This window comes from Symphalangus syndactylus, chromosome 17, assembly GCF_028878055.3.
Source record: "Symphalangus syndactylus isolate Jambi chromosome 17, NHGRI_mSymSyn1-v2.1_pri, whole genome shotgun sequence".
Taxonomy (NCBI): domain Eukaryota; kingdom Metazoa; phylum Chordata; class Mammalia; order Primates; family Hylobatidae; genus Symphalangus; species Symphalangus syndactylus.
In genome coordinates this window covers 66,890,343-67,415,948 of record NC_072439.2, presented here as the reverse complement: position 1 = coordinate 67,415,948, position 525,606 = coordinate 66,890,343, and the positions used below count along the sequence as shown (strand labels likewise).

The 525,606-nt window shown below is 35.1% G+C and overlaps 1 long non-coding RNA gene across 4 annotated transcripts; it reads right to left on the bottom strand.

The window, feature by feature from the left end:
- Window positions 1–48,120: 48,120 nt before the first annotated feature.
- Window positions 48,121–521,737, bottom strand: LOC134732953 (uncharacterized). 4 transcript variants are annotated; one of them, XR_010116490.1, is made up of 9 exons: window positions 521,453–521,737; window positions 344,214–344,378; window positions 269,014–269,194; window positions 266,886–267,013; window positions 159,355–159,550; window positions 143,550–143,665; window positions 93,293–93,379; window positions 48,828–48,967; window positions 48,121–48,665 (listed from the first exon to the last, which is right to left on the bottom strand). It is a non-coding gene; the product is annotated as an uncharacterized lncRNA (long non-coding RNA). The 4 variants fall into 4 exon arrangements; XR_010116491.1 differs by lacking the exons at window positions 48,121–48,665; window positions 48,828–48,967; window positions 93,293–93,379 and adding exons at window positions 127,806–128,645; window positions 129,973–130,062; window positions 140,769–140,886; XR_010116489.1 differs by lacking the exons at window positions 48,121–48,665; window positions 48,828–48,967; window positions 93,293–93,379 and adding exons at window positions 127,806–128,645; window positions 129,973–130,062.
- Window positions 521,738–525,606: the final 3,869 nt, after the last annotated feature.

The following is a 525,606-nucleotide window of genomic DNA, read 5'->3' as shown; positions in this document are numbered from 1 at the left end:
CTACATTGATATAAACAGGTAATTATAATACTGGTATTAATTGTTCTATTAAAAGAGGCAAAAATACATGTTAGCACAATCACATAATAGTTACAAGAATTCTAAAACTATTTTTACTGAATCACATTGTGTCCGGAATTGGTGGGTTCTTGGTCTCACTGACTTCAAGAATGAAGCCGTGGACCCTCGTGGTGAGTGTTACAGTTCTTAAAGGCGGCGTGTCCGGAGTTTGTTCCTTCTGATGTTCAGATGTGTTCGGAGTTTCTTCTTTCTGGTGGGTTCCTGGTCTCGCTGGCTCAGGAGTGAAGCTGCAGACCTTCGCGGTGAGTGTTACAGCTGTTAAGGCAGAGCGTCTGGAGTTGTTCGTTCCTCCTGGTGGGCTCGTGGTCTTGCTGGCTCAGGAGTGAAGCTACAGACCTTCGCGGTGGGTGAGTGTTACAGCTCATAAAAGCAGTGTGGACCCAAAGAGTGAGCAGTAGCAAGATTTATTGCAAAGAGCAAAAGAACAAAGCTTCCACAGTGTGGAAGGGGACTGGAGTGGGTTGCCACTGCTGGCTCGGCAGCCTGCTTTTATTCTCTTATCTAGCCCCACCCATATCCTGCTGATTGGTAGAGCTCAGTGGTCTGTTTTGACAGGGTGCTGGTTGGTGCCTTTACCATCCCTGAGCTAGACATAAATGTTCTCCACATGCCCATCAGATCAGTCAGATACAAAGTATCAACACAAAGGTTCTCCAAGGCCCCACCAGAGCAGCTAGATACAGTGTCGATTGGTGCATTCACAAACCCTGAGCTAGACACAGGATGCTGGTTGGTGTGTTTACAAACCTTGAGCTAGATACAGAGTGCTGATTGGTGTATTTACAATCCTTGAGCTAGACATAAAGGTTCTCCAAGGCCCCACCAGAGCAGCTAGATACAGAGTGTCGATTGGTGTATTCACAGACCCTGAGCTGACACAGAGTGCTGATTGGTGTGTTTACAAACCTTGAGCTAGATACAGACTGCCGATTGGTGTATTTACAATCCCTGAGCTAGACATAAAATTTCTCCACATCTCCACCAGACTCAGGAGCCCAGCTGGCTTCACCCAGTGGATCCTGCACCACAGCTGCAGGTGGAGCTGCCTGCCAGTCCTGCACCGTGTGCTCGCACTCCTCAGCCCTTGGGTGGTCGATGGGACTGGGCACCGTGGAGCAGGGGGTGGCGCTCGTCGGGGAGGCTGGGGCAGCACAGGAGCCCATGGAGAGGGTGGGAGGCTTGGCATGGCGGGCTGCAGGTCCCAAGCCCTGCCCCTCAGGAAGGCAGCTAAGGTCTGGTGAGAAATCGAGTGCAACGCCAGTGGGCTGGCACTGCTGGGGGACCCAGTACACCCTCCATAGCCGCCGGTCTGGGTGCTAAGTCCTTCATTGCCCGGGAACGGCAGGGCCGGCCGGCTGCTCCGAGTGCAGGGTCTGCCAAGCCCACTCCCACCCGGAACTCCAGCTGGCTCGCAAGTGCCAGGTGCAGCGCAGGTTCCCACTCGCGCCTCTCCCTCCACACCTCCCTGCAAGCTGAGGGAGCCGGCTCTGGCCTTGGCCAGCTCAGAAAGGGGCTCCCACAGTGCAGCGGTGGACTGAAGGGCTCCTCAAGTGCCGCCAAAGTGGGAGCCCAGGCAGAGGAGGCGCCGAGAGCCAGCGGAGCGAGGGCTGTGAGGACTGCCAGCATGCTGTCACCTCTCAACATTATCCCAGTTTCAGTTCAACTAGTACTTCTACCAAGGATTTTATTTCTTTTTAATAGGCAGAATAACTCTGACATATTTTATTATAACATGCTTACATGTTCAGTAGCATTTAAAGACTGCCTTTATTATTCATTGAAGTATTTTTTAATTAAGAGTTAAGAGGCATAGTTCTAACCCTGAGTTGGAATAAATCAATTATTTTCTCTGTAATGTATTCAAATGCCTCTTCTTTTTATTATCTTAAGATAGCATTGGTTGATGAAGGTCAAGTTGAACAAGTGGGACCACTAAGTTAAGAGTTTTTAAGATGTATACCTAAATATAAAAGTGCATTATGAATATAATAATTTATTTCAATAGTAAAGTTAGGAAATGATGTCTTAATAATACCCTAAAAAAATTTCTGTCTCACACAATGTTTCTGTAAAAAGTTGGTCCTAGAACTCAACACAAATTTGGAAACTGGCAAAAGATGTACAGGAAAATACTGGGGTGAAAAAGGAAAATAAACGATGAACACAGAAAAACACACGTAGAAAAAGAAAAATGATTTAAAGGAGCAGCTATAAATAAAGTTGTTATTCAATAAGAAAATAATAATGCAATAAGAAGTGACATAAATCAGCAATTCAAAGCCCAGAAATAAGAATTGAGGAAAGAGGTAGTAGATTCCAGTGACAATGCATGAGTTAGCAGAACACAGGAAAGATGCAGAAGAAAAAAAAAAAAATCTCTCAGTTAAGAAGTCAACATTAGGGACAACACAAATTAGAACAATCATGAATAAAAATAGAATGAAAATACAACAGGACTGAAAAGTAAATAAAAGGAAAAAAGATTTTTAAAAAACAGATAAAAAATGTAAGAAAGATTTTTAAAGAAAATCCAATAAAATCCGCACACTAAAATCTGAAAACTAAAATTGCAGGACAAAAAAAAAAAATAAAATAAAGATGAAATTAAACAAAAAAGTGTATTAAATGAAACTTTTGTTTGTAAGTTTAAAAAGAGCATTATTTCTCAAGGCGAAAAAAGTGTTAGAGTAGTACATATATTTTAGAAATGCTACTAAGCTTTAAAAAACTCTACTTTATTAGAAAAAGATTAGAAAACAACCTAAGTGTCTACCAGTAAAAAAAGAATTCAAGTTAATTTGATTTGCTCATAAAATGAAGAATCATACAGCAGTTAGATGAGGTAACTCTTTATGTGCTAATATGAAAAAATCTCCATGATTTTTCTTAAATTAGAACAAATCAATGTACACAGTATTATATACGTATTATGATTTCTATTTTTAAAATATGCATGATATATATGCTTGAAAATGCATATATTATCTCTAGAGGCACACATTTAAAAAGTATAACATAACGACAAATACCTGTGGGTAGCGAACGGGAAGGCCGTGGTACAGATATAAGACTGAAAATGATTTCTCATGTTCTCTATTTGAGTGCCTTTTATACTTTGTAGCATGTGTATATATTACCTATTCAAAACAAATAATGAAATTTAACTTTAAAACGGCTGCCAAACCTGTTTAATTTTTCTCAGGGGAAAAATTACAACAACAACTGAATATCCATACTGTTCCTTTTGGCAGGTATTTTTCAGCATTTTAATAGATAACGCTAAATAATTCCTTCCAACATGTTAATGCCTTCAAATACTTGGAATAGCACTTTACTGCTAACTGATCCTGAAGGACCCAGGAAGACAGTGGTACTTAAAATTATACATTTGGCAAGGGTTTCGCTAAAGTTCCCCAATAATTGGTAACATTTCCAGGGAAATATGCCTCTTCCATGCTCTGTGGTACAGAACTCTGGGATCTCAACCAAGGCATTGGTTCTTTCACAAGAAAGGAAAATAATCAATAAGACCCTTAAATACTAATACAATTTATATTCTTCAATTTACATAATGGAATGTTAACATTATAACTATGGTTTTCTTCCATCAATATCTGAATCTATAGATACCCTAGGTTGTTGGAATATAGACAAAATAGACGTTAGGACTTGCCTAAAGCCCATGTCATTTCCCCACTTCAATAAGAGGCACCAAAATTTTGGTGTCATAACCACACCCAGACAGAATTCCTTTAACCTTCATGCTACTCACATAGACTCCTTTCTTTTTTTCATTAACATATAAGGGTAATAACAAAGAGCAAAAAAAACAGAATAACATGCCCAGTCAGGTTCTTTATCAGATTCTCAGATCTGTTTTCTGATCAAGATAGATCCATCTCTCTGCAGAATTTTCACGATAGAGGCTTCTGTAGTTTACGAATAAAGGAAGTATGACTCTTACACAAAAAGTATTATATTTGCCTTTTTTAAATACAGCAAGTCTTTCTCAGTAAAGAAAGTGGTGCCTTGTTTTACATTCTGGCTCACATTTCTTATTTCCATTTCCGACTGCAGCACTCAGAAAGAGCTTACTTAGAAAGGCACTGTGATAGCATATGCCTAGAGGACATCCTTCGGTTGAGTGGTCAGAAGTCAATAACACTTAAATCTGAGATGAAGATGCCAATAATGAGACTGTCATGCAAAGATCTGAGGAAGAGCCTTCTAGGCTAGTGCAAAAACACCAAGACAAAAATAAGCTTATTGTGTTTTAAGAAAAAATTGGAATTTAGAAAAAATGGAAAAGCCATAGGAGATGAAGTTGAATTATATAGGGTCTTATAAGAGCATTAGGCCTTGTTATTTTATTTTTAAGTTCAGTGGAGAGATATTGGAAGGATAATGAGCATTGTAATAACATGATCTGACATAGATTCAAAAAGACTACTGTGACTCTATGTGACATATAGATTCTTGGGAAAGGTAACCCTAGCAGAAACAGGGAGACCAATAAAAAGGCTATTGAAATAGTCCATATAGGAAATGACTTGGGCTGAAATAATTGTGGCTTGAAAGAGAATAGTAGTAGCTAAGTTTCAGATAAGAGAAATAAAATATACTTTGAAGGTGAAATCATCAAAGATTTTTAATGTATTAAATATGGAGTGTGAAGGAAATGAGTACTTGAGAATGACTAAGATTTTTGGTTTGATTAACTGCACATTGTGGTGGATACTGTGGTGAGATGAGATAGGGAAGCTGAGATGGGGAAGCTCAGGAAGTGGAACAAATCTGTTAGCTGAGTGTGTAATTCAAGTGTTCAGTTCGGGACATGCTTATAATTTGCATTGCTTATATTAAAACTCATACTTCTAGGATAAATTATTAGATCTTCAATTTTGATCCAGAATCTTTCTCCAACCACCTCCCTAGTTAATCCCAATAAAGATACATAAATACTATCTTCTAATACCAACTGCCATTTTGTTTTCCTTTGAATTACTAACATCTGCATACTTTCCTAATGAAATATTACACATCCTGTATAGTAAGCATATATCAGTTTCTTTCTGCAGCTTTCCATGACACTTACCAGGCACAATTGCTTCTCTCTAGGAGCAGTCTTTCACTTTATCTATACATTCTAATAGAAGGTATGAAGAGTGAGTCAGTATTTAATTCATATAAAAATTTCTGGAAACTAGCTCAGCTAGTTTCATACAAGCAAACTTTTGTATGGACTAATGCTGAAAAATAGCTCACAAGCAGTATTTTCAGTTCCACCACATATAAGAATAGTAATCACCCTTCCTAGATACAACTTCAAGCAGGAAGGTCAAAGGTATAGTTGGAAAACCAAAGGTATGATTTGAAAACTACTAGCAAAAATATGACTTTTCTCTAAGCAAATCTTTTATAAGTATCTTTCTATTTTTATTGTAAAACATTTCATTTTGGTTGAAGTTAAAGTACTATCTTCAACTTTTCTCAGTTCCCACTACTTTGCTAGTAGTAGATACTGTATGAAAGAACACAACTATTTCCATTCTAAATTTACATATTTGTAATTAAACCACAACGTTTTTTCTCAACTTGCAGATATGGGTCAAGAATCTAATAGTAATTCAAAAACTAAGAGGTAATGATAGCAGTGGGTTTGGCTCAACTGTGGGACCTATGCAGAGAAGGATGAGTGCCAATTAAATTAGTATGTGCTCTCCCTCTGATTGTTTTTACAACTGTAGGAGTCTGCCAAAAATCTGTATATTGCTGGCAGGCAAGCAAAGCCAATCCAAGCACCTGTGTTGCAAAACTCAGCAATTGTTTGATTGCCACTACTGATCCATCTGTGAGACTGGTACTTGCCACATGTCAGATGACTCACAAAAAGTGAATTGGAAGGGAAATTCCATTAGATAAGAAGGACAGCAAAATTAATATATAATTTGTTCTTGTGATTGAAAAAAACCGATAGAAAGTGAGGATTTTACAAATATCAGAATAGATTAGTAATGGCTGTTATGTGACAAAGGAAAACTTTTAGTTTAAAAAGGAACTAAAAAAAATTCTATAATTTGAGGAACATAGCCTTTGCTTTCATTAATGACTTGTTACACACAATTGGATTACCAGAATCAGTAGTCCAGTAAAAAGGTAAAAGAATGATGTCTTACCAAACAATCCAAAACATTAGGTGAGTTTTATTAATTTAGATTCTTAAGTAACAAAATTTTCATTAACCAAAACTCAAGAAAAATTCTTTTTGAGTCAGAACTTGTCTGAGCTGAAAATACCAATATTGCATTATCAATGAAAAGCCACTTAATAAAAATATAAATGTAAAAATATTTATAGGAAAATGTTAAAACTTATTTTAAAGGCTTTTCTTGTACATTTTTGTCTGCCAATATCCTAACAATGTATAAATTAAAAATAATATACAACAGCAACTGCCACTTAGATTTTCTGAGCACCTGCCAGATGAGGTGCTACAAGTATTTTATTTTAAGCCTCTTAAAACTGTTAAAGTTAGAAAACTGGGGCTCGGAGAAGTTACCTATCTCAACCGTTCAACAAAATGACCTAGTTAACATGTTTTAAAGTAAGTTTTATTTCTCTTTATCTTTTTTTTCTGGCACTATTCAGAGTGGTACTTATCAAGTAGTAATTAATAAACATTTCAGTCTCTAAGCTATGGAGACAGTACAATCCAATAATACTATATTATAAACTACATGTACAATATTCTACTAGCTGAGAAAATCAATAGAACACAAAATACCCATGGAATAGGTCAATGAGAAATATGAAGGATAGAAAAAAATATTTGTCACAATAAAGTTCAGATGAAAAATGATAAATTTGTATGTTAAGAATCAAAGTTCCTGGCCAAATCAATTAAATGACAAAGATAATAAATGCTTCCCATATATTTGCTTTAGTCTCATCAACTTTTAAAAGGGCATTTATTAAAACAAATCTGTAAAAGTTTATCCTAAATATCTCAGTGTAGTGAGTACACAGATAATTTATATTTCAGAATTTTGCTCCTCTGTATTTTAAAATACCTACCTATTCACAGTGAAATAAAAAAACTGAAAGGCACATTTAAGATTACCTACTAAAACAATTATCAAGGTATACATTGAACTAGATATCTGAAATTAAATTAATTTAAAGGAATGTAAAATACTATCATGAAACTAGTAAGAATAGATTCTTCTGAATTCTCAAGTGCATAGAAATATTCACTGAGAATGCATTCTTCATGTTAAACTGTGCTGATTAAAAAGGTGTTCATGTTTTCTAACATTTTATTAGAATAATTTTCATATAGAAATGTTGAAATAATTTTACACTAAAAATTCATATATATACTGTCAACTCTGCAATTAACATTTAATATATTTACTTTTATCAGATATCTCTTCATCTTGATGTATCTGAACACGTCTCTAAGGAACGATTTATTTTATTTTTGATGCATTTCAAAGAAATGTACAGACATCAGTCTATGTATTTTTGAAATGAGAGAGTTCCCCTGACCCCTTCATGGGACTTGTGAACAGGGTGGTTCATTTACTCAGCCCACAGCTCTCAGCCCCTCACAGGAGGGGAAGCACGCAGGTGAAAGGGTACAGCAGCTGGGGTGAGTGCCTTTGGGCACTGGCAGGAAAGAACCCCTTGCGGGCCGTGTGGCAACATCTAGTGTTGCCTGATGCCTTGGAGGGAGTGTTATAGTGCACTCTCTTAACTTTGCTGTCCGCGGAAGGCTAAGTGTTTAACAGCTCAGTGTGACAGTTCTCTGTATTCGGAGCTCTTGTTCAGCGTCCAGGAAGAATCAGATTGCACAAACGAATTGAAGATGGTAAATGCAGGGGATTTTATTGCTCATAAAAGTGGCTCTCAGTGGGATGGAGAACTGGAAAGGGAATGGAGAGGGAAAGTGGTCTCCCCCTGCAGTTTGGCCCTCCCCCACCAAACCCTTCCCCAAATTCCTACTGTCAAGCTGTCCCCCTGAAGTCAAGCTGCTTTTCTCTGACATCTGGCTGCTTTTTCTCTTCTCTTCTCTGCCACCACCACTCTGCCAGTGGAGCCTGGAGTTTTTATGGATACGGGATGGGGGAAGGGCAGGCCAAAAACAGCATTCAAGTGGCAAAACAAGAATTCCTGTTCTCACTTTGGGCCTTGGTCCCGGGATTGAGGGTGTGGCCCTCGCTGGGGTCCACTCTCTTCTACCCAGTATTTCCCTGCCTCCTGTCCGTATCATTTACACATACTTCAACATGCATATTATTAACTAGAGTTCAATATTTGTTTTCAGTTATTTTGTCATTGTTGTTTTTGAGGTAAATTGCACATAAAGTTAAATGCATAAATCTTTAGTGCTGCTTTCAATGAATCCTGACAAATGCATCTAGATGTTAGTTTAATATGGACTTAAGCTCATCTTCTTGTTATTTTCTCAATGTCTTTCTAGTTTGGTGGATTGAGGGCTATAAATAAAAGGCATACAATCAACATTAATAAATGACATTTTATGAGCACTTTCTCAATATATATCTAGAATTCTAATATGTAAGCAAAAGAAACAAATGCAAATGGATCAAAATCTTTTCTGCTTAAGCGGCAAAGAAATTTACTAAAACTGTTTTGAGTTTACATGCTTCCATTGAAGAGCATTGAAAAGACGGTACTAGGAAGCTAGAAGAGTCAGGCTTTGACACAAGTGGAAGCGAAAACCATGGTAATAACTAGGATGGGCCGGGCGCGGTGGCTCACGCTTGTAATCCCAGCACTTTGGGAGGCCGAGGCGGGCGGATCACGAGGTCAGAAGATCGAGACCACGGTGAAACCCCGTCTCTACTAAAAAATACAAAAAATTAGCCGGGCGCGGTGGCGGGCGCCTGTAGTCCCAGCTACTCGGAGAGGCTGAGGCAGGAGAATGGCGTGAACCCGGGAGGCGGAGCTTGCAGTGAGCCGAGATTGCGCCACTGCACTCCAGCCCGGGCGACAGAGCGAGACTCTGTCTCAAAAAAAAAAACAAAACAAAAAATAACTAGGATGATTAAACCTGGTCAGGGAAGACACAGTGTAACAGATACTGAATACTGACACAGATGCCATCATTAGCTGGAATAAGTTCATTCTGAAACAGCTAGCTGAGCTGCCATGGCCCAGCACCGAAATGAGTTCACTCTGTTTCTATTCATAACTCTACATTGTGATGCACAGTCCTTGGTGGATTCTCCTTCTTGGTCCACCTAGATTATATGTATTATGGAAACTCTAACTGTAAGAATTTAGCAATTTTTTAACTTCTATAGTGCATGAAGGAGTTTAGCATCCTAACAAGAACCATAAAGAAAGAAATTTTCTAAATATTGAAGGGAAGTTCATATGATTAGCACCAAAAAATTACAAGTATTCAGTAAAAATGCATAATTTTATTTTTCTGCTAAACAATCCTATAAAGTCATAACTAGGGGTTATAGAGATAGAGAAAAGAGCAAAGTACTTTTCTTATTATCACACAGCACTCAACGCAATGCTTCTGACAGCAGAGTCTTCAGTAGACAGCAGCTATGTGTCCTATAATTCAGTTCTGACATGGAGATATTTGTCACCTATACTTCTGACCTATCAGCTATAAATTTGAGTTCTCAAAACTATCTTCTTGAGTTTGACTAATTTGGCATGATGGCTCCCAGAACTCAGTGAAATGTTTACTAGTTCAATAAAGAAGGATATAGTAAAGGATACAGATGAATAGCCAGATGAAAAAATACATAGGACACAGTATGAAAGGGTCCCAAACACAGGAGCTTCTGTTCCCATGTGGTTGGGGTGAGTCACTCTTCTGTCACGCAGATGTATTTGTCAACCTAGAAACTCTCTGAACACCACATTTCAAAGATTTTTTGAGGCTTCATCACGTAGGCGTGATTGATTATTAACTACTTTTCTAGCCATTCTCCCTTCTCCAGAGAATGAGGAGCTCCAAGCCTCTCATCATGGCTTTGTCTTTCTGGTAACAAACCCCCATCCAAGAGCCCACCAAGATTTGCTTCATTTGAAGAAGATATGCTCTTATTATCCAGGAAATTCCAAGAGACTCAGAAGCTCTGTGCAGGAATTTGGGGGGTTAAAGACCAAACATTAGATAAAAAGATCCTGCTTAGCACTTCTATCATTCACAGAATTACAAGTTTTAGGAGCTCTGTGCCAAGGACTGGGGGCAGAGACCAATATGTATGTATATATACTATTATTTCACACAGGGCCATCAAATATTCTTATTTTATGGATGAAGGAACCTTATTTAGGCAGCTAATGCTCTGCGAATTTGTTCTGGTTTAAATGGTGAGTTCCTGTCAAATTAGAACAGTAAGACCTCTCCATGTGGACACAGTAGAAGGGATGTGAAACCTGTTGAGGTTAGACTAGGGATGGTGTAGGCCAAATAGTTCCTTAGCAAAGATTCTAGACATTTAATCTCTATTATGACAACCCTCTACAATAAAGGAGTCTAAACTTGAAAGCTAAAGGCAGCTTTTTTCATCTACCAGAGGAAGCTGGTCATCAGTAAGACTGAATAGACCCAAGTAATAACTGGAGAGAAAACACTGATGACAATCATATTGGCAATTCCACTTATTTTGCCGAGTCCTGGCCACATGAAGCCCTCATGAACTATGAATTACCCTTATTTTCTATGCTAGTCATAAATTGTCCTTTTAGGCCAGGAGTGGTGGCTCACATCTGTAATCCCAGCACTTTCAGAGGCTGAGGCAGGCAGATCACTTGAGGCCAGGAGTTCAAGACTAACCTGGCCAACATGGTGAAACCCCATCTCTACTCAAAAAAAAAAAAAAAAATACAAAAAATTAGCCAGACATGATGGCACACGCCTTTAATTAGAACTGCTCAGGAGGCTGAGGCAGGAGAATCGCTTTAACGTGGGAGGTGGAGGTTGCACCGAGCCAAGATGGGGCCACTGCACTCCAGCCTGGGCCACAGAGTGATAGTCTGTCTCAAAAAAAAAAAAAAAAGAAAGAAAGAAATCCTTTTGATTAAGCAATTCCCAGTGGGTTTGTTATTTGCCAGTTTGGGTTATAATCATTATATTAACTATTGCTAGATAATCCTGATCTTAAACCTCCCTTTACCCTACATTGCAGAAATATATCTGAATTTATTAAATGTGGACCTCAACATATTTCAACAATAATCTTTCATGTAATTAATACTAAATATATTCCCTTCTTAATAAATAATGCCATAGAATAATTACTTTCTTTTAAAGCAAGGAATACCTGCTTGTACTTTTAGAAGTAGATGTGAGCTCAAAAAAGAAGCAAGAAGTACAGAAGAGCCATCTCTACTTCATTTAAATTATTATCCATTTTATCTTCTCCACCATTTCTATAAAACATTAATAAGGCTGTACATCTAAGCTCTTATGTCATTATAACTGTACGGAGCTTTTGGACTCTACAAAAGATTGACTCCAAATATGGCATTTTCTTGCTACAAGTAATGTGTGTAGAAGAGGCAATAACTTATCTCTGCATGCTCTCATCTCATATTAATTTATTCCAAGCCCTTGGCAGCTCATACGTCAAGCACTATTAATAGAAAACTGTGCAAGTAGTGTAGGTGGCACTTTCAGTTTAGTAATGCTGTAGTTAATTTCTTTAATTTATAAAGTATTTATAAATCTCATCTTTGCAGAGCTGCTGAAACCTTGTAGGCAGAAACCAGTTATCTCCTTATCTCAGAGCCTTCCAAATTCTATCAACTCCTGTAGCCTGAATGATCACTTATATTCCTCCTACTAATTCCATGTGTGATCCCCCCCACCATGGATCACTGTATTTTATGAAATAGCTGTTTATATTTATGGCTCATAATTAGGAATTATTTTGCTATTCCAATTACTTTACAGAAGTTTTTTTTCTTCTTTATTTACAGAGGACCTGAGGGCTTGCTACCATCCAGATTCTTGGGCTCTATCCCACCACTGTCAGCAGAACTTTCAACTTTTACCTTTATAACTTCCCGATATTTATGTGATACTGGTATAACCATATCAGCCTTATGTTCAGGGTTGGCATAGTATAACTTCCCTCATCTGTTTATTTTCAACTATCCTGTGTTCTAATAAAATACTATTTATAGACATAAGTAGGAATTTCATATAATTTTTCACATGACAATATTTTCCTCTTTTGATTTTTTTTCACAATAATTTAAAATGTAAAAAACCACACTCAGCTTGTGGGTCATCCAAAAACAGTCAGTGGGCTGAGTTTAGCCCCTAGACCATTGTTTGCCAACCTCACTCTAAAACACAAAATAAAGTTGATGATATTGCAAATGTTAATTTAATATTTATAGTTTATTTTTATTTGCTTAATTGATACTTATTCTCTAAATCAGGCAAGGCACTGCAGAATTGTAAAAGTAAAGAAGTAACTCAGGCAGGATTCTAAAATTTCAACAGAAGAAATAATACATACAAATATGTAGATAATCCAATATTGGATGTGGCGAGTGACAAAATGGTATTATATAGAACACTGGGCAGTGATTTGAGGTTTAGTTGAGATAGAATTTTCATGCTATAAAAAGCACAGATAAATGTATAGCCTGAGGTGCTTGACAAATTTGTAGACCTGCAAAACCACCATCCCAATTAAAACCAAACAAAATTTGCATTACCCTGAGAAAATATTATTTGTCCCTTTAGAGTCAAACCCCTATCAAGAGCAACCACTATTGGGATTTCCCTCAGATTAAATAAATATTTGATGTTCTAGAAAGTTATGTAAATAAAATTGTACTGTGTGTTCCTCAAACAACAATTGTGGCTTTATTTAGTTTTCCCATTTACTTCTGCCTGTTATTGCTTCGTGTTTTGTTGAAGCTCTGTTATTCAGTACATACGAAATTTAATATTTTTAGGCCCTTTTGTTAAATGGACTTATATCATTAAGATAGTCTTAATATCTGATATTAACCCATGTCTTGAAACCTACTTTGTCTGGTATTAGCACAGCAATATCAGCTTTATTACGCTCTGTATTTACATAGCATGTCTTTTCTCATGTTTTTACTTTCAACTTTCCTGTGTTTGCAAAGTTAAAATGCATCTCTTATAAACTGCCTTTAAAGGAGTTTGCCTTATTCAATTTGAGAATCTCTGATTCCTAATTGGATCAATAAGTCTACTTATAATAACATAATTGTCGATATGTTTGGGTTTAATTAGACTCTCTTGTTATTTTACCTTCTATTTTTTATCTCTGTACTTGTCTTCTATTTTTTGTCTCTGTACTTTTTAGACAAATTATGGTCTACAAATTTGTCAAGCACCTCAGGCTATACATTTATCTGTGCTTTTTATAGCATGAAAATTCTATCTCAACTAAACCTCAAATCACTGCCCAGTGTTCTATATAATACCATTTTGTCACTCGCCACATTTTTCCTCCTTATTTTGCTTTATTTTAAAATAATAGACTATTTTTATCGTTCCATTTTACCTCCTAAATGTAATTTTATTAACTCTTTCAGTTAGTCTTATCATGTTTATTTTAGAAATTATAATATGCTTCCTTAACTTTTAATATATCTTGAATTAATACCTACCACTTCACAGAAAGTGCAAGAACCTTATAGGTCAGAATTGTTTTCAGTCTCACTTTCTTCAACCTGATTAACTTCCTGTAGTGGCTCTTAGATTGCTGGTCAGTTAGTAACAAATTCTTGTGGGCTTTTTAATCTAAAGTTTTTCCATGTCATCTTCATTTTGAAAGATACTTTTACTATTAAAATATTCAAGGTAGATGGGTTTGTTTCTCATTTTTGAAAGTACTTTTAATATATCATTTCATTGCTTTCTGCCTTTCATTACTTCTGGTGAGAAATGTTTATTGTTTTTTCACTGCATGCATGATCTTACTTTTTTTTTACTGGCTCCTTCAAGATACTTTCTTCTATTTGACAGTTTTTATTTATTTTTTGACAGTTTTTAATTGTGCCTTTATTCAATTTAACTCATTAAAAATATACTTGTTTTGAGCAGGCAAGGTGCCTCATGCCTGTAATCCTAGAACTTTGGTATGCCAAGGCTGGTGGATCACCTGAGGTCAGGAGTTCAAGACCAGCCTGGCCAACATGGTGAAACCCTTTCTCTATTAAAAATATATATATAAAAAAAATAGCCAAGCATTGTGGCAGGTACCTGTAATCCCAGCTATTCGGGAGGCTGAGACAGGAGAATTGCTTGAACCCAGGAGGTGGAGGTTGCAGTGAGCTGAGATGGCGCCATTGCACTCCAGCCTGGGCAACAAGAGTGAAACTCTGTCTCAAAAAAAAAAAAAAAAAAAAATATATATATATATATTTGGCAAGCTGCCACTTGGTTGCTGACACCCTGGTATACAATTCTTCACATTGCATTTAAGTTTTCCAATTGAGTGACTTCAGTCCTCACTGTAACTCTGGCCTAAGGAGAATAGCAATCATAGAGTTCTGGGGTTCCCCTCAGAAATCTAATTTTTTACGTATTGGTGAAAAGTATGCTTTTTGGAGCTTCCCAGGGTGGGTAAGTAGGTTTTAAGTGAAAAGCTGATTCTTTCATTCCAATCTCCCTAAGCCTTTTAATCTCTTTCTCTATGTTAAATCAAAGGAGATTGTGTATCTTCACCTTGCTCATAGTAGGTCATTTTTTCATCCATATTTTAGTCAGTTAACCAACCAAACAAACAAATAAACTGTTAGCATCTTTTCTAATGACTTGAGCTGCAACATTAAATGCAGAATTCTTGCTTAGTGGGCCCATTTCAATTAATTCAGCCTGGTCCAACTTTAGAAGATCCTTCCACTATTATTTCACATTTGTAACATCCATTCCCACGCATGTTCCCCATATTTCTGCTTGCATAAATTAGAAAACTCAAGTGTTTATTTTCAAGTGTTATGCACTTCTTCATAAGTCACGCTTTGTATTTCACTTTTAGGAACCTGCTGGGACTTGAATCTAGTTATAGGTAGAGAAGCAAACAGGGATGTGAGTGGGTCCTGAGGCAAATCAGCATTATCTTTCTTGACGACTGCCTTAGGGGAGGCCCTTACTATTTCCTCAGGCAATATAGGTATAATCCCAAAAGACAGATGTGGAAAGGCTGATATCTGTGTATGTGGAAGTTATTCCTGCTGTGGGTAGGGAGGCCACTTTCACTGGTTAAAAAAAAAACAAAAAACAAAAAACAAAAAAAAAACATCAGAATTTAGGAGTTTAATGTTCCGAGCTTCATCAGGGTCTTTTCACATCTCCTCATCCAAACTTATAAGATACCACTTTTTTTCCAATGAATGCCCTCTCTTGAATAGTAGACACTTGCTAGGCTAAGAGCTTAATTTTCATTGTAATTCTGCCAGTTGCATGATTAGGGCTTATTTTGACCCTGTGGCTACAGGAAAAGAGATTCTCTCTTAGGACACACACAGAAGCTTTTAGGCTATTGATGTGATGGGAAATTTGATTATCTGAGCTGCCCTTTTTTTTCATCACTTTGTGGAACGACATTAGAAACAACTAAATCATTATATCCCTTAGTTTTTCATAAATGTTTGAAAGTTCCATTTACAGAGTCATCAAATTCCTTGCCACTTACAAGTGGTATTTAGGTATCCAATGCAGGTATTTTGTGTATTTCTATTAACAGGGGTGCCACAGATTATCAGTACCATTGGAAGTAGATTTTTTTTTTCATTTTAAAGTCTAATAAGATTAGAAAATAAACTCAAGAAACACCAAAATGAATTGCAAAAACTCACTCTTAAAATTAGGTTCTTCTGGAACCACTTCTGGTATCAAAATTTATACTAGGGGCCGGGCACGGTGGCTCACGCTTGTAATCCCAGCACTTTGGAAGGCCGAGGCAGGCGGATCACGAGGTCAGGAGATCGAAACCACGGTGAAACCCCGTCTCTACTAAAAATACAAAAAAATTAGCCGGGCGTGGTGGCGGGCGCCTGTAGTCCCAGCTATTAGGAGAGGCTGAGGCAGGAGAATGGCGTGAACCCGGGAGGCGGAGCTTGCAGTGAGCCGAGATTGCGCCACTGCACTCCAGCCTGGGCGACAGAGCGAGACTCCGTCTCAAAAAAAAAAAAAAAAAAAATTATATTAGGGTTCTCCAGAGAGACAGAACCAATAATATAGACAGATAGATAGATGATAGATAGATGATAGATGATAGATAGATAGATGATAGATAGATAGATAGATAGATAGATAGATGATAGATAGATAGATGATAGATAGATAGATGATAGATATAGATAGATAGATAGATAGATAGATAGATAGATAGATGATAGATAGATAGATAGATAGAGGGGGGGCTTATTAGGAAAATTAGATCACACAATTATGAAGGCTGAGAAGTCCTATAAGCTGTCTGCAAGCTGGAAAAACAATGAGGCCAGTACTGTGGCTCGGTCTTAGTTTGAAGGCCTCAGAACCAGTGGAGCTCATGGTATAACTCTCTTTCCAAAGCCCAAGGCCTGGGAATCCTGGGTGTTGCCGATGCAAGTCTCAGAGCTCAAAGGCTAGAAATCCTGGAGTTCTGATGTACAAGGGCAGGAGAAGGGTGTCCTAGTTCCAGAAGACAGAGAGAGAAAATTCACCTTCCTTCTGACTTTGTGTTCCATCCAGGCTCTCAGTCAATTGGATTGTGCCTACCTTCATTAAGGGCAGATCTTCTCCACTTGTTCCACCAACTCAAACGCTAGATTCCTCTGGTAACATGGTCATAGACACATCCAGAAATAATGCTTTACCAGCTACTTAGGTATCCTCAAGTCCAGCCAAGTTGATACTTAAATTAACCATCACATGGTACTTCAGATTAAACAATTTCTGTTAACTAGTCTCTAAGAAAACAGATTCTTTTCTCTGAGATGCCCTGTCTGCCATCAATCCCATTTAATAATTTTATTTTAAATATTTTTCTTTTTTAGTTTTAAGATTTCTGTTTGGTAGTTTTTAAAGATATTTAATCTCTCCCTGAAATTCCATATGTCTTCACTATTATGTCCATTATGTTCATTTACTGATACATTATTTAGCATATTTTAATCATGGCTATTTTGATGTCTTTGTCTATCAATGTCAACAAACATGGTATCTGAGTATCTTTTTCTATTCATTTGTTTTCTTCTTTGATGTGGATTATGTTTTTCTGCTTCCTCATATATCTAGTAAGTTTTAATTATATGCTAAATGTTATAGATAATATGTTGTAGGAAGTTTTGATTTATCTTCATCTTAAGAGTGTAGAATTTTTCTACCTGGAAGTTAAATTCTTGGTGAATTTCCTTTACATTGTGAAGGCTTTGTTTCAGAATTTATTAGGGTAAATCTATATTTCTGTATTATACCTACAATGTAGTTCTACATTGTGAGAAAGGCCCTTACTCCTAAAACATTGGCCTGCCTTTATTTCACTGGAGTTCCCGAACTGCTTGCCAAGATGTGCCAACTGCACAGAACTTAAGTTTCAAATTCTGACTTTCTAAGACTGAGAAGCTGCTAATTCTCTGGTCAGATATTTTACCATTACAGCTGTTGCTTTCCAAGTGGTTCCTTGGAGTTAAGCTCTTTGATCTTAAATCTGATCACTTAAGATGGTTTCATCATATTGTTTTCCATTTTATACTAGCATTGATTTTTCCTTTGTAATTAATTACTTATCTGTAAATTCACACAAGCACACATCTTAATTTTCACCAAATGATCCATTGATGTTTCTTACCTGCAGGATTATAATTATTACAAAAGTAATTGCAATTTGGTAATATTCTAATTCTATGGTTCCTTCAATATTTTATCTAGTTTTTTCCATAATAATTAAAAATAACTTTTAAAAAAAGCATTTTCATCTCTTTACAATTTTATGAATAATTATAGTTTCAAGGATTCTTTTTCTTTCTACACAATTTATAAAAACTTTAACTGTCTTTTTTTACTCAAATTGTTCAAATATTGTCTATCTAAGCTTTATAGACATCTGTAAAATTTTGATACACCTTCATCAATATTTTAGCTTTTTTTCCTCTTTTCTGTGTAGCAAAAATTTCTAGTCTTATTTTTAAATTTTCCTGTCTCATTTCTGAAATCAGTCATTGCTCCAAGAAGTTCTGGTTCATTTTAGTGGTTAGCAGCATTTGGAGCACGGTTCTGGGTACTGGTATTCTTATATGTATGATATGTCACTACATCTGGACCCCTTCAGTAGAAGGAGATAGAAAAAAGACATTTTTTTCTTCTATTAATAAGTAATATTTTACATATTTATGCAGTACACGTGAGTGTTTGTTACACGCATAGAATGTATAACATTTAAGTCAGAGTTTGTTGGGTATCCATCACCTTGAATGTCTACCACTTTTACGTGTAGTCTTTGGTCTTACATTTATGTTTTTAAACCACCTTGAGTTGACTTTTGCATATAGTGAGAGATAGGAGTCGTTTTATTCTTCTACATATGATTATTCAGTTTTCCCAGCACCATTTACTGAAGAGGGTGTCCTTTCCCCAAAGTATGTTTTTAGCAGCTTTGTTAAGATCAGTCAGTTACAAATATTTGTATTTATTTCTGACTCTGTTCTATTGATCCATGTGTCTGTTTTTATACCAATGACATGCTGTTTTGGTTACTATAGTCTTGTACTGCGTTTTGAAATCACTTATTGTGATGCCTCTAGCTTTGTTCTTTTTGATCTGGATAGCTTTTTTTTTATTCAGCCTCTTTTTGGTTCCATATAAATTTTAGGTGTAATTTTTATATTCCTGTGAAAAATGATGTTGGTATTATGATAGGAATTGCATTAAATCTGTAGAGTGCATTCAGAAGTATAGTCATTTTAATGATATTAATTCTTTTGATCCATAAGTATAGGATGTCTTTCCATTTTTCTATGGTTTTCTTTTTTTGAAATGGAGTCTCACTCTGTTGACCAGGCTGGAGTGCAGTGGCATTATCTCAGTTCACTGCAACATCCGCTTCCTGCATTCAAGCGATTCTCTTTCTCTTACCTCAGCCTCCTGAGGAGCTGGGACTACAGGTGTGAGCCACCATGGCTGGCTAATTTTTGTATTTTTAATAGAGATGGGGTTTCACTATGTTGGCCAGGCTGGTCTCAAACCCCTGACCTCAAGTGATCCACCTGCCTCGCCCTCCCAAAATGCTGGGATTACAGGCATGAGCCACCATGCCCAATCCATTTGTCTATGTTTTATAAAATTTCTTTCATCACTGTTTTGTAGTTTTCCTTGTAGAGATCTTTTACCTCTTTGGTTAAATTTATCCATAGGTATTTTATTTTTCACATAGCAATTGCAAATGAGATTCCCTTCTCTATTTCTTTTTCTGTTATTTCATTATGGTCTTACAAGAACTGTGGGAATGTTTGTATGTCAACATCGTATCTTGCAAATTTACTTAGTTTGTCAGTTCTAAAAGTTTTTTTGGTGGAGTCTTTTGTCTGTTTGTTTAAAGATAAGGTCATGCTATCTGTAAAAAGCAACAATTTCAGTTCCATTTTTCAAATGTGAATTCCTTTTATTTCTTTAACTTATCTAATTGCTCTGGATAGGAGCTCCAGTACTATGTTGAATAAAAGTGGTAAAGGGGGGGCATCCTTGTCTTTTAGCTATTCTTAGGGGAAAGATTTCAACTTTTTTTTTTTCTAGTATGATCTCACCTGTGGGTTTGTTTTTTACGGACTTTATTATTTTGATGTATGTTCCTTCTATGCCTAGTTTGTTGGCACTTTTTATCATGAAGTGGTAATAAAAGTTATCAATTTTTTTCTGTGTCTATTGAAATGATCTTGTGGTTTCTGTCCTTTATTCTGTTGATTTAATATATGATATTTATTGATTTGCATATGTTGAAACATCCTTGCATCCTTTGTATAGATCCCACTTGATCATGCTATATTATCTTTTTAATGTGCTGTTGGATTCAGTTTGCTAGTATTTTATTGAGGATTTTCTCTTCTACGTTCATCAGGGATATTGCACTGCAATGTGTTTTTTTTTTTTTTTTTTGGTTGTGTCTTTGTAATCCGATTGAGGCCAGGGTAATGCTGGCCTCATAGAATGAATTAAAGAGAATTTCCTACTTTTTAATTTTTTGGAATAGTTTCAAGAGGATTAGTATTAGTCTTTCTTTATATGTTTAGTAGTATTCTGCCGTTAATCGACCAAGTACTGAGCTTTTTTTTTGTTGGCAGGCTTTATATTATTGACTCAGTCTGACTACTCATTATTGGTCCGCTAGGTTTTCTATTTCTTCCTAATTCAGTCTTGGTAGGTTGTATGTTGCCACGTATTTAACCATTTCCTCTAGATTTTCCAGTTTGTTAGTATACAGTTGTTCATAATAGTCTCTAATAATCATTTGTGTTTCTGTAATATCAGTTGTAATGTCTCCTTTTTTATTTCTGATTCTGTTTATTTGCACCTTCTCTCTTCTCTGTTTAGTCCAGTTGCTGGCTTATTAATTTTGTTTATTCAAAGAACCAACTTTTCAGTTCATGTATTCGTTATATTGCTTTTAAGTCTATTTTGTTTAGGTCTACTCTGATCTTTATTTCTTTTCTTCTGCTAATTTGGGGTTTGGGTGTTTTTTTGTTTTTGTTTTTCGCTTTTTTTTTTTTTTTTCAGACAGAGTCTCGCTCTGTCGCCCAGGCTGGGGGGCAGTGGCGCAATCTCGGCTCGCTGCAAGCTCCGCCTCCCGGGTTCACGCCATTCTCCTGCCTCAGCCCCTCCGAGTAGCTGAGACTACAGGCGCCCGCCACCACGCCCGGCTAATTTATTTTTTGTATTTTTAGTAGAGACGGGGTTCACCGTGGTCTCGATCTCCTGACCTCGTAATCCGCCCGCCCCGGCCTCCCAAAGTGCTGAGATTACAAGCGTGGGCCACCGCGCCTGGCCTGTTTTTTGCTTTTATATTTGCTTGACGTGTATCATTACACTGTTTGTTTGAAATCTTTCTGGTTTTTTGCTATAGATGCCTATTGCTATTAATTCTCCCCTTATCACTGTTTTTGTTGTGTCTCACAGAGTTTGGTATGTTGCATTGTTATTTTCATTTGTTTCAAGAATTTTTTTATTTCTATCTTAAATTTTTTTATGTATCAATGATTATTCAGAAATATTTTGTTTAATTTCCTTGTATTTATGCAATTTCCAAAGTTCCTTTGGCTGCCGATTTCTACTTTATTCTATTTGGTCTAAGAAGATATTTGGTATGATTTTGATTCTTAAAAATTTGCTGAGGTTTGTTTTGTGGACTAACATATGGCCAGTGCTGGAGAATATCCCATCTACTGATGAGAAGAATGTGTATTCTGCAGTTATTTAATAAAAAATGTTGTAAATGCCTCTTAGGTACATTTAGTCTAAAATCCAACTTAAGTCCAATGTTACTTTGTTTATTTTCTCTCTATATGATTTTTCTAATGCTGAGAATGTGGTATTGGTTTCCTCACCATTATGGTATTAAGAGTCTATCTCTTTCTTTAGATCTATTATAAGTCATGTTTGCTTTATGAATCTGGGTCCTCCAGTATTGGGTGCATATATATGTAAAGTTGTTATATCTTCTTTTTGGATTAATCTATTTATCATTATAGAATGATCTTTATTTTTTTAATACTATTTTTGACTCAAAGTCTGTTTTATCTGATATCATAATACCTACTCCTGTTTGCTTCTGGCTTTTGTTTGTGTAGAATATCATTTTTCATCTTTTTATGTTCAGTATATATGTATATTTACAGGTAAAGTGTGTTTCTTTTTGGCAGCATATAGTTGAGTCACATTTTTTAATCCATTCAGCCAGACTATATCTTTTAAATAGGTAATCGATTCTTTTTACATTCAAGCTTATTATTAATATGGGAGGTTTGTTTCTATCATATTCTTATTTGTTTTCCAGTTGCTTTTTACATGTTCTTGTTCCTTTCTTTTTCCTTTATTGTTAGTCCTTGTGGTTTGCTGATTTTCTGTGGTAGTATTATTTGACACTTTTCCACATTTGTGTGTTTGTTTCTTCAATAGGTTTTATACTTTCATATGTTTTCATAATGGCAAATGTCATCCTTTCATGCCCAGGTTTAGGGCTCCCTTGGGCATTTCTTGCAAGGCCTATTTAGTAATAATAAATTCCCTCATCATTTACTTGTCTGGGAAATAATTTAGTTCTTCTTTTCTAAAGGAAGGTTTTTGTGGATCAAGTATTCATGAATGGCAGGATTTTGGGGGTTTTTTGGCACTTTGAACATATCATCTAATTCTCTTCTGGTCTGTAAAATTTCTGCTGAGAAATCTTCTGTTAGTCTGATGGAGACTCTTTTATAGGTAACTAGACACTTTTCTTGTGCTGTTTTTAGAATTTTTTAGTTTGTTATTGACTGTAGACAGCTTGACTACAATATGCTGTAGAGAAAAAATTTTTGAATTGAATCCAGGAATCACTGGGCCTACTGTATCTAATGTCTAAATCTCATGCTAGACTTGGGAACTTTTCATCTATTATTTTGTTAAATAGGTTTTCAAACTCTTTCATCCTCTCTTTGCCTTAAATGAAACAGATAATTTATATCTTTAGTCTCTTTATGGTGTTCCATATATCTCAAAAACTGTTTGTTCCTTTTTAATTTTTAATTTGTATCATTTTCTGACTGGATTATTTCAAAAGACCTATGTATAAGTTCCAAGATTCTTTCCTCTGATTCATCCAGTCTATTGTTGAAGTATTATAATATTCTGTATTTATTCCATGAATTCTTTAGTTACAAAATTTCCATTTTTTAAATAATATATTTTTGTTAAGTTTCTCATTTATATTCTGAATTTTTTTTAAATTTTATTTTATTGCTTTTTGGAATTCTCTTGTCACTGAGCTTCTTTAGTATCATAAATGTGAATTTTTTTGGGGGGGTCATATGGGTTTCTTTTTGAGTGGGATCTTTTGCTGGAGGAATTATTGTTTTCATTTGAAGGTATTATATTGTCTTTCTTTTTTCATGTTATCTGCTTCCTTACATTCATATCTGCAAAAGTATTATTATTTTTTTAAATGAGTTCAAGAGTAGTTCCACTTCTACCCATAACTCATTCTATGGGAATGGTTCTACTGCTATGAATAACTAGAATACCAGAAATAAAAATACCAGAAATAAAAAACCAGAAATAAAAGATCAGTGTGCTTGAAAACATGATAACAATGAGAATAAGGATTAAATGGGAGAAAAAATACTTGAAAAAATATTAGCCTAAGAATACATTGATTTAATGAAAACTGTGAACTAACAAATAAAAGAAATTCAGTAAACCCAATGAGAATAAATATAATGAAAAGTGCATCAATGCACATCATAGTCAAATTTTTGAAAAGCATTGAAAAAGAAAAAAAAATCTTAACAGTAGGCAGAGATCAAAGACACAGAAGATGGAGAGATCAGTATGACAGCCGACTTCTCCACAGAAAGTACTCATTTAAAACACAAATGGGAAAAGGTGAGAAAAAATGCTTTCATCCTAGAAATTTATACTAAAAAAAATGTATCTCAAAAGTCAAAGCAGATCTGTCTTATAAAGATTGTTATTAACTTTCTTTGGGCAGAAGAAAAAATGATATCAGATGAAAATTTGAATCCACTGAAAGTAAATAGACAGTGGCAAATATGTGGATATTTCCTCATATCTTAATGTCTTTAAAATTAAGGAACTTGTAAACAAAAGTAACAATGTGTAATTTTAAAATTTACATTGAAGTAAAATACTTGACAACAAATGAACATATAAGGCAAATGAGAAGAGTAGAAATGAAAATATATACTGTTATAATATTCTTATTGTCTACTTAAAGTGGCACAATAGTATTTGAAAATAGACTGTCATATTTGAAGCTATAAACTTATGGCAACCACTATGAAATAAAATAATGTAATATAACAAAACTATCAATAATGGAAATGAATCGCAATTACTTTTTAAATACTCAATTACTCTAGAAAATAGGCACAAATAAGGAATTAAAGAAACAATGAAAATATGTTACAAAAATAAAGCAAAACCATAATATATTAGCTTTAAATCCACTCACATCAATGTTTACTTTAAATATATATAATTTAAATGCTTCTATTAAGAGGCAAATATTGTCAAAATATAAAAAAATGTAATCCACAAAACACTCTATTAATATTAAAAACAAAAAGATATGATTTTAAAAGGGTGAAAAATATATCATGTGAACATTCATCAAGGGAAGGTTGGAATAGCTGCATTATTATCAAAAAAAGACTTCATAAAAAGGAATGCTACTGATGATCATCTCATGAGGATAAAGTACAAAATTCATTAGTAGGATGTAACATTCTTAAATAAATATATACATAATAAGAAAGTTTCAAAATACATAAAGAAAATTAGATAGAAAAGGCAAATTTTTCAAGATTTCAAAACTCTTTTTTAAGTAATTGATTGAATAACTGGACAGAAATAAATAATGATGGATGGGACTTGAGTAATACAATCAACCAATTTGACCAAGTTTACATTTATGCAACACTTCACTCAACAACAGCCAACTACACATTCTTTTTTCAAAAATACTCAAAAAATATTATAACTTATACCTTATTATGGACATAAATTAAGTCCCAATCAATTTAATAGGCTTGAAATAAAATGTGATGTCTAAATACAATACGAATAAACTGAAATCAATAATAAAAGGATATATGTAAAAACCTCAATTCTTGAAATTAAACAACATACCTATAAGGAACTCTTGGCTCAAAGAAGAAATCACAAGAAATTTTGAGATTTTGTTTTTGAATTGAAGGGAAAGGAAGACCAACATACAAACCTTTGACATATTTGTAAGGCTTAAATAAAAGTTTAGAGCAGGGGTGTCTAATTTTTTTGCTTCCTTGGGTCACACTGGAAAAAGAAAAATTGTCTTGGGCCACACATAAAATATACTAACAATGATTGCTGATGAGCTAAAAAAAACACAAAATTTTTTTATAATATTCTAAGAAAGTTTATGAATTTCTATTGGGCCACATTCAAAGCCATCCTGGGCCACATGCTACCCATGGGCCACAAGTTGGACAAGCTTGATTTAGAGCCTATATTAGAAGAAAAAGTTTTAAGTAAATAAATTTTACTTCCTGAAACAAGTAAAGAAAATACAAATTACAATCAAGGACTAGCACAAGAAAAAGGACAATACAGATAATAGAAACCTATTAAGTAGAAAAATGGTAATAAAGAAAAATAAATAAAGCAAAAGCTGGCTATTTGAAAAGATCAGTACAGTTGAAAATCCTCTTACCACACTGATGAATGAGAAACAGATAGAAATACAGAAGACACAAACTACCAATAGCAAAGAAATAAGGGATATGCTGCAAATTCCACAGACACTAAAAGGATAATAAATATTAGAATAACTCTATGCCAGCGAATATGAAAATTTAGATAAAATAGACAAATAGCACCATATTAAAAGGATAATATATCAAAGACAAATGGAATTTATTCTAGGAAGATGAGAATAGCTTATTATTTGAAAATGTATCACTGGATTAGCATATTAGAAACAAAACCATAGATATCTCAATAGATGCAGAAAATATATTTGACAAAAATAAAAATTCTTCTTTAATAAAAATGTTCAGGATATTAGTAGTGGAAAGATCAATATGTAGCCAATAAAAGTCTGAATGTTTTTCCCTCAAGAAACGGATGAGGATGTGTATTCTCACAATTTACTTATTCAACATTTTACTGTTCCACACTGTATTGAAGGTCAGACAGGAAAGAAAGTAAAAAACAGAAGAGAGGAAAAGAAAGAGAGCAAGAGAGGGAAAGAAAAGGAGGGAGGGAGAAAAGATGGTAGGGAGGGACAGATCAGAAAGAAACAAGGAAAACATTATTCACATCCAGTGAAAAATTATAAAAAATATACAACACATGGCAATAGAAATAATCATTGACTTTAGCCAGATCACAGTATACAAGGCCAATAAATAAACATCAATTGTATTTTACTATGCTAAAATCAAAAACTTAAAAATTGAAAGTTAAAAATACAATATACCATAGCTTTAATGTATATGAAGTATATTGGATTAAAGGCAAATTTGAAAAACTTTGTGCAATGCTTAGAAACTGAAAATTTCAAAATATTACTGAGAGAAATTTAAAAACAGTTAAATATACAGTTGTTTATTAGCATGTTAAATAGCATGGAGAGATACACTATGATTATGAAAATTTCCTATATCATATTTTTGATAGTGGTTGTAAGACTACATACATTTCTCAAAACTCATTGAATTGTACACTTTGAAGTAGTGAGCTTGTTATATTTAAATTATTTCTAGAAAAACTAATTTTTATTAAATAAATTTATACCTTTTAGTTCAAATCTTGCATCACGAAACTTTCCTTCTCCTATTTCATATTTGTATTTCTCTCATATTGAGAGCTGTGCTTACAAGCAATATAAATATATAGCCATGTATTTATTCAATACATGCAAAGTCTCAATACTATGAGCTAAAACAAATTCAATCAGAATAATGTCAAAATTTCTTTGCAGAAGTTATTCTTATTAGAATATATTACATTTAGTATGTAGAATCAGAGTACTGAAATTTTATTACTTTGTAGCAAGAGAATATTGTTTGTCACATTTTACTTTGTGGAACTTATTTATGACATAATATATTGCCAATTTTTGTGAATATTTCATGCATAGTTGAGAAAAATATTTTCTATTTCAGTGTTAAAAAATTTATATTTATCAATATCAATATTTATATATCTTTTTTCTCTATATATATATACACACATATATACTCTCTTTCTATATATGTAGACTATAAGTAGTTATAAATATATATATGTGACTGACCTTGTTAGTTCCGTTATTTAGGTCTATTATATCTATGTATATATTTTGTTCACTTCATGTATTTTGACATATCTTGGACTAAGGCGTGTATGTTATATTCTTACATTATTACTGTAGTTCTTGCCTTTTCTGTTCAACATCTTGTAACTTTAATAACTACTGCCAAATCTCCTTCCATAAGGATTATACCAGTAAATATTTCTGCCAGCATTACATGAAAATGTCTGTTTTAATACAATACTGCATGTCATAACCATTAGAAATTTTGTGAGTCAAATAGTTTTAAAAATTGTGTTAAGGTAGTTTAAATTTGAATTTTCTTATTATCTTATTGTATGTGATTTTGAGCATTGAGAGCAATAGGAGACAAACAAATACTTAGGCAGAGACAGACAGGTCTCCAGTGAAACCCAACCTTCAAGCCAAAAACAGCCTGAAGCCTGAAAGCTGAAATGCCATTTCCAGAGAGAGTCCGTGTCTGTAATGGCTCATATTGAGTGTCAACTTAATTGGAATGAAGAATGTAAAGTATTGTTCCTGCATGTATCTGTAAGAGTGTTGCCAAAGCAGATTAACATTTGAGTTAGTGAATTGGGAGAGGCAGACCCACCCTCAATCTGGGTGAGTACCATCTAATCAGCTGCCAGGCAGCTGAAGCCGGCAGAAGAAGATGGAAAGAGAAGACCGGCTGAGTCTTCTGGGCTTCATCTTTCTCCCATGCTGGATGCTTCCTTCCGTCCAACATCGGACTCCAGCTTCATCAGCTTTTGGACTCTTGGACTTAGATCAGTGGTTTGCCAGGGGCTCTCGGGCCTTTGGCCACAGACCAAAGACTGCACTGTCAGCTTCCTTACTTCTAAGGTTTTGGTACTTGGACTGGCTTCCTTACTCCTCAGCTTGAAGAAAGCCTACTGTGGGACTTCATCTTTTGATCCTGTGAGTCAATACTCCTTAACAAACTCCCCTTTATATATATATATATCTAACCTATTAGTTCTGTCCCTCTAGAGAACCCTGTCTAATACAATGGCAGACATGAGAACTTCTATTCCCATCTTACCCTCTCTTTCTTGATTGGTTCTTCTTGATGATGCCTTTTAACCAATCAGATGATGTTTTTTCCAAAGACAACCCATGGACCAATCAGCACACCCATTCTAAGCCCATAAAAACTCTGGACTCAGCCACACAGATGGCTACCCACTCTCAGGTCCTCTCTCACTCTGAGAGCTTTCCTTCTGTCTCTCAAAAAAATTCTTCTCTGCCTAACTCACTCTTCAATGTCCATGCACCTTATTCCTCTTGGTCACAGGATATGAACCCAGAACATGCCAAGCTGCCAGCAGTGGGAATAAAAGAGAGCTATAACACACTCCCACTTGGCAGACTACAGGAGAGAGAGCTAAAACAGCTCCCACTTGCCAAGTTATGGGAGTGAAGTGCTGTGACATCTCTTGGGGGTTCAGACCTTGGAACTCCTTGAGCAAGACCTCTAACATCCCCGGGGTACTATGATTGCTGACATCTCCAAGTTTTCAGGTGCCACTGAGTTCCCCTCATTTAGATGGCAGCACCCAAGCTGGAGACTGCTCACGGCACACCCAGTCCAGCCTTGGGCTGAGCACAGAGCTGTGGCAGGTGTGGGAAGGAAGTCAGGACATCAGACAAACACAGCCTACTGGGCCAAGCAGGTGGAAGAAGACGAGTAGGCCCCAAGCAAGGCCCAGGCTTAGGCAGTAGCGACTGCGGATTTCTGACTGGCAAAGTAGCCCTGGAGGAATCCTGTAAAAGCATCACTAATAGAGTTGTCATTTTTTCTTTTATTTTGAATTATATCTATATTCTTTACATTTTTTTAACTGAATAGCTGCAATTAATTAAATTATTTTAAATAAATATTTGGACTTTGGAGGGGTTATATGTTTTTGTTAGTAGATGTTTTGTTTATATGTTTTTGTTAGTGATAAAATAATTGGCATAGTAATATATGCCAAATAATTTTCATAGCAACTCCTCATTTTCAGAAACACTAAAATGTTAGATCTCTTATTCAAACTAATTTTCTAAGTGAAATTTACATTTTCTAAATTTCTCTTTTATGTAGAAGTACAAATATTTCACTAAAAATTGTATTTGAAAATAAGTAAATTCAGTCAGGTACCAGAATGATAGGAAAATTTACATCACTCAAATATCTTCCAAAATGTTCCTGTCTTTAAGCCCAGGTTTTGCTTAATTGTTCTTAGCAACTTTAACTCCTTTTTCTCTACTTATTTATGTGTTTCAATTTCAGAGTAGTAATTTTGGGAGATAAATAAATATAATAACTTTTAAATATTTCTTCTGGTTCATGGGTATAGCTTACTTTCTGTAATTATTGCTATATTTTATTTCCAGAGTTGTCTCTACTCTACTGAGCCATTAAGAGTATGATTCAGGTCTCTTTTTGTCCTTAATACCAGCAGAGTATGCGGCATCTAGTAACTGCTCAGTATTTTCTGAGTAAAAAATGTAGGTTAAATTGAGGGGCCTGGTTTAAGTTAAATTTACTTTCCAAATTTTTCATTTCTTTAATCCTACTGCATGTCATCTAACTCTTTTTACCCAACTTTCCTCCTTGTTAAAATGAGGATGATAATTACATGTACCTTTTACAATTATTACCTAAGAATTAGGTATGCCAAAACATTTAAATGTTTAGAATAGCACTTCAAAGACTAAGCACACAATAGTGTCAGCCATGATTGCTGCCAGTAGTATTATTAAAACAAAGGATTTCAATATTAATACATAAGTATTTAGTAAACTTTCTTAAGTGTAGATTGATTAGGTTGAATCTTACTAGGTCAGTTTGTTTGCCAGAAATTAACAAAAGGGCCCAGGATGTAAAAGGGGAATTACTAGATCAAAGGATAAGAGGCAAATGTTAAAATAAAGCAGTGATAACACAGACAGCTAATAAGAAATTATTGACCAATAATTGTACTGCCTAAAGCAACATCTGTTTTGTTCACTCTATTATTTATATTAATGAGCTTTTTAATACCTTCATCTTTTCCTTGTAAGTTTAGACTTGTGAGTAGCTAGACCTCAGCAAACTCTGTGGATAACTATGACTTAATGACATACTATTTTTAGCATCTATTGGAGATGCTGCAAAATTAATAATGCCACATATATGATATAGAGAGCCTTGCCACTTTGAATTTGCTGGTTGAGCAACTTTGCTTTTAAAATGTATATAAATTGCATCGTGGTTTTTAATGAGTCGAGGTGTTTGCATTGATATTAACCCTGTAATATCATTTATGCAGAAAGAGAAGTTTTCTAAATATTTTTAAAATGTTTCCTAGAACAGAATTATTTCTATGGTAAATAAATATATCTTTAACTATCTATTCCTCTATCCATTCACTAATACACTTATCTTTTTGAGAAAGCTATATTAGATTATGAAACCTAATTACTGTAAAATTATGAAAACGATTCTGAATTAACAAAACAATATTTCTCTTAGCAATAGTCTAGTAAGAATCATAACTCACTTTTACATACTGTTTTATATTTTACAAAGTGCATTTGTATACATTATTGCCTTAGAATTTCACCATACTATATGAGAGAAAGAGAAGTAGTATAAATCCCACTTTAAACGTGAGAAATACAGCATGCAGAAAAAAATCGGAGATTTGCTCTGCCTTCTATAGCTAGCATGACTTGAAGTCAGCTGTTGTGACTGATATTTTAGTGCTTTTTCTATTATTACACAAAACCTCTTTAAACACAGAGGCAAATTTTCACACTGCTCATGCATTGATTATGCTTTCACTTAAAAGTAAATATGATGTCATTATTACAACTCCTTAATTAAACATATCATTGAAATTATTTAAATATAAATTAAATTTTATGTGATTAAAAGTTCTGAACATTTAAGTGTTGTCTCAGAACAAAACCAAAATAATTATAAGCATTAATTTAGATAGTGTATTAGTTTTCTATTTCTATAAACAATTTACTATGAATTTAGCAGCTTTAAGCAGCAGCCATTTATTATCTCACAGTTTTGGTAAGTAAGAAGGCTGCCATGGCATGGATGAGTTCCCTGCCCAGTGCCTCACAAAGCCAAAATAAAATTTTAGGAAAAAGAGGCAGAAATATTCTTGCATTAAATATTAATCATTTAATAATGGCTTGCTTTCTGTTTTCTATGTTCTTCCCTTCTGGAAATATTGGTAGATTATATTGGATTTCCTGGGTCAATGCTTTAAATGCTCTAAGTTTCTGTTTTCCGTCTCTTTTTGTTGTTGTTGTTTTTCTATTTTCCAGAAGCTTTGCTCAAATTATTTTTCAAGTCTTACATTGAATTTTATATTTCTGCCATAATAATTTCAGCTCCTAAAATCTCATTCTTGTTCTCTAAATACCCATTGTTTCTGATAGTCTAATCCTTGTTTTTGCATGCCATGTATTTACTTTCTTTGACAGTATAAATAAAACTTTTGAAATTTTTGTATCTCTTTCATTGTCTATATCTTTCATATTTAAGTATTTTTCATGTATGCTTTGAGATTTAAGTGAAGGCCAATGAAAAATGTTATTTTCTCTTCAAGGAGAACTACAAACCACTGCTCCATGAAATAAAAGCGGATACAAACAAATGGAAGAACATTCCATGCTCATGGGTAGGAAGAATCAATATCGTGAAAATGGCCATACTGCCCAAGGTGATATATAGATTCAATGCCATCCCCATCAAACTACCAATGACTTTCTTCACAGAATTGGAAAAAAACTACTTTAAAGTTCATATGGAACCAAAAAAGAGCCTGCATTGCCAAGTCAATACTAAGCCCAAAGAACAAAGCTGGAGGCATCACGCTACCTGACTTCAAACTATACTACAAGGCTACAGTAACCAAAACAGCATGGTACTGATATCAAAACAGAGATACAGACCAATAGAACAGAACAGAGCCCTCAGAAATAATGCCACATATCCACAACTATCTGATCTTTGACAAACCTGACAAAAAGAAGAAATGGGGAAAGGATTCCCTATTTAATAAATGACGCTGGGAAAACTGGCTAGCCGTATGTAGAAAGCTGAAACTGTATCCCTTCCTTACATCTTATACAAAAATTAATTTAAGATGGATTAAAGACTTAAATGTTAGAACTAAAACCATAAAAATCCTATAAGAAAACCTAGGCAATACCATTCAGGACATAGGCATGGGCAACGACTTCATGTCTAAAACACCAAAAGCAATGGCAACAAAAGCGAAAATTGACAGATGGGATCTAATTAAACTAAAGAGCTTCTGCACAGCAAAAGAAACTACCATCAGAGTGAACAGACAAACTACAGAATGGGAGAACATTTTTGCAACCTACTCATCTGACAAAGGGCTAATATCCAGAATCTACAAAGAACTCAAACAAATTTACAAGAAAAAACAAACAACCCCATCAAAAAGTGGGCAAAGGATATGAACCGACACTTCTCAAAAGAAGACATTTATGCAGCCAAAAAACATGAAAAAATGCTCATCATCACTGGCCATCAGAGAAATGCAAATCAAAACCACAATGAGATACCATCTCACACCAGTTAGAATGGCCATCATTAAAAAGTCAGGAAACAACAAGTGCTGGAGAGGATGTGGAGAAATAGGAACACTTTTACACTGTTGGTGGGACTGTAAACTAGTTCAACCATTATGGAAGTCAGTGTGGTGATTCCTCAGGGATCTAGAACTAGAAATACCATTTGACCTAGCCATCCCATTACTGGGTATATACCCAAAGGATTATAAATCATGCTGCTATAAAGACACATGCACATGTATGTTTATTGTGGCACTATTCACAATAGCAAAGACTTGGAACCAACCCAAATGTCCAAAAATGATAGACTGGATTAAGAAAATGTGGCACATAAACACCATAGAATAGTATGCAGCCATAAAAAAGGATGAGTTCATGTCCTTTATCGGGACATGGATGAAGCTGGAAACCATCATTCTCAGTAAACTATCGCAAGGACAAAAAACCAAACACCGCATGTTCTCACTCATAGGTGGGAATTGAACAATGAGAACACATGGACACAGGAAGGGGAACATCACACACCCGGGACGGTTGTGGGGTGGGGGGAGGGGGGAGGGATAGCATTAGGTGATATACCTAATGCTAAATGAGGAGTTAATGGCTGCAGCACACCAACATGGCACATGTATACATATGTAACAAACCTGCACGTTGTGCACATGTACCCTAAAACTTAAAGTATAATAATAATAATAATAATAAAAGAAAGGGATGTCTTTTTTTCCTCTCCCTCATGTACCCAGTGTATTAGCTTGAAAGAGAAAGGAACAAACGGAAACCATTTCCCCCCTCTTTCCAGAGGGGTAATCAACCATTTCAACCTGCACTCTTTTCGAGTGCATCCTGAATCCCTGGGGCCCCCTTGACCCTCAGACTCTGGAGAGAGGAAAGAATGCCTTTTCCCCCTCTGTCCTGTCTTCCAGAAGGGGAACCAATCATCTTTAGCCTGAGCTCCTCTCAAGTGCATCCTGAATCACTGGAACTCCTTTGACCCTCAGGCTCTGGAAAAAGAAAAAAAAAAAGTTTTTTTTTCCTTTTTTCCTCTTCTGTCTTCTCTTTGAGGGTGGGTAATTGCATCTCTATACCATACGACACTCCCTCAGATGTATTCCCCAAACTGAGAAGATATTACAAATCTAACTGAGCAATCTCTTGAAGAGGGACAAGTTTTACAGTAAGGCTTATCAGTTTTACCTGTGAGGTTAATTTTGTTAAGGTTCAAAAGCCAGCCATATTGGCCATTTGGCATGGCTAAGGCTGGTTAATAAGACATTTAAGAGGACTTTTTAAAAAAGGATTTCTGGCCAGGTGCGGTGGCTCACGCCTATAATTCCAGCACTTTGGGAGGACAAGTCACTTTGGGTGGATCACGACATCAGGAGTTCAAGACCAGGCTGGCCAAGATGGTGAAACCCCATCTTTACTAAAAATACAAAAATTAGCTGGGCATGGTGGTGGGTGGCTGTAATCCTAGCTAATCAGGAGGCTAAGGCAGACAACTGCTTAAACTTGGAAGGCAGAGGTTGTAGTGAGCTGAGATCATGCCATTGCATTCCAGCCTGGGCAACAGAGCAAGACTCCATCTCAAATAAATAAATAAATAAAAAGGATTTATATGGTTAAAAGTCAGCTTAACTAAAAGTGGATATCCAAGCTACAGGCATATCAGGCATATATAAAAGAATTTTATGTCTTCTCTCTCAATGGATCTAGTTTTTCTGGAAAAAGGATTTTTTTTTTCCTTTTTAGCCAACTTAATTATTTTTCTCCATTTCATCTTGCCACCCCTAATGCACACATAAGAGGCCCTAAGATAACTTTTGATGGTCTGGAACTCCTTGGGAAAAACAGAAGAGATGCCACTGACCCAATTTTGTAAAAAAAGAAAAAAAACCAGAAACAAACAAAAACCTGTTTTTCTCATGGAACCCCAGGAATTAGAGGCAGATAGATCTCAAAATATGTTTTTGTCTTCCAACTATGCCTGCTTATTAGGCCCTAGAAACTGCATGGTTTCATAGCCCTATTTCTTAAAGGGCTCCACCCTGAGGCCAGTAAATCAAATTAGATGAGCAAATGAAAATCTAACAACTACTGGATCTTCTTCTGTCTTCCTCTGTAGTTATGTATGTATTATATGTGTGGTGCTTATATAAAAAAAGAGTTTTTATTGACTGGTTTAAAGAAAAAATAAGCATTTGCATCAAATATCTTTAAAGAAAAATAAAGCTGTAATGCCTTTTCATTCACATGACTTTAATCTTTGAGAAATAAAAGCAGCTTTAAAGATTATTGGTAAAATAAAAATGTCTTCAAAGTGTAGACATATGGGCTGGGTGCAGTGGCTCACTCCTGTAATCCCAGCACTTTGGGAGGCCAAGGTGGGCAGATCACGAGGTCAGCAGATTGAGACCATCCTGGCTAACACGGTGAAACCCTGTCTTTACTAATATGCAAAAAAAAAAAAAAAAAAAGTAGCCGGGCGTGGTGGTGGGCGCCTGTAGTCCCAGCTACTCAGGAGGCTGAAGCAGGAGAATGTCGTGAACCTGGGAGGTGGAGCTTGCAGTGAGCCAAGATCGTGCCACTGCACTCCAGCCTGGGTGACAGAGCCAGACTCTGCCTCAAAAAAAAAAAAAAAAAAAAAAAAGTAGACATATGGTCTACATTATGCAGGTCAGATACTAGGGTCGCTAAAGGCTTTAAAGTCAGGAAATGCTTCTTTGGCTTTTGAAAATTGTTTGACTTGCCTTCTTTTCAGCTTGGTAAGGCCTGGGGACATATGAAGTTAACCACACCCCGATTGTGTTGGAAAGCGTCAGGGCTTATCTGCACCTAGTACATAATTAAAATAACTTATTATGTTTTACACCAAAATTTAAAAAATTGCTAAGAGTTACTATTTAACATGTATTGAGACTACTGAAAATAGATTTACGTGCAAGGTGTTTAAGGTAAGTAAAATGTGTTTTTAATAAAAGATTATAGGAAGATGTAAATTTTTTCTTACTGTAGAGGGTTAAAGAATTATTTTTAATTAAATAAGATAAAGCTAAAGGTTTAAACGAGTTGTGGAAGGTTTGTAAAAATTAATATTGTAAAATAAAATCTGTGTGTGAACATACTGACTAAATTCAAAATGGTATTATTTGATTTTTCCATAAATTGAGCATTGGAATAAAAGCACAAGCATTTCTTAAGGCACTGATCTACTCTTTAACAAAAATTGGTTAAGAGTTATAAAAGGTTTGTAAGAATCTCACCTCACGGTCAAACTGATTAAAATTGGATAGATTTTTCTATAAGTTTTCATTAAAAAATTGGGATTGACGTTAAAAGACTAACACGAGGGAGAAATTTGTCTTTCTTTCTTGAACAAGATTTTCATGTAATGTTAGGGATAATGAAAAATTTCAGTTTGCTTTGTGAGTAAACTACTGAAAAAAGAAGGAAAAGACAAGAGACTGATGGTTTGGAAAGCTGAGTCTGCCCTAGTAATGAGTAAAAGTTTTTGCTTTTTTAAAAAAATGTTGAACCGGCTGGGCACGGTGGTTTACGCCTATAATCCCAGCACTTTGGGAGGCCTAGGTGGGCGGATCACAAGGTCAGAAGTTCGAGACCATCCTGGCTAACATGGTGAAATCCTGTCTCTACTAAAAAATACAAAAAATTAGCCAGGCGTGGTGGCAGGTGCCTGTAGTCCCAGCTACTTGGGAGGCTGAGGCAGGAGAATGGCGTGAACCTGGGAGGCAGAGCTTGCAGTGAGACGGATCATGCAACTACACGCCAGCCTGGGCCACAGAGCAAGACTCCGGCTCAAAAAAAAAAAAAAAAATGTTGAATCATCATTTTGGCTAAGTAAATTACTTGTGGTAATCCGTAATTCTATTTTATAATATCAAGTGTTTTAAACCTTTAATGTATTTGATACGCTTCCCCAAATCAAATTTCATCTTCATAATTATCTTTTCTGACCCCTAATTTTGGGATGCTACAGAGGGTCCTTGGAGCATTCGAACAAGAGGTAAACAGGATTATTTGACATGTTTAGTTACATGGGATTTTCCAAATAAAAATAAGGTTTAATCTTGTTTAGGTTGTATTTTAGTAAATGATAATGTATGTTCCAAAATTGTATGGGATGTCTAAAATTCAAATGTCTGAGTATATGCTAGCAATCATAAATAGCATTATTATGTTAAGTTACTGTAAGCCACAGAAATAACCAAATTTCCTTGTCAATTGCGTTTTTGACTGTGAACTAACCTAAGACATTTTGTCATCCACAGGAAATTGTTGTCTTGTTTTTATTCTCTTCAAAGGATAGTTTATAATCAGTTATAGGACTTGGATAGGTTCTCATTGGTTGTTTTTAAGTCTTTCTCTGCATTTTAGATTAACCCTGCTTATTCCTGTGAACTAGCCAACTATCTCTGACTGCAGCTCAGACCAAAAAAAATGGATAGGTAAAGTAAAAATCTGGATAAACATTCTAATTCTGGGCAATTATCCTGTAAATCCTGCCAGCAGGTGGGGGGTAAATGGGGTGCCGATAACCCAAAGGTTTCTTTTTCGGGAAAATAAAATCAAGGGATTATCTACTCCCCTAAACAGTTATTTCTCTTTTAAACTTTAACTGCCCACATACAAGATTTAATTTCTTTTACCAGGGTGAAACAGCTCTAGCCACAATATTGTTTTCTGAATGATTAGTCTATTTTACTTCTTATTTCTGTTATCTTTGACACTAGATTTTTTTCCTTTGCATAATTAACCTCCTTGTAAAATTTGTTTCTTCTTGCCTAGAGGCTATCAGACTCCAAGTGGTCATGCAACTGGAGCCTCAGATGATGGCTCCCTTTTACCAGGGACCCTTAGATAGGCCTCTGAGAAAGATCTAACTGCGTTTTCCCCAAAACAGTGCCTCCTATCAGCATGAAGCCGTTAAATGTGGTCATTATCCCTATCCTAATGGCAGTTTCCTGTACCTCTTCAGAGGGAGGATTGATGGCAGCACAGCCCATCTGCAGTGGCTGCTGCTAAGACACCATTTGCATTGGGGAAGAAACTGCTGGGGTTGCACACTCCATGGAGCCGGCAAGAGCTGGGAACAGGAGAGGGCCCTGTCCCCTTCTGAGTTGGCAGGGCTGGAGGCCCCCGACCCCCACCCAGGTGCGGCTGCAGCCACCCAGCCGTGGCTGTGGACCCATGCATCCCTGCACTCTCAGAGGCCTGGGAATCCAGTTGCCCCCGTAGGCTCAGAAGTTGCTACTCCCACTGCCTGGCCTCTCCTCACTTCCGGTGCCTGATCCAATTTCAGACCAAAGTTGAGGCCCCTCCTGGATGATGTCACGACCCGGCCAGGTGTGCATGCACTTGAGGCAGTGCTGACACACCAGCCCCCTGCTGTCTCAGCCCCCTCCGGACTTTGGGTGTGGAGCACAGGAGAGAGACTGAGTAGGGGCTGAGGCTGACTCAGCGCAGGCCTGGAGGCACCCCCTCAACAGCATGGACAACATGATTGATGGCAGCTGGAGGCAGACAGGTTCCTTTGTGGAAAAGAGTGGATCTCCAGTGAAGCCTCACCTTCAAGCCAGGTAAAGCATAGGGCCTGGGCTGTCAGTTCCCTGTGGAGACAGGAGCCTGGAGTGATAACTTATGGTGCTTTATCTGGGCCCACCCATGGCTGTCCATGGACCAATCAGCATGCACTTCCTTCCTTCTGAAGCCCGTAAAAACCGTGGATTCAACCAGACTCACAGAGATGTCAAGACTACCAGCTTTAGGAAGGAGCTGCCCAATGTGGATCTCCTCTCCACTGACAGCTGAACACTCGTCGGGATGACCTGCTTGTGGAAAGGAGCTACCCACTTCACATCTCCTGAGTGCTATTCTGTTGCTCAATGAAGCTCCTCTTTGCTTTGCTCAACCTCTAGTTGTCCATGTACCTCATTCTTCCTGGATACGGGACAAGAACTCAGGACCTGCCAAAGAGCAGGGCTGAAAGAGAAAGAGCTGTAACACAAACAGGGCTGAAACACACCTCCTGCTCACCACATTGCATGTACAAGAAGGAAGAAGCTAGTTGCAGCCCTCTGGGGAGTCCAGACTTAGGGTTCCTTGAGCCAGGGCTGCAACACCATCCTTGGGGCTCTGCTGTTTCTGATATCGCTAAGTTTTGAGGCACTACTGCATTCTCTGGTGCCCACAGTAGAAGCTGCTTATGGTATGCCTGGTCCAGCTGTAGCGTCTCATGGAACCAGCACCTGTTCCAGCTCTGGGAGCTGCCCACCCTGCTGCGGCCGGCACTCCTGACTGTACACAGTGGCGGGACCCCCGTGATTGCTCTGTGCCAGGCTTGTCCTTGGCAGGCATGAAATCCAGGCTGATAGTGTGAACTGAGTGCAGCCTGCTGGGCTGAGTGGTCGGATCCAGCCCAGTGGCCCAAGCAATACTCAGGCAGAAGGCACCAACACCACAGAGGTTTTGGCTGGCAAGGCAACATCCCAAGGATCCTGTGTCATAGGTACATGAAAAAGGTGGGCAGGAAATTTTCATAATATCTTTGACTTCAAAGGTATAACCTCTGTATATCTTTCAAATTACAAATGGGAACCATTCAAAAGTGTTTTACTAAGGGAAATAATCTGATTTTAATCAGTAAATTTGATTAAGAAAAAAGGTTGAATACAAGGAAGACTGAGTGCTATGCTTTCATTTATAACACATTGTTGAGTAAAAGTAGAATCAGGATGAGGAAAGTCATACTACCACTGTCCAGAGACACAGGAGGTAGGAATAAATTAAAATGAGGCAGTGGGGGCAGGGAGGTTGGGTTATTCAAGCGTGTAGTAAATATTTAATGAGCGTTGACTCTTAACAGGTTTCAGATGAGGCCATGTGTTATTTGGAAGTAAGAAGGGCCTTAACTAAGAAACTGAAGAACTAAAATTTAAGAAAAACAAATAGTGATAGTGCTTGAGTCCTTGACAATAAAGGTGGACCAAATATGCAAGAAAAAGTTCAAATGCATGAGACAAAAGCAAAACATGCTCAAATTAACTTATCCCCAAGTAAACATAAACTAATAGATAATATCAGATACGATATTTAAAACATCTTAAAAAGCAACACAACATAGACATTGAACAAAAAGAATAGATACAGGCCAGTCTATCCATCAGGAGAATATCCACTCTTTGTCAGTTCTGGATACAAGATTCTTCTCAATGGATGCCAATTTATATTTAATTATATGCTAGGAATAACTTCAGAGACTATTCTTTGAAAAGTAAAATTATTAACATTCAGTGTCTTCTTGATCTAGCCCATGATTCTATTTTTTTCTTAAGCTAGTTGTTTAGTCACCTATTTAGATTTTGAATTTTCAGCAGTTTTTAATAATACTGACTTTTCATAGTTTTTGCTGCAATTTAAATTACAATTTCCACCAATATTTCTTTTCAGCATTATAATGTGCTTAGTGATATTAAGAAGTATAATTGCTCTTTGGCTGAAAATGCATGGTCCAATAAACATGAAGATGATTTTCTTCTGCCTTCTCAAAAAATAGCTTCTGAACTGGAGCTAACAAATATACCATAGATTTTTAAGAAATACATTTATATATAACAAAATTATAAGTGTGTATGTGTGTGTATGCATTGATGTCTTTCCAATATGACATATGGTATATCTTATTTTTTTCATTTGCAGACCCAGATTGAGGAATTATATAGATACCTCCATCTCTTTTTTTCCTTCTCTTCAAAAGAACAAAGCCTTCCAAAATGACTTACTCATGCCACAGATATAACCTTTTTTCTGAAAAAATTTAAGCTTTTGGATGAAATAATTGGGTAAAATTATCAAAATGTGAACTCAACTGAATAAAAATTTTAAATTTCTGCTACCTACCAACTCCCCAGATATGTACTATAAAGATATACCTATCCTTCAGGCTTCCAGTCTTTCAATAGATATTTCTTGAGCATTTACTGTAAGCCATGTGTTGCTTTAAACATTAGTGACAAACAAAACAGACAACGCTTCTACCCTGATGTTTACCCATATTCTAGAAAAAGGAAGGCAGTAAACAAACCAATGTATATTTGGCTTATGAGAAAATGATAATTATTATGGGTATAAAAGAAAGCTGGATAAGAGCAACATGCTAGCCAGTCTCTAGAATGGCATCAGATGATCTTTGTTTTCTGTTATTCACACTTGTATATGCCATCCCTGACAATACTAGTCTAATACATTCTGTAACAATATTTGAATACAATTTATAGTAAATTGTTACCAATAGCATGCAATAAAATACGATGGTATATCACTTCTAAGATTAAGTTATAAAAATACTCCAGCTTCTGTCTATGTATATCCTCTCTCTAGGATGACTTGCTCTAGGGAAAGCCAGCTGCCATTACAAATGTACGCTATGGAAGCCTGCAGAGAGGCTCATGTGGCAAGAAACTTAAGTCTTCTGCCAAGAGCCACTGAGAAACGTAATTCTGCCAACCATCACATGAGTGAGCTTGGAAGCACATCTGCTCCCATTTGGATTTTCAGATGAGACTACAGTCCCAGTTCACGGTTTGTCTATAAATTCATGAGGGATATTGTCTCCAACCACCCAGCTAGGTGACTCCTGTATTCCTGACCCACAGAAACTATGAGCTAATAACTGTTATTCAAGATGTCAGATTTGGGGGTAATTTCTTATACAGTAATAGATAACTAATATATGGAATATAAAGGGAAATCTTGGGACAGATAATTTTTGTTTTATTTTTGTTCTTTGAGACAGCATATTGCTGTGTTGCTCAGGCCAGAGTGCAGTGACAAAATCATAGCTCACTGCAACTCTGGACTCCTGGGCTCAAGTGATACTTTCACCTTAGCTTCCCAAGTAGCTGGGACCATTACCCAAAGAAGTTTTTATTTGGTCGATTTCATGGAGTTTTTTGACTTTGAATCATAAGACTAATCAAAATTTACCCCTCAAAAATAAGTTTAATATCATTTTATGTAATTTCTCATTAGTCAAATATATCTGTTTTCTCTTTAAATATTGCTTAATGATTTTTCTAATTAAGAAAGTAATGTATTTTTCTAATGTACAAAGAGTAAATATTACGGAATATATTAAATTGTATCCACTGCTACAAAGAGTTTGATGACTATTTTAGCAGATTTTTTCCTATACCTCTTTTAACATGGTATGCATTAGTTTAAGTTATCCCCTAAATAAAAATAAATTATGTTATATGCATTTGTCAAACTTCCTGTTTTCCATATACCTTGAACAGCTCATACAGGCATAACTCATTTTTTTCCAAGCACCTTACCATTCTTAGTTCTATGGATAGAATTAACCCAAGTGGGTTAATTCTGATTATTTGGGTTAATTCTAATTATTTTCTATCACAGAAAACATTTTGTAAAATTTTGTGTGTCTTTAACAAAATATAAATCATATTATTTAGAAAATGCTGGACTTGTAAACTGTGTCTTAAAACCCCTGAAAGAATAAATTCAATTTACCAATTTTCTTCAAGATTTAATGATTATTTATTAAACATTTAATTAGTCAAGTTAAAATGATTTCTTTATTAAATACAATGCAATGTCTAAGTATTATATCCTCAACTCTATTTTTTCTTTAAAAAATAGTAATTGATTGGTTGGGAGTATAATTAAAATAGAAAACACTAAAGATAGAGTGGCTACTAAGTCAGCTGACATTATATTTTAAATAGAAGCATATTAAATGGACTGCATCAAACTAAAAATGGGGTTGTCAGATATTGTATCATATAAAAAGTGAAACTTGAAAGTAAAATGTAAACAAAGTCCATTTTATAGCTCTTTAAAAGAGGGAGAAGTATTCCCCTTCTTTAAGCTGTTCAGATCATGGACAAATTCCTCACAACCTGAGAGATTGTTGCAGAAGCCTATCTTAACCTATGCCATTAAATAATCAACTGATCTAACCAGAGCAGAGCCATCTACAATTCGCCAAATATTTGAATGCATTTTCACATCTCTTAGACTTCCTTTTATTAGGCAATTCCATATGACCAGTTTGGGCCATTGTATTGAGCAAAAGAGTTCTGTGTTAGTCTCGGACTGAATTTTTAAGAGCTTTCATATGACTCTCCACCTTTCCAAGATAGAAATTAACCTTTATTATGTTAAGCCACTGAAGTTTTAGGGTTTAATGTGTTACTACAGTATAAACTGGCCTATCTGCTTAATGCATGAATTCACTTCTTATAATTTTATACTCACCAAACAAATAATATAGTTTTGCTCTTCACCTGTTATTAATGATTGAGAAATAATGTGTAATTAAGCCAACATGAAAATTTCTACATCTGTTCAAGTACATGCTCTGTTGTCAATTAATATATTAGCAGTAGGATTTTGTGCATCAGTCTTCTCAATTTGGCTAATTTTAGCCTGCCTAAAAGATAACCACTACTCCCACACATAAAGTTTATATAAAACTGTATATAAAAAGGTTTCAGAACTTAAAATACTGAAGTACTGGCACTGAACTATAGTAATTCCTCTATGTATAGTACCCTATCCTTATGCACACAAACACCCACGTCCATCCTTGAAAAATCTTTTGATATATTTCACTCTGCCATTGCTGCATGTGGTTTTTATTTAACCACTTTTTACAACATACATTCAGAGAAACATTTATTAGAATCATAGAAGTGTGTTATAGATAAAAATAAATAATACCTTTTATTTTTATCCAAGCAGCATTAAATATAATTCGACATATAAGAGGAGTTGAGACACTTGCCCTCAAGATGCTATAAAAGTGCCAACTTCAGAAAACACAGTTCATCTTTATGTTTAACCTTATCTCTTGGTACAATTTAAGTATATTTTTATATGTTCTGGTTTTGGTTCAAACAGGATTTTCAGTAACTCATTTCTCAGAATTCTCTTTCAGAAGCCAACCATCATTTTTAGTCTTCTTTATATATCCTATTTTCCAGACAATTTCGCATTATCATCACTAACTGTTGTACTCATTGAATTATTTCCAGATATTTTTTCTTTTTAAAAGTTTATAATATAAAATCTTCAAAATATTCTAAACTTGTTACGAATTTTTAAAATCTCCATGTCTACTGATATACTTGCCAGTCAATGGCCCACCACCATTTTTCCAAGTAAAAATAAGGCCTGCGAGATAGCATCATTTGACAAATAAAATGCTCTGCTTTTAAAAAGTAGTGATGATAATATGATGCTGCAGCTAGTATATATATATACACACACACACACACACACATATGGCTTACTGCATCCATGGGTTGTGCATCCACAGATTCAACCAAATGCAGAATGAAAATATTGGAGAAAAAAGATGGCTGCATCTGTTCTGGACTTGTACAGACTGTGTTTCTTGTCATTCCCTGAACAATACAGTGTAACAACTATTTTCAGAGCTTTTACATTGTATTAGGTATTATAAGTATTCTAGAGATGATTTAAAATATGCAGAAGGATGTGCATAGGTTATATGCAAATACTATGCCACTTTATACCAGAGACTTGAGCATCAGGGATTTTGTTATCCAGGGGCTTCCTGTTACTAATATCCCACAATAACCAGGGATGATGACATTTCTGTTTTTTTCACTGATGTCGGAATAAATCCAAAATGTAATAAAATCTAGTCGGTGATTTTAGCCAGTGATTAAATTTGCCATATTTTTATAGAAATGCCAAGTAAATGGAGGACACATGATTTACAGCATTTTTTTTCTATATAGCTTGAATACTATTTTAAGTTTAATCTGAAATATTTTTATTTTAAGTATAATGGTAAATTTAATTTATATTGTTTGAAAAGGTACTATGCTTTGCCTAAATTCGTTAGCTTGGTTTCTGTTTTTTATGTTATATATTTCTTAGTTTGATTTTCTACAAATATTATAGCACAGATATTGTATTTTTAAATTTTCATACATTCTTAAGTTTATATGATTTTATTTATCAGATAATAATGGGCCCCTGATTAAAGCACTCTACAACTAACTCCTTGGATTAATTAATAGATCAGACCTGAAATTAGATGACAGGTCTCTGTGCTTGTCTCTTAGTACATTGTTTAGGAGACAATAATCCTATTATTATGTCCCTTATATTCTAAATTCCATTCCCAGACTCCAAAATAGTGTTTACCAAAGGTTTTTTTGTAGAACATTATTTCTTCAATGTATTTCATCAGAAACAGTCTCCAAAGTCAACTAAGTATGGGAAACAGGACATGCAGAATATCATTTTTAAGATATTTAAAATGTCCATTAATATATTTAAGACTTTGAGGAATACTGGAGTAAATAAACCTGTTTAATTTTTTTCATAATTAATTTGACCACATAGTCGTTTATGTACATGTGTTTGTAATCATATGCACAAAATCTATTAATATTCCAGGGAACTTTTGGAAATAATGTTCCAAAAGAGTAATTTGCAAAATGTTTTTCTATATTAGTGATTCTCAGCCTCAATAATTTGGGGATGGACAGTCTTGTTGTGGAGTGGAGACTGTTGTCTTCTGCACTGTAGGATGTCTAGCAGCATCCTGATCTCTACCCAGCAGATTCCATAGCAGTCAAAAATACCTCCCAACATTACCAAATATATTTTGGAAAGCAAAGTTGCCCCCAGTTAAGAAGTACTGCATAAGGCAGAAAATGCAAAGCTCTCTGCAGGCAATACAGTGTTTTTCACCTCAGTTTGTAATATTACAATGAGCATTTTGGTAGAAGAGCTGAGAAGAAAAAAGGAAAGAAGATAGAGAATATTAAATGCTCATATCATTGACTGGATGGTTTCTGAGGTTCCTGGTTCAGAGGAATGATGTCTGGGACTCTACTCTTAATATCAATGCAGTTATCTGATATGAAAAAATTTCCCTTTATACTTTAAAAATGGTAAATAATTTTCAATTTCTTTTTTTAATATACTTTAAGTTCTAGAGTACATGTCCACAACCTGCAGGTTTGTTACATGTGTACACATGTGCCATGTTGGTGTGCTGCACCCATTAACTCATCATTTACATTAGGTATATCTCCTAATGCTGTCCCTCCCCCCGACCCCATGACAGGCCCCGGTGTGTGATGTTCTCCATCCTGTATGCAAGTGTTCTCACTGTTCAATTCCCACCTATGAGTGAGAACATGCGGTGTTTGATTTGCTCAGAATGATGGTTTCCAGCTTCATCCATGTCCCTACAAAGGACATTAACTCATCATTTTTTATGGCTGCATAGTATTCCATGGTGTATATGTGCCACATTTTCTTAATCCAGTCTATTATTGAAGGACATTTGGGTTGGTTCCAAGTCTTTGCTATTGTGAATAGTACCACAATAAACATACCTGTGCATGTGTCTTTATAGCAGCATGATTTCTAATCCTTTGGGTATATACCCAGTAATGGGATGGCTGGGTCAAATGGTATTTCTAGTTCTAGAACTTTGAGGAATTGCCACACTGTCTTCCACAATAGTTTAACTAGTTTACAGTCCCATCAATAGTGTAAAAGTGTTCCTATTTCTCCACATCCTCTCCAGCACCTGTTGTTTCCTGACTTTTTAATGATGGCCATTCTAACTGGTGTGAGATGGCATCTCATTGTGGTTTTGATTTGCATTTCTCTGATGGCCAGTAAAAACCCTAGAAGAAAACCTAGGCAGTACCATTCAGGACATAGGCATGGGCAAGGACTTCATGACTAAAACACCAAAAGCAATGGCAACAAAATCCAAAAATGACAAATGGGATCTAATTAAACTAAAGAGCTTCTGCACAGCAAAAGAAACTACCATCAGAGTGAACAGTCAACCTACAGAATGGGAGAAAATAATTTTAAATTTCTTGTGCTTTATATCTTTGGTCACCCCCCATCCTCCCATCACAAATATTTAAGTATTCCTTGGACCCCATCTTAACTCACTTCCACAATCTACCTAGATAACTTTAACTGTTGTCATGGATTCAAATAATATCACTATCTGATACGTCTAAGTGTGTCACAATTCCTGACTTTTATCCAGAAATTTTCATTTGAATTGAAAACTTCAAACTCACTGTCTTACTCCTTAAAACTTGTTCTTTGTCTTTAATCTATTGCAGTATCACCATTCCCCTGGTAACCTGTGAGAAATCTGTCATCTTGATTCTTCCTTCTTTTTCGTAAATTTGTTCATAGAGCAGCCAAATTCTTCTATCTAGCCTTTTTTGGTCCATTAAAAACATCTTTCCCTCTCATTTTTTTACACTGATCTATTTCAGGCCATTATCACTTTCACTAGTTCTCTATCTGGTCAGCCAGCCACACGTCTCTTCTTGAATTATTTGTTCACAAGGCTCTCAAAGCTACCTCTCCAAAATGTATGTCTCTTTATTTTTCATTAATTTCATGTATACAAAAATGTTTCTGGAACATTCACTATGTATCAGGAATTGTGGCAGACATTGGAGATGAAGTGATAAAGAGGACAGGAATGACTCCTTGCCCTATGGAATCTATATTGTAGTGAGGGAGATAGACAACAAATAAGCAAACACAAATAAAATAAATAAATATGATAAGTTCTTGGAGAAAAATAAACAAGAGGCTGAGACAGAATGTAACTAGGGAAGTGAAGAGAGGGGTATATTCTAGACAGTGTTCTCTGGGAAGTCCCCTGAGGAGGGATATTTAATTTAAACCCTAAAGGAGAATGAGAAGCTAGGTCTGTCAGTCAGAATTTGTTTGAAGAAATAGAATCACTAGGAGTGATATATAGGGATTTCTTATAGGAATTTGAGCTCAAATGATGGTGGGGGATGATTAAACAGCCTATATAAGGCTTCTATGTTTGCATCTAGTGCTGGAGGTTGAAGTCAGCAGAACAGGAATTTGGGAAGGGTACATGGGTGTGAAGTGTAGAGAACAAGGAGAGCCCGGAACAGGCAAGAATGGACTAGAACTTGCACCAGCATCTTACCCCCTCCAGGCTGTCAACCTCAATGATTCAAATGAACTTCAGGATAAATTTGGACCTTTGTCATGGAGATCCACATGTACACAGTTCAGGAGTTGAAGAAATCAAAGGAGGATGTGGTAGTTCCTGAAGGAGCTATAGGCTCCAATGTTGTTCCTTGCTAACAAGATGAGCTAGCCAATGAGAACAAAACTGTGTGAATCACAATGGTATCTGCATCATAGTTCCCTTGAACCAACTTTCCACATGTGAAAATAATATATCTGTTACTCCTCTCTGCTTTTCAGATTTCATTTCAAATATCTCTTATATTCACTACTAATTTGGAACTGAGGCAAGGAAGAGAATTCTGGGAAATGTGATTACCACTTATCTAAATTGGCAAAATAATAAATTACCAAACTAGTCAGGCAAGGAGTAGGGAAGAGTGCATTGTAGGAACTGGGACTAGTATGTGTGAAATACTTGAGGCATGATAGCACTTGGCTGTTTGATGAATTGAGAATTAAAGTGACTGTACAATAGTAAAGGGGCAGGAGAAGAGCATGAAATGATATTATGGAGATAAGCCAGGTAGAGATTGCACAGTGTCACAGAAGTTACACAGATGACAAATTGTCAATGCTTCCTTCAAAGTCTTCTGTTTTTCCCCACATTAAGCCCAAGTTTCTTGACTTTGGATCCTAGCTGCAAATGGATTTGTAACATCTAAAGCAGTGATTCCAAACTCAGAATGCACATTATAGTCACCTGGAGAGGTGTTTAAAATCCCATTCTTGGGCCAGACTGCCAGAGACTGTATTTTCAATTGGCCTGAGTTGTGTTCCTGGTATCTATTGAACTAGAGATGCGTTCACATCAGGGTGCTCCTGTTTATTTGAGTGTTTTCATAAGCAGTTAGCCATACTTTTCCTTGGGTCCTAGAAGATGGAAACATAAGACTGTAAAGATAGATATAATTAATTAAAGATAAACTATTGACTGTTTTTGTATGGTAATACACTAAAATTTTGCTAGCACCTTCTTGTATTCTTAATATAGAAAATATCTTTAGATGATCACTTCAATTTGAGATGACTTACTATGTAGATGAATTCCCAAGGTCATTTTCTTTTATCACCTCTTCCTCATTCCAATTTTTTGTATGATGTAATTCTTCTTTACTCTTCCACTCACATCCCCTACCTTCTTCTAAGAGAAATTTTAAAAGATCGAATATGACCTGTGAGGAGAATTAAGAATTGTATTTTACTGTCTACTGGACTCTTTAGATATGCCTGATATTTAAATAGAAAGACTTTGGCAAGTAACAGATTATTCCTTCCTCCTGTTCACCACGATAAGTACAGCCAAGATGTGTGGAAAATCAGATATTAGAACGAAGTAGAATTCTTAGAAGCCAAGGATTAATTTTTAGTTTTTAAGTTTTAAATTTTCATAGGAACCAATTGCCTCTAACATTTTCTATCCCCTTTTTACTACCTGTTTTCAAATAATTCAAGGTAACATTACATTTTGTTAACTTTAATCATTTATAGTGGATCCATATGTAGGAAGTAGATATTCAGTATGTTGACTTATGGAACATTTATATGGCAATATAAAAATAATAATATAAGAGTAATGTCATTGCAGGCAAATTGCTTCCTCAATTCCTTTACTGTGTGACCTTAGCCAAGTAACTTCGCTTCATTGTTTCTCAGATTTCTCATCTACAAAATGAGGATGATGATATCTTATTATAATATTCAGTTATGCCTATTATGAATTGTGAAGATTAAATGAGTTACTGTATGAAGTATGAAGTGCATAGAACAATGGACGCTATAAACTGTGATTTACTGTGTGTGTATGCATTTATGTGTATATGTATGTATTGCATATATATGCCCTTACTCTTGTGCATGTATGCATTTATACATGTATAGATATTTATTATATTGTATAGATATTTATGTATGTATAGATATTTGTGTATGTATAGATATTTATAAGTTTTCATGTAAAAGTTGTTGGAAAGTAGACACTAAGAATTTTTTAATTTACCAAATAACATCACAGCATATTACTCCTGAGGATCTGAACAATTGAGATATATTAGCTGGCTCAGAGGAGGGAAGATGAAGCTGCAGGTATGAAGCTTATTTATTTGTCATATCACTGAGAGATTCTGAGGTCTTATATGGAATAGAAGGGAAAGTGAGAGTCTCACAATTGCCATGCAGCAAGATAGCATTTCAATTATTATGCTGTTTGGGAAAGGTTATGGTCTCAAAAGGTAATTTTTATGCAGCATTATTACAGGGTATGCAATTGATTCCATTCATTTCAGTACAGGGAATCAGAATCATAGATGATGAATCTCTTTTCAAAGAAAAACACTTTCAGCTTTAGAAAGTAATTTACGAGGCTACATTCATGTCATGAACAGAATAAAGAATGGTAAGAGACAGTAGGATTGCCCCATTATTTACCAATGATCCCTCTTTCTTTTCTTTGGTATCTATTACTGTAAGAAGTGGTGTTTATTGGTTCTTATTTTTCTCTCTCATGTGAACAGCATGATTGCTGTGCTCCTCTTCACAAGGTCATGTTGGCTTTCCTCCTCCCCCTATTGCTTTTTTCTGCTGCTATACATTACACAAGATAAAGATAAGTGCTTCAACTAGGAATAATCTTTATTGTTGTTTAATTTCAAAAGATACTGTGTGGTCAGCAAAAATAATAGTTACCTCTGATGCCCCCAGTTGTTCCAATGAGAACGGAGAGCATAGACCTGTAGAATCATAATTTTAAAGCCAAAGAATTTAGCTACTCATGTCTCCTCATTTTACAGATGAAGAAATACAGGTCCAGAGAAGTAACACAGACACAGCTGAGTTTAAGGCTCTTTCTAGTAAACCAACTACTATGATCAAATATAAAACCACTATAATCATGAGTAAAAAAGACCAATAATTTTACCTAAAGAGGCCAAGTAATTATAACAGGAAATGGAAGACTCTAACAAGCAATATTTAAAAATGGTGAAAATAAAAAGAGCTGGGGGCAAAGAAACACATCGGACACCTTATTCTAAAGAGAGCCATCACAAATGTGACCAGTTATCTCAAGATCTTATTAGGAGTTTTAAATTCATTTCTGCTACTAGGTAAAAATATTACTAGTACTTTTATTTTTCTTCCTCAAATGGTGAAATATCTAGAAACTATGCCATATGAGATACAGTTGAAGTTGATGATGCTTGTATTAAATATATGTTTTAGTATATATGTATTTATGCATTTATGATAAGTCTATAAAAGAAAGGACTTTGTAAACACAAGAGTAGCATATAAAAATTTTTGAAGGGCTATTTAATGAAAAGGATACCAAAGAGTTTATACAAACTGTAGAGAAAACTAGGAGAAATAAATGAGAAATACCTTTTGCTAAATATACAAAAGGCAGATAGTGGGCAACCCAATCACTGGCAGTGTTCAAACAGAAAAGGAAGACCAAGTTTTAGGAACCAAATGCCAGCGATGCTTTCTAGACAATAAACAATGCAAAGTTTATTCAAATAATACTCGAGTCCTTTCTTGCTAAGATTCTCTGAATCATGGCACAAAATAAAAGACATGCATAGTTCGTTTGGCAGATGGATAGTCAAAATGGAGAATTCCAAGTAAAAAAAATTAAAGTATACAAAGGCCTCATTGCTTCCATTTACTTCTTTAAAATCTATTCTATATTCCTTGATGATATCCATTCCCACCTGATTTGTAACTAAACATCTTTTTTTTTTTTTTTTTTTTTTTTTGAGACAGAGTTTCGCTCTTGTCATCCAGGCTGGAGTGCTGTGGCGTGATCTTCGCTCACTGCAACCTCGGCCTCTGGGGTTCAAGTGATTCTCCTGCCTTAGTCTCCCGAGCAGCTGGGATTACAGGCACATGCCACCATGCCCGGCTAATTTTTAGTAAAGATGGGTTTCACCCTGTTGGACAGGCTGGTCTTGAACTCCTGACCTCAGGTGATCCGTCTGCCTCAGCATCTCAAAGTGCTGGGATTACAGGAGTGAGCCACTGTGCCCGGCCAAGTTGCAATTATCTTAATATAATTTATTGTAATCTACAGTTCTGGCTTAGAAACATCTTTCAAGGGACTTAATTTTCTCATCTGTGAACCCCTACCAAGCACATTACCGGTCACGTTCAATTTGTCCTATGATCGATCACATTCTGTTTTATTTCATTCTTATAACACTTAAAACATTTCATTTCAATTAGCTGTTTACATGTCTATCTCCTCCACAAGAATACGAGTTCCTTGAAAGTGAAAACATTGTTTTGTTTTTATTGTATACTCAGTGCCTAGCAGTGTGCGTGGCACATTGCAAGTCTCCAGTAAAATTTGTAAATTAATGCATATACAAATGACTAAATGAAAAAAATCTTATAATCTTATATGGTAAATTAGAGTGGCACTCTTTTTTTTTTTTTTTTTTTTTTGAGACAGGGTCTAGCTCTGTCACCCAGGCTGGAGTGCAGTGGTGCAGTCTCTGCTCACTGCAAGCTCCACCTTTCGGGTCACGCCATTCTCCTGCTTCAGCCTCTTGAGTAGCTGGGATTACAGGCGCCCGCCACTATGCCCAGCTAATTTTTTTGTATTTTTAGTAGAGACGGAGTTTCACCTTGTTAGCCAGGATGGTCTCGATCTCCTGACCTCGTGATCCGGCCCCCTCGGCCTCCCAAAGTGTTGGGATTACAGGCGTGAGCCACTGCGCCCAGCCTAGAGTGGCACTCTTAAGGGCTGAGCTCATGTCTTGTATTTTATGCTACCCCACAGCTCTTGTTGAATGTCATAGCACATAGCAAACGCTTAATGTTACTACATGTTATAATTTAACTGAGTTAACCTTTAGCTTATTTCCACTGTGTTGTTCTATAGCACCATGCTATGCTATATTATGTTTTGATTTATATGCTTTACAGGTACACCTATGCAAAGTGAAGTAACTTTAGAATTTATCATTTATAAAATGATTATAATTGAGAGTCTTCCACAGTCTTGAAATCTATTGTTTTCTATGCTGCTATTTAAGGAACTCTAGACATACATACCTACAGGAAAAAGAAATTAAAAATCAAATAACCCTGACTCTAATAGATGTTTACTATGATTGGAATATCTCACTGAAAACAGAAAAGATAACATGTCAACTGGTATTTAGTCTAAGTTGTTACTCATTCAACGAGCATTTATCAAATATTCACTCTGCAAAAAATTCTATAGCAGCTGCTAAGGTTAGGAAGATAAGACTTCCACTTTTCCTTTTTCTTAATGTAAAAATGGCAATAGCAAGAACTAACATTTATTTGACACTTTTTTTCAGTCATTATGCGAAGCCCTAAATATAAATCATCACATTAAATTTCTCTAGTTATTGAATAAAGAGAATCATTACAGTTCTACAGATGAGGGAACTGCAGCTTAGAGAGATTAAGTGTCCTGCCCAATGTGCCACACCTAGAGAAGGCTCTAGTTAGAGTTCACACTTTATAGAATTGTCTAGTGATCTTGGGTCACACCTTCATTCACAGAGAGCCTCTCTATCCAGAGCGCCCATTTTCCCTGAACAACTTGCATAACTAAACCATGCTTAAATATATTTCGTACGGTGTACTTTGTTGGACATCTGAAGTTTTATTTTTAGAATTATAAGGAACAAAATGACAAGCTTGAGTTGTAACAAAGACACTATCCCTTCTCTCCCTCACATCTGAACAGCCCTCCATTCCTTCCCAAAGTTTCACTTGGATGTGGAGTTCTTATTCTAGGTTCCCCTAGGGGGCCTTTTATTCTTCAGCAGAGATAGTTTTAAAAGCAGTGGGAGAAAGATGAATTCCTGTCCTGTCACTTGCTAGTTCTGTAAATTGTTATGTAACTTGACGGAGACTTTATGTTCTAATCTGTGAACAGAATAGGAAATGGCTATTGAAAATAAGAGATATCAACCTCATTGAGGGCATCTGATGACAGGGTCAGGTGGCAACATAGCCCCCACAAAATTTTCTAATGGGCAAATTTTGACAGCGTTGCTGAAGATATTCATTTAATCAGGGTCAATATTCAGTCATCATGTCATGATAAGCCAATAGTGGCAATTAAAACATTGAAATACTTCCCTAACAGTAAATCACTGCTACTCTTTGTCCTGTGTGCCTTTTCACTTCCCAGATTAATGCCTTCACCCCCTTCTCTTGATCTCGCAAATCTCCCTCCTGTCCTGAAAATTAAAGGCCATGCATGGCCCAGCAGGACTTCTCTAGATCCTTGCTCCCGATCCACAGCTTACATCCTTTTTAACTAAACAGAACTCTTGCTATAACTGTCGTAAAATTAAATAAATAAATAAATAAAAAACCTCTTGCTTTTAACAACTATTTCTTGAGTATACTAAGTACCTCTCAGAATGAGACATGAATGGCCCTGTCAGAGAATTCATGGTTTCTGCACAACCTTTTGGAAAAAAGAACCAGTTTCAAAGAAATGAGAAGTAGTGCTGGCAGCTGTTTGGGAATATGATTATAGACTGATTTTAGGAAGTGCTGAGAGTAATCAGTATGCTACACAATTTTCATAACTGTTTAAACTGCTCTCTCTACCACCTAAGTAGCTAAGGTTTAATGAGAATTGGAGATTTAAGCATTCAGTTTTATTCTCTACTATAAGGTATAAATTGTTTGTGTTCTTCTAAGTAGTTTATAAACTCACAGGAAGGTTTGGCACCTGGACTCCCATTGACATTTGGTTCTTGCTGAATGTTGCATGTGCTGCAAAGCCATTTATTACTTTACAGCAATTTTTTCTTCACCTTAGTCACTAATGACTCATTACTAATCCATTATCGCCCAGCTATTCAACTTCTTTATGGCATAAGCTTGCATTTCATTTTAAAAAAAAATCTGTACTTTCAATTTAAACCAGAGGAGCCATTGATGTACAGATGCAGAATATGCTTGAGTAAGCTTTCACATGGGAAATATTTTTCTGCAACATAAAACGTGTTTCATTAAAAGAAAGTGAAAATGTTGACACCCAGAAAGCAACTGATCAGATTTTACTCATTAACAGATTACCATATCAAGTGTAAGTAGACAAGAGAGAACAGTTTGAGTTGAAGACAATATGAGTGCAAAAAACTTCTCATATTAATAGTGAAATATATTTTAGTTAGTACTATATTTACCTAATGAATGATAAATTACACATTGAGAAATAGACTCTATTGAGAACACCATATGGGGAGGAAAGACTTCCCCTCTGCTCTCCTGGTTCAATAGCTGGGTGTATGAAATAAACTGACACCTGGCAGGTTAACGGAAGAAAAGGCATACGGACTTGCCAGTTTTTAATATTACATGCATGGGACATCACAGAAAAAAAAAGTGAACACCCTTCAAACTGGTAAAATAGGACAATATATATAGACCATCTTAATAGGGGAAGGAGAGGAGGCTGTAGATCACTTGGGGAGAGAAAATGACTTTTAGAAAAGATCAATGGGTCCTTAGAATAACAGATGGGAATTCTGATAATTTGTGACAAAGTTTGTCTGAGTGTGGTGTCGACTTTTAATCCTTTCTCTGATAGGAGTCAATTTTTCCTGCTGATTAAACAATAGCCAGGGAAAGGATTTATGACAATTTAGATTTCTTTTTTCTTTTTTTTTAAATCTGACTTTAGACAGAACGAGTGTTCACTGAAAGTCTCTCCCTACATTTGCTATTTTTCAAGCACCTTCAGCTCAAAATAATCAAGATACCAAGGTGGCATATGTTGGGGCAGCATGGCCCAAATTAATTTCTAATAACATTTGGGGTGACACATTCTAGTCTCCAACCACGAAACTAGGTATTAGGACCTAGATATTGGGTCTGCCATTCATAGATGGGTTCACAGAGAATGGGAATGTCAATGTAGTTATTAAAATTGATTAGTTCACTATAATGCTACAAAGAATTTATAAAGGCAAGTCACCCCTGAAGCCATGTTCTCTGCAGCTCAAAGAAGTTTCCAGCTTCAATTACTTTCACAAGATTTAATAAATTAAATTAGTTCTCTCCATCAAGTTTTGTAGTTACTTTACATAATAATGAATCTTAAGTGGGAATTTGACTGTAGGACCAATATACAAGTAGATTAATTTCTGTGTGTTACCTCAGAGGGGCTTATGTGGCTATGCAGTTGTGTGGACACTGAAGTTAAGCTAAACAAAGGGTTTCTTTTTTGAGTCTAAATTGAATGTAAAATAAATTTAAACATAATGCCAGTCATCAGTGTTATTTAAATACGCATTGGCTGTTTTCCTTGAGAAAAGTACAAAATCAGAAATATCTCAGTGATATTATAAATGTGAAAATAGATTGGTGAGAGCCCTGAAAGATATTTCATAGTCAAAAAGAAAGAAGTATATAAGGGAACATAGATTCAATTGAATTTATTATAAAACCAACTGAAACTTGTCTCCACCTAACACTATAGGAACCACAGTCTACTTTTCTGATTCACACTTTTTGAGAAAGCTTCCTTCCTGAAAAGAATCTTCTGTAGAATTGTTAAATATTAGAGATTTAAAGATTGCTTTTTTTAAAGATTTCATATACCATCTCTTTCCTGAGTAATTTGTTTTTTTTAACTTTTCCAAAGTTACTGAATAATATTTAGGATGTAATTTAAAGTATCCAAATGTGGTTATTGAAAAAGATCATATAGACCAACAAAATTCAGAGAAGAGAAAAGAAGACACAACAAATAACAGGAAAACAACCTGAAATCAATTAATTAATAAATCCATTCTAATTACTTTTACAAGATTTATGCATTGAAATTGTTTACTAAAGAAAGCATTAAGTTCTAACTCTACTAGTATGTAATATTTACTCCCTTAGCATCTATTTTTAATGCCAGGGTGATTGAAACAATAGACATTCATTGACTACCTATTGTAGGCTAGACACCAATAATTTCTAATGCAATTTGCTATAGTCAAATTTCATGACTGGTTTTTGATATGCTTAAAATGCAAAAAACACAATGAGCAATAAATAATAATTTGAAACATTGTAATTGATTTTGTAATATGAAATTTATGATATTGGAGATTTTCAGGAAAGGGGGAGCTTGAATTAGGAAGAAGTACTCAAGGAAAACAAAGGAAAAAAGTCATATAAGTGGAAGGTACAGAGCTGGAAAATTAGTATAATGTCCCTAGGTAGTAAAAATACAGGAATAATTTTTAAAGCTTAAAATACAAAATGACAAGGTGACAGTATGCAATAAGTAGAGAATATACATATGACATAGGAAAGAGAAATCTGAATTAATTGGAATATCTAAATGAGAATTGACTTAAGAGATAGGTTTTAGTGTCCACAGCAATGTTGGTGAGTGGGCACAAACATACACACAAAAATGGGTACTGATGGAATGTATTATATCCAAGAAAGCCACATAATGTCTCATTATAATGTTAATATTTATGATAATGGTAATATATTAATGGTAATAATTCTCATTTTAATGATAATATTTTAGTGGTGATATTCATCTATTGATGTGGTTTGGTTGTGTCCCCACCCAAATGTCGTCTTGAATTCCTATGTGTTGTGGGAGGGAGCCAGTGGGAGGTAGTTGAATCTTGGGGGCAGGTCTTCTCATGTTGTTCTTATGATGGTGACTAAATCTCGTGAGATGATGGTTTTAAAAACGGGAGTTTCTCTGCACAGGCTCTCTTTTTGCCTGCTGCCATCCATGTGAGATGTGACTTGCTCCTCCTTGCCTTCCACCATAATTGTGAGGCTTCCCCAGAACGTGGAACTGTAAGTCCATGAAATCTCTTTCCTTTCTAAATCACCCTGTCTCAGGTATCTTATCAGCAGCATGAAAATGGACTGATACAGTAAATTGATACCAGTAGAGCAGGGAGCTGCTGTAAAGACACCTGAAAATATGGAAGCAACTGTGGAACTGGGTAACAGGGAGAGGTTGGAACAGTTTGGAGGGCTCAAAAGGAGACAGGAAAATGTGGGAAAGTTTGGAACTTCTTTGATACTTATTGAATGGCTTTTATCAAAGTGCTGATAATGACATGGACAATGAAATCCAGGCTGATGTCTCAGATGGAGATGAGAAACTTGTTGGGAACTGGAGCAAAGGTGATTCTTGCTATGTTTTAGCAAAGAGACTGGCAGCATTTTGCCCCTGCCCTGAAGATGTGTGGAACTTTGTACTTGAGAGAGATGATTTAAGGTATCTGGCAGAAGAAATTTCTAAGCAGCAAAGCATTCAAGACATGACCTGGGTGCTGTTAAAAGCATTCAGTTTTAAAAAGGAAACAGAGCATAAAAGTTTGGGAAATTTGCAGCTTACAATGCAATAGAAAAGAAAATCCCACTGTCTGAGAAGAAATTCAAGCCAGCTGCAGAAATTTGCATAAGTAATGAGGAACCGAATGTTACTTCCCAAGACAATGGGGATAATGTCTCCAGGGCACTTTAGAGGTCTTCATGACAACCCCTCGCATCACAGGCCCAGAGGCCAAGGAAGAAAAAATGGTTTCATGGGCTGGGCTCAATGTCCCTCCCCGTGCTGTGTGCAGCCTAGGAACTTGGTGCCCTGTTTCCCAGCTGCTCTAGCAGTGGCTGAAAGGGGCCAACACAGAGCTTGGGCCATGGCTTCAGAGTGTGCAAGCCTCAAGACTTGGCAGCTTCCACATGGTGTTGAGCCTGAAAATGCACAGAAGTCAAGAATTGGGGTTTGATTACCTCTGCCTAGATTTCAGAGGATGTATAGAAATGCTAGGATGTCCATGCAGAGGTTAACTACAGGGGTGGGGCCCTCATGGAGAACCTCTGCTAGGGCAGTGTGGAAGGGAAATGTGGGGTTGGAGCCCCCACACAGAGTCCCCAATGGGGCACTGCCTAGTGGAGCTGTGAGAAGATGGCCAACGTCCTCCAGGCCCCAGAATGGTAGATCTAACAGCAGCTTGCACTGTGTGCCAGGAAAAACCACAGACACTGAACACCAGCCCCTGAAAGCAGCTAGGAGAGAGACTGTATACTGCAAAGTCACAGGGGTGGAGCACCCCAAGACCCTGGGAACCCACCTCTTGCATCAGTGTGACCTGGATGTGAGACATGGAGTCAAAGGAGATCATTTTGGAGCTTTAAGGTTTGGCTGCCCTGCTGGATTTTGGACTTGCATGGGGCCTGTAGCCCCTTTGCTTTGGCCAATTTCTCCCATTTTGAATGGGTATATTTACCCAATGCCTTACCCATTTAGTATCTAGGAAGTAACTAACTCACTTTTGATTTTACAGGCTCATAGGTGGAAAGGACTTGCCCTTTCTAGGATGAGATGTTGAACTATGGACTTTTGAGTTAATGCTAAAACGAGTTAAGGCTTTGGGGGACTGTTGGGAAGGCATGATTGGTTTTGAAGTGTGAGGATATGAGATTTGGGTGAGGTCAAGGGTGGGATGATGTTTTTGGCTGTGTCCCCACCCAAATGTCATCTTGAATTCCTATGTGTTGTGGGAGGGAGCCAGTGGAAGGTGGTTGAATCATGGGGGCAGGTATTTCCCATGCTGTTCTTGTGATGGTGAATAAGTCTCATGAGATCTGATGGGAGTTCTTTTTTATTTGTTTGTTGTTTTTTGTTTGTTTTTTTGAGAAGGAGTCTCGCTCTGTTGCCCAGGCTGTGATCTCGGCTCACTGCAACTGAAACCTCAGCCTCCTGAGTTCAGGCAATTCTCCTGCCTCAGCCTCCTGAGTAGCTGGGATTACAGGCGTGTGTCACCACGCCTGGCTAATTTTTGTATTTTTAGTAGAGATGGGGTTTCACCATGTTGGCCAGGCTGGTCATGAACTCCTGACCTCAGGTGATCCACCTGCCTTGGCCTTCCAAAGTGCTGGGATTACAGACATTAGCCACTGTGCCCAGATGATCTGATGGTTTTAAAAACAGGAGTTTCCCTGCACAGGTTCTTTTTTTGCCTGTTGCTATCCATGTAAAACACGACTTGCTCCTCTTTGGCTTCCATGATTGTGAGGCCTCCCCAAACACATGGAACTGTAAGTCCATGAAACCTCTTTCTTTTGTAAATCACCTAGTCTTGGGTATGTCTTTATCAGCAGCGTGAAAATGGACTAATACATCTATATATGCATAATTCAATTGAAAAGTAAGCTATACTCCTTTATCTTTCGAGGTGTGTTATACTTTGCTTTATATGTAGTAATTTTAAATGTCAGCACAACCTATATTTATGTTGTGTAATAAAGATAAATTGAGGATAAGTGTAATGAAAATGCAATGTAAAATCTTTAATACTTTGAGCCTATAATATGATGAAATTTGAATAATGATTTAAATTTAAATACACATATTTTTGATGTGAAGAAGTGTGATCAGATAATTAAACACTTTCAAGCAAAAATATATATTATAATGGGTAAACTCTGAATGCAGCAAATGGCATGCGAATGTGAGTTTAGGAGAAAAGAGAAGTGACAAATTTATAATCTTGCTCATCGATATTTTTAAGTAGATGACAAATATCAGACTGATATGGTATTTCGATACCAATGGGTACATTTACAAGAGTAACCTAATGATTTTTTAGATGGTGATATTTTCATAATGTAGGAAATTACATACTTTCATATTATTTAAAGTAGTAATTAGATATTTTAGATACCAAGTTACAAATATGTGTAAATGTATATAATTTTCTGATAAAACATTTTTGGATGTATTCAAGAAACAATATTAGAAGATACTTATTTATAGAAAATTGAGATTTGAAAGGTTTATTGGCCTCCAGATCCATTCTTGATAAGGTAGTCACAATTTATTTAGTGCCTTGCCTTGTCACATTGGAGTGTGAGGCTTTGATACACAGTACTTTCTAATTCAATCATAAATGAAAAATTAGGCAGGACTGAATATTTGTTGTGAGAGATCCAACTGTGAATGGCTGTTGAATGCAGAAGACAATAGAAGTGGATAAAAGAAAAATGAAAATAGTAATAGATCAGATTGTGGAAAAGAATTGAAAACCAAATAGAAATTTTTAAGTTAATTATAAATGAAATGTGCATGAGTATTTTACATTGGCTATCTCAAAGGAAGTTTGAGGAGAAAAACAATGTAATACTCATTAAAGTTACATGATGTTTGAGGAACACAATATCCTTAGTGCTGGTGAAATAACAGGAATAAAAAATCCCAATATTATTGAATGACAATAATGGATAAAATCATGATGTTAAGATGTTAAGACTGTATAAAAATCTACAATTAACAGACAAGTTCACTATTACTGTTAATAGCTAAGTTACTTCTTACCAATTTAAAGCATTAAGAGTAGACTACTGGGTAAAATGTAAAATGTCTTTAAAAACTGACAGAATAAACAAAATAAAAACTACAATGAGATACCGTCTCATCCCAGTTAAAATGGCTTAAAATGGTACCCTTTTCTTCACATCATTGCCAGCATTTGTTACTGCCTGTCTCTTGCTTGTAGAAGGATGGTTACCAGAGTCTGGGAAAGGTAGTCGGGGTTGGGGACAATTGGCAATTGTAAACGAGTACAAAAAAATAGAAAGAATGAATAAAACCTACTGTTTGATAGCACAACAGGGTGACTATCGTCAATAATAACTTAATTATAGATTTTAAAATAAAGAGGGTAATTGGATTGTTTGCAACTCAAAGAATAAATGCCTGAGGGAATGGATACTCCTTCTCCATGTTGTGCTTTTTTCACATTGCATGCCTGTATCAAAATGTCTCATGTACCCCATAAATATATACACCTATTATGCAGCCACAAAAATTAAAAAAATAAAAAAATAAGGCTAAAAATGGACAGAATATTACAAAATACTTAAATACTAATATTTAGTCAAAAACCGTGTTATCTCAAATTTACTTGGTGCTTGCTATAGACCAGGCACTATTTTAAAAATTGATCTACATTAGCTAATTATAATAACTCACTACCTTTCCCTATACACCCTCTGATAAAGGCGTTATTAACACTTACTGTGTTATTAACTTAAAAAAAGTCACAGTCCACGAAAAGGAAGAAAATACCTAAGATAGATAACTTATTTATTTAATCCAGTCCATAAGACAGAAAAGCTTAAAATCTGTAGCTTTCTAGAACTGAAAGACAAATTCAAGCATCTTTGTCATAGCATCTCATTTTAACAATTAAGCAATTGAATGCTGTGCCTGGGCTAAAAACACAATCATAGTTGAATCAAAACTCTTGTAATGCCTCATCCATTGCCTTAACATAAGACAATATATTTTATCACCAATATTAGGAAAATAATAATACCTGTATCAAGTGGTTGCTTTGAAAAGTAAACTAGTTAGCACATATAATTCACACCAAACAAAAAACAGTGCCTAGTACATAATTAGCACTCCATCAATTCGGGCTAGTATTTGGGTAGACTAGTGATTAAACTTTCTCACCTTAAAATACTTCATTTCTTTGGACATTCTCAGATTTCTCTCATACTGTTCTGCCATCTTTAGGCCTTAAATCTTTTAAAAGTACAATTAATTACATAAGTGCTCAAAACCTAAAATTCTTTGCTAATGACCTAAAAATACTAACAATTATTTAAAACTGTTATTTAAATATTATTTAAAAGTGCTTTATTCTGTTAAAAGTTGAAAATGAGTTTACACGCACTGACCCTGTACTTCTAGCAATTGACTTTTATGTCTGAACAATTTAATAATGTTTTGAATAGAGTCCTCTTGTGCTTTGTCTAACAATGTATGCAGGATTGAAGTTAACTCTGAAGCGATAATATATACCTAGGATACTTTTCTGGTGTACAATTGATTTTTAGTTTGGTGCTGCTAAACATGGGAGGAGGTGGGAAGGTTTTAAGGAAGAGGGTCTACATGCTTCTAGGAGTTTATCGGTCTCTGAGGATAGGTGAATTTTGAGTTTGAAAATGCCCCCACCTACAAACTGAAAATATCCTTAAGAACATACTTCTGTTTATCCCATTTAAGTACATGGCCCTAAGGAAATATGATTATTCCTGAGGCTAAATAGAATATTGGGACTATGGTGTATATATTTGTTAGAAAAAAACAAAACAATTGCATGATTAACTCTTGAATAAATTATCAAGATGTTTTAGAATAAAGCCCAAATGAACATTTAAGACTTGAAGATAAATATAAAATGTATGAGTTTGGTTAACTCAACAAAAAGCAACAAAATATTTGTAAACATTCAGAATATCAACTGAAAACTTCACTTTTTATCCAAATGTTTAGCATCATAAAATACAGTTCCTCAACTCCTTTCAACTTTTGCGGGGGAGTCAGGTGGTTTAGGAGAAACTGGTGTAATATCTATGTCACATTTTGGTCAGGAAATTACAACTGCACTGTTAACATTTTTAGGATCACATTCTGAGTTTCTATTCTATCTACTTATTAATTATTATCTGATGGAAAATAGTGCCTATATTCACATTGATTAAGAGTGTTCTAGAACATTCCATGTAGGTAATAAAAAAACTCAAATAATTTTTATGTAAATTAATTTTTACTATGAGGTCAGTTTGTGCTAGATAAATCTAGAGTATATAATTTTACCATTGATGTAATTGACATCTACCACAGTTGTTAAATATTCAGTTAAGAATGCTCATAGTAAAATCTTATCAGCTTTAAAACTATTGAGTATCGGATGCAGTCTGTGGGAATTAGTGTTTTCAATAAAATGTCCTCCAACATGAGCAGCTGTGTTTTGTCAAGAAGTTTCAAATCCATAATATTCAATTCCTTCTTCCCTTCTTACATTCTACATGCACACACATTCAGATGCCAAAATATATCTGAGAATGAAAAGGTGCAGAAAGTTAGAGAGAAAAGGAGAAAGTGATAAAGAATAAGAGACAGAGAGAGGCAGAAACAAAATAGATTGTTGTCAATTCAACATTTTTCCTTGAGTTCTTTATAAACTATGTACACATAAGAGAACTAATTACAGCAGTAATTTTCATCCATGAGGTATTTCGTTTTTAGACAGAGTCTCGCTCTGCTGCTCAGGTTGGAGTGGAATGGCGTGATCTTGGCTCACTGCAACCTCCGCCTCCCAGGTTCAAGCAATTCTCCTGCCTCAGCCTCCTGAGCAGCTAGGATTACAGGCTCATGCCACCATGCCCAGCTAATTTTTGTATTTTTAGTAGAGATGCGGTTTCACGATGTTGGTCAGGCTGGTCTCGAATTCCTGACCTCAGATGATCTGCCCACCTCTGCCTCTCAAAGTGCTGGGATTACAGGCGTGAGCCGCTGCACCCGGCCCCATGAGCTATTTCTGTTCTTCAAAAATATTTCATCATTTGGAAATTTTAAAGGTTATGAGGGATTTTTCTTAATTCAATTTAGAGCAGTTCAGACTTGAGGTTGATTCAACCAAATCATTAAATATTTATATTAAGATATAAGTAGGATTCTAAAAAATTTAATTTATCTTACCCTATGGCTATTACTATCTCAAGTCATATAATTCTTATCAAAAGAAGAACACTTGCATGTCTTCATGCTAAGCAAATTTTTTCTCTCCTGTTATCCTTAGCAGCCTGCTTATATTTAACATATTTCTCTTTCTAAATTTTGTTTACATTTCACAGACAACATTCATTAAAAATATTGAAATTTTGAAAAATATCTAATAATTATATTTACCAAAAAATATAATAAGAGGCCTTTAAGTTAAGGAAGACAGAATGAAGGTATATATTATATATGTTTCATTTCTAAAAGTCTACTAAAATGACAGTAAATGGGGTTTAAACTTTTGTTGAAGTCACCAAGCACAGAGAACAGGAGAGAAATGCAGAAAACTTCAAAATAATTTTAGGAGCTGAGGAATAAATGTATGAATTGTAACTAAATTAACATACCCAAGGAAGTCCAGTTCTAAGACTCAATTCCAAAGCTTAGTTGTTAGCGGTAAAGAAACCTGTGTCATACTACAGAGACCCAAAGTTTCAAAGATTTTTAATATCTGGTATCTCTCAGAGAGAGGGCAGGAAAGTGAGGCCCAACTAAGTCAGAATAGTTTGAAAGGCTTTTGAAGAAGTAATGAGAGCCCTAAAACCTTCCCCAACTCTATACTGTCAGGCAGTTCCTCTTCCTTTATGTTATCAAAAGGCTGGAGTTTCATTATCTACAGAGCGTAAAATGAAGACATCAGGCACAAGTGAAGGCCTGGGTAGATTTCTGAAAAAGGGATGATTAAGTACATTTTGTTGCTATACTTAATGTTGAGATCCACAGTCTTCTTTCCACCTGCTTCCATTTGGTTCTCAGAATACTGGCAAATAACTCACAATTTCCAAGCATGAGATTGGAAGAGTCTGTAAGGAATATGGCTAGCCTAAGAATACAGAACTTAAGATAATAGAAATATGGCTACCTTAAGAATACAAAACCTGAGATAACAGCAATAGGGCTACCTTAAGAATACAGAACCTAAGATAAGGATTCCCCAATTAAACTGTACAGCTGTAATATCATAAAATGAAGCTTACAGGTAACAAGCCCTTCCCACAGTTACCAACCCTCTAATTAGTTTTAGTGCCCAATATTATACATAAGCATGCAGATAAAGATTGTTAGACATTTCAGTTAAGCCTCTTGTACAAAAGACAAAGATGAAACACATAATCAAAATAACAATAAAAAACAACTTGAAGGAAGCTGTCTGTGAGTTGAGAAGAAAACTTCGAAAGAATTATTTTCTGTCAATAAAAGGAAGACACTTTTCTTCCTCTAAGAAAATAACACTGCCATATATAATAAAACAGATAACAAAAAAACTGAGAAATTAATAATATGATAGTATAAGTGAAAGGAAGAAAGACAGTGAAAGAATTTTCTAGAAAATAGAGCAGAAAAAAATAAAAATTAGGAGAGTAAGGATAAAATTAAAAAAGAACCATTTTAGATTATTCAAATAAGAATAACAAGAGTTCCAGAAAGATAAACTAAAACAGAAGAGAGAAAAAAATACAAAGGAAGTGGTCTAAAAATGTCCTAAAAACTGAGAGACGTGAGTTTCCAGATTGTAAAGGACCACTGATTGCCCACTAAAGCAAATGTAAAAAGACCAGCATCAGTACTTATCATCTTGAAATTATAGAACACACAGAATAGAGAAATTATTGTAAAAGCTTTCAAAGAGAAAAAATAAATTAGTTATTAATATAAAGACTCTGTAGACAGAATTGCATAAGACTTCTCAAAAACTACACTGAAAGCTAAAGAAAATGAAGTAAAGCCTTTAAAATTCTGAGGAAAAATAACTTCCACTTCAAATTATATATCCTATCAAATTATCTGCTAGATATGAATGTGGGCTAAAGACATTTTTAGTATGCAAAATCCCCCCAAAATTACCTATGTCACTTTTCTAAGACCCTGAGAAAATATCATGAGAGTAAGTTGTTTAGGCTTAAGTTTTGTCTACCCAAAAACCGTCTTTAACTGCAGAGAAAATGAAGTCAGATTGCTTATATAAACACTGTTCCCTTATTCATAAGCTTAAACCAACACAATCAAGTATCATTATATAATTCAGAATTACCATTAAATGATGGAAGGAGCTGATCCATGTTAAAGAGAAGCAGAGAAAATAAAAACACCGGGTGGACAATTGACCTCAAAGTTGTGAGATTTTTTCTCAAAGTTAGGAAGAATTGAATTTTATGAGATTTGAAGAGCCCACCATAATTTAGGAAAAAACTAGTTTCAAAATCCTCTATGCTGAGATAAATAATTGAATTTCAAGGATGAAGAACTTTTAAAACATTTAGCAGGAGAAATAAGGGAATTTATACCCCTGTATTCTCTAGAGATGATCTATAGTGAATCTTGGAAGACAATGGAGCAATAATTGTAAAATTCTAAAAGCACAACAAAGGTGTGAATAGCTTTTAATTTTTGGTCTAAGGCCGGGCGCAGTGGCTCACGCCTGTAATCCCAGCACTTTGGGAGGCCGAGGCGGGCGGATCACCAGGTCAGGAGATCGAGACCATGGTGAAACCCCGTCTCTACTAAAAATACAAAAAAATTAGCCGGGCGTGGTGGCGGGCGCCTGTAGTCCCAGCTACTCGGAGAGGCTGAGGCAGGAGAATGGCGTGAACCCGGGATGCGGAGCTTGCAGTGAGCCGAGATTGCGCCACTGCACTCCAGCCTGGGCCACAGAGCGAGACTCCATCTCAAAAAAAAAAATAAATAAATAAATAATTTTTGGTCTATGCTTTTTGCACTACTGGAATTTTTGAAACATGTGAATTTCTAGAAGATTAACAAGTATTGATATATGTTTATTGGCACAGAATTCTGGACCTGTATTTGTTAGTATTAGGTTCAGCTACGTGTAACAAAGTGAAACTAAAATGAAATCAATCAATTAAAGAAAATGAATACTGGATAGGCAAGTTCGTTGTCTGTTTATCTCTTGAGATACTTCAACCTGGGCCTTCTCTTCCAGAAACTAGGCTTATACCAGGTTGCTATTCCAAGCTGATTTTCTCAAACTAGGCCATCATATCTAAATTCGAGATGAGAAAAGGAATAAAGAACTAATGATTCATTTTTAAGGACACGTACCAGAAATACCATAATAAAGATCTTCTGGCTGGGCACAGTGGCTCACTCCTGTAATCCCAGCACTTTGTGAGGCCAAGGTGGGTGGATCACTTGCACTCAGGAGTTTGCAGCTAGCCTGGGCAACACAGTGAGATGCTGTCTCTATAAAAATATTCATACAAAAAGTAGCTGGGTGTGGTGGCACACACCTATAGTGCCAGCTACTCAGGAGGCTGAGGTGGGAGGATCACTTGAGCCCAGAAGTTCAAGGCTGCAGTGAGCTGAGATGCCACCACTGCACTCCAGCCTGAGCAACAGAGCAAGACCCTGTCTCAAAAAAAAAAAAAAAAAATCTGCTTACTTCATACTGTTCAGAACTTAGTAACCCTTATTTTTAGAGAGGCTGGGAAAGAGAGGCCTTATAATTTTTTCATGGATTATAGAGTCACAGTTATCTATTTAAATACAATAAAATACATAGAAAAATGTTTATATTTCTCAGTGAAGAAGAAAAGGTATTAACTCAAACTCCTGAACTCATGATCCACCCCCCTTGGCCTCCCAAAGTACTGGGATTACAGGTGTGAATCACCGTGCCTGATCTGTTTTATTTTTTAATAGCATTATGTAAGAACTTCATGTATGTTAATAATTTATTATTAGACTATTGGCAGAATTAAAATCAATACGTTAAATTTTATAGAATTTTGAAAATCTAGTATTACTTTTAAAGAGGTAGTCAACAAATCAATAAGTCAGTGGATTATAATAGGTGATATCTGAATTAGTATTTGAAAAGTCTGATGAAGACGATCTTACTTGACAAAATAGGCAAACATTGATCTATAGAAATCATTTTGAGAATGTTTGAATAATTCAGATATGATACATATATAATGGATGGAATATAGCATTAGATAAGTTTAGCATTATCTATTCAACTATACTTAGCAGAATTACAGTTGAAGAGATACATAAATCACCATTCTTATCAAAATATCTGAAATAATTGGAATATACAAATACATACAGAAAGAGATATGTGTGTTTAATTTTTAAGTTAATTGCTCAACATTTATAATAATGAATCCATGGATCCCAGAAACACGGTGACTATAGGAATCTTAGAAGACATTTAGAAGCCAAAGACATGTTTCTGTCAAAATCTACAGCATCAAAGCCAAGTTTCTGTCAAAATTTAGTATCTAATTTGAGAACCGAACATGATCTATAGCCTAAGTCTTCTTGATATTAGAAATCTAATAAAAAAAAACCAACATATAGCTGAGACCTTGCATAAATTTGGGACCTTGAAGGGTTACAGTCTCAGCATAAGTACAAATGAGAAATAAACCCCATTTTGAAAGATAATCGTCTGTCATAAACTTGGTATTGAATTGATGAGGGAAGATATTCTCCGGGAATTTGTAAATACAAGGTCATCATTTTGAGAAGTATTCGTTCAAGTTCACAGGAACTATGTGGTCTGAAAATATCAAACAAAGATTTTGATTTAAAATGCTACCAAGATAACTAGCAGAAATAAAGGTAAATACTCTATAAAGAAAATGGGCCAGCTATGGTGGCTCATGCCTGTTATTCCAGCACTTTCAAAGGCCAAGGCTGGGGGATAACTTGAGGCCAGGAGCTTTGTTTGAGACCAGCCTGGCCAACATGGTGAAACTCTGTCTCTACCAACAGTACAAAAATTAGCTGGGTGTGGTGGCACAGGCCTGTGGTCTCAGCTACTCTGGAGGGTGAGGCATGAGAATCACTTGAACCCAGGAGGTCAAGGTTGCAGGGAGCCAAGATCATGCCACTGCACTCCAGTCTGGGTGACAGAGCAAGACTCTGTCTCCAAAAACAAAACAAAACAAAACAAAACCCTGTAACTTGGCCGGGCATGGTGGCTCACGCCTGTAATCCTAGCACTTTGGGAGGCCGAGGTGGGCAGATCATGAGGTCAGGAGATCAAGACCATCCTGGCTAACATGGTGAAACCCCGTCTCTACTAAAAATACAAAAAAAAATTAGCTGGGCGTGGTGGCGGGTGCCTGTAGTCCCAGCTACTCAGGAGGCTGAGGCAGGAGAATGGCATGAATCCGGGAGGCAGAGCTTGCAGTGAGCCGAGATGGCGTCACTGCACTCCAGCCTGGGTGGCAGAGTGAGACTCCATCTCAAAAACAAAAGCAAAAACAAAAACAAACAAACAAACAAAAAAACCTGTAACTCAATTTACTCTTTGAATTTTTTTTTCACAACATTGTAAGGAAAATGGACAACTTACCTTCCAATTTCTGAAACATTCCATGAAAATTGAACCATGGAATGCCCCATGTGTCAAAACAAACAAAGATAAGGTAAAAATAAGATTCAGAATCTCATACCAGAATCAGATCTAAGATTTACCAGGCACACAATATAAAGTAACTAATGTTTTGAAAACTATTCGAGACAAAAAGGCATGAAACAGGAAGCAACAAATCAGATGTGTCAAATAACAAAACAGAAGTTTTTTAGTGACATCTAAAGTACTTTTAATGATGTATTTCTTAACCTCGTGATGGGTACTTAGGTGTTGTTGTGAAACCAAAAGCAAAGTCCAAACAAGACACACATCATCAAGCTGGAACCAAATTCATTGGAGAAAATGCACAGAAATAGAATCAGTAAATGTTGTACAAATCTTATATTTAACTATCACAACCTGGGATAACCCAGAGCTGTCTGAAGAGCCAAATATTGAACTCCAAAAGACAGTCTCCAGGAGTCTTAGGCTATGAAACTTCTAAGCTGCATGATTAAAGAATCAAGCACCAAATCACTTCCCACCGTAACCTGGATCTGCCAGTTCAGTATTTGTGGCTCAATGTAGCACATTCTGGCCAGATGTTACAGAGTGTATTAGTCTGTTCTCATGCTGCTGATAAAGACATATCTGAGACTGGACAATTTACAAAAGAAAGAGGTTTAATGGACTTACAGTTTCACATGGCTGGAGACGCCTCACAATCATGGTGGAAGGCAAGGAGGAGCAAGTCACATCTTACATGGATGGCAGCAGGCAGAGAGAGAGAGCTTGTGCGGGGAAACTCATTTTTAAAATTATCAGATCTTGTGGGACTTATTCACTCTCATGAGAACAGCATGGGAAAATGCACCCCCATGATTCAAATATCTCCCACCAGGTCACTCCCACAGCACATGGAAATTATGGGAGCTACAAATGAGATTTGGGTGGGGACACAGAGCCAAACCATATCATTTTGCTCCTGGCCCCTCCCAAATCTCACATCTTCACATTTCAGAACCAATCATGCCTTCCCAACAGTCCCCCAAAGTCTTAATTTATTTCAGCATTAACTCAAAAGTCCACAGTACAAAGTCTCATCTGAGACAAGGCAAGTCCCTTCTGCCTATGAGCCTGTAAAATCAAAAGCAAGTTAATTACATCCTAGATACAATGGAGATACAGGCATTTGGTAAATTCAGCCATTCCAAATGGGATAAATTGGCCAAAGCAACGGGGCTACAGGCCCCATGCAAGTCTGAAATCCAGCGAGGCAGTAAAATCTTAAAGCCCCAAAATGATCTCTTTTGATTTCATGTCTCATATTCAGGTCACAATGATGCAAGAGGTGGGTTCCCATGGTCTTGGGCAGCTCCACCTCTGTGGCTTTGCAGGGTACAGCCTCCCTTTAGCTGCTTTCACAGGCTGGTGTTGAGTGTCTGCAGCTTTTCCAGGCACATGGTGCAAGCTGCCAGTGAGTCTACCATTATGGGGTCTGGAGGATGGTGGCCCTCTTCTCACAGCTCCACTAGGCAGTGCCCCAGTAGGGCTCTGTGTGGGGACTCCAACCCCTCACTTTCTTTCCACACTGTCCTAGCAGCATGAGGGCCTCACCCTTGCAGCAAACTTCTTCCTGGACATCCAGGCATTTCTATACATTCTCTAAAATCTAGACGGAGGTTCCCAAAGTCCAATTATTGCCATCTGTGCATTTGCAGGCTCAACACCACGTGGAATCTGCCAAATCTTGGGGCTTGCAGGCTCTGAAGCCATGGCCAGAGCTCTATGTTGGCCCCTTTCAGCCATGGCTGGAGCAGCAAGGACACAGGGCACCAAGTCCCTAAGTTGTACACAGCATGGGGACCCTGGTCTCTCCCACAAAACCACTTTTTCTCCTAGGCCTCCAGGCCTGTGGTGTAAGGGGCTGCTGTGAAGACCTCCGATACGCCCTGGAGACATTTTCCCCACTGTCTTGGGGATTAACATTTGGCTCCTCATTGCTTATGCAAATTTCTGCAGCTGGTTTGAATTTCTCTTCAGAAAATGGAATTTTCTATTCTATTGCATTGTCAGGCTGCAAATTTTCCAAACTTTTATGCACTGCTTTCCTTATAAAACTGAATGCCTTTAACAGCAACCAAGTCACTTCTTGAATGCTTTGCTGCTTAGATATTTCTTCTGCCAGATACCCTAAATCATCTCTCTTAAGTTCAAAGTTCCACAAATCTCTAGGGTATAGGCAAAATGCTGACAGCCTCTTTGCCAAAACATAACAAGAATCACCTTTGCTCCAGTTCCCAACAAGTTCCTCATTTCCATCTGAGACTACCTCAGCCTGGACTTTATTGTCCATATCACTATCAGCATTTTGGGCAAAGTCATTCAACAAGTCTCTAGGGAGTTCCAAACTTTCCCACATTTTCTTGTTTTCTTTTGAGGCCTCCAAACTCTTCCAACCTCTTCCTGTTACCCAGTTCCAAAGTCACTTCCACATTTTCAGTTATCTTTTCAGCAGTGCCCCACTCTACCGGTACCAATTTACTGTGTTAGTGTGTTCTCATGCTGCTGATAAAGACATACTTGAGACTGGGCCATTTACAAAAGAAAGAAGTTTAATGAACTTGCAGTTCCATATAGCTGGGGAGGCCTCACGATCATGGCAGAAGGCAAGAAGGAGCAAGTCATGTCTTACATGGATGGCAGCAGGCAAAAGGAGAGAGCTTGTGCAGGGAAACTCTTATTTTTAAAACCATCAGATCTTGTGAGACATATTCACTATCATGAGAACAGCACAAGAAAGACTCACCCTCATGATTCAATTATCTCCCACCAAGTCTCTGCCACAACACATGGAAATTACAGAAGCTACTAGATAAGATTTGAGTGGGGGCACAGAGCAAAACCGTATCACAGAGTTAGCATACAGGACTTGCACTTGCAGCTACATGCCCTACAGTGCAGTTGATAGGATTTACCACATTATTATTTATATTTGTGGGAACACCAATCCTACACTTAGCCCATGTCATAATATTGCAAGTGGGTGGGTAAAGAAGTAGGTGGTATCCAAATCTTAAAATTATCCGCAATTGATTTTCAAGAACTGGGCCATCTTAATTTTCATGAAGCTTAGACTGGGCGCAGTGGCTCACACCTGTAATCCCAGCACTTTGGGAGGCTGACTTGGGTGGATCATGAGGTCAAGAGATCGAGACCATACTGGCCAACATGGTGAAACCTTGTCTCTACTAAAAATACAAAAATTATCTTGGCATGATGTCACACGCCTGTAGTCCCAGCTACTCGGGAGGCTGAGGCAGAAGAATCACTTGAACCCAGGAGGTGTATGTTGCAGTGAGCTGAGATCGCACCATTGCACTCCAGCCTGGCAACAGAGTGAGATTCTGTCTCAAAATAAATACATAAATAAATAACTTCTATATATGCATCCAATTTCTAAGCATTTAAATCTATACAGGCAATATTGACAGATATGAAAGCAGAAATTCACAAAAAAATAAGAGACTTTAATAACCTACACAATGGCTAGAACATCCCGACAGAAAATCAATAAGCAGCTTACTTGAACAATGCTATAGACTAAATGGATCTTACTGACATATACAGAACTTTTCACCCAACAGCAAAGGAATGCACCTTTTTCTCAAGCACTCACTGAGCATTCTCCAGGGTAGATCACATGTTAGGTCTCAAAATAAATATCAACAAATTGAAAAAAATAAATACCACTCCAACTAGCTTTTCCCACCAATACAGAATGAAGCTAGAATTCTGCAATGGCAAGAAAACGAAACAATACAATCACAAATATGTAGAAACTAAACAACACACTCTTGAACAACTATTGGTTCAAATAGAAAATCAAAAGAGAATTTTAAAAGTATCTAAAATAAAAATGAAAAGAAAATATACTAAATCCTATGTGAAACAGCAAAAGTCTTAATAAGTGGAAAGTTTATAATACAAAATGCCTACATTAAAAATAAAAACCCTAAAACAAAAATCCAATTTTATACCTCAGGGAACTAAAAAATAAGAATAAACTAAGCCCAAAATAAGCAAAGAAAAAGAAATAATAAGACTTAGAGAAGAAATAAATAAAATAGAGAGCAAAAAAGTAAAAAAAAATAAGAAAACTAAAGTTTATTTTTGAAAGAAAAACAAAATTGACAAACCTCTAGCTAAAGAAAGAGAGAGAGAAGACTCAAATAAATAAAATCAGAAATGAAAGAGGACACATTGCAACAGATGCTTCAGAAATAAAAGAATCATAAGGAACTATTATAAAAATAGTATGTCAATATATTGAATAACCTAAAAAATTGATAAATTTTTAGAAATATACAACCTACCAAAGTTAAATCAGAAAGAAATGGAAAGTCCAAATGGACCAATAATAAATAAGGAGATTGAATCAATAATCAAAAATTTCACATCAAAGAAAAGCTTAGGACTTTATGGCTTCACAGGTAAATTCTACAAAACATCCAAAAAGAGTTAATAAACTTTTCCCCAAAATAGGAGAAAACAGTTCCAAACTCTTTTTATGAGGTCAGTGTAACCCTGACACTAAATCAGGCAAAGATATTAAAGAAAAGGAAACCATAGGCCATTATCCCTGATGAGCATAGATTCCAAATTCTTAATTCAGTACTAACAAACAGAATTCAACAGCACACTAAAAGGATCATATACTATAACCAGGTAACCAAGATTTATCCTAAGGTTGCAAGGATGGTTCAACATACACAAATCAATCAATATGATAAAATAAGTTGTCTGTTTTTTTTTCTTTTTCTTTTTCTTTTTTTTTTTTTTTTTGAGATGGAGTCTCGCTCTGTCGCCTGGGCTGGAGTATAATGGTGAGATCTCAGCTCACTGCAACCCTACCTCCTGGGTTCAAGCTATTCTCCCACCTCAGCCTCCCAAGTAGCTGGGACTACAGACACCTGCCATCATGCCTGGCTAATTTTTGTATTTTTGTAGAGATGAGGTTTCACCATGTTGACCAGGCTGGTCTTGAACTCCTGACCTCAGGTGATGTGCCCACCTTGGCCTCCCAAAGTGCTGAGATTACAGGCGTGAGCCACCGTACCCAGCCAATACAATGTTAATAGAAGGAAAAATGCATGATTATCTCAATAGATACAGGAAAAAAAATGACAAAGTTTAACACCATTCAGAATTAAAAGTCTCAATAAAATAGGTATAGAAGGATCTTACCTCAACACAATAATCGTTGCATATTAAAAGTCGACAACTAGCATATTTAATGGGGAAAAATAAAAATTTTCCCTCTAAAATCTGTACAAGGCATTTTATTTCATCAGAAAGATGAAAAATAAGTATCGGCAAGAGTGTGGAGAAAAGGGAACCCTTGTCCAGTTTTGGTGGGAGCATAAATTGGCACAACCAATAGAACATTGGTATAACATTTCTTCAAAAAATTAAAAACAGAACTATCTTTTGATTCTGTAACTCCACTTCTAGACATATGTCCAACAGAAATGAAACAAGGATCCCAAAATGATGTCTGCACTCTCCTTCTTTCAGCATTATTCACAACAGCCAAGAAATGTCTCTCAACAGATAAGGGGATAAAAACAGTTTTACACACACACACACACACACACACACACACAATGGAATGTTATTCAACCCTTAAAAAGCAGAAAGTAGGCATGGAGGAAGTATGGAGTTCTTGGTCAAAGAGTAAAAAGTTTCAGTTATGCAAAATATTAAGTCCTGGAGAGTTAATGTAAAATAATATATTGATAGTTAACAATACTTTATTGTATACTTGAAATTTCCTTTGATGGTAAATCTCTGGTGTCCTTACCAAAAAAATCTAAAAAGCAATAATCCGAAGTGATGGATATGTTAATTAGTTTGATTGTGGTGATTGTTTCAAAATATATATGTGTAGCAAATCATCAAATTATATAATTTAAATATATACAATTTTTACTTGTCAAATATACCTCAATGAAATTTTTTAAAACAATGTAACTCCTTTTCAGGCATTTTATTGTTATTTTTCTTAAATTTTAGTATAATTATATGTATTCCTTTCTATGTATAATATATTTCACAATCTTATGTTAAGTATATTTAAACTCACGTTAAATATATTTCACTACTTTGGATCAACAGCAGTAGCACCTTCTCAAACACTTTATTTTTAATACATAAGTCATTAATCTGGAGCATACAATTTCTCCAACCAAGGTGTCAACACTAAAAGAATAATTTCAGATTTCTACATGACATGGTTTGGAACAAAATAAACTAATCACCTCCTGCAATTTAATAACCTGTGATAACTCATGAAATGATGTTTTCTATTTGATGGATTATATATCTATCTTCTTCCCAATTTAACTTTTACCATACACAATGTCTACACTATAACTATGTCTTTCTTTCTTAGATGCTACTGTTTTCTCTCATTAAAGATAGTTTCTCAAAATCAGTTATACCTCAAAATCACAGCTGTAATAATTGGCTCCACTCAGCACATATAGCATTTCCCTAAACTCAAATATACGTTATAAACATTTCTTCTCCGTCATACCCACCCTCAACTTAGTAAGAGATGAAACAAAATAGTTTAGTTTCTCTAACTTTTGTTTGGCAAATGGTCGGAGTCGGGATACAACCCATATTCCACAGTGTGATTCTACCTCTTTAGACATAGGAATCCCTATGGTTAGACTATGCATGTTCCCTTAACTATCATGCCCAATTCAACATAGTAATTAGAATAATCATAGTCTGGTCATGCCATGTTGGGAACTAGAGAAACATGAGTGAAAAAAGCCTCAGGTTAACTTTTTTATTCAAAATGGAAGATTGTTCAGAGCAGCTCATATTGAGAACTGGTGGTTCACTGAAAAGTTTCACTAGTTGTGTGAGGCATGTGTCAGAAAAGTAACCAAGTGCTTTGGACTGAATGAATTGTCCCTCCGTAATTCATATATCCAAGTCTTAACATCCCAGGTGTCTATAATGGAGATAGGACTTTTAAGAAGGTTAATAAGCTTAAATAAAGTCATAAGAATGGAGCCTTGATCCTATAAAAAAAGAAAGAGGCACAAGAGATCTCTCTCTTTTTGCTGTGTAAGGACACAGCAAGAGGGTGATAGTCTGCAGGCCAGTAAGAAGGACTTCATCAGAGACTGAATCTGCCAGCAATTGATCATGAACTTCCAAGCCTCCAGAACTGTGAATATGTTTTCACATTTTTGTTGTTTAAGCCACCCCATTTACGCTATTGTTTTGTTACGGCAGCCCAAGCTAAGTAATGAGCCATAAGTAGAAATTGAAGATCAGTATTCATGGAAATCAGGTGAAATAACCGAGACTGCAACATGGGCAACAGATAAAATTTGCTGTTAACTCTGCCAGAAGGCATTTCTGTGAACCAGAGCTGCTTTGAAAGAGATGGGGACTTGTGTTCTTTTGTTGCTGTGCAACATCTTAGTGTTGCCTCACTCTTGACACTCATAGATTGAAAATTTTCTGTACTTAGTATCAGGGAAATCTTTCAGATTATTTACTTTATCTTAATATTAGGTTGAATTAGTTATTTAAAAATAAAACGTAGTTAAAACTAAAAAATCATATCATAGCCTTGGGAGATGAGGGAAAGTTTTGTTGCTATTAAATGCAAGCAAAATAAACATACTTGTGTCAGGCAGTAAGCCAGATGCTGATAATACAGGGGTGAATAAGCAGAGTCACTATTATTGAGTGTTAACATTTCAAAGTTTAGAATAAATCTGGGGATATAACTGCCTAAGAAACGAATGCCAGACAGAAATGGTCCCAAGAATTAGTCAAATCAGAAAAGATGCTTACCTAAGGAAACCTTGGATACCAGAAGAGTTTTCTAAACTGTCATAAATAATAGCACGCAAAATGGAACTAAGCTTCACAAATAAGGAGAGAAGTGAAAATAATGATTAAACAGTGAGCAGTGTGTTTGGTGTTAGCTGATGAAGACAGAATCAGAGAGATCAGGCAGCATTCTGAGTTAAAGTGAAAAGCTGCTTTCAATGTGGTAATTCCCAAAATCTCTGGGGCCAGAATGGTGGATTAAAAGAATAGTTCAGCTCTGAACTCTATTTTAGATATCATTGAGAATGTTTTACAGTTACTTATGTATTTGTTCAACGCAAAATGTTTGGGCATTTTTGATGTGTGCAAAACCACATAAGGCATAAAATGGAGAGCCTACCCCTTAGGATGCATTTACTCAAAGTGAAAATCTGTAATACCCCACAATGGGAGTAACTTTTTTTTTTATGATTCAGATCAAGAAGGGATAAAACATGAATACCTAGTGGGTCAACCTAAAGATAGTTTCTAAATAGGTCTCGTGGATTTCAGGGTCCAGAACCATGGAGGGAATAAAACCACCAAGTTGTTGTAGATGAGGAGGGAAATGAGGCTTTTTGATGAACGAGAAAAAGCAACTTGACTCTCCTTTAGTATGAAAGGGACACGGTTTCAGATTGTTTGTGCATCACAGGTTCATGGAATGGAGCACGTCTAAGGAGATTGGCAGTACCTTTAAACAGATAAATTGGATGTTCCTTTGGTGAATAATCAGCAAGGTTTATGACCTTTTAAGATACAAAAAGGTCACTTGTAGCTGAATATGGCAAGCAGAAGCACATAAACTAGCATAGCCCACTGGCTAAGGTGAAAAGTCAGGAAGTAAAACCCACTTCAGTGACTTATTCTACTTCTTCCAGGTTTATCTGTGTTGTAACAAGCTGCAAGGTTTTCTTCTTTTTAAGTCTGAATAATATCTCATTATATGTAGCTACCACATTATCTTCATCTATTCATTCATCAATGGACATTTAGTCTGTTCCCATGTCGTGGCCTTGTGAATAATGCAGCAATTAACACAGAAGTGCAAACATTTCTTTGAGATTCTGATTTCATTTTTTGATATCCACATAGAGATAGGGTTGCTAGATTATGTAATGGTTCTATGTTTAATGTTTTGAGGAATCTCCATACTGCTTTTCATCATGGCTACATTTTATAATCCCATTAACAGTGTACAAGGGTTTCATTTCTCCACATCCTTGCCAGAACTCCTTTTTTTGTTTATAACAACTATCCTAACAGGTATGAAGTGACATCTCACTGTGGTTTTGATTTTTGGTTCTCTGATTATTAGTCACATTGAACATCTTTTCATATACCTCTTGGCCATTTATAAACATTTTTTGAAGTAATGGCTATTCAAGTTTTTTACCTATTTTTAAATTGGGTTATTTGTCACAAAAGGACAAATACTGCATGATCGACTTATATGAGATATCTAAAATAGTCAAATTTCTAGAAACAGAGTCAAGTGATGGCTGCTAGAGACTGAAGGGAGAAGGAAATGGGAAATAGCTATTCAATTGGTATGAAGTTTCAGATGTATAAGATGGTTAAGTTCTAGAGATTTGTATAACTTTGTTCCTATAGTTAACAATACAATATTGCACACTTAAAAATTTTAGTACATCTCATGTTATGTTCTTAATATAATAAAAACCAAACCAAAACAAAAAAAACACTTCCGATGGAGCATCAGTGTTAGATTTTTAGATAGCAGTATTGCTTGACTGCAAGGAAAAATGCAGCTGCAGTGATCACATCTGGTAAACCCTATTGCCTCCAAATAGGTCCCTTGTATAGATCTAAAGACAGGTCAAAGTAGCTGACATTAGATTTCTCTTTGATTTTTGAAGATGGGTGCTCAGGTTGGATTTAGTCCAGTTTCAAAGCATATCTTCTCAACTGAGTTTTCATGAGAGATTTCCTTTCTATACTAGGCATACATTTAATAAATTGATTGATCACTTAAGCATCTGGAATGATCCTAGAAATGCATCTTCCATGGGATAAATGAAAATAATAGTGGTCCTTAATTTTCTACGAACTGTGGCTGAAAAGCTGTTCTAGAGTTACAAATAAATATAATGTGCTACACAACAAATTTCATATATGTAGCATACGATTAAATATGCAGAGGTAGTGAATATTAGAGACTACATCAGGAACACGAATTCTTCCTTTTGACTACATCATCATACAGCAAAATGGGTAAAAGACACATAAAGCTTTTAAAGTGAGTGAAAAAATTTGACCATTATTCTTTGGGTAACTAGGAACATTTAAGTTTTTGAGTGGAGTGTCGGGAGGCTCATCTAGAGCAATAAGATCCTAATTCTCTATGGCTGCTTCTGTTTTCTTGTTTTTGGCACACTTTCCCATGTCCCCTCACAAACTCTGCTATATAGCCACAGTAGACTCAATGACAAGAATCATTTAACTTTGGAAAAGCCTAATGCTTGCTTTAATAATATATTGTAGAGGCTAATACAACTAGACACAATCGAAGTTACCCTGCTGTAAAGTTCTTCAAATCCAAAATCACTTATATAGGCTCCTTGAGGTATCTATAAAACTATTTTCTTCTGTGTGACTAATTTTCTGCTTAGTCCCTTTCTTTGTTGTTGTTTTTTGAGATGGAGTCTCACACTGTTGCCCAGGCCGGAGTGCAATGGCATGATCTCTGCTCACTACAACCTCCATCTCTGGGTTCACGTGATTCTCCTGCCTAAGCCTCCCAAGTAGCTGGGATTACAGGCACATACCACCATGCCTGGCTAATTTTTTTATTTTTTTTATTTTTAGTAGAGACGGGGTTTCACTATGTTGGCCAGACTCGTCTCAAACTCCTGACTTCGTGATCCGCGCCCCTCGACCTCCCAAAGTGCTGGGATTATAGGCGTGAGCCACTGCACCCAGCCTGCTCAGTGACTTTAGGCAGGCGACAAGCTTGTTAGGGAATCCTGTGGAGTTAGGCTGATGTCACCCACATTGAGCCCTTGCTCATAGTTTATTGGTAGGAAAATGGCATGGACTTTAGCCAGTATTCAAAATTAGGGGATGATTCTTCCCTATTTCATCCAGAAGAGGGAAGTAATGGGATCAGAGCTCCACTTTAAGGGAGACTACTGTGACGAAGAATGAAGGAAGGAAAATTACATATAGGGACAGTTAGGAGGCATTTATGCTCTAATCATGGAGATAGGAGCTGGAATTATAAACATATAAGAGAAGTGAATGCTTTTCAATGAGGAATTTTTAACCAAGTTAAAGACCCAAAATGCATGCACAAACCAATTCCTGAATACAATGTCTTAAAATGTAACACCTCACATATTTGATACTCTTTCAACAGTAAAAGTTTAAAGTGTTCTTGCTATATATATATGTGCTATATATATATATATGCTATATATATATGGAATATATACATATGGAATATATATATATGGAATATATATATATGGAATGTATATATATAGAAATCAGGAAAGAAAACAGCTTCACTGTTGTAGTTGGCAAGGCTAAATTAATGAATGTATAGGATGTTAATTATTTTTCTGTATTAAAAAACATATCACTGGTTTTTATTTCTATTTTTCTTTTTTTAAATTATCGTTCTTGAAAATGTTTTTCAATGATAAGAATCAATGTTATTGCTAATTCTGGTTAAATTTGACACAAATAAAAAAATTTATATGAAGAAAATGAACTAGCTTCTCTATTTCTTTTCTTCTTTGAATCCATCTTTATTAGGCTAGACATGGTGCTGGAAATTTACAGGTTTCCCATATGCCGCAAGAAACCTGAAGGTCAGAGCACCAGTACATTTTGGTTGGCATTAAATGTCACACTATCCCAAAACAGTGGGACTTTGCATTTGTATATTAACTCATTATCTGCAGGCAGTACTGATGGCGAATTTGCTCACAAACCATCTCATAGTGTAATTAAAAAATATTTAAAGAATTTGAAACCAAAGTAAGCATATAGAAAAAAATTCTAATTTGATCTATCTTCAATGAATAAATTAAAATTCCTCTATCTTAAATGAAATAGAATCTGAAGTTAAATAAGAAATCTGATGTAGAACTAACACTTTGTGGTAAACAACTTTGTACACAGCTAACTAAATATATGCATGTGTCCCCAAAGGGAAAGAAATGAACAAGGCATTTAATTCAAAGCAAATATAACTTTACAAAAAATGATTTACTTTAAATAGCCACTCAGTATTTCATTTCGCCTGGTGAAGTTCTGAGAATTCCATTGTTCTGTAATTTTAATCTTGGATCCTAAAGTGCTGTGTAAATGTAAGTAACAAGTTAATACTTGTTTGGTTGAAAGCCAAAAACCAGATTTAAAAGGGTTGGAGAGATTCAGCTTGAATCTTGCTGTTGTCAGAATAAGTACTATGTTCTTTCCTCTGAAGCTCTGAACATAAATAGATATAGAGTGCTGGCGGGATCCTTGGAAAATTGTACAAGCATGATTATCCTCTTTAGAGGCCTTGGCGGGGTAGAGGGGGTGACTGTCATTGTGGGTCTCTTGATCCCCAGAGATGGCTGGCCTTTGTGAAGTCATAGCATTGTCTCTCTAATAACATTCACCTTGGCAACCACAAATTCTGTCCCAACTCTAAGAAACAGAAAACAACCTGAGCTTCCAAGTTTATTCCCATAAGAATACCTTATAAATAGATTCAGATGATTTTTCGTTTCAAATCCTATAACACTAATATCTTTTCAGTAAAATTCAACACTGAGTAAAAATTGCATCAATGTTATCATTTAAATACATACTCTCTGTTTTAAAACAAAGATAGCTTCAGACAAAAATTGTTTACTTTAAATACCCATCCAGTATTTCCATTACACTGGTGAAGTTTTGAGAATGCCATTGTTCTGTAATTTTACTCTGATCCTAGAGTGCGGTGCAAATATAGGTAACAAGTAAATATTTGTTTGTTTGAAAGCCAAGAACCAGACTGAAAGAGTACAGATTGATTAGCTTACTAGAAAAGTAAAGTATTTCAGTCAGTCAGTATTTTGAATGAAAATCTGGCAGTCCTCATGTAATATCATCAACAGTTCACCATGGTTATAGTTTCAATCATCTGTTAAATACACTGATTAATAACACACTTATAGTTTACAATTCTAATTATTTTTCTCACTATTTGTCCCTGTGGATATTTATAGTCAAAATTGCATGAGTTCCTTATAAATGGCTTGATACTGATCCAGAGAAAAAATTTGTACAAAATATCACTGAATCAAAATAAGCAGAAATGGTATACCAGCATTTTGCTTTTTAAACTCTCTCAAAAATAGACATTTTTCAGACTTAAAAACTACAGATTTAGGCCGGGTGCGGTGGCTCACGCCTATAATGCCAGCACTTTGGGAGGTGGAGGAGGGCGGATCACGAGGTCAGGAGATCGAGACCATCCTGGCTAACAGGGTGAAACCCCATTTCTAGTAAAAATACAAAAAAAAAAAAGCCGGGCACAGTGGCGGGAGCCTGTAGTTCCAGCTACTCGGGAGGGTGAGGCAGGAGAATGGCGTGAACTCGGGAGGCGGAGCTTGCAGTGAGCCGAGATAGCGCCACTGCACTCCAGCCTGGGCGACAGAGCCAGACTCTGTCTCAATAAAAAAAAAAAAAAGAAATAAAAAACAACAATAAAAAAAACCCCTACAGATTTAGTAGAATGAATTGGTAGTTCAACTACACAAAACAGGTAGTCTTCTAAATGTGAATAATGCATCCATAGAAAAACAACAAATTAGTATAATTACATATTTCTCTAATTGAGGTGAGCAATTTAATTTAGTCTCCTTCAACACAATATAAAAGCAAATAAAATTTTAATTTTGGACCACAAAATGAGTTATTTAATTGACATATAACTAGCAAGACTAACAAATCAAAGTGTTTCATTATCTGTAATTATAGTTTGCAAAAACTTTATCTTGGCAACTTGGTAAAGTTACTTGGCTTTAAACTTTCATTTGAAAGGTGCTTTATTGAAGTAATTTATATGGGTACCTATAACCTCAATTTATATGATGTCTAATTTTGCTTGCAAGATTTATATCAAGTAATAGTGTAGTAGAACTATTCTCTGAAAGACAGTAAAGTCATATATTCTTTGAAGCTTTATACCCCACCCACATCTCAATGTGGATGTCAACCATGTGTACTTTGCATCTATTAGCTCATTGCAGAATGATTGCAAAAATGTATGACTTTACCCGGCACTAAACGATGTTGTAACAAAGTATACATATTTTATAGTATGTATAGGTACAGTAATTAAGCTATTACTGACAGTATAATATATTATATAGTATCTTCTTTTGGACAAACTATAATTTTCTTAATGCACACTACCAGGGAAAGTTTGATTCATCTTAAACAAATGGTTTATGTTAATCATATATACACTAAGAATCATCTCTCAGCTGATTGTGTTTACCTCTGTATTTTAGCTTTAGTCTTCTCAAGAAAGAATACAGGGGTTTATGGTATAGATTTTCTGCATTAACCTTACCTTAGATCTCATCATATGGTGATGTCATGTTAGTTTTTCCTAATCCCATCATATTATCATATTAGCATTTTTTAATTAAATGGAATTGTATGTAAACTCTCTAAACTGTTCCAAATTTCGTGATTTATTTACTATATATATATATATATTTTTTTTTTTTTTTTTTTTTTTTTGAGATGGAGTCTCGCTCTGTCACCCAAGCTAGAGTGCAGTGGCTCGATCTCAGCTCACTGCATCCTCCACATCCTGGGTTCATGCAATTCTACTACCTCAGCCTCCCGAGTAGCTGGGATTACAACTGTGTGCCACGTCGCCCAGATAATTTTTGTATTTTTAGTAGAGACAGGGTTTCACCATGGTGGCCAGGCTGGTATCAAACTCCTGACCTCAAGTGATCGGTCCACATCGGCCTCCCAAAGTGCTGGGATTGCAGGCATTAGCCATCACGCCCAGCCTACAATATATATTTTTAAAAATTTCTACCTGCTTTATTGAGATAAAATTGACATGTAATTAACAGCTCATAGCTAAAATACACAGTTTGATAGGTTTTATTTTTTATATTTTAATTATTTTATTTTATTTATTTATTTTTTTAGACGGAGTCTCGCTCTGTCACCCAGGCTGGAGTGCAGTGGTGCAATCTGTGCTCACTGCAACCTCTGCCTCCTGGGTTCAAGCGATTCTCCTGCCTCAGCCTCCCAAGTAGCTGGGACTACAAGTGCACGCCACCATATCCAGCTAATTTTTGTATTATTAGTAGAGACAGGGTTCCGCCATGTTGGCCACGCTGGTCTTGAACTCCTGACTTCTGGTGATCCACCTGCCTTGGCCTCCCAAAGTGCTGGGGTTATAGGCATGAACCACCACACCTGGCTCACAGTTCGATAGGTTTTGACTTAATCACAGACCTGTGAAACTATGACCACAATATAAAGAGTAAACATATCTATCATTTCAAAAAGTTTCATGTTCATTTGTAATCCTGCCTTCCACCCTGGCCTAATCCTTCATCATCACCAATCACTTCTCTGCATTCTGCAATTATGCCTTTTCCTAGAGTTTTATATAACTGTAATCCCACACTACATATTCTATTTTATATTGCACATTACATCTTTCACTAAACATTATTATATTGGGATTCATCCTTGTTGCTACACATATCAATAATTGCTTTATTTTATTGCTGAATAATTATCAACTGTATGAGCATAGAACATTTTTAAATTCATTTATCTGTTGGTTGGTTATTTGGATTTTTTTTTTCAATTTAGGACTATCACAAATAAAGCCTATATAAATATCAATACACAGATTTCCGTATAAACAAGACTTTTCATTTCTCTTGGTTGATTACATTGAAGTGAAATTGCTGGGATATATAGTAGGTCTAGGTTGGACTTTTTAAGAAAGTGTCAAACTGTATCCACAGTGACTCTATCATTTGACATTCTCACCACCATGTATAAGAATTTCAGTTCTTCACACCCCTGTCAACAGTTGTTATGACCATGTTTCTTAGTTTTTGCCATATATAAAATGGGTAGTAATACATAGATATGATTTAATTTGCATTTTCTTTATGACTAATGATGTTCAGCCTCTTTTCATGTATTTATTTGTCATCTGTATCTTTTCTTTTGTGAAATATCTTTTCAAATATTTTGTCTACTTAAAACAGTTTATATGTATATATACAAATGCACACACATATATACACATATATGCACATGTATACATATATATCTGTATGCACATATATTTATACAAAGTGTGTGTATGTATGCATATGTGTTTGTGTGTGTATATATTATACACTACTGAACTCATTTGAAATTTATTATGAGTGTGATTCCAAAATATCCCAATACCGTTTGTAAAATAATTCTTCTCCATTTTCTCATGCTTTCTTTGTCACATAATACATATCTTTATATAAAGGCTTGTTTATCTCTTATATAATTTCAACTTTAATTTTAGATTCAGGGGTACATGTGGAGGTTTGTCGCATCCTAGAAGACAACCTAGGAAATACCCTTCTCTACACTGGTCTTGGCAAAGAATTTTTGACTAAGTCCCCAAAAGCAATTGCAACAAAAACAAAAATTGACATGTGTGGCATAATTAAATGAAAGAGCTTCTGTACAGAAAAAAAAAAAGAATTTCAACAGAGTAAACAAACAACTTATAGAACGGGAGAAAATATTTGCAAACTCTGCATATGACAAATGTCTAATATTCAGAACCTATAAGGAACTTAAATCAACAAGCAAAATAAAAAACAAATAACCGTATTTAAAAATTGGCAAAAGACATGAACAGACCCTTCTCAAAGGGTCTGTGGCAAACAAACAGAGGAAAAATGCTTGCGATCCCTAATCATCAGAGAAATGTAAATCAAAACCACAAGGAAATACCTACCATCTCACACCCGTCAGAATGGCTACCTTTCACAAGCCAAAGAAACAAGTTTGAGAAGAAGAAAACACTTTTACATGGCTGATGCAACTATAAATTAGTTCAGCCACTGTGGAAAGCAGTCTGGACTTTTCTCAAATAACTTAAAACAGAGCTACCATTTGACACAGCAATCCCATTACTAGGTATCCACTCAAAGAAAATAAGTCATTCAACCAAAAAGACACATGCACTCATATGTTCAATGCAATGCTATTCACAATAGCAAAGATATGGAATTAACCTATACGTCCATCAGTGGTGGGATGGATAAAGAAAATGTGGTTCATGTACATCATGGAATAATACACAGCCATAAAAAAAATCATGTCCTTTGCAGCATGTAGGTGGGGCTCATAATCCTAAGCAAATCACTGCAAGAACAGAAAACCAAATACCACATGTTGTCACTTACAAGTGGGGGCTAAACACTGAGTACAGATGGGCATAAAGATGATAACAATAGACACTGCAAACCACTAGAGTGGAGAGGGATAAAGAAGGTCATAGGTTAAAAAACTACTTATTGGTTATTATGCTTACAACCTGGGTGATGGAATCCATACCTGAAACCTCAGCATCATACAATAGAACCATGTAACAAATATTTTGCCTATTTTTAATGGTATTGTTTAGTATCTTTTCATGGAGTTTTGAAATCTTTTTGCAAAAATATGTTGTGATGACTTCTCCTTTATAAAATTTATGCATTGCAAATAGTTTCTTCCAATATATAGATTGTCTGCATATTCTCTTAACAATGTCTTTTGAAGAGCAGAAGTTTTTCACTGTTGAGAAAATCTGAATTATTAATTTTTTCCCTGTATGGATATTTTTGATATAATATGTAAGAAATATCTGCCTAACACAATATCACACAGATTTTCTCTTACTATTATTTCTGAAAATATTATAGTTTTGATTTTAACATTTTGGCCTATGATTTATTTTGAGAAAATATTTGTGTAAAGTGCAAGATATGAATTAAAGTTTACATTTTGCATGTGAATATCCAATTATCTCACCACCATATTTTGGAAAGACTGTCATTTTTCCACATAATTTCCTATTCTTCTTTGTGGAAATCAATTGTCCATATATGCCATAGACTGAATGTTTACGTCCTCCCAAAATTCGTATGTTGAAACTGAATTCCCAATGTGATGGTATTAAAGGTGGTGCCTTTGGGAGATTGACTAGGTCATAAGGACAAAGCCCTCAAAAATGGGGTTAGTGCACTTATAAAGACACCCTAGAGTGAGTGGTCCCTTGTCTACTTCTGCCATGTGAGGATGCTGCAAGAAGACAGCTGTCTAGGAACCAGGAAGCTGGCCCTCCAGATAACAGAGTCTTTTTTTGTTTTTGAGATGGGGTCTAGCTCTGCCATCCAGGCTGTAGTGCAGTGACACGATCTTGGCTCACTACAACCTCTGCCTCCCAGGTTCAAGCAATTCTCCTGCCTCAGCCTCCTGAGTACCTGGGACCACAGGTGCCCGCCACCACGCCTGGCTAATTTTTGTATTTTTAGCAGAGACGGGGTTTCACCATGTTAGCCAGGATGGTCTCTATCTGCTGACCTCATGATCCACCCTCCTCAGCCTCCCAAAGTGCTGGGATTACAGGCGTGAGCCAACACACCTGGCCACAACCAGTCTCCAAAACTGTTTTTTACTCCAAAAATAAATTTCTTGTTTATAAGCTGCTCAGTTCATGGTAGTTTGTCACAGCAATTCAAATTGATGAAGATAATATATATTTGAGTCTATTTCTAGATTCTACTCTGTTCCATTGATGTATTTATCTATCTTGATGCCAATATTACAGTTTTGATTACTGTAGCTTTATAATTCTCAAAATAAACTAGTGTTGGTTCTCCAATTTTGTTGTCTTTTTAAAACAAATATCAGAAGCCTCTGACTTCTTTCACACCTGTTTTCTTAAATATATAAAACCACTTCGTTTTGGGATTGATATGACTCTTAATCACTTAACCTCGATCCCATTTCTAGGTTTCTGCTTGTTTCTTTGAACAAATGACAAGTCTCTTTTCCTTAATCACTAACATTATTAAATATGCATTTTCCTGTTTAATCCATTTTATGGCAATTTTTGGTAATAACACCTAGCGAATTTCTGGTCTCTGTTTTTTTGCTTTGTTTTGTTTAGTTTCATTTTTACAGGGCTTAATTATGGTCTTAAAAGGAAATTCAAAATATCTAACCCAACATAAAGCGAAAAGAAGTACACTTTAAATTCTTACAATGTTAATTGAACCTATTTATAAATTATCTCTGGAATAATCTTCCTTTACTCACATGAACTATTATCAACCAGAAGGTGAAGGCAAATTTACATCAATGCTTGCTGCCTTGTGGCTTGCCAGTATTTATCAGACTGATTCAGCAAACTACACAGGTGTTCTCTTCCTCAGTACTGTTTAGCTTTTGTTCTGAAAATAAGTGATTGACCAACATTTCTAGATAGAAAATATTGATTTTTTTTTTCTGTCACCCTGGTGAGCTAGTGGTGGGACTCAACAAAAATAAGTCCTAAAGAATAAGAAGTGTGAGAGAATGCTAGATGAAAGATCCAGAGAAATATGAAAGTAAATAAGAAGCCATCTATTTGGAGAAAGGAAATCTAACTGTATGTAAAACATCATGGTTTATACTGAATAGAGGTGTTGAAACCCAAGTCATACAAGAATTTAAGGCCAGGAATGAATGCAAAAGTGGAAGAAATGAGTGGAAGTCACAGTGGTTGAAGGTTAATCTGTGGGAAGTTACAGGCCTATAATCAAAGTTTTATGATGGACATCAATATAATTGCTTTGAAGATAAGTGCTTCTCTGATCTAAACTCATGGATATATGTAAGTGTGTAAGGTAGATTGACATTATTTATTTAAATAATGTAAGATTACTCGTTTTAATTCTCCTAACAGTACTAATAGTTTAGGTTTTGTGTTTTGTATTTCGGTCTTAGGGCATTTTTTGCTCTGTATTTTGATTGATGAAAAACACATTGTGAAACTTCTGCTTCTGGTCAAGTATACACACACACACACACTCATGCACACACACATATACATTAGTACATAATATATATTACACATACATGAATATAATAGTTATATATACATATATGTATACACACAATGGTTTTCAGGACACTAGACATTGGATATTAGAGGACTATAGAGATATTGGAAACAAACAAGGTGAGCCCAATAATTGCTCCAGTTTACTCCTCAGGACATTTTATAGACTGTGTGCAGGAAGAGATAATCCAGGCAGGCTTGGTAGTCTCCCTGAGTTGAGAAGATATAGCTGGGGGCCCAGGAAATCCAAAGTGGCTACACTTCATGGAAAACAAGTACCAATAATTAGAGAGATGCCAGAGAACCTCAGATATCCGTAAGGTGCCCCCTCTAATATTCAGCTGAATATTTGTGCATGAGTTTAGGAAACTCATTAAAAGCAGTGAAATGGTGGGGTAGAGAGGCAATCTAAAAGGCTTAGTGAGAACAGCCTGGTGGTGACAAAATCACTCAGCATTTGCTTTTTTATACAGGATTTTATTTCTCCTTCACTTATGAAGCTTAGTTTGGCTGGATATGAAATTCTGGATCAAAAATTCTTTTCTTTAAGAATGTTGAAGATTGGCCCCCACTCTCTTCTGGCTTGTAGGGTTTCTGCCGAGAGATCCGCTGTTAGTCTGATGGGCTTCCCTTTGTGGGTAACCCGATCTTTCTCTCTGGCTGTCCTTAACATTTTTTCCTTCATTTAAACCTTGGTGAATCTGACAATTACGTGTCTTGGGGTTGCTCTTCTCGAGGACTAACTTTGTGGCATTCTCTGAATGCCTGAATTTGAATGTTGGCCTGCCCTGCTAGGTTGGGGAAGTTCTCCTGGATAATATCCTGAAGAATGTTTTCCGACTTGGTTCCATTCTCCCCGTCACTTTCAGGTACACCAATCAGACGTAGATTTGGTCTTTTCACATATTTCTTGGAGGCTTTGTTTGTTTCTTTTCACTCTATTTTCTCTAAACTTTTCTTCTCACTTTATTTCACTAATTTGATCTTCAATCACTGATACCCTTTCTTCCACTTGATCGAATTGGCTACTGAAGCTTGTGCATGCGTCACATAGTTCTTGTGCCATGGTTTTCAGCTCCATCAGGTCATTTAAGGTCTTCTCTACACTGTTTATTCTAGTTAGCCATTTGTCTAATGTTTTTTCAAGGTTTTTAGCTTCCTTGTGATGGGTTTGAACATCCTCTTTCAGCTCGGAGGAGTTTGTTATTACTGACCTTCTGAAGCCTACTTCTGTCAGCCCGTCAAAATCATTCTCTGTCCAGCTTTTTTCTGTTTCAGGCGAGGAGCTGCAATCCTTTGGAGGAGAAGAGTTGCTCTGGTTTTTAGAATTTTCAGCTTTTCTGCTCTGGTTTCTCCCCATCTTTGTGGTTTAATCTACCTTTAGTTTTTGATGTTGGTGACCTACAGATGAGGTTTTGGTGTGGATGTCCTTTTTGTTGATGTTGATGCTATTCCTTTCTGTTTGTAAGTTTTCCTTATAACAGTCAGGTCCCTCAGCTGCAGGTCTGTTGAAGTCTGCTTGAGGTCCACTACAGACCCTGTTTGCCTGGGTATCATCAGCAGAGTCTGCAGAACAGCAAATATTGCAGAACAGCAAATATTGCTGCTTGATTCTTCTTCTGGAAACTTCATTCCAGAGGGGCACCCACATGTATGAGGTGTCAGTCAGCCCCTACTGGGAGGTGTCTCCCAGTTAGGCTACACGGCGGTCAGGGACCCACTTGAGGAGGCAGTCTGTCTGTTCTCAGAGCTCAAACACCATGCTGGGAGAACCACTGCTCTCTTCAGAGCTGTCAGACAGGGACGTTTAAGTCTGCAGAAGTTTCTGCTGCCTTTTGTTCAGCTATGCCCTGCCCCCAGAGGTAGAATCTGCAAAGGCAATAGGCCTTGTTGAGCTGCAGTGGGCTCCGCCCAGTTCTAGCTTCCCTGGCTGCTTTGTTGACCTACTCAAGCCTCAGCAATGGTGGACGCCCCTCCCCCAGCCAGGCTGCCACCTCACAGTTCGATTTCAGACTGCTGCACTAGCAGTGAGCAAGGCTCTGTGGGCGTGGGACCTGCTGAGCCAGGTGCGAGATATAATCTCCTGGTGTGCCATTTGCTAAGACTATTAGAAAAGCACAGTATTTGGGCAGGAGTCTACCGATTTTCCAGGTACAATCTGTCACGGCTTCCCTTGGTTAGGAAAGGAAAATCTCCTGATCCCTTGCGCTTCCTGGGTGAGGCGATGCCCTGCCCTGTTTCAGATCGCCCTCTGTGGGCTGCACCCACTGTCCAACCAGTCCCAATGAGATGAACCAGGTATCTCAGTTGGAAATGCAGAGATCACCCATGTTCTTCGTTTTTTTTTTTTGTTTTTTTTTTTGTATTTTTAGTAGAGACGGGGTTTCACCATGTTAGCCAGGATGGTCTTGATCTCCTGACCTCAGGATCCACCTGCCTTGGCCTCCCAAAGTGCTGAGATTACAGGCGTGAGCCACCGCACCCAGCCAGAAATCACCCATCTTCTGCGTCGATCACTCTGGGAGCTGCAGACCAGAGCTGTTCCTATTCAGCCATCTTGGAACAGAATTGATCATTTAAAAAATTTAACACCCATAAAGCATTAAGAATACATCTGCAACACAGAAGCACTATTGATTTGTTAAATACGTGTATCAGAAATTGCCACATTTTATTCTCAGGATTTTTATTAAAATATTATTTCCGCATGTTGTTTAATTTTATTATTGTTGTTTTGTTAAAACATACTTAATGAATATATTTCTTGAAATACTGTAAAAGGAAAATATATTAATTATTTGACTTATAAAAATGCACATCAAATGAGTATCATTATTTTAAGACAATCAGTGAGATAAATAATGAACTGAAAAATAGAAAAAAAAAATTAGTTACCTACAAAATATTTGTCTCTAGACAGTAGACAGACCCTTAGAGGGAATGCTCAAAATGCTTTACAAGTGAGAAGTAATAAGGAAACTGGATTGTGTAGAACAAAGATGGAAATATGAAGACCTGTGATGCTCAATTTCTTGCCTCTTATGCCTTCAGCAAGGTCTCTAGAATAGTTTTCATATTAGGAATGAATTAATATATTGTAAACCTTCTAAATTCATGACAAACTAACTGTGGATAACCATCCAGTGAGCATTAATGGGCAGAATGTAAATATCCATTATAATAAATTATTCCCAGATACTTTAAATGTGATTACCCCACAGTTGGGGAAACCTCAATTGGTGCAACTATAAAAATTAGATTCAGATACTCCCTAAATTGATCTGTGAATTCAATGCAATCCCCAGTACAATCCCACCTGGATTTTTACACAAAAAAATGAAAAGCTAGTCTTCAAATTCATATAGATATGCAAGGGAGCCAGAATAGTCAAAGCAATCAAAAAATAATTTGAAAATTTTACATTTCCTGATTTTAAAATTTAGTACAAAACTACAGTAATCAAAATAAGTATAATGTTTGACTTATAGAAAGATCAGTGGAATATAATTGAAAGTTCAGAAATAAATCTTTACCTGAGGTTAATTCATTTTCAGTTTGGGTGCCAAGACATTATTTCAACAGGGAAAGAATATCATTTTCAACAAATGGTGCTGGGACGCCTGGATATGTAAATACAAAAGATAAAAGTTAGATCCCTATCTCATACCATATACAAAAATAAACTCAAAGTGTGTTCTCACCTGACAAGTTTTTCCTGCCCACACAGATAAAACCAATTCACCAAAACCACGGTATTGCAGTAAAAAAGAGTTTAATTAATACTAAGCTAGCCACATGGAAGACAGAGTTTATTACTCAAATCAGTCTCCCAAAGACTAAGAGGTTAGAGTTTTTCATGGATATTTCGATTGGCAGAGAACTAGGAAATGGCTGTTCCTGATTGGTTGGTAATGCAATCATAGAGACATGGAAAATGGTCTTTATACACTGAGTTTGCCTCTGGGTGAGGGACACAGAACCATTTGAGTCAGGAGTCATGGAACCAGGTGGGATCAGTTGTTTACCAGAATGCAAAAGTCTGAAAAACACCTCAAAATACCAATCTTAGATTTTCCAGTAGTAATGTTATCTGTAAGAGCAATGGAGGAAGTCACAAATCTTGTGACCTCTGGCCACATCTCTTGAGTAGTGAGGAATTATAGAAATTATGTTTACATTTTAGCAGAATTCATACCCGTCCTATAATCCTAATCTCACAGCCTATCATTAACTTTACAAAAGCAGTTTTTGGTCCCTGAACAAGGAAAGAGTTAGTTTTAGGGAGAGACTATAATCATCTTCTTTGCATCAAAGTTAAACTACAATTTCTCTTATGTTCAGCTTAGCCTATACCCAGGAATGAGAGGACAGCCAGTCTGTGAGGGTAGGAGCAAGATGGAGTCAGCCATGCTAGACTTCTCTTACAGTAATAATCTTTGCAAAGGCAGTTTCAAATGGATTGAAGATCTAAGTATAGGAGCTAAAACTATAAAACTTTTAGATAAACACATAGTTATAATTCTTTGTGGCCTTAAATTAGGGAATGTTTTCTTATATTTGACATCCAAAGCACAGGTAACAAAAGAACATTATATTTGACATCAAAAGCAGAAGTAATAAAAGAAAAAATAATAATTGACTCTATCAAAGTTAACATTTGTGCTTCAAGGAAGCCATCAAGTAATAAAAAGACAACCATCAGAATACTAGAAAATACTTGTAAATCAAATATATGGTAAGGATCTCAAATTCAGAATATATAAAGAACACTTACAACTCGATAGTAAAAAGAAAAACTCAATTTTAAATCAGGCAAAAAATTTGTGTAGACATTTATTCAAGGAAGATACACAAATGACCAATAAACACATGAAAAGGTGATCAATGTCACTAGTCACATGGGAAATGCAAATTGAAGTTATAATGAGAAACCACGCCATACGCACTAGTGTGGCTGAAAAAAAGAGTCAGAAACTTGGAATCCTCATACATTGATGATGGAAATGTAAAGTGGTTCAGCTGCTTTGTAAAACAGTGTAGAAGTTCCTCAAAGATGAAACATACAGTTACTCTATGACCTATCCATTTCCACCCCTAACTAGATACCAAAAAAAAAAAGATATGCCCACATAAAAATTTGTATAAGAATGGTTACAGCAACATTATTCATAATATCTAAAAGTTGGAAACTGCCCAAATATCTCTCATTTTAATTGAATAATTAAAATCTGGTAGTTCTATACAATGTAATAATATGCAGCTATTTAAAGAATGATGTACTGATTCATGCTACGACATGAATGAACCTTGAAACCCTAATACTAAGTTAAAGAGGCCAGATACAAGAGATCGCATGTATGACCTCAAATTTAGATCTTAAATTGTATACTGTGTTTATAACACAGTATATATTATTTTATTTATTATTTTGTACACCTTTATCACTAAAGACTTTCTAATTGGGTTACTCAAAATCTATTTGTAAGTGTGAGCATATGAAAGATATTTGGGTGGTTTCCACCCTTTGCATATTTTGAATAATGTTGCTATGAACATTCTTATCCAAGTTTTTGTGTGGACATATAATTTTATAATTCTATTTATATGAAATGTTCAGAATAGGTATATCTATAGACCCAGAAAGTAGGTTAGTGGTTGCTAGGGGCTGAGGAGACAGGTGGTTGGGAGAAAATGGGAAATGACTACTACTGGGTATGGTGTTTCTTTTGGAGCTGATGGGAATATGGTAAACCTAGATGGTGGTAAAGGGTGTATAACTCTGATTATACTAAAAGCCATTGAATTGTATGCTTTGAATGAGTTAATTGTATACTGTATGAATTATATCTCAATAAAAGCTGTTTTTTACAAAGAAGAAATATGAAGACTAGTATTTGTTTTCTTTTTTTTAGAGTTTGCTTTGTGTTATTTATTTTTCTCATAAAACTACAAACATGCTTTTAAAGTTTTTGCTAATTCTTATAACTAGATTTTGATTAACCCAATTACAAAATCTTTAGTGATAAAGATATATAAAAAAGTATAAATATACTTATGAACTACTTACGAAAATTAGTACATAATTTGAGAGCTAAAACAGATATTCAACTTAAGTTGAAATTTAATAAATAAAAATGGAAAATAAATAGAATAAATCCAACTCATTTACTTTAATATAAAATTATTTCTTACTTTTTAATTATTTGGAAATTATAAAAATATTTTTCAAAATCTAATACCTTAAAGCCACTAAAAGTTTTCTGAATTGTCCTTCATGGAGAAGCATATATAAATAACACTCCTCATTTTAGACAGTACAGATTTTCTCTTTTACTGCTTCATACAGTAATTTCTTAATTATTCTACTCTCTTAGTTACAGGGTTTTCAGTAGGGCTTGATTTTTGGCAATATATTTGAAAGACTGACAAAACTAGATAAATATTTCTATCTGTTACAGTTAGTGACATTAAATCTACCAATACCTCTAACATTTAGAGAAGTGAAAGGAGTCTTTGAAACTGCAGTTGAGCTCTGTGTATTTAAAATGCTGTATAATTTATATATTTTTATAAGTAAACCTAGTTTTGTGTAAAATTTTAATTTTAAAATATCAGTGTATTAAAATTTTCAATATATTAGATATTTGTATTAGAATTATGAATATTATGAATTATAAATATATATTCAGTACTATATATGCATGTATATAGGTCTTAAGTACAAATTTGTTATTTTATCTCTATTGCTTTTGTAGAATTTTCATTTTTTAAAGAACTAGAATACTTGTGTATAATTTAGAGTAACAAAAATAAAACATTAACACTCATCACACATTGCAAAATAAATAAACATAAAAGTGTTTAAAGTACACTACATATTATGGTTCTAAAAAAATGCTAAACTTGGAGTGATTCTAGCCTGGTTATTTGACCTTTTAAAAATTACCATGATTAAGATGAATGACTTTTTCCCTTGTTATACTGTTCAATAACTTACTAATATAGCAGACCCCCAAATGTTTAATGAAAGATTCTTAATTTACTCAGCAATTGTACATCAGCCTCTTGCTACAGAACTGTTTATTTCTGAGTTGACTCTTCCTGAAAATAGCAATCACAGAAGCAGAAAATTGTGTTGACTTTATTCTTCTCTTTACTTTTAACCTAACAATTCTCTAACAATTACTTGACAAGTCCTGCTGATTGTATTTCTTCTATCTCATGGTTAATAGTATCATAATATTTTACTCAAACAATTTACACTATGAAGTATGACCAGGTACATAGTCATGAAGCCCTGTTTTAATAGTGCAGATCTTTTGCTTATGCTTCTAAATTAATTTAAGTCTTTCATTAAGAACTTTCCACAGTGTGATGTTCACCTATCTTTGCAATTTTAATCCTAAAGTTCCCTCGGAAGAACCATATGTCCATATGTTGAACCAAATTTAGCTAGCGATGTAGGTTTATACATACATACATCCATAAAACCTGCTCTACAAACTTAAACTTCTTTCGCTCTTCTGTTGCCAATATTTCTCAAAGAAAATCTGTGTAATTATAGTCTAAAAAAATTGGTCTTTATCGCCAGGTTCGGTGGCTCACACCTGTAATTCCAGCACTTCGGGAGGCCGAGGCGGGCGGATCACGAGGTCAGGAGATCGAGACCATCCTGGCTAACACGGTGAAACCCTGTCTCTACTAAAAATGCAAAAAAAATTAGCAGGGCGTGGTGGCAGCCGGCGCCTGTAGTCCCAGCTACTCGGGAGGCTGAGGCAGGAGAATGGCGTGAACCCGAGAGGCGGAGCTTGCAGTGAGCCGCGATCGTGCCACTGCACTCCAGCCTGGGCAACAGAGTGAGACTCCATCTCAAAAAAAAAAAAAAAATTGGTCTTTATCAATTAGCCATTTCTGCCTCACATTTTGCTATGGCTGTGTATATTTACAGTATAACTGGTTGCTCCAAGCCAAGCATGGCACAGGTGAAAAATAATTAATATAATTCAAAAGAATTAGGACTTTTTTTTTTTTTTTGAGATGGAGTCTCGCTCTGTCACCCAGGCTAGAGTGCAATGGCACAATCTCAGCTCACTGCAACCGCCGCCTCCCAAGTTCAAGTGATTCTCCTGCCTCAGCTTCTCGAGTAGCTGGGGCTACAGGCATGCGCCACCACACCTGGTTAATTTTTGTATTTTTAGTAGAGATAGGGTTTCACCATATTGGTCAGGCTGGTCTTGAACTCCTGATCTCGTGTTCTGGCCGCCTTGGCCAACCAAAGTGCTGGGATTACAGGTGTGATATTATTCTTATTATTAACAAAGAGATATGGGCCAAGAATATTCTGAAAATATGCCCCGCCAAGAATTAGGACTGTTTAGTAGAGACAGCCAGGAGAAACAAGTCTACCTTTTCCCAGGCTCACCTTTATTCCTTCCTGGTCTCATTCCTCAAAAGAAAGATCTAGCACAGGTCTTAGACCCAACCAAGAAAAATTAACTTCCTTACTAAATATTTTAAAAATCATTTTCACTTATGTTTGAAATTTTTCATAAACATTAGTTTAAAATTTGTATAAGAATCCATTTCACTTAAATTGTGTTTATTGATGAAAATTTGAAATATTTCCAAAGTCTAAATATGATGACTATTTTAAATAATATCTTCGGGCATAATGTTTTTATTGTATTTTTGTTTATTTCCTTAAGAGAAGTGAAATTAATGAGTAAAGAAATATAATTTTAAGACAGAGAAATCTTACAGAATATTCTTCTAAATAATCTGCTGACTTGAAAAAAATAACTGCTCCCATTCTGGAAAATTTACATCAGTTATGCTGTTGAATTGTTCTAACATAAATATGTTTACATTTTCTCTCTGTTTCTCTGCGATAACAGACAAATATATTTCTTTAAGAAAGTCCTTGAAAGTCTTTGCACCCTACCAGAGACTATTACAGAGCGCGATAGAAGAGGCCAATGGATGAGACAAAGCTGTGGTTCTTGGATATTAGCAATTTCACCAATGACTCAAAAAAATAAAAAGAAATACAACCTAGATTCTAGCACATTATAAACAAAAACCCACTTTTTTTGAAGCTTGTATAGGTTTCAGGCATGGTCATATTATATTTATCATTGAAGCACACTAAAAGAGCACTAAAATAGCAATAGTGTAGTCAGGAGTAAATTTTATAGCTCTGAATTTAAAAAAAAGAAATAATTCTTTCAGTAGCTAAAAATTACAGCAATACTGTTGGACATACATTTTACTGCTACAACATATAGTAACTGCTATAGCACAAAGGCAATAAAAATTGCTGTATTAATGTTGAGTATCAAAAGTTAATGTGAAAAAGCAAGTAAGTCTGGCAGTCAAGTTGCAATGAATCAGAATTATTTTCAAGTGATGATCTGAAATGTACAAGGCAAAGCATTATGGATTATTCTTTTTGGAACCAAGAGTGATCATGTTATAGATGGTAGTGAAAACTCAAGATAGGAAAGAGTGGAATAAAGCAAAATGCACAGTAAGAAGCTGGTAACAGGAACCTAGGGAACCCATTTAAGGAGGGCAGCAATGTAATAGCAGTGACAGAGACTGAAAATATACCTAAAAGTTAGAAGGAATACCCAGACAGTATAGCAGAGACAGTTGATGTACAATTATATACATACAAGTGATTTCTCTTCTCAGTCTGTTTTCCATCCAATAATTATCTCTCTTTCCTATGGAGCCCTGTGTCTTCAGGAGAATCTATCTCACGCACAATCCTCAGGTGTGGGCATTGATTCTAACCAGTCATTCCCTTCCTTGACTAGCATCAGGATCACTCAGAACTTAGGAAAAAAAAAAAAGAAAAAAAGCAATTCTCAGGGCCCGTCCCAAAGGTTATGTTTTAATTAGTAAGTAGAAACACAGAACATATTCTATTTTTAATCCCTCCCCTGCAAGAAGCTCTTAAAAAAACAATTTGATACATAGAAGCAACTAAGTTCATTAGAATGTCTGAATTTGAAAACAAAACGCAGGATTTTTAAAAATTTCTCTTGGTGAATCTAAAATACAGACAGGGTTAGAGCAACTTTTCTAAAGTAGAATTCTATAACCCTTTAAAAGGATCAATTAAAAATATATATATGTGTGTGTATATCTATCTATCTATCTATTTATCTATCATCTATCTATCTATCTATCATCTATCTATCATCTATCTATCATCTATCTATCTGTCATCTATCTATCTATTATCTATCTATCATCTATCTATCTATCTATCTATCATCTATCTATCTATCATCTATCTATCATCTATCTATCTATCATCTATCTATCTATCTATCTATCTATCTATCTATCTATCTATCTATCATCTATCTATCTATCTATCATCTATCTATCTATCTATCTATCATCTATCTATCTATCATCTATCTATCTATCTATATAGATAGATAGATATATGGCCCAAATTAGCCAAAAAACAACAAAGAGAAATTGCTGATACCTGGGAAAAAAAAAGTTATGTTTCAGGAGAAATATTTTCTGGAATCAGACTGTCCAATATGGTAGCTACTAGTCACATGTGGTTATTGGGTATTTGAAATGTAGCTAGCAAAGCTAATAAATAAAATTGTATTTAATTTAATAAAATAATTTGATAGAATAAAATTTTCTTACATTTTATTTAATTTCATTAATCATAATTAAATTTAAAAACTTATACTCAATTTCATTATTGGAAAACTTTTAAATATATTTGAAAAAACTTTGAAATAGAATCCACTTTTTCATCTACACATATTTCAAAATATGCACTTATATATGCGTATTTAGCATGACAAAGGGAATGCACAATATCTCAATAATTTGATTATGTAGATTATGGGTGGGAATAAGTGTTTTGATTGTGTTGGGTTAAATAAAATATATTATTGAAATTAATTTTATCAGGTTCTATTTACTTTTTATGCATGTTTTCTAAAAATTTTTAAATTCTATTTGTGATTCCCATTATATTTTTGCTGGACAGCACTGGCTAGATATGAGTAACTGTAAGGCATGCGGCTGTCATAGTTATCTTACCACCAGCAGGAGGTTAAAATCACAGAGTATGGTAAAGCCAAGCTAAGTACAGAGAAATTGAACAAGAGCCCTGGTGGAAATTCACTGATTTTGCCAGGCTGCCAGACATTTTCAGTTATTTCTCCAGCCTTCCTGTATTAGTTAGGTGTTGCTGCTTCAAAATTTACCCCCAAACTTCATGGTCTAAAACAATAGACACTCAATATTTTATCGTTTCTGTGAAGTGGGAATCTAAACATTCCTTGGCTAGGCACTGCTACCTCAAGGTCTCTTACAAGGCTGCAACCCAGGTGTCAGCCAGGCTTGTGGTCTCATCTGGTGGCTGGGCTAGGGGAGGATCTGCTTCCAAGCTCACTCACGTGGTTGCTACTAGGATTCATTTCCTTGTAGGCTATTGGATAAGAGCTTTAGTTCCTCACTATTTGAGGAATTAGCCTCTGGCCTCTTCAGTTCTTTGCCATGCAGGCCACTGCATAGATCAGCTCACAACATGCCAGCTGATTTCCTCAGAGCAAGCGAGAGAGCAGGGGAGGAAACTCAAGACGGAAACCACCATCTCTTTATAACCTAATCCCTGAAATGATATTCCATAGGGTTTGTCATATTAAATCCCTTAAAAGTGAGTCATTAGGTCCAGTCCAAACTTGAGAGGAGTTATTACATAGGGGAGTGAATATTAGAAGGCAAGAATTCTCAGAACCATTTTGGAGGCTGCCTATCAGTTTTTCATGCACTTCATCTCCAGCCTTAGAGGTGATTACTATCCTGAAAGTGGAAAATAATATTTATAGGCAAGTTTTCATGCTTTTACCTCAGATTAGTGAATTCATAAATAACATTCATTGTTTTGATTTTTAAAAGTTGTATATATATATATATAAAACTTTATACCTATTTATTTACAACTTATTTCTTATTTTCCTCCCTCAAAATTATCTACATAAGTTATATCTATGTTGTATTTGATGTTGATACTGGATAATGTAGTTTAATAAGTTTATATAATGTACCTGCTATATAACTTTTTATTCAATGAATATGCCAGTTTATGCAGTAAATATTAAGAAATAGTTACCCCCATATTTATTCTATTACAAAAAGTGCTACAATAGACAGTGTTCTAAATCGTCTCTGTGCATATATGAGAGTCTCCCTTGACCCAATATTACTGGGATATAAAGTCTACACAACTTCAAATTTATTAGATATTGCACAATTGCTTTCCAAAATGTTACACTAATTTATCAACTCACCTGCAAAGTTACAAGTTTTTGTTTCTCTAGCACATGATTTTTAAAAACAATTTATTATATTTAACTACATTTTTCATTCTGTTGGCTATAAAATTGTATGGTTTTTAATTTGTGTTTTCCTGATTACTCAAGAGGTTGTGGATATTCAACGCACTTTTATATGTAAATTTTGGCAGTTTGTTCTCTGAGGCTTGTTTAAATGCTTCATCTCTTTTCTCGTCAGCTCCTTATGATTTCCTTGTTTTTTTCTTAATAATTGGAGCTTTCTATTATTCTTGTTACAAACCCTTTTATCCAACATATGGGTGAAAAATATTTCTTTCCAGTATACAATCTGTTTTTATTTTTTATATTTTGTGTCTTAATTAATACAAAGTCTTAAATATTAATGTGCTAAACTTATGGTAGTATCTCCTTTATGGTTTACATTTCTTATTTCTTGTTTAAGGAAACATTCCTACCCAAAATGTACTAAAATATTCTGTCTTTTACTTTCCTCTTCTTAATAAATTATCTACTTGGATAAGATCCACCTCTGTTTGCATTAGCATTTCTAGGAATGTGTTGGCAGGAGAATTTTCAGATTTACCTTTATCTTTTTGCCTGAACCAGAGACAACCCATGTTAACTTTTAAACCAGCCTGTGATTTTTCAATTATATAAAATCTGAAGCATACTTAATTAAATAATAGAAAAAAGCAAATAATTTAATAAAGAATATGGTATTCAACAATTTAAAGTGAAAAGGAAAGCTCAAGAAACACTGTATTTGGTGACCTTGGTGATAACAGGTTTAGGGAGTAGTTTGTATGGAAACCAGACATCCATGAGTTGAAAACTATACCAATCTCACTAGGACAATTCTCTGAATATTTTCACCTCTCAATCTTGGGAGACTCAGATTATTCTGTACTACTCATCTGACCACAGTGGGGCCAGGAAATATAATGTAGGATATAATGTAGAATTATACTCCCTGGTTCCACTATGGTCAGATGAGGTCATATCACTGCTTTTAGCTAATGAGTTATGAGAGTAAATTACATGTGCTGAATATTTTCTTGTAACATCTAGAGCTTTCTCCCTCTGCCAGAGCCACAAGCACATTTTATGGTGTGCTCCTTTGCCAGAATGAGTCCAGGAGTGAGGAGACTGGCAGAAGCAAAAAATGAACCTTTCTCATTGCAAGCCATTGAGATTTTGGAATTTATCACCACAGCATGACCTAGCCTGGTCTGATAACATATAAATTGATACAAATGAAGTGTAAATTCCTGTCCATTAGTAGAAGGATGGGCTAGATTATGCTGTAGTAACAAACAATCTGATAATTTAGTGCCTTTTAAAAGGAAAGCATCATTTTTATCCTCATGCAATGTGTCCATTATAACTTAACTGTGGGCTTTGCTTCATACTTTTCTCACTCTAGGCCTCTGGCCAAAGGAGCAGTCACTGTTTGGAATATTGCCAGTTGCCAGGGTAGAGGAAAATAGTAAGTGATGAATCATACATAAGCTGAGCTCCTTAAGCCTGGTATGACACATATTAATTCCACACATTTTTTTGTTGTGTTTTGTTTTAGTTTGACTTCCCCAGCTGACAGTTTATGTGAAAGTGATATCAATAGTAAGTGTTTGCCACTAAAACATGTAGGAAATTGGAGAAATGGAACTAAAAAGAAAGAAAGCCAAGTAGGGTTGCACTATCAAGCAGAGTTCCCTAAAGAGTACTTCCGGCTCCATCATCAGGTCATCAGGGCAACTCGGGAGACTGGGGAAGTCAAACCTAAAAGTTGTCCTGACCACAGGGCACAGAAGGCACAGAACCTGCATTATTCTACCCCATCATTTGTCAGTTAATTTTTAAGATTTTTAATGTGGTGATGTAAAATGCTCAGCTTTCAAAATTTTGGTGGCCCAGTAAGAGACACAGTCTGTATTTTGGCAGAGAAAAACATGTGAGCCTTTGTACGCTAAAATAGCAAATGGATCCCAGGGGTAAGGCGGTCGGTACGCTGACAGCTCTGATATGTGTTTCTATGGCTGGGCACAATATACTTAGGTTTAATGAGGCAAGCTAGTACCGTATTAGCGGAAGGAGGGAGAAGTCACAATAATTAGTGAATGGCAGTAATGACAACTACAACAAAATTGACGGTTAAATAGAAATAATAGAAGTGTTCTTAGAAAAAATTATTTGACTACTAGCTCCTTCTAAGGAGCAGAGGCAAGAAGGGAACAAGAGGGGGGATAAAAGCAGAAGAAAGACAAAATATGAGAAATCAGAGGTTGAAGGAGGGTTTAAAAAAAAACACACACTAAAAGTCCTCCAGAATATGTAAATGCTGTTATAAAGTTTTAAAATGTCAATATGGAAGATGAGTTTGAAGATGCAGGTAAGAAGAGGTAATATATGAGAAAAAGTATTTCAGGAAACACAAGAAAATGAAATCAATTGTGTTGACGAAAATTTTATTTTCACAAGATGGACAGAAACCATTTACTTAAGTAAGAAAAACAAATAGTAGTAAGACTAATTGGGCATGAAAATCAAACCACAGGCATCAGGCCAGGGAAGTAAGGATTAGCTCAAGTGCTGTCATCCCTTTATGTTTCTGAAATAAAATCACCAACTCATTTCCTGAATGGGTGGAAAGAGGAAACCTGGGAGTAAAGGCGAGTTTGGGGTGAACACTAAGGGGAATATATAAAGCGTATAATAACAATGAACGCCAAATGAGGACCAAGATCATAAGTTTAGGGTGAAATCGACACACAGGACTCCTCTATACATTGAACAGATCTGGTTCTATTGTGGAGAAGGATGTTGCAGGGTGGTGGTAAAACATAGCAAGACAGAAACAAAATTCATACTTTTGGCCAGAGAGTGATTAAATTGAGTTATTTTATGATATCATCTTGTAAGAAAGTGAAAGAAGCCAGGAGAGATCTGAAAGACAAATAAAGTGTAGAAAGTTGGGGGCTTGATATGAACAAACATCAGCCAGAATAGAGCTACTGGAGTAAAAGGCCTGCAAAGAAAGAAATTGTATACATGTACACGGTTGAGCTCCTGAATTTCAGGGATTCTGCCATTTAGAATGATAAGAAGATTTAGTGTATGGTATGAAATTATGTTAGAGAAATTATGAGGTTAAGGTGTGGTGTTGGGCACTTCATTCACATGTACAATTTGGTTTAGATGATAAGGCGACCAAGAGATAAAATATAATATAGTTGTAATTTTGGAGCACAATATTCTATAGCACAAAATGCAGTTTGTTGTTGAAACACCGCAGTTAGAATGCTGATCTCTAAAACAATGTCTAAAATTATAAATTATTATTAATACTATCTCTTTTCCCTATTTAGCTAGTTATTATGACTAATCATATTCATTATCTTGATAATTAAACATCATAATGAATGTGATCTCTTATCTAATGTGCAAAGTGCTGGGCAAATAGTGTGTTGCCCAACTAGATCGTGTACTTAAAATCTTACATAATGGCAAGCATAATGCAGCACATCAGAGCTGCCTAATGTGTGGTAAATTGAATTGAGCCAATATTTGAAAATGCCAGATATCTTTACCCTTCCTTAAATGCAGTGTGATTAGAGAAAAAAGAGGTAGCTGGCCTCAGATCACATGGTATTGATCAATGTTCTCCTTAGATAAGCAAGTATAATTTGATGTAAGTTACTATCTGTCTTTGTCTAGGAAATACAATTGAATAGTCAGCAGGAAAATCAAATTGCAACTCCATTTAAGTAATAAGACACAGCAGGAAATGGTATTGTTACATTAAACACCCTGAAGTGAGTTAATGTGATTATAATGCGGGTTCTTTAAACAAAGCAATTGTAATATGCACAGGTAATAAATTATTATCACTATTAGTATGTGAAGCTAATTCTTTCATTTTCCATATTTCTTATATACGCACATTTAAAAATACTTCTTCTTAAAGCATGAATATTTATATTTTACTGTTCTTAGTTCATCCCGCCAGACAGGCTTTACTCTTCATTCAAGTATTATTTCTTTCATTCTCTTATATGAAAATACTTACCAATAAGGCTATATGTGGAATTTAAATATAATACATTCCTATACATGTAGTGCATGTGTGTGTTTTAATTCTTTTGTTAAAAGAAGTCACATTACAACTACATTAACTCATGGGGAAGGAAGGATTCTAATATGACAATAGTAGAACTTGCTATGTCTTATTATTTGAAAGAAGACGGCCTCAAGGAGTTTATAAAACTCAGAACAATAACTAAATGTCAGGAAAAACATGTTTTAAGCGTCACAGAGAGATAAAGCTGGAGTATACACGTAGAGATTTAGAGAGTAACAAATAGTATTTCCTTGGAAGAATGTGGGAAAATTTCCTAGAGAAGATACTATCTTAAAAGAATTTTGAGGGATCACCCGAATTTCTACAATCTGAAATTAAAAGAGTTGTCAAGAGAAGTTTATACAGTTAAGCTCATCCTGAATAAGTTTGGAAAGTAATAAGCATCCTATTTAAAATCATTTTTTAATTAAAAGTAAAATGGAAATATTCTCACAGAGTCTTTTCATAAATCAATGCATACATAATTTTCAATCAATTGTTCAAAAAATATTCACTAAGCGTTGATCCTATTCCATGCAAATGGAGAGAGCTCAAGGTAACTCAGTATATTAGTGCTGAAAAAAGAAAAAAAATCAGATTTGTAATCTATATAGAATTAATACTGACATTTTTGGCTAATGGACTAAAGGAACATAAGTGAAATTAAGAATAACTACAAGGTTTTGATTTCACCGACTGAATGGATGGTGCTGCCAGTTACTGAGAAGGAGAACTGAGATAAAGAATTTGTGGACCTATTAGTCCAAGATATCTGTGACCCATTTCTTATATAAAATTCTATAATATATTTCTGCCTAGAAATATTTCTGCATTTAGGGAGCTGCCGACTTGAATGGATCTATCTGTTTACCTCTGAGGAACTGGGAACTCAAGTGAGCTTGTTCTAGTAGCTTGGCTGACTATTCCAACAATGCATCTCTCTCCAGTCTCTGTCATTTCTATATTAACAATGAAACAGGTCAGCATGCGTCCTTTCCAGTATATATTAAGCCACATAAAAAGTTATTGGCTAATTTCTTTAAAGTCTCTTCCCTTAGATTTGAGTAGCAAAGTCAATCATATGCCTCCCTCCCTTAGACATCTATAGAGAGTGATATTCTGCTTCACTAAGTTTTTCCTGAGGGAGGTGACTTCCTTTCTCTTTCAAATATCAAACAACTTGGCCACTGTTAAACCTGGAGTCAAACTGGTACTCTTATTTTGAGAAATAAGCCTCGAGAAAGTTAAGAATTTTATTTTCCACATGATGCTTTCTATGATGTAAACACTGTACTATTCAACAATTCTAAAAACCCAAAAATACTGCTTTTAGTTTCTACCTGGGGTTTTTCCTTTGTTTTCAGAAAGTGTAAATACCTTTAAATAAATAGTTATTCAAAATGTTGCATCATTAACTATTTTTTACTGGCTAAATAAAGTCTATATAGTAAGATAATTATTACTAACTGCTCACTCCTCCATTACTAGAATTCACTGTTTCAATGATAGATGCAGTTTTGGCTTCCAATTCTACATTTTTTTTTTTCACATTTAGAGTTCATTATCACCTTGGGTTACGATTATCTGACCTACTCAACACTTTATCTTCCCATGACATATACACACACCAAAAAATAGAGCAACAACAAGAAAAACCTGTCACTGGTTTGATTGAAGGCTCCCAACTTAAGTGTGATTTTATTTTTCCAGTACTTGCTATCAGATGTTCTCTTTAGAATCACACTTTCTCATGGGTTGTAATTTTTCCTTAATAATATATTAATTTAGTTTCATAAATTTTTCATCATACTAAAAAGTTTGAACTTATTCGTAGTAGTAATAGACAGTTATTGATGAGTGTTAAGCTAAGGAGTGACATGACATATTTTGTGTATTGGAAAAATTAAGTCAACTTAGTCAAAGAATAGGCTTAGAAATATGGAAAAATATTAGTTAAGATATTTTTTAAGTCAAGGAAGGTAAATAATGTCATGTAAATTTAAAAATATGATACAGAAAGTTGAGAAAACTGGAAGTTTTACAAATTTAGGCAGTAGAATCAACAGAAATTGGAGACCAATTGACTGTGCAAAGTAAGGGAAAGACAAATGTGGATGCAAGGACAACACCAGACTTTTGGCTTTGACAGCTGTGTAGATGATATCGACAATCACTAAAACTGACATTCAGAAAGAAAAGCAAGGGAGAAAATGATGTCAGTGTTAAATCGTGCTGTTCCCGAGCTAACGGTAATGTTTGGTATTCAGTCGGACATGTGAGTCAGGAGCTCATTAAAGAAATGTTCTTTGGTTATCTAGATGAAGAAATCATTAGAAATGATAAAAATTGCATCATGAGAGGATGTGCAACAACCCTGAATTATAATAATATGTGAGAGAAGGAAAAGAATTGCATAAGAAATCTGATAAAATGTATCATGACAAAAAGTGAGAACTGCCTTTCTGAATGTAAACGAAAAAGTAAGTCACAATATATAGGGTTAAATAAAACCCATCTGATGAGAATTTATGGTTTGTAGGGTATGACTCCCCAGACCCTTTAGATAGGAATTTGGGCAAGAGAAAAAAGTCAGAGCTTAGTCCTCAGTAATAAAGGTGTCATGTTATCACACAAGATAGTGTTAATTTTATAAATATAAAATATTTTATATAAATACAAGATAGCCAAAAATACTGTAAAGTGTTGTTTTTTTTACATAGTGAGAGATAGGGGTCTAGTTTCAGTCTTCTGCATATAGCAAACCAAACCCAAAGCTAGCGAAAGAAAACAAATAACAAAGGTAAGAGGAGAACTAAATAAAATTGAGAAAAAAATAACAAATTAAAAGCTGGTTCTTTGAAAAGATAAACAGAATGGATAGCCCATTAGCTAGACTAACAAATAAAATAAGAGAAGATCCAAATAACCGTAATCAGGAATAAAAAAGGAGACTTTACAACTGATACCACAGAATAGAAAAGATCAGCAGAGACTAATAGGAACAGCTATATATCCACAAACTAAAAAGCCTAGATAAAATGGATAAATTCCTGGAAACATACAATCTTCCAAAATTGAACCAGGAAGAAATAGAATCCTGAACAAATCAGTAACAAGTAGTGAAAGGAAGCCCAGGACCAGAAGGATTCGCAGGCAAATTCTACCAAACATGCGAGGAAGAACTGCTACCAATCCTGAAACTTCTAAAAAATCAATGAGGAAGGAATTCTCCCTAATTCAGGCTAGGAAGTAGGTTTCACGCCAATACCAAAGCCAGACAAGGACACAACAAAAAAAGAAAACTACATACCAATATGAACGTAGATGCAAAAATCCTAAAGAAAATACATTTTGGAATATACACACATAAGCTTACATTTTTTTTGCTTCCAAATTCTGTCATATCAAAGCTGGCAAAACTATGAATATCTATATTCATGGATTAAAATAATAATTATTTAGAGGCCTGCTATTTCCTGTAATTTTTGCATTTTGCATGATCTGGATTTATATAATTGGTTTACATTTCTCCTTTAACATGAATAAATTTATTTTTTTATTTGTATTTATTTATTTATTTTTGAGACAGGGTCTTGTTCTCTCATCCAGGCTGGAGTGCAGTGGTGTGATCACAGCTCACTGCTGCCTCAACTACCTGGGCTTGAGGAATTCTCCCACTTCAGCCTCCCATGTAGCTGGGACTACAGGCATGCACCACCGTGTTTTTTTGTTTTTTGTTTGTTTGTTTGTTTTAATATTGTAGAGATAGTGTCACTGTATTGCCCAGGCTGGTCTTGAACTCTTGGGCTCAAGCAATCCTCTCGCTTTGGCCTCCTAAGGTGCTGGGATTATAGGCGTAATCTACCTCACATGTCCAGAATGAAAGTTTAAATTGAAACTTAAACTTATCTTTATTTTCAGCTCTCTGTAGTCTGAATGTGGTAGACTTTCACAGTCTCTGGGCACAAACTAGATCGCATTAATGATTAATCTGAACGCCGGTAACTCCGTAGTTACATCTGTGTAATTGCAGACTCCCAGACTCTCATTTAAGTTTCACCCTTCCAGTGTCTCTGAGAGTATTTAGAAATCTTTCATGTGTTCCTGGTCGATTTAAATTAGCTGCATATACTTCTGCAATAACAGTACCTTTGACATTGCCCTGACATACCCGCAATTACATCACCCACACTGTTTCTCAGGACTACCACCGCTCCAACAGAATGGTTTGCCCCTCAGGATGCTCAGCTCCTGGTTTTGTTCCCAATATTTTTGTAAACCACAGCCTATGCCCCTGACCTTTCATTCCATTTCATTCTTTTCAGGCAACTGTTCTGCCTTAAGCTAGATTCCGGTGATAACCATGATAATAGAGGGTTTTTAAAAGACTTATGAAGAAAATAGATAAAATAGATAAAATATTTCAACAGAGAACATTATAGAATTCTGCATTTGATGTGATAATCAGAAAACCTCTTTGGCTAGGGGCTATGTAGAGAAAATCTGTTTGGTAGATTGGTGAATGTTACACAGCTTCATTGTGGTACACAACTGGACTTTCCTGGGTCTGAGAGTAGGGTGTATATGGAACATATACATCTGCCATCTAGGATCACTTAAAGGAGCCAATGGCATCGCCTCGAAAGTGGGACATTTATTATAGGCACCACTCAAAATAGATGCTAGGCAGAAAGCCACAAAATTATCACAGGGACCCTTGCTATTGCAATTAGCCCTTTAATTGCTAATTGTGAGGATATCTGGGGAGGCCCAAATAAGGAGCTTGCAGATCAAAGCAGCAGTGGAGCACTTGAGGGGGTTGGGTCAGTAGCTATTTGCCAACAGGTTTGGGAATATTTTATATTTCACAAACTAGCTATGTAGTGCCAGTGCATCTTTGCTGAATGCCAGCTCTGAGCATAAGGAACATTATGGGCAAAGACCTTGAGGCTCAGATAAACTTAACCTGTTTGAGAGGCAAGAAGAAAGGCAGTGTGAATGGGATAGAACAATTATGCAAAATAACATACAAAGTGGAATGCAGGTGGAATGCAGGTGCCGAATTAGGTACGTTTTTACTCTGTAGACTAGAGAGTAATCGTTAGTGCTTATTTTAAAGGAAAAATGAATGTTCTGAAAAGTTGTAAGCAAAAGGTATGTCTAAAAAATTGGAGGATGGAAAGAATAAAATGAATGAAGCCACTTTAGAAGTTGAATATGTATATCAAGTGGGTGATGGTGATGGCCAGGACAAGGATGATGACATTAAAGATAAGAATAAATTGTTTAAAGAACTATTTAGAAACTAGAACAGACTGGAATTTATTCAACTGGATGTACAGTGTGAGAATAAAAGAGGAATTACAATGGATTCCTAAGTTTCTAGTTAAGCTAGATGGTGGTGTTAGAGAAAAAAATACTGAGAGAGAAACAGGATTGATTCTGAAGAGAAACAGGTTTTTTCTTGATTTTGATATTTTATGTCTTTTCCTTAGTGTACATTCTACTGTCTGTGAGTGTTAGTTATGTTATAATTATTCTGAGGAGACTTTAATACATTGACTTAATCTCTCTGTTTGGCATCGCTAAGTTTAAAGGTGGTTAAACCAATTGGGAGGCTGAGGAGGGTGGATCACAAGGTCAGGAGATTGAGACATTCCTGGCTAACACAGTGAAATCCTGTCTCTACTAAAACTACAAAAAATTAGCCGGGTGTGGTGGCAGGCTCCTGTAGTCCCAGCTACTCAGGAGGCTGAGGCAGGAGAATGATGTGAACCCGGGAGGCAGAGCTTGCAGTGAGCCAAGGTGGCCCCACTGCACTCCAGCCTGGGTGACAGAGTGAAATTCCATCTCAAAAAAAAAAAAAAAAAATGGTTAAATGTTTTGTTTCTTAAGGTATTATTATGTTCTCAAAAGACCATAAAAATTCCCCAGAATAAAACTAAATCTATGAATTTAGAAGATATAGACAGCTAGATATATTATATTATATTATATATGCAATATATAATTATACATGTTCATGTTTTTGTATATATGTGTGTGTGTGTATGAGTGTGTACAGATATATTTAAATGCAAAAAAAAATTCTTTGGTGGTTACTTCAAGGAGTATGGGATCAACACTCCTCAAACAAAATTGGTTCAGATGCCTAGCCTGATGATGCCAAATATGCCTCAAAAGATTACAAAAGGATTTCTTACTCACATAATGAAATTTTCTGGAGATAGAAGGACGAGCACCCAAATCAATCCACTGGGCTTGAGCAGAGAGAGTGGATTGGGCCCTTATAGTGACTAGAGGAATGTTCTAGGTAAATGTTCCTATGCACCTGCTGGGAAACTATGGGCTTCAAACTTCCTGCTAGTGACCACGGAAGAAGTTAGTGGGTTTTAAAATCAGCTTGGCCCAGCGTGGAAAAGAAAGAAAAGTAAAGCTATCAGTGGTCAAAAATGTAGCCATATCCTTTATTATAAATCTCATTGCTAGGTTTTAACATGAGATCCTATATAGCCTTAGTTTTAGAAACTCTTGACCATAAAATGAGCCCATAAAATAAAATTACCTTGCAAATAACCAACTATATTAGTCCATTTTTCACACTACTGGTAAAGACATCCCTGAGACTAGGTATTTTATAAGATAGAAGTGGTTTAATGGACTCACAGTTCCACATGGCTGAGGAGGCCTCACAATCATGGTAGAAGATGAAAGGCTCATCTCACATGGTGGCAGACAAGAAAAGAGAGCTTGTGCAGGGAAACATCTCATTATAAAACCATCAGATCTTGTGAGACTTATTCACTACCATAAGAACAGCACAAGAAAGACCTGTACCCATGATTCAATTACCTCCCACTGGATCCCTCCCACAACATGTGGGAATTGTGAGAGCTACAATTCAAGATGAGATTTGGGTGGGGACATAGCCAAACTGTATCATTCTACCCCTGGCCCCTCCCAAATCTTATGTCCTCACATTTCAAAAGCTATCATGCCTTCCCAACAGTCCCCCAAAGTCTTAACTCATTTCAGCATTAACTGAAAAGTCTACAGTCTAAAGTCTCACCTAAGACAAGTCATGTCCCTTCTGCCTATGAGTCAGTAAAATCAAAAGCATATTAGCTACTTCTTAGATACAATGGAGGTATAGGCATTAGATAAATATACCCATTCCAAACGGGATAAATTGGCCAAAATGAAGGGGCTAAAGGCCCCATGCAAGTCCAAAATCCAGCAGAGCAGTCAAATCTTAAAGCTCCAGAATGATCTCCTTTGACTTCATGTGTCACATCCAGCTCACGCTGATGCAAGAGGTGGGTTCCCCTGGTCTTGGGCAGCTGCACCCCTGTGGCTTTGTAGAGTACAGCCTCTCCCCTGGCAGATTTCACAGGCTGGCATAGAGTGTCTGCAGCTTTTCCAGGCTCACAGTGCAAGCTGTTGGTAGATCTACCATTCTGGGGTCTGGAGGACAGTGACCCTCTTCTCACAACTCCACTAGGCAGTGCCCAGTGAAGACTCCATGTGGGGGCTTTAACCCCATGTTTACCTTCCACACTGCCCTAGCAGAGGTTCTCCATGAGGGTCCCACCCCTACAGCAAACTCCTGCCTGGACATCCAGGAGTTTCCATAAATCCTCTGAAATCTAGTTGGAGGTTTTCAAACCTCAGTTCTTGACTTTTATGTACCTGCAGGCTCAACACTAAGTGGAAGTTGCCAAGGCTTTGGGCCTGCACCCTCTGAACCCATGGTCTGAGCTGTACCTTGGTCCCTTTTAGCCACAGCAAGAGCAGCTGGGACGCAGGGCACCAAGTCCTTAGATTGCACACAGCAAGGGGCCCCTGGGCCTGGCCCACAAGCAACTTTTCTCCTAGTCCTCTGGGCCTGAGGTGGGAGAGATTGCCACAAAGTTCTCTGACATACCCTGGAGACATTTTCCCCATTGTCTTAGTGATTAACATTTGGCTTCTTGTTACTTATGCAAATTTCTGCAGCAAGCTTGAATTTCTTCTTAGAAATGGTTTTTTATTTTCTACTGCATAGTCGGGCTGAACAATTTTTCAAAATTTCATGCTCTGTTTTCATTTAAAACTGAATGCTTTTGAAAGCACCCAAGTCACTTCTTCAATGCTTTGCTGCTTAGAAATTTCTTCCACCAGATACCCTGAATCATCTCCCTCGAGTTAAAAGTTCCACAAATCTCTAGGGCAGGGGCAAAATGCCACCAGTTTCTTTGCTAAAACATAGCAAAAGTCACCATTACTCCAGTTCCCAACAAGTTCTTCATCTCCACCTGAGACAACCTCAGTTTGGATTTCATTGTCCATATCATTATCAGCATTTTGGTCAAAGCCATTCAGTAAGTCTCAAAGGAGTTCCAAGCATTCCTACATTTTCCTGTCTTCTTCTGAGCCCTTTAAACTATTCCAACCTCTGCCTGTTAACTAGTTCTGAAGTTGCTTCCACATTTTGTGATATCTTTTCAGCAATGCCACACTCTACTGATACCAATATACTGTATTAATTCATGTTCATGCTGCTGGTAAAGACATACCCAAGATCAGGCAACTTACAAAAGAAAGGTCTGTTGGATCTACAGTTCTACATGGAGCAAGTCACATCTTACATGGATGGCAGCAGGCAAAGAGAGAGCTTGTGTAGGGAAACTCCTGTTTTTAAAACCATCAGGTCTCATAAGACCCATTCACTATCACTAGAGCAGCAAAGAAAAGACCTGCCCTCATGATTCAATCATCTCCCTCCAGGTTTCTCCCACAACACATGGGAAGTATGGGAGCTATAAGATGAGATTTGGGTGGGGATACAGAGCCAAAGCATATCAATACCTGAAAGTAGCAACTTGGAAACTGGGTAACAGGCAGAGGTTGGAATAATTTAAAGAGCTCAAAAGAAGACAGGAAAATGTGGGAAACTTTAGAATTTCCTAGAACTTATTGAATGGCTTTAACCAAAATGCTGATAATGATATGGACAATGAAATTCAGGATGAAGTGGTCTCAGATGGAGATGAGGAACTTGTTTGGAACTCAAGCAAAGGTATCTCTTGTTGTTTTAGCAAAGAGACTGGTGACACTTTGCCCATGCCCTAGAGATTTGTGGAACTCTGAACTTTAGAGAGATGATTTAAGGTATCTGGTGGAAGAAATTTCTAACCAGTGAAGCATTCAAGATATGACTTGGGTGCTGTTAAAGGCATTCAGTTTTATAAGGGAAACAGAGCATAAAAGTTCAGAAAATTTTCAGCCTGACAATGTGATAGAAAAGAAAATCCCATTTTCTGCAAATCTGCAGAAATTTGCATAAGTAGTGAGAAGCCAAATGTTAATCCCCAAGATAATGGGAAAAATGTTTCCAGGGCATGTCAGAGATCTTCATGGCAGCCCCTATCATCACAGGCCTGGAGGCCTAGGAGGAAAACATGGTTTTGTGAGCCAGGCCTAAGGTCCCTGTGCTATGTGCAGCCTAGGGCCTTGGTGCCCTGCATCCCAGCTGCTCCAGCCATGGCTGAAAGGGGCTAACATAGAGCTCAGGCCATGGCTTCAGAGGGTGGGAGCCCCAAGCCTTAGCATCTTCCACATAGCGTTGAGCCTGCAAGTACACAGAAGTCAAGAATTAAGGTTTGGGAACCTCAAACTATATTTCAGAAGATGCATGGAAACACCTAGATATCCAGGTAGAAGTTTGCTGTAGCGGTGGGGTCTTCATAGAGAACCACTGCTAGGGCAGTGCAGAAGGGAAATGTGGGGTGGGGTGGGAGCCCCCACACAGAGTCCCTACTAGGGCATCATCTAGTGGAGTTGTGAGATGAGGGTCACCATCCTCCAGACCCCAGAATGGTAGATCCACTGACAGCTTACACTGTGTGCCTGGAAAAGCCACAGACACTCAACACCAGCCCATGAAGGCAGCTGAAGGGGAGGCTGTACACTGCAAAGCCACAGGAGTGGAGCTGCCCAAGACTATGAGAACCTACCTCTTGTGTCAATGTGACCTGGATGTGAGACATGGAGTCAAAAGAGATCATTTTACAGCTTTAAGATTTGACTGCCTTGCTGTATTTCAGACTTGCATGGGACCTGTAGCCCCTTTGTTTTTGCCAATTTCTCCCATTTGGAATAGCTGCATTTACCCCACTCCTGTACCTCCATTGCACCTTGGAAGTAACTAACTTGCTTTTGATTTTACAGGCTGGTAGACAGAAGAGACTTGTATAGCCATGGATGAGACTTTGGACTGTGGACTTTGAGTTAATGCTGAAATGATTTAAGATGTTGGGGGACTGTTGGGAAGGCATGATTACTTTTGAAATGTGAAGATATGAGATTTGGGGGGGTGGCCACGAGTGGAATGATATGGTTTGGCTTTGCTTCCCCACCCAAATCTCATCTTGTAGCTCTTGTAATTTCTACATATTGTGGGAAGGACCCAGTGGGAGATGATTGAATCATGGGGCCGGATCTTTCTTGCTCTGTTCTCATGATAGTGAATGGATATCAGGAGAACCCATAGTTTTAAAAACAGGAGTTTCCTTTCACAAGCTCTCTCTTTGCCTGCTGCTATCTATGTATCCATGTAGAACTGTAATTCCAATAAACCTCTTTCTTTTGTAAAGTGCCCAGTCATGTATATGTCTTTATCAGTGGCATGAAAACAGACTAATACAGGTATCTTTAAAGGAGCGCCCCACTCTACTGGTACCAATTTACTGTATTAGTCCCTTTTCACACTGCTGATAAAGATGTAACTGAGACTGGGTAATTTATAAGGAAAAAGAGGTTTAATGGACTCACAGTTTCACATGGCTGGGGAGGCCTCACATTCATGGCAGAAGGTGAAAGGCATGTCTCACATGGCAACAACATGAGAAGAGAGTTTGTGTAGGGTAACTCCCCATTATAAAACCATCAGGTCTCATGAGACTTATTCACTCATTCACTATCATGAGAACAGCATCCACTCTCATGATTCAGTTACCTCCCACCTGGTGCCTTCCACAACATGTCAGAATTGTGGGGGGTACAATTCAAGATGAGATTTGTGTGGGGACACAGCCAAACCATATCACCAACCAATTAAAATATCACTCAAATACGTGAAAACAGATTGAGGTGTTAATGTGGATGGCATTTAAAAAGCCAAATACAATTTAAGAAATAGAGGTTAATTTATAAAACTTTTTATAAGATAAAAGTGATACTTTATACATGGGCTTTTGAAAATGCAAAAATGTATAAAGAAAAATATAAATCTTCCACAGACTTACTGAAAAAAATTATATTAAAATATTTTCTTCTTGTTAGTGTTCTAAATATATATGTATACTGTATCTGTATCTGATTCTACATATTTATATATGTACATCTATATATCTGTATCCATATCTGCATCTATCTATAATGTTTTCAGCTCAGCAATAATTGTGTTTTAACCTAACATTATCTTAGGTGCTATTCTCTCAGCAAATATATTGTTCATAGTTATTCCATTGAATGGGTATTTCAAATATATTTAGCCATTATTCTTTCTTTATATAATATGTTGTTTTAAATATTTCTATAATAAAAATTATAAAGCACACTACTGAGCACTTTGAATATCACTCAAATTCTTTAGCTTGGTTGTACTGAGTCAAACAACATGAATGATATTAATATTAATGCATATTTTAAATCTGCTTTTAAAAGAACTTGTGACAATTTCCAAATTTACCATAATATGAGAGTAAATCTCTACAAACAATCACCAGTATTGGGTGTGTATTTCCAATACATACATCTGTTTATATTCTTTGATAAGATAGTTAAAAATAAAATCACAGTTTTTTATGCACACTTTTGTGATGCTGATAGATAATTCTTGATGAATCTCTGTTTTTTCTACACATCCAGACATTATAGTCTTTGTTCTCCAGAACTATAGTCTCAAGAATGTTTTTACAAGCCACCCTGGAAAGATAGAGACAGGAACTCCCTCTGGTGCAAATGTATTTACATTTCCAGATAGTAAAGAGAAAGTCAGTAACTTCTTCTGTAGTGATTTAAAGATGTCCTACCCGTGAGACATTCCAGTTAAATAATTATAGAGACCCTCCCACTTCTCCAAAATGAACTTGCTTATATTCCAAGATATAAAGACAGTGTCTGTCTCAAGAGGGGAGAAGAACAGGTTAGTCAGCAGCCCATTTATAAGACTAGAGTGTCCTAAAGGTGGGGTTCCTTTCCTGGAATGCCTCCCCATGGTGTATATTCATGTACCACCTGGCCCTCATCATGTTGCCCTGTGAAAATTGGGGCTCAGAGAACTGATGTGAAATGTTACTCTGGCTAATCTACTGCATTGAATAAGAAACTTTGCTCTTACTCAGAAGTCTAATATCTTTCCACCAGATGAAACTGTAAAATTATGACTGGCTAACTTGCTAGCTTGCTGGCAGAGTGAATTCTCAAATGCTTACATTTCTGACTTGGCATCTTAATGCTGGTGATATGGACAGGAGGCAGGGACTTAGTAGAAGAGGGCAATTCCCTTGCAAAGGCCCCACCCTCAAGCCTGGTAATCCATGTCCCTAAATAGGAATAGGCATTCACGTTTTTGTGCCCAAATGCTGCCTTTACCAAAACCACTCTGGCCTGCCATGCTCCTATCCTGTATGCATATAAACCCCAAGCTCCACTGACAGAGTGGAAGAACAGCACAGCAGTGAAAGAAAGAAGAGAAGGAGCTTTTGAACGTTGAAAGGAGTTTGTCTGGGGATGGTCAGAGAGGAGATCGGCCGCGAAGACAGGTGAACTCCAGGGAAAGATCATCTTCTCACTCCATCTCCTTTTCAGCTCCTCATCCATTCTGCTGACAGCCACATCCATCACCCAATAAAATCCCCACATTTACCATCCTTCAAGTCTGTGTGAGCTGATTCTTCCCGGATGCTGGACAAGGACCTTGGTACCAAGAGGGCAGGGTGTAAAAGGCTGTGACCCTGACTCCACTGAGCTGGTTAACATTTAGCCACCCACAGATGGCAAAACTAAAAGAGCATCGTAACACCCCTAGACACGGCTGTGGGGCAAGAGCCCAAAAGCACTTGCCCCAGCTCACCTGCATGCTCCCATAAGGGGTTTGAGTGCATGGCAGCCGAGTAAATGAGTCACACCTCCGTTGCAAGTACCACAAAGGGGTCAGGGAACTCCTCCGTCTTAACTGGGGGCTCGCCTGTGATCCAGGGGTTCAGCACAAGGGTGAGTACAGATGCGAAACTGTCGGATCTGCCTCTTTTCCAAGATCCTGACACCTCCCTCTTTCCTTTGAGTAAAATAAATATTGGCTCTGTTTTTCTTCATGGAGGTCTAATCGTTCCATGGAACCGGAGCAGACTCCTGGGGCAACCAAAGGCATCTTTTATTACTGGAAGGCCACAAGACTAAACTTCTTTGGCCAAGACCCCCAGACATTGCTGTGGTGTCTTTTGTTCTTTCATGGCTTGAAATGGCTCCTGTCTCTTCGTGTAATGTTAAGGGTAATGCTGCAAACTACTGAGATGTTACTAAGTACAATGTATGTTTGGTCCAGCAATCAAGGGAGCAATTTAGAACAATTTGGTTTCCATTTGTTCTTAGAGGTGCGACCCCAAACCTCACCCTAATGGCTTCAGGTGATGCATCGGATGGACAAGGTGCAGTGACTCACCACCTTACTGCCTCCCCTTCCGACTTGGGCACCTGGGCCTGTCTGCAGCATGCACAAGCTGCGCCCAATGGCCATGAGGGGTGGGAAAAAACCATGGCTGCCACTGGGCCCCCAGTGCCTCCTGATTGCTGCACCAGTAGAGCCTTTCCTCCCATGGTTGAGTGGTCCTTACTGGTCTGTACCGGGGAAGGGATACAGTAGTTGAAGAAACCCATTTGCACAGAGCAAGAAGTTCCCCCCAAAACACACTTTTTTTTTTTTTTGTACTTTAAGATGTTTCCTTTACTCTTTTCTAAGTGAGAGTGTTCCTGTCTCCAGCACGCTGCTTATAACAGGAAAAACAATGGATGACCGACCCCTCCTGGCTGATAACTGCAAATTCACCAGGGCCCATATGAGACAATCTAAACATCCATGCAGCCCCAGAAATTTGTCCCCAAATAAATTCTGGGCTTCAGGTTGAGGCCCTAGAATGAAAAACCTGATCTGAGGGATCCGAAGCTAGGCAACGGGCACAATGTAAATGGGTAGGACCAATTCCTGCTAACTAAATCCCTGTTTCATGGAAGGAGGCCATGCTCCATGACATAGACGAGGCCCAGGGGACTCAAAGGTTGTTTACAGCAGGGAAAATAGGGCGTATGGGTAAGAGAAGATACTCCCACCCAATAGCCCTTCCCCTGTTAGCACAGGTGAAAATCGCTTTGGCACCCATGGGTGGCACCTGCCAAGGTCGCCAGGACTAGGGGACAAAATGGAAGAGAAAGAAAGGATGCCCACTTCCTCTCCATTACACCTCTGGTTATCACTGAAAGAAGAAAGAAAATGAAGGATGCCTCTATTTCCCTGTCTTTTAGAATTGGAAACCAGCTATCTTCACCATCCCCAGGTTATAATTCTCTGGAGTGTATCCTGAACCAATGGGACTGCTTTGACCCTCAGACTATGGAGGAAAAATGCCTCATATCCCTCTGCAAAAAGGTTTGGCCAAATTATGGTTTACAAGAAGGACTGGTTTGGCCTCAGGAAGGAACCATTCATTTTGATACAGCCCTGCAGTTGGACCTTTTCTGTGAACATGAGGACAGATGGTCTGAGGCCCCATATGTGCAGGCTTTCTTTACCTTGCATTGCAATCCAGACCTTTGCTGACAGTGTAGGATTTATCCATCCTTCCTGTTTGCCATCCCAGGGGAGGCTACAAGGGGCAATCCCAGGGAACTAATAAAACAAATCCCAGAAGCACCTCCAACAGAGAAGCCAGCTCCCTGCAGCCCTGCTCTTCTAGGTCTACCTCATCCTCCCTATCCAGCTTCTCTCTCTTGCTTGCCCCCTCCTGGAAATCCTCACCCTAGACAAGCCCCAGTCTCACTCTTGCTCTCCAACAGATGCCTGGTGAATTTGGTCTCAGTAAAGTCCAGGTTCCTTTCCGTCTACAGAACTTAAAACAGATTAAGGAGGATCTTGGCAAGTTTTCAGATGACTCTGACAGATAAATAGATGCTTTCCAGAATTTCACCCGAGTGAGCTCTCCTGGAAAGACTTTATGTTACTTTTGAATCAGTCCCTGACTAACGCTGAGAAGCAGGCTGCTCTGCAAACAAGAGTGAGATTTAGGGATGAGCTTTGTATCACATACAGCATCAGGGAAGGGGACAAACTTTATCCAACTGGAAGAGAAGTAGTACCAATAGATGACCCTGGATGGAATCCCAATGACGAAATGGGAGAATGGAAGAGGAGACTTTCAGGAGTGCATAATGGAGGGGTTACACAGGACTGGGACCAAGCCTCTCATTTATACCAAGTTATCCATGATAAACCAGGGATTTGATGAAAATCCCACTGCCTTCTTGGAAAGGCTAAGAGAGGTCTTCGTCAAGCACACTTGTCTATCTCTTGATTCAGTCGAGGGACAACTAATCCTGAAAGATAAATTTATTACTCAGGCAGCTCCTGATATCATGAAGAAGCTGCATAAACAGGCCCTGGGACTAGATGGTACTTTAGAGAACCTCCTGAAAGTGGATACTTTGGTCTTTTGTAAGCAAAAAGGAGGCCCGAGAGAGAGAGGAAACACAGGAAAGATACAGGAGCTTTAATGGCCACCAGGCAAGCCAACAAATCCCAGAATTCCCAGGGTGCACCCCTTAACTGCCACAGATGTCTCAAGCCAGGGCATTTTAGGAAGGATTGTCCAGGAAGCATGAGGTAGCCACCTTGACTTTGTCCAATCTGAAATGGGGACCACTGGAAGAGGGTGGACTGTCCCCAGAGATGCTGGTTACCAGTTCCAGACCAATCTCCCAAATGGCCCAGCAGCAGGACTGATGAGTCCCAAGGCTCATCTCTTCAACTTCCTGGTGGTCCAGACCACCATTACCATCCAGGAGCCCTGGGTAATTCTGAAAATCAAAGGGAGAAAAGTGGACCTCCTTTTGGAAACCAGAGCTGGTCTCAGTTCTACCCTCCAACACAGGGCCCTCCCTTCTCTTAGCATGACCATGAGGGGCATCTCAGAAAGGCCTTTTACTGAATATTTTTCCCAACCTCTTAGTTGAAGTTGGGAAGACCTTTTGTTCACCCATGCATTTCTAATTATGCCTGAAAGCCCAACTTCTCTGTTGGGCAGGGATACTCTGGCCCAATTGTGGACTACCATCCTGATGGCCCCTGGGCAAACTCTTTGTCTCCCTCTATTGGAGACTGATATCAACCCAGAAGGTTGAGCAATTGAAGGGAAGATTGGCTAAGCCACAATCGCCCTACAGGTCAAGGTCCACCTTAAGGATTCCTCCTCCTTTCCTAACCAGAAACAATATTCCCTGAAACTAGAGTTTAGGAATAGACTAGAAGCCATCATTGATAACTTGAGGATGCAGTGCCCCCTCAAACCCTGCAATAGCCCTTGTAATACCCTGATATTGGGGGAACAAAACCTCAATGGGGAATGGAAACTAGTTCAGGACCTCCACCTTGTTAATGAGGCTGTGGTGCTGATACATCTGGTGGTTCCCAATCTGTATACCCTGCCAGCTCAAATACCTGAGATAACTAAATGGTTCACAGTCCTGGACCTAAAGAATGCCTTCTTCTGCATACCATTATACTCTGACTCTCAGTATTTGTTTGCATTCAAGGATCCTTCTAACCAAACCACCCAGTTAACCTGGACAGTGTCACCTCAGGAATTCTGAGACAGCCCCCACTTTTTTGGGCAGGAAATTGTCAAGAGACCTCTCTGAGTTCCTTTATCCTCAGGTTAAAGCTTTACAATACATAGATGACATTCTCCTCTGGGCTCCAACAGAGGAAATCCCTCAGGAAGGCAGTAAGACTCTTCTTAATTTTCTAGCTAACAGATGATATAAGGTTTCAAAATCTAAAGCTCAGCTCTGTCAAACCCCAGTGAAATACCTAGGCCTAGTCCTGTCAGAGGGGACTAGGGCATTGGTTAAAGAAGGGTTTAAGAAAATCTTCTCCTTTCTCCTCCCCCAAACTGTCAAGTAACCAAGGGAATTCTTGGGCATTACAGGATTCTGCAGACTGGATACCTGGGTAGAGTGAAATAGCTTGTCCCTTATACCACTTAATAAAGGAGACTCAGGCAGCTAAAACGTACTGTCTAATTTGGGAACCAGAGCCTAGAAAGGCCTTTGACCAACTAAAACGAGCCTTCCTTAAGACACCAGCCATTTATCTCTCCATAGGAAAAATCTTTAATCTTTATGTGTCAGAAATAAAGGGAATGGCACTGGGAGTTCTAACATAGGCCCAGGGTACAGCCCAGCAGCCTGTTGCCTACCTAAGTAAGGAACTTGATTTAGTAGCCAAAGGGTGGCCGGCCTGCCCCTGAGCAGTCTCAGTGGTAGCCTTGCTTGTAACAGAGGCTATTAAGTTAACCATGGGGAATAACTTAACTGTTTATGCCTGCATAATGTGGTAGGACTACCGTCTACTGCCTTCTTTATATTCGTTTGTTTGTTTTTGAGATGGAGTCTTGCTCTGTTGCCCAGGCTAAAGTCTTGGCTCACTGTAACCTCTGTCTCCTGGGTTTATGTGATAGTCCCACCTCAGACAGCCAAGTACTTGGGATCACAGGCATCTGCCACTGCACCAGGCTAATTTTTGTACTTTTAGTAGAGACAATGGGGTTTCATCTTGTTGGCTAGGCTGATCTCCAACTCTTGACCTCAGGTTATCCACCCACCTTGGCCTCCCAAAATGCTGGAATTATGTGTGTAAGCCACCATGCCCAGCCCAGGACTACTATCTTCTGAGGGGAGTCTCTAACTAACAGACAACTACCTCCTCAGGTACCAAGCTCTGCTATTAGAAGGATCTGCAGTTCAATTATATATATATTGGGGTAAAATACTTTAATTTCTTTTAGGGCTCGTTATCTGTGATATGATGCTATACTAGAGTAAGATTAGAATTTGGTATGTTATTGCTACAAAAAGTCTGTTTTGTCAGGCTTAAGATCTCTGTTTTAATGTTAATGCTGGTCAGTTGTGCCTGAATGAGGCATGTCAAAGCCCCTTTTCTTATCATGGCCTGAACTAGTTTTTTGGGTCAACTTTGGAATGCCTTTGGCTGAGAGGAGGGATCCATTCAGTCTGTTGGGGGGCTTAGAATTCTGTTTTGTGTTTACAGAGCACTACCATTATCAGTGACCCCTTCCCTTCCCTTTCTAATCACTGTTTCCTGTCAAAGATAATCATTAAGCTGATTCCTAACACAGTGAAAGGGTTTGATGAGTTTGTTTCTGAAGTTTTCATAAATCAAAGTATTCAGTGTAAAACTCCTCTGTATCATTTTTTTCATCTATGTGCTTATGTGTAGTTTTCTCATAGTTCTATAGCAGAATTTTTCAATCTTGCACTATGCACATTTTGGACTGGATAATTCTTTGTTATGGGAGCTGTGCATGGGAAGATATTTGGCAGCATTGCTGGCATATGCCCCTTAGAAGCCAATAACATTTCTCTAGTTGTGTCAACTAAAACTGTCTCTAGAAATTGTCAAACATCCTCTGGGGATGAAATAGTCTCCAACTGAGAACCACTGTCCTATAGAATTCAAGTTAATATGACAAAAATTTTTAATCAATTTTACTATTGATTGGTATTTTAGTTGTTTCTCTTATTTTATTTGCTGGTATGAACATTCTGCTACATATCTTGTGGTAACAATAGGCAAATCTGTTTGGTATGTACATAGGGAAGGGATTAGTGAGTCAAAAGGTTAGTCTTAGTAGATATGCTAAGCAGTACTTTAGAACTGGTTGTGCCAATTTGTTCTTCCATCAGAAGTGTGTGTGTTATATTTTCTATACAATTCTTGGTATTTTCAGCCTTAAATTTTAGTGCTTCTGGTAGATATCAAGTGTTATCTCATTGTGGTTTTCCTTTGTATTTTCTATTAAGTAATTAAATGGACTGCTTTTTCAGTCCATTTAATGTTGAGTGTACATTTGGATAACTTTTTATGACTATATGTTCAAAATTTTTGCAGATTTTTAAAAATTAATTTGACCCATGTTTTGGGGAGTTCTTTATACTTGCTAGAAGTAAACTGATTGTTAGATGTATATATAGCAAATGTAGCTTGCCTTTTTATTTTCTAAATGGTGTTTTTTGATGAGCACTTATGTTTAACTTTAATGTAATTCCATTTATGTGTCTTTATAGTTAGTATTTTTTGTGTCCCACTTGATACATTTGATATATACTAGATATTTCTTATTTTCTTCTAGGACTTTTAGTGTTTTACCTTTCATCTTTAGAAGTATAGTCCCTAATAAATTAATATTTTATATAGGGTGAGATGAAATAAAATCTACTTTTTCTAATGGGAATATCCAATTGATACAGCACTGTCTATTAAAAGACCATTCTACTCCCATTGTAATTCATATGTTATGTAATTCACTATGTCATGGCATTATGACACTTATGTTATAAAACAGGTGACTCGTGGCAGCATGCTCATTCTCACATGGAAACATTTCAATAGAAAGCTGATGCTTAAGAGTGCTCTGTTTTAGATTTTCTTCCACAGTTTTTGGCACCTTGACTCAGGTCAATACTGGACTTGCTGCTCCTCAGCCTGGATTACTTCAGCAATGATAGTTTGCAGCAGATCTGTCTCTCTCTCTCTCTCTCTCTTTATTTTTATTTTTTCATTTTCAGATTCTCCTACTGAACATCTGAATATGTCTTGCTGATGACCACTCTGTCGTCTTTCTTTAAGGACTACTGATATGCTTTGGCTCTGTGTCCCCAAAGAAATTGCATCTTGAATTGTAATCCCCATGTGTTGAGGGAGGGACCTGGTGGGAGGTGATTGGATTATGGAAGTGGTTTCCCCCATGCTGTTCTCATAATAGTGAGTTCTGAAGAGATCTCCTTGTTTAAAAGTGCTTGGCAGTTCCCCCCTCACTCTCTCTCTCTCCTGCCACCTTGTGAAGAAAGTGCTTGCTTCTCCTTCACCTTCTGCTATGATTGCAAGTTTCCTGAGCCCTGCAGAACTGTGAGTCAATTGGAGCTCTTTTCTTTATAAATTACCTAGTCTCAGCCACTTTTTTATAGCAGTACGAAACGGACTAATACAACCTCCTAAATCATTACTATTTCCTTTATTGTCCTTGAATACGTTTCTTTTAATCTTTTCATTATTCAGGGCTGTTACAGATGACATGGAAATGTAGAGCCCAGTTTCCATAGGCATAAATATTTGTTTCCAGTTTTCTATCCATATTTAAATATAAGCATTCATTGAAACTCCAAGTCATTGTCCAGATTTAGCTCTCTACAACACAGAAAAATTCTAAAACTATTTCCCCTAAGAGATCTTAGAAAGATAAAATATATCTTTTGAATAATAAATAAATATAAAAAACAATATAAATATAGAAATAAAAAGACTAAAATATCCAAACTTAAACTCTTCTCTTCCTCTTGATTCAACTTTTGTTTGGCCTCCTTTGTGACCTCGACTTGAATTCTTCCATCCCCTTGCTCAGTTCCTGCTCTTCCTACTTCTGTACTTTGCAAGAACCTCTTTTCTTTCCTCTACCTCTTACTGAGCACACAATTCTCATTAGTTTATATCTCATTACACTGTCTTATAAAGAGTTAGATATCATGATTAGCCTTATTTTTATTGGTTAAATCTTGTTCCTGATTAGACTGTGTAATCTAATGAAATATCTAGCCCCCAAAAGAAAAGACAAAAGTCAACAAACAATTTAAGTTTTTCCATAAGACATATACCCTAGGATGCCCTAATATCTACCAATTATTTCATCATTTTGTGGAACTCCGTGATACTAACATTTGGTCAGAAAAAGTAAAATAGACTATCAAAATTGTATTCAATATAAGGATTAAAATTTGACAACAGATATTTATATATATTTATATATGTCATATAAAAATAACATAATACTGTATGTTATATATGTTAAATATATATACACACCTGTATATGTTATATAATATCATTTTATATGTTACATGTCATTTATATATGTTATATGTAAATAACATATATTATATATACTATATATTGTGTATATACAGTCATGTGTCATTTAATGACAGGAATACATTCTGAGAGATATTAGGCAATTTCTTCATTGTGTGAACCTCATAGAGTGTACTTACATCGAGTAGGTACATCCTACTAGACATCTACGCCATATGGTATAGCCTATTCCTCCTAGGCTACAAACCTGTGTAGCAGGTACTGTACTCAATATTGTAGCCAATTATAACACAATTGTAAAATTTTTTGTATATAAACGTAGAAAAGGTACAGTAAAAATAGCATATAAATGATTTTTTTAATAGTACACTTATATAAGGCACTTACCATGAATGGAGCTTGCAGGACTGGAAGTTGCTGTGAGTGAGTCAATGAGTGAGTGGTGACTGAATATTAAGGCCTAGGGCCTTAACAACACTATACACTTAAACTACAATAAACTTATAAAGTTTTTTCTTCAATAATGTTATCCTTAGATTACTGTAACTTTTTTACTTTATATACTTTTTTTGACTTTTTGACTCTTTTGTAATAACACAGTCTAAAACACACACTGTGTGCTATACAAGAATATTTTCTTTTTTGTGTAGTCTTATTCTATACACTTTTTTATATTTTTAAAGTTTCTTTTTCACTCTTTAAGTTTTTTGTTAAAAACTAAGGCAAAAGCACATGCATTACTCTAGTCTACACAGGGTCAGGATCATCAATATCCCTTCCTTCTACCATCTCATCTTGTTTCTCTGGGAATTCTTCAGGGGCAATAACAGGAAGTGAAATTGTAATCTCCCATGATAACAATGTCGTCTTCTGAAATACCTCCTAAAGGACCTGTCTAATGCTGTTTTACAGTTAGCTTCTTTTACAAGTAGGAGTACATTCTAAAATAACAAGAAGGCTAGTATAGTAAATACATAAAGCCATAACATATTTATTACCATTATCAAATATTATATGCTGTACATAATTGTATGTGCTATATTTTTATGTGGCTGGCAGTGTAGTAGGTTTGTTGACATCAGCATCACCACAAACCCATGAGTAATGTGTTGCAGTACAGCAGCTATGACATCACTAGGTGAGATAACTTTTTCAGCTTCATTATAAACTTATGGGACCACCACTGTATATGAAGTCCATTGTTGAGCAAAACACCTTTATGTAGCACATGACTGTATGAGAGAAAGAGAAAGAGAGGGAGAGAAAGGAGAGAGAGAGAGAACTTAGAAATAAGACCTCTTCATATGCTTTATAGCTATTCTTGAAGTTCTTCCAGTAAAAAGTAATTGGTCAAAATTGCACTCCTGTGAACAGAAAAAAATAAATAAATACATCTCATTCTAGCCTTTTGAGACATTGCTATCTTCAGAGGAAAAAACATTACAACTGTCATATCCACCTTTCTCAGTGATGGTATTTAACCAAGTGTGCCAGGTTTTGTTAGAAAACTAAAAAACAAACAAGAAATAGAATGGCAAGCTCTTTCTAGTTCTCTGAATTACTAGGTTTTTTTTTTTTTCAAAACTTTAAAGATCCCGAAAAAGAAAAAATACAAACCGAATTGTTAGATTTTCATGTTAGAAATTAGATAAACCCAAGAACAAGGACACCTTTAGCCTAGCCTAGACAAAGATGACTGATAATATTTTAAGGCAAAAAGGTAATGGAAGAAAACATTTCCTATTTTAGCTGAAAAGATAGACTCTAGTCACACCTGCAAGGAAGCAGCAACTCATCTACCTACAATTTCTATTAACAAAAAAGGAAGAAAAATTTCATGCAATTGCAAAACTGGAACATTCCATTTCTTGTTACTTCCCAGGGTTACACTTCCTACTATAAACCATACGACCCTTCCGTCATTTCTTTTTCACAGTAACAAAGACATTTTATTGGTAGAAATCTGAGATATCACACAAACACTGCTTTTGCCTCACTCAGTCCCTGTCTGTCTGGAACTTATACTTTTATGTTTAGTGATTTTACTCCAGTGAATTTGTAGGAACAAGACTTATTTGGAAATGAGGTGCCATTATAAAAGATAAACCAGATGACCTCATTTTGGAAATTCCAGAAGGAGATGAATTCTGATCCATAGTTTTGTGATAGCTTGGATTGATCACTCACTCTGATGCCTTCCCTACCAACATCTCAGACCTTGAATCTGTTCCCAATAGCCTTTTGGCTAAAGAAAGTTTATATCTAAAGCAGATGAAAAAGGCTGAAGCCATAAAGTTCTTCCTCAATCCATCTATGTCTTATTGAAACTAACCCAATATCTATTAATAAAAGAGACTTTTGAAGACCCATCATATTACATACCTCCAAAAAGTACTCAAAGTTTCCTATATTAGCCCTTGTTATGCCTCTTCTGCCCATCAAAAAGGCAAATGAGTGTCGTTACTACCTTGTACAAGATTCATGGGCCATTCATTAACAAGTTTGTACTCCCTCACTCCTTGCAGTTTCCAACCATAATACAATTCAAACATACCTTACCCCTGAGGCAGGTAACTTCAGTGGTAGATCCATGTTCAGCATTTTTCTTTTACCTTTCCATCCAAGCTCGTGATACCTTTTCTATATTTCCTTAGGGAAATAAATAATATACGTGATAGTTAAATTCCTCAGATTTACAGAAATGTTCTATTAGTTTTTGCAAATACTGAGCCAGTACTCCACTCTTATATTATAAATGGATTGTTTTCTGTTCTGTGCTTCAGTTTGAAAGTCTTACAGAATTGATTTCCTCTTTTTTCTGACAAAGATTTTAAAAACAAACTTCAATTTTTTTAGATACAAGTGCATTTTCTAGGCCATGACAATATGCAAAATGGTAAATCTTGTTGCCTCAAAAATTTGAAGTTATTTTTCAGTTTCTCTGACCAATTAATAGTAGAGAACTTAGAGAAAATCTTGTTCTCATAAGACACTGTACAAAGAAATGCTAACATTTTTTAACTTAATGACCCTTTATATATAATCGAATGAAAGCTGAAAAATCTGAGCCTTTGGCTTGGAGAGATTCACAAGAGACTGTCTTCACTAACATTAAGCATTTCCTTCAAAATCCCTTTCCTTGGACTACATAATAACCATAAAACTTTTCTTCTATTTGTATAGAAAACTTAGGACAAGTTAAGAAACTTTGATCTAAAACAGACCGCTAGACATGGCCTTCATCCAGAGCCTTCAGATAAAGACACCTGAATGCAGAAAGCCAAAAACTGCTGCAACTATCTTTGTATCTTTCTCCTCTAAATTTTAATGGCTTTTAATTCCCTCTCTCTGTTAGTTTAGTGTTACTGATTGCCAAGATGAGATTCTACAAGTTATTTCTTCAGTCTTCTTTGTCTAAACACCGAAGATTAAACCTGTCATTTAGATTACACTTGGCACCAATGAGTCCACACTCTAGCTAAAGGTTTAATCAGATAGCTGAGTTTGTACCATTTTCCCTAGGAAACTATAGCCTTGTGCAAAATAATAATACCGCTTTCCTTTCACTATATACTGCTAAAGAGATTTTGAGAATAATTAATATTTAAAAAAATCAAAATAAAAATGTCAAAATCATTGTAGACTATTATTCCCCACAAAGAAGTTGTGTGTTTAACTAAATCTAATGATTAAAAGTACCTGAAAACAGATTTTACAAAAACACCGTAAACTTCCTTCTCTTATTCTTCAGGATTAAATAAAGTTTTTTTCTCTAAACCTTCAGGACAAAATTTGACTATTCATTGCCTTCTACAACCTTATATACTACATTCCCATTTGCCCTGTTGCTAGCCTGATTGCCAACTCTACTAAATGCTCTGACACTTTTAAGTTTAGGAGACAATCTTGTTTTTTCTTTTCTATTTGATTCTTATTAAGTTGAGGAGACAATTTTGATATATGCCTGCAACCAGAAATCACCCCAAAGTTCCTGCTTTTCATAAGAAATTACATTTTTATGACAAAGTGTCATAATTTTTATGATTCCAACCTTATCAAAGCTATGCAGCAATTTTAAAAAGTAAATTTAACATTCATTTGGGAGCTGTTGATCCTAGAAATTCTTAAAAAATACAAACAAAGCCAATTGATTAATTCTTCTTCATACTTAAATATAGACACTGGGTCACATTGTTTGAATATTTTCAATCTCTGGGACCCAAGATTACTAGATAATTCCTACTTATTTGATAGCTATTAAAAACTTATAATTTTTATGAATATTTCGGTTTTGTAATAATCTGACTTAATTCTTTTAAATGATAAAAAATTCTTACTCTTTTTTTTTATCGCAGATACTGAAACCTTAAGTAACTATGGCCCCTACGTAAAAAGGCGGGGATCTAAATTTCCAAGAGAATATTTACTGGAATTTGAAGAAGTTTAAGCCTGAATAAAGATATAACAGACTATGTCTACCAGTGAATAGTGGATAGCTGTTTTGTCTCCCAGTATGCAGCTTTGACAGCCATGCAAAAGCTCAGAAACATAATTTATTATGCCATGATGAAAAGAAACATTAATAACCTAGGCAACCTAAGACTGTAAGACTTGGTAAAAACTCGACAAGCTGTGATGCAATAGAGAAAGACTTTAAATATACTCAGCTCCCAGGGAAGTACACGTGTTGACTTAGGGAAAGAAGAATACACACATCTAACAAGAGATGTATTGGATAGTTTTCAATACAAACAAAAAGGTTAGGAAAACTAATAAGAAATTAGAGGAAAAAATAAGTGTTATGCAAATTTATATCAAATTTCTCTTCTCTACAGATTTAAAATAAGAATGAAATCTATTGTCTTGGCTTAATCAAGACTGTTGACTAAAATGCATTGTCCGAGGCATTCTGATAATTATGATATTAATATTTGATATCTGCATAATTGTTTGCTCTGTTCTCAAAGACTCTTAAGTGCTTCTGCACAGAAACTCATTGGTCAGATAATTTAAATTCAACTACAAAGACAAAAGTTACAAAAAGCCCTGATGTCTACAATCACCAGTGAATCTGTGACCATAATTGATATGAGTGGCATCAATCTAGAATTCTGAACAGGTCTAAATGTGATCAAATTATAGTACCCAGCAACCTGTTGAACAATAGAGGGGAATGTGAGAGACCTTGAAGACATAAAAATTATTCCATTGAAAGTGTTGTATAATATTAACACCTACCTTTATTTGCCCCCATCCTTCTTGGTAGTCTCATGACTTTAATACCTATGTGGCTGGACAAACATTGCTCAAAAAACTGCTATTAAACTACAATTACAAATGTTCCCTTTTTCTGAAAACTGTGTTTGGCCAATCATTCTCCAATCTAGCTGAATTAATTTTGCTTTTTTCTCTTGCTTAAATTCTATTAAATTTCATCTGTCTTCTCTAATTTATACTCCAGCATTTTAAGGGAAGACTTTATTGATTTTCTTCCTAAGAATAATTAATATTTTTATAATATTTATCTTGCCAATTCATGATCATGGTATATACTGCTATTTAATTTAGGTCTATAATTTATCTTAAAATATGTTTGTGGTTTTTAGCGTTGAAGTTTTCCACATTTTTTGTTAGAAGTTTTTCCTTGGTATTTATGCTGTAGTAAATATTATTTTATTTGTAATTTATTTTATTTTTGTTTATTATTATATAAAAATAAAATTAATTTTATACATTGGTCTCTTATTAAAACCTGTTTGCTAAATTTATTTAAATTAACTTATTAATTGTAATATTTATTTTGAAGACTCTTTTGGATTGTCTCTATCCACAAACACGTTGTCTGTAAATACTGAGAAGTTTTTTTTAATTCAAATTATTAATTTTTTTTCTTCTTGTCTTATTGTATTGGTTAGGGCCTCTAATACAGTATTGAAAAATGTTGATAACACTTATATCTATGTAAAAAGAAAATTTAGTAATATATCACTAAATATGGTGTTTGCTATAGTTTTTTTCCAGTATTGTTCAAAAATTAAAGATGCCCTCTTCTAATCCTACTTTGCGCTAAGAATTTTCATCATGAATTAACTTTGAATTTTTTGTCAAATGCTTTAGTACATCTAACAAGATGTTCTAATAATTTTTTCTCCTTTTCTTTCTGTTAACATGGTAAATTTATAGGGTTTTGAATATTAGGCTATTATATACTTGGAATGATCCTGTTTAGTCATGAACTATTCTCCATTCTATATAACACTGGACTTGATAAAATGTTTTTTACAATTTTTGCATCTATGTTTGAAAGATAGATGGGCCCATCATTTTCTTTTTCTCTAATGTTTTTGCAAGTGTTGATTTCAAATTTACGTTGGGTTCATAAGAGAAATTAGAATACATTTCCTCTTTTTCTATATTCTGGAAAGGTCTGCATAAATCTAGTGTTATTTCTTTCTTGAATATGAGGAAAAAATAACTAAGATATTCAGGTTAATAAATTACTTATTAACTTATTTAAATAGATAATTTTGTTCTATTTTATTTTACCTTTTGGATAAATTTTGTTTAAATTTCTATTTTAATTATATTTATTTGTTCAAAATAGTATTTTATCTGACTAATGTCTGTAGCATTGTAGAAATGTCTTTTTTTATTAGTTTCATCCCCCTGACCAGTATTACCAAACTCTTATTAATTTTAACAGTCTTGTTAGAGAAAAATAACTTTTGCTTTTGTTGTTTCTCTCTCATTTTGTTTTGTTTCTATTTTGTTAATGTTTTTCTTATTATTTTTTCTTCCATTTCTTTTGGCATTAATTGGCTTTTTCCCCCTAACTTCTTATAATGTACTTATATATCATTTATTTCAAGCTTTTTTCTCTTAAAGGTTCATTTAAACTTACAAATCTCCTAATATGTACAGTTAAATTCAATTTCTTAAGTTTAGATGTATTGTAATTTTATTATCATTTAATCAAAATTATGTGGTAATTTGTACTGAAAATACATCATTCAGTCATGGGTTTTTAAAAGTTTATTGTTTAATTTCAAACATTTCATGCGTGTTTAGTTACCCTTTATTATTGTTGTCATTATTGATTTTAAAATAAATACACTTAAATCTACATATGGTCAATTTTGGTAAGTATACAATAAATTGAAAGTACTATAAGTTCTATAGGTATAAATTGCAGTATTCTAAGTATCCAAAATTTGGCCTGATTTGTTCACTGTGTTAATCAGATCTTCTGCTTGTCTACTAGTTGTGTTAACAGTGAAATGTGAATGCTGTGAAAGTAGCTTCCACTAAGGTTTTGGACTGCCTTTTTCTTCTTTTGTTCTGTCAAGCTTGGCTTTATGTATTTTTAAGCTATGCTACTCAGTGTTCATAATTAGAATCCTTCTTGAAGGATTTATATTTTTACCATTATTAAATATCCTTCTCTATTTTTAGTAATTCTATTTGCCTTAAAGTTTACTTTCCTGTAATTAATAGCTACAACAGCTTTATTTTAATCTGTGTTTTCATGGTATACTTTGTTTATTTTCATTTTTCTAAGTCTTTCTATATATTTCATCTGCAGTTTTTTATTGTTTTTTAAACTAGTCTAACTAAATTTGTATTTAATTGTTACTACATTTAATTCAGTTACTGATAGTTATGGTAAAAGCTACCATATTTCCTTCGTTTTATATTCCTCAGAATTGTTTTAAATTACTTTGCTGTACTCTATTTTTTCTCACAAATTAGTAAAGTACATTTTTATAACCTTCCCTATTAGCTTTTTAAAATACATCCTTTCATTGTTCACTTAGAGAATACATGCAGATTACATTATTATTGAATAATCACTGTTAAATATAAATTAATATTTCATAATTTTAGGCAATATTATATTCTTCAAAATTTTAATTCCATTTACCACTTCCTGACTTTTTATTTTCTTCATATATTTAATATTAAACATATATGAAAGCTCACAATTACTAAAATCATCTTAAAAAGTAAATAATTATATTTCTGATATTTATTGCATTTTTAGGTTTCTCTATAGAATCATTTATTTTTGCCTAGTGATTTCCCTTTAGTACTTCTTTTTGCATAGGACTGCTATTGACAAATTTAGTTTTGAGTTTGAGTTCATCTTTACTGTTAAATGGTATTTTTTTCTATATATTAAATTCTACTGTGACAATAGTTTTTTTTTTTTTTGAGAAGGAGTCTTGCTCTGTGCCCACGCTGGTGTGCAGTGGGGCGATCTCACTGCAATCTCTGGGTTCCAGTGATTCTCCTGCCTCAGCCTCCTGAGTAGCTGGGATTATAGGTGTCCACCACCATACTTAGCTAATATTTATATATTTTTTTTATTAGAGATGGGGTTTAGCCATGTTGGTCAGGCTGGTCTTGAACTCCTAAACTCAAATGATCCCCCGACTTTGGCCTCCCAGAGTGCTGGGATTACAGGCATGAGCCACTGCACCTGGCAAACTATTTTATTTCAACACCATCCTAACAGGTAGATGTGAATATTGAAGTTAAAGAGAAGATGTAAATATTGAAGTTATTCAATGGAAATAAACATGGAAATAAAGAAAATTAATACTATAACAAGAATTTTTAATCAAGGTAGATCAAATCCATAATGTGTAATAAACTATCTTAATTGTTTGCATTGAAAATTAATGAGTGACATTCCAACTTTAATTTGTTTATATGATCTCTTACCCTATTTGGAGAGGTCTTTAGGCTGCCTTTAATTAGCCTTTGGCATAGCCAGGAGTCTTAAATGATTGCACCATGAGTAGAAATTATAAATTTTACCATGGGTCAGAAACTAGGAAACATCATTTTAAAAATTTTAATTAGAACATTTTCTCTTTTGAAATAGCTGTAGGCCAGAAATTTTCTGTGGATATCCAGAGATGTGCTGAAAGTAGACCTTCATTTGTCTTTAATAGCTACAAACAATGCCAATTCTGAACAAAGAATGTCTTGTTATCTTTGAGTTGTTTGAATTTTTAATTCATAGGGATGTAAAAGGATAACTTTGAGTTTAATTGATAGGATCTCAAGTTATGTTTGTGTTATTTCAGAATTGAACATATAGGGACTTAAAAGGAATGTAAAACTCTGACCATTTTCTTTTTCTTCAACTCCTGAAATCTCATTCTCAATGTGATTTTTAACAAAGGTTTAAAAACTGCCACATTTTATCCAGAATCTACAATGAACTCAAACAAATTTACAAGAAAAAAAAAACAACCCCATCAAAAAGTGGGCAAAGGACATGAACGGATACTTCTCAAAAGACATTTATGCAGCCAAAAAACACATGAAAAAATGCTCATCATCACTGGCCATCAGAGAAATGCAAATCAAAACCACAATGAGATACCATCTCACACCAGTTAGAATGGCCATCATTAAAAAGTCAGGAAAAAACAAGTGCTGGAGAGGATGTGGAGAAATAGGAACACTTTTACACTGTTGGTGGGACTGTAAACTAGTTCAACCATGGTGGAAGTCAGTGTGGCGATTCCTCAGGGATCTAGAACTAGAAATACCATTTGACCCAGCCATCCCATTACTGGGTATATACCCAAAGGACTATAAATTATGCTGCTGTAAAGACACATGCACACGTATGTTTATTGCGGCACTATTCACAATAGCAAAGACTTGGAACCAACCCAAATGTCCAAAAACAATAGACTGGATTAAGAAAATGTGGCACATATACACCATGGAATACTATGCAGCCATAAAAATGATGAGTTCATGTCCTTTGTAGGGACATGGATGAAACTGGAAACCATCATTCTCAGCAAACTATCGCAAGGACAAAAAACCAAACACTGCATGTTCTCACTCATAGGTGGGAATTGAACAATGAGAACACATGGACACAGGAAGGGGAACCTCACACTCCGGGGACTGTTGTGGGGTGCAGGGGGTGGGGAGGGACAGCATTAGGAGATATACCTAATGCTAAATGACGAGTTAATGGGTGCTGCACACCAACATGGCACATGAATACATATGTAACAAACCTGCACGTTGTGCACATGTACCCTAAAACTTAAGTATAATAATAATAAATATTAAAAAAAAGAAAAAGAGACCATCCTTAATGTGGGTAGATGACAAAATACCTTGGAAATTTGAAAATCATTAAATTATCTAGGCAACCTCCAGTTAGAGGAGATTACCTAAATCTTGCCATGATTATTGTCAGATATAAGTTGATTGAATCATAATTTCAAAAAATATAAATTATAGAAACTCAGAATGATCATTTGGAAATAACCTAAAAAACAAGTACATCTCAGTTGTTTTGTAACTGGAGAAAAACAAAAATCAAAAAACTGAAGCTGAATTCTTCAAAGATTTGGCTAAATTTATGTCTCCAAAATTAGATCCGACTTACGCCTACATCCTGGGTCCTCTCACAGCAAGTTACGCTCTTTAAGTATATCTATTTTATTATATATAATTATATAAGAGTGGAATACTTCAGAGTTCCTCTAATATATGATTATTTTTAAGTTAAAGGAGTATAAGATCCCAATGCCTCTCAGCAAACCTGTAGTGTGAGTGATTATTTGTGTCAAAGTAAGACTTTTCACAGACAATGTCTTAGGTTGCTCCCTAAAAACATACTGAAAGATTATTTTTCTAAAACTTTATTATAAGAAATATATCAATCTTTGGAAAAGCAAAAGAAACAAATGTATAATATATGTTGGTCTTGAAGGTAACCAAAAACAAAACACAAACAAGCAGAAAAACTCATAGCATCAATTGTCCTAAAAGGTAACTAACAAATAAAGCTCCATAATTACTAGTTATATCTTTAAGATGTTTTAAAAAACAGAAAGATACGGGAAATCATAAAATTAATCTACTATTCATAACTGAAAACTAATTGTACATAATTTTTATATAAGTCTGTTAAAGTAACGTATGACTTAACTCTCTTTTTTATCTTACCAGACCATCTAAATTCATGGGGATTTTTCTATACAAAATCCTGACTACTTCAGGAAGTTTTAATAAAATATTTTAAAACATTTTAAATGAAGGCTATCAAAGGCCTCTATATCTCTCTATACAAATGGAAGGATGTATAAAAAGAGATGGAGAGAACTAAACGTAAATTTTCAGACTTTGCTTTTACCCAGTTCAAAACAACTCCATGTGATTGTATCTTTAACCAGAACACCTAATGCTTCCCATCAGATTAGTGCTCAATTATGTCAAAGTGCACTGAGTACTCATTTTAAAATAGATGTTTATTATCAGAGCTACAGAGACAACACGAGGAAATGGATACAAGAGAAAACAAATCTAGACATTTATTTTTACTGGTATACACAAAGAAGAAGAAGGCTCAGAATTCAGCTGCACAGAATATTTTTTTCTTCATGACAGCAAAACTCTTTGTTAAATGTTTTGAATATAAAAGTCAAGTTGATAAATGCTAAGGATTCTTTCTGCCCCATAGCTACAATAACTAGTCAATTGTTAAAACTACAAATGATTTCTACATTTCCTCTTGAAAGGTAGTTCCTATAGGAGTTATTGAAGTGGGATATACTAAATCTAAGTTTATGTTCAATGCCCTGCGGTAATGTAGGGGTTTTTAGCCTTTTTGAGAGGGAAGGGTACTGTGGTTGAGTTTGGTTAGAATTGCTCTAGAAATTTTCGATTACAATACTTTAAAGGGGAGCATTATACTGCAGGATTCTTTAACTCAACATATTGGAAGATTTATTTCACAGTGTTGTGTGTAACTGCCAAATAAGTACACTGCTAAACGCTTATTACTTTTCCTTAAGAAAGTAATCGTAGAGTAGCTAAAGAATTTGTGGGTCTCATCGAGACTAGAGATAAAACCAATTGGTTCAGAAAAACACCTCTTTGAACTTGTTGTAATAGAGTGCTCAAACAATTCTCACATAAAATATATGGATTGTAATTATGTTGATAATATCTCCACAGAGGTAGGAAATGCAGTTCTATATTTTAGGTTAACACATCATAGAGATAACAAATGAGACATAATATTGGACTGGATATGAACATGGGTCAGTATTAATTCACCATTAGTTTAATAAACAGGAGTGTCTTTAATAATCGTTCTTGTTAAAATTATAATTCCAGGAACAAAAATCTAGCAAAATTCCAGAAAATTTATAAAATCTTTTGGAAAATGAACAATATGATATTTTGTTTGCTGTTTGTATTTTTGTTTTTAAACAATCCATATAAAATAATAAGTAACCAATTAACCTAATTGTAATAAAATTCTGAAGGGATGTTATTTCATAATCAACAATTCCAAAGACACTTTTGTTCTATCATTTTATACTGTCGTATGGTTACTTCCTTTGTAGATATGTATTCCATAGATGCCAAAATAATAAGTTTGAGTTTGTGATTTATAAATAAAATAGCATATGTATAATAGCACATCCTCCAGATAGTTTCATTTACCAGACTAGACAACTAGCATTTATTAAGCAGCTACTGTGTGCCTGCTCTGTGCTTGCTTTTAAAAATATTACTGCATTCAATTTTCCTTACAATTTCTGTAAGTATTATATAATAATATTCCCACTGTTTTGGATAGAGTAACTGAACTTCAGGAGGTTAATTATCTTACTCAAATAAGTAGAAAGGTTTAGAGACTAATTTTCATCTAAGACTTCCTAAAACTACAATTGTTACACTTTTTTCCTAAGAGAACAAAGACCTTTTGGAAGCGGTGGCCTTCAAAGTGAGTCTGCAGCACCACTTTCCTAGCAAAAGCAATTACTTGCTAGAGTTTGGTCCATATATAGAACAAACCTAGAATAAATTATTTATTTAAACTGATAAGTTTCTGTCTTAATTTGCTTCCACAAAAATGTTATTATGAGTACTTGGCTTAAAAAGAAAAGAGTGTTGTCCATCTAACTCGAATTTCAATTTATTCTTCTCTAAAAATGTTCAATGTCTGTCACAGGTTTCTCCCTAAATAATTGAATTTAGGAAGGTGAATAATAAAGTGAACTAAAAGAAAAAGTAGGCCAGATTAATCTCTTTAGAACTTTATATTCTGTTAACAGGGGCGGATGAAATACCAGAATTCCCTGAAGCAAATAATAAAGTTTCAAAACACTTGAATTTTTTAGGGAGAAGGGGGGAGACACAAAGCTCAGTGTTTTAGCTTCCTCAGTTGTTCCTTTTTGATGTGGTAAGATACAGTGCCTGTATCCACTCAATAGAGATAGAAAAAGAATTTAATAAAATTTAACACCCCTTCATGATAAAAAAAAAAAAATCTCAACAAAGTAGGCATAGAAAGACCATACCTAGGTTGGGTGCAGTGGCTCATGCCTATAATCCTAGCACTTTGGGAAGCCAAGGTGGGTGGATTGGTTGAGTCCAGGAGTTTGAGACCAGCCTGGACAACGTGGCAAGACTTCATTTCTTAAAAAAAAAAAAGAAAAGAAAAGAAAAAAAAGAAAAGAAAAGAAAGATTACACCACAAAATAATAAAAGCCATGTATGAAAAACAACTCACAGCCAAATCATACTGAATGGTGAAAAGTTGAAAATATTCCCTGGCGAACTAAGAAAAGACAAGTATGCCCACTTTCACGACTTGCATTCAACATAGTACTAGAAGTCCTAGCTAGAGCAGTCAGGCAAGAGAAGGAAGTAAAGTAAATTCAAGGTGGAAAACAGAAAGTCAAACTATCAGTGTTTGTTGATGATATGATTGCATACCTAGAGAATCCTAAATACTCCTCCAAAAGACTCCCAGATTTGATCAATAAATTCAGTAAAGTTTCAGATTACAAAATCAATGTATGCAAGTTATTAGCACTGTTACTGTAATGACCAAGCTGAGAATTAAATCAAGAACTCAATCCCTTTTAGAATAGCTGAAGAAAAACAGTAAAATATCTAGGAATATACATAACCAAGGAGGTAAAAGATCTCTACAAGGAAAATTACAAAACACTGCTGAAAGAAATCAGGGATGACACAAACAAGTGGAAACACATTCTATGCTCATAGATTGGAAGAATCAATGTTGTGAAACAGATCATACTGACCAAAGCAATCTACAAATTCAATGCAATTGCCATCAAAATACCAACATTGTTAATCACAGAATTATAAAAAATAATCCTAAAATTAATACGGAACCAAAAAGAGCCTGAATAGCCAAGGCAATCCTAAGCAAAAAGAACGAACCTGGAAGCATCACATCAACATTACTGGACTTCAAGTTATACTATAAGACTATAGAGATATAAAAACAGCATGGTCCTAACATAAAAGTAGACACATAGACCAATGGAACAGAATAGAGAGCTCAGAAATAAAGCCAAATAATTATAACCAACTGATCTTCAACAAAGCATACAAAAACATACACTGGGGAAAGGACACTCTATTTAATAAATGGTGCTGGAAAAATTGGCTAGTCACATGTAGAAGAATGAAAGTGGATCCTTATCTCTCATCTTATAAAAAAAACTAACTCAAGATGGATCAAAGACTTAAATCTTGCCATCATATATGATTTTGGAAAATTTTAGTTCTTTTTATATCATAAGCAATTAATAAATTCTGATTGAATATCTGATTGATACAAATTTTATAAAGAATATTATATTCAAAGGCAGGGGTTACATTATCTTTGTATCTTCTATAATGTCTCACATATACAAGGTATTCAAGAAATATTTGGTAAAATGAAGTATATTTTATTGTTTCATATTTTATATTATTTGCAATTAGCTTTTCTAATGCCTTGATAAATACATCAAGTTATTTAATGTTTGATTATATATTTAATTAAATATATTATATACTTCTAAAATATAATTCATATGTTTGACAATATATTAAAGAAGAACATGCATAGAATGTGTAATAATTTTTACCATAAACAACTGAATGTCAATGTTTATTGATTTAGTCTTAATCATATACAACCTTTTCCACTCTGAAACCATCTGTACTTTTTCATATATTTTTAAACAAACTTAATACTTCCAGAAACGTTGCTGCTGAATTCAGCTATTTTGTCCTATTTTTACCTCCATTATTGTTTTAACTTGCTTTCTATTATCCTTCGGTCCCTGCATCCTTATTTTATATGTATGAGTTTGTTTTTTCTTCTAGAGTAAGTTTCAAAAATTCCAGCAAACTGAGTAGTCTGTTGTACCTTATGGTTCTAAACCATTGTTGTTTGTATTTACTAATTTTTCCATTATCTTTTAGGCATTTCATCATTGTTTCACAATCTAAATGCTGGTTTTGTTTGCACCACATTTTTTTTTTCTCTAAGCACGCTATCCTGGACAGAAGTTCTGCAATTTGTTGTTGTTTTGTTTTTCATCCTTGAAGTTCAGTTAAATTTGGGATTAAACAAAAAGATCAAATGTGAATACAGAAAATCATGCAAATAGAATTATTGTGTAGGATAAAATGTTTTTTTTTAAATATTGGTTTCTTGCTTTGTTTATATTAAGAATATATTTATTGCGGCACTATTCACAATAGCAAAGACTTGGAACCAACCCAAATGTCCATCAATGATACACTGGATTAAGAAAATGTGGCACATATACACCATGGAATACTATGTAGCCATGAAAGATGATGAGTTCATGTCCTTTGTAGGGACATGGATGAAGCTGGAAACCATCATTCTCAGCAAACCACTGCAAGGACAAAAAACCAAACACCACATGTTCTCACTCATAGGTGGGAATTGAACAATGAGAACACTTGGACACAGGAAGGGGAACATCAAACACCGGGGCCTGTTGTGGAGTGAGGGGAGAGGGGAGGAATAGCATTAGGAGATATACCTAATGTAAATGACGAGTTAATGGGTGCAGCACACCAACATGGCACATGTATACATATGTAACAAACCTGCACGTTGTGCATATGTACCCTAGAACTTAAAGTATAATAAAAAATATATATAAAAAATAAAAATAAAAAATACACTCTAGAAATGTACATTATCATGACTGTCCCCAATATTGTATACTAGCTTCTAAATTTAAACCAGAGAGCCTGCTTCCTTTTGTTACTTCCTTTTGACATGCAGTCTTCCTTCTTACCTTTTTAAGAATGACACCACTTCCTGTGACCAGGCAGAAGGGTAAGTTACAACAGTCGTCTCAAATATGTGTACAATTTCCTTGCTGGAAGTACTGGAGCAAATATGATATGGTCTCTTAAGGGAGAAAAGAAGTAAAAGTCTTCATTTGTATAGGGCAAAAGAAAAAAAAAATTGTTTCCAAATGTTTCCAAGCTAAACTTTCAATCAATAAAATACCTATATCAACTTCTAAAAAAAAAAAAAAGGATTATATATTTAGCCAATTTAAGAGAATGTGTATGTTACACACTATTGAGGGAATATAGTTGAAAAATAAAATTTCCTCTCAGCCTAGAAAACTGCTCCACAAAGGTAGAAGAAAAAGACAATTTTTCTTTTCTTTTTCGTTTTAATTGAAGAAGCATTGAAGCAGAATATGGTGTGTATCACAGGCAATCTGCTAGGAGATTATAAAGAAACAAAAAAAACTCACTCTTCTATGTAGCTAAGCAGATTCAACCCATTGCATACATGGTCTCAGAACAAATGATAACTCATCGTCAAATAAGAGGACTTGACAACACTATTTATCACACATAGCTCATCGTAAATTCATCTGGTAATTGGGATGACCATTTCTGTTAGCTAAATGGTTTTCTTCAAAGTAAGAACAAATTTCTCATGATTTTATGTTAGGAAGTTGTTTTGAAGCAAGGAACTCTTTTGAGTTAGGTCCTACTCTCCCACAAAAAATGGGAAGATAGAAGCACTTTTCTTGATGATTATATTTCAGAAATCGTGCCCAGGTCCTTTAAAAAGACATTCTTGGTCTGTACAGCTAGCAACAAGCTTATTTAGGTTTTTAAAATATTTATGTGCATCTCAAAGGGACAGAGAAAGGATTTGTAATTGCAAGTATTTTTTAATAAAATGATTTGAAAGAAAAGAGGAAGATAGAGGAGTCTCTCATAATTACGAGAAAATTCCCCTCTCCACCCCCAATTTGTATTCATCGTTACAATACCCTTGGGCTATATATGATTCTTTCCAACAAAAATTTGCAATGAGTTAGGGATATGTGAAAAATTTTTGAAATAATCTCCTGTCTGAAGGATGAAGAATATTTTTTGATTCTCCTTTACTTTTCCCTCCATTTGGCTTATAATCTAACTGAGGAATGAGAGATTCTTCCTGCATCTATTCCACATTTGCAGGGGAATATCTGTTGAATGAATTGATGAAGACAACTTTAGCAATATTTTCATGCACACACTCAACAAGACTCTATTTGGTGCTGGTAGATTGTCTTCTTTATTCTGACGTTTTTAAATCTCTTTTAAATGAGTTCATTCTAAGGAAAGACATATTTATATACTTAACTATATAAATCATTTAAAAATGTATTGGTCTCAATTCTTCAAATATTTCTATTCTACAAATAATAACTAGAGCACTTTTTGTACAAAGGATTGTTCTAGATTGCATGAACATAGTATTTCTTGCCATTGTTAACTAAGATATCTCACATTCTTCAGAAGTTGGAAACAGATGCCTTTTTAAAAAGTCATATATACAAAAAAGAAACAAAGAAATTTGAGTATACATAAAAAGCCTATTTTTAAGTTAAGAGCCAAGACAGATGATCTTTTAAAAACCTCTTAACTGAAACATCTTTTTATTAATACAATCATTGTACAAGAGTTAATTTCTTTTCCCTGAAAACCATCTAACATTTGTCCTATTCAGGTTTTTTTGTTCTTTTTCTTTGGTGAAATTATACTTTTCAGTGACCACAGTCAATTGCCATCACTACTTCCAGATATATTTGGAACAATTGATGAAAAATATTTTACCACAATAGACGTTTTGATTCTGACAGCACATGCATTGTGAGCCTTTAATTTACTCAGTCAAATCCTACAGGACAGAGAAAATCCACATAGCATTGACATATTTATTGAGACACTCTTCTACTGTAGTTTGGGGATATTTTAATTTTAGAAATTGATTAATTTATATAATTTAGATTCTTCACTGGAAAATCTTATATTGAGACATTCTATGTGTAAAATTTAATTCTTCCATACAGTCACTCTCTTTTTCATCTCACCTCTTTTCCTCTCTGCTTTCCCTATCTCACTCTTTCATTCAACCACTGAAACATTTAAAAATAAAACAAGACCTTAATGTATCAAAGGAAACCACATGTTTTCCATGGGTTATTTATGAGGAGTATTATGAGATTTCTGTGTTCTCTGTGGTTCTCTCTTGCCACAGTTTGAGCTTTCATCATTACTTAATTCACAGATTTAAGTGGATTTCATTTTCTTTGATCACCAATTTTTTTATTATTTATTACTTAATATTAATTGTATTTGTTTATTGAATTATGAAAAATATTTTTAACAAAGTTATTTATCTTATTAAAATGAATCAATTTGGGTGACATTGCCATTATTGTGATAACAGTGAAATTAATTGCAATAATCATTTCTCTAATTAAAAATCAAAATCTAATGTTGAAAACCATTAAAAACACAGTAGAAACTCTGATATTTAAAAAGAGTAAGCCCTAGAAGTCTCAAGTAATTTATAAAAGAATGCAGTTAGTTGATGAAAACAGTATGCTAAAACATAATTTAAAAATACATAGCAAGTCTCAAATCAGATTAGATGGATAATTTTTTAAATCGTTGGCTAAAGTTAATTGTTTTGTTCTCCTTAAAGAAAGTACTAGCATGTTCGAAAGCAATACAAAACAGAAACATTATCATATTTAAATTCAACCTCTCTGTAGCAATATTTGCGAGATTATAGACTTTTCAAGCTAAGTGCATCAATCAATCACCAGAGAGCAGTAGCCATCGTTAACATTGGCTTTTATGAGATATATTCTCTCCTACATTCAGAGGCAACAAGCTAGGCAGAAAGAGATAGGCAACTGAACAAAAATATTAAATATTTATGATTTAAAATTCCCATATTGTCCAAGACTTTTAAGCTGATGCCTTTTAGTAAAGACTCATGATTTCTTTAGCCATCAAAATGTCTCTTTCTCTGGGATTTACTATCACAGGAGTTTAAAAGAAAAATAACCTTTCCTTTGTCACCTGATGTTAGTTAAAGTTCCTACTTTAGTGTACTCCAAAATTAAATACTAAGCACAAAATTCTACTGTGGTTAATAAGTGTAATTGATCACACAAAATAAAAAGAAATATGAATTCTATATGACAAAACCAGATAATTTCCCATGTGATCAGTCTTAAGAAAGGTTTGAGAATTTCTATGCTTGTGATATTAGAAGCTGTTGTTTTCAAATTTTACCTTACATCAGAATCACTGGGAAAGTTATTAAAACTTAGAATCCTGGACCTCATTCCCAGAAGTTCTAATTCAGTAGGTCTGGGCAGTAATTTGCTTTTCTGACAAGTTTCTAGGTGATGCTGATGCTGCTGGTCTGGAAACCAGTCTTTGAAGATCATCTAGGATTAGAAACTAGGTGACTTATATTGAAGTATCACTTGCATAACAATCTCACTATTAGTAAATAATAATAAAAGTTTCATAAAATTTATTTTATTCATATCTTACATTAATTGAAGAACAGCACTTGCCTACGTTAAGAATTTTATTGTTTTCATTTGACGTGGCTTTGTGGAAAAATTACAGAAAAAATGTGGAAAATAAAGTCTATTTTGGGGATAACTATGGATTTATGTTATATATTTTAGGGTGCTAAGTGGTATTAAGGTTGTAGGGAAAAAATCATGTTTAATGTAGTTGATAGGTTTGGTATTAAAGGAAGGAAGATTGTAAAGAGTTTAGTGAACATGCCAGTTCCCAGTATTATAGAGCTTTATGTCCTGAAAGACAAGGGTCAACACATTCCTCACCTTTGCTTTTATGATTTATTTATTTTTCTTTTTTTTTTCTGGAACAAAAAGCATGAACTACATTTGAAGGGCCCTATATGATATAAAAACAGAACTAAATGAGAAATTTCAAAAGCCTTTTAGTTGTTATTCCAAGGAAACTGTTCTCAACAAGAAACCACAATGTCATATTTAATCAACAATGAACAGAAAAGTTGCAAGACCAGAACAAATAAAGGAATAATCTTGCTTAATGAAACCAGTTTATCTCCCTTATTATGAATACCATATTTCTATAGATATTCCAAAGATATCCTGGGCTTAGAAAGTAGAGTCAAAAATTAACAGTAATTTACAAGGAAACAAACGACCCTTAAAAAAGACCTTTTAGTGGTTTCATTTCCCACTCTTCACCAAAGCATCTCTATTTTTTTATTAGCATTCTAATTTTGACTTTTTTTTGGCATAATAGTTTGATAATAATTATGTAGAAATGTATCCATTTATAAAATCTCTAATCTTGCTTTACAAGCGAGAATCTAAAAAATCTATGCAAAAACTCTACATAATTGATTACATACGATGTGTACTGTGAAAAAGCACACAGGAGATCCCTTATGAATTAATAACTGGTTTCCTTAACTTTAAAATTGTTTTCCCGGCTGGGCGTTATGGCTCATACCTGTAATCCCAGCACTTTGGGAGGTCAAGGCAGGCAGATCACTTGAGCTCAGAAGTTCGAGACCAGCCTGGCCAGCCTGGTGAAATCCCGTCACTACTAAAAATACAAAAATTAGCTGGTCTTGGTGGTGCACGCCTGTATCCCCAGCTACTTGGAGGCTGAAGCACGAGAATCACTTGAACCCAGGAGGCAGAGGTTGCAGTGAGCCAAGACTGGGCCACTGCACTCCAGCCTGGGTGACAGAGCAAGACTCTGTCTCAAAAAACAAACAAAAAAAAAACAAGCGATAGCAACCTACATTTTTCTCTTTCCAGAAGGCAGTTGCTTCAATGCAATTTGCTGAATAGTCTATCCTTTCTTCATTTATTTTTTTCAATTTACCAAGAGCCCATACATTTGGAAAACATGAGCAATGTTTAACAAAGTAGAAAATAACCCATACTCAATGATTTATGGTAAAAACATACAACTCCTGTTTGTTTTCCTTTACAGAACTGTCTTAGACAATCCTAAATTTTTACACTTTTGGAAGAATTGTAGAATCAATTCATCAAGATTTCTCCCATCAAAAAACTACTTGGATTTTTAAATATAACTGTATTATCTGTATATTTTAATTTGGAGAATTTAACATTTCCAAATTGAGCCTTAACACTCAAAAACATGAACATCTCTTCATTTATTCAAATATTATTTATATCTTTCAATAATGCCTCACAATTTTCTCTCTAGAACTCTTTTATTTCACTGAACAGCTTTAAACTATTGTTTATTATATTTAGTTATGTTTTCTATATATGAAATAAATGTGTACACAAGATAGATAGAAATTTTAAGGAACTACTTAGTGCTTTTCTGATAAATGAATTATATAGTATTCATTTGGAGTTAAAGTATTGGACATATAGTTTGGGTTTACATCAAATATAATAATAGTGGCTCTCACTGGGGATATAAAAGAAAAAATCTGAGATGAAGAGGAACATAGAGGGCTACAGCTTTACCTATAAATTATTACTCTTAGAAGGACAGAATGATCTGAAATAAATATATTGTTTCTACTTTTGAATAGTGAGTATATGTGTAGAAATTGTATAACTGTAATTATCTTTAATTTTCCATGTAATTAAAAAAGAAACATAATAAGGCAGGGCCTTAAAAGATTAATATAATTATATGAAATAAGCAAATAAATAAAAAGTTAGAAATGGAATATGCTAGCTGTGTATTAGCCATTGTTGCTTTATCTAAGAGATATATTTCCCCGTTACAAAAGGTAGAACCTTTCAGGTTCAACAATACAGCTTTTCCATATTATACTTAAAATCTTAGATGGATGCAGTACACTGCTCGGTGTCAACAATCGCCACTCGACCTGACAGTGCGGGGCCAGTTAATAGCCCCATGCTTCACATCCTTGTACATCTTACATAACTGACATCCTTATATCTGCGCTGTGCTGTGCTTCTTCTCAATCATTTCCACAACAATTTCTGAAACCCCTGTCCATTAAAAAGAGATCCTCCTTTAACCTGCAACTTTTCACAGAATTCTTCCTACCTGTCCTTGCCTGAGGCTAACACATGTCCTTTTCCCCCTCTGAAGCTTTCTTAAGAGGAGGAGGGTATTCATTCTACCATACTTTATGTACTTCTGGACAAAGAAGTAATTCCATTAGTATTCTTTCAGTGTTTCATTGCCACTTCTAGACAATTTTTTTAAAATCCAAAAATAGCATAGACTCTGGGGCCTGAAGTCTTAACAATTTTTCAGCAATGACTTATTGGACAATTAAAAATTCTATGTCTGCATGCCCTCATATGAAAAACAGAGAGATATAAAATAGTTAACTTGCAGACTTGTCAGAATTAAATGAGTTAATACACAAAAAGGACATATAAAGTGGTTTTTAAAATGTAACACGATTACAAGGTTTACACATATATTTATTATTATAATGTCTAATAGAGGAATCCAATCTGAATCTTTTAATTTCCACCGTTGATTTCATACATGATCTCTGTAACAGCACAGAATCTAAAATATTTCTTTTTCTCAAAAATAAAACTCCATTTCTTTTTAGTTTCCTCCATGGAGAATTCTAGTCATTTATTTCATGTATTCTCTTGGGATATAATTTCAGACAAACTACAGACTTATCTACCCCATATTTGAATGACGATTTGCTACTGATTTACATCTAAATTATATAAACGATATATCAACATCAAAATACTGATTGGCTATATGTAGAAGAACTAAGAAAAAATGCTTATGAAATGATGGTTTAAATTAGATAGCTACTAATTTTTAAATGTAGAGAATGAAGATAATTTTAAGGAAATACGTGAAATATGGTATAAAGAAAAATACATTTTTTCTTACCTATAAATAAAAATAGCTTACATTAAGATGGAGATTTAGATGTATTGTACTATAAGTGAAGGCTCCATGGCTCAAATGAACTAATTTATATTCCAGTCAATAGAACAAAATCTCATCCTATAGGAGCTGTGGCATATTAAATAATTTTTGTGGTCTCCCCAGAGTCCACTAAATCAGAATAAAGACCAAAACCAATAAAAATAATTATAGGTCTAGAGATTTTATCTATAAATTCATTCTCCACTATAAATTGAAAAAACTTACCAGAAGTTAGATAAAGTACTCACGTATATTAAGATAAATAGCTTTGGTCTGAAGCTTTCTAGATGATTCCCCTTGAATGTATAATAAAGATAAGGTACACACACAACCATTATAGAGTCAAGACACTTGCTCCGATTTCCTCAACTATTCACACAAGAATTCCATGCTTACAGCAGTCTTAAATTGGCACTGATTCTATGATAATTCCTAAACCATAAAAAAATTAAATTGGACCAATTTGATGTTTTACACTTGTTTTGTAAAAGTTTAAGTTTGCTACGTCTGTTTCCAATATAAAAGTAAATTAGAAACTAGGTCTCAAAGATCGCTCTGGGTTTTTTCTGATTGGCTATGCTAATAACAAGTACTGTTTTCAACATTGCAATAACAAGATTAGTCATCAAGTCTCGACAATTTTTAAGTAAGAATTAGTGTTTCTCAAAGGGTAGTCTGCAGACACTAATGTGTCCTCAAAACTGTTCCAGGGTATCCATGAAGGTAGGACAATTTTCCTATAATATTAAGACATGATTAGCCTTTTTGACTGTGATGACATTTGCACTGATGGTTGTAAAGCAACAAAATATAAAGCTCTGGGTACTTGAGCATGAATTAAAGAACTTAACTGTACAAGTAATCATTGAATTCTTCACAGTAGCAAATTTGAAATTAAAAAATAATCCAGTTTCACTTGAGAATATCTTTGATGAAGAAATAAAAATTACTTATTTCATTAGATATCAATCATCTGGTGCAATTGCTTTCAATATTTTATGTGATAAAATAGAACGTACACATAAAAACCCTTCTGCTCAGACCCGAATTACCATGGTTGTCTGAAGGAAAAGTATTTTGCAGTTTGAACTGTGAGTAGGCCCAGCCACATTTTTTGTGAAATACCATTATACTTGAAAGAACTATAAAAAGACAAACTACAGTTGTTAAGTTTTGGATATTGGACAAACATTTTCTTCAATATGGATTAAATGAATCTACTTTTCCAAAAAAAAAATAAATTTTTGTGTGATTCTTTAAGGGTTTTTGTTTTGATTTGTTTTTTGACACAGGGTCTTGCTCTGTGCTCAAGTTGAAGTGCAGCGGAATGATCTTAGCTCACTGCTGCCTTGAACTTCTGGGCTCAAACAATCCTCCCCCTGCAGCCTCCCAAGTAGCTGGGCCTATAAGCACATGCCACCACACCTGGCTAATTCATTTTATTTTTTGTAGAAAGGGGACTCACTGTTTCTATGGCTGTTCTCAAACTCCCGGCCTCAAGCAATCTTCCCCACCTCAGCCTCCCAAATTGTTGGGATTACGGGGACGAGCCACACCACCAGGCCTATTTGTGGTTAATAATGAAATCTGAGCTTTCAAGTAAAACATTAGAAATTTGGAAAATACATTGTCATCATCATGAGCTTAATAGCTTGCCAATACTTAGAGGCTTTACTAATGAGATCAAGTGATAAAAATGAATGTGATTTAAATTTTAGCTTGAACAGTAAAGTATGTCAGCAGTTGGGAGATATGGATAGTTCTGTGAAACTACATTTTTTGAATGAACAATTATGCATACAAGGTGAATTCAAAATGTAAGATAGAACAATGGATCTCGATGTAATAAAGTACACAAATCTCAACGTTGTAGTTTCAAAATCCACATTGCAACTAACTTTAAATATTAAATAAACTTTAACATTTAAAATGCCCTTCACATTTTAATATGTATTTGAGGCTGAACTTTATTCACGTTTAAACCAAAATAAAACACTGTGATAGATTAAATGCAAAACAGCAGAAAACAACTGTCTTCTATTAATCCCAATATTAAACAGCCTTGCAAAATTATAAAATAATTCCAATCTTCTCAAATTTTTTGGTTTGGAAAAGTATAGTCATTTTTTATTTTAAAAAACTCTTTATGTTAACATTTGTCCATTTCTTATTTTTATATTAAGTTAAAATAGAAAATTTAAAAAAGATTGTGTCATTTAATAATAATAGATATAGTACTTATATACGAAAACATTTAAGGATCCTTAATTATTTCTAAGAGTATAAGGGAGCCCTTATAGCAAACCGTTTGAGAAACACTGGTTTAGATCAATGCCATGATCAGTCTCTTACTCGGCCCTAACATCGGTGGTTTTTCTCCCGGAGCTGGAAATTTTACTGGTTCTCTGCAGTAACATCAGAAAAGACAATTTTCTTTAGACCCTGCGGCATTTTAAACTATTTTTCCTCTTTCCTCCAAAAGTGCTTCCTAGTGTCTGGCTTATGGTTCAACGACGTTATTACTCCAAATACTTTTCTGTTCCCATGCCACCGCAACAAGATTTGCTCACCAAAATGCCATATTACTTTTTCAGCCACATTCCTATAATAAAGTCGCTATTTTAAAGCCAAATAATTTTATATGTATTTTTATTAAATCAATTTTTGATTTGGTTCATTGCTCAAGTTCATTCACATTTCTGACAGGATTTTATATCATAATATTAATGTCTGCTAACACAACATTTTAGTCACTCTATTAGAACCTGTTTGATAGGTTGTCAGTAATTAATGTCACTGGTAAATTGTTAATCAACAATATCATTATTAATAGCATATTCCAACATCTTACAAGAAGAAGAAGAAAGAGGAGGAGGAAGGGAGGAAGAGCAGGAGGAAGAAGAGGATGAAAAAGAAGAGAGACTCTATCAAACATTTTTTTTTCTGGATATCATGATATTACATATGATCTACTAGTCTAAGAGAGACCATTAAGTTTGCTCTGACAATTCTCCAGTGAATCCATCATGGATCTTTGTGATGCCTATGCTATTATTTCTGAGGTTTTACAGCATTTTGAGAAGCATTAATGTCAAACTTCTCAGTATGTTGCTTCCTGTTGCTTCTAGGAGACTTCTATACTCAATGAATACTTTTTAACAGTATAACTTTTTTTAATAGCTCATTTCCCAAAACTTCCTATTTTTACTATTATTTTGTAAACATTACCAGTAGTATTTTTGTTTTTGTTTTGGAGACAAAGTCTAACTCTGTTGCCCAGGCTGGAGTACAGTGGTGCGATCTCGGCTCACTGCAATCTCCGCCTCCTGGGTTCAAGCAATTCTTCTGCCTCAGCCTACCGAGTAGCTGGGACTACAGGCACCCGCCACCACGCCCTGCTAACTTTTGTATTTTTAGTAGAGATAGGGTTTTACCATATTGGCCAGGCTAGTCTCAAACTCCTGACCTCGAGATCCGCCCATCTCGGCCTCCCAAAGTGCTGTGATTACAGGCATGAGCCACCGTGCCCGGCCACCAGTAGTAATCTTTACTCACCTCTATAAACTTTCCAGTGAACTTGAATATAATATTTAAAAGAATTTATAATTTTTGTATTCGTATTTTGTCCTATTCAGACATCCACACTTTCCCAGTATGACTTAGTATAATGTTATTCCAAGTCTTGCCTGAGGAGACATGGAAAGCGCTAAGGTACATAGACTGTCACACGGCTCCCAGTGATCCCTGTAACATGCCCTCATAGCCTTCCTTCCCCTCTTGTGTGGGCTACACTTATTGATTAACTTCTATTGAATAGAATATGATAGAGATGATAAAATGTCATTTCCAAAATTAGGTTATAAAAAGACCGTGGTTTCTGTCTTGGGCACAATCTCTCTCACTCTTTCTTTTGTATTGTTCACCCTGGAAAAAAATCAGCTGTAATGTTGTATGGTATCCCTGTAGATAGGTCCAGGTGGTGAAACGTCAAGTCCTACCAAAAACCACGTAAGTAAACGTGGAGGCAGATCTTCCTTTCTGCCATGGACCTCTGAAAGAGGATTACAGCCACAGCTGAATGTTTGAGAAAAACTTCGTGATCTATCTGGAGCCAGTGGTTCTTGGTTAAGCCATATTCACATAGATACTTGACTGTCAAAAATTGTAAGGCAATAAATATTTATAGTTTTAAACTGCCGAGTTTTGGGGGCAGTTTGTTACAGATTGTCAATATAGGCACTAAAGTGGCAGATTCTACACTTTCTTAATGTAGAATCTGAATTTTATATTGCCTTCACCATAGGTTTTCATAAGTTATATCAACAATGAAAGAGCCAGCTAAACAAAAGTCATAGAAGATCAAGTAGAAAATTCCAAATCATCTAGCTAGTATCTACAGCGTTAATAGTGTTGAAATTAAGTCTTAATGCTTAGATATAAGAGTATCAGTTAACAGGCTAAGAGTAGTAATTCTTGAAGCACATACAAATGCTATAGGAGATTATTTTGCTACAGTGTTATACAATTATCGATTCTTCGGTGGCGACTGCTCCCAATAGGTATATCAAGGAAATACTAGATTGAATTAAATTTAATATTATTTATAATTTTTTTGATAGGGATATGTTTTCCTTTTCTTTTACTTGACAAAACTGAGTCCTCAGGAAATACATATTTGTATCACTGCTGTTTGGTTGGCTCATCATTTATAACAAAAATAACTGGGATATATAATACGTCTCTTTTATTTTTCACTCAGTAACATTTTGAGGTAGTTATTATGATTAACACTTTTTAAAAAGAGACATTGTGATTCAGGGAATTTTAGTAGATTTTGTGGCTGAAGTGCAAACAATAATAGGAGTTTTTGAATCTCATTAAAACAATAAAAATTACAATTCCTTAGATATGATGACCTTTCCAAAGTGTTTCATAAAACACTAGTTTTGTCAGATGTTAAAATGTGTTATATTGAAATAATAAAATAAATAGTGGGTTTATATTGAAATAATAAAATAAATAGTAGGTTCTGGAATCAAAATAACTTGGAAAATACTGGATAATATAATATGTATTTAAACAGTCTTTGTCACTTCTGAAATGTCAAAGCAGTTACAAAATCTACATTGTGAATCATTTTGCTATGTGAATTTTTACGTTATAACATATATCAAGAAAAGCGTACTACAAATCATGTGCACAGCACTATGAAAAATTTCACAAAATAGAACATTCACGTTACAGCATCCAGATCAAAAGATCTGAATACTAGAATATTACTAGTAACCCAGAAGTCCTCATCATGCTGCTTCCCTTCATAAAACCTCAAGCCCATGGCTAATAACTACTGATTTCTAATGTCTTTTTAAAAAATCATTTTATAAATGCAAACATATGTCTGTCTTTTTTGTTCAGCATTATACTTGTGAATTCATGCATTTTTGTGTGTAGTTTCAGTTCATTCATTCTCATTGCTGTATAACATTCTAGTTATGAATATATCACAATGTATGAATTCATTATTGCAATGGAAATGTGAATGTTTCTAAATGAAAATTATTGTGAAATTACTGGTAATTATTATTCTGGTATGTTTCTCTTTTTTGGTCAATGTTTGTTTTTTTTTTTTTTTGTATTTGTCTTTTGGTGGACATATTCTTGATTATCTGAGAGTTAGAATTTTAGGTAAACAGGGTATGGTTCCTGATACGGTCTGAATTTTTATGTCCCCCCAAATTTCATATATTGAAACTTAATTCCCAACAAGGCATCAAATCTGCCAGCACTTTGATCGTTGACTCCCCAGCCTCTAGGACAATGAGAAATACATTTCTGTTGTTCATAACCTACCTAGTTTATGGTATTTTTTTGTAGCAGCCCAAATAGACTATGATTAAGACAGCTATGTCGAGTATTAATAGAAACTGCAAAAAAGTTTTCCAAAGTCGCCATACCAATTTACCTCCCAATGCAGTTTATAAAGAGTTTCCCTTTGACTCATTCTCTTGCAAAACTTTAGCTGTCTTTTCTATTTTTAACTTTCTTCTGGTGCGGTCTGATATTGTGGTTTAATTTACTCTTCTCAGGTGACAAATTATGGTGCAACACTGTATTTCATAATTGGCAATTGGATATCATATTACAGTGTCTTTTGATAAACATACTTTATTTTAAATTCACCTAATTTGCTAATTTTTCATTGGTAGCACTTTGTGTTCTATTTTATTAAAATCTGAGGCAGGAGAATGGCGTGAACCCGGCAGGCGGAGCTTGCAGTGAGCCGAGATCACGGCCCTGCACTCTAGCCTGGGCGACAGAGCGAGACTCTATCTCAGAAATACAAAAAAACAAATAAACAACAACAACAAAACTTATTTGATGTGATGTCATAAATATAGTTTCATCGATTGTCTTCTAAAATCTATTACCTTTTATGTTTAAATCTACAATCTCTCTGGAATTGAGCTATCTGTGATGTGAGGTAATTCTCAAGTTATTTTATTTCCATGTGGATATATAATTTACCCATTACCTATTATATATTTCAAAAATCCTATCTCATTTCACTGTAGTCCCTCTTGTCTTTAATCAGGTGAATGTACATGTGAGAGTCTGTTTCTTGAGTCTATATTCTGTTATTAATTTGTTTATATATCCTTGTTCCAGTACTGCCTGTACTGTTTTATTTCCTTATGTACTTTTTTTACAAATCTTGATCTCAGGTGTTCTATCAGCTATGATCATCTTCTTCAGTATTTATTGTTTTGTCTAGTCAAGATTATATGCACATTCATATTAATTTTACAGACAGTTGTCATTTAAAAAATACTTGTTGAGAATCTGATTGAGATTAAATTATATATATATATATTTATATGGAAGAATTTTTATGTTAACAGTATGAAGTCCTCTAATTAGTAGACATGGTCTATCACATTGTTCACTTAAGCCTTTGAAGTCCTTTAATAATGTTTTTTTGTTTCCAATATAGAGGAATTACATGTTTTGCTGAAAGTATTACTAAGTATTTGATGTTTTAATGCTACTATAAATAATAACCTTTAAAACTTTTATTATTTACTATTGGTATATAAAAATAAAAATTATTTTAATATATTGGTCTTGTAGTTAACTGATACTATATCTGTGGATGTATTTGGATTTTCTACATAAATAAGAATAAATATTTCTTCTGCAAATAATTATAGTTGTATTTTTATTCTCATTTTCATTTATTCTTTCCTTATTAGATTTGCTAATTTCATCTCAAGGATAAAATTAAATAAAAATCGTAATGGACCATTATTGTCTCATTAGCTATCTCAACTTTTTGTAACACTGCAAAGTAGGATGTTTGCAATAATATTTTAAAGGCATTATTTATTAAATTAATATATTTCTGTTCTATTACTCGATTACTATGGATCTTAATTATGAATTGAATAATAAATATATTAAATATTTTTCTGTATCTATAAATTTTCTTACATTATTATATTTCCACATTTAATTTATTAAAAATGGTATTTATTGTGTTTTAAATACAAACCTCCCTCATATTTCTGAAATAAAAAACATTTTGTAATATTTTTATATGTATTTTAAAACGTTATTTGCTAACATTTTATTCAGGAATTGCTTCTATGTATATGAAATAAATTGGTACATCATTTTTTCCTTCACTCTTTCTTAACAAATTTTTGTGTCAAAGTTATTCTTGTCTTCTAAAAGGATTAGGAAGTAGTCCCTACTTTTCTATTCTCTGCCAGAGTTTAAGATTAGAAAAGTTAATTATTTAAATATTTTAAAGAATTCATGTTGGAGCTAGGTTGGCCAGCAGCATTCTTCTTAGGAAGTTTTAAATATGGATTTATTTTGATTAGGTATCAGAATAATCAGAGTTGCTACTTCTTCTATTTCCAATTTCTTAACTAAAGTTCTTCAAATAATTTTTCTATTTTGTCTCAGTAGATTTTTTTCTAGACATAAATTTATTGATAATTTGCCTAATTTTACTTTTACGGTCTGCAGTACCTGATATTGGCAAAGGGTATTTTCTCCCATTTATCTTATTGCATCTTGCTATCTTTTCAAAAATCAATTTTAGTAATATTTTTCAATAAAACAACTTTCAGCTTGGTTAATTTTTAATATATTGTTTTCTCATTCATTGTTTTATCTTGACATTTATTATTTTGAATTTTATTTACTCTTTTTTCCTATTTTATCACAGATTGTTTAATAAAAACCAAAAAACAAACAAAAAGAAAAAACTGGCCTGGTGCAGTGGATTACAGGCATACACTTGTAATCCCAGCACTTTGGGAGGCCAAGGTGGGGACATCACTTAAGCCCAGGAATTTAAGACCAGCCTAGGCAACATGGCAGAACCCTGTCTCTACAAAAAAAATACAGGCGTGGTGGTGCACATGCAGTCTCAGCTACCGGGGAGGCAAGAGTGGGAGGATCTATTGAGCCTGGAGATCGAGGCTGGAGTGAGCCATGATCACGCCACTGCACTTCAGCCTGGGCTACAGAGTGAGACCTTCTTTCAAGATAACAAATGAACAAAAAACTTCGTTCTTCTTAGGAAGGTATTTAAGCTTAACTTCAAACTATTTCTTAAAAGTAGGCAGAAGTAAAATTTCACATATTTTAGTATGTTGAATTTTCATTATCGTTCAATTCAAAATATTTAAAAGTTTCTATTTTGCAATCGGTTCGTATTGTTAATGAAATAAAGACCACAGTTCAATATTATATATATTCTCAAATTAAACAAGTCAATTGTAATATAATAAAATGAAGAGAAAAAATAAAAATAATATTAAGCCACATATTTACCTTTTTTGGTGTCTATATTCTTTCCTGCACATCTGAGTTTCTATCTTTCGTAGTTTTTCTTCAGCTCAGAGAACAGCTTTGGCACAGGCATGGTAGCTCTTGTTGGTAATCCCAGAACTTCGGGAGGCTAATGCAGGCAGATTGCTTGAGCCCAGAACTTCAAGACCAGCTCGGGCAATAAGGTGAAACCCCTTATCTACAAAAAAGTAAAAAATAAAAATGTAGGTGTGTGTAGTGGCATGCACCTGAAGTTCCAGCTAATTGTCAGGCAGAAATGGAAGATCACTTGAGCCCAGGATGTCGAAGCTGCAGTGAGCTGTAATTGTGCCACTGCACTCTATCCTGGGAGACACAGTGTGAGACTCTGTCTCCAAATAATAATAATAATAATAATAAAATAAAATATTTGGCCTTTTGCAATACAGATATACTGGTGATTTAGTCTCTCACCTTCACTATGTCTGAAAACAAGTTTTTATTAAACTTTTATTTTTGAAAGTTTTTTTTTTTTCTTTAAGTTCTGTGATACATGTGCAGAACATGCAGGTTAGTAACATAGGTATACATGTGCCATGGTGGTTTGCTACACCTGTCAACCCATCATCTAAGTTTTAAGCTCCATATGCATTAGATATTTATCCTAAGGCTCTACCTCCCCTTTCCCCCCACCCCCCGCAGGCCCTGGTGAGTGATGGTCCTCTCCCTGTGTCCATGTGTTCTAATTGTTCAACTTCCACTTATGAGTGAGAACATGCAATGTTTAGTTTTCCATTCCTTTGTTAGTTTGCTGAGAACTATGGCTTCCAGCTTCATTCATGTTCCTACAAAGGACATGAACTCATTCTTTTTTATGGCTGCGTAGTATTCCATGGTATATGTGTGCCACATTTTCTTTATCCAGTCTATCATTGATGAGCATTTGGGTTGGTTCCAAGTCTTTGCTATTGTAAATAGTGCTGCAATAAACACATGTGTGCATGTGTCTTTATCGTAGAATGATTTATAATCCTTTGGGTGTATACCCAATAATGGGATGGCTGGTTCAAATGGTATTTCTGGTTCTAGATGCTTGAGGAATTGTCACACTGTCTTCCACAATGGTTTAACTAATTTACACTCCCACCAACAGTGTAAATGTTTTTTAACTGAGTATAAAAATCTTCTTTTCTCTCTTTTATCAGAACAGCAAAAATATCCTCCACTGTCTTCTGGCTTCCATAGTTTCCTTATGAGAAGTTGGTTGTATTTCTGACTGTTGTTTCCCAATATATGATACACCATTTTTGTGTGTTTTTCAAAATGTTTTCAACAGCTTTGACCTTTAGTAGTTTTATTATAATGGACCTGTACGTATTTTTTCTTTGTACTCAGCATGATATGGTTTATCAAGCTTCTCAGATCTATAAGATGATGTCTTCACCAAATTGGGAGAAATTTTAGGTACCGTTTATTCAATCCTTCCTTTCTGCTCTATTTTTTTTTGGTCCTCCTTTTCTATAACTCCAACTATACATACGATGCTTAGTTTTATATTATCCTAAAATGCTGCGTTTTTGTCTTTTTTCTCTGTATTTGATACTTTCTATTAATTTGTATTCAGTGTCACTGGCCATTTCTTCTTCAATGTACAATCTGCTATTAAGCTTATGCAGTTTTTCTGAATTTTATTTTAGAAATGGTATTTTTTAGTTTTATACTTTTCACATGATTCTTGTTCAAAGTTGACTTTATCTGCTGGCATGTCCTGTGCATTCATTATCATAATCACCTTTCCCTGTAAGTCCTTGAATATATTTGAAAAAATCTGCTTACAGTATTTACTTTTTTTATTGACTTTTAAAATTGACCTTCAATTACATTTTTCTGTTTCTTCACATATCTAGCAATGTTGATTCTATGTTGGAGATTTTGGATGATATGCCATAGGACCCTGGATTCTGTCATTTTCCCTTGAGAAGCACTGATAAAAATGAAATTACTGGTTGATGACTTTTAACTTGTACAAGCTTGGTTTTTACACTTTAAGAGTAGATTTGTTTTGACTTTGGACTTTTTCTTGGTGCAAATCTCTTCTATAGCTCTTAAGACACGATAATTCTAGGAGTTCGTTGGAAAATCTGTTTTGTTTACAAATATTCTGTAGCTTATTAAGATTTAATCTCAAAAGTCTGTCTACCATGTGACGGGTTGAAGCAGAAATCTATGCCTAGATATATTTTTTAAAACCTATCAGCTATTGCTCTCCACTGGAATTTTTGAAGTCTCCCCCACACATGCACAGTTAAGATGCCAGCCATGGATTTGAGCGTTGGGTGTTTTGTTTTGTTTTTTTCAGATTCTAGAGCTCTCTTCTCTGTGGCTCGTATCTGTCCAGGACTCTTTCTCTTAATTTTCATCTGTTCTGACAAACTTGAACTCAATACCCTGAAGCCTTAATTAATAAGATGACAAATTTCTGCCTTCATTTTAGCTACCACAAACTGTATAGACAAAGACATAATATCAAGGGAAATGCCATATAAACATGGACTCATTCAGGATAGATGAGTTAAGAGGTTAAAATTTTCCACTTTCAGCTTGTCTTTATTCTGCCTCTTGTGCCTTCAATTTTTTAAACTGTTTTTTTTCATTATTTATAATTATTGCCTCCAGAGGGTTATTTTTGTATAAGCTATTCTATCATTATGAGCACTAAAATTCTTTTGGACTTTTTATTTTTTCTTAATTTTTAGACTTTATATACTAGAACAGTTTTTTGCCTAGAGAAAAGTGAGCAGTTGATACAGTTCCTATAAATTCCCTCTAACCCTTTCTCACAGTTTCCTCTATTATTTACGTTTTGTATTAGTGTGGTATAGTTGTTACAACTGAACTAATATAAACACATAATTATTATTTAAACTACATAGTTTACATTGTTTCATTCTTTGTGTTTACAGTTCTATAGATTTTGATAAATGCATGTCATGTATTCAACTTTATGGTGTTATATAGGAAAGTTTTATTCTTAAAATTCCACTGTGCTCCAATTATTAATCATTCAGCTCCTTCTACAAGGCCCTGGAAAACCACTGACCTACTATTCCTATAGTTTGCTCTTTTCCAGAGTGCCATATAGTTGGAATCATATAGTACGTAGTTTCTCAGACTGGCTTCTTTGATTGAGACATGTTCGTGTAGGGTTCTTCCATGTCTTTTCATATCTTGATAGCTCATTTCTTTTTATCACTGAATAATATTCCATCGTATGGATATACTAGTTTTTTATCCTTTCATATTTTGAAGTACATCTTGGTCACTTTTAGATTGAGGTAATTATGAGTGAAGCTGCCATAAACACTTGTGTACTGGTTCTTCTGTGTATATATTTTCAACTCATTTGTGTAAATATGTAGGACAGTTGTTGGACTGCAGGGTAAGACATGTTTGGTTTTGTAGATAACTGTCAAACTGTCTTCCAAAGTGGCTGTACTACCTTGCTTTCCCAGCAGCAATGAATGAGAATTCCTCTTGCTCTTCAGGCTCATCTGCATTTATAGAGTATATATTTTTAATTATTGTTTTAATTTACAATTTCCTGATGAAATATGATGTTGAAAACTTTTCACATACTTTTGCATTTTGGATATATGTACTTTATCATATATATGTATATACACACACACACACACACACATATATGTCCTTTATCAGATATATATATGTTTTTTTTTACAAATATTTTTCCTAGAATGTGGCTTGTATCTTTATATTTTTAACAATGTTATTCACAGACTAGAATTTTTTTGTTTTATTTTAATAATATCCAACTTCTTACATTGTTTTGTGTCGTGGGTCAAGCTTTTGGTGGATGATTCCACCAATCTGCAGTATGGTCACCTGCATTTTCCCTATATTATATTTTAGAAATTTTACAGTTTTGCATGTTATGCTTAGGTTTATCATTCATTTTGAATTAAACTTTTGAAACATATAAAGTTAGTGTCTAGATTCATATTTTTTGCATCTCTCTTCATCTTCATATTTAAAGTGGGTTTCTTATATACACTGATGATTAGCCCTTTTTTTATCCGCTCTGTCATTCTTTGTCTATTAATTTTTGTATGTAGACCACTCACATTTAAAGTGAGTATTGATTTAATTGTATTCATATCTACTTTTTTATTATTTCAGTCTTTGCACTTGTTCTTTTATCTTTTTTATTATTTCCCTCTTTCCTGTCTTCCTTGGCTTTGGTTTAGCATATATATATGATTTCACTTTCTCTTCTCTCTTAGCGTATAGATTATTCTTCCTTTTAATTTTTTGGTGATTTCCTTATGGTTTCTAGTATCAATTTATAACTAAGTCCACTTTCAAGTGACACTGTACCTCTTTATGGATAATGCAAGTTCCTTTTAACAGAATATTCCTGATTTCTCCCTCCTGTACTTGCTGTCATTTATTTTACTTATAAATACGCTATATTCAACCAATACGTTATTACTGTTATTAGTTTGAACAAATATCTATTAGATTAATTAATTAAGGTGTTTTTTTTTTTCTTGTAGCATCTTTTAAGATTTTCTCTGTCATTGGTTTCCTGCAGTTTAAATATTACATGCTTAAGTGTAGACTTTTTGATATTTATCCAGTTTGGTGTTGTCTGAGGCTTCTAGATGTGTGGTTTAGGTTTGTCACTTATTTTGGAATTTTTTCCGCTTATATTACTTCAAATATTTATTACGCTCATTTCTCTCTTCTTTCTTCCCCTGATAATTTTATTATGCATAGAGTATATTTTTATTTGTCTCATAACTTTTGAATATTCTGATCTTTTTCATTATTTTTGCCTTTAATTTTCAGTTCAGAAAGTTTCTATTGACATGCCTTCAAAATGACTGCTCAGTTATCTGCAGTGTACGATTATACCAATCTGAAATATTCTTTATTTCTCTATAGCATTTTTTCTTAGCATTTTCTTTTGAATTCGTTCTTAGAGTTTCAATTTATCTGCCTTTGCTACACATCTATTCTTGCATATTTTTCATTTTCGCCTTGAGTAATTTTAGCATACATAGTTATGTACGTATAATTTTGATTACATAGTTAAATTGTCTGAGAATTTCCATGTATTTCCAAGTCTTATTGTAATGCTTTTTCTGTCACAACAGTGTTTTATGTCTTTTAGTATGTGTTATAGTTTTTTGTTTGTTTATTTTTTGTTTTTTTTTAAGCTGGGTCTGATGTTCCAAAATAGATCTGGAGTAAATTATACTTGCGTATGAGTTTTTATGTTTGTCTCCCTAGGAGTTACGCTGTATTTTGTCTGCAATAGCTGTGGGTATCAGAAACTAAAATTTCCTCTGGGGTATTAGTTTTTGTTTTCTTTGTTATCTTTGGGTGTCCCTAGAGACCTCTTTTTTTAAAAAAAAAAAAAAGACTGAGACTTGTAGTTCTTTCAGGACTAATAATCTGTTATTGTACAGAAATCTCACTGAAGTGGTTGTAGGTGTTGGAGAAGGAAAGAATGATGTAGTCCTATGATTAAATTTTAACCTGCTGGTGAGACTGTACCACTGAGATATGACTTTTCAAATTATCCTCAGCCTTTTTATTCCCCTGAAGTGATACAGGAAGCATAGACAGGGCTGCTATTCTCTATTTCAGATAATACTCCAGTAAAGTAGTTTTCCTTGAGAACTGTTTTTTGTTGTTGTTGTTGTTATAAGTAAATATCTTTACTTTTTAAAACTGCATTAGGAGCACTTAACATGAGATCTACCCTCTTAACAAATTCGTAACTATACTTTAACAATACAGCACTGTTAAGTAGAAGTACAATGTTGTACAGCAATTATCTGAACTTATTCATCTCATGTAACTGACATTTTTTTTTAATAACTCCCTGTTTCCCCCACCAGCCAGCCCGTGGCAGTCACTCTTCCACTTTCTGTTTCTGAGTTTGACTATTTAAGATACCTAAGCATAATCAAGCAGTAATTATCTTTCTGTTACTATCTATTTTGCTTAGCATAATGTCCTTCACGTCCATCCATGTTTTTGCGTATGCATGTAGAAAACTTCCTTCTTTTTAAAGGTTAAATTACATTCCTCACAAGTTACCCTTTCCTCTAATCTCTACTCTGTTCAGGCTACGTGGCAAAAGCTGGGGGTGGGCTGGAGTGAGGGCTCATTGTCATTATCAAGAACAGAACAACAAAAAAGAGAATTCTCTGGACATATTTCAAAGTGGTTACTTTTTCCTATGCCCATTGGATGTATGAGATTTTTATTCATACTTTAAGATGAGAACCCAGTGAGATTCTGGAAATAAAACAGAAGTGTGGTGGCCCAGCTAAGACTGGACTCTCTGAAATTGTTAACTCTTAAACTAATTTAAATTGCACCTCCTATAATTCATCAATTATAGTTTAAATGTTTCTATACCACTGGCTCCAGTGTTGAACTTTGGTTTCCAGTAAGATGTCATTCTTTGTATGCCTCGCTCACCAGATTTGGGGGCAGTGGTTTGCCCCTTGATCTCATTTACCTGCTGCGCCTGAAAAGAGTTGTTTTTCTTGCGTTTTTAAGCTTTTATCTTATGATAACAAAAATGATGAACTCAACACGAAATTAAGCACTACAGAATAGATAATCAATGAAGTTAAAAATAGGTTAATGTAAGCCATCCAAACCGAAGTAAAAGAGGAAAAAACAAAAAATACAATGATAAGACTTTCAGTGACTTCTTAGGTAAAATTAAGCTGTAGAAAATGTGTGCATCTTTGTCTCTTCCAGATAATAGAGCTATTAAAGAATAAAAATATTTGAAGATATAATGTCCAAATATTTTCTAAATTTGATAAAACATATTAATTTATTAGTACAAAGAATATCAGTCATAGGCATATCACAGTCAGTTTCTGTAACCAAACACAAATTTTAAAATTTTAAATTAGTGACAAAACAAATATTACATACAAAGGAACAATAAAAACACTTCGGACAATTCATAGGAAATAATAAAGCCTGAAGGTATGAACTACATTTTTAAGGTAGTAAAGGGAAAACAAATATCTTGACAGAATTTTTTTGCTTTTCCAACTTTCATTTAAGATTCAGGGAGTACATGTGCAGTTTTGCTAACCTAAATATATTTCATGATGCTGAGATTTGAGGTATAAATGATCCCATCACTCAGGTATTGAGCTTAGTACCCAGTAATTAGGTTTTCAACCCTTTCCTTCCTCTCTCCCCTAATAGTAGCCCCAGTTTCTATTGTTGCCATCTTTATGTTCATGAGTATCTAACGTTTAGCTCCCACTTATAAGTAAGAACATACAATATTTGCTTTTCTGTTCCCGTGTTAATTCACTTAAAATAATGACCTCCAGTTTCATTCATGTTGCTACAAAGGACATAATCATGTTCTTTTTTATAGCTGTGTAGTATTCCATGGTGTCTATGTACCACACTTTTTTAATCCAGTCTACCATTGATGAGCATTTAAGTTGATTCCATGTCTTTGTTATTGTGAATAATGCTGTGATGAACGTGTGAGTGTATGTGTCTTTTTGGTAAAACAATTTGTTTCTTTTGGATATGTACACAGTAATGGGATTGCTGAGTCAAATGGTAGCTCTGTTTTAAGTTCTTTGAGAAATCTCCAAACTGCTCTCCATAGTGGGTGGACTAATTTACATTCTCACCAACAGTGTATAAGCATTCTCTTTTCTTGGCAGTCTTGCTAACATCTGTTTTAACTTTTTAATAATAGCAATTCTGACTAGTATGACATGGTGTCTTATGGTGGTTTTGATTTGCATTCATCTGATGATTAATGATATGGAGCATTTTTTCATGTCTGCTGGCCACTTGTATATCTTCTTTTGAGAAATGTTGGTTCCTATCTTTTGCCCAATTTTTTAATGGTTTATTGCTTGTTCAATTGCTTAAGTTTCTTATAGATTCTGGATATCAGACCATGTGGTGATAGAATTCTCTGTCTAGTAAAAATATCCTTTAAAAATGGTATTTTCTAGAAAAAATTAGCCGGGCGTGGTGGCGGGCGCCTGTAGTCCCAGCTACTCGGAGAGGCTGAGGCAGGAGAATGGCGTGAACCCGGGAGGGGGAGCTTGCAGTGAGCCGAGATTGCGCCACTGCACTCCAGCCTGGGCGACAGAGCGAGACTCCGTCTCAAAAAAAAAAAAAAAAAAAAAAAAAAAATGGTATTTTCAGAAAAACAAAAACAATGAATTAGTCCCCAGCAGATTTTAAATATGAGAAATGTTAAAGAACTTTCTTCACACTAAAAGGAAGTTATATATATGGAAACTTCAGTTATTAAAAAATGAACTAAGATGTTATAAATAGTAAATATTTGAATTAATTTTAAAGATTTTTACCTTATTTCTTATTTTTAAATGGAGATTAAATTTAATAAAGTAATAATATCATTGTATTGTTGGTTTTATAAATATATAGAAGTAAATTGCATAACTGTAGCACAAAAGAGAGGAGGAATTATATTGATTTTCACATTTGTGTGTAATGTGTTAAAATATTAATTTAAAGTTTTAAGGTGGACTGTGATAATTTAAGCTTGGATATTTTAATCCTACCACAAAATATAAAATAAATCATAGCTAAAAATAATGAAAGAGTTAAAGTGAGGTACAGGAAAAAAAAAACCTCATTTAATGCAAAAGAAATCAGAGAAAAAAGAAACCCCTAAATCAAATGTGACAAATAAAAAACATTAAAAAATGATAAGCTTTAATCTAACTAAATCAATTATTACATTAAACATAAATGAACTAAAACATTTAGCATTGCCAGGCACTTGAGTAAAGGTGGTGGATACATATGGAGCTCGTTCACCATCTGCTATTTCTGTTTCTACTGCAGAGCTATTAAAAAAAAATTCTAAAAACTGCTCATCCAATATGTATATATAGGAAACACATTTTATTTATTTTGTAAAATCTTCACTGTTGTCTGTTTTACATGGTATCAATAGTATATTACATAATTTTTATATGCCAATATTTAGAATAATATACAAAAATTTCTGAAAGTTATATATATGGTTGAATACTATAACTTAGTGAAATTACTTTGTAATTCAGTTATAGCATATAAATAAACTGTAAAATACCAAATAATTGAGTTCCAAAATTTGTACTTGTCTTTTAAAAGTACAAATGAGAAACATAAATCTTTCTGTGCCATTTGTTTTGAATTCAGATTCTGAATTTTCTACTTAAATGTAATTACAATATAAATGGAGTATATTTTGTTCACTAGAGATCAGTCTGTCAGAATGTTAAGTCTTTATGAAAAGTTCTGAGTCTACAAGATGCCAGAAAAAAAACCACTAGCAAATAGAATAGATATCTTTTAAATGGGCATAGATAGATCTCGCATATCTTACCAATTTAATGAAAACTTATCTAATGAATAATGCCTTTAATTTATACACATTAGTAATTATTCACACAAGGCATAGCCATTTATATTTTCTTACAGGTATTAGCATGTGGTTTATTTGTTAACTTCTGATTGATAGTAAATAGAGAGGGCAAAAGAACATGTTAAATTATACCATGAGGATGCAATGGCAAAATCTCAAGTGTCAGAAATCCTAACAGGAGAAACCAGGTTTATCCAAAAATTAATTTTAAAGAATAAACAAAAAGACAGAGAAATCATAATTTCAATTGTTTTTAAATATTAAATATTTGTAAAATTTAAAATATAGGAATATGACAATTTATTCAAATAAGCTAAAATATATGAAACAAATGGAAATTTGAACACTATACCTCTACCTCTTGGGTTCAAGTGGTGATCCTCCCATCTCAACCTCCTAAGTAGCTGGGACTACAGGCATGTGCCACCACAAACTTCTAATTTTTGTATTTCCTGTAGAGAGGGAGTTTCTCCAAGTTGCCCAGGCTACTAAACTCTTGAGCTCAAGAGCTCGAGATCAAGCAATCCTCCTGCCTCAGCCTCCCAAAGTGCTGGCTGGGATTACAGGTATGAGCCACTGTGCCTGGCCTTATGACCTTGTTTCTATTTCCATGAGTGAAGTGCGGCTATACTGCCCTTATCAGGTTTTGTCATCAAGGTTATGTTGACATTAGAAAACAAGGAATTCCTATATATATATATATTTTTTTTTTTAATCTCTAGGAGTCGTTCTGTAAAAGTTATACTATTTCTTCTTTAAATATTTTATAGAATTTACCAGCACAAAAATCTGGACCTAGGCATCTTATTTTTAGTAAGATGTTTAAGTTATAAATACAATATTTTTTAATATCAACATTTTATTATTAAATACCTCATGTTGCAGTTAGCCTCTGGAAACATTTTTTTCTAACATTTGATTTCCTGTATTACCTCTTGATTCAACCCTTGATTCAACTTTCAGACCAAAATACATCACCCAACATGTGTTATTACATATTTCAAGAGAAGGTTATGCCAAAGATATAACTTGTAATGATAGCTGTGTTTCTAAAAGAAAATACAATTAAAAACTTGGAGAAAAGTTTTGTCTTATATTAATTACAAAAGTATCACTTTTTTCTGAGAATGAAGAATTTCTAAGTTTATAGATTGCAAACCACTCTCATTTAACATTAATTCATGTGTGAGAGAGAAGCATAGATACAAACTAAAGAACTCTGTTTCATTTGTACTTATATTTCTATATTTTACATAATACACACACACACACACACACGCACTTTAAAAAATTATTTTAACAGAGACAAGGACTGTCTATGTTGCCTAGGCTGGTATTGAAGTCCTGGTCTCAAGTTATCCTCCCATTTGCCTGGGCCTCCCAAAGTGATGGGATTACATCCTTGAGGCACTACCACCAGCTAAATTGTATTTTTAATTTTGAAATATTTTTCTTATTACTTTCCTTGTCACATGAACTAGAAAATGTTTTTTTTTTTTTAATTATTCTTTGATGTGGAGTTTTGCTCTGTTGCCCAGGTTGGAGTGCAGTGGCACAATCTCAGCTCACTGCAACCTCTGCCTCCTGGGTTCAAATGATTCTCCTGCTTCAGCCTCCCGAGTAGCTGGGACTACGGGCATGTGCCACCATGCCTAGCTAATTTTTTCATATTTTTAGCTGAGATGGAGTTTCACCATGCTGGTCAGGCTGGTCTCAAACTCCTGACCTCAAATGATCTGCCCTCCTCAACTTTCCAAAGTGTTGGGATTACAGGCGTGAGCCACCACACCTGGACCAGAAAATGTTTTGTAAGTGTTGCAGCCAACAAAAATACATTCTATTGTTGGATATTCCATATTTTTTTAAGTTAAATTTACTAATCATTTTAGTTATATTTTCTAATTTTCTATAATTTTTTATTTCTGCTTTTAGTTCTGTCAATTTTTGTTTTATATGTTTGAGAATATATTCATTTGTATATACAATTTAGAAGTATTATATCTTAAAGAATTATGCTTTGTTATCATTATGTGTATCCTTATTATTTTTGGTAAAGGTATTTTATTAAAAGCCTATTGTTTTTGCTGTCCCTAAAGCAACAATAGCATTCTTTTAGTTAGTGTCTGCTTTGTTTTCTTGGATTATTCTGTAATCTTTTATTTTCAGTGTTTCTTTGCTCTTATTTCCCTGAAACTTTATTTTCAGTGTATCTTTTATATTCAATTTAATTATTAAAAAAATTTACAGGCGGCTTGGTGGCTTATGCCTATACTCCTAGCACTTTGGGAGGCTGAGGCAAGAGGATCATCTAGGCCAGGATTTCAAGAAGAGCCTAGGCAACACAGCCAGACCCTGTTTCTGCAAAAGCTAAAAAAAATACCATCCAGGCATGGTGGTAAAAAATGCACAGCATTCAGTCCATTTAAACCTAATGTGCTTACTGATATAATTGCATTTATTTCTACCAAGCTTTAAATTGTAATTTAAGTATGTATTTGTATTATTTGTTTCCCTTGTTTGGGATTATATTTTTCTCCATTTCTTTTCTCTCTGGTGTTAAAGAAATATATTCTTTAAATAACTGGTCTTTTCCTAAAGATTGCAAAATCTATTTTTGGTGTGTCAAAATATAATATTTATGACAACTTACCCTCTTCCCATATAATGAAGGAATCTTAAATCACTTCAATTCCATTTGCCACATTCTCAATGTATAGACTGCTGTTTGCATGTATTTTAATTTAATTTTCATTTTAAGCTCAAATGACATGATCATTGTTTCATATAATCTATGTTTGTTTAGATTCCCTTACATTTATTCTCGTCATTCATCCTAAATCTGTGATTTTTCTTTAAATATTACACAACTTCTGCTTGAAGAAAACCATTTGGTATTTTCATCAATATTGTCTCCTGTTGGTCGATTCTGTTTTTTTAATTGTACTTCCAAGATATTGCATTTTTAAAAATTTTTGTGGGTAAATAGTAAATGTATATATTTGTGGGGTACATAAACTATTTTGATACAGGCATACAATATGTAAGAATCACATCATGGTAAATGTGGTATCCATCATCTTAAGCATTTATCCTTTTTTATGTTACAAACATTCCAGTTATATTGTCATCATTTTTAGTATGTCAATACCATTTTTCAGCTCCAGGATTTCTGCTTGATTCTTTTAAATTATTTTAATCTCTTTGTTACATTCATCTCATAGGGAGCTAAACAACTAAAACAATCGAACTTATGAAGATAGAAGAATGATGGTTACCAAAAGCTGAGAAGGATAGAGGGGTGGGGGAGTGGGGATAGTTTATGGGTACAAATTATAATTAGAATAAATAATATCTAGTATTTGATAGCACATCAGGGTGATTACAGTCAACAATAAGTTATTGCACATTTTAAAATAACTGAAAGTATAATTTGAATGTTTGTAAAACAAATGTTATCAAAATCTTATGCACCATATTTGTAAATATATACACCTACTATGTACTCTTAAAAATTAAAAACTAATAAAAAAGAAATGCATTTTTAAGGTTATAGCTGCCATAGATAGTAATTCTTCTAATGGATCTGGACAAAGTAAGTTAAAAACCTTTTGGAAAGAATTTACCAGTCTAGATATCTTTAAGAACATTTGTGGTTCATGGGAGGAGGTCAAAATATTAATGTTAATAGGAAGGAAATTACTGAAATTCTTATGGTTTACTTGAAGGGGTTCAAGTCCTCAACAGGGAAAGTAACTGCAGATGTGGTGGACATAGGAAGAGAACTAGAAGTAAAATCTGAAGATGCAACTGAGTACTGCAATCTCATAATAAAAATTTAACCAGTGAGAAGTTATTTTTTATGGAGTCAAGAATATGGTTTTTCGAGACGGAATCTATTCTTGGTAAAGTTGGTGTGAATATTGTTGAAATGACAACAAGGGATTTTGAAAAATACGTTGACTTAGTTGAGCAAGCTGTGGCAGGGTTTGAGAAGATTGAGTCCAGTCTTGAAAGATGTTCCAGTGGGACCAGAAACAATGGCTCACATCTATAATCCTAGGATTTTGGGAGGTCAAGGCAGAAAGATTTCTTGAGGCCAGGAGATTGAGACTAGCCTGGGCAACATAATGAGACCTGGTTTCTAAAAACAAACAAACCAACAAAAAATTAATGAGCCAGGCATGGTGGTACATACCTGTAGCCCTAGCTACTCTGGAGGCTGAAACAGGAGGAGTTGCATGAGCACAAGAGTTTGAGATTACAGTGGACTATGATTGCACCACTGCACTCTAGCCTGGGAGACATAGTGATATTCTGTCTTAAAAAAAAAAAAAAAAAAAAAAGAAAGAAATTAGTAAGAAGTTCTACTGTGGTTAAAGTGCTATCAATCAGCATCATATGCTACATAGAAATCTCACGTTAGGGTGAATTGATGCGGACAACTTCTTTGTTGTCTTATTTTTGAAAATATCCGTAGCCACTTCAACCTTCAGCAATCACCACCCTGATCAGTCAGCAGCCATCAATATCAAGACAAAACTTTCCACCACCAATAAATTGCAATTTACTAAAGGCTCAGAGGATCACTTGCATGTTTAGCAATAAAGTATTTTTAATTAAAATATGTACATTGTTTTTATACATAATACTGTTGCACACTTAATAAACTGCAGTCAGTGTAAACGTAATTTTTATGTGTACTGGTAAACAAAAATATCATGTAAATTGCCTTGTTGCAATATTCACTTTATTGTGGTGGTCTGGAATAAAAACTGTAATATCTTCAAGTTATTCCTATAATCTTCAATGGGTGTCCTTGGGGGCTTATGCAGAAAGTAAGAGTTAGAGTAAGAGTAAGAATTAGACAAGTAAGGATCCCACTTGTCAGCTTCTGGACTCCTTGCCCTTATAGGCACAAATGTGATCAAATGCGCCCTTAAACACCTCTACAATTCACAATTGTCTTTTGGAGAAAAGGTGCTCCCAATCCCTGTGCTTCCACATCCCTGGAAACTCATCCAGATGATGAAGCACTCAAAGGTGCTTCCACATCCCTGGAAACTCATCCTCCTCAGAAGAATGGCCCAGTAGTTATTTACTTTAGGTTAAATTTCTAGTGTTAAATTTCATTCATTTCTTCAATATCTTCAAGTAGATCTTTATTTGTTTGATTTTTTTTGTCCAGATTTTCTTATCTTCAGTAAGGAAGGCCTTCAGAAGTTACATTCACCATTATCTAGTGATAAAAATTTGTATTTAATTATTAAAATCCAAAAATAAATATTCAGGCATATGTTTTACTTGTCCAATAGTGATGATATAGTATAATAAGTATAGTTACAGCCTAATTTTTTTTAATCTTAGGCCCTTCCCCCACCTATTTTTCTGGAACTCTTTTTTTACATGAAGTTCATATTTCAGCAGGTGGTGCAGGAATGTGGTTCAGGCTAACAAGACTTGCCTCTGATCCAGGGTTTCACATTTGAGTTTTTTGAGCCTTTACTCTTTCTTTGTCAATGACAATAGGCAACAGTATAGTTGTTTCCTCCCTACCCCCACCACCAAATACAAACATTTTCTTCTCTTTCATTCTCACAGAGCAAGCTATTTCCTTTGGTTAAGGTTACACATGTAATTTTTCATTTAATCCTGTCTTCTCTTCTAGCTGGTTCCATCTTGATGCTATTATTGTGGTGAAGATATTTAGTTTCTTCATGCTTTGATATTAGTTTCTTTTACCTTCAAAGAGTAATTTTTGTTAGCTCTTTTGAGGTACAGGAATGACATTATTTGTTAGAAATAGCTTTTATTACTTTCACCTGTATTCCTTCCCGGATGAATATCCACTGCTGTGGACATTCTTTCTATCCATCTTGGGGTTTGAGTTTTAGCTCCTTCCACTTCCACTTACTATACAGTGTGGGCAGGAACAAAAAAACAAATACTGCATATATTCACGTATAAGTAGGATCTAAACATTGGACATAAAGAAGGGAACAGACACCAGAGTCTACTTGAGGGTGGAGGGAGGTAGGAGAGTAAGGATTAAAAAGTTACCTATTGAGTACTATGCTTATTACCTGGGTGGCAAAATAATCTATACATCAAACCCCTGTGACATTCACTTTACCCATACAACAAACTTGCATGTGTACCCCTGAACCTAAAATAAAAGTTAGAAAATTTTTAAAAATAAATGCTGTGGTTATTGGAAGATTTCTTGGAATAAATGAAGGAAACAATTTCTAGAAAATGGAAGTTTTTACATTATACCATATATACTTTTTAAACAATTATACAATCTTAATTAATTTTTAGGAAAAATGCAACAAGTTAACAAAAAAACAGCATATAATAGTTAAATACTTTAAACAAACTTGAACAGTATACATACTGTAACATAACTGAAAAGTTGATATCTTTAATTACATATTTCATTATTTCAATTTCTTGACCTTTGAAATTTGTTATGAGACCTGACAATTTTCAATGTCACTTCCAGTTTTAAATATTCAGAACTCGATTGCTGACTTCATTAAAGTTTTGGCTTGTGAAGGTTTAGCTATAGCAAGAATAATTGTTCAAGAGGTGTTTCCTTTAGATTAATTATTTGATTATATAAATATTTTATAAGGGATATGTTTATGTTAAAATGTTAAACTTCTAGTACATTTCTTAAAAAAACTCTTAATTTATAATAAAAATTGCTTATATTTCTCAAAAACTGTAATATGTAATTGTGCCTGGATGTTTTAAGCAGTTTTAAATTGAAAATGTAGCTATATTGTTTTCTTTGCTTTTCTGTCTTGAAAAAGTTAAAACAAAAAATGTCTCCTCATTCTGCAGAAATTTTAAGTATTAAGTCTTCCCTTTTATAAAGAAAAGAGCTAGCTTTAAGGTCGTCAATGTTTCCAAATTTGGATTTAATAGGCCATAAATGTCTCTTGCCAGAAAAGAAGATATATTTTTTAAAGAGATAGGAGATGTGGTTCCTTCAGAGAAAGCAATAAAAAAGGAATGATTTCCCCTAGGAAAGAAAGGAGGTCAGAAGCTTTGGGAAAGAGTTACTGGCATGCATTTTCAAGCCAGGGAGTTGATCCCGAAGTTCGATACTGCTCAGAGTCTAGAAAGAGCTGAATAACTGGACCAAGTGAACACTATGAAGACATAAGAGATCCCTACTGGGATAGACACATCGACCAAACACTTCTCAGCCTTTGGAGAAAATATCTAAGTGTCTTAAACCAAAAGATTATTATCATTTCCAAGTGGTCATTAGCAAGACCCATTAAATAAAATATCCACTTAATGCATATTTTCCAAATAACTTAATATCTCTCTCCAGATTAAGTAAATTGTAAATGCACAAATTAAATCAGGACATCTGGAACTTTCAAGAATATTGCCTAGAGATTATATGTAATAACCATTTATTCAGCACATTATTACTTTTTCAAAGAACAATTAAGCTCATGATCTTACTTACTCTCCCTAATAAAAACTGACAGTGAAATATAATTGAAAAATTCTGGCCTAAGACTCAGGAATCTCAGGACCAAATTTGGCTTTATTTCTAAAGTCACTTAACTTCTCTGTGAAAAGTCACCAAATTTCAGTATGCATTGAAAGCTTAAATGTGGTTTTATTCCTTTTGCCTGTCCAACATCCAATCCAATCTTATTTTGGTAATAAAACATATCTTTTTTTTCAAGATGGAGTCTGCTTTGTCACCCAGGCTGGAGCGTAGTGGCGTGATCTCGGCTCACTACAACCTCTGGCTCCTCTGGGTTCAAGCAATTCTCCTTCCTCAGTCCCCTGAGTAGCTGAGATTACAAGTGCTCGCCACCACACCTGGTTAATTTATTTATTTTTAGTAGAGACAGGTTTCGCCATGTTGGCCAGGCTGTTCTCAAACTCTTGACTTCATGATCTGCCCGTCTCGGCCTCCCAAAGTGCTGGGATTATAGGTGTGAGCCACCATGCCCAGCCAAAACATGATTTTTATTTGGGGAAAATATGTTTAATTTATCAGAAGTTAATGTTTAGATGATGAAAGTCTCTGTTACTGGCTTAACAGGTGAAGCTTTAGCCTGTATGGCATTGATTTGTTCATGAATGAACAAATAAGCCAATTATGACAAGTAACAGTCATACCTGAAACACTGTTTTAAAGCTATAGAAAAGAGATGTTGTTTCCCCTGGAGTAACTAAGCTAGTAAAATATAACCCCGGAGAAATCTGAAATTCCCAATGTGGACAGCAGGTCAGCAAATAAGAGCAATGCAAAGGAAAATATAATAGATATTGGGAAAGGCAATGATTTAATATGAATTAATGTTATTTTAATTAATATAAATTTATATATTAACATAAATAAGACTTGATTAAATATGAATTTCTATATTCAGCCATGTTTGCCCAATACCTTCTTTTTTTAAAGCCCATTTTAGTTCAGATTCTATCATTTGCAAGGGGACAAGTCATGACTCATATACTATCTTCCACTATAAAATCATAGAAGTAACTAGACAATAATTTCCAAAGTTAAATCACTGTAATGCAAACCCTAAAGAGAGGTAACTAAATGCAGAACCTAAGCTCTCTAAGTGGAGAGATGTTTTTCCTCCAACTGCTGATTCATCAGCACCAAGAATAGTATTAAGTGCTCAATGCACATGTGTTAAATAAATAGATGGATTTTCGTCTTGAGATGGGGAGGTCCATTTATAATTTTTTCCTCTTATCATTCTTCTAGAAGGAAAAAAATCAATATTATTTATTTACAGTTGAGTGTGGTACTAAATTATGTCACATCTTTAATTGACTATCTGGCTCCCATAAGCATCGTGGGAACGTGGAATTCTTTCTTGTCTTTATGAAATTGCAAAACACAGGCAAATTTTTATTGTTCTTACTGGTGAGGCTGACCATGAATAGAGTTGTCATAAAATAGATGAAGCATCTATTTTAACACAATTAAATCTGTATTGAACACATATTTTTGCAAGTCTATATTATGCATGAATGATTCCGTGGTTATGAAATATTTGTTGAGCACTTACTATGTGCTAAGAATTGTGCAATTACAATGTGTTATAAGAGAAACAGCAAAATGACTCTTCAATTTCCTTATTCATTAGATATGAACAATATAATATTTACCTAATATGATTTATAAGGAAAAATATAAAAATATAATTATATATTTGAAAATACTTTGTAAACTGCAAATTAATATGCACATCTAAGTAATTTTTAGGCTAACCCACATTAGAACCTAAAATTGCATCATTATTCATAGACATGAACATTTTCACTGTTTCAGGCAGGACAATTTCTGCAAAATAGGGTGTGAATGACTCCCACTGGAACACAACTCCAGAATGCATCATTCACTGGAATAATTCAAAGCTGTTGCCCTGGGTCCAATCAATAATAACAACTCATTTATCTCAATTGTCTCCTAACTTTGCTGTCACTGAGATCTCAGTCCCTGCTAAAGCTTCCTAAATCATGTATATATTCCCAAAGGCTGCTTTATATATACTTAGAAACACATGGATCCTGCCCTCCTTTTCATCTCCAGATTCAACTTTCCATAGAAATGTCCAAAGCTAAGATCACTCTGTTTTAAAACCGCAGGAAGGCATTTTAATTTACACCCTGTTCCCCATGGCTGTTATCACCAGACATGGAAATCAACTTTCCAAATTTCTCCCGCTGACACTGGCACTGTCACATCTTCTGTCGGTTTTCACTATGTCCTCCTCTGCCAGGAACTTCTACCTCTGATCCAATGGATATCAGAGAGCCAATACGATTTTGTAGGAAAAAAAAAAAAGTCATTAGGTCAAAACTTTTTTATAACATGGAAACATGTTATAAAACATGGGAATGGGTCATGACTGTTTGATGGAGAGCAAGAAGTTTAAAGGCTTTATAAGAAAAATTGAGGATGGTCAGGAAAAGTACAGTTTTTTCAGTGAGTTTTAACTATTCAAATTCCTAAAAGATGTGAGGATATTGAGAATGTGTTAACCATGGGAGAAGATGCGAGAACAGCAGGACTGAGTTTATGGTTAGCAGTTGTTTATCAATCGAATTTAGGAATATGTACAGGAAGGAACACTTGGGAGCAAGTTCTTGCTAGTGTCAACAGAAATTTCTTACTCCTTCAGTATTTTTAGCACTCAACCTAGTAGATTCTTCATGAGCACTTTGCTCAATGAAGATGTGAAGAACGACTCCCACTTTTGCTATTAGGGTTTATCACACAGTTATTATAGTATTTCATAGTCTACCTCCCTCAACCCCTCCAGTGGAAATAGACATAAATGTATGGGCATTTGGGATAGTGACTAATGTTTCTGTACATACAATACTGCACTTAGACTCATCCTTTCTGCTATTATGTTTATGTTCTAGCCCCTGGTTACCTCAGATGTGCCTATATTTGGAGATAGGGTACTTTTTTTTTGCTTTTTAAAATTATTATTATTATACTTTAAGTTTCAGGGTACATGTGCACAGCGTGCAGGTTTGTTACATATGTATACATGTGCCATGTTGGTGTGCTGCATCCATTAACTCGTCATTTAGCATTAGGTATATCTCCTAATGCTATCCCTCCCCACTCCCCCGACCCCACAAGAGTCCCCGGTGTGTGATGTTCCCCTTCCTGTGTCCAAGTGTTCTCACTGATAGGGTATTTAAAGAGATGATTAAGTTAAAATAAGGTCACTAGGATAGGCTATAATGCCATATGATTTGTGTCCTCATCAGAAGAGGAAATTTTGTCATAGTCATATAAAGAGGGAAGATCCTATGAAGACACTCATCTCAGATTTCCAGCCTTCAGAATTGTGAGAAAATACATTTCTGTTGTGTTACCACCGGTTTTTGGTACTTTATCATGATGACCCTAGCAGGCTAACACACCTCTCCTCTTAAAACTAAAGTATTGTAAATAAAGGAGGCCTGTTCCTATGTTCTTCTCATTCTTTAAAATAAATTCTCCCTCTAAAGGCATATCAAGTGTTCTGATACAAATCCCCCTGAAATATCCAGTAGGTCTGAATCCCAGTGTTGGATGCAGCTTAAGTTTCAGATGAGCCACACACTCTATTCTCAAACCAAACACTCTTTTATACATTTAATGAACTGTCATGCCACTATTGCTGGCCCCATCATTATAACAGATGCTCCTATTAAAAAAGTAAGTATTACTTTGCTATAAGTCAGTCTATAATTAAGGTTCACAGGTAAAGGGAAAACTCAAAAGAGAGAGTAATGAATTTTTTCAGCTGTTTCCACTTTGTAATCGCATCTTTAGGAGAACCTCTCTATTGCTCTTCTGTGTGAAAGTTTTGGTCAATACCTGAAGTAATGGTGTTGTCATTAGGCTCGCTTAAACATAAAAGCTTTCAGGTGTCAAAGAGAACGTTCATTGAAAATTAAATTGACTACATGGCACACTTGAATGTGCCTGTACTTCTAAATGAATTTGTAAACTCATCCTGATTGATGACACAATGGGCAACACCTAGCAGGCTTGAAGAAGAAAATTAAATACACATAGATTGCACACTGATAAAGGGTAAATGCTCTTTCTATTGTTCAGTGTGATTTAAAATTTTGTTATATGTTAGAATAATTCATTGTACTCTCACTGTAAATTAATAGATAGATAATGAACACTGGAATTAAATAGAAATTAATTCACATACTGGCTCTCCTACTTAGTACTGTCAGACTCCTGCCCCGTTTTCACAAAAATATCTTTATCTGCAAGCTAGAAATAATGATGCCAATTCTTCAGTAATTGTAAGGATTATTAATGTATATTGCTTAGAAATTTGTAAATGTTCAATAAGTGTTAGTTGCTTTCAGTAATGTTAGTCGCTTTCAGTAATGTTAGTCAGCAAAGGCAAAAATGTTGGTGTTACAGTAAAATTAAACTGAATATAAAATGTCCTTATATTGCATATTTTTAATGGGATATATTAGTTTCCTAGGACTGCCATAACAAAGTACCACAAACTGGGCAGATAACAACAACAGAAACTTATTTGTCACAGTTCTAGAGACTAGAAGTCTGAAATCCATGTGTCAGTAGGTTGGTTCCTTCTGGAGCCTCTGAGGCAGTAACTCACATGCATTCTCTCCTAGCTGCTGGTGGTTGCTGGCAATCCTTGGTGTTCCTGGGCTTGTAGATACTTGTAAATCACTCTCATCTCTGCCTCCATCTTCACATGGACTTCTTCCTTGCATATCTTCCCATGACCTTCTTATAAGAGAAATATTCATTGGATTTAGGGATCTCCTCAATCTTGTATGATCTAATCTTAACCAATTACATCTGCAAAGGTCCTATTTCCAAATATGGTCACATTCTTAGGTTACACGTGGACAAGAATTTTGGGGAGACATTATTCAATCAAACATAGTTCATCCTCTTTTTTCCCCAAAATTCACATCTTCTCATTTGCAAGAGTCACTCCATCACAACATCCCTAAAACTCGTTCCAGCATTAGTTCTAATCCAAAATTATCAACTCAAAAAGTTCTGAATCTCATCACTTAAATCACCATAATTGGCCAGGAATGGTGGATCACACCTGTATCTCAGCACTTTGGGAGGCAAAGGCAGGCAGATCGCTTGAGGTCAGGAGTTCAAGACCAGCCTGGCCAATATGGAGAAACCCTCCCTCTACTAAAAATACAGAAATTAGCCAGGCGTGGTGGTGTGCTCCTGTAATCCAAGCTACTTAGCAAGCTGAGGAACTAGAATCACTTGAACCCAGGAGGCCGAGACTGCAGTGAGCTGAGATTATGCCACTGCACTCCAGCCTGGGTTTCAGAGTGAGACCCTGTTTCAAAAAAAAAAAAAAATCACCTTAATCAAGAGATGTTGAGACTCTAGCTATAATCTATCCTGAGGCAAAATTCCTGTGGATGTGTAAAACCAGGAAACAAGTTGTCTATTTCCAAAATACAATGGTGGAACAGCCATACAATTGATGTTACCATTCTGAAAGGAACAATACAGAGGAATAAAAGGGTCACTGATCTAAAGTGAGATCACAATTCATCAGGGCAAATCTCATTAGGTAGACCTATGTAACAAACCTGCATGTTCAGCACATGTATCCCAGAGCTTAAAGTAAAATTTTAAAGAGGTCAAAAAAATAGCTAATATATAGAATGAACGTAATGCCCATCAACAAATGAATGGATAAAGAAAATGTAGTGTATATACACACAACGGAATATTATTCGACCATAAAAAATGAAATTCTGTCATTTGCAGCAACACAGATGAGCCTGGAGGACATTATGTTAAGCAAAATAAGTCAGGCACTGCAAGTTCTCACTCATATGTGGGAGATAAAAAATACATTTTTTTGAGCTAGTTGAAGTAGAGAGAATTTTGGGCGTTAGAAGCTGGGAAATGTAGGAGAGTGAGAGGGTGGGGAGAGGTTGGTTAATGGATACAAATTATAGCTGGATAAAAGGAATTAGTACTGATGGTCTGCAGCACTGTAGGGTGAATATTGTTAACTATGAGTTATTGTGTATTTTTTAAAGATAGAAGAGAGGATTATATTTAATGTTCACAATACAAAACAATGATAAATATTTGAGGTGATGGATATGCTAATTACTCTGATTTGATCATTACACATTTTATATACATATCAAAATATCAGTTTGTATCCCATAAATATGTACAATGATTACACATCAACTAAAAATAAAACTCTTTTTAAAAGATAAACAAATAAATAAATATAAAAATAACAGCCTGAGAATTATCCTCTGTGGCTTGACGCTCTGCCTTTTGTGGTGGAGGCTCCACTAGCCACATCTTCTGTGTTACCTTTGAAGTTATTCTTCCCTCATTTCATCCCACCTTTGTCTTTTTCAGTCTGGCTGGCAGTATGTCTGCTGGTATAACATTTTTTAAAAGCACGCCAGCCTTCTGTGTATGTGAAGCAGCTCCACACCATTAGGCAGAAGAATTTTCCACAGTTTTTCCTGGATAATCCCATGTCTATTCCTGGCCTTTGCTGAGATAATTAATTGACTCCATGAGTGTCGCACCTAAGCCCTTCACCAAAAGATTGTCCAGCCATAATCTTGGAGTTATATCAATAGCATGCTTTATAATACTTTGTAGTATGGATCAGCTGAGAATTTTCCAAAAAATCAAGTTCTGGTTCCTTTGTGTTGAAGGGTTGCTTCCTCATCTTTCCTCCAGAATTTGACTATAAACAGCAGGAAGAAATAAGGTCACACCTTCCTTATTTTGCTCAGAAGTGTTTTCAGCTAAATATTTAACTTCCTTGCTTACAACTGCCAGTTTCCACCCAGCTAGAACACAATTCAGCTAAGTTTTCTGCCACCTTGTAGTAAGAATCAAGAATCACTTTCCTCTAGTGTCCAATAACATGCTTCTCATTTTCTTCCAAGACCTCACTAGAAGCACCTTTAACATTTATATTTCTACCAACATTCTGTTTATAATGCTATGTATATTCTCTAAGATGATAGTTTTCTCTACCTTCCTCTTCATTTGCATGTGACCCTTCACCAGAATCATTTTTAACATCTGTATTTCTACCAATCTTCTCTTCAAAGCAATCTAGACTTTTTCTATGAAGTGCCTCTACCCATTACCCAGTTCTAAAGCCACTTTCACAATTTTAGGTATTTGTCACAGTAGCATCCCACTCCCCATTACCAAAATCTGTATTGGATTTTTAGAGCTACCATAAAGGTGTATCACAAACTGGGTGTTTTAAAACAACGGAAATGTATTATTTCACAGTTCTGGAGGCTCAAATTCTGAGCTCAAGATGTTGGTGGGCTTGGTTTCTTCTGAAGAAGGTGAAGGAAAAACTGTCTCATGACTCTCTCCTACTCTTTGAGGGTTGCTGGCAGTCCTTGATTTTCCTTGACTTAGAGATACAGCACTCCTATCTCTGCTTCCATCTTCACATGTCTTTCTTCTCCATGTGTCTTTAAATTACTTGCTTTTTTTATAAGGACCCCAATCATTGAATTTAGGGGTAACCCTAATCCAGAGGCCCTCATCTTAATCAATTATATCTTCAAAGATAATTTTTCCAAATAAGACCACATTCTGAGGTTCTGGGTAGACATGATCTTAGGGAGAAAAACATTCAACCTAGTAGCAGAAGGTCATGTGTTTCAAACCAGTACATGGATCTAATAGTTAATGTAGTGTCTATGATAAATGGAGAGCACTTAATAAAACATTGATTCAGACAAAATACATAAACAATAAGCATCATTCTCCTTCTACTTTCTGCATAAAAGCATTATTTTTAATACAATATGGTTCGATAGAAACATTTAATCTTGCTCCAAAATATTTTCAGGGATCCAGTCTCTGGAGAAAACTGATGTTTAAAATACAGCTACACATATGTATTAAGTAATTACAAAACAACAAAAATTAAAAGAATTTTCTTTAATGCCGAGAGTGATAAATGCAGCAAATGCTAAAAAAAAATTTTGAAAATCAAAATTAGCTACAGGCCAAAACCATCACCCCACCCAATTCCTTATATTATGTTTCAATTGTAAAGTAATGTTTACATGATAGGAAATTGATTTCAAGTCACTTATTGTTTGATTTTCCTAATTAATAATAATCTTCCTGGGGTACTTGTTTTAAGCCCAATATTATGCCGACTTGACTTGCAAAGGGAAGCTGAAAGCAGTGGTGGTATGTGCTATTTCCCGTGGTGCCAGCTGCTTTGAAAAGATGCATCTGGCTGCTTGGCCATTCCTCCAGTGAGCAGCAAGACTGAGAAGCAGGGCTCCAGTGGGACCTGACAGCCACAGTCCCTGCAGGTGATGAAGACAAAATGACTTTGAACAAGGACTCGGAAGAATAGTATGACCGAAGCAAGGAGTATTGTGCTGGATTACAACAGTGAAGATGAAAGTAAAATGAAGCTGAATAAGCAGGCAGGAGTGGTGGAACTGATTAAACATTTAAATGCCACCTGTTTCCTATTGCTCCCATTACTAGCTTTCCCTTACTTGATGAAGGAAAATTATTCAGAACCACTTGTTTGGAACTCACTCCTGAACATTTGGTTAGAAGCAAGAATATCCTTAAGTTTTTATGTTGCTTCCTTTGTTTGTAGGGGTTTTTAGGGGTCACTTTTAATTAATTGTACGAAAATCTATTAATATCCGAGGACTTGGCCCCAAGCATTGGCTCCTAGTTAATTCCGATATATATATATATATATATATATATATATATATATATATATAGTTAAAAATTTCTAAAAATTATGATTTGTTCCTACTTATGCTGTGATCCTGTCTCCTGACAAAGTAGCTTGAGTTGCACAAACATTAAATACTACATTCCAACATGGTTTTGCAAAACCTCTATTTTTCTGCCAAGTCTTCCCTGGATTCAGGGGCGTTCCAGGAGTAAGGGTGCAAAAGAATATCACATATGCTCAGAAACAGATCTTGACTAGCTTTGAGGTGAGTCCAGCTTCTTAGCATTTTCCTGCTGGGACTTATCTTTTTTGTGTCCACAAAAGTTCTTTGCTTCCTGCATGAAGATGCTCTGCCAATGCTTCCAGCATCTGTCCATCAGCTTCCATCTGGAGACCATTGCTTTCTCTGGGGCACTGACACCCCGCTACACATACAATGAAGGGGCCTCTCTTCTCTACAGATCTCAATGTGCCTGTGCCCACCGCCCACTATACAGAAGCGCAGAACTCTATTCCCTTTTATTTTTGTTCTGTTACTTTGTTTCTAAAGCAACACTGTATTGTGGGATCTGGCCAGCAGCCTGCAATGCAATGGGACTCTTTCTTTGTTCCCAGGTGGATCAGCAGGTCGAGAAATAATAGACACATACAAGATAGTGAAAGCTGGGTCCAGGGGGGTCACTGCCTTCTGGTCCTGCGATGCCACCAATGCACTGGATATGCCAGCATTTATTATTTTTAATGAGGGCGGGGGTAGGTTAGTGAGGGATTTAGGGTCGTTTGATTATGAGGTGAGGTGGTCACATGGGGATAAAGTAATTCTTAAACATAACATCTGTATGCAGAAGTACAGTATACAGAGATAAGAATGTACAATATAGTGTGTGCATCAGTAATTTCTAACAGAGCCTTAAAACAGAAACACAGTCTTTCCATAACCTATGATTAGCAAGATATTAATCAGCAGTAGGAGTGGCAGCAAAAGCTGGTTACAAACAATCAAAAAAAAAGGACGTGAAGCTAGACAACTGGAGAGACCAGAAATTCTCAGAAGGGAGTATGCCTTAACCCTAAAGAGACCTAGAAGAGCCATGGCAAGATAAGGGCATATGAACAGATGTCCCTCATGATCTGTTTATAGGCTCTCCAAAAGCATTGCATTCCATTCCCAGAGCTATGAACATCTGCTTTTCTGGGACAGGAATCTTGGTGATGTGAAACCTTCCCTACTGCACGTCCATTCATAGGCTCTCTGCAGGGGGAAGCACATCACATGCTGTCGGCTCATTCTGGCAACCCAACCTGGCATTGTCTTTACACAGTCCTGCATGCAATCTTGTATTTATAATAATCAGGAGCATTTCATCTTTTATTCCGTAGCAATAGTTTCAGGGGGTCTCCTTACATCTCCCCCTTTTCTCTGATTTAAATGAACCATAGCAATAATAGCTTGGTGCCGATCGTGATTGGATCGAAGAATATTTTTTCCAATTTTACACTTGAACAATAAACCAATAGCACAAATTATACACAGAACAAAATTAACAATAGTGGATCCTCTCAAAGATTTTACCCATTGGATGGGGTTGAGATTAGATAACCCCTCAGAGATACCATCTAAAACTTCAGGACCGGGTAAAGCAGTGAAGTGTGCTTGAGAGGCCTCAAAAATCTGTTCTTTTAGCTTGCTTATGTCTAAACTTAAATTATCTTCACTTCCTTGTAAATGGTGTTTTACTGATTCCTAATTGTGAACAGACTCATTATATTGGAACGGAGTTATACAAAAATCAGAAGTATTCCAATCACGTTGCATTTGTAATCTATGTTCTAAACTCATAATTCTATCTCCCATCCATATAACAGTTTGTCTTAGATCATTAATTTGATTGGCCAATTTTTGATCAATACCTGACTGAGAATTCCACATCTGAGTAGAATTTTTTTTTTGCCATTTATCCACAAAATGAACAGTTTGAATAGATTGATGTAATGCAACTCCAGCAGTAGCAGAAGTCACAGTAACAGCAATCAAGCCCATTACTACTGTAATTAATGTAAAAATAAATCGTTTATTCCTTTTAAGAATTCTTTATAGAATATTGTTAATAACATGGATGGAAGGGGAAGATTCCCAAGGCCTATGTAAGGCTACGGGGACCCAAATACCTTCTCTGGCTCTGACTATTAAAATACTATGATATTGATTAAAGGATGAGTCAATACAAGTATACAAGTAACAATTAACACAGGTAATTATGTTGGTCTTTGAACTAATATGAATCTTTCCTACTAATAACATACATGGTGGTTTAACACAAGTTTTAAGCAGTATAGTTTTGTTAGAATTCATATAGATAGTATATATATTTTGGGATGATACTCTTTTTGTGAATGTGGGGTGGGGGGAATAGGTTGTATGAGAGGTGGTGGGGGGACATTAGCAATAGGGGGGTATAAGTCCTCATAATTTTTACTGTCCCATCTTTGAATTGACCTTTTGACAATTGCCATAGTGGTATTTTTGGCTGTGTGGAAATAGTAGTATAAATCAATCTGTTGTCTTAGTTTTCCAGGTGACAAGGTGGATTTACTTATAACACTTTCTCCAGCCCAAACTCTCATACCAGTCATAGCTATGGTTAATCTCCATAATTCTGAATGTTCAGGTCCTAAGTGGGGAACAACGAGCCTTGGCTTTGGAGGGGCAACCCCTTTCATCTTTTATTCTGTCACAATAGTTTCAAGGGGTCTCCCTACAGTACTGCCCAATGTTCCAATGGCTTACAGAGTTTTGATTGATAAAAGCTCCCTTTTTCAATTTCATTGGGGTGAAAGGAGGGCTAATAGTTAATAAATACACATTTCTGGACAAAGAGTTCACATGGGTTTTTACTTTGTTGATTGTATCCTTTGCTGTGCAGAATAATAGTTTAAAGAGCATAGATTGTTTGCAACTCAATGGATAAACTGAGATGATGAACACTCCATTCTTCATGATGTGCTTATTTCACATTGCATGTCTGTATCAAAACATCTCATGTACCCCATAAATATATACACCTACTATGTACACACAGAAATTTTCAAAAAATTAAAAGAGCAAAAACAAGAGAAAACAAAAGGGTTTTTAGTGGCAATTACTTCTCCTTAAACTATTTAGTTAATTTCAGTGGCAACAATTTTTATACAGATCTTTTGAATGAAAACATGTCAGTGTTTTCACACTGAAATCATAGCATGAAAATCACATTCCTGAACAATCATCTTTATAAATTTAACATAATTTGCATATTTGTACTTATTGAGCTATGGTATTCTTTACAATAGCTACATTTAATATGTTTTTTATTGTATTATAATAATGAATATTTTAGATGTTTTAATTCTTCGGTATTTCCAAAAAGAGCTAAAATTAATTACTTCATACATATATATTTGTCCACTGTGGAAATAGATCTGAAAGATAAATTCCTAGGATTAGTCAAATTTCACATTTTAAAAATCGTGATAAATGTATTGTGCTCCATGTAAGCTGTACCCTAATAAACCTTACAATAATAGATTGTTTCACCACATCTACATACTTTTTGTCTTTGCCAGTGTAATAGGTGAAAAATAGGATTTTCTTATAGTTTTAATATGCATTCTGGTTATATGATTTTCATTGAGCTTATTTTAAAGTTGTTTTTTTTTGTCATTTGATGTGAACTTTTTCCATACATGTTACTTTCTCAAATTTTTTTCTCATTAATTTGTTAAGGCTTTAAGGGATTTAGAATAATAGCATTTTGCCCATGATAAGTATTCAACATACTTTATCACTTTTCTTTTGATTTTGTAGGCATTTTCCACATCAAAGTTTTAAATGGCTTTGTGTCATCAACAGTTCACAATAGACTCCTAGAAAAACTTATTGATCAATCAAAGTTGAATTTAATAAACTTAGTGTAAACACAGCCTTGATAAAATCTTAGTAGTGTCTTAAAAGGAGGAAATAGTATACCGAGTTTATAGGGTTAAGCTTAAATGGCTTTAGTTCTCAAGGTGGTAAACTGATTGGAATTGGGAAAGTTTATGACATAAAGGTGTGGAATTAGTGGACACAGAGCACTAAGGAAGGGTATTGAAGTGATTCTTCATGAGCAAATTGTCCTGAGAAGTGAGCTGTTCATCCAGGTGAGCAAATTGTTTGCCTAGATGAATTGATTTGCAAACATTTCCTAAAGTAAACAGAGAAGTTGTTTATTGATTTTCATTCTCAACTTCCTGTGCAAGAATTTTCTGGAGCAAAGAGTTAAATTACATTGTCAAAGGTGGTCTCAGTTCTCAATCTTAACAATTATATATATACATATATTTATAATTATAACCAATATAATTATATTGATATTGGTAGTGTCAGTTCTTGTGGTTTTTAAGTATTTATATGTCTTCCCAATTTCAAAACTATTTCTAGAAATATTAAAAGAAAAAATCTAATAATTTTATAGTTTCCTGTTTTTCTTCCTCTACTTTTTCTCCTGTTTCTTCCTCTACTTTTTCTCCTATTTCTTCCTCTACTTTTTCTCCTGTTTCTTCCTCTCAATTTATTTGCTTGTGTATTAGTCAGGATTCTCTGGAGCGACAGACTAATAGGATTTATGTATACACGAAAGGGAGTTTATTATGGAGAACTGACTCACAAGATCGCAAGGTAAAGTCCCAAGATAGGCCGTCTGCAAGTTCAGGAGAAAGGAAGCCAGTGGTCAATCAGTCCGAGTCCCAAAACCTCAAAAGTAGGGAAGCCAACAGTGCAGTTTTCAGTCTGTGGCCAAAGGCCCAACGACTCCTGGCAAACCACTGGTGTTAAGTCCAAGAGTCCAAAAGCTGAAGAACTTGGAGTCTGATGTTCGAAGGGACAGGAAACACCCAGCATGGGAGAAAGATGAAGATTGGAAGAATCAGCAAGTCTGCTCTTCTGTCTTCTCCTGCCTGCTTTATTCCAGTTGTGCTGGCTGCTGATTGATTAGATGGTGCCCACCCATATTGAGGGCGATTCTGCCTCTCTCAGTCCTCTGACTCAAATGTTAGTCTCTTTTGGCAACACCTTCACAGACACAGCCAGGAACAATATTTTCCATGCTTCAATCCAATCAAGTTGACCCTCAATATTAACCATCACAGCTTGAATAGATATTGAGTATGTTGTAAGAAGTGAAGTTGCAGTACCAACTCATTTTTAGGTTCCTAATCAATATCCCCAATATCATCTATGAATTAATCTACATTTTCTTCACTCATACAAAATGACATTTTTCATGTACTAAATTCCCAGGCATATTTGTATATATATCTAGACTCTTTCTTCTTTAACATTGGTTTATTCATGAATTAGTACACTATTATATTCATTATTAAGATTTATGATATTTGATAATATGTTTGACTATCTTCAGGTCCTTCAAGTTTACCTGATTATTCTTACTTTTCAATAATTTCCTAATTAATCTTAAACATTCATTTATGCACATGAAATTTAGAATCAGCTTTACCAGTACCAGTAAAAAATATCCTATTGGTAGATTGCAAGGATCACAGCTTGCACACTGATTTATTATTGAGACTCTTCTTATATTAAGCTTATCTATCCAACAATAGAGTGTTTATTTCTAATGATTCAACTTTCACTTTGGATCTTTTAGTAACATTAAAAAAGCTGCTGTATTTATTGTTTAGATTATTCACAGGTATTTTTTGATTTGGGGCTATTGTAAAAGAAAGATGTTCTTCCATCGTCTGGCAAGTTTTTTGTGTGTAACATAATGGCTATTGATTTTGGGATGTTGATTTTGTGTCAACTACCTTATTGAAATATCTTATTGCTTGTGATAGTTTTTTTACTTTTACAGGATACAGTTTGTAAGTATTCTTCATGTCATTATAAATAATTTCAACCCCTTTGAAGTTTTTATAACTCATTTCTTTCTCATGTAAATTCCATTAGGTAGTACCTTCACAAAAGTATTAAACATAAGTGATGATAGTCAATTTGTTTATTTTGTTCTCAACTTTAATACACATTTTCTTATTTTGGCTCATAAAAGACACATATATGCTATGCACATATAAAATTATATTTACATGTAACACATGTATGTGCATATATATTCAAAATGTGCACCTATAAATAATTGCCTTCACCTATACACACAGTGAGGAACTATGTATGTATCAGTCTTATCCAGTATGGATATGGTTTTTGATAAAAAGAATTTTCAATATCAATACATATGACATTTTCTTTATAATTATAGCAAATCACATTTATTGATTTCCCAATATTGATGTGTAAACAGACTGTAACCTACTTTTGTGCCAATCATGGAGTTTTGGCAAATCAAAGGCAGTCAATTGTTCAAACCGTGCTCAAATAAGACAAAAGCCAAGCTATAATATATAAAATATATACATATAACTAGTCTGGCTCTTTCTGTGTGTCACTTCATTTTCTGTATGTCTCTTTCCTTTTTCTGTCCATAAACCTTTTTTTGACCAGCAACAGTGGTAAAGTCTCTCTGAACCTATTTTTTTTCAGAGACTGTCCCATTCATGAATTGGTCTTTGATCAATCAACCTCTGATTAAAATTTCTAACACTTTTCTTTAACAAGACAATAGATGTTTTGAGACAGAAAAAAAGAGACAGAAAAACATCATGTGACTTTTAGTACAGCATATTGTTATAATTGTTCCTTTATTTTTATTATTTTTATTTTTTTGCTTTTTTCTTGCCCTTACCACATGAAGAAATCATTCTCTTTTATTATGAGCTATTGTTAGGATAACTTAAGTTTTGATTATATGGCTTTAGGCAGTTGGCTTTGAGATATATCTAAACTGTGGCCTCCATTTTTATTTATTTTTAATAATGTGCATGTGTATATGATTTACACCAAAACATGTGCATACATACATTCCTAGAAAGAAATACACATTGACAGAAAGGGATTATTTATTTTTACTTCTCTCAGGTGAAATATCTTATTGTATCTAATTTGTAAGGAAAAGTTTATCACAAGTGTGTATATATAGGGAAAAGCATAGTGTATATAGGCTCTGGTACTATCAGTGATTTCAGGCATCCACTGGGGATTTTGGAATGTATCCCCCAAGGATAAGGGGAGAATACTGTATTTATTTTTCCAACCTTGTCCTCATTCTCTTATATCTCTGTTTGGGCTCGTAATTTAAATGGATATATTTTCCATGCAATTTTGTCAAAATTGTGTATCTTTTCCATGGTAGTATTTTTCTGCTATGTCTCCCTTATTGCCATTTGTATTTTTCCTATTATTTATTATGCAACTTATAGGATCTTTGTAGAGATTATAAGTCAAACATTTAAAAGTATTATTTACCTGTGAATGAGAGAAGTTCTACTTTTGCCGTCATCTCTTGGTAGAGATTTTCCATGATTTAAAAGTGAGAACAGTTTACAGACAGCCAGGATATCTTCTTCATTTATGAAGAAATTTCTCACAACCAAGGTTTTAAGTTTGTGTGTATGTCGTCAAAAAATACATCAAGTCAAATTTTAAAAATGTACAAGCTTATTTCCATTATAAAACAATAGTTTTCAAACTGGGATTTCCCAAACTAAGTGGTAAAAAGCTCACCTTACAACAACTATGGCACAGCTTATAAAGCTTAGAAAAAGGAATTTGGCATTTTTTTTAAGATTGGCTGTTATACATGAACATTTATTTTAAGAAAGTTGATAGGTCTATAGTTGATCGGTTCAATTTCACTAAATTATGCTGACAAGAACATAAAGTTTATGTCTTCTTGGTTTATGATTAGAGGTAGGGTTTCAGGAAAATCAGGATAACTTAAGCTTTGACCATACGGCTATAGGCAGTTGGCCTTGAGATATGTCTAGACTGTGGTCTCCATTGTTATTTATCATTAACAATGTGCATGTATATAAGATTTACACAGAAACAGAAACATGTGCACACATACACTCCTAGAAAGAAATATAAAGTGATGGAGTTTTTACTTCTTCCAGCTGAAAGAAATCATCAGTGTCAGGGCTGTTACAGATCTGAGGCTCGCCTTTATCTGGCCATAATGGCAGAATGCTTTCAGCATATTCTGCATGTCCATGTGCTTTCTGCTGCATCCTCATCTCCTTGCTTCTCTGTGATGCTAAAAACGGTCCAGAAAAGCTCCTACCAGCTATCCTACCATTCTGGAGATTTATTCCGAAGTTACAATTTTATCCCTCAGGATGACAAACTACCTTAAAGAATTCTCCATGCCAGCGTTATTTTATGGTACAGCTGTAGATTTCTTTTCTCAGAATTTCCTTGCATCATATTATTATTTTCGCTAGTCTTGGCAGGTCTCATTTGTCTATTTTTTTAGAGCTACAGGTAGTTTTTAGTTTCACCAAAGATAGAGCTGTGCTTTCATCTCTTCTTTTACAATTCTCTCGTTGTTTTGGAATGATTTCAGAGAGAAGAGGCAAAGACCACAGAAATGTTATTATTATGCCATTGTAAACCAGAAGTCAATTCTTAAAATTTATTTTGTTATCAACTTCTGTGTCTGCTGTCAACTTTGGACTTATTCATTAACCAACTGAGGGTTAATGTCGGGAGATATCTGAATAATAGTAACATTAATATGACAATCTTACAAAAACCTGTGGCATTGATATTGGGTCAATCAAATGACTTTGGGATATTTGGGTTATGCTTTGATCAGGAGACTCCCGATAATCTGATTCCAGTGTGATATTGATTCTGCCAAGAGAGGGGTCATAGTTTCAGTTCAAGATGAGACTATTCCTCCTACTCTAATATTCCTATTGGCATATGAAAGTGGAAATGTCAGAACAATGAAAAACATTGAGATGGAGAATAAGGCATGGGGGGAGGAAACTACCTAGGATTAGAAGAAAAGTGTTTTGCAGTGGAAGGATTTCTGAGGAAGGTAATGCATGAGCTGGATCTTGAAGGATGGTTGAAAGGATGGGCATACATGAGCTGAAATGAGAAGAAATAACAAATGAAAGGCAAGGAGAATTGAGAAAGCATTATGCATTAGTGTTCTATGGTTGCATAGCAAATGATCACAAATCTAGCAGCTTAGAAAAACACTCATATTATCTCATAGTTGTGCAGGTCAGAATTTTGGGTATATCTCAGCTTCAGTCTCTTCTCAGGATCTCACAAAAATACAGTAAAGTATCAGCCTGGCTGGTGTTCTTATCTGGAGTTTAGGATCTGCTTCCAAAATTATTTAGATTGTTTGATGAATTTAGTGCCTTGTGGTTATAGGTTGAAGTCTTCTGTGGCCAAGAAGACATCTGATGAAGCTTGGAATATCTCAGGCTTCTTTCATCTCTGACCTTCGCATCCTCTTTCCAAAGGACTCACTTGATTGAGTCAGGACAACTCATATTCAAGGGAAGGAAATTATGCAGCATGTGCACAGAAAGGAGTAAGCATCTTGTGAGCCATTTTAGTCTACCTGCTACACACAGTGTTTTAAGAGAGACTTGCGACCTTAGGTATGACTGCAGTACAGACCGGAAACAGGCAAGCTGGATGAGCAGATAGATGCCTGATGTCTGTCATGCCATAGTATTTGAACACTCATTTTTTTTTTTTTTTTTTTTTTTGCATACAATGGGCACTATGGAAAAGTTTTAAGCAAGATCTTTGCTGCTTTAACAGCAATGTGGAAGATGCATTGCTGGAGTGTGAAACTGTAGAAAGAGATATTTTGATAATGAATATTAAAGTGTTCCTGGAAAGAGCAATAAGCTAAAGTTTTGATAGTAAATGAGCATAGAAAGTTTACCTTTAGATACTAAGGAGATAAATTTGACTGTCTTAATGTACTCTACATTTACCTTTATGTATTCACTATCTACTATGTGGTAAACACCATTCTAGGCATCAAATCAGAATGAATATAAAATAGATGATTTTTTTTAAAGTAGGGAAAGACAAAAACAGGCAAATTCATAAATAAGCGAGGTAATTTCAGATTTATTTCCTGCATGAAAACAACTGGATAGGGTAACAAAGTGGAGAACATGTCAATTAAGCTGCTTTGGACTGAAATGAACATTAGACTCAACTTCAAATGGCTTAAGTATAAGTGAGATTTATTATCGCACATAAAAAAAAAGACTAGAGGTAGTGTAGTGTGATTGTTATCTAATTCAACAATGTCATTTAGACTCTGCTTCTCTTTGTCTTCTCTGCCATCATTAGGATGTTGGCTTCTAACCTCAGGTTTTACCTTTCCTGGAACAAGATGGCTATAGCAGTGCCAAGCTTCACATTCTTACACAACAATGTCCAGCTGATTGGTGAGAGGTTAGGTCTTCTTTGACACCACCCCGCCCTCACCTTTTAAGACAACATTTCTCAGAATCTCATCAGCAATCTTTCTTTCATGTCTCATTTACCAAAAGACAACCCACGCCCATTTTTATACCAAATCACTCAAACTTTATTCAAAGCACTATAACTGAGCTGGATGTGGTGGCTCACACCTGTAATCCCAGAACTTGGAAGGCCAAGGTGGGCAGATGGCTTGAGCCCAGGAGTTTGACACCATTGTGGGCAACATAGTGAAACCTCATATCTATAAAAAATAAAAAATAAAAATTAGCTGGTGTGGTGGTACCCACCTGTAGCCCCAGCTCCTTGGGAGGCTGAGATGGAAAAATCACTTGAGCCCAGGAGTTTGACACCAGCGTGGGCAACATAGTGAAACCCTGTCTCAATAAAAAATAAAAAATAAAAATTAGCTGGTGTGGTGGTGCCCATCTGTAGCCCCAGCTCCTTGGGAGGCTGAGGTGGAAAGATCACTTGAACACAGGGAGGTCAAAGCTGCAGTGAGCCATGATCGCACCACTGCACTCCAGCCTGAGTGACAGAATGAGATCTTATTGGAAAAAAAAAAAAAAACTGGTTTAGAAAATTAGACATTTTTAAAAATTTTAAAACTTCAGATCTGTATCAGAATTTCTGTGTGTGGAGCTCTTGCACTGGTTGAAAACTTCAGGGTTAGACTTATGAATAATGAAGTGCATCAGATTTAGATTTAAACTAATGGGGATTGAGCTCACATCCTCTGAAACATGTAGCTATGCAAAGAGGGTATACAAACTCGGAGTGTTGTTAAACATAAATAAGAGGAAAAGAGTTGTCTGTTGAAGAAAATGACATGGCAGGATAATATTTTAAATAGAAAGTTAAGAACTATTATTTCTAAGGAGGTGATACATGAGCAAAAACCTAATAATGAAAAGGCAGCCAGCCAGAACTGGGCAAGGAGGAAGGAAGTAAAAGGCCTTAAGCTGAGAATGATCTTGGAATAGCAGAAGACAAAATGCAAACCAATGTTAAATAAGTTGGTGGAAGTCAGTTTCCATAGTCCTTGATGGTCCCGGTACGGAGCATGGACTAAGGGCCATGACATGCTATTTTACAATATGGTGCTTCGTTGCAGCCTGATAGAATTTACTTTTCTTCTTAACATTCACTTCTGAAAGAATAAATCATGTAGAAGACTTAAGTGAGAAGAGGAGAGTCTTTTAGCAGTTTATTCAGCAATCCAAGTGCTTGGGAGAGAAAGAGAAGTGAATGGATTTAAAAATAAATCCATTTCCGGTTTTCCTGGTAAATTGAGTATGTCAGGTGAGGAAAATAAAAAAAGACAGAGAGTATGAGGAAAATAAATAATCCCTCTCATGTTTAAGGTACTGAAGAAGTGGGTAAACATGGATGGTCTGATTGACTAACAGAGTCACAAAGAAAATAGAAAGTTAAAAAATATATTTTTAGAAGCTAAAATTAATATTGGAGGAAGATCCAAAGGTACGGTTGAAAGAAATAACAAACATAACTCATGTATGTAAATCAAACTATTTGGTATGAATAAATAACACACAGACTCTAGGCTATTTCTAATTGGAATTATAATGAAAAAAGTCCAAAAATTAAACCCTTATGAATGTAAAAGAGAGCAACAACTTGTAATGGTGGTTTCAAACTTAAAAAATATGTGGAAATAGTTTATGGTGGACAGATATTTCCAGGAAGTTGTCAATGCCATACTCTATGAAACTGTAGGCAAGAATTTCACCAAGTTAGCAAATAAAGAAGGCCATTTGTTTTGAAATATTTGTGATAAACACTGCCTGGAGAGAAAATTAAAGAAGTCCCCAGTTCCCTTCAACCCATCATCTTCCTTCGACTACACACTATTACATATTCATGCATTATGCCTAACTACATTAAGATTATCAAGAAAGCACAAATCAGTTTGTAATTTGTGTTCTTGACAAGTTAACTCAACACTGCAAAATATATCAACTACTACCTTTAGGAATTAGTTGGCTAAAAGAAGAAAAATTTTCTAAAAGCTTATTTTCCTCATAGTGGTTAAAGTAGACAATTTAAATGTAACCACACAGTGAAAAACATACTTTTCAGTTTCCGATACTGTGGGAATATCTGCAAGTTATCAAGATACAGTAAAAGAATATCTGTAAAATAGTTTGTTGCAGGACCAATTTTGCCAACTAAAATTGAAAAAATAAAAATACTATAAATGTCAGTTAATGGAGATGTACAATTGATGTTTATAAAATTGAAACAACAAATATATACTAGGACCTTGTTTAATGTTATCACAATATAATGTTTTGTTTCAAGGTGTGAAAAAGTACTTCATTTATTCATTCAGTGAATATTTATTGAAATAACTACATATGCCAGACTCTATTCTAGGTAGTGAATAAACATTAAAAAATTCTCATTCTTATTGAGTTTATATTCTAATGAGAGAGAAAAAACAAAAACAAAAAATAAGAAACCCACAAAAATAAATAAACCCCCAAGAACCAGGGAGAATAAACTTGTTCCTCGAAATAGGCATATTTTTTTCTTGGCACTTTGCTATGCAAACAATATCTGACTTAGAGATTCATTTAAAGGTCGCTTGGAGTGGATATTACACTCACTATGGATAGGTTTACATTCTACATCTAGGTTCAAAGCTTGTGTCACAAAAGCAGACTGAAATTAAAGCTATTATTCAGGCAATTAAGATCATGTGCTCTAACACTTCAGTCAATGCTTCCCAACCATTTTCAGCCACCACAACATTCACATTCACAAAACAGTTCTGTAAGTAAGTTATTTCAATAGAACTTAATAATTCTCAACTAGGAGGCGATATGTATCTTCTCAATGTGGGGAGAATAGGTGGAGGAAGGAAAGGACCTAGAATTTCCAGAGAGGTTTAGATAGAGGAAATACTTTTCTCCATTCTACATCTGATGTCACCTTTTCACAGTTAAAAGTCAATAATTTAAAATAAGTAGCATATCAATCTATCTCATTATTTAAGAATATCTACATAAATGCCACAATAATAGCAGCTAATGATAGTGCTTACTATGTTTCAGGCACTGTTCTAATATATTTGATTCTGAAACCAACCCCTGATTAGAAAACCAAGGCATGGAGAAGTTAAGTGACTTATCTTAGGTCCCACAGCTAGTAAGTGAGAGAGCTGGGATTCAAAATCAGGCATAAATACCAGACACTGTGGTACTACTCTACTAAAAGAATACACAAATATATAACCATGGTTAAAACATACCATCACTCAACTGTTCATTTATGAAAAATTTACAGTTTATTTCTTTTCAGCATGATCAGAAACTTATTGTTGGATCTTTCTGATTATGTCAAAAAGAGATGGAGTAAATATAAATTTAGCTAGTCCCTGAAGTTTGAATGACTCTAATTAATAGCAGTGAGCTAGGTCCATACTTCTGAGTTTATTGAAATCTTTCATGAAGTCTTGCATCAAACTGGGTTCTCATCCTTGAAGTGGAAACACTTGTTCAGCATAACCTTATGAGGATCAGGATCTGAAACCCTGCTAGTTCTGGAAATACCAACCACCACAACAAAAACAATACTGGGAGTATCACTCATTTCCTCCTTTGTTTATTGACTTGCATCAATGTGCATCTGGGATACATAATGATGGAATTCACAGGTCCTGTTCTATGGCATTGTGGAAGCTACTGGAGCTTAGTGTGGCAGGGTTTTTTTTGTCTATAGAAGCCATATAAGAGTAAGTGAGAAATAAATTATAAACTGTGAATGTGAAAACATTTGTCACAGTACCTTGAATATATAAATGATAAATAAATGGCATATTTCAGTTATATTAATCTAAATGTTTATCAAAAATAAGTTTTTCTTGTTAAATAATTTTATTGAGTACTCCTTGGTAGAAAATGCTTATATTGAGATTAAATAATTATTCATTATTTCAGGATTTTTTTTACTTTTTATGTTTTATTTATAAGTGAAAAAACTTTTACATAACACATACCAGTGTGTACATATACACACATTCACACACCTGCATGTGAGCATACATATACCCTTTCTCTCTCTCTCTCACACACACACCCACACACACACGCACACACAGACACACATAGAATATGCAGGTAGATAAGTTTTGATATAGCTTGTTTTTCTGTATGTTTGATTATTATGGTGCTTTTTCCCAAGTCCTAGAAATAGATAATGGGTTTTTTCCCCTTCCTACTGAAATTTGACTGTATTTCAACATTTTCTTTCAGAACAAAACTCTCCTCTCTGCATTCAAAGTTGTTAGCTTCCAAATCTGATGAAAAAGTCCTTGTTAATAGTGTGATGGCAAAGTATTTTAGCACCTATTTCTAGATCCAGATAATACATAACAGCTCCAAATAATATGTAGTATGTTCATAGTAGCTTCCTGAAGGCAATAATTTCATATCCACTGTACTTTCCAAAAGAGCTATTTCAATGGTGGGAATTTAAAGCAAGCAAAAAAGGAAAATTATAACAAAGGAGGATGAAAAACATGATTTGTGTAGGTTGTTAGGATTCTCCAATTTTATTCTTATTATTTCTTTCATTTTAGCAATAATCAAACTTTACATAAATTCAACAAAGTTACTTCCCTCCCTCCAGGAATTGCCAATATAAAAAAGATTTTGGATTTTTAGCAGAAAATGGCAGCAATGTTTTTAATAACAAAAGGCAATCATGGAATTAGCATTTATTATGTACCCATTTAAACGTCCATTCTTTGAGAAAATGTCTTGTGAACACTGCAAGATATGAGACATGATAAATTACTCAAGTACAACATATGCCCTGTGGATGAGTTCACAGTCCAATTGAAAAAATAAAAACAAAACAATGAGAGTATTGATTTCTATATGCAAGTATTAAATTATTAGATTCATATTACAAGGACTCTGGATAGCTATCAATACCTTAACTTTGACATTTCCAACTGCAAATGCCATTGCATGTTATATAGATCTTTTTACCCATAATCTACACTTCTGCTATTCTCTCTGTGTTCTCTCAAGTATCTTGCCTTTTTGCCAACTATTCTTCTAAAAATAACTTGTCAACTAAAACAATGCTTAAATTCTACGTCAACTATTTGGATTTTTTTATGATCTCTATGGTATTAACAATCAAATCTGAAAAATTCACAGGTTCTCCTTCATTACTAGGTATTTTATATGTTAGTCTTGCTTCTTCAAATAGAGGAAAGCTCTTTGAAGGAAAGAATCAGGTCTCTAGTTTTCAAAATGTAATTAAGAACGTTTTAGCAAGTGTGTTCATACAAAAAAATTTTGATAAATATGTTAATTGAAGAGAAGAGATTAACAAGCCACATTTATTTCAGCATCCATCCTTTGTCTAATGACTATTAAACTTTAATTAACTTTGAGTCAACATACTTCAACCACCTTTTTCCCTGCTAGTTGTGCCTGATTAGAAAATAAAATATTTATCATCATATTGCCCCAAATTTACTAAAAATACTAAGGCTAGATACTTTGTGTTCCTATGAATTATTCTTAAAGTTATATTACATTGTTATTGCTATTTGACTAAATGGTACAAAATATATATAGCTTGAAGAATATGAATATAAATAAAAATGACTCACAACTACAAGAATAAACATTACTCAGTAGATAACCAAGTGGTACCTTACTACCTACAGGTAATACTAATGGTCTCGGAGCAACATTTATATATCACACTTCAATGGAAATGATTGCAATTAAAATAACATGCTATTTAGTTGGCTCTGATCTGATGATGCCTATGACTGGCTAAATTTCAACAGATTTCAGTGTATAGCCTTGGACAAAGGTTGGCGCCACCCACATTTTTACATGTAGTTAGAATATGTTCATGTTGTATAATATTTTCATTTTATGGCTTTTATCCCACAAATGGTATTTTAATAGAGGATTGTTCCATTAGTAAACAGACTGGTCTTGCTGACACATCTTTCCTTTTGAAATATACTTTGGCTGAATTCTAACAAAATCATTTTGAATGCAAAAGGGATGCTTTTCAAGCCAGATGGTTTATCTAATAGGAACGTTTTCTGATTAGAGAAACAGCAGTAGACGCATGATCACAGCAGGTGCCAAACTGGTTCTGTAGTTTACATGAATTTGCAACTGAACAAGTCATGAGCTAAAGGGAATCTATTTTGAAATGTGCCACAGTCTATTCTGAGAAGAAGGGGGAGTGTAAAAGTTGCTACCATATTAGATAGGGTTCATATGGCATTTCTTGATATGAATGTGGTCATTATTACATTTGTGATAAAATCTATTTGTATACTAAATTTCCTGAGTATGTTGTAGAGAAGATTAATAACACTTCAAAATCGTAAAGCTTACAGAGCATTTTATGATGGGATAATAATCTGAAGTGTTTTTTGAGTCAAAATAATTTGGAATCTTTTAATTGGAAAAAATGTATCTTTTTTTTCTTTCTTGTTTTCCTTATTCCTTATACCTGTATTCTGCTTTTGTTTCAAGAAAAAAATTTTACATGTACTGGTAATTAGGGAAACAGAATATTATTGGTATGATAGGCCCAGCCATGTCTAAGTGTGCATAAAAGAAAACCTCCCAGGCATTGCAGAGATGGCATCCCCATGCAGGTTCCGGGTAATGGACTGTTGTCTTTTACTATAGTATCAGTTGCTCCTGGGTGCTGAGATGACTATTGGGTACAAAAGAGAGTGAGCCTGTAGATTCACACTGAGACTTAGTAGCTTCCAATATCATCAAACTTTGATGCACCTTAATGACATAAAAAAGGAAAATATTTAGTCTAGGAAAAAAGATGTATAGCCCCCTATGACTGTCAACTTGCTTAGATTGAGGGATACAAAGTATTGATCCTGGGTGTGTCTGTGGGGGTGTTGCCAAAGGAGATTATCATTTGAGTCAGTGGGCTGGGAAAGGCAGACCCACCCTTAATCTGGATGGTCACAATCAAATCAGCTGCCAGCATGGCTAGAATATAAGCAGGCAGAAAAAAAGTGAAAAGAGAGACTGGCCTAGCCTCCCAGTCTACATCTTTCTCCCATGCTGGATGCTTCCTCCCCTTCCTTGAACATTGGACTCCAAGTTCTTCAGTTTTTGAACTTGGCCTGGATCTCCTTACTCCTCAGCCTGCAAACAGCCTATTGTGGAACCTTGTGATCCTGTGAGTTAATGCTTAATAAACTCGTATAATGGACAGACTCCATTAGTTCTGTCCCTCTAGAGAACCCTGACTAATCCAGATTTTGGTACCAGAAGTGGTTCTAGAGGAGCAGAATATTAAGTATAGAGTTCCTTCATTGGTTTTGGGGTCTCTGGAGTTGGCTGCTTAATATGATTAAACACAAAAATGCTAAAGACTGTACATCTAATAGGATGGAGAACACTGATAGTCCTTGGCATGAACTGTTTAGAGAGTTATACAAAATAAATGCATTTGACACTCCTGATTCATTGCTCATGAGAGGCAAGGAGTTTAGTGACTCTATACACAATACCTTTGACCATAGTGGAGAACCAAGGAACATAATGAAGCTGGTTGGCTGCTCGTAAGTTCAGTGGACAAAGTGATGAAAGAAAATTATGAACTCAGGAATTCTATCTCCCAGCTTCAGAAGCAGATACTGAACCTTAAATCTGCTGAGATTGCCCTGAGTGAGAGTCTTATCTCCTGTATAGAAAGAGCTGAAATTGTGGAAAAACAGACACAGGCTCTTATCATGCAAGTGGCTACCCTGCAATGAAAGGTGCATGCACAGACTTGTCAAGTGTCTACTGTTAAAGTGAGGATATTGATTGGAAAAGAATGGGAGCCTGCAACTTGGAATGTAGATGTGTGGGAGGACCCTGATGAAACTGGGGACACCGAGTTTGTAAACGTTGATGAACCTTTTTTTGCTAGAAGAAGCAGCTTCCCCATCCCCAGTATTGGCAACATCCCCTCCCTGACCCATGCTGCCATCAGCCTTTCCACCTTTGTCTGAGGAGATAAACCCTGCGCTGCCTGAGGCAACAGTGATGGCCTCCCCCGAGGCAGCTGCCAGGCAAGATAATGTTGGTTCTCCTCAGGAGCCACCCCCAAAACCCCTGTTTGCTTCTAGACCTATAACTAGACTAAAGTCCTGGTGGGCCCCTGAAGGTGAGGTTGAGAGTGTGACCCATGAGGAGGTGTGCTACACTACAAAAAATGCTTTAGTTTTCTGATTTATATAAGCAAAAATCTGAATAACAAGCATGCGAATGGATATTAAGGGTGTGAGATAATGGTGGAAGGAACACAGAGTTGAATCAGGCTGAATTTATTGATTTGGGCTCCGTATTTATCTTCGCAGCTCATGGAATTTAAAAAGGTTCTAATAGTTTATTTGCTTGGTTAGCTAAAATATGGATTAAAAGATGGCCCACTGTGAGTGAGCTGGAAATGCCTGATCTTCCTTGGTTTAATGTAGAGGAGGGGAACCAAAGTCTTAAGGAGATTGGGATAATGGAGTGGATTAGTCACTTAAGACTTACTCACCCCAGCTGGGAGGGTCCAGAAGATATAACTTTGACCAATGACTTGTGAAATAGATTTGTGAGGGCAGCACCCACATCTTTGAAGAGCTCTGTAATTGTTCTTCTCTGAATGTCAGATCTAACTGTGGGAACCACAGTCACTCAACTACAGATTTTAAATACAATGGGAATAATTGGATTCCGAGGTGGCTGGGGCCAAGGGGCTGTACTCAACCATCAAAGACAGGGTGGCCGTAGCTACTGTAATGGACAGCAGAGGCAAAGCAGCAATCAGAATAGTCTGACTCATGTAGAGCTCTGGCATTGGCTAATTAATCATGGTGTTCCTAGAATTGAAAATGATAGGAAACCTACAAAGCCCCACAATAGGCTGTCTGCAGGCTGAGGAGCAAGGAGAGCCAGTCCAAGTTCCAACACTGAAGAACTTGGAGTCCAAAGTTCAAGGGCAGGAAGTATCTGGCACAGGAGAAAGATGTAGCCTGGGAGGCTAGGCCAGTCTCTTTTTTCACATTTTTCTGCCTGCTTATAGTCTAGCCATGCTGGAGCTGATTAGATTATGCCAACCCAGATAAAGGGTGGTTCTATCTTTCCCAGCCCACTGATTCAAATGTTAATCTCCTTTGGCAACACCTTCACAGAAACACCCAGGATAAATACGTTGTATTGTTCAATCCAATCAAGTTGACACTCAGTATTAACCATCACAAGTTATTTTTGTTCCCCTAGAGAACCCTGACCGATGAGGGAACCCCCACCTACTTTCTTATCTTATTTGTATCAGTCACCTACTTTCTTATTTATATCAGCTATTCTGTTTATTTACTGCTTTGGAAGGAAACTAAAGTAAAAGTAATCTAGAATTGAGTCCAAGTCATCATTCTCACTTATTGCCACCCCAGGCAAATTTCATGATCTGTTCTAAAACAGTTGGTTAGACTGTTGGTACCTGGAACATGTTCAAGTCAGAGATGCATCACCTAGAAGAATCATAATTTTGAAATTTTTGGTAGTTCAAAATGCAAATGAAATTAGATTTCTATAGTGATATAAATGTAGTTATATAAATACTCTCTAAAGTTGTTCAGTAAGCATCAAAATATGTCTAAATGTAAGTTAAAACTTGAGGTCTTGTTTTTCAAAGAAATATAATGATTTGGCCCATTTTTCCATACATGGATTTGTCATTATAGGAATCAAAACTTTCTATGGCTCATTATTACAAGTATCCTTACTAAGTAAATTCCTATACCTTATATCATTTCCTCTAACTAACCAAACTTCTTCAGAATTTGTAAGTATTGATTTTGTTTTAACCACTTGTTTTGGTAGTTATTAATACAAATACTTAAAGTTTTATAATACCTAACCATTTGATATAGTAAATTTTGGATATTATTTAGATTAGCTATGAATTTTATAGCATATTATACATTTATCTTCTATATTGTTTAATTCCTTCATAATTCACATTATGCAGAATAGAACATTAATGTGCTTATTTCATTAAAATTATGAGGTTGCTTACAGGAGTGCGAAATAGGGAACCTGGATTGAACTTTCTGCTTAAATTATAATAGTCTATAATGAAAGCTCTTCCAGCAGTAAGCAATGTTATAGCATCTTTCATTCTTGCCTAAATGACCATTAACCTGATCTTCTTTAACTTTTAAAATATTTCTATCTTTCTTCTAGGTCAGTGTTTTGTAACCAGAATAAAGGTAAGACAATGTATACAGGTAACCTACAAATTCTCAATGAGAACAGTTAAATTTCCCTCTCCATCTAAATAATATTCTATGTATGTAAATAAATGTATATATGTGCATATGTATGCAGATTTATATATGCATACATATGTGCTCATGTCAAATAACCTGGGTGGTCATTATAAACAAGAACTTCCATGAGATTCCAGTGCTTACACTGCATATCAGTTTGAAATGAATTGTTTAAGAACTTCAGTTATATGATCTTTCGTCATTCATGATGTGCTCACTAAACAAGCCAAATCCAATTAATTCAACATTTTCTGTCCCAAGGAGGTTTCATGGAAATCTGAATGGAGAAAAATGGAGAGAGAACTCAGTCATCACATGGAGTGCAGTAGGACACATGTACCAAACTGAAAAGGCTGTAGTCACATCAGGTAGTGCCATTTTTATGCCTCAAGTACAGAATTAGTTTGTGCAAAATAACACTACCATTAAATCCATTTAATGTTAATTTTATGTGTGCAATACTTTAAATATGTTTTGGGATAACTTAAACCTATAAAGAGTGTATACCTAAATATGTATTTATTTGGATTTAAGAAACTATATAACAAAAGTAATTTAAGTCATTACTGGTGGTGAGAAGAATACTTTGCATCCTTCCAAGGGAATATTCACATTTCTCAAGCATGAGAAATGCTGCTATAGTCTATGTGTACTCTCTGTGGTCTTGGGGTTTGTTACAGTGATGGGGCAAGACACAAGAATCAATTTGTTCCATTCAAGAGTTAGTAAATATTTTTGTAAATGGTCAAATAGTAAATATATGGGGCTGTGCAAATCAGAGCCTCTGTTGCAACTACTCACATCTAGCAAAAATGCAGCACAGACAATAAATACATGAATGGGCATACTTGTGTTCTAATAAGATTTTATTTACAAAAACTAGTACTTCACCAGACTGGATCTGTGAAGTAAACTTTGCTGACCCCTAAAACTAGCTGAGTGGAATATCAGGAGATGCACTAACAAAATATTTCAAAAGTCACCAATTACCCCAGCTTCTACAAAGGATATCCTAATACTATTAACATAGTATTCCAAAAGAAAACAAGCACAAAACTATCAAGTTGTTTCTTACTTTAACTTAGAAATGGCTTATTATTTAAAGATGCTGAATAAAGTCTACCGAAGTAAAAGAGATAATATTCTCAACAAATAGAAATGATAAGTAGCGGAAGTGATGGATACCATACATGCATACATTCTATGATATAATAAAATATCATATGTACCGCATAAATATACACAAATATTAAGTATCAGTGAAAAAATTTTAAAGGATACATTTTATACACATCAAAAACTTAACAGTGATATAACTTAGCCACCTTATTAAATATTTAAAAACAAACGTTCATCACTCCTAAAGCCAGCATTTCATTTTTCTCCCTTAAACATACATTTTCAGAAACCTTTATGGTTATGATCTTTATGAATTAGGCTACTTTTTTTGGAAAAAAGCAATGTGCTACGGTAACACATTTGAGTAATGAGAGCAAACCACCTTTGTAATGTCAGCATGAATGTGTCTAATGCATTCTAAGTACCCTGGTTCTGAACAATAGTTTCACATCTTTCGAACAATTATTACCTTTAGAACAAATAAATGTAACACATCAGGCACTTTCTCTTCTTGCCAACTCAAAGGTATTAATTGAAAAGCAATAAAGATAACCAAAGAAAGTGCATACTATTTTTTAAAAAAGATTTCATATTAAATACAATTAGTTGATACATTGTGAAAACCAGATAATTCAATTCTTTCGGCAAAACAGCAATTCTTCTACTCAAAATACATTTATGGAATTAGGAAGAAATCCTGATGCTTAAAGAAGTTTAATGAATGACATGTGTTATTACTGCTTAAGCAATTTTACAGCAAAGATAATTTGTTGTATCTAATGGTGTACATGATCGTGTTTTATTTTGTTTGTAAAATAGACATACAGTAGTGAATCAGTTATATCAATGTCTAATGTCATTACTTCCACTCAGTTAAATTTTGATGTTCAGCTTTCCATTTTATTTTTTAAGTTCTTTATAGAGGATTGTAACTTTCTAATTTGCCATACTTATTTTTCTTCTTTATTTTCCCCTCTGATATAATTCGGCTGTGTCTCACCCAAATCTCTTCTTGAATTGTAGTTCCCAAAGTCTCCACGTGTCATGGGAGGGACCTGGTGGGATGTAATTGAATCACGGGACGGTTTCCCCCATGCTGTTCTCGTGATAGTGAGTGAGTTCTGATAGTGGGTGAGTTCTGATGGCTTTATAAGCATCTGGCATTTCCCCTGCCAGCACTCATTGTCCCTCCTGCCATCCTGTGAAGAGGTGCCTTCCACCACGATTCTAGGTGTCCTGTGGCCTCTCCAGTCATTTGGAACTGTGGGTCAATTAAACCTCTTTTCTTTATAGATTACCCAGTCGGGTATTTCTTCACAGCAGCATGAGAATGGACTAATATACCTACTGTTACCTTATTACGTTTATACTTTCATTCTTTCTTTCGCCTGTTAAATTATTTTTTATTTAGGTCATTGGCAAATATTTATTAATTATTTTCCGTTAAATTAGCCATTAAAGGTATTTTGAGTTCACAGCATGCCTGGCATTTTACACTTGATGCTTACATAGAAAGCAGTCATGTATAGAGTGATGAATAATAACAGCAAGAACATCTAGCCTTATTGGGGCAGGGCATGGAGGGTGTCAAGCTTTTATTAACACTGGCTATAATTTGAAGTAAGTAGCCTTAAAAGAAGTAAATATTCATTGAAAATATTCAGTAATACGGAAGTATTAATATATAAGTGAAAAGTACATTTTTCATACCTATCTCCCAAGCTCTTACACACTTGTAATCTGTCAGCACATCAATATATACAATTTACATTCTGCACCTGCAAACATAAATGTTTATGTATGTATCTGTGTCTGTATACACATGTATAAAAATACAAAACAATGTATTTCTTTTTACAAAATGAAACCTGACCTTGTACACTGCTCTCTTTTATATTTTTCCCCATTCATCAAACACAGAAGCGTGGGCATCCTTGTACAAAAGTACGTCTCATTTTTACATCAGCCAGCTACTCCAAATTGAAAATATCCTTTCCTTTATTAAATTATCCCCCATTGATAAAATATAAGGCATCTGTATTTTTTTCCTAAAAATGAAGAAATACTGAACACCTAAATGGGGGAGTTTGTATAACTTTGAATTTTGCAAGCAGAATTTTTGAATCAAAGTGTTTGCACATTCACATGTTGACTGACAGCAGAAAGTAGTTTTTCTTCCAATTTGCTTTCCACCAACTGTGTATATTTCACCACACTGCCACATTCACTAATCATTGCCTTTTGTAAAAAAAGGCAGTTTTTTGGAGAAATCTTGAATTGTATACATTTCATAATCACCAATGTAGTTTTACATTTTTACATGATTCTTGCTCTTATTTATTTCTTCCTCTGTGAATTATCTTCATTTCCTTTGTCCATTGCTCTGTCATGTTGTTTAGATATTGTTCTCATTGATTCAGTGTTGTTAATACATATTGACCGTTAAGCCATCGTTTACTATGTTGGTATTCTTTTTGCAACTATTGTGGCTGTAGTTAGCCATAAATTACTTTTAAATTAATTATATGTAGTTTTATTTGTCATTGTTTTGTTTCCAGGCCACATATCTTGAACAGAAAAGAGTCTCAAGAAAATAAAAACATTTTATTAATTATATATTTTATTTTAACATTTTATGTGTAATCATTGAGACCTATTTAATGAGTTGAGTACATTTCTTTTTTTCACTTTTCTTTTTCTTTTGTATTTGTTATAACTAGCTTAAGCCACAATGATTAGAGTTGTATTGGATGTATATATTTATTCGACACATATTTGGTATGCTTATGTTTTCGTATGTTTTATTTAGTTCTTCAATAAAGATTTGTATTTTTCGCAAAAAAAAAACTTAAGCATTTTATGTTTGGAATAAATATACTTATTTTGTAGTTGTTTTCTCATGAAGGAATTTTTTTTCTTAATATTGTCTTATTAAGAATCACAAGAAAACTATTGGAGTATGTTAGAACTTCTACTACTTCAAATAGTTTATTTGAGTATCTTATATTTTCTATGTATTAATCAAATAATCTACCATTTGCCAATGGTAGAGAGATTTTTTATTCCTTTAATTTAAATCTAGAGTTACTGATTTTATGACATTTCCAATATACTTGATTAATTCTTGTATTTTTAAGTATTTTTAATGAAATTTTAAAATTCCTTTACCTTTTAAAAAATTTAGAATAAAATTCCTGAGAAAGCCATTTTAAAATAAACTCTGATTCTTTGGGGATGTCCTTGTTTAAGTACTAATTGATTTTTTCTCTTTGTTTATAATCTGAATTATCTGATGTATTTCTCATTTGTTTATGAAGTACTTTGCTTTCAATTTCAATTTTTTTCTTTTACGATATTACTGTAACTAAATTCAAGACTTATTTGGACGTCACCAATTTTTCCATCAATGTCCTCTTACAGATTTAGGATTTAATCTAGGCTACATCATTGCTTATGATTGTTCAATTTCCACAATGACTTAATCTATCATTGTTTATCTCTCCTTTCTGGTTTTCATGACCTTGAAAGTCTTGAGGCATACTGGGTACGTGTCCTGTTGAAGGTCTCCAATGGATCTGTGTTGTTTTTCTCCTGATTAGACCAGAATTATCGGTCATTTGAAATAATACCACAGAGGGAAGTGCCTTTTTCATCACATCGTACCAGGGAGGTAGTAATGTCCTCATGGAATCCGTGATGTTAACTTTCATCATTTGGTTGAGGTAGAATGTGCCAAGTTTCTTGTACTAAAAAAATGCACCTTTTTTTTTTTTTTCACTGCACTATTTTTTAAAAGATATCGGCAAATCTAGCCCAATCTCAATGGGAAGATGTGAAGAAAGGATAAGAATTCATCTCCACGTTCTGGGAGCACAGTATCTCCATATGTTATTTGCAATTCTGTTAAAAGAAAAAAGACACTTCTTTTTTTATTAAAATAACTGGTTTTCAAATATTTATGATTTATTTCTCTTCCATTGACTGTTAACTTCACAAAATACCTTCAAAAATATTGATGAAGACAGCTAAGTTTATGTGACCTATTGCAGGAAGAAAAACTATCACCTTAATAGAGTACAAGTGTAGTGTCTCAAGAAGGAGAAGTCAGAGGGAAAGGGAAATGTTTATTAGGATCTTATACCTTCATGAGTGATTTTAAAGCTAGTCTTGACAGGGGAGAAGTTGGTTGAGATTCAACAGGGTCTAGGAAGTAGTTTTGGATTGATGGGCACCATGAAGCCAGGATCTTAAAATGAGTATTGATCAACACTTTTGTTAGTTTTGATTAAAAACCTATTTTAGCTGGTTATTCATCTTATTTTCAAAGAGAAAGTATTTTCTAGAACAAGTAATTGCTGTATTTTTGCTTGTTCTTGGTATTAATTTAATAGAGGTACAAGGAAACGTTCTGGTTCAAGTTTTATTTAACAAAGTGACCAGAAATTATGTTGATTTTAGTTCTTAATGTTTTGTTGTTTTGCTAGCTTCTTGAGGTGAATGCAGATTTCATTTATCAGACTAAAAATATACATCTATGGCTACAAAATTTCTTTAGAGTATGATTTTGATATTATGTGATTTGATATATAATAAGGTTCATTTTTAAATAATATCTAATTTTAGTTTTGATTTCCCCTTTAACACAAATAATAAAATATTTTTATTTTCAAAGATTAATTTTGGCTATTTTTAATTTTAACTTCTAATTTTATTCCATTAATTCCAGTAATATAATTTATGTAAATTCTGCTTGCATTTTTTTCTAATATTGTAAATATATTATGGGTATTTGGGAAAAAAAATTTATATTCTCTGTTTACTGGAAATTTAAAATATATTATTTCATAAAATACTTCTATTTCTAATATAGGTTCACTTTATATGGTTTGTGGCTTTTTTTGGTACACACATGCTTATAAAGGCTGCATATTTATGATAGATTATACCTCTTTGCCTTTTTGTTCCAGCTATTCCTCTCCATTTCCATTCCACTTCTTTATCCCCTAGATCACCAAAGGAGGGACAAGTCCTTCAGGGTCTTAAGACTCTTAGGAAAACAGTTCCTTTACCTTTTGGCATTCAGCCTGTCATTTTCCATCAGAAGTAATCACATTTCTCCACAGGACAAGCTGTAGTTTTTTAGAACAGCCAAGTCTCATTCTATTAACAACAACAAAAATCAGATGTCAGGCTGCAGAGATGTACCACCGTGACCATATTTTCTACTATTGTATAGAGCATTTTTACTTCTTATAATGAAGGGTCTGTAATCGCTTTTCTGATATCAGAGTCTGCCTTTTATTTGTTTAGTTATATATCTCACTCAAGAGATTTTTCTAGAATAAAAGAGCCTGTCTTAAAAATGTGTTTATTAACTCTATTTTAAAACAGAAACCTGATATTTTCTCTGAAACATCTGAAGGGTTATTGGAAGTTCTACTCTCTTTCAAGATTTCAAAAATTCTTGGGACCACATTACAGTTCAATTTCAAAGTAACCAGTCACATACCTCTAGCAGTCTGTATAATAGTTTCCTCAAGATTCTCCCATGCTCACGAGAACAATTTAATATAGTAAGTAGTCAGCCATTAGAGGTAGATGGCACCTGTTGGGTCTTTATTGTCCTACAACTTACGACGAGGCCTTGCACAATTTACTTAATTTCTTTACAATTACATTTCTCTAAATACAAAATGAGAATAATACCAGGTTTTGCGTTGTACCACTGTTGCCAGGATTAAATGAGATAAAATCTGGGACGTGTTTTGTAAGAGCGTAGCACAGGGTGAGGACTCAAGGTAAGATAACTATTATTAGTAATGGAAGCTTAATCGTAAGATAATAAATATATACCAGGCATGTATATCTTGTTCCAGGATCATTACCTTTTTCCTGGGAAGAGATCACAATTATACCCAGAAGCAAAAGCCAAGAACTCATTAGTATCTGAGAAAGCACATGGTAACAGAAGACAGGGTACAGGAAGCAGGTGCTGAGGGATCTACTTAATTCTGAAGGATGGCATGTGTCTGGCCAAGGGCTATTTTTAACAAGCTCAGCAAAACTACAGCAGATCATATTCTAGAGCCTCTTAAAGGCACTGCCAGCACCTTCAGGTTTCAGGACCAATGGGAACTCTGTGCAAAGGTATTTGTTATCATTTCTGGCAAAATATTTACTTTAATTATGACTGGAATTCCTTGTCACATATTTTAATAATATTCCCACTGTCAGTCTATCCATAATAATTCGAACAGTGAAAATAGTCTCTACTACTAGATACTTGCCTTCTCTTTCACACTACCTACATTTCTGAGAGTTAGGTGCTTCGTCACACCAGCAAGTTGAGTCAGCAGATAAGTGACCACATGCACATTGCAAAAGTACCTCTTTCCCTGTTACAAACCACAATTATCTCTAATTAAATGTCTTGTAAGCACTTCAAACTCAACTCAACATCTCCAGGCATAATTTCTTGATTCCTATTATTATCTGCCCTCAAACTTTTGTCTTTCAATGTTACCCATCATAGAAAATGGTATCACCATTCATCTAGTTGCTCAGGGTTAGAACCTTGCAATCACATTTCATCCTTCTTTCTCTCCTACCTTATAACTAATCCCTCAGTGAATAGCAGTCAGAGTAAAGGTAACAAGAGCTACCTTAAGCATATGTTCTTATTGCACCCTTCTCCCTACCTCCACCACCATTGAAGTCACACCATCATTTCTAACCTGGACAACTTCCGTAGCCTCCTAACTTGCCTCATTACTTCCTCTATTGTATCGCTCAGTCTATTCTGAACATATCAGCAATTATAGAATTTCTTGACCTCTTAATGACTTCTAAATGGTAAATCAGATAGTGTTACTCTTGCTTAAAATCTTTCAATGATTTCCTATCATATGTTGAATGAAATTCTTATTATGGCTTACAAGAATGTCAGAACTCGGTCTTATCTCTAGCTTCCTCTGTGTCATCATTTCTTATCCTTCTACTTGTTGCCCACTTCACCCCTGCCACAGAGCCCCTTTGCTATTTCTTAAGCACTCGCAGCACACTGCTGTCTCAGGACATTTGCACTTGCTATTCCCCCGTCCCAAAATCCTACTTCTTACATGGCAGGCTCACTTAATTCACTTCATTCAGATTTCAGTTCACATATCCTCTTATCAGTGTCTGCTTTTCTGCTTATATAACCATAACATTTTTCCCTAAAACAGCATCTATGTCTCTCTGTTCTATGATATTATATTATTTTATTTTTCTTCATAGCATTTATTACTTTTCAACATCTTGTTTTATTTGATTTGATTTGATTATTATCGGCCCCTAACCATACTAAAATGTAAGCTCCATGAGAGTGGGGCTGGCTCTTTACTATCCACTTTTGAGTTCACAACATTTATAACACACCTTGAACCTGCCCCATTGTAGATACTCATCAAATAAATTTTCTGTTTATTACTCATATTAGTTTTGTTTTCTCTTTGCAGTAATTAGTGTATACTCTGCTAAGGGCCCTAATTAAAACTGTTATATGGAGCTGATGCAGGGTTATTAGATATATTATTGAAACTTGTGTATTTCAGAATTCTAGGGGCACCACTTGGATTTGCATTATTAAGAAACTCTGCAGCTCTACACATTGGCCATACAAGTAAGAAAAAAAAAAAAAAAAAGAAAGTATTGAACAGGAACCCAACCTTAAGGCTGATAGAGAGAACCAGAGGAAACGGATAAATTTAGAGCAAGTGGAGCCAACAGGATTCTTAAGTCTACTGTTGATGATATCATCATGTGGGTGATCATACTAGAGATCCTGATTCTATTGAAAGTCCTTCCCCCTTTCCCCAGCCCCCACCTGCAAATAAGCAAGTATAATAAAAGCATAATTTGGAACCAGTAAAATATGTGATTAATATTTAATAAACAGGATGTGTCAGGAGAACAATATCATGTCAGGTAGATGAGGTTAAATAATATGTGAAATTGAATTTATAAAATATATTTGAAGGGATGAAAAGAAATGACAATAACTGATATCAAACTAAACATGGTCACAGTATTTTCTTCTCTTAGTGTCTTAGGGATTTTATGAATTGAGGAAACTTCAGGAAGAGACAAATGCTCTGTATGTTTTCTTTCCTTTGTCTCCTCCATGCAATGAGGTGATAGAGATTTCAAATTGAAATGCACTTTGAAGTTATTAGGACAGAAGAGTCATCAATTTTAAGGTATTTTTCTCCTTTTCTTTCTACGATTCCTCACATCATTTTATGCCCTGGACCATTTCAACTTCCACTTTCTTAGGTCTCTATCACTCATCTCAACTTTCTCCACCTTCGCTATTCTGGCATTTCACCTTTGCTTTCCTCCTATTAAACCCACTAAAAGGCCCACAAATCATAGTCTGTGGTGAGTCATTTATCTTTCATACTTCAGTTTCATCAGCTATAAAATAAAAATACTAGCAATCTTTATGTGTTTTACAAATATAGTATGGTATAAAGCAAATAATATATGTGGAAAATGATGGAAGATGCTATGAGATAATCAGAAGGTAAGGAAAGTGAAGGAAGCCTGATCACCTGCAGAGCTGTCACAAATAGAGGAAGAAGGTGAAGCAAGGGTCTAAAGAAAAAGATAAGGAGCAGATAGTGGAAAGCAGGTGGTAGGGAAAGTGACTGCACCTAGTAACCTAAGGGAACAGTATAGAAATAAATGAAAAATCTTGTGAAACGTCAAGATAAGCACGAATAAATATATAATCTTTTGCTTATCAGACAGAGCTAAGCACTGTGATATGCTAAATATGTGTTATTATTTTTATGCATTGGAAATTGGTTAGTAAAAGCATAAGCTGCCTTACTTACAGTGAGTTAGGAATTAAAATTAAATCATGATTGCTATGGCTGTGTTTGTGCTTAAGTGAAATTGCATTACGATTAGGTTAATAGAATAAGACATAAGTGCAAAATCCACTAAAGTCTTGGGCTCTCAACTCTTATCAAAGGAGTAAGGGAATGAGTTAAAAGTAGTAGGCAATTAGAGTCTACCAACAACTACTCTCAGGAGATCCTTGTGCAAGAGCCAATAGTAGAGGTTGTTCAGAACAGGCAAATGGATGACTCAAGAGTAGAAGATGGTCTCTGGCCTGAGGCTTTCTTTTCATGCTTCTCAAATCAGAAGTACTTTTCACACTTCTCTCAGTAAAATATATCCAAGGAAATCCCGAGGAAAATCAAAGCAGGCTGCAAATACTAGATTATGACATAAACAGATCCCCTGATTCTTTCAGAATTACATACCAGTGAGATTTCAGACTACTGCTCCTCCTCAGGGAGAAAATCACTAAAGAAATTCCTCTCACTTACTTTGGGACTGCTTCTTGTTGAGAAGTGTCATTCTAACGATTTTTGTGCACTTGCTTTGTTACCCAGGCTTCAGGGTGAAAAGGAGTAAACTCCAAGAAAGTAAAATGAAACTATTTGTCTATTTTATGCATTAATTAGATGAAAAAGCTGTATCTCTATAATGCCACGATTCCACATTCCAAATTCCTAGAAACTGGAGTCTTTTCTTTTATTGACTGCTACCAGTAACTTTTTTCTTTTTTGGAAATGTTTTTTGTTTTTTGCTGCTGTTGTTGTTGTTTTAAAGTTTGACACTAAACTCAAAGCCTAACATTAAAGAATGAAAATTGGCCAAGCATGGTGGATCACACCTGTAATTCCAATACTTTGGGAGGCTGAGGTGGAAGGATTAGTTGAGTCCAGGAGTTCCAGACCAGCCTGGGCAGTATAGTGAGACCTTGTCTCTACAAAAACTACAAAACTTATCCAGGTATGGTGGTGCACACCTGTAATCCCAGCTACTCAGGAGGTTGAGGTGAGCAAATCTTTTGGGCCTAGGAGGTTGAGCCTGAAGTGAGCCATGACTGTGACACTGCACTCCAGCCTGGGTGAAATAGCAAGACTCTGCCTCTAAAAACAGATTGAAAGTTGCCGAATCATTTTTGGGTTTTATTTGCATGAAATAAAAGATTCATATAAGTAGAACAAGATCAAATAACAAATATACAAGTTTTATTTGAAAATTTTATTTTATATGGTTTATTGACACAAACCATATAAACAGAATTTGTAGAAATCATCCAAGTGGTATAGAAACCAATTTTGTTTTTATAAAGTCATGAGATGGTGAAGATTTTTCTATGTCAATTTAATGAATTTAACTTTTAAAAAGAAGGTATTATTTTGTAATATGAACTGGATTAAATCTTGGATTTCTATTTTGCTGTGTAATGTAAAACTGAATTAATATTTATTTCCACTGGTTCATTAAGTCAACAAATATTTGTGGAGTGCCTACTATCTGACAGGCACTGTTCTAGGTAATGTGATTAGGGAAGAATATAAGATGAACAATACTTCTGTCTTTTTTTTTCTTTTTTTTATTATACTTTAAGTTCTAGGGTACATGTGCACAACGTGCATGTTTGTTACATATGTATACATGTGCCATGTTGGTGTGCTGCACCCATTAACTCATCATTTACATTAGGTATATCTCTTAATGCTATCCCTCCCCCCTGCCCCCACCCCACAACAGGCCTCGGTGTGTGATGTTTCCCTTCCTGTGTCCAAGTGTTCTCATTGTTCAATTCCCACCTATGAGTGAGAACATGCGGTGTTTGGTGTTTTGTCTTTGTGATAGTTTGCTGAGGATGATGGTTTCCAGCTTCATCCATGTCCCTACAAAGGACATGAACTCATCATTTTTATGGCCGCATAGTATTCCATGGTGTATATGTGCCACATTTTCTTAATCCAGTGTATCATTGTTGGACATTTGGGTTGGTTCCAAGTCTTCCCTATTGTGAATGGTGCCGCAATAAACATACGTGTGCATGTGTCTTTATAGCAGCATGATTCATAATCCTTTTGGTATGTACCCAGTAATGAGATGGCTGGGTCAAATGGTATATCTAGTTCTAGATCCCTGAGGAATCACCACACTGACTTCTACAATGGTTGAACTAGTTTACCGTCCCACCAACAGTGTAAACGTGTCCCTATAACAGAGATATAGACCAATGAAACAGAACAGAGCCCTCAGAAATAATGCCACATATCTACAACTATCTGATCTTTGACAAACCTGACAAAAACGAGAAATGCACGCTTGTAATCCCAGCACTTTGGGAGGCCGAGGCGGGCGGATCATGAGGTCAGGAGATCGAGACCACGGTGAAACCCCGTCTCTACTAAAAATACAAAAAAATTAGCCAGGCGTGGTGGCGGGTGCCTGTAGTCCCAGCTACTCGGAGAGGCTGAGGCAGGAGAATGGCGTGAACCCGGGAGGCGGAGCTTGCAGTGAGCCAAGATCGCACCACTGCACTCCAGCCTGGGCGACAGAGCGAGACTCCATCTCAAAAAAAAAAAAAAAAAAAAAAAAAAAGAAATGGGGAAAGGATTCCCTATTTAATAAATGGTGCTGGGAAAACTGGCTAGCCATATGTAGAAATCTAAAATTGGATCCCTTCCTTACACCTTATACAAAAATTAACTCAAGATGGATTAAAGACTTAAATGTTTGACCTAAAACCATAAAAACCCTAGAAGAAAACCTAGGCAATACAATTCAGGACATAGGCATGGGCAAAGACTTCATGTCTAAAACACGAAAAGCAATGGCAATAAAAGCCAAAATTGGCAAATGGGATCTAATTAAACTAAATTCTTCTGTCTTAACAGAGCTTGTGTATTAGTAGTAAAGAAAAATGAAATTTCAATTAGATAGACGACAAATAGATAAAATTTAGACTAGATAGATATAAATATCATGATGAACATATATAGGGAGATGGGCTAGAGTTTGTGGTGGGTTACTTTAGGTTGAGTGCCCACAGACTATTTTTGAGTCTGAATTACAAGATTTGGACAAACAATATTCTCAGCAGGGAATGACAATGCAAAGCCTGAAGATAAGAACTAGCTAGTTTTAGAAAACAGGAGAAAGTCAGTGAAGCAAAGTAAGCACAGTGAAAAATGGTATGACATGACTTTGGGGTGTTGGTAGAAACTAAATCTCACAAAGCCTCATAGGACAACATAAGAGATTAATTTTATTCTATATTCAGTGTTTTATCAATCGTATACTGCTGGTAAGCAAATCAGTCCAAAACTTAGTAGCTTAAAAAGCAATATTGGGCTCAGTGCAGTGCCTCACACTTGTAATCCCAACAATTTGGGAGACTGAGGCAAGTGGATCACATGAGGCCAGCCTGGGCAACAGAGCAAGACTCCATTTCTACAAAAAAATAAAAAATTAGCCAGACACAGTGGCACATGCTGTGATCTCACCTACTGGGGAGGCTGAGGTGGGAGGACCTCCTGTGCTTAGAAATTTGAGGCTACAGTGATCTGTGAATGTGCCACTGTACTCTCACCTGGGTGACAAAATGAGATCTTGTCTCAAAAAATATTGTTTAATTAAAACAAAAAGCCGTATTAATTTATTTTGCTCACAAATCCACAATTATCCATGCAGCATCAGCTGAAGTATTTCAACTGGGTCCTGAAAGATTCAAGATGGTTTACTCACAAGGCTCTCAAGTTCTTATGGGTTATCAGATGAGAGCTCAATCAGACTGTAGGCCAGGTGCCTGCATTCTTCTTCATGTGAGCCTCCCCACAACAGGTCTCTTGGACTTATACAAGCATAGTGGCTAGGTATTAAGAGCAAGCATCCTAAATGAACTAGGAAAATGTATCTTGCTTCATGGCCTGCTCTCAAAAGTCATATAGTATTAATAATCACAGCCTTGCCCATATTCAAGGCAAAGGAATATCTTTTGATGGGAAGAGCATGAAAGGCGTATTGTAAGAAAAAGAAAGTAGCTGGGCATGGTGGTTCACACCTGCAATCCCAGCATGTTTAGAGGTTGAGGCAGCAGGATCTCTTGAAGCCAGGAATTCAAGATCAGTCTGAGCAACAAAGTGAGACCCTGCCTCTACAAAAATAAAAATTAAAAAATTAGCCAGGAGTGGAGGCACATCTGTGGTCCAAGCTACTTGGGAGGCTGATGTAGGAGGATCGTTTGCACTCAGGAGTTTGAGCTACAGTGAGCTATGAATGTGCCACTGCACTCCAGCCAGGAAACAGAGTGAGACCGTGTCAGAAAGAAAGAAAAGAAAGAAGGAAGGAAGGAAGGAAAGAAGGAAGGAAGGAGGGAAGGAAAGAAGGAAGGAAGGAAAACAGAGAGAGAGGAAAGAGAAAGAGAAAAATAAAGAATAAAAAAAAGCGTGACAGGAAATTTTGAAAAATACAATCTGCCACAGTCTATCTTCAGGCCACAGTGATTTATATACCTCTCACGTGCAAAATACAGTCATTCTCCAAGACTAAAGGTCTCACTTCATAATTACATAAGCTCAAAGTTCAAAATCTTATCATATTAATCCAATATAGGTAAAAACAATTCCCCTTAAGTGCAATTCCTCAAATACAGCTCATTGAGCACTCTTTTTTACAATGTGATACATGCCACACATCTGACTTAAAAAGAGAATTTTTCTTGTTCTCCAAATACCCAACACCAAGTGGAGGAACAGGCATTGGGAAATTGCTATAGACACTCCTACACAAAAGGGTGGGGAATGGGAAGGAACACAGTAGTCACTGGTCCATGTCAATCCTGAAGTGCCAGGCACATGCTGCCAATTCTTTGATTAGAGTTCAGTCCTACTCCCTGGAAATTGCTTTCTATGGCTCTTTGCTGCACTCCAAGATCTCCTCAATCTGCCCTGAGTCCACCTTCCATTTTCCTAAGCCTGTTTACACCTATTTCCTGCTTGTAAAGGTTTGAGGGCTTAGCAATATTCCATTTTGAGCTATTTCTTTCCATTTTTCTTAGAAGTTGATACAATTATTTTAATATTTGTGGGATTTCTGTTTATTTGTGTACAATTCATTCCATCAGACAAAAGCCAAATCTTGTCAAGACAGGCCATTCTCTTTCTTGATCTTGCCATGAGTTTGCCTTGGGACACCATCCTTGAGATTCTTATAAGTCTTATTGTATAATGGGGAGGACATTTAAAACACATTGTTATGCTCCTTAGAGGGGTGATTGTTTTAAAAATTATATAAAGAATCATCTTAGATCTCTCTGAGGTCTTAAGTGTGAGTTGTACAGTATAATTGATTTTCTCCCTTAAGCCAGTCCTTGATTTGAACATCATTTGCAATCTAGAAAGAATAAGAAAGAGAAACTGATTTATTTTCCAACTAAGAAAGTTCTGAATATTTCATATTTAAGACTTAATTTTTAGCTCATTCCTCTCCCTCTGACATTTTATCATAGGCAGTGAAAAGAATCCAGGTGACACTTCCAATTTTCTGCTTGAAAATTTCCTTAGTTTGATCATTATGTTCATTGCTATAGTTCCCATCTTGCCTGTTACTTCAGGTAATAGTGTTGTCAAAGTTTCCATTGCTACTAAACATCTTCCAATCACATTTTCCTACTTTCCTTGAGCTGTCAGAGACAGCTTTCTCAACATTCTTTAGGTTTCTGGTAACACTTTGCCAAAGCTTTTCTGGCTTCCATCTATGGCCTATCTCAAAGCCAATGCTACATGTTTAAGTGTCTGTACAGCAACACTCCACTTTCCAGTACCAAAATTTATATTAGTTACCTATTACTAGATTAAAAAAAAAAACTATCCCAAAATCTAGTGACTTAAAAGAAAAACAAAAATTTCCTTTGCTCATAATTCTGCAACTTGACAAAGTATGGTGAGTATGGAACAGCCCACCTCTGTTCCACCTGTCAAGATGGCTGACTTTCTTGGCTGGCAAATTAATACTGGCTATGGCCTGAAAACTTAGCTGAAGCTGGAGGAACCAGATCTCTCCATATAGGCCTCTCCATAGCTTACATGAATTTATTCAGGCATGGAGGCTGGGTTAGAATGAGTCCTAAGGGGATCAGGTATGACTTTATCTAATTTCATTACCTGTAGTGTCACTTCTGCTGGAATCATAGGGCCATCCATATTTAAAGGGAGGGGACATAGACTCCCACCTTCCAGTGGTAGCAATATCAAGTTACATTCACAGAAGTAAATGTAGGATGGGAGACTTTAAGTCTTCTTTGGAAAATAAAATTTGCTCTAGTGAAAAGAAAAACATCGGATGGCTTTGAGCTAGATTAGTAATGTTATCTGATTTCTGTAGTAAAAGATTACTCTGGTTTCTATGTGGAAGATAGATTAATGTGTATCAAGACAGAAATTAAGGATATCACTAAAGAGGCTATTGCTAAAGTTTAGGAAAGAGATAATGGCAGCTTGAATGGGGAGAAGAAATAGAAACGGAGACAAGATTGGAGATATGTTGTAGAGGTTCAATCAGTGGAAATAAATTAGATGCAGTCATTGAGAGAAAGAGAGTAATCAAAAATTACTTCTAAATTTTGCACTTGAGAAATTGTGTGAATTGTAATTCTATTCACTGAAATGAAGAAGCCTAGGGAAGAAACAACTTTTAAGTCTGTTTTACAAGGAGATGAGATCCTATGTGTTAAGTCTGAATTCTTTATTTAATATTCAAGTGGAGATGTTAAGTAGGCCATTACATTTACGTGCCTAGAATTCAAGGATTCAAGAGGAGATGCCAGGGATAGAAGTGCAGAGTGGTGGAGTAGAAGGGGATAACTTTCATTACCCATGTAAATGCCATGGGTAATGATGAAATAAAGCAATTTAGATAATGTATGTAGAACATAATGGGTAGTCCAGGATCCTGAAACATGCTAATATTAGAAGACTGGGCACAGAAATAGGAGTCAGTGGAATAGAACAAGAAGGGGCAACCAGTGGAGGTGGGGACTATCCCAAATGCCTACTAATGTAGAAGCCAAGACAAGTGTTTTAGCTACTATGACTGTGTAGTACAAACACTCCAAAACTTAGGTCATTTAAAAATAAATCTTTTTCTGTGAATCAGCAATTTGAGCTGGGGTCTTACTTTACTCTGCTCTAAGTGTAAGCTGGGATAACTTGAAGGCAACAGGCTGAAATCATATGGAAAGTTTTCCCCTCAAGTGCCTGGGCCTGTGTTGTGAAGATACACACTTGGAAGCTGGGCCAGCTGGAGTTTCTAAATCCTCCTCTCTATCGCTAGGTAGTATCTCCATGTAATCACTCCAGAATGGTGGCTTTAGGGTAGCTGTACTTCTTACATATCTGTTTAGGCTCCCAAGTTGTGTGATCCCAAGACAGAGCCAGGTGGGTACATATTAGCCTTCATTACGTAATCTTACAGGCCACACAACATGGAATCCACCAGATTTTATGGGATAATGCAATTTAAAAGGTCCAAAGAAACTGAGGAGAGGAAACAAAGATCCATCAGTCAATGGAGGAAACATAGACCCCCATCTCTCAATATTACTTTGTTGGGATACGTTGGTTTAGTCATCTTTGGAAAATATAATCTACTGCAACTAACAAAGTAGGTCAAGTAAGGTCAGCAGTATTGGATTCCATTAAGATAGCTAGTAAGGTGAGCCTATTAGAATGAGCACTGAATTTCCCAACTGTTGGAGATCACACATAACCCTAGCCTGACCAATGGAAAATAATGAAAACAGCTTGGGGAAGAGAAAAAGGAAGAGCAAGAATCCTCGATTATAAGAATAGTGACTATAGATGACTTTTTTTAAAATTATACTTTAAGTTCTGGGGTGTATGTGCGCAACGGGCAGGTTTGTTACATAGGTGCCAATATGTTACATGTACCATATTGGTTTGCTGCACCCATCAACTTGTCATTTACATTAGGTATTTCTCCTAATGCTATCCTTCCCCTAGCTCCTGACCCCCCGACAGGCCCCAGTGTGTGATGTTCCCCTCCCTGTGTCCATGTGTTCTCATTGTTGAACTCCCACTTATGAGCGAGAACATGCAGTGTTTGGTTTTCTCTTCTTGTGTACCATTCAGGATATAGGCGTGGGAAAAGACTTTATGACTAAAACACCAAAAGCAATGGCAACACAAGCCAAAATAGACAAATGGGATCTAATTAAACTAAAGAGCGTCTGCACAGCAAAAGTAGGTGACATTTAAGAAAGTTTTCTGTTGAAGGGAATTAAGAAATACAGCAGCAGATGAAAGATATATAAGTTAAAGGAAATTCATTTTTTAAAGAGGGAATATTTGCATGATGATGGAAATCATTTAAGAGAGAGAGAATAAATTGCAAAGAAAAAAGGGAGTATGGTGGGCACAGAGTCTCAGGGTACTGCACAGTTTGAGATATTGGACTTTAATGGGACAGGAGATCTATTTTTTTATTTAAAAAAAGTATTTGTCTTTTTTTCCTCAAGTTCAGTAATTTGCCCAGAGAGTGGACTTTATTGATAAACACCTGAGGAAAGTAAGTTACAGGTAAAAACAAAATTATGGTTTTGTGAATACAGTGGAAGAAAATACAGCCCAAGAAATTAGCAACATGATTTTGAGTCATGTATTTTTAAGTTCAAAATTAAGGTAATAGCCATCACAGGCAAGATTAGACAATTATTCCTTCATTTTAAACATATTTCTGCTTCTAATGATCTGAAAGAAACTCTACTCTTCCACAATTTAACTAATCTTCACTCTACTATTTAGTTTTTGTATTTTTAAAAAAATACAGCTGAAAGGATACTAATTGTCAGGCAAATTAGATTTATAACAACAAAAAATTTGACATTTTTAGATGCATCTCTATTTGATCTAAATTATTAGGCTCTAAGAGAATGTGTAAACTTAAGGTAATACTAAACGGATAATTTTCAACACTTTATATTTTACTTCATATGCAATATAATTTTTACAATATTAATTTTTAATTAATCTTAAGGTTTATGTGTGAATGTTAAGTTTTATAAATTAAAAAAGTTTGCCTCTTCTTTATCTTTTTCTTTTTTTCCTGTAGAGTCTTGAAAGCCTATAGCAGAAGCATGTGCTTAATGATGGTACTGAAGACAATGTATCAATATACAAAGTTTTATTTTTTATAATGATTATGTCACTTTGTTTGTTATGTTCAGTACTTTTTTAGGTATTTGAAATCTGTTAAGTCATTTTATGATGACAACAATATGTGATAGGTGCTATTTCTGCAGTGATTTAAACTGAGATACAAAGGGGTTAACTAAGGTCAACTAGTAATTTTGGATGCAAAGTCTATGACATTAACCACTTATCTGAACTGTCTCTCTGATAATGATGAAGTTATTGACGATAATGGTTAACAAAATGATGTTGAGAATTGTGTACCTGAGAGTTAATTAAATAAATGAGGCTTACTTCTAAGGATAAATTACTTAAAGCAAGGTAAAAGAGAGTTACACAGAGGAAATTAGCTTGCAAAGTGAGCTAATGCCTCCAGAACACAGGGTGAGTGACAGGGGATGAGACTAAGTAACTAATTTTCTGAAATAAAGATATGAAATACAATCTGTTTCACGCTATTAATGGTGTATAACAGATCAAAATTTGATTATTAAGCAAAATCAACCTCTGAGTCTGAGTTCAAAGGCCAGAAAAGACCAATGTCCCAGCTAAAACAATCAGGCAGGAGGAGTTTCTTCTCACTCAAACATTTTGTTCTATTAGATCTTCAGCTGGTTGGATGAGGCCCACCCAAATTAGGGAAGGCAATCTGCTTAACTCAGTCTACTCACTCAAATATTAATCTCATCCAGGAACACCCCTGCTGACACATACAGAATAATGTTTGGCCAACTGAATGACCACCTCCATGGCTCAGTTAAGCTGATACACAAAATTAACCATTACAATAATAGGGTGGCTTTATTAAAAATTAGGAAGGCTTTTGCTAATTATCATGTAATTATAAGACAAATGTATGTAAATTCACAAATTTATTTTACCTACAGTTAAATGAATAGATCTTATACACAATTCAATGTATTTACCTGTGAAACCACTATCCCAATGAAGAAAAAGAAACTTTTTGTCATTCCAGAGAGTTCACTCAGGCCCTCTTCCAGTCAATCTCCACACTCTTAGGTAACCACTTTTCTCCTTCCTATTATTACAGATGTGTTTTGCCTCTTCTTGAACTTCATGTAATGGCACTATGCAATATGCAATTTTTGGTTAATGGCTTCTTTCATTTAACATAAGGTTTCTGAGGTTCTTACAGGTTATGCTATATATTAAATCATTCCTTTTTATTACTGAATAGTATTCCATTGTAAGGATACGTAGCATTTAAAAAAATTGACTGGGAGCTGTGGCTCATGCCTGTAATCCTAGCACTTTGGGAGGCCAAAGCGGGTGGATCACGAGGTCAGGAGATTGAGACCATCCTGGCTAACACGGTAAAACCCAACCTCTACTAAAAATACAAAAAAAAAAAAAAAAATAGCCAGGCATGGTGGCAGGTGCCTGCAGTCCCAGCTACTTGGGAGGCTGAGGCAGGAGAATGGCATGAACCCAGGGGCAGAGCTTGCAGTGAGCCAAGATCATGACACTGCACTCCAGCCTGGGCAACAGAGCAAGATTCCATCTCAAAAAAAAAAAAAAAATCTATTTATCAGTTGACAGACATTTAGGTTGTTGCCAGTTTGGGGCTACAATGAAGAAAAGCCTCTGTGAACCTTTTGGTATTTGTCTTCTTGTACATATACATTTACATTTATCCTGGGTACATAAATAGGACTGAAATTGCTAGGCCATAACTTACACATATGGTTAAAAGGAAATACAAAACAGCAAAAAAAAAAAATTCATTTAAATGTCTACCAGCAATATATGACACTTAAAGACATTCTACATACAAAATTTGATGTCGACATTTTTAATGTTAGTCATTTGACCTAGGTGAAACAGTATCTCATTATAGTTAAATAATTATATTCTCAATAATCAAAATTGATATATTGATGTATTTGACTAACAAAAAGAACTTGCAGTATCTAGTAAGAATTTCTTGAATTACTGATATAGTTTGGCTGTGTCCCCACCCAAATCTCATCTTGAATCATAGCTCCCATAATTCTCATGTGTTGTAGGAGGAACCCAGTGGGAGATAATTGAATCATGGGGGTGGTTTCCTCCATACTGTTAGCGTGATAGTGAATGAGTCTCATGAGATAAGATGGTTATGTAAGGGGAAACCCCTTTCACTTCACTCTCATTCTTTTCTTGCCTGCCATGTAAGACATGTATTTCTGTCTTCTGCCATGACTGTGAGGCCTCTCTAGCCATGTGGAACTGCGAGTCCATTAAATTTCTGTTCCATGAACTATTTATATATCTAGGAGACATGGTAGGAGGTAAGTAGATCACGGGGACGGATTCCCCCAAGCTGTTCTCATGGCAGTGAGTTCTCATGGGATCTGATGGTTTTATAAATGTTTGACAGTTCCTCCTTCACATACTCTCTCTTGCCTGTCACTATGTAAAATGTGCCTGCTTCCCCTTCTGCTATGATTGTAAGTCTCCTGAGGCCTCCCCAGCCATGTGGAACTGTGAGTCAATTAAATCTCCTTTTTAAATAAATTACTGCTGACACATACAGCAGTCTCAGGGAAGTTCTTCACAGCAGTGTGAAAAAAGATTAACACAAAAAATTGGTACCAGGAGTGGGGCAGTGCTGTAAAGATAACCTGAAAATGTGCAAGTTACTTTGGAACTGGGTAACAGTCAGAGGTTGGAACAGTTTGAGAGGCACAGAAGACAGATGTGGGAAAGTTTGAAAATTCCTAGAGACTTGTTGAATAGTTTTCACCAAATGCTGATAATGATGTGGACGATGAAGTCCAGGCTGAGGTGGTTTCAGATGGAGATAAGGAACTTCTTGAGAACTGGAGCAAAGGTCACTCCTGCTATGCTTTAGCAAAGAGACTGGCAGCATTTTGTCCCTCTCCTAGAGATCTGTGAAATTTTAACTTGAAAGAGACTATCAGAAATTGGAACTTATGTTTAAAAGGGAAGCAGAACATATAAGTTCAGAAAATTTGCAGCCTGATGATGTGATAGAAAAGAAAAACTCGTTTTCAGAAAAGAAATTGAAGCCAGCTGCAGAAATGAACATAAATAATGAGGAACAAAATGTTAATCACCAGGAAAATGGGGAAAATGTCTCTAGGCCATGTCAGAGAGCTTGATGGCAGCCTCTCCCATCACAGGCCCAGAGGCCTAAGGGGAAAAATGGTTTCATGGGTCAGGCTCAGGGCCCTGCTGCTGTGTGCAGCCTCAGGACTTGGTACTCTGTATCCCAGCCACTCCAGCTCCAGCCATGGCTAAAACGGGCCAAGGTAGAGCTTGGAACATTGTTTCAGAAGGTTCAAGCCCCAAGCCTTGGAGGCTTTCATGTGGTGTTGAGCCTAGAGGGGCACAGAAGTCAAGACTTCAGAGGATCTATGGCAATGCCTGGATGTCCAGGTAGAAATCTACTGCAGGGGGAGAGCCCTCATGGAGAGGCTCTGCTAGGGCAGTGTGGAAGAGAAATGTGGGGTTTGAGCCCCTACACAGAGTCCCCACTGGGGCACTGCCTAGTGGAGCTGTGAGAAGAGGGCCACCACCCACCAGACCCCAGAATGGTAGATCCACTAACAGCTTGGATTGTGCACCTGGAGAAGTCACAGACACTAAACACTGAACATGAAAGCAGCCAGGGGGGAAGGGGGTGTGTGCCCTGCAAAGCCACAGGGATGGAGCTGCCCACGGCTGTGGAAGCCCACCTCTTGTATCAGTGTGCCCTAGATGTGAGACATAGAGTCAAAGGAGATTATTTCATAGCTTTAAAATTTAATGACTATCCTGATAGATTTTAGACCTCCTGGGACCTGTAGTGCCTTTGTTTTGGCCAGTTTCTCCCATTTGGAATGGGAGCATTTTCCCAATTCCTGTACTCACATTGTATCTAGGAAGTAACTTATTTGCTTTAGATTTTATGGGCTCCTATGTGGAAGGGACTTGCCTTATATTAGATGAAACTTTGGACTTGGACTTTTGGGTTAGTGCTGGAATAAGTTATGACTTTGAGGGACTGTTGGGAAAGCATGATTGGTTTTCAAATGTAAAAAGAATGTGAGATTTGGAAGCGGCCAAATGGAATGATATGGTTTGGCTCTGTGTCCTCACAAAATCTCATCTTGAATTATAATCTCCATAATCCCCACATGTCGAGGAAGGGCCCTGGTGGGAAGTGATTGGATCATGGGGGCAGTTCCATACTGTTTTCATGATAGTGAGTTCTCATGGGATCTGATGGTTTTATAAGTGTTTGACAGTTCCTCCTTCACACATTATCTCTCTAGCCTGCTACCATGTAAGACATGCCTTCTTCCCCTTCTGCCATAATTGTAATATTCCTGAGGCATCCCCACCCATGCGTAACTGTGAGTCAATTAAACCTCTTCTCTTTATAAGTTACCCAGTCTCAGGGAAGATCTTTATAGCAGTGTGAAAATTGACTAATAGAGCCATATGGGCTTTTCTAAGACTCTCATCTAAAGTATATCCCTAATTTTACAGATATGAAAACATAGTCCTATAGATAGTAATCATAACAATATTATTATAACCAATACTTATGTAATTATACGATATATGTCAAGAACTAGTCTATAGGATTCATATATATTATCTAAGTTAGCCCTCAAACTGATCCTAAGGGTAGTAACTTTATTACCACTATTTTAGAGGTGAAAAACCAGACTCATAAACAGCTCAAGTGACTAGTCCAAGGTCTTACATTGAGTTTCTAATGAATTGATACTGGGGCTCAGGTGTTAAAATTTTCAGTCTACTAATTTTTCAGTGACATGCTAGATGCAGTTCTCTGATTACTGATTTAGCCCCCAGAAAAGGATTGGTACATTATGACCAGCCACTTAAGCAGAGGTAGAAAAATGATGAAACCTAGGGGAATAGGTTATTCCACAATGCAATTTAAAAAGAAAAAATGTTCTAGGGAAAGATAAGTATACTGGTTTTTATTTGCTTGAAAAGTTCTCCCATATCCATTTTCTAATATCAGCACTGTCTTATCTTGTTATAGCAGGAATGTTTACATGAGTCAGACTTTTCAGATTCAGTAAATAGCCCATCTGTGATCACATGACCTAGAAGTCACAGTCCTCTACTGGAATCGATTTTTAGGTGCTGGTGGAGAGCAGCTTTCTTCTGCTTCCTCCTAAGATTCTGAATAGGCAAACTTGAATTTGATGCTGACAACACTCAACTTTCCCTCAAAGTAAAGAAACCCTATCTGCAAGATGTAACCAAAGAACTACAGAGAAAAATGAAAACCTGGGAAGGTAGAAGTGGGGTTCAGGGGTGTGGGTGAAAGCTCCAGCTATGGAAACCACTACTTCTCTTCAATTTTGCTTATGCTAGTTCATTTGGGAATTCAGCCATTTGTCATTGCCATCATACTAGTTAATACAGTAGAAAATCAGACAAGCTGAGACCCTTGGGAAAGCAGCTGTCAGTCCTAACATTAAACTGGTATAAGCATAAAAATCTAATTACCAGCCAAATACAGAGCCCTAAGAAAATCTAGTTCAGGAGATTCAGGACTGAGGCATAGTTCCGGGAATTCAAAGTAGAATGACATAAACCCCAAATTCTGGGTAGGAGAGCTGGAAAAGAATGCAGCCCCTATGGCATTAACCGATATATTCCTGTGGTTTGAAATTACAGTTAACACTACCCTGAGACATTAGTTACTAAACGGTAGAAGGGAAAGCCCACAGACATTTAAAATCGGGAAGACAAGAGGCTATTTTTATATCCACCTAGCAATGCGGCAGTAAATGAATCCCAAGAGAACAAAGGAGCATTTGGAATTGCACAAAGCTACTACAATTCAATTAACTGTGAAGAGGAGATAGCCCTACCACTAAACACCTGTGTGTACTTCTGGGCAATAGCTGAAGCAGGTAACAGCATGTTATATATTACCATATTAACGATTGTACATCATTTAAAAATATAAACAAAAAGAACCATCTTTGACTTCCAACCTGATTTTTAAAAATAATTCTCAATAGTATTATAAAAGCCAATTTAAAATAAATATTAAATTTCCCTGAACTGGTTTCATTACAGCAAACATTGCTTATAGATATGGCATAAAATTATTCCAGACTCAACTGCCTGTAAGCTCATGGAATGCTTCCAAACTTACCTCTTTTCATCTATTTTAGCTCTTCCCACACATAGATTTCCTACTATCCTGACATTGCCTCTTACTGGCTTATATTGGCTTTGCTTTTTCTTACTTTGGCCTATTTGAATTTATGGCCAGTGTTTACTTTGGTTCCTTTCCTTAAGAGTAGTAAATGCCAACTCTACAATGCTGTTTCTATTCGGTCATCAGCAGTTCTGACTTTTTTGCTAATTCAAGAGAGAAAACAGATTGAATAAATATGAATATAGACTCACAGAAAAATCCAAGCACAATATAAAACTAGAAATGAAGATTTGCTAATAAGACAACTTGTACTGTTACAGACAATAGCTGGAGAATTTGAGAAAGAAAACTCAAAAGCACATAAATGAGACTGTGCAGTGAAGAGGCCACAGAGACAACCATATCGTCTTTTTGTATCACAATAAGCAAAGTAAGTAGAAATTTCATTCATTTAAATTTATGATTTTTAAGAATTAATTCAGACCATAAATTCATTCTTTCTAATGGCTCAAAATGCTTCTATTGGTGTTTTAAATTGTGTTCCCTCTTGGAGGTTATTGGGGAAAAATACGTCTACAAGCTTTTAATAGAACGAAGAGTGTATCTGTCAGCTCTACCCACGAATTTAGGCATTGGTGCCTCTGATCATCAATTTACTTTAGCTTTGCTCCTGACTTACAAGAATGTTAAGTACTCAAGGGATTAAATGCTGGTCCCTTGGGGTTCTGTACACAAATAGGCTGATTTGGTCTAGTAATCAAATGAGATTTGTTTTACAAGAAGATACAAGCACAATTACTGAAACTAAACAAATAAAAGAGGAGGTTGTTACCAAGCCAAACAGAATGTCAGTGTTTGAGAACAAGGAGATAGACACTATCTATAATAAGTCATCCACTATGAATTAGACAAATTTCTACCTATTTACAGGAGAAAATCTTTGGCTAATCCTCTTTTTAAACACTAGTCATTTCATAAAATGCATTGATATAACCCTGATTGAATTCCTACTTCTTTTTCACTCCCTACAAACAAACATACTACAGATTAATTCAGCAGTATAAGATTCCCCAGAAGAGTTTATAACTGAAAGAAAAACAATATACCCCCAAAGGTGGGAGAATTATTGGAGAAATATAAACAAGTCTTTTCATCCTAATCAGCTTTCTGATATCTTCTATTTTCCTTTTTTTTTTTAATTTATTTTTGAGACAAGGTTTTGCTCTGTCACCCAGGCTGGAGTGCAGTGGTGCAATCTCGGCTCACTGCAACCTCACTGCTCAAGCAATCATCTCACCGCAGCCTCCCAAGTAGATGGGATTACAGATGTGTGCCACAATGCCCGGCTAATTCTTTTGTTTGTTTGTTTTGTTTTGTTTTTAGAAACAGGGTCTCAGTATATTGCTCAGGCTGGTCTCGAACTCCTGGGCTCAAATGATCTCCCACCTCAGCCTCCCAAACTGCTGGGTTTACAAGGCATGACCAACGGCACCCAGATGAAAATTTTCTATTTTCCTAAAACTATTTCTATTTTTCTAAACTGTTTGTCCACTCTAGGAACTGTTAGAGTAAAAAACATATAAGGTTTACATATAAATCTCGTAAGAAAGCTAGATTATTTATTGTTAATTTACATCATATATTAGCCTAGTGCCATGTATATTGAAGGGTTTATAAAGTAATATACAATTTTATAATAGTGTGGTTTATAAATACAAAAAAAAAATAAGTAGTAATAAAAGAATAGACTAAGACCATCAAAGTGATGTTTCCAAAGTAGAAACTAAGGATACCTAGAGGTTTTAATTATTCTTGTTGTCTTCCTGAAATTCTTTTAGATTTGTTGTTGTTAGGCATTTGTAGATGATAATTTAGAAATTTCTAAATAATTATTTTTATACTTTGAAAATGTACAAAATCTATTTTAGAGCTTCATAAAGAGGGAAACTTTAAAGGATCACGCTACTTTTTCTAAATCCCAACCAATAACTATACAAATATCTACAGATATTTGACTAGAAAATTTAAATCCTCATTTATTTCAATCAGTTGTTCTTGCATAGTAATGGGTTAAATATTTTTATGTAGTATATTTTAAAAGCTCACTTAACATTTTCTTTTAGATTATTTTTTTAAAATTTAGGAAATCTCAAATACTAAGGTTAGTTTGTTTGCTTTTTAAGTTTAATTTATGTACATTTAAATAAGTGACATACTTGAATTTTTTCCAAAAAATTACAAAGTATTAGAAAAGTTTCCAGACTTATGTATTTGAAATTCTGTGTAACACAACTTTTTTTTAACAAGTCCTTACTTTTGCACTCACTGTCAAAACTTCACTTTTACTTTGAAGAGACTGGTTGTGTTTACTTTTTGGCAAAAATATTCTAGTTATTATACAAGAAAATAAAACAATTACTGTTATAGAAAGATAAGCAGGTAGGAAACACTCCCATTTGTAAATTAGCATCTTGTCTGTAAACTCAAAAAAAGAAAAAAATTTTGATACATTTTACCAGCAAACATCTATGTGTTCAGATGACTGTCATGGTCTTGATCTATCTCATTACTAAATACTGGAATTTTTTGTGCTATTTAAGATTATGAAATATAGAAATCTTTTTAATTGGCAAAATCTGATGAAAGCAAATCAACTCTTTTTGATTGTGGAATACTCTGGCAGGCTACCTTGCTTGTTACCCAAGGTCATGATGCTTGATTATCCGATAAATGGCCCAAGAAAGAGCACCCGTGTCAATCCTTATAGTAAATATTTTAAGTATAAATCTGTTTCTTATTTTCAGAAAAAATAAATTACTAACATAATATTTTTAAACCTCAATGGGTTTTCTTTGAACATCAGCAAATTGAAAAAACACACTAGGACAATTGGGAAAAAAAATTACTAGAGAAGAAAGACGTTTAAGGAAGTAAAGTCTGAGCAGAAAGAGGGAAAGAGAATAAAATAAACCCTGAATATGGGTGACATTCTCTTAGCACAAGATTCAATACAACATTCAACTGCAGAATGAAAAATTGGTATATAAATTTTGGAAATGAAGTTTAAAATAAAAGTAGAAGGCACGGATAATCGTAGTTGAGAGGAAAAAATATGGTGGATATTTTACTTTTTCACTTGGATTAGATTTTATCAGAATGAGTACTTGTATGTGCATATGCAAAATACAACACACAATTTAAGTTTTTCCAGCAACAAGTTCTCTTTCACTTAGCATGATGCTTTGGAGATTCATCTGCATTGTTGGATATAATAATTTCCTACTGCTGTTGTAACAAAATATCACAAAATTACTGGCATAAAACAACACAAATTTATTTATACATATATTTTTTACACTTCTAGGTGAGAAATTTAAAATACTTTTGCTGAAATCAAGGTGTCAGGAGGCTGGTTTCTTCTAGAGGATCCAGGGGAATATCCATTACTTGCTGCCTTCAGATTTCAGATGCTTATAGCATTCCTTGGCTCCTGCTTGTGTCATTTTAATCATTTTATCATTGTTTCTGTTGTCACATATTTCTCCACACCTTTTTCCTCTCTCTGATTTCCTGCCTCCCTCTTATAAGAACCCTTGTAATTACATCAGGCCCACCCAGATAATCCAGGATGATGTACCCAGCTAAAAATCATTAATTTAATCACATCTACAAAGTTTAATTTTCCAGATAAGGTGATGTCACAGGTTCTAGGGATTAGGACATGGACATCTTTGGAAAGAAGGGAAGGCATTACTTAGTCTACCATGTTTCACATATCAGTAGTGAGTTCCTTTTCATTGTTGAGTAATATGTATTATTGTATAGATTTATCTCAATTTATTTATCCATTCACCTGCAGGTGAATGTTTAAATTCGTTTTTGTTTGGGGTTATTATGAAAAAAGCTTCTGTGAACATTAGTGCATAAGTCATTATATGAGCATAAAGTTTGCAATTTTCTTAGGAAGACATCTAGGAATGAGATTCCTACTTTGTAAGATAAGTATGTATTTAATTTTATATACAACAGTCAAACTCTTTTCCAAATTGCGTGTACCACCACGCCTGGCCTAAAACATGATTTTTAAAAAGTTTATCTTCAGCAAATTAATGTTGAAGAATCAGCTTACATATCAATCTTTCTTTACCTTGTGAATAACCAATTCATACAGTATTTATATAAAACATATTTACAAGAAGTCACAATCAGAAAGATCAAAGTTTTAGATTTCGCAAAACAAGAGATGCTTTTGTTTGGTATAAACTTGAAGCCAATATAGTCACACACCACCATGCCAAGCTATTTTTAACTTTTGTTAGCAATGGGATCTTGTTATGTTGCCCGTGCTGGTCTTGCTTCAAGTGATCCACCCACCTCAGCCTCCCCAGTAACTGGGATTACAGGCACAAGCCACCATTCTGGCTAATATCGATGTTATTTTTTAAAAGACCATTCTAGGACTGTGTGGAAATGTATAGAATATGGCAACAAAAGATCACATAGCTATTTCAATATTCCACATAAAAGACGAAGGTAGCTTGAACTAAGCAGTAAAGATAAAGAGACAGAGGGATATAAAATATATTTTGAAGGTAAAGCAGATAATCTTTACTAATAAATTAGATCTGCAAAGATATGGTGAACATATATTTTGGCCTCTAACACACTTGAACATATTTCTATAATTTTGTAATGTGCCAACTACGAGTCTCCTCTGATTAAAAGGAATCTGAAAATTCATTTTCGTATACCTCCTTGGAGGTGAAAAACAGGGTTATAAACTAGGTTACGCCTATCAGGCATACAGAAGACAGACTGGCACAAACCAGCAAAACTTGAGGCAGCAAGTATAAATATGTCATCTTAAAAGCCAGGAGAGTGTGTGTCAAGAAGAAGGGAATGTTCGATTATATTGAATACTGCTGTGGTTTGAATACAAAGAGAATGAAGATGTGAATATTCTTTGGCAACAAAAAAGTTACAAGAGACAAGTGGACAGGTGTAATTGGAAGGCTGATTTGAGTCACATATGGCATGGAAGAGACGTTAGGAAGAGGAAATAGTAATTATAAAGATATACATTTTACATTAAGTTTTGCTATTATAGATTCAGGGAAAATCAATGGTAACCACAGGAAGTTAAAGGCTTATAATAGATTTTTTAAAAGATGAGTAATATTAAAATCATGTTTGTATAATGATCTAGAAAAGAGGAAGACGCTGATCATGCAAAAGAAAGAGGTTTTATTCATTATGTATTTGTCAGCAATAATGTATTGAGTGATAATTATGTGCCAGGCACTGTTCTACAGATAGAAAATATGGAATTTACTTTCTATTTTTGGCTGAAAAAATAATAAGGAGTATTAAGTAAAATATATGTTGTATCAATTAATTAAAGAGAAAATAATGCTGGCAATTTAAAATAGAGTGACCAGGTAAGATTTCACTGAGAAAATGAGTAAATCCTGAAAAAAATGGAAATTACATTATGTGAACACCTGAGAGAATAACTTTCCAGGAAGAGGGAGGAGCAAGTGTAGAAGTCCTAATTCAAGAACCTGCTTGATCTTTTTTTAACTTAATTATTATTTTCAATTGCTATGGGTGCATAATAAGTGTATATATTCATGGGGTAGATGTGATGTTCTGAGAAAGTCACACCATGTGTAATAATTACATCAGGGAGAAACGTTAAGTAGGGCAATGTGGGGCCGGGCGAGGTGGCTCACGCCTGTAATCCCAGCACTTTGGGAGGGCAAGGCGGGCAGATCACGAGGTCAGGAGATCGAGACCAGCCTGGGTAGCATGGTGAAACCCCGTCTCTACTAAAACTACAAAAAATTAGCCAGGTGAGGTGGCAGGTGCTTGTAATCCCAGCTACTCGGGAGGCTGAGGCAGGTGAATGGAGTGAACCCGGGAGGCGGAGCTTGCAGCGAGCCGAGATATTACCACTGCACTCCAGCCTGGGTGACAAAGTGAGACTCCGTCTCAAAAAAAAAAAAAAAAAAAAAAAAAAAAAAAAAAAAAAAAATGGCAATGTGGCTGAGGATAAATAAATCAGAACAAGGGCACAACATCAAAGAAGTAACAGGCAAGGCAAGGTGGCTCATACCTGTAATCCCGGTACTTTGGGAGGAGGCAGGAGGATTGCTTGAGTCAAGGAGTTTGAGGTTGCAGTGAGCCATCATCTGGCCTCTGCTCTCTAGCCTGGGTGGCAGGGTGAGACCTTGACTCAAAAAACTTTCAAAAAAGAAAGCCAGATCTTTGGGGCTTGCTAGATTATTTAAGAACTTAGAATGTACATTTGTGATATATTTTTGGAATAAGAGCCCACTTGAAGTAAGCCCATGAGGGAACTGTAAGAGATAAACAGGAAACAGAGAGAAAAAACTACACTTTCAAGAAGCATTGCTTACAGAGATGGGGAAAATGTAATGAGAACTGGAAGAAAATATGAAATCAGTATGAGTTTTTTAATGGAAGAAACATCAAAATATGTGTGTGCTATTAGGAATGGCCCAGAAGCTCAAAGTCTTTTTCCTGTATCTCTGACTGTCCCAGTAGCTCAAAGTCTTTTCCTATATCTCTGACCATATCCTCTCAGTCTCCTTTTCTGTCTCCTTTATCAACGACTTAATTTCTTTTTTATTAATTTTTAAAATTTTTGAATTTTGTTGGTACATGGTAGGTGTATTTATTTACAGGGTACATGAGATATTTTGATAAGACATGCAATGTGGCACAAGCATGTCGTGGGGAATGGGGTATCCATCCCCTCAAGTATTTATCCTTTGAGTTACAAGCAATCCAATTATACTGTTTAAGTTATTTTAAAATGCACAGTTATTACTGGCTATAATCACCCTGTTGTGCTATCAAATAGTAGGTCCTATTCATTCTTTCTATTTTTGGTACCTATTAACCATTCCCACCACTCCCACCTCCTTGCCTCCCAGCTCCCTGCTACTCCTCCCAGCCTCTAGTCAATATCCTTCTACACTCTATGTCCATGAATTTAATTTTTTACACATATTTTTAGATTCTACAAATAATTGAGGATGGATCTTTCTGTGCCTGACTTATTTCACTTAACATAGGTGGGAATGTAAATTAGTACAACCACTATAGAGAACAGTTAGGAGGTTCCTCAAAAAATTAAAAAGTGAAATAGCATATGATTCAACTACTTAACTTCAAAAGTGGCCCAGGTCTCAGTTCATGGACTTCTTTTCTTCTTTTTGCTAACTTTTTAGGTGACTTGATCCAAACTCATGGTGTCTATATGATAATGGCTCCCAAATGTATATCCCCAGCCCTAAATCTTCCCTGAACTCTAGACTCGCATATTTAATTTTGTTTTTAACAATACTACTTGGATGTTTAAACAATTTCCTTAAACATAACACTTCAAATACTGAACATCTAAGCCATTCCCATCCCCATCATAGTCATCCCCATTATTTAAGTAAATAATCGTTCAATCCTTTTGGCTCCTTAGGCTTAGATATTTGGAATTATTCTTGAAGTTATCATTTCACAATCTTCATCCCGTTCACCTGTGAATGAATGTGGTGCTGTCTTTAGTATATACAACAATTTCAATAGCTTCTTACTACTTCCTTTGCTCCTCTTGGTCCCAACCACCACCTCTCACTGAAATTATAATAACTTTTATATGGAAATCCTTTATTTGCTCTTAACTCTTTATAGTCTACTCTCAACCAATAGCCAGATTAATCATATTAAGACATAAGGCATGTAATTTTACTCATTTTTGCAAAAATTTTGTTCAGAATAAAATTCAAATAACTTGCAAAGGCCTGAAAGACCTTGCATGCTCTAGAACCGTACTATCTTTCTATCCTATCTCCTACCACTCTTCTTTTCACCCACGCTCATCTCCTTGCTGATGTTGAAAGAGTTCACATATCCGTACAACACAGGGCCTTTACATTTTGCTGTTTTTTTTTTTTTTTCCTGTCATGCTCTTTTTTGAGATTTACATATGGCTTATTTCTACACTTCCTTTATCTCATTGCAAATCCCACCTTACTAGAGATACATCTCTGACTACCCTACATAAAATAGTAATTCTTCTTCTCCTGGCACTACATTTTTTCCTGCTTTATTAGTCTTTATAGCACTGGTCACCATAGAAGTCACTGTGTATTTACCTTTTGTTGTTGTTGTCAATTCTCCCCCATTTGAATGTAAATTCTTTTGTTTTTCCTGTTCAAGTTACATTCCCAGTGGTTAGAATAGCCTGACTTTTGATAAGAAATCAACAAAAATAGATGAATAAATGAATACATTTCTTAAAACACTCTCTCCATTACCTTGTCTTAGTTGAAAGTTGGCCTTACAAAGGGCTTGTTGATAAACCAAATTACCTTTATAGGTAGATGTCATTTTTGAATTCTCTGCTGCATCTGGCACTAGTTTTCATTTTCACTCACGAAAGTCAAGAGTGACTTTCGAGACTCCTTCCCATGCTCTTGGTGTTCCTCAGAAAGTTCTCTTCCCCAAAATTTCCAGTTGCCTTTGAGGGATCATCTTTCTCAGCTAGTCTGTTCAATGTTTATCCTCTTTTTTTGCTGTTCTAGTTTTAACTATGATAATTTCCTACTCTGCTTAAGGAAACTCTTTTATTCTCACAGTCTCAACAATGTTATATTTCTATATGTTGATATTTTCTCCAAAATATTTTTAAAAATAACTCCAGTTGGCTCATGAAACTACTTTCCATTTGTTAGGGATGAGCCTCAGCAATCAAGACTGTAGGAAATGGGACTCTGAAAGCTCCATTTTAACAAGATCTCCTGGTGCTTTGATGTGCACTAGGATATGAGAACCACTGATCTATATCTTCATATCCAACCTCTTATTAGAGCTTCAAACACAAATATCCAACTGTTTATCTGACATTTCTACCAGTATGCCCCTAAAGCAGCTCAAATTACACACGTGTAATGCTAAACTCATTATCTCATCTACCACTGAAATCTCTCCTCCTCTTAAACCCTTATCTTCAGAAAGCCAGTTTTCAAAGAGGGGTGTTACATAATGATAAAGGGATTAATATTTCAAGAAGACATAATGATCCCTAATGTATATGTACATAACAAAAGGGAATGAATACATGAGGCAAAACGGATACAACTGTAAAGAGAAATAGATGAATCTACTGTTATAGCTGGAAACATTTAACAGTCCTCTATCAGACGTGGACATATCTCCAGCAACCACACAATCATTAATTCCACAGTTGAAATAGAAATCAGTAGATATCAAAACTCAACATCACTGTCAATCCACTGTATATAATTGACATATATAGACTACCTCATTGAACAATAGCAGATTACACATTATTTTCAAGTTCACATAGAACATTCACCAAAATAGATCACATTTTGGGCCATAAAATACACCTTAATAATTTAAAACAAATAGAAATCATACAATGTCTATTCTCAGACCACAATGAAATTAAGCTAAAAATTAACAGCAGAAATATAGTGGAAAGATCCCCCAGTACTTGGAGACTAAATAACAAACTTCTAAATAATGCGTGGGCCAAAGAAGAAATCTCAAGATAAATTAGAATATATTTTGAACTAAATAAAAATAAAAATACAACATATTAAAATTCGTGGGATGCAGTTAAAAAAGCAATGCTAGGGCAGAAATTTATAAGATTTGATGCATATATTAAAAATAAAGAAAGATCTAAAATCAATAATCTAAGCTTCCACATCAGGAAACTAGTAAAAGAAGAACAAACTAGTTTAAAATTAAGAAGAAGAAATAAAAAATATTAGAACAGAAATGAATTGAATCAAAAATAAGAAATCTACAAAGAAAATAAACAAAACCAGAAGCTTGATCTTTGAAAAGATCAATAAAGTCAATATACTTCTACTTAGGCTAACAAAGGAAAAAAAAATAGACACAAATCTTTAGTATCAGAAATAAAAGTGGGGACATCACTACAGTTACCATGGACAGTAAAAGAATAATAAAAAAAAATTATGAACAACTCCATGCCCACAAATTTGATGAAAAGATTAGATTAAATCCAGAATCTATAAGGAACTTCAACAAATCTATGAGCAAAACACAAACAACCCCATTAGAAAGCTAGCAAAGAACATGGGCAAAAGAAGACATTCACGTGACCAAAAAGCATCGAAAACATGCTCAACATCACTAATCATTAAAGAAATGCAAATAAAAACTATGAGATACCATCTCACATCAGTCAGAATGGTTATTACTAACATTAAAAAGTCAAAAAATAACAGATGCTGATGAGCTTGTAGAGAAATGGGAGCATTGATTAACTGCCAGTGGGAATGCAAACTCTTAGTCATCGTGAAAAGCAGTTTGGTGATTTCTCAAAGAACATAAAGCAGAATTACCATTTGACCCAGCAATTCCATTATTGGGTATATATTCCCAAAGGAATATAATTATTATTCTACCACGAAGACACATGCATGCATATGTTCATCACAGCACTATTCACAATAGCAAAGACAGAATCAACATGAATGCCCATCAATGCTAGACTGGATTAAAAAAAAGGTGGTACATATATACCATGAAATACCACACAGCCATAAAAAGAATGACATTGTGTCTTTTGCAGTGACATGGATGGAGCTGGAGACCATTATCCTAAGCCTACTAACACAAAACAGAAAACCAAATATTGCATGTTCTCACTTATAAGTGGAAGCTAAACATTGAGTACATGCGGATAAAACGAAGGGGACACCAGGGCCTCAGGGTGGAGGCTGAGAGGAGGCTGAGATTGAAAAACTACCTATTAGATACTATGCTTATCACCTGGGTGATGAAATAATTTTTACACCAAACCCCCACGACACACAGTTTACCTATATAGCAAACCTGCACATGCAAACCTGAACCTAAAATAAAAGTTTTTAATAAAGAACAATAAAAGAATATTATGAACAACTTTGTGCCCACAAATTTAATTAAATGGAACAACTCTTTGAAGACACACACTTCCAAAGAAAAATTAGACAATCTGACAGACATATATTTATTTTAAAAATTGAATCAATAATTAATAACTTTCTAAAACAGAAAGCACTAGTACCAAATGAATTCACTAGTAAATTCTTACATATATGTGAAAAGACATTATATCAATTCTCTACATTTGCTTTTAAAAGACAGTGATATAGGAGTTAAAAAGGAATTATTTAGGCAGATAGTGAGGGTAAAGAAGTCCTCGGTAAGGTTTTCCTTTTAATGAAAAGCAGCCCCCAAATCATTTTTTTCTAACAAAGAGCACCCTGTAATATCGAGCTGCAGACATAAACAAGCTGGAAGCTTGCACAGGTGAATGCTGGCAGTTGTGCCAATAGGGAAAAATGCTACCTGGGACTAGGCATGATCAATATGGTGGCTCTTTCTTCTCTTTGCCAGCCTTTTTTACAATAAGGAGCAGACAAAATGACCTTGGCAAGTGGAAAGCCCATTTGCTTAATAAGATTAAGGTGGGCGGACCAGCTTTCCCCTATGCTATGTAAATGTCACAACTATTGAAATCAATCTGTACGCCCTGTGTAAATCAGACACTGCCTCCTCAAGCCTGCCTATATAATCTGCTGCAATCCACTGCTTTTCCCTTTTTCCTACATGTCTCTCTTGCAAAAAGAGAGAGCTGCTCTCCTATCTTCTTTCTTCTGCCTATTAAACTTTCCACACCTTAACCCATTCCATGTGTTTGTGTCAGTGTCATTAATCTTCTTGGTGCAAGATGACAAACCCTGGATATTTACCCCAGACAATGATGCTGCTTCATTAGAACAGAGGGAATACTTCATAACTCATTCTATAAGTCTAGCATTACCCTAATACTGAAATCAAAGACATTATTAGAAAACTACAGACCTGAGTCTTTTATCAACATAGATACAAAAATCTTTAACAAGCAAAATCAAATCCAACAATGGGCAAAAATAATTATACACCACCACCAAGTGGGATTTATCTCATATGCAAGGCTAGTTCAATGTTGGAAAATCAAGTAATGTAATCTATTACATCAACAAGCTAAAGAACAAGAATCATATTATCTTAATAGATAGAGGGAAAAAATGGATTTGTCAAATACCACACCCATTGAAGATAAACTCTCAGTAGGCTAGGAAAATTGGAAACTTTGTAAATTTGATGAAGAATATCTACAAAATACCTACAGATAACATCCGACTTAAGGGTGAGAAACTTGAAACTTCCCTTATAAGATTAGGACAAGGGAAAGATATCCACTCTCACTGCTTTTCTATATTGTCCTGGAAGAAAGAATCTTGTCACACAACAAGACAAGAAAAGGAATGTTATATAGATTGGAAAGAAAAAAAGAACCCTCTATTTGTTTGAAAATGACATGATTATCTATGTACAAAATCTAAAAGAAAAGAGAAAAATGTAAATTCCTGGAACTAAAAAGCAACTGGAATAACGTTGCAAGATACAAGATTAACATGTGAAAGCCAGTCTCATTTCTTTACACCAACAGGTAATAATTGGAATTTGAAATGATAAAGGAGATTTCTCCAAAACATACAAAGAACTTTTAAAACTTAACATTAAGCAAATGAATAAGCCAATAAGAAAATGAGCAAAGGACAGCTTCAACTGGTGTAGTGCAGCTTTATCCTATTTGTGATCTTCCTTATTAATTCTGATTGAATCTTAACTGATGTAGATGACTACTAATTTTCATTTGTTGTATATTTCCTGTGCCTAACTCAGTGACTGGCAAATAATATACACTCAATAAATTTGAAATTAATAAAAATGAAAGAGCAAATTAATTTTGGTACAGCATAAACACCTGTCAGGAACTAGACCACCAAGAGCCCTTGGAGAAAACTATGTATTACACAGGCCAGTACCACTGCAAATATATATATGCTCTCTAACTTTGATGAAGTGCTAAAAATTGCTTGGAAAACTTTTTAACTGTCTCTTAACTGCTTACTCTCCTATCCTGCTTAATGAAAATTTGCTTCATTTTTCTTATGCTCCTGCGGCACTTACATTTTATTTTTTATTTTTTATTTTTTTGAGACGGAGTCTTGCTCTGTCGCCCAGGTTGGAGTGCAGTGGCGCGATCTCGGCTCACTGCAAGCTCTGCCTCCCGGGTTCACGCCATTCTCCTGCCTCAGCCTCCCGAGCAGCTGGGATTACAGGCACCTGCCACTACGCCCGGCTAATTTTTTGTATTTCTAGTAGAGACGGGGTTTCACCGTGTTAGCCAGGATGGTCTCGATCTCCTGACCTTGGCGGCACTTACATTTATAAAGCCTGCGGCACTTATATTTAACATATAATTTAGCCTTCTCTTTCACACACACACACGTGTGTACACACACACACACACACATACATGGGGAAGTCTGAGCATGAAATGCCATATCTAAAAATATACACTTATATACTCAACTATACTTCTTTGCCTTGATTTTCAAAGAAAGAAGTTTCTTTCAGTCAGAAACAGTGTTTCCCAGCACCACTTCTGAAACCAAATGTTTGCCTTTTCCATACCAAGCAATTCTTGAATTCTCTAGCACCACCTAGACATTCAACAATTCAATTTGATTCTAACATTATGTACAAATTCAGCTAATTGCAAATTTGAAGATTCACACTATTTCCATTTATGTTCACTAATTATCTAGAATAGCTCACAGAATTCATAAAAACACATTATCTATGTTTACTCTTTTATTATAAATATTTCAACTCAGGAATAGCCAAATGGATGAGATGCATAGGGCGAGGTATAGGGGCAGGGGGAGAGATTGTAGGTGCTGCTTCTGTGCCCTCTCAGGGCATATCGCCCTTCCAGTACTTGCATGTTTTCACCAACCGAAAAGCTCCCAGGCTCCTGTCATTTACATTTTTCCTGTTTAAATAAATATTTCATTATATAAACATAATTGATTAATCCTTGGCCATTGCTGATTTAACTCAATCTCCAGTCCTTCTCCCCTCCCTTAGCTTAGGGTATTGTGCTAAAAGTCCAAACCCTTTGTCTTAGTCTTTTTGATGACCAGACCCCATCCTGAAGCTATCGAGGGAATCTTCCTGAATCTGATTAAAATAGAAAAAGACAGTAAATTCCAAGAGTTTCGAAACTCTGTGCCAGAAAATTGAGACAAACACCGAATATTTATTTTTTATTAAACTACACAGTCTAACCCTATATTCCAAACCTCTTCTTAAATTACATATTCTCATATTCTGTAAAATATTCTTCCTCAATTATACCTGCTCCAGTATTTTCTGATAATTTTTTTACCAAAATTATAAATCATAAACTTTTTACTATAAAAGTCACCCCATATTGTCATCTAACCATTATTGCCCTATCCTCTTTTCTTCCATCAGCATAAGCTTCTAAAAGGAATATTCCACATTTACTCTTTTTACTTGTCTACCCCATAAATTGCTCAATACTTTCCATTCCTATAGCTCCAATAAACTCTCTCTTATTGAAGTCATAAGCAGCCCCTCAATATAATGGACTCATCTCAGGGAACATACAGTTAATAATAGTAAAAAACTATTTTCAAATAACAAAACAAAAACTAAAGAAACTATCTCCTGTGCAGTTTCTTAATACAATATTTGACCCAACTCTATGCTTGAAAAGGATGTGTGTATAGAATTATATTAGTATGTGATTGCAGGTATACAAATAGAGAGATTTGGAGTAAGAACAAATGTGTTGTTAGTGCCAGTTTCATTTGGTTTTGTATCTTTCTTAGAAGTGATGAACTACCTTTATCACAGCAGCTCTTGCTCTAAAAAATAATATCATGGATACTTGAAGGTTTCAGAGCTACCTCATTTAAAAGCAGGGATGACACTCTATCAATGATCTCAAGTACTCTGATTTCTAGATCATGCCATTTACTGCATTTCCACATTCATATCTGCTTCTAATAATGGGCAACTTCCTAAAATGCTTTTGAAAACACCACCCCATTCCCAAAGTCAAATTTTTCTTCTCATCTTTGGAGTAAAATGACTAATTAAGGAATCATGAAAACCCAAGTTAAGAATTGGGGAAACAAATTTGAAAGTGTTGGCAGTTTACCCATTAGTCAAAGAAGTACAGTACTTGTGAGCAAAGGTATTAGCCAAAATTAGGTTTAGATAATTAATTCCTATGAAATCCTAAATACATCTTAACATATCAAGGGACCAGAGAAACAAAGTATTTGATGGAAATTCCAGCTATAAAAGCACCTGAATGTTAAAGATGTCTACAAATTTCATTCTTAATTTTTTTTCCATTTACAGGTACTCCACAAGTTAAGAAGAGGTTATGTCACAGTAAACCCATCGTAAGTTGAAAATATCAAAGTCAAAAGTCCAATTAATACACCTAACCTACTGAACATCGTAGCTTAGCCTAGTTTACATTAAACACTATTAGAACAATTAGCCTAGACTTGGGCAAAATCATCTGGCAACACACTACAGAAAGTTTTGATGTTTTGTAAAGGCAAAATGTCTTTGGACCAAAAGGTTTTGCTTGTTTTTCTTTTGCTCATAAAATTTAAAGTTATTCTGCTTCTTTATGGTTTAAAACTTTAATGGTCATTGTTTCAAACAATCTCCAGAAGAAATTGTTCATCTATTTTTAATTTTGCCTACATAGTTTTTTGTTTGACTTAGATGCATCATCTGGAGTAATTTAAGGCTGCTTGACTTCTTAGCAGTATTACTATCACTACAAACTCCTCAACCCTTCACTCTCTCCCCATCTGGATTAATTATTGTAGTAAAAACTAACAGAAATACACAGAGCTCTTTGGGGAAAAAATGTGTACATGTAATTACTAGAAGCACTTTTTAGCATTTACGGGATTCTTGAATATTTAAGGTTAATATATACTGAGGCCTTTGGAATCCTGACCTGAAACTATATTTTCTTATTATCTTACTTTCCATAATTTCTGAAGTAAAATTGTCTTATAGTCTGCAAATTAATAAACCATACTCACATTGGTTCATATTTATTAATAAACCATACAAACATTTGTATGTTTCTAAATAAACAGAAATAAATTTATTATTTCTGTTTATTTAGTAAATAGAAAGAATAAATTATACCCAAAACAAATTAAACAAGTTAAAGATGAATTACTTTTTAAATAAAAATAAAATTTAACTCTAGGTTTATTTTTATTTTATTTTATTTTTGCATTTCTAAGATTTGTTTTAATTGTGTTAATTTTGTTAAAATCAATTTATAATTGTATTAAAAGATACGTAATGTAAAATATCTCATGTTAACGATTTTGAAATATACAATTCAGTAGTAAATACATTCACATTGTTGTGCACCCAATCTCTAGGACTTTTGCATTTGGGAAAACTGAAACTGCATTTTTATGAAACAACAACCCCCCATTTCTCCCTTCCTCCAGCCACTGGCAACCACCATTCCGTGTTCTTTTTTTAATTTGAGTACTCTGTATACCTCATGTAATTGGAGTCATATAGTATTTGTCTTTTCTGTGGCTATTTCATATGGCATGATGTCCTCAAGATTTATTTATGTTGTTGCTAGCGTGTATGAGAATTTCCTTACTTTTTAGGCTGAATAATATTCCATTGTATGAAAATAACGCATTTGTTTATTCATTCATGCAACAATAGACACTGGGCTAGCTTCCACCTTTTGACTATTATGCATTATGCTGCTATAAACATGGATGTGCAAATATTTCTTTGAGATCCTGCTTTTAATTCTTTTAGATATATACACAGATGTAGAATTGCTGGATCATATGGTAATTCTATTTTTAATTTTTTGAGGAACTGCTATATTATTTTTCATAGTAGCTGTACCATTTTACATTCCCACCACCAGTGCTTAAAGGTACCAATTTCTCTACATCCTAGCCAGCACTTAATATTTTCTGTTTATTTGATAGTAGTAACTCTAATGGATGTGAGGTGACATCTCATTGTAGTTTTTCTTTTTTCTTTTTGAGACAGAGTTTTTCTCTTTTTGCCAAGGCTGGAGTGCAATGGTGCCATCTTGGCTCACTGCAACCTCCACCTCCCTGATTCAAGCAATTCTCCTGCCTCAGCCTCCTGAGTAGCTGGGATTACAGGCACGCACCACCATGCCCAGCTAATTTTGTATCTTTAGTAGAGATGGGGTTTCACCATGTTGGTTAGGCTGGTTCAAACTCCTGACCTCAGGTGATCTGCCTGCCTTCACTTCTTGAAGTGCTGGGGTTACAGGTATAAGCCACCATGCCTGGCCCATTGTAGTTTTGATTTGCATTTCCACAATTAATAGTGATGTTGAGCACTTTTGTGTGTAGTTATTGTCCATTTGTATATCTCTTTAGAGAAAAGTCTACAGTTACTTGCTCATTTTTTAAACGGGGTTGATTTTTTTTTCTCGTTGAGTTCTAGGAGTACTTTATATATTCTGGATATTAACCTCTTACCAGATGTATAATTTGCAAATATTTTCTCCCTTTCTGTAGGTTGTTATCTTAATCCATTTTGTGTTACTATAACAGAATACCTGAGATTGTGTTATTTGTAAAGGAAAGAGTTTTATTTAGCTCATGGTTCTCCAATAAGGGTACTTCAAGATTGGGTAGCTGCATCTGGATAGCTTCTGGTGAAAGCCTCATGCTGCATCACAACATGGAGAAGAAGCAGAAGGGGAAATAGGTATATGTAAAAAGAGACCAAACATGAGAGGCAGCCTCACTGTGTAAAAATCTGCTATGTGATAACAAATCAAATCTCATGAGAGCAAGAAAGCACGCCTGAAAAAAAAAAAAAACTAACAAAATAAACGTTAATTCTTCTTAATGACCTAATCACATCTTCAGGGCACTGCCACCCAACACTACTACCTTGGTTACCAACACATGACATGACTTTCAGTGGAGACAAACCATATTCACACCACAACATTCTCCCTCTGGCTTCCCCAAAACACACTCCCTTCTTTCAATGCAAAATACAATCATTCCATCACAATAGTCCCCAAAGTCTTAACTTGTTCCAGCATTGACTTTGCATCAACTGAAAAGTCCAAAATCCAAAGTCTCATCTGAGACTCAAGTCAAACTTCTTCCAGCTGTAAGCCTCTAAAATCAAAAACAAGTTATGTGCTTCCAAGGTACAATGGTGGAGCAGGAAATGGGTACACATTCTCATTCTAAAAGGGAGAAATAGGAAGAACAGAGTAACTTTCCCAAAGCAAGCTAAAAGCCCATCAGGGAAGATATTAAATCTTAGGGTTAGAGAATAATGTTCTTTGACTCCATGACCTACATCCTGAGCACACTGGTGGCAGGAGTTGGGACCCCAAGGCCTCAGGCAACCCCACCTCTCTAGCTTTGCTTGGTGCAGGTTGCACAGCTGCTCTCATGGTTTGGAGTTTCATACCAGTGCCTGTGTCTTTTCCAGGTAAGCATTGCACAATGTTAGTGACTTGACAGTTTTTGAGCCCCATTTTAATGGCTCCACAGGCATTCTACTGGTAAGGAATCTCTGTGGTGTCTTTACTGGTGCAGCAGGGTTCTGTCAAGGCTTCCAGGCAGTCCATACATCCTTTAAAATGTAAGTGAATCCTACTGTACCTGCTGCTCTAGCATTCTGTATACCTGTAGAATTAGCACAGTATGCAAGATCTGCCATTTGCATGTTCTAAAGCAGGGGGCAGAGCCATGGGTGGAACCACACCAGAGGCCACCAGAAAGATGGCTGTGTGGCTAAGGGGCACTGTGCAAGAATGCAGAAGCAGGGTTCTAAGGCAGCCATGGGCAGCAAGCAGGTGAAGGGCATCAGGGACTTAATCCCCAAAACAATTCTGCCCTCATAGGCCTCTGGGTCTGTGATGGAAGCTACAGACTTAAAGATCTCTGAGATGACCTTAGGGCCTCTTTCTGATTGTCTTAATGATTAGCACCTGGCTCCATTTTAGACATATTAGTTTCCTTAGCAAGTGGTCCCTGGGCCACATAATTGATTTTCTCTCCTGAAAATGCTTTTTTATTCTACCACATGGCCAAATGTAAATTTTCCAAATCTTTCTTTTCTTCTTCTCTTTTCTTTTGCAGCTTTCTGGAAGCAGTTAGAAGTAAACATGCACCATCCTGAGAATTTTGCTGCTTAGAAATTTCTCCTACCAGATATGCTCTTCTATCACTCTTAAGTTCAGTCTTCTGGCTAGGTGCAGTGGCTCATGCCTGTAATCCCAGCACTTTGGGAGGCTGAGGCGGGTGGATCACAAGGTCAGGAGATCGAGACCATCCTGGCTAACACCGTGAAACCCTGTCTCTACTAAAAATACAAAAAAAAACCAATTAGCCAGGCATGGTGGCAGGCGCCTGTAGTCCCAGCTATTAGGGAGGCTGAGGCAGGAGAATGGTGTGAATCTGGGAGGCGGAGCTTACAGTGAGCTGAGATCGTGCCACTGCACTCCAGCCTGGGCAACAGAGCAAGACTCCCGTCTCAAAAAAACAAAAAACAAAAAACAAAAATTCGGTCTTCCACAAAGCCCTAGGGTGTAGATACAATGCAGCCAAGTTCTTTGCTACTATATGATAAGAATGATCTTTACTCCAGTTTCAGTAAGATATCCATCATTTCCACATGCAAACTCATCAAAATGGCCTTTAGTGTTTATATTTCTATCAGCATTCTAGCCAGACTATTTAACCAATCTCTAAGAAGTTCAAGACTATACCTAGTCTTGTCATCTTTGGAGTCCTCACCAAAGTTGCCTTTAATGTCTTCATTGCAATACAGGATTTTTCTAGCCTGCTTCTCCAAATTCTTCCAGTCACTATCAATTACCCAGTTACAAATTTTGTATTTTCAGGTATCTATATAACATAGTTCCTCTTCTCAGTATCAATTTCTGTCTTACTCCATTTTGTGTTGCCATAACAGAATACCAAGGAAAGAGGTTTGTTGAGCACATGGTTCTCCAGGCTGGGAAGTTCAAGACTGGACAGCTGCATCTGGAAGCTTCGGATAAGGGCTTTGTACAGTATGAAAATATAGAGATACAGAAGGGGAAGCAGGTGTTGTTAAGAGACCAGACATGAGAGACAGCCTCATTTTATAACAGCTAGGGTAACTAAATCAGTCTCAGGAGAGCAAAAATTTACTCTTGGAAAAAAGACATTAACCTCTCTTAACGATCTAATCTTAAAGGTGCAATGTCTCAACAATGTTTCACTGGGGACCAAGCATCAACGTGAGTTTTGGTGGGAACAAACCATATTCAAATTATAGCAGTTTACTTTTCACTCTATTAATTGTGTTCTTTGATGAATGAAAGTTTTTGATTTTGATCAAGGCCAATTTATCTATTTCTTCTTTTTTGTTATCTGTATTTTTTATGTCATACCTGTAAAATCATTGCCAAACTCAATGCCATGAATTTTTTTATCCATATTTTCTTCTAAGAGTTTTATATTTTAGCTCTTATGTTTAGGTCTTTGATACATTTTGAGTTAAATTTTGTACATGGTGTAATATAAATATCCAACTTTTGCATGCAGATATAAGACTGTTCTTTTCCCATTGAATAATTTTGGCACACCTGTAATAATTGGATTATGAATTCAGGGGTTGATTTCTGGACTGCCTATTACTGCCAATTAGTATTTATGCCTGTACCACACTGTTTTGATTACTGTAGCTTTGTAATAACTTCTGAAATTAAGGAGCATAAGACCTACAAGTGTGTTTTTTCTCAAGATTGTTTTGGCTATTCAGGTCCATTGAGATTCCATGTAAACTTTAGGATGTATTTTTCTATTTCTGCAAAAAACATCATTGAAATTTTGATAGGGATTTTCACTAAATCTATGGATCATTTTATGTAGTATTGACATTTTAACATTATTCTAATCAGTAAAAATGGATTTCCATTTATTTATGTCTTCTTTAATTTCCGTCAGCTTCATTTTGTAGTTTTTAGTGTACATATCTTTAGCCTGCTTGGTTACATTTATTTCTAAGTAAATGAAATTGTTTTTTATATTTCCTTTTCAGATTGTTCATTATTAGCGAAAAATGATATGCAGCTAAATTTCATGTGTTGATTTTGTATTCTGCAACATTGCTGAATTTAAATTAGAACTGAGCCCTATTAGTTTTTTGCCACAGTTTTAGGATTTTGTGTGTGTAAGATCATGTCTTTTAAAAGAAATAATTTTAGTTTTATTTTTCCAATTTCAATGTATTTCATTTATTTATTTGTTGCCTAATTTCCCTGGTGAGGAGTCCATTGTTACATTAAATAGAAGGATGAAAGTGGGCATCCTTACATTGTTTGATTCTAAGTTTCTTTTTAAATTATAAACACAGAAATAAAAATGCTGAACATATTTGTGTGATTGATGCAACTGAATTTTATGTTCTAAAGGTATGTATTTTATGTTTATGTCAATTTGCAAAATAATTATAATTGTCTTTATTGTGGGAATTTGGGATCAGTTACTCAATCAAATGATTGCTCAGTTCTCTATTTTACTTCTCTCAGTAGCAAAGGTATAACAGAAGGAGCTTGTGGAATGCTTATTAGGTTACAAACAGACTGGTAATTTAACAATCAACTGCCAATAGAACAATAAAGCTACACAGGCTTTATTGTCTTGATACAGCACATAATTTTTGACTGAAGCAATAGATTTTTTTCATTTTTCTGAAAAACTTGTTCTCAAGATAATATTTGTGTAGCTCTGCAGGAATAGACATCATCTGCTGAGAGGCATTCATAAAAATAAATAATGGGGGAATTCCCTCCAGCCCCCATACACACTTTCTTTGAAAAGCAGTGACCATCACTGCATTTGGCTTTTTAAATTGGCACTGATTTCCTTTTTTGGCAAATGAAACTCAATTTTTCATACAAGCCAGCCTTCATTGTCTAATCCTAAATATAGGGGCAGCTTTATCACTTACATTTGGCATGGAAGGCTATACAAATCTATTTGGCTGATTTAATTCACAGAAAGAGGTAATTTTCTAAATAACTTCTATTGGCCTAAAGGAGGTAAGATGCTGCCAGGTGGGTAGTTTATTCTCATTGGCACAATCATATCAGGACATAAATGGGATCCTCACTCTGGGTTTCTAGACACACAAGCAGAACATGCAACTAAGCAAAGGGATTCGTATTCTCTCTGTATTGGTAAGATTCTCTTAACCTTTGCTATATATATTTTGATATATATATATATGACCCTTGAACAACACAGGTTTGAACTACAAGGGTCTACTTATACACAGATTATTTTTAATCAATATGTTTATTTATTAAGGTAGATATGTAGCAAATGCATAAAATACACATAGATACTAGTATATTTATATGTTAATCAATCATTTATGTTATCAGTAAGGCTTCCAGTCAATAGTAGGCTATAGTAGTTAAGTTTGAGGAGTCAAAAGTTATGCATAAATTGTCAATTGCAGGAGAATTGGCACCCCAAACCCAACATTGTCCAATGGTCAAATGTATACAAATTATATAAATGTATAGTATATATAAAATAATATTTATTTTATATTAATGATTAGGATTTTTAAATGTTTGTATTTTGAAATATAACACATATACATAAAATACATAAAATGAATCTATAATGCAACAAATTGTCACAGAAAACAAGCATGTAACACTCACCCAAAAAAAGAAATAGACCACAAGAAATAGTTCTTTCTGTGCAATCTTCACTCCAACCATCTCCTTCCTCACCAAAGGTAATCAGTACTCTGACATCTGATTCTAAAGTTCAAATTTGCCATTAGAAATCCTTAAATAAAATGAATAATATGTATTATTTGATATTTGACTTGTATAATTATTTATCTCTCTATAATACTTTCACTTGTCTGAGCAGGGTTCTTGCTTATTTTTCGCTAGTTTAGTTTTTAAAAATTTGTTCAATTCTATTTATTGGAAATTATGTTCTTTCATGACTAACAAGTACTGGTGAGGTTGTGGAGAAAAGGGAACACTTATATAATGCTGGTGGAAATATCAATTAGTTCACACTGTAGAAAGCTTTTGGAGATTTCTCTAAGAACTTAGAAGAAGATTACCATTTGAGCCAGCTATCGCATTATTGGGTTTATACCCAAAGGAATATAAATCATTCTACCATAAAGACACATGTATGCGTATGTCCATCACAGCACTACCTGCTATTTTACAATAGCAAAGACATGGAATCAACTTGAATAACCATCAATGGTGGGCTGGATAAAGAAAATGTGGTACGTATATACCATGGAATACTACACAGTAGTATAGGACAATGGGATCACGTCCTTTGCGGCAATATGGATGGAGCTAGAGGCCATTATCCTAAGCCAACTAACATAGGAACAGAAAACCAAATACTGCATGTTCTCACTTATAAGTGGGAACTAAACACTGAGTGGGAACAGCAGACATTAGGGCCTACTTGAGAATGGAGGTTGGGAGGAGGAGGAGGCTCAAGAAGCTACCTATCAAATACAATGCTTATTACTTGGGTGATGAAATCTGTACACCAAGCCCCTGTGACACACAATTTGCCCGTGTAACAAACCTCCACATACACCTTCAAACCTAAAATAAAAGCTAAAAAAAAAAAGAAAAAGAAAATGGTGTTTTTAAATTTATTTCATTTTTATTTTTGTACTTGGTATGTGCATATACTTTTGATATTTGTGTGCTGAGCTTATGTTCAGTATTATTCTTAAACTCACTTCTTCAATTTAACAATTTGTTTGGAGATTTACTTCTATTTTCTGGCATATCATTATGCTGTCTGTAACGACACTTTTATTTCTTATTTTACAATATTCATTACTTTTTCTTATTTGTGATTTTATTATATTGGGTTGGACCTCTAGTAAGATATTGAATAGAAGTGATGATAACATGTACCATTTTTTTCTTATTTTAAATAAAAATAATTCAACATCATACCCTAAAGTATGAGGCTAGCTACATACCTATTGTATGTACTCAATATTACATTAAGAAAATATTCTTCAATTTCTGGTTTTCTAAATTCTTTTTCATGACTAAGTGTTTAATTTGTGAAGGGAGTTGTATATGTTGAAATCAAATGACTTAAAGTAGTACTAAAAAACATGGGTCATTTTTCAAATGTTAAACTAAACTTATATTTAGGAGATAAACCCAAGTTGATTATGATATGCTGTTCTTCTTATATTTCATTGTATGTTTTGGTTAATATTTTAGATTTTTGCATCTGTGTTCATGATTTAAATTGGCCTAAAATTTTTACCAGTGATAACGTTCTTGACAGAATATGTTATCAAAATTTGTTCCTATTTTTCCTAGTCTTGGGACGAGTTGTGTAATACTGGCATTAATTCTTCCCTACATATTTGATTGAATTCATTGGTCATATCATCTGAAAATGGAATTATCTCTACAGGAAAGTTTCAGATTTTATATTAAATTCTTCAATAAATATAGTAATATTTGATTATTTTATTTCATCTGTGTCAAATTTAGCAAGTTGCATTTTTTTCTAGGACTGACCATTTCATCTAAATTTTTTAATCTGGAGTAAAATTTTTCATAATATTCTCTTGGTGTCTTCTAAATTTTCACAGTTTCTTACGTTAGATAGCCTCCCTTGCTTTCCTTCCCTTTCTTCCTCCTTCCCTCCCTCCCTCCTTCCCTTCCTCCCTTCAACCTCCCTCCCTCCCTTCCTCCCTTCCTTCCTTCTCTCCCTCCCTCATTCTTCCCTCCCTTCCTTCCCTCCTTTGTTCCTTCCTCCCTTCCTCTCTCCCTTCCTTCCCCCCTCCCTCTCTCCCTTCCTTCCCTCCCTCTATCCCTTCCTTCCCTCCCTCTCTCCCTCCCTCCCTCCATCCCTCCCTCCCTCCCTTCCTTCCTGCCTGCCTTCCTGCCTTCCTTCCCTCCTTCCTTCCTTCCTTCCTTCCTTCCTTCCTTCCTTCCTTCCTTCCTTCCTTCCTGCCTTCCCTCCCTCCCTCCCTCCCTCCCTCCTTCCTTCCTCCCTTCCTTCAAGTTTTACAAGGCATTTATTAATTACGAAGACTGTCAAAGGTACAATTCTAGAATTTATTGATCACCCTAATTTTTATTCTTAAACTGTAATCTTATATTATTTCCTTGCAGATAACTTCTTTTGTCTTAATTTGCTCCTTTTAAAGCTTATTGAGAAGGAAGCTTAGATCATTGATTTTCAAATGTTCTTTTCTAAGATATCAATTTAAGCCTGTAAATTTTCCACAAATTTTCATTCTGGTTTTTCTTTTATTTATGGGTTATATACAAGTATCTCAGTTATATACATCTAGTGACTCATATGTGTGTATATAGATATAGAGATAGAGATATGAAATTATGTGTTTATGTCTAGCAGAAATATACCATGATCAAAGAATAGTCTGAATATAATTTCAAATTTTGTAAATGCCATTATGTAGTCTGAAGTTGCTGATCACAAACTAAAAATGTCAATTAGGACAAATTTTTAGTTAAGTTCTTGAAATCTGTCATTAAAGTTTTACTATTTTTTTCTGTAACCATTAGTAAGGAGTGATAAACTTTCCACTATAATTATAAATTTTTCTTTTACTTTTTTCAGTGCTGTCATGTTTCAAGGTTTTATTATTGGTTGCATTAAATAAATATTCCCAGTGAATTATGTTTTTCCTTTAATGAGGTATATATTCTAATGTCTTGGTATGCATTCTGCATTAAAGTTTACTTTTTAAGCTATAGTTACACTAGTGTTCTTTGGACTAATGTTTTCATGTTATAAATTGTACTACCCATTTATTTAAATCTTTCTATATTCTTTGATTTATCGTATATCTTCTGTATACTTTTTCTAACTTAGTTTGAGAACTTTGTTTCTAATTGGACAACTTGGTCCAGTGAATGTAACATAATCACCAATAAACTAAAATAAATCTAGTATTGTACTATTTGATTTTTATGTTCCACTTTCTCTCCTTTTTTGTCTGATTTCCTATTAATTAAATATTTTTATATTATTTCATTTTCCCTTTACTTGGGTTATTGGTGATAGAACCTTTTATTAACCTTTTAGTGGTTTCCCTAGAAATTATAAATATGCATTACTAATTTATCAATGTCAGTAGATAATGTTATCTGATACTTTTAAGCTTGTTTAAGATCAAACCTGGACATTAATACTTTTCAAATGCATTCAACCTCCTCCTGCTCTTTGTGGTCTATTCTAATTCTATTTTTTAATTTTCACAAGGTATTTTTATTGTTTCATGCACTCAATACTTACCATTTTCATTGCTTCTAAAGTTTGCCTGTAACTCCAGATTTTTATTTTGAATCATTTTCCTGCTGATTGAAGAACATCATTTTGCATTTCCTTTTTGACAGTACTGGTAAATATATATATTTTTTACATTTTTCTTTTCTGAGATTGTTTTTATTTCACCTTCATTTTAAGGTAATATTTTCTTTAAATAAAGACTTACAGGTCTTATGTTATTCTCTTTCACAACTTCAAATATATCACTTTATTGTCTACTGACCTGAATTACTTCTATGAAAAGTTAGTTCCAGGTTAATTGTTGCTCCTTTAAAACCAATCTGTATTGTTTCTCTAGCTGCTTTTTATTCTCTCTTTCTCTCTCCATTTCTGTCTCTCTCTCTCCTTCCTCCCTCAGAAATTTCACTGTGTGAACCTAAGGGTGTGGGTTTTTTTTCCACTGTTTTTTTTTTTGTTTTTTTTTTTTTGCATTCTCAAAGTGTCTGTGATTGGTTGATTTGTTGGTTGTGGTCAATTTTGGAAAATTTGCAGAAATTGTATCTCTAAATATTGCTTCTTCCTTATTTTTTCTTTCTTCTCTTACTGAGAATCAAATTACGCATGTTTTTGATCTTCTAATATTGTTCTTTTTGACTCTGTAATACTGCCCTCTGTTTAACATACTTCATCTCTTCTTGCTTCATTCTGGAAATTTTCTTGTGATCTATTTCGAATTCACTAAATCTTTCTTTAGCTGTGTCTGTTTCATGGTTGAACCAATCTATTAAATTCCTCATTTAGTTTCTTATTTTTTTAAGTTCTAGAATATTCATTAAAAAAAACTCTTGTGCTCTGTCAAATATTTCTATCTTATCATTTATCTCCTTGAATATAACAAGCAAAGTTGTTTAAACTCTTAAACACTGTTGGAGATAACTAGAGATCTGGCATTACCTAATTTAGTTTCAGATTTGAAATAATTTAAAACTAGGCCTCAATGTGTGGGAGAGCTACATCACTTGTTGTTTACTTAAGTTTTCTTCCTAGACTTGAGGGAGTTTCAAAAGCTTTGCTCAGCTTCTCAAACACTGAGCTACACTTTTAAGAATCAGCTTAAGCTATTTGAGAGAAATTAGCACAAAATAACAACCATCTTTAGATTTCTACCTTTCAAATCTTGACCTTGTAATTTTCTCACAGCTTTGTTAGCTCTGCCGTGCCTTCAGGCTATTGTTTTTTTAACTTTATCCAGCTTTTTAAGTTGTCTTCAATATGAATTTTGGTCCAAATTATGAAATTACTGGCAATTTAAATTTGCAAATCTGAATAATCTGTTTTTTTAATCTCTGAAGAATAATGACAAGACAGAAGATCTTTACAGGTCTTTATAATTTTCAAATGATACATTTCTAAGTATTTTAAATATTCTGCAGAGCATGAATTGTTATAGTTTTTAAAATTATAATACATGAGCACAAAAACGTCTATGTCCATAGAATTGTGTCGTGTCTTTTTTACACATATTCCTCTAACATTAAGTACCATTTTTGAACAAGCATATCTCTTCCATCATTATCATCTTGACACATTGGAGAGTGCCTTGTATATAGTAACTACTCAATACATTTTATAAATTTAAGGTATTTGATAGAAGCATAAGAATTATCATTAAAATCTTTAGTGGCTATTTTTAACTGGCTATTTTAACCCTAGCCTTCTTCAAAAATGCATATAAAAATATAATTAAATATAAATTATATATACATAATATATATATATATATATTTTTTTTTTTTTTTTTTTGAGACGGAGTCTTGCTCTGTTGCCCAGGCTGGAGTGCAGTGGTGCGATCTCGGCTCACTGTAAGCTCCACCTTCTGGGTTCACACCATTCTCCTGCCTCAGCCTCCCGAGTAGCTGGGACTACAGGCACCCACCACCATGCCTGGCTAATTTTTTGTATTTTTAGTAGAGACAGGGTTTCACCGTGTTAGCCAGGATGGTCTCGATCTCCTGACTTCGTGATCTGCCCACCTTGGCCTCCCAAAGTGCTGCAATCACAGGTGTGAGCCACTGTGCCCGGCCAATTATATTTTTTGAATAGGTTCCAAGGCTTAAAAAAAAAAAAAACAATTTAACAGCATTGTAAAGAAACTCATAAATTGTTTATACTGAAAATATTTTATGCATGTATCCAAATGCACCAGTAAAAAATGATTATTTATAATTATATACAGATAATACATATATTTAAATACTAAATAAATAAATTTAATAATTATTAATAATTTTCTTCTCTCTGTGACTTCGTGAAGCTCCAGTAGTTACTCAAATTAATGAAGTAATCCAGTTTAAGGGTTTTCATATTCAGGTTCAGGGTCCCCTGTAGCCTCAGGTGTTGTTCTTCTTAAGATACTTGGTCTTTCTCTATTTTCCTTGGAGTTAGAAGCAAATAGCAATTATTTTTGGCAGCATATACAATGCTGCTGTGGTTTAGAGTGGAATAATATCTGGTTGTGTTTTGTTCCATTTTGGTCACCAATACACTGTTTAATTCCCTCAAACTATGTTCAAGATGTTCTTAATGGTTTAGGACTACTAGATAGAATTCTGTCTCTATTTGATGGATTGATAGAATCCCTGTTTAGAGATATGTTTGTGCTCAGCTCCTTTTGTTTGTGTCTCTAGCCCTTTAAAAGAAAGATACTATTTACTCTTTTTCATTCAATGTTTAGGATACCTTCTTTCCTTTTTTTCCAAGCAGAGTTATTCATTACCCATCCACCTTCTATTCTTCTGTGTACAGTTCCACTCTTGTCAGAAGCTATTGTTCAAGCAGATAGTTGAATTTTTCTATCACTTACTTACATGTAAGTGTTTGTTCATGCTTCCCAACCCGCAAGATGAGCAGGGAAAGAAATGGCCTTGGAAAACAATGCTAAGAGGGTGAGGAAAATATGCAGAAAATGTGCAGATTATAATTTAGAGATACAATACTGGTGCATACATTATCCTATTTATATACCTACAAGTCTGAAAAGAAAGAAAAAAGCCTTTGTTTTATGCCTACTATGTTCCAGACCACATAGAAAAGATGTTTATATTTAATAAGAATTATAGTTTTTAAGGCAGATGTTGATAGATGAGGAAACTAAACTTCAGAGTAGTTAAGTTGGTTTGCCAAATGTCACACAGTAAGACAAATGGTCAGAATTTAAACCCAGGTCCTGCTGGCTTCTAAAGTAGGCCTGTAGATTTCTATTTCATGCTTATACTTATGTTGAAGATATAAAAATACACATATCTAAATCTATGTCTTGTCTCATTTTAGATTTTATATATGATTTCATTTGCACAGATTAAAGTCATTTTCCACTGGGCTAAATATCCAGAGCTGAGGAATTTTTATAGGCAATGAATTAATGTATATGAAAACTTAATGAATATTAGATATTACAATTAGGTAGAACCTTCTTTCCTTATCGCATTTCCTCTGCAAAGGAGAAAAAGGAAGGACAAAAAAAAAATGCTTGATTCCCCTCCTGATTTACTGTAACTGCCATTTAAAATGATTAGTTGCACCAGAGTTCCCAAGTTGCTGTATAGATATTATTTAAATGAGATTGTTGGACAAGCAGGAAGAGGAAAGCTAGTGTAGAAGAATGGGCTATTAAGAAATAATACTGATCATATTTATATTTTATAAACATTTGTTATTGGCCAGGCACTTTGCAGAGAGCTTTTCATGTATTACTTAATTAATAATTTTATTGATCATTAAATCTTGACTTTAACCCTATGAAATAGTATATACTACCCTTTTTACAAGTGATAAAATAGAGAATGCCTAAGAATAAGTTTAATATAGTGATTACTTATAGTGGTTTTTAAATTTAATTTGGCTACCTTTCTAATTTTTGTTGTTCAAGCTTTAGATCAATGCTTCCCAAATACTAGGCAGCAAAAAATTACTGGGAGATCTTGTTAAAATGCAAATTCTAATTTTGTAGGTGGAGAGGTTTGGATATGGTTTACTTGTCCCCACCAAAGCTCATATTGAAGTTTGGTCCCCATTGTGATGGTGTTGGGAGTTGGGGCCTAGTGGCTGGTGTTTGGGCTATGGGGATGAATCCCTCATGGGTAGCTTGGTGCTATTTTCCTGGGAGTGAGTGATTCTGGCTCTCACGAGACAGGATTAGTTCTCGTGAGAGTGAATTGTTAGAAAGCCAAGACACCTCTCAGGTTTTCCCCTCTTTTCATGTGTCTGCTTCTCATCTTATCTTCTCAGCCATATTTTGATGCAGCACAAAAGGCCTCTCCAGAAGCCAAGCAGTCATCAGCATCATGCTTCTTGTCCAGCCAACAGAACTACCAAATAAACCTCTTTTCTTTATCAATCACCTAGCCACAGATACTCCTTTAAGCAACACAAGACAGTAAGTCTCAGGTGGCGTCAGAGATTCTGCACTCAAACAAGCTTCCACAAACTATACTTTAAAATACAAGACTTTAGATCACTGCTTTTTCCATCAAGTCCAATTCTTAAAGGCCTTTATACTGATTTTACATTAGTTAAAAATGAAGCAGGTATTAATATTTAAATTCATTAAATAAATTTGGTAACCAGATACACACCTGTTACTTGATAACTTAGACAGTGTAAGAATAGATAATTCTAAACTTTGTACTTCATGACTATGAATTAGGGTCCATGTCCTATCAATGTCTCCAGAAACAGACTCATCTTTTCTGGCTTTATACAAATGCTTTATACAAATTGTCCCTGTCCCATTACCACTTAGACACTGCTCCATGAACTATTGAGTTTGCTCTAGCCTTAAATTAGTTTTCTATAATCATAAATTTAGTGGCTTTAAACACTACAAATTTATTGTTTTAGAATTCCGTGGGTCAGAACTCCAGTGGGCTCTAAGAGAGGTTCTGTTTTCTTGCTTGTTCGGGTTGTTGGCAGAATGTTCCATCCAGCGGGTAGGACTGAGGTCTCTATTGCTGCTGGTTGTCATCTGAGAGCCGTTACTAGCTCCTGGAGATTGCTTGCACTCTTCAGCTCATGGCACCCTTCCTCTATCTTCAAAGCCAGCAACAGCTAATGGAATCTCTCTCATGCTTGAAGTATTTCCTGCCTCTTCTGTCATATCTCTCTGACTCTCTCTTGCACTCACTAGAAATAATTTGTTTCTAAGGATGTATATGAGTAGATTGGGCCTATTTCAATAATTTAGGATAACCTATCCATTTCAAAGTCTGTAATCTTCATCAGATATGCAGAATCCCTTTTTACCAAGAAAATTCATATTCAGGTTTTCAGAATTCCCAGGATTATGACGTGCACCTATTTGGGGGACCATAATTCTAACACACAAGCCTGTTGTGTGGGATAGGCTTATTTTAACTAAATTTATTAGCTAAAATGAGAAAAACTAAGTGAAACAGAAGAATAATGTATTAAAGCTTCTAAGATAGCCCTCAGAAATTCTAGGAGGGCCAGAAAACTGGGTTTAGAGATTATGCAGCCAGAAGTAGCATCTAAGCCAACCACTAAACTATTCACAGGCTTGATTCCAGTACAGGCATTGCAAACCATGAATATGGGACCCTAAGCCCAGCCCTTCCGCAACAGTTGTTTCTCAGTCTCAGTGTCTATGCCAACCTCTGCCATGTTTACTAGGTATGAATTCCTCGAAAAGCCTGCTTCTTCTTGTTTTGCCCTGCTGAACACTGAAATATTGTGCAGGTACATTTCACTGGGGAAAACAAATAAATACCTGTCTCTTAGCCACCAAGAAGGTGACGAATTGAATTTTGGATTTTTTTTAGTATCAATTTTGCCAAATATAGGGAAAAAATAATTTTTAAAAAGTTCTGATCTATAAGTATGACTCTACAACCTATATAATCCTTGGATTTAAATAAAGCTCTAAGAAGGCTAGTCCTCACCTGGCTGTTCCTCGCCTTCAACACAAAAGAATGCTTCTCCAAGCCTCCCAAAAGGCCTAGGGAGTCCACCTACACTACATTAGTAGTGTATTTTGAAAAGATGGTGACATTTAAAGACTTAATAACTCATAGAATCATAAAAGTAAAGTCTCAAATATTTCTTAAGAGTTCTCACAATTCTGCAGTGGGGACAATTTAGGTTTTTTTGTTTATATTCATGGAATTTTATATCAATTCAAGGTGTTTTTCTCTAGTCATAGGGCTCTGGAGCCTGGATTAAATGACCCTAACGATAGCCGGTGTTGTATACATTATTTTTAGCTTACAAATCCCATTAATACAGTAATTTTTGCTCATGTCTACTATCTATAAATTACTATGAACAATACTGCACTGTCTGTCAGTATAGTTGGGGGACTGGTTCCAAGACGCTACATAAACACAAAATTGTGCATACTCAAATCCCACAGTCCTGCCTGTGGAATATATGCACACTAAAATTTGGCCCTATGTATAGGCAGGTTTGCCTACCACAAAGGTTTTATTTGTTTGGTTGAAAAAATTTTGAGTATAAGTGGACCTATGTAGTTTAATTCTGCGTTGTTCAAGGGTGATCTATCTATTTATTACTATCTTTATTTTACTGCAGAATAATCACTGGATTAATTGTTTAAATTGGGAAGACCTTGATCTGAATTCTCTGTCTCATTTTCTGCATCTCTTATATTGGGATGCTAGCGTTTATCTCATGGAATTTTTTTCAAAATTAAAAGGGATAAAATGTGTATCACTTGGTTGCTATTAATACAATATAAATTTAGAACCAAAAGTGGATTTAGTAATATTTAAAATAATTTCTTAACAGTGACCCAGTTGGTCAACTGATGATTCAGATTTTGAAATGGAAAAGCCTAATGTCTGCTCACATTTAATCCAAGATTTTTCATTTAGAACAAGACAGACATTTCTATCTAGAGCTGAGGTTACAAACTATGGGAGGGAAAAAGAAAGTTTTCCTGGAAAATCTAATTTTTCCTCTGAGAACTAAATCAGTGGCCCTAGCCATGAACTTTCTAGAATCATATGTAATATAAACTATAACCTAAAGGCATTTCCATAAATAGCAAACCATGAAATCATGCCACAAGAATGACTGACTGATTTGGTCAAACTATTCATCTTACACATAGTTTATTCAATAGTAATGTTTGAGTTCACTGGGAAATATATCCATGAATTTGATGCTTGTATCCTGCCACATCCAAATTCAGATTAGTCTCTGCACACAAAGTCAGCAGTTTGTCTTGAATCCCCTTTCCTCCCAGTTACTAGCTATGGGCCTATGCATTCATTTCATTAATAAGCAATTCCTTATTGAGGGACTGTACACCATGTAAGATAGGTGCTGGGGCTCTAGTTCACATGACAGACACCATTCCCGTCTTCACAGAACTTTTAATCATGGTAATAGTAGTTGCTGAATGACAGCCATTAAACAATCAATTACAAAATTATTTCATTAAAGTTTGAATGAGAGGTATTGAAAAATATATATATATATTTTTCACACCAAATCAATTCCTAACTGCAAAATTTTGAAAATAAGATTGACTTGAAAGAAATTTATGTCCTATGCCACTCACTGTAAAAAAAAATAAAGTACACATTGTATTAAGTTTAAGGATGGTTAAATGATGCCAAGTAAAAGAGGTTACTTTCTACTATTTTGCTAGTGAGGCCTTTTATTAAACATCACTTGTAAATTGCATGTTGCTTCTTTCAATTTCTTCTAATTAGTTAGAATTTATTCCAAGCCACATCGTCATATAATCTAAAATAATAACTTCATTGACAATGTGCAGTAATAATTGCTGTCTGGTTATCAACAGTGATGTATGATGATTGGGCTGATAGTGTTAATGCTGGTCTTTTAAAGTCAGTGCATCAATATTAATATATTCCAAAAGAGTACTGGCCAATTAAACCTTCAGTGAATTTTATCCTAGTTTGGTTGCTCTGCATTCCACTATGTTTTAATTTCTCAATTGTTAATAAATATAACCTCATCTTGTTGATCTATAGCACCTTTCATCAAACAGCACTGTAATTTGTGATGCCAGAATTTATCTTCTTAAATAAATGTCTTTAGGATGACCATCTCAATAACGAAATACAAAATGTTTTTGCAGGAATGAAATACTACTTACACTCTATCTGGAGTACTTTCATCAACTCAAATCTATCTTATTGCTTATAAAAATAGTCATTATACCATGAAGTTTTTTTTTAAGTTATCTGAAAACTTTTTTGTCATATTTTCAATCTTTATCACTTGTTGAGAAATTTTAGTAAGTCCCTGAATCAGAGAATCTCCTTCTTTCAAATTAAGTTGCTATTATAAAATTTAATCATTCATGTCATCACTCGTAGTGATTCAACACATTAAAACTATAGCTCTCTGGCACTAACACCAAGAATCATATGCTTCCCTTTAACACTATAGCATCTTCTTTTGAAGCTGTTACAATATTCCTGGAAATGGTTTAGCTTGTCTATGTGATACATTTTTATTAAAAATATCTCATTTAGAATAAGTCATAGTGATTCAACTGAAGTCTGCAAAAGACATTAACATACATAGTCAAAAGTGTTAATATTATGTTTAATACAGGGTGTTTCACTTGATATATTGACCTCACTTTGCTGACAAAACTATTCTGTTGATATTACAGAAAATATTCACTATTATTTAATGTCACTTAAATATTTTGCATAATGCAAGATGTTAAACAAAACTTTATTTTAAAGGAAAGTAACACTTGGCTTTTATGATTTTCTTAATCATTCAAAATGAAATGCTCTGACTTTAGAAAAAAATGTCCCTACCACTTCTATTTGACAGCATAGCCATGTTTAAAAAATGATATAAGATTCAGCGAGGTCCAAAAGAACAGAATTAGCTTTATAAGGACATGTTGGGAAAGTATTTTTTCCATCATGATATTGCACAAAACAAATACACATACCTATTAAGTCATTGAAACAGACATGAAAGAAAAGACCGTTAAAATAACTATCTGTCATAGTAGTTATTAATGATGAAATCTTAGATGGGATTCTGTCCAATTAGTTTCTGTGACTCTCAAGTTCTGCATAAATTTGGTAAAATTTGCTTGTTTGCATCATGATTTTTCTGAGGCTCTCTTTCCTGGGCAAATCTCCAGATTGGCAAGCTGAAGTGGATTTTAAAATAGCCTTTCCATATATCACCCACACTTGTCCTGCTTGGGGACGGATTGACGTTTGAGCTTTGAGGGTTGTAACTAAGCTGCTTTTCTCTGCAGAAAAGTTCATTTTACTTCAGCTGTTGCAGATACCTCCCTCACCTCCCACTTACTCACTGTTTTCCAATTGTTTCAGCCTGCTTCCAACAGCTCAAGCACACCATTTGCGGTTCGCAGTAAAAGAATGCCATGAAGAGCAACTTTTCCAAACTCATTCTTCACTCTTGACATGTTACATAACTTTCCTACATGGATAAAGTATAATAATATATTTATTTTTCTTTCAGTTCAGATAGGGAACTGTTAGACTGGCCAATCTGATGTTTGTTTCTAACATTTAAACATTTAATTTATTCTTATTAATGAGGTTTAATCTTTATAATCTAATTTGTAAAATAATTTAAAAATTCTTGAATGATCTCAATCAATCCATGTATTTTGGTTCTTTTCTAAGAGCAAAGCTTTCTAAAAAATCATAGAGAAGGTAGAAGAGGATCTCAAAATAGAAATTAAAAGTAGGAATCTAAAATCTGGCAGCACCTATCACATTCAAAATGCAACTTAATATATTTCATTTGGGCCTGATTAGTACTAGTAGCACACCACTAATGAGGTCTAGATTATAGACTCATAGAATGTTAGAATAGACCTAGAAAGAATCTATAAGCTAATCTAGGTCAAAACTCCTACCTCTTCACTTTCAAGAAGAGGAAAATGATTCTCATAGAGTTAAATGACTTGGCTAAAGCCAAATAACTACTTACAGAGCAGAAATTAAACCCAAGGCCTCCTAACTTCTGTGCCATTGCAATTTTTCCCAAGAATAATAAGTATAGCTTATGTAATACTTTATTAACAGCAAAAGCAGCCCCACATACATGTCCTTTGACAGTGGATCAAGATCATCATCTTCATATTAAATAGCAAACTTTATTACTCACACACTGCTTAAGGGAAGGACTAAAGCACATGATTTTCCACTTGCTCACTAGGTTACACCCAATAATTTTTCACTGTTTTATTCCATAGCCAAAGCAAGAAAAGTGGTGAAATAGTATTTAGTTCATATAAGTTTCCAGCAAATATGTATGAAAATGGTTTAAATGTATATTCAAATGTTTTAAACAGTAGTTTCTGTGTTGATAATATGTTTGCTCTAGAGAAGAATATCGTGGTTGATAAGGCCATTTTGTGAGCCAGGATAACTGAGTTCAGATACCACAGTTTAAACATATGTTAATGAAAATAGGTTAATGGAAGTACTGACCTCACAGGGATATTTGATGAAATGTGTTAATACGGCTATGTTGATATTGTTATCAACCACCATTATTATTATTTTTTCAAAGGTTTGTAGTAATAAACTGTTTTAAAAAGAATGGCTATATTGTGTTCACGATAATCTGTTCTCTATGAAGGATACATCCTTTTAATAAAATATTTACTGGCAAATTGCATCTGAGGCATTTTTTGAGTTGAATTTAGAACCGTAAGTAATAAGATTTCAACATTAAAAATGTATGGTATATAAATGACTTTATACTAAGCTGCAACTAAAAATAATTGCTGATCAAGGTGTTAAAACTTAAAAATGTAAAGTAAAAAGTTTTCTCCTATATGTCCCCTATTGCTTACTGACTTCATATTCTCCCTCAGTTTACTTAAATGAAAAAAAAGTATATTGGACAAGATAATCTCTAAGAAATTTCCAGTCCTAAACCTTTAATTGCATTTCTTGATTTTATGTCTCATTTTCGAAGGAAGATTTTGCACTCTCAGAAATAGGTAACAAAGTAAATGTTTGCTAAAAGGTAAGCATTTCAGCTTTAAGTAATAGATAAATTTAAGTAATCAATAGATTTAAGTGCTTCAGGTTTAAGTAATAGATAGATCATCTTCTGGATTTTTCTAAATATTAGGTTTCCAAAAAGAACACAGTGGTAATTTAGTATATAGAATAGCTTTGTTTAAAGTGAATGATAGGGTACCTGTATAAAATTCAGTGAAATTAGAATCCTGAAAATTATTTTAGACAGGTAAATTTAGACAGTAAATATGGCGTTAAATCACAGGAAAAGTTTCATAAGAAACAACGTTTACTTTAAGACCAACATTGTCTGGAGCTTTTCATTTATGTTATAGAAGCTATTTCTCACCTCATTAGTTGGAATTCTCCAGAGAAACAGAACCAGTAGGATGTATATACAGAGAGAGAGACTTATTTATTAGAAAGGAATTGGCTTACATGGTTGTGGAAGCTGAAAAGTTCCAAGATCTGTAGTCAGTAAGCTGGAGTTCCGGAAGAGTCAATGGTATAGTTCCAGTCTGACTCCAAAGGACTAAGAACCAGTAGAGTTGATAATGTGAGTTTTAGTTCAGGGACCAGCAGGCTTGAGAGCCAGGAAAAGCTGATGTTTAGTTTGAGTCTGAAGGCAGAAAAAAAAGGCACATGTCCCATTTCAAAGGGAGTCAGGCAGGAGGACTTCCCCCCTTACTCATGAAAAGGTCAGCATTTTTGTTCTAGTAAGGTCTTCAACTGACTGGATGAGCCCCACCCACATTGTTGGGTCAGGAGAGGAGGCAAACTACTTTACTCAGTCTACAAAAATGTTCATTTCATCCAGAAACAACCTCACAGAAACATCCAGATTAATATTTAACCAAATGCTTTGGTGTGCTATGGCCCAGTCAAGTTGAGACATAAAATTAACTATCACACTCATCTTCCTAAAAGTGACTGGGTGTTAGACTGGTGCACCCTTTCCCTCCCTCCACCTTGCAACCCATGGTTAATCACAAACAAGGGTGTTGAAGGTGAACAACAGGTGACTTCAGGGGATGACAACTGTCTTGTCATTTGTGGTCCAAGTTCACAGGGGATCAGAACGAACTTAGTCTTCACCTGAAAGCACATCTTGTGCAGCTCCTTCTCCTTCTCCACCTTGCTTCCCTCACTCCCTTACTTGTTTCTCCTAAGAACACTATCTTAATAAATCAATAGCATAAAATTTCCTATTGCAGGTCTGCTTCTAGGGAGCCAGATGTAAATAACAGCTTTTCAGCCTTTGGAAAAACTGTGGGAGAAGCCCAAAGAGGTAAAGAGTACTTATACCTTTTTCAACCTCTCCTCAACAAATCTTCAGTTACCTATTTTTATAATTTAAACTTTAATTTTATATGGATATATGAATTTTACATATATATAGACTAATGCACATCAAAGTATATAGCAATTCTTATATAAATTAATATCCAGTATTTTTATTATAGTTTGTAGTTATACTTATCCTCTACACTTTGTCTATACGGTTTTTAAAAGTGGAAGGTCTTTATACAACATTTAAAATTGAGGACATGTAAATAAGCATCCAATGGAGAATCAAGGAGTGAGACTGGATCTATAAGGGAAAGAAATATAATATTCCTGATATTCTTTAAAATTGCCACTTAAAGTAGAATCTTCCAAGACTAAAGTCAACAGATCTTCTTTCCCATCTCCTGTCTTCTGCTGTATCATGGTTAACTCATGTGGCCTCTCATCTATGATGAGATCTGGTATGAATCAGAATAGTACGCTCATAGACATGCCCATGCTCATGGACATGCCTCTCATATCTGTTATCTGCTTTGTTTCCTTTTTTCTTTTTGATAAAGTAACTTTTTTCAAACTATGTCCTCAGTTGGTTAATATTTCATAACTAAGACTCTTCAGTGGGTTGACCATTATGTATGAACTTTGATTGCCTTTCTTCTGTATTTTTGCAATAAGCTAATTATCACCACATGCAGCTTGGGCTTATTGGCTATACAATCATTAGAATAATATATTATAGTTAAATACTCTAACAATGTAATTATAGATGCACATAGATAGAAGATAGTATTTACAAAATGCGAATTATAGAGCATTGAAAGAAATACATTCTGTCTAATTCTGAATGTAGAGAAATGTAAACCAGACAACTTAACCATATCTATGTATCCCATCCTAGGTCTAAGGGTGTCTTGCACTACCTTATAATGAACCAGATAAAAAGTAGGTTAGCGTTCCCTTTTTTCTTTTCCTATTTTCATTTTATTTAATAAAAATTGCACGAACACTGAACTTATCCATTTACCCCCTTATAGTTGAAACAATCTAAAATAGTGGAAGAACCATGAATTACAGAAACCAGTAATTACAACCATTAATTCAGAAGAGTTAGCCAAATATAAGATAAAATCTTTGGCCATTACAACTCTGAGTATGATCCACGAACAATAATTTCTCAAGATGCCCTATAGGGGAGAAACTTTTTTCATGTTCAAATAGATGAGGGAAATACTGTTTATTATAAGTACAATTTTAGAAGTCACACTTCGCATTGGTATATTAAATATTATAAGCTGTTCTCATTTAAACCAAAGCAAAGCTAATCTAAATGAGAAACAAACAACAACAACAAAATTCTGCTTAATGTTATTTAACAAACCATTACAAACAATGGACCTTGGATATTATTTGTAATTAACACTTATTTACAAGAGCTTGAGTTCTGTGTATCATATTTGGGGTAATAAAAGTTAATGTATTAGATAAGAAAACAAAATTATTGAGGAGTTAGAGCATGGTTACTCATTTTTAAACAAAAGGATAAACAAATAATCAGTAGTAGAATCTCCTTAATTTAAAGAACTAACTTAATAAACAGAGCCTATTCTCAGATAGTTTTAATGCTAGAAAAAGGCAATTCATGAAGCCATAAAGATTCTATTTTCACTACATATTTATCAATAAGAATTGAGTATTTCATATAGTGTACTATTTTCATAAACTATTTTCATGAAACAAGGTAACGAATGCTATTTTTGGCTCTTGGATAGTTATTTAAAATCATGAAAGTTTTTCAATTAACAGTGAATTCTGATGCTTAAAAATATCTGTTTTATCAAAAAGAAGTTGGTAGAAGATCAGGATGAAATCACAGTTTTTTTTAGTTAATTATGTAATCATTGAAAATTTACTTAACCCTGGACAATTTGTTAAAAGATATCAATCACACTTTCTTTATTCATCTCTAGAATTATTGTCAGGATCAAATAAAATATAAGAAAACATACTGAAAAGCATCACAAAACATTGTATAATTGAAGAGATTTAAATTGTAGCTTTTACTAGGAAGTATCTTAAATTCTGTCAATACTAGTATTCACTTAGAAAACAAAATTTACTTATTCAAAATTTATTTATTGACTGGAATGCCAAGTATGTGCCAGTACCTGTTCTAGAACCTTTCCATATATAATTAAGCAAAAAAGACAAATCTGTAGAATTTTTATCTTGCTGGATACCACAATATAATACCTTTGCTTTTTCTGGCTGGTCATAAATTTTATCATACTTTTTGCCAACTCCAAAATAAGAGAAAGTTTGCCAGAGGGATCTTAGTTGGTGAATACATTAGTCTTTTGTAACTAATTGCTGTAAAATTATTGTTATATCAGAGTTGTGGGAACCAGAGCAACTTCATCTTGAATAGAGGCTGGGTAAAATGAGGCTGAGACCTGCTGGGTTGCATTCCCAGAAGGATGAGCATTCTTAGTGACAAGATATTTAAGATATTTCCAGTTAAGGGAATAGATGAATAATGTCTGCTAAACAGACCCAGAACTTAACAAAGCCAGGAAGCGTCCTGATATCCCACATCTAAAGGACAAAAACATTCTTTTTTTTTTTTTTTTTTGGAGTTGTAGTCTCGCTCTGTCGCCCAGGTTGGAGTGCAGTGGCGTGATCCCTGCTCACTGCAAGCTCCCCGTCTCAGGTTCACTCCATTCTCCTGACTCAGTCTTCCTGAGTAGCGGGGACTACAGGCGCACGCCACCAGGCCCGACTAATATTTTTGTATTTTTAGTAGAGACGGGGTTTCACCGCGTTAGCCAGGATGGTCTCGATCTCCTCACCTCGTGATCTGCTGACCTTGTGATCTGCCCACCTCGGCCTCCCAAATTGCTGGGATTACAGGCGTGAGCCGCCGCGCCCAGCCAACAAAAGCATTCTTAGTTTAATAATGAGTTTCTTGCCAAAGTCAACAGTTATACAAAAATTAACAATCTTTTGTCAGGAGTCCTTGTAGTGGAGCCCATTTCCCCCATGAATTTTTGCCTTTATTTTATTTTATTTTGTTTTATTTTATTTTAATTTTATTTTTATTTTCATTCAGTTGTTTTAGGGGAATAAGGCGGTGTTTCATTGCATGGAAAAGTTCTTTGGTGGTGATTTCTGAAATTCTGGTGCACCCATCACCTGAGCAGCATACTCTGTACCCAATGTGTAGTCCTTTATTTTTCACCACCTGCCAATCTTCTCTCCAAGTCCCCAAAGTTCATTATGTAACTCTCATGCCTTTGCATCCTCATAGCTTAGCTCCCACTTTTAAGTGAGAACATAAAATGTTTGGTTTTCCATTCCTGAGTTACTTCACCCAGAATAATGGTCTCTAACATCCAGGTTGCTGCAAATGCCATTATTTTGTTCCTTTTTATGGCTGAGCAGTATTCCATGGCATATATATATGTATCACATTTTCTTTATCTACTTGCTTGTTGATGGGCATTGAGGCTTGTTACATATTTTTGCAATTGCAAATTGTCCTGCTATAAATGTGTGTACAAGTGTCTTTTTCATATAATGACTTCTTTTCCTCTGAGTAGATACCCATACTGGGATTGCTGGATCAAATGGTAGTTCTACTTTTAAATGGTTGTATTAATTTATATTCTCACCAGCAGTGTATAAATGTTCCTTTTTTTTTTTTACCACATAATGCCAATATCTGTTTTTTTTTCTTTGACCTTTTAACAATGGCCATTCTTGCAAGAGAAAGGTGGTAACCTATTGTAGTTTTAATTTGGATCTCCCTGATGATTAGTGATGTTGAGCATTTTTTAATGTGTTTATTGGCTGTTTGTATATATTCTTTTGAGAACTGTCTAATCATGTCCTTTGCTCACTTTTGGATGGAATTATTTGTTTTTTTCTTGCTGATTTCTCTGAGTTTCTTGTAGTTTCTGGATATTAGTCTTTTGTCGAATGCATAGTTTGCAAATATGTTCTCCCACTTTGTAGGCAGCCCGCTTAGTCTGCTGATAATTTCTGTGGCTTTAATTAGGTCACATCTACTCATTTTTTAATATGCTGTATTTGCTTTTGGATTCTTGGTCATGAATTATTTGTTTAAACCAATGTCTAGAAGGGTTTGATCCATCTTGTGTTGATTTTTGTATAAAGTAAGAGATGAGGACCCAGCTTGCTTCTTCTCCATGTGGCTTGCCAATTATAACAGCACCATTTGCTGAATAGGGTGTCCTTTCCCCACTGAAAGTTTTTGTTTGCTTTGTCGGAGACCAGTTGACTGCAAATATTTGACTTTATTTCTGGGTTCTCTATTCTGTTCAATTGGTCTATGTGCCTATTTTTATACCAGAACCATGCTATTTTGGTGACTATGGCCTTGTAGTATAGTTTGAAGTACGGTAACGTGATGCCTCCAGATTTGTTGTTTTTATTTAGTCTTGCTTTGACTATGTAGTCTCTTTTGTGGTTCCATATCAATTTTAGGATTGTGTTTTCTAGTTCTGTGAAGAATTGATATGGGAGTGGGGCAGGGATGTGCTGGATAGAAAAAGGTGGGGTCTCTGGCGACGGCTCCACTCTCAGGCTTGTGCCCATGGAACTAAGTGAGAGCAGGCACTCCTGTTTTTGCACCCAAATGTTGCATTTTCCAAGACCACTCTGGCCTGCCATGCCTCCCATTCTGTACCTATGAAACCTGATACCCTAATGGGCAGAGACACAAGCAGCTGGACATCAAAAGGAGCAGAAGAGCACACTGACAGACACCAGTAGACACTGGCAGGCCATTGAGGGGGAATGATGTGGAATTTGGTCGGGGACAGTCAGAGGAGAGTCTGGCCACTGGGCAGCTTGATTCAGAGGAAAACCACCTTCCCAATCCATCCCCCTTCTGGCTCCCAATCCACCTTGCTGAGAGCTACCTCCACCACTCAATAGAACCTTGGACCCATCCTCCAAGCCCATGTGTGATCTGATTTTTCTGTGACACTAGGGCAAGAACCCGGGATACAGAAAGCCCTCTGTCCTAGAGGGTCTAATTGAGCTGATTAACATGAGGCACAAGATGACAAAGCACACTGTAACACACACTCACTGGGGCTTTGGGAGCTCTAAACACTCACCCTATACGTTGCTGTGGGGTCAGAGCCCCAAAATGCACCCCACAACCTGCCTGTCTGCATGCTCTCCCTAGGGAGTTGAGCAGCGGGGCACCAAAGAAGCGAGCCACACCCCTATCACACACCCTAGGAAAGGGATAAGGGAACTCCTCCCATTTCAGAATGATGGTGGTATTTTCATGGGAATTGCATTGAATGTATAGATTGTTTTTGGCAGTATGATCATTTTCACAATATTGATTCCATGAGCATGAGATGTGTTTCTATTTGATTGTGTCATTGATGATTTCTTTCAGCAGTGTTTTGTAGTTTTCCTTTTAGAGATCATCCATCTTTCATCTTTCATTGGTTATTTATATTCCTAAGTATTTTATTTTATTTTTTTCACAGCTATTGTAAGAGGAATTGAGTTCTTGGTTTGATTCTCAGCTTGCTCACCCTTGGTGTATAGCAGCACTACTGATTTGTGTACATTGATTTTCAATCCTGAAACTTTACTGAATTTCTTTTTCCTCTCCATGAGCTTTTTGGATCAGTCTTTAGGGTTTTCTAGTTATACAATCATATCATTGACAAACTGTGACAATTTGACTTCCTCTTCATCAATTTGGTTGCCTTTTATTTCTTTCTCTTGTCTAATTGCTCTAGCTAGGAATTCCAGTACTATAATGAATAGAGGTGGTGAAAGTGGCCATCTTTGTCTTGTTCTAGTTCTTGGTTCTTTCAACTTTTCCCAATTCAGTATAATGTTGGCTGTGGGTTTGTCACAGATAGCTTTTGTTATCTTGAGATATGTTCCTTCTATGTCACTTATGTCACTTTTGCTGAGTATTTTAATCATAAAGCGATGCTGAATTTTGTCAAATGCTTATTCTGCATCTATTGAGATGATCATATTATTTTTGTTTTGAATTCTGTGTATGTGATGTATCACATCCATTAACTTGTGTATGTTAAACTATCCCTGCATCCCTGGTATAAAACCAACTTGATCATGTGGATTATCTTTTTAATATGCTGTTGGATTCAATGAACTAGTATTTTGTTAAGGACTTTTGCATCTATGTTCACCAGAGAAATTGATCTGTAGTTTCTTTTTTGTTTGTTTGTTTGTTATATCTTTTCCTGGTTTTGGTATTAGGGTGATACTGGCTTCATAGAATGCTTTAGGGAGGATTCCTTTTTTCTCTCTCTTTTGAAGTAGTTTCAGTAAGATTGGCACCAATTCTTCTTTGAATGCCTGATAGAATTCAGCTGTGAATCCATCTGGTCCTGAACTTTACTTGTTTGCCTTTTTAAATTACTGTTTCAATTACACTACTTGTTATTGGTCGGTTAAGTTTCTATTTCTTCCTGATTTAATCTAGGAGGGTTGTATATTTCCAGGGAATTATCCATATCCTCTAGATTTTTTGAGTTTGTGTGCAAAAACGTGTTCATAGTAACCTTGAAAGATTTTCTGTATTCTTTTTTTTTTGGATTTCTGTGAGGTACTGTTCTATTTGTCATGTCAGTTGTTGCCTGAATAACTTGGGTTTTTTTTTCATTGTGTTGTTTTATAGGCCCTGTGAGATTTATACATTAAACAGTTTCTATTTTGGTGTATTTTAAGATTTTGTTTCAAGATTAGAACTCTTTTTATCATTTCTTTAGTGTGAGCTTGGTAGCAGCATTTGTTTGTCTGAAAAAATACTTTATCTTTTCTTCATTTTTTGAAGCTTAGTTTTGCTAGATACAAAATTATTGGCTAACAATTATTTTGTGTCAGGAGGCTAAAGACAGGACCCAATACTTTCTGGCTTGTAGAGTTTCTGTTGAGAAATCTGCTGATAATCTAATGTTTTCCTTTATAGGTTACCCGATGCTTTTGTCTCTAGCTCTTAAGATTTTTTTCCCTTTACTTGACTTTAGACAACCTGATGACTATTTGCCTGGGTGATGATCTTTTTGTGATGAGTTTCCCAAATGTTCTTTGAGCTTCTTGTATTTGGATGTCTAGATCTCTAGCAAGGCCAGGGAACTTTTCCTCAATTATTCCCTCAAATATGTTTACCAAAATTTTAGGTTTCTCTTCTTCCTCAGGAATATCAATTATTCTTAGGTTTGGCTATTTAACATAATTCCAAATTCCTTAGAGGCTTTGTTTATTTTCTTTTTTTTTTCTTTTTTGTCTTTCTGTAATTATGTTAATTTGAAAGCCTTGTCTCAAGCTCTGTCTTCTACTTGTTTGATGCTATTGTTGAAGGTTTCCAGTGCCTTTTTTATGTCTCTTAAGTGTGTCTTTCATCTCCAAAGTTGTGATTATTTTTCTATCTAATATTTATTTCTCTGAAGAATTTCTCATCCATATTCTGTATTTTTAAAATTTTTTTTAAAGTTCGTTTTTACCTTTCTCTTTGAGTATCTCTTTGAGTAGCTTAATATCAGTCTTCTGAATTATTTATCTGGAAATTCAAAACTTTATTTTTCTTTTGGATTCATTGCTGTGGTCTTTTTGGGGTGTTACAGAACCTTGTTTTGTCATATTACCAGAATTACTTTTTTGATTCCTTCTCATTTGGGTAGACTATTTCAGTGGAAAGATCTGTAACTCAAGGGCTGCTGTTCAGATTCTTTTGTCCCACAGGTGGTTTCTTGTTGTGGTGCACTCCCCCTTCCACTAGGGACGGGGCTTCCTGTGAGCCACACTGCAGTGATTGTTATTACTCTTTTTGGTATAGCCACCCAATGGGGCCACCAGGCTCTGGCCTAGTGCTGGGGAATGTCTGCAAAGTGGCCTGTGATGTGATCTGTCTTCAGGTTTCCCAGCTATGGATACCAGCACTTGCTCTGGTGGAGGTGGGAAGGGAGTAAAGTAGACTCTGTGAGAGTCCTTGGTTGTAGATGTGTGTAGTGTGCTGGCTTTCTCGAACGCTTGTTATGCTAGCAGTGAAACTGTCACATGGACAGACTCAGGACCACTGGTTAGCCAGGATGTTGCAGGTAGTGGAATTAGCTGTTGCTTCCTCCTTCCTGGGAACAGAGTTATTCCGTATGAGTTTCTGTAATATCCTGAGTTAGTTGGCCTCCAGCCATGAGGTGGTGCACTCAAGAGAGCACCAGAGATTTGTGCCTGTCTCATGGAATTTGCAGGAAGCTGCCACTTCTTTCAAAGTATCTGTAAATTCTTTTGGTTTTCAACAAGCATTGTATCAAAAGTGGATGCATTCCTTGTCTGTCTTGAAGTAGCCATTATTTTATTTCTTTACTGTGCTAATAAACTTGTTTTCACTTTACCTTGTGGACCCTCTCCAAATTATTTCTTACATGAGATCAAGAACCCTCTCTTTGGGGTCTGGATCAGGACACATTTCTGGTAACAGTTATATAATTAGTAGAAAGCACTCATTTAAATGATAGCCTTAGTCCTATAAGTTGTGTGATGTTGAAAATTTACATTTTAATGTAAGTTTATACAATGGAAATAAACACATTCATTCAACTAACATTTATTGAGTATCTACTATGTTCTCAGCACTACTCTCTCTCTCTATATATATATGTATATATATATACATCTTATGTATATATCAATCTTATATATGTCATATATATGACATGTATATATCATATATGTCATTTGAAGGAAATAAAAATATTTCATGCCAAAATATGGCTCCTTGATATAATGAGTACTTTAAATTAAAATCTCTTAGAGATTAACAAGCCCTGGAATAGGCTTTTTCCCTATCTACACAAAGATAAGAACTGACCTACCAAGGAGAACAATTATTCTTGTTTCCCTCCTTGTTATCTCATTATCCATTACAGGAAAGAAAACCAGAAACATAACTCCATTTGAACAGAATTCTTTTCCAGAAACACTATCTCTAAGATTTCCTTAATTCCATAGAAAACTATTTACAATTTTATTTCTCTTCCCTAGTAACCGTTTATTGTGCCTTAGTAGAATTCCTCTTTTCTCCCCAGCTCCTCTAACTTGTTTTACCAGGATCCAAGCCTTCATTCTTTCTGTAACCTCAAGATGGTAAATAAGCCTCTGCACCTCATTGGGAAGTTGGTCTTCACTTCATTCTGAAGTCTCCCATGTATATGTCTTTAATAAATTTGTATGCCTTTTCTTCTGTTAATTAATCTGCCTCATGTCAGTAATTTTCAGTGAATCTTAGAGGGCCAAGAGCCTTGTCTTCCACACACTGAAAAATGGACAGTGCCCCTTCCCTAGTGAGGTATATATTTCAATTCAGAGCATATGAAAATCTTATTTTCCTGGTAGAGATTTAGGGAAAGAATTCAAAGATGACTATAAGAAGACTACTTAGTACATTGCCTGGCATGAAGTTGATGTCCATTAAATGGTAAATAAAAAGAAATATTTATGTAAATTAAATATGTTTTATTATCAAGAGAAAAAATTACTTCTAATATTTATATACTCTTAAGATGAATAATCTTACCAATCATGAATTTAAGATAGTATCTATTCTAATTTTATTGAGTTTATTAGTGCAAAGCAGGAGATATTAGGTGAGTTCATCAAAAAACAAATTGTAACATTTAAAGTTATACAACAATCAAATATTTCACCAATGGAGAACTTTGTAAATGGCAACCTTTTTCTCATTATGGAGTTGGCAGGTAATGATGACTGGACATGGTGAGATTACTAATCGGCAATAAAGCAGGTAGTATAACATCAAATCCACTACCATCCCAATTCTGCAGAGCAAATTACTAAGAGGATGTGTTACTGGTGGAAACTGGATGTGTATTGTCTAGGAGATTGAAAAAAGACCACTATGCAATTGTAGGCTGCTTACCATCGGCTCTCTGAAGGCAGGAGTAAAGCCCTGCTTTCTAATATTTGCAAATTCCTGTGATGTTATTATTTTGTACTGTTCAATTATTGCATGCCTTGTTTATTCAACATTGCCAGGGAAGAAAGCAACATCATTACTGAAACATAAATACGACTAAGAATATATTTCACACTTACATAAAGAGAATTTATAATAAACGTCCATTTGTTCATGCCACAGAAAGAACAATGTTAACATTCTGTCATATTTTCATCAGATAAGGGTATCTTAGGTTTTGAAAACTGTGTTCTCAGAAAATAAATAAAATAAAGAACATTCAGAGTAAGATTTAAAAAATATTTTTAATTTGTTTATTTCAATGGATTTTGGGGGAACAGTCAGTGTTTGGTTACATGAATAAGTTCTTTAGTGGTGATATCCGAAATTTTGCAGCACCCATCACCCAAGCAGTGTACACTATACCCAATTGTAGCCTTTTATCTCTTCCACCCCTACCTTTTCTCCCCAGTATCCATCGGTTTTGTTTGTTCTTTCCTCTACCCAGAGGTTATGCTATTATCACATAGTTCAAAGCTCCTAAACCTCTAATCATATTGTTGGTCTTTCTGGTATGTACAGCCTCTATTCTGAGTCATCTCATTAACACAAACTTTCTAGGGGCACCCATGAATTACCTGCTTAGGAGAAATGTGTCATCATCAAGGCTCACCAGGAATGATAAAGACATTCCGTTCACTAAAGATTTACATCTTTTCCAAGGATTTAGAAGCTACTTCTTGGGAATTGGAGGCAAAGGCCAGCCAAATTCTTAATTGCATAGGAGTTTATTTTGAAATTTTTATCCCATCAGTATAATCTAAAATATATAAATTGTTATTTCATATTATCTTCACTATTGAGTATTGAGAAATTCAGAAATGTCCACTTGTACAAATGTTATTTCTTGTGGAAAAGCCCTGGCTAGAAAGTCCACAGCACGGTGTTTATGCTTCAGGTAGTAGAAAACAAAGAGCACAATGTTCAAGCCAGAGGCCACGGGTTTGAGCCTCTTGTTCTGTTATATAGTAATGGTGATTTTGGACTAATTGCAGCCTCTGGGTCTTAATTGGCTATTGTGAAATAGATATAATAATAATTCCTATTCTGGCTGAATAACAAGCTGGTTGTAGTTTACAAAGAATAGCTAATGAACATAAAAATAAAACTATAAAACTATTTTTGTTGTTTTGAGATAAGGTCTTGCTCTGTCACCCATGCTGGGTGTGATCATAGAGCAGTGGTGTGATCATAGCTCACTGCAGCATATAAAACTCTTTATAGATGTTACTTTTAAGTCCTAGCTCTACCACTCTTTACCTGTGTAACCTGATGTAACCAGTAAGGAACAAAGGGATATGTAGATGTCCTATGACCACAATGTGCTGATGAGCTCACTTAAATTAACTTAATCCTTTAAAGAAATCTGACAGGAAGGTGTGATTATCTACATTTTGAAAGTTAAGAAAATTAAATTGAGAAAGATTAAGTACTTTGCTGAATTCACATAAGGAGTGACTATCAGACCTATTTTTAGGCTACACTATTCTATGTGACGTACCTAAATGGTGGATGGCAACTATATAATTCCTATGATACCTTCCAGCTGTAAAACACCATGACATTTTCTTTTGAGAGATTACAGGTTATGTGGTCAAAAACGACTAGTGGCCATCTGACCTCAGCAGAAAAGAAGGCCAAGGTACTGGGAGGGGTTGTGACATCTTTGAAAGCAAATAGTGCAATTGTTTCTCAAAGGCAGATGATAGGTACTAGGTAAGAAGGTTATTTTAGCAGTTGATATAAGATATGTTATGTTATAGTGACAAAGCACATTAAAATGTCAATGGCTTAACATAACAAAAGTTGGTTTCTTATTGATGCTACATAGAGAAATATAAGAGTTTCACTCAGACAACCAAGTGCCAAGATTGCACGGAAGCTTAAGTTTTAATGGGCAGGGAAGATAATACATCATGAAATAGCTTGTAAAGTTTCTGTTTGACTATTTTTTTTTAGCTTTAAGGGGACAACAAAGGACAATTCTATTACATGTCTAAAGGAAGGAAAGCTGGACATACTTAGAAAACACGTGTAATGAATACTGCTTCGCCTATTTTCCATTTGTATAATATTCTGCAAGTTGCAAATCACTGTATTCCACATTATTTCACTAATGATGACAATAATGTCGGTACTCAGAAACCAGTACACCAAAATGTGAAGCCTCTTTATCTTCCGAAGATTTGGACCCACCAGGGAATATAATAGTTTTCTTCCCTCTTTGTAAGACCAAAGATATATCAACACCGGAACAGATCTTTTTTTGAGGTAATGACTATCTCCAAGCATCATTTAAATTCCAAAGAGAACTATTTACAAGTTAATTTATGTTCCCAGATCCATCATTTTCCCTAGTAATCATTTATTGCCCTTCAACGGAGTTCCTCTTCTCCCCGTCCCATACATAACCTGTTCTTCTGTAACCTCATTCTGTCTGTAATCTCAAGATGGCATATAAGCTTCTGTACTGCATTGGGAAGTTGGGTCTTCATTCTGAATGCTCCCTTGCATACACATTAAATAAATATGTATGCCTTTTCTATTATTAATTAATTTGCCTCATGTCAGTGATTTTCAGTGAACCTTTATTTAGGGAGCCAAAAGTCTTGGCCCCCAACAATAAAAAACTGCATTAGTAATAGCTCAGAAATAAGCATACATGCAATATATAATTTTAGTAGGCTTTGAGTGCCTCAACTCAAATAAATTATATAAAAGTTTTGACATTAGACTTTTGCAACCAAAGTAATATGTTGAGGTAAAAAACCATCATATTTATGTAAGAAATCCAAAGTTTGGGGGTTTCAAACCATTTAGTTCAGGAACCAGAATAGAAATAAAAATAGTGAAGCAACACAAGCAGTTTTCTATTCTCTGCCATATACATACACACTTTACATATCCCACGTGAAAAATAAGTAGAAGAACCATATAAATTACTACCCAAACTGGGACACTTTGGGAGTAAACAGAGATATTATTAATACTTACAATAAGACAAGTATAAAGCAGGACTATTACACAAACCCAGGCATGTATTATCATCCTAAAAAGTTCAGAAAGAAATTATCTTTAATGATTCAAAAATTAATTTATTTTTTCTTTCTATGCTGTAAATATACAACTGTAACAGTTCAAGTTGAAAAAGCATTTATTTATCTACTTGTTTATTTAACAAACATATGTGTGTGTACTTTATGCCAAGCACTGATATACACTGGGGAGAGAAGTATTAATTTGCTTTAGATGAGAATTACAGAATGAAGTTGCAAGTTTATAAACAAAATTCTTAGTTAAGAAGCATTCAGCTGATATGTTTTGTGATGCTGAAACATAGCAGATGATTTCTGAACTAATTTTTGTAGGAGATACACCTAATGCTAAATGACGAGTTAATGGGTGCAGGAAATCAACATGGCACATGGATATATATGTAACAAACCTGCACATTGTGCACATGTACCCTAAAACCCTAAAGTATAATAAAAAAAAAAAGAAATTATTTTTTTGATCACACTATTGATCAATAAAGTATTAGTATTGATCTCAATACTAAAAACATGTATAAAACTTAAATAAAAATTTTAATTTCCTGTGATACTTCAAAAAAAAAAAAAAGAAATCTCAGAAACATTTACCAAATCTTATTTACTTTAGTTTAAAAGTCTAAACTATTTTCAGTATAAATTTGAAACTAAGTATATATTCATTGATATGTTTAAAATTAAAATAAATATAAGCAAATTACATTTTGCTTTATGATCCATGTCTTACTAAATACTGTTTGATTGCCTTAACCTATTGAATTTAAAAACAAGAACCATGCAACATAGGCAATTTCTTTAAAAAGCTTGATGATAGTACAGACATTTCATACACAAACTTAAAATGTAATAACATGAAGATTTTTAAGGTAGAATTTTCTAGCTCTACCATTTGTGGGGATCCTCTTTTACTCCCAAATTTGGCATAACATTTATTTTAAATTGAAAATATTTGAACTAGAGAAGATGCAGCAGAAATCTTATTGGAACTTCCCTTATCTGCTAAAGTATAAACTCCCCAAAACATAGCTGTTATTAACCCTCCCCAAAGGGAGTTTCCTGCAAATTAGCTGTCAAGAAGATAATCCATTTCTGTTACCATTAAACAACACTACAGAATCTCTCATACTCTCTCATTGGAGCCCTAAAATCTTTCCTTTCATACGCTGATATATAGAAACATTTATTCCAGCTAGTCTATGACTTTTTCCATTATTGAGAGCTCCTTCATAAGCATATAAATCAACGTTGTCTTTTCTCCTGTCAATATGTATATTGTCATTTAATCTGCAGGCCACCAACCACTGGACCCAAGTGAGAAGAGAAAAATATTTTTTTTTGCAACACATTGTTAGGTCTGTGATATAGTTTTATCTTTTTCCTTTGAAAAAGTAACCTTTTCTCCTTAAATGATTTCTAGACAGTTTAATAAGCTGTACTATGGTCCAAATGTGTCTCTCCAAGTCTTACCATAGGTTTTATATGTTGACATGTGGAGACACAGTAATAAGGTTTATCTACAAATGAGGATAAAAGCCCTCATCAGACACTCAATCTGCCAACATCTTAGACTTCCCAGGCTTCAAAACTAGGAGAAATAAATTTTTATTGTTTACAAGCTAACCAATCTATGGTATTTTGTTATAGCTGCCCAAAAAATGTTTGAGGTAGTGAGTTTTAAAATATTTATGTTACTCGATTTTAAAATTAGGAATATCAAATTTTTATTAAAAAATAGTTGTGAGATTAAAAAGATTATATAATTTAAAAATGACATGGCAATTTGGAACGTACAGAGACAGTTTAATGTAAATGTTTTGATGAATCAATTATTTTAATCACTAATTCAGTTGTAGTTGTGAAGAGATTTAAAAAGTTATTCTATAAATATAGCAAAGATAAATTTAATTAGAATTACCACAGTTATTCCAGAAAAAATAAATAATATACAGAACATAAAATATTCTACAAAATAATCTAAAATAGCAGTAATAGCTTGACTACTTATCCAGAACTTTATGCAACTGAGAAACTTGAAAGCAAGGGGCCTAGCCATTGAACACAAAACCACTAGTTGGTGATAGTGCCACAAATACAGCTTGCAGCTAGCTCCCAGCTAAATGTGAAATAGCAAATGAGAAAATTCACCTCAACAGAGTAAGCAGACCCAAAAGTCCCCTTTTATCTGAAAATTATTTTTTTAATGTTATCATAAGAGATATTCTAAAAGTATTTTCTAATACTTACTCAGGTGGTTTGGATAGCCAATGATAAACAATTAGGAGGGAGTATTTTTTCTAGCAATGAAATATCCATAAAGTGTGACAAAAAAAGAGATATATGTCATGTCAGTCCAAAGCACTTGTAGTACACAACTGCACAAAATGTCAGGCTGAGTAGAGGTTAATGAAACAAGGAAGAAAACAATAGGAAAGAAGGCAGGAGAAAAAGAGATATTTTTCAGTAACTTCTTGCAAAGAGAAAACAAAAGGAAGCTACAGATTTAGAGACTATGAACTTTAGAAAAAGCTACCAAAAGGATCTGATAAGAAAGATAATAGTATATCTGTCAAGGACAACAAATCCTGCCTTTCAAAGTTCTAATAACACAGGAGAGAATGAATCTGAGTGATAAGGCTCAATCTCTCTTTACAAATGCAGGACAAGGTAATCCACAGAGGAAATAACCAATGAAGATGAATAGAAACAGAAGAAAGTCACGTTTCCTTTATCATTCAGTTTCCTTCAGGTTGCATCATACTATCAAATATTTTCATCCTTTATCCACCCCTTTCCCTTTCACATGCCCTTGAGTAAAATGAGCATTTTATTTTCCCTGGCATCACTCCTTCTTCCTCGTTCTTTTCATCTCTTTCTCCTTTCCTTTCAACTGTTATTGCATACAGAGATCCAATACCAGTCACCACTGTGTTTTAATGCAGTAAACCTATGCATATAAATTCTGGAAAAAAAATTGAAAATGTAAGTTAAAGTGTAATACATTTACAGAGATTTTATTCTTCATGTGTAGCATTAACAGAATGACAAAAAGAAGCAGAAATATACCATTCCAATTTTATCTTCATAAGGAAAGATTATGACTACTTTTCTCAGCAGTAGTAAAACACTCAGTTGATACAAATGGGTGTGAGTATTGGTTACATTACTTATGGTGGTCTGTCTTGTGTAATGTTTAAGAGGAATATGTAATACTTTCCTGGATTTTAAATTAAGACTTGTGAAAAATAATAGCGAATGTAATTAGATTATCAAACACCAGCACATAACTAGAAAATTGTCTATTTATATACAGAAAAATGTGTAACATGTAAAATGAATGTATCATATCTGAAATTTTTATGATTTTTAAAAGTACAGATTTTATATCATAATAATAATAATAATAATAATAATAACAATGCCAAGAAAAATAGCGAGAAATTCTGCCAAGTGTTTTATGATAGAACATGAGCAGAAAGAACTAAGCTCAAATTCTCATCATGGTCACTATTCCCCTAAGAAATAAATTTTATTGGCCAGGTTTGGTAACTCAAGTCTCTAATCCCAGCTCTTTGGGAGGCCGAGGCTGGCAGATGGACTGAGCTTGGGAGTTTGAGACCAGCCTGGGCAACATAGTGAAACCCCATCTCTAAAAAAAAAAAAAAAAAAAAAAAAAAAAATACAAAATACCAGGTGCAGTGGCTCATGCCTGTAATCCCAGCACTTTGGGAGGTGGAGATGGGCAGATCACCTGAGGTCAGGAGTTCAAGACCAGCCTGGCCAACATGGCGAAACCCTGTCTCTACTAAAAAACACAAAAATTAGCTGGGTGTGGTGGTGCACACCTGTGATTACAGCTACTCATGAGGCTGAGGCAGGAGAATCACTTGAACCTAGGAGGTAGAGGTTGCAGTGAGCTGAGATGGGGCCACTGCACTCCAGCCTGGGCAACAGAGCAAGATCCTGTCTCCAAAACAAAACCAAAAAAAACAAAAAAACAAAAACAAACAAAACAACAACAAAAATTAGCTGGGTGTGGTGTGGTGGCACACACCTATAGCCCCAACTACATGGAAGACTGAGGTAGGAAGATTGCTTGAGCCCTGGAGGTTGAGGCTGCAGTGAACCACGATTACACCACTGTACTCCAGCCTGGGTGACAAAGCAAGACCTTTTCTCCAAAAAAAAAAAAAAAACCACATTAAATATATTGTAAAGCATGCTTTTAAATCATGTATTTAAAAAGTTAACATATAGCACCTTGGAATATTTAGTATTTTGAGTTGAAATCATCTGAGAAAACCACAGATGCAAGTCTCTTTTACCTTATTCCACCCCAACCCTCCCCTTCTCCCCTGAAGAAGATCATAAAAACTAGAAAGAATTTTTTGAACTTCCCCTGAAGTAGTCATAAGATACTCATACGAGAGGTGATGTCCCTATACCCAAGGAAAAGGAACATTCTTCTATCTGCAGACAAAGGGTCACAGAGAAGAATCTGAGGAACAGTCCTTGCTGCTGTAGGGACAATGGAAAACTTTCCCTTCCTTTCTCAGGGCTAAAGTCTGCAGAAATAAACTGACAATAGAGTAACAGGAGAAAAGGCATACAATGTTATTAATGTACAAATGTGCACAGGAGCCATACAAAATACAAGAATCAAAGAAGGGCCAGATGAGGCTCAAATCCCCTCTTTATAGAGGAGAGGAAAATGGAGGATGTAGGTGATTTTTAGGGGATAGTAAATGATTTTCAAAGGAATTGATTGGGCCCCAAAAGAGACAATAACGTGTGAATAATTCTCTCTAGAAGTTGAATGGATGGAAGAATAGATAGTAGCATTTGACAAAATCTATATAGGTGTGGTGACTTTTCTCAGTCTTCCTTTCTGTGACATGTGTTTTATCTTTCTTGGCTAACGGAATCTCAAGGGAGTGATCGAAGGCAATTATATTACTTAAGGAGGAGCTTCAGGTAAGGGAACTTTAGAGAGAGAGTTCCCCTCTGTGTCTGGGGAGAAAAATAGAGGCTCAGAAGATCCTTGGTTCTGAGGCTGTTTCTAAGGCCTTTTAAATTTCATTTAATGTGAAATGCTCAGCATGCCAAAGTGCCAGATTATGGGGAATCATTTTCTGAGCTTCAGCACTGAGTTTCCCCTAAGTTATTACCATTTGATTGATAAAGTTTAGGAAACACTACTCCAAAATACGGGAACTTGGCATTTGAGGAAACAGCAGAAGCACAAAAGTCACTCTCAACTTCCTCTTGCCCTTCTCTCCTAAAGCAAGTAATAAAACCCAGAAAGTTTAGTCTTTGACCTTCTACCACTTTTCTCCCCGGCAGGCTATTAAGACCTTCATGAGAGAAATGTCCTCGCTATATCTGGAGGAAAGGAACAAGAATGTTCATATCCCTGAAGACACAGAAACACAAAGAAAAATCTGAACAAACAGGCCTTGCTAAATTCCCCCCAGTTTATTGCCATGAGATTGTACACTTGTGTTTTCCAATCATATTTCTCCATGACTGTTCAATCTTCATCAAACTAAGTATAAAAGTATACATTTACCTGTTTCTTTGGGTCTTTATTTCTTTATTAAGGCTCCTATATCACACAAAATTTACATTTAATAAATTTGTATGTCTTCAAGTCTGGGCACAGTGGCTGATGCTTGTAATCCCAGAACCTTGGGAGGCCAAGGCAAGTGGATTACTTGAGCTCAGGAGTTCAAGCTACTAGGCAGGCCAAGATGAGAGGATGGCTTGAGCCCAGGGAGGCAGATGTTGCAGTGAGCCAAGATGACACCACTGCACTCCATCCTGGGTGACAGAGCCAGATCCTGTCTAAAAAAGAGAAAAAAAAATATGTTGTTTTTCTCTTGTTAATTTGTCTTTTGTTATAGGGACCGTAGCCATGAACCTGAGATGGGACAAAAAGATATATCTGTCCCTTTCTTTGGGTGTCTTCATTTCTTTATGAAGGCTCTCCTCTCATGTAAAACTTATATTAAATAAATGTGTATACTTTTCTCTTGTTAATCCGTAATCTTGTTACAGGGGCTAACATCACTTGATAGGTTCTTCCTGCCTTCTGCACAGACAAAATTAATCCACTGAGATGGCAGCATTGCAGCAGAGAAAGAGTCAAATCGATGTGAGGCTGGCTCATTTTGGATTACTGAACTTATCACTCAAATCAGTCTCTCTGAAGGCTCAGAGGTCAGGGATTTTATAAATAATTTGGTCAACAGGGGGCTAAGGAATGGGTACTCCTGATTGGTAGGGGATAAAATTTAGAGGTATGGAAAATAGTCCTCTTGCACTGGGTCCGCCTCTGCAGCCCATAGAACCAGTTGAGTTATGAGTTACAATTCTGGATGGGTGAGTCTGAAAAATATCTCAAGAAAGGCCAATCTTAGGTTTTGTAATAGTGATGTTATCTATAGGAGCAATTGGGGAAGTCACAAAACTTGTGACATCTGGTCACATGACTCCTGAGCATTAAAGGACTACAGAAACTGCACCTACATCCTAGCAGAATTCATGCCCTACACATAGCCCTATTCTTGTGGCCTTCTGTTAGTCTTACATACGTGGTTTTTGGTCCCTAAGCAAAGAGGAGGTTAGTTTTAGAAAGGGACTCTTATCATCCTTGCTTTTAAGTTAAACCAGAAACTAAATTTGCCTCAAAGTTACTTTTGGCCTATGCCCAGGAAAGAATAAGGACAGCTTGGAAATCAGAAGCAAGATTAAGTGAACTATGTCAGATTTCTCTGAGTGTCATAATTTTGTAAAGGTAGCTTCAGGGCCATTAACCTATGCCCCTTTCAGGCAGAATGGACTCTCTGTGACAAACTGAGGTGGTCAAAGTTAAAATAGAATTGGGTATCCATGGCTGGGTCAGGGAGCATTCTCTGTGTTCTCAGAAAGTTATTGTAAAAGTGTCACAGAACTTTGTTTTTCCTACAGTCAAGCCAAACCAGTTCCTCTTGTCAGTCCTGAAATAGACTGCAGCAGGACATTCCCCCACTGACTACCAACAGACTACCTGGTGCCAACTCATCAACCACTTGGAACCAACAAATTAAGAGTGACTGGTGATTTGGGGCTACACAGTCATTCAATCAAGACTCTGTTTCTGTTTCTCACTTCCCTGACTCCCATCCCCTGCTATTATTGCCTCTATAATCACTAACTCTCAAAACACCCCATCACCTGGCTGCTTTTCTTTTACATCACAGGTTGCATCTCCCCAATCTGCAGTTGTTTTATTTTCTTCCTTTTTTTTTAAGAAGATATAGCTCTCTTTTTTTTTTTTTTCTTTCTGCAGATCTCATGGTCCTTTTTTCACAGGCTTCCCCTTAACTTTGGAAATGCTGGGAGCCACCAACTTAGTTTTCCATTTGCTGTCCATGCATTCTATAGAAAACCCTGATTATCAAAAATGTATGACCCACTTATACAGAACATACAGTCAGTCATCCTATGAAAAAGTGATCTCTGTTAAAGAGAGAGGTCCTAATGTCACAATAAAACATTGCTAGTCCTGTGTACAAGTCAACACATTTTAAACATAAATGTAAATAAAGAATCAAGGAACACTGGATACTGGGGAAAAAATCAATAAAATGAATGTGAAGAATAAAAATGTAAAATGGAATAAGTGACATTAGGAGACACACAAAAACTTTAGGATACAGAAGATAACATTCAAACTTTTCTAGATCATCATCTGAGAAAGATGGTAGATAGCAGATGGGGCTAACACACAGCTCCCACTTGGATGGAAAGAACAGTAAGTGGAGATTCACACTGTGAACTTTGGCTCCAAGAACCATCACAGAAACATACCAGGAAAACCAAAAGAATTCACAGATCCTTTGAAAGAAGCAGCACATCACTGCAAATTCCATGAAACAGGCAAAATAGTGTGTTCCCAAAGTGTGAGAGGGGTAAAACCTGTCTCCAAACAGACATCCCTGGGGAATCTGAAAACACAGATCATGGGAGAAAAATTTAACCTTATCTAGAGCTGAAACTGATTTAGGGAGTCACATTAAATATAAAAGTAGAAGCAGCAGTGGGAAGAGCCTTGTAGGCACTCTCAGTCTCCAGCTTGAGCCCAGGGAAGCCATCCCTGACTATATCTCACAGGGCCTTGAGGCAAGGCAGCCAGTGGTTTCAGGGAGGGGCCACAGAATGAAAGAAGCTTTCAACTGAAATTTATAATAATTTTTACTGGGCACTAATAATCTTGAGCAGAATCTCAGGGGTGAATGGGAACTGCTGCAGATATGAGCACAGAAGCCACTAATGACAATGTGGGAAGATGGAGAGGAGCAAGTTCTGAAAGCCATGCTTGCTTTCTTAGTGGGGAAGCTTACTGCCTGAGGCAAGGACTGAGAGGGATACTGTGGGAGTGAGACCTGCCTCACCAACTGCCTAGGGACTGGGTGAGGCCTTTTGTTACAGCTATCCCCTACTTCTGTGGTGAACTATTTGACACAGCAGAGGCAGCCATAATCCCCTCTGGAACATAACCCCGTTGTCCTGAGAACCACCACCTCAACCCCCCATGGTGGCCATGAGAAACCCCACCTAAAGAAAGTCTTAGCCCAGACCCGCCTAACCCTTTGCTCTACTTCCCAGTAAGTTCCTCATCTTCATCTGAGACTGCCTCAGCCTGGACTTCATTGTCCACATTATTATCAGCATTTTGGTCAAAACCATTCAGCAAGTCTCTAGGAAGTTCCAAATGTTCCTAATTTTTTCTGTCTTCTTCTGAAGCCTTAAACTATTTCAACTTCTGCCCATTACCCAGTTCCAAAGTTGCTTCCACATTTTCAGGTTATCTTTATAGCAATGTCCCACTCGTGGTAACAATTTCCTGTATTAGTCTGTTTTCATATTGGTATAAGGATACTAACTGGGACTGGGTAACTTATGAAGACAAGAGATTTAATTGACTCACAGTTCCACATGGCTGCAGAGGCCTCATGAAACTTACAATCGTGGCACAAGGTAAAGGGAAAGCAAGGCATGTCTTAAATGGTGGTGGAAGAGAGTGAGAATACAGTGGAAACTGCCACTTTTAAACCATCAGATCTCATGAGAACCTCCAAACTATCATGAGAACAACATAGGGGAGACTGCCCTTATGATCCAATCACCTCCCACCAGGTCCCTCCATTGACACATGGGGATTACAATTTGAGATGAAATTTAGGTGGGGACACAGCACCAAACCATATCACTAGGGGAAGGAGGAGAGCAGCATATCAAGGAGTCACTCCTTGGGACAAAAGAATCTGAATGGCAGATCTTGAGTTCCAGACCTCTTCAGTGAAATAGCTTACTCAAATGAGGAGAAAAGTAATTCTGGTAATATGACAAAACAGGGATCTATAACACCCAAAAAGATTACAGTGTCTCCCCAACAATTGATCTAAATCAAGAATAAATCTCTGAAAGGCCAGTTAAATAATTCAGAAGGTTAATTATTAAGCTACTCAAGGAGATACCAGAGAAAGGCGAAAAGCAATGAAAATAAATTCAAAAAAAAAAATGCAGGATATAGATCATAAAATGCTCCAGAGAAATAAATATCATAAAGAAAACACAATCACAACTTCTGGAAATGAAAGACACACTTGGAGAAATACAAAATGCACTGGAAACTTTCAACAATATAGAACAAGTAGAAGAAAGGACTACAGAGCTTGAAGACAAAGCTTTTTAATAAACCCAATCAGAAAAAGAAAAAGGAAACATAATCAAAACAAATAAAGCCTCAAAGAAATTTGGGATTATGTTAAATGGCCAAACCTAAGAATAATTGTTGTTCCAGAGGAAGAAGAGACATCTAAGTTTGGAAAACATATTTCAGGGAATAATCAAGGGAAACTTCCCTGTTCTTGCTAGAGATCTAGACAAGATCTTTGAGACAAGAAGCTCAAAGAACACCTGGGACATTCATCAGTCATCAACACATCTAAAGTCAAGACGATGGAAAGAATCTTAAGAGCTGTGAGGCAAAGCATCAGGTAACCTACAAGCAGAGATGGTTTAACAAACACAAGGAAATGAACGTGATACCTCAAATAAACAGAATTAAAAACAAAAACCATATGATCTTCTCAATAGATGCAGAGAAACCATTTGACAAAATCCAGCATTGCTTTATGGTTAAAATCCTCAAAAAAATTGGCATAGAAGGGAAATACTTTAAGGTAATAAAAGCTACCTATGACAAACCCACAGCCAATGTTATAGTGGACAGGGAAAAGTGGAAAGCATTCCTTATGAGAACTATAACAAGACAAGGATGCCTACTTTCACCACTTCTATTTAACATGTACCAGAAATCCTAGACAGAGCAGTCAGACAAGAGAAAGAAATATGAGGCACCCAAATCAGTAAAGAGAGAGTTAAACTGTTGCTGTTTGACAATGATATGATTCTATACCCAGAAAACCCTAAAGACTCTTTCAAAAAGCTCCTAGATCTGATGAATAAATTCAGTAAAGTTTCAGGATACAAAATCAATGTACACAAATCAGTAGCACTGCTATACACCAACAATGACCAAGCTGAGAATCAAATTAAGAACTCAATCTCTTTTGCAACAGCTGCAAAAATCAAAACAAAACGAGACAAAAACACTTACGAATATATCTAACCAATGATGTGAAAGATCGCTACAAGTAAAACTATAAAACACTGCTGAAAGAAATCATCAATGACACCAACAAATGGAAACACGTCCTATGCTCATGGATGGGTAGAATCAATATTATGAAAATGACCATACTGCCAAAAGCAATATACAGATTCAATACAATTCCCATCAAAATACCATAATCATTCTTCACAGAACTAGAGAAAACAATCCTAAAATTCATATAAAACCTAAAAAGAGCCCACATAGCCAAAGCAAGATAAACAAAAAGAACAAATCTGGAGGCATCACATTACCCAAATTCAAACTATACTACAAGGCTATAGTTACCAAAAGAGCATGGTGCTAGTTTAAAAATAGGCATGTAAACCAACAGAAAAGAATAGAGAACCCAGAAACAAGACCAAATATTTACAGCTAACTCATCTTTGACAAAGCAAACAAAAACATAAAGTGGGGAAAAGAAACCCTATTTAACAAATGGTGCTGGGATAATTGGCAAGCCACATGTAGAAGAATGAAGCTGGATCCTCATCTTTCACCTTATATAAAAATCAATGCAAGATGGATCAAAGACTTACATCTAAGACATGAAACCCAAAAATTCTAGAAGATAACGTTGAAAAAACTCTTCTAGATGTTTGCTTAGGCAAAGAATTCCTGACCAGGAACCCAAAAGCAAACGCCACAAAAACAATGAAAAACAGATTGGACCTAATTTAACTAAAAAGCTTATTCACAGCAAAAGAAATAATCAGAAGAGTAAACATACAACCCATAGAATGAAAAAAAATATTTTCAAACTATGCATCCTACAAAGATTTAATATCCAGAATCTATGAGGAACTCAAACAAATCAGCAGGAAAAAAAAAAACAAATAATTTCATCCAAAAGTGATCAAATGACATGAATAGACAGTTCTCAAAAGAATACATACAAATGGTCAACAAACATATGAAAAAATACTCAACATCAGTAATTATCAAGGGAATGCAAATCAAAACCACAATGAGATACTACCTTATCTCACTAAATTATGGCAAGAATGGCCATAATTAAAAAAAAATAGATGTTGGCATGGATATGGTGAAAAAGGAACACTTATACACTGTTGGTGGAAATGTAAACTAGTACAACTACTGTGTAAAACAATATGGAGATTCCTTAAAGAACTAAAAGTTGAACTGCCATTTGATCCAGAAGCCCTAGAACTGGGTACCTACCCAGAGGAAAAGAAGTCATTATATGAAAAAGACTCTTAGAGATTTGTTAATGTCCTCACTTTCTATTAAATATTCTTGTTGTCAAGTAAAACATCCATCAAAGACTTAGGAAATAGTTATGTGCTGTACCCTAAAAAGTCTTCTATTTCTTTTCTCTTTTCTAATAATATCAGTATGATAATAAATGAAAAATATCATTATCAAACACATTTCTCCTTCCTGATGGAACCACCCTAAATGCCCATCAACCAACGAGTAGATAAAGAAAATGTGGTATGTATATATAAGTGTGTGTGTGTACATACCATGGAATACTGCTCAGCCATAAAAAGGAACAAAATAATGGCATTTGCAGCAACCCAGTTGGAATTGGAGACCATTGTTCTAAATGAAGTAACTCAGGAATGGAAGTCCAAATATTGAATATTCTCACTGATAGGTGGGAGCTAAGCTATGCAGATGCCAAGACATAAGAATAATATAATAAACTTTGGGGTCTTGAAGGGAAGAGTGGGAGGCAAGTGAGGGATAAAAGGCTAGTCCTTGGGTACAGTGTACACTGCTTGGGTGACAGGTGCACCAAAATCTCAGACATTACCCCTAAAGAACTTATCCATGTTAAAAAAATTATCATCTATTGCTATGCTGTAAATATAAGTTGTTATTTTATATTCTTATGCCTTGGCATCTGCATCACTTAGCTCCCACTTATAAGTGAGAACATTCAATATTTGGATTTCCATTCCTGAGTTACTTCACTTAGAATAATGGTCTCCAACTCCATCCAGGTTGCTGCAAATGCCATTATTTTGTTCCTTTTTATGGCTGAGCAGTATTCCATGGTATGTACACACACACACACACACACATTTATATATACATACCACATTTTCTTTATCTACTAGTTTGTTCATGGGCGTTTAGGCTGGTTCCATGTTTTTGCAATTGCAAATTGTGAAATAATTATATTTGACACTTTCTGTATTAAAGTAACAAATTAGTATTAGAGTTTTCGACATGGAATAGTAACGGAAAATTGTTTCTGTGTAATTTGTCTAGAAAGACATGATGTTTCAGTTCTCTCCAGAATAATGCTCCCTGCTTTGTGTTAACTTTATCACATTTTTGATTACTTTAAATGATAACAAAAGCAACACACAAAAACACAAAAAAGCCAGGTTTCTCTTTTGTGGAAGATGATAATTCTTTCTAATCATGCTTTCTTCTAAGTTTACTTTAAAACATTTTATCATTTTGATTAAATGGGTGTACAAGTATACTTTATCAGGTTCCTGTGACCCTGTCTTTATTAAATGACCAAATCTTCTTGACAACTCTTGCTTTTAGCTTCCTAAGATCAGATCCTAAATTAAAACTAAACTAAAATAAAAATTTCATGTTATCTCTCACAGCTAAAACTATCTTTGAGCCTTCCCAAAGGACACCAAGAAAATCACGAAGATTGATTTTATCTATTAAACTGGAAATGGGTTCTAGCAATAACTAGGTTGGTTTGGCAGACTCCTTATTTTTTAATTAGCTCGATATCATTGTAAGAGCTACATAAGAAGTGTCAAATCAAATAGTCACATTTCCTAGGTTATTTTTTAAAGTATTAATATTAGTATTTAGAAATTGTGTTCTTTGGGGAAGGGCTTAGAGATTTGTTTTTAAGTGGTATCTGATTCTCCTTATGTCCTTAGAATTCAGAAATACATAGTTTTACTGAGTCTCATTATTTTTCATGGTAATATATTTATTTGCCTAGGTTGAATAAAAATCTGTCCTTTTTTAACAGGACACATTTGAGCAAATTGACTGTGCATCTAAGTTATATTTGAAAATAAATCTCATTTATGCTCATCAAATAAACCTCATTTATTTTCAAACATGAACTTAGGTAGGACAAGCTTACTGTTAAAGAGCAAGAATAAACTTTGTGTGTAAAATCAACATCTACAAAGCTCTGTCCCCCAAGAAAACTGGCTTGGGTACTTGGCTTAAAATTTCATAAATACAAAAAAAAAAATTCCCAGGACACTGAGAGCCCCAGATGTATACTATGTGTGGGTGTAGAGCCTAAATTTTGCTAATATTTCATAACATACAGGGCTCATTATACATGTCTGGATCTGAGAGCAGGCAGGAAACACTTTTTTTTTTTTTTTTTTTTTTCCTTATCCACTATCCTTGCAAACCCACCCTTTGTAATCATTGTCTCTTTACCTTTAGACAAAACCCTAGGCAGGACCCATAGTTCTTTCAGAAAATTTCAGGCAATAAAATGTCCTCACTTCATTATCAGGTAATTTCAAAAAATCGTCTCTTTTTCTAGGTAATACATTCTTATATGCTAGTAACAGACAAACAGAGAGAAAAATCATGAGTGAACTCCCATTCACAATTGCTTCAAAGAGAATAAAATACCTAGGAATCCAACTTACAAGGGATGTGAAGGACCTCTTCAAGGAGAACTACAAACCACTGCTCAATGAAATAAAAGAGGACACAAGAAAATGAAAGAACATTCCATGCTCATGGATAAGAAGAATCAGTATAGAAAATGGCCGTACTGCCCAAGGTAATTTATAGATTCAATGCCATCCCCATCAAGCTACCAATGACTTTCTTCACAGAATTGGAAAAAAATACTTTAAAGTTCATATGGAACCAAAAAGAGCCCACATTGCCAAGACAATCCTAAACCAAAAGAATAAAGCTGGAGGCATCAGGCTACCTGACTTCAAACTATACTACAAGGCTACAGTAACCAAAACAGCATGGTACTGGTACCAAAACAGAGATACAGATCAATGGAACAGAACAGAGCCCTCAGAAATAATACCACACATCTACAACCATCTGATCTTTGACAAACCTGACAAAAACAAGAAATGGGGAAATAATTCACTATTTAATAAATGGTGCTGGGAAAACTGGCTAGCCATATGTAGAAAGCTGAAACTGGATCCCTTCCTTACACCTTATATGAAAATTAATTCAAGATGGATTAAGGACTTAAATGTTAGACCTAAAACCATAAAAACCCTAGAAGAAAACCCAGGCAATACCATTCAGGACATAGGTGTGGGCAAGGACTTCATGTCTAACACACCAATAGCAATGGCAACAAAAGCCAAAATTGACAAATGGGATCTAATTAAACTAAAGAGCTTCTGCACAGCAAAAGAAACTACCATCAGTGTGAACAGGCAACCTAAAGAATGGGAGAAAATTTTTACAATCTACCCATCTGACAGAGGGCTAATATCCAGAATCTACAAAAAACTCAAACAAATTTACAAGAAAAAAACCCCATCAAAAAGTGGGTGAAGGATATGGACAGACACTTCTCAAAAGAAGACATTTATGCAGCCAAAAGACACATGAAAAAATGCTCATCATCACTGACCATCAGAGAAATGCAAATCAAAACCACAATGAGATACCATCTCACACCAGTTAGAATGGCGATCATTAAAAGGTCAGGAAACAACAGGTGCTAGAGAGGATCTGGAGAAATAGGAACACTTCTACACTGTCGGTGGGACTGCAAACTAGTTCAACCATTGTGGAAGACAGTGTGATGATTCCTCAGGGATCTAGAACTAGAAATACCATTTGACCCAGCCATCCCATTACGGGGCATATACCCAAAGGATTATAAATCATGCTGCTATAAAGACACTTGCACACGTATGTTTATAGTGGCACTATTCACAATGGCAAAGACTTGGAAGCAACCCAAGTGTCCATCAGTGATAGACTGGATTAAGAAAATGTGGCACATATACACCATGGAATAATACTATGTAGCCATAAAAAAGGATGAGTTTGTGTCCTTTGTAGGGACATGGATGAAGCTGGAAACCATCATTCTCAGCAAACTATCTCAAGGACAAAAAACCAAAGACTGCATGTTCTCACTCATAGGTGGGAATTGAACAATGAGAACACGTGGACACAGGAAGGGGAACATCACACACTGGGGCCTGTCGTGGGGTGGGGGGGAGTGGGGAGGGATAGCATTAGGAGATATACCTAATGTAAATGACGAGTTAATGGGTGCAGCACACCAACATGGCACATGTATACATATGTAACAAACCTGCATGTTGTGCACATGAACCCTAGAACTTAAAGTGTAAAAAATAATAATAATAATACAAGTCCAATTCTTAACCAAACTTTGAAACTTCTTGTTTTGTTTTGTTTTTGGACAGGATCTTGCTCTGTCACCTAGGCTGCATGGAGTGGATTGGCACAATCACACCTCACTGCAGTCTCAACCTTCTGGGCTCAAGTCATCCTCCAATCTCAGCTTCCTGAGTAGCAAGGACTATAGGTGCATGCCACCACATGCAGCTAATTTTTTTTTAAACTTCTTGTGATTTTACATTACTCTATTTTCTGAGTTTGAGTCTATCTCAGAATGGAAAGCCTGCTGTAGGGAGGAAGCATGATAAGTTTCTTCTCTTTTTCTAGCTCTCTGTCCACTGGCTAGATGCTATTTATGGTCATTTCCATGTTTGGGAGTTGGTAATGAACAGTGGTAAACGGTACAACTGGGAACAATCATATGTCTGTCTTATGAATGCCAGTTCCAGAGATTCACAGCTGCTGTCTTTTTCTCCAGTAGGACACTTTGCTTGATGGGTTTTTTGAAGATCCTCATTTCCTAGGGAGCTCTTACATATGTGTCCCTTTCATGGGAGCTGACTCCTCCAGCTGGCTGCTTGAGACTTCCTCCTTATCTTTCTGTCTTCTGAATATATACTGTCCCTTTTATGGTTGACCTCCCGCATCCAGAAAGTTTTCTCAAGATGCTCACATTCTTCTTATAAAACAGGTATACCACCTTTGCTTGGCAAATGTGAAAGACTAGGATACTAGTGAAGGCTCAGTTGCTTGCTCTGCCTATCAAGATAATTCAGCCAGCTCCAGCTACTTGCCTTTAGATTTTTCAGTCTCTCAAACTCAAGGAACATAAAACTCTCTGAATGACTTTCTCAGAAACGTTTCTTCTGAGATACTTGTGAGAGGGAACACAGCCAGGGAGGAGAGTTAACTCACGAAACACACTGACAGCTCTCTCCAAGAAACCATGTGCATCTACAAGCCTCCTCAATTTCTTCTCTATTGTACCATGCAGGTGGGTGATATGCCAGAGTATAACAATAATTTAGATGTCTTTAAAGGTAATCAACCATCTTTTTGTAAGATATGAGCATATTTGACTTCTGAGGTCTTTGACCAAACTCTGAGGCAACAAAATCATACTTAACATTCTGTTACATTTGTTCCCTTCTATCCCTGTAAACCCAAATTATCCTTAAGTAAATCTCATTCTTCCGTTTGCTACTTATAAATACCCTCAACAGGTTGCAACTATCTCATAGCAGTAATTTTACTCTAGCAGCTCATGGTTCCATTTTTCTGTCTAGGAGTCCTTGATGAGCCTGGGACACATCTTTAATGTTGGGTTTGGGTTCTTAGAGTATCTTAGGTGAGTCTCCCTCAAGCAGACACTTTATTGACAAATGGACCAGTGAAAAGTGAAGAAAAGTTACCCTTTCTTTTGAACTACTCTCCCTGAATATTTATTTGTGGACTTTCCTTCTGCCTCCTGAATTTTTTATGTAGGTTTTTCAGCCACTTAGTGGAATGTTCATTTAAATTTTAGATTTTAAATTGAACTGAACCTCCAAACTTTCATTCAATTAAAGCTTCTTCTGTCAACTCTAACCTATTTCAGGTCAGATAATCTTTGATGTGGAAACTTGGAGTGATTTTTTTTATCTTTATTTTCTTGCTCTAATTTATTCTCTTCTTGATTACTGCTATTTTAGGATAATCCAGTGTTAGAAAATGAGCAGAGAAAAGTGTATTTACCAAGCCACCCTGATAACTCTCTATAAAGAAATTTCCAGTGGGCTTTTCAACTTTCTTCCTTTCATAATTTCAGGGTTAGTAAAGATCAAAAGCTAGCTGAAATGACCAAACTTCTAACACGTCCTGTATAGTTAAGTTGGCACCTTACTTTGGGATGAGGGGATGCTTTCACCTATCTTACTATTCTTGGCCTTGGAGTTATCTGCTTAAATTCTCAGACAATAAAAGAATGACTGCTAACATGACAAGAACTTTTCTGAACATTTTGTTAGCTCTTTTAATTTTCAACCTTACCAAAGGCCATAAAATCACCCTATTTAAATATAACCAAACTGAGAGACATTAAGTAATGTATTTAAGTTAATTGCAGTATTGAATTAAAACATTTCCCTATGCTGAATCTAATGATAAGGAGGTCACCATATAATAATAAAAAGGAAAAAGAAAAATGTCCAACTGTATGGCTCACGACTGTAATCCCAACACTTTGAGAGGCCAAAATGGGAAGATCATTTCAGGCCAGGAGTTCAAGACCAGCCTGGGCTACATATATATATCAGCCAAGAGTGGTGGTGCATGCCTGTGGTCCTAGCTACTCTGAAGCTTGAGTGGAGAGGATCGTTTGAGCCCAGGAAGTCAAGGCTACAGTGAGGTATAACTGTGCCACTGCACTCCAGCCTGGGTGACAGAATCAGACCCTATCAAAAACTACTACGAATAAGATATAACTATTGTGACCCCCAGTGTCAAAAAAACTTAAAATTAGTAAAATGTAAAATATTTGAATTACCCTAATTAGCAAATTGGATCTAAAACTCGTAATAGTTCATTGGACACCACACTGTTATTTCTTCTTCCTTAATTACGCTCCAGAAAGAAACACCCCAATTACAGGAAAGAATTTATGTGTGGGAAGAGAAGGAGAGGGGCAGTGTTTAGATACAGTGTATGAAGTAACTATTAGATCAACTTACAAGGAGGCAGCATTAGGCTAAACTTCATTTTATAGGACATAACCCCACCCAGAGTTGAGGAGCATCTATATGTTGAACTAGGTGATAATAAAAACACATGAGAAGAAATATAAAGGTAAGAGTAGAGTAGAAATTAATGTAATACAAAACAAACAACAGAGAAAAATAAAAATTAAAAATGTGTTCTTTAAGTAGATTAGTAAATTTGGTGAATCGATCAAAAATAGAATGAGAGAGAGAGAGAGAGACTTACCAATACCAGAGAAAAGGAGAAATATTCTAAAGATATTGGAGGAAGAATAATGAGATAACATTTGAAATGATTCCAGAAAATTCAAGAACATTCATAAATTAAACATTAGGTCCATGTGACTTTACAGATGAACTCTAGCAAACATATAACAAGAAAATAATATCAATACTAAACAAATTATTTCAGGAAATAAAGGAGGAAACTTGTCCCAACTTCTCTTATAAAGCCGGAGTACCTCAGATACCTAGGCCTAGTCAAAAGCATTTCCACTCTGGGATACCAGAATAGGCCACCCCAAAATAATCCTCTTTGGCATAAGTATGGTTTTAAGCTAAAGGCAATTAAAAAGACACAGATGCAGGAACGTTTTCTGCCCTCCCTTTATTTGCCTACAAGTAGGACACACGTTTAGAAAGACAAAAGATATCCCTTCTTTCTTCTCTATCAGGGAGGACAAAACTTAACCACTGAACGCAACTTTAGATCCTTATTGGTCTAAAGAGACGGCACCAGAAAAATACACATTTAATGAGCTTTATCAATTAGTCTTTATCTACCATGTATTTGCCTTGCCACAATTTGCTGCCCTTAGAAACTCTGAGTTGTTTTCTTTTACTTTGCCACTTCTGTAAAAATCTATTGTTCTTTGTTGAAGATGCCATATAAGTTGGAATTCAAGGCCACCTTTTTGAGAATGACTCATTTCCTGGGTGTCTCCAATGTGTATATATATATATATATATATATATATATATATATATATATATATATTATACATGTTAATAAATCTCTATTTTTCTCTTGTTATGTCTTTTGCAGTTATCCAACCCCTGTCCCTCTAATCTTTCTGCCTTACCTTACAGGAGGAAAAACCTAAGAAACCCATGTGAAGGTCACAGCCCAGTGACACAGCCTCAGTAAAAGAATGAGATTAAATCAAAAGTTAGTAGAATGCTTCCTCTCACCCCATCCTTTATACCATATCAACAGTGGATTATAGCTGAAAGACATGCAAGTCACAGTCTCCATTTCAGAGGGAGTTCTACAGGAAACTCAAAGACAATAGGGGAAACAAAAGCAAAGGTGTTAGGGAAATTTAAAGTTTCTGGTACCTGCAGTAACAACAAACATTAAATGTAGTCCAACTATTAGCCAGATTAACATAAAACTTTGCACTAAAGGCCTATTTATCTTCATTCCTGTTACTCAATGCATCATGTCTGGTTTCAATACGTTACTACAAGATGTGAGAAAAGGCAAGAAAAAACACAGGCTGAAGGGGGAAAACAAGCGTCAGATATAACACAAATTTTAGAATTATCACACAGGGAATTTAAAATAATTATTAATATGTTAAGGGCTGTAGCAAAAAAAGTTGACAAGTTGCAAGAACAGATAGGTAATGTAAACAAATGCAAACTCTAAGAAAGAAGTAAAATGAAATGACAAATCAAATCACTCAAGAGAATCATAGACCCAAATGTAAAATGCAAGACAATAAAACTTCCAGAAGAAAATATAGGTGACTTTTAGTTTGATGATGAGTTTTAACTACAATACCAAAAGCAAAATCCATACAAGTAAAATTTGATAATTTGGACTTTAATGAAATTAAAAACTTCTGCTTGTGAATGACATTGTCAAGAGAATGGAAAAAAAAAATTACAGACTGGGAGAAAGTATCTACAAAATATATAAATATACAAAAGAACTCAAAATTCAAAAATAAAAAACAATGCAATTTTTAAAATGAGATGTTTTAAACAGACAACTCACCAAAGATGTACAAGTGGCACATAAACATGAAAACATGTTCAACATCATTTGTGTTTAGGGAATTTCAAATTAAAACAAGAGTGAATAAACTGCACACTTATTAGAATGGCTACAATTTGACAATGCTGAGGTTGCAGAGCAAGGCTGTAGGGCATCAAAACTATAGAGACAGTAAAGACATCAGTGGTTTCCAGGGGATTGTGGGGACGGAAGATTAGATAGGTGAAACACAGACAATTTTTTAGGGCAGTGAAAATATTCTTTATAATATTGTAATGGTGGATATGAAATCATGTATTTCTCAAAACCCATTGAACTCTACAGCAAAAGGAGTGAATCTTAACATCTGCAAATTTTTAAAAAAGCATTTAGGAGGTCAGGGGATGTTAGGGAGGAAGGCAAACTGTGACATAATAATCTAACTGTATTACAAATGTTTGAAACAACTGAACTAGACATTGATATTTATAAAACTGTTAATACCCTAGAACATGATTTTCTCTAGTCAGCAGATATTTATATAAATAAAAGGCTTTCCATTTTTTAATATGGCAAGAAAGGCTATATTTGATCTTTTTTTAGCTTTTAAGTTCGAGGGTACATATGCAGGTTTGTTACATAGGTAAACTCATGTCATGGGAGTTTGTTGTACAGATTATTTCATCATCCAAGTATTAAGCCTAGTACCCATTAGTTATTTTTCCTGATCTTCCCCCTCCTCCTACCCTCCACCCTCTGGTAGGCCCCAGTGTCTGTTGTTACCCTCTGTGTGTCCATGTGTTCTCATCATTTAGCTCCCATTTAAAAGTGAGAACATATGGTATTTGGTTTTCTGTTCCTGAGTTAGTCTGCTAAGGATAATGGCCTCCATCTCCATCCATGTTTCTGTAAAGGACATGAGCTCATTCTTTTTTATGGCTGCATAGTATTTCATGGGGTATATGAACCACATTTTCTTTATCTGCCATTCATGGGCATTTTGGTTGATTCAATTTTTCTGCTATTGTGAATAGTGCCGCAATGAACATATGTGTGTATGTGTCTTTATTATATAATGATTTATATTCCTTTGCTTATATACTCAGTAATGGGATTTGTGGGTTAAATAGTAGTTCTGTTTTCAGGTCTTTGAGGAATCACCACACAGGCTGAGAAATCACCACACTGGAAATCCACAATGGCTGAACTAATTTATACTCTTAACAACAGTTTATAAGCATTCCCTTTTCTCTGCAACCTGGCCAGCACCTATTATTTTTTAACATTTTAAAAGTAGCTATTCTGACTGATGTGAGATGGTATCTCATTGTGGTTTTGAATTGCATTTCTCTAGCGATCAGTGACATTGAGCATTTCTTATACGCTTCTTGGCTGCATGTATGTCCTCTTTTGAAAACTGTCTGTTAATGTCCTTTGTCCACATTTTAATGGGGTTGCTTCTGTTTTGTTTGTAAATTTATTTAAGTTCTTTGTAGATGTTGGATATTAGACATTTCTCAAATGCATACTTTGCAAAATTTTTCTCCCATTCTGTCTGTTTTCTCTTTTGGTAGCTTCTTTTGCTTTGCAGAAGCTCTTTAGCTTAATTATTAATAGATTCAATTTGTCAATTTTTGCTTTTGTTTCAATTTTCTTTGATATCTTCTTCATAAAATCTTTGCCTGTTCCTACGACCAGAATGGTATTGCCTAGGTGTTTTCCAGGGTTTATATAGATTTGCCTTTTACATTTAAGTCTTAATTCATCTTGTGTTAATTTTTGTATATAATGTAAGGAAGGGGTCCAGTTTCAGTTATCTGCATATGGCTAGCCAGATATCCCAGCACCATTTATTGACTAGGGAGTCCTTTCCTCATTGCTTGTTTTTGTCAACTTTGTTGAAGATCAGATAGTTGTAGGTGTATGGCATTATTTCTGGGCTCTCTATTCTGTTCCATAGGTCTATGGGTCGATTTTTGTAACTACTGTGCTGTTTTGGTTACTATAGCCCTGTAATATAGTTTGAAGTTGGGTAGTATGATGCCTCCAGCTTTTTTCTTTTTGCTTAGGATTGTTTTGGCTATTTGGGCTCTTCGTTGGCTCCATAGTAATTTTAAAATAGATTTTTCTAGTTCTGAGAAAAATGTCATTGATAAATGGATAGAAACAACATTGAATCTACATACTGCTTTGGGCAGTATGGTTATTTTAACAATATTGATTCTTCCTATTCATGAGCATGTAATGTTTTTCTATTTGTGGCAGCTCTGATTTCTTTGAGCAGTGTCTTTTAGTGCTAGTTGTAGAGATTTCACTTCCTTGGTTAGCTGTATTCCTAGCCACTGTATTCTTTTTGTGGCCATTGTGAATGGGAGTGCATTTTTGATTTGGTTGTCAGCTTGATGTTGTTGGTGTATAGGACTGTTAGTGACTTTGGCATGATGATTTTGTATCCTGACATTTTGCTGAAGTTCTTTATCAGCTTAAGGAACATTTGGGCTGAGACTATGGAATTGTCTAGATATAAGATGATGTCTGCAAACAGGGAAAGTTTGACTTTCTCTCTTCCTATTTGGATGCTTTTATTTTTTTTTCTTGCCTGATTCTGGCCAAGATTTCCACTAGTATGTTGAAGAGGAGTGGTGAGAGAGGTCCTGTGCTCTCTTGTGCTGGTCTTGTGCTGGTTTTCAAGGGGAATGCTTCCAGGTTTTGCCAATTCAGTATAATGTTGCCTGTGGGTTTGTCATACATGGCTCCTATTATTTTGAAGTGTGTTCCTTCAATAGCTAGTTATTGAGAGTTTTTAACATGAAGAAGTATTGAATTTTATCAAAGGAATTTTTTGCATCATTTGAGATAATCATGTGGTTTTGTCTTTAGTTCTATATGTGATGAATCACATTTATTGATCTGTGTATATTGAACCAACCTTGCATCCCAGGGATAAAGATTACTTAATTGTGGTGGATAAGCTTTTTGATGTGCTGCTGAATTCTGTTTTCCAGTATTTTTTGAGGACTTTTGCATTATATTAATCAAGAATATTGGCCTGAAGTTTTCTTTTATTGTTGCATCTCTGTCAGATGTTGGTATCAGGATGATGCGCGACTCAGAATGAGTTAGGGAGGAGTCTGCCCTTCTCCATTTTTTGGAATAGTTTTAGTAGAGATGTATCAGCTCTCATTGTACACCTGGTAGAATTTGGCTGTAAATGTGTCTGGTTCTGGACTTTGTTCGGTTGGTAGGCTATTTATTACAGATTCAATTTTGGAGCTTGTTATTGATCTGTTCAGGGACTGAATTTCTCTCTGGCTCAGTCTTGAGAGGGTGTGTGTCCAAGAATTCATCCATTTCTTCTAGTTTTCTAGTTTATGTTAATAGAGTGTTCATAATATTCTTTTATAGTTATTTGTATTTCTGTATTTCTGTAGGATCAGTGGTAATATCTCCTTTGTTGTTTCTAATTGTATTTACTTGGATTTTCTTTCTTTTCTTTATTAGTCCACCTAGCAATATATCTATTTTATTAACATTTTTTTAAAAAACATCACTTGGATTTGTTGATCTTCTGTGTAGTTTTTTGTGTCTCAATCTCCTTCACTTCAACTACGATTTTGGTTATTTCTTGTCTTCTGCTAAATTTGGGGTTGTTTTGCTCTTAGTTCTCCAGTACTTCCAGTGGTGATGTTTGGTTGTTAAATTGGGACCTTTCTAACTTTGTGATGTAGGCTGTATTAGTATGTTCTAATGCTGCTGATAAAGACATACTACCCAAGACTGGGTAATTTATAAATAAAAACAGGTTTAATGGACTCACAGTTCCACATGGCTGGGGAGGCCTCACAATCATGGTGGAAGGCAAAAGGCACACCTTACATGGCAGCAGACAAGAGACAGCATTTGTGCAGGGAAACTCCCCTTTATAAAACCATCAAATCCCATGATACTTATTCACTATCATGAGAAGAGCACAAGAAAGACCTGCCCCTATGATTCAATTACCTCCTACCAGGTCCCTCCCACAACATATGGAAATAGCAGGCACTACAATTCAAGATGAGATTTGGGTAGGGACACAGTCAAACTATATTATGGGCATTTAGTGCTATAAATTTCCTCTTAACACAGCCTTAGCTGTGTCCCAGAGATTATGATATGTTGTATCTTTGTTCTAATTAGTTTCAAAGAACTTCTTACGTTCTGCTTTAATTTCATTATTTACCCAAAAGTCATTCAAGAGAAGGTTATTCAATTTCCATGTAATTGTACAGTTTTGAGTGAATGTCTCAGTCTTCATTTCTAACTTCATTTCATTACACTATGGTCCAAGAGAGTAGTTGTTATTATTTCAGTTGGTTTGCATTTGCTAAGGAGTGTTTTGTGTCCAATTATGTGGTCAATTTTAGAAAATGTGCCATGTGGCAGTGAGAAGAACGTATATTCTGTTGCTTTGGGGTGGGGAGTTCTATAGATGTCTGTCAGGTCCATTTGATCCAGTTCAGGTCCTGCATATCTTTGTTAATTTTCTGCCTTGATGATCTGTCTAATACTGTCAGTGGGGTGTTAAAATCTCCCACTATTATTGTTTGGGAGTCTAAGTCATCTTAAAGATCTATAAGAACTTGCTTCATGCATCTGGGTGCTCCTGTGTTGGGTGTATAAATATTTAGGATAGATAGGTCTTCTTGTTGAATTGAAACCGTCACCATTATATAATGTCCTTTTTTGTCTTTTTTCATCTTTGTTGATTTAAAGTCTGTTTTGTCTGAAATTAGAATTGCAACCCTTGCTTTTTTCTGTTTTCCTTTGCTTGGTAGATATTTCTTCATCCCTTTATTTTGAGCCCATTTGTGCCACTACATGTGAGATAGGTGTCTTGAAGAGAGCATACCAATGGATCATGGCTCTTTATCCAGCTTGCCATTCCATGCCTTTCAATTGGGACATTTAGCTCATTTACACTCAATATTAGTTTTGATATGTATGGATTTGATCTTGTCATTATGATGCTAACTGGTTATTTTGCAGACTTGTTTGTGTGGTTGCATTACAGTGCAACAGTCTGTGTACTTCAGTGTGTTTTTGTAGTGGCTGGTAACAGTCTTTTCTTTCTATTATATATTTAGTGCTTCCTTCAGGAGCTCTTGTAAGACAGGTCTGCTGGTAATGATTTCCCTCAGTACTTGCATGTCTGAAAAGGATCTTATTTATCCTTCACTTATGAAGCTTAGTTTGGCTAGATACAAAATTCTGGATTGGAATTTCTTTTATTTAAAAATGTTGAATATTGGCCCCCAATCTCTTCTGGCTTGTAAGGTTTCTGTTGAGAGGTCCACTGTTAGTCTGATGGACTTCCTTTTGTAGGTGATATGGCCTTTCTCTATAGCTGCTTTAACATTTTTTCTTTCATTGTGACCTTGGAGAATCTGATGATTATGTGTCTTACGGATGATTGCCTTGTCTTGTAAAGTATCTTACTGGGGTTCTCTGCATTTCCTGAATTTGAATGTTGGCCTCTCTAGCTACATTGGGGAAATTTTTATGGATGATATCCTGAAATATGTTTCCAGGTTGTTTACACCCTCTTCCTCTCTTTCAAGGACACAAATGAGTTGTAGATTTGGTCTCTTTACATAATCCCACATTTCTTAGAGATTTTATTTTTTGCTTTTGATTGAATTTTTTCCTAATTTTATCTCACTGTTTTATTTTAGAAAGCCAGTCTTCAAGCTCTGAGACTCTTTCCTGAGCTTGGTCTATTCCACTATTAATCCTTGTGATTGTATTATGAAATTCTTGTAGCGTTTCAGCTCTATCATGTTAGTTATATTCTTTTCTAGGCTGGCTGTTTTGTCTATCAGCTCTTGCACTGTTTCATTGTGATTCTTAGGTTTCCTTGGTTTGGATTTCAGCATACTTCTCTTTGTTCCTATCCATATTCCAAATTTTATTTCTGTCATTTCAGCCATCTCAGCCTGATTCAGAACCCATGATGCAGAGGTGGCATGGTCATTTGCAGGAAAGAAGACACTCTAACTTTTTGAGTAGTCAGAGTTCTTGCATTGCTTCATTCTCATTTGTGGGCTGATGTTTCTTCAATCTTTAAAGTTCCTGACCTTTAGACGATTTTTTTTTCTTTTATCTTATTTGATAACCTTGAGGGTTTGATTGTAGTATAAGGTGAATTTAGCCAGCTGGCTTCATTTCCAGAAGATTTTAGGGGGCCAGCACTCAGTTCCCAACTTCTGGACTGCATGCTCTTCCTCTGGTGGACTTCTGTCAGGCCGTGACTTCTTTCTCTGGCTCCTTGAACTTAGGAATCCAAGGCACTGGGGGAAAGAGGGCAAGGTGCTACCAGACCACTGGTCACTACACTCTAATAGGTGGTGTTAGCCAAGCATTTCATAGTGCAGTGGAAGGATCTGTCCTCGTTTGAACATCCCAGCAGCAGCAGCAGCAGCAGTGGCATTGCTGCAGGGTGCACACTTGTCAGCTGCAGTGGGGCATTAGCAGCTGCCAGGGTGTCTGCCTCCATGCGAGAGTTCACCACAGTGGTGGAGGCAGCATGGCTAGGGGTGGAAGGGGAGAAGATACAGGCCCTGCTGGCAACTGTGCATGTGGTCACGCCAGTGGTGGTGTTAGCATGGGGGCAGGGTGCTGGTGGGTGCAGGTCTGTGTGTGTTCTATGTGCACTGTAAGTAGGGCTGGTAGCTCAGGGTGGGAGATGGTCTGCTGTTCTCTGAGACTAGTTTCTTTCTTGTACCACTGTTGGCACCAGAGTGGGCACTGGTGGGGGTGGAGCTGGCTGGCTCTGTGCCTGCCAAGGATCTCACTGCAATGACAGTCCACGGAAGGGAGGCTTCTTTTTTTTAAAACAGACATTGGTTTTTGTTTTGGTTGTTATTTTTAAATTGAAACACAGATGAGGAATCACATTGAATTTAGTGCTTGCAGTTTCTGGATTCAATAGTGTTATAAATAAGATTAAAAAGACAAGATAAAGATTTTCAATTCACCTCACAAATACATAAAACTAGGTATTCAAAAAATTATGATACATCATGACAAGTATAATATACAAGGAATAGTAATCTCCATATTCTGCCTTCTCTACTTTTAGATGAAGCTGATAGTAAAATATGTCTAATAATGCCATCAACTTCTAAAAGATTACAAAGAAAACTTTGTTAAATTGGAGTAAATATATATATGTATATATACAAAAATATATATATATACACATATGTATACAGGTATATATGTATACATACATATATACACATATATTTATATATAAATATATATATGCACACATATATACCTATATGTATATACTTATATATGTATATACATACGTATATACACATATATAAATATATAAATATATGTGTATATATACATATACATATATACTATATATGTAAATATACATATATACATATATACGAATATGTGTATATATACCTACATACATATGTATATACATATGTGTATATATTTTTTTAGGGGCCAGCCCTGGAGTGCAGTGGCATGATCTTGGCTCACTGCAAGCTCCGCCTCCTGGGTTCATGCCATTCTCCTGCCTCAGCCTCCCAAGTAGCTGAGACTACAGGCGCCCACCACCACTCACAGCTAATTTTGTTTTTGTATTTTTAGTAGAGACGAGGTTTCACCGTGTTAGCCAGGATGGTTTCGATCTCTTTACCTCATGATCTGCCCACCTCGGCCTCCCAAAGTGCTAGGATTACAGACGTGAGTCACTGCGCCTGGCCTGGAGTAAGTATATTTAAACCATCATGGCAGTCTGCTTAGTTGCTTTAAGATTTGAGCCTTAATCTTTTCCAAGAGTCACTGAGTAGTTCTTTGAATTATAACTGGCATTGTTAGACTTAAAACACCCAACAAAGGGAGCACTTGGGTGATTTCAATATAATTCACTTGCCACCATATACTGTTTTTAGTACTCTGATTTGCATATCTAAAAAGAAAAATATAAAAATAAAATAACTCATGTTTAAAAATGTATTTACAATAAGTGTGTTTTGCTTCCTTGAATATATACACATACTATATTTAGGCTTACCAATATTCTAAATCCTTCCCTTATCAAGCAACTTCAAAATGTGAGTTGGAACCCAGAGAAGAGTTAAAGGATAATCCCAGTTATTACACTACAATGGAAAAATTAACTCTATTAAAGTTTAACAATTGTAATTTTTGTTTGGGACTCATTGTGTCATGTAGTTATCTTAAAAATAACAATAATGATAACAACAACAGAACCAACAATGTAACAGCAATAGAAACAACATAACAGTTTGGCAACCAAAATATGATTGAAAGCATTTCAATATTTAATTTCTCATGAAAATACGAATAGCTGTTTTTTCAAATGCAGAACAACACTTTATACAATTTCTCTTTCTCTATTTTTCTTACTCTTAATTCCTCTCATAAACAGGATAGAGTCTCGTCAAAATTCTCTTTCTCTGAAAATAACATTTTCCCAATCCACCTTGTACAGACTCTTGTATCTCTTGCCTCTCTCCCTTTTCTCACACAGTCCTAGCCTAACCCATTTCTTAGATTTCTCTTTTTCTGTGTGTAAGGTGGGATTATTTTCTGACAATCCGGAGGATGATGTTTGGCTTTCTTTTGCTGAATTAGGGTCTCCTCTGGTTAATCAAATCAATTATTAAAAAACAAGTACTTCAATGTCAGCATTCAATAGCTGTCAGCCATGCTTCTTGCCAGAGGAGGAAGATGGTATATTCACAAAGTCCTGTTTTTAATGCATGAATTCAACCACAAGACCTCCTTAGTGCTTCAGCTGAATTCACTCCATTAAGGCTCATGCTGACAGAAGATTCTCAATTAAGTTTCCCTTATTCATTCTGGTGTCTGCAGAATACCAAGGAGCAGTAATTATTTGTGTAACTGACGATAAAACAGTCTCTAATATGAGCACTAGATTGGCTTCTGGGCAACATTTTGTAAACTAGAGTTATAAAAAAATCAATTAACTAAATTGTATTCAGCAAATTTTTAAATAATATTGGATAAAAGAAAATATAGAGTACATCACATGCATTAAGTGTTGAATTTCTTTAAATTGCATGTGCATGTACGTGTGTGTGTGTTTGCGTATATTGGATCCCTTGTGTAAAATGTCTTTCTTGTGGTAGGTCATAATCTAAAAAGTTTAAAACGGTCTAGGGAGTCTCATGATTAGATTTCAATAAACAATATTTCCTATGCCAGTGGGAACATGTCTATATCTAACCTGACTTTGAAACACAGATACAAAAATTTTATCATTACTGGCTCCGTATGTCTATCTTGGGTTTATTTTTTTCTGAGTTTTATAAGTTGGCCTTTCTCTCTAAAAGAAAGGTTCTTTCTCTCTTTGACAGCCTTTACTTTTTTTCACAGCAAAATTGAGTGCACAGTACAGAGCTCCCCTGTACCCTTGCCCCTACATATGTACAGCCTCTCTCACTATCAACATCCCACATCAGAGTGGTACCATTTGCTATAATCAGTGAACCTACATTGCCGCATTATTATCACCCAAAGTAAATGGTTTACATTAGAGTAGATGCTTGATGTACTTTCTATGGGTTTTGACTAACGTAGCATGGCACGTATCCACTATTGTAGTGTCATACAGAATAGCTTCACTGCCCTAAAAGTTCTCCATGCTCTCTCTAGTCATCCTTCCCTTATGCACGAAATCATAGCAGCTACTCATCATTCATCTTCTCTGTGGTTTTGCCTTCTCCAGAATGTCATATACTTGGAATCATACAGTACATGATTTTCCAGATTGGTGTCTTTCATTTAGTAATATGCATTTAAGTTTCCTCCATGTTTTTCATGGCCTGATAGCTCATTTATTTTTAGCACTGACTAATATTCTATTGTCTGGGTATATCACAGTTTATTTATTCATTCACCTACTAAAGGATATCTTGGGTGCTCCAAAGTTTCGGTAACTATGAATAAAACTTCTATAAACATACACATTCAGGTTTTTATGGAATATAAGTTTTCGACTCCTTTGGGTAAATACTAAGGAAAGTGATTACTAGATTCTATGGCAATAATACATTTAGTTTAAAAAAAAAAAAAAAAAAAAAACTAGCAAATGGTCTTCCAAAGTGGCTGTAACATTTGTATTCCCTCCAGCAATGAATGAAAATTCTTGTTGCCCTATATTCTAACAAGCATTTGGTGTTGGTCTTTTGGATTTGGACAATTCTAGTAGGTATATAATGGTATCTTCTTGTTTTAATATGCAGTTTCTTAATGACTTGTGATGTTGGGCATCTATCTATATGCTTATTTTATATCTTTATATCTTCTTTTTTTGAGACGAAGTCTGGCTCTGTTGCCCAGGCTAGAGTACAGTGGAACCACTCTCGGCTCACTGCAACCTCTACCTCCTGGGTTCAAGCGATTCTCCTGCCTCAGCCTCCTGAGTAGCTGGGATTACAGGTGCGTGCCACCACACCTGGCTAATTTTCTTTTGTATTTTTAGTACAGACGGGGTTTCACCATGTTGGTCAGGCTGGTCTCCAACTCCTGACCTGATGATCTGCCCGCCTCAGCCTCCCAAAGTGCCACATCTTCTTTAGTGAGGTGTCTGTTCAGGTCTTTTGCCTACTTTTTAATTATTTTTTTAATTGAGTTTTAAGAGTTCTTTGTGTATTTTGGATAACAGTCCTTTATTAGATCTGTCTACCGCAAATATTTTCTTGCAGTCTTCTCATTCTCTTCATAGGCATTTCTTTTGTTCCCAGTACAAATCATCTTCTCCAAAAGCAAAGATTCAGGCTACCCCTCAAGTTGCTAAAAGAGCCTAAGGATTTTTTTTTCTTATTTTTAATTTGTGACCATAAGTTGTCTGGCATTGATGCCATTGGTGTCCAGATGTTTGTGCTTCTTCAAGCTATGCTGTAACCATCTGTTTCCTACCCTTGCCAGGTCTCCTACATGGATAGAACACTGTAGAAGGCAGTTCTTTTACGGTAAACACAGATCTGTCCTCTTTCTGTTGATGTATGGTTATAAATTCAACATGTATACCTCAGGTACTCTATGCCCGGCTGAATGATCTTTCAAAGTGTAGCGTCTGTACGTTTATTCAATTTCATTCTTCTAATCATTGAACTTTGAATATACCCAGTAATTGAAAATAAGCAGAATGGGCAGTGTAGAATTTATATCAGAAAATTATATTTCTTATAAAAAGAGGTTTGGAAATGCTATGAATTCACTTACACATATCATTGTAACTAAGCCCACAGGGATAGATTTGGGTACATTATCTCATTTGTTATCAAATTACTCTAATTATATTAAGTATTTAAGTAATATAGTTAAGCTATTATAGCTTTTATACTATTTCTCCACCTTTAAAAATTGACTCTAAGTTATATTGTGTATGTATATTTTAAAATCATATTACCTCAAAAGCTTTTTGACAGCAGGCATAAAACAAATCATAAATATGTAAATGTATCACAAACTAAAGAGGTATTTTTCAGTTGTTCTTACTTGATTTTACCATTTATTTGATAATTTTTAAAAATTTTGGCCAATAAGTTTTATTTTGTTAATGAAATAATTATGTTTATAATGAATTAAACAAATCTCTTTAATGTATCACAAGTGAAGTTATTACAATCATTGTAACTGACTTGACCCTGTGAAACCTGCATTTAATTGAATTTTAACATATATTAACAAAAATATTATTTATAAAAAATTACCAATAATGTCTTCAGTATATTTAAATAGAGTGACAAGTTATGTCAATTGAGTTTAGAAAACGGTAATGGTATGTTAGGATGATATTAATTTGCTTAATGTATTTAGATTTAATCTTTAGTGTTTTTAAAATAAGTTATTATTATAAAATAAAATGCATTAATGAACACCACAGCCTTTGAATTTTTATTTCCATATTTTAAACACTGTATCTATAATCAGTAATAAAGAGGGAATAATAAATTTAAGACACATTTTATTTCTGAAATGTGTTTTCTACCACTGTTGTTTAAAATAACAATGAAAAAGAAACTCCAAAGAAACAGGTTTGTGCTGAGATTATGTTTCCTATAAAACCATCATTGTTTAACTGTGATCAGGGAAAGTAAGTCCCGGATTTGAAATATGTTACTTTGACTAAAGCTCTTCAACATTTTTAGCTTGGTTCAGTTTAACAACTTAGCTATACAGAAATAAAATTCCAATTCCTTTTAATATATTCTTAAGAAATAAAGTTTACTACTTGCTAACACAGAAAGAAATTTACCACATAGTATACAAAGAACAAGATGACAAGATCCATATGTATAGTATAGTTAAGTTATAGTTTCTATGAATCACATGCTGAAATGTTACTCTAGAGAGTAAAGTCCTAAACCTACAGTGTGGAATATTTTAAAGTATTTTCTAGAACTTATTTCCCAGATTTCAATCTCTTACCCAGTAATTGATTTCATAAGTCATACGGTGATAAGTGCCATTATATTTGCCAAGCAGAACACAAATAAAAAATTTAAAAATCTAGTTTGGAACTCTTATATGGTGGTTCTTTTGCTTTTTTAAAATTTAAAGCAGTCACTTTTTTTTTCTAATAGTCACTTTTTTCTTTGACTAATACAGACTTTTTATTATTATTATTATTCTTTAAGTTCTATGGTACATGTGCACAATATGCAGATTTGTTACCTATGTATACATGTGCCATGTTGGTGTGCTGCACCCAATAACTCTTCATTTACATTAGGTATATCTCCTAATGCTATCCCTCCCCCCACCCCACAACAGGCCCCGGTGTGTGATGTTCCCCATCCTGTATCCAAGTGTTCTCATTGTTCAATTCTCCCCTATGAGTGACAACATGCGGTGTTTGATTTTCTGTCCTTGCGATAGTTTGCTCAGAATGAAGTTTCCAGCTTCATCCATGTCCCTACAAAGACCATGAACTCATCCTTTTTTATGGCTGCATAGTATTCCATGGTGTATAGGTGCCACATTTTCTTAATCCAGTCTATTGTTGATGGACATTTGGGTTGGTTCCAAGCCTTTGCTACTGTGAATAGTGCCACAATAAACATACGTGTGCATGTGTCTTTATAGCAGCGTGACTTACAATCCTTTGGGTATATGCCCAGTAATGGGATGGCTGAGTCAAATGGTATTTCTAGTTCTAGATCCTTGAGGAATTGCCACACTGTCTTCCACAATGGCTGGACTAGTTTATAGTCCCACCAACAGTGTAAAAGCATTCCTATTTCTCCACATCCTCTCCAGCACTTGTTTCCTAACTTTTTAATGATCACTATTCTAACTGGTGTGAGATGGTATCTCATTGTGGTTGGGCAATACCATTCAGGCCATAGGCATGGGCAAGGACTTCATGACTGAAACACCAAAAGCAATGGCAATAAAAGCCAAAACTGACAAATGGGATCTAATTAAACTAAAGAGCTTCTGCACAGCAAAAGAAACTACCATCAGAGTGAACAGGCAACCTACAGAATGGGAGAAAATGTTTACAATCTACCCATCTGACAGAGGGCTAATATCCAGAATCTACAAAGAACTTAACAAATTTACAAGAAAAAATCAAACAACCCCATCAAAAAGTGGGCAAAGGATATGAACAGACACTTCTCAAAAGAAGACATTTATGCAGCCAACAGACACATGAAAAAATGCTCATCACCACTGGCCATCAGAGAAATGCAAATCAAAAGTAGTCACTTTTAATGCCACTAGTAAGGTATTGACATTCTTCAGACAATCTTAGGGAGTTACAAAGTTAAGACTGACCTGAGTATATCAAGAATTACATGGAATTTTTATACTTTTTTTTCATAATTTGTGAGCTGAACTGTATTACATTTTGTTAAAACATTTTAGATTTTTCAGTTTCCACTGCTGTGCTTGTGACTCCAATAATACTGACCAGGGATGGTCTGAGCTATAGAAAAAGGAGATTTTATTATATATAATAAACCAATTTGAGAGAAGAAGGGTGATTTGCTATAAGTGTTAAAAGTGATTGTGAAATCAATAAAGATCAAAAAATGAAAAACCCATTTTTAGAAATGTTAGTATAATTTTATAATTGTTAATGACATAATAAACAATATGCTGCAAAACTTATTACCAAAAAAACCTCTAAATAAATAAATGAACTGAAATGAGCAAACATGATTACAAAGCAGTAAGAGGGAGAAGTAAAATTAAAAGAAAAGAAACTACTTTGTGCATTTAGTGTTCTTTACACGTGTATAAAGCATTTTATTCTTGTTTTCTGGTTGTTTTGTGGTTTTTCTTCTTTCCTGTCTTCCTTTTTATGAAAGTAATTTTCTCTGGCAGTATATTTTTATATTTTGCTGTTTGTATTTTGTGCATCTGTCATAGGGTTTTGGATTGGAGGTTACCATGAGTCTTGCAAATAGCATCTTGTAAACCATTATTTTAAGCTGATTACAGCTAAACTGTGATTATATAAACAAACTAACAAACTAGCAAGAGAAAACTAATAAAAACTCTACACTTGAACTTTATCTCCCTTATTTTAACATTTTGTTGTTTACTTTTATATCTTGTTATACTGTCTTTATAATAAACAGTTTTTGTAGTTATTTATTTTTTTATTTCTTGAGATGGAGTTTCACTCTGTCACCCAGGCTAGAGTGCGGTGCTGCGATCTCGGCTCATGGCAACTTCTGCTCCCCGAATTCAAATGATTCATTCTCTTGCGTCAGCCTCCAAAGTAGCTGGAAATACAGGCATGCGCCACCACACCTGGTTATTTTTTTTTTTGTATTTTTAGTAAAGATGGGGTTTTACCATGTTGGCCAGGCTGATCTCGAACTCCTGACCTCAAATGATCTGCCCACCTTTGCCTCCCAAAGTGCTAGGATTACAGGTATGAGCCGCCTCACCCAGACTGTAGTTATTTTTTCATAGTTAATCTTTTAGTGTTCTTAATAGATGAGTCATTTATAAACCACAAATACAATGTTATGGTATTCACTAGTTGTCTACGTACCAGTGACTTTTGTGCTTTGAGATTATTTCCTGTTACTCATTAACACCCTCTTCTTTCAGATTAAAGAACTTCTGGTAGCATTTCTTGTAGAACAAGTCTCGTGTTGATGATATCCCTCACCTTTTGTTTATCTGGGAAAGCCTTTATTTCGTTGGATGTACTATTCTCGGATAAAAGTTGTTTTGTTTTGTTTTTCCTTCAACCCTTTAAATATTTCATGCCACTCTCTCCTGGCCTATAAGGTTTGCATTGAGAAATCTGCTGTTACACATATGAAGCTCCTTTATATATTATTTTATTTTTTTCTTTTCTCTTGTTGCTTTTAGAATCTTTTCCTTTATCCTTGACCTTTGGGAATTTTCTTAGTAAATGTCTTCAGGTAGTCTTCTTTGAGTTAAATCTGCTTGGTCTTCTATAACTTTCTTGTACTTCAATATTAACAGCTTTCTTTAGCTTTGACATGTTCTGTGTTGTTATTTCTTTAAATTTTTTATCCCTATCTCTCTCTATCTCCTCTTTAAAGCCAAAATGCTGAGATTTGCCCCTTTGAGACTATCTTCTAGATCATGTACCCATGCTTTATTGTTTTTATTCTTTTTTGTCTCCTCTGACTGTGTACTTTCAAATAGCTTGTCTTCAAGCTCACCATTCTTTTTCTTGATTAATTCTGTTGTTGAGAGATTCTGATACACTTTTTTGTATGTCAGTTGAATTTTTCAACACCAAAATTTCTGCTTGATTTTTAGACATTGTATCAATGTCTTGTTAAATTTATCTGATAAAATTCTGAATTTCCTCTATATTTTATCTTTGATTTCACTGAGATTCCTCAAACAGAGATTTAGAATTCTCTCTTAAAAGTCATGTATCTCTGTCATTCTGGGATTGTTCACTGGTGTCTTATTTAGTTCATCTGGTGAGGTTATATTTTCCTGGGTGGTCTTGCTACTTGTGGATGTTCATTGACGTTTCGGAATTAAAGAATTAGGTATTTAGTCTGGTTGCAGTGTCTCACGCCTGTATTCCCAGAACTTTGGGAAGCTGAGGCAGGCAGATCACCTGAGGTAGGGAATTTGAGACCAGCCTGACCAACACGGAGAAACCCCATCTCTACTAAAAATACAAAAATAGCTGGGCATGGTGGTGCATGCCTGTAATCCCAGCCTCTTGGAAGGCTGAGGCAGGAGAATTGCTTGAACCCGGGAGGCGGAGGATGTGGTGAGCCAAGATCACGCCATTGCACTCCAGCCTGGGTAACAAGAGTGAAACTCTGTCTAAAAAAAAGAAAAAAAAAAAAGAATTAGGTATTTATTGTAGTCTTCACAGTCTAGGTTTATTTGTACTTATCCTTCTTGAGAAGGCTTTCCAGATATTCCAAGGGGAGTGAGTGTTATAATCTAAGTTTTTGGTCACTGCATCTATGTCTGCATTAGTGGCTCCCCCAATACCAGTAACGTTATGACTCTTGAAGAATTATAGAAGAACCACATTGGTGGTCTTGGGTATGATCTGGGAAAATTCCCTGGATTACCAGACAGATTCTTTCGTTTTCTTCCTTTACTTCTCCCCAGACAAATGAAGTCTGTCTCCATCCTGAGCTGCCTGGAGTTGGGAGAGGGGTGATGCAAACACTCCTATGGGCACCACCAGTGGGACTGTGGTGGGTCAGACCTGAAGCCAGCACAGCACCGGGACTCACTCAAGGTCTCTGGTGACTATCATCTGGCTACTCCTAATATTTATTCAAGGCCCAAGGGCTCTGCAATCAGTTGATGGTGAATCCTGCCAGGCCTGTGTCTCTATCTTTAGGACAGCGAGTTTCCCTCTGGCCCAATGTGCTTCTAGAAATACTGTCCAGGAAGTAAATCCTTGAGTTGGAGACTTTAGAGGTCTGGTCTGGTGGTCTTTGGTTTTACTGTTGCTAAGCTGGTAAGCAAGTTGCAAGACAAAGTCATTTTAACTCTTCCCCCTGCTTTTCTCAAGCAGAAGGATTCTCTCCCTGCGGCCATCACAGCTGGGAATGCACTGCATCACAGCTGAAGCCAGCATGGTACCGTGTCTTGCCTGAGACCCATAGCAACTACTACCTGGCTACCACTGCTGTTTATTCAAGGCCCGAGGGCTCATTAGTAAACAAATGATGAGTCCTGCAAGGACTGGGTTTTTCCTTTCAGGACAGTAGTTTTCCTTCTGGTCCAGAGTGGGTCTAGACATGCCATTTGGGAACTAGGGCCTAAAATGAGGGCTTCAGGCCTCTATTTTTTTTTGCTTTATTTTGCTGTGGCTGAGCTAGTATCAAAGTTGCAAGGCAAAGTCTTCCTTACATTTCCTTCTTTTTTCCTCAAGTGGAAGGAGTCTCTTCTGGAGCTCCAAACTGTGCTGCCTGAGGTTGAGGGAGGGTAGGTGTAAGCACTTCCTTGGCTGCCCTGGTTGATGTCTTACTCAGGCACCTGTACCCCAAGTCTACTGGTCCTGGGCCCAGCATAGCACCAGGATTTGCTCAGGAATTACAGTTCTTGTGGTCTAGACTGCTTTTGGAGTTTATTTAGGACCCCAGATTGCTTTAGGCCCCCATGCTGGGGTTAGCCAGAATTTAGGTTCTTACAGCTGGGCTGGATGATTCCTCTCTGGCTAGGGCTGGTCTGATTGTTATCTCTGTGGCACCAACTGAATTTCTGTTCTGTGTTGCCTTCCATTGTGACAGGGAAGCACTAAATTCCAATGCAAAGTGGCACATCACTGCTCCTTCCTTCGCTCAAGCACACAGATTCTCTCTCCATGCCACATGGCACTGCTGGGAGAGAGGGGAGGGACCGTGGAGGAAATTCAAGCCTATTTTTCCGGTGCTCTTCAGTGCCTCTTTGCTTGCTATGATATCAAAGTCAGGTACTGTGATTGCAGACCTGATTTCTTATGAGGGTATTTTCTTGTGCTAGTAGTTGTGCAGTTTGGTGATTTTAGTGGGGCAGGGGTGGGGGATCATCACTGGAGGGTTGTATAAGCCATTTTGTTCCACCTGAGAATATATATCCTAAAGAAGATTTTGTAGAAGGAATCATTATTGTAAACAGTGGGATAGAGGAAAAAGCTTCAGGTAAATAATACAATGAATCATTTTGAATTTTACTTCTTCATAGACATAAAAAAATAAGTTGTTGGATTAAGAAAATATTTAAAAAGCAAGACCAGAAGCTATGATTTATTTATGTTTCATTTATTTTTTAAGAATCTATGCACTCTTGACTCTGGAAATTAATGTTTGATGTGTTTTTATACATAATTCCACACATAATTTCTTTAATATATTAGGCTGTAGTATATATTGATTATATTCAAATAAATGAACCTATTAATTAAATGTCATATTAATCTGTCCATTATTCATGACAAAAGTCCTACAATTAAATAAGTGTTGAAGAAACCAACCTCCCAATGGAATAATTAACAATTATAATTTCAGATGACATAGTCTTCTGCTTCACATCTTAAGACTTAAAATTTAGAACTTCTGTATCAAATTTTGGCACTTTTAAATCATAGATGTTTAAAACTATGTTAAGATTCCTATATCATTTACATGATAAATAATATTTAAAATTTATAGCAAAAATATACAAATGTCTTTTCAGTGTATGGTTTGTAATGACATATATGCAGTGTGCTATTTATAGAATTTAATAACTAATGATGTTTAATGTAAAGACTCATTCATGATATTCAACAAGGAAGTTACATTTATAGACAACAGAATTTATCCTGGCTTCTGATTCTTTCAGTGAGAAATGTATGCTCAATTTTTAGTTAACAATTTTAATTTCTTCCTGAAAATTGTGTCACATACATATTTAGTAATTTTAATGGGAAAATATGATGCAGTGTATTCCAACTCAAATACTTCTTCACAGTTAAAGAAAAAAATTAACAACTGAACATTAAAAATATATTTACATAAGTGATAACGTGGAAGTAAATAATACAGTTTGAACATGAAATTCATTGAAGAAAGAAGACAAAATTCTATATCAAGTGGAGGTTGGTAGAAGAGGAGTGCAAATAACTCATCTTTAGAGGGTAATAAAGAGTTATTAACTCTCTTGCAGACATCTAATATCAGAACCACATATACCTGGTAATAATAGAAATAACAGTGACATTATTAGTTTCTTACAGGTTTTTAGTAGAAAAATCATTCAAAGCTAAATTTTTAGATCTATGCTTCCTGTTAAGAGACATCACAAAAAAAGCAATTGAAAATATAATTCTAAACAATTACACAGGCAAACATCTGTCAGAAATCTAAATGCCACATTCATCAGCATTACTGTAACTGTGAATTGACAATATGCTGCTATACATATTATTTCATTTCCACTATTGTTTTGGGAAGAGTAGAATAAGCCTGATTGTGAATTCAATGTAATTTTTCCCAAGTAAAGATTATGAGAAGGAGAAAAAAAGACAAACAAAAAACTACTGAAACAAAGCAAAAAAATATTGATAGCTCCAGGGAGTTCTTGATTCAATACAGATGTCTCTTAGGGATTGGTTCACACAGTGCTTTGCAGAAATAGTTTGATTCATATTCTAAGCAGATCATTACATAATTTTTTAAACTTCATATTGTTGTTATAGCAATATTGATAGATAGAACTAAGAAATGTAAGAAAGATATAGTGTATGTTTAATAATTACACTGACAGACAAAGAAAGGAGTTTGCTCTTTGACATCCTTTTCCTCATCAAAGCAATGTGCATAATGAGATGGTTAGCTAGGGTATAATAAAAGATCTGGAAGAGATAAAGAATCTGCTACAGGAATAAATCTCAGTTTTGATCAAATAATTTCATCACCTGGCTGGAGTAGAGAGAACAATTAAGTAACCTATCCAAGGTCATGTAGCTAATGGATGATGGATCTGAAATTTAAATTCAAATTCCCTATCAATAATCTCTCTCTTTCAGAGGCCTGGTGCCATGGCTTACTCCCATAATCCCAGCACTTTGGGAGGCTGAGGTAGGCAGATTACCTGAGGTCAGGAGTTCGAGACCAGCCTGGATAACATGGTGAAACCCCGTCTCTACTAAAAATACAAAATTAGCCAGGCGTGGTGGTGCATGCCTGTAATTCCAGCTACTTGGGAATCTGAGGCAGGAGAATCACTTGAACCTGGGAGGTGGAGGTTGCAGTGAGCCAAGATCATGCCACTGCACTACAGCCTGGGCAATAGAGTGAGACTCTGTCTCAAATAAATAAATAAATAAATAAAAATAAATAACCTCTCTCCTTCATAGAAAGTGGCTACTCTATATGCCTATGCTTCCAAATCTACTAAATTGTGTGTATGAAGAAACATGCACCCCACACATTTGCATGCACACACACATACCAATTTAACAGTGAAAACCTACTTACATAAGTAATAAACAACAGTTTCCTGAAATTTAGGAATATTAATAAGCTTTCTCAATGTCACTAAATTAAAAAGTAGCAGGCAAATTTGAGCTGAAATATTTTTACCTCCAAAGCCAGTGGCTCATGCTTTGCTATCTCTTTCTTTAGTCTATACAAATATAAACAATTGAGGATTTCATATCATAAAAGTACATTCCCTCATTCTAAACAACCATTCCAACACATAAAACTGGGCCTAAATAGGGGTGGGCCAGAAGAGTTATTTTTATTTTTTAATTCTAAATCATGTTGAAATAAACTTTTCTATAGTTAAAATGTCCTTGGAGACTACAGAGAATTTTACAAGAACAGAAATTGAAGTTAGAAGTTATAAGGAAAAGCTGATTAAATGTACAGAGACCTGCCTTCTGCATCTCTCCACACATATTCATCTCAAGGAAAGCGTTACCAACTAATACCAACTATAGATAAATTTCCTTTTCTCTGTTTATGCAATAAAGTGAAAGCATGACTTTACATAAAAGCTAGAGTTGAAAGTTTATAATTTAATTTTAAATCAATATTAATTACAATCTCAATACTCATCAAGTATTTAATAAATTCAATTCAATTAAATTATTTCATCTGTGGATAGCACCAACATTCACTATTTTCATATCTAAGATTTTTCTCCTCATTAAAGGAATTCTAAAACTAAAAATATTTGAGATTTTAACAAATCAATTTTTTAGACTGAAAAAGAAAGATATTGGGCTACCCAGTCTTATTTATACTTTTAAATAACAGCAGTAGTTAGAAAAAGGTCAATTACCTATATCCATTTTCATAAGCGCCAAAAACAAACATGAATGCATACTAATGGATATTGTGCAAACTTTTAATAAGCAATTAATTTGAAAATGCATTGTAAAACTGGAATGAGAAAAAGAGAAAAATGGAGACAGAGAAAAAATTCAACCTAATCATTTTTCATAGGAATTTATAGATACGAAGTAATAAGAGAAATTAACAAAAGCATTTATAATATTATTTATTGCAATGTCATATATAATAGCAAAGAAGAAAATAAAATAAGACACATCATAAATAATCCAAAATAACAAATAGCTTAATAAAGAAGGATGTTAAACCAAATTGTGTAGTTAATATAAACTATTTTTCAGAAATAATGAAATATAGGCAGAAGTTAAGGAGTTTTCAAAAAGCATGAACAAAAACCAGAATTAGTAAGTACATTTAACCACAGAATTTTAAAATAAAATAAAAAAATACACAAAACTTTGGCAAATATAATTAGAACAACATGAGAAAATTAAATGAAGTAAAGAATTAAACACATGATAAAATCATGAGGGACATGAAAATTACTTTTATAAAGTATAAAAGAATATAACACTGCTGGTAATTTTAAAAACTTAGATTCTACTTAAATTTTTCTATAGCATAGAAGAACAAAAACTGACTTAATCCATTACCAAATATTAAAAACATAACAGAAAAAAGTCATTTGTGACTCTCTGATTAAAACAGATTTCAAAAATAGCAAAGGAAACATATTAACTGAATTATGTAATGTATTAAAAGATCCATCAACCTGACCATGTAAGACCTAGTATCAGAATTCACAGATAGCCTTTTTTGTGTGTGTGTGTGTGTGAGACGAAGTCTCGCTGTCGCCCAGGCTGGAGTGCAGTGGTGCAATCTCGGCTCACTGCAGGCTCCGCCCCCCAGGTTCGCTCCATTCTCCTGCCTCAGCCTCCCCATTGTAGCTGGGACTACAGGAGCCCGCCACCTCGCCTGGCTAATTTTTTGTATTTTTAGTAGAGACGGGAGTTTCACCGTGTTAGCCAGGATGGTCTCGATCTTCTGACCTTGTGATCCGCCTGCCTCGGCCTCCCAAAGTGCTGGGATTACAGGCATGAGCCACCGCGCCCGGCCTATTATTACTCTTTTAAGTTACTGTCACTTTATTTTATATATTTTTTTATTATTTATTTATTTATTTATTTATTTAAGACGGAGTCTCGCTCTGTCGTCCAGGCTAGAGTGCAGTGGCGCGATCTCTGCTCACTGCAAGCTCCACCTCCCAGGTTCATGCTATTCTCCTGCCTCAGCCTCCCGAGTAGCTAGGACTACAGGTGCTCCCTCTCTACACCTGGCTAATTCTTTTGTACTTTTAGTAGATACGGGGTTTCACCCTGTTAGCCAGCCAGGATGGTCTCTATCCTCTGACCTTGTGATCTGCCTGCCTCGGCCTCCCAAAGTGCTGAGATTACAGGCATGAGCCACCGCGCCCGGCAGGCATATTTTATATATATTTTTTGAGACAGGGTCTCACTCTGTTGCCCAGGCTGTGTTGTAATGCCACAATCACAGCTTGCTGCAGCCTCAATCACTAGAGCTCAACTGATCCTCCCACCTCAGCCTCCTGCACAGCTGGGACTACAGGTGCATACAGCCATGCCTGGCTAACACAATAAAAATTATTCAGTCTAAATTTTAGATTGCTTCTAGCTACCAAAAAAAAACCAAAACAAAACAAACCAAAAAAACCTTGACCAGTGAGGGGATGTATTAATGCACATAACCAGGTATACAAATGAGAGCAACTTCTGAATCATTTGATTCACTGCTGAGTGAATTCACCAAGGACTCAAGTTGTTTCTGACTCTCTGTTCTGCCTCCTCACTGTTGACTTTATATTTCCTTAGTCTTTGTGGTAATTGTGTGCTTGGAAAACTCAGTGTATTATAAAAGACTGACAAAGTGAGTTGTGCAGGTAAAAGAAAGCTAGTATGTACGCTCAGTTGTGCAACATATGGTACACTTATTGATTGCTGGACACTCTCTTAGCCAATGCAAGAATGTTACCACCCCTGGACTCCACTAAGGAAATGATAATAATACCCTCCACATTTTTGTGACCACCAAAACACTTTTACATATTTGAGAAATGATGGCAGTAACACCACCATTGAGACACACTGATAATGCCACTTTGAATAGCAAAATTAACAAATTAGATTTAAAGGAAACATTTAGTACATCATATGCAACATGTAGAAAATACATATATTTTCTTTGCAAATACACATGATACATTCCAAAAACTATCTGTGCAAAGTAATGGCTCTAAGCTGTGGTAGCAATATTCTTTAGATGTTTTAGAAAATGTGGGGCATCATTTCATTTTCTTGTATGATTATATCTAAGCATTTATATAATTATACTTCTTGAGAATTTTACTTTATTTTTTAAAGTTTTTTAAATTTTAAAAGAAGCTTTTAAAAATAACTCAAAATATTTTTAAAACGTTTTTAACTTATTAACTTTTTAAAATGTATTAACTTTTAAAAACATTATTTTTAAAAATACAATATATTTTAAAAACTTTAAAACGTAAAGTTCAGGGGTACATGTGCGTGTTTGTTATAGAGGTAAATTGTGTGTCATGGGCATTTGGTGTATATATTACTTAATCACCCAGGCAATAAACATATCACCCAATAGGTACTTTTCCAATCCTCTTCCTCCTCCTGTTCTGCACTCTCTGATAGGCTGCAGTGGATGTTGTTTCCTTCTTTGTATAATGTGTTCTTAATGTATAGCTCCAATTTATAAGTAAGAACATGTGGTATTTGGTTTTCTCTTCCTGTGTTAGTTTGCTTAGAATAAAGGCCTCCAGTTCCATACATCTTGCTGCAAAAGACATGAACTTGTTCTTTGTTATTGTTCTTATGCTGTGTAGTATTCCATGGTACATATGTACCACGTTTTCTTTATCCCGTCTACTGTTGATAGGTACCAAGTTGATTCCAATTCTTTATCTTGTGAATACAGTGATGAACATGTGAGTGCACATGTCTTCTTGGTAGAACTATTTGCATCCTTTTCAGTATATATATCCAGTAATAGGCTTGCAGGGTCAAATGGCAATTCTGTTTCAAGTTCTTTGAGAAATTGCCACGCTGCTTTCCATAATGGCTGAATAAATTTACATTCCCATCAGTAGTGTATAAACATTTCCTTTTCTCTGCAACTTTGCCAGCATCTAGTATTTTTTGACTTTTTAGTAATAGTCATTCTGAATGGTGCGAGATGGTATCTCATTATGGTTTTGATTGCATTTCTCTAATAATTAGTGATGCTGAGAATTTTTTTCACATGCTTACTGGCCATGTATATGTCTTTTTTTGAAAAGTGTCAGTTCATGTCCTTTACCCACATTTTAATGGGGATGTTTTTTGCTTGTTGTTTGTTATTTACAGATTATGTATATTAGACTTCGTTGGATGCATAGTTTACAAATATTTTCTTTCATTCTGTAGGTTTTCTGTATACTCTGTTGATAGTTTCTTTTGCTCTTTGTAAGTCTTTAAATCCATTAGGTCCCATTTGTCAATTTTTGTTTTTGTTGCAATTGCTTTTGGCATCTTTGTTAAAAAATCTTTTGCCAGTGCCTATGTCCAGAATCGTACTTCCTGGCTTATGTTACAGGTTGTTTTATACAACCATTTAAGACTTTAATTCATCTTGAATTGATTTATGTATATTTCAGTGTTCTGCATATGACTAGACAGTTATCCTAGCACCATTGACTAGGCAGCCCTTTCCCCAGTGTTAGTTTTGGTCAACTTTGTGGAAGATCAGATGATTGTAGGTGTGCAGCATTATTTTTGGGCTATTCTGTTCCATTTGTCTATTTGTCTGTTTTTGTACCAGTATCATACTGTTTTGTTTCTCTAGCCTTGTAGAATTGTTTGAAGTCGGGTAATGTGATGTCTCTAGTTTTGTTATTTCGTTTATAATTGCTTTGGCTATTTGTGCTATTTTTTCATTCCATACGAATTTTAAAATAGTTTTTTTTTTCTAATTCTTTGAAAAATGACATTAGTAATTTGATAGGAATAGCACTGAATCTGTAAATTGCCTTGGGCAGTATGATCATTTAAAAAATATTGATTCTTCATGAGCAGGGATTTTTTTTTTCATTTGTTTTTGTAATCTGTGATTTCTTTGAGTAGTGTTTGGTAATTGTTGTAGAGAGCTTTCATTTCCCTTGTTAGCTGTATTCCTAGATATTTTATTGTTTTTGTGGCTATTGCGAATGGGAGTGCATTTTTGACTTGGCTCCCAGCTTGGACGTTGTTGGTGTACAGAAATGCTACTGCTTTTTACACAATGGTTTTGTATCCTGGAACTTTGCTGCTGAAGTTGTTTATTAGATAATGTCAATGAAAAGAGGCAAACTCTGTAAAAATATTTGAAGAGATTTATTCTGAGGCAAATATGAGTGACCATGGTCCATAACACAGCCCTCAGGGGTTCCTGGGAACATGTTCCCAAGGTGGCACATGGTTTGGAATACACTGGTTTGGTCCAGAAAAGCTGGACATTTAAGGAATACATTGCTTTGGTCCAGAAGAGCTGGACAACTCAAAGCTGGGTGTGAGGTCGGGGGAGGGGTGCTTCCAGGCTATAGGTTAATTTAAACATTTTCTGTTTGACAATTGGTTGAGTTTGTCTAAGGATCTGGGATTAATAGAAAGGAAATGTTCAGGTTAACATAAAATATTGTGGAAACCAGGGTTCCTTTGAAGTCTTATAGTGGCTCCCCTTAGAGACAATAGATGACAAATGTTTCCTATTTAGATCTTTAAAAGGTGCTAGGCTTTTAGTTAATTTCTTTAGGATTGAGAAGGCCAGGAAGAAAAAGATCTAGCTATTTTAACAGAGATTCTTTACTGATGCAAATTTTCCCCCACAAAGGACAGATTTGCAGGGCCATTTCAAGATAGGGCAACAAAACTTGTCTTGGGGTAAAATATTTAGTTTTTCTTTCTTGTCTTGTAATGTTATGCCAGAGTCAGGTGGGAAAGTAAGTCACAATATATAGGGTTAAATAATACTCATCAGATAAGAATTTATGGTTTATAGGGCATGATTCCCCAGACCCCGTAGATAGGAATTTAAAACAGAAGAGATTGTTTGGGGTGATAGAAATATTCTATATCGTGATTATGGTAATGGTTACATTGGCGTATATATTTGTCAAAACATACCAAATTTTATACCTAATTTTATGTAAATTACCCAAATAATTTTGATTAAAAATTTGTACTTAAAGTTAAATCTAAGCCTTATATTATTAACACTAGTTTAAAACAGTTCAAAGTTAATAAATTTACAAATTAACAAAACAAACAGCAGTAGAATAAACTCAAAGATGCAAACATAAGAACATAATGCAAAGAAATAAAAAAAAACATAGAGTTCAGAAATGATAAAAACTGGCTCTTTGAGAAGACCAATAGATGGACAAACCATTGGAAAATTAATTTAAGCAAAACCAGAAAAGACAAAAGGAACAAAATTATAGATGCCACAAAGATTAATCAGTTAAGAAAATTTCAAGAACAAGTTTGTACCAACACATCTGAGAAGTTAGATGAAGTTAATAAATCTTTAGAAAAATAAAACTTACCAATTCTTACTTGAAAAGAAATTAAAATTCCAAATAATCATAACTAATAATAAATCATAATCAGCTAAATATCTTCCTACAATGAAGATGCATGCTCAAATATATTACAAGTGAGTTCTATCAACATTCAATAAACAGTTTACACCACAATATGCCAGACAGTTTGTTTGTTTTGTTTTGTTTTGAAACAGAGTCTCACTCTGTCGCCCAGGCTGGAATGCAGTGGCACAATCTCAGCTCACTGTAACCTCCACCTCCTAGGTTCAAGTGATTCTCCTGCCTCAGCCTCCTGAGTAGCTGGGATTATAGGCACGCACCACCACATCCAGCTAATTTTTGTATTTTTAGTAGAGACAGGATTTTGCCATGTTGACCAAAGCGGTCTCGAACTCCTGACCTCAGGTGATCCACTCGCCTCGGCCTCCCAAAGTGCTGGAATTACAGTTACAGGCATGAGCCGCCACACCCGGCCACCAGACAGGTTTTAATCAGAGAACTAGAGCAATTAGGAACAACAGGGAATAAGGGATTTATTACAGAAATTAGACAAGGCCAGCTAAGTAATTTGGAGGACTCAGTATAAAATGAAAATGCAGGGTTTATTGCATGAAAAGCAAGAACAAAGTTTTCTCCTTTTTTTCCCCAGTATCTTTTTTTATTTTTCATGAGGTTTTTATTTGCTATTTAAGGTCACACTGCCTTGGGCATGAGAATACTTGTGAGTGAGTGCAGATCTCAAGAGTCACAGAGCAATCCCATGCCTTGATGCCTGGGGTGCATGTATGTAACTCAAAGTCTCTCCATCTTTACATGGGTCTGCTGAGTCTAGAGGACAGCAGTAGTTGCTGGGCAGTGGCTAGGAAGTGGACAGCTGGAAGTACTTCCAGGAATGCAGGACATGTGAGCCAAGGTCCCAAATACCTGTCTTATGCTGCATTGTCCCATCAGATTTTGCTTACATGACAAAAATTTAAAGATAAAACTATTAAAGGTTTTAAAATATCAACCACAGGGCATAGGCATCATTCTAAGTCTGTGGCCCAATGTGATGATGTACTGGCTGCAAGCCCAAGGAGCAGACCCCGGAGTCAGGCCTTATGTAATTGTGGAAGAATATTTTTAAAAGCCTATGAAAAGCTGTAGCATCCTCAAGTTACCTCTGCATCTTGAGGTGAGCCTCAAGTAACTAAATTAGCACAGGTAGCAATTAAGATATACACACATGAAGTAGAGGAGAGTAAGGATCAATTGGAATTCACTTGGACAAACAGAGAGACACAAGAATACCAAGAATACTCATCTCCTGCAGAAGAAACGAGTGTCCTTAGCAACATGTATCTAGCTCAGGAGTCAGAGAATCTGAAGAAGGATGACCTACAAAATCTAGCCTAGATGACCTGAGGGCCCAATAAGCACAGCAAAGGAGGAGATACATATATATATATATATATATATATTTCCAATACAATAGCCACTCAAAAAAAAAAAAAAAAAAAAAGGAAAAGACACTGAGACCAAGAAGTAGAAGAGAAGCAAATTTCTTTAACCTAGAGTACATGTAACTCTTAAGTGGAACATCAAAAGCTTTTAAATTACTTGTAACATTCCATTTCTTATTCTGGGAGATTAGTACAAAAATGCTTATTTCATTATTGTTTTATATTGTATAGCTTTTTGATTTTATATCTCTGTACGTATAATATATCTCATAGTAAAAAAAAAAATGAAAGAAAAGAAAAGATAAAAAGAATTAGAGACCTAGAGAATTTATTCAGAAGGCCTAACATCTAGCTAAATAAAGTTTTGGAAAATATAGAAAATAGAAAGTGAAGGACATTACCAAAGAAATAACAGAATAAACTATCCAAGAACTTCATAAGTACTCAGCTTGGAATTTCACACCACACATCAAGACATACCATTATGATTCAGAATACCAGAAAAAAGGAGAAAAGCTAAAGCATTTCAGAGAATAATGGGTCACAAAGATTCAGTCTGGCATTATATTTCTCACCAGCCTGATGAGTCTAAAAGCTACTGAAGCTACAAGGGGAAAATAAATATAAAATCATAAAATATATTCAGACACATAAGAACCCAGGAAGATATCCTCCCATATACCTTCTTAAACATATTTACTGAACGATATGTTCCAAAGAGGCAAGGGACTATTAATTAGCTAATCAATCAGTTTATCAAATGAAGACATGGGATCTAGGAAATAATGGATCCCATCAGGGAATAAGATAAGGCAAGGAACCAAAATGACAGCTGGGTAGCAGACTAGAAGCCAGCAGTTTGGACTAAAGTTGGAACATGGGTGCAAGAAGAAATAAGTTTATATATATAAAAAAAAAAGACCTGATAAATGGATAAACTGAAAAAATAAGACCCTAATAAATGGATAATCTGAATAAACATTTTAGAATATCTCATATATAAGATATTCTCTCCCAATATATCATATATCATATATATAGATATGTTATATCTGTATGATATATGATATAAAGATATGATATATCTGAATGATACGATATAGATATATAGAGATATCTAAATATATATGGATCCATAGAAATATCTATATCTCTGTCTATATATAGAGATAGACATATGAATGATACGCTCCAAGGAAGCAAGGGAATATTAATTAGCTAATCAATCAATTCATCGAATGAAGACATGGGATCTAGGAAACAATGGATCCCATTAGGGGAAAAGATGAGGCAAGGAACCAAAATGACAGCTGGGCAGCAGACATTTTCCTGGGTTCTGATGTGTCTGAATATGTTTCATGATTTCATTATATTTTATGTATGAATTACCTATAGAGAGATACACATAAATCTGTAGATCTATATATATATATAAAAGAATAAATATATAAAGAATATCTATATATTGATATAGAAGGGAATGTAGAAAAAAGAAATGTTTTTATAGTAAACTACTTAGATTTAAAGACTGCCTATATTTGCAGTTATCCTGTGAAAATTGAGTTTTCTAATATTGGGGGAAATGGTAAAAAAAAGACATCTTGATATTGCTAAAGAAATAAATCCTCAGCCATGACAGCAGTGAGTTAAAAAATATTTTTAACACAGAAATCAAAAATTAATAAGAAAAACCAGTAAAAGCACATCATTTAACAATTTGTGCATTTAACAATATATATTTAAATATGTATTATATTAAATACATTAATATTTAATACACTTAACGATATGTATTATATTTAAAAGCCAAGGGGGAACAAAAAAAATTAAAGTCATTGCCTATGGAGTGGGCTACTGGGAGAAGAAAGCTTAAGGCTACAATTTTTTATTCAATTAATTAAGGCATGAAGGACCTCTTCAAGGAGAACTACAAACCACTGCTCAATGAAATAAAAGAGGATACAAACAAATGGAAGAACATTCCATGCTCATGGGTAGGAAGAACCAATACGGTGAAAATGGCCATACTGCCCAAGGTAATTTATAGATTCAATGCCATCCCCATCAAGCTACCAATGACTTTCTTCAAAGAATTGGAAAAAACTACTTTAAAGTTCATATGGAACCAAAAAAGAGCCCGCATCACCAAGTCAATCCTAAGTCAAAAGAACAAAGCTAGAGGCATCATGCTACCTGACTTCAAACTATACTACAAGGCTACAGTAACCAAAACAGCATGGTACTGGTACCAAAACAGACATATAGACCAATGGAACAGAACAGAGCCCTCAGAAATAATGCTGCATATCTACAACCATCTGATCTTTGAAAAACCAGACAAAAACAAGCAATGGGGAAAGGATTCCCTATTTAATAAATGGTGCTGGAAAAACTGGCTAGCCATATGTAGAAAGCTGAAACTGGATTCCTTCCTTACACCTTATACAAAAATTAATTCAAGATGGATTAAAGACTTAAATGTTAGACCTAAAACCATAAAAACCCTAGAAGAAAACCTAGGCAGTACCATTCAGGACATAGGCATGGGCAAGGACTTCATGTCTAAAACACCAAAAGCAATGGCAACAAAAGCCAAAATTGACAAATGGGATCTAATTAAACTAAAGAGCTTCTGCACAGCAAAAGAAACTACTATCAGAGTGAACAGGCAACCTACAGAGTGGGAGAAAATTTTTGCAATCTACTCATCTGACAAAGGGCTAATATCCAGAATCTGCAATGAGCACAAACAAATTTACAGGAAAAAAACTAACAACCCTATCAACAAGTGGGCGAAGGATATGAACAGACACTTCTCAAAAGAAGACATTTATGCAGCCAAAAGACACATGAAAAAATGCTCATCATCACTGGCCGTCAGAGAAATGCAAATCAAAACCACAATGAGATACCACCTCACACCAGTTAGAATGGCCATCATTAAAAAGTCAGGAAACAAGAGGTGCTGGAGAGGATCTGGAGAAATAGGAACACTTTTACACTGTTGGTGGGACTGTAAACTAGTTCAACCATTGTGGAAGTCAGTGTGGAGATTCCTCAGGGATCTAGAACTAGAAATACCATTTGACCCAGCCATCCCATTACTGGGTATATACCCAAAGGACTATAAATCATGCTGCTATAAAGACACATGTACACGTATGTTTATTGCGGCACTATTCACAATAGCAAAGACTTAGAACCAACCCAAATGTCCAACAACGATAGACTGGATTAAGAAAATGTGGTGCATATACACCATGGAATACTATGCAGCCATAAAAAAGGATGAGTTCATGTCCTTTGTAGGGACATGGATGAAGCTGGAAACCATCATTCTCAGCAAACTATAGCAAAGACAAAAAACCAAACACCATGTGTTCTCACTCATAGGTGGGAATTGAACAATGAGGACACATGGACACAGGAAGGGCAACATCACACACTGGGGCCTGTTGTGGGGTGGGGGGAGGGGGGAGGGATAGCATTAGGAGATATGCCTAATGTTAAATGACAAAGTAATGGGTGCAGCACACCAACATAGCACATGTATACATATGTAACAAAGCTGCACGTTGTACACATGTACCCTAAAACTTGAAATATAATAATAATTTAAAAAGTATATAAAACATTGAATGTATATTAACAACTAAAAATATTTAGCGTTGTCAAAATTAAGATTTTTAACATGAAAATAAAATGCCACTTTATTAAAAAAACGCACAAGTCTATGTTTAAAAAAGACCAGCAACTTCAAGTTTAAAATATACAACTTAACACATTGAAATGTTCTCATTCTACATAGAATAACAACTAAGAAAGTCCTCAAAAAATTGCTAAATATGTAACTAATCTCAAAAACCAAAAGAACATTTCCTTGAATAAGGAATGTTCTCTTAGAGACATAAGGAATTCTCTCTTAGAGAGAATACACATCTCTCTAAGAAGGAAGCATCCAGAAAGCCACAACCAAAGCAGGGTCAGACACCACTTTGTGAAAAGGCAAATGCTGGCCTGGCATGGTGCCTCACGCCTGTAATCCCAGCATTTGGGAGGCTGAGGCGGGCGGATCACCTGAGGTCGGGAGTTTGAGACCAGCCTGACCAACATGGAGAAACCCCATATCTACTAAAAATACAAAATTAGCTGAGCTTGGTGGTGCATGCCTGTAATCCCAGCAACTCGGTAGGCTGAGGCAGGAGAATCACTTGAACCCGGGAGGCAGAGGTTGCAGTGAGCCGAGATTGCGCCATTGCACTCCAGCCTGGGCAACAAGAGCGAAACTCCATCTCGGGAAAAAAAAAAAAAAAAAAAAAAAAGAAATGCTGAATTGCAACATGGAAGACAGAAACAGACTGTCTCAAGTGCCCAGGATGTGCAGTAATTTGACCTTCACATACATGCTTTCCACTGTTCCCAAAGTGTTACAAGCAATGTTTTCTGGACTGCAAATATATATATATCTCTGTGTAAACAATCTTTCATTGTTTCTTACAACAAACTTAGACACCTTAGCTTAGTATACAATGCTCACCATGACCTGGGAGCTGCCTTCCTCTCCAGACACAGTTTTTGCCACGATTCCTCTCATACCTTACATTCTGGCCATGCGAGGTGGCTTACATTTCTCTAACTGTGTCAAATGGTTTATCTGTGGCCATCCTACTTCATCTATCTGGAATGCCAGCTCCTCAGGTTGTTCTTCAATGCACCCACCCTTTCCCTGCTAGGCTGTCTGTTACATTAAAACACAAAGTGTCATGTCTATAAAGAATTTTCCGACCCCATAGATAAAGCTAACATCATTTGCTTTTTATCCTTTATTTTGCCCTATACTAATATCTAACAGAAGACCAGGTGACTCTATATTAACCTTTTTTGTCTTTTGGTAGCCAAGTCTACTTCTGATTACTGGTCTGGAAACTTCTTGAGGGTAGACAGTACATCTTGATCTCTTCTGCATCTCTAGTACTTCAAGCAGTACTTGGCATATAACAGACACTTAGTAAGTGTTTTAATAATTCAGTGCACGTTGAACGAATGAATGAAAAATAAATGTTTCTTTAAAATGTCTTCTGCAGCTTGAGAAGTCGGCAACCTGTCAGTATGATAATATAGGCTGAGACAATCATTGTTTCTGACAACAGAATAAATGTCATTGCTTATAAGCACAACAGAATAAATGTCACTGCTCTGTGTCTCAACAGGATAATCACTGAAAGAGTGAACTTTATGGAAGTGATTGTGGTTGCTATTACAGAATGAACAGATTAACACAGGCAACTGCTAATGTCTAAGTGTTTCCTCTCTACATTAAGCCAACCTAAGTAATAAATGGAAAGTATTTTACAGGGAAAAAAACAAGACAAAATTTCAGACTAGGAATCCATACTCAATACTTTCTGTCTTATATATATTCTTTTTCATTGATAAAAATGCAAAAATCCCTGTAATACTGGTGAAATAAGTATAGCTTTCTTAAACAAGATAACAATCTATGCATTCTTGAACAGTGATAAATATAATTGTCGTATTTTATAATATAAATTAAATAAAGCATTCCCTTTATTGTGGTAGATGAAGTAAGTCTGTAGCTATTTTAAAACATCAAGCAAGGTTTTCTTAGGGCTTCTTTTTCAAACTGAACAATATCTACAAAGGAACTACAACAGGCCCTTTTCTCCAATCTTACATCATCAGAAGCATTTCTTAGCCACAGGCCATCTGGAGGATTTGGAAACAGCAGCAAGGGAATAGAGGTTAATGAGAACGCAGAGTACTTCCAGCTGACATGTCAAAATTGGTATAACAAAAATAAACTAACAAAACTATTTTCTTGTTACCTACTTTCTTTTTATGCATTTTTCCCTAGCTATACATAAATTTACTTTCCTGATAAACTCTCCTGCCTCTCTTCTTCAATTAAAACCTTATCATCCCCAAAAATCTACCTTACCTGTAATACATTCTTCATTCTCCAAAACTCTCGCTTTGATTCAAAACTTCCAAAGAATGAAAAAAACTAGACTATATGTCAATAATCTACCATTCCAAGTTTTGGAATCACAAAGTAATGCCACTTAGATAAGTACCGAAGGAGACAGATGTTTCAGACTTAATTCAATTTTCTTCATACTGTTGGTAGAAGAGCTGAGGCAGGTCTGACTTATCTGTCATAATATAAAAGAGTCTTGGAAGATGTCTGGGGTCCAGGGTCTAAAACCCCTCGTGGCCTTTGGAACACCAAGCCCTGTGCCAAAGGGTGGAAGGCTGCCCTGCTGCACCACAAATCTAAGGCCAGGGCATAAAACCCCTAGTGGCTTGAATGGAACCCAGGGCTCAGGGCATAAAACCCATTGTGGCATCTGGAATGTGCAGACTTGGTTGCTCTCCCAGGCTTGTAAACATGTTCTCTGTTATCTGAAGCAACAGAGCATATTCTATATGTGTCAAAGAAAATGCTAAACCATCACAGCTACGCTTGATGCACCACTACCTTTCTACCCCCATGTCCTCACGCCCTCACCTGTTTACCCTCACATCCTCACAACCTGCTTCTTTGTTTGATCACCAATAAATAGTGTGGGCTCCCAGAGTTTGGGGCCTTCACAGCCTCCAATCTAGTGCTGGCCCCCTGGACCCACTTTATGCACTCTTAACTTGTCTTTTCTCATTCCTTTGATTCTGCCGGACTTTGTAGCCCCCACGGCCTGGTGTTGGGTCTGATCACCCCAACACATAAAGACACCTATTTAACAGGGCTTATTAATTCCTACATTTACAATAAAGTGTCATTGAAAAGCCATGAGGTTATAAATGTATTCTTGAGATCCAGAAGATATGACTTTATATTACTTAGACTTTTTCCAATGAACTATTATTTTCCATCATTTTCTTTTTTTTCTTCTGAGATGAGTCTCACTTTGTTGTCCAGGGTGGAGTGCAGTGGCGCAATCTCAGCTCATTGAAACCTTGGCCACCCGGGTTCAAGCAATTCTCCTGCCTCAGCCTTGTGAATAGCTGGGATTACAGGCTCACACCACCAGGCCTGGCTAATTTTTGTATTTTTAGTAGAGACGGGGTTTTGCCATGTTGGCCAGGCTGGTCTTGAACTCTTGACCTCAGGTGATCCAACCGCCCGGACCTCTCAAAGTGCTGGGATTAAAGGCATGAGCTATCGCACCCGGCTTCTTCCATCACTTTCACTGATGATCGTCATGACACAGAGTCATCAAAAAAGTATAAATTATTACTATTATTATACCACTTACTAATGCAAACAAATATGTAATATATCTTATAAGTGTAATTATTAAATCTGTGGTAGAAAGAATAAATTCTTAAACCTATGAACACAATTATTCTTAACATACCCAGTAATTTTGATGTTACTAATTTTGGAAGTTGGATCTTATGTGTCTTGATAATTAGGTTTTGTTTTATAGTAGTAGGTTCAAAAATTGTATTTCTTAAGTTAAATACCCAGCTCTGTCATTTATATTTATGTGACCTTTAGCCATCAGCTGAGATACTTAAACCTCAGTCTCCTCATCTGTAAAATGTATATTACGCTTGTATTATATCATAAGATTTCTGTGAAGATAAAATGAAACCTGGTTTAGGAAACTAGCACATTATCTGTAATGCAGTGAGTGTTTAATAAATGGTGGCTACTATTATTTTCAAAGAGCCATAGAGAGATGTTATACAACTATAATGTTCTTACTAAACGCAGAAACTGTAAACAAGCATGGTTCCCACAAGAATGTCAACTCAGGATTATACAGGGTTAGATATACTTCTATGCTGTTTTTATTTGCCTGGCTTATGCATGAAAATGAATAGGGATGGCCTTAGACAAAACATAGAGGTCTCATACTCCCAGTTCTTTCTACAAATCTTGTTTTGTGGCTTACCAAAACAGTTTTAATTTCTAACCCATTATTTTTCTTCTCAGGAGCCTTAAAACAACATATACACCTATGTTTTCTGAAGTCTATTTCAAAGAAACAATCTGTACGTTCATGTTACTTTCTTGTTCAATTTCTTGCATTTTGACTGTGCATCTTTCATCTCCATTCTTTATATTTGCTTCAGGAAGTTTTAAATTATAAACTCAACCTACATACTCTTAGAAAACTTGAACATCTGACTACATAGGAAGCTGTTTTCCAATATTAAGAAAAATAATACCAGGACATGTGACTGTTTTTCTTCCAATGCCATCCTTCCCTTTTTAATTTTTTACAGTTTATGTATTAACTATAAAATTTCATTCTTTAGCAAATGAAATCTGCTTAAGGATTTCCTATTAGGAAAATTAAACCCCTTCTGATCTTTGCTTGAACTAGCACTATTTAAATGATTGTCATATAATAAAATGTATGCTCAATAAGCAATTATTCAGACAACCATTTCTTTGAGTTTTCCTTACTGCAGCTAATGTCAGAAAATTCAAAATGTAGAGACTTTTGGGGAAATAGGACTGCCATATTTATAAATGCATAAGGCCAGTTTTATAGAAAATCTCATGCAGATAGGGAGTCTTAGGGACTGAAGATGGTTGGTTGTCCAAAGTGGTCAGAAAGAAGAGTCACTGGATAAATATTTGCCCTTTCAATTAGGCAGCTGAATTCTAAGATGAGAAACGGGAGAGAGACTATGCCAACATTGTCTGAAGCTGGATAGAAAGAAGAAAGAATATAAAAGTAAGGAATGAGGACAAGTGAATGATATACAAGCTGGCTTGGTTAAAAGCATAGTTTCAGGAAGACATTGCATTGCATTATATACACTAAATAATTACCATGACATTGATTTAATGTAATATCCCAATTTTGTAATCCAATTCAGCAAACATTTATTGAAAGCTTATTATTGTATTACACACAATAATAAATAATACATCAAGGATTATACTATGTGCTGAGGATACAACTATGACATGATCCTTATCTTTACTATGGCTATTATCTAATGGAATGACTCAGCTCAAATTTGATTTAATTTTTGAAAATTATAGTTTCTAAATTAATGATATGGCATACGAATTAAGCTAGACAAGTCAAAGAAGATTTCAAGACTTCAATTATCATGATTTAAGATAATTTGGTAATATTATGAGAAAGGGTAAAATAAAAATGCATGCGTTCAAAACTTTAACATAATAAAATAAAAACAGAAATAACATAAAAGTATAGTCGTGTTAAAGAGTGATATTTTAGTCAACAACAAGCTACATATATGACACCATAAAATGTCATATATGATACCATAATATAATACTATATTTTTCTGTACCATTTCTGTGTTTAGATATGTTTAGATACACAATTACCTACCATTGTGTTACAACTGTCTACATTATCCATTATAGTAACATGCTGTATAGGTTTGTAGACTAGGAGTAATAAGCTATACTATATAGCCTAGGTGTGTTGCAGGCTACAACATCTAAGTTTGTGTATGTAGACTCTATGGTGCCTGCATAACGAAATAATTTACCCATGTCTTTCTCAGAATGTATGCCTAACTGTAAACATTGAATGCCTGTATAAGTATATCTTAGTCTGAAATACAGACAGCAAATGGCATTCTAAGTATATAAGCACTTAAAGATATCACAATGGGAATGGTGACCAGTGTGATAAATATAACTAAACTTTTAAAATATCTAACATTTTTTAAACATTGCTAAAGGCAATAAACAGAAAAATATTTGTCACAAATATTACAGACAAATGCTTAACATTAATTTATAAGCAAGTTCAAAACAAAAAAAAACTTGCAAAATTTATCTAATTTATAATTAGGAAAAGGAGTATGAAATTTCAAAAGACAATTCACTGGGTAAAAAATGACTGCTAAACATTTAAATATTCAATCACCTAACTCAAGAAAGGCTAATTTAAAGAATAATACATTATTTCTCCTGTTGATTTACCGAGGCTTAAAAAAAAAAGCGTTAACAATCATCAGACTTGAAAAGAAGAGTCAACAGAAAAAAAGAATTAAAGATGATAGAGGAAAAGTAAATACCGACAATTACCTTTTTAGGAAAACAAAAAGGGGTTTGAGTGCTTTCTTTTCCACAAACACTGGGAAAGATGAAAAGATCTTCATGTAGAGATAGTGGTCGATTAAAATGAGAAGGTGAAATGAGAAAGCCTGGGCTAAGTGTCTTAATTTTGGCTAAATGAAAGGCAAGGCACATGTATACATATGTAACAAACCTGCACATTGTGCACATGTACCCTAAAACTTAAAGTATAATTAAAAAAAAAAAAAAAAGCTAAAAAAAAAAAAGAAAAAAAAAGGCAAGATTAACAGCTAGAAGAAAGAAGGATAGGCTGGGCGCGGTGGCTCACGCCTATAATCCCAGCCCTTTGGGGGGCCGAAGCGGGTGGATCACGAGGTCAGGAGATCGTGACCATCCCGGCTAACACGGTGAAACCCCGTCTCTACTAAAAATACCAAAAATTAGCCAGGCATGGTAGCGGGGCCTGTAGTCGCAGCTACTCAGGAGACTGAGGCAGGAGAATGGCGTGAACCCCGGGAGGCAGAGCTTGCAGTGAGCCGAGATTGCGCCACTGCACTCCAGCCTGGATGACTGGGTGACAGAGCGAGACTCCCTCTCAAAGAAAAAAAAGGAAAGAAAGAAAGAAGGATAATGAGAAATCAGAAGAGGAAAGACCCAGAGCAGTTAATGAAAAAAGCCTGCCAAAGAGCAGCAAGAATAGAAGTTATACTAGGACTTTGGAAATCATGGTGAGCCGAGCCTGTTAGAGTACAAGATTTTTTTCATTTTTCCCCACTCGCATCACCAACCTCCCACCAGGGGTTACTCTCTCAGCCTCCCACCAGCAGCCATGTCCATGTACTCATAGATGGAATGCTTAAGTGATCATCAGAATCTAATAGTGTACCAGGGAAGGGCATCAATAAAATAATTTATCCTATAGCCCATGGTTGGAAGAGCCTACTGAAGTGAAGGAAATGTGAATATTTGAAGAATAGGTATTTGAACCCTTGAAGGTTCTAGGAGAAGTGAAAATGAAATAATTTCTAAAAGGAATAGTGTAAGCTGCAAATTACGGAGCTAGAAATTCAGAAGGCAAGGTGATTCATGTTACCTTCAGTTTTAGAGATGAACTTACTAAAACTTGAACCAATTTCTGTTGAGTATGTTTCTATCAGATCTGTGAGTGGTTGAAGTTCAAATATGCTGATATTTTTTATGGGCAAGTATATAAAACTCCAAAGGTCTATGCTTTGACCTATAGAACTACAGTGGGATGTTAAGGAACTGGTCAAGTTCAAAACTTTGCCTAGTTACAAGGCCAACCATTTCTTCCGGGGGCTTTCGGTGTGTTAGTATTCCCACAGTTGTCATGGACAGTTCCAAGTACAAACACTTCCCTGCCCTGCTTCCCCCTGCTTTCACTTTCCCAACCCGGATTACACACAGACTATCATTGAAATGACTCAACTTTTCTCAAATTACTCAAAGTCACTTGCCCATTTTTCACCCTTGCAGATTCACACTTTAATCTAGCTTTAACACTCTAAAAGGATATCTACCCACTAATCAATGGATTCTAAATTTGCCTTTGATCCCTAATAGTTGTGTGACCTTAGTGAAATAACTTTATTTTTCTGTACCTCAATTTTTGCCTCCAAAAATGAATATTGTACATGTATTTGAATAACCTATGTGCAGGTATACAATAGAGGTCTAATAAATATTAGTGTCCTTTCTCCTTTTCCATCTCATCAGATCTTCACTGCTCAAAACTTCCTAGATTTTCTCCCCTGGTCACCTCTCTCCAACTCTTCCCTCAGACATACACAAGTCTCTTCTCAGATCTCAAACCTCCTTTTCTGGCAGCCTCTTCCTTTCCCACGAGTTCCCCTTGGATCCTTCTCCATCATAAATATTTTCCCTTATTTCTTCTCTTCAGAGGTCAGAATCTGATCTCTGTTGAAAGCAAATGCCAAATTTTTCCCAATTTCTTATTTTCTCTCCATTCTAAAAGATTGCCAGTTACTCCGGTACTCACCATGCCAGACTGTCTTTGGGAGACACTTCATCAGGTCTAAAAGAGTTAATACCTGTGGTTTCCTGTGGTTTGCTTTGGCTCTCAGGTGCTTAGAGGTAGGGATTGATGGAGGCTGAACCAGCACATGGCAGTCATGATTTCACAGGAAGTCCTGCTGGTTTGTTGCTGTAAAATGGAGAAAAGCAGAAGTTCATAGTTTGAATGAATATGGATTACAATAGAGCAAGATAGAGCCATAGTATTTTTAAAGACGTGCATTTAATTAACTTGGTGTGCAACTTTCAGGAATTTTAATTATTTATAAAGAAACAATTTCTCTATATAATGAAAAGATTTAAACATACACATTCTAGATTAGTGCTGTGTAGTTGAAATATAATATGAATTTCATATGCAATTTTAAATTTTTTAGTAGTCATATTGAAAAAAGTAAAATTAACTTCAATAATATATTTTATTTAATACAATATATCAAAAAAGTCAATTAATCAAAAAATTGAGATATTTTACATTATATTTCTTGTACCAAGTCTTCCCAGTATGATGTATATTTTGTACTTATAGTATATCTCATTTCTGACTAGCTACATTTTAATTGCTCAGTTGCTCCAGGTGGCTAGTGGCTACTCTAATGAATAGCACAGTTTTATACATTACAAAATAGTGAATTTAGCCAGGCACAGTGGTGCATGCCTGAAATCCCAGCTACAGGAGGCTGAGGAAGGATGATGGCTTGCCAGTTTGAGACGGTAGTGCACTATGATCATACCTGTGAAAAGCCACTGCACTCTAATCTGGGCAACAAAGTGAGATCCCAACTCTTAAAAAAAATAGCACATTTATAATACTCTGAATATCTAAATTTCAGGAGTGATGATATAGATAGGATAAAAAATTCCTATCTCGATGTTGATTAGGAACATAAAATCATAGTAAACTGATAATAACCAGCCTTCCCAACCCCCCAAAAAAGATATCCATACCCTAATTTCTGGAACCTGTGAATGTTATTTTATCTGACAACAAAAGATTATGTAGATGTGATTACATTAAAGATCTTGAGGTGGAGACATTATCAGGGATTAACAGAGTGGGCTCTAAATGGAATCACATGCGTCCTTATAAAAGGGAAGTAGAGGGATATTTTACAGCAGAGGAAGAAAATAAGAAGGCAATGCGATGACCAAAGCCATGACTAGAGTGACACAGCTTTGAGCCAAGAAATGTCTGCAGCCATTAGAAGTTGAGAGAGGCAAGGAACAAAATCTCCCCTTGAGCCTCCAGACAGAATATAGCCATCTTGATTTAAACCCAGTAGTACATACTTTGGACATATTTTGGGCATTCAAAACCATGAGAGAATATATTTCTGTTGTTTTAAACCACAAAGTTTGTGATAATTTGTTACAGCAGCAACAGGAAACTAATACACAAGTCATTTATAGTAATGACATTATATTTTCTCATTTGTCATCAATGTGTAAACAAATGCCATTCATTCTATCTCTAGAAATTGTCAATAACGTGTTCAACAAATATTAATGCTAAAAATGCCTTACCAGATCTTTCATCTCAAGTGGTTGCATTGACTGCCCATATGCTGAAAAATTTAAAATTTACATTTCTATATTTCAGCACTCCCCTGCACTGCAAATTAGTGTTTTCAAATATCTCCTGTGCATTGCCACCTATATGTTCCACAGTCGTAAAAATAAATGCTCAACATTGCTAATCAACAGGTAAAGGCAAATTAAAATCAAAATGAGAAATCAACTTACACCAGTTGGAATAGTCGTTATTAAAAAGACAAAAAATAACATGTCCCAGCCAGGTGTGTCTGTCTTGTCCCATAGTCTGTGAGTTTCAAATTGCTAAGCCTCCACTTAGTAAGGGCTATATAGAATGTAGGAAAGTATATGTACATGAAATATGTGTAAAAAATAGAGGCTGAAGATGATATCATGTATTTTATGCTGAATATTGACAACTAATTGTTTCATTGATTGCACATTCATTTTGCAATAAACTCTTTTTAGCAGCAATGAACCAAAAACATTTAATTCTAAAGAATAGGTGTTTAATAAAAAATTCAGTAATAACAATTGATAATGAACATATAACCTGCACAAAATATTTGGTGATATTTCTCATCTAGTATATGTGGGGCCACAGAAATATTACAAATCCCATAAAAGCTAGGTCATAAATCTTCAGAAAAAAAATCAGCATGAGTTTAACAATTAGTTCTTTTAAAAAGGAAACCATGTCAGTATTAATAGATTTTGGTTTAATTCATATAGTCATGGAAAACAGGTTTCACTGGAATGTGACTTTTCATTTAGATTAAATGACTACTCAAAATTATTGTTCTTTTTCAATCTCAAGTTTTCCTGTATGCATGAAAACAGTATAGGGGCAACTGTTTATGGAGTAGGGCTATTTTCGAAAAAACTTTGCAAACAGTTAAATGACGTGTGGTTCAAATTAGTCTCAACAGTTATTTCAAATAGAAAGTTTTATTAAGCACAATAGTAGTTATATTTTCATGTAACTCATGGACACTAAAACTTTTAGAAGTTAATTTTTCTATGGTAAAACATCAAAGAATTGTTGGATATTATTCTGAATAGTTAGAATTTCAACCTTGAAGACTAAAATGATAGGCTTTTAGGGAAATAAAAACATAAATGTTTGCAGATCAAAATTCATGATAGAGAATTAAGAAATGCATGAAATATAAATACATTTGGAATTGGTTCTATTAAATCTCAACAAGCTGTAACATTTTGCCAGCCTAATATACCAAGCTATATACTGCAGCTTCTATATAGACACACAAACACACATACACATTAAAATAAAGCTTTACACTTTCTCTCTTTGCTGCTTATCATCAATTAAATTATAGGAATAGTTTAACCTTTACTAAACAACCTTGTAAGCCAATCTAAGTGTCGTACGATGGTATTGAATTGTGGTGTGAATGGTTTTTCTAAATTTGTTATTTATTTATTTATTTATTTATTTATTTATTTTTTCTAGGCCTCTCATACCTATTTTTTATTCAGTTACTTTTAAAAAACATTTTTTATGTTGGAAATCTAATAAAATTACCCAAAAATCTCAACATTGACACAGAAAATTGAAATTATTGAAATTAAAAATTGGAAATAGAATAGTATTCCATGGTGTATGTGTAACACATTTTCTATATCCAGCCTATCATTGATGGGCATTTTGGTTTATTCCATGTCTTTGTTATTGTGAATAGTGTTGCAATGAATATACACATGCATGTGTCTTTATAAAAGAGTAATTTATATTTCTCTGAGTATATACTCAGTAGTGGGATTGTTGGGTCAAATGGTATTTCTGTTTTTAGGTCTTTGAGGAATTGCTACACTGTCTTCCACAATGGTTGAACTAATGTACACTCCCACCAACTGTGTAAAAGTGTTCCTTTTTTTTCACAACCTCACCAGCATTTGCAATTTTTTGACTTTGTAATAATAGCCATTCTGACTGGTGTGAGATGGTATCTCATTGTTGTTTTGATTTGCATTTTGAGGGTAGAGAGAGAAAGGAGGGAGAGGATAAGGAAAAATTACTAATGGGTACTAGCCTTAATACACGGGTAATCAAATAATCTGTTCACAACAATCCTCCATGACACAATCTTACCTACGTAACAAACCTGTCCATCTACCCCTGAACTTAAAATAAAGGTTAAAAAAATGGCATTCATGTTTTATATTAATTGGAAAGGTATGCAATACATAGAATAAATTCCGAGGAAGTTAAATGAAAAAACAAAAAAGAGTAACACTTTTCTCTATTGTTATGAACTGAATGCTTACGTTCCCCCAGAATTTATAGGTTGAAAACCTAACCCCCAATGCAATACTATTAAAAGATAGAGGCCTTTGGGAAGTGTTTAGGTCATGAGGGTGAAGTCCTCATGAATAGAGTTAGTGTTCTTATAAAATAAACTTCAGAGAGCTCTCTAGCATTCTTTGTCATGTGAGGATTCAATGAGTTGACAGTCTGTAACCTCACCAGAGCCCAACTATGCTGGCACTCTGATCTCAGACTCCCAGCCTCCAGAACTATGAAAAATACATTTATACATTTCTACTGTTTTCAAGCCACTGTCCATTTTTGTGATAGCCGACATCTACAGAATTGATTAAAACGTCGACAGAAACAAACAAACAAAATTAGAAAATTTGATGATGAGAGTTCAGGGTACATAATTTATTTATATATTTATTTACTCATTTATTTTTTAGAGACAGGGTCTTTCTCTGTCACCCAGGCTACAGTGTAGGGGCACAATCATATCTCACTGTAACCTCAAACTCCTAAGCTCAGGTGATTCTCCCACCCTCCCCACTAAGCCTCCGTAGTAGCAAGGACTCATAGGCATGTGCCGCCATGCCCAGCTAATTTGTGGTTTTTTGTTGTTGTTGGAGAGACAGGGTCTCACTATGTTGCCCCACTAGTCAGGAACTCCTGGCTTCAAGCAATCCTCACTACTCAGCCTCCCAAAGCATTGGGATTACAAGTGTGAGATACTGTGCTGGCCCATAATTTACTTTTCAAAATCTACAATTGATCTACAGAACTTCTCTTCTGAGAGAAAGTTCTGAAGGTGCTTTTTTAAGAAATTGAATAAATTAATATTCTTTACCCAAATAGAATGAAATTGAGCCCTTTGATTTTTGTAGCATCTAAATTTGGCAAGAACCATACGATCACCTTATTTGATGAGTGCTGTTATATAAAAATATTTGTTGAAGAAAGTTATTCTGAATAAAAGCAAAAAGGCAGTGCCAGTTAAAATGTGTAGACTGAAATTTTTAAATGTTTCAATAAAAAATAGAATGAAAAATATAATTAATTTAGTAGAATTAACCCTGAGATTACTGAAACCTTAGGAAAAATATAGAAGAATTTTCTCAATTAAAATTATATTTTTTGGCCTGTAGAACTGTAACAATAGAAACAATAGCATCAATAAACCATTTCAAGTTAATTAGCCTTAAAGTGCAACTATGTAGAAAATTACGAGGAGCATCTGAACATACATCCTTTAGTGACTTGATTTTAGAGACAGATACGGCTAAGAAATTGCCAAAAACATATGAATATGAATCAAATATAATCTTTCAACCTAAATTTTAAAGTAATTTTTAATGTTTTGCTTTGCTTTGATATACACAGGTATACATTTTATTGGTATACATAATTTTATTTGTACAAAATTTTAAAAAATAGTTTTTGAATAAAAGATTTTTTTATATGTTCAATAGCATAAAAATCAACAAAATCATTCATAGATAAATGTCAACATTACAAATCTCTGATTATTTTATAATCTCCTTTCACTTTTATAAGTTTTCTGATTTGGACTAAAAAATGATACTGTCTTCCTATCCAAACCTGAAATCATAGAGCCATCTGGGCATCTTCCTTCTCCTTCCTGTGCTGACTTCACATACAGTTGCTTACTATAGCCCACCAATTTTTTCAAAATAGTTTCTTCTTCATCTTTACCTCACTTGTTTAGTGTAGGCCTTCATATCTTGTAAAAATCTGTGGTAACCTCCTAGTTCAATCCCTGTCTCTTCTCTACAAACACTCAATTCATTAGTCCTACGCCTATCATACACATTTTCAAAAAGGAAAATCAGATTTTGTTATCCAAAGGTATCAATTTCCTCAATCAGGGGTGTTTTATAACCATAGTCTAAATATCAAACACATTATATAAAATTGTAAAGTATTTTATGATTTAGTCTTTGCTTTTGTCTTCAACTATTTATCTTGTTCTTCTTCATTCATCTCTGGTCATGTGTTCTTCCTCTTTGCCTTTGCACATGATTTTTCTCCTCCCCAGAGTAAACACTTGCCTAAAGTACTTGGAAATCCTCCTGTTAGATTTCAAAACCTAGTTCAAGTGATATTGTTTTCTCTGTGAAGGCTTCCTTGTCCATATTGCAAAGCTGAAATTCTAATTCTCTTTGTCCCACACTATATATGGTGTATGTATGTGTAATTATATGTGTATGTAGTAGTAGTAGCTCTTATTACACTAGATTTTAATTATTATTTTAAGTCTGTCTTGCCTTCTGGACTTTGAGACATTGAATGCTGACTTTTAGTTTTATCCATTGAAAATGGACAAATGCCTATTCCAAATAGACACTCAGAAAAAAAAAATCTTTCTTTCCTCAGTAGTTGGAAGGAAGAATGAATGACATATACACTGTTCAAATTTATCTGTACTTCAGCATGTTATGTGTTTCTTGTGGATGTATAAACGCACACAAACCCAATGCAAAATTTACATAAAATAAAAGATGCAAAAAACTGAACTGATGAAGAATGATAAAGAATTCACACGCTTTTTTTTTTTTTTTTAGCCAGATATGTGTGTTTTTTTCTTTTGTTCTGCCTCCTAGATTTGGAAGTTTGCCCTCAACAATGTTGATCATTGAAGCTGACAAGAACACCTGCATCTGGTGTATTTAGTTAGAAAATCTCTGGATTATTTAATAATCTAGTTTTATATTGGATTGTCATCACAAATGGCATAAACTTTACTGCATATCAAAAACATTTTATATATTTAAATTGCAATTTACTTTGTATTAGTGTTGTTATAATAACTAGCAAATTTAATTTCTTTGTCAGTTTCTATAACTGATATAACTATATTACCTAAAACCTAATTTGGGGGATTAAATTTTAATATAAAGCATCAATTTACTTGTAATTGCCCAAAACCTTTTCTCTCATTTCCAATTGTTCATGAAATAGACTGTAAGCATCCAATAAATTATACAATAAATTATTTTTCTTGAATTAAACGTGTACACTTTCCAAACCTATACTTTCTATATCTTCTTCTGTTTGTCCAAGAAAACTATTTTACAATTATGGCAGGTACAAGTATAGATTTAAAAGAGTCTTAATTATATTTGCTAATTGGTAGTATATTAATTCTTAATTCTACCTTCTAACCTCATAAATAGTAGGTTCAATTGTGTCTGTATGTCTGTGAGTGTGGGAGTTTTGGACTCATCCATGGCTGCATTAAATTTGATGATCATAAAAATGAAAATCGGTATTGGTGAAAATGACAATAATGGTGACAGAAATAATTATTTGTTTTTTGATAAACAATATGATTTCATGGATACGCGTTATTAGGCTCACTTTATTGATCAAAGAACTAAATTTAAGAGCAGTGACTTGACCATATGCATTCTACATGGATGAGGATGGACACAAACAAGTCAAATTTAATGTTGTTTTCATTATGTATGAATATAATTCATGAGTCTATTTGATTACATTGAACCTTACAAAACTAAATTTAGTAGACTGATATGGTGCCTTTTTCAGTATAATTTGTTTATGATTTTCAAGTAATATCTTGAGTACAAACTGTTTTTTTAATGATAAAATAGAAAAATTTTGGCCAGGTGCAGTAGCTCATGCCTGTAATCCCAGCACTTTAGGAGGCTGAGGTGGGTGGATTACCTGAGGTCAGGAGTTCGATACCAGCCTGGCCAACCCCATCTCTACTAAAAATACAAGAATTAGCCTTGGGTGGTGGTGTGAGCCTGTAATCCCAGCTACTCAGGAGGCTGAGGCAGGAGAATCACTTAACCTGGGAGGAGGAGGTTGCAGTGAGCTGAGATCATACCACTGCACTCCAACCTGGGCAACAGCGTGAGACTCCATCTCAAAACAAATAAATAAATATGAAAAGAAAAAAATTCCAGCAATTTCAAATAGCAGATTTTCTCACTCTAAAATATAACGTAGTCCATTGAGCACTATTCATTAAGAGGACAACAATATACATCCAGAGAAGGAGATTATACATATTACCAACTCTTCCAAATTTAGAAACACATGCTGCATTTCCAGGCACTTCGGCAAATTTGAACAATTTGAGATTCTAAGAAATATGAAAGCAAGGTTTTTTTTTTTTTTTGAACAGCAACATTAACCATGAGACCAGCATTGAAACAGAGAGAGCAGAGATCCAGGAATTGTGAACATATGGAGGAAATTATTTAAAACAGTAATTATCTTATTAGTTGTCTTGCAGAATGAACATTTAAAATTGAAATGTTCTTCAGTAAACACTAAAATCAGGCCAATCTGCTTCTACTAGAAAGAAAGATATATAAAATAGTTCAGAATATGAACATTGTCCTGAATATTAAGAACTTGCAGCCAAAACTATTCCTTAAATTCATATTCCCCATTTTCATTTCTAAATGAGTTATAAAATCATATATGAGTTTTCTTTCAAATAATTTGATTGAGAAACACATTGTGGTTGGTACAAGTGCCAACCCACTATTAATGACGTCAAAATAGAGAAATACTGTGTCTAAAACCTGGACTTCACTTTACTGCATAAAGAGTTAATAGTTTTTCAGTGGAGAAACAAGTATCAATCATATCATTAAATAACAGTTACCTGCAAAAATCAGGTTACTGATTTTTGGCATCATTGGCATACAGTGATAGTTTGGCCAAATATTGTTTATATTACTGCCATTTCATTCCCAGAGGTACTCTTTGGCTTTCTAAATTGATCTGACATCCGTAGTGCTTCCAGGAATGAGGTTAAAAACATAACAGTGATTCTGTGGATAGGTATATAGAAATATGGGAATCCAAGTATAAATTTTTTTTTCCATTTGGGAATTATAATACACTTTCTAGCTATTGTAAACTTTTCAAATATACATATTTGCTCTTGATGTAAACTTTAAAGCAAAGTATAGTCAAATGATAAAAGTTCAAAGCACTACAGCCATATTGCTAAAGTTTTATGTATCTGAAAATTAGATTTTTTAAAAAGCAGTTTTTAAAGTCTATTCCTTCACATTGTGTTAAATATGTTTCATGGATTTATTACTCTCCATTTAATCTCCCTTATCTCTTCCTTAATTTAACTTGAAACTTCTGATTTTGTGTCACTTTCCTATACTATAACCAGAATATTCATGTTGATGTTATCCCGTCTTTTATAGACTTTCTAACAAATGAGTTTTATAGTTATCATTTTTTCCTGACTGCATTATTTTCTATTAATATTTTCTCAGTATTACTCTTCTCCATCAGGAGCTACTCAAAAGCATCAATTTTGTCTTTTTTCTTTTTGCTATTATTGTTTTATGGATTGTTGGCCTTGGTTACTTATCTGCTGTATACCAAATTTTCTCTTTAGCATATTTTGTGTCAATATAGTTATTTCTAATTTACCCCAAATTCTCAAAAACATATATATGTGTCTTATTTTGGGCAGGCTTTATTTTAAACAACTCTAAAAGAAAATTATGATATAGGTTTTCCTCTTGTTATATTAATTCTCTTCTAAATTGGATACTGAGTGAATTTAGAACAGCATTTCTAAATGTTTTAATATATGTTGAAAGGCAGAAAAAATTTCAAGGACCAAATAACTTTATGAATCATTTGATTAAATATCATTAAATAGGGATCTTTACTGCAAAACCTTAAGGAATATTTTACAGGCTAATGAAATTAATAAATCTCTAATAGAATCTTCCAAACTCATTTGCCCAAATAATCTTTTCTTGTCCAAGAATCCTATAGATTAGCATTTATCCAAACCCAGTTTAGGAGGAATGTGGATTACATGTAAATCACTTCAGTATTATATTGTACATAATCTCTCTCTCTCTCTCTCTCTCTCTCTCTCTCATCTTATCCTCCCATTCCAAAAGAAATACCTACTATGTTCCTATCATTCTTCTACGGGGTGGGAAGAGCGTGATAAAAACAGTAGAAAAAGTCACTCATCTTAATACAGTATATAGCTAGAGGAAATAAAAATAATATACATGTAAAATAAATTTGAGTAGAGATGAGTACTATGCCCCAAACACCATATAATACAGCAGACAAAATAGAAGTGAGGCAATTATTTAGATCTCAGGGTAATTCTCTCTGAGATGTCACTTGGGCTGAGACCTCAATGAAAAGAGAAAGCCAGACATGTGAAGATGAGAGTGCAGAGAGTGTCAAGAAAAGAAGAAAGCAGGCTCAAAACTCTAAGCATGGAAATAAGTTTAGTGCTTTCCAGGAATGTAGAGCATCAAGTGTGGTTAGAATAAAATCAGTGAGGAAAAAGAGATAGGCAGCGGAGAGTGAGGCAGTGACTACATCATGGGTAGACTGGTGTGGAGCTTTGATTTTATTCGAAGTGCAATGAGAAGCCATTGGAGGGTTTTGAGCAGAGGAATGACATGAATTTTAAAAGATCACATTGGCAGCTGTGTAAAGAATGGCTAATTAGAGGGAATAAAGTAGAAACAGACAAACCATTAAATAGACTATTGCATTTTCCCAGATGAGGGAAGATTTCTTGGACAAGAGTAGTAGCAAAGCAAATAAGAAGTATTTTGAAAAGAAATAACAGGATTTGCTGATGGATAGAATGTGGGTGCCTCGAGGAAGAGAATAAATGATAATTCCTAGGTGAGATTAAACAACAGAGTGAATGTGACACTGCTAATTAATATGAGAAAGACTGGAGGAGGAGGATGGATAATAATACAAGGATGAGAAGATAATTATGTTTTGAGACCCAACAGGAGAAATGAAATAAACACCTAGTTAAATAAATGTGAAGCTAAGAAGAGACATAAAGCCTGGAGAGTGTTCACTAGAGATGATAGTACGAGTTATGGGACTGGATAGGTCACTTAGAGAGATACAGTTGACAGAAAGAAGAAGAAAACTCATGACCAGGCCCTGGGAAATACATACATTTTGAAAATGTTAAGTTTATAAATTTTAAGCTTATAAATTTATAAATTATAGATTGTAAATTATATAAATATAATTTATATAATTAAAATTATGTAATTTAATATACATTATATAATTTATATTTGTATAATTTATAAGTCATATTATATTAACTCATATTTGATATATTTATATATAATTTAAAATATACATAAATATAAATATGTTATATTTTATATAATATAAATATTATATATAATATATAAATATATTATAACATATTTCTGTAATTCATTATAAATTATATAAATTTATAATTTATAAATTTATAGCAATTATAAATGTATAGCAATTATAAATGTATAGCAATTTACAAATTATAAATTTTTAAAAATTATTCTGTATATTGAGCAATGGGCATATTTCAAGATGCTTCAGTATCCTCAGAATTTACAGACCACAGTTCTGGGGAAATCCAAGTATAAAGCTACTAGACTAGACCCAAATCATCAGATACTGGAATCATATTCTCAATCAAACAATATAACTCTGTGAAGGTAAAAATCTGGAACCGTATCATTCAGAAGCAATAAAACTGTTACATTTTCTACCTCCTTATTTTCTCAAAAGAACTACAATTTAATTTTTGATATTATATTAGGCATAACAAGTTGATTTTCTGAGAGGATAATTGAAACATCATTAACACTGATTCAGACAGGGAAACTTTGAAAAGCCATCCAGATCATTACTAAGCAAAACTTTACATTAAGAGCTCTATTAGAATAGACACTTCATTGCCAAGGATCTAGAGACTTCTTTTAAAATGTTGTCACTATTGCAATGTATGTAATATTTGATAAATTCCACCTGAAGACATGTTTCAGCACTTAAAACAAACTGCATAGAAACCCAGTAAGTTTACAATAATAAAATTCGTCTGCATGGAAATATCTATCATCTATTTTTCTATCACTTAGTATGTCCATTTATTATCTATAATCAATTAGCCAGTTTATGTTGTCCTCTTGATATAATCTATAAATACTTTTTTTATTTCTAGAAGAAAATGTATTTTCTTTTTTCATTTCTACAAGAAAATATCCTACTAATGTTATTGCATTGTTCCCAAAACAACTGAAAAGCAAGAATAATGAAAGATTCTATTTAAATATCTGCTTAAATTAGGATAGCTCTTGAGAAAACTGAAGATTGCATAATAAGAAAAAAAGAACATAAATATTTAGAGAGTCATTAAGAAATTAATTACTAGATGCGTAACGCTACGTATCATGGTTATGGATATAAATATATTCTACTAATACGTTTTTACTAGGAAATAACTAGTGGGTTGTATGTCAGCAGTTCTCATTTTATAAAATACATGTAATTACATTCTGACTTTAGCATACTATAGATGGTGACAGACTACACAACCCATAGCTGTGAGGATTTACAAAGGAGGGCTGTATTTCTAAAGCCCGGGAGTGCTTCTAAATTGTGGCTATCTCTTACTTCCAGCCTAAATTTGCTGGAAGGATTTGGATTAGGTAAACTCAGTTTTGACTATTCTTTTGAACAATGATGTAACATATTGGTGGTGAAGAATAGGGGAGTGGAGGAAAATAGTAATAAAACTAAAACTGAAGAGAAAAGGTCTGAATCATTGCAGCAGGCAAAGGGGAAGGAAATAAGCCATCACCAGCAATCGACTGGATTTGGTATGAAAGCATGGAACATTTGAAAATTAGCTGCTGTAATAAAACAGAAATTTCCTGTAGAGTTTTAAAAAGACATAAAGAAATGCTTTTATAATTTCATCAACATTTTCAAATACACCTCTGCATCATTTACACATTTCCACTTTTTCTACTTTTGTCTTCTTTAATGAAATGCATAATTATTTATTATTAAATATTTCTTATAGCTCAATTATATTAAAAAGTACTGAAAAACTGTGTTATATCATTCTTAGTTATGAACCAAACATTAATGCTTGTGCTTATAATTTTAAAATATTCTACCTATATTTACTTTAGCATTTATAAATCAAGTAAAGTTAACGCATTTCAAAGACTTTATTAGCCATAGCATCATCCAAAGTTACTTGTGGTTGTGAAGAATAATAAGTAATACTCCTGACCACAAACAGCTGGAAATTTAGTTTGGAAAACAAATTAAAATTATATGGAAATGTAATCATTATATAAGAAGAATTATATTACTGTTCAAATAAATATTTTAAAATATCATTAATAAATAGCAAGACTATAAATATGTGAAAGCCACAAATCTTGACATATTTCACTGATGTAGAAAGGTTTAGGTGAGAATGGAAATTAAGTTTAGGTGGAAATATGAAAGATATCTTTGTTTACCTCCAGAAATGTCAAAAGTTCTAATACTTTCGTTATCCCTTTTTATGGCTTTCTTGAATTATGAGGAATCATAGTGAAATACATGAAGAAAGAGTAAATTCTACTAAGAAAATGGTTTTAACAAATCCATTTTGAATTTAGTTGATGGAAGCTTCAAATCGATTACATTCGACAATTATAATTATGCATTTTGTGTCTACTATGCGCAAGGCAAAATGCTAGATATTTTTTGATAATGTTTTAAGTATACTTTCTTATTTTACTAACTGATAGGATCAACCAAATATAGCCTATTCAAACCGTAAAAAATATTAGGCTGCCAGAATGACTTAATCCAGAAAGGTCACATATTTGTTACTCCCTATGAAAACATTCAGCCTACTTTGCATACCAAACAGCTCCAAATTGAAAAGACTTATTAATTCCATAGAAACTGAGTCAAAATGTGAATATAATACAAATTGAGGTTCACCATCATTTTTTATGAAGACATATAGACAGAATGGTTGTAATTTACAAATTAGGTACCTATTCTAAGGTGTAAGACATTTTATTGAAAAAAAAATAAAAGTATGAAAATATTTAAACTTATATAAAAAGAATCATAATCTCACACTCCTAATTAATTTTACACTCTAGGACACTAAAACATATATGAACAATTCTTTTAAGCAATTGAAGTAATTATGTATATGTTATTAAGAGTACTTCTATTTCTTATGAATGTTTGTCTGTAGTCTTGCCCTGTCCAAAATGATAGCAGCTTGCTACATGTGGATATTGAGATTGGAAAAGTGACTCAACCAAATTGAAATGTGCTATAAGTGTAAATTATGCCAAAATTTCACAGACTTAGTACAAATGAAAGAATAAAATAATCTCTCACTGGTGTCAGTTATATTGATTACATGTTGAAATAATAATATTCTCAACGTATTGCTTAAATAAAATATATTACTAAATCTTACCTCATTTATTTCCATTTTATTATGTGACTACTAAAAAAGTATAAATTACATATGTGGCTCAAATTATATTTTATTTGAACAATGTTGGACTATATGGTATTCAGTTGTTACTTTTAATGAGCAAATAATATTCTGAAATGATAATTCATGGCAGCATTACTTATTAACATTCTAATATTGCATATTCTGGAGGCTTCAATTAAATTATTCCAATTCTGTAAAATACCACAATGAATAAAAATATTTATAGGTTTTTATTTCTATCAAATTATTTGATGAGAATAAAGTGGTAGAAATGTATCAAGCTAAAGGTCATAGATATCCTTATGGATCTTGTTACATATAAATACATTGCATTTTGTGGAAAGGTTATATACATTTATAATGCCTACAGCCAAAAAATTAGTATACTAGGTTCACCAAAACCATTCTGGAGTTAGTCATATAAATACAATGAAAAAAATGCTACCTTAATGACTACAAAATTCTCTCTCAAAGTTATTTTAGTTTACATTTTTAGTTTTTACAGATGATGAATGGTATATCTTTGTATTTACTAATGCATCTTCAGAAGTTTTTCTCCTCTTAGCCTTTGCCTGTTTATTTGAATTTTTATGAGTTTCTTATAAATCTAAAGAAAACATGGTTATTTCAGTAAAAGAGCCGAGCATTTATATTGGATCTGGCCATTGTTGAATGCATACTTTTTTTCAAGTCCCGTGCTAGTGATAGTGACAGGAGACAGACAAATTCCTAGGCAGACAGCGATGGGTCCCTGGTGAAACTTGACCTTCAAGCCAAGGACAGTTTAAAGCCTGAAAACTGAGCTTCCAGTTCCAGATAGAGTCCAAGACTGGAGTAATAACTTCTATCCCCATCTTATCCACTCTCCTTCGAATGGTTTCTTCTGAATGATGTCTCTTAACTAATAAAATGGGGCTTTTTCCAAGACCACATATATTAGTCTATTCTAATGCTGCTAATAAAGATATGCCCGAGACTGGGTAATTTGTAAAGAAAAAGAGGCTTAATGGACTCACAGTTGCACATGGCTGGGGAGGCCTCGCAATCATGGTGGAAGGTGAAGGAGGAGCAAAGGCACATCTAACATGATGGCAGGCAATAGAATATGTGCAGGGGAATTGTCCTTCCATCAGATCTCGTGAGACTTATTCACTGTCACAAGAACAGCATGGGAAAACTCACCTCCATGATTCAATTATCTCCAACTGGGTCCCTTGCATGACATATGAGGATTATGTGAACTACAATTCAAGATGAGATTTGAGTGGGGACACAGCCCATAACACCACACATGGACAAATCAGCGTGCATTTCCCCATTCAAACCCATAATAACCCTGAACTCAGCCTCACAGATGACTGCCCACTTTTGCATTCCCTCTCATTACTGAGAGCTTTCTTTCTGTCATTTGATAAAATTCTACTCTGCCTTACTCACTCTCTGGTGTCTGTGTACCTTATTCCTCTTGGTCGTGGGAGAAGAACCCAGAATTCACCAAACTATGGGAGTGAAAGAGCTGTAATACTCCTGCTCGCAGAGTTGCTGGTGATGAGAATGAAAGAGCCGTACACTTACTTTCACTCGCTGAGCTATGGGAGCGAAGAAGCCACTTAGTGCCACTCTCTCCTGCTTACTGAACTACAGGAACAGAAAAAGCCACAACACTAGTAACTTTACATATTTATTTTTACATTTAATTTTCACCTTATCCTTCAACATAGATATTGCAAATCCCACTCAAGTAGCTGAAATGAAATATCAGTTTAAATAAATGTACGAAGAATCACAAATCTGTTAAGAGAAAAGGCCTAGGCAGATTGTCTTCAAAGCCTTTATTCTTTCCATTAAATAACTTGGTCCCTATATAATAAGTAATTACTTGTTTCTATCACATATGGTACATTTTCTACTTTTTTCTGCCATTTAAATATACATTTGCTATGTAAAAATAATACAAATAAGCAAACCAATAAAAACCCTCTATTGTGGCAGCATTTTTCTGAAACATTTAATGTGATAAAAGGGAGAAATTATTGAAATATCAGAAAAATTGAGATTAAAAATCTCGATTTGGGGAAATGACGATAACAAAAAAATAGGCTTTACATTTGAATTTGGATAAAAGTCTATAATGTAGGCATTTGTGGAAAGATTTTACTGCATTCAGAAAATATTTACTGAATATATAAAATAATCTAGCTGCCAAGGAGATGAGGCAGAGTAACTTCCTACCCAAGTGACAAAGAATTATAAGAACAAAACAAATGTTGCCTAAATATGTCACAGAAAAATCGTTAAAAAGTGACATCTAATCTCTACAAATGAGAATGAATTTATTTAATAATCAAGGCGGAGAAGGATGTTCCAGGCAGGGGAAATGGTATGAACACATAGGTATGAAAAGACTAGACATGTTTAAAAATGCTGAAAATCTAGGTTTTATTAATGCTTAGATGCCTGTGTTAATTGAGAGGGGATGTATTAGAATGAATCTTAATTATTATTTGTTGAGGACCTTCTTTTTCCCAACACTATGATAGGTGTTTTTCACATATTTCTTCAATTCTTGCAATTTCTTTATGGTCCCATTTACAAATGAGGTCCTGTGCGTCAAAGAAATAAATAACTTAAGTTCACACCCTTGCTAAATGGTTGTGTCAGGTATCAAACCCAAGCCTTACTGACTACAGCATCCTATTCTTTAATTATCATGTTTTTAGGTTTGTGAGGAGGACCTTGTAGATATTTTGATGTATTTTTCCAGGGGAGGGGCGGGTAACGTTGAATTAAAATTAACTTTAAGACAAATCTAATTAATGATACTGCTTGTGGCCTGAAGACGGGAAGGAGCCAGTTAGAAGGCTACAGTGGGAGATCTGACAAGAATCAATGAGCATCCCAAACAGAAGCTAGATTGCACAAAACCAGGGGATTTCTAATCTACATAAGAATTAGAATAATAAGACCTGGAGACTCCCTAGTTTTAAGAAATGAAAAAGAGAAATTACAAATGACTGCTGTTTTTCTAGCTTGGAAAATCAATTGCTGGCCATTATGCTATTAGTGTGAGAAGGGAAGTAGGAAAGAAAAATTGAGTGAAGACAGTGAATTTAATTGTTTAGAGCCTTGTTCCCTCATCTGAACCACAGACAGAATAATAATCCCCTCTTGAGGGTGGCTGGGAAAATTTAATGAGGAAGCAAGTGAGAAATATGATAAGCAACTGTCATTAAAATAAATGTGTTTTTCCCCTTTAGTTTCTGTAAGATAAATACTTCATGTTTATTTTTAAAAGATGACAGGTTATTGGTAGCAATTGTTTTTGGTTAGCTAGGCAAGTGAAAAAAAACACTGCTCAAACATGAGGATTTTTTTAAATTAAAAGGAATGGGGCCATGTTCACAGCCAGAAAAACAAAAACAAAACAAAACAAAACAAAACAGTCTCTGTAATTGCCCTACATGTCACCATGAACAGGATTGTGTATTTCACATTTTAAATCTAATTTTTTATAATGTTAGGTCTGAAATTTGTAGCTGGTTCTGCAAATATATTCAATAATATTCTTAAAAGCCCGAATTTGCGAAGCTCTGAATATACTCTCTCCACAGTAAGAGGTACACAAATATTGTTCAGGGAGACTCATAAACATTTTCTTATACTTGGAAATGATTAGGTTTTCATTTTCAATATCTTGTATAGAAAAAATAATTTCTTTAATAGTGATTTTATGGAAATATTTAGAATTTTTATTAATAGTATTGCCTAGTAGAAACAGGAAGAACTAAAGTTAGCTGGGTGTGGTGGCACATGATATAATCCTAGCTACTTGGGAGGCTGAGGCAGGAGAATTGCTTGAACCCAGGAGGTGGAGGTTGCAGTGAGCCAAGATCGTGCCACTGCATGCACTCTAGCCTGGGCAACAGAGCTAGACTTTGTCTCAAAAAAAAAAAAAAAAAAAAAGAATTACATTACTTGTTTTGTTCCCAAATAGCTTTGTTACTTCTGACAAGCCACCAAGTTTTCTTAGTAAAGTGTCATGGAATGGGTCTCAGATTTTCCAATACAAAATTGTTCTATATACTGAAAACCATACAATGTTGTAAAAGGAATTAAAGAAAACACAAATAAAGGAAGACATAGCCTGTTTTCATGGATTAGAAGAACTAATATTGTTAAAAGTACCTACTACGCAAAGCAATCTGCAGATTCAATATACCCTTTATCAAAATTTCAATATCATCTTTGACTGAACTAGAAACATCAATCTTAAAATGCTTATAAAACCACAAAAAATACTGACTAACCAAAGCAATCTTGAACAAAAAGAACAAGACTGGAGGCATTACACACTCTGATTTAAAAATATATTGTAATACTATTGTAATCAAAACACTATAGCACTGGCATTAAAAAAAAAAAAAAAGATATATTAGCCAATGGAACAGGATGAGAAGCCCAGAAATAAACCCACACATTTACAGTCATTTGACTTTTGACAAAGCAGCCAAGAGCATACAATAGGGAAAGGCCAGTCTCTTCAATAAGTGGTGTCCAGAAAACTGGTATACACATGAAAGGAATGAAATTGGATCCTTGCATCACACCATACACAAAAAAGTAAACTCAAAATGGATTAAAGACTTAAAATGAGACCTGAAATCATAAAATTATTAGAAAATGATAGAGAAAAATCTCCACAACATTGGTCGAGGAAATAAATTTTTTGGTATGACCCCAAAAGCTCAGGCAGTGAAAGTAAAAATACACAAATAGGATGGCATCAAACTAAAAAGCTCCTGCATGGTAAAGAAAACAACAGACTGAAGAGACAGCCCACAGAATGGGCAAAAATATTTGCCTATCACACATCTGATAAAGGATTCATATCCAAAATATATAAAGAATTCAAACAACTCAATAGCCAGAAAACAAACAACCCACTTGAAGATGGGCAATGAACCTGAGCAGACATTAATCAAAAGAAGATGTACAAATAGCCAACAGGCTCATGAAAAAATGTTCAACATCACTAATCATCAAGGAAATGCAAATTAAAAACACAATGGTCTATCACCTCATAGCTGTTAGAGTAGCCATTATCAAAAAGATGAAATATAAGTATTGGCAAGGATATGGAGAAAACTATTGTACACTATTGATTAAAATGTATATTAATATAGCCACTATAGAAAATGGCATGGAGATTTCTCAAAAATTCTAAAAATAGAATTACATATACTCTGGTAATCTCATTTCTGGTTATATATCCAAAAATAAAATTGAAATGACTGTGCCAAATCACTATGCTCATGTTCATTGCAGCACTAGTCAAAATAGCCAAGTAATTGAATCAACCTTAGTTTTCATCAATGGATGAATGGAAAAAGAAAATGTTGTATACACAATGGAATGCTCTTCGGCCTTAAAAAAGAAGGAAATTCTATCATTTGAGGCAATGTAGATGAAGCTGGTGGACATTAATGTAAACGAAATAAGCCAAGCATAGAAAGACAAATACTACATGATCTCACTTATATGTAGAACCCAAAATGTCAAACTCATAGAAGTAGAGAGTAGGATGGTAGTTACCAGAGGCTGAAGGATGGCAGAAGGAATGCGGAAATGTTGGTCAAAGAGTACAAAGTTTCAGTTGGGAGAAATAAGCTTTTGAAATCTATTGCACAGCAGGGTGATCATAGTTAATAATAATGCATTTTATATTTCAAAATTTATAAGAGTAAATTTCAAATGTCTAACTACAACAAATGGTATGTAAATGAAGTGCTAGATATGTGAATTTGTTTGATTTAATCATTTAATCACTGTACACATATAGCAAAACATCACCTTGTACCCCCAAAATATATACAATTATAATCTGTCAATTAAAAATAAAATTCATTTAAAAATTATTTCATTATCTTGATAGTACCATTCTTTTATGGGTTTTATCTGATTTTGAAAATTAGTAAGATGCTTTAATAAAAGGCTGTGACAGACTATTTCCATGTGCCCTTCTAGTTACCCTTGTAATTATGTTGGTCACATGACTGCCAGTGTAAGGTAGACAGAAAAAATATTAAAAGATTTACTTCTCTAGCCATTTAAAACACCCTACTGAGCCTATGGACCCTCTTGCCTGTCATGTTGACTTTGACAACCGTTTTCTTCTGAAGGCATGGAAGAAGAAAGATGGAAATAGCTTAAATCCTGGAGTTAATGCTTAGAAGAAAGACACCCAACAGAGACACCTGGCAGGCATCAAATGTTGCCTCAATGAGAAATAAACATTTCAAATATTAAGCCACTGGTATTTGGGCTTTGTTGAGAAACACAGATATTGGATTAGGAAATGAAATGAGACCGTTTTCACCAATAGTAAAAACCGGCAATTTGTTTAGCAACTCAATGACAAGTAGTTAGGAAGCTTCTAAAAGAGGCTGGGGAAATAAAGATACACATTTTGCACTAGCAAAACCTTTAGTAATATTGTCTGTGGTAACTTAAAAAGCAGTTCTTATTTTACTAAATTTCATTTAAAGTCAGACTCCTGAATTCTAAAATCTCTATCATTTCTATCATAGTAAGTTATGATGAAGTTTTCACTTGGATATACAACTAAATTCTGGAAAGCAGATGTTCATCTGTAAAATGTGGATTATAAAATTTATTTCTCAGTGTTGAGGAAGATAAGAAAATTTGAAAGCACTTTGCACTATTAATATTGAGGTTGTCTTGAACAACTGGAAAGAAAGTAGGGAAAAATTGAGAAGGAAACTGTGTGAGAAAAATATATTTAATTCTAGAAAGTATGATAACTCTAAAATATATTTGTTTCAATAATATGAAATTGGCTAATAGAACCAGTACACCTAATTATACTTTCAATTTTTATCATTAGCTACTTATATAATTAACATGAAAATGTATAATTGTTGATATGGTTTTGCTGTGTTCCCACCCAAATTTCATATTGAACTGTAGATGTCGTGGGAGGGACCCCACGACTTTTAAAAGATTAAAAATCTTTTAATATTTTTTCTGTCTCCCATGTCATGGGAGAGACCCAGTGGGAGGTAATTGAATCATGGGGATGGTTACCTCCCTGCTGTTCTCATTATAGTGGCGGAATTCTCACGAGATCTGGTGATTTTATAAGATGCTTTTCACCCCCTTCACTCTGCACTTCTGCTTGCTGCCACAACGTGTAGAAAGACATATTTGCTTCCCCTTCTGCCATGATTGTAAGTTTCCTGAGACCTGCCAGTCATGCTGAACTGTGTGTCAAACCTCTTTCCTTTATAAATTACCCAGTCTCAAGTATGTCATTATAGCAGCGTGAGAATGGACTAATACAATTGTTTATTCATTTTGCATATATATAAATAAAGTACTATAAATTATTGTTGGTTAAAAGCACAGATTTTGAAGTCCAAAATATCTGAGTTTAAATTAGTTTCTGATGAAATTTCACTCCGTAACTTAACCCCCAAAGCTTCAATTTTATCTAGATAATTTAAATAATGAAATTACTTCATTTGTTGGTCAATAATAGAGAATTATATGTTAATTATTTAGTATATTTTCTGAATCACAGTGTTAAAACATTGATAGCTATTTTGTTGTTGCATCAAACACTGTCATAATTATTATAACCACCTTTATACATGCTCATATATCTTTTTTTTTTTTTTTTTGAGACAGAGTCTCGCTCTGTCGCCCAGGCTGGAGTGCAGTGGCGCAATCTCGGCTCACTGCAAGCTCCATCTCCCAGGTTCACACCATTCTCCGGCCTCAGCCTCTCCGAGTAGCTGGGACTACAGGCGCCCACCACCACGCCCGGCTAATTTTTTGTATTTTTTAGTAGAGACGGGGTTTCCCCGTGGTCTCGATCTCTTGACCTCGTGATCCACCCGCCTCCGCCTCCCAAAGTGCTGGGATTACAAGCGTGAGCCACCGCGCCCGGCCTATACATGCTCATATATCTTTCGCCAAAGATATTAATAATTGATGAGCAGTCTACAAATGGACTCAACAGGATCTTTAAATTTAAAACAATGGAGTTATCAGAAATTCTTACATTACACTGAAACATTTCCCCATCTTTGTAAATGGTCACATTGTAAAGTGACCCCATCTTTCAGTAGAATGGTTGGTTTTATTGAAAATGGTAGAGGATTTTAAGGTGGTTAAAACAAAATTATTTTAACATCTAGTGTATTGGAAAGAAAAAAATCTGTTGCCTCATTCTTGTTATCTCCATGAATATGAAGTGTAAATAGCCTTTTTATTGGAAATGGTGAATATAAACATCACAACTAAAAAAAATAAAATCACCTTTAATATGAATAAAGATTCAGATAGCATTAGCCATCAGCAGTCTCTACATAATTCTCTATCTTCAATTAAGAGTTTAGATTTTAATATATGAAACCCTTGCTCTATTCAGTGAGGTTATGGTTTAGTTGTTTATTTAATCTTGACAGATCGTGTCCTATTGTTCTGAATGAGTGCTCATTAATTTGAAGCAAGATGATCAACTTTTTAAAATTTTTTTAAATGCAGGGGAAAACTATTTTGGCTCAATATGTGATATCTTTTCCCAGGATTTCTCATCTGGAGGGCTCCCCACATTTTTAAATTGTATCATAATTTTATTTAAAAGTTTTGTGGGAGGTTTTCAAAGTGCTCAGAAACCTCATGAGTTAAGAGTGTAATCTCAGAAAACCTGCGTAGTAATTGACAAGGAAATAATGTTGGGTAGGAAGCACTTTGCAAGAGGCTATTATGGATAGTGAGCTTCAATAATTTCATTGAAACTGGGTGCAGTGACTCACACCTGTAATCCTAGCACTGTGGAAGCCTGAGGTGGGTGGATCACTTGAGCCCAGGAGTTTGAAACCAGTGTGGGCAACATGGTGAAACCCCATCTGTATAAAACGTACAAAAATTAGCAGGGCATGGTGGCACACACCTGTGGTCCCAGCTACTTGGGAGGCTGAGGTGGGAGGATCACTTGAGGCCAGCAGGGTGAGGTTGCAGTGAGTCAAAATTGCACCACTGCACTCCAGCCCAGGGAACACAGTGAGACTCTGTCTCTAAATTAAAAAAAAATGAAATAAAAATAATGTCTTTGATACTCAGAAGAACTTTTAAACTACCCTGAATACAAGCCCCTGATTCTCAACCCCATGACTGTTTACACTGGATCGTATCAAAATTTAAGAGGGAATATATATTTATATATGTATGTGAATAGTATTCTTTCTCTCTGTTTTTCTCGAAAACACATAAATTATCTACATTTTGAATTGAGAGATAGTTGTGTGGAAAAACGATTCCTCCCTAAATTAAATTTTAACTATAACAATGCATAATTAATCAGAGCAAAAATATGCAAACCACCTTAAAAAATCAAAATGGATCTGAGGTCACAAAACCTGATTCTATCTTGACTGAATATACTAAGATAGGTAGGGAAAACACAAGTTTTTAAGAAGAATTAGCTAGTCATAAAATACATCTAAAATCATTGAGCACTTACTACATTCCAGGCAATATTTGAACTTTTTAAATATTTTTCACTGAATTTTCAAACAAATCCTATTTCAAAAATATGCTTATTAACATATTAAAAGTAGGACATAGAGGAAAATGAACTTGCCCATGATTATACAACTAATAAGTCCTGGAGCCAATTTAGAAAAAGAGTTAAGAAAAAGTAGTTTGGAAAAACTACTCAGGGCTCACCCTAGCACAGTTCAGAGTAAACATATTCCTATCCAATAGAATTGGAGTGTTTTACTCCGTAGGCAAAGCTATTCCTACTGTAGAAATGTTGGATCTGAATCTGTTGCCATTAGACTTTTCTTTTTTTAAATAATGAAATCCATTTATTTGAAATACATACTTACCAAGCAGTTTACAATTTGATTTTCCCATATACAAAAATAGAAGGAACTCATTACGTTGAAATAAGTGTTTTGATTTGATAGTTAAGTGTCTCCTGATAAATTTATAACATGCCATTTTAAATTTACACACCATTGTTTATAACAGGCATATTTTAATCATAATGTAACAGAATACCAGTCCAACAGTGGCTATAACTCGGGTTAGTTTTCCCCGATAACAAGAGGACTGAAGGTAGCGATCTGCTGGTGTTGGTTTCACAGCTTATATAACAATACCAGGAGCAGAGTCTCTGAAATTAATTTAGCTTTCTTCTCTTGGTCATAAGATGGCTACCTCAGCTCAAGGCATCATGTCAGCATTTAAGGGAAGAATTAAGAGGAAGGATCTGTGTCTCTGATATCTGGATATGTTATCAAGGGAGAGAAAGATTTTCCAGAAATTTCTCAGCAGACATTGGCCAAAATTGTGTAACAGAGCTACTCCTACAAGTATAAAGATTGAAACAGTGAATAACAGCAAGGCCAGCTTCTCCTAGCATCATGTGCACAATACATTTTTACCAATTTTGAAATTCTAAAAATGCAATTAAAAATTTCAGTGTCAACAGCTAATTGCCACCACAGTAGGAATGTTTGTCTTGTAATTATTCTAATATTGTATCAAATTCATTTCTTCATATCCGGCTATCTGTGGTCCCAGAATGAGTTCCTAAGAAAAAAACACACCAGAAATCTGGGCAAGTCCACATTAGGTGGGCACCTTGATCAACCAAAATTTCATTTACATAAACACCAGTGAGTCCCATGGGAAAGCGTAGTGTGTTGCAGCACATCATCAAAAATTCAGGAAAAAAGACCCTTAACCACCAGAGCATAAATAGGTTAAGAAAGAAATTTCATTTGAGGCAGAAAATTCCTGGTACAGGTTCCTAGGCTTTAGATTTTGGTGGACGCCAGGAAGAAGGAATAATTTTGAGGGTAGAAGTGGGTAGTGACAAAATCTGTGGTCCGATCATTCCCAGAAACAAGGGAGCTGTGATCAATCTAAAGAACCAATGAAATGAAAAATCCTGTGAATCAGGACCATTCCACTCTCCTCTTCATTCTATTCCCAAACTGGGGTTTGCAATTTGCCGGCAAATAATAGTTAAGTTACTTGAATCAATCAACAGATAAATACAGCTAAAGTATTCTCAAACTGAAAGCACAAATCTTCAAAGTACAGCTCAGTCGAGTGGCTTCGTCAGTGTGGGGATCATTGTCTTTCTATAGTCCTGAAGCATGCTCAGCAGAGGATAGTGAAAAAGAAGCTATGGTACTGCCAAAAGGAGCCACAGGCTGAGGCTAGAGGCTTTCAATTTACTGGGTGAGTTTCAGGATCTACAAAGGAGAGGAAGAGAAGGGATTTGTAGCATAGTGGCAAAACAAAACAAAACAAAACCATAAAAATGAGCCTTTAGTAATAAACATATCTGGTCTTGGGCCAGCAACCTTGTGATGAACAGAGAGACTCTCAGTGTAGATACTCCTTCAAGGAAAAACGTGATGCTCCAGCTGTTGAAAGTGCTATTGGCAGAAGCCTACAGCTGTTAGCCCTTAAGGGGTTGTTTGAGCTGAAGAATTTCTCCCAATTCACACTCTTCCTGGGGGTACATCCAATGACTGTAAGTGTTTTCATTTCAGCTCAACCTGGGACAGTTCTTACAGGTCCACTTTAGCTCTGAAGTTTCCTGTTGTGTCTCCTAAAACTGTCCAGCCTTAAAGCTGAAACTCTCCCTCTGCCTCGTCTTTCTTTTTTTTTTTTTTTTTTTTTATTTGAGATGGAGTATCTCTCTGTCGCCCAGGCTGGAGTGCAGTGGCGCAATCTCAGCTCACTGCAAGCTCTGCCTCTCAGGTTCACGCCATTCTCCTGCCTCAGCCTCCTGAGTAGTTGGGACTACAGGCGCACGCCACCATGCCCGGCTAATTTTCTATATTTTTAATCGAGACGGGGTTTCATCCTGTTAGCCAGGATGGTCTCGATCTCCTGACCTCGTGATCTGCCTGCCTCGGCCTCACAAAGTGCTGGGATTACAGGCGTGAGCCACCTCTGCCTAATCTTACTTCTTTCCTTTTTCTTCCACAGAGGCCAGTTCCAAGGCACTTACTAATAACTGTGTTGCATTGTAAATTTTGTCTCAGAGTTCTCTTCCTGTGAACTCGAATTGTGACACACCTTACTGAGGGGCCCTTAATTATTCTCATTTGAAAAATGGAAATAACAGTACCAGTCTCAGAGTTTGGGGTTTCATATTTTGTTTACAAATATAAGCAAGAACTGTTGTTCTGACGTTATTTTTCACTCATGTTTTGCTATTGCACCTGCAGCCTGATTAGGTGTAAAAGCGTGTGGATAAATAAACTACACACATAAAAATTAGTCTAATATCACATGAACAAATAGCTCAATGTTTACATTGACACAGCATAGATAACATTGTGGTATAATATCAAATGTGTTTGTTTTGCTTTAATAATTTCAAATGAATATTAACACTTCTGTTTATATATCTTGGCATTTATAATAAGAAATTTTGTCAAGATTATGCTATTATGAAATAAATTACTATTAAATATTTCTTCCAGAAATATTTCTGTTGCATTATATTCCATTAAGCACTTTATTATAGGACCACCATTTACTTTATTGTAATAGATACTTCAGTTGTTTTAAAATTTTATTACATTAAAATTGTTTATCTAAAATGACATCTAAGAACATATTCTTTTTTTAAAACATTTTATGAGCTAATTTTAGATGTTCATGATTTATAAAATATTTCTCTTTGTTAGAGGAGACAGGTAGGCCTTTGAGATCATTTAAGAGAGTGTTATTTCAGGTTCTTTGAAGCTAACTACAATTTGAAGCTAACTACAATTACTACAATTTTTACTGCAATTCTTTTTATCAAATATTACAAGCAGTAGACAAATTCAAAGATAAATTAATCAGTGAGTTAATATAACTATAGACAAAAACTATCTTTTGTGTATATAAAACCTTACTTCCAATGCTATATAAAGACATATAAAGAAAATAGATGACACTATGTTAATACATTGCAGAATACACAATATAATCTGAAAGATGACATAGTTGAATAAACAAAAAGAAGACAGGATCAAATGAAAAACTATAGTCACTATAATAGCAAATCTTCAAACAAATACGGGTGTTTATTTTCTATAAAACTGCATGCTAAGCACTACAGGGAACACAAAGAGGAGTAAATTTACAATTTAGTATGCAAAGAAGAAAAGTGCACAACAATCAGGATATAGTAATGATAAGAAATAAAACATATGTTAAGTATAAAAATTATTGATAAATGCTAGCCAAGATCAAGAGAGGGAGACATCATATGTATTTGGTTGAAGAATTAGAAAGGAATGGAGAAAATAGCTTTCATTAATTGTATCTACAATTTCAACATTGTTGATATCAATATTTAGAATGGAAGAGAGGCGGAATGGGGAAGGCATATCAAAGAGAAAAACAGTCATTGTTGAATGAAGAGCATATAAATGTCTTACATTTTAAATTTAAGAATATATCCTAATTCAACAAATATGTACAAGTTGGCCTGATTTTACACATAGACATTTTAGAGCAAAAGAACATGGAACGTAAAAGAATGATTTTAAAACTAATATTCCCGTTGGCTCCAACATCATTTAGGAGACATATTGCTAAAGCAGATGAGGAGAGGGAGGAAAAAGGTAGATTTCTAAACTGTAAAACAATAATTTATTAACATTCACCCTGTCTATTTCATCCTATTTAAACCTATAATGCTCCTTGTAAATTTGTGTGCTTGCAGCTTTGCAAGCTCAGTTTTCCCTCTGAGGCCTCAAATTCAAGTGAGATTATGATGATCCTTCTAGAGGTTTTATAAGCCTTCTCATCTACTAAACCACTAAAATTCCTCCAAAATGTGACCCCTTTGGTTGACAAAAAATGAATACCTGGATTATTTGTTTTCTTTTTTAGTATTCCTCATTATCCTTTCAATTCGATTTTTCCTACTGCCAGTCATCTTCTATCTAATAACACCTTTCCTTGACATATGTTATGTTCTTCAAGATCTATATCGTAATCCAATCTGCATGGACGTGACATAGAACTCCTGAATTAGGTACTTTCTCTGCATTATGATACACCTTTTACATTTTCTTCCTTTCAAGTTCACTAAACTTGCTCTTATTCCCAGTATCAACTCCTGTTCCTCAATCCTGCCAATTCACACAGATCTTGAACCTCTAATTAGAATGGACTCATCAAAAACTTGGTTTCCACCACGGCATCTATCACAATTTCAGATTTCCCCAGAGTTTTATTTCCCTTTCCCTGTTTCTAGGCCAGGCTAGACCATGAATTCTTGGGGAATAAAGACTTAAATGCATAAAGCCAAATTCCCCTAAAAACAATCATGATACTAATCTTTACTTGGAACTCACTACTGCAAAACATTATTTAATTCACATACTTTTTTTCTCATTTTTCTGCACACTCCCAAGAAAGCAATATCAACATTTACACATTCTTTTGAAATCTCCAATTTATACATTATTTAATAATTTCCAGTGTGAACTTCCTCAGGTAAATTTCTCCCAAACTCACAGTAGATTACTTTTTTCACATATATCTCTTGTTCTATCATTTAGTCTCAGAGAAAAAAATTTCTCTTCTGAATTTCAATACTAACATTTATATTTTAAAAAGCTTGCCTTACTACTCTCTTCTTCCCTGCCAATGTCTGTTCCCCAAAACCGATGTTTACTCGAATGTTGAATATTCCACAGTAAATTCTATCAAATCAAAAATCGAATTCCCCTTGCCCTCCTTTCTTCTCAGGTACTTAACACAGTCAACCAAACTATAGTATTTTTCACATGGTCTCACATCAGTTGTCTACTTGCACAGTATATGTATTATGATCCTGTTCCCCACCTTTTCTCAATCCTACTGCCACGAGGACCGAAGAGGCAGGACTCGTGATGTATCTTGACTTCAATATTGCAAATACTTCTGGACTAGTTTAATTGATCCCATTGTTATTTATCTTCCATATATTGTAGCCAAATTAATCTTCTGGAAACAATGCAATATTACTTTGTTTGCTTCCATGAAAGCACTCTTTTGCCAAGCAGTCTCAATTAATTAGTCTGACCCTTAAGACTCTCCTTAACTAGTTGACTGTATTTTTACAATTTTACACTATTTCTCAAAATAGGCTTTATAATCCTTCAAAACAGAAATGATCCACAAAATGTAATGGTGGACATTTTTTTTTTCTTTTTTGCCCTGTTTTAGCTCTCTATCACCTTTTGAACATACTTCATGTGTCAGAAGGAATTCCAGCTTTATGATTCCAGCTTCCATTGCTGTCAGGACACAGGCAATGTCAGCCCAGTTTCCTAGTCAGATATACTGACTTAAAACATCAGAAAAAAACATAGGAAAAGAAAGACACAAAGGCCGGGTGCAGTGGCTCACGCCTATAATCCCAGCACTTTGGGAGGCCAAGGCGGGTGGATCATCTGAGATCAGGAGTTCGAGAGTAGCCTGGCCAACATGGTAAAACCCCATCTCTACTAAAAGTACAAAAATTAGCCGGGCGTGGTGGTGGGTGCCTGTAATTCCATGCACTCAGGAGGCTGAGGCAGGAGAATCGCTTGAACCCAGGAGGCGGAGGTTGCAGTGAGCCGAGATGGCGCCACTGCACTCCAGCCTGGGTGACAGAGCGAGACAGCATTCAAAGGCAAAAATATTTACTTTTTCTGCAAAATTCTCAATTTAGTGTTCTATGCCAATTACTTTTTATTTTATAACCTCTTCTTCTTAATCTTCGCAATCTGGCTATTTACCCACAACCATATGAATGTATACTTTAAATATAACTTGGACTTCCTATGGAGTAATCGAATGTGCACTTTTAGGCTTTAGTTCCTGTAAATTTTGCTGCAGAATTCATTACCTCTAACCAACTCTTTATTCTTAAATATGATCCTTTTTTTGTCTAAAATTTCATATTCTTAAACTTCCTTTCACCTGACTAGTCATTATCTGTCCCTTTGCATTCTCTCCTCAGTAACCCTCCAAATATGGATATTTCCTGAAGCTCAAAGAAACAATGATCCCCGTCTCTACTAAAAAATACAAAAAAAAAAAAAAATAGAAGAAAAAAGAAATTAGCCGGGTGTGGTGGCGGGTGCCTGTAGCCTGTAGTCCTGGCTACTCGGGAGGCGGAGGCAGGAGAATGGCGTGAATCCGGAAGGTGGAGCTTGCAGTGAGCTGAGGTCACGCCACTGCACTCCATCTTGGGCAAAAGAGTGAGACTCCATCTCGAAATGAAAAAAAAAAGGAAAAAAAGAAAAAAAGAAAAAATGATGCTCTTTCTCTATATTTCTTCTCTTGTTTTTGATCCTCAATAATGGCTGTATACTGATTATGCTAAAATATATTTATCTCTGCCTCCTTTTATAAGTTTTTGTTATATATCTCCAACCTTTTTGAGAATATTATACTGAATATCTCACTATAGTCCTAAATTTTCTACAGCTAGAACTTAAAAAAAACCTTCTATCTCAACTTTCTGTTTTCTATCAATAATACTATTATTCTTCCTATAGCACTACTTCAGAATATCTATCCTTTGGGATACTCTGTATAAGGCAGAGTCATAACCAAATTGGAACATAAACTTTATTAAATGGTTACATCATTCCGTGTCCAAATAACTGAACAGCAAGTTAATAGACTACTAAACATTCTCTTCTCAATCAGAATTACTAAGGATAGAGTGATAAGAAAACTTAGCATCAGACACGACATCTCATCAATTAGTGAGTACAATAATTATATCCATGGCTAAATGAAACAGAAAGATCCATGTAAATTTACATTACTTCTGTTTAAAATTTCTTTTAATATTATAAAACACAATTACAGTGAAGCTTCAAACAATAAAAAGTCCCTTTATCAAATTTTTGACATATCTAAGGTGCATAAGGCCTTGCACTCTACCTTTCGTGAACCTCACAATGTAAAATTTATAACTTGTTTTAAAATTGCTATCAGTAGGAGTATATCGATGAATTCAATAATAGCTTTGTTCATTTTATGATTATAATAACTTTTATAAAATACTTTGATTTGGGGTTTGTGCTGTTGTGTAGCACAAACTGTACAGTATTGTATAAAAATATCTATTTTTGGTTTCTGTTACTGACATTCAAAATTCAACATAAGAGGAAGCAGAGCAGATAAAAATGAAGAAGAATAAGAAAAGGTTCTCTGAATTGTTTGGGGGAGACATGAAGCCTGTAGGGAGATAAATGGTGGATGTTTGACATTTAACAAAGAAGGCAGCACTTGAACAACATTTACATAAAAGTGGAGGCTCTAACCAAAGGATTAGTTTAGAAAGGGGAAGATATAAGCATATTTAGAAATAAAGGGATGAAGATAAATTGCCATTGCTACCAATAGAGAAAATAATTATAGCACTGAACCTCAAAGAATGTGGCATAGAATACTTTTTGGAATATATATATAATCTCCTCTTTGGAAAAGAGGAAAAGCCTAACAATCATAAAAAGAAATATAAGTTATATTCAGAATCACCTACTTGCTAAGGCAGGATAGAAACTTACTCATTTCAGAAAGAAATGGGTCAAAATTATCAGTACAAACATATTGTAGATGTAAGTTTATACATTTCTGACTCCAATGACATAAATTGTAGGAATTCCAAATTTCTAAGAATGTATTAAAATATGTATGTGATATTGGCAATCTATGAAATTTGCCTCATTGATTATATAGAACATTCAGGACAGTAAAAGCAGAACAAAATAAAAACTATCAATGAATAAGAAAGAAATTATAACACTGTCTCATATTTTCTTGCATTCTAATTATGTAACTATCCACTAATCAATAAAAGCATAAACAATTTTTTATCAGGTAAAATGGTGACCCATGTCCATTTCTCTTATTCTTATTAATGGGTCAGGGCAGAATCTTAAGGATGTTGGAATCAGTCTCAAGTTTTAATACTGAAAATAGAAAGAATAGGCTGGGCATGGTGGTATACACCTGTAATCCCAGCTACTTGGGAAGCTGAGGAGGGACAATTGCTGGAACCCAGGATTTTGAAGTGCAGGGACTTGTGATTGTGCCACTGCAGTCCAGCCTGGGTGACAGAGTACAACCCTGTCTCCAAATAAATAAATAAATAAAAGAAAAAAGGAAAAAAGAAAAAGAAACAAATAGATTACATATAATGTAGAATACTTTAAAAATGAGAACTTTATTATAAGAAAATTAGCTATTCAAAATACAATGCTATTCATACTAAGATTTTGTCTCTATAATGGAAGACTTCCGTGTAAAATGTAAAAAAGAAAAAAAAAATCAATGAATAGTTATTGTAGTGGCCGTGGCCATGTAGTAGTGAAATAGTTCAATATTTAGGCTGAGTGCAGTAGCTCATGCCTGTGATCTCAGCACTTTTGGAGGCCAAGGTGGGCAGATCACAAGTTCAGGAGATCGAGATCATCCTGGCTAACACCATGAAACCCCATCTCTACTAAAAATACAAAAAATTAGCTGGGCGTGATGGTACGCACCAGCTACGCAGGAGGCTGAGGCAGGAGAATTGCTTGAACCCGGGAGGCAGAGGTTGCAGTGAGCCTAGATCACGCCACTGCACTCCAGGCTGGGCAACACAGTGAGACTCATCTCAAAAAATAAATAAATAAATGAAATCGTTCCATGTTTAATTGAAAATATACAGTTCATGCAAATTAACTAAACCAATGTCTTCCATTTTTATATCACAAAATCATCTCTCCTGCAAGCTGTATGATTGATTCACAGCTTTTGCCAAGCAGCAATGAGTTCACAGCCTCAGGTCCTTTTCCTGAGCTGCCTTATCTCTTACATTCGATTGTGTATTCTTTGTTTTTTCTGAGGTTATATTTTCAAGTTTAGAGTTTTCCTTTTGAAAACACATGGCAAGATGCCAGAAAAGTAACTCAAATGGTTTTTGGATGGCTGGAGTAAGTTTTAGTGTTTTGAAGTTTCTAAGTTTTCTATATGGGCTTCTCTGATTTTTGTAATAAAACAATTTCACTAAAATGTGATAATATTTCTTAAAACCAGCAGGTAGCATCATTCATTGAGCCAAAGAATGAAATCCTGAACGTATTTAATGAAATTAGCAAAAAATACACCAAATAGATAAATACAATATATACACCTATAATAGCATTAAATATTCATCTTTTCACACTATTTTCTGACCCAACATAGATTAACTCCCATAGAAAATTATGAGTATGAAGACAATATGCTAATCATAAGATTGGTTGGTATCTTCAATGACCAAAATCTTTGTCTTTTTCTTTGAATTCTGATTCGAAGATCACTCAGGAATAACTTGACAATTTTTCAGTGGTACAAGGTTTCAGGATTCTACACTTTCACACTGTATTAAAGCATGAACTATGCAAGTGCTCTTAGCTGGGATGCCGTTAGGATGACATGTTGACCTTATCATCCAGAATCATAGAGTTTCCAGCTCTGGCACCCATTAACTGATTGGAGTCTCATTGTGGCTACAGAAGCAATTGATCTCATCTCCCTTTAACTCTGAAATCCTGAAAATATATCTAACCTGTTCAGCTGTGACTCTGTTACCAGTGCCCTTTCTTACCTTAGCTAGAAAGAATTTAAGATGTTTGGTTCAACTTTATGAAAATTACTGTGAAATAACCCTTGCTGTTGGTCATTTATTTCTTTATTAAATAGCAATTTACAGAGGAATTACTGTGTGCCAGAAACTGCTAGGTGCTAGAGGTACAGACATCACTAAGACAAGCATTAAGTACAGCGTGTGCTCTGAAAGCATATAGCTAGGGCTCTTGCCCCAGGTTGAGAGGTCAGGGGAGAATTCATCACTAAGGCAGTGCCATGTGAGATGGGATGCAAATAATGAGAGAGAATCACTAGGCACAGGGATAGAAGGAAGACAGGAATCTAGCGCCCCCTCCCAAAAAAATGGCACTATGTGAAATAACCCTAAGGAAGGAAGTAAAAGGACCCATTCCAAAAATATGAAGCAGGTGAGAAGACAAATCAGCCCCCAGAGATAACATTCTATTGGAAATTAGAAAGACTTTAGGGATATAAGCATAGTAGAGACATATTTATGCCAATTATTTTTAAAAGATAACTCTGGCTAAAATGTGATAATTTCATTAGGCAAGACAAAAGAAGGAGAAAAACCAAAGATGAGGCCACTGTGGTATTCCTAAAGAGACCTCTGCCATTGGGAGATGGATATAAAGAAACTACTATTAAATAGGTCTTCCAGACTGGATCAGCTAGACCTGATGGCCTAAAGACAGGGGCTAAGGGTAAGAGAGTTATCAAGAATGGCTGGGTTTCTCATCTAGATTTTTCCTTAGTTTATGTGTTAGCTTTTAAGCCTGGATATAAGCTGCATTAAAGTGCTTATTTTGGTGAGTTTCCCCATACTCCAATCTTTTAGAAGTCAGATGACAGATATCCTCAGGCTGACAGCTTGAATGCTAACTTAGACCTTCAGTCATTGCCTGTTTGTGGATTTTCCATTGCCTGCCTATTTTAACACCTTATTTTCAATTTTCAGACATTGAGTGACTGCCTCAACTACTGCATTTATTCCTTTTACTACCCTCTGTATTTTAAATTCTGTTTGTTTATTTTATACTGCTCCATTAAAAAAATAAGGATACTTTAAAAAATACCTACAATAAAATAAAAAATAAGAATTCAAGTGAAATCCAAAAACTGAGTGAAAGCTGGGCCAGATTTGTGCAGGTCAATAGGGTGTGAAGCTATTTTTATAAAAAGAGTTGCAAGTTTTAAATATCACATTGTGGTGGACAAAGAAAAACATAAAATATGATTTATTGCCCAGTTCACATTATCTACAAAAGGAAATATGTCAATTATTGGAGGAAAGCTGTAGATTTCTTGGCACTTAGGAGTGACATATTTCCCCCAAAGAAGAGAGCCTAAATGATGTAGTGTTAGAGCTCAACATCCCTGCACTAAATATAATGCTGACTTTCACATACTGCTTCTTTCTATTAGCCCTTTTCCACATTGTTATAAAGAACTACCTGCGACTGGGTAATTTATAAAGAAAAGAAGTTGACTTTACTCACAGTTCCATAGGCTGCACAGGAAGCATGGCTAGGAGGCCTCAGGAACCTCATGATCTGGTGGAAGATGAAGGGGAAGCAAGGCACATCTTACAGGGTGGCAGGAGAGAGAGAGAGAGAGAGAGAGAGGGAGACAGTCGGGGGAAACCGCCAAACACCTTTAAACCATCAGTTCTCATGAGAACTCACTCTTTATCATGAGGACAGCATGGATGAAACCACCCCCATGATCCAATCACCTTCCACCAGGTCCTTCTACATGTGGGGATCACAGTTCCAGATGACATTTGGGTGAAGACACAAAGCCAAACCATACCATTTTTAAAGCATTTGTTAACATATTAGTATGAAGAGGTAGTGCACAGTTATTCTAAAGATAACTCTCAATGCTATCCAAATATATTATTTGATCCAGGAATAAGTTCTAGATTATAGAAAACATATTTGCATTGAAATGGAGAAAGCAGAATAAAAGGGAGGTACATTTCACTTGGGCAGAATCTAATAAATTGGGATAGATTTCTTACGATACACAATCTTCACCTTCAAGACTCTAACATGCCCACCTAAGGGAGTATTATCTCTGGTATGCACTACCCAGTTCTTGAAGTATTATGTATACTTCAGGTATGCTAGAGAGAAAAAATTGAGAAACACTGATACTGGGATATGGGTATAGGCTATGTCTCAAACACCCCTTTTTCCAACACACACACACACACACACACACACGCAAACACACACACAAAATCTCTCACTCAGATGGAATTTTGATAAAAATTGGATGAAAGGTCGTTCAAGGTCATATATGTGAAATAGCATTAGTGATGTGATTAAGAGCACTGTCCCTAGACAGAGGTTGTCTAGACATAATCTTGGGCAAATTACCAAATCTCCCTATAAACCAGTTTTCTCATCATGGAAAGAAAAAAGAAATAAATCTTATACCTCTCTAATAAGATTGTTGGGAGAATTAAATAAATTAATTTGTATAAAATACTTAGAAGATTGGTTGGCATGTAATATGTACTATTCATTGTTTATTGTTGTTGTTGTTGTTGTTGTTCTTGAGGCGGAGTCTCACTCCATCGCCCAGGCTGGGATGCAGTGGTGCAACCTCAGCTCACTGCAACCTCCGCTCCCTGGGTTCAAGTGATTCCTCTGCCTCAGCTTCCTGAGTAGCTGGGACTACAGGCATGTGCCACCATGCCCGGCTAATTTTTATATTTTTAGTAGAGATGGGGTTTCACCATATTGGCCAGGCTGTTCTTGAACTCCTGACCTCGTGATCCACCTGCTTCAGCCTCTGAAAGTGCTGGGATTACAGGCGTGAGCCACCACGCCCGGCCTCTTTGTTTGTTTTTAAAACTACAAGAAACCTGGTGGGCACGGTGGCTTACAACTATAATCCCAGTGCTTTGGGAGGCTGAGGCAGGAGGATCACTTGAGGCCAGGGGTTTGACACAAGCCTGGGCAATATAGTGAAACTCTGTCTCTACAAAAATGAAAATAAAAATAAATTAGCCGGGCATTGGTGGTATGCTCCTGTAGTCCTAGCTCCTTGGAAGGCTGAGGTGGGAAGATCCCTGGAACCCAGGAGTTTGAGCTGTGGTGATACCACTGCACTCTATCTTGGGTGTCTCTAAAAGTAAATAAATAAATAACATTTTTAAAAATTACAAGAAACCCTTTGTAAGAATTTGAAGGGCTATTATTCTTTATTGTTCAATAATTTTCAAAAACATTCAGCATACATTTATTACATATGTACTCTGTCAGGTCCCGTAGTAGGGTACATTAAGTCAACTGTGAGTATGATAGATTTTCAGCTGCCAACCCCTAAGCTCCCTAAATATGTTGATGAAAAAACCTATTTAACCTTTAAAGATTTTTCTCTCTCTCTTTTGCTTTCTTTTTCTTTATCTTCATTTTTAAAACATTTCTCATAACTCTTCAAATAGATACTATACATAAGACATAGTTTAGAAAACTTGCCTAGCTATATTGCTTGAATATACACAACTTTGCAGATTAACCAAAGAGATAAAAACTCTCAGTGTTGGGAGTGAAAATTTAGGAGCCACATTTAAGAGCCCACCTTTATGTTGAGGTTGGCTTTTAAGTACTAAGTAGTGTCTGCAGATATGGACTTAATCCTAGAGCACATAGCTAAATCTGTTCATTCGTGGAGGAAGTTTCACTCTTTTCTATAGTTTGCCCCCATATTACTCTATCTCATCCTGAAGGAGAATAACATACAACCACTGATAACTTCCATGGATCCAAAAACTATTTATATGTGTCAAAGGGCAAATCCCCAAATTGGGATTCAGCCAGGCAGCCCATGTGGGTTCTTAGCTTCATGCAGGAAGGAATTAAAGAGCAAACAGAGAGAATAAAATGAAAGCAAGTTTGTTAAGAGGTAAAGGAATAAAAGCGTGCCTACTCCATGAGCACAGTAGCCTCAAGGGCTGCTGGTTGGCTATTGTTTTGGTTATTTCTTCATCGTATGCTAAACAAAGGGTGGATTATTTATGAGTTTTTTTGGGAAAGGAGTGGAGAGTTCACGAAACCAAGGGCTCCTCTCCTTTTCAGACTAATATAGGGTAAACTTCCTGGAGTTGCCACGGCATTTGTAAACTGCTATGGCTGCTGGTGAAAGTTCTTTTAGTATGCTAATGTATTCTAATTAGTGTATAATGAACAGTGCAGACAACCAGAAGTTGCTTCCATTGCCATTTTGGTGTTGACTGGCTTTTTTTTTTTTTCTTTGAGACGGAGTCTCTATCTGTCGCCCAGGATGGAGTGCAGTGGCACGATCTCAGCTCACTGCAAGCTCTGCCTCCTGGGTTGACGCCATTCTCCTGCCTCAGCCTCCTGAGTAGCTGGGACTACAGGCACCTGCCACCATGCCCGGCTAATTTTTTGTATTTTTAGTAGAGACGGGATTTCACCGTGTTAGCCAGGATGGTCTCGATCTCCTAACCTCATGATCTGCCTGCCTCAGCCTCCCAAAGTCCTGGTATTACAGGTGTAAGCCATGGGGCCCTGCCAGTCAGCAGGGTTTTTGTGACCTGTGACTTGTGAAACAAGTCTGCCGAGTTATCTCGTATGTATATTCCTGGTAACATTTGAACGTGACCAAAACTAATACTCCATTTCAACTAACACAAGTCACATGTACTTAAGTATTCAGAGATTGAAATCAAGGTATGTTATTCAAATGGTCTTATATTAGCATGCATATTCATTGAGCTCTTAAATTAAAATTATATACCATGAATATATACATATCCTTTATGCATATCCTGAATGCATATTAGGAAGCTAAGATTTAAGTATTGTATTTGGATTTTGGGGGGGCACAAAAGTAAATTGTGAACTAAATTTTTTTCTAAAATTATTTGTAACATTGTTTTCTCCACTAAAGAAATGAAAATCCAAAAACACTCTGAGAATATATGTCATCATTATTTTTCTTAATGGAAAACATTCATTTTTATGTCAGAATTAAACTGTTAGTACCTCATAGGAAACATCTTTACATATTGAGTATATGAAAAAATTTAGGATAGTTAGGTAAACTCTTTAACGGGTTTGAAGAAAATACTCAGTTTATCAAAGGGAAATATTCAAGAAGTTAAAATTCAATTTAAAAAATTTAAAAAAAGCTTTCTAAGATACTTATTCTAGTAGACAGCTTAATAACAAATACTTTACAAAGTCATCTTTTAATTTTGTTCTAACGTATTTATTAAAATATATTCTTAACATATTAAAGAAACACTGTTTGGAATACAGTCAGTACTTCATATAGTTCAATATTTATAAGTGCTTAAAAATGTATATGCAGATATCCATTTACTTATATATGTAATACTAATGTAGATGGCAACATGGTAGCTATATGTTTAAACTAATAGGTGTCTGATTATAATAACAAAAACAAGATTTTCATATAGTTTCAGAAGTCAGCTATTTTTAAAAAAGGCAAATTTCATATCAGAGACATGCATATGATTTCCCAACTCGGAAGCAGTCTACCACAGAGTAAGAGTTGTTTCTGGACATGCACAGACTGTTGTGATTTGCAAGTCCATGATCTCAATCTTGGGACAAATTGCATAACTTGCTCCTGCATAATATACCTAGAAGATTCAATAATCATTTTGGGGAGACTGACTAAACAATGAGCAAACCTAAGAATCAGTTTTCTCATTTTCTCAAGGTACTTCATAAAGCAGGTAAACATAAAGGTAAATATTATGGTTGTTTATAATTGTTACATTATTATTGTTTATTAGATATTAAGATTATGGCTTCAAATTATTATTTGACATAAATATTTGATGCTATCATAAGTATTTGATGCTATCATAAATATTAATTAGAAGTCATAATCTTAATAATATCTAACAAAAAATAATAATATAAATAACAGTTATAAACAATCACAACTCTTGCCAGGCCTTCCAACTGGTTGAGCAATGAAAATAGCTTAACCGAAATTTTTCCCTTCAACAGTCATATAAAAGCTACAATAGTGCATTTTTAAAACAAAATAAAATATCAGAGACAGAATTAGAACTCTTTGAAAAATAAGTTTAAAATAACTTGTTCAAATTCTCCTGGAATATTTTAACACTGGTATTCTATTAAAACCTGTTTACTATAAAACTAATGTCAATGAGATCTACATTCATTCATAATATTAGGAACAAATCAGTATTATTTTTAAATATTAGCATTAAATAACAAAAGAAATTATGAGAAAAATAAACATTCATAAACAATGTGAAGAAGGAATATGAGGACTCTAATTTCTAATAAATACCTTCAATTATGGTATTAATTATGATACATATACTATGTTTTTCCAGAGTGACATTTTAAAATTAAACTGACTGTATTTTATTTATGTTTTACCTGTAAAAGTGTACTAACACTGTAATGCCAGATAGATAGATATAGATAGATAGATAATAGATAAAATAGCACTTTGAATACTTCTGTTTCAAATTTGCAGAAAATATTGTAGGATGTTTTTCTTGTTTCAAAGCTTTATTTTCCTAACAATAAGCACAAAGTTCCATTTTATGATAATCTCTGACATTTTGAGTCTTCCAGAATAAATCAGTTATTTTAATTTAAAAGTGTTTTAAATGTCTGTTACAAAATATTTTTCATATATATGCAATTACCTGTGTTTTCACATTTGTTCAAACAGATTTTGTATTAATTTGCAATTTTTTTAAGCAAACTAAAGATATGCCTCAATTTTTTTGATTTTCTAAATTAGCAATTCTTCTCTCCTAGCAAACCATAAACTGTTTCAAGAATGTCACTTTCTGCCCAGCTAGAGATACCTTTGTAAAGAGCATAATGTCTTAGAATGTGGAGATTAACACATGTGAGGGTCACTCACGTAGTTACTATTTTATTTAAATATAACTTCTCCATAGTTACATCATAATGTAGCTTCCATTCATCTGCTTAATAGTCTTAATATAATGTAATCTCAAGGTAATCGCTAACCTAAGAGCAACCTCTGCTGGCAAACAGAGGTTGAGCTGCAAGCAGTTTTAAAGTAGTTTTACAATGCTTTTTCACCATGCCAGATTAACAAGTATATTTTGGAGAGGGTTTTAACATTTTAATTTTATACAGCAGTGTGAAAAATTGTATAGTTTCAATTTAAAATTTAAAATGAAGGTAACCATAAGTGTTTTTAAGATTAAGCAAAAATCAGCAATTCTATGTTAAAAGCTTGATTTAAAATTCTCAGCTTTGGAGTTTGAGACTCATGTATAAAGTACAGTTAAATGGGGATACGAGCTCAAATTTCACAGAACTCTTCAGAATATTAATAAGAAAATGTTATATCAAAAAGTTTACTATAAAATACAAAGTACTATATAAATAAGTAAATTCTAAATTTTAAAGATGATTTCAATATAATGAACAAAACAGACATGATTAATAAATTTTTTCCAGGTAAATATAATTGTAAATGAGAGGTCATATAGAAGGGACAGGAAAATGCTTTTTTTTAAGAAGCATATAAAAGAAATGTTACCTAGATACAACTTTCAAACGTTACGTCTATTAAATATACACTCACTCTTCTTGTGTTTATGTTGCTAAAGCACACAGAGTTGAAACATAAAATGTGAGTTGCATACTAGTCCATAATTACTCAGTAAATATATGTCATTGCCTTGTCTTTTGGGTTAGGTACTATGGAGGAATTTCATGTAAGGGCATACACATCTACCGTGGTAAAATTAGATCCACAAAAATAACACACTTGAACAATAGTGAATAACTCAGATCTGCAAACACTGTGTGACCGTTGAACTATACAGCCTATATCCATTTGACTGTTGTATTTATTTTGTATAGAATCATCCCTCTATACTTCATCGGGACTTCTTCATATGGCCTAGAAAACAGGTAATATTTTATGTCTAGTGATTTTTCAGTACAGAGCCACTTATACAACAGAACTTTCTATAATCTGACTCATACTTTCCAAATGTATTTCCTACATGATTTTGCCATTTACGTTTACCTAGTCTACCAATTTTTTGGATAAACCTTGGCACTTTCTTCTTAATAGTAATAGCAGCTAAAATGAAAGCCTAGTGCAATAGTTCTCAAAATGTGGTCAAGACTCCTGGAAGTCCCAAAACACATCCATGGGGTTCATGAGGTCAAAACTATTTTTGTAATGCTAAAATGTAGTTTCCAATTTTCATAGTGTTGACATTTGCACTCAAGGTACAAAAACAGTGATAAAGAAAACTGATGGTTTCTGGGCACAAATCAAGGAATTTGTACCATACTGTACTATTAGTCACTGTATTCTTCACCACCACACACTCACAGTCCAAAAAAAAAAAAAAGCCAGATTCAGATTCATATAAGGATGGCCATGAAGCATGGAAAATGTGTATAAGGACTTCTGCTGCACACTAAAGTATGATGATCATCATGAGAAACAGCAGTTATTCAATTATGTGATTTTAGAGTTGAACTAGTTGCTTTTGCTTTTTACATGGAAAATCATTTTTACTTGAAAGAACAATTGACAGACTAACTACAATTATTCAGAGGATATTTGGCAGAAATGCTTTAAAAAATGAACAAAGTAAGCTTACCCTTAAAAGAAAACAACTGACATTGTTTGTTGTTGATAATAAAATTCAAGATTTCGGCCGGGCGCGGTGGCTCACGCCTGTAATCCCAGCACATTGGGAGGTCGAGGTGGGCAGATCACGAGGTCAAGAGATCGAGACCATCCTGGCTAACACAGTGAAACCCCCGTCTCTACTAAACATACAAAAAAAAAAAAAATAGCTGGGCCTGGTTGTGGGCACCTGTAGTCTCAGCTACTCAGGAGGCTGAGGCAGGAGAATGGCGAGAACCCGGGAGGCGGAGCTTGCAGTGAGCCGAGATTGCGCCACTGCACTCTGGCCTGGGCAACAAAGCAAGATTCCGTCTCAAAAAAAAATCAAGATTTGAAGCAAAACTAAGAAGTATAGAAAACTTGCATGTCATCATAAGCTTAAGATCTTTCTAATAATTCGAGACTTCCCTAAAGCAATTGTTGGTGACAATAAATGTGATTTTCTGATGTTGTGTAATAAAATGTGTTTAACATTTGAAGATTGGCATAAATCAATACACCAGCATTTTTCAAATGATCCTTATGTGATGATAGAAAGTTATGCATCAGTAAGGATGCATTCAATGCATAATACATCATTGGATTTCAAGAGTTCAAAAAGTTCATTGATATGATTTCAGATTTCACCTTGCAGTTAAACATTAGGAAACTATCATATGCCAAGTTTTGGTGTAGCATCAAAGGGGAATAGCTACAATTACATGAAAAGCTTTTGAAAGTATCCATTCCTTTTCCAACTACGTATCTGTGTGAGACCAGATTTTCTTTATATAGGTCTGCACACACAGCATTGCGCACCAGATTGCATGCAGAAACAGAATAATTCAGCTCTGTTTTATTAAGTCAGAGTATAGAGACCTGCAAAAATGTAAAACAATGCTATTTTTATCAATTAATATTTTTGTCTGTAAAGCATAATCCCTTTTTCCTAAAAAAAATTACTTAGTTTAGCTTATAATGAGTTTATTATAATTTTAAATTAATAAAGAAATATTTTTAAATTCTTATATTGTAAATACTGATAACCATAATCTACATAAATCCTTCAGGGTGTACAATAATCTTTAAGTTGTAAATGCTATCGAAAACCCCAATTTTAAAACTATTGGCCTAATATGTGCGAGATATTAGTCTAATAAGTCGGCAGATACTGTTTTTTTTAATTCTCAAACAGCTTGTGAATGAGTAATACTATTTTTACGACCTATAGATAACATGGAGGCATATTAATTTGTCAGAGGCCTCATAGCTAAAACGGAGTAAAGACAGGATCTGAATGCTAGGTCCCATGCTTTTTACCACTTCCTGCCTCCATGGTTTTGGTAATGTTTCCCATAAAAGGCCTACCTCATGGCCTAAGTACTCCATTGAATAACACTGTACCACAAATTTTAAAGTAATAAAACAGAAGGCCTGAATTTGACTCCCAAGTTTACTGTGAAATTCCTTGAGGATCAGTAGCTTAAAAATGAACAAATTAATAATGTTCTTGTGACATGGTTCTTGCAACAAGGAAATTAAATAATACATATAAAATGTTTGCATTAACTGTAAAGCATGCAAAAATTATTATTACTGCCTTTGCTTTATGTCCCATTTGCCGGCAATCCTCTCCACAGTCTTCTTAACTATCACCTTCCTCTCTGTTTCTTCTCTTTCTAAAGTATTACAGCACTTTTTTAGTGCACTCATTTACACCTCACTTTTCTTTTATGTGTGTCTCTTACTCTCTACTTAAATAACAGGCTCTGCTGGGCAGGGAACCTCTTATAGCTAAGTGCATCCTCAGTTCCTTACCTCCAGCCCAATCTCCAGTAAGTTCCCAACAGACATTTCCGTATGAAGTCTCAGTCTATTGCTTAGGTTTAGGATTAGCATGCACCAGGTCTTATTGATCTGGCCTAGCTTTTATTCAAGGAAGAAAGCCAGTGAGGATCTTCTAACTGAGTTAAATAAAAGCCATAGGTGAGTGATTTTAGAAAGATGTCTATGTATCTGGATAAATTAAGGGAGACAAAATAAAGCCACAGTTAAAAGGAATGTGTTTATGAGCTATGCTTATAATGATGTATCATGAAAGCCTATCAATATGCACATTTTCCTGTTTTGACTCTTAGGCCCTTATTTATGGAGGCTGTAACTATTTTATGCATTGCCTTTAAAGTATGCAAACCTTGATGATTTCTCATCCAGACTGGATTGCAGTGGCACAATCTTGGCTCACTGCAAACCTCTGCCTCCTGGGTTCAAGTGATTCTCCTGCCTCGGCTTCTTGAGTAACTGGGATTACAGGAGCCTGCCACCACACCCAGTTAATTTTTGTATTTTTAGTAGAAATGAGGTTTCACCACGTTGGCCAGGCTGGTCTTGACCTCCTGACCTCAGGTGATCCGCCTGCCTTGGCCTCCCAAAGTGCTGGGATTACAGGCATGAGCCATCGTGCCCGGCCATCCTTCCAATAAATTAAAAATGTATTCGATGTATTCGAAATAATCATCATTTTTTCTTACTTCACATTCTTGTGCAAATCTTTACCTTTAAGTATCATCAGAACTCTTTCACTGGAACATTTAATTGTTCATCTTCAGTTCACTCTTGCATCAGAGTGTCATTTCTGATAAAATATCAGCTCACTTACTATATCAAAATAAAATAATTGTGCAGTAATTTAATGACATAGCTCTTTCCTTTATGAGCTCTGAAAATATCTCATTAAGAGTTTCACAAATTACCACAATAACTTATGCTGACATGCTCATTTATTCTCATTTATGAATAAATCTGGTTGACAAGCCTAAGGAAATATTGCAGGGAATTCCTGGCCTCTAATATATGTCAGGCATCATTAGAGAATCTCAAAATGGAGATTATTTGAGTACAACCTCTTGACTATAAAAGTAAAATATTAGATTCCATCAAAGTTTCCACAGAAAAATGTACTTGCCATCTGACATTTGTCCATGGTACAATGTGGAGATGTTCTTACTTCCCACTCATCAAGAACCACAGTGATCTCCTCCATCTGCCAAATGCTTCATAACAGAAAACAGTCCTGTACTATGGCACTTTTCTGTCTTTAGAATATTATTATGTGATTTGTTTTACTTTTTAATTATGATAGGCCACTCTCAATGATTATTTTTCAGAAAAGAAAAAAATAAATGTAGAAAATTATTTGGGGATTGAGTCCAACACATTTTATAGACAATAAGTAGAAATTAATATTGTTGTGAAAGTGAATAATAGACAAAAAGTTGTACTTCAATTTCTGGGATTTTTAAAAAGTTACTTTAATTGCCTAAGCAAATGAAGGTGAATGTTTAAAATATAACATGGGGTATATATTTTTATTTAATTAAATATCTATGAAAGGAATATTAATTAAATACTTTAAAAAACTAATAAAATAATTTGTCTTTTAAGAGATTATGATCTAATACATGTTGACTATATTTAAAGAAAGATTGATATTCACGAATCACCCAGTTTGTTTCCACATTTTAATAGCTCTCTTCCTTTTAAAATGTCTTTTTATTTTCTCCTTTACAAATTTGTTTCAGAATTACAAAAGAGCAGTGTGCATGATTAGCCTGTCTATAGTAACATTCTCTATTTTTTTACAGCTTCAAACACATTTTTTATATTTATGGTGTAAAAAGATTGTCTCTGATGTGGATCCTATTTTATAGCATGCAATGTAACATATGAAAGTGCTTTGGCCATTATTAGATTCAAATATTTAAAGCTTATGAATCAAAATCTATTATTCAGTTTCTTTGTCCAGTGGCCTTCATTACATAGTTAAGCTATTAAATATAACATTATAAACATTAAAATAATATTAAAAATATGTTATTTTTTCAGACAGGGTCTCATTCTTTCTTACTGAAGAACTTCTGTTAACAATATAGTTAACTACGGTTCTTGAGTACCCCTCCTATCTCATCTCTATGCTCATCTACCTTTACCATATCCTTGTCACACTGTACCTCTTTCCAGTTCTCCAAATAGCAAGCTCATTCCTACTGTTTGTACCTCAGCATATGCTGTTTCCTCTGTCTGAAACTCTCTTCTCCCAGATCTTCAGAGGTAAAGCTTTCTCATGATTCAGATCTCAGCTTAAGAGTCATACCCTCAGATATGCTTTTGCTGAACATCTTCCTAGATACAGACCAAATATGAAATCACTTTTTATTACATTTTTCTGTTTTCTATCACAACCTGGAATAAACTTATTTTTCCACTTATTTTTTTTATCTTCTTCTCTCCCAAAGGAAAAAAAAAAAAAAAAAACAAAAGCAACAGCATGGAAAAATGGCCTTTGTTTCCTTCATCAGTGTTACATCACACAATATAGTAAATGACCTCTGGAATGTCTTCATTATTGGATAAATGAATGAATGAATAAATAAATGATTATATAATCCTGATATCTAAAAAAAAATTCTAGAACAAAAGGCAGATAACAAAACAAAACATATTTTAAAACATGTTAAATGCTGTAAAAAATATTTTTAATGGCCATAGAAACATTAAGAAGGAAACAATGTTCTGCAAGTGGGAATGTGGAGAAGCCTCACAAATGCATGAAATACATGAGTTGCACCTTATTACTAGAAAGATTATATAACTTTTCAGCCATACCAAGATGCATTTAAAAGCAAAAGGAGGAAAACAAACATAAACCGGGAATTAACAATTTGGAGTAGGGGCAGTGTGGAAGACAGCAGAGAAGCTGAAAAGGACACGATTTCAACATAGCAGAGCATAATACAAATTATAAAATGTGTACAAAGAAATATAGATTTTATCCTAGAGGCAGTAGGTTCTATTAAAACATGCGAATGGCAAGGTGACATTTAGAGATTTAAGATGGAGAGTAAACATTTAATGTTTTGTAAAACTTCCCTAAGTTCCTATAAGCAGACTTGAGAGGGGAAAGAATGTAGCAGTGTAGGAAAGTAGGGAAAAACGTGAGGAATGAGATGATAAGGATGTGCTTGTGAAGTTGCATTTCTTCACAAAAAGATCTGGCTGCACAGGTCATCTGGTCTTCCCCTACATTCAAGGGTCTGCAGACTGTATGTAAATACAAATGGGTTAAAACAAAGATGTGAAAATTCTAAGGGGTGCAGGGAGAAAAGGAGAGGGAATACAAAAAGAAAGTCTTTGGGTTCAAATGAGATAATACCTAAGACAACGTTTTTAAAAGAAATGGCAAAGAAAAAATTATTCTGAAAAGACAGAGAATACATAGAAAGCCAGACTGCTCTAACTTGTTTTAGAACCTCTGGTGACAGATTGATGCATGCACTGACACATAAATACTCAGTATGGTTTTATAGAACTATGAGTGTATATAATTTCTTTGCCTTTATCCAGAATGAAACAAGACAACAAATAAAACAAGCAAAAGCAAATGTAAATTCTCTACATTTTTAGTTAGATCAATGCAACATGTGCAAATCTGACTTATGAACTTGTGAATATCATGTTCTATTTTAAACATCTTTTACTAAAAATTTCACTGGAATTGGCAAAGAAGAGCCATTATCAAGGAAGATTTTCTTGTTAAGATTTAGGATAACTAAGCCATATAAGGGTAAAACAAAAATAAATCATGATCATGTTGGACCCTGTGCATTGCTGGGGAAGCAGGACTCTTTATTACTGTCTTTCATACTCCTAAGGAACGCTAGCCTCTTTACAAGCTGAGCATAAAGTGGTGCTCTCTCCCTCTTTTAAAATGCAGAGCTGTTCTGTTCTGCTCAAACAACTTTTGCAATAATGTCTTTAGCAGTGAAAATGAAGAATAATTCATCTAATTGAAACTTAGAATGCTATAGATAGGCAGAAAGTAATTACCTATGATACAAACTGGCCAGGTTCCTGGGAATAACATCCATATCTTTATGAGAAATGCTATGAAATTATTCGAGACCATGAACATCAGGCCATCCATTTACATCTTATCTGCACTTCTCGGAGTTCTACAGGATGCATAAACAGGAGTAGAGTAAATATGAACAGCAAGGTAATCCTCCCATTATATTCAGCACCAATGAAATCCTACTGTGTCTAGTTTCACACCCCAGAACTTAAGAAGAAGGAAGTGAGCTCAGGATAGAATAAAAGAAATAAATGAAGGGTTAAAAAATAGGAAAATTCTAAGAAGGATTAAAAGAACTTATATCATTTTGGCTTGAGAAAGACTGATGAAAGGGACATTATTAATGGTCTTCAATGAAGAGTTGTTCCACAGATTGTGGTGACCAGCTATTTCCCATTTTCATTGAAAACATAACAGAGAAAAATGAATTTTAATTGTTAAACAGGGAGGCAAGAAACAAGCTTTTGATAATGGAAAGGGCTGTTCAACACTAAGTGGGTTCCAAAGGATTTCAGAATATTGCAGTTGTGGAAATCCTTTAAAAATAGACTTTCAACTACATGAGGTTTGCAGGTCAAGAGAAGGACAAGATGACCTATTAAGATGATTTCCATGACTGCAATTCAAAGACTCTATTACAAAGGAGGGCAGGATATCCATTTATCGCTAAATAATAACTTCTCTTCTTGAAGTTATTTATTTAATTTGATTGTATAAAGGTTTTCATTATGTGAGAATGAGGGAAGCAGTTTATTCTTCATTTCTATTTCACAAAACATACCCATGTGAAAGGTCATTTTACTTTGTCCTTCTCTTGACCTCAAGGCCTCATATATTTAAAAGTCTGTTTTTAAAAGTTTGCCACAACTGTAATATTTTAAAATGCCTTAAACCCATTGAGTGTTGAACACTCTTATCTATTATCGAAAGCTTTGATTTCATGTGAAATGAAATCTCCAACATTATGTAGCAGAAATAAGCAAGGGAAAACTTTGCATAGCTACTAACTTAACCCATCTCTAGCAGTGTGGGAAAGCTTTGGACTGAAAATACAGCGTAAGGCTTCTCAACTTTAGCATGCATATAAATCACTAAGAGTTGTGTTAAAAATGTAGATCCATGGATCAAGCCCTCAGAGAGTCTGATTCAGTTGGTCTGAAGTAGATTCAAGAATCTGTATTTTCAGCAACATCCCACAGTGCAGATTAAGGAGAATAATATCAGAAACAATTATCTAGAAACTTTGGTTTTGGGTCACATGTATATTTACTCAATATTTTTGTTCTAATAAATCATATAGATAGGTAGATAGACATAATTCAACTATTCTATGAATATGAAGTCATAAAATCATCATAGAAAAATTATTTATAAACAAAATTGTTCCTGAAGCTCCTTTAAATCACTCATAAAATACAGTACAATATTGTGGCACATGAAAACTTATATAGTGATGTAAACACAACCAATGGCTTAAGAATTATTTTGATATACCAAGGTATATCTAAGTACTAAAGGCAATTTTTTTTCCAAAGCATTAGAAAAAATGCTTTGAAAAAACCTTCTGCATCCCACAAGAAACAATCAGCAGAGTGAAATGACAACCTATGACTTGTGGAATGAGAGAAAATATTTGAAAACCATACACCTGGCTGGGTGCAGTGGCTCAGGCCTGTAATTACAGGACTTTAGGAGGCTGAGGTGGACGGATCATTTGAGCTCAGGAGTTCAAGACCAGCCTGGGCAATATGACAAAATCCCCTTCTCTACAAAAAATACAAAAATTAGCTGGGCGTGGTGGTATGCGCCTAAAGTCCCAACTACTGGGGAGGCTGAGATGGGAGGATGACTTGAGCCTGGGAGGCAGCGGTTGCAGCGAGCCGAGATGGCCCCACTGCACTCCAGCCTAAGTGACAGAGACAGAACTTCCCAAAATAAATAAATACATAGAAAAGAAAAGAAAACCATATATCTGTTAAGAGATTTGCTATGGTCTGAATGCTTCCATCCCCTTCAAGTTCATATGTTGAAACTTAATCCCCCATTTGACGGTATTAAGACTAGGGGCCTTTGAAAGTTGATTAGGTCGTGAGGACTCCACCATCATGAATGAGATCAGTGCCCTTATAAAAGAGGTACCAGGGAGCTTGATTGTCCCTTTGCCTTTCCACTGTGTGAGCATACAGCTAAAAGCCACCATGTATAAGGAATGAACCTTTACCAGACACTGAATCTGCTGTTGTCTTGATCTTAAACTTTCCAGTGACTAGAACATCAGAAAAACCTTTCTATTTACAAATTACCTAGCCTAATGTATTTTGTTATAGCAGCCTAAACTAAGACAGTGTTAATATCCTACATATACTGTAAGGAATTCAAACAACTAAATAGAAGAAAAACAAATAACATAATTTTTAAATGGGAAAAGGACTTCAATAAACATTTATCAAAAGAAAACATATAAATGACCAATAGATATATGAAAACATGTTCAACATCACTAATTATCTAGGTAATGCAGATCAAAAGCACAAGAAGATATCACCTCACACCTGTTAGGACGGTTATTTTCAAAAGACAAAAGATAAGTGTTGGTAAAGATGTATAGAAAAGTAAACACTTGCACACTGTTGGTAGAAATGTAAATAGATACAGCTGTTACAGAAAACAGTATGGAAGTTCCTCAAAAAATTAAATGTGGAATTACCATGATCTAGCAATTCCACTTCTGGGTATATTTTCAAAGCAAATAAAGTCAGTGTGCTGAAGAGATATCTGCACTCTCACATTCATTGCGTCATTATTCACAATAGTCAAGATATGGAAACAACTTAAGTGTCCATTGACAACATATGGATGGATAAAGAAAATTTGTGTGTGTGTGTGCATGTGTGTGTACAAATATGTGTATACATATATACACACACACATTCACGCAAATTTTCTTTATTCATTCATATGTTGTGTATGTGCATATGTATGCATATATACAGAGAGGAGAGAAAGAGAGTCATGCACTATACACATATTAGCACATAATGATGTTTTGGTCACTGATGAACAACATGTATGACAGTGGTCCCACAAAATTTGAATACCATACTTTTACTATACCTTTTATATATTTAGATATGTTTATATACACAAATACTTACAATTTTGTTACAATTGCCTACAGTATGCAGTACAGGAACATGCTGTACAAGTTTGTAGCCTGGGAGTAATGGGCTATACCATATACCCTACATACTTAGTAAGCTGTATCATCTAGGACGTGTAGGTATACTCTGGTGTGTGCATAATGATGAAATCGCATAATGATGCATTTCTCAGAATGATCCCTATTTCTAACTTATATGTACATTTATACTACATATATACAGGCCACATATATGTACATACATCTCACACATGTACACACATCACATATATTACATATATGCACACACCACATGCATTACATATATGTACACACATCATACACACGTACATACATTACACATATGCACATACATCACCTATATTACCTGTATGTACATGCATTACATATATATTACATAAATGTAGATATATTACATATATATTACACATATATAATGGAATATTTTTCAGCCTTAAAAAGGAAGGAAATCCTACCATTTGTGACAGTATGGATGAAACTGGAGAACATTATGCTACATGAAAAAAGTCACACACAAGAAGATGAATGCTACATGACCTCACTTGTATGTGAAATATAAAAAAAGCTAAACTCATAAAGAGAGTAGAATGGTGGTAGCAAGTGGCTCGGAATGGAAAGAAATGGGGGATATTGGCCAAAGGACACAAAGTTTAAGTTATGCAAGATGAATAAGCTCTAGTGATCTAATGTACAGCATGGTGACTATAATAAATAATATTTTATTGTATATTTAAAATGTGCTAATCTTAAGTATCCCACCACACACACAAAATAATGGTAACTGAGAGGTGATGGATATATTAATTAGCTTAATTCTTGGAAGAAAGTTCCACATATGTAAAATATCATGTTGTACATTTTAAATATATATTATTTTTATTTGTCAATTATATTTCAATAAAGCCAGGAGTAAAAAGGATTAGTATTCACACTATACTGCCATCAAGTGAATTTGTAAATTTCTGACTATGAATGTGGAATTGGTGGATAATTCTAAAATGACTATGCTTGCCAACAGAATTTAATATTAATCCTATGTAACTGATCATGTTAATAGTTCAAATATGTTTGTATTAAATGAAATAATAAATGTGGTAACACCTAAAACAGGGTCTGTTGCTTTGAAGATGCTCAATATGTTTTTTTCTAAATTTGAAAAAAAAAACTAATTATGATGACTAACAGTTTTTATTTTGTTTTGTTTTGTAAATGCTCTGGATAACTTGATGACTAGGTTCAAAATTCTCCATCATTGCCTTCTCATCAAAATCTCATCTCATCGAGCATCTCTTTAATGCAGTCAAGGACTGGTCTTATGATGTATTAGGCTCTCATTATAGAGTTAGACTGTAAAAGCAACTATTGATGAATTAGATGCTTATTTGACGTGATTTGCTTGTAATGCCATTTGGCCATTTTCCATTTTGGGTCTCAGTGTTCACAATTAGAGGGTTTGGACTATATGAACTCAAAATTTTGTTGCCAGCTTTAAATTTCTATGATTTGACACAGTTTTTATATTCTTTTATGTTTTCTCCCAAGTTACCAACAACAGGTGAAGAGTTCCAGTGCCCAATCAGACAATTCATTTTTTTCATTCTGAACCACACTTCAAAAGGCAGTACAGAAAAGTGGTTAAGGTCATAGTTATTGAAATAATTAATACCTGGATTTGCAAACTGACAATAAAATTTGTTAACTCTATGATTTTGTGAGCAGTTATTCAGTTTTCTCAAAGTTATTTTTATCAATTTAAATGGGTAAAATATTGCCTACTTCTCATAGGTGTTGAAAAAATCAACCACTATACAGAATTTATGATGCCTGTATTATAGTAAGCACTCACTGATTGATAGATGTTAGTTTAATTATTTTATCTTAAAATGGTCATTGCCGCCTCTCCTGAAACTGACTTCTTTATAATTTTTGTTTATATGAGAATCAAAAACACATCAGAACAAAATCATGAAAATCTCTGCAAAATTTGAATGCCAGCAATTCATTAGTTAGGATCCTGTTTATGCTTGTTAACAATAAAGACTGTTGGATTAAATGGAAGTCTTTCTACTATTAAGAGAAATTATGCTTGTATTTTCCAAATATTTGAATTGCACACACCACATTTTTCCCACAGAAAGCAGGTTTTTAAAAAGCATTAATCTTCTGTCAATAGTGATTATCTCTTTTAAAGTAATTTTATTTAAGAAATAAATTTGCTAATAGACTGGTCATGACCTTATGTTAGCCCTGTTCTAATAAAATATATTTGACTATTTACATTAATAGTAACAGAAATTGTATTGCATGAATTATGATAAAATTCAAACATAAAAACAGTACAAGCCAGTGGCATTATATTTTTCATATCAGATTCATCAATTAATAACTTTTTAAATATGAAGTTTATTACAAAAAACTTCCCCCAAGAGTGTAGCACAAAATATTCTTGCAAGTTAGTTAAAATTTTAAAGATTGCTTTTCTAGCCAAAAAAAATTAAAAAATCAGAATTATATGATGGAAATTTCTATTCCAATATCCATAGATTCATTATTAGTTACACAAATAATATGCTAAATTAAAGATTCTTCAACAATAAATCTTAAGAACTTGTAAATTTTGTCTATGACTTTTTTAATTTTTAATTTTTGTGGTTAAATAGTAGGTTCATATATTTAGGGGGATACATAAGATATTTTGGCACAGGCATAAAATGCATAATTACCACATCATGAAAATTTGGGTATCCATCCCCTCAAGCATTTATGCTTTGTGTAACAAGTAACTCATTTATATTCTTTTAGTCATATCATCTGTCAATCCCACTGCTGGGTATATATACCAAAAAGAGAGAGAATAAGTATATCAAAGAGATATCTGCACTCCCATGTTTGCTGAAGCACTGTTCACAATAGCCAAGATTTAGAAGCAACCTAAGTGTCCCATTAATTGACGAATGGAGAAAGAATATGTTGTACTTATATACAATGGAATACTATAAAAAAGAATGAGATTCTGTCATTTGCAATGACATGGATGGAACTGGAGGTCATTATGTTAAGTCAAGGAACTTGTAACCTTTAAGCATAAGTCAGCAGCTAGCACAACTCTCTTTCTAGAACCATTTATATTTAAAAAAAAGTTTAGAGAAAGATTAACCTCAATTTTTTTCTTTGCAAAATATAGCCATTTCCAATAGGGAGGAGCATAATAGAAAATTCTCAACTTACCTTTCCCTCACCACTCCAGCTCAGGTTTAGAAATGTCATTATAAGCAGGTATCTACAATTGATGATTTAGAAGAAATAATCAAATAAGTCCCACAATTTGGAAGCCTTGAACTACAAGAGATTCTAATGGTCTGGAGAATTTATGGTTTCCTAGGTTAGTAACTTCCTGCCAAAACTATTTCAAATATAAAGGGAAACAAATTCCTTTGCTTATTATAATAAACTGCCCACACAATTTAAACTTATTCATCTTTTTAACTATATATAAAAATATATATGTATATGTATATGGTGTGTGTTGTTTATATAATACATATGTATATTCTTCTTCTATTTTGTGCCAGCTGCTTGAAAATGTGTACTACAAATATCTGTTTTATTTTCTTAAAACAGATTTTTGTCAACCTTGTTACATTTTCTGTTAATGTAGATTTAAATTAGCAGTACTAATTCTAATAATATGAACACATTATATTGATAGTGCTAATAGAATATAGACATGAAAATGGTATTCTCATTATATTCATGAATATAACGTATATCATTTTCTAACATTTGAGGAGTATCGTTTTATATATATATATATATATTTTTTTTTTTTTTTTTTTTTTTTTGAGAAGTAGTCTCACTCTGTCGCCAGGCTAGAGTGCAGTGGCACAAACTCAGCTCACTGCAACCTCCGCCTCTCCAGTTCAAACGATTTCCCTGCCTCAGCCTCCTGAGTAGCTGGGACTACAGGTGCGCACCAACACACCTGGCTAATTTTTTGTATTTTAGTAGAGAAGGGGTTTACAATTTTGGCCAGGATGATCTTGATCTTCTGACCTCATGATCCGCCCACCTCAGCCTCCCAAAGTGCTGGGATTACAGGTGTGAGCCACCATGCCTGGCCAATATGTACATTTTAATTTAAAGAAATTTATGACTGTATATGGATTATATCAGAACATTTATGCTTTCATTCTATCGTATAAATTTTGTCTGTGACATTATTTTGGTGGGTTACAATTCTTTGTATAAGGTATTAATATCTCAAATATGAAACACCTTATGACCCTTTGTGGAACTCAGCCTATTTCTTCACAGAAAAAATATAGAAATAGAAGAGAACTTTATATTTTTGTCAATCCAGAAATGTCAGATGTGAAACTGGGTCCCTAACTTTTCCTTGAAGAGGAAGTTCTGCTTCTGGGAAGGCATGGTTCAGGGATAAATAAGGACATCCCTGTTCTAGAAGGCAGGCTGTTCTGTGTCAGATACAAATGATCCCATGAGAATAAAGGAGATAATTAAAGGGGGAAAAATTGATCTGTCATCAGGCTAAAAAGTAATGCTTCAGACCTCCTGCTATTTAGATCCCATATTTATGCTCTGAGATTGAGCAGCCCTGAGTAGTATCTCTCTGTAGAATTTAGATAACTGAGGAAGGAGACTTAATATCAGAAAACAGAAATGCGGGAATGCCTCAGAGCAGAAAAGATTCTGCCTTCAGTGCATACACAAAATGGGAAGACAGCATTTAAATTAATATAGTCTTTGCTGTAGCAAGTTTTTCTTTTTCTCCATTCACAGGTTTCTATTTACCTATATTTCCTCCCTTTGGCAATTTAGAATTTTTGTTCTTTTGTACAGAAAGAAAACAATAAAAATAAAAACAAACTAGGATTCATGAAGTATTCATCCCTTGGAAATAAATGAGCATCACCTTACTGTATGCCTCCTAATGAATTCATCAACTTAGCTTACATTTCTATTGAAAATTGCAATATATCAACTTGAAAAATGCCCTTTATTTATGAAGTAAACTGTTTACATTACACACAGATTTAAAGAGGGAAGCAATTCCACAACCTCAAATTCAATGAAATTAGAGATCCCACCACGTCTTGGTAGCCTGGAAGCATATTGCAACCGATTTTGCAGAAGCTTTATGTTTGAATACAATAATAGCAAAGTGCTGGAGCTTACCTTCAGGCCAACTTCAATACAGCATTTTAAAAACCATACTAAAAACTACAATAACCTGAATAAATAGAATGTGTTTTCTTTGTAAGATCTCAAAGTGTTTCTCCTAAGTTATCTCATTTATTCTTGTGACATATTTCTATAGGGAGAGGAAATTAGTTTTGTATAATTTTAGTCTACAGTTGACCAAACAACTTTCAGAAGATCCTGTGACATTCTGGCACTGAAAGCTATAGCCAACTGGCTGCATGCTTGGTAGGCCAACAATAGCTGGGCTCTCTAATAGATACCTTTCAGTTCGGAGAAGAGTTGGTTTTATAGAGAAAGTAGGGTAGGTGATTGCCTAACACAGTGTGTTTGAGGAATGCTTGGAATACATTTTATTATATATTACATATAATAATAATATTTTAACATGTACTCTGGTTTGGTAGAGGGTGCTTTCATATATCACGGTTAATATATGAACATTTATATAAGTCATACATAAACATTTATATTATATTATTAGCATCAATATATGAAAGCACTGCCTATCAAAATATAATAAATGGGAAAGATGTGGAGCAAGTTGGCCAAATAGAAGGCTCGACAGATCACCCTCCTGGAAAGGACACAAATTTAACAACTATCTCCACACATCTAAAGCACATTTATAAGAACCAAAAATTAGATGAGCACACACAGTACCTGGTTTTAACTTCATATTGCTGAAAGAGGCACTGGAATTGTGTAGAAAAGGCAGTTTTGAATTTTCAATGGCCTTCCACTCGCCAACCTCCTACTGATCTCCCAGCAGTGACCACATGGTGTGGAGAGAGAATCTGTGGACTTGGCAGAGGGAGAGCGCAGCAATTGTGAGACATTGCATTGAACTCAGTGCTGCCTTGTCATGGCAGAAAGCAAAATCAGCCTGAACTCAGCTGACAGCAGCCCGGGGAGGGGGTATTTAAACCACCCCTAGTAAGGGGAGCATTGCCCATCTAAGCAACTGGAAGTTCCAGCAAGCATTGCCACTGAGAGATGAAGTGCTCTGGTGGCGCTAAATAAATTTGAGAGACAATCTAGGCCACAAGAACTGCAACTTCTAGGTGAGTCCTAGTGCTGAACTGGGCTCAGTCCCAGTGGACTTGGGGTGCATACAATCTACTGAGACATCAGCTGGGGCAGCTAAGGGAATGCTTCTGCCATCTCTTCCCCAACCACAGGCTGCAGAGCTTGTGGCTCCGAAAAGGATTCCTTCCTTCCACTTGAGGAGAGGGAGGGAAGAGTTAACAAGAGCTTCTCTTGCATTTTGGATACCAGCTCAGCCACAGCAGCATAGGGCACCAGAGTAATGAGAACCCTTTCCAGACCTTGGCTCCTGGAAGATATTTCTAGACAACCCTGAAGGGATCCAGCCAGAAGGGAACCAGCTGCCTTAAAGGAAAGGGCCAATTCCCAGCAGGACTCATCATCAACTGACTAAAGAACCTTTAAGCCCTGAATAGCGAGCAGTAATACCCAGGCAGTAACACCAAAGGCCTTGGGTGAGCCTCTGAGATTTGCTGGTTTCAGGTGGGACTCAGCACATTCCCAGATATGGTGGTTAAAGGAAGAGACTCTGCTTGAGAAAAGTTGAAGGAGAAGTAAAAGGGACTTTGTCTTCCATGTTAAGTACCAGCTCAGCCACAAGGAAGTAGAGAACAAAGCAAGGTCCCTAATTCTAGGCCTTGCCTCTTGGATGGCATTTCTAGACCTGCCCCGGGAAAGAGGGGAGCCCACTACCCTAAAGTGTGAGTCCCAGGTCAGGCAGCATTCACTGCAAGCTGACTGAAGAGTCTTTGGGCTCTAACGAACATTAGTGGTAGCCTTGGAGTACCTCCCATGTGCCTATGCTCATGGTGGCCATGGAGTGAAGCCACTGTTCCGGTTGAAAGGGGAAGAAAAAGTGAGAAGAACTGCAGCTTGTGGTTTGAGTGACAGCTCAGCCATAGTAGAACACCAGGGAGACTTCTAAGACGTTTGACTTCAGTTCCTGGCCCCCAGATAGCACCTCTGGACCCACCCAGAACCTGGGTGAACTCACCACCCTAGAGAGAAAAAAACCAATCCTGGCTGGCTTCACCACCCGCTGACTGTAGAGCCCTAGGGCCTTGAACAAACACAAGTGGTAGTCAGGTAGTGGTTATAGTGAACCTTGGGTGAGACCCAGTGCATCAGACCTTACCCGACATGATACCAGTTGCGGTGGCCACAGGGGTGTTTGTGTCACCCCACACCCAGCTTCAGGTGGGTCAGAGCAGAGAAGGAGACTCTATTTCTTTGGGAGAAAGAAAGGGTGGAACCAAGAATCTCTGCCTAGTAATCTATGGAATTCTTCTGGCTCTTATGCAAGACCATCAAGTTGGTACCTCTGGGAGTACGCAAGAACCATAGCATTACTGGGTTTGGGGTGCCTCCTTAATGCATATACAGCTTAGATCTCAACACCCAAGTCTTTTCAAATGAGTTATTGGCCTTAAAGAAGAGGTAGAAAAAGAGATAGGAGTAGAAAGATTATTTCAAGGGATAATAACAGAGAACTTCCCAAACCTAAAGAAAATATCAATATCCAAGTACAAGAAAGTCATAGAACACAAAGCAGATTTAACCCAAAGAAAACTACATCAAGGCATTTAGTAAGTAAATTCCCAAAGGTCAAGGATAAAGAAAGGATTCTAAAAGCAGCAAGAGAAAAGAAACAACATGCAATGGAGCTCCAATATATCTGGCAGCACACTTTTCAGTGGAAAACTTACAGGCCAGGAGTGAGTAGCATGACACATTTAAAATGCTGAAGGAAAAAATCTTTTATCCTATGTATTAGTCCGTTCTTGTATCGCTATAAAGAACTACCTGAGACCGAGTAATTTCTAATGTAAAGAGGTTTAATTGACTCACAGTTCTGCAGGCTGTACAAGAAGCATGGCTGGGGAGGCCTCAGGAAACTTACAATTATGTCAGAAGGTGAAGGGGAAGCAAGCACATCTTACCTGGCCAGAGAATGAGGCAGAGGGTGAGCGGGGAAGTGCTACACACTTTTAAACAACCAAATCTTGTGAGAAGTCACTCACTATTACAAGAACAGCGTGGGAGAAGTCCACCCCCGTGATCCAAGCACCTCTTTCCAGGCCTCTCCTCCAACACTGGGGATTACATTCAACATGGGATTTGGGTGGGGACACACATATCACCCTAGAATAGTATATTCAGTGAAAATATCCATCAAACATGAAGGAACAATAAAGACATTTCCAGACAAACAAAACCTGAAGGATTTTATCAACATCAGAGCTGTCCTACAAGAAATGCTAAGGGTAGTACTTTTTAATAAGAAAAAAATGTTAATGAGGAATAAATCATGTGAAGGCACAAAACTCACTGGTAATAGTAAGTACACAGAGAAACACAATATATTATAATATGGTAACTATATGTGTAAACTACTCTGAGTGAAAAGACCAAAGAGTGAATCATTGAAAACTAATAGCTACAACATTTGAAGACGTAGTACAATAAGATATATATAGAAACAACAAAAAGTTAAAAAGCAGGGGAACAGAGTTAAGGTGTAGAGTTTTTATTAGTTTTCTTTTTGTTTGTTTATTTATGAAACAGTGTTATTACCTTGAAATATGGGTTATAAGATAATATTTGCAAGCCTCATGGTACACGTGAGTCAAAAAACATGCAACCAATACACACACAAAATAAAAGCAAGAAATTAAATTATGCCACCAGAGGAAGTCACCTTTACTAAAAGGAAGACACAATGGAAAGAAAAGACCACAAAACAACTAGAAAACAACAAGAAGGCAAGAGTAAATCTTTATTTATCAATATTAACATTGAATGTAAGTGGACTAAACTTCCAATCAAAAGACATAGTGACTGAATGGATAAATAAATAAGACCCAGTGATCTGTTCCTTATAAGAAATACATTTCACCTGAAAGGACTCACAGAAACTGAAAATAAAGAGTGGGAAAAGTTATTCCATGCCAAGGGAAACCAAAAAAGAGCAGGAACAGCTATACTTATATCAGACAAAATAGATTTCAAGACAAAAACTATAAGAAGAGACAAAGTACATGACTATCTCATGATGAAGTGGTCAATTCAGCAAGAGCATATAATAGTTGTAAATATGGGATCAGGTGTAATGGCTAATGCCTGGAATTCTAGCACTTTAGGAGGTCGAGTTGGGCAGATCTCTTGAGCTCAGGAGTTTGAGACCAGCCTAGGAAACATGGTAAAACCACATCTCCACAAACTATACAAAAATTAGCTGGGTGTGGTGATGCACTCCTGTAGTCTCAGATATCTGGGGCAGAAGGATCACTTGAGCCCGGGCGGTACCAGTTGTAGTGAGTGGTGATTATGCCACTGTACTCCAGCCTGGGTGTCAGAGTAAAACCCTGTCTCAATAAATAAATAAATAAATAAATAAATAAATAAATAAATAAATAGTAAATATGTATGCATCCAACATTGGAGCACTCAGATATATAAAGCACATATTATTAGAGCTAAAGAGAGATACCTCAGTACAAAAATAGCTGGAGACTTCAACACTCCACTTTCAGCATTGGACAAATCTCAACAAGCACTGTACTTAGTCTGCACTGTAGACCAATGGACCTAAAATTTATTTACAGAACATTTAACTCAATAGCTACAGAATACACATTCTTTTCCCCAGCACATGGATCATTCTCAAGGACAGACCATATGACCACATGTTAGTCACAAAACTAGTCTTAAAACATTCAAAAAATTGAAATAATATAGAGCATCTTCTCTGACTACAATGGAGTAAAACTAGAAATCAATTAAAAGAGGAATTTTGGAAACTATACAAACACACGGAAATTAATATGTTCCTAAATGACCAGTAGGTCAATGAAGAAACTAAGAAGAAAATTGAAAAATTTCTTAAAACAAATGATAATGGAAGCAAAACATACCAAAATCTATGGGATACAGTGAAAGGAGTATTAACAGGGAAGTTTATAGCTATAAGTGCTTATATCAAGAAAGAAGAAAAACTTCAAATAAACAATCTGATGATATATCTTAAAGAACTAGAAAAGCAAAAGCAAACCCAACACAAAAGTAGTAGAAAAAAATGGAATAATAATGATCAGAGCAGAAATAAATAAATAAATCTGAAATGAAGAAAACAATACAAAACAAAATGTTCGTTTTTTGAAAAGATAAACAAAATCTACAAGCCTTAAGGCAAACTAGGAACGAAAGAAAGAAGGCCCAAATAAATACAATCAGAAATGCAAAAAGGAGACATTACAACAATACCACAGAAATTCTTGGGATCATTAGTGGATGCTATGAGCAACTATATGCCAATAAATTGGAAAATCGAGAAGAAATGGATAAATTCCTAGATGCATACAATCTATCAAGATTGGACCCTGAAACATTTAAAGAACAATGAATACAATCATTCTCAAATTATTCTGAAAAACAAGAGGAGAGAATACTTTCAAACTCATTCTGTGAGGCTGGTGTTATTGTGATACCAAAATCAGACAAAGACACATCGAAAAAAGAGAGCTATAGGCCAATATAACTGATGAGTATTGATGCAAAAACCTCTACAACATACAAGAAAATCAAATTCAACAATCCATTAAAAAGATCATTCATCATGACCAAGTGGGATTTATTCAAGGCATTCAAGGATGGTTGAACATATGCAAATCAATTAATGTGATACACTATATCAACAGAATGAAGAACAAAAATCATATGATAATTTCAATTGATGCTGAAAACACATTTGATAAAATTCAACATCCTTTATGATAAAACCCCTGAAAACATGAATATAGAAGGAACATATCTCAACATAATAAAAGCCATACATGACAGACTCACAGCTATTATCATACTAAATGGAGAAAAACTTACAGCCTTTTCTCTAAGATGGTGAACACTATCAGGATGATCGCTTTCACCACTTTTATTTATTTATTTATTTATTTATTTATTGAGATGGAGTCTCGCTCAGTCACCCAGGCTGGAGTGCAGTGGCGCAGTCTCGGCTCACTGCAAGCTCTGCCTCCTGGGTTCTTGCCATTCTCCTGCCTCAGCCTCCCGAGTAGCTGGGACTACAGGTGCCCACCACCATGCCCGGCTAATTTTTTGTATTTTTTTAGTAGAGATGAGGTTTCACCATGTTAGCCAGAATGGTCTGGATCTCCTGACCTCGTGATCTGCCCGCCTCAGCCTCCCAAAGTGCTGGGACTACAGGTGTGAGCCACCACGCCTGGCTATTCACCACTTTTATTCAGCATAGTACTGGAAGTGCTAGCTAGAGCAATCAGATGCAAAACAGATATAAAGGCCAAAATTGGAAAGAAAGGAGTCATATTATCCTTGTTTGCAGATGATATGATCTTATATTTGGAAAAGCCTAAAGACTCCACCAAAAAACTATTAGAACTGATTAAAAAATTAAAATCAGTAGCATTTCTATATGCCAACAGCAAGCAATCTGAAAAAAAAATTAAGAATATAATTTCACTTACAATAGGTGCAAATAAAACAAAATGCCTAGGAATTAAACAAAGAAGTGAAAGATCTCTACCATGAAAACTAAAGTGATGTAAAAAAATTAAAGACACAAAAAATGGAAAGATATTTTATGTTCATGGTTTTGAAGAATAAATATTGTTAAACTGTTTCTACTACCCAAAGCAATCCACTGATTTAATGCAATCCCTATCAAAATACTGATGCCATTCTTAACAGAAATAAGAAAAAAAAACTGTCGTAAAATGTATATGGGACCATAAATACCCAGAACAGGCAAAGCTATTAAAAGCAAAAAGAACAAAACTGGAGAAATCGCATTACCTGACTTCCAGTTATAGTACAGAACTATAGTAACCAAAACAGCATGGTGCTGGCATAGGCACTGATGCATAGTTAGTAGAACAGAATAGAGAACCCAGAGATATATCTATACATCTACAGTAAACTCATTTTTGACAAAAGTCCCAAGAACATACATTGGAGAAATGACTGTCTCATCAATAAATGGTGCTCGGAAAACTTGATATCCATAGGCAAAATAATGAAACTCGATCCTTATCTCTCATCATATACAAAAGCCAAATAGAAATGGATTAAATACTGCAATCTAAGATCTCAAAATATGAAACTACTAAAAGAAAACCTTGAGGAAACTTTTCAGCACATTGGACTTGGTAAAGATGTTTTGAGTAATACCCTACAAGCACAGGCAACCAAAGCAAACATGGAAAAATGGGATCACATCAAGTTATAAACTTCTGCACAGCAAAGGAAACAATCAGCAAAGTGAAGAGACACCCACAGAATGGGAGAAAATATTTCCAAACCACCCATCAGACAAGAGATTAATTAACAGAATACATAAGTAGCTCAAACAACACTATAGGAAGAAAATCAATAATCTAATTAAAAAATGGGCAAAAGACCTGACTAGACATTTCTCAAAAGAAGACATACAAATGACCAACAGGTATATGAAAATGTGCTTAATATTACTAATCATCATACAAATGCAAATCAAAACTACAATGAGATATCATCTCACCCCAGTTAAAATGGCTTTTATCCAAAAGTGGAGCAATAACAAATGCTGGAGAGGATGTGGAGAAAAGGGAAAGCATGTACACTGTTGGTAGGAATGTAAGTTACATTGTTGGTAGGAATGTAAGTTAGCCATTATGCAGAACAGTTTGGAGGTTCCTCAAAAAACTAAAAATAGAGCTACAATACAATGCAGCAATCCCACTCCTAGGTACACACACAAAAGAAAGGAAATCAGTGTATCAAAGAGATACCTGCACTTCCTCATTTGTTGCTGCACTATTCACAGTGGCTAAGATTTGGAAGCAACCTAAGTGTCCATCAACAGATGAATGGATAAAGAAAATGTGGTACATATACACGATGGTATATTATTCAGCCATAAAAGGAATGAGATCCTGTCATTTGCAACAACATAGATGGAACTGAAGGTCATTATGTTAAGGGAAATAAGCCAAGCACAGAAAGACAGACTTGGCATGTTCTCACTTATTTGTGGAGGCTAAAAATGAAAAGTAGAAGGATGGTTACCAGAGGCTGCAAAATGTAGTGGGGGTTTGGGGAAAATTGTGGATAGTTAATAGTTACAAAAAGGTATTTAGAAGGAATGAACAAGACTGAGTATTTGCCAGCACAACAGAATGACTACAGTCAAAAATAATTTAATTGTACATTTAAAAATAACTCAGAGAGTATAATCAGATTGTTTGTAACACTAAGGATAAACGCTTGAGATGATGGATATCCCATTTATCCTGATGTGATTATAACACATTCCATATTCATATCAAAATAGCTCATGCAACTCATAAATATATACACCTACTATGCACCCACAAAAATTTTTGAAGTGCAATATACGGTGAAATGCCAATTATTAATAGTATTAAACTAACATTATCAATGCTAATCCATGAACACACCCCCTGTCAAAGCACAATATGTTCTAATATATAAAATTTCACTATTGGGATTTATGCAACAAGGTCTTCTTACATATACTGTGTTACATTTGGTATTTCAGATAGGTACTGCCCTACAAGTTACATGTTAATTTATAAATAATTATAAAGATCTCAGCATGATAATTTTATCAATACTTTTATTAAAATTATTAGTTTTCAATAGAAGAGAAAGGCACCAACTAGTTTTGGATAGGGCAGATAAAATTAAGATTTTCCTAAGAATTTCATAATTAAGCTGCCATTTATTCTAATATTGTAATAGGCCTGAACAAAGAGAACCAAAGACATTTAGGCAAAGGTGGATCTTTGGCATTCAAGAGAAGTGGCAAGAAGGCATAGCAGAGAGTACAGTAAGGAAGGAACTTTTATCAAAAGAAAAGTTGATGAAAACATACTATAATAATTTTCAGTATTTTTGCACATTATTAGAGCTATAAATGAGACTTCTGAAACTCTGAGTTTTGTAGGTTGTTCAGGCCTTATGCTTTGGTACTTAGCTGATATCTAGAATTGCTCTCTGCTGAGCATATGGAACCAAACATATGAGTAAATTCAAGAATATCTAAGCAGTTTTGACTCACCTCCTGGTCCAAAACAATGTCCATGTATTTTGGAAGTTTGCCAGAACAGAGTGATAGCTCTGGACAACGTAGACTGTGGTAGCCACCATTCAAGAGAAGTAAGTTATGTAAACCAAGTTTACTATCATTAGGGATATCACAACTGTTACCAGATTATTTTATGTACAGCAAAAAAGATACTAAAATAGTTAGTCTTTGTTTTATTTAAACTATATGAAGTAAATAAGTGAAGGGCCAAAATACCCAAACCACATCCATCTTTCCACTTAGTACAAGAAAAAATGTCATATTGACATGAAAATTTGCAAATGAAGACACTTATCTAGGAAAAATAAAAAGTTTGTCTCTTGTCCACCAGAAGCTAGTTAATTTTTTATCTCACTAAATACATTCTGATTTTTTCTGTTTGTTTTCTATGACTATTGCAAGATAGAGCATTTCTTCACATGCCATCATCTTCCTCATACTAAATTCCCATTAATACTTTCTCGCTCTCTCCCCTCTTCATATATATATTATATATATTTTAATGCCAAAGGAAACAAGCATAAATTAAGCCAGATATCTCTTTAGGATTGCTCTCCAGAGACAAACTTTGTTTCTGCCTAAAGTCTTTAGTAAAATGATATATTTTAATTTTCAATATAGTCTTACTCCTAATCTCATAATTATGTTCTACACTTTTATTTATCCCTGGGCTTGCATTCTGGCCCCATCTCTTGTTATTAATTTCACAGAGAGAAAACTATTTAGATACCTGAATATAATTTAACACACATAATGGAATAGGGATAAAAACCCAAAACCCACTTCTTAGAATAAATTATAAAAATAAGAATAAATTATTCAAAATGAAAATACCTAAAACAGTGCCTAACAAAGGAGGTGTCAAGTGAATGGTGGCTTTCTCTCTGTTTTAGTTCAAGGGGAAAATAGCATGTGCTTTGAAAAATCAAGGTGATGAGATAGACAGTGCTTTAAGTTTAAAATGAGAATAACAGTATTTAAATACCTGCTCCATCATTTAATAGCTATTGACCTCACACAAGTCATTCAAAATCCCTGGAGCTCAGTATTTTTCCATGTAAAACAGGGATAATACCTGTTTTGTTTTCATTATGATACTGTTGAAAGAAAAAATTAAATGTGTTTGAGAGTATTTTAAAATATACACCTTTATTATTGTTGCCTTATCATATATTAATCTGCTAGGCATTTCTGAGGCTACAAATAGATACAATAATAGAGCATTGGTCTCTGTTTTCAAGGCTCTTAAAAGAAAGCATCAAAAAAAAGAGATTTATTTGTGAGAAAAATGAGATAATCCAATGAGGTTAAACTGAGACTGTTAAAAAATTTATAAACTCTTGATCTCAGAGTAACAGTCAGCTAGGGTCAACTTTTCTGGCATATAAAATCTATTATAAAAGTGTATTAATAGCACAAAATCATAAACTCTCCGTAGCCTTTGAAAATGGCTTTCTCAAAAAAGAAATGTTCTGCTTATATACATCTGTACTTCCTGTGGAAAGGCTGTTTTTCCCTCAGTTACATAAAAATCTAGAAGTTATCTTTTTCACTCTGATATCTGGCTGTCAGTTTCTGGGACTCACTGTGCTGGAACACTATCTCAGACCATCAACAAATACTACATTTCCAGATCTTTAGCATTTATTGTTCCTGACATCTCTTGAGGCCACTGCCTGTACTTGCTTTCAGCCTCTGTGAATTAAACTGCCCAAGCTTTCATTAGGAGTCAAAGCAGAGGAGGTGGCATTCTGTAGATATCATGAGGTCCCCATCTATCTAAACATCTGTGCTGAATTTTTTTGCCACAGGGTCTTGCATTGATTATTAGCTGGGATAAATCCCAAAATACTGTGTTTTCTAAAGAGAACCAGAACATGGCTTTGAACCCAGAGTAGATAACAGAAATGTTGCATAATTATAAATCATCTTCAGAATAAATTCATCTGCATTCATTTTTGGAAAGAAGACTATTCTTGTTTCTTTTATCATTTTCTTGTGCAGTGTGCAGCTTTAGGAAGGATAAAGCCAAAGGTCATTTGTTTCTATAATAGAAATACATCATCTTATTTCAACAAAGATATCTTCTGGCTTACATATATACCATTAAAATTATATTATAATATATACATAAATTATGATTTGTTATAACATACTTGCTTTAGGTTTCTTGGAAAATTTTCTTTAAGTTTTTGTTGTAATATATTTGTCTATTCAAATTGCATGGTAGGATTCTTACAATCATAACACTTAGAAATCATTTGGACCATTCCCTATTATTTAAGAAATTAAATATTATTATATAAGAAAGTGAAGCTTATAATAAGTGAATTACCCAAGATTACTCTTCTAGTTAGTAATATCTTATTTTCTCATATCCAGTCAATAGATTTTTACCGTAAAATGCTGCCTGCCTTGGAGGAGGGATCATTTTTTATTATTTCCTGAGTTTATTTTCTCTATTCCCTATATTCTTCACCCTCTATCATGCCAATAAGGAAAATATGCATATTTTTTTGTATAAATTCAATATGTGGTTAAAAGAATGGTTTAAATAGTGGAAGGAAATTAAAACTGTGAGATTAATAGGCAAAAATTCACATAGAATTTTAATAAAAATCTGTTGAAGACAGACATGGGAAACTACATTTTGTACCAATGTTTATTCATAAATAGTAATCTATTTGAAACCTTCAATAACAATGTTTACTAAGCAAGTACCCTTATAAATGCTTTGATAATTTCACTTAGTATCAAGATAATTCTATTGCTTAGGTTTTATTTTTATCATTCCTTTAAAATTTTTATTTTTAATTATTGTGGTACATAATAGTTGTATACACTTATGGGGTACGTGTGATGTTTTGATACAGAGATTACAGTGTATTATGATCAAATCACGGTAATTGGGGTATCTGTTACCTCAATCATTTATCATTTCTTTGTGATAGGAACATTCCAATCCCACTCTTTTACTTATTTTAAGATGTACAATAAATTATTGTTGACTATAGTCACTCTATTGTGCTACTGAATATTAATCTTAATCATTCTATCTAACTGTATTTTTAAGCCCATCAAACATCCCCACTTTATCCTTCTCTACCCCACTACCCTTCCCAGTATCTGGTAACCATCACTGCATTCTATATCTCTCTCAGCTCAATTTATTTATTTTTTTTTAGCTCTCACATGTAAGTGAGAACATCCAATACTTGTCTTTCTGTGACTGGCTTATTATACTTAACATAAAGACCTCCAGTTTCATCCATGCTGTTGCAAATGACAGGATCTCATCTATTTTACAGCTGAATGATATTCCATTGTATATATGTACCATATTTTCTTTGTCCATTCATCTGTTGATGGACACAGGTTGCTTCCATATATTGGCTTTATGAATAGTGCTGGAATAAACATGGAGTTCAGATATCTCTTGGATATACTGTTTCCTTTCTTTTTAAATTATACTCAGCACTGGGATTGCTGGATCATATGGTAGTTTTATCTTTAGTTTTTGAGGAATTTCCTTGCTCTTCCCCGTAGTGGCTGTACTAATTTACCTTCTCACCAATAGTGTATGAAGGTTTCCCTTTCTGACATCCTCACCAGCATTCATTATTGCCATCTTTTGGTTAAAAACCTAGCAGGGGTAAGAATGGTATCTCATTGTAGGTTTGATTTGCATTTATCTGATAATTAGTAATGCTGAACATTTTTTCATGTACCTTTTGGCCATTTGAAGTCTTCCTTTCAGAAATGTTATTCAGATCTCTTGCCCATTTTTAAAATCTATTTTTTATTTTTAATTGTGGTAGGTACATAGTAGTTATATATATGGGGCACAGGAGATGTTTTGATACAGTCTTACAATGTGAAATAAGCATATCATGGAGAATGGGGTATCTATCTCCTCAAGCATTTATCCTTTGAGTTATGAACAATACAATTACACTCTTTATTTTAAAATGTACAATTAAGTTATTGTACACGGTTAGTGGGAGTGTAAATTAGTACAACCACTATAGAGAACAGTTTGGAGGTTCTTCAAAAAATTAAAAACTGAGCTACTATAAGATCCAGCAATTCCACTGCTGGGTAGATGCCAAAAACAAACAAACAAACAAACAAAAGGAAATACGTATATCCAAAAGATGTCTGCACTCCTATGTTTGTTGCAATACTGTTTACCATAGATAAGATTTGGAAGCAATCTAAGTGTCCATCAACAGATGAATGGATAAATAAATTGTGGTAAATTATTTTTTAATTTTTATAGATTTAGGGATACAAGTGTAACTTTGTTACATGGATATATCGATTAGTGGCTTTTAGTTTACTCATCACCTCAGTAGTGTCCATTATACCCAATAGCTAATTTTTCATCCCTCACCTCCCCTTCCATTATCCTATCTTTTGGAGTTTCCAATGTCTATTATTCCATTCTGTAGGTCCATATGTACCCATTGTTAAGCTTCCACTTATAAGTGAGGACATGAGATATTTGACTTTCTGTTTCTGCATTATGTCATTTAGGATAATGGCCTCCAATTCCACCAATGTCAGTGCAAAAGACATAATTTCATTTTTTATAACTGAGTAGTATTCTATGGTATCTAAGTATATATATATGCAATTATTGCCATTACTTTTAATGGCAAAAACTGCAATTTATTGCTATTATGCTCCAATTGTGTTTGTACCAACCTATACTAACTTACATTCCAATCAACAGTTTCTGAGGGTTCCCCTTTCTCCATATCTTTGTTAGGATTTGTTATTACCTTTCTTTTGAATAAAAGCATTTTAACTGGGGTAAGATAATATCTCATTATAGTTTTGATTTGTATTTCTCTTCTTATTAGTGATATTGAACATTTTTTCATGTCCCTGTTGGCCATGTATATATCTTCTTTTTGAGAAATGCCTATTCAGATCTTCTGCCCATTGTCAATCATAATTTTTTTTCTATTGAGCGGTTCAAATTCTTTATATTTTTGGGTTATTAATTCCTCAGCAAATAAGTAGTGTACGAGTGTATTCCCTTATTCTGTGAGTTGTCTCTTCACTTTGCTTGATTGTTTCCTTTGCTGTGCAAAAGCTTTTCAGCTTGATGTGATCCCAGGGTTTCTTTGCTTTGGTTCCCTGTGCTTTTGAGGTCAGACTCAATAAATCTTCGCTCAGACCAATGACTTGGAGTGTGTCCCCAGAGTTGTCTTTTTTTGTTTGTTTTGTTTTGAGACAGAGTCTCATTCTGCCACCCAGGCTGGAGTGCAGTGATGCGATCTCAGTTCACTGCAACCTCTGCTCCCCAGGCTCAAATGATGAGCCTCAGCCTCCAGAGTAGCTGGGAATACAGACGGGTGCCACCATGCCCAGCTAATTTTTGTATTTTTGGTAGACATGGGGTTTCACTGTGTTGCTCAGGCTGGTCTTGAACTCCTGAGCTCAAGCAGTCCACCCACCTTGACCTCCCAAAGGGTCAGGATTACAGGCATAAGCCACGGTGCCCAGCTGGATTTAAGTCTTTACATTCATTTTGATTTGATTTTTTATATAATGAAAGGGGTCCAGTTTCATTCTTCTACATAGGGATATACAGTTTCTTCAGCAGTATTTTATATATATATATGTGTGTATGTGTATATATATATATATATACACATACACACATATATATATAAAAACCTGTCCTTTCCCTGATGTACATTTTTGGCACCTTTGTCAAAAATGAATTCACTGTAAATGTATGGATTTGTTTCTGGGTTCTCTACTCTGTTCCATTGGTCCATGTGCCTGTTTCTATGTCAGCACTATGCTGTTTTGGTTACTATAGTTTAATAGTGTAGTTTGAAGTCAGGTAATGTGATTCTTCCAGCTGTCTTCTTTTTGCTCAGGATGGCTTTGACTATATTCTGTGTCTTTTGTGGTTGGCAAAACTGTGATATCCTTGTCTTGTTCCATATCTTAAGGGATCTTCAGATTATTCCCCTGTTTATTATGACACTAGTTGTGGGTTTGTCATATATAGCTTTTATTGTGCTGAGATATGTTTTTGCTATACCCAGTGTTTTTGAGAATATTTTTTATCATGAAGGGTTGTTGAATTTTTAGTATGCTTTTTGGCAGAAATTGAAATGATCACATTGTTTTTGTCTTTCATTCTGTTGATGTAACATATCACACTTACTCATTGTGTATATTGAACCATCCTTGCATCCTTGGGATGAATCCTACTTGGTCATGATGAAGGATCTATTTGATGTGTTGTTGAATTCAAACTGTTAGTGTTTCATTGAGAATTTTAGCATCAATATTCATCAGATATATTAATCTTTAGTTTTCTTCTATGTTGTGTCTTTTTCCGGTTTTAGTATCACAGTAATATTAGTCTCACAGAATACACTTGGAAGTATTGCCTCTTCCTCAATATTTTTGAATAGTTTGTGTAGGATTAGTGTTAGTTCTTCTTTAAATGTTTGGCTGAATTCAGCAGCGAAGGCATCAAGTCCTGGGTTTTTCTTTGATGGGAGACTTTTTAATTATTACTATTGCTTCAATTTCATTACCTGTTTTTGTTCTCTTTAAATTTTGAATTTCTCTGTGGTTTAATCTTGGTAGGTTGTATGTGTTTAGTAACTTATTTATTTTTTGAGGCTTTCCAGTTTATTGACATATAGTTGCTCATAGTAGTCTCTAATGATCCCTTGAATTTCTGTGTTATCAAATGAAATGTCCCCTTATTCACCACAGGTTTCAGTTATTTGAGTCTTTTTTTTTTCTTAGTATGGTAAAGGTTTCTCAATTTTGTTTATCTTTTCAAAATAACAACTTCTCATTTCATTGATCTTTTGTATTTTTAGTCTTCATTTCATTTATTTCTGCTCTGATCTTTATTATTTCTTTTCTTCAACTAATTTTGGGTTTAGATTCTCTTGCTTTCTAGGTTCTTTAAGATGCATCATTAGGTTATCTGAAGTTTCTTTTTTATTTTTTCTTACTTTTCTAATGTATAATAGATGTTTATCACTATAAACTTCCCTGTTAGTACTGCTTCTGCATTTCCATTTTCATTTGACTTAAAATTTTTTTGAATTTTCTTCTTAATTTTTTCATTGACCTTACTGTTGTTCAGGACCATATTGCTTAATTTCCATGTTCTTGTATACTTTCCAAAGTACCTCTTGTTATTAGTTTCTAGTTTTATTCTGTTGTGGTTAAAAATATATTTGATATAATTTTCTTTATTTTAATTTTTGAGACTTGTTCTGTGGCCTAACATATAGTCTATCCTTGAAAATGTTCCCTGTGCTGGGGAGAAAAATGCATGTTCTGCAACTGTTATCATTTCTTTTTGCAGAAGAGGAAAGTGAGTTGCTGTATAACTTCACAATTAAAATGTATATGGCATTTTAATAGTATAAATATTTATTTTAATTAATTTTACATGTTTAAATTATTTAAGATATGTAGCACATGTATGTCATATGTCCTGTAATTACACATTTGTCTTAATATGACTCTGTGTTCATGTGACCCCTATTTTTCTATATTCTAAGATCTTTGATGGAAATATTGAGGTATCTCAGAGGGTACCTAAGTAAAATTTAGTCACATAATTAGCGTACAATAAATACTAAAACAATGAATAAATAAATGCATTAGATAACCAGCATTTGCTATAAATGGGTTAAAGAACAGTATTGCAATGGCTGATCAGTTTTCCTCCTTATACAACTATTGTTCTCCCTAAAAACTTGCAGCTCCAAGACAACAATTAATTTTTTTTATTTATCTATAACTCATCTTCAGTAGGCTTGGAAATAATTGATTTACAGAATTTTCAATTCAACCCCCCCTCAAAAGATGAATTAAATGGTTTTTGTGTTTCTCTTAATGCTTGTATTTTACCTCATTAGGAAATCGAGGACAGTCTGATTAGCTTTTATCTAAATTTACTGTCACCTAACTACCTCAGAGACCAATGGTTTATATGAGATTGGAAAATATAATTAATGAAATTATCAGAAAATATTTCCAATAAATTACTGTATCTCATTTACCTTCACAATTCCATAATCTGTCACAAACTTGGCTTACTTATCCACAAAAAGCAGACTGATAATCTGTCATCCATATTTAGGAAAGACTATTTTCTTCAACTTTCTTACTGAAAAAATTAATTAGAAAATAATATTCTCCATCTGATCTTATGAAGGCACAAACATGAGAGCTTAGTTGAGGCAGAATCTAAGGACTTGAAAGTGTGTCTCTCTCCTAACAGATGGAACATGTAGTGTTGATGGTACCCCCAAAATCTTAACATATATAAATTAGGGGAAAAGAGTGGAATGAGAAGCGTTATTCATTTCTTATCTCAAAATGAAGAATATTATCTCGCTTATATTGTTAGGTCTTTTACCTCCATAGAAAACATCAGCTTTAACTTGTATTAGTACAGCAGGATGTAAGCAGACCTGGTAAGTTCTAGAGACTTGAATTCAAATTATTTCTTTACCTGGGGCTCAAAGTTAATTTTTCAGATCTCTAACGTGGGCACACTTAAAACATTTCAATACTATATTCTGTTAATAGAGTTGTCAACATTTGAAGAAAAATTGAGAACTCCAGGAATTATTATATTTTTCTAGAGTTAATGAAATAGTTTCTGCTAACATTCATTTCCGGTTCCCATCAGCCCTGCGTCTATGATTAGCAGAGATATGTCACAGCAGAATTGTATTCCTAAAGCATGTAGTGAAGGAACCACCACTCTCCACTACAGTACTATATTGTTTCTATTTTAAGGTAAGACCATCATAACTTCCATTTCCTTAGCAATGGATTTACTTTCTGCATTGCTGACACTGCTGAATAAGAAAAAGCCACATATATTAACAGCAGGGCAAACAAGTGTCTGTATAATTTAGTTATTAAAATTGCTATGTAAAAGTAAAGATACTATAAAATATTCTCTTTTACAAAACAAAACTCTTATTACAAAACTACAAAATCACTGTGTTTTAATCCTCTTAAAACATCTCTCTTTAAAGAAAAATGGCACTTATGTTAAATTCACTGAAATAAAGCACATTTCATTAAAATTACATTGAGGCATTCTTGAAAGACACAGAACCACAGGCAATCCTAGCATGCCCTAGTGTCAGATTCTGTGAGTTAGTCAGCCACATATTTAACACTATAGAAATATGAGGTTGGTAAATGGAACTTTCATGAGTCAAGAGCATAACCTTCCAATTATGTTCAAAAATTTCTACTTGTATAAAAGATAATATGATGTACTAGGAAATACATATGTAAAAGCAAAATTCTTCAAATCGCATTAATTTTAAAGACTTTTTTAAGTGTGCAGAAACAATTTCCTTTTTACAAAGTGATTTACAGGTACAGAAGACTGTAATGGAAGCCAGCTGCCCTACCCTTGCTTCCATTTGTCAACTCCTTTCATAACTCAAAGTTCTGATGTAAACTGAAAGCAAGCATCAGACACACATAAATGAATAGTTTTTCCCATGTATTTTTTGTCATATCACATTGTGGTGTTTTGACTGCCACACAGATTGATATAGTAGATAAAATAATAAGGTACTGAGAGGTAACCAGTACAACAGAACTAAACACAATTGAAGCATATATGGTAGCAACACTTGTCTCTAGCAGAGCTACTGCAATGTTGTATTTTCTGTTTACATAATATAAATATAATGGCTCTTGTAACTTTTTGTTTTTGTAGTGCTATAATATTTCACGTTATGTTGCTTCTTTCCATGTTCTATTGTATATTCCACATAAATAATAGTACTTATATTTAGTATAGACTTGTATAAAATCTTCATTATGTATTCCTCATTACAGTTTTCCTAACTCTATGGAGACTACATCCAATAAATATGCAAAACTATCCCTAATTGTGAATTTTTAAAACTTGTGGGATTCTAAAACAATCCTAACTGTAAAAATATGTCCTATTAACTATGATTATTATACAATAAATTTGAATTATGGTTTCTGATATATCCAAATAAACATATGTACAACTTCATCAATACCATATTAGAGGATACATTCTAGAATTTCATTAATTGAATAGAATCACTTTGAGAAACTTAAGATTTTTCTAGTCCTCAATTAAGAAATGAACTAATACTTATATGATATTTACCTATTAACCAAAATTAAAATGTCCTAGAAAAAAAAATCATGTGAGAATGCACATATTTATTCTGAAGTATACATGTGTGAAAGCAGAATTTAATCAATACCCTGGAGTATTGAGTTTAGGTCTCAAACCTAAATTGGTGAACTACGAGCTTTGCAGATATTTCCTAGGGAACAATTTATAACAACCTTGGGCTACAATGGATATGTGAATGGAAACCTGGTGATTTTCCAGATTTCTTTGTTGTTTAGCTTTGTATTCACCCAGGGAATTGCTTAAGCCAGCAATATAACCTTCAAGGGAAAAAATAGGTAGCATATGTCCAGTGTGCCTAGATAGTTTCAAGTTTCAAAACAAGATGATGATGATGTTTGAACTTAAATATGATGCTGAAGTATTATACACAAACTTACATCTATAATGCCATCCAAGTAAACAATAAGAGATAAGTTAATGTTTAAAAAATGAATAACTACGTGGGGGTATCCATCTATCTTTTTACTCTAGCAGATCATATATAAGCTTGTGCAGACAATGGCTTTCCTCTGTCTATTATAAAAATTGTATACTCAAAAATATTGTTAGTATATAGATTTCTGATTTGAGGCCCTGTTTTTATTAATCTCTATAATCTACCTGAGAAACCAATTAATCCACATTCACTTTGGATGAATGAACTTAGATTTTTTTTTTTTTTTTTTTTGAGATAGAGTCTCACTCTGTTGCTCAGGCTGGAGTAGAGTGGTGCGATCTCGGCTAACTGCAACCTCTGCCTCCTGGGTTCAAGTGATTCTCCTGCGTTCAAACGATTCTCTTGTCTCAGCCTCCTGAGTAACTGGGACTACAATCCTGTGCCAACATGCTTGGCTAATTTTTGTATTTTTAGTAGAGATGGGGTCTCACCATGTTGATCAGGCTTGTCTCAAACTACTGACATCAAGTAATCTGCTCACCTCTGACTCCAAAAGTGCTGGGATTATAGGCGTGAGCCACCAGGCTCGGCCCATGAACTTAGATTTTATATTTTTTAAGTATGGATATACAATAGTTGTAAAAATGTGTGAAGTATATGTGGTATTTTGATACAAGCATATAATGTGTAATGACCAATCTGGGTAATTGTGATATCCTACACCTCAAACATTTATTATTTCTTTGTGTTAAAGGCATTTCAGCTATATTATTTTTGTTATTTTGAAATACACAATAAATTATTTTTGACTGTAGTGGTTCTATTGTGCTACGAAAAACTAGGTCTTATGCCTTCCATCTAGTTGTAAATTGTACTCATTAACCATTCCCTTTTTATTCCCCCAAACCCCCAGATGCCAATTATGGAAGACTATATTAGCAGCAGTTATTTCTGTGGAAACTAAAGCATTGGTGAGCCAGTATCTCTCTACTGGGGCATTCACTAAATTCTTGAGTCAGTCAGTGTTTTTACCAAAAAAAAGGTATAACACTCCAAAACCAGTAGGTAATTATTTCAAACCTTTTCCACATTCCTATTTCTTTGATTGTACGCTCCCTATGCTTGCTGTAAGATTTTTGTTTTAACAATTTATTATGTAATTTGGTTTGAATACTCTAGATTATTATTTCCAAAAGTGTTCTTCCAAGATGTCTAGGAAATTTTACTACCTGATTTTATGAGGGATTGGCTTCTCAAGATAATTATTCATTTAACAAAAGCTTGATGAGAATCAACAAATACACCAGGTTTACAAAGATAAAGTAGTTGCCAGTGAAAATTTATCAATCATTTCTCAGACTAGTGAAGGAAGATTGGCATATAAGCAAATGAATTGCAATATGGATGATACTTACTGTGACCAAGGTACAAATTTAAGGCTTCAGAATATCTATCTCTGTCTATGAGTTAGAAAAAGCCTCCCAGGAGATATAGGATTTAAGAAAAAGCTCAAAAGTTGACTTTTCAGAGTAAAGAAGGGGGAAGCAACTCTGAAAAGAAAAACAAAATAGCATGGCAAAAGGCAAAGTCTAAGAAAGAAAGTATTGTGTTTGCAAATTGCTGAAAAATGTGTTAATAATTGACATTTATAGGAGACACAACAAAGGGTAAGACAGAATACAATTAACTGGAGAGAAATAAAAATCAGACACACCGGGTAGAGGCCTATTTGTCAGGCTAATGAATTCTGATTGCTCTTGAAGGCAAAGGTAAGCCAATGTGGAATGTCAATTACCATTTTAAAAAGCAATAGAGAAGACTAATAAGGGGAGCTAACTACAAACAGGAAGACTAGGTACACCAAAGAGTAAGCAGCTAGAAAAGCTGCAGTGAGAGATTATGAGTTTAACTGTGGCAGTGGCACTGCAGGTGGAGAGAAGCCAGGCCCAAATGATTGTCTCTGGGTTACAGCTCAGTCGAGAACAGGGTGAGTACATTGTCGGCTTTTGTGTGTGTATTCCTGTGGCCAAAAATCTTTCAAGATCCACCTGGTATGAGCAACATGTTTATAAAGCACTATTATTTAGACAATATAAAATTGCCATTTGTCTATACTCTCCTACAAACATTATTCTAATTTCTGCATTTTCTGCTGGGTATGCTACAGAGCTAGCAGCTCTTATAGCTGACAACTTCAATCTCCCATCTTTAGAAAAACCCCAGTTAACCATGGGATTTTTTTTCTCAGCTATATTACCTTGGACATCTGTAGAAGATACTCTTCCTTCTTTAAAATGAGTACTAGACTAAGTCCCTTTATCACATTGCTTTCCAGTATTAATTTCAATAAGGATGAAAAAGTTAGGGTTCCTTAATTTAGTTCCTAACTTAAGTTAGGGGTCCTTAAATTCCCAGGGAGAAAAGGTAGCAGAAATTCAGATTTGTATGCAAATTTTTCCCACATAAAAAATCTGAGTGCCAAATGGCTTATAGGCAACTAGTTTTCAGCAGTACCAGGCTCACAGCTGTTGGTAATGCTACATATTTAGTGAAGTAATTGACCTAGTATATAAATATTCAGGTTTTTTGAGGGTAATTGTCATTGCAAACACCCTGTGAAGTTTGATGGCCAGTGTGAGTTCATGGCAAGTTTGATGCACAGACCAGACCAGACAGATGTTATCAGACTAGAAAAAAAAAAAATTATGTAATCACTTTCTTTTTTCTGGTGAAGTGCAAAAGAACCCGTGCAGAAGCCAATTTATCCTATCAACACATTTTAACTGAGCGCCTCATCTTTACATTCACCAAGCTAAAATTTTGAACAAGACAGACATGGCCCATAACTCACTTGGATATTACTTTACAATAGGAGTAGCAGAGACAAAAATAAACAAACCAATAAATAAAATTATTACAACTTGTGAAAATGGCTGTAAAGCGAAAGAGAAAGATCAATTAGATCACATTGCAGCAGACAACAGTGGGTTGAGGGAGGCAGACAGCAACATCTCAGGTGAATCTACTCTCTGCCTGTCAGACACTTCATTTCCCACATGATATTAAGCTCATTCAGAAGAAAGCTAATCTTATTCATTCATTCTAAAAATATTTATTGAATTCTTATTGATCATTAAATTCTGAAAACTGGGAATGCTGACACCAATTGTTCTCAAATACTAAGTAGGTCCTCTAATATTTATACTAATTCCACTAATTCCTCCTCTTTGATGCCGTATATGTATAGAAATGGAACAATTACACTTTCTTAACCCCTTTTCCATTTGCCCCAAGAATACTCACTAGTGGTGCTTGCAGCACAGCATTTACCTCAAGATAACTATGCCACAAAATACCTCGCTTTTATTATTATTTTTGCATCTTTCTAGTATATCGACTTTGGAAACAAAAGACATAATTCTATTTATAGCATTCTGGTTTTAGTAGTGGGATTTACATTTACAAAATATAGTCGTTCTCAATCGCTGTAAATGTCATATCCTAGAACACTGTAAATGTTATATCCTAGAACACGTAACAACATGCTATGCATGATGTTAACATCATACTGTAGCAGTTGCTGGCTGAAGATTCATTTGATGAATCTGCTTTTTCTGAAATAGACAATTGTGATGATTTAGACGATTCTGATGTTAGCTTTGTTTAGAAGTAACTCCAGGAACAGTTTGTATATTTTATTTTCAAATTGAAAACCAGTCGGGGGCCAAGCGTGGTGGCTCAAGCCTGTAATCCCAGCACTTTGGGAGGCCGAGGCGGGTGGATCACGAGGTCAGGAGATCGAGACCATCCTGGCTAACATGGTGAAACCCTCTCTCTACTAAAAATACATAAAAAATTAGCCGGGCGTGGTGGCAGGTGCCTGTAGTCCCAGCTACTCGGGAGGCTGAGGCAGAAGAATGGCGTCAACCTGGAGGCAGAGCTTGCAGTGAGCTGAGATCTCCCCACTGCACTCCAGCCTGGGCAACAGAGCGAGACTCTGACTCAAAATAAAATAAAATAAAACCAGTCAGATTTGCTTCAGCCTCAAAGAGCGTGTTTATGTAAAATTAAATGAGCACTGGCAGTGAGATACACATTTTGTTTCTAACTGGGAAAAGGGTTAACAGTTTCTTTTGCTGTTGTTGTGATGGTTAAAAAAGGAAAACAAAGAAAGAATAAAAACACTCACTGTGATGGTTAATTTTATGCATCAACTTGACTGAGCTAAAGGATGCCCAGATAGCTGGTAAAACATTGCTTCTGAGAGTATTTTTAAGTGTGTTTCTGGAAGAGATTAGCATTTGAATCAGTAGACAGAGTAAAGATTGCCTCCACCAACATAAGTGGACATCATCCAATCTGTTGAGGGTCCAAACAGAAAAAAAGGTAGAAGAAGGTCAAATTTGCTTACTGTTTGCATTGAGCTATCCATCTTCACCTGCCCTTGAACATTATTGCTCCTGGTTTATGGGTCTTTGGATTCAGGCAAGGACTTACACCATTTCTTATGCACCCTTATGCTTTCATGCCTTTCACACAGACCAGAATTTAGACCATCAGTTCCCCTCTGGTTATCAGGATTTTAGACTTGCATTTGAGACTGAATTGCACCCCCAGCATTCCTGATTTTCCAGCTTGCAGGCAGTATATCATGGGACTTCTCAATCTTCATAATCACATGAATCAATTCTCATAATCTCTCTCTCTCCTATTCTGGAAAACTTTGACTAATATACTGACTTAAGTGCAACATCACCAGTAAATATATAATTTGAGAGCAGATTGAACAAGAAAATATAGCATAAAACATTGCCTCCACCTTACTTAAAAAGAAGTAATGAATTCATTGTTGTAAGAGAGTAACTTAATGTATCCAAAATTAGACAGTCTCCTTATTTAAACATACTGCAGTTTTAGCAAAGTTAAAAATAAAATCAAATTTCAAAGTAAAACTAAGTAAAAGTATTTTTCAAAAGCACTGAGTTGATTTTAAGATGTGGTTATAAGAATAACTTTTTGTAGCATTATGTAAAGTAGATGTATGTGATTACTGTCAGGAATCAAAGAGGAAGAATAATCTACAAGAATAACGAAAATACAATATTACTGAGTCCATTCATATCAATAACTTTTTTATATACAGAAATTTATTAATTCACTGAAAAAACAATCAACATCTTCTTTTTGATATGTATTGCTTATTAAAAGTAATACCACTGTTTATCCTCCTGTTCTTACACGTTTTTCTGAAGTAAATCAATGTTCTATTTTCTTCTACTAAGATTAAGAACAATGGAGTGTACAAATTATAGTTAAACACTTCCTTTTTCAATTTACATAGTTTCCCACTACTCTGAAATCCTTTAAGTATGTAAATGGATAACTCTGTACAAACAATTACCAAAGTGAAAATTAGAAAGCCAGAACTTAAATTGAATGTACTAAGATGTGTTTCATAAGTATTTCAAAAGAATAATTCATGAAAAATGAAACAATGAATCCTAAGAAAGGTAATGAATACATGTTCTTAGCATACACTCAAAAGACAGGGAAGAAAAGAGTTGGACTGAAAATTCTCTGAGCCCACTTCGTCAAAATATTGGGAAAAGAAAAAATAGAAAGGGTTGAAATAAGATTAAGTCTTTGTTAAAGGATTTAGCTTCTGTGGCAATGAAACGGCAAGAAATGAAGAAAGAAGGAAAATAAATAAATAAAAAATGTTAAAAAATGGTTATTAATGCCCCATATCTTGATTTAATTAAACAAGAAATATAACTTTTTACTTGAGAATTGTAACATTTTTGACATATGACATAAATATTTTATAACCAACAATAAAAAGGATATTGTAGAGTAACTTTCTATAAAGAAATAAATTCTAAACCATTTTGTGATGAGTAATTAGTTTGTTATGAACCCAGAGTCTTACAACTTCTAAGAACAAAATATGGGGAGCTAGAAAAAGTCACAGAGTGGCTAGAAGTGTGACTATCTGAACTTCACTGAAAGAAAGATAGATATAATTGAAGGAAAGATAAATACCTATGTTTCCTTCAGAAAGATGTTGGCCACAGGATAGATTTTGATTCTAGCTGTGATAATAAAGGAGGTAGCACTAACGGTTTAAGGAGACGATGCTCTGATACTTTCTATCAGAGAGGCCTTGATTTAAATTTCAAACTCTCACATTCAAAGCTTCGTAACTTTGTCTAAGTCATTTGAATTCTGTCCTTAGTTTCATGATCTGTAAACAACGCTATTAATACACATTGTATAGGTTTTATGAAGATTAAATGTAATAATATAGGTAAAGACAAAAGTCTTAGTACAGTGTCATATGTCAGTTGGCATTCAACAAATATTAGTTATTATTCTTTCATGGGTTTTAGTATGGTGTCAGTCCTGCATAATCAGTGTTCAGATACAGCACTTTAGTGTAACAGCACATTAATAATTTATGCTAAGAAAAATAATGGGACTAACAGGTTGTAACAAGAATGTCTTGCTTAAAGCAAATGGCTAGATAAGAAGGCCAAGAAAAAATTCAATGTCAACAGCAACAGAAGCTGTTTATGTATTAATCACAGGCTTCAAATTGGGCCTGGGGGTATGCCAAAGGGCAATAAGTGAGTGTCAGGTCAGCAACATTAACATCAAGTGCCTAGATTCCTGCTCTTGTACGCAAGACTGTGCTAAAATATGGAATAGTGGACTGTGTATCATAGGTATATGCTTTATGAGAATATATTCTGTAGTCAATAATAACTTACTTGTACATTTTTAAATAACTTAAAAGAGGGTAATTGGATTGTTTGTAACTCAAAGAATGAATGCTTGAGGGGATGGATACCCCATTCTCCATGATGTGCTTATTTCATATTGTAAAACTGTATCAAAACATCTCATGTATCCCATACATATATACACCTACAAAAATTAAAAATAAGAAAGAATTGTTAATAAAGAATATATTCTGGAAATGCAATTGATTCCAGAGTTTCAGGTAAAACAGAAACACAAAGAGTGCAGTAATGTAAATAAAGATGTGATCTCAAAAATTGTGTAGCTTTCCCTGTGTGTTGCAGGCATGCTGGTTATGCCCTCCTAAAAATCAAACAGAAGCTCACTTAGTATTTCCTTAAAAATCCTTCAATCTCTGACTCCTCAATTTCTATATCTATAAGGCTATTGCTACCTAGATAAGGGTTGCCAAAACCGATATACTAGCATCCAGCTGTGCTAGAGTCACAAAGTTTCCCAAAAGCAGCTTTCAGAAACTGTCAGATGAATGTCAAAATACTGGCTTGAGAATCAGTATCTAGAAGGCTTTGTGGAAAGTAATCCTGGTTGCTAGCACAATATCTTCAAGAAACTCCTGGATAAATCAGTAAATTTGGACTTGGGTAAAATAACTTTATGACTCACTATTCACTGGCTAAACATGCTGGTTATATTTCAGATTTTTGCATGGAGTAGCCAGGTCCACTAAGAAAGAAATCCCAACTGTAGTGCAGATGGAAAGATGGACAGAAATTATACAATTTTATTGTGAATTTAATAGAGATTTAAATTCTCAATTAAAGTTGTAAATGCTATGAATTTCCTATGACAAGAAAAAATGAATAATGTTGGTAGACTGATTTGTTGAAGGGCTTTGTATTTTAAAGATGCCAATCACTTGTCTATTATAAGATTTAAAAACATTTTCTAATTTCTGTGCTTTATCTCTTCATGCTTGTGGAAGTTATGGTTTTCTTTGGCAATCATAAGTCTTAAATTTGATTAAACTTAAATTTAAATTCTTATCTTTTAGAGTTCTAACGTTGCTATCTTATTTTTTGGAAAGATTTCTCCATAATATTATTTTTAAAAATTCTTCTATGTTTTATAGTTACTTTAAATTCCTACATATTTTTTAGTTTCCTTCCTTCCTTCCTTCTTTCCTTCTTTCCTTCCTTCCTTTCTTCCCTCCTTCTTTTTCTTTCTTTCTCTTTCTTTCTTTCTTTCTTCTTCCCTTCCTTCCTTCCTCCCTTGTTTCTTTCCTTTCTCTCTTTTTTCTTTCTTCTATTTCCTTCTTTCTTTTTCATTTTTTCTTTCCTTTTCTTTCTTTCCTTTCTTTCTCTCTTCACTTCCCTTCCTTTCTCCCTCTCTCCCTCCTTTCTTTTCTTTCTTTTCCTTTCTTTCTCTCTCTCTTCTTTCTTTTTCCTCTCCCTTCTCTTCCCTCCCATTCCCTCCCCTCCCCTGCCTTCCCATCCTTTCCCTTCCCTTCCCTTCCCTTCCCTTCCTCCCTCCTCCCTCCCTGCCTTCTTCCTTCCTTTCTTTCTTTTCTTTCTTTCTTTCCTTCCTTCTTTCTTTCCTTTTTCTTTTTTCTTTCTTTCTTCTTTCTTTTTCTTTCTTTATTTCCTTCTTTCTTTTTCATTCTTTCCTTCTTTTCTTTCTTTCTCTCTTCCCTTCCCTTCTCCCTCCCTCCCTCTCTCAATCTCTCCCTCCTTTCTTTCTCTCTTTCTTTTTCTTTCTCTCTTTCTCTTTCTTTCTTTCTTTCTTTCTTTCTTTCTTTCTTTCTTTCCTTTCTTTCCTTCTTTCCTTCTTTCCTTCTTTCTGTCTTGCTCTATCACCCAGGCTGGTGCATGTAGTGGTATGATCATAGCACACTCTAACCTCCAGCATCTGGAATTAGGCAACCTTCCTGCCTGACACCTGAGTAGATAGAACTAGAGATGTGTACCACTGCAACTTTTTTATTTATCAAATTTTTGCATAGAGACAAGATCTCACTATGTTGCCAAGATGAATATTGTTATGTCTTTGAATCCATTTAGTAGCAATTCATTCGGGGTACGATTTGAGACAATTTCCAAAAAGTTTTTTCCCCTAAATGTATAGATATTTTCCCCAACACCTTTATTAAATATTCCATCTTTTTCTTTTCAATTCATAAATCATCATATGTTATATTCAGCAGTACATTAGATAAGATTTTGGATTCTTTCATTTACCTATTTCTCTATCTACAGTGTTGGTATCTGTTTCAGCTACTGTAATTTTCAAGAATTTTTGATGTTTGGTTTTAAAGTGTTACTCTTCTCCACCCCAATACTTTTTTTTTTCAAAAGTTTAACATATAAATCTTCCAAATAAACAAACTTTAAACGCAGCATGTAAACCCATTCCCATACCAATTCCTTTTGGAATTTGATTTCTTCAGTCTCTTTGACTCATTGATGAAAATGAAGAAGTTAAATTCCTCACAGGAAGTGATAACCATCATGAACTATGTTCTCTGGGAAAGAGACTTGGAGACAGAGACAGCATGTACAATGTTTATTAGGAAGATCTTTGTGCAAAAGAAGCTAAATGAAAGCTGTAGTGGTCAGAGGAAGAAGACGAGGTACTGCAGATCTAGTGACAGCCTCAGCCAACAGATTGAAAACTCTGGACTTGGAATGTCAAGTCAGTTTTTTCCTGAAATGGGCTGAAAAGATTAAATTACTTCATCAGTTGGTCACTGAGTGTAAGGGACTAAGAGAAGGACATAGTTTTGGGCAAAGAGGCTTTTTTTCTCCTATGGCAACTTCTAAAGGGGGTGACAGCTTAAGGTGGTCTTTCCATAGCATTTGTGGCACCTATGACAATGACATTTTCATTGACGAAGAATCTGGATGATACATCATAGTGTTCACTATATCACTTCACAGTATTGACTACACCATTTTACACTACAACACTTCACAGTATTGACTCTTTTCATTCAGATATTCGTATCTATTGATTCTGGTCTTTAATTAGACTGAAAGTAACAAACTATAATTTTCTATATAAAAGTCTTGTATATTTGGATAAAATTTAAGAATTCTACAGTTTTTATTGCTATGGGAATATTCTTTTTTTAAACCTTAATGTTTTTCTTTCCCATTAGACAGAAGAAAGTTGTTGATTTCTTCATAAGAATCCAACAATTTTCTTTAATTTCATTCACTCTTCTATTTCTCTTTCTGTTGTTGTAGCTGTTGAATATTTGATTCACATATTTTAGTCTCTTCTCTATAACGAAAATATTGAAAAAAGTTTTCTCTAGAACCCTGCTTAGACCTTACTTTATATGTTTTGATTAGCTGCATTCTTAAAATATTTTTATTTTAAATATTCTGTAACTTTAGCTTTGCTTTCTCTTTAATTCAAGTTTACTTTGGAAGTTAAAAAAATACTTAAATGGTTTAATATTTTTCTAAGTATTTTATATATCATTGCATTTGAAGAGTATGTCACATGAATTCTAATTTTAGGAAAATTTTTAGTTAACTTATCGCAGTTGCTACAAAAATAAAAAAATGATGTGGGGTACACTCTGTTCAATTTTCTAGATGACTATTTTTTTTAATCTGCTGTTTTTGTTTCCTTAACTATCTCTTACATTAGGTGTGTGTTTTATTTTAGTAATTATACTTTTAATTTGTAACTTTTCAATGTTCTCGGATTGCTTTTTTATAGCAGCTTTCTTAGTTTACAAATATGACTCTAACATCCTAAAAATATTTTTAAAAAATATTCGATTTCATTCATTGATAACTTTTTAAATCTAACTTCATTTCTCTGTTAATTTTAGCGAATCTGTTCCTGCTGGATTTTAGTGACTTACTGAGAAAAGAAATGAAAAAAGAAAAAAAAAAAACACATGTAGAATGAAAACAAAACATGAAAAACTAAATACAGAAATGACTATCCTTATACTGAACAGTAAAAATTGAAAGCATTCTTCTTGAGAACTAGAACAAGACAAGGATGCTCACTCTCACCACTTCTATCCAATATAGTAATGAAATTACTACCCAGAGCAATCAGGCAGGAGAAAGAAATAAAAGGCATCCAAATAGGAAAAGAAATCAAACTGTCTCTCTCCATGGCTGATATAATTCTAAACCTAGAAAACCCTAAATATTCTGCCAAAAAGCTCCTGGAACTGATAAATGACTTCAGTAAAGTTTCAGGATACAAAATCAATGTACAACAATCAGTAGTATTTCTATATGACAATAATGTTTAAGCTGAGGGCTAAATTAAGAATGCAATCCCATTTACAATAGCCACAAAAAATACTGGGACTACATCTAACCAAGAGGTTAAAAATATCTACAAGGAGATCTACAAAACACTGCTAAAATAAACCATAAATAACACACAAAAAATGGAAAACATTCCATGCTCATGGATTTGAAGAATCAATGTCATTCAGTGCCATTAAAATGGCTACATTGCCTAAAGCAATCTCCAGATTCAACACTATTCCTACCAAACTACCAATGTCATTTTTCACAGAACTGAAAAAAACTATTCTAAAATTCCTATGGAACGCAAAGAGGGTCCACATAGCCAAAGCTATTCTAAGTAAAAAGAACAAAGCCAGAGACATCATGTTAGCTGACTTCAAACTATACTATAAGGCTACAGTAAACAAAACAGTGTGGTACTGGTACAAAAACAGATGTATAGACCAATAGAACAGAATAGAGAATGAGAGAACCCAGAAATAATGCCACATAATATACAACAAAGTCAACAAAAATAAGCAATGGAGAAAAGAATCCATATTTAATTAATGGGGCGGAGATAACTGGCTAGCCACGTGCAGAAGAATGAAACTGGACTCCTACCTTTCACCCTATATGAAAATTAAGATGGGTTAAAGAGTTAAATGTAAGACCTCAAACCATAAGAATCCTAGAAGAAAATCCAGAAAACATCATTCTGGACACTGAGCTTGGGAGATAATTTATGGTTAAGTTGTCAAAAGGAATTGCAAGACAAATAAAAATTGGCAAGTGGGACCTAATTCAACTAAAGATCTTCTGCACAGAAACAGAAACTATCAACAAAGAGACAACACACAGAAGGGGAGAAAATATTTGTAAACTATGTATACAACAAATGTGTAATATTCAGAATCTATAAGGAACTTAAACAATTGAACAAGCATAAAACAAATGGCCTCATTTAAAAATAAGTAAAAGACACGAACAGACACTTCTCAAAAAATGATGTATCAACAGCCAACAAATGAAAAAATGGTCATCACCACTGATCATTAGAGAAATGCAAATCAAGACCACGATGATATATTATCTTATACCAATCAGACTATTTGTTGACTATTATTAAAAATTCAAAAAAACCCAGATGCCTGTGAGATTGTAGAGAAAAAGGACTGCTTTTACACTGTTGGTGGGAATGTAAATCAGTTCGGTCAGTTCAGTCATTGTGGAAGACAGTGTGGTGATCTCTCAAAGACTTAAAGACAGAAATACCATTTGATCCAGCATTCTCATTTCTGGGTTTATACCCAAAGGAATATAAATTGTTCTATTATAAAAACACATGCACATCTATGTTCATTGCAGCACTATTCACAATAGCAAAGATGTGCAATCAACTTGGTTCCCATCAATTGTGGACTGGATAAAGAAAATATGGCACATATATACCATGGAATACTACACAGCCATAAAAATGAATGAAATCATGTCCTTTGCAGCAACATGGATGCCACTGGAGGCCATTACTAAGCGAATTAATGTGAAAACAGAAAGTGAAATACCCCATGTTCTCACTTATAAGTGGGAGCTATACACTGGATATTCATGAACATAAAATGCCAACATAGACACTGCTGACTACTAGACAGGGGAGGTAGCAGCTTTCTTGTTTTACAAATAGAACTCTAACATCCTAAAAATATGAGAAGTTATTCTATTTCATCCATTAACCCTTTTAAAAACCTTGTTTCTCTGTTAATTTTAGTAAATTTGTTGGAGGAATTCAGGGGCTGAAAAACTAACTGTTGGATACTATGCTCACTACCTGGGTGACAGGACCATTTGTACCCAAATCTTGGCATCACATAATATACCCAGGTAAAAAACATGCACATGTACCCCCCTGAATCCAAAGTAAAAGTTTAAAAAAAAATTAATTAATGGAAAATAGAATCAATGTCAGTTAAAAACAAAAGGAAAAAAGAAATGACTATATTTTTATAAAATATGTGTTTTAATAAAAATCCTTTCCAGAGGAAAAAAAGAATTGTGGTAATATTTAGGACAACACTAAATATACTTTATTTCTAATTATTATTACTATCATACCTTAAATATATAAGGATTTTATTTGTAATACTTGTTGATTTAGATCATAGAATGCTTTTATGGTTTTCTATGTTTCAGGTGAGAGAGGTTTAAATATATTTACAGGAAATTTTTTGGTACTTTCCTTATAGTAAGTCCTTTTATACCAACATTGCTTGTTTGCTTGAAACTGGCACCAGAGATCACAAGGACCTAGATATTTGAAACCAGTTCCTCATTTTAAAAAATGCTAGAAGGGTTTCATGCATTTGTTATGACCTCTATATTGCTAGTTTCATGTAAATAGGCTCATTTACTCTAATATCAAGATTGGGAGTTAAAGTATCTTTTAGAGGAAAATTGTTTGGATTTCAATATAAAAGACATGAGTTTGTTGCAAAGAGAAAAGAAAAGTTTCTGATTCAGAAGCCAAAACGTGAAAGAGTTGTGATGTTTTCAAAATCTCTACCAGGTGAGAAGAAAAATAAAGATGTATAAATAGATATTTAAAACTTTAGGAAAATAAATCTTATGTGACTTTTTAAAAAAGGCCAAAGCAGGAATAAAAGACCATGACCCCTAAAGCAGAAACTATCCATATATTAATGACAAGACTACAACAATACTGAGCTGTTGATGATCAACCTCAGCATACATGCCTAGATTGTAAACCCCAGACCACATTTATTTTCATTTATGCATAGAAGAAATGTGCAGCGTAAAAATATAATATGAGCTTTAATTGGTGTAATGGTTAATAGGTGAGTCCAGAAAGGGCTTCATCAGCAATAGAAAGGGTAAGCCTTTTTTTCCATCTTTAAAAGGTTGAATAATTGTGTCTTATTTGGTAAGTTATGTAACATACGGTTTTTAAAAATATAACTGTTTAAAAAAACATAAATAAACAAAAACAATACAAACTAATTATTTAATAAAAGAATTAGACTTTATGCTAGAAAATAAGGAGACAAATGAATAAGACCAGATCCTTGAATTCTGAAATTTGTGGCATTCACATTTTTTATGACTTTTATATTCAGTATTATACTAGATTATATTATTTACATCCTCTACCAAGCTATAAAATCATCTAGTCAGAGTTCATACTGTTGTAGCTATTACTGTTTTTACCATTCTACCTTATGTGGAATCTTGTATATACTGGCTATTTTGTAAATATTTATAAATGAATAAATGTATGTATAAATGCATGAACAACTGAAATTTTTAACATAATAGTTATGTGTAATATATACAGAAGACTATATTTATCTGATGCAAAGATGACCACAGACCTTAAAAGTTCATTATTTGAAGGAGAGAAATAATTACAATTAATTTTAAATGAATCAATACAAATACATGTGGATCAATTTATGAAACTCATGCAAGAAGTTGTTTAAAATGTTGCATAAGATTATTTAATCCAAACATGATCACTACCCAGAAGGCAATGAGGACAAACAGTATAAAACTGAAAAATCGAATCAACCAATCAATATTTGTAAAACAGCTTAAATTTGTTAAACTATATACTCTAACTCTGTTACAGGGAAGAAATTTAACTACAGGTCTTAGTATTTGAAGAGTCAAATCAACTATTTTAACTGTAAAAGTGAAGGGTTCTAGAATTATTACTCAGGAAAGTAGATCATTATGGTGAAATGAGAAGTCATTGTTGTGGGATATGTTGTTTCAGTCAGCATTAGCTTTCAGAAACCAGTCAGGAGTGGCAGTGAATAGAATTAGGCAGAGTACTCAAGTTTCAGCCAAATGAATTGGGAAAAGAAGGGAAAACCCACTCATTCATTCATTCTTTTAATCACTAGATAAGTATATAATGAATATCTACTACATGCCAAGTTCTCTGCTATATGATTAATTTTAAAACATAGTCCTAGCCTTCATGGAGTTTACAGTCTAGTTATTCAAATAATTAAAAATAGATGAAACAAAAGGACAATGCAATAGCATTATTGTTAGGTAATGGAGAAATTGGAAGGAAACATTGAACTAGCCCAACAATTGCCAATTTTCTGCTATTGTGAATGTACAACAGTCTGCATAAAGTCTAGGTTTGGGACTTTAAGTTGAAAAAACAGAAACTTACATATGTTTTTTAAAAATGAAGAGAATCATTACTCTATATGAAGGAATGTAACTCTGAATAAAAGTCATTTGTATAATTAAATTAAAATACTCTTTTTTTAATGAATGACAGAATTTGCCAGATTATAAGAAAATGGTGATTCTAATTATGGCACTGTTAAATGGGTCCCTATTGCAACAATTAGAATTTGACTTTTTAATTACACCATGGCAAACTGCCTTACTGAATTAATGCCCTGGAACTAATATTTGAAGGCATCATTAGTATATTTTGTTAATAATACCAAGAAAGATTACATTATATATTCCATATTGGAATCATATTTTGAGGTATTGCAAAAAGTCATTGTGTGCAAAGTAAAGTTTTTAAAACTTAAATTGCACAATATTTTTATTCAAATATGTTCTGCTAGGCACTCAGAAGTATAGGTCTCAGAAGAAACTTGTTATTTCATTCCAGTTCCTTTATACATACATATTCAGCACAATTTCCAAATATCCCACGAATTGCCCCTAAATTTCTGATAGTTTTCTCATTTACCTTCTCTGTTATTGCTAATTACTCAATACTATTGGTTCCATAGCCAATGTTTAGCACCATTCCTTGGCTGTCAAATGTCTGCTAGCTACTATTTACAGCTGTCAGTACTTGATCTAAATTTTTGCATCACTCAACAAAAAGCTATCTGGATCTACCAATCAGCTTCATACAGCTTCTTACAAAAGTGTCCCTGCCCCTTCTCAGCACCTAAGTCTGTTCCTAACAGTTCTCCATATAAAAGGGAAAAATAATTAAACAGAATCCTTCACTTATTTAAATATTTAATTTTTTTGTTTTTTAGAATATATGCAAAAGGGTATAATAATTACAGCAAAGTGTTTGTAATATACTTTTCCTGATTGTCGTATAGCTATCACTTTTGAATTACAAATTTACAGTAGCTATGATTCAACAAGGGGTTACAAATCACAGGATTTTTTAAATGATCTTTTAGATTACAAAACAACTACCATCCAAAGAGATATTCTCAGAATTTTAAAATCTTCTCTCTTACTAAAAATAAAAAATAACAAATAATTTTAAATATAAAAAAAACCTTTAAACCAACTTCAGCTGACTCTATGGAACATAATAGATAATTCTGCCTCTGTATTGATGGGAACGCACTTCAAAAGCACCATAATACAGTATTATTTATAATTTGTTACAATATCATGAGCTCGTTCAACAAAAGTGTATCTTTCAGACAACTGACAAATATCCACTTATGAGCTAAAGGTGAGATTATTTAATAATATCTGAGAGACACTTTAAAAATATTATAAACTTCAATGGTTTCTTAATCAGCATCATTATGGTCCTCATATATTATACTAAGGTTTAATGCAACAATTCCTCATTTGGCATTAAGGTAGGTATATAAGAATGATTTTCTTGTATATTTCAGTGCCCTCAAATCAATAAGATTTTTGCTTTCGTGTTTGTTTTCTATAGTCATCCCGTTCCTTTCTTATTATCAGCCTGTCATCTCATTTTATTTTTTGCTTGTAAAATATCTTACCCAACCCACTTTTCCTTTTTTTTTTCCACATCTATCCTTTACTTAGGACTAACAACTTTGAGTGAATTAAGGATTTTAGATCATTTCATCCAAACAAATGAGCATTAAGTTTTATACATACAAATAAATGTTATATCTAATACTATATTACATATATAGTCTATATAAGTTTACTCATCAACACAATGTGTGTGTGTGTGCAACTAGGATATAAAATTGTTTGAGGGCAATTTCCAACATACTTGGGGTTTATGGCAGGGTTGTAGACATTTGAGTCAGCCAGAAAATGTGCTTCCTGATAAAGAAAGTGTCATTGCAATAAACTAGAGCTATCAAGCTCCACCTAGTTCACCCTAATGAATGCTATGAGATATGGAAAAATAAAATAATGAAAAAATTTGCTCCTAGCATTGATTATATTTAAAACCTAATTTCATAAACATAAGCAAACACATGTTATCCAAACGTGCAATTTAACCTTGTGTTAAAATTGAAATACTGAAAGCTTTGGTTTCATGTTGACAATATTATTTTAATATCATTATTTTAACTCAGTTTCAATTCTACTTTATTTGTTTTTGTTATTCCGAAAAAAAGAAAATAAGCCATAAGCCTGTCATAGACTCCCTCACTCTGCTGATTAATAGGGGTTTCTCATATTTTTGTATCAGTAAATGGCTTTGGCCTGATTCAATGCAGCATTATCCTTTATTAGGAAGTCGGATTTTATGCTACCACACAACGTTTTAGGAAAGGGCCTCGGAGATCATTGGTCCTTTCCCTTTATTTAGAGATTATAAAAGGATTTTAGAAAGATGTTGCCTTTGAAAAAAAATCTCTTGTGTTCTGATTAAAGTTTATCCTTTTTTGCTCCACTTAAATGAGTTTCTTATGTCTTGTTCATATCAGCAATCCCACTGTTATACAAGGTCAGCTAACTGCTATTGTGCTTCAATCAGGCATTATCATGTTGTGGAGAGAAAAAAATAACACATTTTTTAAAAATGTCATACATAGTGATGTTTGTAACTTACATCTATAAGTTATTGTTTTGTCATAAAAATGTTCTTCTCAACTATGACCAAATAATCCTCATCATATCTTATTTTTCCTTTGTTCCATTTTCTTTTCTATGTTATAGGCGTTAGGGGGATTCTGGAAAAAATCACCTTAATGGTATTTCTAAAAACAAAGAGATCTTTTAAAGTCATTTCTTCTGACCACAAAATTAATGCAAAGTATGATAAACAAAAAAGAGGTATACACGTGTCTGTGTGCGTGCATGTGTGTGTGTGTATATAATGTGTAAATACATAATATATACACATAATATATACTTACCATTATCTATTATCTCATCATCCAGGGGCTAAGTATCTTGAGATATTTCTATTTTGTCTTTCTTTTATACTGTTTTGTTTTGTTCTGTTTTGTTTTTTTAACATGAATGCAGACATACATATGGAAATTGCAAGCCTGGCTACTGTCTTAAGAAAGAATTAACCTGAATTTGTTTTTTAGTTTTGATGCAACACATCAAGGACAGGCCTGCAGAGTCATTCTTTAAAAACCTCTTTTTCTGTGTTCACCATTAAGACCTAACTTGACTCAGGAAGAAAGAGACAATGATTTTGAAGTAAAGGAAAATTTCACCCATTTGAATCCTGGAAAATTGTAAAAAGAAGAAATATTTTGTTGTAAAAGAGCATCAACAGCAAGGCTCCCCTGCAACTACCTATTTCAACCACTGGCAGGAGAGAACTTTGCAGTATATCATAAATAGTCAAGAGCAAAATGTGATCACGGAAAAGGAGGCTTTGGGATTTATCTTTCCGGGATGATTTAATTTCAAATATGGATTGGAAGTAAATTGAAAGCCAGAGGAACCACCATGATGTATATCATGATGTAGTGAGGGGACTTCTTTCAGACCGCAGGATGGATCATGGTAGCTGATAGCACAAGAAAGCTGAAGAGAAGTTGAGTCAGCATTGAGCAGGCTAGGAGTCCCTGTATACGCATACCAAAAAAAAAATCACGTGAATTTACCTGCAGGGTGTGTTGTAAGCAGAAGAAAAAAAATATTTCCCTGGAGAGCAGCATGTGTCTGTCTTTACGCACTAGAGAACCAGCAAGAAGTCCCTTTATCCTCAAATTTAGAAAGACATAAACACCTCAATATTCTTGCTCATATAAGATGATGGTAGTGTAAGAGAAGAAAATTTATTTGAGAAACTATTCTTTTAGTCCAAAAATAAATAAATACTAAAGTAAGGTTTACATATTTTAATTGTTTCTAATAGAATCATTAGAATAGTCACTCTCAACCCCTGCCCCTGCAAGGAACCCTATTCAGAGAATGGGATTCAGAAGAAAAATTCACAAATTAGATATTGCAAAAATAAAGTGGTTACTTTTTTCTTTGTACATTCACATCATGGAATGAGTTATTCACAGATTTGATTCATATGCATTTGTTTTCCTGAAATTACTGTGAATATTATATACTTTAGGCCGCCATGCCTTACATTAGTTAGGACATTAATGAAAGGATCAGAAATTTAACTCCATTGTCAACCAACCTGCCATTTGTCTATCTAGATTTGAACTATTCTTAAGTGCCCTCAAGCGAAAGCAGTCACTGTCCCAAATGAAATAGAGACAGTATAATGATACACAACCTCTATCTATCTTTCTACTACCATGAAGAATATGATACAACCTTATTTGATAGGAGGTCTAGAGCAACTGGTGGATTTATACTAACGTTGCATATAAAAGTTAGTGAAGCCACAAAATTGTTATTGTCATTACTTAAAATGTATTTATTTTTAGTTAAATCTTGAATCTTTTTTCATATGTAGAGAATAGCTACATTATAGAAGATAAACCCAAGGCAAAGAATCTTCTCCCCAACTGAAAGTATAATATATATTTACGTGTTCCATCTTATCTTTGTTAATATAAATTTTCCTGAATTATATATTCAGGATTTCTGATTTTTCATAGAATCCTTCTTCTAATAGCATTGGAAACTGAAGCTAGTTGCTATAGGTTGATATCACAGGATACACCCCTCTCTTTAAGAGGAGATTCAGGGCCAGGCCTGGTGACTCACACATGTAATCTCAGCACTTTGGGAGGCTGAGGCAGGCATATAACCTAAGGTCAGGAGTTCGAGACCAGCCTGGCCAACATGGTGAACACGTCTCTACTAAAGCTAGAAAAAATTAGCCAGGCATAGTGGCGGGCACCTGTAATCCCAGCTACTCTGGAGGCTGAGGCAGGAGAATCACTTGAACCCAGGAGGCGGAGCTTGCAGTGAGCCAAGAGCCCACCAATGCACTCCAGCCTGGGCAACAGGGTGAGACTCTGTCTCAAAAAATAATAATAATAAAAATAAAAAATAAATAAATAAATAAGTAAATAAATGAGAAAGAAGAGACAAGAGACTCAGATACAATTATTCAAGGTAATCACACTATGAAGTCTTGAAAAAATGTGAAAAAGAGAAATCTTTAAAGAAAGTATGAAGAATCATCTTAAATATTTTATTCAACTAACCAATATTTCATTACTTTGCTTATCTATGAGTTGTTCTGTAACTGAGAAGATCTTGTGTACTACAAATATTATTTTCTTTAGTGTGGTGATAGACAAATAATTTTCCATAACTTTGCATACAAACCTGAAAAATACAGAGTCATGAAATAAAGACATTATGAAACATCCGATTAATGTTACAAAAGAAAGTATAACAAAGTATATTTGATACTCTCATTTTTGGAAAAGGTCCTGATTATTTTATCATTACTTCTGGCATAGCTTTAAAATCTTTTCAAAATATTGATAAATGTTTAAACTACTATAATTGTTTGGTTTTACTACCAGAACAATAAAGCCACGAGATAAAGCAGTGCCATCCCTAGGCACGGAAAATGTAGAAAACTTAACATGGTATCTGGAATATTGATTCTGGAAATTACGTATTTTTATTTCATTTGGGGTATATACAGACTATTGCATACTAATGAGAATCAGCTAAAATATTCTTATAAAACTTTGTTGTGTATAAAATGCACTCAGATTTTCTAAAAGAAAACAAAATATAAATATTCTGAAACAATAATAATAAATAACATTTATTTCACGTTTAGTTAGTACTATTTTGACACCCAATTTAGAAATAGTAGGCTTAGCATGGTTAGTTAGCTTATCGTGGGTTGTTTAGCTTACACCAATAAAAAATTAGCAAAATTGCAAAAGAATGTCATGACTTTTAATAATTTTTTTGTTATGGAAAAGAATAATTTTGTTTCATTCTTATAAACAATTTTTAATGTTAACATGAAATGGGTTTACTTTTGTTATTTTAATACAAATTCATAAACACATTTTTGCACATCTTTATTGGGTTAATAAAAGCAGCTGGATCAATCAGGTAAACCCTGGAAAATTTCTAATGGGAGTATACTCCTATGAGAATAAAAGCTAATAAGGAAATAACCTCATCTTAATATTACTGAGAAAGTAGTTTGGACCTTGCAGTAGGTCCTCACAGAGGCTCAGTGATGCCTAGATTGTTTTCCCCTGGATTGGAAGATCGCTACAGTTTTTGTCAATCCTGTAAACTTAAATATTAATTGATGATTTACATCTCTGTGCAACTAGACTTTTCTTTGTGGGTATAATCTGAATGTTTTCAGGCATCTTGAATCAGCATTATAGTAGGAAGTCTGAAAGGAAGATAAGGAGAATTCCAAAAACTACAGTAATAAGAAATATATAATACTAATAACAGGATTGGAGAGTAGAATACATTCAAAGCCAATCTAAATAGAATCAGGCCCATGCTAGAAGATGAACTGAATACACAGGGCATAAGTGCGTGATTGGATATTGATTAGCACAATGTCACCAACAGAAGGCTGACAGATGATTAAATATTTCTCAATGTACGTCCAGTCCTATGACATTCAGCCAAATGAGAACCATAGATATTTGCCACAGCATAATTGTTAGAAAAATGTTTTTAGTTTTCTTAGAAGATATTCTAAAATAATTGGAAATCCAGATAAATCTACCACTCTAAAAATGATACACCTGCCAAATATCTTGTACTTAGGATGAGATAACATGATTTGGAATAAAAAGTCCTTGATGGGAGACAGAAGTTCCACGTCCTCTACTAACTGCTTAGAAAAGAGTGGTAAACAGCTTAATCTCTCTAGACCTTAGTAAGACTAAATAAAACAGATGAACAGTATGATAGATAACATTTTTAAAAGTCCAATGCACAATGTAACAAACAGTGGCAAGGCCAATAGATATTATGAAACATCACATTAATGTTACTAAAAGAAAGTGACAACATGTATTTGATACCCTTTTGGTTGAAAGAGGTTCTGACTACTTAATCATTTTTGGCATAGCTTTAAAAGATTTTCAAATTATATTTTAAGAAATGTTTAAAATATTATAAAAATTGTTGATTTGCCTTTTAGGAAGTGACAGGAATGTGATCAGTTTAGAAAACTACTACTAGGAATTGGGGGTGGGAGGATATAAAGTAGAACATACACTTTGGGCAAAAAAAAAGGAAGGAGGAGGAGGAGAAGGAGGAGGAGGAGGAGGAGGAAGGAAGGAGAAAAGGAAGAAGGAGGAGGAGGAAGAGGAGGAGGAAGGAAGGAAGGAGAAAAGGAAGAAGGAGGAGGAGGAAGAGGAGGAGGAAGGAAGGAAGGAGAAAAGGAAGAAGGAGGAGGAAGAGGAGGAGGAAGGAAGGAAGGAGAAAAGGAAGAAGGAGGAGGAGAAGGAGGAGGAGGAGGAAGGAAGGAAGGAGAAAAGAAGGAAGAAGGAGAAGGAGGAGGAGAAGAAGAGAGAAGGAGGAGGAGGAGGTAAAAACATGTCAAGGAGTGAAAAATCAATCCCTTTAGAGAGACAGCAGGCACAAATACACAAATAACCAAAGGAAGAAAAAGTGGATTTAATGATTAACTGGGTAACTAAGCAGGGAAGAGATCACATAAGAACGTGCATTTCTTGTGGCCAGGCAACAGTGACTCAACTCTTTAAGTCCATTCCTTGCATGTAATCAATGAACGTGTTTTATTTTAAACAGAGTTATGGGTCTCAGTTCTAATTTTAAAAAATCCTTATCATGGGTATTTTAAATAAAAAAACGTTCTAATGGTTAATAAAATTCTACATTACACATGGACAGTCTCTACTTTTAGCTTCATTTAATACATGGAAACTATATCCAAAGTCAATATTATTAGGTAATGCCATTTTCTCCAAGGAACAATGCCATAATTGTTAATTATCTCCCTATCCAATGATATTTCCTAAAATAAATCCAAGTTATGACCAATTATAGGAAAGCATGTTAAAGAAATAAAAATAAAAGTCTGAGATTACTTAAAATATTAGATCAATATTCTGTGGTATCATATCTGTATTATTTTTCCACATTTCCCCTGGGATTTGAAACCTTGGTATTTTAGACTTCTGCCTTTCTATGCCCTCTTCTCTCCCTGAAATGCCAGTGTCGTTCCTTCAAATTAAGAGACTCCTATTTATTCACCAAAACATTTCTCAAGTGTTCTAGTAAGCTTTCACTTGCAACAAAATCAGTCCTGTAATATAAAAAAGATTTAACAGTTCAACTTCCCTACTAGATATGAGAACTCTGAAACATCTCCTTGATAAATATCTAACAAATGCCAAGGACCTCATAAATCTGAGTGGATCGTTGTGAAAATTTAACAAGACTGCAAACACAAAGTGCCTAGTAAAAAATGAGCATCAAACTAAGTAAGTTACCTTCTCATTAATCCCCACTCACAATACATACATGCATAACCCTTCCTCACAATTTCATTTATTAGCATACACTCATTGACTACATATATTGCCAATAAATAGATATTTTTAAATAATAGATTTTAAAATAGATACGAGAGACAGAAAAATAAGACAAAAAATTTTTAAAAAAGAAATTAAAAGACAAAAATTCTTGCCCTCATAAAATAATATTTTAGTGGGAAAAGGCAGATAAATAAGTAAAGCATTTAATATGTTAAGTAGTGATAAAAATAGAACAAGGAAAAGGAGTAGAAAATACAATTACATGGAAATTGAATAAGCTGCTCCTGAACGACTTTTGGATAAATAGTGAAATTAAAGCAGAAATCAAGAAGTTCTTTGAAACTAGTAAGAGCCAAGACACAATGTACCAGGATCTCTAGGACACAGCTAAGGTGGTATTATGAGGGAAATCTGTAGTACTAAATATCCATATCAAAAAGTTAGAAAGATCTCAAGTTAACAACCTAATGCCACAACTAAAAGAACTAGAGAACCACTTGCAAACAAATCCCAAAGCTAGCAGAAGACAAGAAATAACCAAAATCAGAGCTGAACTGAAGGAGACAGGGGCACACACATACACAAAAATAACCATTCAAAGGGTCAACAAACTCAGGAGCCATTTTTATGCAAAAATAGATAGATGATAAAATAGATGATATGGTTTGGCTGTGTCTCCACCCAGATCTCATCATGAATTCCCACATGTTGTGAGAGGGACCTGGTGGGTAGAAATTGAATCATGTAGGCAGGTTTTTTTCTGTACTGTTGTCGTAATACTGAATAAGTCTCAGGAGATCTGATGGTTCTATGAGGTGGAGTTACCCTGCACAAGCTCTCTCTTTTTGCACGCTGCTATCATGTAAGATGTGACTTATTCCTCCTGGCCTTCCAACATGAGTGTGAGGCTTCCCCAGCCACATGAAACTGTAAGGCCATTAAATCTTTTTCCTGTATAAATCATCCTGACTCAAATATGTCTTTATTAGTAGCATGAAAACAGAATAATACAATGACCACTAGCTAGACTAAAAAAGAAGAAAAGAGAGAAAATTCAAATAAACACAATTAGAAATGATATGGAGAATATTACCAATGACCCCACAGAAATACAAACAGCCATCAGAAAATATTATAAACACTTCTATGCCCATAAACTAGAAAATCTAGAGAAACGGGTAAGTTCCTGGACACATACACCCTCCCAAGACTGAGGCAGGAAGAAATGTAATCCCTGAATAGACCAGTAATGAGTTCCAAAATTAAGGCAGTAATAAATAGCTTACCAACCAAAAAAGCCCAGGACCAAACAGATACACAGCTGAATTCTACCAGATATACAAAGAAGATCTGATACCATTCTTACTGAAACTATGAAAAAATTGAAAAGGAGGGACTCCTTCCAAACTCATTCTACCAGACCAGCATCACTCTGATACCAAAACCTGGTAGAGATACAATGACAACAACAAAAACCTCCTGGCCAATATTCTTGATGAACACTGATACAAAAATCCTCAAAAAAATTGTCAAATCGAATCCAGCAGCACATCAAAAAGCTTATTCACTACATTCAAATAAGCTTCATCCCCAGGATGCAAAGTTAGCTCAACATCCATAAATCAATAAATGTGATTCATTAAATAGATAGAAATAAAGACAAAAACCACATGATTATCTCAATAGATGCAGAAAAGGCTTTTGATATATTTCAACATCGCTTCATGTTAAAAACTCTCAATAAACTACATATTGAAGGAACATACTTCAAAATAATAACAGCCATGTGGGACAAAGCAATAGGCAACTTCATACTGAATTGGCACAAGCTGGAAGCATCCCCCTTGAAAACTGGCACAAGATAAGAATGTGCTCTCTTGCCATTCCTATTCAACATAGTATTGGAAGTTCTGGCCAGGCAATCACACAAGAGAAAGTAATAAAGCGCACTCAAATAAGAAGAGAGAAAGTCAAACTATTCCTGTTTGCAGATGACATGATCCTATATCTAGAAAACTCCACTGTCTCAGCCCCAAAAGCTTCTTATGCTGATAAACAACTTCAGCAGTCTCAGGATACAAAATCAATCATGCAAAAATCACTAGCAATCTTATTCACCAACAACAGTCAAGCCAAGAGCCAAATCGCAAACAAACTCCCATTCACAATTGCCACAAAAAGAATAAAATACCTATGAATATAGCTAACAAGGGAAGTAAAAGATATCTACAAAAAGAGCTACAAATCACTGCTCAGCGAAATCAATGATCACACAAAAAATGGAAAAACATTCCATGCTCATGGATAGAAGGAATCACTATTGTTAAAATGGCCATACTACCCAAAGCAATTTATAGATTCAATGCTATTCTCATTAAACTATGATTGACATTCTTCACATAACTAGAGAAAACTATTTAGAGTGAATATGGAACAAAAACAACAAAAAAGCCCAAATACTAAGGCAATCTTAAGCAAAAAGAACAAAGCTGGAGGCATCACACTACCCAACTTCAAACTATATTACTTCAAACTATACTACTTCAAACTTTGGCAATAGTAAGCAAAACAGCATTGTACTGATATAGAAAAGACACAGAGGCCAATGGAACTGAATAGAGAACACAGAAATAAGACCACACACTTACAACCATTGATTTCAATAAACCTGATAAAAACAATGGGGAAAGCATTCCCTATTCAATACATGGTGCTGAGCTAATGGGGTAGTCATATACGGAAGATTAAAATTAGACCCCTTCCTTATACCATATACAAAAATTAAATAAAAATGGCTTAAAGATTTAAATGTAAAACACAAAACTATAAAAACTCCAGAATGCAACTTAATCAATACTATCTTGGACATAGGAACAAACAAAGGTTTCATGACAACGATGCCAAAGCATTGCAACAAAAGCAAAAATTGACAAATGGGATCTAATTAAACTAAAGAGGTCCTGCACAGGAAAAGAAACTATCTACAGAGTAAGACAACTTACAAAAGGGGAGAAAATTTTTGCAAACTATGCAGCTGGCAAATGTCTAATAGCCAGCATCTATAAGAAACTTAAACAAATTTACAAGAAAAAAATGCATTAAAAAGTGGGCAAAGGACAGAAACAGACACTTCTCAAAAGAAGACATACATGTGGCCAACAGTCATATGAAAACAGAGCTCAAAATCACTGATCATTATAGAAATGCAAATAAGAACAATGAGATACCATCTCACACCAGTCAGAATGGCTATTACTCAAAAGTGAAAAAAATAATAATAATAACAGATGCTCGTGAGGTTGCAGAGGAAAAGAAATACTTATACACTGTTGGTGGGAGAGTAAATTAGTTCAACCATTGTGGAAGACAGTGAGGCGATTCCTCAAAGACCTAAAGACAGAAATACCATTTGACCCAGAAATCCCATTACTGGGTATATGTCCAAAGGAATATACATTGCTCTGCTATACAGATACATACGTGCATATGCTTATTGTGGCACTATTTGCAATAGCAAAGACATGGAGTGAACCTAAATGCCCATCAATGATAGACTGGATAAAGGAAATGTGGTACATATACACCATGTAATACTATGCAGCCATAAAGAGAAACAGGATCATGTCCTTTGCAGGGACATGGATGGATCTGCAGGCCATTATCTTTCGCAAACTAACACAGGAAAAGAAAACCAAATACTGCATGTTCTCACTTATAAGTGGAAGCTAAATGATGATAACACATGAACACAGAAGGGAACAACACACACTGGGGTCTATTGGAGGGTGGAGGGTAGGAGGAGGGAGAGAAGATCAGGAAAAATAACAAATGGGTACTAGGCTTAATACCTGGGTGATGAAATAATCTGCACAACAGGCCCCCATGACACAAGATTACTCATGTAACAAACCTGCACATATACCCCAGAATTTAAAATAAAAGTTTTTTAAAAATGTGGAGGTGCATGAGGAAGTTGGAATTTTAGACAGGTAGGCCCAGGAAGACCTCATGTTTAAGTGGGTAACATTTGAATGAAGATCTGAAGAGAGTTGACAGGCCAGCAGAAGGCTGGTGGTATTTCTGGCAAAGGGAAGACCAAACACTCTTCCAGCAGCATGTCACCATGTCGCACATACAGAATTATAGATGTCTCCAAGAAATGTCTCCAAGAAGAAAATGAGATGAACTGAAGCAGAAGCAATAATCTACATTATAAATGAATCATTAAACATTATTTATATAGCAGAGAACTGAAATCCAAACCATTACTATGCCCTAAGACCAAAAAAAAGAAAAAATAATCAATGAAAAGAGACTAAAATGTAGCCTAGCAAATTTTTGATTTATAAAGATAAATAAAAAATCTGAGCGGCATCAAGATAGAAAAAAATAACAAATAACAGGTTGGTTTCAGGTCTCTGCTCGTCAGATGACAATGGAGCAATGTGATTAAATTTTAGAGGAAAATGTTAAAAATCAGAAGTCATACTCAACTTATTTTCCATTTATGTATAAACTTGAAAGAGATCTTCAGTTGTGTATAGAATCGGAAATAATGGCACTAATGTTTTCTTAAATGAAAAAATAAAATATGTGAATCTATACTGCCAACGAATAAAAGATAGATAATAATTTACAATGTAAGAATTTTTAAAATGTGAAATAGATTAAAAGATTTTTTTTCTGTTTGAATGAGAAATCAATTATATGGTAATCAATTCTAAAACAAATTCAATTTCTGACCATTTCTGCAGCCTAAAATATCAGGCTTAATCCTGCAACATTACCTTCAGCTGTTATTTTTCCTTGTACTGGGAAATATCTCTTGGCACATATCCTTCATCAAGAGTGCAGATGGAATCTTTTTCCTGAGTTGATAGAAGCTTAACACATGAAATGATGTTTTTATCTTCAGACTCTTGCTAAGTAATATCTAAACTAGGCAATTCAGCTGATAGGCTCAGTGAAATATTAAACCAAAGTTTTGTTTTGTTTTATTTGCCTCTCACAAAGTTATTACCAGCTAAAAACAACATAAAAGTCATTTAATAGCCAAGTTTAATGTTTTTCTTGCTAATTAAAATGCGTATTGAATTACTTGACCCATCCTGTTGCTTTGATTTTAATTGGGAAATAATAATAAATCACTTAAAATGTAGTCTCACCTGTCATTTAGTTCCCTTTTTATGTCCTCTGGAATTTTAGGACCAGTCATGTTTCTTCAGTAATTATGAAAGATTCAGTATGTAAATATATATGTAAAAATATTTTAAAAGTATACTTCTAAAAAAGTCTTAAAAGTATAGCAAAAATATTGAGTTGTTATTTTTGATGTATACTTCTAGATAATTTTAAATGTTTTAACATGTACATTTTTCAAAGTAAAAATTTTGTTTCATAAATAGAAAACAGGACTAAAATTTTGTACAGAGAATATAACCACAACTAAATAAGATTTTGAAACTACACCTAAAATCATATTTTTGATGGTGTTAGGATTGTGGATATTTTTGCAACTACATTTTTTTTTTCTTTTGGGACTATGTTACCCAGGCTACAGGAGGGCAGTGACTATTCAAAGGCTCTATCATTGACTATTGTGCACTGCAGTCTCAACCTCCTGGCCACAAGCAATCTTCCTGCCACATCCATCTGAATTGTGGGTATTTTTATTTGTAAAACTCTATACATTCCTATATTTGTCAATTTTTTTTCACAATTAGTATTCATTCTTATAATATCAGAAATGCTCTAACGAAAGTAATATATTTTGTCATGTTAGTGTTAGTCTACTTTTTCATCATTGACTGGGTATAATTGGCATTTTGGAACATGCCATTAGAATCCTTCATAGGTACTTGCTTGGATCAGTTTTATACTTATTTCTGCTCAACTGAATTGCAGCCTCCTAAAAGATTAAATCTGGTCTGCCTCTGACATTGATAGGATTCAGGACTCAGAACATAAGTACAAACACAGGGTCAAATATCGTTATGTCTTAATATTTAAAACCATAAATCAAAACAAGAAACTGTAAAATAATACATACTCTACCCTTTTACATTAGCAAATATAACTTCCTATTGACACATGTTTTTTTAAAAAGTCAAGATATTATTTTTTTAAGACTGATGTAAGTAATATATCAAAGACACGTGTAGCTGTCATTGCAAATGCCTAGATATTGTGTGGATAAGATGCTGATGTAAGGATGCAAAAATATACAGGCACATTATATATACATATAAATTTCATAAATTATTACTATTTTATATATGTGTATCTTATAAAGCATATTCTTTTTGCCTTCATTTCAGTAAAATTATTCAGAAAGGTAATAATAAAGATCTGCCCATAAAGATCTAAATAAATTTTAAAAATTTAATTATAAGTATAAAAACTTCAATAAATTTTAATACAAATGTAATTCAAAGTAAATGTAAAAGTTTTAAAGTTATTTTATATATTTGTTATTTTTTAAAAATATTCAAAATACTCTGAAATAAATTGGAAATATAAAATATCAAAATATTTAATGAAATTATGTAAATACAATGTTTAATTTTATAAAATTCTCATTCTTAGCCATTAAATATTTTTATAAAAATAGAACTATTCACAGATCTGTTATTAAATGTCCATCCAGTCGTACCTTTTATACATATTATATCTAAGACTATATTTATTCAAATTTAAGAGTAGCATGAATTGTTAAATATTGAAAAATGTTCTTCAGCCAATATGTGCAACACTTGCAAAAGAAAGATGCTTATTTCTGAGCCGGGTGCGGTGGCTCACGCCTGTAATCCCAGCACTTTGGGAGGGTGAGGCGGGCAGATCACTAGGTCAGGAGATCGAGACCATCCTGGCTAACACAGTGAAACCCCGTCTCTACCAAAAATACAAAAAATTAGCCAGGTGTGGTGTTGGGCACCTGTAGTCCCAGCAACTCGGGAGGCTGAGGCAGGAGAATGGCGTGAACCCGGGAGGCAGAGCTTGCAGTGAGCTGAAATCGCGCCACTGCACTCCAGCCTGGGCGACAGAGCGAGACTCCGTCTCAAAAATAAATAAATAAATAAAAATAAAAGACGCTTATTTCTGAGTACTCTAAGGATTAAATAAGAGCACAAAGAGGTACAAAAAAAAAGACACTCAATATCCCTGGGAAATAATATTTTATTATGTAAGAATCTAATGCATTTGTATTAACTGAAAGGATTTAAAAAATTAATTTGTTTTTATTTTTAAGTGCTTCTTCCTCTCAAACTTTTTCTTTACTCAGAAATGGTACATATCTGATATTGGCAATTGTGGAACCCACAAATCTTCAAAGCATTTGTATACAATCATCTTTTGTTTTAATAACATATGCCAAGATATGTAGTAAAGTTTTCCTAGGATCTGAATGATGTTAATCATGAGAACAAATGTTTCAAATAATGAATTGTGCTGAGAACTGTCTGTGTGTTCTTTAATTATTTTTATTCAAGTTTCTCTGACTTGTGGAGCTTAGGGCAGGAGGTTTTTTGCACTGATCTAAGGCAGTACCAGTGGGAATCATGCCCTATCCACCTTGTCTACACTTGAACATCTCATAGCACACGAAGTGCTTAATAACTTTTGAATCTGTTGAATTAACCTGAAAGCCATTAATATCATAATCAAGAAACTGCTAAAGACATGCAAGTAGAGATTCTTGAACATGTACTATGATGCTTTTTGGAATCCACCAAATGAATGAGTAAATTGAGAAAAGGAAGGTAATGAAGAATTTAAGATTGAGTAAAGCAACAAAACAAAAGGGGGTAAAAGGTGGGACCTGTTTGCAATGTTCCCGCCCTTCGTTAGAGAATATGCTATGCATCAGAAAGTCTCTAGTCTTAACAAAGATAAAGTAAATAATTAAAGTGATAAGTTAAATATTGACAGCCCTTAACAAAAGCAAGCCCAATTTTACATCTGAAAGAGAATCTATTTACACTACACGTGCAACGCAGGTATCCTTTTGTGAATTTAAGAGCTTGTATCTTTCTTGCACTAGAAAGGAGGAAGTTTGAACCCATGGCAAAGAAGTTGAAAACCTTGAAAAAAAATTAGATGAATGTCTAACTAGAATAACCAATGCAGAGAAGTCCTTAAAGGACCTGATGGAGCTGAAAACCACGGCACCAGAACTACGTGACGAATGCACAAGCCCCAGTGGCCGAATCGATCAACTGGAAGAAAGTGTATCAGTGATGGAAGATCAAATGAATGAAATGAAGCAAGAAGAGAAGTTTAGAGAAAAAAGAATAAAAAGAAACAAACAAAGCCTCCAAGAAATATGGGACTATGTGAAAAGACCAAATCTACGTCTGATTGGTGTACCTGAAAGTGACAGGGAGAATGGAACCAAGTTGGAAAACACTCTGCAGGATATTATCCAGGAGAACTTCCCCAATCTAGCAAGGCAGGCCAACATTCAAATTCAGGAAATACAGAGAACGCCACAAAGATACTCCTGGACACAGGATACACATGGACACACAGGAAGGGGAACATCACACACCGGGGCCTGTTGTGGGGTGGGGGGAGGGGAGAGGGATAGCATTAGAAGATATATCTAATGTTAAATTATGAGTTAATGGGTGCAGACACCAACATGGTACATGTATACATATGTAACAAACCTGCACATTGTGCATATGTACCCTGAAACTTAAAGTATAACAATAATAAAAAAGAAATGTCTTGATTTTTATAACCAGTGATATTATTTAAAAGAAGTGTACCAGTAAGATAAATTCTAAAATTTAGCTTAATAGTTCTTGAGTAAGGCAAAAGAAAAAAAAAGACACATTTTACTGCCAATTTGTTAAAGAAAGTGCCAGGTAATGTCACTCCACTGTGGTCATATCTCAAAATATCTCTGCTTTTACTCTAAAATAAGACATGATCTATAAAATGTTTGTGCATCTCAAGATGATTTCACTGAAACCAGTGCAGAGTTCCAATAAGGTAATCAAATTTTTCAGAGACTCTTCTAAATATAATTCATAACCTACAAGGTATTTTATATTCTCTTTAATAGAATGCCTGACAGAAACAGAATAGAAAAAGATTTCCTCCTTCCTCCCCAAAGACATGCAGTGGATCTGGTTCTGTCTCAGCCTTAGTCAACAAATGTATTAATGGAAATACTATGGCTCAGTATGTTCCACATTGGTAAAGTTGACAGAAATAGCCTGAAGTTAAAAAAAAAAAAAAAAAAAGCTAGAAAAGTTTAGATTTTAGGAACTCATTGTGAACTTTGAAAACTAGTCACTAAATCTGTATTTTGATGATCCCTTTTTGAGACATATATTATGTGAACTATTCTTAACATATTTCTGTTTTATATCCCCATTTTAATGGTTTCAAAAACTACTTTATTTAGGAATAAGGTTTTATTTCACATTTAAAACTTTTAGTGCCATCTGATATAATATCATTTTTCCCGTTGTATAAACTCATCTCAAACTTCAGTTAAATGATTTGTAAAAGCAATTTTCTCAGTTTTTCTCAATAATGAAAACATAATATTGCTTTTCTAAAAATTCTAATAATATGAGCTTAAAATGTTAGCATTAGAGCAGTTCTCAGCTTATTTATATTTGATTTATGGCTTGTTCTGAAATATATTCTTTCTGCTACAATGTGTATTTTCTGTAAAGTGGGTGAGTCATATGTGACAGGTAAATAGGGAAATAGTATCAATATGAAGTGGAAATTGCTTTGGTTCATACACAATATTCCTTAGCATTTCAGTGCTTTGTGCCACCAAATAACTACTGAATGCAGCAAGCCATGAGAGGATATAATATTATATACAATGCCAGCTGACCCCCAAATCTACCTGTTGGCTTGAATTAGATAATGCTTCTGACTTGGAAGTTATTATTACATAGTTTGCTACCATTCTTGTATATTGAATAAAATGGTGGCTCCCCAAGTATATGCCCGCATCCCAATTCCCAAAGTTTGTGAATATTGCCTTATTTGGATAAAAGGTCTTAGCAGTTGTAATTAACGAATGTAAAATATAGATATCATAATTACATTATCTGGATGAGTCCTCAGTCCAATGACAAGAGTCTTTGTAAGAGAAAGGGAGAGGGAAGTTTGAGAGAGAGCAAAGAAGAGGAAAGGACACAAAGCATAAGTTCACATAAAAACGAAAGCAGAGACTGGAGTAGTGCAGCCTCCAGCTATGAAATACTCATAGCTACCAGAAGCTGAAAGAGTTAAGAAAGACAAGTTTTTCCTAGAGCCTCTGGGAGGAAGTGTTGACCTGTTGACATGACTCCTTGATGTTAGACTTATGGCCAGACTAGTGAGAAAATAAATTTCTGTTGTTTTAAGACTCCTAATTTGCAATGATTACTTAAAACATCCCTAGTTAACTAATACATCTTGTAACTTTCATTTTAATCTTCATAACAGAGCAATTTAACTCAAATTTTTCTGGTTCCTCTTTTCAAACATAATGATTAACTTTTTTGGTAAATAAAGTTTGATATGTGCTGTAATATTTATAATTGTTAGGAATTAAATATATATATTATATATATATATTTAACTGCACCAGTATATTTATAAGGAATGTCATTTTGTTCATTTGTTTTTGTGCTCCAATTGCAAAGTTTCATAGACGCTGAGTCACTTTGCCTATCATTAACTTTTCTATAAGCATACTCTTTTTACACGCGAGAGTTTGGAAAACAGCTCAGTTTATTTTTAGAAATGCCTATTTTGTGATGTAACAGAAATGCTTCCATTTTATGTGTATAGATATCTCTTTAAAAATGTAATTGCATATAAAAACTGACAGCATAAGATGTCAGTGATTATTAAAAGCATTTTTCTGTAATTTCTTGGGTACATAACATTACAGAAATAAAAAATTGGAAGCGATCTTGGTTGTCATTTTGTCTAACCTCCAGACTAATGCAGGAAAGCTGTCTATAATATTTAGGTTGCCATCCAATGTTTATTTGAATATGACTATTGAAGGGACAGTCACAACTTCACAATACAGCTTATTCAAATTAGAGAGTTCATAACCATCTTTAGGTTTCTAAATTACTATTTGAAATATATTTTGTTAGGTAACATGGGGTACCTTAAAATGACGCCGTACCTTAAGATGGGGCCGGTTCCGGGTTCTTCTCCCCTCCTTGACCGGGCACTGTCTGGACCCGCCAAAGGAGGGCCAATCAGAAAGAAGCATCTCCCGCCTTCCCTTGGGCCCACCCCTAGCCCAATCCACGTAGGCCCAAGGGATATAAAACCCAGCACACCAGCAGCCCTCTCTTCTCTTCTCTTCCTTCTCTGCTTGATACCTCCAGTAAAGATCTCTGGACCGTGACTGGTATAGTTTGGTCTCCGCCTAGCCCCTTTCACTGGTGCCGTGACTCGGATCGGGACTCCCCACCCCCCTAGGTGGGACCCCGATCCCTTTCGGGCAAAGTCCAGACCCCGGCTGGTCTTGGCTCATTTTCCTGTTCGCCGACCTCTACGCCCAACACCGGCCTCATCTCGGTAAGTCTCCCCTTCCGGTGTCCGACACCAGTCGACCGGCTCCCACCTCGGCTGCCCACTCTCAGCCGCCCACTCTCGGCTGCCGTAAATCTTACTCTAGACTCGGCCTGCAGGGAACGGAGTTTTCTCCCTCTCCTCCTCGCGTCTCCAGCCTGGGCCCCTCTCCTTCTCACGTTAAAATCCTGGTACCAAGTGACCCATGGCCTCCCGCCTCTCAAAGGCTCCTCAGTCCTTCCGTTTCGGTGATGATCGATCCGGAGGCTCTGACTCGCTCCGCGGCAAGTGGCTAGCAGGGGACGCCCTGCCTAGCTCATCGCCGTCTATTCCTTCCTCTCATTATGGGAGGCTCTGCATCCCTGCCGGCCGACTCCCCTCTACAATGTCTTTTAAATAATTTGTCGGCCCTTGGCCTCGCCTCAGACATCAAACCAAAATACCTAATTAAATTGTGCTCTCAAAACTGGCCCACCTACCCCCTAGACAACCGAAACAGATGGAACACTTATGGGTCCTTTGATCCCAACCTTCTCCAGGATCTCTACAACTATTGTGAGTGAACAGGAAAATGGGCAGAGACCCCCTACATTCATGGCTTCTTTCTTCTATGGGACAAACCCAACCTCTGCCTCCCTTGCAAGCCGCAACACCTTATCGCTGCCCTCAAGCTACCAACCTCTCCTTCTGCTCCCGACTTTGATCCAGCCGACGAATCCCCCCCATACCACCACCCTCCACCTCTTCTTCCAGTCGCCGCTCAACCTGTTGAAACCGGCTACCAACCCGGACCACGCGAAGAACCAAACTGCTTACGCCCCGCTCTCACGCATCTCCTAAGTCCTCTTCTCTGGCTTTCCGCCTCTCACATCTTTACACTTTCCTCTGCCAGCGGGCCCTCTTCCCAGCCCTATTATCTCTTCACAGTTCACAGGAGGACACACACCAACTACATCAGCCCCACGGTGGATCTTCCCCTTCCCAGGCTCACTATGATAGAAAACGGCTGGGACCCTCTCTTCTACATGTTCCACTTCGCCGTCTGGCTCCCACATCAACAAACACACCCCCTTCCTATGTTATACCACTAAAAACAATGCCTCCTCCCGAGCCATACATATCGACAACCCCGCCGACCTGGTCTGGGGCCAGTCAGTTACAGGAGGCATATATCCCAGCAATGCCTGGGCATATCCAACTCAAACCATAACTATTTCCCGTTCCCTCAAAACTGAGTATCCATCTCTAACCAAACCTTTAACCAGCTTCTCCTCAGAAACTAACAGCGCCTAGCGACTTGTGCAGACACGGCAGACTCCAGAGACAGTCTCACACCCTGCTGACCTCTTAAATGGCCAACGAACGGCAAGATCCCCAGGATTGGGGGGAGGGGGCAGGCTTGCCCTCACACCCTAAATTAACTACCATCTTCTTTTCTTTTCGGGCAGACCAAACTCTACCCCTAGTACCCGAGATGGCTACGGCAAGCCAATTCTACCAATTCTTAAACACCCTTCACTCAGACAGCTGGCTCATGGCCAACCCATCCCTGCCCCCCAACTGGCTCACGGCACTGGAGGATCTATACCTACAAGGACTTCACGTCTAACGAAGTCTTCATGTATAGCGCCCTATTGCTTGGCCTCATACTCATACTGTACCCCATGCACAACCCTGACAGTTCTCCCTGTGCCCCTCCCCACAGCACCCCCACTCAGCAGGAAGCAGCCAGATGGACCACGATGTCCATTTTCCCCCATTTAAGAAAACAAAAAGGGAGGAATGTTAGGTAACATGGGGTACCTTAAAATGGTGCCGTATCTTAAGATGGGGCCGGTTCCGGGTTCTTCTCCCCTCCTTGACTGGGCACTGTCTGGACCCGCCAAAGGAGGGCCAATCAGAACGAAGCATCTCCTGCCTTCCCTTGGGCCTGCCCCCAGCCCAATCCACGTAGGCCCAAGGGATATAAAACCCAGCACACCAGCAGCCCTCTCTTCTCTTCTCTTCCTTCTCCGCTTGATATCTCCGATAAAGATCTCTTGACCGCGACCGGTGTAGTTTGGTCTCCGCCCGGCCCCTTTCATATTTAATCCTCACTTCTTTTTTACTTTCATTTACAATTATATATTTTTTTGAATTTGCATATTTAGATATATGTAAAATACTGTTTCAGGTAAAATAACAGTTGATAGGGTGACTGAGGGTTTAGTCAGGATAGATAGCTGAAGGCAGTTTTGGATTAGTGAAATTATAGACAACTAGAAGCAATAACTTCTCTAAGGATATATTAGAAGTCATATATATGACCTGGATAAAACAACACAAATGTTCATCACCTGACAAATGAATAAATAAAGCATGGCATATCCACCTAATGGAATATTATTCAGGAATATAAAGGTGGTGGAATATGAACAAGTCTCAAAACATTATGGTATGTGAAAGAACCCAGTTGCAAAAAACACATTTCATGGTTCTGTTTATTTCTGAAGAGCCCAGAACAGGCAAATCTATGGAAACAAACAGTACATCAGTGATTTCCAGGGACTGTTGGAAAAAGATCATGTGGAGTGACTGCTAATGGATTTTTTTTTTGGGGGGAGTGATGAAAATTTCCTAATGTTGGTTCATTATGTTTACGAAACTCTATGAATATACCAAAAACTACTGAATTACACATTTTAAAAACGTGAATTTTACTATACATTAATTGTCTCTAAATAGAGCTGTTATGAAAACATTCACATACATACACACACACAAAACCAAAACCAAAAAACAAATCAAGGTCCACATGGTGTCAGCAGCTATGAGAAAGGAAGCAGAGAAATGGCAAAGGGAAATTGGATAGACTTAAGAGCCTGAGAACCTACAAGTCACCTACAGGTACTCCTTAGAAACCTGACCAGCGAATCAGCATATGGCAGTCAAAAGTGGGACAGCATTCTTCACAGTTCAACTCAAAGGTATGTGTAAGGAGACTGTCTAAAGTCTGCTGTGAAAAAAGGTTGAGCCCTATGGATCTTTGAAATCCACTGACTAGATATCCTTTCCAGAACAGTCTGATATTGAGAGAAGCTGTAGGATACAGAAGCTAAATTAAGAGAGTTCAGATAAATTGGGGGAGAGAGAGTTAATCTTTCAAAAATATATGACTATATTTTTTTAAACATCTGTGAGAATAACAAAAGTTTTGCCAGGTATGGTGGTTTACACTTGTAATCCTGGCACTTTGGAAGGCTGAGGTAGTTGAATCGCCTGAGCTCAGGAGTTTGAGACCAGCCTGGGCAACATGGTGAAACTCAGTCTCTACCAAACACACAGACACACACACTCACACACCCATAGCCCTGTGTGGTGGTGCGCACCTGTGGTCCCAGCTACTCAGGAGGCTGAAGTAGGAGGATCACTTGAGCCTAAGAGGTGGAGGTTGCAGTGAGCTGAGATCTTAACACTGCACTCCAACCTGGGGGACAGAGTGAGACTCCATCCCCAAAAAAGGAAGAAGGGAAAGAGAGAAAGAAAAGAGAAAGGAAAATAGAAAAGAAAGAAAGAAGGAAGGAATGAAGGAAGGAAGAAGGAAGAAATAAAGAAAGAAAAAGGAAGAAAGAAAGAAAGAAAGAAAGAAAGAAAGAAAGAAAGAAAGAAAGAGAAAGAAAGAGGCGTGAAGGGAGGGGGAGGACGGGAGGGGGGAGGCGGGAAGAAGGAAGGAAGGAAGGGAGGGAGGAAGGAAGGAAAGAAGGGAGGAAGGGAGGGGTGAAGGGGGGAGGAAGGAAGGAAGGAAAGAAGGGAGGAAGGGGGGCTGAAGGGAGGGGGGAAGGAAGGAAGGGAGGGGGGAGGAAGGAAGGGAGGGGGGAGGAAGGAAGGGAGGGGGGAGGAAGGAAGGGAGGGGGGAGGAAGGAAGGGAGGGGGAGGAAGGAAGGGAGGGGGGAGGAAGGAAGGGAGGGGGGAGGAAGGAAGGGAGGGGGGAGGAAGGAAGGGAGGGGGGAGGAAGGAAGGGAGGGGGGAGGAAGGAAGGCAGGAAGGAAAGAAGGGAGGGAGGTTCTAATGCCTTTAGGTTGGGAAGGCTATCTTGATCTATCTTCTTCTTTAAGAGCATAAAAAGATAAACTTCATTTGCATATGAGCAGTAGAAAAAAGTTGTAAAAATTATGCAAATATAAAGGAAATAAGAATAAAATACAGAATAATTTACCTACTACAAATAAAGGCCCACCCAAAAAAGAATCTACCATCTATCAGAAAGAAAAACATAGTATTTCAAAACAAGCTAAAGAAACTTAATAAAATTAAAGAACACTGAAAAACAAGATTTAAAAATAGAAAAACTCAGATATGAGGTGATTGAAGAAGAGAGAATTGCAAGAAAAATATTACATAATTTAAGAAATAATTAGAAGAAACAATCAGAATTAGAAAGTAGATTAGAAGTTTTATTCTTTCTGTTAAGAGGAATAGAAAATGGAAAGGAAGAAATTGCTTTAATCAAAAAGAAGGAAAGAAATAGATCCAAAGTATTTAATACATATTGAGAGGTGAAAAAATCAAAGTAATGAAATGTAATATACAGTTAAAAAATGACTGTAAATACATGAGCATAAGGATTTGTAGCAAATAATAAACATAACCTATAAAGTTAAATAGAGCTTAAAGGGAAATTAAATAGTACATAATACATATATACTTTGAAAATATATAACTGTCAAAAAATGATGTGGGGGAATACAGAATGCAAATGAAAAGTAAATAAGCTCACAGACTAAAGTAACAATTTTTTTTTTTTTTTTTTGAGGTGGAGTCTTGCTCTGTCGCAAGGGTGGAGTGCAGTGGCCTGATCTCGGCTCGCTGCACCCTCCGCCTCCCGGGTTCCAGTGATTCTCCTGCCTCAGCCTCCCGAATAGCTGGGATTACAGGTGCATGCCACCAGGCCCAGATAATTTTTGTATATTTAGTAGAGATAGGGTTTCACCATGTTGGCCAGGATGGTCTCAATCTCTTGACCTCATGATCCTCCCACCTCGGCCTCTCAAAGTGCTGGGATTACAGGTGTGAAATATTTTAAATTAGGTGCTATGGGGATTCATTATACTTTTCTCTCAACTCTTGAATTTTTTGAAATTATTATAAAAGAGACAACTTTGGAGTTTCTATTTTAGAAATATTGCAGTAAGCCAGACAAGAAACAATAAAAAGAAAATAAAAACTGGAAACATAAGAATAATGAGGAGAACAAAAAGGAGAGAATGGATATACTACTAAATAGAACTGGCAGAAGATTGTGACCTGTGGAGATAAGAAGGGTGGAGGGGCCAAAGATGACTCCAGGGTTCTAGTTGAGATGTCTTGGTAGATTGTGGGTGCCACCACTGAGACATGAGACACATGGGAAAGACAGGTACAATTAACTTAGATGGGAGCATAGAAGAATAAATATGGCACAGAGGATGATGAGTTGTATCTAGAAAGATTAAATTTACCAAACATCAAGGTAAAACAAAATAATTAGCTATAATGACATTTTAAATTCTAAGTCCAAACTAATAATGGAGCCTAATGAATAACTACGGAATTAACTCTTTTTTCTTTCTTTCTCTCTTCTTTGGTTTCTGAAAAGCTTTCCTCCATAAATTCATCTCTTGTGCTCTCTCCTCTGCTCTTCCATTTGAAAACTTTTATTGCTTTTAGCAAATGATTTGTACCTTGATTTAAAAATTCAAATTAAAGGTGAAAAAAGCTGAAAGTTGTTTAAAGAAAAGAAACAGGCCATTGTCTTATAATTCTGTTCTCCAGAATTAGGAAATTTGCAGCTCTTTTAATTGTTTCTCCTAGCGTTTACTTTTGTATTTCCAAATTACATGCAAATTCTACCAACTTGATGTTTATCAATTAGTAAAGGATCTACTGTCTTTCCATTACAGTAAATAGAGATTTACCTCTTACACTCACCTTTAACCCAATACAACGGCTACATTATTGTTTGTTTGTTTTGAGATGGAGTCTCTGTTAGCCAGGCTGGAGTGCAGTGGTGCGATCTCGACTCACTGCAACCTCCGCCTCTCAGGTTCAAGTGTTTCTCCTGCCTCAGCCTCCCAAGTAGCTGGGATTACAGGTGCCCGCCACCATACAGACTGGGTTTCAATATGTTGGCCAGGCTGGTCTCAAACTCCTGATCCCATGATCCACTCGCCTTGGCCTACATTATTGTTAAAATCAGTATTTTGTTTATGCATTATTATGAGTTAGTAAATATTGTTAGTAAATATTGTTACTTTCAAGTCAGTTAACGTACTCAAAATTACATTTTCTTGTGTGTGTGTGAGTGTGTGTCTGTGTGTGTGTTTGTGGAGTTTGTAATCAATACTTTTTTCACATTTTTAGTTTTATTTGGTCCTTTATACTGACCCTTCTTACATCATAGCCTATTAATTAAAATTTATCTTCGTATAACTTCCTTTAATAGAAGTAAAATAGTGCATTCAACTATCCATATGGTCAAACATCACATAGTTTCTCAGTTTCTCCCATCGCTCTCAAAATACCTGGAGAGGAACATAGCTTTCAAAGGTTGCTGCACAGCTGTGGCCATAATTCTAATTTCTGCCTCAGCACTGCACAGGGAGAGGCAGCACATTGTAGAGCTTACAAGTATAGACTTTGAAGTAAATTCCAACTGTGTTCAAATCTTAATTCTTAGGGGTGTCATGACATATAAATGAATTAATACATAAGAAGTGTTTAGAGAAGTTAATTTACAAAGTTCAATGACATGTAGTATTTTAAAATAAAACTTTTCTCCCTGCATTGGATCTAAAGCTTCTTCCCTCTTGGTTGACTCTACAGTTTTGATAGAACAGATGCTCCAGGAGATTCTTGAGAAATGATGGGAGATAATGTTGAGATATTGCATGTTGAACATATACTTCTTCTACACTTACATTTGCTTCCAAATAAACTGCAATCATATAATTAAATTAATTAAATTTTAATCATGTAATTACTCAATTAACTCATTGAGTAATTAATTAAAGTGCTTTTTAAAATCTGAGTGAAGTAAAATAAGGATTCCTAGCATCAGAAATTAGTAAGTTCTGACACTGAAGATTCTCAGTGATTATTGAGACCAAGCAGAACACTTGCCCCAAGTAATGAGCTTGTGGAACCTCACCCACACAAAATTAGTTACCTCTACTCTCTAAACAAGCCTGCCTATAACTTACCATTCCTTAACTACTAAACCATGTCTCCATGAATCGTAACCTATTTTCATTACTTGCAATTCTCCCTGTTCATTATAATTTGTAGATTTCATATGTATGAAAATCAGTTTGATTGCAAATAATATCTTTGGCTCTCACTTTACTGAGAAAATACACTCTAGCTATCAGCCGATATCATACATTAACTTAAATCCTTACACTTAAAAAGAAGTAGAAAATCCTGAGACACCAAATATTTCAGGGAAACAACATTAAAACCATAAACGAATAAAACAATCACCGTGAACAAAAGGAAGAAATAACTACAGTTCAAGAAAATAAAGCTAACAGAAAAAATAAAACTAATAGAAGAAAAAGACCAAAATACTAAAATAAGTAAATAAATTTAAAGTAAATACATAAAATAAGTAAATAAGTAAAAATATTAAGATAAGTAATATTTATTTTGTATTTAATATTAATGTAAGGAAAATGTTAAAAAAGGAAATAAGCTTTAAAGTAAAGCAAATAAACAAGTAAAAATGTTAAATAAAAATTTATTTAAAAGTAATATGATAAAGATTTCCACTGGCAAGTAAAAAAAAAAATAATAAAATATTTTTAAACAATTCAGTTTTTGGAACTCAAAATCATAATTGATATTCTCCCCTACGCCCAACAAAACAGAATAACAATAACAAAAGTAGATTCTTAATGTACACACTGAATAACAGATGGGGCAGGTTTATAGATAAAATTACCCGAAAAGAACAAGCAAAAGTACTATTCTAAAGCAGAAATAAAATGCTAAGAGATAGGGCATATATGTCCCTCTCTTAATGATATCCCTTGATTAAAATATTCTACAACATAGATATTCTACAACATAGATAGATATTCTCCAACAGATAAGATGGAGAACAAAAAAATCAAAGAAATAACAAAAATCTATGAGCTGAAGAAAGATTAAAGTCTTTACACTGAAAAGTATTACCATGTGGCAAAAGTAAATTAAGAAAATTATCCCAAAAAATATTCATATGAAAATGTTAAATACTGAATAGGAAAAACTATAAGTTTTCAGAAAAAAATACATAGACTTGGTAATCATACTAATATTCACACCTGGTCACTCCCCATTACATAAATATTTACTTTCTGAAAATATCATTCTTCCTAATCTGATTACCGTTTTTTTGTTTTTTGTCAGTTTCCTCTTGTTAGAATATGATATTTGACAATGGGGAATGTGTTGTTGCTGCTTTTATATTATTATTATCATTACCGTTTTCCCAGCAATAAGTGTTGTGTCCAATATGTATTAGGTGTTCAATAAGTATTTACTAAAGAAATGAATTAACAAACAGTATGCTATTTTTTCAATGGACAAGACAATCACTCATACTCAGTTGCCTAATAGAAAAAAAAAAAAGCAGCTACATGAGATGGTTTCCGTGGTTCCTTACAGGTTACATTTTTGTGATCCAAGTATGACTATTTATCCCAAAAGTTAATTTACAATATTAAATCTCAACTTCTCAATCTCTTTAATGGCTGCTGTGTAACGGTCATTATTTGTCTTATAGTTGTTACCCTGAATATAAACTCTGTTTCTATATTGGAACATTGCTGCTCTGTGAATCTTGGTTGCAGGTAGAATTGATCTCGACTCTAGAAGGCAAAAAGCCCAGCCAGATAAAGACAAACAAATTATCAGGATTTCCTTGTTTTTAGGCCAAGAGCGAGTGACCTAAGTACAACACTCAGATGCCCTTATTCAGACAACAGAGAATCCATTGCAGTGGCAGGAGGTGCAGTGGTCTCCAGGAACAGAAGTGGCAGTGACAACAGCAGCTACATCCAGAGGCCACTGTTGCTACTAGCAGTAGAGAAAGCTGTGGCATCTAATGATCAGCAAAATTACAGCACAAAATGCTTTGCTGAACTTGTTTTGGTCACAGGACTGGATATTGCCTGACTTCCTTACTTATTTCCATTTTCTGTTTGTTTTGTTTTTTGAGCTACCCAATACTTTTAATACGTTTATTTTCAACTTACAACACCTCCATTCCGCTTGTAGGCTTCCAGCCAAAATTGCTGACTAATACTTGGCAATGGAATGATAAAGCATTCCTGAAATAGCCTCAGAAAATTCTTAGAAATATGATTTAAAAAGTTATGATTCCTTAATTGTTAAAAATAATGTTGTTAATTATTTTCAGTAAAGATACATGTGATTAATATTCAGCAAAACAAAACTATTCATGGTAGACTGTGAGCTTTCAGGCTGAAATTTCCCTGTATTTCAAGTGTTTGTTGTGTGTATGTAAATGCATATATATAATAGAAGCTAACATTTGTTGAACTTAAAAAAATTAAACGACTGATTATACTTATAAAAATTGCTGAAATGCTATATATGAGTAATTAAATTAGAATGTTAAAAAGGTTAAAAATAAACAGATGTGCAAATATGCTAAGATAATACTAATAAAAAAGTAGTATCTGTATTAATGTCAAAATTATAACTAAAAGCAAAATCATTCAATATGGAAAAAAAATTTTAAAAACATAAACCAGGAACAATGGTGAGCCTGTAATCCCAGCTAGTTAGGACCTTCAGAATTGCTTGAGCCCAGGAGTTTGAGGCCAGTCTGGGCAACATAATGAGACCCCATCTCTTAAAAAATAAGAACATATAAAATATATTTTAATTCATACATTTGTGATACATATTTAAATTTTGGTGCTCACATTAATCTTCATAATATATCATACCTTCTTTTTCCTTGATTCAAATTAAGTCTGGCACAGAGTTCACATGGGCAAAAGCTGAGAAGGATACAGACCAGACTATTAAAAATGGAATAGGATAGTATGGTCCTTATCCAAGTTTCTGGCACAGAGCTCCTAACACCCTTGGGATTTGAATAATAGCAATGTCTTTTGTTATTCATAATGAGCTCTTTCTGATGACACCTAAGTTTATGCTAGTGAGATGAACTAGGATAGGGCCTCCAGATAGCCTCAGGATGGGGCTAGCCTCCAGAAAGACCAAGTGATCAAAGTATTGGTACTTTTAGTCCAATCAATGTCTTCTGGGAAGGCTAGGAGAGGCTGGAGAGTAAACCCTATAAAAACACTTGAGGCCAGGCACGGTGGCTAACATGTGTAATCCCAGCACTTTGGGAGGCCGAGACGGGCAGATCATGAGGAAAGGAGATGGAGAACATCCTGGCTAACACGGTGAAACCTCATCTCTACTAAAAATACAAAAAAATTATCCAGGTGTGGTGGCACACGCCTTCTATCCCAGCTACTCCGGAGCCTGAGGCAGGAGAATCCCTTGAACATGGGAGGTGGAGGTTGCAGTGAGCCAAGATCACACCATTGCACTCCAGCCTGGCAAGAGAATGAGACTCCATCTCAAAAACAAACAAATAAACAAAAAACACTTGAACATCTAAATCTGATGAGCTTCCAGGTTGGTAAACGTATCAAGGTGCTGCGAGTATTGTGCAGTCAGAGAAAACATGGAAGCTCTATGCAAACTCCCACCCCCATCCCCATACCTTGCCCTGTGTATCTCTTCCATTTGATTCTTCTTGAGTGGCACTCCTTATAATAAACCAATAAGTTTATTGGCTTATTTACTAATAAGTAAAGTGTCTCCGTAAATTCTGCGAAAACTCTTGACCAATTATCAAACCTTAGGGGGGAGATTTGGGGTGCTCCAATTTATAGCCAGCCAGTCAGATGTATGGGTGGCTCAAGGCTTGTAATTGGGGTCTAAAGTGGAGTTAGTCTTGTGGGAGTGAGCCCTAAAGCTGTAGTGCCTGTGCTAACTCCAAGTAGTTAGTGTCAGAAATGAATTGAATTGTTGAAAACCGAGTTTCATCCAGAGAATCAGAAAATTCATTGTTGGCCTTGGAAATCAACCCAGACAGAAATATCAATAGGGGACTTACATATTTTACTGTTGTAATCCTACTATATATGTATGTAGGTATGCATTTATAATCATAAACATGTATTTGCTTTTTACTTTAGTTTTAAAATCTTGTAAATAGTGTGTACAGAAATATGGTAAATGTAGTTTCTGATTTCTTATCATCTTTGATGCCTTCTCTTTTAGTATTGCTGTTATCCTATTTTAGTGCCTATTATCTGCTCAAGTTCCAATTACTTTGGCACTGGCTTACTAGGTATACAAAATGAAATAAAGTTCAGTAATGGTTAGTAAAATGACGCAAAAAGTTTAGGCGAAATGTTGAAATGAGCAATATCACTAAGCAGCTGAAAATGTGTTGAGATACACTAAGTGCTATATAAAAGAAAGCAAACAAACAAGACTTCATTACACAGTTGACTAATCTCTGTAACTGATGGGCAATCCTCATTGCCTTATAACATTCAGGCTTTCATTAGTGATTTCAGGCCAGCAGAGGAAACATAAAATTGAATGCATGCTGACAAGGTGAAGTTTTAAGAGTATGATTTTGAATTTATTATGTTAAGAATCATATAAAAGTAATCAATAGTCAATAGACTAGAAATGTCTTTACACAAAATGGTAGAAGGCTGTAGTCCTAAATCCAGAAAGCTAAACATATTCTGAAAAAGAAAGTTGTCAAGTACATCAAACTTATATTCTCAGGGTTATTTGTATAAAAGATAACGATGATTACAGGAAAATACTATACACGTAGTTCTCCACTGTTTTCTAATGCATTTGTTGTTAAATAAGTTACACTAATGCTTTCTAGAGATGAGATTTACAGCAAGAACTACATATGTGCTTGTACATGAAATAAAATCTTTAGTGACAACTCTGATTGCCTGAAATGCATTTCAAAATCCAAATCTGTATATTATCACAAAGTAATCTCTCTCTGGGCAAGAGAAGCACATCATATGTCATATTTCTAAACTTTTAGTAGGAAGAGAAATCCTTGCAAAACTAAACAGATTGCTCTGCAAAGGCTTCTGAACTTGATTTTTTTTTAATCACAGAAAACTGTCATCTATCAGTAGAAAATTTCAACCAAGGAATTCATAGAACTTAACAGACTTGACTAGACTACAAAGCAATTCATAAGGCTCTCTTAGTCTAATTGAGAGTGGTGTAACACGGCTAATATCCAGAATCTACAATGAACTCAAACAAATTTACAAGAAAAAAACAAACAACCCCATCAAAAAGTGGGCGAAGGACAGGTACAGACACTTCTCAAAAGAAGACATTTATGCAGCCAAAAAACACATGAAAAAACGCTCATCATCACTAGCCATCAGAGAAATGCAAATCAAAACCACAATGAGATACCATCTCACACCAGTTAGAATGGCCATCATTAAAAAGTCAGGAAACAACAGGTGCTGGAGAGGATGTGGAGAAATAGGAACACTTTTACACTGTTGGTGGGACTGTAAACTAGTTCAACCATTGTGGAAGTCAGTGTGGCGATTCCTCAGGGATCTAGAACTAGAAATACCATTTGACCCAGCCATCCCATTACTGGGTATATACCCAAAGGACTATAAATCACGCTCCTATAAAGACACATTCTCCAAAAAAATTTTTTTTCTCCTTGAAGAATCTAAATAAACTTTTTGAGTATTTAAGAAAATGCAGGCTGGGTGTGGTGGCTCACGCCTGTAATCCCAACACTTTGGGAGGCCGAGGTGGGCAGATCACCTGAGCACAGAAGTTCAAGACCAGCCTGGCCAACATGGTGAAACCTCATCTCTACTAAAAATATAAAAATACAAAAACTTAGCCAGGCGTGCTCAACCCATCTGGCTGCTCCTCTGTGTAGCCATATAATCGCAGCACATCTCGGCCCCCCTGCCACACATTCACAACCAGTCACCACCCAGGAGGTTTCCTGCCTAGTAGGGCTGGACCCCTTACCATTCAGCACAACCTCAGGCCTTTTCTAGCCAAACCCCAGCCCCCTCTCCCATAAGGCCAGGGGATTCACCTGCACAGCATCCACCGTGCTGCGAAAGACAGGGTTATTAAACTTGACGCCGCGCCAGTACCAAGGCCGCTGAGGGCTGAGAAAGTTGCGGCCATATTTCTCCAGGATGTTCAGGGCCGTGGACAGGGTGTTGAGGTAGTTTCGGGGCTGGGACACGTAGGTTTATTGCAGCACTATTCACAATAGCAAAGACTTGGAACCAACCCAAATGTCCAACGATAGACTGGATTAAGAAAATGTGGCACATATATACCATGGAATACTATGCAGCCATAAAAAATGATGAGTTCATGTCCTTTGTAGGGACATGGATGAAACTGGAAATCATCATTCTCAGTAAACTATCGCAAGGACCAAAAACCAAACACCGCATGTTCTCACTCATAGGTGGGAATTGAACAGTGAGAACACATGGACACAGGAAGGGGAACATCACACTCCGGTGACTGTTGTGGGGTGGGGGGAGGGGGGAGGGGCAGCATTAGGAGATATACCTAATGCTAAATGACGAGTTAATGGGTGCAGCACACCAACATGGCTCATGGATACATGTGTAACAAACCTGCACATTGTGCACACGTACCCTAAAACTTAAAGTATAATAATAATAAAAAAAAAAAGAAAGGAAAAAAAAAAGAGTGGTGTAACAATATTTTAAAGACATTAATGGGATTTCTCAAAGCTAGTTATCAGCTTTCTAAATTATATTTACAGCATTTTTTCCAAATAAAATGTATCAGTATGTAATGTATAATATATATTTCTTTGACATTATTTTCTTATGTAAACCTAGACTAATTTTTTTTAAGAGACAGGGTCTCGCCCAGGCTGGAGTGTGATCTTAGCTCACTGCAGCGTCAAACTCCTGGGCTAAGGTGATCCTCTGGCTTCAGGCTCCTGAGTAGCTGGGATTAGAGGGCAGGCATGAGGCACTACAACCGGCTTCAATGTTACCTTTTAAAGATTCTAACTAAACCATATTTGGGAGGGATGGAGGAATTTTAATATTTTTGAAGACTAAAAGAATTATAAAAGCACATTATGTAAAAATGGTAAAAAAATTAGTAATTTTAATAATGAAACAAAATATATTAGTAAAAGTTATTACTAATATTCTCAAATAACTGTGATCAAAAATTATAAAATACATGTATTTTTTAACCATATAACATTAAACTTTGACTATTTTCCACATATACATCTGTATTTGAATCAATGTGATTTTAAAACACGCTCAGGATGCTCAGCTTTTCAGTTTAATTTGGTAAACTAAGTGGCCTAACTATAACCAAGAATCACTTTTTTTTTTTTTGAGACGGAGTCTCCCTCTGTCGCCCAGGCTGGAGTGCAGTGGCGCAATCTCGGCTCACTGCAAGCTCCGCCTCCCGGGTTCACGCCATTCTCCTGCCTCAGCCTCTCCGAGTAGCTGGGACTACAGGCGCCTGCCACCACGCCGGGCTAATTTTTTTTTTTTTTTGTATTTTTAGTAGAGACGGGGTTTCGCCGTGGTCTCGATCTCCTGACCTCGTGATCCGCCCACCTCAGCCTCCCAAAGTGCTGGGATTACTAGCATGAGCCACTGTGCCCGGCCCCAAGAATCACTTTTAACAAATCAAAATATCAAAACTGGAAAGGCCTAGAAGTTAAACTTCGTAATTTTAAATTAAGGAAATTGAAACCCACTGAGGGTAAGCAATCACCTAAAAATTACACAACTAGAAGAGAAGGCAGCTTTAGAACCTAGTCCCTTGACTACATCTCTATTTCCTCTCCATTCTTTTGAGCCATCATTTTCAATTACATTGACTATGACAAAAATGTACACAGTTGTAAAAATTAGAAACAAATTGTTAAATATTTTGTAAACTAAGCTTTGTTTATTATTGCTCATAGTCTCATTCAAAAACAAAAGCATGTATAAATTACAGGCTTATCAGATATTCTGAACTATCATAAACCATAGCATGGCACAGAAAAACATAAATAAAGCAAACAGACACATGTAACAGAAATTTAAACTCTGGAATCTAAAAGGTTAATTTCATGTTATCCTTTTATTAGCCTAGCATTCTTAAATTTTAACAAGCATCATTAAATATTCTCTTCCATTCATACATCTGGCCTTCTTCAGATTAGTGGCACTCCTCATCAGTCCTGAAATTCAACACTCTATATTTAATCAGTTTAAATCTACTCATTCTATTAAAATAAATAATCATTAACTCTGGAACTCCAAAGATAATGTGACTTGAAAGTTAAATATGCACTGAGGGAGAAGTACTTTTTTTTTTTTTACTTTTCTTATCAGAGGTCATTTATTGCTTATATGAGTTAAGACTGAGCACCCTCAAATATGCTTACTAATAAGGAGCTGTTCACCTCATTTAGCAAATAGCCTTTCTCTTGTTCTACCTTATAGATCATCGCCTACTTTCAGCTCTTACCAACATTCCACTTAGTCACAAAAGCCATTGAAGGAACAGTCCTTTGAGGCAATAATGTAAGGTAAATCTCTTTCCAAATTAAAAGCAAAATAAGTGGTGTAGCTCAGTGAAAATGCTGACTCAGAGGGCTAAGTGTTTTAGCACCAGCTTCGTCACCAGCAACAAAGTGTGTTCATATTTGCCTTATACCAAAAAAGTCAGTGATTCTCAAATAAACAGCTCCCTCCACTGGTCCAACCATCATTATATGCTTTGAAGCATAAAGTCCCTGGAGTTCTACTAGAACCTCATCTGTTTGCAATCCAGATGAGAGAATGCTACCCAGAACTGTTTGAGAATTTAGAAAAACTAGATTCAAAAGGTGGATCAGCCAATAGCTAAAAGGTCGCAATCTCTGTAGAGCAGTAAGACCTCAATGGAAATGTAATCAGATGAAAAAACGTATAAATAACAGGACTCCTTTCAGAGACAGCAAGACCAGCGACTGGAAAACACACTATGAAAAATATCTTGCAGCTCTCAGAGGATGTGATGAGATATAAAAGAGAGGAAAAATGATCTCCAAACTACTGTCAAGGTCTAAAGCGTCTGTCTAGGTACTGGGCTTCTTTTTGCTAATTGGGTATTTAAGTTTAGGAATTAATCTGAATTACTTATTTGTAGTAGAGACTGAATACTTCTTTGCCTTTCTTTCGTAAAACACTTATCCTCTTCTAAAGAACATTTTTAGTTCGAAGGGATTCTCATTATTAACCTATCCAATATTTCTTTGTAGTAGATATAATCTAGTCCAACCTCTTTGTTTTATAGATGAGGAGGCTCACAAAAGTAAAATAGTTTACTAAAAAGTTTCTCATCTAAGTCCTGACCATATCGCCAGATGGATGAGGTATCATTTATAGGACAGTTCCCAAAGCATTGTGCTTGCACTGGCAGCAGCAGCATCACCTGGCACTTGTTAGCAATAAAAATTTTGGGGCCCCACCCCGACCTGTCAATTCAGAAACTGGAAGATGAAGCAGAAGCAATCTGTGTTGTTTTTGGTTTGAGACGGAGTCTCTCTCTGTCACCCAGGCTGGAGTGCAGTGGCATGATCTGGGCTCACTGCACCTCTGCCTCCAGGGTTCAGGTAATTCTCCTGCCTTAGCCTCCCGAGTAGCTGGGTACAGGTGCGCACCACCATACCCGGGTAATTTTTGTATTTTTAGTAGAGATGGGATTTCACCATGTTTGCTCGGCTGATCTCGCAATCTGTGTTTTAATAAGCCCTCCAGATGATTATGATGTACATTAAAGTTTGAGAACTTCACTCTGGCAAATGTTATCAAAATTTTAAAGTTAATTTATTTAATATAATTAATGAAAACAAAAAATTTTAACAGTGTTCTATGTACTAAATTTTAGTGAGTATAATCAACTTGTGAGTTGTATACAGATAGATTGTCCTTAGACAATCAAAGTTGGACAAATTGTTCTCACCCATGCTTACTGCATCCCTCCCAATATCTCATTCTACGTTGGCCAAAAATACCTATTTATTGTTCAGGTTCACTCAAAAGATAATTTCTATGTGATTTTCTTTCTTCTACAATTTAACTAAATTCCAGATCAAATTAACTTTCCCTTATTATTACAGGCACATTTCTACCAAAATATTTTAACAAATTTCTGTTAAATAATTGGATACATATAATTTAGCTGGGCCTCATGGTTTCTGAGATTCCTGTCATGGAGATAAAAATCACTACTCGAAATCAATGAGAATGATAGTTCTCTGCCTTAGCTGCATCATTTAAAGGTGCTCTTTCTAACTAAAGAGTTTAGAAAAATACTAATGTCTGGATCCCTTTCATATGCCACCAAAAGGCTCTAATTTAATTATAATGGGAAGCAGCCAGGGCATCAGAATTTTTGAAAGTTCCCCAGGTTATTCTAATATGAACTCAAAGCTGATGTGACAGTTGAACGTGAACATTGCCGATACTAAGATGAAGTCACTCCTGTCAGATCCGAACAAGGTATAGCTGGGAGGTCATGAAAGAAGGGGACTCATCTGTGTTTGAGATAAGAATTATCAAAAAGGCTTTTCTGAAGTCCACAAAAAGTTTCTATATGTCCTATATGTGTTTCATATCTTACCTTACCTGGCTTGCTTTTTCTATATGTCCACATATATTTTTTCAACAAGATTTATCTAAGAAATTCTTCAAGACAGCAGTGTTACAGATTAGATGCTTTCACAAGAACACTTGCCTAGCAATGGGTATGTTTACCAACGGGCTGACATCAGCGCCAGAAGTGAGCTTCTGTGACCAACATACCTTTATTCGGAGCAGTTTATGAGGATTCCTTTTTGCCTTTAAAAATTTCTCATTACCTCAGATTATCTGGATACACCTATGATTTTTTTCATAGTTTGTGTATCCTGGATTACAATCCTCTGTTATTTATTCTCAAGTAAAATCATTTTTTGGGAGAGTCTCTCTCTTTCTGTTTTTATTTTAGGTTGACACCGAGAACAATTGGCATAGAATAATCTCCAATTGGACATCCAGAGTTGTATTAAAACAGCAAAAATAAACCTGCATCACCATCTCTACAACGAACTTACTATGTAAATATGTCCGGTTTCAGTCTACTGAATTGGCTTACTGACTTTACCATTTCCATGTGAAAAGAAGAAAAATATGTTCAGAAGTTTAGAAAATTGAGCATTTGGAAGGCAATAGCGAAGGGCACGCATTTCTACCACTGTGAATATATATTAATTGCCTTAAATATCTTACCCCAATCCTTCCCCAAGTCCAAAGCTGCCATATTGAAGTACAGCTTTTATAGATAAGTATTTCATAAACCTCTGCCTCAGTTAACAATAGCATTTTGGGATTCTATGCAAAATTTATTTGCTTGGCTAGACAGTTTCTTAGAGCCACATTCTGGTCCTTTAATGAAAATGCTATTCTTGGCATGCCAAACCCCTGTGGCAACTGAGTAGATTTCTAATAGAATGTTAATATATTCTGACTTAGTACCCTTTGGGAAAAATATCAACATCTGTGTCAGAAATGCCAAATTAGTATTTTCAGAAATGTATGATGTCCTATATTCAAAAAGAAAATAAAAAAAGGAAAGGAAAAGAACAGAAAGACCAAAAAAGGCATTTAAAAACAATTTGGGAGATATCATTTAAAATGTAAATTCTGGCCGGGCATGGTGGCTCACACCTGTAATCCCAGCACTTTGGGAGGCTGAGGCGGGCAGATCATGAGGTCAAGAGATGGAGATCATCCTGGCCAACATGGTGAAACCCCGTCTCTACTAAAAGTCCAAAAATTAGCTGGGCGTGGTGGCGGGCGCCTGTAGTCCCAGCTACTTGGGAGGCTGAGGCAGGAGAATGCCTTGAACCTGGGAGGCGGAGCTTGCAGTGAGCCAAGATCATGCCACTGCACTGCATCCTGGAGACAGAACGAGACACCATCTTAAAAAAAAAAAAGAAAAGAAAAAAGAAAAAAAGAGAAAGTAACAAAACTAGAATGTTTAGCAATACTAGGCAGCAAACCGTTATAACACAGGAGAACGAAAGCCAGAAGCTACGTCTCTAATGCTCACTCGTTTTAGGGCACTCTCAAGTTTGCCACAGTTCCCATGAAGGCTGTTCACACATTTGTTAACTACCTGGCCCTTGTTACTGATGGAGTTCAAGACACACTACCTCAAAATATGTCACCTTGGCAATTGAATATTTTAAGAAGTTTGAGAAAACAGCAGAAGCAGGAATGTCACCCCCGCTCCTTGTGCCCTTCTTCCCTGAACCAGGTCATAAAACATAATAAGGACCTCCTGACTTTCTCATAAAGCTGATGATAAAACTTTCATGTTAACAGTGTCTCCTCTATATCGAGAAGAAAGGTACATCCTTACCTCTCAAGACAAGGACACAGAGAAGAATCAGAACACACAGGTATTGCCAAGCGGGATCTACCGCTCCCCACTGGTTTACTTGCATTAGATCACACCCTCTATGAGCTATCATGTTTCTCCACAACTATCCACTATTCCTTAAACCTATCATAAAAAACACTTAGTTTTAACTATGTTGTGGACTTTTCATATCCTCAAGAAGACTTCCATGACATGCAAAACTAAACTGAATACATTTGTATGCATTTGTCTTGTTAATCTTTTATTATAGGGCCCTCAGCCATGAACCTAAAATGAGTAGAAAAAAAAGATATTTTCCTCCCATAGATTAGCCTGTGCTTTAGTGGGCCTCAGGTTTCACTGATGAGAGTATTAATGCTATGTGGAAAGATAAGTACGGAATGGGGCAAATCTAAAGTTAATTTTATTGGGCTATGGTAAAGATGTCTCCCTGTGAAGTCAACCTGATAACCATGACTTTGTTAACTCCCTTTTCTACTAAGTGATTTGAGTTCCATGAAAAGACCAACCTTAAATAAATTGTACCCAATTGAAATGCTCTTTAACATTAAGTAGAGGAAAGGGAAGAAAAGAAAGAAAATAAAAAAGGGAAACGTGAAGAAAGAATATTTTAATTAAAAAAAAGTGTCGTATGTATAGATGGTTAATAAATCCCAAATGTCAATATGTATTTTAAATTATAATTCAGAAAGGACTAAATAAATCAGTTGATATATGTACATGTTGTGAAAGTTGTCACAATCAAAATGCAGTCACTAATGTTAAAAATAAAATAAAGAAAACCCTGACAAATAGAGCTGGAGAAGGCCAAAGGCCCTGAAGAGAAGGTTTTTTGCTTGTATGCTCGATAACAAAAACTGTCACAAAAGACTGCAAAAGCAACAACCTTTTGGCATAATTCCATTACAACTTTAATGCCATTGTAATAGCATTACAAAGGCATAAAGGCCATTACAACCTTATACAAAAAATACTTCTGCAAGGACATCTGCCCAGCAACTGCTTCTCTAACCTCAGACTGGCATCACCTTTGTTATTCATCTTTATAGCCAAAAATAGTTATTTCAAAACAATTATGTCATTCTCTTCATTTTTTTTAAATCTTTTAACTTCCTTTACCTTTCTGAATATGCATAGCTTACTGTAACACAGGTATTCCCATTGCAATGCTTATACCCCAATAAATATATTTTTCTTTTATAGTGCTTCTCTGTTATTCACATTAACACACGTGGTGTCAGAAATGGGGACTGGAAAGGAGCAATCCTGAGAGGAACTTGTGATTTTTGGAACCCGTGTGCAGTAGTCACTGGGGTTCTTTGCATTCTCCCCTTCCATCGCCTGCCTTTTTCTGCCCTGGTGACTCTTCTCTTTGATGGCGCCTCTCTCTTTGTGGTAGAAGACATTCGATATTGTTTGGGGTCTGGTTTAGATAAGGATACCTTAATAAAAGAAAATACATGCCTCCTGGGATGATAAAAGACATTTTGTCTTATTTGGTAATTTTTTTTTCTGACATAAAGATATATGTCTTTCTGGATTCAATATTCTGATTTCTTCAGAATTTACATTTTGTCTGTGAGGCATGTCTTTTCTAATAAATTACTTTTGGTTTGGTCTGCGTGCCTAGTTGAATATTTTGTTTGATCTGCATGCCTGATTTAAAATTTCAGTGAATACTCATCTTGGTATCTTTGATTTTGTTTGACCCTTTCCCCTTGCTTGTTTCTGAAAATCTTTCCAGAGCAAAAATAAACATTCTAAGTGGTGATTGCAGGATGGCTAATTAAAGCCACTGGGCTTTGCCACCATGTAAAAACATCAGTCTAAACTCCTGACATGCCTCTATAGAATTTATAAAATTTTCTTTATTTCTGAGAGATTGATAAAAATTGTATTGGGATTCCCAAACATTAAGGCATACCATGTTTTCTGGGACTCTAGCTGGTTACACAGTATAGCTCATTCTTCCACATATTTTTAAACTGATGGGTAAAATTACATCATGGAAAATTCAGAGCTAAAACGATCATTATTCCAAAAACCCGTAACTCTAAGTTAACATGTATAGTCTTCTATGTTCTCTGCTATATATATATATTTTTTTTCTGCCTACTTTGAATCTGCTGACTTTTCCACTGGCATTGAGCTAAAACTCACTGCTTATGGCATTCCAGCCAAAATGTAAAAAAAAAAAGAAAAAAAGAAAAAATTTTTATGGGATTTCAAAATAATGGCTTTATAAATTACAACAGCTCTATGGTTCAAAAATTAATAATCTAAAAGGTAAAGACTCATATAAATGTTTATAGGAATTAGGCACTCAGATCAAACAGGTCAAAATCCTGACCTCAGAGCAATAATATAAGGTATCTCTGACATAAAAATTTTATATTTTCTACCATGCAGAGGCCAAAAAGAAAAAGCCCCTCTGTCCCTAGTCTTCCAAGAACGTGGTAAAATTATTCTCTGCCTGAATTTGGTAGTCTAGCAAACCAAAGTAACGAACAAAAAATACATTTGTTACTAGTTCAAGGCTATTAGGAAATTTTGTTTTTCTCATACAATTCAGAAAAAAAAAAACTAGTTAAAATATAAAGACTGAAAGAGGAAAGAAGGTGAAAGAGTTTTTTTTTTTTAAATTAAACTGTCATTTTACTCAAAAGTTTGGCTACAGCCATCATTAAACTACCTATTAGGGCACGTACAGTTTAGGCTTGTGAAGAGGTCCTGATTTTAACAAAAATATAATTTTGGTTCAACTGTCTTTTATAAACCAGTGTGATTATATTACTACCTCATGACTAAAATTCTAGAATGAAAGCTACAAGGTCTTTATTTGTGTATGTACACATGTGTTTAGGTATATTTATGCATATATACACGTAATATATCTTGTGTCTACAAAATAAATTCTGGCATAGTCAGCCAGAAATCCCTTAAGGAATTCTATTCATATTGGCTTAAATGGACTGTCATCTAAAATATAAAATACATAGTAATTAACTGAAATGGTTTCCAGTTAATGTGACTTAAGTAAATTTTTAGTAAAGAAGCTGGCTTTAAAATCATTGGTAAAATAAAAAAAGAAATATCTTCAAAATTATCAGTATTTTTTGACAGTTTTATACTTGTCTCAAGAAAAGTTATAAAACTTTTTTAGTAACAAAAGTTATAAAACTTTTATAAAACCCAGCCTAAAATGGAATGACCTTTGTTTGTGTAATTTTCGATAAGACTAAGTTAATATTATTGGTTTAATGAAAGTGACTATATCTTCTGAGTTAACAATAAAATATCCATATATTTGAGGTTCTTACTTAGGTAAACACCTGGTATTCACAAGCTATGATGACTAGTTTTACCTAATATCTGTTTTAATAAGTAATCTAGGTAAACTGTTTTAAAAAAGTTAATAAATTGGGTGATATGGTTTGGCTCTGTGTCCATAGCCAAATCTTATCTTTAATTGTAATCCCCATGTGTTGAGGGAGGGACCTGGTGAGAGGTGATTGGATCATGGGGGTGGTTTCCCATGCTGTTATGGCGATAAGTTCCCATAAGAGCTGATGGTTTTAAAGCATGGCACTTCCTTGCTCTTTCTCTCTCCTCCTGCCAGGTAAGGCATGCCTTGCTTCCCCTTCACCTTCTACCATGATTGTAAGTTTCTTGAGGTCTCCCCAGCCATGTATAACCATGAGTCAATTAAACGTTTTTTCATTATAAATTACCCAGTCTCAGATAGTATCTTTACAGCAGTGTGAAAACAGACTAATACATTAGGTAAATGTAAATGGGATAGACTTCTATAAATAAACTTCTTATGTAATTTAAAATCTTAAAGTTACATTAAATTATAGATACTCATTAAAGATCTGAGTCATTTTAAATAAGATAAAAAATAAACAAATTGCTGAACATAAATATAAATTTGTTCTTGGCTTCTTAAATTTTATGGAAAAGCTAAAGATATTTGTATCTATTAATATAGACAAATATTATATTATGAGAAATATGTTTCTAAACATTATAAAATGATTTCCATCTAAAAATACTGATATGTGGGCCAGGTGCAATGGATCATGCCTGTAATCCCAGCACTTTGGGAGGCCGAGGCAGGTGGGTCACCTGAGGTTAGGAGTTCAAGATCAGCATGGCCAACATGGTGAAACCTTATCTCTACAAAAAATACAAAACAAGTAGCTGGGTGTGGGGCAGGCGCCTGTAATCCCAACAGAGTGAGACTCCATCTCCAAAAAAATCTGATATGTGATCTTTAAAACTGCTTGCTAAAAATTGAAGTTACTAATAGTTAAAAATCTAATTAATATATATATATAATTCACTGCATAAAGTGTGCCTAAAACTAACTTTTTTCTTTTTTAATAAGAAAAAATTAAAAGAAAGGCATGAATATGTGTTGTTTATTGAGGAAAAATAATAATTTTGTGTGACTTAAAGAGTATTTAAATGTTTTTTCAAAAATACAGATTTAGGATGTAATTAGAAACAAGACGGAAGGAAAGGAACTAGTAAGTAGGAGAGAGAGATGTGAAGAAAATTATGGATATGAAGGTATATTTTTGGTAAGAAAGGTGAAAAATAAAAGAGAATAATTTCGTGTGAGAAAGAATTTTATTTGACAAACTTTTGTCCTGAAGTACAATGACTGGCTACTTAAAAAAGAGGAAGTATAGGACAAAACAGAAAGTCCAAATATGTCATCAATGGTCTGAGTAAGTCATGATAAAGTTTGTAAAGGAGAAATTTATGAAAGAAATTTTGTGTGTAATCAAGATGGCTATAATTAGTGTTATTTATAAGTCTTTCTAAAGATTGATCCTGAATATTAAAAATACATTAATATAAAACTACAATATGTGGCTTCCTATGTTAGAAAAACAAGGTTTTCTTAAATTATTGATTTGCTCCTAATAAAATGTAAGAGGTTAAGTTTTTAATTCTGATATTTAATTCTTTAACAGCCATCTTTTAAACTACAGGGAGTTTCTATTTTTGCAACACTTCTTCCTGAGGTCTATTTAATTCCCCTAGTTTCAGTTGGAGATGCTGTCTTTTTCATTGAGAATGGTAATTTCGTTTCTTGAGGTGAAATTCTTCTTCTTGAAGCTTCTCAGATTTCTATCTCATAAGTTCAGTTTTTGCTGTATCTTGCTGCACATGATTTGCAGGTCATACATCATTGCCTTTTTTTCTTTCTTTTCTTCAAACAGTGTATCTTTTTGCTTGGTGGCAGTGATAACTCGCTTCTTCAATCTTTTCTTCAGTTTCTGTAACATTTCATTTTCTCTACTTGTACCTCTGCTGATATGGCCTGATGCTGAAATGTTTATCTTGAAGTTCTAAAGAAGGAATTCTTCCTCCAGTATTACTTGTTTCTCTATTCTTGCCTTTTTAACAATTTGACTGAATTTTCTCTGTAAGCAGGAAACTTCCCATGCTTTTAGTAAAAGCCATGTATTACCCTGCTCAAGGTACTAGTTTTCTTTTTACACTCTTCTATAATATAGTTCCAACTCCTAAACCTCGACACTCTCTTACTGTGTCTCATTAAATTCAAGTACCCTTTTCATCAGATTCAACCTCCAGGTTTTCTAAATGGGCTTCCCATAATAAGAAACAATCTCATGATAGGAGGTTTTTCTTTACCTTTTTGGTTAAATTCATGTAAATTTCTGTATTGCTTTTGAAGTTTTTAAAGTATTTTTCTGTTTGAATGAATATTATTTTACAGTGACCTGTGAATCTGTTTTAATCAATTGTTTTGAAAATTTTGTCATTTTTGATGGGCTTCCCCCAAATCAAAGTTGTTAAATCTTTTTGACCAAGAATTAATTTTGGCATTTCTCAGTGGGCCCCTGGAGAGCATCAAAAAGTGTACCTCTCATCTTGTAGAGATGTTAAATAATTAGACTTATTTGGTAAATTCTAACTGAAGCATTGCCAAATGATAAGTGACACTATATCTTTCAGTGACATTTATGGGTATATTATTAATAAAAATATTTCAAAAAGTATAAACATTTATAAAAATCAAATGTTTCAGTCATAATTTTTGTTATATTAAATCTTTTCTAAACTTATATTAGTACAGACACTTTATTAATGTGAGTGTTCTAAAGATTATATGAAATTTATAGAAGTCTGATGGTCCTGATGTGACACCGTTACATGATTATGGTTATCATAAAATGCTATATGTAATAGAAATAACTGAATTTCCTTGTCGGCTGGGAATTTTCATAAAATTTTTGACTATGGCTATTGAAAGATTTTATTATCTATTGTTACTGTTTTGAATTCTTCTCCAAAAGTATTTGCAATCAGTTACAGCCCAAACTTACTTTTTATGGAAAAGATTTTTGCATGTATTCTTAAACACAAATTTCTCATAACCCTAAGGTTAATGACTAAATAAAAATTCCCAGAACTCTAATAAATAAACTAGAGGTTCATGAAACTACTAATCAAGATCAATTAAAACAAAAAGATTACATGAAATTAAGTAATTGATGAAGCTTCCATTTTATGGCTTTTATTTAAAACATTGTTCATTCTTTACTTAAATGTTTTGTTTTCTAGATTTAACAAAACTGTCTCACATATGCTAATCTACAGTTTACAACAATTTGGTAAAGTATACTTTTGTGAACAAATATGGAAGCATTTGCTTTTTCTCCCTATTTTATTCCTCCAAAATTCAGAAACTATTCATAAGTATTCTTATTTTTTATGACAGTATGATCAGTTACATAATTTTAGTAAAAATATGCTCTCTATTTATAATCAGGATACAATTGGAAGCATTGGTTATATTACCAAGACTTTGACTGAAATTGCATATTTAAAATGTGCATAAAATGCCTTGTTTCAAGAGTCCCTAGCCTTACCATGAGTGAGTACAAATTGTCACTTCCTGGCAGGCTCAAGTACTTTAAGACTGTAAGTAAAATCTAAAGTCTGCCTTGGTTTGGCTTCCTAGCCTCAAAAGGTTTTAAAATCAGAAATTCCTGTATAAAGGAGAAAAAGTTATATTTCTAAAGAAAAAATCTATGATATATCTGCTATTGGATTTTAGCCCTGTGCGTTGTTTTCAAGTTCTTGTTATCTACCTGTAGTTTGGGCTAGACCCCGAACTCTCCTAATTTCCTATAACATTTGGCTACAACTCTACAACTAAAAATATAAACTACTGTGTTCCTCAAATTTGATAAGCTGAAACTAGATAAATTTTAAAGAACAATCCTCCTGACTGATATATGGGCCATACACAAAAAAGTTCATCAAATCACTCAATGTCATAAACAAAGACATTCACACTGATCCAGGAGAAGCTGACATTTTCATGATGTAGGAAGCTTTTTTTCAAGATGTCAGAATAAAATTTCCTATCATAACAAGAATCTTACCCATCTTAATGTCTATCTTTTCCCTTGGCAGTATAATGATATAATTGAAATTTTACATTCAATAACTTTTGCTGTTAACAGAACTTAACCTAAAAATTCCTTTAATATCCACTGGCTAGTAAGAAAAGGTCTGTGCTATTGTTAACACTACATGCTGCACCTGGAAAAATTCCTCTTCAAAAGTTAAGAGCCAAATACACAAAATAATAATAATAAAATGACTACATGGTTTCAACAGAACCCACCTAAGTTCCTATGATCATTTGACTTTTTCAATTCTTTGCCTTTAAGCCTAGGTCCATGGCTCAAAACCATTATGCTAACTGAAGTTATCATATTATTATTAATTTTACTTTGTATTTCTCCCTTTTTAAACGTTGTAACTATTACTTGTTAAATTTTTTGCAGTACAACCACTAACAAAATTATGATGGCCCAAAATAGTTGATGACAAACGACTATGAAACAGACAAAATTTAACTTAAATATGGAATCCAGGTAGACTTTGATTGAGAGTCATTCTCCTCTTGTTCAAGTTCATTTCTTGTTCAAGTGTGGTTAAAAGGGTTTTGATACTGATTCCTAGGCACCAATTACTCCTCCCAAATGTGAGATGAGACCAGCAACCAGGACAGGACAATTTCAGGACCAAGGGACATCAAAACCTAACTACAAGATAATTGATCAGTGAAACTTTCAAAGAAAGATTTTAATCAAAGGGGAAAATGTGAAAGTTGTCAGAATCAAAAGGGGATCACTAATGTTAAAACAACCGAGACAAACAGCTGAGAAATGGCATGAAGAGAGGGTTCTCGTGCTTGTATGATTGGTAACAAAAAGTATCGCAAAAGACTCTGCAAAAACCATAACCCTGCACAAAGGCTGTTGCAACCTTAAACAAAAGCTACTTCTGCAAGAACATCTGTCCAACAACTACCTGTCCAACCTTAGACTGGTGTCAGCCTTTTTACTGATCTTTATAACCAAGGATAATTATTTCAAAACAACTAATTCTCCTTATTTTTTTTCTCCTTTAAAAACCTTGGTCTTCCTTTTCTTCCCTGAATACAAAGTTTACTATGACATGCATATTTCCATTGCAATAGTAAAAAATATTTGAGAACATTTATTTCCAAATAAATGAAGATCTCTCTCTCTTATTTAGGGTGACAATGTGCTTAGATAGTAGCAATTATTTCCTCATATTATCATCTTTTCTTTGTTCTTGCCTAAATTTCAGGTGATTGACATTTTCCAGTGGCTTTGTTTTATGTATTTTGTCCTTACAAATGTTCTGATGTGGGTGACTACAATTTTTGAAATATATTTTTGTTAACAATACAAAATATGTCAGATGTAAAAATTTAATCATTCTAATCTTGTTTTCATGAGTCTACAATTCACTGACTACATTTTATTTAACTGACCTTCTTTGATCATGTATTATTCTCCTTCTCCCCAATTTAAATTAAAAAATTCTTCATACAGTTACATGAATGTCTGTGAATCTTTAAGTATAGAAAAATAAGAAACAATCTCCCTGTCTTTTTTTCTCTCTCTCTGAAATGTACCAAGATAGAAAATATTTCTGAGACATATTTTGAAGCCATAGATTTCAAATCTTTTCATTGTTTCTTTCAATATTACAAATAGACCAAAATTAATAATATTCTAGATATTTAGGATTTATATTTGTATGATGTCAGCATTACTCTACCATCTTTTTTATTTTTTATTTTGGACTGGAGATCCAAAATCAAAAGAAAGCCATTTGTTTATTCTAGTTAGAACCAGAGCATCTTTGCTCCATCAGAGAATAATAATTGGCAACCAAAATTGAAGCATTCTCAATTAAGATTATAGTGATAGATTGTCATAGCTTTTCTAGCTAGAGAAAGAAGGTACAGGGCTTCAGAATTTCCAGAAAATTATGAATACACATTGATGCACATTGTCTAGATCTCTAAGGACTTGAGCACATATTCATCTATATACAAACACATTTAGTTTGAGGACTTTCATCCTCAGCGCTACTGACATTTCAAGCCAAATAATTCTGTTCTGTGCAAACTAGGCTGTTTAGCAGTATCTCTGTACCTTTACCTTTACCTTCACCTTTACCTACTAGATGCCATTAGCACTCTTCAAAGTCATTTTATGACAATCTAGAATGTTTCCAGTCTTTGTCCAATGTCACTTGGAGAGAGAAATCATCCTTTGTTTAGAACCATTGACATTGTCCTTTCTAAATAAACAAGGCTTCTCATCTCTAAGAAATAGATTTTGTACATAAACTTTAAATTAAACTTGAAAGAATATTGATATCTAGTAACATTATTTGAACTAAATTGTAAATCCCTATAATCCGTAAATATTTATGGAGCACCAACTACATGCAAATTATATTCTTTTTTGGTACTATTTAAATTCAATGTAAGACATAGGGTCAAACAGGTAATGCTTTAAACAGACATGATATCATTATAGGGAATTAGAAAGTTAATTGTGAACTACAAAATATTTACCACACTGAATGTAATTTGTCACTGTTTTTAAACTGCTCAATATCTAAAACTTAAAGACTTATTTTGGCTTAAATTTTCTATATTCCAAATTTGAAGTTTCATGACAATGCTACATATTTTATTTATTTTTATGTATAATTTGCATTCTGATTTGTCTTATTAATACTGCTATACCTGAGAAATGCATACAAGTAATACACATTTTGATAGAGTTGAAAAAATTCCAAGATTAAATTTTACTCTTGCAAGCTCTTCAAAGGAGGGGAAGTTGGTAGTGAGCGTGTTAAATTTTACCTGAGCACCATTCTTCTAAAATACACAGAAAATTACTGTATTAGTCTGTTTTTACACTGCTGATTATGACATACTCAAGACTTGGCAATTTACAAAAGAAAGAGGCTTAACAGACTCACAATTCCACATGGCTGGGGAGGCCTCACAATCACGGTAGAAGCAGAAAGGCATGTCTCACATGGTGGCAGACAAGGGAAGAATGAGAGCCAAGCAAAAGGGGTTTCCCCTTATAAAACCATGAGCTCTCACGAGAGGTATTCACCACCATGAGAACAGTATGAGGGAAACCACCCCCATGATTCAGTTATCTCCCACTGGGTCCCTCCCATAACATGAAGGAATTATGGGAGCTACAATTCAAGATGAGATTTGGGTGGAAACACAGCCAAGCCATATCAGTTACAAAATCCTCCCAACAATTTGTGTTCAGAAAAACTTTAAATGACCACCTTATAAGGCCTACCTCCACTATTCCTCAATTATTACCTTGTTTTATAAGTGCCTAGTGATCTCCTTCCTCTTTGAGACATTCTTTATCAATTAAAGTTCTTCTGATTGCATAGCCAGAATAAAATTATATCCTTAATTGTCTTGTGCATTTTGTGTTTCATAGTGGCTTTTTAAAATTAATTTTTATTTGTTTGCATGGTTTTTATTTTTGTTTTCATTTATTTGTATTCAGATATAGGACAGTGGAGAAGTCAAGTAATCTCAGGAGATCCTGGCAATCTCACAAAAATTATGCTTCAGCTGTAAGTAGTCTCCTATCATTTAACAAGATTCCCAGATTATTCATATGCACATTAAAATTAGACTCACATCATCCAAAACACATCTTAGATACTCCTTCTGGTAACCTATAGGCTGTTGCATTTTCTTGTGTCTTTCTATACTTCTACCTATAGCTAGTAAATGTCTCCTGTCAGAGTAATTTTAAAGTGATTAATCATGATGAGTCTCCTCATTTCATTAAGATATCAGGTTCTTTCATACTAGCTTTTGCATATGTTTCTCGGCCTAAAATGACCCGCTCTCCTATCAAAATCCTACTCATTTATTGTAATCTGTCATTATACATGCCTGTCTCCGCAAGAGCATATATAGGGTAGAAGCTGAGACTCTTTCATTTTTTTTTTGTTTTGTTTTTTCACCTTATCAGTAGCACTTTGGAAAATGACTAGAAAATTTTATGCACTCTATATATATTTAGGTAATTACATGAACTGAACGAATAAGATATAAAATAAGAGACCAAATCATTTATTTATTCAAAAATAATTATGAAGGACTTACAGAGTAAACACTGTTTCTTGTGACAGGATTTCAAGGTAAGCAAGATATACAAGTTCCTTGCCCACAATTAGTGATTTCAGATCATGATATGTACTTTGAAGTAATATCAACTACAAAGTTGAAATTTAGAAAGTATCTGGTTTGCAAAACAGGTAGCCCCTCACAGGACGGTTATTTGAGCTGACACAAGACAAGTGAAGGGCCTGACCTGTATACATTGATCAGCTAGCAACAACGTGTTCTAAGCAGAAACAGGAAAAGCTTTGGAGTGTTCAACTGATAGAATGTGGCTAGATTCTGCAAGCAGGGGGAGGAGTAATAGGAATGAAGAATGGAGAGGGAAATTTAAATTTTAAAACTTCACTATTACTGCTCTGAGGAGGAGGAGAAATTAGTAGCAAGAGCCTGAATCAGTAGATCTAAATATATAAAATGATATTCCAAAAAAAAGAAGAAGAAATTCATTGGACAAAGGTAATAATAGCAGGGAAAGTTATAAGAAAATGTCATACTTCCCGTGTTGCCAGAAAGACTCTCTCAGACACTTATGAGAGTCCTTTAGTCCAATGTTTCTCACGTTTTAATATGCATAGGTGTCTTCCGGGTACAACATTAAACTGCAGATTTTAATTCAGTAGGTCCTAAGTGGGGCCTCAGATTCTGCATTTTTAAAGAGCTCCCGGGTGATGCTAATGTTGCTGATCTGCAAAACACCTTTTTAGCAGAAAGGTTTCAGACAATGGCCTGATCTAGGTATACGCATGTTAAGAAAAGAGGCAGAAAAACAAAATTGAATGCTATCATAACTAGGTTCAAGAATTCTCTACTGCAACATTAAAGTGTCAGACACGAGAGCATAGAAACGCTCAATTCTGATTTATGTAGGCAATTGTTAAATACTGGTCAAATTTGTAATGATCATATTTTCCCACGTTACAACTGGTATGATTTCTTAAGTCTAAAGTTTTAAGAGACGAGTCAGAAACTGCTTTGAAGACCTGCTGGTGGCTCAGTTTTCTTATGTCCTTTATAGTTTTGATTGGTGAAATCACTTATAAAATATTACTATTGGCATTTATTTTCTGACCTCTTTATCAAAGACACATTAATTCTGTTCTTTAGTGTGTTGCAGTGGGGTTCCTCAACTCTTGACATCACTTACCTTTTCTAAAAACTTATTTTTTGGAGCTTATTAAAACACTGATAGAGTTGGGAAAATACTCTGGAATAAGTAAAAGATAAACACTCCCATTTTAACTTAAATGACTTTTAAAATATTTTTGAATGAGAAAAATGATAAAAGTGAACCAGGACTTGCATAAAACTTAGCACGTTAAGTTCCAACTCAGAAATTTGTTTCAGTCCTATATGTAGGTCAACCAAAATGACCTCCAGTTTGTCTGGAAACTTTTCAGAGACTTGCATGATAAAAAGGAGAATCTATTTTAAATACAGAAATGTGTACCATCACCTGATATCACTGTCCAGTTCTGATGTATACCCATAGAATTCACCTCGAGTCTATGAACAAACTGGATCAGATCTTTCTCTTAGTTTTTTTTTTAATTTTAAAGTGATTTATCAATGAATTGAATGAATAAAAGTACGTTAATCTTGTGATTGACAGACAAAATAAATTTCAAGATGATTGTTATATAGCCTTTTAGAAATTGATGCAAATTTGCAATTTGAAATTTGGGAGAAATTAACAAATTGGAAAGCCTTGAGAAATGAAAAGTCTTGGAAGGAGAAAGTCAGCAAATAATAGGTAGTCTTATGACATATTAAAATTTGACAATATAATTTGAAATTAGAATATGCATTTTCTTTAACAGTATGGATTTTCAGAAAAAAAAAGTAAATGCCAGTTTTCATTGCATTGAACTATATTTAAAACATGTTTCTAGTTTCAGCTTTCCTTTGAGTTCCCCAATATTGTCATAATTGGCTAGATTTCCCTAGATTATACAAAGAGAAATTTGAAACGCCATTACTAAGAATCCATTCCTTACGAGAATGGTGATGGGAAATCATCTCCTCATTTTTATAGGTTAATTAGTCAACACCTAAAATATCAACTTCTTTTAAAATTGTCTAAAAAGTAAGTGTTCTAATATTGAAGGTTATGCAACTTCTTCATGTAAAATGGAGGAATTAGGGCACATGTTGGTATTTCTGAATACAAACTGGTATAGGTTCTAAAGCTTTACAGCTCACTCTTAAGTAATAGTAAGTCAATTTGAAACAACTGGGCAAAATATATAAAACAATACCTTTTGAGATATTTGGCATTATGCAATGAAAGACGGTGATATTTTCAAGAAAGGGATAAATTTTTTATATTTTCACTACATACAATTATTAACTCAAAATGGATCATGACTTAAATGTAAAAACAAAAACTATAAAAATCCTAGAAGAGGCTGGACATGGTGGCTCATGCCTGTAATCCCAGCACTTTGGGAGGCCGAGGTGGGTGGTCATTTGAGGTCAGATGTTCAAGACCAGCCTGACCAACATGGTGAAACCCCATCTCTACTGAAAATAAAAAAAAAAGAAATGAGTCAGGTGTGGTGTCGTGCACCTGTAATCCAAGCTACTTGGGTGGCTGAGGCAGGAGATTTGCTGGAACCCTGGAGACAGAGGTTGCAGTGAGCTGAGATGGTGCCACTGCACTCCAGCCTGGGCAACAGAGCAATACACTGTCCAAAAAAAAAAAAAAAAATTCATAGAAGAAAAATTAGAAAAAAAAAATCCTTGTGACTTTGAGTTGGGCAAAGGTTTCTTATATACATTTCCAAATTAGGATTAATAAAATAACATATTGGTAATTTGATTTATTTATTTATTTATTTATTTATTTATTTTTGAGACAGAGTCTTGCCCTGTTGCCCAGGCTGGAGTGCAGTGGCAGGATCTTGGCTCACTGCAAGCTCCGCCTTCTGGGTTCAAGCAATTCTCCTGCCTCAGCCTCCCAAGTAGCTGGGATTACAGGCACAGGCCACCACACCCAGCTAATTTTTGTATTTTATTAGAGATGGGGTTTCACCATGTTGGCCAGGCTGGTCTCAAACTCCTGACCTCAAGTGATCTGCCCTCCTCGGCCTCCCAAAGTGCTGGGATTATAAGCGTGAGCCACCGCACCTGGCCAACAATTCGAATTTTATCAAAATAAAAAACTTCTACTCTTCAAAAACAGCAAGAGAAGGGAAATATAAGCCAAAGACAAGAATACAATATTCGTAAATCATATATCTGATAAAGGACTTGTGTCCAGAATATATAAAGAACTTTCAAAACTCAAAAATAAGAAAACAAACCCAATGTTTTAAAATAGTCCAAAGATTTGAACTTGCACTTCATCTAGAAGGTCTACAGATAGCAAATAAGGTCATAAGAAAACACTGACATAGAACAATCTATGGATATAAATTAGGCTTCTGAAAAAAAATTCAACAACATTTGTCATTAAGGAAATGCACATTAAAACCACAGTGACATACACTGTATACATAATAGAAAATATAAAATTTAAAAGACTGACAATATCAAGTGTTCTGAATGAGGTAGAACAACTACAATTCTCACAAATTGCTGGTGGCAATGTAAAATGGTACAATTACTTTAGAAAACAATTTGGCAATTTAATTAAATATCAAACATGGACTTACCTATAATATGATCCAGTGATTCCCCTCTTAGAAATCTGCCTGAAAATTAGTATATATGTTCATGTAGTGACTTATACACAAATATTCAGAACAGCCTTATTTGTAATAGCCCCCAAATGGAAACAATCCAAATATTCAAAGCAGGTGAATATACAAAGTTTGGTTTATCTATTCTTATTTTATTTTTTATAAAATGCCAGTTATGTAGAAGAAAATTTTAGTATATCTATACAAGGGAATATTACTCACCAATAAAAATAAATAAGGTGCAGAAACATGCAACAACATGAATAAATCTCAAAATAATTACGCTGTGTGAAAGACACTAGGCAAACAAGATATTATACTTTATTATACCATTTATATAAAATTCTACAAAATTTAAACTATTATAAGTAACAAAAGAACAGTGGTTGCCTGGGAGCAAGGAGGGAGGGAGAAGCAGGAGGTATGGATTAAGAAGAGGCATGAAAAAATTTTTTGGAGTGATGAATATGTTCATTATCTAGATTGTGGTGATAGTCTGAGTGTATGTGTATGTCAAACTTAATACATTGTACACTTTATATATGTGCAGTTGATTAGATGTCAATTATATGTCAATAAAACTGTTGAAAGAAGTAGTCTCTTTAGTATGTGTTTATAGTTTCAATTTACAATGTTCTAAACATTCAATTTACTTCAAACATTCAACACATTTTTCTTTACTTAAGGAAATATAATTCCATCTCTTAAATAGTTTGAGCTGATTGCCCGTGGGGAGGCAGGCATAGTCAGCTTCTTTCTTTCCGACTCATTACCTGCTGTTTTTGACATTTTCGAGGGTAGGTTTGGCGAGAGGTAAGAGACGTAAAAAATTCTGATTTGATTGCCACTATCATGTAATGCATTGGAAATTTCTAAGTCTGGCAAATATTTAAAGCTGACTTCTCTCTAGAGACATTTTTGCTGGTTCTCTAGAGCTGCACTGCTCAATCTACAGACACATGAGGCTACTACACACTTGAAATGTGATTATTGTAAGAGTAAAATACACACTGATTTCAAAGGCTTAGTATGACAAAATACTGTAAAATATCTCAACAATTTTTTATTTTTGACTACAATGTTGAAATAAAAATATATAGTTTCTTAAATTGTATTTTAAGCTATAAAATATAAATAACGGTTAAATGAATTTTACTTTTTTACTTTATAAAACTGTGGCTCACAAAATTTTGAATTACATATGTAATTCACAAGATCTTTTCTATTGGACAGCTAAAGAGAGTCTCCCTTTAGGTCTCGTGATATAATTCTCTTGGCTCTGACAGTGTTCTTCCTTCACCTGGTCGCTTCAAATACACTCTTGTCTTAAGCCACAATGATATACTTCATCAGACTTACTCCTAGTATATTCTCACCTTAGGAGGCAGAAGACCGCAGTCTGGCAGTCCCTCTGTGGGCTCCTTATATAGAACTCAGAATTTGAGATGAATGTTGTAATTAACCCTCCGGATTTCTCTTCAGGAAGGACTTAATTAGCCACGTATAGTGGGTGGGTCACTCTTAGCTATCAGCTGTTTCGGATTATTTCCTTCCATGACTAAGCAGTGTCCTAAGACTGATTAACATGGGGAAATTTGGTCGGGCACAGTGGCTCACGCCTGTAATCCCAGCACTTTGAGAGGCCGAGGGTGGTGGATTGCCTGACCTCAGGAGTTTGAGACCAGCCTGGGCAACACGGCGAAACCCTGTCTCTACTAAAACAAGGAAATATTAGCTGGGCGTGGAGGTGTGTGCCTGTAATCCCAGATACTTAGGAGGTTGAGGCAGGAGAATTGCTTGAACCTGGGAGGTGGAGGTTGCAGTGAGCCAAGATCTCACCACTGCACTTCCAGCCTGGGAGACAGAGCAAGACTCAATCTCCAAAAGTAAATAAATAAATAAAAAACATGGGGACATAACAGACTTGCCCCCTTGTCCCAAGTCATGTAAACGCTGAAGAGCCATTCAACTTTCCAGCTCAACTTCTTTCTCAACTCTCACTTACACAGCTGTTGATCCCAAGAGTACTCACTAATATATTTTTGCAAGCTAGCTAATCACTGTTCCAGTATGTGCTTCCTGGAGAATGCAATACGCAATATTACAGCACATTTGACTCACGAAAAATGAGTGTAAGTTCTTTGAAGAAAAATTTGTTCACTCTGTTGACACTAGTCCTTTTATCTTTGTTGGTCCTGACTCAAGCATCAGCCTGCTAAGCCTCTCAATTATGAAGGACACACATCAGGCTCTCAAAGTAATCCCACTGAAATCCTTCTTATTAGGCTTGAGGTTAGGCAGACATTCTTCTCTTTCTAACTCAATGAGAAGATGGAATTCATAGTACAACTCTCTCAGAAACAATCCCTTAAAAATGTTTTTTCTTTATATTACTGTCCTGTCTCTTCCTTATTTTCTTTGTGAGTCAGTCACAAATTTTTGGTCATGATATTCTCACAATTCATTTTGCAATGTAGCATTTCTCTCTTTCCTGGTGAGTTTTTTGTTTTGTTTTGTTTTTTTCTTTATGCCTCAAGATAAAGTGAAGCAAGAAAGGAAGAGGAAAGAGTTCAATTGAATATTTAGTTACTGGTAAAAGCTCCGAGATTTCCATATGTCCTTGTCTTACAACATAAGAATAATAAAAGCTCAATAAAAATATCACAAGACTGTAGTAGCTAATAAAAGTTTTAAAAATCTGCACTAATTCAAATTACTGTTTTAAACTAGTTTTTAATATGATTAATATGATCAAATCTGTTTTTCCCATTGAGCATTATCTTTCCCTCTCTGGATTTTGGCTACATATAATTTTTTTCATATAATTTAGTATTTGATTTTATTATACTAACAATAATTCCAAATCACTCAATATTGTCTCTACAGTTTGCAAACAGTTTTGTTATCTTCCTAATTTTTTTATTGTCAGAGAGCTAAGTAAATTTACTAAAATCTTTGAAATATTTTGTATGCATGCTACTTCCATGCAATTATATATCTATAATAATAGGTTTTTAAAAGCTAATCGACTTTGTTAAATATCTACTTTGTAAAATGATCATTATAAATCATTGAGGAGTAAAACGTACTCATTAAAATATTATATTGTAGATATATTACAATGAAAAATATTTTAAAAGATTGGATTTTACACTCATCAACTTTTTGAAAATTAATATGACTCCCTATCCTTCAATTTTAATATTATTAGAAAGCTTTTGTGACATATCAGTGTTTATAGTCTTTCCTTGATATGTGAGACATAAGATTAGTATTTCAGTTTAGGATTTTATTTTGCTTTTTAAACAACTGAGAGATTACATTGATTTAAACTTTCTCATATTCTATTTAAATAACTGTATAGGAAATAATGGTTCCCTGAATTAGGCCTAGCGTTCTGAGGTGAGAAGTAGAAGATTAGCCCTATTTCTAGCAGAAAGATGATTTAAAATAAATCTTCTTAAGGATATGCTCTGGTATTTATTTTTGAAGTTAAATTTTTTATAAAGTATGCCAAGAAAAATATGATAAATTTGCAACACAATTTGGATTTATATGTAATATGATTAGTGAGGTCAACTATAAAAATATTGCTGATTTTCCAATGCAAAATTAACATTTTCATTCTCACTGCCAGGAAAGCATGCACTTTAAGTTTCTTTTAAGACTGGCAATGATGAATTTGCAGCATCTGATCCATGTACTCTCACAGGGTCCTTCTCAAAAGCACAGAAATGGTCTAGGCCAATGTCTATGTCTGTGAAAGGAAGAGAAAGCCTATATGATCAAATCTCCACTACTGGCCTCACTAGCATGTTTCAAATAAGTGAATCATCAGCTTCAGAAGTCATACTAGCATTTTAATGTTATGATTAGTAGTAATATTATTTTGTTATTCAGTGTACAGATAGATCAAACAACTTCCTAGTTCCCTTGTCCATCTTATTCATTTATTTAAGAAGTCTTTACTGTGTGATACTAAACTTTATGAAACAAATAAAAGGTATGATCCTGTTCTCCAGAAACCTATGGTTCCAGCATAAAGCAATATATGCACAAGAACGATTTCAAATTATGTGAAGAATAGCTACTTTTTGTACCTAAGTTTGTGAACTCAAAGTCTATTGTTCTATTTCCATTGGCTACAGCAGAGTAGGGCCCAAAATCCTTAGGTTCACAGACTACATAACATGTATATATGGTTACTCAACAATAAACTGTCACAGCATGCTATTTCATAGCTTTATGTTTGTCTTGGGTTGAAATACATGGCCTTACTTTCAGACCTTGTTACATATGATCTCCTTCAGACCTTGTTTACATATGACCTCTGCTGTGAAATCATCTCCAAATCCTCTGAAAAGAACGAATTCATACCTGAGCTTTGGCTCAGTAATACCAGAGAAGGACCATAATAAAACAGAATATGCATGGGCTTGAGTACTGGATTGCTGTTGTTGATTCTGTCTCTAAAACTTACCTGCTAGGCAGCCCTTAGACATATTGTTTACCTTCATGAACCTCAGCTTTCTCTTTTTTTTTTTTTTTTTTTGAGACGGAGTCTCGCTCTGTCACCCAGGCTGGAGTGCAGTGGCGCAATCTCGGCTCACTGCAAGCTCCGCCTCCCGGGTTCACGCCATTCTCCTGCCTCAGCCTCTCCGAGTAGCTGGGACTAACAGGCGCCCGCCACCACGCTCGGCTAATTTTTTGTATTTTTTAGTAGAGACGGGGTTTCACCATGGCTCGATCTCCTGACCTCGTGATCTGCCCGCCTCGTCCTCCCAAAGTGCTGGGATTACAAGCGTGAGCCACTGCGCCCGGCCAGCTTTCTCTTAAAATGGAACTAGTAACACCTATCTCACAGGACTTGGTGAACTAATATAGGAAAAGCAGAGTGCTTGGTACATAACAAACCATAGAATAACATAAAATATTATACAATTACTATATATATGCCTAAAATATAAACAGGTGGTCAGTAATACTATTTAATAACTACTATTTAATAATTTAATTTAATAAATACTATTTAATAACAGCAATGATAAAAATAAGAAGTAATCATGTCTAGGCTTCTATCTCTTTTTTTAGCCTGTGATAAAATTAAAGACAACTCTCTTCCTCACTTTATTTCCTTAGTTCAGCTAAGCCTCCCATCTGTAGTAGATGTTCAATGACTGTAAAATTAATGACTCAATAAATTAATTACACAAAAGTTGAAGTGATTATGTTTTGCTATACTGGGATGACTTCCCAAAATGTAATGTAAAAAGAGTATGCTGAAAAGTAATGGGTGGGAAACATGGGAATGTAGATTGAAGTAGTGGCACTAGAGTATGAGGAATATAAAAATCTAGTGGCATGGGGAAGATAATACAGGTTTCTTTGAAGAACAATAGGGGTTAGATTATTCCTCTTGTTCTTAGTGTTATGGTGACTCTCTGTTTTGTTCCCCATTGTATGATAGATTCTTATGTACAGTGATACATATTATTTTAAATAGAAAATATTATTATAATAGATATTATTTTAAATAGAAAATGACATGCACTGTAAAAGAGGTATGAATTATGTACTCTTAACATAATAAGTCAGTGCATAGTCTTGGAACCTTTGTCAAAAATCGATTGGCCATACATGCACAGGTTCATTTCTGGGCTCTATATTCTGTCTCATTGGCCCATGAACATGCCATTTTAGTTACTGTAGCTTTACATTCTGTGCTGCAGCTGTGTATAGTTTGAAATCGGGTAGTGTGATACCTTCAGATTTGTTCTTTGCTCTCATGATTGACTTGGGTAGTCTGTTCCAATTTTTGAAATCAGGTACTGTGATACCTTCAGCTTTGTTCTTTTTGCTCATGACTAACTTGGCTATTCTGGTTCCAATATACAAATCGGTGAAAATTGTCACTGGAATTGTGATAGAGATGGCATTGAATTTGTAGAGCACATTGGATAGTACAGACATTTTAACAATATTAATTTTTCTAATCCATGAACATAGAATATCTTTCCATTTGTTTGTGTCCACTTCAACTTTTTAAAAATGTTTTATAGTTTCCAGTGCTAAGATATTTCACTTTCTTGCTTAAAGTTATTTCTAAGTATTTTTGTTTCTATTACAAATGGATTGTTTCTTAATTTCTTGTTCAGATAGTTTGTTGTTAGTGTATAGAAATGCTATTATGTTTTGTTTGTTGATTTCATATAATGCAGTTTTACTGTATTTGCTTATGGGAAATGGATAGTCTCTTACATAAATACTATTGGGAAAATTAGTATCCACATACAGAAGAATAAAATTGGACCTTTATCTTACACCACATAAAAAAAATCAACTCATAATGGATTAAAGACTTAAACCTCTGATTTTAAGGAGAGACACTGTAACAGTAATAGAAGAAAACATGGAATAAAAAGCTCCATAACTTTGGTCTACACAATAATTCTTTGTATTTGGTGCCAAAATCACAGGCAACAAAAGCAAAAACGGACAAATGGAATCACTTAAAACCAAAAAGCTACACAGCAAAGGATACAATTAACTGTGTACACAGACAACCTATATATCAGGAGAAAATAGTTGTGATCTATTCAATAAGAAGTTAATATCCAAAATATGCCAGAAATTCAAACAACTCAATAACAAGAAAACAAAACAAAAGAAAAATACCAAAAATGGGCAAAGAATCTTAATAGACATTTCTCAAAAGAAGAGATACAAATGGTCAACAGATGTATTAAAAAATGCTCAACATTGCTGATCATTAGGCAAATGCAAACTAAAACCAAAATGAGATACCATCTCACACCTGTCAGAACAGCTGTTATCAAAAAAACACAAGATAGCAAGTGTTGGCGAGCATGCTGAGAAAAGAGAACTGTTACAGATTTTTGGTGGGAATGCAAATTTGTATAGCCATTATAGAAAACTGAATGGGGACTCATCAAAAATTAAAAATAGAATCACCATATCATCCAGCAATCCTATTTCTTGATATTTAATCAAAAGATTTAAAATTATTTTGTAAAAGAGGTGTTTTCATTCCCAGTTTATTGCAAAGCTATTCGTAATAGCCAACTTATGGAATCAACCTAAGTGTCCATCAACAGATGGATAAAGAAAATATGTTATATATCCACAGTGTAATACCATTCAGCCTTTAAAAAGAAGGAAATTCTATCAACAAAAGAAGGAAATTCTTGCAACAACATGATGGAATTGGAGAACATTATGCTAAGTAAAATAAGCCAGGACAGAAAGACAAATGCTGCAAGTTCTCACTTATATGTAGAATCAAAAACAATTAAACTCATAAAAGCTGAGAGTAGAATGGTGTTACAGCAGCTGGGGCAGGCAGTAATGGGGAGATGATGGTCAAAGCGTACAAAATCTCAGGCAGAAGGAATATGCTTTTATTTAGATCTATTGCACAGCATGAGGATATAGTTAATAACAAAGTATTTCACTTTTCAAAATTGTTGACAGGATGAGTTTTAAATGTTATCACGGCAAAAAAATGTTAATATTTGAGATTTATGGATATGTGAACTAGCTTGACTAAATTATTGTGCATTGTATTCATAAATTATAATATCATTTTGTACCCCCAAAATATATACCATTATAAATTGGCCATATATAATAAAAAATAAAAATAAACATTTTGTCTTACCAGTAGGCTTTTTCTAGAAACTTGCTTGCTGGCCAAGAAGAATCAATAGATCATATTGGGAGGCCCTTTTGGCTAGGAAGTGAAAGTAGCCTGAAGTTGACAGCCAGCAAGAAGCTGAAGGACCTCATACCTACTGTAGCAAGAAAATAAATTCCTCTAATAGAATTATTTATTGGAGGAGGATTCATTGTCAGTTGTGCCTCCAGATGAGAATGCAGCCCAGCTGACATCTTTTGACTGGAGCCTTGAGAAACCCTGAGCAGAGAACCCAATTAAGCCACAACTGTACTCCTAACCCAAGAAACTGTCAGATAATAAATAGCCAACTTATGGCTGTTATAAGCCAAAAAAAATTAAAATAAAAATAATAAGTCTATATGTGAGAGTAGAAACGTCCATGAGGATACAGGAGATACAACCAATCCTTGCCAAGACTGATGTACTTAATGAGATTTAATCAGCACAATGCTGTTTTCTTCACTCCAATTACTTCCCATCCCCAACCAGATAAAGACTCAGTGTCCTGTCAACCCATGGAAATCTTTATCTAAGAGGATACTGAATGTGTTTCATCTTTTTGTTGTCTATGTGGTTTCTGTGAGTCTATGACTCTGTCTGATATTAGGCACGTTATTTATTATCTACTTCAATTTCTCCAAATGTAAAATGGAAATATATAGGAGATAATAACATCTCTGACCTCACAGAATTTCTTTAAAAGTTAAATGAGGTTATCCATGCAAGACACTTAGCATTCAGTAAGCATATGGCACTCAGTAAGTATGCAAATGTTACGTTTTACTGTAATTAGTGAAACCCCATTCATATATAGGGAAGATACCGGTGTTTTATCTCTACCTTTAGAACTACAAAGTTATAACTTAATCATACGACTTCACTGAATTAGAAATCAGGGCACAGGAGTTCTGACTTTATCTCTACCACTTATTAAGTGGCCTTGATTAGGTCGAATAGCTTCTATGGGCATGAGGTTCCTCACCTGTAAAATAAGGCTTCAACTAAATGGTCTCTATAGTCTCTTATCGTACTAACAGTTTATAATCCAAAGCACCATTAAGGGTAAGTGATATATGAAGAAAGTCAGTCTTGCCTATTCAGGGTGCTGCCCTCTCAGGAGAGCAGGGGTCAGTAGAGAAATGGGATAGAAATGATAATTTGTGAAATTAAACAAAGGAAAAATGAAAGCAGAAAGTGCCAATTCATCTGAACATAAAGCAATGGGATAGAAAGACAATCGAATGGAATAGAAAGCCATGTTAAAAAATTATAAGGCAGAGGACACATATCTATGTTTAAAGACAGAAGGAAGATACCAGGAAAGAAAAAGATAAAAATATATATCCTTCATATATGTGATTTTCTAAAATTAGAATTATTATTTGTTTTTCCACCATTTTCATCAGCTAAGGATTGCATTTTGTCAGTAGCAGTCTTTTGAGAATTTATCCCACTTGTTTTATCATTTCAGAAAGTCTCTCAACAAGATGTTAATTTTGTTGCCAATCTAGGAAAGTTCACTTAAAACTATAGGTGAAATTTAATGCTGTCTACAGTGCAATATCTTTTGTTCCATAGGACCATAGTACAATCAGAAAAGTTTTAAAGTCAAAACAACTTATGATCTTCTAGCTCTCTGTACTGCTCTGCACTTTAAACATCAATGATGTACTTGCCCACTTTAGCTGAATTAAAGATGCTGTAATTACTGAGGCATAAGATAAGAAACTAGAGAATGACAGGACATAGGCGTGGGCAAGGACTTCATGTCTAAAACACCAAAAGAAATGGAAACAAAAGCCAAAATTGACAAATGGGATCTAATTAAACTAAAGAGCTTCTGCACAGCAAAAGAAACTACCATCAGAGTGAACAGGCAACCTACAGAATGGGAGAAAATTTTTGCAACCTACTCATCTGACAAAGGGCTGATATCCAGAATCTACAATGAACTCAAACAAATTTACAAGAAAAAAACAAACAACCCCATCAAAAAGTGGGCAAAGGACATGAACAGACACTTCTCAAAAGAAGACATTTATGCAGCCAAAAAACACATGAAGAAATGCTCATCATCACTGGCCATCAGAGAAATGCAAATCAAAACCACAGTGAGATACCATCTCACACCAGTTAGAATGGCCATCATTAAAAAAGCAGGAAACAACAGGTGCTGGAGAGGATGTGGAGAAATAGGAACACTTTTACACTGTTGGTGGGACTGTAAACTAGTTCAACCATTTTGGAAGTCAGTGTGGCGATTCCTCAGGGATCTAGAACTAGAAATACCATTTGACCCAGCCATCCCATTACTGGGTATATACCCAAAGGACTATAAATCATGCTGCTATAAAGACACATGCACACGTATGTTTATTGCGGCACTATTCACAATAGCAAAGAGTTGGAACCAACCCAAATGTCCAACAACAATAGACTGGATTAAGAAAATGTGGCACATATACACCATGGAATACTATGCAGCCATAAAAAATGATGAGTTCCTGTCCTTTGTAGGGACATGGATGAAACTGGAAAACATCATTCTCAGTAAACTATCGCAAGGACAAAAAACCAAACACCGCGTGTTCTCACTCATAGGTGGGAATTGAATAATGAGAACTCATGGACACAGGAAGGGGAACATCACACTCCGGGGACTGTTGTGGGATGGGGGGAGGGGGGAGGGACAGCATTAGGAGATATATCTAATGCTAAATGACGAGTTAATGGGTGCAGGAAATCAACATGGCACATGGATACAGATGTAACAAACCTGCACATTGTGCACATGTACCCTAAAACCTAAAGTATAATAAAAAAAAAAAAGAAAAAAAAAAGAAACTAGAGAATGAGTCAAAGGAAGGAAAATGGAGGCAACTGTTCAAAAATGAGGATACCTGAAAACACTAGGCTATAGTTAAGAGACAAAGATGTCTTAAGAGAAGAAACTAAGAATTGGTAACATGGAATCCAACAATTTGTCATTATAGGTAGGTGCAAAATCTCTAACAAAGTAACCATTTGATATATAATAATACCTTTAAGACAACACAAAACCATTAGAAAATAAACATAAAAGAATATTTCAATTATATTAAAATATATTGTCCCTAGATATTATTGTTATAGATATTGTTTTATGACAATAACTGACAATTACTACTAATATTTTTATCTGACGTTAACGGACTGAAATTACTTTCATATATTACCACCTATCAAGAAAGGCAGATCATCGACAGACAAATAGATTAACAGGCATTACTATGTGCTAGGCACTTCATTGAGTACTTTACATAAGCTTTATTATGTAATTCTCATAACAGATCTACAAAATAATATTGTCCCCATTTTACAGACAGTAAGACTCAGAAAGATCAAGCCACTTCCCAAGTCACATAATTAGTGGCATCACAGAGATTCAAACCAAAATTTGTCACTTTTGAAAATATAAGTTCAGGAAGAGAACACAAGAAAACCCAGGAGAAAAGATTCATTGTTAAAATTTCTAACTCAGGATACTATTGGTAATGTGAGAAACAAGAGGAAGTTATGGGCAGAGAGAAAATTGACTAAAACAAATTAAAACAACAGAAATTTAGAAGAAAAAATATGTCATTTTTAATCAAAGCCCTCTTTATGTAATTTTATATTAATTTTTATCCATTCCCTGTGTCTAATGCAATAAACTAGTCATTCTATTTGAGCTGCATCAGATTCACCAAGAGGGCTTATTAAAAGAGACAGCTGGACTTCTCCCCCAAGTGGTTCAGATTCAGTATGTCTGGGGTGGAGCCTGAAAATTTTCATTTCAAGTAGGTTCCCAGGTGATACTCATGAGGTCCAGGGACCTCACCTTGACAACCAGTGTGTAAGCTATTAAATCTGGATGTCCAGTTAAAATAGGATACTTGAAAGCTCTATCATGTCATTTAAAGCAGTAGTGACTTTGTAAAACAAATCATTCAAAAGACACGCTCAAAAAGAAAAAAAAAATCAAATTTTTTAAATGAAATGCTCAAAACCTATTTTTCATATCCATTCAATGTTGCTCAGAAAGTCATTGCTGTAATTCCTTTTTAAAGTTGAAATACCAAGCAGAATAAAGGATGTGGGATGTTATTGCAGAATTTTCTTTCTTTTAATTTAACCTTTTAAAGTACAGTAGACTCAAGCATTAAAAAGGAATAGCATTCACTGATTACAGGGCTTCAGGAGAAATACTTAACAAGAAAAAATAGAAATTATTTTACAATGGAACACAATTGTCATTCACTGAAGCCATGTGGGAGTATGTCTTTATATACAAAATTAGATTATACTGCTTGAAATATCTTCATGTAATCATATAAATGATAAAATTCCTGGTTTTGTTCATGCCTAATCAAAATTAACAGTGGAAGGAAAGGAGAAGAAGGAGAAAAGAAAGAGGAGAAGAAGGAGGAACAGGAGGAGGAGGAGGAGGAAAAGAAATAGGATGAGGAAGAGGAGGAAGAAGAAAAAGAGAAGTTTAAGTTCTCTAGTATTATTTTCAACAATGTGTTGGCAGACAGGTGGTCTTACTTGAAGGGCGACAGGCTAGTCAGAGACGAGACCGGTGGCAGCGAAGAAATCTTTATTGGAGGCTCAGCGTCCCGTCGGAGGGCGGGACCTCGGGGCTAGCAGGAGGTGTTTCCTTTTGATTGGGTGCTTATTTGGCGGCCTGTGCTTGGCGGGTTTAGGGGGCGCCAAGTGGGGGGGGAAGAACCCGGAACCGATGCCTAAGATGGCGTCTTTGATTTATCCAACGTTACTAAGAGGCTCTCTGGCATCTATACAACATATCTTTTTATACTGCCTACCCCTGCTTTGCGGTTCAACCCTTCGTCAATTAATAAGGTAGTTAATGTGTTCTCCACTATAAAAGTTTTATTCTCTTCTGGCATTTTCTGTCAACATTTCAGGGATTTAAAGTGAAAAAAGTAACAATAAATGATCAAGAAATCACCTGTTTCAGGTTAATTTTGAATTGTGAATTTCATAAGTGTGCTTTAACACAACTAAGGCAAATGAGTCACGGAGACTTCCCTCCAACTCTTTTTTTTTTTTTTTTTTTTTTGAGACAGAGTCTCGCTGTCACCCAGGCTGGAGTGCAGTGGCGCGATCTCGGCTCACTTCAGGCTCCGCCCCCCCGGGGTTCACGCCATTCTCCTGCCTCAGCCTCCAGAGTAGCTGGGACTACAGGCGCCCACCACCTCGCTCGGCTAATTTTTTGTATTTTTTAGTAGAGACGGGGTTTCACTGTGTTAGCCAGGATGGTCTCGATCTCCTGACCTCGTGATCCGCCCGCCTCGGCCTCCCAAAGTGCTGGGATTACAGGCGTGACCCTCCAACTCTTAATCCCATGCAGAGCACAGAGAGAATTCCTTGGGTGGGAACTTTGTTTCAAGATTACAAAAACTGTTTCCTTATGCATTCTGGCTGGAGTTTCCTGTTTGTTTCAAGCCATGGATTGAAGAAATGATGTGAGAGAGAATGAGAGCTCATATTCTAAGTAAAGGTGGACTATTAGTTGGAGTAGATTCAAATCCACATAGCCTTTAAATATACAGATTATACCTTGTAGAACTTGTTGCTAAACCATTTTTAGTTCATTTTTTAAGAGATTCGTTCTTGAGGAGTGGAGAAGTAAAATGAGGATTAAAGGAATGGGGTAGAAAAAAGACAATCATAACTTCATACCAGATATTGGTGAGCATTTCAAGTCTCTGAGCAACTCTAGAAAGACGAGATCAAGACAGGATAGCAAGAATATAGCAGAGGCAAAATCTCTTGATTCTCAGAATCTGATTTTCCCACTAAATGAAGCACAAACCTAGAATAGTCCCGAGGAATTTTTTTTTTTCCTTTTTTTAGCAGAGTCTCGCTCTGCTGCCCAGGCTGGAGTGCAGTGGTGTGATCTCAGCCCGCCACAACCTCTGCCTCCCAGGTTCAAGCGATTCTCCTGCCTCAGCCTCCTGAGTAGCTGGGACTACAGGTGCGCCACCACACCTGGCTAATTTTTGTATTTTTAGTAGTGACGGGGTTTTACCATGTTTGCCAGGCTGGTCGCAAACTCCTGACCTCAACTGATCGCCTGCCTCAACCTCCCAAAGTGCTGGGATTACAGGTGTGAGCCACCGTGCCTGGTGGCAAAGATAACTTTTAAATGGAATACTCAAAATCACCTACTGCATTAATATCTGCTTCAGATAAACATTATAAATATCTTTTCATTTGAAATGATTTAATATAAACTAATGATTAGCATTATCTCTTTTTCATCTCCAAAATTATTTTTAAAATATTCAGCAATTTTCCACTTATTGTTTCTGAAGAAGAAAATATGCTTTTATATTTAAGGTGTGATTTAGCTTACTTTAAAAAAATTAGAAATGTATAGATAAATGATTTAATAGTATTAGCACTTTGGGCTTTTAAAGATAGTCATTTGCATTGAAATATTAATCCCTGAATTCTATTTTAAAGTCTGCAGTCATCATTAAAAAACAAACAAAAAAAATCCACAACTTTTTGTTTCTTTTGTCAGTATTTCTTTGGGGTCATACTTAATAATGGAAAAACATCTTTCATATTAAGAAACTTCTTTTTTCCCTTTTAAATGTGACACATGACAAGCAACATGAAATTAATGTCTTTGAATCAATTACAAAATTACTGTTCTGCTACCCTGATACTTTATAGCTGTCTTCATAACTTTGCATTCCTTTTCATCAAATTTATACCGGCTTAAGTCCTCCTCTGTTAATCTACTTGCCACTAATTCATTATTTCTTGCTAAGGAACCACCCAACACACTGCTGTCTCTGGATAGCGGTTCTTGCTACACTTCTCTGAGAAAGAGCATCGTTTCTGTCTTTCTACATAGTATTCAAGACTTCCTTATTCCACAAATATTTCTAACCTCATCTCACTTGATTCCACATTTATTTGTTTGTTTTATTATTTATTATATTTTCTTATTTTTCGAGACGGAGTCTTGCTCTGTCGCCCAGGCTGGAGTGAAGTGGCATGATCTTGGCTCATTGCAACCTCTGCCTCCCGGGTTCAAGTGATTCTCTTGCCTCAGCCTCCTTAGTAGCTAGGATTACAAGCACATACCACCATATCCAGCTAATTTTTTTATATTATGGTTAGAGATGGGATTTTACCATGTTTGCCAGGCTGGTCTTGAACTCCTGGCCTCAAGTGATCCACCTCCCTTGGCCTCCCAAAGTGCTGGAATTACAGGCATGAGCTACCGTGCCCAGCCCACATTTATTTTTGATGAAAATCAGGAGAGAGAAGTAAAAGTGTGAAATAAATGGTAAGGTAGATACAAGTGGCTCTCCTTAGACATTTCCTGAATAGGACCATAGATAACTGAGCCAAGACTTGTAGCCATTGTCCACCATTCAAAGGATTACCTCACATTTCCTGCGTGTTGAAGTCAAGTTAGTTTTTCATTCTACACTGGTGGGTATAGGTCTCCCATTCTAGCATGAGGACACTAGTTGTGTCCACGAGTTTGAGATTCCAATCCAAATTCCCTCTTGTGAACATCTGCTCCCTTCTTTCAGTGGGTTTAATACTCAAATAATATTACATGGAAAAGAAAGTCAAACACCTGTTTTAGGTAGAACCCCAGAGTTTTGAAATCACACTATATAAGGTTGACGCTTAGAATATTTTGAAAAATTAAGTTAATATTTTCAAATGATATTCATAGGACCTTAATAATATAACTGAAGTTAGTAGGTAAAGTGGTAGTCATTAAAGGATTTTGAATTGAGGCAAACTAACACAAGAGTTATCCTGATCTGATAGCTACAAGAGAGAATTGCGATGGTTAAATGAATGATTATGAAAGCCTGTATGGGGTCTCAGAATTAAATAACAAATATAGGCTCTAGAGATATCACTGGAGATGGAAGCATTAAGATTTAAAAGCTTTTTATTATTGATGAAGATAAATGATGGGGAAAGTGGACAGGGAAGAATAGGGGTGCCCTTCACAAAAAAGAAACCTAAAAAAGCAGCATGTGTTGTATGTGTATTTCAGAACTTGGGAGATCAGGGAAGGGCAATGGAATATAGGTTAGGTTTTATATAGGTTAAATTTGAGTAGATATGAAGAGAGCAAGAAAATATGTTCAGCAGTCAGACATGAAGGCTGGAAATAGTCGACTTATTTAAATAATGAGCACAGAGAAGATATTACAGACCAGATGCATGAATACAATCAAAATTATAAAAGTATAAAGAGACAATAGGGCCAAGCATAAAATCTCAGAGTGCCTAAAATTAGGAAACAGAAACAGGAGGAATTCAAATGCTGTTATTAGTCACTAATAATATAGATGGATCATCTGTTATATCAACTTGGCACGATAACAGCATTAGTACTTGCTACTTTATTATGACACTATTTATTATTCCATTTCTCTTATGTTAATAAAAAGTCACTATTATTTTGAAAACATTGCCAGCAATGTAATTCATTCTCTACTTATTCCGAAGATATTTACTCATAGATATGAGGTTCTGTGTTAGGCATTGGGAGCTACGTAGTTTAAAAAGATATAGTGTTTGGCTTGAAGGGACTTTTGCATAAAAGTAGTCAAACGTTCGTTTTTTTTTTTTTTTTTTTTTTTTGAGATGGAGTCTTGCTCTTGTCACCCAGGCTGGAGTGCAATGGCGCGACCTAGGCTCACTGCAACCTCCACCTCCTGGGTTCATGTGATTCTCCTGCCTCAGTCCCCCCAGAGGGAGGACTAGCCTGTAGCTAGGATTACAGGGGCCCACCACCACACGCGGCTAATTTTTGTATTTTTAGTAGAGGTGGGGTTTCACCATCTTGGCCAGGCTGGTCTCGAACTCCTGATCTCAGGTGATCCGCCTGCCTCAGCCTCCCAAAGTGCCAGGATTACAGGTGTTGAGCCACCATGCCTGGCCAGGCAAACATTCTATTATATGTTAATAAAACACAATACTCTTTCAAAATAGTAATTATAACTTCAACTCCTTTTCATCGATACCCTTGAATAGTACTGTTAACCGCTTTATCCACCGATTTTCATATTTATCCATCTCACTCGATCTTTATAACAATGCTGTTGAGAAAAACAGACAAGTATGTTTCCCCATCTGACAGCTTTTTCTGGCCTATCCACCCACATCTGTTATCTCTTAAGAGATTTTTCAGTCAGGGTAGGGTGTTGGTGATGGAAAAATATGATGCAACTTCAACTCTCCTTCTTCTTAGAAAATATTGAAAACCTGTGGCTTCCTTAGGACGATTTCTCTTGTCACTAAAGTTCAGTTAGGCCTTTTCCTCAAATACTGGTCTTCAGGAAACATGCATTTATTTGCAGATTCTGTTTTAAATATTGTTGATTTAAAATTATGTAAGTATATTTTATTATTTTCTGCATTTAAAATGACAAATCCATTATATAACATTTTGAGACTACAAAATGTGATACAAAAAGGCATCAATCATAATTACCATTTTAAAGAAAACTATCATTTTGGTGTTAAAACTGAGATTTTGGTGTTCTCTATATAGTTAGGTCTATATCTAGATCTACATCTACTATATATAGTCATTTTATATTCAAATCTGTATCCTGTTTTTATCACTTAACATTATTTTATCACTCAACAAAATCATTTTTCCTATAAATGGAATCCAACAAATGAAATATAATTTACCTTGCCATATCTTGTGATAGGATTATATTTGAAGGTTTTATCTGGGAAAGGTGGAAAATAATGTACGTAAGTCTTGTTTCTATAGCACTCTATGAAAATAAAAAGACCTTTAAGCAAAAGGGAGCTGGGGAAAGCACTGAAGAGAAAATCCATAAAACTACGTAATTCCATTATCTCTGAACCTGACCTGCTCACATTTTTACTAATGACTTGCATAAATATGACTGATAACTGTGTAGATGGCATAAAACTGGTAGAAATAACAAATATGTTGCATGATGAAATCATAGTCCAAAAGGATCAAGCAGGTTGAAATGATTGGCTAAACCAAAGAAGGGTTTACTTTTAAAAGGATGAATATAAATTTTCACATTTTGGTTTTATAAAAAATCACTAACATATGATATGAAATGTGAAATGAGTTTTTTTAAAAAATTGCTAATACATGATATGAAATGTTAACAGAAAGTTCATGGAAAATAAAAACAACAAGCCATAAGAGACAATAGCATCATCTAGCTGACAAAGAAGCTAACGCAATAATAACTATGACCAAAAAATACTATGACCAAACTGTGGAAATTGATGGCCCGTTTTCCTCTAAACTAGAAGTCATACATTGGGTCTGTTCATTTATCTTCTCCATACCTTAAGAAGAATATGTAAAATGGCTGCAGTTCAATAGAAAGTACTCATGATGCAAGAAATGTCAAAATATAACATATAAAAGAAGGTCGAAAATATTAAAGATATTTAGTCAGGGCATAAGAATATTGAATTTTAAAAATTAATTTAATAGTTATATTAAAATATGTGGAGGGATTTAGAAAGAATTTTATTTGTCCTGATAGACATGTCTTGTATTCAACAAAAGCAAAATTAGGACAAAAGAATTATTATTATGGAAAAATTAATTGTGGCTCAATACAAGCAATTTGGCTGATATGTAACAGTATATAACAACAATAATGACATATAACATTTGAAAGTATTCAAAAATAAGATGAGCTGACTCAATCTATCTCATGTGTTTAGGAATTTTTAGTCTCCAGATCTGTTCAATAAAAAATTAGATAACATATAATCATCTACATTCTTCCCCTGCAGAATCTCATATATTCACATTGCTTAGGTTGTCGCTACTGATGAGTCTAATATTGATTTCAAGCCTTGTCTGTCTCCTAAATTCTAGACACACAACATCAATATCTTCTTTGTTGTCTCTATACCAGTGGCTCTCAGTTGGGTGCAATTTTTGTCCCTGCTTCAGGGAAGACTTGGAAAAATCTGGAGATATTTTTTGGTTGGCACAACTGAGAGAGGTACTACTGACATCTGGTGAGTAGAGTCCATAAACATTGTTAAGAATCCCACAATGTACAAAATAACCCCCCACCCCCAAAAAGGAATTATCCATCTCAACGTGTCAATATGACCAAGAGTGACAAACACTGCTCTACATGTATGTCCAACAGGTAACAAACTCAGCATGACAATTATCTCCACTCCACTCCCCTGCTTCTCCCTTAAAGTGCCAAGCATCCCTTCAATAAAGCTTAGTTGCTATAAATTACTATGACTAATGCCACTATTAGGTAGCCAACTACATGAGTTAGAAATCTCAGAGTTATTCTGAATTCCTCACTTTCCCTCATCTCTTAATGACAAATTATATTTATCTACTTCTAAAATGTATTTCTAAATCCACACCCCCCTTTTCATTACTGCTGCCACTGGCAGTTTGGTCCCACACTTTCTACCAATAAGATTTTTGTTTCGAATTCATCTTTCACATCGTTGCCGGGATTATATTTTTAAAACAATAAAGCAATTGTCCCATTATCCCATGCAGAAACTATAGGTAAACCTCCATTGTCCAGTGAATAAATGTTCAAGCTTTGAATTGACATGGAAGATGGAGTGGGAGTATCATTGTGTTTGTTACCATTTTCTAATAGAGTGTTACAACTTCTTCAGGGAAGATTAAAAATGTAATAGTCCTTTGATGATAGCACAGAAAGGAAAACAATTATTTGACTAATGCCTGTAGCCAGGGTAAAATCATTAAACATACAGATGTTTAAATGTTAAGTATGAAGTTAAGAAAGACCACATGAAATAGATGTGAGCATGCACTGCACTGCACTGAATATATTAAAAGTATACAAGTATTGAAATTATTTTCAACAAGGTAGAAAAAGAGGCATGTGCACAAAATAATGCACCCAAATCTTTTAAATTTGCTTTGGAATTTGGATTGATTTATACTCAGCCATACACACAGGCACTCAGTCTTCCTCTCCACATCTAAGCCGAATCCTTCCTAAGGAGATCATGCCGTTGGCAGCAAAAACAAAGTTAGGTGTTCCAGGGAAGCAAGTCTGGGGTTATAGCCAAATCTCCACAAAGCAGAGAGTTCTCTAAATAATAAAGAGTTGACTGTGATGGCAAAAGTCTTCTTGCAGGTGCAGATGCATGTATTTTGGAATACAAATAAACCCTTTCAGCTGCTTTCCCTATCCCACTACCAGCACCTTATTCTCATAGTGTTCTGATCTTACTGGCATTCTTAACTCAGGGATCTCTTCACTGCAACTTAGTCCAGGTGTGGGGTAGAATATGAAAACTATGAAAATAAGGGAGGATATTGATAGAAATAACCACATAATAACAAAATAAGAATTGGAGAAAAGGGGGAATAAAGACCCTTCTGCTATAAAGGGCTTTATGTTTGCTTCAAGAGTATAATTGATGAATACTATTTAGAGTTAATATCTGAAAACCAACCTTAATGCATACATTGCTGACATTTGGGGTAGTAAGTAAATGAAATGGAGCCCAGACATCAGTTAAGATATATGTGCCATCACTGAATTAAAAAAATTCCTGAACTTTGGCTGAAATTGTTTTGTTTTCATCAATCTCCTGCATTTCACATTTATCTTTGTAATTAACTAGTTTTGACATAATATAATTTCTTACCAGAGCCTAAGAAACTGTTGCACAACAAAAGTTTGGAACATTTCATTTCCAACCTGCCAAACAAAAAATTTTCTCCTTAACCGTTCTTTTTATTATAAAATCCAAATCGGTAATGGATCTACTTAAGTACTGTTTTAGGCAAAATTAAGCAGAGCAATTTCTCAAGCTCTGCAGTATGCTTATCAGTCACAAATGAAAGTTAAAAATACAGCCAACTGATTTGCTCAGCTTCATTTTCTGATCTCTAGCCTAATAATTACACAAATATAGATTTTTATTATTCTTCCCAATGTTATGTAGATCATCAAATCAGACAGACAGCATCCTTTTCTTATGGGTAAAATTTTTTTATGTCTCACAAACTCAATATACAATCTGTTTAGCCTTTGTAACTTGCCCAATATTTCAGTACTGACAAACAAAAGCTAGGGTGATTCTCCAGTTTTATCTTCCAGAAACATTTCAACATGAAAGATTGAAACAATTTAAAAATATATGTGAAAAGCAGAAGATTATTGATTCTGAAAATGTAACAGTAAATATTAAGTTTCTCAAATTGATGTATAAAATTATAAATGTACTTTGAATAATTTATCATAATGATTTGCACTCATGCTGAATAAATGAGTACAGATTTGAAAACATTTCATGAAAAAGTCTACAGCGAATCTAATTTAATCTAATCTAATATAGCAAATCCACCATAGCTGGTCTATAGTGAATCTAATTTCCTGTGTGTGAGATACCCATATAATAATCTCTCTTTGACACTGACTAAAAGATTCTGCATAGAAAGTAGCAATCAGTGAGACTCCAGCAAACTTACCATCCTAAAAATCCATAAATACGCCAGAAGAGATGACTTACAAAATGAGAAGAATGAGAGAAGAAACATGGAAAACTCGCTAACTAGATGGTGCAAAATTATGGTTAAGTTACTGAAGTATAAATTAAAGGAAGAGACATCAGTTTACATTTCTAAACTAAAAGGATAGAAAAGGTCCTTAACAAAAAGTAATTACTGAGATATAAGGTAAAATGTTCATCATTTAGTCAATCTTTTTATTTAATGCTAGATTAAATAAAATGCTAAAATTATGATACAGCCATATATGATAATATTATGCAGGTACTGACAATATTACCTGCCATCAGGATGATCAGGATTCAATACACAATAAGTGGGTGGTAATGTGATCGTTACTCTTCAATACAGGCATTCCTCAAGGGCAAGGTTTAGTGTTTTGCATGATTGATAAATCCACTTAATATTTGGTACAAAACTTTGCACTTGAATGGTACATGCCTACAGGACAATGATGATAGGTGTCTGAAATGTATACATAAAATCATGTACACACAAAATTATACTGTAAGGTGTATACCTTCAATCCTTCTTCAGGATTCAACCACCATTTTTTTGTTGTTGTTTCTGAATGTGAATGGTCAAGTGTAGAAAGTGAAAAGGCAAGTGGAAAAAGTCAAGCAGAGAATTAAAAAAAAAAAATAGCCAATTTAGATAAATTACAAAACCAGGGAAAATAATTTTAAAAACCAGAAGTAAGAAGGCAAGGAGGCCTAGAAAAGCCCCTCTTGTAACTCCCTGCATGTGAAGTACACAGCGCCCTGCCCTGCAGAAGGAACTCATCAAAAGAGCATGGACTAGGTGCATAACGTGTCTGCAGTATTTACTGAGGAAGAGATTTCAATAACATTCTCCTAATATCTAAATGACATGTATTAAAAGGTCAGTGGACCAGTTTTCTGTTTCCACTAAGATCAAGCATGAAGATGTGAGCTTATATAGCAACAGGAAATATTCAGGGAAGGGTTTAATAAAGAATCTCACAAAAATGCAGGTAACTGATATGGGGATAGGTTAGCAAGAGAAGTTGTGACATGGCTTTTTTGAAAGTGCTTTGAAATTGTAGAGATTCTCCTTTCTTCCTGAAAATCACTTTTCAAACTCTCCTTTAGCCCCCTAAGATTGTAAGATTATATGTTAAAGACCAATACAGAAATCCAACTATAGAGGACTTCAAGGTTAGATTTAACCAGAAAAGGCAAGTCAAAATATCTAGTCTCCACCATGTTTATTATTCAGTAACAGCCCCAGAAAATTAGTTGGCACAACTCAAAATATTTCTGTAGCAGAAGGTACACCAGGAAATGTAATGCCATCAATTATAATTTTAATGATATTAATGTCAGGCAGCTTATTAATTCCTGACAAAAACACAGTTTTCAAGAACATTGGTCTCAGATATTAGAGAATGTTTTCTTTAGTACACTCTTTAGGAATTCACATCAAATACCCACAATACAAAAAGAACAAATGTTCTAAAATCTTTGGTAATTATTTTAATTAAATAATATAGTGCACGTCTCCCATAGAGAACTTTCTTAAAGTTACAAGATGTTCCATCAACTATTTAAAATAATGAAAATATGGGTTGAAAAATTCACTGACAAGTTGCTTTTGAGCATCATTCTTGAATGAATTAGGACTCTTATTCTCTGGAAGCTCCTTTTGTCATAGGAAAAATCAATTTTATCAACTGCTATTCAGTATAAAAGGCTAGAAAAATTTCTATGGAAATACAGAGAAGGGAAGAACTAATTCTAAGATATCCCCCTTAAAAATAAAAAAGTCAAACAGAAAATTCAGTTCAGGTTTCTTAGTTTAAATAGTGTATACATGATTAAGATCCACAAGCATCACACATCCAGTGCATTTACCTTCATAATCAACCCACTTTAAAACATATCCTACTTTGGCAAAACCTTGCTGTCTGCCATTTCTGTTCAGTCGACTTACTATTATTTTTGCTTTTAATTTCAAGTGCCTTGAATGTATTTCGTATTTCAAATTACCTGAGAAAATGAAGCATTCAAACCCTGAGTTGTTTTTACATCCTCACAGTTTCCAGCCATACTATCCCACAGGAAGCTCCATCTACTTTGAACCAGTGACTGCCAAAGTTTCATGTCTCATCTTAAACTTTTCATCCTCTCTTCAGCATCATTTTTCTAGTTGCCTATATCTGTGGTTGCCATTTAAAATGTTATCAAAATTACGAAAGGGATTTGTTAAAAACAAAGGCAGTGACCTACTTCAGATTCTGGATATAAATCTTCTAGATTCATGTCTGGAAATTCGGGTTGTTAATGAGCCTTCTGAGAGTCCCTCAGTTCCCAGGAGATTATCAAATTCTATCAGTTTCAGGATATACTTTATGAAATACCTATGAGCCTCAATGCTAAAATTGAGTCCTAGGATGAATTCTTTTGGATCTCAGTCTCCATATATTATTCAAGTTAACCATCACAAAATCCTACATGGTGAGTATTACTGTTTCTATTTTACACATGAGGAAACAGAGGCTCAAATAAATTGTCATGTGGAGCTATGAACACTGCCAGCACACTGTGTAGACTGCATGGTGGAATGAAGAAAATAAAGTGTTGAGGAGTGAGACTTATATTTGAATCCTGGCAGAGCCACTAAAACAATCTGATTTTGTCATTCATTACCTTTGAGCCGCAGTCAGTCACAGTAAAATAGTAATTATAACACTGACCTTCATAGGTGATAGCATACCATGGTCTGTCAAAAAACATTATTCCATTTCCATTTGCCATTCCAATTTATTTCTTGCTTTTAATTAAATATTAATTATGTCTTAAAATTTTTTTTGGACCTGTTTATCTCTGAATGGAAGTGCATTGCCCCCTTTGAAAATATTATTAGTTGTTATGTCATCATCTAAATATGATTATTTAGAAGGTACATCTGTCATGTAAAGCACCATAGTAAGCCTGTTCAAATAAGCAAAAATGGAAACGAATAAACCAATTTTCAAAATTAGAAGAATATTAAACAGAAGCAAAACTACTAAATAAAATTATGATACAGCCATATATGATAATATTATGCAGGTACTGACAATTATAATTTTTAAAGAGCATGATAAAATAATAGGTACAGAATAGGACATAGAATGTATGTATAATCTAATTTCATATTAAAATGTGTGTAATGGATGCGTATATACAAGCAGATGTGCATGTAATTTTGTCAAAAAATAGAAAAAAAAAAGCCAAGATGTTAATAGTAGCTATTTCTTAGTTGAATAATTATGGATAATTTTTGTTTCCTTCTTTGCTGTTTGTATTACATATTTTCAACTAAAAGCATTTTATAGTGAGAAAAAGTAAACACTATAAGATAAATAGAATTTATAAATAAAACAAAATAAATAAGGAATTCTGCAAACTGTTAAAATAGGCCATGACATTGTTTACTTCTGTTTTTATCTTGAGACCTATAACAAGAACATATTTCTTACAAAGATTTCTTTAGATTCTAACATGCCCCACACCATATAACGCTCAATAAAGATAAAGGTTCTCTCTGACTGCACACATTAGAAGTTTTTCTCTAACCACATTGGGCTTCCATGGGAATTCTACAAAGACAATATCTGCAACAGAAGGCTCTGAAACCAGAGAACAAACTGTTCTTAACTGCTTGGTGTAATTTCTCATTTACACAGGAATCAGCCTTCCCTAAATAAAATTGCAATAGTCCCAAGTCCAGCATTTAGCAAATATCTACTCTGGCCTGGTCACTCTACAAGGCCTTTTATTTTTGTTATTATTCTCTCTGTGACCTTGGGCAAGGAAGCTAACCTTTCCATGCCTCTATTTCTTACATAAAGCATCGTGCTAATAGTACCAACCTGATGTCTGTCTTTTTGAAGATTAATTCAGTTAATATGCAGAAAGCCCATAAATAAATCTTCATAGCACTACTACAAATAAAATTATTTAACCTTAACAACTACTTTTTAAAAATTTATTATTTTTAAAAACTTTTATTTAAAGTTCAGGGGTACATTTGCAGGTTTGTTATCCAGGACTACAACTACTTTTAAGAGGCAGGTATACAATTGCCACAGATGGTAGATGAGGACACTAGGACTGAGAGTTTAGTTACTTTCAGCTCACACGTGGCACTGAGTCAAATACCGCCCTTATTGATATCCAAGCCCCTACAGCCTCTACGTAGTCATAAAGCCGTCATGCAACAGATGCTATTTATCAATATGTACACACCTACTGTATGCAAGACAGACACTGAACAATGTTGGAAAAGACTCCGTTCTTGCCTTTCTTGAGTCTAGTGAGGAGGACAGGCAGGTCTTCAAGCAGTAAGTGTGATGGCAAGGGTGAGACTATGAGGCCATAACAGTGAAGAGAAAGGTGCTAAATGCACTCTAGAGAGGTCAGGCAAAGCTACTTGGAGGAAGCAACACTTAGCAGAGATCTGAAGAGTGAGTAGGAGTTAGCCAGCAAGCTGGTGAGGAACAACAATCAGTTGGCATTTGCTCCCTGGTGTTCTGTGCTGGAGCTCCAGAGCTGCCAACACTAACTTCATGCCAGGTGACAAATGATCTGAGTGCCCACAGCTGCAGCTGTCGCTTTATATGCTCTCCCTCCTACTTCCATCGTTAATGAGCCTGAGACCAGGAAAGAATACATCTTACTAACCAAAAGTTCTTCTGATAGCCGTTCGTCCAGAGACACAAGAGAAGCTTCTTCACTTCTGTTAACAATACAACCACAGATCCTTTGTTATTTTCCTCTAGCACTTGCTAAAATAGCAGTTTGCAGCTACGAACTCATTTTTATACATCTTGGTGGCAGGTGGGGGTATGCTCATAAATATGCTCATTATAAAAAATGCATGATTTTTTTTCCCCAGGAACAGCTCTAAAGCATATAAATGCTTCTAAGCTTCCTTAAGGTTAATTCTTACTGCTAGGAACTCTTCTGATTTGTTCTTTTTGTAGTTCTAACTTTGGAACATTCCACCTGCAGTTACACAACACCCTAGAGACACAGGTTCGCTATAAGATAGCTATTCCAGATGTAAATAGCTCTACCAAGTAAAGGCAAGTTTTGTATCTTTATAGATATTTCCACATTTCAAATAATATTTTTAAAAAGATGTTTCATTTCTAACAGTTAATTAAGGAGAAGGAGCTTTCTCTTTCTGCTGTGATGTGTCAGGTATAACATTCTTGGTCTATAGAACCACTAGAAAGATTTCCATTGTGAACCTTAGAAGCCACTATTATATGACTATATCTACTATTTTAATTAGTGTGAAAAAATAATAATTTAATCTTTACTCAATCGTTCAAAAAAAAAATGGCAGGGCCCAGGGGGCTCACACCTGTAATCCCAGCACTTTGAGAGGCTGAGATGGGCAGACTGCTTGAGCCCAGGAGTTCTAGACCAGTCTGGACAACATAGTGAAACCCTGTTTCTACAAAAAAATACAAAAATTAGCTGGGCGTGGTGGCGTGTGCCTGCAGTCCCAGCTACTCTGGAGGCTAAGGTGGGAGGATCACCTGAGTCCAGGAGGTCGAGGTTGCAGTGAGCCACGACTGTGCCACTGCACTCTAGCCTGGGGACAGAGTGAGACCCTACTTCAAAAAAGAAAATTGTAAACTTAAGTGCTGTTTGTGGCTGGCAGTATGTTTAGTATAATACAGAGATTCAAAGAAAGCAGGGGATCTGTTTCCTGCCTTTAAGGAGTTTACAGTATGGTCACACAGGCTAAAGAAAAATCATGTTAAACTGATTCAGTGTCACCGCTGATTAAAAAAAAAAAAAAAAAACAGTGATGTTAGGATACACAGAGGGAGAAGAGATCTTTCCACTACACCCAGAAAAAGGAGTACAGTGTGAATCTAGTAGCAGAAACACTTCCATTATTTGTATATATTTCGCATTTGTGTAATTTTGAATGTCCAGCCTTCCAAAGAAGACACAAAAGCATGTTGTTCAGGGGATTGTATTTGTATCTTTCAAAATGATCATTTAACAATGATTATTGCTTCTGAAATAAGTTTTTAAAAACATAAGTTAGAAAATATTGACCAAGCCAGCTCCATGTATGAAGAAAAGTCTATTTCTATTGTTTTAATACAACAGCCTTAAGTCAACCACTAGGGGGAAAAACCTGCAGTACACACTGCAGTAGATTTCTCCAAAACTGAATGTCCAGCAGTATTTAGACAAGGTTAATCTATTAGGGAAAGATTAATCTCCAGGCCAAGCCATACACTAGGGTTTCAGATAAGGTCTTGGGCCAGCCACCATGCCATACTACCTCCTCTCACAGGGATAAAATAAAGCATTACCAGCAAGTCCAGCAGGATGGAGACCAGGCTAGTGTTGAAATTTGTCTTATTGACACTGTTGAGAGAAAAAGCCTGACTTCACACAGATTAGCTCAAGCTGAAACTAAAAGCTTGCATCCTCAGTTGAACTGACACATAGAAACCCCATCGACATATATTTTTAAAGTGAGAAATTCCACCCTTGTATATTTTTAGATGAGTGATATAAAAGTAAATTAAGATATATAAATCATTATCACAGAGGAAAGATCTCTCTTGAGGAGCAGGGGAAACTCCAGGGGTTTATTTTTGAAGTTGTTGGTTCAGTGACATTGTTTATTTGGCCCTTCTATTTGCAAGTCATTACGCATTCATTTATAATTTAGTTGGGCAAATCACGTTTATACATTCCTTTAAAATGACTGTATCTTTTCACCCAGTATCATCCTTTCAAATGACAAAAACCTTTTTCTTCACTAGTTTCTCCACATATTCCTGTCATTGTCCATAAAAAGTATAGATATCAGTACACAGGAACAAAAAAGAGGACCACCGCTGTTGCGCGGTCCGGGGCTGTGACCCGTAGAAATTATCACAGAGTTCCCAAATACTATGTAAACAAATAGCTAAGGATTCCCCCAAATGATCACTCTGCATATCCAAAATTATAAAGAGGATCTAGAGAGCTCAGCCTGAATCTAGTTGCAGAGAACCAAATATTAGAAGCATTCTAATACGGAGGTAAACATATGTTACAGGGAGCAAAGACATTCCTCAAACCCTCAACTCTTTTCCTGAATGTATTTGTTTAACCTGTGTTATATACTCACTATTTCTACTATAGGGATATGAAGAGGAACTGTTTAATTCTGCCTGAATAATCACACAGTTTATAATTATCTTAATAACAGTTTAAAAAATGTAAAGGCAACACTATTCATAAAAAAGGTTAAAAATAGAGTAAGATTAAATACCAATAGTGGTAATTCCAGGGAACTTGCTTAGCAGTACCTGAGCCATAAGTGGAATCAGCTGATACAATAGCTTCAAAGACTTGGTAGATTTTGAGGATTTTAGTAATTTAAGACCACCAGGAAAACTAAATGTGAATGATATAGAACCCTGATCATATTCCAATTTTACTCTTCATTAATTCATTCAGTAGATAAATATTTTTCAAGTACTTTCTAGGCTCTGAGGATATAATATTGAAAAAGAGTGCTATGTTTTGAAACTTACATTCTAATATGGTAGACATGCAATACATAAACCATACAAATATCCTAAAACTTTGTGCTGGCTCTTGCTGTTATGCAGAACATTCAATGTTTTAAGAATACTGAATGCCTACATTGTTAGTGGCACTAGAAATGAACTGATGATGAAATCCACAAATTTCAGCCCCATGTTCACGATCATCTTCAATATCACACAGCCTATTTGTATAATATTATCTCTTACTGCTTACCTCTGAGACCAATAAAGAAGGCCATAGCCAACCCAAACCAAATGTCTGACCTGAATACATCTCTTGCCCAGAACCTCTTCACACCTACGAAAATTGTTCTTTAATCCATCTCTGTAGAAGGGGGTTTTCCAATCTGAAGGCCTTACTAATGCCCCTAATTTAGATCTCGCCCTCAATTTAAATGCTACACACCTGTGCATGTCTCACTTTAGTGGCATTTATTTTGTCTTTTACTGTGTACTCATATTCATGAACATGCCTAACCTAGTCATTTGAATGGCAACTCTTTGAGGGCAGGGACTCAATAGTTTCTAACTTTTCTCAGTATTTTAGGCTTTATTTAGCATGCTATCTTACCTAGTTAGCTTGCAAGTCATATTTCTTGTATTGAATTGTGTTATATTTGCTTATGTGCAATGATAGAAGATAAAATTCAGTCACTGGCTCATTAACAACATCTGTTCAAGGGAATCTATACAAGTTTATAAGTAGTCTAACATTAATCTTAGAGTGATATTACTAAACATAAAACCTCAGTCTCAATTATGTCCAATTTAGTTCTGAATCTTTTAATCTTTCAATTCTCTTGTTTCTAATATAAACTCTCGGTCAGAACTCTCGAGTTTTCAAAACTCGTGAATTCCACATATAACCTGTACTTTAGGGAATCTATATTTATATATCTATGCATCCTATTCCCATATAATCACCTCAGCAAATAATTTATGTTCAAAATATAAAAACCAACCTTTCCTCAGAATTTAAAAGCATAGAAAACTCAATGCACAACTGAATGAAATTCAACAAATGTAAAGTTTAACAGTAAAACAAATATATTCTTTTTAATTCAGATTTAATATTGTGGCAATAGATAATGTGCATACTAAGTTATCCAGATAGACATACAGTGCATGAAGGTGCAGAAATTCATCTATGTTCAGCACATGCCTATTTGTAATCATACGATAATAATTCTGCATCTAGGTCACATATACATGTTATTGTGTGCATATACACAACACACATTCACAAAACATATTAGACCATATAAAATGTACATATTCATGACATGCATTTTTCATAACTAGTGTTTTCATAGCTACACCATGTTTTTTTCTAGCGCATGGATTTGAAAATACTGATATATTACAGGTGTGTTTAAGTCTACACCTACAGGTAAAAGTCTACTCCACGGCAGTCAAACACATTTTTTGCCATTGTCTTTTAAGTCATATCTAGTAACACTGCACAGTGATAGTTTAGGTTTACTTTCTTTTTCTTTAACAAAGAAACATAAAATAAAAGTATTTTTATATCATTATCATGTGTTTCTTAAGACTGTGACTCGGGTCACATTTCTATTAATAAACAATGTTCTGCAAAGCTTTTATTATATCATTTTGGAAAAATGAAAGATTGTGACTCCCAAGTCCCCATGATCCTGGTGAAAATGAAATGGTGTATACACATAGGCGCAATCCAGGACACACAACGTTTGGTACACAAAGGACGATCAGACCAGTCCTACCCAGAACAATTCCATTGAGTAGTTTCTGTTGCACGTACCAGCTCGGCTGCCCAGGATCCATTCTGCCTTTAAATACTACAAAGCAATTTACACTCCAAGTGCCGCCCGCTTAAGTTCTTCCTTTTGCTCTCAGAAATGGAAATACTTCTACAATGAGTGATGCCTTGTTGCCGCTGCTTCGCGAGTCCAGAAACCCATCTCTGAGCCGCGCGGGATTAAGCCCTGCGGCTTCAAGCTCATTCTCTCCAGCACCTGGCAACTGGCCGGTCTCTGGGAGGCGAGAACGGGCACCAGCGCGCCATCTGGAGGCGGTAAGAAGCAGCTGCAGCAAATTTATAACAGCTGTGGGTGGAACAAGGATGTCAGAAAATTCTCTTGTTAAATAATCAAATGTTTTTTTCTCTTGTTAAATAATCATATGGTTTTATTTACACATTTCTGTGGATTAAAAAAAGACCAAAAATTGCAGGAAGATCTCATTCTGTTGCCTATGAATATTCTCTGTCTTTTGTACTTCACAATAAAATTAAAAAATAGATTTCGTGTATGTACAAACACCACGAGATGGCAAATTTTCTGCTTCTTGGTGACTTATCTCAAAGGAAGACTGTTAACACTGACTGCTATCAGAAGTTTCAGGATTTGGGTATTTAACTCAAAGGCAGCTTTCCAAAAGAGAAATCTATCCCTCTGAACTAACGCAATCCAAGTGTGTTAAACATGCTCTGCTACTTTGAAAAATTATGAAACTTACCTCTGGAAATGTTTAGTCTGCTTTTTATCAATGCATTACACTGACTTTAGTATGATAACAAGGAGAAGCAGTTTCAGCTATACCTCATGTGATCAGGTGTTCATATGACTTTAATATTACAAAAAAAGCTCTTTCAATTAATTTCCCACTATTAATCTCCCTAAGTTTCTTTCCCTTAAAGAGAATAGTTTGGTATACCTGGATGAGATATAAGCTTAATTAATTGAATAGGACTTTTTATGGCTTATCTACTGCGGTATGCATTTAGAAATATAATCATTAAAAATTTCTTCATTACCTACAGATGAGTGAAGCCCACCCCTGCCCCGATTCCTACTTCTATCATTGCATCATGATTTTGAATTTCACTTTTTAAAAATAAAAATTTCACTTTAAAACTCTTTAATCAGAATCTTATCTAGGGTGGTTGTGGTGTTTTTTTTGTTTTGTTTTGTTTTGTTTGTTTTTGGTCAGGGAAATGTGAACCAGAGATTGATTATGCACTCTGTGGGGCCCCCTTGGGAAACAGAAATTCTTAATCATTTCATTTTCAAATCAGTTTTTGAGAATGTCTGGCAGAATAAACATAGAGGAAATTTCCTCCATCAGTATTTCATCTCGTGTTTATTTCCATTTGTATGACAAATGAACATACTGGCTTTTCAAGTACATACCACTAAACGTATTCTGAAGAAAAGTAAAATTTTTATTTTAAATACAGACAGTATGTACCAAATATTTATACTGTAATTTTTGTGAGTTTGTTAAGGGTCCGAAAACAGATGTTTTCACATATAGATATGTCTAACCAAATAAAATTTACATGAATATTCAGATGTAACATGTAGATAAATCAGGGATGAATTTTCACACATAAACATCTTGACCTTACAAAATCATTGTTTAAGTAAATATTCCCATTTTTTACAAAATATTGTGTAAGTAAATATTAATCATTCAGTAAATATATAAAAATTTAAGAATAGTTTTATTGAAAAAATTAAGTAAATTAAATATTTAAATGTATAAACAGAAAAAAAGTGAGACATTAATGAGAGGAGTTAACACATGAATCTCATAGTCAAAGACATTGGGGCTATGCTCATCAGAACCAAGAGCTGAAAATGATAGGAGCTGATGCTGCATGCAGAAGAGATGATTATGTGGTTAAGGGAGGAAGAAAAGTATTATGGTCACATGTTGTTTTCTGAAAGGTCTAAAGTTAGTCTTAAAACGCTGAGAACAGGGAAAATACAATAAAGGAGTAAATCACCAAATAGAAAGATACTAAGGAAGTAAAGCATATTATTTCAGTTTCCATAATTTAATATGTGTAACTCAAGAAAAGAAAAAGTTTAAGACAAAGTCACACGGTGAGGTCTAAAGAAATAAAACCATAGGGGGCTCTTAACGTCTGTCTCTTTCAATGAACTAGGAGGAAGATCTGTATTAGATTTCTATTACTGTATAACAAATTACCAAAAATTTAGTGGACTAAAACAAAATACATTTATTACATCACAGTTTCCGTAGGTCAGCAGTCCAGACATGGCTGAGTCCTCTGCTCAATGTCTTATGAGACTGTGATCAAGAGGCCAGTTGGGATGTATTCTTATCCAGAGGTTGACAGAGAGTAATTTATTTCCGAATTTAATCAGGTTGTTGAAGTATTTATTTCTTTAGGGTTGTAGAACCCATGATTGCTTGCTTCTTCAAGGACATCAGGAAAATGTGTTTTCATTTTCAGGAGGTCACCAATCTCTCTTTTAAGGAATTTCACCTGATTAAGCCAGGCCCGCCCCAAATAACCTCTCTTGATTAACTCAGAATCATTGGATCAGGGAGTTGAATTACATCTGAATAATTATTTCCCTTTTGCTATATTTTATTGAGTAGAAGGAAGTACCAGGTTCCGTCCACACAAAACAAGAGGGGATTAGGCAAGGGCATGATTCATTGGGGGTCGCCTTAGTGTGTGTCCACAGCAGGATCTATGTAAAGGCACATGCTATTTCTTACTCACCACGCCAAAGTTAATTGGGATAGCCTGGGGAAGTGACAGTATGGGGTCATTTTGTTGTCTTTAGAGTCAAGGCACAGACATGGATTTATTTATCACAGGAGAACTATAAATACATAGTTATATCTGTGGTGAAAAAAGTGTAACAACAACAACAAAAAGCTTGGAGGAGTCATCTGATGAAGAAGAAACATGGAAGTAAAAGATCGATGCAGTGAATTGAGGAATGATGTCAGACTCATGAGTAGGACTTAGGACAGTGAAGAACATTGGTGCAGACGAAGCTGAAACAGTTTTATAAGTTAGACGTGTTTATGTTGCCTGGATGCCTTCCCACAGGCCCTCATGCCTATGCAGCCGTGTTCCGAGGTGGCTCAGCTTTATTAGATAAGTGTATATACCTGACAAAAGAATACAATCAGAGATTGTCCAGAAATTTGTGGTCTGTGTGGCCTTACTGAAAAAAAAAAAAACCTATCCAATTAGATTTTCAGGAATTTGAACTAATAGAAAAGAGAGAAGTTATCAGTTGCTAGAGAACATTATAAATTAAAGGTCATGAAATATCTGTGAACTGACTGCTAGCTAATACGAAAAAGAACTACTTAGCAGGAAAAAAAAATGGTGGAGACTCAAAAGGAAGTAGCGATTAGAAGTAATAGTCATTCATTTCATTCCTCCAAAACATTCATATGTAGTTCCTATTATGTACTGGGCACTGCTTTGGGTGGCAATGGTACCACAGTGAATTAAAGTCCCTGTTCTGATGAAACTTATTGTTGTAGGAGGTGGTAGACAGTAAAACCCACAAGTAAATAAACAATATATTATCAGGTAGAGAAACTGTAGGAATAAATAAGTTATGCAGTTCAAGATTAATGAGGGAATTACTACATGCAATAGCATGGTCAAGAATGCCTACACGACTATATGTCATTTGAACAGAAACCTTAATATAGCGAAGGTGCCAGCTAGTATTTGTGGAAGGATGTTCTGGGCAGAGTGCATAGCAGCTTCAAGTGTCCTGAGATATGTGTGCTCTTCTTAAGTCGAAGGAAAAGCAAGGCTGGCACAGTGGGAGCAAAAGAGCAAATGATAGGGCATAGGTCAGATATGGGCTGAGTGAAATGATCATATACAGCTTATGAACCTGTGTAAGGACTTCGGCTTTTACGTAGAGAGATAGGAAACCAGTAGAGGGTTACCAGAAAATTGCATCATACTTAAATTTTTAGGAATCACTCTTCCTTCTGTAAAGAACAGAAATAAATTAAGGAAAGTGTCAGGGAAGCAACCATGCGGACCCCAAGAGAGACAGCAAAAAGACCTAATATCCAATTGTGTTTCCCATGAAGTTTGGCTGTACTAGTTTCAGTTCTTGATTTCTATGAGATGAAGACCGTAAATCTTTTAAATAA